The 465,182-nt window shown below is 45.0% G+C and overlaps 1 protein-coding gene across 1 annotated transcript; it reads right to left on the reverse strand.

Annotated features, from left to right (window-relative positions):
* Positions 1–71,600: 71,600 nt before the first annotated feature.
* Positions 71,601–417,993, reverse strand: DTNB (dystrobrevin beta). Its single transcript, XM_065400623.1, has 19 exons — positions 417,932–417,993; positions 402,059–402,126; positions 380,886–380,966; positions 359,305–359,518; positions 348,101–348,186; positions 317,381–317,535; positions 297,610–297,715; positions 278,769–278,935; positions 250,455–250,579; positions 199,011–199,088; positions 153,679–153,768; positions 146,122–146,209; positions 126,088–126,173; positions 125,220–125,333; positions 121,626–121,722; positions 111,789–111,809; positions 77,017–77,176; positions 72,557–72,646; positions 71,601–71,653 (listed from the first exon to the last, which is right to left on the reverse strand). Exons 1-19 carry the CDS (start codon positions 417,943–417,945, stop codon positions 71,601–71,603), a joined length of 1,893 nt encoding a protein of 630 aa, XP_065256695.1. The 5' UTR covers positions 417,946–417,993.
* Positions 417,994–465,182: the final 47,189 nt, after the last annotated feature.

Below are 465,182 nucleotides of genomic sequence, written 5' to 3' on the forward strand. Positions count from 1 at the left end.
CCCTGCCCCACGCATGCCTCCCCCCCCGAGCAGTCCAGCTGCCTGGAAATCCCTGGCAGAATCTCCAGCCAGACCCAGAACTGGGCGTAGCAGGAAAGCTGGGATGGCAGTGGGTCCGGGCGGCCATAGTGAAGAAGATATTGCTGGGGTGTGTTGGCACTGCCATGCTCACACTCCATTCTCCTCCTCCCGCGGAGCGTCTACTTCGCCGAGTCTCTTGGTGCTAGTCACTCCTGCAGGGCAAGTGCCTCTGGGTCTCTGATATGCCCCATAATCCTCTGCACCATTGGCCCTGGCCTGTCAGAAAAGATGGTGCAAAATATTCCAGGACATGTGTGGGAAGTCTAGATGCCTGCACACTTCCCTGAGTGGCAGCAGGGAGCGGGGGGTGACTCGCACAGGAAGTCAGTGATTCAGGGACTGCTAGGGAGGGGAGAGGAACCTACTGATGGTTGGGGTCCTGGGGGCAAGGGGTGAGTGTAGACGGAATCCCACCACTGCCTGGGGTGCCAGCACTGCTGGAGCGAGCTGGGGACAGCCTGCTCACATGAGTGCCAGAGACATTGCAGGTGCTTCCCTGAGCTGAAGCTGAGACTAGAGGCACTGACTTATTTTTCCCCAGGGGTGCCCCACTCCTGCACCCACTCCACCCCTTTCCCCAAGGGCCAGCCCTTGCTCTGCCTCTTCCTGCCCCTGCTCCGCCCCCTCCCCTGAGGCCCCTGCCCGTCTGCCGCCCTCCGCCCTCTCCCAAGTGCCTCCCCCAGCCACCAAACAGCTGATCGGTGGCCCCTCTGAAGAGCTGATCTGCGGTGCTACCGAACAGCTGTGACTGTGCTTGAGCCCCGGAGCACCCACAGAGTCAGCCCCTACGGCTGAAATCCTTAGACTCCCTGTCCTTGCTGAGCATCACCGCAGCGTGACAGAGCGGGGCAAGTCCCTCCCACCACCCAGCTCCTGCTCCACTCTCGTGCTCTGGGTTGCACCAGGCTGGGAGGGCGCCACCACCCCTGGAGCGCGGTGCCAGTGCCGGGGCCTGCGGGTTTTGCTGCAGGGAGGGGGTGTTGTATAGGAGTGAGCTTTCAACCCTTTGGGGAGACGCTTCCCCTGGGAATCAGACCCCCACTCCCCTCCTCTCTGTCATGGTGCGAGCTATTTTCTGGTCACACAGAAAAGTTTCCAGCACCCTTTGTCCCAAAGCACCCAAACAAGCAAGTGACATAGTCAGGGCTCATCTCACCTAGCACACTAAAGCAACCCCCTCTGGGGCAGAACGCAGCTGCTCTTTAACAGCGCCCAGCAACACTGCTTTTAGGAAGAATGTGAGGTGGATTTTAGGCAGGCAGAACACAGCTGCCAGAGGTGGCATGTGACCAAAAAACCAGGCTTACCAAGGAGTGCAGAGGGCTCATAAGTGGCTAGGACCTCAGCTCTACATGTCACCTGAACATTGGCACCTCTGCAGCACAGCGTCCCTTAGCACCAAGACCGGGCTCTGGCTCTGAGGGAGGGCATCTCCCTTGCCCACTAAGGCAGCACTCCAGGCGCTTCGCCTGACCTGGCTTAGCTGGTGAGAGCCCAGGCAGTGAGGGGCGGCATGGCTGAAGGCTGGCAAGCCAAGCTAGGCGCTTGCACTGCCCACACTGTGCACAAGCCCCGTCTGTACAACCACAATGCCATGCTGCTGGCAGGGCAAACACAGCTGCCTTCAAGGCCTGCGGTACAGACATGGCCCCTGCTCAAGCCACAGTGTAGTACATGAACAAGCCGTGGTGTGTCCCCGAAGCCCTGGCGTATGACATGTGGTGTGGGTGTGTGTGGGGGGGGTTCTGGCTGGAGCCTGAACGCGTTTCTGGGACTGCTGAGCTCTCGGCGTGGCCTTCGGCCTCGCTTTAGAGATGCCGGATGTGTGGTGGCCTCAGACATGTCAGCCGCCCCCTCCTCCCCCCCACGGTCTGTAAACACCTCGCGCTCGGGTGGGGGGAGCGATGCAGTATAAACATGTAGTACTTCCACACTTCCTGCTGCCAGCCACCACATCTGGGGATGCAACGCTCCAGCTGTCCCACCTCTGGCTTCCCTTCCCGCCGCGGCACGTCTCAGCCGGTTATTAGTGGGGCAGGTGGCTGAGTTCAGCCGTCTCTTCGGGGCCTGCAGGCTTTGCAAGGAGCAGCAGAGCTGAGAGGGGGATCTGGGCTGCAGAGAGCGCCCAGCCTCTGAGACACCCCCACCCTCCAGAGTCCAGCTGAGGGGGAAAGCTCCATTTTATCCTGAAAGTGCCCTGTCCTGGCAGCTCCATGAAGCCACCTGGAGTAAAACCTGGCAGCATGGTGGCAAGGAGCCCCACAATCCCGTGTGCGCTCCACTCGGCCTGCATGCCTGCTCCTGGCTGGTCCCTTGGGCACCCGTTCACTCTGGAGACTGCGCTTCACCCTGGGGTCCCTCCCTCCATGCCCGACGCCCCAGAACCCGTGTGCCCTCCCGCACAGGGCTGGGGATCGTGTTCTCACACGGCTGGGCCTGGCCTGGTACAAGGGGCCGACCCATTTTGCTGTCCATAAGGGTCCAGGCTGTCAGGTGGGTCTCCCACCCTCCCAGGCAAGGCCAGCACATGATTGCCCCCAGCCCACTCCCCACACACTATGGCCTGCAGTGCAGACAGGCCCCCAGACAGGCCAGTGGTGGTGGGTCTCCTCTCACGAGGGGGAGGTGGTTAGACCCCTGGGGAGGTGTGAGGGGGAACAAGGCCTGTCTTGCTACCAAGGCTCCCCAGCATGTACGCAATGGCGCGGGGACCAGCGCCCAGTCCTGTGATCTAACCACTAGCCTCTGCTGCCTGCCAAGGCCCCTCTCACGCCCCAGTGTTCTGAGGCGCACTCAAGCCCAGTCTGGCTGGCTGCACTGGTCCCGCTGCCCCAAGTCACAGGTTTCAGTTGCCAATAGCCACCTCTCCGGAGTGGACTGTTGGGAGCTCCCACGTGGCTCTGGGGCTCTCCCTCCGCGGGCAGCTCCAATCAGCTGAGAGGAAGTGGTTAATTTTCAGTAGCCAGCTCCACGGAGGTCTGGGCCCGGCCGAGGAGCTGGTCCCGGACTGCTGCTGCTGCACTTTAACAAAGGACACAATATTCATTGCCATCTAGTGGCCCAGTGGATGTCTGGCTGCCTCCGGCCCTCACGTCCCTTCGCCAGGGCTCCAGCGCTGGAGCGCTCCAGAAAGGGGGCACATGTGACTGAGGCAGCAGGGACTGCACCAGGCACGAGCAGGCTGATTAGCACGGAGAAGGCTTCTACTGACGCACGCTTCCTGCCACCAGCGGCCATGGGGCTGGGGGGAGGGATGTGATGCGCCAGTGAGGGGGTGGGGTGAATCGCAGAGTCTGACAAATACAGCTGCAGCCACCAAAGGAAGCACACGGGAAATGGCCCCATTCCCTCCCAGGGTCTGACATCTCTCTCGGCCCTGCAGGACCCCTCGGATCACTGCCGGGCAAAGCCCTCCCCTCCAGTGCCAAAGACAGACACATGGCAGCCGAGACAGAACAGAGCTGGCACCTCCCATGAAGTGGGGCCCTCCTCGTAGCCCCCAGCCGCCCCCGCCCCGTGCTCCCTGGAGCCCCAGGAGTGCACAGAACAGAGTCAGGTGGCAGTAGGTCTGGAGGACAGAGGGGAACTGGTGCCTCCCAGAACGGGGAGCAGGGCGCACCCCAGTGACCACGAGGGCTTCAGTCTGGTAGGAAGCAGACAGGAGCGAAGCCTGCAGGGGAAAGGGCTGGGTGAGTTCATGTGGCCACAGGCATTACGGGAACAAAGTGCTTTCGCAGGCACCGCCGGGGGAGAGGTGGTCTCAGTTTGTCATTAAAGGGGCTGGGGATGGCGAAGATCCCAGGAGCTCTCCGCACTCCCCATTCCAGTGCGCCGACACAGACACCAAGCAGGTGAGAGACCACCGAGAAAACGGAAACCCCGGGGCCCTCGCTCCGGCAAAGCTCCTTGGCCGTCAGTGTTTGTGGGGCCACGGGGATGGGTGCTGCAGAAAATCCCCTTGGAAGATAGGCTAGCAAGGGCCTGGTGTGACTCAGGAATCATTTCACTATAGTCAATGGACACGAGAGTAGAATTGGAATCAGAATTGGGCTCATAGATTATCCCTGAGTAAGGGACCTGGCCCTTGTAAAATCCACCAGTCAGGATGATGTGCGTCGCAGGGGACAGCCAGACGGATTTACTGGGCCACTGAGAATGGGCCTTTAGCAGGGCCTGGGAGAATGGGGCGGGCCTGAAGCCTGGAGGAAACAGGTGTGCGAACAGTCTTCCAGACACCAAAGAAAAGCGATCCTGACATTTGCCAGCCAGTCTGTATTTCTAGACACAAAGCAGTGGGGCTGGGTAACGCTCATGCTGGAGCTGGCTTTGAATGTATACCAGCCTCATCGCCTGCTGCAGCCTGGCTGTCTGCGGAAGCCTCCCATCTAGGCCCTGCCCGAGGATGACCCTGTGCTGTAAAGCAGCGGGTGGAGGGATACCAGAAAACCTCCTCTGCCCCAGGTGGCCAGGGCTCAAGCAGATAGCTACTTCTCGCTCGTCCTTGGTGCCTGGGAGCAGGCGGAGAAATGGTCCCTTGGTGCAGAGTCCTGGAGTCTCTAGCTCATCCTGTGGGGAGCACCAGGGCTTGTCATCCTGACAGATGCATCGCCCCGGCTCCAGGAGATGGTCTCGGAGCCGACACTTCTCCCCTGAAACCCCAAGCCGCAGCAGGGCCTCCCGGCACTGGCTGCAGCCGGATGGGCGACAAACCAAGCGCACTGCTCAGGAAGCTCAGCGCAAGGGGGGCCGGATCTGAGGCTCTTGGCAGTGCAGCAAACTCAGGGCTGGAGCAAGGCGCTGGACTGAGAACTGTGGGTGCTGGTGGCCTCACTGCTCCAAGCAGCACAGGCAGCTGCCGCTTCAGCACCTCACACCAATGTGTGTCCCCCTAGCCCTGCAGGGACCCCCTTTTGGGATGAGACGGAAGTTCAGCCGGCACGGCCCATTCAGTGCTGGATTTTGTGCTGTAGCTGCCTGTCCCTTAAACTAGCACCTGTAGGTCCCTGGTTAGCGACTGCATGTGTCGAGTCCAGGCAGGGCTGGCTAGTGGAGGGCTGCTAGGCTCACAGCAAGGGCTCTGGACTGGCACTCTGGAAATCTGGCTTCAATCCCTGGCTCGGTGGGACCCATGGCAAGTCACTCAGGACCAGATTTTTCAGACATGCTCAGCTCCATTGAAATCTTTTTTCACAGCCTTTGTGGGTGGTGGGGCAGCAGGAGATGCTGGGTGGTGTCTACGATCCACTGCTGTAAAATAGAGCTAATGATCCCCCAGTTATCTGCCGGGCCTTTTGAGATTACAAACTCCGAGGCAAGGCGAGTGCTGCCAGTCCTCCAGGATAGTCCTGGAGTCTTCAGAAACTACAGATTAATCTTTAATTAGATTGTGTCATGTGAGGAAACCTCCAGGAACATGTTCAACCAAAACAGGCAACCTTATATAAGTGGGGGAATGGTCCCGCTATTGTGAGGAACTTTCCTGGCTTATACACTACCCCGGTGAAATGGGCTAGCGAAAGGATCTGAGTCCTCGCTCCCACTCCCTTTACCCAGAGGCCTGCCTGGCCTCGAGGGCTCCCCTTCCACTCTCCTGGGTGGCGAAGTCCTCGTAACCCTGACAGGGCTGGGCCCAGGATTCCTGGGTCTCAGCCCCCAACCACGCCAGAGTGCTCTCTCTACTCCGGCCGCTTCCCTGACCCACTGATCACTGAATGTAGCTCAAGCAAACACAATTTATTAAACAGCAACCAATTTAAAACATAAGGAGAAACTGGGGAAGGTGAAAGGAAAAGCTGTCACCCCGCTCTGTGGCCCGGGGGACCCCCAACCAGCGTCTCTGGAATGTCAGGGCAGTTCACAGTCTGCTCCTCACGTGTGCCAGGCCCCTGCTCAGGCCCTGCTGGGCTGCGGTGACACCGCGGGTCGGACACGGCTCTGGCGGTGGCCACACGCCCTCAGGCTCTAGGTGGCAGCGTCAGCCCCCCTGTGGGGGTTACGATCCTGCCCCCCAAGTCTGGCCTGCAGGGCCCCCTGGCTGGGGGCGTCTCCCGGCGCTGGGCCCATTGCCCAGGGTCCCCCTCACTCTCCCCAGCTGCTCCCCACACCCGGCTCCGGACGGCTCCAGCTCCAGCTCCAGCTCAGGCCCCTGCTCCCCTTAGCTCTGCCCTGCTCAGGTAGCTCCAGCTCACATGGCAGACGGGACCCCCGGCCTCCTGACTCCCTCATTGGCTTGCCTGCTCTGTCAATCAGACTGACCTGGAGCATTGGCCTCTCCCCATTGGGCCTGTGAACTGTTAGTCTCAGGGTCCTGGTTTCCCATTGGCCCAGTCCCCTTTCTTTTGGTATTGGGAGAGGCCAACCAAACCCCTTCACTAAGCTTTAGTGAAGGGCCAACAGTCCCCTTACGCTTAGGCAGGGACTGTGGGTGTCTGCGCAGCACCCGGCCCAACGGGGCGGAGGGGGGGCCCGGGTCTCGGTCAGGGCCCGAGCGGTGCCCGGCCCAAGGGGGCGAGGGGGGGCCCGGGTCTCGGTCAGGGCCCGAGCGGTGCCCGGCCCAAGGGGGCGAGGGGGGGGGGCCCGGGTCTCGGTCGGGGCCCGAGCGGTGCCCGGCCCAAGGGGGCGAGGGGGGGGGGGGGCGGGTCTCGGTCGGGGCCCGAGCGGTGCCCGGCCCAAGGGGGCGAGGTGGGGGGGGCCCGGGTCTCGGTCGGGGCCCGAGCGGTGCCCGGCCCAAGGGGGCAAGGAGGGGGGCCCGGGTCGCGGTCGGGTCCTGAGCGGTGCCCGGCCCAAAGGGGCGAACGGGGGGCCCGGGTCTCGGTTGGGGCCTGAGCGGTGCCCGGCCCAACTAGGGTTGCCAACTTCCTAATTTCTGAAAACTGGACACTACAGCAGGAGAGCTGGACCCTCCTGCCCCCCTTTCACATAGGCCCTGCCCCTGTTCTGCCTCTTCTCCGAGGCCGCGCCCCATCACTCGCTGCTCTCCCCACCTTCTCCTCACTCAGTCATGTCCATCTCCTGCCCCCCCAGCTGGTCTCCCTCTGCTTCGGGGCTAGGACGGGAGCCTGCCTGCCCACGAGATGCAGGTAGGAGGTGGCCCCAGCTGAGCAGGAGCTGGCGTGGGGCGATGACCCAGTGCCTCCTCCCTTGCCCCTCCCCCCCCCCCCCGTGATAACTGGACTTTTGGTGTCCAGTCAGTACATGTGACCGCTTTCAACCAGACTTTCCAATCAAAAACCTGGCAACCCTAGGCCCAGTGGGGTAAAGGGCCGGTCCTGGTCTCGGTGAGGGCCTGTAAGTGCTGCTGGAATAATGATGCGGGAAACATGGCACGTAATGAAGACAGGAGCTGGGTGATCCGGGCGGTTTCTAGTTCTCAGCCCAGTTTTCCAGCTCTCACATGCCCCACCACTCCCCTGGAGACTCACAGGAAGAGTGAGTCATTGCTGGGCTCTGCAGATGGTGGGGCTCAGAGAACCCCCCCCCTCCCCGTGGAGTTTGCAATAGAAAAGCAAATTACTCTGTTACAGCAGCTAGCAGAGCTTTGCATGGTATCTGTCGCTACGAGGAGGGGACTAATCACCACACAGGGGCTGCTCTCCTCCCCAGGAGCAAGGGTGAATAATAAAACCATTGCAAGAATCACTGACCCCATTACACCAGCCTCCGTGGACAGCAGAGCAGTGCCAGGGCCAAGGTAATAAAACACGAGACAATAGCCACTAATCCCCCTGCTTTGCGGGATGCTTCCCAAAAGGGCCATACAATCCCCTGGGAGAAATTTCTGGCCCCCACCTTGTGACCCGCTTGTACCCTGAAGCATGAGCAGTGATAGTTCTGGTTATTTGTAGCCTCGCTAGTGAAACTAGATATTGTCCTTATTCATGTTAGCATCTAGTCACTGTTTTAACCTGACCAGGCTATTTGCCTCAGAAAATAATGTGGCAGTGAGTTCCACAGCTTAATCAGATGCTGCATTCCTCTTACTCATTTGAACACGTTGCCTTGGCTGCAATGAAGCTGCTTGTGGGTGGTTTCACTGGGAGCTGTGGGGACAACTCAAGCCCCCAGAGCTTCCTGTGTGCATGGGCCGTGCTCAGCCCCTCGTCACCAAACCCAGCTTGCGAGCAACTTGCTGTAGAGCCCGGATTCCTGCCCCCTCTCAGAGGGGAATCATGGGGTCAGTTGTTAAAAGCCAGACCCTAGGGCTCCTGGACCTCCAGCCACCCAGGCCCTCAGCTAGCAGAAGCTCCGAGAAGCTGGGGCAGTAAGAGCAGAGATGGCTAGGGGGTTCTCGCTGCCATACCTCATGGGCTCATTTAAATAGATCTGGAGAAATCAAATGGATTTTTCCTTCAAAGATAATCCCCAGGCTGGCACTAGGGCAGACTCAGCCAGGAGGGATAGCTCAGTGGTTTAAGCATTGGCCTGCTAAACCCAGGGTTGTGAGTTCAATCCTTGAGGGGGGGGGCACTTAGGGATCTGGGGCAAAATCAGTACTTGGTCCTGCTAGTGAAGGCAGGGGGCTGGACTTAATGACCTTTCAAGGTCCCTTCCAGTTCTAGGAGATAGGATATCTCCATTAACTTTTTTTTTTTTTAGAGAGACCTTGTGGAGCTGCTCTCAAAGGAACATTGTCCGGACAGATCTCAAAGGAGCAGACTGGCCTAATGCCGCTCTCCTGAAATCAATAGTAAACGCCCCACCCAGGCTAATTATTCATTAGGCAGAAAGGCACGTTCCCAGCTGGAGTTAAGACAAGGCCCCAGTGACTTCAATGAGGTCAGAGGTATGCCATCGCTGAGCGCTTCTGAAAACCCCAAAGCACATCAGTTTAATTCCCAAGCTACTCAGTTCCCCCTGCACTGAAATACGGCCAGCTCTGGGGTGGAATGCAGCAGCCACGTCACAGTCCTGCAGCAACACTGCTCAGAAGGATTTTGCTAGAGCTAGTTCAAAAAGCTCAGAGGCAGACATTTCATGCAGCATGAGATCTGAGTGACCCCAGCTGTGGCTGCAACTCCAGGTGGCAGTGCCGGAAGCCGGGTGCCCTGGGACAGGGCCGCCCAGAGGAGGAGGGCAAGTGGGGCAATTGGTCCCAGGCCCTGCAGGGGCCCCCACGAGAATATAGTATTCTATAGTATTGCAACTTTTTTTTATGGAAGGGGCCCCCGAAATTGCTTTGCCCCAGGCCCCCTGAATCCTCTGGGCGGCCCTGCCCTGGGATGAGGCTGGGACAAGGGGGTTACTGGCCCCATGCTTGTCAGAATAGCCAGGGGTCTTTATTTTCTAACCCCGGGAATGTGATGTTCTCAGTTCTAGCGCATCACACCAGGCTGACACAGTTAAAGGGGGACACTACGGCTGTCTCTGGGGACCTGGGCTGCGTTCTAGGCCTGGGCTACTAACCACTTCCCCAGGGAAGATTCCCGCAGAGCGGCACTCAGCAGTTCCTTCTATTCCCTGTCAGCTCTGCGCAGCTCAGCAGAGCCCCACATAGAATCATAGACTCATAGAATCTCAGGGTTGGAAGGGACCTCAGGAGGTCAGCTAGTCCAACCCCCTGCTCAAAGCAGGACCAATCCCCAACTAAATCATCCCAGCCAGGGCTTTGTCAAGCCGGGCCTTAAAAACCTCCAAGGATGGAGATTCCACCACCTCCCTAGGGAACCCATTCCAGTGCTTCACCACCCTCCTAGTGAAAAAGTTTTTCCTAATATCCAACCTAGACCTCCCCCACTGCAACTTGAGACCATTGCTCCTTGTTCTGTCATCAGGTACCACTGAGAACAGCCTAGCTCCATCCTCTTTGGAACCCCCTTTCAGGTAGTTGATGGCAGCTATCAAATCCCCCTCACTTTTCTCTTCTGCAGACATTCTTCTCTTCATGCAGCAGTGTGACCCCTGCAGGTATGGGGGGGAAGGGAGGGATACACCTAGTGATGTCCTGCAGGGAGGAAGGGGTGTAGGGGTGGGATTACCAGACCATCTGTCTTCTCCCCAGCTGACAGCTCCATTGTAGAGCACTGGACAGGGGCACTGGGGTGAGCGCCGAGTCCAAGGGGACAGCGCCCCCTGTTGAGTCACTCCCCTGCCTCCTGCAGCGCAGCGCAGCGCAGCGCCCCCTGCGCCTCACTGTACTGGGGAGTCCAGCAGAGCTGATCTCAGCGCTGCCCCATCTCCGTTGTTACTGCAGCCCATTATAAAGGGCCCTTCTCACCCCTACGGGTAGGAAGTAACCCCCTGCTTGCCTCCCCCCCACTGCGCCCCCCATTGCTTCGCCCTGACTCGAGTGTGGCTTTTCAGGTCTAGCGTAACTCCGCCTGCGCCCACACATGCTGCTTCCTGGCCTGGGGTGTGTCACTTTCACGGGGCGCCATTCTCCCTGCTCACAGATCCCAGGTGTCCCCTCTACTCCCGGGGTGTGGGCGGAACTGGTACAAGACCTTCACCGCGGGAGACTGGACCGATATCCCTGCAGAGTAATAGTGACTTACCCCATTTGTGGGTGTGTGGAGCCCCTGGCCAGTCCAAGCAAGCAAAAGGCAGGAACCTGTTTCCCAGGGTTGCTAATGAGAACCAGAAGCGCCATCCCTGCTGCTGGCTCGGCAGAAAAGGAGCGCAGACTTCCCTTCGGGGAGCTGGGCAGCCTGATACCTCGCCCCACGTCCACATGCTTCTGGGAAATACCAGAGCCTCTCTGGGCTGCAACAAGCCTGTCGCTGAGATGTTGGGGCACTTGCCAGCACCTGCACCCACATGGCCCTTTCAGAGGGTCTCAGCAGCTCTCCTAGCAGGCCCAAGACTGGCTGCTGCATAGACACAGGCCCCTGGCCTGAAGAGCTTGGGGACAAGTCTTCTGCCACTGGAGCTCCACTGCACTCAGTGACATTAGAGCAAAGGAGAGTTTGGCTCTCACGGCCTAGTGCGGATAAGTGACCGCAAAGGGGGTGGACGTGGGGAGCAGAGGCGATGGTATCTGAAGGGAGCACCTGGGGAGAAAGAAGCTATTTGAGGGGAGACAGAGATAACTAGAAGGAATAGTTGAATGATATCCTGTAACTCAAGGGCCCAGAAATCACACCCCGATGTCTCCTGAGACCTCCCCTCAGGGGTCTTTGACAGGTGTTTGTTTTTACTTCTGGGGGTGAGCCAACTCCCCCTCCCTGATCCCTTCTTCCCCCTGCCCGAGTTCTCCTCCAGCAGTCAGTCTTGATCTAGGTCTCTTCCTAGGCCTGCTCCAGAGCATGTATCAACCACTCAGGACCTCGTGGGCTGTGGGACTGCCAAGCCCCAGACCAAGCAGAGAGGGTGTCTAGGCCAGAAATCTGGTCTCTGCTGCTTAGCCGTTGGCTGTTTGGTAGCACTGCCCCCAAAGCCCTTGAGGTATGAAAGAGGCCATGTTGTTTAAAGAGCACATTTTCAGAACTAGAGGAAAAGTGGAGAGGAAATGTGGACTCCCTCATCACCCCCATGGCAACTACAGCATTGGTTTTCCTCTGACAATGCTTGGGCACCTGCAAGAATGGGCAAGGTCAGCAACAGTTCTGCAGAGGGGGCGAGGGAGGTCAAGGGGAGCTGTCTGGCCCAGGCGCTGCTGGGGACACCAGAACCCTACCGGGAGACCGGAGCGATCATGGGACCATCTGACGAATGTGATGCCCCCCATTTGTCTGACCCCATGCAGGAGGCCTCCGATGAGACTGGGGAGTCTCCATCAAATGATCTGACCCACACAACCAAATCTCAGGTAAACAAAGTATAAAATATTGAGGCGGTATTGGGGGTTAGAACTGTCCAGGCCTGTGTAAACCGAAAACAGGTGCTTACTGGTGTTTCTTTTCTGAAAATCTCTCAACAGCTGGACATCATCTTTCCAGAGACTTCAGAGAGCCTGAACAGCATTAGATCACCAGATGTTGCTGAAACAGGCCCAAGATGTTTTTGCCAATCCCCGAGACAGGGTGCTCAAGAAATTGCCGTGGGAAGCGGAGGAGGGGTGTACGTCTCTAAGGAGAGTGCTGGGAATGGTGCTAGGACTGTATCATTCCAGAACCATAAAAGAGGTCTATAGTGTATGGTCTTAGGGTACGTCTCCTCTACAAGCGCTACAGTAGAACAGCTACAGCTACACCCCTGGAGCATAGACATTTCCTGGAGCCATGGAAGGGGCTTTCCCCTCGATGCGGTAATGCACCTCTCACCGGCGGTAGTTCGGTTGAAGGACGAATTCTTCCACTGACCCAGCTGCATCTACAGTGGGGGCTCGGTTGACCTAACAACATCGCACAGGGCTTGACATTTTTTACAGTGCTGGGCAAGGCAGCTAGATCAGCCCCCATTTTAGGTGTAGACCAGGCCTTAGAAAGCAGCTTTCTGAGGCCTGATGGGCATGTTCTAGACATGCCAGGATCACAGCAGCATGACTGTGAGAACTGGACTGCTAAGGATATAAACCACAAACCCTGGGGTCTCCGTGCTGAACGGTGGCTAGAAAGGCTATTAAATGCAGCTGTTGCATTAGCGTATGCAATGAAATGCCTGTGCTGAACCCATTTAGCTCAGGGGGTGGCATTGGTAAATGCTGTGCAAACCTTTAAAGACACTGGCGGTGCTTCAAACAAGACAGTCAAATCAACAGCTAAATGTCTAATGGTTTATATTGACTAGATATTCCATACAAGAGCGTTACAAAACCCTGTTTGAAAAAAAACCCGTTTGCAAGAAATCTAAAAGCATTACGGTAGAGTCTGGGGAGGGGCTAACCTGGGGTTGTAAAACACAACAAACTTGGTAGCTAAATAAAATATCGATTGAAAAGATCTGTCATGGGGTCCACTCACCGCTAAGGTCATCTCTTCCTGGCTGCTCTGGGGATTAGCTCCCTCCAGGTGCTGCACCATCCTCTGGCCGTCTCTCCACCCGCTGTCCTCTCACTCCAGGAGCTGCAGCTTCCTCTTTGTGATGCGGCCAATTCACTATGGGCCTCCCCTTCTGGGCTATCAGAGTCTTTTGCAGCAAACTGTCCCAGGCAGGCCGCTGTCCACTGTCTGGTCTATGCCCTTCTGCAGGGGCTGGCAGGGGAACCTGGGCCCACCCTCTACTCTGAGTCCCAGCTCAGAGACCCTCTAGTCGGCAGCCAAGATCTGCACTATCCTAGACCTTGCTGCCTTTCCCCTGAGCCTCACCTGCCTTCTGGCTTCCCACCTTCTCTGGGCTGGCGAGCCCCTAAACTCCCAACTGAAGGGCTGTCATGTCTGTGGCCCCAAACACACCTCCTTTCCCCCAGGAAGTGGCTGCACCTACTTCCCTGCAGCCCCCAGCGGCTCACAGCTCCTGGGCTATATACAGGCCCCTCCTGTTCCTGAGGCGCTCAGCCACTCTCTGATTAATCCCTGTTCCCTGGGTCATCCTCCAGGTGCAGCCTGGGCAGTTAATTGGCCCAGATAGCCAGCTTCACCCCTTCTGGTCCTGTGGGGGCTGCGCACCCCCTCACCAGGCCTTTCTTTCTACCTGGGTTTCTGTTAAAAGCCCTGGGTCGGCCTTACTACACTGGGATGCACATGATCTGGGATCTGAAGGGCCCCCACTGGTGCTCCCCGGGGAGTTCAGTTCTGTCTTTTAGCTGAAAGCGTTGTGTGAGAACACCGCTGCTGTGTCTGTGAGGAAAGACGCCTCTTTCACAGCAAACAGCGGAAAGGGTTCGCGGAGAAGCGGATGGAACCAAAAGCCTTGTGTTTAAAATAAAGCAAAACCCTCCTATGTTTTATATATAAACACACGTCCCCTCCCCCGCTTTGTAAAACATGCCGGTGGACGCTGTTCCATGGGTTTAATACGTTCTAGCCCCTTCTGACAAATGCTAGGACTTTTCCAAAGAGGCTGTGGACTATTGCCCCTACACCAGCCCCATACATCACAGGGACCCCATGATAAGGGTGAGGGGGAGACTACAGCCCACCTGGGATGTGTGATAGTTTTTGTGTAGTGAGGGTCTCCCTGGTGTTTTGCTTTTGAAAATCCCCCCTCTCTCCAGGAGCAGAGGTGCCTTGCCAAGATGGTCCAGTTCTGGTCTGTCTTTATTTCAGTGGGGTGCTATGGACATGGTATTTACTCACTGGGACATAATGCGGTTTGTCATACGCCATGGTGACAATCTGATTGTTCCTTCTGCCCACAGGGACCCCCGGGTAGGGAAAAGTCCCCCCCCCCACTGGTATTCTCTGATGTCTGTGTCTAGATAAAATGACCCCCCCCCCCCCATTTTATCTAGACACAGATATTTTTGGCACTGTATCTGAGAGTATTTTTGGCACTGTGATTAGGGAACAACCTCCCCCCCAAAATCCTGGCTACCCCCCAAGAGCAGAACAGGCAAAAGCGCATCAGAGGATTTAATTGTAACTTTTCTACTCACAGGATTGTACGTTTGTGGCCCCCTCAGGCCAGGGCCGGCTCCAGCATTTCTGCCGCCCCAAGCAAAAAAAAAAAAAGCCGTGATCGGCGGTGGCAGTTCAGTGGCAGGTCCTTTGCTCCCAGAGGGAGTGAGAGACCTGCCGCCCCCGAATTGCCGCAGGTGCCGCCCCTCTCCCTTGGCCGCCCCAAGCACCTGCTTGTTAAGCTGGTGCCTGGAGCCGGCCCTGCCTCAGGCCATTCTGATTGGCTAGACACAGTTTTCTTCAAATGATCCAGTAATTCGGTTTGGGTGACTAACAGCCGGGGCGTAGCGAGAAACTTCAGTTCTTAGCTCCCCAGATGATTTTAAAAGGGGTGGCCTTAGGGATGCTGTTCTAGCCGTGCGGGTGTGTATTCCCACTAACCCCATCTCCCCAGCCCTTGGGAGAGTCAGGGCTTTAACTATCCGTATGGTGACGTTCAAGCCGGTGTGCAGCAGACACCATTTTGCTCCACACAGCGTGACCTCACATGTATGGTGTGTGCAAGGTCACAATGTACGGAGGACACCGTTTTGCTGTACAAAATGGCATGCTCCGCCCAGCGTGACCTCGCACACACTGAACGTATGAGGTCACGCTGGGCGGAGGACGCCATTTTGCTCTTCAAAACGACATCCTCCATGCACACTGAGGTCCCAGGAGGAAATAGTTCATTAAAATGGGGTCATGATGTCAAAAAAATTGGGAACCCCTTTGCTAGCCCCTCTGGGTGTTGCACTGGGTGCCTCGGTTTCCCCATCTGACATGGTGATGATGATATGGACTCACCTGTGTGTCGGGGCGTTATATGAATGTTTGTAATATGGGTTGGGAGCCTTAGCTCTGTAAGAGCCAGCGATGATTGTCCACACCCTCACCTCTCACATACTGGAACTCAAGAGGTGCACACTGATAATCACGCTGATAATAAATGCCTTGTAACGGGACATGAATTCCATTCCCAGCACTTGTTCCAGCTCCTTATATTGGCTGGTACGGATAGTTCTGTCAAGGCTTTGGTTGTAACGCTTTATAAACTCTGGTAACACACTGATGTAGAGAAAGGTGCTGTGGGCCATAAAATACTTCTACAGCTTAGTTATTAAAGTTCTGTTAAAAAGCTTCACAATCCACGCCTTGACTTAGTCATTAATAACAAAATGGTGAATCTATGCTGCCTTAACAAACTGATAAAATGCTTGATTAAAAATTCTTTCCCCCTCATCATACTGTAATTTGTTGGGCATGCGCCACTCATAAAAAATAGTTTTAAAGGCCTTAGATAGTTGATCTCTTCTCTTGTCTTGTAGTACTAAGGCCCAGCCATATTTAACCAGAATATCTATCACTGTTAAGATGTATTTAAAACCACTGTTGTGTTTAGAGACATACTGCCTATTCGCCAGATCTGCCAACCATTGTGTATTCACCTCTGAAACAATAGTCTTATTTCTCTTCAAATGGATTTCTGGTGGTTTGTGTAAAGTGTGCACATCCTGGTCTGAAAGCTGGGTTGTTACCTGGCTTCTATTCAACGCTTCACCATGTTTTCTGGCTGCTTGGAAAAGAGGGTTCACCTCCCCCGCCAAAGTTCCCTACATTTCCAGGGAATACATTTTCTTTAGCAGAGCCTTCTGTGGAGACGTGACCGGTAGCTGTAAGGAAGCTTGCTAATGTGAGTATGGCTGGGTCACAGTCACAATAAAATTTATTAACCATACAGTGAAACACAACATTTTTACAGCAGTCTAAGGAAATATGAACATCAGGGTGCCTGCTATTACTGATTCAGGGCTGGTGCTGTCTTCAGTTTGTTCTTACTCAGTGTGTTCTCTTGAGCTCCATGTCTCAGGCATGAGCAAAAACACCTAATGCAAGACAAATTCTTCCTCACAGGACTACCGATGTGTAGGTTCTCAAGGGTCTCTAGAAAGGAGTCGTCCAGCTGTTGAGAGATTTTCAGAAAAGAAACTCTGGTAAGCATTCTTTGTTAGATTTACACAGCAAGGTTTCTAGCTTGCAGTACCTCCTGCCCTATTTACCTGCGACTTGGCTCCATGGGTCAAATTGGTTGACGGAGATTCCCTGGCCTCGTCCAAGGCCTCCTCCTCCTCCATGGGTTCAGACAGATGGTGGGCATCACATTAGTCAGACGGCCTCACGATGGTTCGGGTCTCCCGTTAGGGGTCTCTGGTGTCTCCACCAGTGTCTGGGCAGAGGGCGCCCCTTGACCTCCCCGGCCCCCCCTTCAGAACTGTTGCTGACGTAGTGCTTTGCAGGTGCCCAAGCACTGTTGGCGCTAAAAGGAAGGTAGTAGTTGTCATGGGGGTGTTGAAGAATCACCTTTCCTCTCCATATCGCCTCGATTCTGAAAACGTGCTCCTTAAACAAACTGCCTAGTGGAAGCTCCTTCACTGGCGGTTTTCAAAAGGAGGCTGGAGCCATCTGTCTGGGATGGGTCAGACACAACAAATCCTGCATCTAGGCTGGGGGGTTAGACTAGATGACCCTTGATGACCCTACTAACCCTATGGGTCTCTGGTTTTATGGCCTCTTTCACATCTTGAGGGCTTCTGGGGCGATGGTACCGAACAGCCAGTAGAGACCAGCTTTCTGGCCTTGACACCAGTACTAATGTGGACACGAGAACGAATGGATATAAACTGGCCGTGGGGAAGTTTAGGCTTGAAATTAGACGAAGGTTTCTAACCGTCAGAGGGGTGAAATTTTGGAACAGCCTTCCGAGGGAAACGGTGGGGGCGAAAGACCTCTCTGGCTTCAAGATTAGGCTTGATAAGTTTATGGAGGGAATGGTTTGATGGGATAATGTGATTTTAGTCAATTAGGCATTAAAGTGCCATCGCTGGTAAAATGAGGGTCCGGCTGTAGAATCTTGCCTGTATGCTCGGGGTTCTACTGATCGCCATATTTGGGGTCGGGAAGGAATTTTCCTCCAGGGTAGATTGGCAGAGGCCCTGGAGGTTTTTCGCCTTCCTCCGCAGCATAGGGCAGGGGTCGCAGGCTGGAGGATTGGGTTGTGGGTGGGTCAGCTTTTGTGGCCTGCATCATGCGGGAGGTCAGACTAGATGACCATATTGGTCCCTTCTGACCTTAAAGTCTATGAGTCTATGAGAGACACCCTCCCTGCTTGGTCTGGGGCTTGGCGGTCCCACAGCCCACAAGTCCCCCAGTATTTGGCTCACGCTCCAGAGCAGGCCTATGAGGATCAAAACTGCTTGGCAGAGGGGAGCTTGGTCAGGGAGCAGGAGGAATCAGGGGGTTGTCTCACCCCTGGAAGTAAAAACCAACATGTATGTTGCAGGCCCCTAGGGCAGGATCTCAGGAGACATCGGGGTGTAATTTCCAGGCCCTTCCCAGTAGTGATAGGTCAAGGCAAGAGGAGGAGATACCACTGGAAGAGCCACCTGTGTCCCTCTGCACATGCCCGGGGACAGGGTCTGTGTCACAGTCTTAGAGCTGACTGGGGGGAGATTCTCCAGCAGGGAGATGGGTTTGGCTGGGGCAGGGGGCTCATCTCTCGGGGAAGGGCCGGGGGCCCGTTGCTCCCCAGCAGACATAGGTGTGGCTGGAGGAGTCACCTCTCACAGAAGTCCCGTTGCTCGCTGGCAGGGAGAGGGACTGGGTGATTTACTGGGTCTCTGCTTGGTCCCGAAGGCTTGCCCACTAAGTTTGCTTGAAATCCTGGAGGGGTCTGTCGTCACATGACACCAGTATCTCGTGGCTGTCCAGTTGCAGCTCTGGAGCACAGCGTGGTTTCTGGGGTCTGAGCTGTCACTGTTCCAAGTCTGGCTCGGCCCAGCGTTGCTAGGGAAGCCTTCACCCGCCTGATGATATATAACGTACCGTGCCCAGGCCCCTCCCCCAACACGCTGCACGGGACATCGGAGACCCAGACATAGGAATTATTAAACCCCAACCTTCAAACCTTAGCCAGGAAAAGAATTAAATACACGAGGCGCCTGCATGGGATTCTTGCTACATGACGCGCTGGCTGGTGGGAACATTGCTCTTGGTCACAGGTTGCAAAACTGTTACAAGGGAGCCAATGTAAGGGGCTGGAACAAGTGCTGGGAATGGATTTCATGTCCCGTTACAGGGCATTTATCATCAGCGTGATTAGCACACCTCTCGAGTTCCAGTATGTGAGCGGTGAGGGCGTGGACAATCATCGCTGGCTCTAACAGAGCTAAGGCTCCCAACCCATATTACAAACATTCATATAACGCCCCTGACACACAGGTGAGTCCATATCATCATCACCATGTTAGGTGGGGAAACCGAGGCACCTAGTGCAACACCGAGAGGGGCTAGCACAGGGGTTCCCAAACTCTTGCTGGCACGACCCCATTTTAATGAACTATTTCCTCCTGGGACCCCAAGCTCCATGGAGGAGGATGCTTTGAAGAGCAAAATGGTGTCCTCTGCCCAGCGTGAGCGCATATGTTCGGTGTGTGTGAGGTCATGCTGGGCGGAGGATGCCAGAAAATGTAGAATCAAATGAAGTAAAAATCTTAAATGAATCCACATGTTCCATAGAATCTCTATGGATAGTAATTCCATGCTCTAATAAGAATATAACAGTAGGGATGTATTATCGACCACCTGACCAGGACAGTGATAGTGACGATAAAATGCTAAGGAAGATTAGAGAGGCTATCAAAATAAAGAATTGAATAATAGTGGGGGATTTCAATTATCCCCATATTGACTGGGTACATGTCACCTCAGGACGAAATGCAGAGACAAAATTTCTCGATACTTTAAATGTCTGCTTCCTGGAGCAGTTGGTACAGGAACCCACAAGGGGAGAGGCAATTCTTGATTTAGTCCTAAGTGGAGCGCAGGATCTGGTCCAAGAGGTAACTATAACAGGACCGTTGGAAATAGTGACCATAATATAACAACATTTAACATTCCTGTGGTGGGAAGTACACCTCAACAGCCCAACACTGTGGCATTTAATTTCAGAAAGGGGAACTATGCAAAAATGAGAGGGTTAGTTAAACAGAAATTAACAGGTACAGTGACTAGAGTGAAATCCCTGCAAGCTGCATGGACACTTTTCAAAGACACCATAATAGAGGCCCAACTTAAATGTATACCCCAAATTAAAAAACACAGTAAAAGAACTAAAAAAGAGCCACCGTGGCTTAACAACCGTGTAAAAGAAGCAGTGAGAGATAAAAAGGCATCTTTTAAAAAGTGGAAGTCAAATCCAAGTGAGGTAAATAGAAAGGAGCATTAACACTGCCAAATTAAGTGTAAAAATGTAATAAAAAAAGCCAAAAAGGAGTTTGAAGAACAGCTAGCCAAAAACTCCAAAGGTAATAACAAAATGTGTGTCAAAGGTTTTCTGGAAATCTACGTACACTACGTCCACTGGATCCCCCTTGTCCACATGTTTGTTGACCCCTTCAAAGAACTCTAAAAGATTAGTAAGACACGATTTCCCTTTACAGAAACCATGTTGACTTTTGTCCAACAATTTATGTTCTTCTACATGTCTGACAATTTATTCTTTACTATTGTTTCAACTAATTTGTCACCACTGCCTAGGGCGGCTTTGGAAAGGGTGGCCAAGAGATGGACGTCTCCATTCTCCCCTTCTCAGTCCCCGAGCCAACCAGCCCCTCCCCATCTCGCATTCCGACCCACACGCCAAAACACATTGATCTAAACACCAGGGCAGCCCTTTGGCCGGGGGCAACACACTCCTCTTTCCATGATGTCTGTGCCAAGATGAACTGCCAATTGCCTCTTTCCATGACGTTTGTGCCAGGATGAACCGTGCTGGCATTTCCCTCTTTCCAATGGCTCCTCCGTTGTATTGACGGCTGCTCTGCTGGGACTGAAGTACTGGGAAGCACCTTTAATCTCAACCCCTTTTCATCTGAGCTGGGTTTCCTGCTAAGCAGCAGCAGCAGCAGCACATGATGGGGTGATGTTTAAAATCTCCTCTGAGCTTCACTGAGTATAAACCATGTGGATCTTCACAAAGGCCACGAGCCTCACGCTTCCAGCATGAAAAGCCGACCGGGATCCGCTTGCTTGCGGCTCACCCAACGAGGTCGAAGGTGTGGTGGAGGCTTGTGTCTAAGGGGTTACTGCACGTAACGGGCTCTGGGCCATCAAGGGTGCAAGGTCCTTGAAATCAATGGGAGATGAGGGTGGCCAGCATGTTCAGGATCAAGCCCCCTCTGAGTAGTTTGCATGGAGTAAATTAGGCGAATGAGTCTAATCAGGAAAGGCAGGCCGGGGACGCAGCAAAAGCAGGCCCCGCTTTGGGCCGGGAGCAGAGGCAGGCAGGGAATGGGAGGCTGCAGCAGAATAAGGGGATTATTTGCACAGATCCTCTCTTTTTTAAATGGAATTATTAGGGCTGGTTGAAAAGATTTTTTAAATGTTAAAATACTTTTCAACTGGCAGTAGCAAGCAAAATAACCCAACCCGGGGTGTCAGGTCATTTACACACGCCAGGCCCCCCGGGCTGAAGTGGGACAACTTCCCACAGTGTCAGTGATGGAGGAACACCTGGCCTTCAGCCTCATGCCTCCTCCTTGCATTCCTGGGGCATATGGTTGCCTTGTATGTCTGGAACGGCAAGAACAAGGTGGGGAGAACGGTCTGGCTGGAGACAGGCTCTTACTTAGCCTGGAAGCTCCTTGTTGCGTGTTTGTACAGCAGCGAGCACAACGGGGCCCCGGGCTCTGAGCTGGGCCCCTCATGCTACAGAGATATATATATATATACACTAATGATTACCAGTGAGTGTACATCCATACACACGGACTCTCCTGGCCATGCACACTCATGGGGCACTGGTCATGGGGGTAGTAACATCCACAGTCCTCACTGGTAGCAATCTCAGGGGCACATGACCAGGGCTGAGCGAACTCGACTCTGACCCCCAAGGAAGAACTGCGAGAGTGAAGAAATGCAGCTGTTTCCGCCCAGAGCCCCACATGAGGCAAGAAGGGGCTGAGCATTCGAAAGTGCTTCATCCACTCTTCCTCCAAACCCTGTTTTGTACCGAGTTTATGAACAGAGGGGCCCAGTGTTGCAATTAGGCGGTGGGAAACATTGTGTGCATGACGTGATTAGAGAAACTGGCACTCCGGCCTCCCTTGGGAGGGACCTACGAATGCATATTCTGCATGCATTGCTCTTCGGAGGGCTCATGTAAGGGGAAGCAGGGCTCAGAGATCACCATATTTAACAAGCCCCAGAACCCTCGACCCGAACGTTTCTGAAGGCAGCTCTGCATTAACAATTCAGCCCCTCTCCCATTACATATTTTGAGGCTGGAAGTGGCATGATGAGAAAAACAAGCATCCATCTTGAAACCAGAACCACCTGGGGCTGTGAGCAAGCGTGAGCAGAATTAGCTTCTCCTAATTCCAGAGAAAGGGTCCATGTCTTTTCCTCTAATTCTCCTAATCCCTAAAACAAATGAATGGCTGGGCACAGGGAGTTAACTCAGAAGTGCGTGGAATGCCAAGCTGGGGCCAGGAAGCACAGGGGATATGGTCAGCATCTGGTGCCCATAAAACAATGGATTCCAACTGCCATCGGCTCCCCTTTTCATGTGACATCTCTTGCAAAGGGAAGGATTTCAAAGCCGCTCAAGGCAGTGTTGTGTTGGGGATCAGAAGTGCAGTCCTGGATGTTTGACGTCAATGGCAGTTTTATCAATGATTTCAGTGGTTGTTTATATTCCCCTCTAGAGACCTGGGATCAAATCTTGGTCTGTATTACACCTGAAAATTCAATGGGTGCTGACATCTTAGTGCCAGTGGACTAGAACATTTGTTTGATGCTGTTCCAAGCAGGCCCACGACAGCAGCAGCAGGGGAAGGGGGCAAGATCAAGCATCAGCAGAGAAATGAGTGAAGGGCCCAGAACCGAAAGAGGTGGTCAGGACTGAGGTGCAATTGCAGGGCCAGGAACACGCTCCGGACTAGAACGGGGTGGGGCTTCAGATTAGGATTGAAGTGCATTGGCAGGGCTGGGGGGGGGGCTGGAACTGCAAGAGAGGCTGTGGCTTGGACTGAGAAGCACCAACAGAGCTGGAGCCCAAGGCTGGACAGGCAGGGGGCGGTGGGTCAGGACTGAGGGGCACTGGCAGAGCTGTGTGAGAGGAGCCCAAGGCTGGACAGGCAGGAGGCGATGGGGAGAAAACCCATGACTGGGACAGCAGTGTGGATGGCTTTAGGATCACTGCTATTTGTCCCTCCAATTCCTGCCCTATTGCAGCATCCTCCAGCAGAAAACAGGATCTCTAACCTCTTGTTTGGAAGCACTGTCCAGAAGCCAAACTGGCTAGTAAGGGCTTCCCGGGTAGCAGCAGAAAGTGCAGTCTCCCAGCACGCACTGAGATAATCACCCCCACTGCTTCCACCTGTTGCTCAGCCTGGGCTTTATCCCTCAGTGTGTAAAGTGTCCTCACTCCCTGTGAAACCCGTGGGAGCTGAGCACCTCTCCGGAAGCGCTCCACGTAGAGCAGGATTAGGCACCAAAGGAGTCAAAGACCCAAACCAAACTCTGCTCCTCTCGGAGTGCTGGCCCAAGACCTCCCCTGTCTGCTCAGCAAGCTGGCTTTGGAAAGCAGAGGTTACTCACCGTTCACAGTAATTGGAGTTCTTCGAGATGTGTGTCCCGATGGGTGCTCCACTTCGGGTGTCCTCAGACCCGGATAGGCACTATGCTTCCTCCTGCCCTGCTCTGAGGCTATAGAGAGCAGGGCAGGTGAACCACCCTCCTCCTTCTCTACTGCAAAATCCCCAGAGGAAACCCCAAAGCAGAGGGGAATGAGGGCAGGTAGTGCAGCATCCATAGGGACTCACATCTCAAAGAATCCAGTTACTGCAGAAGGTGAGCATCCTCTCCTTCTTTGAGCAGTGTCCTATGGGTGCTCCACTTCAGGTCACTACTGAGTAGTACCTCCAGCTGGAGGGCAGGGGGGCTTTGGAGCCAAGGCCAAGACGGAAAACAATACTGCATTTCCAACAGCAACATCCAATCTAGAAGACTGGACCACTGCACAATGCTTGGAAAAGGTATGGATGGATGTCCAAGTGGTGGGCTTACAAATGTCCAGAATATGAATATTCTTGAGTAATACCAGAGATGTAGACAGAGATCATGTGGAATGGGCCAAACCCCTAGAAGGAGGTCGTATGTCTGCAGATTCATAGCGTAATATCATACAATCAGAAATCCACCAGCAGAGTCTGTGGATGGAAATTGCTGAACCTTCAGACCTATCCACAATAGCCACAAACAGTCTGGGTGATTTTCTAAATGACTTAATGCTGTTGAAATAAAAGGCTAACGCCCTCCTAATATCCAAGTGTGCAAAGCCTCCTCTCTGGACTGATGTGGCTTCAGGAAAAAAATGGGAAGATGGATAACCTAGCTGATGTGAAACTTGGACGACACCGTGGGCAAAAGTATAGGGCATGGAGGGATAAGCTCAGTGGTTTGAGCATTGGCCTGTTAAACCCAGGGTTGTGAGTTCAATCCTTGAGGGGGGGCCACTTAGGGATCTGGGCAAAATCAGTACTTGGTCCTGCTAGTGAAGGCAGCGGGCTGGACTCGATGACCTTTCAAGGTCCCTTCCAGCTCTAAGAGATGGGATATCTCCAGTAATTTGAAAAATACTGTAAATGGAGGGCCCATTCGAGCCCCTATTTCCCCAACCCTTTGAGCAAAGGTGATAGCCACCAAAAAGGCTGTCTTCAGAGATAAATTAATCAGGGACGAAGTAGCCATCAGCTCAGAGAGAGGACCCATAAGGCTCCTAAATTCAAATCCCAGATAGGAGTGGGTTCCTTAAATTGGGGGAACAGGTTCTGTAATCCTCTGAGAAACCTTGCAATTTAGGGTAAGCGAAGAGTGAGACTCCCTCCACTGGGGAAAGAAAGGCTGCTCATAGATAATCCTGTCTTTTTTAGCTCTAAGAGGTACTCAAGAATGATAAGGAAGGGAGAGTGAGCAGATGGAACACTTCTCTGGACACACCAAAGGCTGAACCTTTCCCACTTGAGGAGATAAGTGCATCTTCCTGGAATCATTCCTACTGTTCAATGATATATGTTGTACCTCCTTAGAACAAGTAGACTCTATTCCCATGAACCATCAAGGAGCCAAGTTCTGAGATGAAGAATCTTCAGGTTGGGGTGAAAAATCTAACCTGCATCTTGGGAAAGAAGATGTGGAATCGATGGAAGGCTGATTGCCTAACAGGCTAGGTGAATCAGGTCAGAATACCATATTTGTCTGGGCCACCTTGGGACTATTAATATGATCCAGGCTTTGTTGTGCTTGAACTTGTTTCAGAGTGGTAGCCGTGTTAGTCTGTATCAGCAAAAAGAACGAGGAGTACTTGTGGCACCGTAGAGACTAACAAATTTATTTAACCATAAGCTTTCGTGGGCTAAAACCCACTTCACTGGATGCATGCAGTAGAAAATACAATAGGAAGATATATATATACACACACAGAGAACATGAAAAAATGGGTGTTGCCATACCAACTATAACAAGAGTACTCAGTTACGATGGGCTATTGTCAGCAGGAGAAAAAACAACTTTTGTAGTGATAATCAGGATGGCCCATTTCCAACAATTGACAAGAAGGTGTGAGTAACAGTAGGGGGAATAGTTCTACTTTGTGTAATGACCCATCCACTCCCAGTCTTTATTCAAGCCTAATTTAATGGTGTCCAGTTTGCAAATTAATTCCAATTCTGCAGTTTCTCATTGGAGTCTGTTTTTTCATTGAAGAATTGCGACTTTTAGGTCTGTAATTGAGTGACCAGGGCGGTTGAAGTGTTCTCCAATGGGTTTTTGAATGTTATAATTCTTGATGTCTGATTTGTGTCCATTTATTCTTTTGCGTAGAGACTGTCCGGTTTGGCCAATGTCCATTCTTGTTTGGGACCAGAAAGTAGCTGAAGTAAAACACTCCTCCCTCTGCGCTAAACTGGAACCGGTTCTCCAGTTCCTGTTCACAGAAGGGAGTAGACTTCTTGCTTTAAGAATATTTGTGAGAGGGGTCCCTGAAGAGGAATGGGGAAAGGGAGTGGGCATAGGGGAGGAAGATAAAATGGATAGCATACCCCAATCTTATAACCTCCAGCATCCATAGGCGCCGACTCTGTGGGTTGGAGCACCCATAGGAAAAAAATGGTGGGTGCTGAGCACCAGTAGCCCCCCCTCCTCCCCCAAATGCCTCCTGCCCACCAGTGGTCCCACCGATCAGCACCTCCCCCTCCCTCCCAGCACCTCCCATCCACTGCAATCAGTTGTTCTGTGGTGTGCAGGAGGTGCTGGGTGGGGGAGGGTCAGGAGCAAGGGTGGGGCGTGCTCGGGGGAGGGGATGAAACAGGGCAGGAAGAGGTGGGTCGAGAATGGAGTGGGGGGAGGGCCTTGGGGAAAGGGGTGGAGTGGGGGTGGGGCCTGGCGCAGAGCAGGGGTCAAGCACCCCCTGGCGCATTGGAAAGTTGGTGCCTCTACAAGCACCCGTTTGTCTGATGTGATTCTCTCCCATGCGGATAGAAAGTGGGAGAGCTGGTCTCCAACAGGTGGATGATGGGTAGAATAGTGTAGATGAAAGTTCAGTTTTGTGGGGTTGTTCCGGGCCCTCGACCAGCCCATCAGAACTGGTAGTTTGATGATGATCAGGGCTCAGTAGCGGACCCAGAGGAAGCAGGTGGTCTCTTCCTCTAGAAGCTTGATTTCTTCCTGGGTGGTTCAAAAGGTCTCTGGAATCCTAAGAATGAAGTGGTGAGAAGCGGGATTTTTGTGCCGACTGGGATCTACTAACTTTTATTGGTTTGTAGGCATGTAAATCCCAAGGGGTCTCAACGCGGTTCTGGAATCCTTAAAGGTATGCAAGGATTCATCAATGGGTTCTGCGAAAAGTTTGAGGCCATCAAAGGGAAAGCCCTCAATTGTGTTTTGGACTTCCCTTGGCAATCCAGATAACTGGAGCCAGGACACCCTCCGCATGACCACTGCTGTAGCGATGGCAGTGTTGGCAGCATCTAACGAGGACTATAAGAATGTTTTTGCTAACGACTGACCCTTGTTAATAATAACCTGAAACATCTCATGCTGATCAGCTGGCAGATGCTCAATAAAAGTGGTGAATTTGGCATAATTTGTGTGATTGTGTGTCAGCACGAGAGCTCGATAGTTCACAATCCTAAATTGAAGAGGAGGGATATTTGGAGTAGGGGAGCGTCTCCCCCTGTAGTCCCCATGACAAAGACTAGGGGCATGGGGAAATTGCTATTGGTATGCAGCCTGTCACAGGGTCTACTCAACACAATGGTGCCTCCTGCTGGCCGTCCTGGGGATTAGCCCTGCCAGTTGGTGTGCCCTCTTCAGGTGGTGCCTCTCCCATCGTCCTTTCAACCTGCGGACCCAACTCACTCCAAGAACCGCAGCGTCCTCTTCATGACTCAGCCCTCCGGTGGGTCAACATCCGGGGTCACCCAAAGTCTTTCTACGCCGAGTCCCAGGCAGTCCTTCTTTTGTGCTGCCCTGCTCGTGCCACTTCCCCAGTGGCCAATAGGGGAACCCGGGCCCACCCACTACTCCGGGTTCCAGTCCAGAGACCCTCAGCTCAGCAGTTCTGAGCTCTACCCTCTCAGCCCTCACTGCTCCTTCCCTGGACTGCTGCCTTCTCTGGAAGTACCAGCTCCAAACCAACTCCCTCCTCTTCCTGCAGCCTTTCCCAGCAGCCCCCTTCTGCTCTCAGCTCCTAGGCTTTCTGGGTCCCGCCTAGTCATGCCCAGTTAAGCCTCATTTAATCCACTCCCTGCTCCCTGACTCCTCCTCCAGGTGCAGCTAATTGGCCTACCTGGCCACCTTAACCCCTTCTAGTCCTGTGTGAAGTGGACACCCCATCACACAGCCCAAGGATCCCAGTATGGCCACTGGAGGGGGGTCCAAAAGGCACTGAGGGTGGCATCCACTGATGCTCGAACCAGGTCGGGGGGACATAGGCCTGTCTTTGATGTAACTTCCTCTCTTCTCAAAGTGTCAGGAAGAAATTCTCTTGTCTGAGGAGGGGAATCTTGGACCGAGACATTCAAATAGGAGAATTCCAACTTATCAAGGGGGAGGAGCCCCTGCAGTCTCTGAAGGTGTTGGAGAGTCAAGTGGTACTGCGGTAAGGTCCCACCTTGGAGGCCTGTCTTGGTACTGATAATCTTTCAATACCCACCAATCAGGGAGACTGCGGTTCCTCTGAAACAAGTCAGTCCCCGGAGAATCTGAACTCCTGCGGTACTGGGTGGGACTGAAGACTGGGACCCCGTTCCATTGTCAGTACCGAGGGTGTATGTTGCTTTGGAAAGTCCCTTCTGACCAAAGTACTTGGTACCGATGAATATGCCTTGGGAGGTGCCGAGACCGTGTGAGAAGCATGGCCTTTTCCCAGTCCCGAGGCCATCTTAAGGGTCGACTTTGATACAGAGAGTACCAAAGGAGATGTGGGTGCCATTCTCCTAGAGATGTAACGCTTTGGTTCTCTTGTTGCAGTGTCCTGCTTCTGTGGTATGAGGTATGCTTGTTGCCCTTGTTTTCAGAGGAGCCCGAAGCCCTGGACACACGGTCGGTATGGAGAATGTCTGGAGCCTCAACTGTACTCAGAGAGGGAGGAGAAGTCTCTGCAGCAGTCTTACTTCAGAGGGACTGAGGGTTGGGTTTTTTTTGAGGTAGACTCCTTCTGTGGAGGATGGCTCCTTTTTCTACGAGTCTTCTCTGTGGATTTATCCTAGGTAGACCCAGGTGAACGTGGCGAAGTTGATGGAGCACCGTGTTCACTAAGAGACCAATGTCCAGATAGGGTCTCCTGGCCTGGATCTGAAGCCAGCTGGGGGGAACACCCCATCATTAAGAGTCTCGGTTTTATCTCCTGATTCTTTCTTGCCCTGCCTTGCAAATGGAGCACTTCTGCAGGATATGAGACTCTCCCAAGCAGCGGATACACTGAGAATCATAGAACTGGAAGGGACCTCAGGAGGCCATCTAGTCCAGTCCCCTGCACTCGTGGCAGGACTAATTATCTAGACCATCCCTGACAGGTGTTTGTCCAACCTGCTCTTAAAAATCCCAATGATGGAGATTCCACAACCTCCCTAGACAATTTATTCCAGTGCTTAACCACCCTGACGGTTAGGAAGTTTTTCCTAATGTCCAACCTGGTCCTCCCTTGCTGCAATTTAAGCCCATTGCTTCTTGTCCTGTCCTCAGAGGCTAAGAAAAACAAATTTTCTTCCTCCTCCTTGTAACCTTTTATGTACTTGAAAACTGTTATCATGTCCCCTCTGAGTCTTCTCTTTTCCAGACTAAACAAACCCAATTTTTTCAATCTTCCCTCATAGGTCATGTTTTCTAGACCTTTACTCAATTTTTTCACTCTTCTCTGGACTCTCTCCAATTTGTCCACATCCTTTTGAAATGTGGCGCCCAGAACTGGACACAATGCTCCAGTTGAGGCCTAATCAGAGTGGAGTAGAGCGGAAGAATTAATTCTCGTGTCTTGCTTACAACACTCCTGCTAATATATCCCAGAATGATGTTTGCTTTTTTTGCAACAGCGTTACACTGTTGACTCACATTTAGCTTGTGGTCCACTATGACCCCCAGATCCCTTTCTGCAGTACTCCTTCCTAGGCAGTCATTTCCCATTTTGTATGCGTGCAACTGATTGTTCCTTCCTAAATGGAGTACTGTGCATTTGTCCTTATTGAATTTCATCCTATTTACTTCAGACCATTTCTCCAGTTTGTCCAGATCATTTTGAATTTTAAACCTATCCTCCAAAACACTTGCAACCCCTCCCAGCTTGGTATCGTCCGCAAACTTTATATGTTTACTCTCTATGCCATTATCTAAATCATTGATGAAGATATTGAACAGAACCAGACCCCAAACTGATCCCTGTGGGACCCCACTCATTATGCCCTTCCATCATGACTGTGAACCACTGATAACTAGTCTCTGGGAACGATTTTTCCAACCAGTTTTGCACCCACCTTATAGTAGCTCCATCTAGGTTGTATTTCCCTAGTTTGTTTATGAGAAGGTCATGCGAGACAGCATCAGAAGCTTTACTAAAGTCAAGACAGACCACGTTTACCACTTCCCCCCATCCACAAGGTTTGTTACCCTGTCAAAGAAAGCTATCAGGTTGGTTTGACACGATTTGTTTTTGACAAATCCATGTTGACTGTCACTTATCACCTTATTATCTTCTTGATGTTTGCAAATTGATTGCTTAATTATTTGCTCCATTAGCTTTCCGGGTACAGAAGTTAAGCTGACTGGTCTGTAATTCCCCGGGTTGTCCTTATTTCCCTTTTTGTAGATGGGCACTATATTTGTCCTTTTCCAGTCTTCTGGAATCTCTTCTGTCTTCCATGACTTCTCAAAGATAATTGCTAATGGCTCAGATATCTCCTCAGTCAACTCCTTGAGTATTCTAGGATGCATTTCACCAGGCCCTTGTGCCACGAGACATCTAATTTATCAAAAAAAACAGGAGTACTTGTGGCACCTTAGAGACTAACAAATTTATTAGAGCATAAGCTTTCGTGGGCTACAACCCACTTCTTCGGATGCATATAGAGTGAACCATATATTGAGGAGATATATATACACACACATACAGAGAGCATGAACAGGTGGGAGTTGTCTTACCAACTCTGAGAGGCCAATTAAGTAAGAGAAAAAAAACTTTTGAAGTGATAATCAAGATGGCTCAGTACAGACAGTTTGATAAGAAGCAAGTGTGAAAATACTTACAAGGGGAGATAGATTCAATGTTTGTAATGGCTCAGCCATTCCCAATCCCTATTTAGCCCTGAGTTGATTGTGTCTAGTTTGCATATCAATTCCAGCTCAGCAGTCTCTCGTTGGAGTCTGTTTTTGAAGTTTTTCTGTTTTAAGATAGCCACCCGCAGGTCTGTCAAAGAATGGCCAGACAGGTTAAAGTGTTCTCCCACTGGTTTTTGAGTATTATGATTCCTGATGTCAGATTTGTGTCCATTAATTCTTTTGCGTAGAGACTGTCCGGTTTGGCCAATGTACATGGCAGAGGGGCATTGCTGGCACATGATGGCATTACAAACATTGAATCTATCTCCCCTTGTAAGTATTTTCACACTTGCTTCTTATCAAACTGTCTGTACTGAGCCATCTTGATTATCACTTCAAAAGTTTTTTTTCTCTTACTTAATTGGCCTCTCAGAGTTGGTAAGACAACTCCCACCTGTTCATGCTCTCTGTATGTGTGTGTATATATATCTCCTCAATATATGGTTCACTCTATATGCATCCGAAGAAGTGGGTTGTAGCCCACGAAAGCTTATGCTCTAATAAATTTGTTAGTCTCTAAGGTGCCACAAGTACTCCTGTTATTTTTGCGGATACAGACTAACACGGCTGCTACTCTGAAACCCATCTAATTTATCAAAGTAATTTTTAACTTGTTCTTTCCCTATTTTAGCCTCTTCTGATCCTACCTCATTTTCACTGGCATTCACTACGTTAGATGTCCAATCGCCACCAACCTTCTTGGTGAAAACCGAAACAAAGAAGTCATTAAGCACCTCTGTCATTTCCACATTTTCTGTTTTTATTTCCCCCCCTCATTGAGTAACCGGCCTACCCTGTTCTTGGTCTTCCTCTTGCTTCTAATGTATTTGTAGAATGTTTTCTTGTTACCCTTTTTGTCTCTGGCTAGTTTGATTTCGTTTTGTGCCTTGGCCTTTCTAATTTTGTTCCTACATACTTGTGTTAATTGTTTATATTCATCCTTTGTAATTTGACCTAGTTTCCACTTTTTGTAGGACTCTTTCTTGATTTTTAGATCATTGACGATCTCCTGGTTAAGCCAGGGTGGTCTCTTGCCATAATTCCTATCTTTCCTACACAATGGGATAGTTTGCTCTTGTGCCCTTAATAATGTCTCTTTGAAAAACTGCCAACTGTCTTCTATTGTTTTTTTGTTTAGACTTGTTTCCCATGGGATCTTACCTACCAATTTCCTGAGTTTTCTAAAGTCTGCCTTCTTGATATCCATTGTTTTTATTTTGCTGTTCTCCCTCCTACCATTCCTTAGAATCCTGGTGTCAAGTATCAGAGGGGTAGCCGCGTTAGTCTGGATCTGTAAAAAGCGACAAAGAGTCCTGTTTCAGAGCGCAGCCGTGTTAGTCTGTATCCGCAAAAAGAACAGGAGTACTTGTGGCACCTTAGAGACTAACAAATTTATTTGAGCATAAGCTTTCGTGGGCTACAGCCCACTTATTCGGATGCATATAGAATGGAACATATATTGAGGAGATATATATACACATATAGAGAGCATGAAAAGATGGGAGTTGTCTTACCAACTCTGAGAAGCCAATTAAGTAAGAGAAAAAACTTTTGAAGTGATAATCAAGATAGCCCAGTACAGACAGTTTGATAAGAAGTGTGAGAATACTTACATGGGGAGATAGATTCAATGTTCGTAATGGCTCAGCCATTCCCAGTCTCTATTCAAGCCTAAGTTGATTGTATCTAGTTTGCATATCAATTCCAGCTCAGCAGTTTCTCATTGGAGTCTGTTTTTGAAGCTTTTCTGTTGCAAAATTGCCACCCTCAGGTCTGTTACTGAGTGACCAGACAGGTTAAAGTGTTCTCCTACTGGTTTTTGAATGTTATGATTCCTGATGTCAGATTTGTGTCCATTTATTCTTTTGCACAGAGACTGTCCGGTTTGGCCAATGTACATGGCAGAGGGACATTGCTGGCCAAAGAGTCCTGTGGCACCTTATAGACTAACAGACGTATTGGAGCATAAGCTTTCGTGTGTGAATACTCACTTCATCATGAACTCTATCATTTCAGAACAGCAACAACAACAACGAGGAGTCCTTGTGGCACCTTAGAGACTAACAAATTTATTTGGGCATAAGCTTTCGTGGGCTAAAACCCACTTCATCAGGTGAATAAATTTGTTAGTTGCTAAGGTGCCACAAGGACTCCTCGTTGTTTTTGATGATACAGAATAACTCGGCTACCGCTCTGAAATCTATCATTTCATGATCACTTTCACCCAAGCTGCCTTCCACTTTCAAATTTTCAACCAGTTCCTCCCTATTTGTCAAAATCAAATGTATAACAGCCTGTCCCCTGGTAGCTGTCTCCACCTTCTGAAATAAAAAATTGTCTCCAATACATTCCAAGAATTTATTGGATAATCTGTGCCCAGCTGTGTTATTTTCCCAACAGATGTCTGGGTAGTTGAAGTCCCCCATCACCACCAAGTCCTGTGCTTTGGATAAATAAATAAATTAAATTAAATAAATAATTTTTTGTTAGCTGTTTAAAAAAAGCCTCATCCACCATTTCTTCCTGGTTAGGTGGTCTGTAGTAGACCCCTACCATGACATCACCCTTTTTACCCCTTTCATCCTTACCCAGAGACTTTCGACAAGTCTGTCTCCTATTTCCATCTCAACCTCAGTCCAAGTGTGTACATTTTTAATAAATAAGGCAACATCTCCTCCCTTTTTTCCCTGCCTGTCCTTCCTGAGCAAGCTGTATCCTTCTATACCAATATTCCAGTCATGCATATTATCCCACCAGGTCTCTGTGATGCCAACTATGTCATAGTTGTCTTTATTTACTAGCATTTCGAGTTCTTTCTGCTTATTCCCCATACTTCTTGCATTAGTATACAGCCATCTAAGATACTGATTTGACACCACCCCCCCCAGTTCTGTCTTGGCTCTCCTTTATCCTTGCTATAACAGCTCATGCTCCCCCCAAATTCCAAACCTTCTCCCAGGCCTCCATGTTCTTGACTTACCTGAGGGCTTTGGTCACCTGCCCCTCTTCGAACCTAGTTTAAAGCCCTCCTCACTAGGTTAGCCAGTCTGTATCCAAATATGCTCTTCCCCTTACTCGATAGGTGGACCCCATCTCTGCTTATCAGTCCTTCTTCCTGGAACAGCATCCCATCAAAGAAGCTGAAGCCTTCCTGGTGACACCATTCTTGCAGCCAGGATTTGCCTCCAGGATGCATCTGTCTCTGCCAGGGCCCCTACCCTTGACCAGAAGGATCGATGCCCATCAACAACCCGGATGGACTCCCAGCAAGAGATGCACCTCTTGAAGCCTGGAGGGCCTGGCATACCCCAGGGCAATGGTTATTGTGAAGGGGGAAGGTTCCACCCTCCTTAAAGGGAAAAGGGATCAAGAGAAATCCCCTCTAAACCACTTAATAAAATAAATAAAGAAAGAAAATAATATAATAAAGAAAGATAACTAGACTATGTTGTAGCCTTCAAATGGTAAGGAACACTAACTCTCCATCTCAGGCTGAGGCAGTTGAGAAGGACCTGAGAATGGTTCATTCATCCAAGCTGCCTTACATTGCCTAGGAGCAGGGCACGAGAAAGCGTAGGGCGCATGCGTGGGCCAAACGGGCAGTACTGCCAAAAATCTCTGATGTAAGGTGCCAAGGGCGTGAGCACACCAGAAGTAGAGCACCCACAGGACACTACTTGAAGAACACATTGTTCCAGGACATTCCTGATCTTTATGTACTTTGCCTGGGCAACAGGTGAGGAGCAAACATGGCTAGGTGCCTAGGTACTATGAGGATAGGGACAGAAATGCCTGGATAGATAGGATGCTAAACAACTGCAACAGAGCTGCTTACTACTCTCTGTTAAAGTTTAGTAAAATTGGTCACCTTCTTTACGGATAATTGTATGCTTTGTAGTTTAATTTGGGTATGTCAGCTCATATGGAGTCGGGCAGATTTCAGACTGGTACTCTATGGAATCTGTAATTAAATTATGGTAGGATCAGTTTAACTCCACTCACTGGCCTACTGGTAAGGGTGGTAATCCTACCCTTCTTTCAAGCTATTGTACAAAGTTTTTAAAGGGCTTCAGTAGGAGTGATGGATCCCATCTGAGGTGAGGCTGCATGTACCTAAATCTATATACGCTATAGCAGTAGTTCTCAACCTTTTGTACTGGTGACCCCTTTCACATAGCAAACCTCTGAGTGCGACCCCCCTTATAAATTAAAAACACTTTTTTATATATTTAACACCATTATAAATGCTGAATGCAAAGCGGGGTTTAGGGTGGAGGCTGACAGCTTGCGGCCCCCCATGTAATAACCTCGCGACCCCCTGAGGGGTCCCAACCCCCAGTTTGAGAACCCCTGGTCTATAGTATGTTTGCTGCCCTTTAAAATCCATCCTCTTTTGCGAGGTAAATACTATTGATAGGGTCCTACCAAATTCACGGTTCATTTGGGTCAATTTCACAGTCATAAGATTTAAAAAATCATAAATTTCATGATTTCAACTATTTCAATATGAAATTTCACAGTGTTGTAACTGTAGGGGTCCTGATCCAAAAAGGAATTGTGTGTGTGTGTGTGTGTGTGGGGGGGGGGGGGTCGCAAGGTTATTGTAGGGGAGGTTGCAGTACTTCTACCCTTACTTTTGCGCTGAGCTGGTGGCTGGAGAGCAATAGCTGCTGGCCGGGAGCCCAGGTCTGAAGGCAGAGTCGCCGCCAGCAGCAGCGCAGAAGTAAGGATGGCCTGGTATGGTATTGCCACCCTTACTTCTGTGCTGCTGCCTTCAGAGCTGGACCCTTGATCAGCATCCGCCACTCTCCGGCTGCCCAGCTCTGAAGGCAGCAGCGCAGAAGTAAGGATGGCATGGTATGGTATTGCCACCCCTACTTCTGTGCTGCTGCTGGCAGGGCGCTGCCTTCAGAGGTGGGCACTCGGCCAACAGCCACTGCTCTCCAGCCGCTGAGCTCTGAAGGCAGCGCAGAAGTAAGGGTGGCAATTCCGTGGCCCCCCCTAAAATAACCTTGTAACCCCCTTTTGGGTCAGGACTCCCAGTTTGAGAAATGCTGGTCTCCTTGTGAAATCTGTATAGAATAGTGTAAAAGCACACAAAGGACCAGATTTCACAGTCCATGATGTGTTTTTCATGGCTGTGAATTTGGTAGGGTCCCAACTATTGAATAACACTGAGCCCTGAGATCAGCAGCTGCTTTTATTCTGGAGCAGTAAGTTCATCTAAAAACAGCTTTGCTGTTTCATGTACATCTCAAATATATTTTTCTATGGTCATCACACAGACAAGAGACTCCCATAGGGATGGGACTAATTTATTAAATATTTGGCAGATGACAGAACATGGCTTCCAGTTTCCAGATTTATATTAGACACGTTCCCAACATGTACAGAATCTTGTTTCTAACATTTATTTATGGAACACCCACACAGACACAGACACGCACTCACACCCCCCACCCACCCACTCGTATGGATTTATTACACACACACACACACACACACACACGTAAATTTGAAATAGTACAGTCATTCCACGGCGGTCTCGAATCCCAAGGCAGATTTCTATGCAGTCCATGATCCCTGCCAGCTCTGCTCGTGGCCACCAGACCGGATGTGAATGAGCCTGGCTTTGTTTTACATCTAGGGGCTGCAAGTTAGCAGGGTCTCTAAAGGAATTGGACATCCACTGAGCACACATATGCTGAAGTCTGTATGAGTTGCTGAAGCCAATTTTCTTCCTTTTATACATTGACATAGTAATTTTATGTGGAAAATAGCATGAGGGAGACCCATATCGGAGAGGACGCTGCTCCCAGTGCTAACTGCCAGTGCAGCCTACGCTGGCTGTGTCATGAAACTCCAGCGTCCGCTACCCAGGACTAACGGGGAATCCCATTCCCACCTCAACCATTCACCTCCCCAGCAAACACCAGGCGATATTGGCTGATGAACCCACGAGTCCATCACAGAGCTGAAAGTTTAGCTAGGACCAAAACCCGGTACGTTTTAAACAGCGGTTCCCTTCCCTTGTGCAATGCTGTGCAGGGAGCCGTGTCAGCTCTGGCTTTCCTCATGGAATCACTGCTTTGGTAGGCCCCGGCCAGCAGCCGTTCTATAGACATTGCCATGGTAACTAACAGCGCCTGTTGCTGTACTGCTTCCACACCCCACGGCGGGGCTCCCTCCACAGCAGGCCACGCAGGAGGGGGAAGCACTAATTCCTTCCCTTGGAACGGCAACAGTTTTGCCCAGCTCGAGAATGGTTTTCTTTTTAAACGTGTAGTAAGCTGCACTTCATAAAACCAAAGGAATTTTCTTCCCTAGTTAAACAGCACAATGTACGAGCCTCCGCAGGTTACTTGGAACATTTTATGGCTGGCTGAGGTGAGCTGAGCGGACAAGGTGGTGCTCAAAGCGCACACAAACCTGTGTGTTCTCTCCCATCGCCAGGAAGGACAAGACATCTGGGACAGCCGAACCAGGGGACGGTGGGGGCTGATCTATATTTCTGCCCACACACATCATTCTGGGAACCAATCTTCTCTGTAAACTGCACGCACGTGGCGGGGGGAGATGAAGGCAAGAGCGGGACCCGGAGGACCTGGAGTGTCTGCCGCACCCCTGGGATCAGGCTGGACAGTAGACAGGAACTGTGGTGATTGAGCCAGGGCCAGGAGCAGCTACCCCCGGTGGCTGGTGAGAGACACGAACCTCTGGGACCTCCCTTCCCAGTCTGTAGCTGGCCGCCCTCCTCTGCCCCCCTGCACCGAGTCTTACTCCCCAGGCAGAGTGCCCATCCTGCTCCCCCCTGCAATCCCTCCACCCCCCCAAAGCGAGCTTCCGCCACCTGTGGGAGGCGTAATCTCCTAGCCACATCTGAGCTAGTTACAATCCTCAGACCAAGCGACAATTAATTGGGAGGCTTAGTCGCAGCTGTTGACTTTATGCTGCAGTTCTGCATTGTGGACATACCTTCCGGTCACCTTCACTGCACCTGTTTACACATAGCATAGTCCTTAGTCTGCACTATTACATACAGTGGCTGAGCCTTCATTGGAGACAGCCTCTTCTTTAATAAATCACCCCAGTATCCATGTAAAACACAAGAATTGGGGGCATAGCCCCACACCCAGCAATGAAGTTTCAGCCCCAAGAGCATGTTCAAGCATCCCTTACAAACAGAGCAGAGCAGAGCAGGGATAAACTGTACTTTATATGTACGGCACTTCGGAGGGGTCATTTCTTAGAGAACAGAAGTAGGCCAGACTGCAGAAGTGACATGCACTTGGGTGCAGATGGGGAGCCCAAGGCCCCACCACACGCAGAGGTTGCCATAGGGCTGCTGTTGCCACCCTATGGCAGTGCATTGTGAAGACAAGAATGGGTCCATTTGCCCCCCTTCCACACAAAAAAACCCCTTCACTGTTTTGTATAGTATTTGCTCAAAAAACGGGCCCTTTTCCCAGTGAAAACAAGGCTATTTAAAAAAAAAAATAGGACGCATTGAGCAGAGATGGCTGCAAAATATGAATTTTTGTCCGTTTCCAGTGTGAAAACAGGCATTTTGGTCGAAGCTCACCAAGACGTGAAATAGGAGGAGGTTGCAAAACAAACAGCCAACATTTCCACACCAAACGTCACTGAGACACCGTCACCAGTTATTCAGCTTCACTGGAGACGGACAATGATTTCTGTCAAACTCCTCTCTTCTCCTGAGTACCTAGCCAGCGTCTAGCCAGAGCCATGGCGATACTGCACGTTAACGAGCAATGTGGCTTTGCACAATGGGCCTGATCAAAGCCTACTGAAGGCAATGCAAAGCCTCCTGTTGACTTCAATGGGCTTTGTATCAGGCCCTGTATCTTTGGCTTGTGACTCTGATGTTATTACACATCCTGGGAAAATCGTACAGGAACATGGGCAGAAAAAGCTCCACACCTGAAGAAAAAAAGGAAACATCTCATTGATGCCTTTTTTTCCAATGGCAGCCTTTTGAAGCTGCTCAGGGGTGTGGAATGTCTGAAGGCGTCCCAGCAGAGATGGGCCAGAGGGCAGAGTGCGGGTGATACCCGCTTTACTGCAGTTTATTACATCAGTATCAATACCACATCTATGTGGCATGCTAGAGTTCTATAGGGTATCTATATTACACACACGATCAGAATTAGCTCTGTTACATGGCTACTACTCCACTGACCTGGGGCTGAGTCGTTCTGGTGTAGTGAAGCAGAACATCACCCAGGCTCCAAAGGTTCAATTTTGTGTCCAGTGAAGACTAGCACAGATGGGTAGGAAAGCGCTGTTTTCGCTGACAGGTTAGAAACAGACTTAATAAAGTGTGCGGGCACGTGTGCCTAGAGTGGGGTAAAGTAACGCCAGAGAAGACAGCCCAGTAAAATATATTAAAGCCTGGCCTGGAAGGTTGAGCCCAGGGGCTTTAAGGCAGTTATTGCAAGGCAAACAATAGTTTCTAAGCAGAGTTTCCAACGTTAACATGTGGGAGTTATTTTCTTCCAGACAATGTCATGTCACCACAGCAAGTGCTCTGCATTGGGGAGTGAGGCGCTGTCCCAGGAGTCACGGCACGTCACACAGGAATTACGCTGTGCTCACCAAGGGTTTGTCCACACCGCAAGTTACTGCATGGCAAGCCAGGGGGTGAATCTATAGGACTCCAGCTTGCTGTGGGCACTGCTCCAGCACAGGACTTTCACTGCCCTGAAGCCATGTCCCCGAGTGTGGCAAGCTGGTGGGCTGTAGATTCACACCCTGGCTTGCCGCATAGTAACTTGCCGTGCATACAAGACCTGACATCAGTTATCTCACTATGACATGCTGCAGGGGTTCCTAAAAGCTCGGGGCAATAGTACCCGTTTAGTCACATTCACAGCTTGGCTGTACCGGTTTGTGCCTTCCTCCTTCCCCTGAGCCTGGGCTGCTCTTGCCATCAGGAGACGGGCATTTGGAGCAGTCTCAGCTCCATGGCAGAGTGAAGGGAGAACAAAGTGGCTGGAAGGTGGCTAGGAGGTGCTCACCAAAGGTATCAGTACTGAGTACCAATGAGCGGGAAGCAGAGCTCCAGTTCCACCCAAAGACAGGTCACGACAGCCGGCAACATCACAAGGTCGCTCTGCAGCCCCCTCACCAGGTTCTCTTTAGGAATTGCTGGCTAGCGCTCCCTAGCAGCACTATGGCAACAGGATAAGGCTGGATGGCAACCTTGTTCTTGACTCAGGGCAAATGGCAGAGTGAAGCTCTCGGGAGCGTACCAGGTTAATGAGGACAAATGTAACTGAAGTTTAGGCCTTAATGGGGAAATGGCCTTGGAGTTTGTAAATGACCCATTGGCTCTCTGCTCCCTGACATTTAATTCCCCAGTTCACCATTCCTACTTGCAGGGCGTATTAACATTGTAAGGTGCTTGGGGGAAAAAGCCTTTTTTCCCCAGCGACTCTAGCATGAGAGTGACACACAAATGGCTTCTGTGCAAGAGGTGGTCAGGTAAACCCATGACATCCTCTCGGTATCACATCAGGTAAGACAGGCTTACAGTATCACTGAAAAGCAACCTGCAGACCCCCTCATTACAATAATATGAAGCATTTGCTGAACACTTTGTAGACTAAAATAGATGGCACTGTGGGTGAGGTAATCCAGAACCATGGCACACCGGGTCACATTAATATACACAGACTATGCACTGTCTCTGGCTGTAAAAGCCCATTGAGCCTGTCAAGAGTTATATGAACAAAAAGCAGATGCCACAGCTTTCTGCAGAAATGATACGTTTCACTGCACAGTGGAACTTGCCTATTCAATCCCAGAGTTCAGCGTAAAGAGAAGAGTAAGCAAACTCTCTAATAGTCTGATACAGAAAATGCTGTCACAGGTTCCTTAGCTGAGCTTACAACAGGCTAAGACATGATCATAGTATTGTAACGCCTGTGCGCAAGTGAAATTAGCTTCCTGGAACTTTGATAGAGGAAATGCTCCTCCTTTTACAGTAGGCAGCAAACAACAAAACTAACAAAGTGCATTTGGTCCTGGTGGTGCTGCTCTGTGCTGTGAAATCGCTATTCCACTGCAGGGGGGTTACGACGACCTCTCACTATCTCTAATCTGTGATCAAAGCACCTGACTGTCCTTCGGGATGGAGAGTGCTATAGAAACGTAGCATCACCATCATCATACTACAGTTACCTCTGCTCCCAACTCACAGACACTGGGGCCTTATGTGCACTAGAATATTTCCCACCACAGTTACCACTGGTTACTACTGGTGAGAGCCCCAGTGTAGAGAAGGTGGTGGCAACCACTGCTGTTTTAACCACTGTCATGTAGATCTGTTACAGTGTAGACAGCCTATAGGGACAGATATTCCCTTTCTTCTAGGGAGAAGTGTCTTCACCTCCAAGAGCTGCAAAAACGAGCAGATACAGTGGAAGTTTTAGCCTCTAAATATTAGACTAATGGTGGCAACAAAAGTGAGGCATTGGAAAATGAATAAACAGGAAAAACATAAAAAAAGAACGAGCAGCTATTTGGTTTGTCCATGTAGCTTGCTTTCACATTGTAATCATGTGGCAGAAAAGCTGCAGTATGCGCGGTTGTTGTAGTCATGCCGGTCCCAGGAGATTAGACAAGGTGGGTGTGGTACTAGCTTGAAAGCTTGTCTCTCTCCCCCACAGAAGTCGGTCCAATAAAAGATATCCCCTCCCCAACCATGTCTCTCTAGAAAAGCTGTAAATCATAGTCACTGACTGATGTACAGCGTCTCCCCTTCCACTGTAACTCTGACCCAGATTATTGGCATTTAGGGGAGAAAAACTTATGTTTGCATTCGGAACGTCCAAAAGGCAAAAACTTTCATCTACTCCTCTCCCAGATGTACTGTACCACATACTGCCTATATCCAGTTCATCTTCAGCATCCCCCAAGGCCTATTCCAGTTCACAATTCATATTTCCTTCCACACAGGTTTCTGCACACAGCTATGGCTGTGGTTATTGAAGTTAAATGTCAAGAGGACCTTTGCCTGCCTGAAAGCAGGCTTGGTGGGTGAGACAGAGCAATCCCAGGGACTCTATGCTGTTGCTGGTCCATTCACAGCTGGAGCAATGGAAACTTATCTGAAGCCAGCATTTTACTAACCAGACTTTGGGCATCAGGGTGGTAAGTAGGGGAAGAAGTGCATGAAAATCAAGGACGAGAAAGAGGGCCCACAGTGAAGATATGATGAAGCCACAGTCACAATGTCTCTAACCACCAATGGCCTCCTGTCTATACCGGCAGGTCCTTGAGCCGGCCACTAGCAAAACTTTCATCCTTAAAAATTCCAGAACACACATCCCCTTCTTGCATCTGTACAGCCGCAACCAGAGTAACGTCTGGGTAACGATTCAGCTAATCGTACTGAAAACGTGTACCAAGACAGCCACGAACCCTTCCAAGTGTGTGGTGTTTGGCAGGCTAAAGCTAACACACTGAACCAGGTTATCCTCACTTTGCTTTCCTTCTTGACAGCTCATTCACAATATTTATATTTGACTAAACCTGTGGCCACCATGTATGTTTATTTTCTCTCCCCCAAAGAGTTATAGGCACCTAACGAGCACTTTCCTCCAAGAACCAACGTTGCATCTCGGCTGAGACAGGGAGAAAAGCTGAGGGGTGGTTTCAGGGTTTATCACTCTGTTCCATTCATCGCCCTTGATAAATATTTATAGATGCATTAGGGCACTCAGCTCTTCTGCTAAAAATAACATTCCTAAGCACCAAGAAAAAATAAAATAAAATCACTAGTGATTGGAACTGATTACAATGTTTTCTAAGTAGCTACAAAACTAGAGAGTCTAGCAAGGATCCAGGTAGTGGTGAGTTTCAAACCTCCGACTATACAACTTTGTTATTTCTCCTTAAATTTAAATAAAAATATACTTGCTTCTTGCAAATGAATGTGCAGGCACTAATCTGAACCTAGCAGTGGTCATCCCTGAATTCCCTTGCTTGCCAAGAACCATTCAAGTAATTTTTAACAGAGTCTAAAAGAAAAATACACAGAGTTGGGAATCCCCAGGAGGCATCTCATCCAAGTTTTATGGTCCTAATTACAGCCATTCCCCCCTCCTTGCTCTGCATTCCTCTACTCTTGGCATGCCCTGTCATTTACTCTCAGAATGACATGCAGTATCAAACACTATGGCAACCAAACATTAATAGACAGAGTGGTATTTTTAGAAAGTGTGTGTTTTTAAAGGATCTGTACTCAGAGTTCCCTTTGTATTACACACAGGAAAACTCAAATGGTTTAAAATCCATTTTACATGCACATCCAAAGTCAACGGTCATGAGTGAAACCACCAGCGCATGATGAGATGACACTGCTCAGGTAGGAAATCAGAAGAGATCAGTGCACTTTACAAGAGAACAGTTTTCTTTTGAAACCTCCCATAAAAACGCTTTGTTGAATTTTTGATGGGGCATTGTCCGATTAGCATTGGCAAACACCTATGAAAATAGTACATGCAATAGTCTCAGAGGAAAATGCCCAGAGGGAAAGCCCTTCAGTCAGTTAAAAGAAAGCTCCTTTCCCTTCCCTTACAGCAGGTGGTTGGTTGTGATCTTTCACAGTTGCACAATGGTGTATGTATCGGCTGAAACATGCCTCTTCCAAAGGATGTGGAGACTTCGTTAGAACATGAGCTCGCTTCATAACCCTCTGTGCCTGTGTCATTGGAAACACACACAACAGTTAGCGAGAAACACTTTCCATATGGAGAGCATAGTTCAAACTTGTGCATATGTTGTAAGGAAATGACAGTTACTTACCAGTAACTGGAGTTCTGCACATTCGCACTCATGGGATCAGGGCTTCTATACTGTGAGCTTCCAGAATCTTCTGGCAAGCAGTGTCTGTTGGGGCCGCTCACCCCCACCCCTGGAAGTGGGTCCAACCACTCTTCAGTTCCCTCCTAGTACCAGAATTCCTGCTCTAGGACTCTGATGAACTGGGGAAACTGGAGTGGGGAGTGTGAATTCTCCAGTCAATGGTGCCAGGTCCTCAGTACCACACTAGGTCAGAGTCAACATGTGCTGGATCCTGGCACTGGACTTAGCTGACCAGGACAGATCCAGAGACCTGCCATCTATGCCAGTCAGACAGCCTGTGTGGAGAGCATCTCTCCAAAGTCACTGCTGGACTTACAGCAAGCAGCCTTAGACAACAGCCCTAAGAGCAGTCCCTGTCAGCAAGGGGGCAAGGCAGCTCTCCAGACTCTGAAGGGCCTGAGGTTGCCCGTTGCATGGACCTTCCTCCTCTGTTTTACGCAAAGCCTGACTAACTGCCAGTCTAACTGCAAACAGAAACAGCCCCCAAGAGGCAGAAAGAAGAAAAAACAACAAGGGAATCGTCGAGGACACTGGGTGGGATCGGAGCCCACTGCACCTTGCGTGGCCAGACAGAATGGAACTGGACTGACACCCTCAGGAGCCTTCGCAAGGGGCGGGGAACAGCGACAACTCCGCTTCACCAGAAGATTCCAGAAGCTCATGGCACAGGTACCTTGATCGCACACACGGGAATGTGCAGAGGCCACTTGAAGGAGAACAACTAGATTTTAAAGGCGACTTGTAAGTTATTCTTCTTTAAAAAGGGCTTGGGTCCTTTTTTGAGTCATCATGAGGGACACAGAAGGCCTGGAAGGGGGCTGGTTGGTATGTTTCTATTTGTTTTTTAATTTAGCAATGCCAGGAATGTCAGCTCTGGTCCTTCCCAGGTTTGCTGGAGGACCTGTTGGGGGCTGCAGAGGATTGTTAGCATTCAACTTTACATGGATGGTTGAAGGTGCTGAATCTTTAACAGAGATGTTCTTCTCTCCAAAATGGTAGCCAATCATTGTAAGTAATTAGGCATTAACAAAAACAAACAAAAAGTGTTTTTAAGCAGTCTGGTTAACAATCCCCTCCCCTCTCCACTCCACTTTCAGTCTTGTGATAACATGTCAGTAACTCTCCAGTTACCAGACACATTCCGAAGCTAAACAGGAGCTGAATTTCTAATGTAAAAACAACCCTCCCCCTCCCCAGAATCCTCCGCCACTTTCAGGCTGCCTTTAGCCATACAAAAAACAAACAAACCCCAAAAACGCACAAGCCCCATTTCTTTCCCTTTGCAAGTCACCTTAGATGACAATGTTGGTTTTGCTGTGTGGAGTGAGAAACTTGTTTCACCCAGCCCACTTAACAGCTGTTAATGCCTCAGGCCCACTATGTACATGGGCTGAGTTTGAACTGCTAACTTAGAAGACAAAGTCTGTGTATCTCCCACCCACTTCTCAGAGCTGTAGTCCTCTGACCTGGTGTGGCCCGGAAACAGAAAAGACTGCATATTCCATTCCCAGTCCCTGAGCTAACCGCTTCTGGATTATGATTTGTGCTCCCCATGTGGTGTTTCTCCCCTCTCCTCACTGAACATGGTGAAAGATCACCTTTTGTGGGTATGCCAAATATCATGTGACTGGATCAGCACAGAAACCTGATCCAATGCCTCCTACAGGCTTTTCACATGGGGGAAGATAAAGATTTTATTCATGTTTTTCAGGGGCATTATTAACACAGGGTCCAGTCTTTTACTGTTACTGTTATCGCATCCTTCCCCACCACCTGTGGTGTCCTTTTATAAGATAGATTGTGAGCTCTCTGGGTTAGGAACTGTATTTTTACTGCATGTTTGTACAGGTAACTAGAGCAATGGGTCCTGTTGCCTGACCTAAGCCTCTAAGTGCTACCACAGCACAAACAATAAGAGAATAATGATACTAAACCTGCTCTCACTGAAGTTTATAGAAGTTTTCCCACTAATTTAAATGGAATCATGATTGGGTCTTTAGAATGAAAACCTGACACTTTAAAGAGGATGTGCAGTAACAGATCAATGGGGAATATTCTCCATTTTGTACATGAATATAAATAAGGAAAAGGACAATGATGTCAGGTTATGAGTGAGTCAGTCATATCCATTACAGCAGCAGGAATGGAGCAGGGTCTTTGGGAAGAAGAAAGATCCCCATACTTACTTGAATTACTGTGCAGTCTGGGTTCTTCCATCTAACCTGCAACACATGGGGGGAAAAATTTATAAGGCAGGTAACTGACTGCAACAAAATGAAAAAAAACCCAGCCAATGTTGCTCTGATAGGGCATCCCATCTCATCCCAGGAATGCAAACAACTTTACAAACAATGAATGACAATGACAATGAATGAAGACTCACAAACCCCTGTGGGGCATGGAAGGTAAAGAACAGTGACTTACCTTATAGTAACTGTCTTTCTTCAAGATGCGCTGTCTACATGGATTCCACTCTAGTCGCGCCCCATGCACAAGAGATCACATTGTTTTGGCTGGCAGTGTCCATTGGAGCCATACCTGCACCCTAGATGTCCTCATCCCCCCACCCGAGAGCATAAAGGGAAGAGCAGTCCCAAGAGGCCCGCCGTTACCTCGCCAATACAGAATCCCAGAGGAGTAGGACTCCATAGTAGCGGGGAAGGAGGGTGGGTTGTGGAATCTGTGTGAACACCACATCTTGGAGAACCAGTTATCAAAGGTCAGTAACCATTCTTTCTTCTTCGCATGATTGTCCACATGGATTCTACTCTTGGTGACTAACAAACAGTTATAAATCCATGGTACTCCCACATCTTGAATACTGCGTGCAGACGTGGTCGCCCCATCTCAAAAAAGATATATTGGGATTGGAAAAGGTTCAGAAAAGGGCAACAAAAATGATAAGTGGTATGGAATGGCTTCCATATGAGGAGCAATTAATAAGACTGGGACTTTTCATCTTGGAAAAGAGACGACTAAGGGTGGATACGATAGACATCTATAAAATCATGACTGCTGTGGAGAAAGTGAATAAGGAAGTGTTATTTACTCCTTCTCATAGAACTAGGGGTCACCAAATGAAATTAATAGGCAGCAGGTTTCAAACAAACAAAAGGAAGTGTTTTTTTCACACAGTCAATCTGTGGAACTCCTTGCCAGAGGATGTTGTGAAGGCCAAGACTATAACAGGGTTAAAAAAAGAACCAGATACATTCATGGAGGATAGGTCCATCAATGGCTATTAGCCAGGATGGGCAGGGATGATGTCCCTAGCCTCTGTTGACCAGAAGCTGGGAATGAGAGACAGGGGATGGATCACTTGATGATTCCCTGTTCTGTTCATTCCCTCTGGGGCACCTGGCATTTGCCACTGTTGGAAGACCGGATACTGGGCTAGATGAACCTTTGATCTGACCCAGTATGGCCGTTTTTATGTTCTTGTGTACTGTTTGCTTGGAGGTGGGTAATAGGAGTCCTACTTAACCAGTGACTTCAGGATAGCCCTACTAGAGTGGACATCCAATTTGGAAGTCTCTACCAAAGAACAGCATCTTGGGAATGTAGAACTGAGATGCATGTAGCTGCCCTATAGATTTCAGAAATAGGGACATTCTTCAAACAGGCAACAGAGGCTGCGTGAACTCTAGGGGAATGAGCTCCAACGTGAGGAGGTTGCTCTAACTTGGCTAACTCGTAACATGTTCTTATACATGTGGAGACCTATTTAGAGAATTTCTGAGAGGATACTGCCTTATATCCTATCTGCAAAGGCCACAAAGTGGCAAAGTCTAGGTGTGCTCCTAAATGACTTCATCTTGTTAAGGTAGTACAATTAGTACGATAATGCCCTTACTACTATTTCATGATGTTTAGCTTCCTCTGGAATTGAGTGAGTGTTGGGGAATAAAAATGGGATATGAATAAATTGGTTCATGTGGAACTCCAAACTACCGCAGGCAGGAACATGGGATGAGGCCTGAGGGTGACCCTCTCCTTATGAAACATGATATAAGATGGACCCACCACAAGGTTCTCTCCCCTACCCTTCGAGCTGGTGTAAAAGCTATTTTAAAAGGTAGCCTTCATTGGTAAGTGGTGTAGGGAACAGTTTACTAAGGGCTCAAACAGGAAACATAAGAACGCAAGAATGGCCATACTGGGTCAGACCGAAGGTCCATCCAGCCCAGTAATCCTGTCTTTTGACGGTGGCTAATGCCGGGTGCTTCAGAGGGACCAATCAGCCCTGCTAATACTATATTGAGGTTCCAAGAGAGGGTTCCGAAACTGGGGAAAAAACATGAAAAAGGCTTTAAGGAACCTTGCCACTGTAGGGTGGGAAAATATAGCGTGTCCCTGGATAGGAGGCTGATGTGCAGAGACTCCTGCTAGCTGTACCCTTAGGGTGCTGAGAGAAAGTCCAGATTGTTAGGACTAGTAGATAGTCCAGTCATGCTGAAATGGGTGATGTCAAGGGAGACAGGTGATGCTGAGGTGCCCAGATAGAAACCTCCTCCACTCAGCTTTCTGTCAGTCTAACTGAGGCTTTCCTGCTTTGGAGCAGAATGTTCTGAACATCAGCTAAAAACTTCTTTTGGTAGATGTCATCCAACCAGCATCTAAGCTTTCAGATGTCATGATGCTAGGTCTGCATGCAGACTCTGACTCTTGTTCTGTGAGACTATGTTGGGCACAGCAGGCAAGGTGGATTGGGGTCTGCGTTGAGAGGTTCATCAGATCTGAGTACCAGAACAGCCTGCCCCATGGGGAGGCTATCATGATCCTAAATCCTGCATCCTGCTTCAGTTTCCTCAGGAACCTTGGTATCATTGGGACTGAGGGAAAGGCATACTTCAGTCCAACTGTTGAGGGAATGAAAGAAACATCTGACAGGCAGCCCAGACTGATTAATCAACTCATAGACCATTAGATCATCCAGTCTGATCTCCTACATATCACAGGCCATTACATTTCATCCAGTTACCACTTTATGGAGCCCAATCATTTGTGCTGACTAACGCATATATTTCTGAAAGGTAACCAGTCTTGATCTGAGGAAATCAAGAGATGGAGAATCTACCATTTCCTTTGGTAGTTTGTTCCAATGGTTAAATCACCTTCCCTGTTACAAATTTGTGCCTGATTTCTAATTTGAATTTGTCTGGTTTTAGCTTCCAGCAATGGCTTCTTGTTTATACCTTTCTCTGCTAAATTAAAGATCTCTTTAATACCTGGGATTTGCTCCCCAGGATGGTACTCAGACACTGTAATCAAGCTACTTCTCAATCTTCTTTATCAAAGCTAAACAGATTGAGCTATTGAAGTCTCTCACTTTCTCCAGGCCTCATTGCTGATAAAATGTACAGATGACACAGAAATTGGTGGAGTGGTCATGAGGACATGGGCAGGGCAGTCATACAGAGCAAACCAGATCGCTTGGTAAGCTCGGCTAATTCAAACAAAATGAATTTTAAAACAGCCAAATGCAAAGTTATACACCGAGGAACAAGGAAATCACAGATTCATAGATTCCAAGGTCAGAAGGAACCATTGCATGGGGGAATTTCAAAGGGAGTTGGCTCATGTCAGAAACTAAATTTAGTAATTTGGGTAAGGGGATAGCGGATCCTTTAGAAAAATATCCAGTCTTGATTTTAAAATTGCCAGTGATGGAGAATCCACCATGACCCTTGGCAATTGTTCCAATGGTTAATTAGTCTCATTGTTAAAAATTTACACTTTATTTCCAGTCTGAATTTATCTAGCTTCAACTTCCAGCCATTGGATCATGTTAAACCTCTCTCTGCTAGACTGAACAGCCCATTAATAAATATTTGTTCCCCATGGAGATACTTACAGACTGTAATCAAGTCACTTGTGATGGGGGATACAAATCCCATACTGGGCCCAAGGTAGACCCCCCCCCCCAGCCTGCCGAGCATGTTCTCATTGGAGGAGCAGGTTAAAAGGGGCTCAGAAGCACAGGCAGAGGGTGTTGGGCAGGTTATAGGAGAGAGGACTCGTTCTCCAGGCAGCCAGACAAAAGGTTGTGCCTGAGAGGGGACCACAGAGGGGTCAGGCCCACAGGTGGAGTCCTCTCTAACCAACCCCTTTGAGAACCTGCAGGGCCCTGTCCCTTTGGATTTTTGTTGTTTTTGAGACTGACTGTTAGGACTACAGGGGCCCGCCCCAAACTGAAGGGACCTACTGGTGGGAAGTAGCCCAAGGAAGTGGACTTGGACTCACTGCAGGGAGGACCCTCTTGGTGTTGCTTCCCGCTGGGGCCCATGGGAGAGGGAGGGCCTGGGTTCCCCTACCACGCCCCCTTAAGGGCTGAGGCCCAGATGCAGGTGGAAAGCCAAAGATCCCCTCCTTACAGTCAGGAACAGGTATCACCACCAACCTGACCATAGGGGCAAGGGCCAGAAGTTGGGTGTGCTAACCACTAGGATGGCTGGTCCTCTGAGCCCCCTATCGAACATGCTTAACCTTCTCTTCGTTGGCACAAACGCAGGCCATGCTTACAGAATTGGGGACTGTACCCTGGAAAGCAATGACTCTGAAAAGGATTTAGGAGCCACAATGGACAAGCAACACAACATGAGCTCCAATGTGATGATATAAAAAAAAGTGCTAATGCAATCCTCAGGGGAGTAGTATATGGTAGCAGCAGTGAGGTGATTTCCCCTCTCTTTATGGCATTAGTGAGACCCATGCTGGAATACTCCATCCAGTTCTGGTGCCCACATTTTAAAAAGGAGGTTGAAAAACAGGAGAGTGCAGAGAAGAGCCCTAAAAATGATCTGAGGGATGGAGAAAATGCCTGACAGTGAGAGACTTAAAGAGCTCAATCTAATTAACTTCTCCAAAAGGAGACTGAGGTGACTTGATGACAGTGTACATGGATCTTCATTGGGAGAAAATATCGGGTATTAAAGGGCTCTTTAATCAAATGGAGAAAGGCATACGAAGAACCAGTGGCCCTGTTTTATGTAGCCCAAGAGCCTAGGGTGGAATCTCAGCTCTCTGGGTGCCCCTGGAGAGAAACTATGGGAGGACTGAGGTTTAGCTGCATCTTTCCTTTCGATGTCAAGGAGGCTTGCATCAAACAGTCCAGGAGGAAGAATTCTAGGTAGACTTCTCTAGCTTTAGGAGTTTGTTTTGAGTAGGAGCAACATATGGACCACTGCTCAGGGGCACGTCCCTCCCCAAGACAAAACAGGCATTGGGAGTGCCTGTCTTTAAATGTCATTGAAGCTTCCGGTTTTGAACCCTAAGGATTTTGGTTCTGACATTGTATTAGAGACCCTCTGTGGGGGGTAGGGATGGAGGGGGTCCTGGCCTAAAAACTAAATATCTGATTTTAAAATGTTTAGGGTTTTTTTGCGTCAATGGCCAAAAAGACTCACAGTACTAACTAACTGTACTAAAGAATAACTATCACTAGGACATTTAGGGCACAGGCATGCGCTCATCAAATACTGCTAGCCAAACTCTCACCCATGGGTGCATGCACACTGTGATGGGGCGTCCACCCCACGCAGGACTGGAAGGGGCTAAGGTGGCCAGGTAGACCTATTAACTGCACCTGCAGGAAGAGCCAGGGAACAGGGAATTGAGGGCAAGCAGGTTCAGCTGGGCAGGAACAGGTGTGGCCCGTTAACACCTCTGCAGTCATAGGAGAAAAAGGGGGTTAGAGGGTTACAGATTGTTGTAATAAGCCATCAATCCAGTGTCTCTATTCAGTCTATGATTTTTAGTGTCTAGCAGAGTAATGAATTTAAGTTGCCAGGCTCATCTTTTGAAAGTGTTGTGCAGGTTTCCTTTGACTGCGAAATCCTTAACAAACATCGCATCCGCCATAATCTCTCCACTGCTGAGAGGACAGCCATGCAGTCCCTGAAATCTAACCACTGGACAGTGATCAAAGCAGCAGACAAAGGGGGTTCCACCGTAGTTCTCAATCGTGGTCACTACATTAACAAGGCCAACCCACAGCTCTACAACACAGCCTACTATGAAGAACTCAGAGAAGACCCCACACCACAATTTACCCAGGAACTTACGGATGTCATCAAATCCTTCCCCCAAATAACTCCAAGAGAAACTCTACAAACCCATCCCCCACAAACTCATCCAGGAACCTTCGACATGCTCCCAGCATACACAAGCCAGGGAGTCCCGGCAGACCCATCGTATCTGGCCACAGCACTCTGACTGAAGAATATCAGGACTCATAGAAACCATCCTCAACCCACTCACCACACAAAGGGCCAGTTTCCTCCAGGACACAACTGACTTCCTCTACAAACTCTGCAACATTAACAGCCTCCCTCAGAACACCATCCTTACCACCATGGATGTCACTTCCCAATACACCAATGTCGCTCACAATGACGGCATAGCTGCCTGCCTCAAATATCTGCAAGACAGTGGACAACCCCTAAACCCCCTCTGACCTCACACTACTGGTGGTCATCTGCCACCCCACACTGGAGCCCAGACGCGGTATCATCAAACAACTACAACCCATACGCAACAGGGACCCTATCCTGAAAGAAAACTTTCCTGAACTCCCACTTCTGGCCTTTAAACAAGCCCCCAGCCCCTCCAAGCTCATCATCAGAAACAAGCTCCCCACAGACCAGGACACCAATTCAAAGTGACACCAGACCCTGTCAGAACAACAGATGCAAAACCTGCAGATATATCTCCAGTTCTACAATGATCAGCACCCCACACTACATACCTTTCAAAATCCATGGGTCCTACACACGCCTATCACAACATGTGGTATACCTCATCCAGTGCACTAAATCCCTCAATAAGAACTATGTGGGTGAAACCAGACAATCACTCTGCTCTCAAATGAACTCACACGGGAAAATGATAAAAGACAAAACCACCCTATCCCCTGTGGGTGAACACTTTTCACAAAGTGATCACTCTATATCTGACCTCTCAGGCCTCATCCTCAAAGAAAACCTGCACAACACTCTCAAAAGACAAGCCTGGGAGCTTAAATTCATTACTCTGCTAGACACTAAAAATCATGGACAGAACAGAGACACTGGATAGATGGCCTATTACAACAATCTGTAACCCACCAACCCCCTCTTTTTCTTCTATGACTCTAGCTTGACCGGTTTCTTACAATAGGTGCTAATCACTTACGTTAAACAATCTGTTCCACCTTGCATTTTGCTGTGATGCTGGGAGCTCCTTCCCCAGACTGGAAGAAGAGCTCTGTGTGGCTCAAAAGCTTGTCTCTCTCACCAACAGAAGTTGGTCCAATAAAAGATATTACCTCATTGACCCTGTCTTTCTAATGGTAGCCCAGCAAGTTGTGAAGGACTGGGAATTATGTATTGGCAATGTCAATTCAAACATTAGCCAAGAGTTCACTGTGTACAGAAGGCATAGGCGGAAATGGTACCTAGAAGATACTACAGTAATTGGCATGCTAGAAATACATGCACTGATTAAGAAATATGAAAGAGTGTAGGGTAAATGAAACAGATTACTGCTGGTTAGATTGAACTGCTGTTCACTCGAACAACTACTTCTTACTGTTCAGTGATGACTCATAAGAATCTTCAAACTCCCTCTCTTCCCCCTATTTTCCATGCAAGGTACATTACACATTTGGAAAAAGAGAGTGAACATCTGCTAAGCATCCAAAATATCTAATGAAGGAGGAAGATTCCAGGGATAAGAGCCTTGTATGATTTAAAGCCAACATATTACCTTCAAAAACTGTTGATTTCACTGAAATCAGACGTATTATTGCTAGTAAAAGAAAACCCAAAAGCCCAAACAAGCCTATCATTTCAACTAGTGATGGGTAAACCTCAGAGGAGTCAGAGAAGCCCCAAACATCTGGCTGCTCCCTAAAACCCCCACAATACCAACTGGCAAAGGGTTCACTATTCTATAACAGTAACTCCTATCAGGCCTGACAAACTCACTACACCTGACACACTGCTTTCATAGTATTTACCCAAAAAGTGTCTTGTGAGGTATCAAACAAAAGCCAATAACACAGTGCTTATAATATCACTGTGAAATGTATATACTGATACTATATAAGGAATCATCTGTGCATGTGTATAAAAATTATGCTTTAAAGTCAGTAACAAGGCAGAGTGAACGAACAGGTCTTCTGCCAGATAAAAGCATGTCTCTTTGGCTATCCCTGTCTCTGAGGTAAATTAAGCATTGTAAGGACGACACAAAGGAAGCCCCATTTATATGTAAAGTCAACAGGAAAAGCAGGTTGATGAGGGATGCGAACTCAACAGGTGAGCACCCCAGAGTATGAACCCCAGGCAGTTATCCTGACTCTGGGAACAAGGAGAATGGACTTTCGGAAATATAAGGAAAAGCTAAAGGACACCGTCATCCATTTCACTGAGGACACCCTTGGCAGAGGGGGATGGTACGGGAAGGAATGGATCCTGGATTCAATGAAAACCAGTAAACTCTGCGGAGAGACTTTGAGGGTGAGAAACTGCGTTAGACAAGGGTTAAGTCTTAGGCCTGGTCCACACTAGCAAATTAGGTCTGTTTAACTAAGTTGGTCAGGGATGTGAAAAATCCACACCCGATTAGTGCAATTAAGTTGACCCGAGACCCCGTGCAGAGTTCTTCCGTCCATCTAGCTACTGCCTCTCAGGGAGGTGGATTACCTACGCCCATGGGAGAACCCTTCCCATTGGCATAGGTAGTGTCTACACGGAAATGCTACAGCAGTGCAGCGGTGCCGGTGCAGCGTGTTAAGGGCAGACAAGCCCTTAGTCTCTAGAATGAGTGTTACACTTCTGGTGTGTTTCTAACCATTTCTGTTTCCATTATTCTTAGGCAATACTAACTTGAATCTGTAACTCTCTGTTCTTTGTTGATAAATATATTTGTTTTTACTATACATAGATTACAGTGCTGTGTTGACAAAGTGGGAAACCTGAATCATAACCTTCCAGCTGTGTATATCTCTTTGGGAGGCAGCTTACCTGGTAATTTCTGTGAGTGTCCAGTGACAGGGGCTGGATGCTACAGGGGAATGCTCTTCAAAAGAGGTGCAGGGATTTGGGTGCATCTAAGGTAGCCTGCAAAGCAAGATAGGCCTGACAGAGTCCTGAGGACAGTGTCTGAATGGTTGAAAGGCTGGTGCTGTACCAGAGCTGACACCCAGCTACCACAAGAAAAACTCCCTCCCGCTAGAGCAGGGAGGTAACAAGGTGACTCACAATCCTGGGTGCCCTGAGAAAGGGTCACACCTTCTCAGGACCTATTTGGGCTGGAGATCTTGTGAGAACAGTCTCGTGTGTGAAATTTCATCCCAGCTAGAAGCAGGAAGTGAAGAGGTGCATGGAACAATAAAGAATAAAAATCCAACATTGTCAAAGCTCAGCAAAGATTTGTCTCAGGTGAGACATGAAATGTTTGGACTGATACTTGTCTAATCCAAATCTCTTTGTCCATCCTTAATTTAAACGTGGAAAGTGCGAGCAAACAGCTCCACAAGCAAATCAGTGTCACACTAAGGGGCACAGCCCGAACTGAAGCACCTCAGTGCAACTACTGTAAATTCCTTTCCTGGCAAAGCGGGAAGAAGAGGTGGTGGCAAATACCTTCACCCAAGCACCCCTGGTCACACCAGGAGAAGGGGTTTTCTGTTCAGTCATTTGAGGAAGGGACAGGTGAAACCCCCAAACCCAGTGTCCAGTGACTGGTATTCCACTCCCCACATCGCTCACCTGGGTTTTCTTTCTCCGGAGCCCTGTTGGATAGGGGACAGGGCCGGCTCCAGGGTTTTGGCCGCCCCAAGCAGCCAAAAAAAAAAAAAAAAAAAGCCGCGATTGCGATCTGCGGCGGCAATTCGGCGGGAGGTCCTTCGCTCTGAGGCGGAGTGAGGGACCGTCCGCCGAATTGCCGCCAAATACCTGGACGTGCCGCCCCTCTCCGGAGCGGCCGCCCCAAGCACCTGCTTGACAAGCTGGTGCCTGGAGCCGGCCCTGATAGGGGATCATTAGTCCACCTGCACAACAATGCTGTGACAGCCCCACGTTCCTAACACATCCAGAGGCAGAGCTGCCTGGGGAGGATTAGTTCTATTATCTACACTTGGAATCAGGGATTAGAGATGGGATGAGACCTGCTGTAAGGCCCCATTTTGCCGCCTGCACAGGACTGTTCTCAGCAGAATATTGCTGAACACGGTGTCCAGACACATTTTAAATGCCTCAACCAACAAGGCTTCCTGCTTCCCTTGGGTGACACTTCCACAGCCTCGCACACCCAATTTCCAGAAACTTTCCAGCCTTCATTTTCTTTATCTAACCTCACACCATTAATTCTTGTTCCTCTTGTACCATTCAGAGTAACTCCTTTCCTGCCATGCTTACACTTGTACATGGCCACTTGCTGAAAGAAAATATTTCAATACATCTGAACACAGAGACAATGGAACCCTGGACATTACTACTGTCCCAAGCAACGGCAGAAATGGAGAGAGCAAACATATAACAGGGCAGCGAGAGGAACAGAAAGACAAGCCTGATAGGCCCAGCTGTGTGTCTGGAGGAGGTGTAACAGCAACAAGAAGCCTCCATAAACTGCCCAAACCCAAAGCTGTTACATGAATGCTTCTGCAGTGCTTGGTACACTGAAGTGGAGAGTTTGCAGACACACACTAATCTCAGGCACAGAAATAAATGGGAAAAGTGTTTTACAGCTGAGATAGTCTTTTACCTCTGTCCTTTCCATTCTGCATCTTTTCCTCTTCTTCTTCACCTACTTCCTCTGCTTTAAAAACAAACAAATGTCAGACAAACAAGCATGGAAACGAGTCGCTAGAAAGCGATTTTCTACAGGAGCTCGCTAAGAGCCACGCTGGCTTTTGAGACTCACACTGGAAAGAGGGAAGGGGGCTGTACTGGAGTGGGAGGCCTCAGGAGTACATCAGACCGACTAAGCTGGAATTCTTTCATGCTGTAATGGCAGCTGCACCATCCTTTCAATTGGCAGAGCGTATGTGCCTTTTACCGACTGGTTTAATGACTCCCATTTTCACGTTCACCCTACAGGGGGCAGTGCCTGCACTCGCCAATAGGACTGTGCCTGGCCCCATGTAGCTTGATACACAAAGACCACTGGTCCTCTTGTGCACCTGTGCAGCCATATTTGAGCCTTCAAAGAGACTAAGAGCTATATAACCCAAACAATGGGACAATGGGGAATGGGTCAAACACAGATAAAAAATGGTGACTTACCTGTTGTGTAACAGTTGTTCTTCGAGATGTGGGTGCAGATGTGTATTCTGCTCAGGTGTGCACTGCCTTGTACACTGTGAGCTGGAGACTTTTTGCCACCCATTGAGTCAGTGCACACGCCTTACACTTCCTCATGGCCCTTCCTGAGGCTATATTAAGGTGGTTCCACCCTGACCACGCTCAATAGTGCTCCAACAAACTTGAGTCTCTGGGCAGGAATCAGTGCAGACTTTTCTCTGTTCAGGATAAGATGAAGGTGATTGAACAGGTGGATGATATAGTCAATGGATGGCAATGGACCTGACTGTGAGAGAACCCCTGGACCAGCCAACCATCAAGGTAAGGGAAGACATGTATCCCGTTCCTCCTCGAGAAGGCCACCACGCATTTGGTGATGACAGGCCAAAGGGGAGTACCATGTACTGATGATGACAAGTCTGAGGAATTTCCTGAGGCTGAGTAACACAGCTGTATGGAAATATGTGTCCAGAAGATCAAGGGCAGCCAACCAACCATTGCCATCTAGAGAATGGAGGATTGAAGCTAGGGTAACCAGGCGCAATCTCACTTGCTCGATGAACTTGTTGAGAGCCCAGAGGTCCAGAACAGTCTCAGTTCCACTCTTGTGTTTGGGGATCAGGAAAAAGAGTGGGGGAACTTAATCTGTGCCCCAGGGCGAGGAGAGCCTGACCCTCCTGAAGGAGCACAGACTCATGAGATGGGTCCCTGAAAAGGGACAGGAGGAGGAGGGTAGGGAGGAGGGGTGGAAATGAATGGGACTGAATATCCCAGGCCCATAGTACTTAGGACCCACTTGTCTAAAGATATTTGTTCCCATGGGCTGAGGAAGTGGGATAATCTGTCTCCACACTGAGCAGGGATGTGTAGATCATTGTTGGTTGCTATGCTGTCCTCGAAAAACAAGTCCCAAGAGTTGTGTCCCTACCGAAAGCTGAGAGCACGGTGGGTTAGTGGTAATGTTGGATGACCTTCTTTTCTGAAGCCCCTCTCTCCTCCAAGAAGCATAGTATCATCTGGGAGGACAGAAGGGGGGGAGGGATAGCTCAGTGGTTTGAGCATTGGCCTGCTAAACCCAGGATTGTGAGTTCAATCCTTGAGGGGGCCACTTAGGGATCTGGGGCAAAATCAGTACTTGGTCCTGCTAGTGAAGGCAGGGGGCTGGACTCAATGACCTTTCAAGGTCCCTTCCAGTTCTAGGAGATAGGATATCTCCATTCATTTAAAAAAAAAATTAATTTAATTTAAAGGGCTGTCCATGAAAATAATCTGAATATTTCTGCAGGGGCTTGTACTAACGCTTCTTGGAGGCTGGAAGATAAACTCCCGGGGAACAGAGAGTCACTCATGAATCTTTAAAAGATAAACACCTCATTTGTCTTGTCAGAAAATACAAATTGTCCATCAAAAGACAGAATTTCAGTGGTTTTCTGGATATCTGGTGCTATCCCGGAATTAAATAACGAAGATGCCCTCCTCTTGATGATGGCAATGGTCATTGCTCTGGAAGAATCAGACATTATGTTGAGAGTAGATTGTAGCGAGGTCTTTGCCACAAGCAAGCACTTTGTCAAGAAAGCTTTGAACTTCTCTCTGGAGGTGTCTGGCAATTTGTCCATGAATTTAGACATCACCGCCCACTAAAAGAGCTTGCTGGTCATTATTCTCACCTGGAGTGAAGCAGTAGAACACATTTTCTTCCCAATGTATCCAGTCTTTTAGGTTCTTTTTCTTTTGGGGTAGAATTAAATCTTCCTTGTGGTGTCCTCTCATTAGCTGCCATGACAATTAATGAGTTTGGTTTTGGAGTGAATAGACACACTCCTGCTTCTGGGAAGGGAGTGATATTGTTTTTCTGTTTGCTTGGCTATTGGGGCTAGCGATGCTGACGTGTGCTACAAAGATTTGGCTGTCGATAAGAGGGCCTATGTGAGGACCTGGGGACTAGAACCTAGGCCTGAAGAGCCTGGGGTGGCTGATAGTCCCAGCATGCCAGGAAGCCATCCAGAGGCACAGCCAGGAAACACTGGGGAGACTAGGGGCCGCAGGAAGTACTGCTCACGAGACCCAGAGTGACATTCCTCATGGCCCTCTGATTGGCCAAGTGCCCCAATTTAATCCCAGGGGTTGCCCCAGGAAGGTGTCTGGGTAAGTACACAGATTTTGCCCTGCTGCAATACCAGACTTTGCCTTGTTTCCTGATCTCCGGTCTCTGAGGACAGCCTGACTTCGACCCTGATTCCTGATTCTATCCCAGTACTGCCTCTGGTCTCCGGTCTCTGACCCCGCCTGACTCTGACCCCACGTCCTGCCTCTCGGTTCTAACCAGGTACTGCCCCTGATCTCCGGTCTCTGACCTCGCCTGACTCTGACCCCGACTCCTGCCTCTCGGTTCTAACCCGGTACTGCCTCTGGTCTCCGGTCTCTGACCCCGCCTGACTCTGACCCCACGTCCTGCCTCTCGGTTCTATCCCGGTACTGCCCCTGATCTCCGGTCTCTGACCTCGCCTGCCTCTGACCCCGATTCCTGCCTCTCGGTTCTAACCAGGTACTGCCCCTGATCTCCAGTCTCTGACCCCGCCTGACTCTGACCCTGATTCCTGCCTCTCGGTTCTAACCAGGTACTGCCCCTGATCTCCGGTCTCTGACCTCGCCTGACTCTGACCCCGACTCCTGCCTCTCGGTTCTAACCCGGTACTGCCTCTGGTCTCCGGTCTCTGACCCCGCCTGACTCTGACCCCACGTCCTGCCTCTCGGTTCTATCCCGGTACTGCCCCTGATCTCTGGTCTCTGACCTCGCCTGCCTCTGACCCCGATTCCTGCCTCTCGGTTCTAACCAGGTACTGCCCCTGATCTCCAGTCTCTGACCCCGCCTGACTCTGACCCTGATTCCTGCCTCTCGGTTCTAACCCGGTACTGCCTCTGGTCTCCGGTCTCTGACCCCGCCTGACTCTGACCCCACGTCCTGCCTCTCGGTTCTATCCCGGTACTGCCCCTGATCTCCGGTCTCTGACCTCGCCTGCCTCTGACCCCGATTCCTGCCTCTCGGTTCTAACCAGGTACTGCCCCTGATCTCCAGTCTCTGACCCCGCCTGACTCTGACCCTGATTCCTGCCTCTCGGTTCTAACCAGGTACTGCCCCTGATCTCCGGTCTCTGACCTCGCCTGACTCTGACCCCGACTCCTGCCTCTCGGTTCTAACCCGGTACTGCCTCTGGTCTCCGGTCTCTGACCCCGCCTGACTCTGACCCCACGTCCTGCCTCTCGGTTCTATCCCGGTACTGCCCCTGATCTCCGGTCTCTGACCTCGCCTGCCTCTGACCCCGATTCCTGCCTCTCGGTTCTAACCAGGTACTGCCCCTGATCTCCAGTCTCTGACCCCGCCTGACTCTGACCCTGATTCCTGCCTCTCGGTTCTAACCCGGTACTGCCTCTGGTCTCCGGTCTCTGACCCCGCCTGCCTCTGACCCCACGTCCTGCCTCTCGGTTCTAGCCCGATACTGCCCCTGATCTCCGGTCTCTGACCTCGCCTGACTCTGACCCTGATTCCTGCCTCTCGGTTCTAACCCGGTACTGCCTCTGGTCTCCGGTCTCTGACCCCGCCTGCCTCTGACCCCACGTCCTGCCTCTCGGTTCTAGCCCGATACTGCCTCTGGTCTCCGGTCTCTGACCCCGCCTGATTCTGACCCCGATTCCTGCCTCTCAGTTCTAGCCCAGTACTGTCTCCGGTCTCTGACCCCGCCTGACTCTGACCCAGCCTCCTGCCTCTCGGTTCTAACCGGGTACTGCCCCTGATCTCTGGTCTCTGATCTCTCGTCTCTGATGCTAGTTATGGGACTTGGCCTTGCAATTCCTCCAACTCCTGGTCGAAGACTCCTATCTTTGGTGGGCAGACCTCAGCCCAGCTGTGACTGCTAGAGGCAAGACCACCTACACCCTGGGTCCCTTACAGCATCATTGATAGAGGGGGCAACACCTCCCAGGGCTGAAGTCTGGAGGATGTCTACCAATTTGTGGGTATTCTCCTGTACCAGCTCAGCTTAAATGTCCAGAACTGCAGCCATTCTCCTGAGCAGTTCCTGGTAGAACTTGAAATCCTCTGGAACTGGGGAAGCCAAAGTCAAGGCCACCAAATCGTCCAAGGAGGGTGTTGACAGTGCTGCTGGAGATGAAGGTGTCACTTGTGGTATGGTTTGGTTCTCAGGCAAAGGGTTAACCACAGAGGAAGAATGTAGTCCTGAACTTCCACAACAGGCTGGTCCATGGCTTGGGCCGTTCCCCAGGTAAGGGGATCTTACACCCAACGTATGCAGAGAACTGGATCTGTGTGAATGAGAAGCACCCCTAGGCTGGGAATATCAGCCTAGCGTACAGCAAGAAGGCCAGTACATTGTGGGCCAGGCAGGTCTGTCTCTACTATAGAAATGTCTCTGCTTTCAGTACCAGTGCTTACTCCCTGGGTGTTTGGATGATGTATGTGATCTCATTTGCTGACGAGGGGAATGAGAAGAGTTGCAGGATACTGACCTGGAGTGAGAAGAGCTGTTAGAATAATCACTAGGTGTGATGGGTGCCCAACTGGTAGGGCCTCTGGAAAACCTGACTTGTCCACTGTACAACATGGAAAAGGTAACATTGATACTCTGGTTGGCATCGTAGACAGTCTTGCCTGGGGTCCGGTACAGAGGATGGATTCCTTATTGGTGCTGAGGGGTCAGGATTCAGACCCCACTCTGATGTAGTTACTGATACTGAGGAAGCTGGTACCAAGGCTGGTTTTGTAGACAATGCTGAGAGAGGGCAGGTGGAGCCTGCCTCTTCATTGGTACTGGAGCTGAAGGCAATCTCTGCCCCAAAGCTGAAGTCAATGAAGGGCCTGAGATAGCCTGGGGGCACCGTCCCTTCACCGATATCTTGAGTTAGTGGGAATGCCACGACAGCTAGACAAAGCAAATCTGAAGCTGCCAGGAACCTTGCCAGGTCGATGACACTGAGAGTGATGGTGCTGGAGTTTCCGTAGAGACCAGACTTGACACAGTCCCACAGATGGTTCTGGAGTCACTGGCACGGCATTGGGATTCTCCCATCCTGATACTGGGCAGACACGGGTCTGTCCTGGGTACCAGACTTGTTGACAGTGAGGTCCTGCTCTCGATGAAGAGGAGAATAAATCCCTCCTCGATTTCTGGCACTCCGGTCCATTTTATGAGTCCTCTTACATGGGATCTGTGGAATGATCTCGGACCTCTTTCCTGCCTCCATGACTGATCAGAGTCCTGGGGTCTGTCCCCAACTCCTACAGAGGTAGAGGATACCAGTTAACTGAGTGGTTGGAACAGGGTCCTCGTGCCAAGGCAGGTCTCACAGCCTGTTCCAACAAATGCTGCTTTAGATGAAGATCTCTTGCAGTCTGCATCGCTTTCGTAACAGAACAATAGATACTCCACTATTCCTTGATGTGGTTCTCACCGAGGCACAACAAGTAGGGACAGGCAATGCCCGAAGCCCGGGGAATGCTCCAGAACTATACAAACTAACTGTACCACTAAATATACTAATAAACTAACCAATCTAACAAACTATGGGTGCTAACTGCCAGAAACTATTTACACTAGGAAATAACGAATCACAAAGTGTGATGCAGCAGGAAAATCATGAGGAGATTCCAACACAGGGAGCTCCAACTCAAGGCACAGGCGGTAAGAAGGAAATGAGGGGGTTTAGGGAAGTGCCACCTTGATATAGCCTCAAGAGAAGCCAAGAGGAGGTACAGAGCATGCATGCTTCCCCGACGGGTAGTACAGCGGCAAAAAGTCTCCAGTGTGCAGTGCACAAGATGCCAGCACACTGGAGTGGAATACAGGTCTGCCCCCACTCCAAGCAAGAAGATCCACTCTGAAGGAAAATCTGAAACAGTTTTATGGAGATCCAAGAGGAAGAACACTTGATGTTAATTACTGAAGATCTAGAGCTTAACCATGTGAGGTGCAGAGAGACCTCAACACCCATGGAAGTCACTGGGGTGGCACAGTTGTAACTGAGAACGGATTCTGTTCCAATAAATACACGTCTCATTAGGTCTCTCAGTGACAGAAAGGAAGTGCATGCTGATGGAGCACGTAGAGTCACAGAGTTTAAGGCCAGAAGGGGCCACCAGATCATCTAGTCGGCCCTCCGGCATATCCCAGCCCACCGACACCACCTGCCCAACAACCAAAATGACACCAAAGTATTACAGCCCACAGGAGATTAGACTATTGTGTGTCTCTGGGAGAGAATAGAAGGGAACAAAGAGCACCAAATGCCAGATACCTCTGCAATGGCAGGGAAATTATTGAGCTATAGCTAGATAATACTGACAAGAGACCTGTACCCACATGCTGCAGAGGAAAGCAAAAAAACCCCAAAGTTACTATCAATCTCGTCTGGGGGAAAATTCCTTCCCGACCCCACATATGGTGATCAGTTAGACCCTGAACATGTGAGCAAGCACCTGAGAGGGAGAATGCTCCGTGCCACCTCAGCCCTGAGCCCCCCGTTCAATGTTCCAACTTCAGCTGTAATGCTTCAGAGAAAGACCCAAATCTCCCGCAGAACACATGGGGGGTATCCCTTCCTAACCCCTGCAGATGGCCAGCTGAAGCACGAGGTTTTAGGAACATAGGACATAAACTGGAATTGAGCAACAAGGCTCACTTTATTTAACTCCAGTGAAGCTGAAGTGAATTTATGGGCCAGGCTAGTATTTATGTTGAGGAGAATGTGGACAGAAGGACAAGTTCATTTGGGTGTGTGTGTGTGTCATATCTCTGTATGTAGCATTTCGAGTAAAATAATGTAAACAGATAATAGTTATTACAGGCAGTGATATTTCCCTTGACCCATATTTAAAAATATATAAATAGAGTTCTGAAAGAGAAAAACCCCTGTAATAGAAACCACACCTTGAAAAGCCTGAGTAGCGTACATTGGTTCTGACCAAAGGGGATCTTTAATAGAGAAGTCAAAGAAACTGGCATTGGCGTCACTGTTCCGACTACAGCCAATTGATAAATATCACTTGGAGAAGTCAGAAGTGCTTCTACCAATGGCCCTTTCCATGGGGCCCGGCACAACAACTGAAATATGTAATATGATGATGGCAGAAATCACGGATTGAAACTAAACAAGGTTTTTAAAAATCACAGAGGTGAGCTGGGGCGCCAAGCCATTTCCGAGTCTGGCTGCTACGCTTGTCTCTTGCTTCTCAAGCTAAGTGGGGCTGGGAAAGTTAGACAGCAGCCTGCTTAGTCCCTAGGATAAGGAGTATATGTTACCTTATGTTGCTTTTGAATGACCTAGCTGGTCATCACTCTAAGTGGTATCCAGTATTTCCTGGCCAGGGAAGATTGTGTCAACATGGAACTTTCCTAAGGGTAGGGACTGGGGGATAGTCAAACTTTTTGTGAGAAGCCCACGCCTTATACTCAGATCTATCGACTGTCTACTGACTATCTGCAGAAGCAATTCTTCCTTTCCCTTTTTGCTCTCCTCAGGGCACTGTTTTTTTGAATGCAGACGAAGATGCTATAGGCCAAATAGATGCTAGGTACTGTAGCTCACACCTGTGACTCACAAAAACATGCCAAACTTTATGTCTGTAACTATAGCTGGCAGGGAATCCAGGCCTGGAGGAGGTTTAAGTTCTCCTAGTGTAACTCCTGACTAATGTGTTAAATCCCATTGAATCTCATCAGCTGCGTATAACTCGTGCTTTCCCTAATTTACACAAATGAAATTATTTCAGATATTTTCAAGGGATCTGTCTTCTTTAGTTTCTGCATATAATCAAATACAAGATTGTAATTAATTTGATCTTCAATCCCCCATGTATTATAAATGCCTTACATGACAAGACTGAAATAACTGTCAACAGCACAAACCTTGCTTTGTTTGTATTTGTCAAACACTGTACAGATTTCAAGAGAGACCGGGAGATCAGAAGTCCTGTATCCCTGATACAAGTCACTGTGGGCCAGGGTCTGATCTCAGGTACATTAGTGTAAATCTGCAGTACTATTAAAAGCAAGAAATAAATTACTGCAGACATCTGTCTTGGGCTGAGAGTTTATTCACTATGTTTCAGCTTGAGGGGAACAGAACTGTGCATCTCTGAACATGGTGATTTACTGAAGAAACACAAGGTCCCTTAAGAGAAGGTTACTCACCTTGTGCAGTAACTGAGATTCTTCGAGATGTGTGTCCATGTGGGTGCTCCACTTCAGGTGACTGTGCGCCCCTGCACCTCTAGTCGGAGAATTTCGACAGCAGTACCCAGTTGGGCCACACATGCTCTCCCCCCGTCTTGTGCCTGTAGCAGCGATTAAATAGGGCTTTGTGGCCAACCCCCCTCCCCCCCCAGTTCCTTCTCTACCACAGAGGACCTTACTGGAACTCCGAAGTAACGGGGAGGAGGGTGGGTAGTGGAGCAGCCACAAACGGTGCACATCTCAAAGAACTTCAGTTACTGCGCAATATGAGTAACCTTCTTCTTCTTCAAGTGATGTCACTGTGGGAGCTCCACTTCAAGTGACTGTAGAGCAGTGACCCTCAGTGGAAAGGAGGAGCTTCGGAGCTGGGTCTGTGATCGATAATAAGACCATGTGTCATAATAAAGTGTCGTATGTTGAGTCCTGCTCAATTGCGCAGTGTTGAATGACTGTTGCAGTAGACCCTCACATTTACAAACACCTCGGGAATGGAGGTTGTTTGTAACTCTGAAATGTTCGTTACTCTGAACAAAATGTTATGGTTGTTCTTTCAAAAGTTTGCAGCTGAACATTGCCTTAATACAGCTTTGAAACTATACTATGCAGAAGAAAAATGCTGCTTTCCCTTTATATTTTTTAGTGGTTTATGTTTAACACAGTACTGTACTGTATTTGCATTTTTTTGGTCTCTGCTGCTGCCTGATTGTGTACTTCCAGTTCCAAATGAGGAGTGTGGTTGACTGGTCAGTTCGTAACTCTGGTGTTGGTAACTCTGAGGTTCTACTGTGGCTGCTTTACATATGTCTGTAACAGGTACAATATTAAGGAAGGCTACCAATGTGAACAGCGAACTGGTAGAATGTGTTCCAACCCTCGGAGGGGGTTGTAGTTCATGTCGGCGGTAGCAGAGATAAATGCACTCTGAAATCCATTTGGAGAGTCTCTGCTTAGATATAGCGTCTCCTTTAGATCTCTCAGTAGTAGAGAGAAACAGCTTTGGTGCCTTCCTAAATGGTTTACTCCGTTCAAGATAAAAGCCTAGTGCCCTTAGGACATCCAGAGTATGGAATGCCGCTTCTGAGGTTTAGGGAAGAATGCGGGAAGATGGACTTTAGGTAGAAACTTAGGATGTGGTCTTAGAATGACCTTGTTCTTGAAAAAGATTGTGTATGGGGGGTATGCCATAAGGGCGACAAGGAAGGCTACTTTCATTGAAAGGTGTAATAGACAACATGTAGCCAAGGGTTTGAACAGAGGTCCAGTAAGGGAACGAAGTACTAAATTAAGATCCCATGGAGGCGTTGGGACTCTGAGTTCAGGATAGAGTTTCCAGATACCTTGTAGGAATCGTTTTGTAATTGGATGGGCAAAGACTGAGAACCCATCCACTTTATGGTGAAAGGTTGTGATCGCTGCAAGGTGCACTCTGAGTGAGCTCGTTGAAAGAGCTGACATTTTTTAGCTGAAATATATAGTCCAGGGCTAGTAGTAGAACGGAGGTGGTGGCTCTGATTCGTTTGTTCTTGTGGAGGTAGGTCAAATGTGTAGTCAATCATGTGCTGTTTAGCAAGATATCCTTCCCCGCTTCTGAGCAGATCATCTCTTCGCCTTGGAACCATGAGAGAGCCATACTCTCAGGTGGGAGTATCTTCAGGTTCAGGTGCAAGATCTGGCCTGCATCTTGTGACAGGAGGTGTGGAAGAAGTGGGAGCACAAGTGGTGAACATTCCGACCTCTGTTGTAGGTATGGAAACCAAGTTTGTCTGGGCCTTTTGGGGGCTATCAGGATGACCCTGCATTGGTTGGTCTTGATCTTTTGTATGACCCTGGACAACAATGGGGTAGGAGAGAAAGTGTAAAGAAGAGAGAGAGAGAGAGAGAGAGAGAGAGATCACTCGATCATTACCTGTTAGGTTCACTCCCTCTGGGGCACCTGGCATTGGCCACTGTCAGTAGACAGGATACTGGGCTGGATGGACATTTGGTTTCACCCAGTATGGCTGTTCTTAAGAGGTGCATCCCATCTGAGGAGGAAGGTGTCACCTCTGGATCCCGGTCCCAAACCTGCTCTGGAGCAAAATGTTGGACATTTGCTGTTCTGACTCGTGGCAAATAGGTTTATTGTGGGGAATCCCCATTGATGGAATATGTCCTGTATCACCAAGGTTTACTTCCCACTCATGATCGTGGGAAAACTTTCTGCTTAACATGTCTGCTGGGGTGTTCTGATATCCTGGTAGGTAGGCAGCTGATATGGTGATGTTGTGTTGGATGCATTTGGTTCCACAGTCGTAAGGCCTCGGTGCAAAGGGAGTGTGACCTTGCTCCTCTCTGTTTGTTTGTATGGAACATGCAAGCAATGTTGTCCATCAGGAGCTGCATGGTTTTGTTTTTGATCACGGGTAGGAAGTGTGCACATGCATTGCAAACTGCTTGCAGTTCCAGAATGTTTATGTGCAGTGTTCGTTCCGAAGGAGACCACCTGCCCTGTACTGTTAGGTTGTTTACATGGGAGCCCCAGCCCACTATGAAGGCATCTGTTGTGATTACCATTGTGGGGGGACCCTGCACACACATTGTGTGAATGGGTCCACCACCGTAGCAAGTCCTTGACCTTTTGTGGCATGTAGAGAGGCTTGCTCAGACTGTGTTTGTGTGGGATGTACACTGTCCTGTGCCTCCCTTGCCGGCGGCGCATGCGCAATCTGGCAAGTTTTGCAATATAGGCGGGTGCCGCCATGTGGCCTAATAGTCGGAGGCAAGTCCTGGCAGATGTTTGTGGCTGCTCACTGTAGTGTTGATCAGGTTCACTAGGGTGGCGAATCTGTGTAGTGGGAGTGAGGCTTTCGCCTCCAATGAGTTTAGGTGACCCCCAGTGAATTCTAGTTCTTGAACTGGTGTCACTGTTGATTTTTGAATGTTTATTTGGAGGCTGAGTTTTGTAAAGAGTGACATTGTCCTTTGTGTGACTTTGATGGCTTCCTCCCAAGTGGGGCCTTGAGTAGACAGTCATCGAAATATGGGTATATCATGACCCCTTGTTTACGTAGGTGGGCTGCCGCCACTGCTAGAACTTTGGAAAAAACTCGGGAAGCCATGGAGAGGCCAAAGGACAGTACCATGTACTGATAACAAAACAAATTGGAGAAACTGCCTGTGTGATAGATGTATGGCGATGTGAAAGTATGCATAGAATCATAGAACTGGAAGGGACCTCGAGAGGTCACCTAGTCCCATCCCCGGCACTCATGGCAGGACTAAGTATTATCTAGACCATCCCTGACAAGTCTAACCTGCTCTTAAAAATCTCCAATGATGGAGATTCCTCAGCCTCCCTAGGCAATTTATTCCAGTGCTTAACCACCCTGACAGTTAGGAAATTTTTCCTAATATCCAACCTAAATCTCCCCCACTGCAACTTGAGACCATTACTCCTTGTTCTGTCATCTGCCACCACTGAGAACAGTCTACATCCATCCTCTTTGGAACCCCCTTTCAGGTAGCTGAAAGCAGCTATCAAATCCCCCCTCATTCTTCTCTTCTGCAGATTAAACAATCCCAGTTCCCTCAGCCTCTCCTCATAAGTCATGTGCCCCAGACCCCTAATCATTTTTGTTGCCCTCTGCTGGACTCTTTCCAATTTTTCCACATCCTTCTTGTAGTGTGGGGCCCAAAACTGGACACAGTACTCCAGATGAGGCCTCACCAATGCCGAATAGAGGGGAATGATCACGTCCCTCAATCTGCTGGCAATGCCCCTACTTATACAGCCCAAAATGCCGTTAGCCTTCTTGGCAACAAGGGCACACTGTTGACTCATATCCAGCTTCTCGTCCACTGTAACCCCTAGGTCCTTTTCTGCAGAACTGCTGCCTAGCCATTCGGTCCCTAGTTTGTAGCAGTGTCTGGGATTCTTCCGTCCTAAGTACAGGACTCTGCACCTGTCCTTGTTGCACCTCATCAGATTCCTTTTGGCCCAATCCTCTAATTTGTCTAGGTCCCTCTGTATCCTATCCCTACCCTCCAGCGTATCTACCACTCCTCCCAGTTTAGTGTCATCTGCAAACTTGTTGATGACCCCTCCCAGCTTCATATCGTCCGCAAACTTTATAAGTGTACTCTCTATGCCATTATCTAAATAATTGATGAAGATATTGAACAGAACCGGACCCAAAACTGATCCCTGTGGGACCCCACTCTATATACCCTTCCAGCATGACTGTGAACCACTGATAACTACTCTGTGGGAACAGTTTTCCAACCAAAACAACAAGGAGTCTGGTGGCACCTTAAAGACTAACAGATTTATTTGGGCATAAGCTTTCGTGGGTAAAAAACCTCACTTCTTCAGATGCATAGAGTAAAAGTTACAGATGCAGGCATTATATACTGACACATGGAGAGCAGGGAGTTACTTCGCAAGTGGAGAACCAGTGTTGACAGGGCCAATTCAATCAGGGTGGATGTAGTCCACTCCCAATAATAGATGAGGAGGTGTCAATTCCAGGAAAGGAAAAGCTGCTTCTGTAATGAGCCAGCCACTCCCAGTCCCTATTCAAGACCAGATTAATGGTGTTAAATTTGCAAATGAATTTTAGTTCTGCTGTTTCTCTTTGAAGTCTGTTTCTGAAGTTTTTTTGTTCAATGATAGTGACTTCCATATTTGGGGTCGGGAAGGAATTTTCCTCCAGGGTAGATTGGCAGAGGCCCTGGAGGTTTTTCGCCTTCCTCCGCAGCATGGGGCAGGGGTCGCTTGCTGGAGGATTCTCTGCGACTTGAAGTCTTTAAATCATGATTTGGGGACTTCAACAGCTGAGTCAAGGGAGAGAATTATTCCAGGAGTGGGTGGGTCACCTTTTGTGGCCTGCATCATGCGGGAGGTCAAACTAGATGATCATAATGGTCCCTTCTGACCTTAAAGTCTATGAGTCTATGAGACTTTTAAATCTGTAATAGAATGACCAGGGAGATTGAAGTGTTCACTTACTGGCTTTTGTATGTTACCATTCCTGATGTCCGATTTGTGTCCATTTATTCTTTTGCGGAGGGACTGTCCGGTTTGGCCAATGTACATGGCAGAGGGGCATTGCTGGCACATGATGGCATATATAACATTAGTAGATGTGCAGGTGAATGAGCCCTTGATGGTGTGGCTGATGTGATTGGGTCCTCTGATGGTGTCGCCAGAGTAGATATGGGGACAGAGTAGGCAACGAGGTTTGCTACAGGGATTGGTTCCTGGGTTGGTGTTTCTGTGGTGTGGTGTGTAGTTGCAGGTGAGTATTTGCTTCAGGTTGGGGGGTTGTCTCTAAGCGAGGACTGGCCTGCCTCCCAAGGTCTGTGAGAGTGAGGAATCATTTTCCAGGATAGGTTGTAGATCGTGGATAATGCGCTGGAGAGGTTTTAGCTGGGGGCTGTATGTGATGGCCAGTGGTGTTCTGTTATTGTCCTTGTTGGGCCTGTCCTGTAGTAGGTGATTTCTGGGTACCCGTCTTGCTCTGTCAATCTGTTTCCTCACTTCCCCAGGTGGGTATTGTAGTTTTAAGAATGCTTGATAAAGATCTTGTAGGTACAAGTGGAATGAAGTGTTCACTTACTGGCTTTTGTATGTTACCATTCCTGATGTCCGATTTGTGTCCATTTATTCTTTTACGTAGGGACTGTCCGGTCTGGCCAATGTACATGGCAGAGGGGCATTGCTGTTGTTTTAGTGGATACAGACTAACACGGCTACCCCCGATACATTTTCCAACCAGTTTTGCACCCACCTTATAGTAGCTCCATCTAGGTTGCATTTCCCTAGTTTGTTTATGAGAATGTCATGTGAGATAGTATCAAAAACTTTACTAAAGTCAAGATATACCATGTCCACTGCTTCCCCACTATCCACAAGGCTTGTTACCCTGTCAAAGAAAGCTATCAGCTTGGTTTGACATAATTTGTTCTTGACTAATCCATGCTGATTGTTACTTATCATATTATTATCTTCTTGATGTTTGCAAATTGATTGCTTAATTATTTGCTCCATTATCCACTGTGTCTGCCGAGTCTAATGACACCTGGAGAGCTGTTTGTGCGAGGAGGTGGCGTTCAGCGATGACTGACCTAAATTGCTCCTACTAGTCTTCTGGTATAAAGTTAATAAATTCAGACAGTTTAGAATAACTGGTGTGGTTGTATTTTGCCATCAAGGTCACATAGTTGGCGATTATAGGCAACTGATGACTGGGAGAAGTTTGTGGTTCTGAGTCTGAGTCCGGGCTGAGGGATTTTTCCATAAGGATAAGTTTGAATATAAGGTCCCTCACTTTCCTGGCACGGACCTTAAGGTTGTGGCAATGGAAGCACTTCTGGGGTATGTGTGTTTCCCCCAAGCAGCGGACACACTGAGAATGTCCATCTGAAACGGGGATTGCCTCTTGGCAGGAGAGGCAACATTTAAAACCCAGGCACCCCCGGGCATTCTCAGGTGGAGTTATCCCAGAAAGGGATGAATGAAACATAACATAAAATAATACATTTTTATTTATTTTTTTAAATGAGAAGAAAGAAAAGGGGTAGAGTAGTTAGTTATAACTTGTTTTCCTATCTTCTACTATACAGTTAACCCTAAATCTAGATCTGAGGGGAGAGCGCACGTGGGGCCCACCAGACACTGCTGTCTAAATTCTCTGACTAGAGGCGCAGGGGCGCACAATCCTCTGCCGTGACGCACCCACAGGGACATCACTCGAAGAAGAACTAGAACAGCACTAGCGATTGCTGCTGTAGTACATGAAGGACTTCATGAACTCCACAGCTGCTGCTGCAGCTCAGACACAAGGTTTGGACGGGTGAATGTCCTGTTCAGCAGTAACTAGGGAATCTGTTAGGAAAGTATAAAATCTGTGTTTAGATGTGAACGCAGAATCCTTTCCTTGTTCCTAAAAGCACAAGGCCCTTTAACAAATATGCTGAACAATGAAGTTCTTTACAAGCAAGCCCTGAGAATCTTGGGATGGGTCTTTCTCAACAAGTTTGTAAGTTTGTTGTGGCCCAATTATTCTGTTCACTGAAACCCACTATCATTACTATTGTGCAAAAGGCACGCAGGCAAAATCACCACTTTTTGCACAGCTGTTTAATTCCTGTCTTTAAGTTGAGCCAAATGTATATTTTAATTTTATATTCATGCCTAGAGTTCCCTAATGGGAATTCATTTTAAGTGCACTCCAAATTGCTGTTATAAATACTACAGAATCATTAAGTAACAGTTTGTATGAACTCACTCAAAAATATATCTTAACTTCTAAGCTCATGTCTTTAAAGAGCTGCTGTAGTAAAAAAAAAAAAAGACATTAAAAGTGGCATCTTTGCTCCCCGGCAAGCGTTCTGAATCACATATGCTTACTTTACAAGCAAAGAAAAGTTATTACGGTTAGCCTTGTAGAAGTCAATACAGCTATGAGTGAGTGAACTGGTTTCTAGCACCCTAGAATCATCAACAACAGTGTCAGCCAGGTTCTGTATGTAGAACAGAATTCTCATTACCGGTGACTTCTCATTGAGGGAGAATTAAATTGCAACCTTGCAATCTAATTTTTCTATTTAGTTTCTGGATGAGAACTGTAGTTTACAGATAAATCTTCAACACATGGCTTTAAGATTACTATTGCTGGTCACACTGATCTCCGGAGTGTACATGTATGTTAAAGTTTAACTCTCTCACCTGAATGAAGTTCCTTCACCAAAGAAGACATTGTATTTGTAATTGAATCAGCTGCTACCAATAAATCATTACGGAGGTTTCTTCGTGTACCTAGGAAAGAAATGGAGGAAAAGAAAATCAAAAGTTATGGCAGATATTAGACTTCAATTTCCCAAGCTACTCACAAAAGGAAGCTCAATCAGTTGTTCCTGACCAATCAAAATGAGTGATTACTTTCCCTCTGTAAGGAATATGAGAGCAGAACTGCAAACACTCACCTTTGCCCGCAGAGCTGCCACTTTGACAGGGTAGCTGTAGTGCAAAAACCCATTAAAACCAATCCTGGTTTAGTAAAGATTTCTGATATAAATGATCTGGAGAAAGGGGTAAACAGTGAAGTGGCAAAATTTGCAGATGATACAAAACTACTCAAGGTAGTTAAGTCCCAGGCAGACTGCGAAGAGCTACAAAAGGATCTCACAAAACTGGGTGACTGGGCAACAAAATGGCAGATGAAATTCAATGTTGATAAATTCTAAGTAATGCACATTGGAAAACAGAATCCCAACTCTACATATAAAATGATTGGGTCTAAATTAGCTGTTACCACTCAAGAAAGAGATCTTGGAGTCATTGTGGATAGTTCTCTGAAAACATCCACTCAATGTGCAGCGGCAGTCAAAAAAGCGAACAGGATGTTGGGAATCATTAAGAAAGGGATAGATAATAAGACAGAAAATATTATATTGAGTGCAGATGTGGTCGCCCCATCTCAAAAAAGAGATACTGGAATTGGAAAAGCTTCAGAAAAGGGCAACAAAAATGATTAGGGGTCTGGAACGGCTGACATATGAGGAGAGATTAATAAGACTGGAACTTTTCAGCTTGGAAAAGAGACAACTAAGGGGGGATATGATAGAGATCTATAAAATCATGACGGGTATGGAGAAAGTAAATAAGGAAGTGTTATTTACTCCTTCTCATAACACAAGAACTAGGGGTCACCAAATGAAATTAGTAGGCAGCAGGTTTAAAACAAACAAAAGGAAGTATTTTTTCACACACCGCACAGTCAACCTGTGGAACTTCTTGCCAGAGGATGTTGTAAAGGCCAAGACTATATCAGGATTAAAAAAAGAATTAGATAAATTCATGGAGGATAGGTCCATCAATGGCTCCTAGCCAGGATGGGCAGGGATGGTGTCCCTAGCCTCTGTTTTCCAGAAGCTGGGAATGGGCAACAGGGGATGGATCACTTGATGATTCCCTGTTCTGTTCATTCCCTCTGGGGCACCTGGCATTGGCCACTGTCGGAAGACAGGGTACTGGGCTAGATGGACCATTGGTCTGACCCAGTATGGCTGTTCTTATGTTCTTATATCCTGGAGTGGCTCCCTGCTTGGTGGATCAATTGTCGGCTTAGCCAATATGCTGTTACACTATATTTTCCAATTACATGGACAGCACAGGTGGACCACATCAGCATGGTCAAGTGTTTCTTTGCCCAAGACAAGAGTAGTTTGCTTCTTTTTGAAGTCCAGAGATCTGGTGCTTCCATTTGTGTATATACACACACACCATCCATGAAAATGCTTCCAGTCCCTTGTGTATAGTTCTTCTTTCCAGTGACTGATGGAGTAACTCTCTTTCCTGATGGACAATGCTCCAGTGGATAGCAGGCTCCCTAGTGCTCCAAATTGGCATCTATTGTGATGATTGGCATGCTTGGTTCCAAGATTTGCAAACTGCTTGAAAATCTGTGTCCTGTCATCCACCACTGCAGGAACCTGTTCACCGCTGGGGAAACCTGAACCTTTGCCATCGGTTGTGTAAGCACAGGGGCAATGAGCAAATTATGTTGTGTAAAAAAACATCATGTGAAACCTGATCCTTAATGCCTGTGCAAGAGATTAGCAATACCAAGAGGGGCGGCAGGGTTTGTATTACCTGCATTTTGCACTTTTTGGATGGCTCTTATTGTCTTCTGTTGCCTCTCTGAGGAGTATAGACACAAACTTTTAGGTTTCCCTGGGAGTGCGCCACCCCGAGGCCTTGGCCCACTCCACCCTGTTCCCCAAGGCCTGCCCTCACTCCACCTCTTCCCACCCTGCTCCGCCCCCCCCAGGCCCTCCTCACTCTGCCTTCCTTCCCGAGGCCCCACCCTCGCTCTGCCTCTTCCCGCCTATACTCTGCCCTCTCCCTGAGGCCCTCGCCTACTGCTCGCTGCTCTCCGCCAGCATCCAAACAGCTGTGGCTGGTGGTTACTGAGCACCCACTATTTTTTTCCCCCATGGGTGCTCCAGCCCCAGAGCACTCACAGAGTCAGCACATATGCTGAGGAAATAAAGATTCTGGGACTGAGAGTCTATCCATGCTCTCAGGTGCACAATGAACTGGGTTGATGATACAGCTGATCTTTTCCCTGTTTATCAGGAACCTGTATACTTTGATATTATTAACAAGCCCTCTCCTGTGCCTTGACTCTAAGACCAAGAGATCATCTAAGGAGAAGTCTTGTCTTGTCTGAGGATCACGCTGGCAGGAAATGCTAACAACCATTTCTCAAAAAAGGTTCCCTTCTCTGGTCCCGCAAAACAAGCAGAGATCTTTCTCCATTAGCTCTAATAGAGAGGATGTTACAGGTAGAAGAGACCTTGCTTTTGCTTTTTTTCTCATTGGTCTGCCATGCTGACTGCTTCCTGGAGCGGCAAGGGAGAAAACGTGGTGGAACCTCGGTGAAGAGCCGAAGGAAAACCTTCCTTCCTATGCACATACATCTGCAAGAACCCAGTAGCAGCACAAGCTAGCAAAAATAATGTAAAAGTTTGGTGAAAATTTTGAGTTAAATGAAACTCTTTTGGCAAGCATTCTTGGACTTCAGACAGAGCCTGTGAGTTACTTGATTCTATAGCGGCATCATCGCTAGTGACTCCAAGCTGTTGTATGGTAGATTTTGAATACCTTGTAGGACCCACTGTACTATTGTTCTACTTCATGCTGCCTGGAAACAAGTCAATCTGCAAAGGGGAAAGGAAACCAGTTGCCAAAGAAAGCAGTTGGGAGCTCTCAACTGTACTCAAACTTGCCGCAGAGGCTAAGAAGAAGCAACTGGACCACCCACGGCAACAGATGGAGTGCTATGCCTCTGGTATTTGGCACAATACCTCCCTGGGAATGCCTGCTTCTGCTTTTGTTTCTGGAAGTGTTCAGAGGGACGAGGAGCTAATCCTACTGCTGGAATCGGAACGACACATTCTTCTTACAAGTGAATTGCAGGGGCCCAAGGTTTGTAGGGCTGACGTCTTCCAAGGTCTCATCTGTGTATTGACTAAGGAGGTTCTGGTCTTCAAGTAACAGAACCTCAGATTTTGCTGGATATCATGGGGAATGAACCCTTTAATCAGTATATTCTCCTCAAAGGGTTAGTGTGGTACCAAAGGTATTATGTTTTGAACAAGAGACTTTTTAGCCACTTACTGCCTCTCTGCTGTAATTTCCTTTGCCTTTTTCTTAGCCCCCTCAGGCAGAAGCCAGTCTAGGTGAGGAAGAATATAGTCTTGGCAATCTTCATTTGAAAAGCTAACAAACACGACACCATCGTCATAGTGAGGTCTATGTTCACAGACTCTGTCTTGAGGTGAAGACTGAATCATACAATTGATGCATTTGACATGGACACTTAGTAGCTACACTGACCACCAAGCAACATGGCACTAGATGTGCATAAAACTAATTGTGCCCTCGTGGTAGCAATTGGTACGACTTGTCATCTCCTTACAGTTTCGCTGCAGAGGGGATATGTTACCGTCCACTTTTTAATTTTGTCCACTGCTTTGTTTTTTTATTTCTCATCGTTTGGTTGGTTTTTACTCTTGTCCTCCCCGCGCCACACAGTGTTTTGACACTTTTAGGTTTATACCAGAGTGTTTGCCTGTTCAGAGATTTGCATACTTGTTAAGGGCTACATTCAGTTTAGCATTCACTTATTTGCAGTCCAAAATTTCAACTTTTTTTTTAAACCTAGTAATCAACTTACAACATGGTGAATATTAGCTGAACACTCTGATTGAGAGTGCTGTTTATTTTTTCCTGATGGCTACCATTCTGTCCCTCTCTGCATCCTCTGGGCCAAATTTTGGTAAGTGGTCTCCCATTTTGTGCTCAATTCACAGCCCTGTGACATGAAGTTTACTTACCTGATTTGTGGGTGCAGCTGGGTAATGTTTAAGTGTCTAATTATTCGCGTGCACAAAATGGTGGCTGAAAAATTGGGAGGCCAGGATTAGGTCACACAACTATTTTTGTTAATACTTGTGTCGTCTAATCCTGTAGATAAAAGTATACTTCCATTCTGCTCTGGCATAGTCCAAGTGAAATAATATCAGTGAAAATCATATTAAAATTGCTGTATTATATTTGTGTAATAATCAATCATTTCAGTGTTTGGCAATAGCAGGGGGTTTGGTTTGTGCTACACTCACCTTGTGCAAAAGCTTCCTGCACATCTCCCCCGACTCCCGCAAGTGAGTCCTGAGGTACGTGCGTTGGGGTAGAGCCAGCGGAAGTGGCTCTGACCGGCATTGGCATTGGGCGACTGGCTCCATGGGTAGGTGAGGAGTGTGGGGAGCTTGCTGCTTGAGCCTGTAAAGGGAAATAACACTGAATTTCCAAACTGTTTAATTTTCTATGTTTTGGCTCAATGTCTGTAAACGATTTTGTACAAAGCACTTAAGGAAAGAATAAAATTCAGGCACTTTATGCAAATATTCATGATATGGGTATTCTGAACATATGAATGGTAGCCCTCACATTCCTCCTATATTATGAGGTCCCAGATCCAAAGCTCACAGAAGTCAATACCAGTTCTGGTGTCCACAATTCAAGAAGGATGTTGATAAACTGTAGAGGGTTCAGAGAAGAGCCAAGACAAGGATTAAAGGGCCACATGACCATCTAGTCCAGTATTTTTTCCCTGACAGTGAAGAATACCAGATGCTTCAAAGGTAAGTGCAAGAAACCCCACAGTGGGCATTTATAGAATAACCTGCCTACAGGTGAAGGTTTTTCCTAGCCACCATCACATGGTGTGGGCTGGCTTATGACCTGAAGCATGAGGATTTATATCACAGACATCAGACTATCTAATTTAACTTGGTCATTCTCATTATCCATAGACATATTAAATGGAGCAGAGAACTCTTCAGATTTTGAGATAGTTCGCTGCACAAGTGGGGAAAATGTAGGCACCTCTTTCCCCAGAGTCCATAATCACAGTTTCTTTTCAGGACTCAGACTACATGGTGGACCACATGACTTTGACCTTAAAGATGAGGTCCATGGTAGAAATCCAAAAGAAGGAAGGGGAGAACGGTTCCATTTTCTCTGGCAGAAAAATCCCTACCAGTACAGCTGCCCATTAAAAAATAGTGAATTTCCTTTTTAGGTACCTCAAGTTTCAGGAGACCATTAATTCAGGATAGAAACACTAATTACGGGAAAGGACCTGATCTCAGTATGGTATAATGGATGTTACTGATAGCTCTAAACGATAAGATTCCCTTTACGGAAAAATGGGAAAAGGATCTAAAAACAAATCTCTCTTTGGAACAATGGAAAAATAACTGGAGTAAAGACAAAGCCGCACCTAATTGTGTAACCATTAAGGAAAATTACTACAAACTACTTTATCATTGGTACCTCACTCCATTTAAGCTAAAGAAAATATATCAAAAAGGGAGTCATAAATGCTGTAGAGGAGGTGGAGGACTAGGGTTTTTTTCTGCATATCTGGTGGGAACGCCCTACAATTATAGTATTTGAAGAAAATTATAAATAGAACTTTCAAATTAAAAAATGGTTATTTACCTTTCAGCAAATGTGGCTCTTCAAGATGTTTTCCCCACACAGATCTCACTCTAAGGGTGCATGCACCCCAACACCATGAGATTGGATTCTTTTTTACTAAACAGTATCCATTGGGGCCACACCAATCCCTGCAGGTCTTGCACCCCTCAACAGAGTGCATAAAGGATGGAGCAGACCCAAATGTCACTCAGTTCCTTCACCAATAAAGAATCCCAAAGCTAGAGAACACCACATTCGTGGGGAAGCAGAGTGGGTCATGGGATCCCTGTGAACAAAACATCTCAAAGAACCACAGTTAATGTAAGGTAAGTAATCGTTTTTATTTCTTCCACTATATGTTCACAGAGATCCCACTCTAGGTGACTGGCTAGCAGTTGTCTCTCTAAGGAAGTGGGTGCCAGAAGTGCTACTTAAATAGGGACTGTAGGACTGCCATGCCAAATTGGGAATCAAATCTAGAGTTGCTACAAAGGAATAATGATTAGTAAAAATTCGTATTGAGTTCCAAGTAGCTGCCCTACAGATTTTGGTTAAGTTAAGGAGCCTGCCTGATCTCTCGAGTTCACTTTGATCTGAGAAGGAGCTAATTTATTCAATTCATATGAAATACTGATACAGTTTGACACCTACTTCAAGAGTCTATGAGTGGAAATACCCTGCTCTCTAGACATGTCTCTAACAGCTATAACAGTCTGGGAGAGTTGCATAAAGGCTTTGTCCTATGGAGATAGGAGGAAAGGGCTCTCAATACATCAGATGCACGGAGATTTGCATCTGCAGGAGACGAGTGAAGCCTAGGAAAAAAACACTGGTAAATACATCTTGTTTCAAGATTCAAGTGTACTTTTGAAACTACTTTGGGTAGAAATTTTGCACGAGGTCAAAGAGTAACTCTGTCCTTGTGAAAAATAGTATAATCATAGAAAATCATAGAATACCAGGGTTGGAAGAGACCTCAGAATGTATCTAGTCCAACCCCCTGCTCAAAGCAGGACCAATCCCCAACTAAATCATCCCAGCCAGGGCTTTGTCAAGCCTGACCTTAAAAACCTCTAAGGAAGGAGATTCCACCACCTCCCTAGGTAACCCATTCCAGTGCTTCACCACCCTCTGAGTGAAATAGTGTTTCCTAATATCCAACCTAAACCTCCCCCACTGCAACTTGAGACCATTACTCCTTGTTCCGTCATCTGCCACCACTGAGAACAGCCTAGCTCCATCCTCTTTGGAACCCCCTTTCAGGTAGTTGAAAGCAGCTATCAAATCCCCCCCTCATTCTTCTCTTCGGCAGACTAAATTACCCCAGTTCCCTCAGCCTCTCCTCATAAGTCATGTTCTCCAGCCCCCTAATCATTTTTGTTGCCCTCCGCTGGACTCTTTCCAATTTTTCCACATCCTTCTTGTAGTGTGGGGCCCAAAACTGGACACAGTACTCCAGATGAGGCCTCACCAATGCCGAATAGAGGGGAATGATCATGTCCCTCAATCTGCTGGCAATGCTCCTACTTACACAGCCCAAAATGCCTTCTTGACAACAGGGGCACACTGTTGACTCATATTCAGCTTCTCGTTCACTGTGACCCCTAGGTCCTTTTCTGCAGAACTGCTGCCTAGCCACTCGGTCCCTAGTCTGTAGCAGTGATCAATGGCTCCATGTCTAGTTGGCAGCCGGTATCAAGCAGAGTACCCCAAGGGTCAGTCCTGGGGCCGGTTTTGTTCAATATCTTCATTAATGATCTGGAGGATGGCGTGGACAGCACCCTCAGCAAGTTTGAAGATGACACTAAACTGGGAGGCGTGGTTGATACGCTGGAGGGTAGGGATAGGATACAGAGGGACCTAGACAAATTAGAGAATTGGGCCAAAAGAAACCTGATGAGGTTCAACAAGGACAAGTGCAGAGTCCTGCACTTAGGACGGAAGTATAAGGTGGTCCTGCCATTAATGTCCGAATCTCACTCACTCTCCAAACAAAAGTATAGAGTACAAAGAACATGGTAAAAAGCACATGCTATGATATAAAGAACAAAGGCTCAAATGAGGGTTCCATCAAAGACAGAAGTACTACCTTACACATAAGCCATAGTGGGTTGGAGAGTCCAGGTTCAGTCTCACTGCCACAGGACAGTAAATGGGGACTAAAGGAGGGCCATGACCACCTTGCTCTTTATGCCCTTGTATGAGCACAAAGAGGCCCTGGGTGCATGTGTGGCCCTGATAGACACAGCTATTCAAACAATTCCCAGCTCACACGCACGAGGTGCAGGCATACCGACAGTGGGATTCATACTGACACAGCTGAAGGAGAACTAAAGTCAGGCTACCCACAAACTCCATAGTGGTTCTATTAGGTTACAGATCAAAGGAGGTCATTGACTTGGGGACAATAAAAAAAATGACACACATATCAGGATCAAATGGATTTTGATCATGTATGGTTATCATTTTTAGAAACGGAACAAAATAAATACACAGATAATAAGAGGTTGACCAAACACAAATAGTTCTTTAAATACAGATGAATAAGATTTGTTAATACTTGTCTAGAAAGTTTATGTATGTTAATAATAAAATAAAAAGTAAACAAAAAATAGTGAATTTGTTTGGAAATCTCCTGCCATCCAGTCTCCAATAGCCAGACAGGCCAAAAGGCACTATAGGCTACTCGGTGACATTCAAAGAGCTGGCAGCACCCATAGTAGGTACAGTGGTAGTAGCATCCTGGACAAAACTTCCACCATGCCTCTTGAATCTAATCTCTGTCCAGGCAGTCTGGATGGGAAATGGAAGTGACCATTCCAGAGAGCCTTTCAGATGTTGGCTTCCCATTAGGGGACTGCTCAATATGCATCTTATATTTCTAGAACTGCTGTCACTCATCTGGCTGTTTATGGAAGTTGACTTGATGGCAGCTCTCCTTCCTAAAGAACCCTAAAAAGATTTGTAGAGTACTTGACTAACAAATAAGATTTATGCAGTGTTGTAGCTGTATTGGCCCCAGGATATTATAGACAAGATGGGTGAGATAATATCTTTTATGCAGACATATCTCCACTACTACAATGCTCAACACCCCCTACAACACACTTTTCAAGATCCATGAGTCCTACACATGCCTATCACAACATGTGGTGTACCTCATGCAGTGCACTAAATGCCCCAATAACACTATGTGGGTGAAACCAAACAATCACTCTGCTCTCAAATGAACTCACACAGGAAAATGATAAAAGACAAAAACACCTTATCACCTGTGGGTGAAGCCTTTTCACAAAGCGATCGCTCTATATCTGATCTCTCAGGCCTCATCCTCAAAGGAAACCTGCACAACACACTTTCAAAAGGAGAGCCTGGGAGCTACTAAAAATCATGGACTGAATAGAGACACTAGATTTATGGCTTGTTACAATAATGTATAACCCACTTACAACCCTCCCCAGCTGCTTCCCCCCTTTTCTTTCCTCTCTATGACTGCAGGGGTGTTAACGTTAACCTTGAATTATGTGTTAACTACTTATGCAAAACAATCTGTTCCACCTTGTATTTTGTAGCGACACTCTGATTAATTCCCCAAACCTGAAGAAGAGCTCTGTGTAAGCTTGAAAGCTTGTCTCTCTCACCAACAGAAGTTGGTCCAATAAAACAGTGATTCTCAACCTGGGGTCTATGGACTATGTCTGAGGGAAAGCGAAAGACTTAGACTGAAAACTGACTGAATACCATGGGCAGTGGGCATCGTAGGCCAGGAGAGGCTAAGCCTCCCCTAACCCAGGCCCGAGGCCCCGCCCTTGCTCCCCCTCTCCCCTGAAGCTGGCGGTGGCTCTGCTCCAGCCGGCGGGCAGGGACTGGGGCAGCCCAGGGTGGCTCAGACCAGCTGGTGGCCTGGTGCTTGGGCGGGCCAGTGCAGCTGGGCCGAGACTTCTCCGGCTGTGGGGCCTCAGGCGGAAGGGTGGGGCCGGGGGCTAGCCTCCCCAAAGAAGGGGTTTACCCACTGCCCATGCTGAACAGAATACAACTATATATGCTGACAATAGATTTCCAAAGGGGTCTGCACGTCCATTCCAAATTTTGTAGGGGTCCACAAATGAAAAAAGGTTGAGAACGACTGCAATTAAAGATATTACCTCACCCACCTTGTCTCTCTAACAAATAAGATGACATTATTTCCATCCCAATGGTTTGTGATCTAAGAGCCAAAGCCTGTAATATTTACTCAGGTAAAACTTTCATTGATTTCAAAGGGAATTTGCATAGGTAAGAGCTACAAAACATGGCCTTAAGTTAGATGAAATAATGGCAACTAACTAACTAACCACGTGAAAGGGGTAGAAGGCTGACACAGTAATTGAGACTGTTTAGGTTAGCTGCACTTGCTGGTTCAAAGTTTTTCAAAATATAATTCTAATCAAGTGTTTTGTATTTCATAATGCCAACAGAAGAGCAAGGGAAGAGGTCAGAAGTGAAAGGCAGTGTATTAACAAATGCATCTGTCCAGATATCTCGTCAAATATTTAGACAGTTGTTTCCCATTTCATTTTCATTGTCATTAGTTGTCAAGGGGCAGTGACAAAGTACAGGACTGGAGGCCAGGGATTCCTCTTCTAACCCTGGCCTTGCCATTGAATTGTTGTGTGACTTTGGGCAAGTCATTTAACCTCTGTGCCTTCATTTCCTAGGAGGATAATATTTACCTATTTCACAGGGGCAATGAAGATTAGCCACTATTTATAAAGTTCTTGGAACATGTAAAATGCTAAATTTTATTAACTCTCTGGCTATCCTCATTGTGTAGCAGTGATTTGCACCTTTCTACAATCAGTAAATATTATCACCAAATTTCAACTTGCGTCACAGACCACTGTAGACTTATGTAGCTAGCACTGATTTATGACCTTTAAATAAATGTATAGTCACACACTGTCTAAAGAATCGGAGTAATTACACACTTACAGCATTATAACTTTACAGCCCCCACATGTCACCACCTGTTTGTGGTTGGTTTGTGCCATTTAGTATGGTCTTTGTCTTCTTTTTTTTTAAGTTCCCCTCAGCGTTTTCCCCTTTGAAGTGCATTAGTTACTATGGAAACCATGATGTCTTGGAATGACTAGAGCTTGGTCACACCCATAAGTGCAACATAAAGTCAGTTTTTATAGTGGTTTGAGATTAGACCCCAGTTTGGGAAACAAAGGCATTTACACAAGGGCTTCTGGCCATGTGTATGCTACAAATCTCTGACCAGCACTAGGTTGCCTTTATGCCCTTTTCCATTTCAATGCTATGAATTCTCTGGCTTGCCTTCATGACTTTACTCCTTTTTCAGTGACACCATCGTAGACTCTCCTATGGATTCTTGGTACCTTCTCTCCCACCGTGCACTGCGAACACAGATGCTGATACAAGACAGTGAGCAGTTTGAGGCTATACCTCAAAGCCTTGTGAAAAATCAGTTTCCCTTGGTATTTTAATTGCCAGCTCTGTCTATGATTGTCTTCCTTCACTGGCAGGCAATACATCAGCAGGAGCATTGTCAGCTTTTTGGGGGCAGAGACTGTACTGTGCCTTCCTATGTGTCTGTCCAGTGCCTAACACAAAAGGGATCCTGACTGGTGTATTTGGGCACTTCTGCAGTACAGACCGTAAATAGCAGCAATAGCTGTACCTTCAACAGGCTCTGCGGCTTTACAGCAGCTCTACTGCAATAAGCGGCCTATAGCGAATCTGTCATTCTTGCAGTTATTTGGTACCCCATTCTTCCTGGGTGCCAGTAGCAGGCCTGGTGTATTGTGTCTGAGGCCAGGTCTACAATCCAGAGTTAGGTTGACGTAAGGCAGTTTACGCAAACCTAATGATGTCAGTGTCTACACTACAGCCTTGTCCCGCTAATATAAGTGCCCTACTACACCGACATCATAACTCCACCTCCACAAGAGGCATAGGGCGTATGTCGGTGTAGTTAGGGCAATGCAGTGTCTGTGTAGACACTGCGTTCCTTACATCGGCTGTTGGTTGTCATTCTTGTCAATTTCACAGCTTGACAAGAAAGGCTGGTAGACACCCTGCTGTGAACCCTGCGCCTGGCTCTTACCTCTGGCTGTCACCCCGGGGCGGGTGGAGGGCTCCAGCTAGAGGCTTCTGGCTCCCTGCTCCTAGCTGGGCTGCTGGCCAGGTTCCCTGCTCCAAGCTGGGCTGCTGCCTGGGCTCCCAGCTCCCCACTGGCGGCCCTGCTGCCACCTGGGCTCCCTGCTCCTAGCCAGGCTGCCACCCGGGCTCTCAGCAGGGAGCTCTGTGCCCAGAGCCTTGGCTTCTGCTGGGCTCCCCGTGGGGGGGGGGGGGGAGTGATGGAAGTGATGAGGAAGTTGGAGGATGAGGAGGAGGAAGGGGGCTGTACAGTGGGGAGGGGGCTGATGGAAGTTGTAGTCCCCTGCTTTTCAGATGCATGACACATCACTTCAAGTGCTCAATTAGTAGGGGCCTAAATCCCTCTTCATCCTTCCACAGCACTGTTATCATCTCCACAACATTTCCAACTCTTTGCTGGCACAAGATATTGTGGTCAGATCTTGGGACCAATATCCACTGCATCACAAAGGAAAACCTTATACAATCTTGTCACAAGATCAGCACCTTCACAATTAAAATATATCAGACCCTTATCGCATTGCATTTGCAATTAAAACAGGAAAAGTAGAGGAGGACCCTAGCATCTAGAGAGCCCGTTCTGCCACCCTCATTCATGCTGAGTACTAGCTTACTCCTTGGGTAGACTCAATGATTGCTATGGAACTTCTCAAGGAGTAATGTACTGCTCAAGAGGAAAATGGATGGCAGAATCTGGCCCCTAATTTGTGTCTTGGTGTCAATGTTGTTGATTTCTGTCAATGGTGAATAGAAGCCTAAGGTTTATATTCTTATTCAATACAACATGCAATACTACTTATGGGGAAAAATGATCATTCTGAAGCCCCATTAATAGTGGATTTTAAAAAAATGAGTCAGCAAACAGTTGCAGCACAGCTCCAGGGGGCTGGGGGGATTATACATTTCAAAGATCAGATCATTAGCAGGTAGAAAAAATGCTCAAGAGACCTTAACAATTTCATCTTATTTTGCACCACAAAAATATAAATAATTCAATCAAAAGACCAGCTGGATCTGCATAATACAAGTTCTGCGTGTTCATGACTGGCATGGCATTGTGGAGAGCTGCAGAGTTCACTGCTGGGAGAGTCGATTTTAACATGAAGTTGGGATTGTAGCCCCCAGAGTGGGACAGGACTGAAGAGGGAGGGAACAGGCATTGGCTCTGGAAGAAGCTGCTCACTCCCTCTCCTTCCCTCCCAGATCTATGTAAAGTGTCAATCTTGGCAACCGTTCAGAAAAGGAAGAAAGGTCACGCATATATTAAGAATTAAAAACCAGAAATAAAATACGACTTAATACACACGTCAAACGCAGCAGCCTTTTAGCTGGAACTTACCTTTCTCTGAGAAGGATGTAGGAAGGATTTTCTATTTTGAAATTAGTTACCCAGGTTAGACCTTATCATTATGAGCCCTCATTACAGGTTACCATTAATCACTTAAGACCTATTTATAGTGGCAGCTGTGGAAGGGATTAAAAATAAGCGGCCTCGTAGAGATTTTCTATCTGGAAAAGAATCCAATTTCTAGAAATAAGACGTTACTCTGAACCTGGATCCCCATCCCCAGAGAAGGTTTGTCTAGGCCAGGTCTACACGACACGGTTAGGTCGACATAAACTGCCTTGCACTAACCTCGCTGTGGAAGTGTCTTCACTTACATTTAGCTCCTGCCGACATAAGTGCTTCTCTCTGCTGATTTAGTAACACCGCCTCCCCGAGCGGCGTAGGGTCAAGGTTGATGTAATTAGATTGATGCACTGTCAGTGTAGACATTGTGTTGCTTACGCTGACTGTTAATGGCCTCCAGGAGCTGTTCCACAATGCCCTACACTGACAATACAATCGACACGTGCTCCTGGTGAGGACACACACCGCTGACACAAGGAGCCAAGTGTGCGCACACACGAGCAATTTAATAACTGCAGTGGCTGTATGCCGACGTCAGTTAGGTTGACGTCATTTTGTAGCGTAGTCATGGCCTAAACCAAGAGTGGCCAAACTGCAGCCTGCAGGCAAAACACAAACCTGCCAAGTTCTACGAATGTGGCTCATGGCCACCTCATCTTTATTGCAGACGGCACACTCCACCTGGATCAGGAGGGAATGCTGAATGCTTTTTGAATCACTTAATATTGCAAGAATAGGACAGCTGCAACTTAATACGTTTTGTGTAAATTAGGGTCTCAGCCATGGAAACACTTACCCGCCTGCATAAGATCAGGGCTGAGGTGTGACTCTCGCTCCTGGCAACATGCCAATGGGACTAGCTCTCTCTCTCTGATTTCAGATGAAATCAGAAAAGAATTCAATTTAAATGTAAAGATCTTTTCTCCTATTACATTTCATACTTTGTATGCACACACAAACATACCTGTACTTGCATTTTTACACATACATGTATATTGCTGCACACTGAATGAGATGGGAGTCCTGTGGAAAAAATAATATGTGATCTTTTAATTTAATGACTAGCATGATGCATATGCACAAGGGGCAGAATTAAGGGTGCATTAATCTGCCATTTTCTAACGTTAGCTTAGTTGGCTTCGATTTGTGTCTGCAAATTTGTGGACAATAATTTCAAATGCAACCTAAGTCATTTAGACATGTAAACACCTGATTGCACCTGCAAATCAAGTACATAGGCTTTTAAATTAACTAAATTGCTCCTGAAAACAATTGCAGGCATGGAAAAGAGGCCAGTATATGAAAAATTATTTTATAATCTTAATTTTTGTTCAGCATCTTTTTATAGGGGAAAAAAAAGTCAAACTATGCTAAATGGCTTCTTAGAGTAAGCACAAATCTTCAGCAGAGAGAATTACGAAAGTTGAATGGACGAGAAAAGGGAGTGGTGTTTTTATTTCCCCACTCACACTATACACATTCAATTCCTTACTTAGGTTTACTAAACTTTCCTCCATCTCTATTTAACTCTCCTGAAATGGCTCTTAAGTCTGGCTTGTTCATGTCAAGCATCATGGAGCTGAAGCTGTTTTATTATATTCACTACAAGTAATTGGAGCTCCTCTTCGGGCTGCAGTGGCTTTTTTAAAAAACCTACACAAAGCCCCCTTTTCCTTCCCGGGTCTGTTCCCGGCGTGTCAATGAGGCACACAGCAGTAAGTGCTCCACGATCTAAAGTGTACTTGGCTCATTCTCTTGCTTCAGATGGGAGGTGCATGTCTCTCCCTGACTCAAGCCTTTCCCCTGCTTTGAGAGACATGCTCACATTACAGAGTAACAATACGTTTAAAAAGCTGATTTTGACAATTTCTCTCCTATTTCAATACCATTACGTCTGACACTGCATGACAAGCTGTGATGGGACATCACACCTAACATCAGACGAAGAACCAGCTCATGCCCAGGTCCCCGTGTCTCTGCTGAACACTGACAAATCCCTTGCTGGGACCAGTCTGGCTCACCTGTGTGTTAGCACTGTTAAAACAAGTATTAGAATGATAAGAATGTGGTTAGTGTTTAGACTTTAATGAATGCTTGTGAGTTGCTGCCAGCATCAAGCTCACTTATAGCATCTGTATCCCATATTGTAAGGTGATATTTGAGCACTGGCATTGTAAGCCTTTGTGACTGTGTAAATCACTAGACAGGAGAGAGACGAAATGCTGGTCTCCAGCAGAGGCTATGTCCTGCCCCAAAAGGAAGGTCCATCAACATCAGATAGATGAGAGTGGAACATTAAAAAGAACAAAAGACTTTGCTGTTTACTTTCCCCCCATGCAGATGTGTCTTGCAAGTGGATCCTTCCCATCAGCTGAGTTTGCCGCTCAGAGCACATGGGGGGAAGGGAATAAAACCTCCTAACAAGGAGATACTGCTTGGACTCTGGGGGGCAAGGTTTTCTAGGCATAAGCAAGGGATCACCAGCTACTTAGCTACGCACATTCACCCTTAGTATTAGTTTCAGTACAATCTGACTTGCCCATTGATGATCTTTTGCCTCCCAAATTTTCCAGCACTGTAAAATCTTCCTCTCCACTCCAAAACATTGTCTGTCTGAAACTATCAACATACTAGAAGAAACACTTTGCTGCTATTTGCCTGTTTTGTAAGTCAGCCTCCCTCCCTCACCTCCACTTGAGGAACATCATCATCATCAGCAAAACAACAGAAGTAAAGAGTAAAAGTTAGATGTAGAAACGACAGTAGCAAAAATAATAGTACCCCTCCCCCAGCATTTATCCACTCTCCTCTTTCATTCAAACAATCCCCTTCCCTCCCTCACTATAATCCCGAGCTTCACACCTTGACCTCTGCAGACTCCACCCCCACTAACAACAAGTTTTTGTAACTTTAAAATATGTATATGAAAAAGGACAAGGAACTAACATGCCATGTACTAGCATCACTCTCCACCAATGGTTACAATGCCATGTTCCTGCCCAGCCTCTGATCACTTGCTTGTATGTTGTATCCCATTCCTCTATCCTTGGTCTGATTTTGCCTTCTAGGCTATAAGTTCTTCGGGTCAGGAACAAGCTGTGTGTGTGTGCGCACACATCCATGTCCACACTATGCCCAGCACAATGGGTCTCTGCCTCTGATTGGGCCAGGGTATTACCACAATATAAATATTAAATAATACTAAGATTAAGTACAATCATTCGATATGAAAGTTACACAAATAAATTGCGTTGTACTGTAATTTAAGATACGTCTCTATTGCCAAGAAAGCTCAGCTATTTAGCGATGTGAAGGGCAGGGACAGGAAGTGGCTCAATGAAGACTGGTTTGCTTGACCTGAAATGTATCGGGGTAAAGGGGAAAACTAAAAGTTATGTGCAAACTCATTTGCTCCAATACAAATTTCTTTAAACTACTTGACATTTCAGTACAGCTCGGAAGTCAAACTAATATGAAGTCAGTCTGATACAATGTATTATCCTCAGTGTCCCACAAAGAAACTAGAGAGATACTGGGAACAGAGTAATTGGGCAGGCAAATGCAGCAGCCCTTATGTATTCAGCAGTAGCTCACACCCATGAAAACTCAACTCACTGAGATGGCATCTTGGCGAGGGCACTGGCCTTATTCCCCAAGTATCTCAAAGGGCCATGGAAACTTTAAGTGTCAGCTCTGCAGTTTTCAAACACTGGTAGACGTGGCCTCAGTGTCAAGTTTTATCTGAGGAATGGCACTTAACAATGCAGCCCCCGCGGGGGGGACGGGAAGGAACAGCCTTCTGGCCCAGTGGGGCCATTCTGACCAACGCTTCCCTTTTTCGCATTGATGAATTCAGGGACATGTTATCAACTGTGTTTTTTCTTCTTCGTTTTACAATAAAAAAAGTTATTTATGTTAAGCAGAAATGTACAAGAAAAATTTCCCTTTTATTGTCCCAACAAGTGAAACCATTCCTTTATGTGCTTTAACTTGCAAAGAATTCACTTGTACTGAAGTACGTGTGAAAAATCATCCAAACTCTAGATTATAACCAGACTTACTCTGAAGTAAATGTTTAAATCTGAAACTAAGATCAGTAAGATGGGAATATTTAGAGACCCTCCCAGATCAGTCCTAATACACTTACTCCTGTATGAAACCTGGGTTTTATTGTCCTCTGTGGCACATTAGCCATGGCTATCTCTTTAAATAGGCCTTAAACTTCCTGTCTCCTTTTTACGCATTACAGTAAAATGTACAAGAACAATCACATAAAGGAACGCATAAAAAGCTTATTACTTCAGCAGACTAATAACCTTCCTGAAGCATTAATAAACCCTCCCTCTAAATCTAAAGCAGGGCTGTTATCATGGCAACGGAATGAAAGAGGCACTTTATCCATACATTTTCTGTCTCCCAAGCACATGGAAGGCAGCCAGGTAGCAGATGGCTTGTGTGGACAATTACCTTCATTTTGCAGCAGCATGTTTAAATAAAACAAACTCTGTCCTCTTCATTACCAATTTTCAGAATCACTGCTCACATATTGCTCAGAAAACAGCATGAGAAAGGTACTTTAGACAGATAGAAGAGAGTACTTTAGAATGTATTTCTGGCATCCTGACAGCAATATACAGTATAAGGTCTGTGTATTTAAAAAAAAAATACCTCCCCCTCCAAAAAACCCCCAACAATGTTCTATTTTGGGCCTTTGTTGGCACTGGCTTCTTTAGAACAACACAGCTGTCTAATCAACTGTTGGAGTGAAAAGAGCAGACAGCATCGATAGGATTATTAGAAAGTATATTGTCTGTCACACTGAGAGGTTTGTATTTAATTGTGCAGAATCACATAATTAAATTAGATACACAAAAATACATTTCAATAACACTTGGGTTGTGACACAGGGAATCTGAAAGGAAGGGCTGCTCCTGCGACCCTCACTTGTGGTGTGGAGCAAAGACCCGCCGAGGAGGCAGGCAGCAGAGTAGTGTGCATGAAGGACTCAGCAGCAGCCTTACTGGAAAACTTCTTTTTAAATTCTAGTATAAATTAAAACCAGCTAATATGGTTTTAAAAATGTGGTTCCCACCCCCCCTGCCACTCTCACCCCCCACCTTGGTCTCTTACAGAGAGTCTGCACACTAAATTACAGGCCAGAGCAAATTATTAAGGAAGAGTTATAGTCTAACCCCCCTGAAAAGGCGGGTGGGGATTCGTGGTAACGCTCACACAAACTTCACCATAATGATTAACTTCTGTGTAACAAAAACTGCTGACTTGCCATAAATAAAGGAGTGTGTTCTGTGATCTTCAAAGTTGAGCTCTCACTTTGATAGAGTCCCAGTCTGACATCCCAAGGGCAGGCCTACCAGTGCAAACGGCTAGTTTCTATGACACACAGACCCATGAGGATTGGAAGGGACCCTCTGTGGAATGTGCAGTTAATTCCTCAGCACTGGTTAGGTTGATTTCACTCTTCCTAAACCACTGACAGACGGACATCTAGTCTAAGCCTTGAGTATCTCCACTCCTTTCCTGAGCACCTTATTCTATTGCCCAGCTGCTGTTATAATTCACTTTTCGATTTACTACTCTGAAACATTAATATCACTTATTCAAACCAGGGATAATCCCAGGCAATTTTCAGACAGAAAATGAACATTTAAGTATAGTACACACGTCAAACCTGGCAAGCCGATCAAGAGGGAACTGACCTCCATTCTAGGGTGGAAGAGGACAGCAATTATGGAACATTTCTGAGAGTTTGCAACAGACAAAAAATAACCTGCACATTTTCTTGTGTTTTCCCCCCCAGGTTAGGGAGGATGAGATATTTAACAGGACCATGCAGACTGTTTGCAGAATTAAACACCATGTCTTCTGAAGGGAGAAGAGTAACTGGAAAACCATTTTCAGTAAACTCTAGACTAGAAAAGGGAAAAGAGAACAGAAAGCTCAGCATTGCCATACTATAGTGATTCTTCTGCTAGTCACACACAGTGATCGCTTTTAGAAAATCAGCATTTGTCAGCAGTTACCATATAGTGGCATCTGAGAGTCATCACCGCTTTTCTTTATCCTCAGAATAGGAAATAGCTGTGCTAGCTGTTGGAAAATTCTTACTTTTTAATTATCAGAGGGGGAGCCGTGTTAGTCTGGATCTGTAAAAAGCAACAGAGAGTCCTCTGGCACCTTTAAGACTAACAGATGTATTGGAGCATAAGCTTTTGTGGGTGAATGTCCGCTTCGTCAGACGCATGCATCCGATGAAGTGGGCATTCACCCACGAAAGCTTATGCTCCAATACATCTGCTAGTCTTAAAGGTGCCACAGGACTCTCTGTTGCTTTTTACTTTTTAATGACAACCATCGTAGAGCTTAAGTCCTCCTTCCTTGTTGTCCACATTGGACTTTCTCTAGACACCTGCTGCTCTGATTTTGTTCAGTAGCTCAGCTGCAGATTTGAAATCCCCAAAGAAATGGGTCTGTATCTACCCACAACATTGCTGGATATAAGACAGCTATGTCAACCCTTTCATCCATAAAGTGTTGTTTGTTTTCATTCCTTTCTTTCCCCCTGGCTGTAGGAGGGAGAGCTGGGATCAGGAAACAATCAAATCTTGGTTACCACATAGACTGTCTTTTTCTCTAGCTTCATATCATTTTTGCTTTCATCCATCCTTTCCACAGTTATAGGGTGTGTGCTGCCCCCCTTCAGCTGGGCCTCTCGTGGGGGTGCAGGAACAGCAGCCAATATATAACATTGCTCTCTCCCCCAATATCTAGGATTTCCTCATAAATCCCGCTGGGTTTGCTCTCTTATTTGCAGAGGTTCCCAGGGCTCTTACAATTTTAATTCCCATAAGGTTCCCCAGCTGACTTCTATTACACAAGACTGAAAGCCATTGTTATCTTTCAAAATTATCTTGGTTTTGTTTCCAGGCTTCTCGGTTGACATCTCCCTTTAACTTGTTAACGATCTAATGTTGGAAAGTTTTCCACTTTGTTTCCCAAAGTGAGCAATGCCTTTCTGTTAACCATTTTATTATGGAGCAGACCCAAAGAAGCCCTTTCAGCCTTTGTGTTATAGCATCTGTCCTGGGTGGGGGTCTGAGAAGGGTCCTGTTGTAACGCCTGAATACTGGATGCATGTAAACAGATAGCTAGATCAAGCCCTAATACAGGAGGTTACTCATCTTCCTAGTGCATACTTGGAAATGGGAGGACCTAATCATGTGACAGACATTGACCTATGAATATTTGCATGTTATATTTTGTCATTAAATAACTAGATTGTGCTCTTGTCATAATGCATTAGCACAAGGGTGCAGAGTTAAGGTTGTGCATGCAATTTAATTTGGTCATTTCCTAATTTATGAGTAACTCAGCTATAAACAATGTTTTCTTAACACGGGTGATTTGAAAAATTGAATTTCCTAGGTTTGTTTGTATTTTTTAAACAATAAAAGCTTTCTACAGACAGAAAATCAAAATGGGGAAGAGTTTACAAGTAAGTAGGCACAAAATCTACCAAAAGAATCAGAACATCTGAATGTATTAAAAGAGGGAAAACTTTGAGGGAAAGCTTCTATTTCACAGGAAGGACACATGTCAGAAAAGATTTAACATTGAAACTGTAATATCTGTTTGTTATTCTCAAAGAAGATGGTTTTCTACAATACAGGGAACTGATGGGCAGGATCCCGTGGGAGGCTAATATGAGGGGGAAAGGAGTCCAGGAGAGCTGGCTGTATTTAAAGAAGCCTTATTGAGGGCGCAGGAACAAACCATCCTGATGTGCAGAAAGAACAGCAAATATGGCAGGCGACCAGCTTGGCTTCACAGAGAAATCTTCGGTGAGTTCAAACACAAAAAGGAAGCTTACAAGAAGCGGAAACTTGGACAGATGACTAGGGAGGAGTATAAAAATATTGCTAGAGTATGCAGGGCTGTGATCAGGAAGGCCAAAGCACAATTGGAGTTGCAGCTAGCAAGGAATGTGAAGGGTAACAAGAAGGGTTTCTACAGGTATGTCAGCAACAACAAAAAAAAGCCAGGGAAAGTGTGGGCCCCTTACTGAATGGGGGAGGCAACTTAGTGACAGATGATGTGGAAAAAGCTGAAGTACTCAATGCTTTTTTTGCCTCGGTCTTCACAGACAAGATCAGTTCCCAGACTGCTGCACTGGGCAACACAGTATGGGGAGGAGGCGAGCAGCCCTCAGTGGTGAAAGAACAGGTTCAGGACTATTTAGAAAAGCTGGACATGCACAAGTCCAATGGGCTGGATGTAATGCATCCGAGGGTGCTGAGGGAGTTGGCTGATGTGATTGCACAGCCATTGGCCATGATCTTTAAAACTCGTGGCGATCTGGGGAGGACGATTTGAAGAAGGCAAATATAGTGCCCAGCTTTAAAAAAGGGAAAAAGGAGAATCCGGGGAACTACAGACCGGTCAGCCTCACTTCTGTCCCTGGAAAAATCATGGAGCAGGTCCTCAAGGAATCCATTTTGAAGCACTTGGAGGAGAGGAAGGTGATCAGGAACAGTCAACATGGATTCACCAAGGGCAAGTCATGTCTTATCAACCTGATTGCCTTCTATGAGGAGATAACTGGCTCTGTGGATGAGGGGAAAGCAGTGGATGTTTTATTCCTTGACTTTAGCAAAGCTTTTGATACTGTCTCCCACAGTATTCTTGCCTGCAAGTTTAAAAAGTATGGATTGGATGAATGGACTGTAAGGTGGATAGAAAGCTGGCTAGATCGTCAGGCTCAACTGGTAGTGATCAACGGCTCGATGTCTAGTTGGCAGCCGATATCAAGCGGAGTGTCCTAGTGCTGGTTTTGTTCAACATCTTCATCACTGATCTGGATGATGGGATTAATTGCACCCTCAGCAAGTTCATGGATGACACTAAACTGGGGGAGAGGTAGATTCACTGGAGGGTAGGATAGGGTCAAGAGTGACCTAGACAAATTGGAGGATTGGGCCAAAAGAAATCTGATGAGGTTCAACAAGGACAAGTGCAGAGTCCTGCACCTAGGACGGAAGAATCCCATGCACCGCTACAGGCTGGGGACCGAGTGGCTAAGTGGCAGTTCTGCAGAAAAGGACCTGGGGATTACAGTGGACCAGAAGCTGGATATGAGTCAACAGTGTGCCCTTGTTGCCAAGAAGGCTAATGGCATATTGGGCTGCATTAGTAGGAGCATCGCCAGCAGATCAAGGGAAGTGATTATTCCCCGCCATTCGGCACTGGTGAGGCCACATCTGGAGTACTGTGTCCAGTTTTGCGCTGTCCCCCCAACTCACTACAGAAAGGACGTGGACAAATTGGAGAGAGTCCAGCAGAGGGCAACGAAAATGATTAGGGGGCTGGGGCACATGACTTATGAGGAGAGGCTGAGGGAACTGGGTTTATTTAGTCTGCAGAAGAGAAGAATGAGAGGGGATTTGATAGCAGCCTTCAACTACCTGAAAGGGGGTTCCAAAGAGGATGGAGCTCAGTTGTTCTCAGTGGTACCAGATGGTAGAACAAGGAGCAATGGTCTCAAGTTGCAATGGGGGAGGTCTAGGTTGGATACTAGGAAACACTATTTCATTAGGAGGGTGGTGAAGCACTGGAATGGGTCACCTAGGGAGGTGGTGGAATCTCCTTCCTTAGAGGTTTTTAAGGTCAGGCTTGACAAAGCCCTGGCTGGGATGATTTAGTTGGGGATTGGTCCTGCTTTGAGCAGGGGATTGGACTAGATGACCTCCTGAGGTCTCTTCCAATGATCTTCTATGATTCTATGACTCTCAATAGGGATCTGCAAAGGCAATTTCACACAGGAGAAAGGAAGGTTAATTATCTGTAACAGGAATTTTCTGAATATAGCACCTCTTCTGATCTTCATGAGCATCCCCCGTCTAGCGAGCCATGAAGCGTAAGCCCGAGAGTGAGGCTCCTCTGATGAAGGAGAATTTGTCCGTAGTTCTAATTCCAAGTTGAGCCCTTGAGTATTTACAGAAGCACATGAAGGGAAAGTATGTGGACTATTCCTCCAGGACACTTACGTGGAGTGGCTTTGAAAATGACTACAGATTAGGTCAGACCATTTAGTTTACTAGAATGTTAAGTAAGGAAGCTAAAGATGCTGCTTCAAAATCCATGAAAAGAGAAAATAGTGAATTAGATTCACAGGAGTGGTTGAATAATATCCTAAATGTATGTATTATCTAAATAAAAGGATACACTACCTATAGGGACAAACTCATCCTTGGTGTAAATCCATGAATGTAGTGTCCAAGAGGGAGAGGGGATTGGTCAAAAGAGGACTCAAGATTTAGGCACAGTGAAGGTTTGCTGATCCCTAAACATGTGGCTAAGGAGCTTGAATTTGTTGGGAAAAGGGAGAGGAAGCCAATGAACAGAGAACGTGAGCGAGGATTGAAGACTCCGGAAAATATTTAAATTCTTTATGGCTTCCGTCATGTCCTGGAACATTTTTTATGCAGTTCTAAAGGATACTTTGGCCTGCACTTGGGAAGCTCTGTGCTGGTGCAGTGACAGTGCCAAAGCAGGTGCTGCTGTAGTTTAGGTTGGTGCCAGAATAATAAAGTACAGTGCTGTTACCATGTCAATGGCTGAAGCTGGCACGATTAAGACAGAAATATGTACTGCAGCCACACATGTGTGTTGCCGTGATGGCCCTCAACTTAAGTTTGGGGGCCAGCAGTAGCACAGAACACATAAAAGCCAAAGCCAAATGCTCCTTTGGTGGTGCAGGAGCCAAAATCTGCCTGGGGCTTGAAGAAATAACGTATTATTCAAAGAAGAGCTCCCCGCATGCTTCTAAAACGGATACTGCTGACAAATCCTAGAAGGCCTTTCAGAAGTTGCATTAGGGAGGGTACCGTGACTCTCTTTCTCACTTGATATGAGCCAAAAAGAAAGGTCTGGCTGCCTAGTCCAAGAAGTTAAAGAAGGAAATAGTCAGGAAATGTGAATCCTTCTTTAACTAGTCATCCTAAAGCAAATCTAACATCAGTCTTTTAACCCTATCTTTTCTGGCTCTAAATAAAATCTTGGGTCACCAAAGCAAGGGAAAAAACTAGTATGGGGAACAGAATACTTGGTACATCACCAATCCAGATCAGGAAAGTCAAAACCACTGGTGAAACAGTCATATTGTTTCTATTCAGCCCCAAATGCAGGAGAAATTCCCTTGAAACAAAGCCATTCGTCAGTTGATTAAGAACACACATGGACGTTTTCCTAGAAAAGTTGATAGAGCTATGGTGATACATGTTGTGAATGTTCCCAAGACAGTCTTGGGTGACGTCAACATTCATGCTGACAGTGTCCCTCTGTCACTCAGGGGCAAACTTCCAAGTACCTTTTACATCTTTGGTTTCTCTCAGATAAACTGTGGACCTACACACACAGCTAGTTATGCTCTGGACCTGATCTTCAGATTGGGCACTGATGCAGAATGCAAAAATATTATTCCCCTGTTAGACAGTCTTAGAGATGCAGCTCACTTTGGTATATTATCAGACTAAACTGCACTTGCATAAACCCTGCTTTGAGATGGTGCATCATGTCTATACTATGGGTCTGGATAGAGTGTGTGCATGGGTGTGGGGAAACAGAGAACAAACTGAGGTGAGGGAAGTAATCCTGGGTGACACCATCCACCTCAAAGAGATATAAATTTACAATACAGTTAGCAGCAGAGCAGTTTATGCTCAAATGGATTATTGTGCTATTTTAGACCAAATCTAGGTAATTCTGCTACACATAATGTGCTCTAGCAAGATGTGCCGGGACCCGCTAGAAAAGGAGAGCACATATGAGGAAATGAGGTGGAAAGAGGGAGAGCACCTTGCAAGGGAAAGAGCCAAAAGAGAGCAATACACTCTGCATAGCAGATGACAAAACTAGCCCCAAATGGCTGCCATGTGCTAGCAACCCTTTTCCCAGTGAAATGGATTTCATGAGATGTCAAGTAATGCCATGCTGACATTACCTTATCACTATTAATAAGGGCCATGTGCCATATAAACCAGTGCTAGATCCAGGTATCATTCATGTGGCTTTGATTAGTCCCCCATGCTTGCATAATGACTGGAAGAAAAGTGTTATGGAGACATACACAAATGCACTTAGTATTGATTGCTCTGCAAGTACAGTAATAATAATACCACAGACTAACATAACATAATAATAGATACAGACTAACACGGCTACCCCCTGATACTTGATACCATGCAAGGCACTAAATTTAGCCATATGGAGTTGAAATCCATCAACCTCAACAAAAAACTTGCACAGATACAGACAGACATCATCTTCCTCTCCAAATGCAAACAGATGGACATCATACCAAATGGTGTAAAAATGAAGGTAAAAAATCCATTGTAATCAACATACTACACTGACTATGGTGAGAGACTGTGCCACACACTCTCAAAGAAACTGAGGAACCACCTGATCAGCATCCTGTACAGCAGACAGGAGAAGATCAAGACTGAGCTCTCAGAACTGGAGACTGTCATACAATACCAACCTTCCACACAAACTTCCACGTGGCTGGACTTTACAAAAAAGAGACAAGCCATTTACAATGCACACTTCACTTCTCTACAGAGGAAAAAGGACAGTAAGCTATCTAAACTCCTACCTGCCACAGGGGGCTACAACAGTGGTACCCTCAACTCATCTAACAACATTGTCAATCTTTCCAACCACACACTTAGCCCAGCAGAAGAGTCTGTCCTATCTCGGGGACTCTCTTTCTGTCCCACCATCCCTACAAACACGATACAGTTCTGCGGTGATCTGGAAGCCTACTTTCGTCGTCTCCGACTCAAGGAATATTTTCAATGCACCACTGAACAGTGCACTGACCCACAGGAACCCTCCTACCAACACTACAAGAAGAAGAACTCTGCGTGGACTCCTCCTGACGGTCGAAATGACAGACTGGACCTCTACATAGAGTGCTTCCGCAGACGTGCACAGGCTGAAATTGTGGACAAACAACATCACTTGTCCCATAACCTCAGCCGTACGGAACGCAATGCCATCCACAGCCTAAGAAACAACTCTGACATTATCATCAAAGGGGCTGACAAAGGAGGTGCTGTAGTCATAATGAACAGGTCGGATTATGAACAGGAGGCTGCCAGGCAACTCTCCAAGACCACATTCTACAGGCCACTATCCTCTGATCCCATTGAGGAATACCAAAAGAAACTACACCATCTGCTCAAGAAATTCCCAGCTACAGTACGGGAACAAATCTACATGGACACACCCCCAGAACCCCGACCAGGGGTATTCTATCTGCTACCCAAGATCCATAAACCCGGAAACCCTGGACGCCCCATCTCCTCAGGCATTGGCACTCTTACAGCAGGATTATCTGGCTATTTGGACTCTCTCCTCAGACCCTACGCTACCTGCACTCCCAGCTATCTTCGAGACACCACCGACTTCCTGAGGAAACTACAATGCATTGGTGTTCTTCCTGAAAACACCATCCTGGCCACCATGGATGTAGAAGCACTTTACACCAATATTCCACATGAGGATGGACTACAAGCTGTCAGGAACAGTATCCCTGATGAGGCCACAGCACGCCTGGTGGCTGAGCTTTGTGACTTTGTCCTCACCCACAACCACTTCAGATTTGGGGACAACTTATACCTTCAAGTCAGTGGCACTGCTATGGGTACCCGCATGGCCCCACAGTATGCCAACATTTTTATGGCTGACTTAGAACAACGCTTCCTCAGCTCTCGTCCCCTAGTGCCCCTCCTCTACTTGCGCTACATTGATGACGTCTTCATCATATGGACCCACGGAAAGGAGGCCCTTGAAGAATTCCACCTGGACTTCAACAATTTCCACCCCACCATCAACCTCAGCCTGGACCAGTCCACACAAGAGATCCACTTCCTGGACACTACAGTGCAAATAAGTGATGGTCACATAAACACCACCCTATACCGGAAACCTACTGACTGCTATACGTACCTACATGCCTGCAGCTTCCATCCAAGACACATCACATGATCCATTGTCTACAGCCAAGCCCTAAGATACAACCAAATTTGCTCCAACCCCTCAGACAGAGACAAACACCTACAAGATCTTTATCAAGCATTCTTAAAACTACAATACCCACCTGGGGAAGTGAGGAAACAGATTGACAGAGCAAGACGGGTACCCAGAAATCACCTACTACAGGACAGGCCCAACAAGGACAATAACAGAACACCACTGGCCATCACATACAGCCCCCAGCTAAAACCTCTCCAGCGCATTATCTACGATCTACAACCTATCCTGGAAAATGATCCCTCACTCTCACAGACCTTGGGAGGCAGGCCAGTCCTCGCTTACAGACAACCCCCCAACCTGAAGCAAATACTCACCAGCAACTACACACCACACCACAGAAACACCAACCCCTGTAGCAAACCTTGTTGCCTACTCTGTCCCCATATCTACTCTGGCGACACCATCAGAGGACCCAACCACATCAGCCACACCATCAAGGGCTCATTCACCTGCACATCTACCAATGTTATATATGCCATCATGTGCCAGCAATGCCCCTCTGCCATGTACATTGGCCAAACCGGACAGTCCCTCCGCAAAAGAATAAATGGACACAAATCGGACATCAGGAATGGTAACATACAAAAGCCAGTAAGTGAACACTTCAATCTCCCTGGTCATTCTATTACAGATTTAAAAGTCACTATCATTGAACAAAAAAACTTCAGAAACAGACTTCAAAGAGAAACCGCAGAACTAAAATTCATTTGCAAATTTAACACCATTAATCTGGGCTTGAATAGGGACTGGGAGTGGCTGGCTCATTACAGAAGCAGCTTTTCCTCTCCTGGAATTGACACCTCCTCATCTATTATTGGGAGTGGACCACATCCACCCTGATTGAATTGGCCCTGTCAACACTGGTTCTCCACTTGCGAAGTAACTCTCTGCTCTCCCTGTGTCAGTATATAATGCCTGCATCTGTAACTTTCACTCTATGCATCCGAAGAAGTGAGGTTTTTACCCACGAAAGCTTATGCCCAAATAAATCTGTTAGTCTTTAAGGTGCCACCAGACTCCTTGTTGTTTTAATAATACCACCTAACTCACACAGGAAGTCTGCAGTGGAACAAGGAATGAATATGAATCTCCCAAGTCCTAGGCAAGTGCCCAAACCACTGGACCATCCTGTTAGCAGTATCACACAGCTCTATTTTATTGGATGTTTAAAAATGTGCTATGTGAATATGATGCTGGTGTAAGGTGCACAATTTCTAGTACTGAAGAAAGAAGTAATCTAATTAATCACAGAATAGGAACAGCTGCAGTGTAAGTTTCTTCCACACTAATGTGTGTCTACTTGCAGTGAGAAGCAACACTGTTCACTGGAACAAGCTCTGGATCAGAAGCCAGGGACTTTGGATTTCTAATTCCAGTTTTGTCATTAACTTGCTGTTTGGTCTTGAACATGTAACAATCTCTCACTCTCAGTCTTCCCAATCTCTGAAATGGACACAACAATATTTATTTACTTAACTCAGAGATGTTGTGAGGATTAATTTTATAAAGTGTTTTAAAGATTTTAAATGCTATAAAAGCATTACGTGTTACCATTATCTGTCCATGGCATATATAATGCAGCAGTGTTTAGTCACCATCCCAGCTAGGGAACAATAAAAGGAGCTCAAGCCCTCAGGGGATGAGTATGTAATGACTCACGCTCCCAGGGGATGAGTATGAATGACTCACGCTCCCAGGGGATGAGCATGCTTTGCCTACATCACTCCTGGCTGCTAGGTCAGACCTGCAACTTGACATTTATAATGAGCAATTCTATTGTTGAAGAGACAGTCCCTATGAGTGCAGGTTCTGCCTTTATACCTAATTCAATCTGTGGCCTCTGCTGAGATGGTCAACAAAGGGGGCTGTGATCGGCATTTCCATTAGATGGAACCACTAGGAACCAGGCTTATAGCAAATACCTTATAGATTCATAGATTCTAGGACTGGAAGGGACCTCGAGAGGTCATCGAGTCCAGTCCCCTGCCCTCATGGCAGGACCAAATACTGTCTAGACCATCCCGGACATTTATCTAACCTACTCTTAAAATCTCCAGAGATGGAGATTCCACAACCTCCCTAGGCAGTTTATTCCAGTGTTTAACCACCCTGACAGTTAGGAACTTTTTCCTAATGTCCAACCTAAACCTCCCTTGCTCCAGTTTAAGCCCATTGCTTCTTGTTCTATCCTTAGAGGCTAAGGTGAACAAGTTTTCTCCCTCCTCCTTATGACACCCTTTTAGATACCTGAAAACTGTTATCATGTCCCCTCTCAGTCTTCTCTTTTCCAAACTAAACAAACCCAATTCTTTCAGCCTTCCTTCATAGGTCATGTTCTCAAGACCTTTAATCATTCTTGTTGCTCTTCTCTGGACCCTCTCCAATTTCTCCACATCTTTCTTGAAATGCGGTGCCCAGAACTGGACACAATACTCCAGCTGAGGCCTAACCAGCGCAGAGTAGAGCGGAAGAATGACTTCTTGTGTTTTGCTCACAACACACCTGTTAATACATCCCAGAATCATGTTTGCTTTTTTTGCAACAGCATCACACTGTTGACTCATATTTAGCTTGTGGTCCACTATAACCCCTAGATCCCTTTCTGCCGTACTCCTTCCTAGAAAGTCTCTTCACATTCTGTATGTGTGAAACTGATTTTTCCTTCCTAAGTGGAGCACTTTGCATTTGTCTTTGTTAAACTTCATCCTGTTTACCTCAGACTATTTCTCCAATTTGTCCAGATCATTTTGAATTATGACCCTATCCTCCAAAGCAGTTGCAATCCCTCCCAGTTTGGTATCATCTGCAAACTTAATAAGCGTACTTTCTATGCCAATATCTAAGTCGTTGATGAAGATATTGAACAGAGCCGGTCCCAAAACAGACCCCTGCGGAACCCCACTTGTTATACCTTTCCAGCAGGATTGGGAACCATTAATAACTACTCTCTGAGTATGGTTATCCAGCCAGTTATGCACCCACCTTATAGTAGCCACATCTAAGTTGTATTTGCCTAGTTTATCGATAAGAATATCATGCAAGACCGTATCAAATGCCTTACTAAAGTATAGGTATACCACATCCACCACTTCTCCCTTATCCACAAGACTTGTTATCCTATCAAAGAAAGCTATCAGATTGGTTTGACATGATTTGTTCTTTACAAATCCATGCTGGCTATTCCCTATCACCTTACAACCTTCCAAGTGTTTGCAGATGATTTCCTTAATTACTTGCTCCATTATCTTCCCTGGCACAGAAGTTAAACTAACTGGTCTGTAGTTTCCTGGGTTGTTTTTATTTCCCTTTTTATAGATGGGCACTATGTTTGCCCTTTTCCAGTCTTCTGGAATCTCTCCTGTCTCCCATGATTTTCCAAAGATAATAGCTAGAGGTTCAGATACCTCCTCTATTAGCTCCTTGAGTATTCTAGGATGCATTTCATCAGGTCCTGGTGACTTGCAGGCATCTAACTTTTCTAAGTGATTTTTAACTTGTTCTTTTTTTTATTTTATCTTCTATACCTACCCCCTTCCCATTAGCATTCACTATGTTAGTCATTCCTTCAGACTTCTCGGTGAAGACAGAAACAAAGAAGTCATTAAGCATCTCTGCCATTTCCAAGTTTCCTGTTACTGTATCTCCCTCCTCACTGAGCAGTGGGCCTACCCTGTCCTTGGTCTTCCTCTTGCTTCTAATGTATTGATAAAAAGTCTTCTTGTTTCCCTTTATTCCCGTAGCCAGTTTGAGCTCATTTTGTGCCTTTGCCTTTCTAATCTTGCCCCTGCGTTCCTGTGTTGTTTGCCTATATTCATCCTTTGTAATCTGTCCTAGTTTCCATTTTTTATATGACTCCTTTTTATTTTTTAGATCATGCAAGATCTCGTGGTTAAGCCAAGGAGGTCTTTTGCCACATTTCCTATCTTTCCTACTCAGCGGAATAGCTTGCTTTTGGGCCCTTAATAGTGTCCCTTTGAAAAACTGCCAACTCTCCTCAGTTGTTTTTCCCGTTTTAAATAAATAAAAAATAAAATAAAATAAATTAATGGAGATATCCTATCTCCTAGAGCTGGAGGGGACCTTGCAAGGTCATTGAGTCCAGCCCTCTGCCTTCACTAGCAGGACCAAGTACTGATTTTTTTTGCCCCAGATCCCTAAGTGGCCCCCTCAAGGATTGAACTCACAACCCTGGGTTTAGCAGGCCAATGCTCAAACCACTGAGCTATCCCTCCCCCCAAAAGGTCATTGAGTCCAGCCCCCTGCCTTCACTAGCAGGGCCAAGTACTGATTTTTTTTTTGCCCCAGATCCCTAAGTGGCCCCCTCAAAGATTGAGCTCACAACTCTGGGTTTAGCAGGCCAATGCTCAAACCACTGAGCTATCCCTCCCCCCTTTTTTTGATTCCCATGGGACCTTACCTATCAGCTCTCTGAGCTTACCAAAATCCGCCTTCCTGAAATCCATTGTCTCTATTTTGCTGTATTCCCTTCTACCCTTCCTTAGAATTCTGAACTCTATGATTTCATGATCACTTTCACCCAAGCTGCCTTCTACTTTCAAATTCTCAACGAGTTCCTCCCTATTTGTTAAAATCAAGTCTAGAACAGCTTCCCCCCTAGTAGCTTTTTCAACCTTCTGAAATAAAAGTTGTCTGCAATGCAGTCCAAGAATTTGTTGGATAGTCTGTGCCCTGCTGTGTTATTTTCCCAACATATATCCGGATAGTTGAAGTCCCCCATCACCACCAAATCTTGGGCTTTGGATGATTTTGTTAGTAGTTTAAAAAAAGCCTCATCCACCTCTTCCACCTGGTTAGGTGGCCTGTAGTAGAGTCCTAGCATGACATCACCCTTGTTTTTTACCCCTTCTAGCCTAACCCAGAGACTCTCAACACTTCCGTCTCCTATGTCCATCTCCAGCTCAGTCCAAGTGTGTACATTTTTAATATATAAGGCAACACCACCTTCCTTTTTCCCCTGTCCATCCTTCCTGAGCAAGCTGTACCCATCCACACCAACATTCCAATCATGTGTATTATCCCACCAAGTTTCGGTGATGCCAACAATGTCATAGTTGTATTTATTTATTAGCACTTCTAGTTCTTCCTGCTTATTACCCATACTTCTCGCATTTGTATATAGGCATCTAAGATACTGATTTGATCTTGCCTTCTAGTTTTCTCTCTGCCATTATGGCCCACGCTCCCTCCTATTTCCGACCCATCTCCCAGATCTCCATGTTCCCCACTTATCTGTGGGCTTTGCTCACCTGTCCCCGTCGAACCTAATTTAAAGCCCTCCTCACTAGGTTAGCCAGTCTGTGTCCAAATAGGGTCTTGTTACAATTGACCTGGTCTGGTTTTGAATTGGTGACCTAGAAAGCTCCATATCCTATTTCCCACAGCCAGGCAGTGCATATTGCAGGAAATACAACGAATCTGAATCCTTAACTAATGGTGTTACACATTCAGATGTATAGAGGTAACAAAAACTGCTATTAATGGCAGAGAGGTGTAATCTGACCCAGAATGGCAGTAGTAGATTTAATTTAGAGCCAGGCTAGTGGAAGGACGTGTAGAGAACAAAATCCAACCACGGTAACAGGTGGGCGTACAAGAATTCTCTCTTACAAAAGTCACATTTTATGATGTAATTGTTGCAAAAAGCAATTGGCTAAATAACTGTTTAGATTGTGTGGTATCAATCTCCTTCACGTGACATCCACCCCTACAGAGGGTTCCATTGATGAATATCCATTACCTCATCATGGAGCAAGTCTTGTTTTATGCATGTGCCTATGACTACGAAGCACGTTGCCGGGGTGAGAGATGGAAACAGTATAAACTTTTTTTAAAAGTCCTCTTCTACCGTACCAACACACAGAGTGCATGAACAATAGCATGTACTGCTTCAGGGCTGCTATTTCTGTCAGCCAGAGGATTGATGCAGCTTATACAGAACCTTTTCAAACCAGCAGTTCCTCCCCCCACCCCTGCCCCGGCCAGATTATCGTAGGTATTTACTGTGGAAGTTTCAACTTACTACACATCCTGTAAGACCTGAAAGCCTGATACTTTTAGTGGAAGGGTGGGGATAGGAGACTGTGGTTTTTATTTTTATAACTTTTTTTTTTTTAAATGACCACGTTGTTAATGGCCATTTTGTTTTGGAAGTGAAAAGAGGGGAAATTTGTGAGTCTACCTGTCGAAGGGTTACAACAATTCTTTGTGATCCTTTTCACTGTATACACACTGAACAAGAGAGCAATAGCACCATAACATATAGAACAGGGGTCGGCAACCTTCGGCACGCGGCCCACCAGGGCAATCCGCTGGCGGGCCGCGAGACAGTTTGTTTACGTTGACTGTCCGCAGGCACGGCCCCCCGCAGCTCCCAATGGCCAGGGACATGCTGGCCACCGCTTCCTGCCGCTCCCATTGGCTGGAGATGGTGAACCGCAGCCACTGGGAGCTGCGAGGGGCCGTGCCTGCGGACAGTCAACGTGGCCCGCCAGTAGCTTACCCTGATGGGCCACGTGCCGAAGGTTGCCGACCCCGATATAGAAACATATAAAGCCCTTTTCCAAAGGCTCCTGCTGCTGTTATATGTTTTGAAATTATTAGCATCAAATTGGAATAATAAATAATATTTTTAGGGTAAAACAAGTCTCATAACTCATCACTTCTCTGATTATATGTGACCCTTCTAGCATGCCCAGCTCAGGACTCTCCCTAATCTGTCCATGATAAAACTATTGTACCACCATAACTTTGCACAGAGGTGAATTCTAGAGTGGAGGCTCTTGATCAGTTTCGATTCTAGCCCTGTTTTCACATACAATATGTACGTTTTTAAAAAATTCATTGGTTAGGATTAAAATTTCTATGCTGGGTCTTTCTGAAGGTGAATCTGTTTTGAAAATTTGAGCAACCCCTCCTGCTGTTTTTGAGTTCCGAAGATTAAAACCATTCTAGCCACACTTCTTTTGTACAGAGCTGTGTTAAAAATGACAGCAGCGTGAAAGCTGAAACTTGGCATTAGGCATAGTTCTCAGTGAGGGCAAGGTTTGAAAAACATGAATCTGAACAAAGTCATGCCTATTTCCAACTGCATTTGGAGTGTAAGCAGGACAAAATGTCATTAGGTAGAGAGGCACTTGATTCCGGAAAGACATGTGTGGAATCGCCACTTTGCATAAGGTTCTGAGCTGTGACTGCCACCCCTTAAAGGAATACAGCCAACTTAAAATCACACTTCTATCAGACAGTTTTTTACCTAGTTTTATGACAACCACCACCTAAGATTACTACAACTCAAAGCTATACGGAAAAATCACTCTCTCTCTCTTTTCAGTTTATTTTTTGCATTTGACAGCACTTGGAATATAGACCAGCGTTTCTCAAATGGGCGTCCGCGAGGGCACTCTAGATCCCTGCTGATTAACTCCACCCCCTTCCTCCCCTCCCAGCGCCTCCAGCAAGCCGGGGAATAGCTCTTCAGCGGGCGGCGTGCAGTAGGCGCTGGGATGGAGTGGGAGGAATGGGGACAGGGTGTGCTCATGGGAGGGGGTGGAATCATATCCAGGGCCACTAACCCCGCTTATCAACCCCTTCTCCTCCATCCCAGCGCCTCCAGCACGCCGGGGAACAGCTGTTCAGCGGCATGCAGGAGGTGCTGGGAAGGAGGGGGAGAAGCGGGGATGGGGTGCTCGGGGGCGGAAAGAGGTGGCGAAGAGGAGGGTGCAGGGAGGAGTGGGGGCGGGAAGAGGTGGGATGGGGGTGGAGATTTGGGGGAAGAGGTGGAGAGGGGGCAGGGCCTGGGGCTGAGCGGGGGTCTTGGGGGTCCACGAAAAATTTATCTTAAAATGGAGGTCCTCGGGTTGCTAAAGTTTGAGAACCGCTGATATAGACAATCACTCTTCCTGTTTGTAAGGGTAAGACATTGTGATTGTAAAACCAATGAAGTGTCTGAAACTAATTTAAACTCAGTAGCGTAGCTAGCGGGGTGCAGGGGAAGCAGCCGCTTCCCCTCACCCCTTTTCCCAAAAGCGGCGCCTTTCCAAGGGCGGCCGCCGGCCGGAGGAGCGAGGGGGAGCGCAGGCTGGCCGCCCGCAGCTCGGCCGGCAGCCATGGGGGGGCGGCGGGAGCGTGGCCGGAGGAGCAGGGGGGCGCAGCATGCGGCCCGGCCCCGCAGCCGGAGGAGCGAGGGGGGGGGCGCAGGCTGGTGAAGCGGGGGGGGGGGCAGCATGGTGGCCGGAGGAGCGGGGGGGTCAGTGGTGCAGCCAGAGGAGGAGCCAAGGGGGGGCTCCTTTTTTAGGTTTGCTCCCCCTCCTCTTAAAAGCTGGCTACGCCACTGTTTAAACTTATTTGCTGAAACTGACTAGATTTCAAGTTGATATGTCCCTTTAAGCTGGGTTCTCCCAATGCACCAACCCTTCTATTCTCCAGTATTGTGTTTATTTGAATACTTGGAATAAATGGCTGACAGTAAATTTACTGAAGTAGCAGAGAAGCCAATGTATGGCCCAGTGAGATCTACAAAAAGAACCAGAGCTGCCTTTCGCCTCTCCTCTTCCGTGTGAAGAAGTACCATGACCACCACTCTCTTCCTGAAAACTACTGGTCTCAGTAGACAATAGGATGCAGGGATCTCATTTAAGTGGCATTGATTGAAGCAGAGCAATGCATGATGGAACTTGTAGTTTTTTTCAGGCTGCACCATTGTATTAAGATGAGGGCAGCTGCAACCTGCTCCAGTTCCTGCAAATTAGGCATCGCATTCAGATTTATTTAATACAAATCACTAACGTAGCCTTTGGTTGGTCTAAGTTTGGTTACTGCTGTTTCAAATCCTTGTTGCCTCAGAAACCATAAATTCCAAAGCAGCGGGACTATCTAGTGAAGTAATGTGCTGTTAACACTTTAGTAAGAGCTCCCCCGGCCCAAACTTCCTCTCTGATAAACATGATATTCCAGGGTATGTGTACTGCAGACAGGAGGGAAGAACAACTGGGGAATCTCTTCATTTGTTTTCATATTCAAACTACAACGAGTTTCAATAACTGTAGTAGAAAGAGAGCCTGGAGCACTGGGCCTAGTGCAAGACCTGAGGCCTGAACCAGAGGTTGTAAACCAAAGTCAGGCAATGTATTAAACCAGACGATTACAAGTTCACTGCCCAGGACACTGCCCAGAGTTGTTGCTATATAGTAGGCATTAAATATTTATCCAGCTAGTACAAATACCACACTGGGTAGTACTATCAAGGTCTGCTAAACTAGGGAGAGCAGTAGGGTGACCAGGTGTCCGGTTTTTGACTGGAACACCCAGTCGAAAAGGGATCCTGGTGGCTCTGGTCATCTCCGCTGATTGGGCTGTTGACTGTCCTATTGGTGGCGCTGCACAGCGGGGCTGGCAGGCTCCCTGCTAGCCTCTGCGCCACACAGCTCCTGGGAAGCAGCCGGCATGTCCCCACTCCGGCTCCTATGCATATGGGGAAGCCAGGGGGCTCTGGTAAGTGTGGCCAATGGGAGCCGCAGGGGCGGCGCCTACAGACAGGGCAGCGCGCAGAGTCACCTGGCCGTGCCTCTGCGTAGAAGCCAGAGGCGGGACATGTCGCTGCTTCTGGGACCTGCTTAAGGTAAGTGCTGCCCAGAGCCTGCACCCCTGCCCCCCTCCCACACCCCAACCCCCTGCCCCAGCCCTGATCCGCCTCCCGCCCTCTGAACCCCTCGGTCCCAGCCCAGAGCACCCTCCTGCACCCCAAACCCCTCATCCCCAGCCCCACCCCAGAGCCCGCACCCCGAACCAGAGCCCTCCCCCTCTCCCTCCCCCAACCCTCTGTCCCAGCCCTGATCCCCCTCCCGTACTCCGAACCCCTTGGTCCCAGCCAGGAGCACCCTCCTACACCCCAACTCCCTCATCCCCAGCCCCACTCCAGAGTCTGCACCCCCAGCCAGAACCCTCCTGCACCCCATCCCCCTGAGCCAGCCTGGTGAAAATGAGCGAGTGAGGGTGGGGAGAGTGAGCGACAGAGGGAGGGGGGATGGAGTGAGCAGGGGCCTCGGAGAAGGGGCGAGGCAGGGGTGAGGCAAGGGCATTCAGTTTCAGTAGAAAGTTGGCAACCCTAGAGAGCACCCCCCCCCACAAGCCAACTAAAACAATAACCAGGAAGGAGGCAGCGGCACTGGGAAAACAAATGTTAATTATGCTACACTTCCATGGAAATGTTTATTCCTGAAAATTATCCTGAGTATGATGACAATATATGGCAATGTTTGGCTTTCGCAATTTGACAGGGGAGAGGAGTACAGACCTTATCTAGGTGTCTTGGGGTTCTTCTTCCCCCAGGAAATATTCTGTACTTACCTGTTGTTTGGTGTAATCTGGTCCATTCCTAAAAGTCACAAGTTGTTTTGCAGAGGTATTTTTATGAACCCCCGGATAAATCTTCTCTGAATGGGATGATTTAGCCCAGGGGTTCTCAGACTTTTGTACTGGTGACCCCTTTCTCACAGCAAGCCTCTGAGTGCGACCCCCCTTATACACTAAAAACACTTTTTAACATATTGAACACCATTATAAATGCTGAAGGCAAAGCGGGGTTTACGGTGGAGGCTGATAGCTCGTGACCCCCATGTAATAACCTCAAGACCCCCTGAGGGGTCCCGACCCCCAGTTTGAGAACCCCTGATTTAGCCGCATCTAGAGAGGAGCGAACTCCAGCACAAGGAGGGAAATCACCACAATCGTCCCTTCAATTTGGGGAAGAAATTTTAATATGGGGCTCCCAGGAGCCACCAAGGGTCAGTTCCAGCACATTTCTGATGTAGCGTGACTCAGAGGCTTCATCGATAGAAGCTGTATACATAGGTACATCTTCTTACCAGAAAACAGTTATCTGAATATTTTCAAGCTGTGTAAGGTATATATGGCAAATAAACAACCAAAGTGAACATAGGGTTAATCTTCATAACTCTATGTGCACAGAGAAGAACAGCTGGGGTGTGCTGAAAGCGTGTGCTGCGGAAGAAAAATAACTGAATATAAGGCTGTTCCTTAAAAAAGAAAAAGGGCTCCCTCTGGAGTGGATCACAAAGTTAACACTGGATTTAAATTTTAGTAGGAGGGCAATGGAAATGGAAATCAATAACAGCAAATGCATTCTTGTCTCTCATTAGTTTGCACATTTCATTTGCAATGAGCGCAAAACAGACTAGTCTAGTGAGACTATATCGAGCTACATGACATGAAGCCATGCCTAGAGTATCAAAATTAGTTTTCATGCACGGACTTGTACACAGCAAACAGGCAAATTCCAGGTTATTCAAAGAGACAAGAAAGCTATCAAAATACTCCTGAGAAACTGTCGGAATACAAAGTAAAACAAGCTGAGAATCTGTCTTTTCAATCTGGTTGATCATGCACTTTTCTAAAAAACAAACAAATGTTCTCACTGGTCATGTATTCAAGGCAATAAACTTAATTTGAAAGGGGAGGAAAAGAAGCTCACAGTACTTTATTAAGAACATGCTCCACTGGGAACTGAAGAGTTCTGGTTTGGAATTTTAAAAATGAGAAAGACCCCATCGGAGTGACATTACACTAGCCACAAAGAAAAAGTAATGCATGGTTTATTTACATACAATCCCATCAGGACAAAAATTGTGTTTTCATGCAGAACCCCGCCCAAGTTAGATCAACTACACACTGAAATCAACTTACTGCCTGCTTTTGCTCTTCTTCCTACAAATGTTGGCAACAGAAAAAGGTGAAAAGAGAAACAAAGATATATTAATCATCACGTTAAAAGGAAATACACAAACACACAACAGAAGAAATGAAAGAACAGGCAGACGGTAAATTGTAGAAACATCTGTAGATGCAACACGAAACAAAGACACAGCAGCGGTGGAGAGAAAGCAGAGATGCAGTTTGTTCCATGTCTCAAAAGGAGATCTGTGTCTATAATGTGCACCTGTGTTAGGAGGTTGAGTAAATTGAGCAGATCTCAGAGTGATCCCTTTCCTCCCAAAACACCCTTAGTGCCCTCAGCACCTCCCTTGGACTCAGGTGATCCACCAGTTCTCACCTGCACTCCTTGAGGCCCTCAACCTAGCTAAGAAGGACTAAACTAAATACCTCTTTAACTCTATAAATGCTAGCCATGAAACTGTTTGAAGGCTGCCAATACTCAGTGATGCACTGTGCTTGTGACAGAACAGCGTAACATTTCTGCCGCACTGTCAGTCTTTGTCAAACTGAAGCCATAGCCAGGGACCTCCTATCACTGGCCCGCAGTGACCTTTACTGCTCAGGTTAAAAGAAGCAAGTTGGTACAATGTCAGACGCCCAGAGCAGTGGAATGGAAGGAGAGGAGAACTGGGAAAGTAAACACAAGCTCTAAGGTATGGACTAAATAAAAAAATGTGCAGCAAAAAAACGGATTCCTGCACTGCTAAAGAGTAACTCTGATGAATGGGGGTCACTGCTGGAAGTGTGATGCTTGAGTAATGCAAGAATGAATGAAGTTCTCTTCGTCTGAATGAAAGAAATGTGTATGAAGTGACCTGCTGGGCTAGCACAGTTACACTTTTATTTCAACTACTGAGCATCAGCAAAATAATCTAGATTTCTTTTACAAACCCCAGACATTTTCAGAGAGAATTTGCCCCTGCACGCCATAAAGCAGTGGGAACACTGAGAGCAATTAACTAATAAATGAACCCAGAAAAACAATGAGCTATTCTGTAGCTTTAGTAGTCGCCACTGCCACTTTTGGGGTTCATAGAGTCCAAGATCACCTGTCTAACACTGCTATCATATAACGTCTCCAAAAGAAGAAGTTACTCACCTTGTGCAGTAACGATGGTTCTTGGAGATGTGTCCCCCTGTGGGTGCTCCACTCTAGGTGTTGGTGTGTCCCTACACCGGAGATCGGAGATTTCTCGCAGCAGTACTCGGTCGGGGGAAGGGCGCGCACAGGAGTCGTCTCGTGCAGCTGTTGGTACTGCCTGTAGCGAGCTCTCCCGACCGTCCCCTCTGTTCCTTCTCTACCGCAGCGCTCGGCTGTGTGAACTCTGAAGTAGCGGGGAGGAGGATGGGTAGTGGAGGACCCACAGGGACACACATCTCGAAGAACCATCGTTACTGCACAAGGTAACTTCTTCTTCTTCTTCGAGTGGTGTCCCTGTGGCTGCTCCACTCTAGGTGCTTGTAGAGCAGTACCCCACCAGGGGTGGTAGGGTTCGGAGTTATGTATAAGTGTGTGATGAAAGCACTGTAAGGCCAACGATAGAGTCTGAGACAAGGCCTTGGGTGATAGCGTAATGCTTTGCAAAAGTGTGCTCCGATGTCCAGGCTGCAGCTCTACAAATATCTATTAAGGGGACATTGTTCAAGAATGCAACTGATGTCGCCATGGCTCACGTTGAGTGGGATCTGATGCCCTTGGGGGGTTCTTTGTGATGCAGGCAGTAGCAAGTTTGAATACAGGTAGAGACCCCTTTGGAGAGTCTCTGGGTCAATATTGTAGAGCCCTTGGAGCGCTCTGCTGTAGAGACAAACAGTCTTGGTGACTTGCGAAATGGTTTAGTTCTGTCCAAGTAGAAGGCTACAGCCCGTCTGACATCTAGCATGTGCAACATTGCTTCTCAAGAGTCGTTATGTGGCTTGGGATAGAAGGCAGGTAAGTGTATGGTTTGGTTAATATGAAAATTTGTACCCACTTTGGGCAAGAATTTTGGGTGAGGATGTAACATGATTTTGTCTTTGGTAAATACAGTGTACGGTGGTTCAGCCATCAATGCTCCTATTTCGCTGACATGTCTTGCAGACGTGATTGCCACTAGGAATGCGACCTTCATTGACGTATGTAGGAGTGAGCAGGTTGCTAGAGGTTCGAAGGGTGGTCTTGTGAGACATTTGAGCACAAGATTGAGATCCCATGGTGGTGCAGGTTGGCGTACTTCTGGGTACATGTTCTGTATACCTGCTAGAAAGCGCCGTGTAATCGGGTGAGCAAATATTGAAGACCCTTCTATCTGTTCGTGGAGGGCTGTGATGGCAGCCAGGTGTACTTTAATAGAACTTATGGCTAACCCTGTTTCCTTCAGTTCTAGTAGGTAGTATAGGATCATAGATAGAGGCGCCTTGGTCGCGTCCAGCTGTTTTTGCTGACACCAAAGGGAGAATCTTCTCCACTTGTGGCGGTAAGTATTTCTAGTGGTGAGGCGATGGCTATTTAGTAATACCTGTTTTACTTTCTCCGCACAGTTCAATTCCCCATGTTGGAACCAGAGAGGAGCCATGCTTTGAGATGGAGTTTTGCTGGGTCTGGATGGAGCATCAGGCCCTTGTTCTGGGACAGGAGGTCCATCCGGGAAGGCAGCGGTTGTGGGGCACAAACTGCTAGATGTGAGAGGTATGGAAACCAAGTCTGTCTGGACCCTGTGGGGACAATGAGAATGATGTATGCTCTGTCGAGTCGTATCTTGCGGATGACCCGTGGGATCAGTGGTAGCGGCGGGAAGGCGTATATGAGTGATGCGTTCCACGGGATGAGGAAGGATCCCCTAACGATCCCAGTGCCAGGCCTGCCCTGGAGCAAAATAGTGGACATTTGTGATTTGTCACTAAGGCGAAAAGGTCGATTACTGGGTGACCCCATTTTTGGAATATCATGCCAAGAACACTGTCATGGATTTCCCACTCGTGTTCCTGTGAGAAGTGCCTGCTGAGGTTATCGGCTGTAGTTTCTTGGCACCCTGGTAGGTATGATGCTGTGATGTTTATATTGTTGCAGATGCAGAAGTTCCATAAATTAATGGCTTCTACGCATAGCGAGTGAGACCTGGCTCCTCCTTAGCGATTAATTTAAAACATGCATGCCACATTGTCGGTGAGAATAGAGATTGAGGTTTCTCGTATGAGTGGGAGGAAGTGTTGGCATGCATTGTGTACCATGCAGAGTTCCAGGAGATGGATATGTAGTCGGGTTTCTGTTGCAGACCACTTGCCTTGCACATTGTGGTGACCCAAGTGGGCGCCCCAACCTATCAGGGAGGCATCTGTTGTAATAGTCACTGATGGGGGGTCTTGTTGAAAGGGAATCCCAGAGCATATATTCCCTGGTTGTGTCTACCATTGTAGGGAGAGGATAACCCTTGGTGGTAGTGTCACATGTCTGTGGAGAGAGTGTTTGCTGGGTGCATAGACCGTGCTCAACCAGTGCTGTAGACAGCGCATATGGAGTCTGGCATACTTTACTACAAAAGTCATAGCTGCCATATGTCCCAGAATCTGAAGGCATGTCCTCACTGAAGTTTGTGGGCTGATGGTCACCGTGGAAATAAGATTGGTCAATGTAGTGAATCTGTGGTTTGGAAATATTGCCTTGGCTTGTATGGAGTCTAGGTCAGCTCCGATAAACTCCAATCGCTGGGTTGGTTCCAGGGTGGATTTCTTTTTGTTTATCTGTAGACCTAGCTGGTGAAACAGGTCTATTGTGGTCTTCAGCATGCCTGCCGTTTCTTGTTGATTGGCACCTTTGAGAAGGCAATCGTCCAAATAGGGGAAGATTATGACTCCTTTGCGTCATAAATGTGCTGCTACTACCGCGAGCGTTTTTGAGAATATGCGGGGAGCAGTGGACAGTCCGAAGGGAAGGACCCTGTATTGGTAGTGGTTGGGTCCTACTGTGAACCTCAGGAGCTGTCTGTGGGCAGGATGTATTGTAATATGGAAGTATGCATCTTGGAGGTCGAGGGCTGAAAACCAGTCCCCCCCATCTAGCGCTGGGATTATTGTGGCCAGAGTGACCATTTTGAACCTGTGGTTGCGTACGACCCTGTTGAGTTTTCGGAGATCTAAGATTGGTCTCCACCCCCCTCCTTTCTTCTCTGTCAGGAAATATTTGGAATAAAAACCCCTCCCTCGATATTGATGTGGTACTGTTTCTACAGCACCCAGAAATAGGAGGTGGTCCACTTCCTGTTGCAGAAGGTGCTCGTGAGAGGGGTCCCTGAAGGGGGACGGGGAAAGGGGGAGGGGAAGGGGGATGGCTGTGAAAGGAATGGTGTAGCCAGATTGTATGATCTCCAAAACCCATTGATCTGTGGTTATCGCAGACCAGGCATGGTAAACTGGGTGTGGGCGGTGGCCAAAATTGTGGGATGGGGCATCTGTTGGCGCTAGAGGTGTGGGAGGTCGTGCATACCCTCGACCAAGACTTCAAAATTGTGGCTTAGATGTAGATGGATGGGTGGACGAGGTCTGGTTCTGTGGAGCTCGTCGCCTCTGAGCCCATTGTTTGGGTCTGTTCTGAGTGAAGTATCGTGGTTGTTGATGGTTAAACGAGGTGTCTCGTGACCTCTGATATGGTGTAAAGCGAGGGTGTTTGTCAGGTGGAGGGTGTATGCCTAGTGTACGCAGTGTCGCTCGGGCGGCCTTCATGGTATGGAGGACGTCGTTTTATCCCTATCGAAGGGGAGGTCCTCCATTTTTAGTTGTAGTTCTTTTGGAATTCCCGAAGCCTGCAACCATGATGTTCTTCTCATAACCACAGCTGCTGCGGTTGTTCGGGCAGCTGCGTCCGCTACATCCATTGAGGCTTGCAGTGCTGTGTGGGCGATTAACTGACCCTCATTGATAATGGCGTTGAGTTGAGGACATTTATGCTCAGGGAGGTCCTCCATGAGCTCTTGTATTTTACTATAGTTAGAGTAGTCGTAATTTGCTAGTAGAGCAGAATAGTTGGCAACTCTAAGCAGAAGGATGGCTAATGAGTAAACTTTCCGCCCAAAGAGCTCCAGTCTCTTGTGTTCTTTATCTTGCAGTGAGGAGCAGAAATGAGGCTGTCTACTGCGCTGATTTGCAGCCTCTACTACCAGAGAGCAGGCTTGAGGGTGTCAAAACAAAAATTCCATGCCTTTGGCTGGAACTAAGTATTTTCTGTCAGCCCTTTTGTTGGTGGGTGGTGCCAATGCTGGTGTTTGCCATATTACCTCCGCAGGCACCATTATAGCCTCATTCATGGGGAGGGCAATCTTGGTCAATGATGCCAGTTGTAAGATTTTTAACAACTTACGTTGTTACTCCTGCACCTCACATAAGGCAATTTCTTGGCTGTTTGCTACTCTTTTGAAGAGTTCTTGGAACTGTTTCAGGTCATCTGGTGCCGTCGGGTAGATGGTGTCACTGCTTCGTCTGGTGCGGACGATGAGTGTGGGGCAGGTGGTGAATCATCCAGGTCTGCCTGAGATAGTATCTCTTCCTCTTCTATCTCTGTCTCAGGGGGGTCAGAGGTTTCTCTATGCGGTAATGATGGATGTACTCTGGAGCCTCTTGTTGCTGGGGAAGGGGGACCAGAATAGGGGTTCTGGTATGTGGGCCAAGGACCCCATTATGGCCATTGCATGGGGTAAGGTGGTAATGGGTAAGGCCAAGGCTGTGAATGCTCAGAGAGATGAGGCTTAGGCTTCACAGCATTCCATGTAGGTCTCATAAGTGATGGGGATGAACGTTGAGAGGAGAAGCGGTTGTCCTTCGTGTCTCCTTCCTCGCCACTATGCATGGAGAGTGGTGCAGGAGCTGAAGGATGGTACCTTGCTATGTAGCTTGGGGAGTGTTTGGTGCCGAGCAGTGGTGACTGCAGTGCCGAATAAACTGCTATGTCCTCAGTATGCAGGAGTTGCGCTGGTCCCGCCTTGGGGTTGCGGTCGACTGTTGGAGCGCTGACTGGTGCCGGGTTTGGTTTGTTAGCAGGCATCAAGTCTTGGGTTGGTGCTGGTGGTGGCAGCATTGATCGTGGTGCCGCTGCCTGTGCTGCGCTCTGCACCGGGGTAGTCAGTGCCGTGGAGGAGACTTGACGTCTCAACTCTGGTGCCGCGTGTTGGGGCTTGGCAGGGGTCTGCTGAGGGATGGTGCCGGAGGAGCCCGGTGCCTCGTAAGTGCTCACTCTGGATGAGCGGAGCACTGAGGGTAAAGACCTTGCTGGGGAAGCTCTCTTTTTCTGAGAGACCCTTGTTGGAGAGGTCGAGGCTCACTTCCTGAGAGTTTTGGAAGTCGGAGCCTTATCAGAGCTCAGAGATCCTGGTTTATGAGACTCCCTGGAGGACGTCTCTTGCGGAGGTTGGAGGGATTTCTCCAACAGAAGCATTTTCAAGCGGAGATCCCTGTCACGTCTTACCCTTGTTGTTAAGTTGGTGCAATGTATGCATTTCTGGAAGATATGAGTTTCTCCCAGACAGCGAATGCAGGATGTGTGGCCGTTAGAAACTGGTATCGGTTCACGGCAGGAGTCACACTTTTTAAATCCCGTTGAGCCCAGCATGACTGCAGTTAAGCCTCTCCCGCCTCTCGAGAGATAAGGGTGGGAGTTAATTGTAATGGTAAATTGTAGAAACTGTTCCCAAACAGGGAGTTAAGCAGAGAAAAAATCATCTTTTTTTTGTTTTTTGTTTTGTTTTTGAAGAAAAACCTCTAAGAGGAACTAATGAAACTATGTAACTATGTATAGACTAAGACTAACTAAACAATGTAACTAAGTATAGACTAATAAGAAGTTCCTATGTAACTTATCAGAGGGGTAGCCGTGTTAGTCTGAATCTGTAAAAAGCAACAGAGGGTCCTGTGGCACCTTTAAGACTAACAGAAGTATTGGAGCATAAGCTTTCGTGGGTGAATGCCCACTTCATCAGACGCAAGTAACTATGTAACTTGTAACTGCCCCCCACCCCAGAAAGTGTCAAAGAGAGCACTGCTGCGGAACTCCATCTGCAGCAGAGGACGGTTCAGAAGGAACTGAGGGGACGGTCACAGGTGCACGCACTACAGGAGGTGCCAACGGCTGCACCAGATGACTCCTGTGTGCCCCCTTCCCCGACCGAGTACTGCTGCGAGAAATCTCCGATCTCCGGTGCAGGGACACACCGACACCTAGAGTGGAGCACCCACAGGGACACCACTCGAAGAAGAAGAATTCCTTTTGAACTATGGTATATCTTTTAGAAAAACATCCACTCAGGATTTAAAAATTCACATCCACCAAGACCCTTTGTAAAACTGTTTCCAATGGTTAATTACTCTCACTGTTAAAATGTATACTTTATTTCCAGTCTGCATTTGTCTAGCTTTAACTTCCAGCCACTGAAACGTCTTAAGGATTATCTGGTAGACTGAAAAGCCTATTATCAAATATTTCTTCCTGTCTGTAGGGACTTTTATAGACTGTGATCTAGGCACCTCTTAACCTTCTCTTTGTTAAGCTACATTAACCTTTTGAGGATAGTGGTGGGGACAGTGCCTCATGTCATGCCTGTAGGTGCTACCACAATGCAAATGATAAAATGTGCAGTTTAATTTTGCCGCCTCTGTTTTTCTGTGCTCAACTTGAGTCCCCTCATGGCTGACTTTTAGAGGTGTTAAAGGCATGCCACTATCTTTGACTTCTACTAGAGTTTCAGATGCCCTGCACCTCTGACATGGGCATCCAAAACTGAAACACACAAAACCAATGAACACTTCTCCCCTTACTTTTTTCTTTCTAAGATATAAACAACAAAATTAGATCCTAGCAATCGCTACTTGACAGTTATCTTTAATGCACAGTGGCAGGGTGTTTTCAGTGGTTGGCCTCTGGCTCTGGACCTTGCTCCTCCTACTGGTCTGTGAGAGTTTGGGTAGGCCAATCTCCTTTCTTGGCTTCAGCCTGAGTGGCTGGTTATGGGGATGCTATATAGATCAGCAGTGAATGAGAGTTTTCCAATGTAGACTTTGGTCATGAAAGCCTATGTTATGACTTAATTTTGGTACCCAGAGACTCTATTAATTCACCTAATGTTTGCACTATGCTTTGAACATGTAAATTATTATTTATTAGCACTTATACTTTAAAAAAAAGATAACTGGAATTCCATTTTTCAGGTCATCATCCCACAAAAAGAGTTTTATTCTTTGCCTTCTAAATGGCCAAGTCATTAATATTTGAAATCCACTTGCTGCACATACGTAATGACTAGGGCTGTCAATTAATCGCAGTTAACTCATGCGATTAACTAAAAAAAAAATGAATCAAGATTAAAAAAATTAATCGCAATTAATCTCAGTTTTAATATCGCTGTTAAACAATAGAAAACCAATTGAAATTTATTAAATATTTTTGGATTTTTCTACATTTTCAAATATATTGATTTCTATTACAACACAGAATGCAAAGTGTACACTGCTGACTTTATATCATTACTTTTATTACAAATATTTTCACTGTAAAAAATGATAAACAAAAGAAATAGTATTTTTCAGTTCACCTCATGCAAGTACTGTAGTGCAATCTTTTTGTCATGAAAGTGCAACTTACAAATTTAGATTTTTTTTTGTTACATAACTGCACTCAAACAAAAGAATGTAAAACTTTAGCGCCTACAAGTCCACTCAGTCCTACTTCTTGTTCAGCCAGTCGCTAAGACAAACAAGTTTGTTTAATTTACGAGAGATAATCCTGCCCACTTCTCATTAACAATGTCACCTGAAAGTGAGAACAGGTGTTTGCATGGCATTTTTGTAGCCAGCATCACAAGGTATTTTCGTGCCAGATATGCTAACCATTCATATGCCCCTTCATCCTTCAGCCACCATTCCAGAGGACATGCTTCCATGCTGATGAGGCTCGTTAAAAAATAATGCATTAATTAAATTTGTGATTGCACTACTAGGGGGAAGAATTGTATGTCTCCTACTCTGTTTTACCTGCATTCTGCCATATATTTTATGTTAGAGAAGTCTCAGATGATGACCCAGCACATGTTGTTCATTTTAAGAACACTTGACTGCAGATTTCACAAAACGCAAAGAAGGTACCAATGTGAGATTTCTAAAGATAGCTACAGCACTCGACCCAAGATTTAAGAACCTGAAGTGCCTTCCAAAATCTCAGAGGGACAAGGTGTAGAGCAGGGGTCGGCAACCTTTGGCATGCGGCTCGCCAGGGTGCTTACCCCGGCGAGCCGGTCTGTTTACCTGCCGCGTCTGCAGGTTCGGCCGATCGTGGCTCCCACTGGCCGCAGTTTGCCATCCCAGGCCAATGGGGGCGGCGGGAAGCGGCGTGGGCCGAGGGATGTGCTGGCTGCTGCTTCCTGCCGCCCCCATTGGCCTGGGACGGCGAACCGCGGCCAGTGGGAGCCGTGATTGGCCGAACCTGCGGACGCGGCAGGTAAACAAACCGGCTCGGCCCACCAGGGTGCTTACCCTGGCGAGCCGCGTGCCAAAGGTTGCCGACCCCTGGGTTAGTCAATTAACAAATCTATCGTCCCTCTCCCATACCTCCCAAAACCTGTGGGTGTTCAACAACTTTAACATGAGAAGCATGTGGACCTAATCGCACATTAACCATTCCTCCCAATATGCAGAGCCAAAATGAAAGTGGCTTTTTACAAGTTCATACTGTTGTTTACAAGATTATCTGTACATGATCACTGAGGGAAGTAATGACACCAGCAACGTAGGAGTCTAGTGAGAGCAAAGCCTGGGCGGGGAGGGAGGAAGGTCTGAGACAAAGGTGTTTACCTTGAGCAGTTTCATTAGCCCTTCAAGCTGCACCATCAGTTCCCTTCTGCTCTCTTGAAGTGCAGACATTCTCTGTTCTAGTTCATCCTTTCTCTGCCTGTTCAAGTTACATGGAAGAAAGTGTCAAAAGAAACTCTGGCTGTTTCCGGGGCACGCAGGGAAATTCACAGAGCTGGCTGATTGGCATATACACCACGTTGCTATATTTCACTTTGTTTAGTACTCCCCCTAAAAGTTAACAAAATCAGAGCAAAACATAACACGCTAACCATGACTCCTATTGCAACATGGCATGCAACAATCACATTTTTCACTATGAAATACAGACACCCAAAGTCAGAATTATAATGGTGGGAAGCACTTTTTTTTAAACCAATGCAATTTGAAAAGAAAGCCAGCATCCTCTTAATGATGCTGTCAGACCAGCAGATCTTTAAGACAAGTCAGACTGAACCACCAAAAAAAATGAAAACAGGGTGCAGAGTGCTGGAAGGAAGAGACAATGGAATGCCATTAACCTGAACTGAGAATTTACAGAGCTGCTTCTATCCAATAATCTGACATACAATTTGTGAAGCATTTGCTGCAACAGAACCTGCGTACAGTGTAACACAACACAAGCCAATCTGCAGGTACAGAAGGGAATTTTTCTTTTCTGGGGATTGAAAATTATTCCATTCTAAAGCCTGCTAGAATGAAAGTCTTATGTTTAACAGATTTGAGAGAAAAGTGGCTTTGTGTTTGTTTGTTTTAATTTTCAAAGAGAATTAAGAAGTCTCCTAGTCAGGAACCTAGAATCAAATTAGCATCACATGTCAAAAAGCTCATTATTTGATGTGCTAAGAAAGCCATGTTGCATTATTTCAAACCATGAACAAATAGTACAATAACTGCAGGGGGAAAAAAGGTAACAGGAGGGGATTACTCATTTATTTCTGTGGTTTCATCCATATAATAATTTCAGGTCTAAGGTTAAAGACAGGATAAATTATATTACAGGCTTTGACCTTTCTTTGAATCTGGAAATTTTCCTCGTGGATCTCTACCTACGGATGAATCATTACAAGGATCTTAGTAACCAACTCATTTTAGAAGCGAAAAATGTGATAGCAATAACTTGTGTTTGACTAAGCATCTTCCAGGAAGGCATCCAGTCTTGATTTAAAGACATCAAGAGATGGAGAATCCACCATTTCGTTTGGTAGTTTGTTCCAATGGTTAATCACCATTTGTGCCTCATTTCTCATTTGAATTTGTTTAGATTCAGCTTCCAGCCAGCAGTTCTCGTTATGTTTTTCCCAAGAACCCTTTAGTACCTGGTATTTTGTCCTGAAGGTACTTATACAACATAGTCACCTCTCAATCTTTTTGATAAGGAGTTCAGCCCGTTTAGCTTAAGTCTCTCACTGTAAGGCAATTTCCCAGACCTCAAATAATTTTTGTGACTGTTATCTGCTCTTGCTCCAATTTTCAACATTGTAAAAATGTGGACACTAGAACTGTATGCAGTACTGGTCTCACCAATGCCATATACAGAAGAAAAATCATCTCTTACGCCTATTCACTACACTCCAGTTTATACATCCAAGGGTCACATTAGCCCTTTTGCCACACGTTCACACTAGGTCCGGAGCTCATGTTCAGTTGCTTGTTCACTATGACTCTTAAATCCTTTTCATAGTCACTGCTTTCAGGACACAGTCTCAAATTCTGGAAACACAGCCAGAATTCCTTGTTCCTAGAGGTATGACCTTGTACTTTGATGGATTAAAACACATTTTGTTCAAATAGGCCCTGGTTAAAGTGATTCAGATCACTCTGCATGATTGCTCTGTCCTCATTATTATTTACCCCTCTGTCAATCATTGTGTCATCTGCAGATTTTATCAGCAGTGATTTTATATTAAATTTAAATTGCTTAGTCAGAGCTTCTGATCAGCCTATAAAATATAAAGTAATTTGCAAGGGAAAGTGTTAACCGGGCGTGGGGGGAGATGGGGATATCTAGCAGCGCCAGTTTTCTTTAATCTGGATCCCGCCAGTCCACTCCAGCCTTCTCTCCATGCAATTCGAAGTACCTCTAGTTCTGGCATCTTCTGAATTGACATCAGTGCAGCCCAGTCCCCAGCTCCCCACTCTCCTGATCTTCAATGGAGAGTTGAGGGAGAGTAGTAGAAATCAGCATCGTGGTGGTGCTCTAGCCCCTCCCTTTCCGCTTCAAAGAGCATGAATGGGCATAATTGGGGGTCAGTCTGTCTCCCTTATGCACAGGAAGCAAAGGCCACATTTACACGTTCCCTCATCTGCACTGAGCTCAGCCTTGGAAACACAGAGACCACTGTTGTGTCCAAGCCCCCCAGGGGTCTCTAGCCCACAGTTTGAGAGCATGTGTTCTTGAGATGTTCCCAGCAGATGAGACGAAGGAAATATTGGTCAGCAGTGCTCTGAGAAACACTGATGGGGCTGAGCGGCTTCGATACAGAAAGCTAATACCGATTTTGAGAGCCTTTAACGCTGCAGTAGAGGGCTGGATACTGTCCTATAAGTAAGGCTGTACGAAAACCGTGGGCTGCAATTTTGTTGTGGAAACGGAAACTTTTAACACACACGGCAACTTTTTATAGTTGCTGCAAATTTGAGTGGCATGGCGACCCTGTGCGCCACTTATTCGAGGGGTTGCAATGCCACTCGCTCAGATTTGGCCTGGCCGCCTCTCCAGTGCACTCAAATTTGACCCCACACCAAAACTGGACTTTTTACAAACGGTGGCTTCTGAACCAAAAAATCATGACTTTCTTACAGTCTTGCCTATAGGAATTGCCCTGTACTGGGGATGGAGCAGAGCTGCCCCACTCCAGTGGCACTGTGTCTTAGGGAGAACTCCTCAACATGCACAGGACTTGCAATCCTAACATAATGCAGTTCTCAAAGGGCTGTATCTGCCAAGAGCTTAAATTTCAGGATGTGCGTTAGGTTTCACATGGTGTTTTCTGAAGGTTGAACTGAGAATTAACGAGCAAAAGATGAAATAAAAAGCAGCCAGAGAATTCACTTGTGATTACACAGACGATGACATACTTTATTCTGTTAATACTGAAAATTCTTCCCTTGTCACTTCAAAATGCAAACACAATCAAAGGAGTTTGAAGATTGCTCCTCAACTCTGGAGATGTGGCTGAATGTTTGCAGATAAGTATTTTCAAAACCCCACTGACTAAGCAAATCACTGACATTGCCCTTCTGTTCCATTCGCTTGTCCAGTAAATAATAAGCAAATGGTCCCAATTCTACCGGCCTCCTTACAAATAACTTTCTTATTTATCTTACTTGTCAAAAGCAAGAATACACTTAAAGTGATGTTTCTATTTGCTTTTAAATCCACTTTATGAAAGAGTCACATAGTTTTATATAACTGCCGGCTTTCAACAATCCCCAGCAGAAAGATTTAAAATGGCTCCTTAGAGTTCTCATAGATTTACCAATAATACTCTGTTCTCAGTACCAGATAGGATCATCCATCCTGCAGAAGAGGCCACACATGGCTGAAGGGTTAATATGTCACATGCATAAAAGTTTTAGATGTCTTTTTTTTACCGTAGAAGCCTGAGTTCTGCCAGCAAAGTTGGGTTCTGCTGAGCTTTCTCTGGGGTTGGCTGGGAGGCTTGTTCATGCTCCAGTCTGAGGCGCTGAATTTCTTGCAGTATCTCTCTGTTGAAATAAGGAGACAAGGAGATTGAACAAGAAACAAGGCAACAGTTCATACTGTGTTTTCAAATTCTAGACAAAAGCTTCAAATGTGCTTTCTACACAGCTATGTAACTGCAGCACCGTAGTAAGTGCAGTTAATTCCCTTTCATGTGCGAATGGTGTGGGCTCAAATCCAGAAGTGGTATGTAGTGGAGACCTAAACATTGCCACAGGACAACTTAGTAGAGCTATTATCAAAAAGCTGATGAATCTGAAATGAACCAATGTCACCACTTCTCCATATGCCAGCAATGCCTCTTCAAACCCTTTCCTACAGTTTTCTTGGGGCCTCAAGGGTTCTCAGGAACACAGGACATAAGGGAGACTGTCAACTTGACCAAAATGTTTGAACTTGGGAGCCTCTGAGGTATGTGTCTAGCTTGCACTGTAGTCATCAGAAACCCCCATCTTAGGGCAATGAACATCACAAAGCACTTGGCATCAAATTCTGACCTAAGATGGGCCAGTTTTTTCAAACTTGGGGGGGTCTAAGGCCGGCCCCCCATGTCCATACTTAGACATCTCAACAAAAAATGTGATTGTCAGAAGTAATTAACAACAGAAACTAATTGCACTAATGAAACAGGTGCACCATTCAACAAGGGAACCTATGAAACTCAGTTTAAATAACAAAATGCTAGAAATAATTAAGTAAGCCTGCAAGTAAATGCTCTGTCCCCACACACTCCCCTCTAAACAGCTCTACATGATTTACCTGTTTTTGTTTTCCAGTTCGGCTATCAGCTGTCTTTGTTGTTTATTGACATCAAAATTGAAACCCAGGTCTGTTGGTGGGCGTGGCTAGAGGATAAGAATATGTAATATTTAATCACAGTATTTACTGTATGCTATATAGATAATGTGCTGCTTGGATCCAGGTTCCCTGAATGATGTAGTACAATATATGGAGTATTGCTTGTTATAAAGAATGGACAATTAATAAAATAATGGTTCTAATATTGACTCTTGGGGCACACCCTCAAACTAGGACTGCACAGTTATGCCCATCAACACTTGCCCAGGCTGGAGAGAAGTGGATATGACTTAGTTTGTCATCTCTTTGGCAAGGGGCTCGAGAAAATCTGTATCATGTGTTTCTGTAGCACACAATATTTCTATGTCATGCAGAGAAGTAGATACAGAAGCTAGCAATATGCTTATGAAGAGGTGGAAGGGAAGAAGGAAAAGGGTATAAAAATAGTTGAGAATTATACCATTTGCGAAGAAAATCTGTTACCAGGATACTGACCTTTTCATATGGCAAGTCCTGAAGAAAAGATACAGTACACGATCACCATAATACAACTGTGCCAGGAACGTAGGAAACTAATTATGTAATATTCTTCCTTGTTAGACTACACTAGAACTAGATAGTTCCACTCCTATTTACACATAATTTGTTGAAGCTTTTCAGCATGTTTCCTGGAAATTCTTTGACACTCAGGTATAACCTAATACGAATCTCTCAGCCAAGAATGTTATTTCTTTTAGGTCCCAATTCCTTACATGTGCTTAACTTTATACATGGAGTAGTCCCCTTGAAATTAATGGGTCTACTCACAAGCATAACATTAAGCATTAAGACCAAGCACTTAATTTGCAGAAGACGCTGGTGCTCACAGAGCTAAGGGTTGAAACAGGATGACACCTGAACTCTGCTGAGTATGTTTTGAGCAGAAGGGGGAAGGCTGTAGAAAGGCTGACACCCTATTAACTTCCCAATTCTACGGCTGCTCTTAGGGGAACTGCTGCATTGAGTTTCTCCTCAGGACAAAAAAAAACTAAAATATTTGTACTATGCAATCAACATAGCCCTCATCCAATGGATTAAAAACTGGCTAAATTATAGATCTCAAATTATAAGTGTTAATAGTAATCATCAGTTTGGGACTCTGCAGGAATCAGTTCACAGCCAACTCTCCAATATTTTTATCAATGATGTGGAAGTATAAAATCATTGTCTCATTTACAAAAACTTTACTAGCACAGATTGGTGGAGTAATAAACAGGGATAAAGACAGATCATTTATTCAGAGTGATCTGGAATGACTGATAAACTTGGCGCAATCAAACATGCTGTGATGCTCTGCTCAGGGCAGCCAGAACTGTAAGCCACTGTGTTACCTGTCTGCCTTAGCAAGAGAGAGCTTTGCTGGGGCTTAAACTGTGAGATAGCTCCATTCCACATCAACCTGTCTGCCTCACCAGCACACCCCTTGAGACTCTGCACGCTTTAACCTTGCCTTGCAGGTTAACAATCAGGGAACGGGAGTTCCCCAGAAATGTCTCTCTGCAGTGTCCAGTCTCTCTCACTGGGTACTCTCGGTAATTATTAAGCTTGCTGTCTCCAAAGAGACAGTGCACCTACTATGTCTGTTAGTTTAGCCAAGGTCCCACACTTTACTTCAGTACATTGCACTGAGATGGTTTATAGCAGGGGTCAGCAACCTTTCAGAAGTGGTGTGCCGAGTCTTCATTTATTCACTCTAATTTAAGGTTTCGCGTGCCAGTAATACATTGTAACGTTTTTAGAAGGTCTCTTTGTATAAGTCTAAAATATATAACTAAACTATTGTTGTACGTAAAGTAAATAAGGTTTTTAAAATGTTTAAGAAGCTTCATTTAAAATTAAATTAAAATGCAGAGCCCTCCGGACTGGTGGCCAGGACCTGGGCAGTGTGAGTGCCACTGAAAATCAGCTCACGTGCCGCCTTTGGCACACGTGCCATAGGTTGCCTACCCCTGGTTTATAGTAAAACTCTAAGTTTATTAATAAAGAACATAGACTTAAGTCAGATCAAGCAAGAATAAAAGGGTTACAAACTAAACAAAAACAGCACGCTTTCTCATGCCTAAAACGTAAATCGAGGAAGCTATGCCTCTCACTTACATCAAGCTACCAGCATCTCCAGCCCTCCAAGCAAGAGAATCCACCATTCACAGAATCAGAGAGAGCTGTCCCCATTGGCCACTAAGTGACGCATAACTAGAATGTCTTTTTTGCACCCCTTACATCTTCCGAAGTCTACTGTCTTTGCTTCAAGAGCCATGAAGATCTGCAAGGGGTTCAGACTCCAGTGTGAGATGATGCCCTGTAGGTTTGTAAGTGGAACAGGTGGACTGAATGATGCATGCACCAGGTCAGAGTACCTGAACTGATGCCTCCAAGCTGGAGTTATCAATATTACCTGAACTTTGCCCTGTAAAATCTTTCTTGGAACTCTTGGGATTAACAGAACAGAGGGAAAAGTCTAAAACAGGTTCTTTCCCCATTGAATTAGAAGTGTGTCTGACAGATCCTGGGCTTGCTCCTCCCTGGAAGCAGAACACTAGAAACTTTGTGTTCACATTGGTAGCAAATAGGTCTACTGAGGGAACTTCCCATTTTAGGAATACCTGACCTAGACTGAGTCTTTCTATTCCCATTAGTCACTGATGGAGCTCTTCCTGTTTAAGTGAACTGCTGTATCATTCTGGGCACTTGGAAGATGTAGGGCTACCAAGATGATCCAATGTTGTATGCACCAGTCCCACAGGTGTATTGCTTCCTGACATAATGGGGATGCCCTTGCTCCCCTGACAGTTTATATGTGCAGAGCTGCTGTGTTGTCTTTCCCATTATACAGATTACTCAACCGAAGCAAAGAACACAATGTTAAGTGTATTCACACACTACATCCAAGCAGAGAACTGAACCAGTCTGACAACAAGACCCCCTGCCTCTCTAGCTCGTAGACAGAAGTGGTCCTGTACAGCTGGTACATGGCAGTAATGTTCCTTTGTGTATTTCATGGTGAGTTGGCTAGCCTGCGCCTTTCAGGTCTTTGCTAGTTTGATACTGTTGGATACAGAGATCATAGAATATCAGGGTTGGAAGAGACCTCAGGAGGTCATCTAGTCCAACCCCCTGCTCAAAGCAGGACCAATTCCCAACTAAATCATCCCAGCCAGGGCTTTGTCAAGCCTGACCTTAATAACCTCTAAGGAAGGAGATTCCACCACCTCCCTAGGTAACCAATTCCAGTGCTTCACCACCCTCCTAGTAAAAAAGTTTTTCCTAATATCCAACCTAAACCTCCCTCACTGCAACTTGAGACCATTACTCCTTGTTCTGTCATCAGGTACCACTGAGAACAGTCTAGATCCATCCTCTTTGGACCCCCTTTCAGGTAGTTGAAAGCAGCTATCAAATCCCCCCTCATTCTTCTCTTCTGCAGACTAAACAATCCCAGTTCCCTCAGCCTCTCCTCATAAGTCATGTGCTCCAGACCCCTAATCATTTTTGTTGCCCTCCGCTGGACTCTTTCCAATTTTTCCACATCCTTCTTGTAGTGTGGGGCCCAAAACTGGACACAGTACTCCAGATGAGGCCTCACCAATGCCGAATAGAGGGGAATGATCACGTCCCTCAATCTGCTGGCAATGCCCCTACTTATACAGCCCAAAATGCCGTTAGCCTTCTTGGCAACAAGGACACACTGTTGACTCATATCCAGCTTCTCGTCCACTGTAACCCCTAGGTCCTTTTCTGCAGAACTGCTGCCTAGCCGCTCGGTCCCTAGTCTGTAGCAGTGCATGGGATTCTTCCATCCTAAGTGCAGGACTCTGCACCTGTCCTTGTTGAACCTCATTAGGCTTCTTTTGGCCCAATCCTCTAATTTGTCTAGGTCCCTCTGTATCCTATCCCTACCCTCCAGCGTATCTACCACTCCTCCCAGTTTAGTGTCATCTGCAAATTTGCTGAGAGTGCAGTCCACGCCATCCTCCAGATCATTAATGAAGATATTGAACAAAACCGGCCCCAGGACCGACCCTTGGGGCACTCCACTTGAAACCGGCTACCAACTAGACATGGAGCCGTTGATCACTACCCGTTGAGCCCGACGATCTAGCCAGCTTTCTATCCACCTTATAGTCCATTCATCCAGCCCATACTTCTTTAACTTGGCAGCAAGAATACTGTGGGAGACCGTATCAAAAGCTTTGCTAAAGTCAAGGAATAACACATCCACTGTTTTCCTCTCATCCACAGAGTCAGTTATCTCCTCATAGAAGGCAATTAGGTTAGTCAGGCATGACTTGCCCTTGGTGAATCCATGCTGACTGTTCCTGATCACTTTCCTCTCCTCTAAGTGCTTCAGAATTGATTCCTTGAGGATCTGCTCCATGATTTTTCCAGGGACTGAGGTGAGGCTGACTGGCCTGTAGTTCCCCGGATCCTCCTCCTTCCCTTTTTTAAAGATGGCCACTACATTAGCCTTTTTCCAGACATCCGGGACCTCCCCCAATCGCCATGAGTTTTCAAAGATAATGGCCAATGGCTCTACAATCACATCCGCCAACTCCTTTAGCACCCTCGGATGCAGCGCATCCGGCCCCATAGACTTGTGCTCGTCCAGTTTTTCTAAATAGTCCCAAACCACTTCTTTCTCCACAGAGGGCTGGTCACCTTCTCCCCATACTGTGCTGCCCAGTGCAGCAGTCTGGGAGTTGACCTTGTTCGTGAAGACAGAGGCAAAAAAATCATTGAGTACATTAGCTTTTTCCACATCCTCTGTTACTAGGTTGCCTCCCTCATTCAGTATGGGGCCCACACTTCCCTTGACTTTCTTCTTGTTGCTAACATACCTGAAGAAACCCTTCTTGTTACTCTTAACATCTCTTGCTAGCTGCAAATCCAAGTATGATTTGGCCTTCCTGATTTCACTCCTGCATGCCTGAGCAATATTTTTATACTCCTCCCTGGTCATTTGTCCAATCTTCCACTTCTTGTAAGCTTCTTTTTTGCGTTTAAGGTCAGCAAGGATTTCACTGTTAAGCCAAGCTGGTCGCCTGCCATATTTACTGTTCTTTCTACACATTGGGATGGTTTTTTCCTGCAACCTCAATAAGGATTCTTTAAAATACAGCCAGCTCTCCTGGACTCCTTTCCCCCTCATGTTATTCTCCCAAGGGATCCTGCCTGTCAGTTCCCTGAGGGAGTCTAAGTCTGCTTTTCTGAAGTCCAGGGTCCGTATTCTGCTGCTCTCCTTTCTTCCTTGTGTCAGGATCCTGAACTCGACCATCTCATGGTCACTGCCTCCCAGGTTCCCATCCACTTTTGCTTCTCCTACTAATTCTTCCCGGTTTGTGAGCAGCAGGTCTAGAAGAGCTCTGCCCCTAGTTGGTTCCTCCAGCACTTGCACCAGGAAATTGTCCCCTACACTTTCCAAAAACTTCCTGGATTGTCTGTGCACCGCTGTATTGCTCTCCCAGCAGATATCAGGGCGATTAAAGTCTCCCATGAGAACCAGGGCCTGCGATCTAGTAACTTCTGCTAGTTGCCGGAATAAAGCCTCGTCCACCTCATCCCCCTGGTCTGGTGGTCTATAGCAGACTCCCACCACAACATCACCCTTGTTGCTCACACTTCTAAACTTAATCCAGAGACTCTCAGGTTTTTCTGCAGTTTCATACCAGAGCTCCGAGCAGTCATACTCCTCTCTTACATACAATGCAACTCCCCCACCTTTTCTGCCCTGCCTGTCCTTCCTGAACAGTTTATATCCATCCATGACAGTACTCCAGTCATGTGAGTTATCCCACCAAGTCTCTGTTATTCTAATGACATCATAGTTCCTTGGCTGTGCCAGGACTTCCAGTTCTCCCTGCTTGTTTCCCAGGCTTCTTGCATTTGTGTATAGGCGCTTAAGATAACTCGCTGATTGTCCCGCTTTCTCAGTCTGAAACAGGAGTCCTCCCCTCTTGCACTCTCCTGCTTGTGCTTCCTCCCGGTATCCCATTTCCCCACTTACCTCAGGGCTTTGGTCTCCTTCCCCCGGTGAACCTAGTTTAAAGCCCTCCTCACTAGGTTAGCCAGCCTGCTTGCGAAGATGCTCTTCCCTCTCTTCGTTAGGTGGAGCCCGTCTCTGCCTAGCACTCCTCCTTCTTGGAACACCATCCCATGGTCGAAGAATCCAAAGCCTTCTCTCCGACACCACCTGCGTAGCCATTCGTTGACTTCCACAATTCGGCAGTCTGTACCCAGGCCTTTTCCCTACACAGGGAGGATGGACGAGACCACCACTTGCGCCTCAAACTCCTTTATCCTTCTTCCCAGAGCCACGTAGTCTGCAGTGATCCGCTCAAGGTCATTCTTGGCAGTATCATTGGTGCCCACATGGAGAAGCAGGAAGGGGTAGCGATCCGAGGGCTTGATGAGTCTCGGCAGTTTCTCCGTCACATCATGAATCCTAGCTCCTGGCAAGCAGCAGACCTCTCGGTTTTCTCGGTCGGGGCGGCAGATAGATGACTCAGTCCCCCTGAGGAGGGAGTCCCCGACCACCACCACCCTCCTCCTTCTCTTGGGAGCGATGGTTGTGGAACCCCCATCCCTAGGAGAGCGCATCTCATGCCTTCCAATCGGTGGAGTCTCCTTCTGCTCCCTTCCCTCAGATGTATCATCTACTCCACTCTCCGCATTAATACCTGTGGAGAGAACATGAAAACGGTTGCTCACCTGTATCTCCATTGCTGGTACATGGACGCTCCTCTTTCTTCTTCTGGAGGTCACATGCTGCCAATTTTCTTCACCGTCCCTCAGTCCCCTCTGCGCAACCTGCTCCGATTCTTCAGAACGTTGTGCCTGTAGAAGCATATCCTGACGTCTGTCCAGGAAATCTTCATTTTCTCGTATGCAACGCAGGGTCGATACTTGTTTCTCCAGACCTCGAACCTTCTCTTCCAAACAACAAATTAAACATCTTCTCGTTGTCCCTTCAAAGACAGGGATGGCCTTAGTGCTTCCCACAGGCTAGTTCAACTGACTCAATCTCTTTGACCTTGTTCACACATGGATGTTTTCGTAAAATGTCCCACAGCTGCCGCCACTGCTTCAGTTTAACTAGATACAGCAACTATGAGACTTCTGGTGTAAGGGAGGAAGGATAATCTTGCAGTTAAGGCATGAGACTGGGACTCAGGGAGCCAAATTTTCTGGTAGTATAAATTGACTTACATGAGCATAGAGTCTGACTCTGGAAATCTGGGTTCAACTCCCAGTGCTAGCACAGACTTCTTGTGAGACCCTGAGCCACTCACTCAAACTACGGAATCACACATTTTGTTACTTTTGTATGCTGACCTTGCACACACGCGGGGTCCTTACATCCCCACCTCCATTCTCCCCCACAGACACCTTCTATGACACCCTCCCATTCCCCTCTCTCCAGGACTTGCTGCAACCTGGCCACCCGCATCCTCATGCCAGGTACTCTGTGTCTCCCCGCTCCCCCCATGCTAGGGTCTCTGTGTGCCCCCCATTCTGCCTTCCCCCCAAACCAGGGTCCTCCTGTTACCCGCACAATTTGGGGCACCCAGTTTATACCCTACCAAGATCTTAAGGTGTGACCCAATTAATTTTTTTTTAGGGCTGGGGGCATAAGGCACCTACCCTTACTCGCGGGGCTTAGGGCTTTACGGGTTTGCAGGCCCTTTTTTTAGTGAAAGAGCTTTATACAGCTGTTTTAAACCTTTATTTATTAGCAATATATAGAGAATACATATGCTAAGCAAATCTATTATGCTTACCATTTTTAATATACAAATTTTATTTGATGGCTAGTTAGGATTTATGTGTTTGGGGGGGTTGGCGCTTTCATACATTCTGGTTGTGCAGGGTATGATAGTTTGTAGCTTGTTGTATTGTAGTTTGAAGTTGATTTTTAAAGAGCTTTGTTTTTTATTTATATCATATAGGTAAAATTATTATTTTTTAAAATTTATTAAATCTATTATCTTTAAGTAACACATTTTAATTAATTATGCATTGGCTTTTGTTTTTTATTTACATTTAAATTGTAATTTATTTTTGTTTGTGCAGATGGTTAGCATATATTTGCTGGTTAGAGGTTATTTTATTTATTATTATTATTTGTTGGGGTTTTGTGTATTTTTTTTTTAAATTTTTAATGCTTGGGTGTTCTGATTTTATAATTTTGCTGGTTATAACTCTTGTTAGGGACATTCCTGAGGTGGGGGTTAGCAGCAGAGCATTCTTTTTCTTAATTTCAGTAATGAAATCCCTGAGTTTCATCCCAGGCTGCTCAAGGCTGGTTTAGTAAGGGGGTGAGTTAGGTTCCAGACCCACAATCCATTGTCCCCTCACAAGAGATTCTGGGTGCCCCCCATTCTCTCCTTATCTGCCATGCCACAGGCTCGGTGTACCCTCCATTCTCAGGTCCCCCATTTTTCACACAGGCCAGAGGCTGTGTATATCCCTCATTCCCCACTTACAAGAGTCCCCCATTCTCCCACTCCCAGCAGAAGTTCTGTGGGCCAGCCCTTCCCCCCATGGAAGGGGCTCTGTGTGTGCCCCTCCTCCCACTCTTATTCTTCTTTCTTTCTTTGCTTTCTCTTTCAGAGTGTCAACATTTTAAGATCAACTGATACAGGCTGAACTAAAACGAGGGCTCTTGTGATGCTGGAACGATGTTAATTTCTGCCATGATCAGCTCTTTGATCCTTAGAGGATTATGGTGGGGGTTGAAGCTGTGGTTCTGCTAACCAGATGTGAAAATCATTATGGTTCTGCCTACTGATGCCTGGAACATTCTCTGAAATTTTGGAATCTAGCAGATGAGGTGTTCAAGTGATCATATTATACCCAAACAGAGAAATGCCATCAATTTGAGCATACGCGCTTCACAAGCTCAGCCAATAACAGAGTAGAGTAGGAGTCGGCAGCTCCTGGAGTTTTAACCAGTGCATGGCCTGGACCTGCCCTGGTGTTAGCAATGTGTGAATTCAGAGAGAAAAGCCTAATTTAGACAGCCTTGAATTTGGCAATCCATGAGTTTTTTTGCTAGTAGTATTTCTGTCTTCATTACATGATTATACATCACTTTGCTAGCAGTAAGACCAAAGGCATGAGTTTGTCTGTATTTATATTATCAACTTGTCTATTACTTAGATCAGGTATGATCTTAGTGCTTCCCACAGGCTAGGGGTCAAATTTACAAAAACTACTTCTAGCTTTAGGTGCCCAACTTTAAACATAAATTCTGCCTGTCGCTGCCTTCACCTTTGCTACAGAGTTGTGGCTGGCAGAAAATACAATCCCCAGCATGTCTGACTCTGTTTTCATTTCAATGTCTCAAGAAGTGCACAGTGGGACCTGTAGTCCCAGGCAAGCAGCACTTCTCTAGTGAAAGTGAGGCTGGTTGCAACCTGCTTGATTTTATATGCACCTTTTATTTTATTCCATTTAAAGTACTGATAATCTGACACAGGGATTTGCGGACATATAATTTCACTGATGCAGACAATTACCTTGCTTTTTTTGTTTGTTTGTTAAAGGATTATTTACATGATCCTATCAACTGAAGAACAATGCCCACAGCTATCTCACCTCTAGGACAGAGCTGTTGTCTCTTTTATAAAAGTTTTTGCTGTGAAGAAAAAAGTATTAAAGAGCTTTTGCAGAGTCTCTTGTCTCTGGGTCTTCTTCCATGCTGCTCCACATGTCTCAACCCACCTTTGAGAAAAAATACACTTCTGCATGGAGGCCTATAAACCCCCCACCTGCTACCTCACCCATGCTAAGGCACTAATTTATCTAGTTTAAAGAAAGAAGTCTGGTTTTAAAAGACTCCATGAAAAAATCATTTGTATTTGTTGGATGGATGAGTGTGTCAGCGAGACTCCAGTTTAGCAAGCCCAGACCAAGAACCACTTCCATTTTGATAGGTAGGTGGCTCTGGTGGAAGGCTTTCTGCTACTTAGTAACACCTGGTGAACTTGCTCCAAGCAAGCCTGTTCTCTGGGATTTAGCGGAGGAACTTCCAGGCCATTAAATGAAGGGAACACAGGTTTGGGTGGAGGAGCCAACAGTGGCCCTGAGTGATCAAATCCAGGTGCAACAGGAGTGAGACGAGTCGCCATTGAGAGGTCCATTCGAGTGCAGAACCAGTGTTGGCGGGGTCATGTTGGGGCTATTCATATAACCCAGGCATGGTGCTGCTTGGTTTTTAGTACCACTCTGTGCAGGAGTGGGATTGGGGGGAAAGCATAATAAAGCATTCCCATCTATGGTAGCAGGAAGGCGTCTGTGATATAACCCCGAAGGGAGCATAATTGGTAACATTTTTTGTTGTACTTATTCACAAATAGATCTATTGGGGGAGTTCCCCACTGCCGGAAAATGCCTTTGGCTACATCTGGGTGAAGAGACCACTCATGACTGGGAAAGACCTACTAAGGTGATCGACTAGCTCATTCTCCACCCCCGGAAGATAAGAAGCCTTGAGATTGATTGAATGGGCATCATAAAATTCCCATAGGTGAACTGCTTCCTGACAAAGGAGGGATGAGTGAGCTCCTCCTGCCTGTGAAGTAAAACAGGGCTGCGGTGTTGTCTGTAAGAACAAACAGGTTTCTCCCTCTGAAATGAGGCAGGTAAGCCTGACAGGCAAGGTGAACTGCCCTGAGCTCTCTGACGTTGGTATGGAGCGCTCCCTCAGAGACCAAAGACCCTGAGTCCTGAGAGACCTCAGGTGGACTCCCCACCCTACCACGACACGTCCACGACCAGAGACATTGATGGTTGAGGGCAGATGAATAGACTGTCCATATGCATGTTGAGAGGATCCAATCACCAATTCAGGGAAATTAAAATCGAGGAAAGTATTGTGTGTACAGTATCCAGACAAAGACAGCTTTGTAAGTACGCTGAGGCTAGCCAAGTTGGGAGGGGTCTGAGGTGCAATCTCGCATGTTGTATCTCATATGTGCATGAGGCCATATGGTGTAGGAGCCTCATACACTTTTGGGCTGTTGTGATTGGATGACATTTGAGGTCTCACCAGGGATTGGATCAATTGGAATCATAACTCTGGGAGGAACACCCTGGCCTGGATAGTGTCCAACACTACCCCAGTAACTCTATCCTCTGTACTGGCCAAAGGGTAGACTGTCTGCATTGATCAGTAGGCCTAGGGCCTTGAATAACCTGAGTCCTAGGATGGCTCTTGACTAGCCAGTAGTCCAGGTAAGGGCAGACCTGCACTCCTAATCTCTTCAATAGGCGTCATTTAAATCAAGGGCGGCATACCAATCTCCAGAATCCAGAGTGGGAATAATGGATGCCAGGGTGACCATGCAGACCTTTATCTTTTTGAGATAGTTGTTCACTTGATGCAGGGCTAAAATAGGCCTGAGACCTCCCTTGGTTTTTGGGATTAGGAAATCACGGAAGTAGAAACCCTTCCTTCTGAAATTCTGCAAACAAAGGAAAAACACAGTCTAGCATTATGGGGACTGGTACCGCTTCCTTGAGCAGCCCATCAAAACGCCTGCTTAGAACCCCCTGGATGTCTAGGTGGGGCAGGCATTGATGCAGAGGTAGAAGGGGGAGGTGATATAATCCTATAATCCCTATTCCTTTTTCTCTGTAGGTTCTGATGGGTAGCCAGGGCAGAGTACCAGAGGGTTTGTGGAGGCATGTAGTGATTCCTGGAAGGGGCTGCAGTGTAGGGTTGCCCTTGAGTCCTTTAGACCATGAAGCTTTGCATCCGTCTGCTCCAAAAAGAGTGAAGCTCCTTCAAAAGGCAGGTCCTGTATAGCCTGTTGGACCCCCTATACGAGCCCAGAGGACTGCCACCAGGAACTCCTATGCATGGCCATTGCTGAAGCCATGGAACTGGCAGCTGAGTCAGCCGTGTCCAGAGCAGCTTGTAACAAGGCCCTCGCCTCTCATCTTCTGGCAGCAGTCTTTAAATTTTTGCATGGAGTCCCATATGTTAAAGTCATACCTGCCCAACAGTGCCTACTGGTTTGCAATCCTGAGTTGCAACCCCCTAGTAGAATAAACTTTCCTACCAAACAAGTCTAATTTTTCTGAGTCTTTTTATTTTGGGGTTGCAATCTGATGTCCCTGCCTCTCTCTCAGTGGCAGCAGATGCTACTAGGGACTCCGGGGGAGGGAGGAATGGGTGTAAAGGAACTCATAATATTTTCGCTCAGCCTTTTTTGAAGTGGGGGGAAGGGATGCATGGGTCTGCCAGAGACCCTTAACTGTACTCCCGACAGAATTCTATGCCCCTGCAGGGGTGCAGAATTCACATTTTTCTGTGCCCCCCACGCAGAAAAACGCAAAAAAAAAAAAAATCTGCTGGGGGCCGTGTCTCTTCCCCGGCAGCGTATCTGTTCCAACATGCCTGGAGCAGCCTCGGAGACAGGGGAGAGGGGGCTGAGTGTGTGTGCCTGTGTGGTTGATCGCCATCAGGAGGGTGGGGCTTGGCGTATGTGGGTGCCAACAAGTTAGAGTGACTGCAGCTCCCTAGCGTGGCTGGGTAGGGCTTTTTATTATGCATGAGGCAGGCTAGAGGCACAAATGTAGTAGCCTGACTGTGTAGTAATGTTGTTAAAGTTGCTGTTGATGGTTAATTGATCTCATTCTCTGAGGAAGAAATATAGCAGCCTGCCTAGGTAGTAACATTGTTAATATTCCTATTGTTAGTTAACTGTTCCCATTCTCAGTCAATTCCCCCAAGAGCATAAAACCCGTGAAAGTTTTAAGGCCCCTACATTGCCAGAGTGATGTAAAGGAGCCTTATTATAAATGACAGTAACAGAATCCTCAGCTAGGAAGATCTATGCGCTTTCTCACTTTTTTCCTGTGCCAAAGTGGCATAATGGGGTTAGATTACAGTTCAGGATTTATTTTACTTACCCATTTAAAAAAAAAAAGACTTCAAGGGCAAATAAAACATTTACAAAGCGGTCAATAAAATGTCAGGACAATCAGAACCAAGCACTTCCCAAAGTACCCAGCCAGTTCCAGGACAATGATTAGCAAAACTGTATGACTTTCATGTGTGAAATTCTGAGCAATTTAAAATGACATTCTACATTTTTTTTTTTTTTTTTTTTTTTGCTGTTTGGTGTTCTGCAATGTAATTCAAATGAAAATCCAGGATTATAACTGGAATGCAGGGTATTAGTTACCAAGTGTTTGTAAGTTAACTTTCATGTGTTTAGGAAATGCTGAATAGTTATTGTGACTTTCTTCTGAACTGTAGTTTAAATAAATTACCAAAACAATTGAAACTGGTGTGATTATATTGTATTATTTTGACAAAATATTCAGAGTATTGAATTTTTTGGCACAAAATCCCCCCAGGAGTATTAACTGGGTCCAGAATGGGCTTACTGAGAGGCAGGGCCACACTGGAAGGATCTGCCGTGGCTAAAATATCGATGCAATAACATTGGATGGGCTGCTATTTATAGGGGGAAACTCTCAGGATGAGGCAGAAGAGGGAACGTCTTCCCAGATGTCATATGTAAAATGGGAATTCAAATTGCCACAAAGGAAAGCTACCTTTTCTCTAGCAAGATTTTTTTCTCTCCGTATTTTCTATTCTGTGTGAAAGCCCCTGGGAATGGCTAGACTGCATCTCTGAGTGGAGTTTTTTAGCTGCAGCGTGGTATTGATTTTAATCAGCACTCACTCTAACTACATAAAACCCTACCACTCTTAAATAGCATGAACTATGCAGTATCTGTGGAGCATTTGACATTCTTATCCACAGACACACATTTGAGTTCTAAATATTGAATGTGTAGTGCATAGGCATTTATTTTTCCTCTGGTGCTGCAACAACAGTGTTCTCAGTAACTGGAAATTCCTTAGCAGTTACTTTGCTTAGGGGTTCAGTAGAGTAGCATGTTTTCATCTCTCCTTGACCAATCACTGATCTAAGAGGAAACTAATCCCTAAAACATTTCCCTACTCCCTGTGATATAGCAGTTCTCTGTGTGATAGGCAGGCATCCTATGGTTATCCAGAGAGACCCCACTGCATCAGAATGTTGGAATTTACACAAGGCATGTGAATTTGAAACAATGTCATCTGCTCCCTCTAGTCTAGAAGGCTTCAGATTGTTTTCTACTATATGCAATTTAATAAACTCTGGGTTATCCAGTGCAGCCATCTGAAATTGAAGTAATTCCTCAGAACACACATTACTTCAGCCAGAGGGAGCCTTATCCAAGGCAACAGGATTTTGGAATGTGGTTGAGGAACTAGGAAATTCATTTGTCAGTGCATAACCTGGTGCATGCAAATGCACTTCCCAAACACTATCACCAGCATGTGCAGATGATGGAAGTCACATGTGCAAATCCCATTCAGACCCCACCACTTTCACGTGAAAGAGACAGGATCTATCCCTGATGTGTGCAGGCGTTACTGCTTGAAAAGTATGCCTTCAAATGTTCGGTAAATCCAGAATGCCTCCACTTGACCTCAGAGAACCAGTGCAGCTCACTGCGAGGAGATGCCATCCTACTTCACAGAGAAAATGTTCAAATTCTTTATGCAGCCTAACATCTTGTTTCCTTTTTTTGCTTGCAGCACCACATAGGGTGACCAGATGTCCTGATTTTATAGGGACGGTCCCGATATTTGGGGCTTTTTCTTAAATAGGTGCCAATTACCCCCTTGTGCAGTCTATATGGTTTTATAAAAACATGATAATAAGTGAATATAATGTAACTGGAATATGCTTTATGCAAAAGGTCTCTTGTAAGGTATCATTACAAAGCTTACAATCTACTGAGTGTGATCATCCTATTAGTATAAATGTACCACTCTTGTATCTAAAACTAGAAATATAAAATATAACTCCGAGGGCCTATTGTAATTATGCAAAGTGTGGGCCATTAATGGTGGTTTGGAATCTTGAGGACTCCCATTAACCAGGACCATTGTCTGCAGATGGCTGTGTTTTAACTGTGAGTCTTCCTGTATACATGTGTGCTGGCAAGTGGGTAATAAAGTCTTGCAGTGACATGTGATCATGTCACCTGAACTGGAATCCATCTTTAACCTGGTGCTTTTCCAATGAGGTGGTGTGGAAACCCAGAGGGACAAAGGGTTCCCACCTTATGCAAAAGATATATAAAGGGGTGGAACAGAACAGAGAAGAGGAGAGGAGCCATCATGAAGAATCCCCTAGCTATCACCTGAGCGGGAACAAGAGCTGTACCAGGGGAAAGAATTGTGCCCAGGCCTGGAAGGTGTCCAGTCTGAGAAAAACTTACTGAAGCATCTCTGAGGGTGAGATTATCTGTATTCAGTTTGATTAGACATAGATTTGCGCATTTTATTTTATTTTGCTTGGTGACTTCCTTTGTTCTGTCTGTTACTACTTGGAACCACTTAAATCCTACTTTCTGTATTTAATAAAATCACTTTTTACTTATTAATTAACTCAGAGTATGTATTAATACCTGGGGAGCAAACAACTGTGAATCTCTCTCTATCAGTGTTATAGAGGGCGAACAATTTAGGATTTTACCCTGTATAAGCTTTATACAGGGTAAAACGGATTTATTTGGGTTTGGACCCCATTGGGAGTTGGGCATCTGAGTGCTAAAGACAAGCACACTTCTGTGAGCTGTTTTCAGGTAAACTTGCAGCTTTGGGGCAAGTAATTCAGACCCTGGGTCTGTGTTGGAGCAGACGGGAGTGTCTGGCTCAGCAAGACAGGGTGCTGGAGTCCTGAGCTGGCAGGGAAAACAGGAATAGAAGTAGTCTTGGTACATTAGGTGGCAGCTCCCAAGGGGGTTTCTGTGATCCAACCCGTCACCCCTCCCCCCCCCGTCCCGATTTTTCACACTTGCTATCTGGTCACTCTAGCACCACATTGAACTGAGGCCTTCACTGAGCTATCTACGATGATATGGAGGACCTTTTCCTGAGTTGATACAGTTAATTTAGAACGCTGTAAGATGTATGAGTGGTTTAAACTTTTCACTCAAATGTACATTGCTTTGCATATAACAACACTGAATTTCATTTGCCATTGTGTTGCCTATTCACCTGGCTTGGTTAGGTCTCTCTGAAGTGCCTCACAGGCCTCTCTGGACTTGATTAACCTAAATAACTTTATAGACTAATAGAAATGTAGGGCTGGAAGGGACCTTGAGAGGTTATCAAGTCCAACCTCCTGCGCTGAGGTAAGAACAAATAAACCTAGATCTGACAGGTGTTTATCCAACCTGTTTTTATAAACATCCAATGTTGGGGATACCACAACCTCCCTTGGATGCCTATTTCAGAATATAACTACCCTTTTAGTTAGAAACTTTTCCCTATTATCTAACCTAAATCTCCCTTCCTGCATCTTAAGCCCATTACTTCTTGTCCTACCTTCAGTCGACATGGAGAACAACTGATCACTGTCCTCTTTATAACAGCCCTTAATCTATTTGAAGACTTTGTTATCAGGTCCCTCCTCAGTTTTCTTTTCTCAAGACTAAACATGCCCAGTTTTTTTAACCTTTCCTCATAGGTCAGGTTTTCTAAATCTTTTATCATTTTTGTTGCTACCCTCTGGATTCCCTCCAATTTATCCACACCTTTCCTAAAGTGTCGTGCCCAGACTTGGACACAATACTTCAGCAAAGGTCTTACCAGTGATGAGTAAAGGAGGACAATTAGCACCCAGGTCTTACATACAACACTCCAATGAATACACCCCAGAATGATATTTGCCTTTTTCGCAACAGCATCACATTGTTGACTCATATTCAATTTGTAATAAACTATAACACCTAGATCCTTTTTAGGAATTCTACCACCTAGCCAGTTATTCCCCATTTTGTAGTTGTGCATTTGATTCTTTCCTTCGTAAACGTAGTACTTTGCACTGGTCTTTATTGATTTTTATCTTCTTGTTTTCAGACTAATTCTCTATTTTGTGAAGGTCCTTTGTGTCTTCTACAAATTTTACTACTTCACTATTCATCCCATTCCAGATAATTCAATATATTTAATAACACCTGACCTCGTAAAGAACCTTTAGGCTCCCTGCTGTTAACCTTTTGCCACAATGAAAATTTACCATTTATTCCTATTCTTTGTTTCCTATCTCTTAGCCAGTTTTTGATCTATGACAATAATTTGCCTCTCACCGCATAATGACTTAGCTTCTTTAATAGCCTTTTGTAAGGTACCTTATCAAAGGCCTTTTGAAAGTCTAAATAACCTGTCAACCAGTTCTCTTTTATCCTGCTAAGCCACTTAATACATGAGCTCCTTCAGAATTCTTGGATATACACCATCTGGACTGGATGACTTTCTGGTTTTTAAATCATTGATTTATTTCAGTACATCTCTTTCTGTCATCACCAATCTCTGAGAGTATCTCACCTTTATTAACTTAGAATAGGTCAGGGATAGATGTCTCCCCAGCACTCTCTGTAGTGAAGATTGATGCAAAGAAATTATTAAGCTTCTCAGCAACTTTAAGTTTTACACAAAGATTACTCAGAAATTCCCCACTTCCCACCAACAGAGAACAGTCACTTAAATACTGTATCACTACAGCAATCCGTGTGTATAGTGAATTGAATGACTTCAGAAAATTCAAATAAAGAGATTTACTTGACAGCCCCATCAAAGGGATAATGAAGAGCTGATGTGTCCATTTCTAGAATTTGAAAACATTTCTTGTTATTAAAGCTCTACAAAAGGAAAAGATCTGCTTCAGGAATTCAGATCACTGTATGAATGCATACTGATGGAGCTAGTGAAAGGGCATACACACTGCAGGAGGAGGTGATGAGAGTATTTATTCTGCCAGAGGTAGCAAGAAGCATTCATACTGCTAGAGCAGTGGCTCTGAAACTGGGGCCACCGCTTGTGTGGGGAAACCCCTGGCGGGCCGGGCCGGTTTGTTTACCTGCCGGGTCTGCAGGTTGGGCCGATTGCGGCTCCCACTGGCCGCGGCTCACCGCTTCAGGCCCATGGGGGCTGCGGGAAGCGGCGGCCAGCAAATCCCTTGTCCCGCGCCGCTTCCCGCAGCCCCCATTGGCCTGGAGCAGCGAACCGCGGCCAGCGGGAGCCGCGATCGGCCGAATCTGCAGACCCGGCAGGGAAAGAAACCGGCCTGGCCCGCCAGGGGCTTTCCCTACACAAGCAGCGGAACAAGTTTGAGAACCACTGTGCTAGAGATTACACTGTGGCAGAGGAAATTCAGACTGTTCACTGGCTTGGAGTGGACAGTCATACTTTTAAAGATTGTTTGAGGACAAGGTGGGTATTCATAATTCTGAAATGGTGATGGGGTAGCCATACTGTCTGAGCTGGGGATGAAGGGGTACAGTGCAATACTGGGGCTCTGAGTGCAAGACTCCATCAACCCACTCCACACCAGTGAGCCCAAAGCTAGTCAGAACAGGCCTTAGAGTGTGTCATTAAGGCAGTGTTAGTGGTGAACATTTAGAGCTACTATTCAGGGTGGACATAGGAGTTATATGGTAAGGAGTCTGTATAAACAGGACATAAAAACAGTATTGCATTCACCCTGACCACAGAGTTCTGTGTATCTGTAATCTCTACATGGGCAGGGAGCATGGCCCCATCAGCTGGAAAAATCTGATTCAGTGCATATTTAGGTGGCCTATGCTGTTGGTGCTTTTATAGAACCCTGGCTGTAGTTCAGAGCAGATCTTCCCAGCTGAATACCTTGGGGAAGTTTGTCAGTATAAATGCTACTGTCTCCCCATGGGAATGCATCAGCTAGTGTGAAAAAAGCCAGATATTTATTAACCTTGATATAAACAGCTAATCTTCTATTAACTCTCACTAAATTCTTAGTTCTGCATGTTCTCCAAGTTCCCTATTATATCTTTTGGCAATTAATTTGGATGAAAAGGGAACACTGGCCAGGAGTGAGGAGGTGCGGCTGCAGGAACTCGAGTTCATTGCTGCTGAACTGAAGGATGCATAGAGAGTCCATGTCCTGAGGGAAATGCTGAGGGAATTCTCAGGTAAGTTAATGATAATGCAACAGGGGTTCTCTGGGTTTTCCTATCTGCAACCTCAAAATCACCTATGTTTTTCCCATTCCTAAATCCACATGCCAGATTCCTCTGGGCTCTTCCAGCTAAAGGTACTAGAAGTGCTATAATATATAGACATCAATAGTTATTACATAGTCCTGTCCTGAGTGCAGGGGACTGGACTAGATGACCTCTTGAGGTCCCTTCCAGTCCTACACTTCGATGATTTTATGAACTGTGTAAAGAAGTTTTTCCTTTATCAATTTAAATTTTTTGTCTTTTTAATTCATTGGATTCCCCCTTTTTTCTTGTATTGTCAGACAACATAAATAGGGACTGATTTACATTCTCTGTAGCATGTGATATTTTATATGCTTTTATCATGTGTCCTCCTATTTGTCCATTCTCTACACTATATAGGACTAGTCTTTCCATGCTTGCAATCATGTTGCCATTTCCTGGACATTTCCCATCTTTTCCCTAACCTTCTTGAGAAGGTGGTATTCATGCTATAAACAGTGAGAAAGGAGTGGAAAGGGAAATAATGCCTCATTTTACATCAGCTAAGCAGAAAAAAAGACAATTTGACTCAATTTAGCACAATGTTAAGATACTAATCAAAGCTCTGAAAAACATTTTGCTACCTTCCTTAATAAGAAAAGAGCCAGAGAAAATCAAAAATAACAGGAGTACTTGTGGCACCTTAGAGACTAACAAATTTATTAGAGCATAAGCTTTCGTGGGCTACAACCCACTTCTCGAAGAAGTGGGTTGTAGCCCACGAAAGCTTATGCTCTAATAAATTTGTTAGTCTCTAAGGTGCCACAAGTACTCCTGTTATTTTTGCGGATACAGACTAACACGGCTGCTACTCTGAAACCAGAGAAAATCAAATTGGAGAGTCAATGCATTTACTTACTGCATTTCCAGCTTCTGCAGCCAGCCTGGCAGCATATCGGGCAATGAGTCTGTGCTCCTCATCAAGTCTGTTAGGGCTGTCCAAGACACTGCCAAGGGAACAAAAAGTCAACACATCCCCATCAATACACATAGCTTCAGCACAGGACATTACATTGTACATGTCAAAGAAAAGGATGCATCAGTATGTAGAATCAAATTAATCTGAAATGAAAAACCCCTCTCAGAAACCATCTAGACCATGCCCTTCTCCCAATCTCGAACACAGGGCCTAGCACAAGATTGTTCTCTCAGTAGTCTATTCTTCAGGGGTTTGTCCAGCCTAGTGTTAAATATTTCAAACAATAAGTTTCCAAAACTGAAAAAAAAAACCCATAAAAAGATTGTTAGCAAAAACGATACTGTTTTTCCAAGGAAATTTTTAATAGACCCCGATCAAAACGGGTAATTAAACTGAATGGTGAAGGTGGAAAGTCCTGTATTTAAAAGATCTATGTGACAAATGTCAAATCGAGAATGGTTTCCAAAAAGAAAAAATGAGTAAATCATGCTAACCAGAGAAGAATTCGCTCTGTCACTGAAAAAGATAAACTAAAATGCAGAAATACTGCTGATAGGCCAGCCTGGCAGGAGTAAAATGTACAAGGCATGCAAGGATTTGAGTTTGAGACCTAGAATTTGTCTTTCACTCCATGGCTGACAGAGGTTGAGGATGCTGCAGAGATAGCACTTTTAGGGCTTGACCTGACTCTGCCTAATTTCAGCAGATGTTGGATCAGGGCAATACGGCTGCAGGTGCAGAGGTAAGGACCTCACATCACTCTGTAGAAATATTACTGCAGCTGTCTTGGGAGAAACAGTAAACGAGCTCTGGAGGAAAATGTCTCCAGCAATTCTGATCCACAGTGACAGCACCATGAAACAGTAGGAAAAGTTGGAAGTTGAAGGCTGGAGAAGCAAAAGCAAAAATAGGAACTCTGGTGGTAAACATACGAACGGCCACACTGGGTCAGACTAATGGTCCATCTAGCTCTAATCCAGTTTTCTGACAGTGGCCAGCACCAGATGCTTCAGAGGGAATTAACAGAATGGGGCAATTTTCGCAGGATCCATCCCCTGTCATCCAGTTCCAGAATGTGACAGTCAGAGGCTTAGGGACAACCAGAGCGTGGGGTTGCATCCCTGACCAGCTTAGCTAATAGCCGTTAATGGACCTATCCTCCATGAATGTATCTAGTTATACTTTTGGCCTTCACAACATCCCCTGGCAACGAGTTCCACAGCTTGACTGTGTTGTGTGAAGAAATACTTCCATTTGTTTCATTTGAACCTGCTGCCTATTCATTTCACTGGGCGACCCCTAGTTCTTGTGTTATGAGAAGGGGTAAATAACACTTCCTTATTCACTTTCTCTACACCAGTCATTATTTTATAGACATCTATCATATCATAGACGCCCCAAGGTGTCTTTTTTTGCAAACTGAACAGTCCCAGTGTTTTTAATCTCTCCTCATATGAAAACTGTTCAATACCCCTAATCATTTTTGTTGCCCTTCTCTGCACCTTTTCCATTTTTAATATATCATTTTTGAGATGGGGCAACCAAAACTGCACACAGTATTCAAGGTGTGGGCATAACATGGATTTATATAGTTGCATTATAGTATTTCCTGTCTTATTATCTATCCCTTTCCTAATTGTCCCTAACATTGTTAGCTTTGTTGACTGCCGCTGCACATTGAACAGATGTTTTCAGAGAACTATCCACAATGACTCCAAGATCTAGTTCTTCAGTCGTAACAGCTAATTTAGACCCCATCATTTTTACATATAATCGGGATTATGTTTTCCAATGTGCATTACTTTGCATTTATCAACATTGAATTTCATTTGCCATTTTGCTGCCCAGCCACCCAGTTTTGTGAAACTCTTTTGTAACTCTTTGCAGTCACCTTTTCACTTAACTATGTTGAGTAAATTTAAGAACATAAGAATGGCCATACTGGGTCAGACCAAAGGTCCATCTAGCCCAGTATCCTGTCTTCCGACAGTGGCCAATGCCAGGTGCCCCAGAGGGAATGAACAGAACAGGGAATCATCAAGTGATCCATGCCCGGTCACCCATTCCCAGCTTCTGGCAAACAGAGGCTAGGGAGACCATCCCTGCCCATCCTGGCTAATAGCCATTGATTTTGTATTGTCTGCAAACTTTGCCACCTCATTGTTTACCCCTTTTCCCAGATCATTTATGAATATGTTGAACAGCACTGGTCCCAGTACAGATCCTTGGGGGACCTATTTACCTCTCTCCACTGTGAAAACTGACTGTTTCTTCCTATCCTTTGTTTCCTGTCTTCTAACCAGTTACTGATCCATGAGAGGACCTTCCCTCTTATGTCATGATTGCTTAGTTTGCTTAAAAGCCTTTAGCCTTTGACTAGGTCCCTCACTTTCTGAAAGTCCAAGTACACCCTTGTCCATGTTTTTTGACCCCCTCAACGAATTCTAATAGATTGGTGAGGCATGATTTCCCTTTATAAAATCCCTGTTGGCTCTTCTCCAACAAACCGTGTTCATCTATGTGTCTGATAATTTTGGTGGGTGATCCTCAGGACTAATGGGAAATCTATGGTGGGAAGAGAGCACAACATGGGTCTCAAACTATTTATATATTCAGCAAAGTGCTTATACTAGTCTGGTGAGCCTGGCAGGGCATAACTAATATATAACACACTATAAACTTTAGAAATTGTTTTAAACTAAACAACTTTTAAAATATAATAATATCAAGCTCCCGTGGACAAACAGTAAGTTTTGAATTAATTGAAATTAGTCAATATAAAGACCTGCTATGAGCTCAGACTATGGGCTGCAAAGTTCCCATTACAACAAATCAGAAGTGAGATGCCATGTGAAAGAGCAGGCTTTTCAAGTTAGTGTTAAATTGAAATATTTGCCTTTGTTGCTGGTGTCTGATTCAGTCACTACAGTATGTCTTTTTTCTCCACTATAGTTTGTCTTTAAAATGATAGGTAATAAAATATTTTAATAAGGCTCAATTTTGCGATGTAGCCTAATGCCAGAAGGACTTGCTTCTTGATACTGGATCCACAGATGTAGTGCTGGATGTCAGAAAACATGCAGTGATGTGCACCTATGCATTTGCAATCAAATGCAGGATCAGAATCAAGCCCTAAAAATGAAATTATGGTAAAGAAATAAATGTTAAGTGCCTGGCAGGACACTTTTTAAAATACCTGCATTACTTTGTACAATCATTAACTACACCTTAATTTCACAGGCAAATATTCATTTTAATTAAACAGTAGAATTCAAGTTACATACCTCACATTTATTTTAAAATGTGGATTTGTTCAAATTCATTAACTTGGACTCCTCCAGACTTAGGTGGTCAGTCAGAGGAGGGGTGTCAGAGGTTATATCTTACACAGCAGGGAAGCGTGAGGAAGCTGAATTAAGGTAATGCTGTAATTTACAGACTGAAAGGCCTGGAAGTAGGTGTAAATAATACCAGTTCAGATATACCTCTGAATTTGGCCTAACGTGTGTCCATAAACAGAATAATTTGAAGTTATTCAGTGATCTAGATGCACCGATACTAGAGAAAGAGGGGCCTGTAAGGTAAGGTGAAAATTTAGGAAAGTAGTATTAAGTAGTATTAAGAGATGAGATAAACCATTGTATTGGCCTTGATGATCTTTCCCTGTTTCTATTTCCCCCCCCCCCCATAACACTGTATATTCAAAACACATTTTCTGGACCATGGCACATTTTTATTGTAGGTCCACCTTCCCTACCTTGCTTTCTGAATTTGATTTTGAGACCTGTGTGGATTTCATCAGCAATTTAAGCTGTTTGACCCCTTCTTTCTAGTCAGCTCTCTTGCTGCAGGACCTTTTGTTCCCTTCTCCCTTTGTCCATGATTTGGTATCTCTTAACTTCCTGAAACAGTTTCTCTTTATGCTAAAATGTACGAGAAAAAAAATCTTCAAAAATTAATATTATAATGGAGAAAATCTACAGTTTCTTCTTCATTACTGTCAGAAGTCTTATGTGTGTAGAAAGGTACTTGAGTTCGAACTTGCCTCTTATACCTCAGACTTCCACATGTCAATTAATACAGAACTCAGGCTTCACGCATGGAAACAGAAGGCACAATTCACCATTCAGTGCAATACACATGTACCATATCTAACAATACTGTAGGAATATTATAAAGGGTATTAAACAGCAATCTATGAAATGTCACAGAATCCTATATCCTGCTTCACGAAGTAAAGAAAAATCATTTACTTGTAGTTACTGCTCTGAAGCCAATCTCACAGGATTCTCACTCTTACGACTGTTTCTTCTAACACAAGACCAGCTCAGAATTTTTGGCCTTTGAGGGCAGCAGGAGGAGGGTAGAGTGTGAGCCTGAATGAGCCATATTGGCTACCATGCACTACCTGTACAGGCTATTTTCAAAATGGCCCTTTCCAAGAAATGATAAGATACTTACAGATAAGCAGTTATGTAATAACATAATTTCCCCTACTTTAAAGACATTGGGCCAAAGTCTCCAGACAGCTCTGACCACTTTGTGTTGCTTACAGAATGCAAAGTTGACATAAACTCACCAGAGATTCCTAGCAGAGAATTTCTCTTCTGGAGGGGAATGGCATAGAGCGAGCACCAGTCATTCCCCTTTCCCCAGTGTAAAGGGGAAGACAGGAGCATGTCAGGGAAGACCTGGGGAGTAACAACTGAGCTTCACTATGCCTAATCCTTCACTGGAATAAAGGATTTTACGCCAGCAGCACAGATTAGAGCAGGGTCCTTCTGCTCTAACTTATGCTGGGGCCAGGCAGCCCACAACTGGCTCCCTGAGACCGCCATGCTCCACTGCAGCTTGGACATACAGGAGAAGAAGGGCCGCTGTCTCCACAGGATTCTCACACTTGAATGGTAAGAAGTTTGAGGATGTCCCAAACAAAAAATAGGCTGCAACAGGCAGCAACAGAAAAGACCATCAGTATCAATGAGAAATTTTAGCTGCTAACAGATACCAGAGAGGCTCTGACACTGGAATGTGAAGGTAGCAATAAAAATGAGAAAATGACTTCAAATAGGGATATTTGGCCAACAGAACATAAAATCCCCCAAATAAACAAAACTCCTCTGGGGGTGCGGTGGAGAGAGTTGGTTCTCTCCTATTTAGGAAATATGTTCTCAGGAGGCTGGTTCCAATCAATATCACTTTATGGATGCGTGAAGAGAGGTCCGTGTTGCTGCTCTGCAGAGGACAGCAAGGGAGATTTCTTTCACACAGGCAGTAGAGTCAACTAAAGCTTGTTAAAAAATTAAAAAATGTTAAGAAATTTCTAAATTTCTAAGCTGTTTCCATTTCATGGGGTTCAAGACAGACCCATGTTTCATTTTTTCAACATTTTAATTGAATTTTTATCAATGGTTATTGAAATTGGTTTCCCACAAAACCCAATTTTCAATAAATGAAGCATTTTTATAACAGTTTTGATGTTTTTTAAAAATTGATAGAAAGTGAAATGGGGACAGTTGGTCCAAGTATCTCTCTTTTGTGTCCCTTGTGGATTCCTGGGTGTGTCCCAACTAAGAGCTAGCTTTCTTGGAGGGGTTGGAGGTGATCTTCATGACTTGTGTGCATGTGGTTTGATTCCAAACCAATTTCAAAGTCCCACACATTATGAGTGGCTTCCAGTCAGAAAATACAATGAATAAGGTTTACATTGTTGTGTCCCAGGGGCATCTCTTGGACCCAGTGAGCTCCCTTCCTCTTTTGAAGACACAGCTATAATATGGGGTAATTGGGTGAAATGCAATGGTCTGTGCGACACAGGAGGTCAGACAGGATAATCTAAAGGCCCCTTCTGTCCTTAAATTCTATGAATCTATAAAAGGAGAGGGAGTGATTATTATTATTATTATTCACTGAGTGTGTATGAGTCCTGGAATGGCAGGCCACCTCCACCTTTGGCAATGACTTTTTATGGTGCATAGAGAATCCCACCAGTTTATCTCAGGCAGAAGGATGTAACCTGTACATGGGATTCTTGATGGCTGGGAGAGATCAAAAGCATGGATATCGGAGGTGGAGGCTTCATCAGGGATGTGGAGGAGCACTCTCTCCTGATCAACTCTGCCAGACACACTGAGGGCAGAATTTATTTAATTTTTAAATAACATGTCAATATGCTTTGGAAGGAGCAAAATCCTCCCTCTGAGACCAAGTGCTCCAACATTTTGCAATGTGGCAGCTATTAGCTACATCTAGTAGTTTCTCAAATCTCATGTATGTGCCTTGAAGTGCAGTCAGTGTGACAGCCCCTCATCACCAGCTCCTTTTCATCTTAAGCTGAAATAACTACATTAATCCTTTGACGTGGGGAGTCAGGAATTCCTTGCTTGTTACATGGTGGACAGTGCTATATGCTGCTGGGTAAACAGGTGTTAGCAGAGAATAGTGACTCAACCTTCAGGGGGAATGACTGACTTCTCTCCATGATTTGGAAAGCTAGAGCTCATCTTTCCCACATATCTGTGGGACAGAAATTGCTAAATGAAAGAATGATGGCATATGGCCTTCTTCCAAAAATCTTAGCCAGTGGGCACGTGTGGACAGGTTGATGCAAAGTCTCCAGGCACACCCTCTAGGGCTCTGCACCTCCTCTTCCTCTCCAGCACAGATTCGCCTCTGTTAATGGATCATTAGGCCCCAAAGTGGGGTGGGGAAGACTTGCAGGCCAGGGAAGCAAAGTGGTAGAAAATGAAGTTATGGTGGAGTGAAGCCACCATGCTTTAGAGCTCTGGGGGAAACCTTTTTAGACCTCTCTCTTTACACAGAATCTAGATTTACAGATATAAAAGGTAAATGCACACAGCCACTAATTGTAAGTGAGAAGAGAGGATCTCTCCAAAGCACTTACCAAACTTCTCACACACAGTTTTGGAAAGATAAAGGACTGGAGTTTTGAGACCATGGCATGTTACGTAAGTCATGTGCATGTGTATTTTCAGAATGATTTGAAGGATTCTCGACAGATTTGCCCCAGTTGCATCTGCTGGGGCACATATACCCTTGAGTAGAGCAGTGAATAGGATCTAAAAAAAAAATGGTTCAGTGTCCATGGACCACTATGCTGAAACCATTCTAGTGTTTTCCTAGAACTACCATTAAATTGTTTACAGTAACAAAGGTGGCCAGTTTTTAATGCATTTTTAGAACTAAGTTCATAATTGAAAAAAAAAAAATTAAAGCGAGAGTTGCACAAAACCCTGAGAAAACACCAAAAAATATGTTTTTGATTTAAATAAAATTCACTGTGGGATAAAGGGTGAGAAAAGCCCTGCACACCATATAAGCACCATGTAAGCTCTTAATAAGAGGCTTAAGTGGTGTGGAGGGCCTTGTGCAGACCTACTGCCATGGGGTGACTTTCACCTCCCTGCTGTAAATCTCCCAAAGAAAACAGCATTATTGTCCCCAAACCCACTCCATGAAAGCTTTCCTAACACTAACCGTGTACCGTTCTGTAGCCGGCTCACATATGTTGCTATCAGTGCATGCTCATCAGCTAAACGATTGGCAGTGTCCAGTCTGTACTGCAACCTAGTAGTAATGAAGGCAAAGAAAGCAAACAAAACATAAAAAACAAATATAAAGCAAATTATTAATGTGTTAACAAAACACAGGTAACAGTAATTAAAATGAACACAGATTGATGAACAGTTAAAAATACACACATGTTTCAACAAGAGTCACATGAAAATGATACCTACTAACAACTGGGTGCTCACAGATATTCCTCCCCAAATACCCTATCAATCTGTGGGTTCCTTCCAACCTGCATTTAGTAGTTTCATTTCTGGAAGGCACACACATATCACAAGGATTTTAAGATAGCAAGTCATTTTAAAATATGTTTTTGCTTCTCAAATTTCCTGTGCCTGTGTAATTTTCTTTCGTTCCTGTATTAGGTATTGAAAACCGGCCTTTCAGCATGACATTCCAATTAATTCCTACTCTAGACATGTCCAGGAAGGCATTTGTTTTGGAGATATCTTTTAAAACATGACACCTATTGCTTTCAGTGGCAGTGCACTGGATACTCTGAAACCACAATCCACATTTCTCAGACACACAAGCTCTTTCTTCTTTGTAAGGTACAGCTGGTTGCTATATAAATCTGCCTGAAGCATAGCAAGACCTTATAATGAAGAAGCAAAATGGAATTACCCTCGTAAACCCCTATGGGCAACAAGCAACCTTTCCAATAATGGGTTTGTAACAAGCGAGAGAATTAACATTAAGCACTGTACAGAAAGAACTCCTAAGCAATCTATGTACGCCTGTCTTTTGTGAAACCTGACTACTGTGAGATACTGAAAAGCTTTAATTTTAGATCCCCATTATAGCAGGCCTACAGTTGTAACCACTATGCTGAAGACAGCAAAACAGTTTCCATTATAACCTGTTTCATATGTTCTTACCTTTGTGAAAAATTCAGCAAAAATGGTTGAACTTTTAAATTTGAAATGGACATAGCCCTCATTGAAGACTAGCACTTTTAGTTTTTGGAGAAAAAAAAGGTTTTAATTTAAAATATAATGATGTCTGAAAACTGTCCTGATCATGCATGGCAGATTTTTCACTCAGTCTCTAAGTGTATTGCACATGAGTGTGCAACTAAATTAACTGACAAAAACCTTTGTTAATGCAGAGTTAAGTTTGCCCAGTGGTATCGCCTGCCTTTCTGAGTTCAGCAAAACTCAAACCACGGAAAACCAGGAAATGAAGAGTTAAGGTACATGCCAACACAACCTTTGCAGTTGAGGCACTGCTGTGGCTGGCCAAACGTTAAAGGATACTATGTAATTCCTAAGTGATCCTTCCTGTCCTGTACAACTTTGTTATAGTGGGATGGTGGTAATAGTTGAATAACCCCATTCAGCCATTAGCACTTCAAAGGCAATTCACAGGTAAAAAGTTGCTCCTTGCGGTCTGATGCCCTCTGCTGCTGTGAACACACCACAGGCAGCAGTTTACTAGGTCACATAGTTCCTTGGTTATGTAGGCTAAGCTGTACATACGGCGAGCCAGGCCCCCTGTGCACACAGCAGCCAGGCCTCTCCAACCACACCCTAGCCCACACAGTTCACTGCTGCTCCAGACGCCCCCTTTCCCCTGACCTCACATAGAGATCGCTTGTACTTGAACTCTGAATTTCCTAGTTTTCAGAGAGTTAAGTATAGCAACACTCCACATTCTGGAAGGGCACCAGGCACCAATGGGAAACCGTAACTCTGCGTTAAAGTGTCTGGGCATTTAATTCCTTGGTTTGAAAACAAAATAATTTCTTAGCACACCCATTTACCACAGTGCAGCTCTCTTCCTCCACTGCCTCTGGCCCCTGGTCAATGATTGCCCTGGCCACAGAATGTGCTGGCTGTATGCTAGTCCTTTCACTGCCTCTGCATCATCTCGTCAGCTCCCATCTCTCTGTCCTTCCCCAAACACCCTCCCCATGGACGGCGCGTGACTCCTGCATTTGGGGAGGCTGGGCATAAGCACTGGAAGCTCCCAAGAAGTGCATGGGGGCACCGGCACCAGACCGTGGCTCCACTCCCCTGCTCTGCCCCGAGGCCTGCCCCCGCTCGGCCTTCTCCCCCAAGGCTCCGCCCATGTTCCACTCCACTCCACCGCAGGCTCCGCTCCTGCTCGGCCCCCCTGCCCGCCACACGCTCCTTTCTCCTCCTTCCCCAAGGCCCCCCTCCTGCTGCTCATGCCTCTGCACCCCTGTGGGTGGGGGTGGGGCCTCAGGGGACGGGGTGGAAAGGCACAAGCAGCGGGCAGGGGGGCCTCAGGGGAAGAGGCGGAGCGGGGACAGGAAGAGTCAGTGTGGGTGGGGCCACAGGGGAAGAGGACAAGCAGGAGCGGGGCCTCAGGGTGGGGTTACGGCCCGGGTGCCCTATCAGCAGCAGCGCTCCGAAGGTGGAGGGCCAGCATGCCACCAGAGGGAGGTGCGCCGCATCCTGTTTGGGGAGGCTGAGCCTCCCCTGACCTCTTCTACCCGCCACCCATAATCCTCCCCATGAAGAGGCAGGCGTCAGCATGGGATGCGCAGGTGAAGGAGCTGGAGAGCGAAGGCAGGAATAGTGCAGGGACAAGCATGGAGTCAGTGGGGACATGAGAGTAAGGATGGGCCGGTGGTTAGGAGCCAGGAGACCTGGGTTCAATTTCCTGCTCTGCAACAGACTCGCTGTGTGATCTAAGGCAAGTCACTTATGTCTTGTCTACCCCAGGCAAGTTAATTCAGATTGAGGTAGGGTGTGAATTTAAAGTGGAATAGTTCTTCCTGAATAGCTCTCTGTGTGAATACTTCTGTTCCAGAGTAAATGCTTTATTCTGAATTAGCTTAATCCACAAAGTGGATTAACAGTTAATCAGGAACCTCAAGTCTCTCTGTGTCTCATTTTCCCTTTTGTAAAAAAGGGGCTAATAGCATTTCCCTACCTCACAGGCATGTTGTGAGGATAAATGCATTAAACATTGCGAGGACTCAGATACTACAGTGATAGGGGCCATGAAAGTACCTATCACTCATGGACTGATTTGAAGGGAACAGAGCTGAAGCCCCTCCAACACCCCCACTGCACAGATCTGACCCTCACCTTTCCACCTACTCTTTCCTGCACTGGTCCAACACTCCCCCTTCCTGCTCCAATGCCCATACCCTCCTCCACCCCCACAACTGCACAGACTTCCCTACCACTCCAACATTCCCTCCAACATGTCCATTGCTTCAAACCTCCCCGTACTCCCTTGCTACTCCAAGCTCCTCCCTGCACATCACCACTCTTTGTGCTTTCCCCACCCCCCAGCTTCACCCTCCTCCTTACCACTCCATGCATCTGGTAAGCTTAGAGGGACAATAGGGAGGTGGTGGGGCTGTGAGGAGTGCCTGTATCAGCTGGAGGCAGGAAGGGGCAAGTAAGTGGAGATGCAAAATCCCTATGGTAGATCTGGGCCTAGTGTATGGGGAAGGTGTTCTGTACATTCATCTGGCAGCACAAGAGGCTCAGAGATGTATGAAATGGCCCATTCATCTCAATGAGGTGTTCTCTGCTCAGTGACAACACTTAATTGAGATGAACACAGCCAGAAACAACAGCTCTGAGACATGTGAACAGATCCATTTATCTCACCAGCTGTTCTCATCTCCACCTTCCCAGTGCTTGTGAGCCTGTGACATGCACCTTTCTCAGCACTTTGTGCTTGGTGCATGCCCTGACCATGCCGGTTCTCAACGCTCCATGCAGAGGAGCAGAGCTTCCACACTGGGGAAGGTGAAAGAGACACTCTGGTGTGCCACTATAATAAGAGTCAGATTGTGCTCTGCTGCTTTGAGGGTACCAACATACAAGATACACTCCCACCACTCTAGGTACTTATATAGCTCCCTTCACAACAGTATCTCAACACATCACGGACATTAATGAAATCACAGACAAAACACTTTGTCAATACACAGTTAAGGTTACCTGGTGGTATATTTAGGCCTGCCTCCGTGCAGGGGACTGGCCTAGATGGACTATCGAGGTCCCTCCCAGTCCTACATTTCTATGATTCTATCTCTTGCCCTTTCAGAATATCAAGTTCAGCAAAACTCAAATGTCTGAAAACCAGGAAATACAGAATTAAGGTACATATCCAAGCAACGTTAACTTTTCCCCCCTGGAACTGGCAATAGTCACTGGCATTATCTGCATGCACTTCAGCTGAATTCGCTGTTAGGTGCAACTGTATCGAATGGAGGAATTAGTTGGAGCAGCTTGGCAGTGCTGTGATTGTGAGACTGGTCCAAAATTCAGGTGAAAAATCAGTAAAAACCAAGTAACAGCTTTTGTAAAACCTGGGAAGTTTTCAGTAAAAAAAATAAATAAAAAGAAATTAAAGGCAGAAAATGAAGGGCCTTAGACGTACGGTACAAACACACTTAGTGTGCAGCATGCTGAAACACTGTAGATTTACAGCTCAGCTTGCTGCTCAGTAAATGTTTGTGTGGCGTATAGGGCATGTGTAGGTAGCTCCTGTCCGGTACAGTGCAACGGCTGAGAGTTATGAGCAAACAGGGCAGAGTTAAGGTTGTGTGGGCGTGTACTATAAGAAACAGTTATTAACCGTTCAATAACTGTTGTTCTTCGAGATGTTTTGCACATGTCTATTCCACTGTAGGTGATCGTGCTCGCCAGTGCACATTTGTCAGAGAGATTTTCCCTCAGCGGTAGCCATTGGGGCAGCTAGAGCGCCTTGTGGTACCTTGCGCACAGAGCGCAGGCATAAAGGTGGAGTCACCCTTGGCACCCCTCAGTTCCTTCTCACTGGAAGACTCTGACAGAGAGGGGAAGGAGGGCAGGTCATGGAATGGGTATGTGCAACACATCTCAAAAAACAGTTACGGAAAGGTCAGTAACTGTTTCTTCCTCTTTAAGTGATTGCAGGTGTCCATTCTACTATCGGTGACTCACAAGCAGTCCCAATTGGAGGTGGGTTCGGAATCTGATTGAACAAGGACTGGAGGACCACTTGTCCAAATTTAGTATCGTCTCTAGATTGTTGAGAGATAGTGTAGCGAGAGGCAAATCATAGAATCATAGGACTGGAAGGGACCTTGACAGGTCATCTAGTCCAGTCTCCCGCACTCATGGTAGGACTAAGTATTATCTAGACCATTCCTGACAGGTGTTTGTCTAACCTGCTCTTAAAAATCTCCAATGATAGAGATTCCAGAAACTCCCTAGACAATTTTATTCCAGTGCTTAACCACCCTGACAGGTAGGAAGTTTTTCCTAATGTCCAACCTAAACCTCCCTTGCTGCAATTTAAGCCCATTGCTTCTTGTCCTATCCTCAAAGGTTAAGAAAAACAATTTTTCTCCCTCCTCCTTGTAACAACCTTTTACGTACTTGAAAACTGTTATCATGTCTCCTCTTAGTCTTCTCTTTTCCAGAGTAAACAAACCCAATTTTTTCAATCTTCCCTTATAGGTCATGTTTTCTAGACCTTTAATCATTGTTGTTGCTCTTCTCTGGACTCTCTCCAATTTGTCCACATCTTTCCTGAAATGTGGTGCCCAGTTGAGGCCTAAACTCTGCATTCTGGAGGGGCCTGAGACACCACCTGGCAGCCATAATGCTGTGTTAAAAATTTTTTTGTCAGTAAATTCACTGATTTTTTTAATGGAAAAAGAAATGTTGTTGGTAGAATTTAGTGGTCATTTAGGCACCAGTAGTTATCATGTAGGTGTACAACTGAGATGCTGCTGTAGCCAAGTAAGTATAATACTTAGCTCTTACACAATGCTTTTCCATCAATAGATCTCCAAGAAATTTACTGAGGGAAACATCATACAAATTTTACAGATAGGGAAACTGAGGCAGAGAGGTGCAGTGATTTGCTCAAGGGCACCCAGCAGGCCAGTGGCAGAACCAAGCACAGGGTTTACGTTGTTGAGTCCCAGTCCACTGTTCTCTCTACTCAGACAGAAGGTTGTTATGTTATTCTTAAGTGCGCCCCCCATACTCTTTATTATAGTGTAATGGGGATGATGGTCATGCTTGGAAATGTTTGGTATGTAATTGCTAACAGGGCTGTTGAAAGGAATCTCATACATGGTCTACCTCCTCAAAAAAACCTGACATTTTCATTGCATGGTGGTTACAGTCACTTTTACCATGTGAGTGAAGACCGGTGTGTCTATTTTCTTCTGTAACGCCCTCTCCCTCACCATGCTCTGCCACATATAGCCCCGCATCCCATTTCTACCTCATCTTTCCCTTCCCATCCTATTAAGCCATTTGCACTTCAGAAATCAAGTGTGTGGGGAAACAAGGGTTGCTTGAATCTGTGAACTTTAAGAAAAGCTGTTTTCTCCGAGGGCCGTGTCCTAGTCACCTCTTGCTCAAATGATCCCATGTTTGAATCACTAGCCCTTTCCTGTACATTTTGAGGTGCAGCAAATTTCAAGCCAAGTTGAGTAAGCATGTGGATTTTAGAGCACTTAGTAAAATTGTCCTTTAAACAGAAAGTCGTCTCAATCTTAATTGTAGCAGAGCTGGTCCTCCTCTATAATATTGTATGAAATTGATCATCAGCAACCGCTTTGCTATATCCAGATTCCCAGCACAGGATAATCCTGAAAGCATAGCAAGCTCTGAGAGGTATGAAGTGGACCATTCATCTCAATGTGATGTTCTCAGATGAATGAGAACACCTTATGGAGATGAATGCAGCCTGAAGTAATAGCTCTGAGATGTATGAACTGCTCCATTCATTTCTGTGCGCAGTCTCACCCTCCCTTGACAGTACCAGTACTTGAGAGACTGTGGTAAGCATCATGCATGACCATTCTCAACTCCTCAGCCCAGTGTCAGCAGTGTGTTCTTGGTGTATGCTCTCAGCATGCCTGTTCTCAGCTCCCCATCCAGAGTGGTAGGGCTTTCCCAGATGCCAGCTTTCATGGGGGGCCAGGGAGAGGGGTTCAGGCCTGCTCTGACTAACAGAGCCCCCAAGATCCAAGCTCACATTGGGGCAGGGAAAGGGACCCCCAGATCCCAGCACATAAACAGGAGGGGAGAATGTGGGGTTGACAGGCACCCCAGGGTACTAATCTCTCCCACTTGCCCTCTCCCCACCTTCATGTCACCACTCTCAGTGTCCCATCCTTTCCCTCCTATTTTCAGCTTTCTTCCAAAGGTTGGGTTTGAATTTACAGTGCTTGGTTGCTTCTCAGGTTCAATAGCCATAGCATGGCTCCTTGAGCCACACAGGTCCTGAAAGTTGTGGCTGGCTACCAACCCTCTTGGGCATTCTGTCTGCAGACACACAGTATAATCTGTTTGGTGCCAGAGTATTAGGCCTTGTCTACATTGCAGAGATTTTTCGCAAAAAGGCAGCTTTTGGCGATGAAACAATGGAGGTGTACACACTACAATGCTACTTTCGTCGACAAAACTCTTCAGTTTCGGTGACAAAATAAAACCCCCTCGATGAGAGACATCGGGCTCTTTATGCAAAATTTTTGTCGCCAAATTGCCAGTGTAGACACCGTGCTTGATTTTATTGCTTTAATTGGCCTCCAGAAAGTGTCCCCCAATGCCCATCCTGACCGCCGTGGTCAACAGTTCCAGCTCCGCAGCCAGAAAAGCAACTGTCCACCCCTCCCCGTTTAAAGCCCCGGGAATTTTTGAAATGCCACTTCCTGTTTGCTCGGGCATCGAGAGCTCACATCGCATCTTCCCAGATGACCATGGCGGCTCCACACAGCAAACGCTCTCCCGCTTGGACCAATGCAGAGCTGCTGAAACTGCTCGGTATTCGGGGCAAGAAGGCTGTGCAGTCTCAGCTGCACTCCAGCTGTAGGAATTTGGATACCTATGGACAGATTTCTTGAAGGCTGTGCAGAAAGGGCTATGATTAGGACATGCTGCAGTGCAGATCAAAGATCAAGGAGTTGAGGCATGCGTACCATAAGGTAAGGTAAGCAAACCGTCACTCCGGGGCTGCGCCACAGACCTGCCATTTTTATAAGGAGTTGGATGCTATCCTTGGCGGTGACCCCACCTCCATCTCCAAGTGCCCTGTGAATACTTCGGCTGGGCTGGAGCTGGCAGAAACACAGAGGAAGAAGTCATCGATGAAGAAGTGGAGGTAGATAACGATGTGGAGCCCATGGCGGGGTTGCCAATGGTGTATCCAGCCAGGAGCTCTTCTCCACTCCAGAAGTGTCTAGCCAGTCTCAGCAGTTTCACTCTGGCGAGCAAGAAGCAGGAGATGAGACCCCTGGTAAGTTGTTTTGCTTTGTGAAGTGCAGAGGTGGGCTGAGGGCATAGAAATGCACAAGGCTGGCTGTGTTTCTGTGTACTGGACATTTTCCTGTGCAGCTAAGCAGTACAGTGATACAAGATGTTGATGCACACCAAGATTTCACGGGAATCCTCCAGAGAAATCTCTAGGAATCTTTCCTGGAAGTACCTGGCAATCCTCTGCTGAACGTTCCTTGGCAGAGTTGCTTTGTTCCTTCCCCCATGGAAGGAAACTCCCATGCCATTCTGCAATCACATGTGCAGGGACCAAAGCGGCACACAGGCAAGCAGCATAGGGACTGGGGTGGAAGCCACAAGGGTGTAGTAGTCCCTGCTTACCCTTAGGAGTGAGCTATCTGCTACAATGACCCTCACCCTCTGGAAAAGGGTGAGAACATTTAGAATATTGTCCTTAGTTGACTGCACCGCGACCCTTTCATATTGATTTTCTCTCCATGTACAATGACCCCGCCCCAGGGGAAACTCACCATGCTTGGTGTGTTCGCCAGCAAGTGTGCTTGTCAAGTGTCAGCAAAAAAGTGATTGGTATGTTAGCAGAGGTGTATTTTACTGTACTGTTTCAATGCTGTATGTGTACTTAACAATCATGCTTCTGTGTATTGTTCCTTGTGCTTATGCAGACGTGGTCTTCAGAGGCACCCCCTACACACTGGCAGAGTGCCTCCGCCAGATAAGAAAGCACGTGAGATGGAGCAAAGAAGACATGAGATGGAGCAAAGAAGACATGTTCCGGGAGATGCTGCAATACTCAGAATCAGAAAAGAGGGAATGCAAGCAGTAGAGGGAAATTGACAGGTAGGACAGAAAAGAAAATGAGGCCTTCGTTAGGGACGCAACTGAGAGGATGATAAAAGTTATAGAGCAGCAAACCTACATGCTGCAGTCCCTCATAATGCTTCAGTCTGAGCAGATGCATGCCCGCCCTCTCTTTCAGCACATTCAGAACTCTTTCCCATACCCTCCCCAAACTCCACCCGCGCATTCCTTTCTGCTTTCTGGGACTTCTCGCTTTCCTGTTCACTCCACCTCCATGGACACCTTTTCAAATGATTGCTGGTCTTATGCACAGCTCTGAAAGTCAGCCCTCTCCTGGTACCTCTTCTCCCCCCAAGCATTTGTGTGTGTGTGTGTGTGTGTGTGTGTTGTGCATTTGTGTGTGTGTGTGTGTGTGTTGTACTTTTCTGTGCAATAAAAGCAAAGTTTTTTGAATGATAAGCACTCTTTATTTGTCTCCGTGCAAATTATGATAGCAACAAATAAACAAGCAGTTTAATCATATGCTTACAGTGAATCCTAGGCCATAAAAATCACAAGTGCTTTCTTGCAAAACTCGACTTCATTAAGCACTGCAGTCCCAAGCATAGCAACTTACATTACTGGTTCTCATCTTCAAAGTGTTGCCTCAAAGCCTCCCTGATTTGAATTGCCCCCCAGTTCTGCCCCTCTAATAGCCTTAGTATCTGGATGCTCAAAAGCAGCAGCCAGATGTTCTGCCTCAGCAATCCACCCATGAGCAAACTTTTTACCTTATCTTCACAAATATTGTGCAACATACAATATGCGGCTATGATCATGGGAATATAATCCTCATTGAGGTCTAACTTGCCATAAAGGCATCACCAGCACACTTTTAATTTGCCAAACGCACATTCCATGGTCATTCTGCACCTATTCAGCCTATTGTTGAACCGCTCCTTACTGCTATTCAGGTTTCCCATGTAAGTCTTCATGAGACATGGCATTAAGGGGTATGCTGGGTCTCCCACGATCACTGTGGGCATTTCAACATCCCCACTTTAATCTTCTGGTCCGGAAAGAAAGTCCCCGCCGGCAGCTTTCTGTACAGGCCGGTGTTCCTGAAGATGCGTGCGTCATGCACCTTTCCACCCCACCCCACGTTGATGTCAGTGAAACGCCCGTGGTGATCCACAAGTGCCTGCAACACCATGGAGAATTACCCCTTCCTATTTATGTACTCCATCGCAAGGTGCTCTGGTGTCAAAATTGGAATATGCATGCCATCTATCGCCGCTCTGCAGTTAGGGAAACCCATTTCTGCAAAGCCATCCACTATTTCGCGCACATTGCCAAGAGTCACAGTCCTTCGCAGCAGAATGTGATTAATGGCCCTGCACACTTGCGTTAACGCAGCTCCAACGGATGACTTCCTGACTCCAAACAGATTCACGACCAACCGGTAGCAGTCTGGAGTCACCAGCTTCCACACTACGATTGCCATGCGCTTCTCCACCGAGAGGGCAGCTCTCATTTGGCTGTCCTTGCACTGCAGGGCTGGGGTGAGCTAGGAAGGTGGCTTTCCTCATCCAAAAGTTCTGCAGCCACTGTTCATCATCCCAAATCTGCATAACGATGTGACCCCACCACTCAGTGCTAGTTTCCTGAGCCCAAAAGTGATGGTCCACCATGTTCAGCTGTTCTATGAATGCCAAAAGTAATCTAATGTTGCTCCTATCCATGTCAGACAACACATCAGGCACCTGTGAATCCTGTTGAGTTAGGAACTTCACAAATAGACTGCCATTCACAATGTGCTCCTAACAGGTAGCAGAGCACTGGAAGGCAGTGGGGATCCATTCTTTCAGACAGAGACGGTGGGGCAAACGGAAAACAAGGGACGTTGAAAAATCCTGTGAAACGAAGATGGAAGCACATGGCCTTAGGCACAATCCTATCTGTAGAACCTGTTTCCTGAATAGCATCTGCAATATTGTTTCCCCAAAGGGGTACAGAGTGCCATGCACTAGCTGGGGCAAATGGACCCTTTGGGCCCCGATCAGAGTCATAGTTTGACCCCCAGGAGTGTGCAAAAAAGCACTGGTAGAATCTGCCAACCTATAGAAAAGCTGGTTTTTTCAGGGGGCTGTATTCTCAGGAACCAGTTGGTTAAATAAACCCAAATTTGGATCACTAATCCTATGAGGCATACCACATTTCAAGGTGAATGCTAATGGGAAGGAGGTAGGTTTAGCAGATAAAATAAAAAAAGAACAAGTTAAAAATCACTTAGAAAAGTTAGATGCCTGCAAGTCACCAGGGCCTGATGAAATGCATCCTAGAATACTCAAGGAGCTAATAGAGGAGGTATCTGAGCCTCTAGCTATTATCTTTGGAAAATCATGGGAGATGGGAGAGATTCCAGAAGACTGGAAAAGGGCAAATATATTGCCCATCTATAAAAAGGGAAATAAAAACAACCCAGGAAACTACAGACCAGTTAGTTTAACTTCTGTGCCAGGGAAGATAATGGAGCAAGTAATTAAGGAAATCATCTGCAAACACTTGGAAGGTGGTAAGGTGATTTGTAAAGAACAAATCATGTCAAACCGATCTGATAGCTTTCTTTGATAGGATAACGAGTCTTGTGGATAAGGGAGAAGCTGTGGATGTGGTATACCTAGACTTTAGTAAGGCATTTGATACGGTCTCGCATGATATTCTTATCGATAAACTAGGCAAATACAATTTAGATGGGGCTACTATAAGGTGGGTGCATAACTGGCTGGATAACCGTACTCAGAGAGTTGTTATTAATGGTTCCCAATCCTGCTGGAAAGGCATAACAAGTGGGGTTCCGCAGGGGTCTGTTTTGGGACCGGCTCTGTTCAATATCTTCATTAACGACTTAGATATTGGCATAGAAAGTACGCTTATTAAGTTTGCAGATGATACCAAACTGGGAGGGATTGCAACTGCTTTGGAGGACGGGGTCATAATTCACAATGATCTGGACAAATTGGAGAAATGGTCTGAGGTAAACAGGATGAAGTTTAACAAAGACAAATGCAAAGTGCTCCACTTAGGAAGGAAAAATCAGTTTCACACATACAGAATGGGAAGAGACTGTCTAGGAAGGAGTACGGCAGAAAGGGATCTAGGGGTTATAGTGGACCACAAGCTAAATATGAGTCAACAGTGTGATGCTGTTGCAAAAAAAGTAAACATGATTCTGGGATGTATTAACAGGTGTGTTGTGAGCAAGACACGAGAAGTCATTCTTCCACTCTACTCTGCGCTGGTTAGGCCTCAACTGCGGTGTCCAGTTCTGGGCACCGCATTTCAAGAAAGATGTGGAGAAATTGGAGAGGGTCCAGAGAAGAGCAACAAGAATGATTAAAGGTCTTGAGAACATGACCTATGAAGGAAGGCTGAAAGAATTGGGTTTGTTTAGTTTGGAAAAGAGAAGACTGAGAGGGGACATGATAGCAGTTTTCAGGTATCTAAAAGGGTGTCATAAGGAGGAGGGAGAAAACTTGTTCACCTTAGCCTCGAAGGATAGAACAAGAAGCAATGGGCTTAAACTGCAGCAAGGGAGGTCTAGGTTGGACATTAGGAAAAAGTTCCTAACTGTCAGGGTGGTTAAACACTGGAATAAATTGCCTAGGGAGGTTGTGGAATCTCCATCTCTGGAGATATTTAAGAGTAGGTTAGATAAATGTCTATCAGGGATGGTCTAGACAGTATTTGGTCCTGCCATGCGGGCAGGGGACTGGACTCGATGACCTCTCGAGGTCCCTTCCAGTCCTAGAATCTATGAATCTATGATTAACCGTTTGGACTTTAGAGCACTTAGTAAAATTGTCCTTTAACCAGTAAGTGGATCTTAATCATAACTATAGCAGAACTACCACTCCACTAAAATATTTATTTGTTGTCAGAAATACAAAGCAGTTACGAAGAGCTAATACCTCAAGAGTCTGATTTCAAACTATGTCCTTGACAGTGAGTATTTGTTACGCTATATAAATATATAATCACACACAAAGAGCTAAGTAATACTGAGGTCAGAAAGTCAGGCACGCAAAAGTTAGGAAATACAAGAATTAATGTTGTCCATGCAAATTTAATTCTGCCTCCTAGTGCATAGGCATTATGATACAGTCTTTAATTACATGATCACATACTATTCTTTCCATGGGACCCCCATCCACTTCATTCATGTGCATAGGATGGCCAGTGCCCATTGAATAAGCAGCTCTTCAATATTTTGTTTTATCCTCATTGTTTAAAGCGTGGCCCTATCCCTCATTTACAGCACACCACTCAAACCCGGCTTTGAATAAAGAATGACTCATTGCCTCACCGACTTTTCTATGGCACTTGTCACCACAGCATCTGAGTGCTTCCCAAACATGAATGAATTTATTTTCACAACATAGTTGAGAAGTCCTATCTCTCCCCATCTGTCTCCTCATCCCATTCTCGTCCCTTAGTCAGAGGTCTTTCCACACAACCCTTCTGCCCATGTCCCTTGAAGCCTGTCCTACTCTGTCTTCTCTCACTCACCCTTGACTCTTCATCCCACACTCCCCACCCCCCGCCTCCTTGTCCAGTCTCCTTTCCAAGCCAGTCCCAGTCACTCCCTGCCACAGCTCCAGTTCCCACCTGTGACGATGCGGTTCTGGCGGGACCCAACTGAGAGTGCCACCTCAGGACAAATTGCTCAAACAGGGCAGTTACAGCCCAAGGCTGGGGTATTTCCACCTCTAAGGCAAACCAAACCAGCCAGACTAAGAGGACTTCGGTCTCACCTCACTGGCTAACCACAAGTCTCACAAGCAATTTCCTTAGACACTCCAGTTTCCCAGTATCACCACCAGTGCCACTCATTATGGGGACAAATGGTTATGAAAACCAAGACCCCAATAAAAGAAAAAAGGTTCTCTCGATCCCAAAGGACCAAGCCCCAGACCCAGGTCAACATACAAATCAGATCTTACCCACAAATCACGCTGTTGCCAATCCTTTAGAATCTAAAATCTAAAGGTTTATTCATAAAAGGAAAAAGATAGAGAGAGTTAGAATTGGTTAAATGGAATCAATTACATACAGTAATGACAAAGTTCTTGGTTCAGGCTTGCAGCAGTGATAGAATAAACTGCAGGTTCAAATTAAGTCTCTGGAACATCCCCAGCTGGGATGGGTCCTCAGTCCTTTGTTCAAAGTTTCAGCTTGTAGTAAAGTCCTTCCAGAGATAAGAAGCAGGATTGAAGACAAAATGGAGATGAGGCATCAGCCTTATATAGTCTTTTCCAGGTGTAAGAACACCTCTTTGTTCTTACTGTGGAAAATTACAGCAAAATGGAGCCTGGAGTCACATGGGCCAGTTCCTGCATACTTTGCTGAGTCTGAAGGCATATTTGCCTTCTCTCAATGGGTCCATTGTATAGCTGATGGTCCTTAATGGGCCATCAAGCAGGCTAGGCAGAGCTAATCCCAGCTTGTCTGGGATGTCACCCAGAAGCATAGCATAAGTTTGCCATACAGACAGAATAGAGCCAATATTCATAACTTCAATTACAAAACTGATACACACATATAGACAGCATAATCATAACCAGTAAACCATAACCTTGTGTTAGACACCCCATTTGACCCCCTTTATACAAGATTTGGGTGCCACTACAGGACCTTGGTTGCAACAATGATCTACATGATCCCAGTTTATGTCAATAACGTCACACCACCCTCAGCAAGCTCCTTGTACCAATCTACTCCCTTCTCCAATCTACCCCTCTCCCCATTTTTCTTCCCTCTGCATCTGAGTCAGGATGCTTCCTCCTCTATGCTGTCCGGACACCAGCAGGTGGAGCACTGAGAGCAAAGGAAAGTCTCTCTGCTCTGAGCTCTTGTGCCTGGTACCACAGTGACTTGCAGCAGTCGGGAGCAGAAATTCCAGGGAAAGTCCGGCTCAACTCCTACAACCTTTGGCAGATAGACTTAATGGAAAATTTAGCTGCCAAATTCTAGCAAGTAGCTACTGAGCATGTGTGAATCTACTCATAATATTCATAAGAGAAAAAAACAGAACACATGGAAGCTTCCTTACTAGTACTGCAGCCAACAATAGCTAATGCACAGCTGTGAACATTGCTCCTGAAGTCGTTAATGATGTTGAGATTTATACCAAAGGTAAACAAGACCCCAATCACCTAGTTAGGTTCTGCTTCTTCAGAAATATAGCAAAGTACCTTTGCCAAACAGAGAACATCGGCAGGGAAGAAAAGTTCATTAAGTTTTGATAAAGGATATTCGAAATAATGGAGTGTAAAAATAAAAAGCAATAAGTAAAGTTGGCTAGCACCCCTTCAGCATGTAACTTCATACATGTTCTATGTTTCATTTTATTCCTCACTCTCCAGAGGCAGCTGTCATCTTGTCATGACATTATAGGCAGCACACCTGCATAACTTTGGCTTAATTCTAAAAGCAATTAAACCCAATACTTGGTTAAGGAATGCCTGGCTAAAAGCAGAAATTCAACTCCAACACGAACAGCAGCTCTGAGTCTTAGCGGGTGTTGTCAAGCTCAAAATATCATCCCTCCCCAAATGAGCAACATGCTTTGACTGCATTCTTCAACGTGCCTTTAAAATACCTAGAATTTAACAACATGCCTCAGGCACTCTTAATTGAAAAGTAGCTTGTATGTCCCTCTGTCAAGTTCTGGGGTGCAATTCAGACCAATGAGAGTTTGTGTCACTGCTGCTAATAGAACCTTGAGTGCCCCAAAATGCTTCTGCTACTTGTGGCTGCCTGTCTGGGACATACACACAGCCAGCATACACTGTGTTTTGTATGCTGTACAGCTCTTATTCAACCACTCTGAATCCAACAGCCTGCCAGCAGTTATGACAGCAGGGCCGCCCAGAGGGGGGGGGGGGGCAAGTGGGGCAATTTGCCCCAGGCCCCACAGGGGCCCCAACGAGAATATAGTATTCTATGGTATTGCAACTTTTTTTTATGGAAGGGGCCCCCAAAATTGCTTTTCCCCAGGCCCCCTGAATCCTCTGGGCAGCCCTGTATGACAGACACACTTTTGTCTTTACCAGACTTGGTTAATGTTAGCAGGTGACCCCAATATACCTTCAGTCCTGAACTTCCCCAGACCCATGTGCTTTGATATGTCCAGCCCTCTCCTGCAACATTCAGAGGACTAATAAGATTTGTTTGCTCCTTTAAGAAGGCAAATCCCACCAGCTTGTCACATTAACTGGTGTTAACATTGACTTTAGTACAAACACAGTCCTGCTGGTTAGCTTAATAGGAAAACAAGTTTATTAACAAACACACATCTAAATATCTAATACGTAATCTAGCAAGGTTTGGTTCAAGGCTTTGTTCAAGATGGCTTTTCTCACCCAGTCTTCCAACAAGATGGTGACTGCCCCCTCCTCAGTCAGGATCTCCTCCAGAAGCCCAAAGGTGCCAGTTCCTTTGTCTTCTTTGGTGAAAGAGAGATCACTTGGGGTTCTCTGCCCCTTTCTTTTATAGGCCAGTGAACCTTTGACATAGATTCTTCTGAAGAATACCTCCCAAAGTGAAATTCATTCAAGCTGTGAGGAAGGCATCATTGAGTTTGGTGGTGAAGGAAACTTCATGCTGTCTCTTCCCCCACTTGTGTTTGCCGAAATAAAATTGTTCTGTTTCCTGCCATCTCCCCCCATTCTGTCTTGATGGTCTTGTTTACTACTTATATGTAAACTGAGGTAAACCCACATTACTTTGTTAGGACGGGCCTATTTAACAACTTTTGTCGAGGCAGGGCTGTCTGGTTTTGAACAAGTAACATCATACAGGTGAATTCATAACGGTACATATAATGTTGCTACATGTGCATCATGATATTATTGACCAGCGAGTCATTACTTTTCAAATAATACCTCACAAGGTATATTTTATGGAAAGATAGGATGTGAATAGAAGGTGCTTTAGGTCATACCCTCTTACTTTTAAAAAGTATTATTTTGAAGAAACAAGATATTGACCAAACTGTTTGGTACTCACAACTCATAACCACTGGGCCAAAGTTTGTGAGTTTAGCTATGAGGAATTCCTTTTAGCATAATCCGCCTTTGCTCCCATCTTGCAGGGTAAATATTCTAATAGACAGTAGTAAGACAACCGACCAAGAAACAAAAGTTCCGTCTGATATGTACCACTAGCCTGCCCACCCCCTGCAAGACAGAAGACTTCAAAGCAATGGTCAAAAGCAGTTCAAGAAATAATGTAAACTGCACACCCACCAAGGGGACGAGGGGATGTGGTAATACAGGAGAAGAGAAAACCTAGGACCAAGGAATTACCAGAAAGTAGTTCATCCTTTTTTGACATTCCCTCTTTTCCTAATATTGGATATTCAAATTTGAAAAATTTGGCCTGGGTGGTTGTCATGTTTAGAAATATTGTAAGATCAGGGCAGTCTATCTCACACAGCTGCTCTCTGTCTTATGATGAAAGATAAAGAAGATAAAGTTGTCTTCTTTAACAACTCCATGCCCTCTTTTGTTGGGAGAAATGTTTTGATTCTATGAGCTCTTTGGCGTATATTTTAAGATCTATATCGATCAAGGAAAATGGCATGAAATCAGTGTGGAGGAGGTTTAAAGGCAATGAGATTTTCAAGGTAGCATTCAAGGTGTGTGGAAATAAAGAGTATAGGCCAGAGAAAGATAGATGTGCGTGGGATTACTTGTAAACCTCAACTGGGACATCATCATCCCTGGAAATCTTCTTCCTTGAATGAACCAATGATCAAAGCACGGACAAACCTGAATCCCTTCTCTCTCCTCAGGTGAGCTGCTACAACTGCCAAGCACTTGGTGCTGCTGAAAGATCAAAGGGCTGGGTGCCAACCCCTTTTCTTCTGCAGGATTAGAAAACAATGTAGGTAAAACCTTTCCTTTTGCATTCCAGAGGCATTCTCAGTGATTTCAATGCTCTGAGTTTTAGAGGGGAAGTCACTATTGCTTTAACCGTCTCTCCTGAGAGGGGTCCCTGAAAAAGGATGAAGAAGGGGGGTAGAAAGTGACTGAAACTGAATAAGATATCCCACGTTTATAACTTCTGAGAGGTCTGAAGTAATTCAATACCGGGCCTCTTGAAAATAAAAAGGAAGCTGCAAAAACGGGGCAGAGGCAGGTGTAATAAAAATTTTAATTTTTTTAAAAGGCGTATGAGCGAAAAAGAGAAAAAAAATATACTAACAACTCCACCTAAAATGTACACACACACACACACGCAACTAGCAAAGTTGCACAGTGAGCAGAGAAGTGGACACTGCAGGGGTTCACTCTTACTGCCCACATAATCAATAGGAACTGAGGGATGGTTTGGTCTACTCTGCTATCTATGCCTTCGGGAGGGGCATTCCCGGGTGCAGTCTTAGCCCCAATGGACACTGAGATTGCATGGTGAGATGGAAGAGAAGGAACTCAATCCAACATCACCACCAAGTGACTCTGAAAAAGACCTGGGGGTCATGGTAGATAATCAGCTGAACATGAGCTCCCAATGTGATGCTGTGACTAAAAAGACTACTGTGATCCTGGGGTGCTAAACAGGGGAATCTCAAGTAGAAGAAGAGATCTGTATTTGGCACTGATGCGACTGGGATAGGGTATAGTGCTGGTGCCCACCATTCAAGAAGGATGTTGAAGAGCCACGAGAATGATTAAAGGATTAGAAAACATGTCTTATAGTGATGGACTCAAATAATGTAATCGATTTAGCTTAAAGAGAAGGTTAAGGGCCAACTTGATTACAGTCTACAAGTATCTACATGGGAAACAAAGATTTTATAATGGGCTTGTCCGTCTAGCCTAGAAAGGTCTAACAGGATCCAATGGCTGGTAGCTGAAGCTAGACAAATTCAGACTGGAAATGAGTAAATTTTTCAGTGAGGGTAATTAACCATTGGAACAATTTACCAAAGGTTGTGGTGGATTCTCCATCACTGACCATTTTTAAATCAAGATTGGATAATTTCTAAGGCCTGGTCTACACTAGGAGCTTATATCGAATTTAGCGCCGTTACATCGAATTAACCCTGCACCCGTCCACACCAGGAAGCTACTTAGTTCGAAATAGAGCTCTTTTAAATTCGACTTCTGTAATCCTCGAAAACGAGAGGAGTAGCGCTAAATTCGAAATGGCAATATCGAATTAGCCTAGGTGTGGATGGAAATCGACGGTAATAGCTCCGGGAGCTATCCCACAGTGCACCACTCTGTTGACGCTCTGGACAGCACTTCGAGCTCGGATGCTCTGACCAGCCACACAGGAAAAGCCCCGGGAAAATTTGAATTCCTTTTCCTGTCTGGCCAGTTTGAATCTCATTTTCTGTTTGGACAGCGTGGAGAGCTCAGCAGCACTGGTAACGATGCAGAGCTCTCCAGCAGAGTTGGCCGTGCAATCTAATAGAAAGAGGGCCCCAGCATGGACTGATAGGGAAGTCTTGGATCTCATCGCTGTGTGGGGCGATGAGTCCGTGCTTTCAGAGCTGTGCTCCAAAAGAAGGAATGCAAAGATCTACGAGAAGATCTCTAAAGCCATGGCAGAGAGAGGATACAGCCGGGATGCAACGCAGTGCCGCGTGAAAATCAAGGAGCTGAGACAAGGCTACCAAAAAACCAAAGAGGCAAACCGACGCTCCGGATCCCAGCCCCACACATCACGTTTCTACGAGGCACTGCATTCCATCCTAGGTGCGGCCGCCACCACTACCCCACCACTGACCGTGGACTCCGAGGATGGGATATTGTCCACGGCCGGTTCCTCCTCGGAACTGTTAGGTGACGGGGAAGATGAGGAAGGAAGGGCACCTGGCATTGGCCACTGTCGGTAGACAGATACTGGGCTAGATGGACCTTTGGTCTGACCCAGTACGGCCTTTCTTATGTTCTTATGTTCTTAAGGAGATGAGGAGGACGAGGCAGTCGACAGCGCTTGCACCGCTGATTTCCCCGACAGCCAGGAGCTCTTCATCACCCTTACCGAGATCCCCTACCAACCGTCCACAGCCCTTACCCCGGACACCAAATCAGGGGAAGGATCAAGCAGTGAGTGCTTTAAACATCTAAACATTTCATTTTAACATAAGTGGAATATTTATATTGTTAAGAATGGGCTTTTCAGTCACTCATTTAAACATAGAAACTTTTATTTATAACAAAACAGGAATATTAACTATATTAGTAATTTGTTGTTCATGATTTAGTTGGCTTAGTGAACTATTTACTCCTAACTATGTATAGAAAATCAAGTACTGTCCGGATATTCATGATTAGTCCACCACAGGACGCTCCACTCTGTAGTCCGTTATGCTGAACTTAAATGAAAAGGCGGTCAATGTGCCCGGGAATGGACAGACAGTCCTCCTGGGATAGCTCGGCATAGCTCTCCTGGAGGTACCGCTCCAGCATGCGCATGAGGTTCCACGGCAGGGCGATCTTGTTCGGTCCCCCGTGGTAACACACGTTCCCACGCCATGAGTCCATCAGGTAGTCGGGGATCAGTGCGCGGCACAGCATGGCGGCATACGGCCCAGGCCTCTGCATGCTCTCACGCAGCATCCTTCCCCTCTCGGTCTCCGAGATCCTCATGAGTGTAATGTCACACATGACGCCCTGCTTTAAATTAGGGAGGGGAATGTTAGTATTGGGACTGCTTTACAGCCACGCGGTGGAGGCGGCAGAGGGGCAGCATACAGGGATCTTTCCCGGGGACAGCCGCGAGGTGGTGGGACAGGGGCAGAGCTCATGCTTCCCTGATTGCTGCCAGCAGAGAGTGGCCTTGCATTCAGTGCGAAAGGAGCCCAGTGCTACTATTACATGTTTAAGCTGCCACAAGTCTACGGCTTACCATGTTTTCCTGCAGCAGAAGTAGAGGTGTCCTGCAACGCTTCTCTGAGCGCAACTGCAGGACCCCAGACACATAAGGCGAGGGCCGAAAATTCGACCTTGTCCTGAGTGCGCATGTGAAAGGTGCAGTGCATGGTGTTGTTCACAGAGAAAGACTATGCTCTTTGTTAGCAACTTCATTTATCTGTCTCAGGAATTTACTCCCTTTTTCCCATTCCCACAGACACATCTGCGACTGTCTCCCAACCCAGCCTGGCATCACACTCCCAGAGGCTAGCGCAGATTAGAAGAAGGAAGAGAAAAACGCGGGAAGACATGTTTTATGAACTTATGGAGTGCTCACGAGAGCAGGCAGCCCAGACGACACAGTGGAGGGAGAACTTGTCACAAATGCACAGAGCAGTCATGGAACGGGAGGAGAGGTGGCGCCAGGAGGACCAGCAGGCTACTCAAACCCTGCTTGGACTAATGAGGGAGCAAACGGAGACGCTCCGGCGCCTAGTGGATGTTCTGCAAGACCGGAGGCAGGAGGACAGAGCACTGCTGCTGTCTATCTCTAACCGCCCTCCCCCGCCACCAAGTCCCACACCCCCCTCACCAAAAGTACAAAGAAAGAGGGGCGGCAAGGGCCGTTAAAACTGTCAGTCGGCCACTGCACACTGCTGCAGCAATGGAAGGCTCTCGTTCCAAAGTTTGAAAAGTCCTTTCCTACCCATCTCACACTAGCCCATGTCCAAGTTTCCTCCCCCCCCCCCTTTTCATGTGCGGTTCATAATAAAACATCTGTTTCTGTTAAGTACGGTTTCCGAGAGTGTCTTTTGGAGGGGATTCTGTCTGAAGGGGGGGAAGGGGTTTGTTACTTGGACAGGACAGTCACCTGTAGCAGGCTACAGAGGCGGGGGCAGGTCCAGCATCAGGACACATACACAGCACAGTCACCAGTTACCCTGGTCAGTCTGGGAGGCGGTTTTCTTGTTCTGGGGTGCGAGGGGGTTGATCTGTGACTTTGTGTCGGGGGAGGGCAGTTAGAGATCCTATGCCGCGGTCCTTATCCTGGATCACAGAGCCACGCAGCAGGGGATCTGTTACCCTCCGCCCCCTGCCAGAAAGTCACTTGGCCGACACATACATCCAGTCCCGCCCAGGACTGCTGGCAGGCTGCGTTGAAACAACCAATCCAGCACTGCGGAGCCTGTCATTCCCGGACTTTAGAAGCATCATTTGCATCAAAACACTAAGCCCGCCCCCCGCCACAGTCTGCGTCCCCGGTTTAAAACATTCCCGCGAAAACAGTAAAAAAGAGAACCTTGTTCATTAACAGAACAGAACAGATTTTATTTGTTGGGAAGGTGGGGAAGGGGGTATGTAACTTGGAAGGATAGTCAACAGTAACTGGGTAAAGAAACGGGGGCAGGTTCAGCATCTGTGTCCACAAAGTAAAAAGTCACTGGAGACCCTGCTCAGTCAGGAACCTGGCTTTCAAAGCCTCCCTGATGCACAGCGCGTCCCGCTGTGATCTTCTAATCGCCCTGCTGTCTGGCTGGACGTAATCAGAAGCCAGGCTATTTGCCTCAACCTCCCACCCCGACATATAGGTCTCCCCCTTGCTCTCACACAAATTGTGGAGCACACAGCAAGCAGCTATCACAATCGGGATATTGGTCTCGCTGAGATCACAGCGAGTGAGTAGGCTTCTCCATCTCCCCTTGAGACGGCCAAAAGCACACTCCACCACCATTCTGCACTTGCTGAGCCGGTAGTTGAATAGTTCTTTCCCTGAGTCCAGTGCGCCAGTGTAGGGCTTCATGAGCCAGGGCATTAGCGGGTATGCAGGGTCCCCGAGGATGACTGTAGGCATCTCCACATCCCCAACAGTTACTTTGTGGTCCGGGAAGTAAAGACCTTCCTGCAGCCGTCTACACAGACCAGAGTTCCTGAACACCCTAGCGTCATGAACCTTGCCAGGCCATCCAACGTAGATATTGGTAAAACGTCCCCGATGGTCCACCAGTGCTTGCAGCACCATGGAAAAGTAGCCCTTCCGGTTGATGTACTGGCTAGCCTGGTGGTCCGGTGCCAGGATAGGGATGTGAGTCCCATCTATAGCCCCACCGCAGTTTGGGAATCCCATCTCGGCAAAGCCATCTCTGATGAGCTCCACATTTCCCAGGGTCACTACCTTAGATAGCAGTAGCTTGACGATTGCCCTGGCTACTTGCATAACAGCAACCCCCACGGTAGACTTGCCCACGCCAAACTGGTTAGCGACGGACCGGTAGCTGTCTGGCGTTGCGAGCTTCCAGAGGGCTATGGCCACTCGCTTCTGGACAGTCAGGGCTGCCCGCATCCGGGTGTCCTTTCGCTTCAGGGCAGGGGACAGCAACTCACACAGTTCGAGGAAAGTCCCCTTCCGCATGCGAAAGTTGCGCAGCCACTGGGATTCATCCCAGACCTGCAGCACTATGCGGTCCCACCATTCCGTGCTGGTTTCACGGGCCCAGAATCGCCGTTCAACAGTATCAACAAGACCCAGTGACAGCGAGATGTCCTGGGCGCTGGGTCTCATGTTCTCAGAGAGGTCGGAGCTAGTGTCCGACTTCATGCCGTCACGGTAGTGCCGTAGCCTCCTCTCATGATTGATCTGCAGCTGCCTCTGGTACAGGTGGAGGAGAAGCTGCGAGGCGTTGAGAACTGCCACAACTGCAGCGATGGTCGCAGCGGGATCCATGCTCGCACTGCTGTGGCGTCCGCGCTGTCAGTAATCAGAAAAGCGCGCGAACTGATTTCCCGCCGGCGCTTTCAGGGAGGGAGGGAGGGAGGGCTTGAGTGACGGACGGATGACGACAGGTGCCCAAAAGCACCCTCGACACATTTTTTTACCCAGAAGGCATTTGGGGCTCGACCCAGAATTCCAATGGGCAGGGGGGACTGCGGGAACTGTGGGATAGCTGCCCACAGTGCACCGCTTCCAATGTCGACGCTTGCCCCGTTAGTGTGGACTCACAAAGTCTCACAAAGTCGAATTACTGTCCTTAGTGTGGACACACACGTTCGACTTAGTAATATCGATTCCACATAGTCGAATTAACTAAAATCGAAGTACTCTCGTAGTGTAGACAAGGCCTAAATGATCTGCTCTATGAATTATTTTAGGGATGTTCTCTGGCCTGTGTTACACAGGAGATCAGACTAGATCTCAACGGACCATTCTGGTCTTGGAATCTATGAATCTATTAAACAAATGTATGTGACCGCATAGAGCAGTGCAGCCACTAATGACAAGTCTGTACTCTTTACAACGCAAAGTAAATATAACACAGTAAGCAATGACAGGCAACAAAGCAGGGGTGAACTAGGTATGGAAATATGTGGTTTAGAAAAGCAAAAGATGAGGCGGTGCTTAGCTGTGCTGTTTCTTGGTTCTTTTTTAAAAAGTAATCTAAAGTTGGAAGAGCCTAGCGTGAAGGGCAGGGTGGAGGTCAGTGATGGAACACCAAATTAAATAAGTAAATTTGGAGAGGGGTTTGAAAAAAGGGAATGAGACTGCCTGGTACACAGGGTTAGGGAGACTATTCCAGCTACAGCTGAATGAATAATTGATTTTTTGGTCTGGTGACTGAACTGAAAAAGCAAAAAAGAAAAAAAAAATTTAAACTGAAACTGGATTGTGGGTTTCTTTTTCCTTGCCAAAACAAAAACACAATTTTTTTTTGTTCTAGTCAAATGAAGCTTTTCAAATGTGGATTCAAAATGAATTTTTTTGCAATAAAATGTCGTTTTGAAAATGGTGATTCACAGCAAGATATTGAAATAAAACATTTAGACATTGCGGAAAAAAATTTCAGCAGAAACTATTCTCCAAGTTCAACCGGAATTCATGAATAAGTTCAGTATTGTGAAAAATGCATTTTTTGGCAAATTTACTATTAAAAAAACCTGCCCAGCCATAAGTAGTGCAATGAAGAAAGACTTGTGGGAGAATAAAACCACCAACATGAGCATCAAAGTGAGCTGATGTGGCAGACTTGTTGTGATGAGGCAGCAACACACACTCAAGGACCTTGAAGGTGAAAGAGAGGGGAGTTGTTTGGATGCTGTGCAGTAAGGTGACCCTGTCTCCTTTTATTCTTTATCGTTTAAGTTGGAAAAATAATTTCATTTTAGACAGTAACAGTTTTATGGATGTTTCAATGATAATGTGTGTGCAAGTACTTTGGGGTTCAGTGAGTACTAAAAGGGTGTCATAAGGAGGAGGAAGAAAACTTGTTCAACGTAGCCTCTAAGGATAGAACAAGAAGCAATGGGCTTAAACTGCAGCAAGGGAGGTCTAGGTTGGACATTAGGAAAACGTTCCTAACTGTCAGGGTGGTTAAACACTGGAATAAATTGCCTAGGGAGGTTGTGGAATCTCCATCTCTGGAGATATTTAAGAGTAGGTTAGATAAATGTCTATCAGGGATGGTCTAGACAGTATTTGGTCCTGCCATGCGGGCAGGGGACTGGACTCGATGACCTCTCGAGGTCCCTTCCAGTCCTAGAATCTATGAAAATCCTAGCCCTAACTAGACCAGACCAGAGAGAGGGAGACAAATGACATCGACATCTTCACCAGCATTCAGGACTGAGCTGGAGCTATCTGTCATGTCACAAAATCTAAATTCCCGGTTGTGTAGTTTTTTCCCTTTCCCACTTTCTCTGTGTTCTTTCCTATCCCTCTCTTTTTAACTTCTGTTTAATAAAAATCTGTCTTAGTTGGCCAAGACTGTATTTTGCAACACTGCTGTAAGCCTGTGACCAAAAAGGCAGCTAAAAGCAATAACCTAAACAGTCCAACACTGTGTACCCGCTCCTGCCCCGTGGGGCTAGAAACAGCCCAGGAGAGGGCTGGGGCAAGAAGCCTGGGCTGATTGGGGAAAGTAGGCTCAGCTGGGGCCATGCCCCAATCAGGCCCAGCTGGCCCCTAGAAGAGGCTGGGAGCCAGGGCCAAGTCAGTCTCCCTCTGCTTGTAGAGGGAGAAGGGCCTGGCAGCAGGGACCTAATCAAGACACCTAGACTGGGAGCAGGGCTGGGGAAGGGCCAGGGGAGCTGGGAGCTCTGGCCAGGAAAGCCCCAGGCTACAGGCCTGACTATAGGCCGAATACGTGCAGGGTTGCAACGGGGCAGCCCATGGGTAGGCAGAGGCAGCAGGTCCGAACCCCTTTGCCTGTGATGAGTGGCTTATACTGCAGTCTGCCCCAGTGAACGGGGGCTAGATGGAGACTGGGCAGTAGCCAAGACTGAGGCAAAGTGGGGATAGTGGGTGGGGGCTCCCCTGGGAGGGGGAGACCCAGAACTGTGGGGGTACTGCCAGGGGGCAGCACCCAGTTAAAGGGGCACTGGGGTCCTGGGAGGGACACGGGGGCCAGCAGTGGCGGCGAGACACCGGCCTGAAGAGGGCGCTCTAGAGGCTGGATGCTAATTCCCGAGGACAACCAGCAGGAGGCGCTGCCGGGTGAGTCTGCGCCTGCAAGTTTGTCAGGTTTCAGGGTGGCTGATAAGACCACATGCCGTGCCTGTGTTTTTCCAGCAATGAGGTTGCAAGTGAGAATCAACACCAGAGACAGAAGCTGCATTTTCTCCCTTTGCTGTTCTTTTCTCTCCCCTCGTGTGGGTGTTTGTCTTGCTTTGTCGTCTAGGAAATGGAATAGGACTTTAACAGCAGCAGCAATAACAGCAGCTTCAGCCCAGCTCAACTAACTTTTTCTCTTTTCTCCAAAAGAACAGTTATTGCCGTCTTTAATACTGAAGATTGCCAAACAAGGAGGTTTTTCCTTCTAAAAACTATCCACAGCAAAAGGGAAAGGGAACATGGGATATTGTCAAAATAAAAGCCTTACTTAATACTTTATATTTCAAACGCTTTAACTGTTTTTCCCTTTTTTCTGTATCTTTAATAAAAGATTAAAAACAATTTTAATGGTGTTTGCCATGGTACTAAGCAGGTTAAGCTCTCTGTACACCAAACCTTGAACCTTCTTAAAACTGCTTAATGTTGGACAGTTTCAGGGTCCTGTTAATATCTTTGATTCTTTGGGCCCTTTATTCCATCTACATTAATACAACAGAGCTGAGGGCAGGAGACTACCAGGAAACTAAAGAGATGTAGGCAAAAAGGAACCATAAAAGGATACCAAATGGGGATGAGGCGTTTGAATGTGATGAGAAAGGAAATGGGAAGCCAATGAAGCATCTCAGGGGTAGGAGGGAGGCACTATTGGAGCAATAAGTGAGAAATATACTTCAACAGCAGCATACTACATAGACGTGAAGGACATCATCTGAGAATTGAAGAAGCCATTAAAGAAGATTGCAGTAGTTGAGGTGAGAGATGACTTAAATATAAACCAATGTTTTGGGAACAGGGACACAGTTGGGAGATATTATTAAAGTAAGTAGTAGCAGGATTAGGCAACAGTCTGCTCTAATGTCCTCTGCTCTCCTAGAATTCCCAGAGCAGCTGTAGCAACAAGGATGCAAGGCAGTCAGTCAGGCTCCTATACCCTCCTCTGTCTCTCACCCTCCCCAGAACACCAGGTCTCAGTGGATGTTCCCACACACCCTTACCATGTAGCCCCCACTGACTATCAGCGTCAAGCTGCAGGGGTCTGAGCTTTAAACCCCACAGGAGTCCTGCAGAAGCCGAAGGACATCAGCACTGGCAGCATTGGTGGGTGTGCACATTTGTGTTTGAGAGTAAGATGAAGAGCTCGATTTTAGTCATGCTCAGCTGAAGTTGGTGGCTGGACATCCAGGAGGAGAACTCAAAGGGAAGTGCAGATGTGAGAAAAAAGCATTTTTTAAACCCACACATTTAACCTTTGATATGAGTCTTAAATTATGGATGCTTAGCAGACATTTGCAGTACTGACTTGATATCCCTGATTATTCCTTCTGCTCTTGTCTTCCTGACCTTTCTTCTCCCCATTTTCCACTCTTCCCTCTTACCCTTCCTGTTCCACCCTCCTCATATCCCTTTCCCCAGTGTCATAACCTCCTAAAATAACAAAAACACCCCCACATTAAAAATAAACATTCATATGTATTAGTTATCAAAGTATTTAAAAGGTGGCAAAATTGTTTTTTAAAAAGTAACAATTTAGTGTTGAACCTTGTTCGATCATGTATATGAATTATGCTTTCAAAGCCCTTCACGTGCTTATTCCCATTCTACCAGCCGTCTCTCATTTGCTATCAAGAAATCAACTTTCATCTCCGATTGGCCCTAGCCTCCATTCCCCTCGTTACATTTTCAAACAAGCACCTTTATGCTTTCTCCCACGCTGCCCCTCGTGCCCCTCCCTATGAACATCTGCAAAACTAACTCATTACCCCTAAAACCCTCCGCACAACTCTCCTTTTCTGTGATGCCTAAAAAAAAAAATTCACAACAGTTAGGCTGCTGGTGTGCTGAGACCACTGCCCATCATGCTGACCAATATCGTCACATTGTTTCCTTGTTCTCCCCCATCTGTATGTCTGTACCCATTTGTTTTCCTGATTTAGAGCTTAGACTGTAAGGTCTTTGGGGAAGGGACTTCCCTTTTGTTCTGTGTTTGTACCATGCCTAGCACAGTTGGGTACCTGGTCCATAACTAGGCTCCTAGGCATTACAGGTTTCAGAGTAGCAGCCGTGTTAGTCTGTATCCGCAAAAATAACAGGAGTACTTGTGGCACCTTAGAGACTAACAAATTTATTAGAGCATAAGCTTTCGTGGGCTACAACCCACTTCTTCGGATGCATATATGTATATATGGTTCACTCTATATGCATCCGAAGAAGTGGGTTGTAGCCCACGAAAGCTTATGCTGGACCCAAGAGACTTTGGGGTTGTTGGACTTTTGGGACTTTGGTGATTCTTGGGTTGCTGGTTTCAAGAACCAACGGGAAAGGACACGGCCCAATTTGCTGGGGTGGGTCTTCGCTCATGGTTTTAGCCCACGAAAGCTTATGCTCTAATAAATTTGTTAGTCTCTAAGGTGCCACAAGTACTCCTGTTATTTAGGCATTACAGTAATACAAATAAATAATATGACTATTACCCTCACCCTTCCCTGCTCTTTCCTCCTATTGGTCGTCCATTTCCTCGCTGCATCTTGTCTTAAATTAGAATTGTCAATTCTTCATGGCAGGAATTGTGTCTTATGCCTAGCACAACTGGGCTCTGGTTCTGACTGAGGCATTTAGGTGATATCAGAACACAAGCAACAACAATGTGGGAGGAGTGAAATACCACACTAGGATAAAAGGAAGAATGATAGAATTGTAAACAGTGATGGAGGGAGGGAGGGAAGGAAGAAAGGAGGAAGGGTGTGCACATATGTGTTTGAGTGTAAGATGAAGAGTTCAGTTTCAGTCATGCTCAGCTGAAGTTGATGACTGGACATCCAGGAGGAGAACTCAGAGACGTGCGGATGTGGGGAATAAGTGGGAGAGAGGCACATTTGGGAATTATCAGTGTAGAAAAAGTAACTGAAGCCAGGAAAGCAAATGGGATTACCCAGGGTTAGAGTGCAAAAGAGGACAATATTAGTACCAGAGCTCTGAAGAGCTGAGGTAGGGTGGTCTCCCAAAGGTTGATAAGAAGGCTGGATGACAGTCAGTCAAGCACAGACCTGCAAAAGCCCTGGGAGGACAGGAATCAGTATTGAAAGCAGCAGAAGGGATCAGGACAAATAAATAAAGACAGAAATGAGACCCTGGCACTGCCAATAGCAGATAATTAGTGACCTTTGTAAGAGAAATCCTGATGAAGTGCAGTGGACACAAGACAGACTGCAGAGTATCCAGGAAAGAGCTGGAAGAGAGGAAACAGAGGCAGCAATACACACTCAAGGACCTTGAAGGTGAAAGAGAGGGGCGTTGTTTGGCTGCTGTGCAGTAAGGTGACCCTGTCTCCTTTTATTCTTTATCATTTAAGTTGGAAAAATAATTTCATTTTAGACAGTAAGTTTTATGGATGTTTCAATGATAATGTGTGTGCAAGTACTTTGGGGCTCAGTGGAGAACCTCACCCAATTTTCTACACTAGAAAGAGTAAAATCCCATCATGTATTTAATTTCTATAGCATCTATGTAAAAGGTATTGTGTTGGCTACACTCTGCCATGGTTGCTGAGAAAATCACTTGGTGTTCGTGGGGTATAAAATAAAAATTAACAAAATTTGAAATGTCATTATCCTAGTTGAGTATTGTTGGTCCCTGGGAGTAGAATTCCTGAAGGAAGGATGATCCAGGTTGTCCAGGACAGCAAGAACACAGCTATGGAAGGCTGAAAGAATTGGGTTTGTTTAGTTTGGAAAAGAGAAGACTGAGAGGGGACATGATAGCAGTTTTCAGGTATCTAAAAGGGTGTCATAAGGAGGAGGGAGAAAACTTGTTCACCTTAGCCTCTAAGGATAGAACAAGAAGCAATGGGCTTAAACTGCAGCAAGGGAGATTTAGGTTGGACATTAGGAAAAAGTTCCTAACTGTCAGGGTGGTTAAACACTGGAATAAATTGCCTAGGGAGGTTGTGGAATCTCCATCTCTGGAGATATTTAAGAGTAGGTTAGATAAATGTCTATCAGGGATGGTCTAGACAGTATTTGGTCCTGCCATGAGGGCAGGGGACTGGACTCGACCTCTCGAGGTCCCTTCCAGTCCTAAAATCTATGAATCTATGGCCAGAGTTACCTTAATAAATCAACTAAAGGAAATTTAGTCTGATAGAAAAGACAGAATCACTCACAACTGTCCTGGAAGGCTCCTTGGCTGTAGAAATCAGAGAATGATTTCTGCAATATAAGGGTCTGCACTTATCTGAGATAAAATATGAATACTCTGTTTTGTTGTCTAATAGCTGGCACGTATAGCAACATCTTTTAGTCAAGGTGGTTTAAGCATTTGCATTTTAAATGCCCCTATTCTATACCATATTAGGAGTAGCCCTTATTTCACTCTGTGTAACACAGAGGGTTCTACTGCTGTCTAACATTAATATCCACATTACAGAAGTTTTTCTTTTTTTTAAATCTAGGAAATTAAATTAAAAAAAGAAAAAATGTTAAAGCTGCAAAGTGGAGTACTCAGATGTCAGAAAATTCCAAAGTGAAGATTAACCAACATAAGCAACCCAGTGTGGATAAACCTCTGTTGCAAAAACTCTTGCTTAATAGAAAAGTCTATCTAACCTAATTCTGTCTACAGCATTGTATAGACTGAAGTAATGGTCCTTGCCTGATGCAAAATATGGTTAGAGAAATCCTACAGCCTGAAAAGTTCATTTCCACTCTGGACACCGGCCTTTGCCCTAGCGGTTGCCGGTGATGTGGATGGTGAAACTGATACGGCAGCTCATATAAGAAGTGTACATTGAGTGGTGCTGTATGATGAGGGTTTTTTTTTCAATCTTCAATTTATAAATAAATTCAGCTAAGACATTAAAAATATATTAAATTTCTGGATTCTTATTACAAACAAGAATGCCTTGTTTGTAATAAGCACTGGAATAAATTGCCTAGGGAGGTTGTGGAATCTCCTTCATTGGAGATTTTTAAGAGCAGGTTAGACAAAAACCTGTCAGGGATGATCTAGATAATACTTAGTCCTGCCTTGAGTGCAGGGGACTGGACTAGAAGACCTCTTGAGGTCCCTTCCAGTCCTACAATTCTATGATTCTTCGGTGGAGGCTACTTCCTTGTTCCTGATAGCAGCAACAGGACAAAACACAGCAGAAGATCTCTCTCCCAACCCCAGAATAAACAGTACTGTAGCTTGAAAGAGTTAAAAGGCTCTGCGCAAACTCTGGAATGTCTTTCTCTCCCCTCCTTCCTTTTAACAGTACCAGCACAGAAGAACGGATGCAGCCATCAGAAACCAATGACATCACACAACTTGTTACCACTCCTAAAAATATATAACTTGCAGAAATCTCAATACATTCAGAGCTAAATGGAAAAATCCAACTCTTTGCCCACACTTTCCTGCAATAATATCCCCCACTCAGACCTATAACTTCTTTCTTTAAGTAAAGCTTGTGTGTGTCTGGATCTAATGCTAGATAAGGCAGTGGAAGAGCAGCTGCAGTCTCCGCTCCATTGCAAAGAGGAAGCGGGAGAGAATGAGACAGCTGAGCTGCTCAGTTTAGCTCGTGGACGTGTGGGAGGGGGCCTCCTACTGCTTTCTCAGTGTGTGTGTGTTGGGTGCATCTCATTGGCGGAGGGAGGTTCATAGAATCATAGAACCATAGAATACCAGGGCTGGAAGGGACCTCAGGAGGTCATCTAGTCCAACCCCCTACTCAAAGCAGGACCAATCTCTAACTAAATCATCCCAGCCAGGGCTTCGTCAAGCCTGACCTTAAAAACCTCTAAGGAAGGAGATTCCACCACCTCCCCTAGGTAACCCATTCCAGTGCTTCACCACCCTCCTAGTGAAAAAGTTTTTCCTAATATCCAACCTAAACCTCCCCCACTGCAACTTAAGACCATTACTCCTTGTTCTGTCATCTGGTACCACTGAGAACAGTCCAGATCCATTCTCTTTGGAACACCCTTTCAGGTAGTTGAAAGCAGCTATCAAATCCCCCCTCATTCTTCTCTTCTGCAGACTAAATAATCCCAGTTTCCTCAGCTTCTCCTCATAAATCATGTGCTCCAGCCCCCTAATCATTTTTGTTGCCCTCCGCTGGACTCTTTCCAATTTTTCCACATCCTTCTCATAGTGTGGGGCCCAAAACTGGACACAGTAGTCCAGATGAGACCTCACCAATGCCGAATAGAGGGGAATGATCACGTCCCTCGATCTGCTGGCAATGCTCCTATTGATACAGCCCAAAATGCCGTTAGCCTTCTTGGCAACAAGGACACACTGTTGACTCATATCCAGCTTCTCGTCCACTGTAACCTCTAGGTCCTTTTCTGCAGAACTGCTGCCTAGCCACTCAGTCCCTAGTCTGTAGCAGTGCATGGGATTCTTCCATCCTAAGTGCATGACTCTGCACTTGTCTTTGTTGAACCTCATCAGATTTCTTTTGGCCCAATCCTCTAATTTGTCTAATGTGTCCTAACATTCCAAATCCAGACACTGATAAGCAAAGAAAGAAAGTGAGTTTCAGAGCCCCAGTCTCCTCATTTGGAGCATCATGTCTCCAGCCACCACCTGGTTATAGCATGGGCTCTTAGCACAAACCTTGAACCCATATTATTGTAACTGCCAAAGTGTCAAACAAAGAAAGAGGTATTCTCTCAGACAAATAGGACCCAAAATTGTTTAAGGCTTTATAGATCAGAAAACACACCTTGAAATTTGCCAAGAAATCACCCTGCAGCTAGTGCAGATGATGGTAACTAAATCAGTAAATGAAACATCACTTAAAACAGGTTGCTGCATTCGGTGCTAGCAGCAATTTCCAAATCATATAATAAGATCAGATATAATTTCCTTTGGCTTTTTCTTGCAGCCTATAAACACTCACTCAACGTTATCTGGATTGAGTTTCAGCAGCTGGCCATGCCCCAATCTCTACTGGAGACAGGGTATGTCATTCTGACTAGATTTAAAGCTGGATGTCATAAGAATAGTGAAAACACAGCAACCCACACCTCCTCACTAGCTCCCATCAACTTATATCTATATATATATATATATATATATATATATATATATATATATATATATATATATATATATATGTTGACATGGAGTCAACAAATAGAATTCTGCAGAAAGTCACATAAGAGTGTCTTTGGAAGAGATGACAAACTGCCTAATACTACTCTCTTTCCGAAAGAAAGGACTGGAGTCACTCAAAAGTGGCCGCTAACTCCTGCCAGGGTCTTCAGGAATGTCAACACTACTACATCAAAGGCAGATGTAAAATAATAACCATAGACTCCCAATCCTCATCCAACATTAGAAAAACCAATCAATACCAACAGTACCTGCTGACATACTATACCAAGGTCTAAAACAAAACAGGTTGTGCAGAGTGACAAGAAGATGCTAGATATGTCTACAGCTTCCTACAACCATCTCAATGAACTTCACCAAATGTGAGAGGTTCAGGCTGGGGCAAAAGTTGGACAAATTATCTATATCAAGAGATTGTTAGGCCCTTTTTCAAGAGACTAACCCCTCTGTAAGAGGGTAAGTACAGCATGGACAAAATGTTATTGTTATTACCATTTTTAAATTCTTGTCCTCCTTCATTGCTGATAAATTGTATAAGACCATTGCTTGTCCACACTTTGGTTCATTAGATCATGTTTTCTAGAACTTTAATAATGTTTGTTGCTCTTCTCTGGACCTTCTCCAATTTCTCCACCTTTCCCGAAATGTGGCGCCCAGAACTGCACACAATACTCCAGTTGAGGCCTAATCAACATGGAGTAGAGCGGAAGAATTATTTCTTGTGTCTTGCTTACAACACTAATACTCGTGTCTTGCTAATATGTTCCAGAATGATGTTTGCTTCTTTTTTTTTTTTGCAACAGTGTTACACTGTTTGACTCATATTTAGCTTGTGATCCATTATGCATCTGATTGTTCCTTCCTAAGTGGAGTACTTTGCATTTGTTCTTATTGAATTTGACCCTATTTACTTCAGATCATTTCTCCAGTTTGTCCAGATCATTTTGAATTTTAAACTTATCCTCCAACGCCTTGCAACCCCTCCCAGCTTGGTATTGTCCGCAAACTTTACAAGTGTACTCTCTATACCATTTTCTAAATCACTGATGAAGATATTGAACAGAACTGGACCCAGAACTGATCCCTGCGGGACCCCGCTCGATATGCCCTTCCAACTTGACTGTGAACCACTGATAACTACTCTCTGGGAATGGTTTTCCAATAAGTTATGCACCCACCTTATAGTAGCTCCATCTAAGCTGTATTTCCCTAGTTTGTTTATGAGAAGGTCATACAAGACAGTATCAAAAACCTTACTAAAGTCAAGATATACCACATCTACTGCTTCCCCCTATCCACAAGGTTTGTTATTCTGTCAAAGAAAGCTATTAGGTTGGTTTGACACAATTTTTTCTTGACAAATCCATGCTGACTGTTACTTATCACCTTATTATGTTCTAGGTGTTTGCAAATTGGTTGCTTAATTATTTGCTCCATTATCTTTCTGCGTATTGAAGTTAAGTTGACTGGTCTGCAATTCCCCGGGTTGTCCTTATTCCCCTTTTTATAGATGGGCACTATATTTGCCCTTTTCCAGTCCTCTGGATTCTCTCCCGTCTTCCATGACTTTTTGAAGATAAGTTGAAGTATTTTTCCACTGGGAACAGATTCTACCACCGCTCATACTGGATCTGAGTGATCTTGTCAACAAAGTAACTTGAAACCCAGTTAAGTGAGAAAACTCCACTGACTACAGTTTGGGCACTCTTGCTCTAAGGACTGTCTACCTGAGTTTGTCTGTAAAGCATAGGCTCAGGGACAAGTCTACTCTCGCAAAGCCTTTGCTCAGCAAAAAGCATCCTTACTGAAGTCAAATAACATATTATATAGTGTTTGTGAAAACTACAAGAGTCAATTATTTAGATAAATAAATATTGATGTAATTTCAATGTAGGTAGTTCAGAGGTACAACAGCAACACACTTATTTTCTCCTGGAAAGTAGAAGAGAACTACTCGGGAGGTTGTATTGTTTTGTCTGAGTGACTGCTGCTGGAAATTAGGTTACAGCAGTGACCTGAGGGATTTTCCTTGCCTCTTTCATATACCTCGTCAATAAAATATATGAAGATCCTTTTAAGTTTAGTTTCTCATTCCCTGCAGGGAATATTAATTGATATATAGCTTTGGACAAGTAGGAGACTGTGATTCACTGGAGACTCATGTACTGGCAAAACATACTTCAACAAGAACAAAAGAAACAAATACATGATCAGCTGATTTTCTGAGCGTGTCTGCATATGCACATGCATACATTAACTTACAAATATAAAGCTAGTGAACGGAAATCCCAACTTAGCTCAAATTTGAACGATCTTTAGACTCAGGGTTTGTCTTTACAGGGGGCTTAGTCTGGTCTGAAAATGCCTCCATATACATGATCAATTCCTTAGAGTGCACTAACTCCGCATTTATCATGGGCTCTGGAGTTCTCTTTCAAAGTGTACTAAATCTGATGCAAATTGAGTTAGTGTCGGCTGTTGTTTGTGTACATGAAGTGCTGCCATGCACTATTTTTGCAGTCCTCCAACTACTATCCCACAAACAGGGACATCACTCGAAGAAGGGAAAGTTACTCACCTTGTGCAGTAACTGAGGTTCTTTGAGATGTGTGTCCCTGTGGGTGCTCCACTACCCAGCCTCCTCCCCTCTACTTCGGAGTTCTCACAAGGTTCTCTGTGGTAGAGAAGGAACGGAGGGTGGGGTTGGCTGCATAGCGCTAGTTAACCAACACTGACGGCGTGAGATGGGGAGAGCGCACGTGGGGCTCAACCGGACACTGCTGTTGAAATTCTCAGGGCACACAACTGCCTGAAGTGGAGCACCCAGAGGGACATCACTTGAAGAAGAACTGTCTGTTTACCTGTGTGACCTCCACTACTCTGGGGTCAGGTTGACCAGATGACCCTTCTCCTGTTTAAAGCCTGGCACAGTGCCATTTACACCTAGATTCCAGTAGATCAGCATTATGGTAATATACTCCAGCAGCCTTTAGAACATCTGGGAAAAAGGGGTGACTACACCGGGTCATACTGAAAGGTGAACTGTCAGACTGGATAGAGGTTATTAGTGGAGTTCCTCAGGGATTGGTTTGGGGACCAATCTGATTGAACATTTTCATTACTGACCTTGGCACAAAAAGTAAGAGTGCGCTAATAAAATCTGTGGATGACACAAAGTTGGGAGGTATTGCCAATATGGAGGAGGGCCGGAATATCATACAACAAGATCTGGATGACCTTGTAAACTGGAGTAATAGAAATGGGATGTAATTTAATAGTGCAAAGTCATGCATTTAGGGACTAACAACAAGAATTTTTGCTATAAGCTGGGGCCTTATCAGTTGGAAGCAACAGAGGAGGAGAAAGACCTGGGTTCATTGGTTGATCACAGGATGACTAGGAGCTGCCAATGTGATGTGGCTATGAAAAAAGCTACTGCAGTCCCAGGATGCATCAGATGAGGTATTTCCAGTAGAGACTGGGAAGTATTAGCACCATTATACAAGGCACTGGTGAGACCTCATCTGGAATACTGTGCGCAACTCTGATCTCCCATGTTTAAGAAAGATGAATTCAAACTGGAACAGGTGCAGAGAATGGCTATTAGGATGATCTGAGGAATGGAAAACCTACCTTATGAGAGGAGACTTAAAGAGCTTGGCTTGTTTAACCTAACCAAAAGAAGACTGCGGGGAGATATGACTGCATTCAAAATACATCAGAGGGATAAATGCCTGGGAGGGAGAGGAGTTATTTAAGTTGTTGGCAGATGTGAGCTTTGAGCCTTTCCCAGTCTTCAGCCCCCACCTCCCTCCCTCAGCCCACACTGTTCCCCATTCATATTTTAGAAATGGCAGCTGGATCTGCTGGGCAATCAGCTTCTGTCTCATGCTAAAGTCCTTATCGACTGTTTACAAGCCTATGCCATGGAAGGCACATACCCCATCTACCTATTTTCCTTTTCCTACCACTCATCTGTCCTGCTCGGCGAACACCCACCCTCCTGCCCCAAAACAACAGCCAGAAACAGGGCACAGCCACAACCTCATGAGACATAAGAGCCTCTACCCCAACCTGCCTCCCGCAGCATATTCAAATAATGAAAATATTCAGTTGTGTGAAATTCAACAGTTTATTGAGATAGTAGTTAGAAGAGAAAAAAATTTGGTTAGTATTCTCCATTTCCATGAGGTAGATATGGGTATTGCATGCTGCAAAGGTACTAAGACTACAGCTTGTTGCTGAGGTATATATGCCTCATAACAGGCATTTGTACAGGAAAATATGTGTACCCTAGGGATAGCATAGCTGTACAACTCTTAATGGCTTCTGATAGGTTTACACAGAAAAAGACTAAGTTAAGGCTTTGAACAATCAGTGCAGAACCCCATCTATTTTTCTCTGCAAGTCTGCAGGGGAGATAAAGCAGAATCTTAGACTGAGAAATTGCTTGATTTTGATCCAAATGTTATGTGGGATAGCTGTGCAGTCGTTTGCTCCCCGAGATAGCTTACAATTCCCATGAAGAGCTTCTGGTGGGAAGAGAGGGACCATCTTGGTGAGTAACTTCACACCTTGTCTCTCTGGGCTGTCCTTTGCCTTTCTGATTAAGGCCATTCTCTGCCTCGTAGTCACCCACCTCAGTGTAACATTATCAACACAGAGGGGATTATGATCCAGTTTGCCCCCAGATTCCGTCCATTGACCCTTCCGACACGATATAAGCATCTCCAAGGAACAGCTTAAACTGCAAAGCCAAACTGGGACCATAATCCCCAAAACCTCACAGCCTTCAAGGCACATCTACAAACCCCAAAGTCCCAAGCTAGACCCCCTGCACACACTCCTTACCACCTCTGAGGTGCTCCCAAGTCTGGGAAGAATTTCAGGGAGCGGAAACAAGAAATACATGTTAAAATGCTTCCACAGCCTCTCTGGAATATCATAGAATCATAGAATATTAGGGTTGGAAGAGACCTCAGAGGTCATCTAGTCCAATACCCTGCTCAAAGAAGGACCAACACCAACTAAATCATTCCAACCAAGGCCTTGTCAAGCCAGGCCTTAAAAACCTCTAAGAATGGAGATTCCACCACCTCCGCAGGTAACCCATTCCAGTGCTTCACCACCCTCCTAGTGAAATAGTGTTTCCTAATATCCAACCTAGAGTTCCCCCACTGCAACTTGAAACCATTGCTTCTTGTTCTGTCATCTGCCACCACTGAGAACAGCCGAGCTCCATCCTCTTTGGAACCCCCCTTCAGGTAGTTGAAGGCTGCTATCAAATCCCCCCTCACTCTTCTCTTCTGCAGACTAAATAACCCCAGTTCCCTCAGCCTCTCCTTGTAAGTCATGTGCCCCAGTCCCCTAATCATTTTCGTTGCCCTCCGCTGGACTCTCTCCAATTTGTCTACATCCCTTCTGTCATGGGGGGACCAAAACTGGACGCTGTACTCCAGGTGTGGCCTCACCAGTGTCGAATAGAGGGGAATAATCACTTCCCTTGATCTGCTGGCAATGTTCATTGTAATCCCCAGGTCCTTTTCTGCAGAACTGCTGCTTAGCCAGTCGGTCCCCAGCCTTTGGCGGTGCATGGGATTCTTTCTTCCTAAGTGCATGACTCTGCACTTTCCTTGTTGGACCTCATCAGATTTATTTTGGCCCAATCCTCCAATTTGTCTAGGTCACTCTGGACCCTATCCCTACCCTCCAGTGTATCTACCTCTCCCCCCAGCTTAGTGTCCTCTGCGAACTTGCTGAGGGTGCAATTAATCCCATCATCCAGATCATTAATAAAGATGTTGAACAAAACCGGCCCCAGGACCGACCCCTGGGGCACTCTGCTTGATATTGGCTGCCAACTAGACATTGAGCCATTGATCACTACCCATTGAGCCCGACAATCTAGACAGCTTTCTATCCACTGTGATAGACCCAGGCCAGTTGGGTACAGCAAAGTAGTAGAAGGCAAATTTACTGGCCACTGGATAAGCAGTTTTCTGTTCCCTGACTGACCAGAGCAGGGGCTGCTCCAGGCTAGGGTGGACACATGACTCCAATTAGCCTGCAAAGAGTCAGGTGAGGCCGTTAAGCTAATGTGAACACCTGACTCTAATTAAGGCCCCTCTGATACTATAAAAGGACTTACTCCAATCAGGCCGAGGAGAGTCAGGGAGCCAGAGGAGAGGAAGTGCGGCTGAAGGGCTAGGTAATGAAGACACCCTCAAGCCACTGGAAAGGGAGCCCTAAGGTAAGGGTGAAGAAGGCGTTGAGAGAGAGAAGGGGGGAAGCTGGGGGGAAGTGGCCCAGGGAAATGTAGCAGCTCTGGCGGTGAAAGGTCGACTGCCAACAGCTGCTGCCATTAGTGTCCCTGGGCCGGAACCCGGAGTAGAGGGCGGGCCCGGGTTCCCCCCAACCCACCACTACAGAAACACCTCCTGGGAGGGGAAGACAGGCCCCTGTCAGGACAGGAGGCTAAACTGTTCTGGAATAAGCCTGTAGGGATGATAGAGACTGTGGGAGTTCTCTCACCAACCTCCTTGCTGGCTTATGATGAAAAGGGCTCAGCAGACTGTAACCCTGGCCCTAGAGGGAAAAGGGCTACGTGGAGGGTCGCAGTGTGCCACTGAGGCTAGCATAAACCGCCTGGAAGCGCGGAATCCACAGGGACAGGGTCAGAGCTCTGCCACACCACCTTATAGTCCATTCATGCAATCCGTACTTTTTTAACTTGCTGGCAAGAATACTGTGGGAGACCGTATCAAAAGCTTTGCTAAAATCAAGATATATAAATAAATAAATCAATTAATGGAGATATCCTATCTCCTAGAACTGGAAGGGACCTTGAAAGGTCATCGAGTCCAGCCCCCTGCCTTCACTAGCAGGACCAAGTACTGATTTTACCCCAGATCCCTAAGTGGCCCCGCCTCAAGGATTGAACTCACAACCCTGGGTTTAGCAGGCCAATGCTCAAACCACTGAGCTATCCCTCCCCCCATATCACATCCACCGCTTTCCCCTCATCCACAGAGCCAGTTATCTCATCATAGAAGGCAATCAGGTTGGTCAGACATGACTTGCCCTTGGTGAATCCATGTTGATTGTTCCTGATCACCTTCCTCTCCTCCAAGTGCTTCAAAATGGATTTCTTGAGGACCTGCTCCATGATTTTGTCAGGGACTGAAGTGAGGCTGACTGAGGCTGTAGTTCCCCGGGTTCTCTTTCTGCTCTTTTTTAAATATGGGCACTATGTTTGTCTTTTTCCAATCATCTGGGACCTCCCCCGATCGCCATGAGTTTTCAAAGATAATGACCAATGGCTCTGCAATCACATCAGCCAACTCCCTCAGCACCCTCGGATGCATTAGATCTGAATCCATGGACTTGTGCACATCCAGCTTTTCTAAATAGTCCTTAACCAGTTCTTTCACTACTGAAGGCTGCTCGCCTCATGTGTTTCATATGAACCATAACTCCTTGTTTTTATTTCCCTACTCCTGCAGCCACAGTGCCTGCAGCGGCCAGACCCTCAAAGACAAGGCCTTTATCAAGGTCTGAGCAGCTTGCTAAGCTGAGGGGAAAGAACTGGAAAACAATAGCAAGCTGGAGATTGGCTCTGAGAAATACCAGAGAAAATGTTGCAGTGGCCAGAGACAGCGTGGCCATGGCAAAAGTCACTGTAGAGAAAGACAGGGAGATGCAGTGGCAACTCCTGGAGGCAACATAGACTCAGAATGCTCTGTTGCAGCACACAGACATTCCAGTGCCCTCAGCCAGGACCCAGCCATGTTCTGCAACCCCTGGACAATACAGAGTACTGGGAGCACCAGCATATGTTCCCCCAATGAAACCTTGCAGCTGTGCTACCAGATACCATTCCTCTCCCCAGCTGAAGCTCAGGGCAGCAACAATTGCCCCTGAGAGCCCCGCTCTTTCGTGCCATGTAACACATCTGGAACTTTGAGCCTCGACACCAGAAGGCAGAAGAACAAGAAGAGACAGAGGCAAGATGTATATTCACCTGTGAATTGGAGCCTGCTGTTGTTGTGTGCTGCCTTCCACTGCACTGTGCCACTTCAAAGCTGTGTTTCATTGTTATTTTAATTAAAAATTTATTTTTGGTTGTTACATAACAAATTGTTTTTAATAATAAAAACCTTTAAAATTCATTCAAAAGGACTTGGCAATGCATGTCTGACAAAGTGGGAATTTTCTGTAATGTTTTTATGATTCCTATGTGAGCCCTAGTTTCCCTCTGTACTTTGCATTGCTACCAAGTGGGTGGAAAAGGTTAAAAAGCTGCTCTTGGGGCAGAGAGGGAAACATAAGGTATTGTCTTACATTACTGATTGGGATGGAATGAATGCGTCATTAAGCACTGACTGAAACTGACCCATATTGAAGGAGGGTCCTCAAAGACAATGGGAGACGTAAGGACTGAACAACTGACACTTATACATGGGAAACTCCAGCAGGCAGGACGAGTGAACTCAGCATGAAAGGTGTCATGTGGCTGGGATAAGAGGCTTTTGGGAGAGAGACAGCAGCTCTCACTTGGGATTGCCAAAGAGAGAGGGAGAGAGAGCCAAAAATGGATTCCACGGTAGCGTAGCTGTGAGGAGAGCTTGCTTGGCCAGAATGGACTACATCTTAACATTTATTTCTCTGCCACTTCCCGGAGCTGTGTTCCAGCTGGCTGATAAATCCTGCTCTGTTTTGAAAAGGCTGCCTGGTAACACTGAATATCCTTGCGGAGGTGCATTGATCCCTGGACGCCCGGGCAGAGCTCACCGTACAAAGCAGGAGTACCGGAGCCCAGAAGCTCAGTCTCAGAGGCATTGAGGCTATGTCCTAGCCTAAAGGAAGAGTTGGGCCCCTTGGGGGTCTGGCATACTGAAGCGGTTCCTCCAAGGGACTGTTTAAAAGCTGGGGCATGCTGGGGATCGGTGACAGCATGGTACACAGAAAAAACGGAAATTTTGCATGTCATAGGTTTTTCTAAAAGTATAAAAGCACAGACATGATAAAATAAGGAGTGCCATAATGTGCCACTTCTACCACCCATAAAAGACACTCCAATGCTCACAATCCATTCTCCCCACTACTCCCTGGGATAGCAGCTGGATGTACAGCTGCACATTGTCAGGCCTGAGACTCAAAGTAAGAGCAATATGCATCCCTGATAGTATTGCCATGGCTGTTTCCATTTTCAACTGGCTGCTTAAACCGATGAGCAAGTCTCCGCCACTCAATCTCCCATCCTCTGTTAAGGCTTTCTCCTTTATTCTCACAGCTATTTTGCAAAATACAACATGTAGCTATAATCCTAGGCAAGTTAGCCCATAAAGAGAGCCACCTTCTTCCACTCCAGGCATCTGATGAAGTGGGCTTTAGCCCACGAAAGCTTATGCCCAAATAAATTTGTTAGAGTCTAAGGTGCCACGAGGACGCCTCGTTGTTTTTGCTGATACTGACCAACATGGCTACCACTCTGAAACCTTCTTTTCAAAATCGCCAAATACATACTCCACTGTCATACTGAGGCACTAGTTAAACAGTTCCTTCCTCCTGTCCAAGTGGTCTGTGAATTGCTTCATTAGCCAGGGAAGCAGAGGATAAACCGGGTCTCCCAGGATAACCAGAGGATTCTCCACACCGTTAATGTTCATAGTGGTCCTGGGGGAAAAGTCTCCTTTATTCTTTAAGGTAAACAGAGCAGCATTCTGAAAGATCCTAGCATTGTGGATCTTTCTACACCACCCTGCATTTATGTTTGTGAACATGTCATGGTGGTCAACCAGGCCTCGGAGCAACCATGTAGAAATACTCCTTTCTGTTTATAAACTCTGAGCCCTGGTGTGTGGGGCAAAAAATAGGGACATGGGTCCCATCAATTACCCCAACCCAGTTTGGGAACCCCATGCATGCAATGCCATCAAAAATCTCCTGAGCATCACCAAGCTTTAAAAACCAATACAATGGTACCTTACACATGACATCACACACCTGCCTCACAATGGACCCACCAGTGATCTCCCAATGCCAAATTGGCTGGCTATAGACTGGTAACATTTGGGGGTGGTTGGCTTCCAGATGGCAATGGTGACACACTTCTCAATGGGTGTGGGGCACTGCCTGCTGGTCTGGGGCTGCTGCGGCTCCAGGGTTAGTTCAGCACTGATCTCAGGTTGTCTTCACCATTGTGATGGGGTTCACTCACCACTGTGGCGCCTCCTGCTGGCTGTCCTGGGGCTTAGCTCTGTTCACCAGTGCACCCTCTTCTGGTGCTGTCCAGCCACCGTCACTCCAAGGACTGCAGCGTCCTCTTCAGGACACAGCCCTCCGGCTGCGCCGCACTCTGTGCTCCCCCACTTCCAGGGGACAGTATCACAGTCCGCTGTCCAGCCACTTCCCTCAGTGGCTACTGCAGCCAATTGGCCACTTCCTCAGTGGCAAGGCGGGGGGTGGGAGGGGAGAAACCCGGGCCCACCTACTACTCCAGGTCCCGGCCCAGGGATTCTGTAGATGGCTGCCACTTGCTGCATCCCCTCCGACTCCTCAGTAGATTTCCCTGGGCCATTTCCCTGTGGCCTCAGCACCCTATTTGCCCTTGCTTCAGGGTCTCGGCCTGCAGATCCCTGCAGCCTGCCAGGGGCTGTCTTTAGCTCCCTCAGTCTCTGCCTGTAGCACTGCTCTGTCCAGGGTGCTTGCTGCCTTCAGCCTGCAAGGCAGCCAGTCCTCCTCACTCCTCAAGCTCCAGGGAGTGACTGAAGCGGCTCTGCTCGGCAGTCCTTCTTGTATGGGCCAACCTGGCCTTAATTGGCTGCTCCTCGCTCCTTTTGTGCAGTCTCCCTTGGGCTCTAATAACCCTTTATAGGCCAGTGTAGGGCAGATGCCCCATCACAACCATCCTGAAATTCTGTCACCAAATTCTGCTGAACATTCCAGGTCTGCAGAACTATCTTCTCTCATCAACTGATGCCGATTTCCCAAGCCCAAAAACAGTGCTGTGAAGCTGCTCCAAGAAGAGCTTGTGAAATAGCAGTTGCTCGGTGTCCTCCTCGTCTTCCTTGTCCTCCTCCTCTGCTGCTGCTGGAGGAGCCGCTGGTACAGCCACATCATCTGCTCAGTAGTGCACAGTTGTCCTGTGTGCACACTATTAGAACAGCTTACATATTGCGCACTAACCACTGTGCGTCACACACAATATGAACTAACCACCCCACGTAGATCAGGCCTCAGGAATCTCAAAAGAAACTACGCAATTGGTTTCTACTTTGTGTGAAGAACAGGCATTAACAAAAATCAGCAAGACCAGTCTTTCTGAACGGCTTTGGAGGAAATACCCTCTATAAAACTTTAGCACCAGCTAGTTCAGTCATAATTCTGTAGTAAAAATTATTCAATACAAGAAAATAGCTCTTTAAAGAGATCAAAAAGCAGCAGCGGCAATCAAGCCTTTTTTTATGAACCTCAGATGCACTCGGAGCAGCTGCAGTAGCGTTTGAAACAAGTCAGAACACTAACAGTGACGCAAAATTCATTCTATTTATACCTCTTGCAAAGATGTAAACAGTAAATTTAGTGAGGTATAGCTACCTTTTTGTTGGAGTGGGTGCTCCGGAGGACATATGGGTAACCATGGTGTCGTTCATGTTTGTCAGAGGTCGAGGAGGACTAAAATAGAAATAACGTATTCCATGTTAATGATTAAAGAACAGCAGTAAATACAGATAAAGGTGAAAACAAAACTATTATTCTGTGTAAGAACATTAGGTCAAAGGTACAACTAATTCAAATGGCTAAGTAACAGCAGTCTCTACATAGGTAGGGGTGTTGTGTTCAGATTGCCTTAAAGAATTCATGTGTCAGGTTAAAATGAGGGTAAAAAACGGTTATTTATATGCACGGTAACTGTTGTTCTTCAATATGTTGTGCACATATACATTCCACAGCAGGTGTTTGTGCGCCCAATGCACTTGAGTCGGATTTCTGCCTGCAGTACAACTAGGAGACACATGTGCTCCTGCGCTTCTCATGCTCTCAGGCAAGGACATAAAAGAGGCGTGGTCACCACTTCCCTCATTGTTCCTTCGCACTGCCATATGTAATGTTCAATGTAGCAGGGAAGTTGGGAAGGTTGTGGAATGTATGTATGTGCAATGTAAAATGTATGTTGAAGAACCACAGTTACTGTATGCATAAGTAACTTTTTTTTAAAACTCTGAGTGATTGTGCACATATACATTACACACAGGTGACTCATCAGCAGTTCCCTTGTAGGTGGAGGGACTTTGAATCATCTGAACAGAGACTATAGCACCAACTTGCCAAAGTTGCATCATTTAGAGAGGCCTGACTGATGGTATAGTAAGCAGAACAAGGATGTACAGGCGACCATGTCACTTCCTTGCAGATATCAGCTACTGGAGCATTGCTCCACAAACATGAAGTATTTCTTTAGCTTTAGAAGAATGGGGCTTTGGGGGGAAAAAACACTGGCAAATGAATAGTTTTTTCAGGCAATGGTTATGCTTTAGGCATAAATTTAGGGTGTGGTCTAAGGGAAACCTTTGCCTTTATGGAAAACCACAAAAGGAGCACAAGCCAGAAGGACATGAAGTTCTGAAACCATCCTAGTAGAAGCAGTCGCCACCAGAAAAGCCATCTTCATAGACAATAACAATAGTGAGGTTATAGCCCTAAGCTCAAAGAAAGGTCCTGTGAGTTTGGAGATGGCTAGATTGAGATCCCATACAGGTACAGAATCAGACAAAGGAGGGTAAATTTTGACTAGACCTTTCAAGAATTGGAAACAAGAGAGTGAGAGAAAATGGAAAACCCATCACTGGTGAATGTAGCACAGAAATGGAAGCCAGGTGAACTCTCACGGAACTAATCAAAAGGCCTGATGATTTCAGGGGAAACAAATAGTCCAGCACATCTGCAACTGCCGTGAGATGGGGTGATATATGTTGAGATTGCACCCAGATCAAAAATCTCTTCCATTTTGTGGAGTATGTTGCTCTTAGTCTAGTGAATTATTTTCTGCTATTCACCAACATGTCTGAACCCCTCAGGAGCACAATTTCTCATGGGAATTCAACCAGAAATGATCTATGCTGTAAGATAGAGACACTGGAGGTTGGGATGTAGAATCTTGCCTTGGTTCTTAGACAGAAGGTACTCCATCAGTGGTAAAGTTATCGGTGACCAGACAGAAAGCTGATATAGGTCCATGAACCAATATTTTCTTGGCCATACTGATGCAATAAGGATTAATATTGGTTTGTCTCTTTTCAGCTTCCTGAGTACCTTCAGAATAAGAGGAACTCAACCAGACATAGGAGATGAATGGACCATGGAAGAAGAAAGGCATCTGTGATGGAACCCAGACAGTGGCCTGTCCTGGAGCAAAATATTATGCACTTGTTATTCAGGTTGGTTGCAAACAAGCCTATTGCTTGGTACCCCCTGTGGTGGAAGATCTGAAGCAGAACATCCTTCCTGACTGACCACTCATGAAAAGCCTTCAGGGAAACATTGAGGCAAATGCATAAATTCCATAAAAGAATAGCTTCTTGGTACAGTTGAAGTTATTTTGCACCTCCCTGCTTGTTCAGATAGAACAAGATAGTGGTGTTCTATGTAAGAACTTGTACCACCTGGTTCCTGATGCTGGACAAACATTTTGCAGACCCGAAGAATAGTTTGGAGCTCTAATACGTTTATGTGGAGGTGAAACTTCCTGAAGTGACCAAAGAGGTTTTGTCTGTAGTTGACAGATGGGCTCCCCAAACTTTGATAGACAACTTTCCAGAATCATAGCTGGTTCTGGGGACAAAAATGGCACTTCTTTGTGCACATTGTTCGGGGTTCTAGCACCAGTTGAGAGACTGAAACACTCATGCAGGTACACAAAGCTGCATGCCCAAGGGGTGTCTAAAAGGATGATATACCAAATGGAGCCACACCTGTAGACAGTGAAGGTGAAATCTGGCATGCAGTTATGTACGTGCATGAGGCCACGTGGCCTGGAGCTGAAGGCAGGCATGCACTGATGTCAATGAGTTGGATTTGAGACTTTCTGAGAGAAAGACTACAGATTGAAACCTTCCCTGAAAGGTAAGCCATAGTGGTCACGCCATCGAGGTCTGCTTCTATGAGTTGTGTTGGTTGTAACTATGATTTGTCCGAATTTAGTTTCAGGTGCAGATGGGAAAATAGCTGTTTGATTACTAGGATACCATTTTGGGCCTGGTCTCTTGATGCTCCACGAACTAGCTGATCATTTGGGTAAGGAAAATTTGAACGCTCAAATGGCAGAGGTGGGATGCTACTGCTGCCATGTACTAGGCGAAGACCCTTGAGGCTGATGACAGTCTGAAGAGAAGCACTGTGTACTGGTAATAGTTGGTACCTGCTATGAATCGAAGGTACAGGCGAGTCTCATCTTACGCAGGGGTTCCGTTCCGCGGTTAGCGCGTAAAGCGAAAACCGCGTATAGTCAAAATTACATTGAGTTCAATGGCAGGTGGAATCGCCCGCACTACAGGTACAGTATTAAAATTGTTATTTTTCTCTTTTTTTGTTTTGTTTTTGCCGACCGCGTAAAGCTGAAATTGCGCATGTTAAATGCGTGTAAGATGTGACAGACCTGCACTTCCTATGGCAAGGATGTATCGCCACATGGAAGTATGAGTCCTGTAAACAGAGGGTACCATACAAATTTCCAATCTCCAGGGAAGGGATAATAGAAGCAAGCAGACCATCCTGAACTTGCTTTCTTAGATCTAGAATGGGGCAAGGCCACCAGATTGCTTGGGAGCAGGAAGTAATGGGAATAGAAGCCATTTCTTCTGTGTTAGTAAGGACCTTATTTCATCACTTCCAATTCTAGAGATCATAGTTCTTGAAGTAATAGTCTTGTTAGAAGTGTCCCTGAAAGGACAGGGAGGGTGGGTTGGGAAAAGGGAGGAAGTTCATTGGATAACATAACCCTCCTTTGATGGGCTGAGCACCCAGTTGTCTGACGTGATGCTTTCCCAAGCACAGTGGAAGAGGAACAGACATCATCCAAAGGGAGGAGATATAGGTGGTATGCTGTCCGTGACCAAGAAGTCAAAAAGATTGTTTGAAAGTTGCAGCTGTCTGGTGAGAAGGGACTCCTGCTGATGAAGATGGCTGGAGACCTCGACATTAACTTTCTCTTAGAGGCATACTGGGAATGATCTCTGTGGGAAAGAGGGTCTGGAGTAAGATTATGGACTAAACTGTTTCCTCCTTTATACAGAAGTATAAACTCCTAACGAATGAACTATTGCACGGGAGTCTTTCAACGTGCGCACAGTGCCATCTGTTTTAGCAGAACACAGTTTAGAACCCTCAAAAGGTAAGCCTTCTATGGTGTTCTGCAGCTCCCTTGGAACGCCAGAAGCCTGGAGTGAAGAATAACGCTGCATGGCGATTGCAGTGACCACAGAATGCAAAGCCATATCAGCAGCATCTATTGCTGTCTTGAGGTATGCATGAGCCGTAAGATATCCCTCTGAAACCAAAACTAAAAACTGTTCTTTATATTCTTCTGACAATTTGTCAGCAAATTTAGAAATGGCAGAGAAATTAATAAAGTTATATCTTGTCAAAAGAACCTAATAATTAGCAACACTCATTTGAAGAGTATCAGAGGGGTAGCCGTGTTAGTCTGAATCTGTAAAAAGCAACAGAGGGTCCTGTGGCACCTTTAAGACTAACAGAAGTATTGGGAGCATAAGCTTTCGTGGGTAAGAACCTCACTTCTTCAGATGCAAGTAATGGAAATCTCCAGAGGCAGGTATAAATCAGTATGGAGATAACGAGGTTAGTTCAATCACCATCTGACACCATCAGCTCAGGATTAAACAAAGACTGTGAATGGCTATCCAACTACAGAAGCAGTTTCTCCTCCCTTGGTGTTCACACCTCAACTGCTAGCAGAGCACCTCACCCTCCCTGATTCAACTAACCTCGTTATCTCCATTACTTGCATCTGAAGAAGTGAGGTTCTTACCCACGAAAGCTTATGCTCCCAATACTTCTGTTAGTCTTAAAGGTGCCACAGGACCCTCTGTTGCTTTTTACTCATTTGAAGAGTGGCAGTAGAATAAACCGTTTGGCCGTATAAATCAGTCTCTTAAATGCCTTCTCTTTGGGAGTGGCCTTAAGATGGGATTGATGGGACCTCTCATTAAACCACCAAAGAATCAGGAATTAGATGGGTAAAGAAACAGCCAAAATCTTATTGAGGGACTTGGTATCATCTGTCCACTTGCTTGGCTGGAGTCTACCAGAGAGTTTTCACTGACAGGAAGCACAACACTTCCTGGGGCAGGAGTCTTATATTTAGGAAAGTGTGTAGATTCTCTTGCACAAGTTCCATCTGCACCCCTAAAGAACTGGCCACCACCTCATGGGGTCCTGAAAAAACTTTGAAGTCCTCTGGGAAGCAGAGGGGAGACAAGGACTCTGGAGAGACAGCCTCATCTGGTGAAGATGCAGAACTATGAGGGGTGGGAAGATCTAAGGGTTCCTCCATTAATTCTCCCTCCATGGGTCCTAACAAGAAAACCCCTAACCTAAACAACCCAAACATTTTTGGGTCACAACTCGCTTCCCCAATTTTTGTCTATGCATCATGATGCTGATATTATGCACTCTTTGGGACACAAACTGTCTCCTTATAAACTGTCTTTACATAAAGTGAAATGTATACCCCTGCTGCTGTATAACTAATATTTATTTGCAGTAAGTGGGATGTGTGCGTTATTGAATTGTGAAGACAGATGTAAAGCAAGGAGCATAACAAAATGAACCTCAGCAAAATATGCACTAAGGCAACAATGATCAGTTCCCAATGCACTTCCAACTTGTTGGGCGAGTGTACAGTACATCCATATCCAAAATCCACAAAAGTGCAAGAACAGACATAAATGTTCTCTCTCGTTGTCTGCGAAAATGACAATATACATTATATATTATGAGGTGCAGGGATTTTTTTTTGCAGAATTCATTTAAATTAATGCAACTCACAGTAACCAACTGCATTTATTAGGGGTATAATTATTTTCACCTTCTGAAGGTTTAAATAGATGTTGGGTTGGTATGTGGTGTCAAAGTCCATTTTTTTAATTATAATGCTGCTGTTAGGCAACTTCTTTCATAATAAAAGTCGTAACTCACCATTCTCAATTTGCTCTCAGCTTCATTAAGAGGCATCTCCATAGGTTCTTTCCAGTTCTATAAATACCACTGTCCTCAATTTTCCACCTAAAATCCCACTCACAGTGATAATGGTATAGGGGGGGGGGAAGTCTAAATATGAACATCTGGCTAAAAGATTTCTGCTTGCAGAATTCTGTCTTCTTTACTACACACACTAAAGCCTTCCTAGTCCAGCTCTTTTCTGGGGCCATTTAGACATTTTACTGAACATATTCTAATAAACTTGAACATCCTTAAGGTGGCACTCCATTTCCTTATGTAACCAAGATAGAAAAGCCATTTGTTCATGAAATCAGGAGTGTGCTGTAATCATGCACACAGTACTAACAGAAGTAATAAAAAAGCTGTCTTCAGAAGGATGCTCTAATACTGAAGCAGAAGCAGTCTGATGGAGTAAAAGAAAATGGCACCATTACTGTTAGTCCAGGGCAATCCCATTATTCCAAAACTTCTGATTAACAGAAACTTACTTGAGTTCCCCCAACAAAGGAGACAATTGTGGGCATCTGCTATAGAGCAGAAGGAAAAGAGAACAAGAAAGAAAAAAATTCCTGGATCAAGTATCAAGGCCATCTAAGCTGAAGAATTCTATTCTCACGGGGAATTTTAACTATCCACGTATCTATTGGGTAACTTAAAGGACTTACCGGTATTCCGGAGTCCTTGGGAGGGGACGTGGCCTCTACCAGAAGAGGCGGGGCCTTTAAATCCCCAGGCACTTAAATCAGGATTTAAAGGGCCCGGGGCTGGGGCTGTGGTAGCAGCAGCTGGGAGCCCCGGGCCCTTTAAATCATCCCCAGAGCTACCAGCTGCAGAGGCTGGGAGCCCCGGGGGTGATTTAAAGGGCCTGGGGCTCCAGCTGCTGCTACCGCAGCGGAGCCCCGGGCCCTTTAAATCACCATCGGAGGGGGCCCCAGCTTCTGGCAGAGCTTTAAAGGGCCCGGGGCTCCACTGCAGTAGCGGCAGCTGGGAGCCCCTGGCCCTTTAAATCACTGCCAGAGCCCCGCCGCCGCTACCCCAGGGCTCCAGCAGTGGGGCTCGGGTGGCAATTTAAAGGGCCCCAGAGGGTAGCGGCAGTGGGAGCCCCGAGCCCTTTAAATCGCCAGCTGAGCTCCGGGGTAGCAGTATCAGCCGGGGGCTCGGGCGGTGATTTAAAGGGCCCAGGGCTCCGGCTGCCGCTACCACCCCAGGACCTTTAAATCGTCCCTGGAACCCTGCTGCCGGCGCCCTGGGGTAGCAGCAGCAATGCTCCGGTGGCAAGTTAAAGGGCCTGGGGTGGTAGCGGCGGCCGAGCCCCATGCCCTTTAAATCGCCGCCTGAGCCCCGCTGCCACTACCCCAGGGCTCCGGCAGGCTCCGGGGACAATTTAAAGGGCCCAGGGCGGCAGCAGCTATCGGAGCCCCGGACCCTTTAAATCGTCCCCGGAGCCCTGCTGCCGGAGCCCTGGGGAGACGGCAGTGGGGCTCTGACGGCTATTTTAAGGGCCAGGGCAGTAGCGGCTGCCACAGCTCCAGATCCTTTAACTAGCCACCGGAGCCCCGCCACCGCTACCCCAGGGCTCTGGGGATGATTTAAAAGGCCCTGGGTGGTAGCTGCGGCAGGCGCCCCGGGCCCTTTAAATCGCCGCCCAAGCCCCTCCGCCGCTTCCCCACGGCTCTGGCAGCAGGGCTCTGGCAGCAATTTAAAGGGCCTGGGGCTCCAGCTGCTGCTGGGAGCCCCAGGCCCTTTAAATTTCTGCCTGGGGAAGCCGATCTGCCCCGGTACAGCGCATCGGCTCTTGCCGCTACGCCGTACCGGGGCGTACCAGCTTACTTTCACCTCTGGGTAACACACATATCCAACAAGTATATTCAAAAAGGTTTCTAACTTCTAGAACTAGAAGTCACTTAATGATTCAGAAAGTACAGTCTCAAACCGGAGAAGCAGCCACCTTGAATTTCCTTCCAACTTATCACAAGAAAATAATTTAGGAAATGAACTTGTAAGCTCTTCAGAGCACGGACCAGGCCCTTCTATGTATTTGTGTATCACCTAGCACTGCCAGGTCATAAGAATTATTTCCATTCTAAACAGATTTGCAGAGACAGGGATAAACATTTCACAGAATGAAGCAGTATATGGGTATGAGATTTCAAGAAAGCCAATTTTTAGCAATGTATCCATTTATAGCACTTTCCTCATCAATGGTCTCTATCACCAAGTTCAGGAAACAGTTTCCCCACGGTTGTTGATATATTTTTGACTGCATATTTTATGCACTAAAAATACATTAGGGTATTTTGTCAAAGGGATCTTTATTTTTCATGAATGTCGTAGTACTAAGTATGATTGCTGAATGCCCTAAATAAACTGTTTAGGGAACATTACAAAATTCAGTGTTTTCTAATCCTAATATTTATTTTATCTTTTCTTTTCATTTTGGTATGTATATTTATAATTTATCATCTTCATCTCTTCTGTCATCTGCTCATTTGTTTTTAAGGCTTCTCTCACTGTGGCAGCTAAACATACATCATACCAGCGTATGGGCACCTTACACCATTAAGCAAAGAAATAACCTCTTCAAAATAAGACTTAATTAAACCTTTGGTTCCTGCTAAAAAATGCTGAAACAGTAAGAGTCAATCAAAGGTAAGAATGACGAGCAGGAACCATATGGAATCTGCATGTGAAAACTCCTGGGGAAGAAAAGTTCTCTTTACAATCCTTTGGCCATCTCTGAGAGAGGGAAAAATGAACCCCACTGAAGGTCCTTCCCATTCCCCCTCACCAATTTCTCAAAACAAGTCAACACAATCTCACAGGTGATTAATTGCTATAGTTCGAATAAAAATTAACAAGGATCCCTTTTTTTCGTCTTTGTCTACTGCCAAGAAGAGAGAGTCAGCTACAGATAACACTGTGTCTGTACTAAACACAAGTCTAAAAACAGACAGGTAGTAGGGATCATAAGGTTCTGAAGACACTGAAGTTGCTTCAGCTTCACCTATTCTCAATAATCCTCCCTAAAAGTGAGAAGCTGAGATTGATCAGTAATTGCGTGTTAATGTCACTACCTGGTTCCCCACCATTTAAGGGTGGTGAAAGAAAGTGTGAATAATCTCCCTCAATAATAGGCCTAAAATCCTTGCAGGTCTTCAGTCAGCCTTGGGGACAAGAGTTCAGCATACAGGCAATGGATACAACTCTCTCAATACATCTAAGACCTCAATAAATAAGAGGAACTCAGCCTCAGTAATACCTTCACTGTGCTGGGCCCAGTCAGCCCAAATTTGATGGATCTTTTCAGAAAAGCATATGGATTACAAAAAATCTACTCGAACACAACTAAGGCAAGCAGAATTTACCAGACTGTCTTCCACTCTGAACAGTTCCCCTGTCTGAGACGCTGCTGATCTGTAGCAAAGGAAAGGAATTACTTATTTGCCTCTGTCAGCACAGCGAAGAAAAGTAAAAATTCTCTAAAATGTAACTGATCTGATTTGGAGCAAGTCTTCCATCGCTATCATTCAGTTTCCTCACTTGTTGCTTCATTAGTATATATATCACCGTGATCTCTGAGGACAATGTGAAGGTAGAATGAAATGTAGGTGTCAATCTAACAGTGTTTGTAGACAAAAGGTTGTCACAATACTCACAAAATCATCAGCAAAATGGTTCAGTGATGAAGCAGAACAATCCATCAGTTACATCTGGAACTCAGAGCTATTGACTTCCGGGGGGGGACAGAGGGGGGAATTAAGTAGGCCCCTCATCCTAAAGGAGCAAGGTGAGGCTGTGATTTCAGCCCAGAGAGGTCTGAAGTCTGTCCATGTTAAAAGTGTAACGTGACATCTCAAATCTCCACTCCCATCCCACAGATAAGACCTAGAGTGTATTGTGATGTTGCACTCCATATGATTTTATGAAAATATGCTAATGAGCGTGAATATAATGTAATTGGAATATGCTTCATGCAAAAGGTCATTGGGAACTGGGTATCTGGGTGCTGGAGACAGGAACACTTTTTAAGCTGTTTTCAGTTAAGTCTGCAGCTTTGGAGAACGTGGTTCAGACTTGGGTCTGTGTTTGCAGGAGGCTAGCGTGTCTGGCTCAGCAAGACAGAGTACTGAAGTCCCAAGCTGGCAGGGAAAAATGGAGAATCAGAGTTCCCAAAGAGTTTAGCAAATTCATGTGTTGGCCCATCTATAATGAAGAGTCAAGTATCATGTGAGCTGATAGAAAAACTCATACAAGCTCTTTACTTGCACAGTGTTTCTGATCTTGAACCAATCTGTTTGCAAGCTGCTCTATTGCTTATACATGAATGAATTTATCCTCAAACACCCCAGAGGCAGACAAATATTTCTCTCCCCACTTTTACAGATGTGGAACAGATGGATGCCCAAAGTTACACAAAGTCTGTGGCAAAGCTGGAAAAAAACCAGATCTGACTCCCAGTCCAGTATCTTAACTATAAGACCATTTTAAAAAGCAACCACAATCTGGTTACATATAATGTAAAGGGAAACGCATCCTGACAACACCATGAGGTGTTTTTGAAATTTATTAAATAAGGTGTTAACTGGAAAACTATTTAAATTGTGATGGAGTCTTACTTCAGAGCACTTCATGATTTACTTCACAGCAGTTCAGAAAGGGGTAACTCATTTTATTATAATTCACTGAGAACTGTTTGTACCTAACAATATTTACAATACTGATGCTATAGTCTTTTCAAACACTTCCCTCCAGTCTGCTGCCCCCCCGGTAAGAAAAACACTGGTTGCAAAATATGATCTGATCAAATTAAATCCTTAACAGAGTTAGAGTAACAATGTATCTTTACTTTGTAACTCTTAGAATTCCTCTGGGAGACTCATATGAATGATTGTGTGAAATCCCATCCCTTTCCAGTTTGATCTGCCAGCCATTTTCACAAAAGAACATAGCCATGACTGTTTCTCATATTTTATTACAGGAAGAATTATGGCAATGTGTTTTTACAGTAAACTAGAAAGAATAATGTGACTACTTCTGTGGGAGAGTCAAAAGGAACTTCCCCAAAGGCTAGGAATTAATTAAGCTCCAAATAACAAGGAACATCCCACTGTATGAGAGATAGCGTACAGCTATTCCAAGACAGAGAACATTCGTGTGCAGGCAACCACACTGGGAGATCCCCCTCAGTAGTATATCAATCCCACACAATTTTTTACGTTGTTAATTTAAAAAGTGCAGTTATATCAATGCAGTCACTAAACAGAAATCATCAGTCAAGTCACTGTTCACATCAACACTTTGCTTGCCTTAACCTTAACCCACATACCAGAATAACCAAACACACACACACTGCAGTTGCACAAAGAATACTATCAATTCCAGCACAGAATCATGCACTAGCTGCAGACCCTAGTGAGCTGCAACCCAGTTCAGGATATGTCACCAGGGGCTCTAAGCCAGGGTTTGTGCTAGCAAAGGTTGGTGTAGACCCTCAGGGAGGCTGGCACATCTACTAATTAGTCCTCTTCTCACAATAGCTTTAGAAGACTAAGTTAAAAGGTGAGAGAGCTTTCAGCAAAGGGGAAAATTGAAGGTAGATTCTCATAGGTCTTCAGGGGAAACAGTGTATAGGGCTATTATTAAATAACATTTAGATGAAAACTCCTTCAGGCCATTCCCTAACCAACAGTCTTACTTCTCCACTCTGTGCCTAAAGAGTTTAACAAATGCTGAAAATGCTTTCAGAAAAAAGTGTGTTAAACCTGTCATCTACCCATTTGCTTTGAAACAGATTAATCTGGACATTAATAGGTCACAGTATACCTTTGAAAACACCGTTTGCTAACACAGAACTAGAAGGATGAATTTTCCTCTCCAACGTTTCCTATCCTTACATGTTTGTTATATTATTTAGGAGATAAATTTCTCATCATTAGCTACTGCATCGGCCCTTGTCTGCAGTATCTATTGCTAAGTAGGAGGAAGTGAATGTATGATTCTTCCTTTTTCTGTACAGCCTATTGTTTATATATATGAACACCATTATTTACTATTCCAATCTAAATACCGATTCTCTGCTTTCTTGCACACTACTGAATGAAAGGATAAACTAATTAGACTATAAGAACGGTTGAGATAGATCTATACTATACCAAGCACGGACAGAGGACAAAGAGAGAGAAGGAAAACCTATTTAAAAACTCAGTATTTCACAACCAAGAAAGAAGCTTGCCTCATACAGAGAAAGAGGAAGGTGGTGATATAGTCTTGCTTCCTGGAGCAAGAGGTCTTAGAATGAAGTGATCAAAGGCTCGATATCTAGTTGGCAGCCGGTATCAAGCAGAGTGCCCCAGGGGTCGGTCCTGGGGCCAGTTTTGTTCAACATCTTTATTAATGATCTGGATGATAGGATAGATTGCACTCTCAGCAAGTTCGCAGATGACACTAAGCTGGAGGGAGAGGTAGATATGCTGGAGGGTAGAGATAGGGTCCAGAGTGACCTAGACAAATTGGAGGATTGGGCCAAAATAAATCTAATGAGGTTCAACAAGGACAAGTTGAGCAAAGCCCACAGGTAAGTGGGGAACATGGAGACCTGGGAGATGGGTCAGAAACAAGAGGGAGTGTGGGCTATATTGGCAGAGAGAAAGGAGGGTCAGGACAAAACTGGGAGGCAAGATCAAACCAGAATCTTAGATGCCTATATACAAATGCGAGAAGTATGGGTAATAAGCAGGAAGAACTAGAAGTGCTAATAAATAAATACAACTATGACATTGTTGGCATCACTGAAACTTGGTGGGATAATACACATGATTGGAATGTTGGTGTGGATGGGTACAGCTTGCTCAGGAAGGATAGACGGGGAAAAAGGGAGGAGGTGTTGCCTTATATATTAAAAATGTACACACTTGGACTGAGGTGGAGATGGACATAGGAGACGGAAGTGTTGAGAGTCTCTGGGTTAGGCTAAAAGGGGTAAAAAACAAGGGTGATGTCATGCTAGGAGTCTACTACAGGCCACCTAACCAGGTGGAAGAGGTGGATGAGGCTTTTTTTAAACAACTAACAAAATCATCCAAAGCCCAAGATTTGGTGGTGATGGGGGACTTCAACTATCCAAATATATGTTGGGAAAATAACACAGCGAGAAGTCTGAAGGAATGCCTAACATAGTGAATGCTAATGGGAAGGGGGTAGGTTTAGCAGATAAAATAAAAAAAGAACAAGTTAAAAATCACTTAGAAAAGTTAGATGTCTGCAAGTAACCAGGGCCTGATGAAATGCATCCTAGAATACTCAAGGAGCTAATAGAGGAGGTATCTGAGCCTCTAGCTATTATCTTTGGAAAATCATGGGAGATGGGAGAGATTCCAGAAGACTGGAAAAGGGCAAATATAGTGCCCATCTATAAAAAGGGAAATAAAAACAACCCAGGAAACTACAGACCAGTTAATTTAATTTCTGTGCCAGGGAAGATAATGGAGCAAGTAATTAAGGAAATCATCTGCAAACACTTGGAAGGTGGTAAGGTGATAGGGAATAGCCAGCATGGATTTGTAAAGAACAAATCGTGTCAAACCAGTCTGATAGCTTTCTTTGATAGGATAACGAGTCTTGTGGATAAGGGAGAAGCTGTGGATGTGGTATACCTAGACTTTAGTAAGGCATTTGATACGGTCTTGCATGATATTCTTATAGATAAACTAGGCAAATACAATTTAGATGGGGCTACTATAAGGTGGGTGCATAACTGGCTGGATAACCGTACTCAGAGAGTTGTTATTAATGGCTCCCAATCCTGCTGGAAAGGCATAACAAGTGGGGTTCCGCAGGGGTCTGTTTTGGGACCGGCTCTGTTCAATATCTTCATTAATGACTTAGATTTTGGCATAGAAAGTACACTTATTAAGTTTGCAGATGATACCAAACTGGGAGGGATTGCAACTGCTTTGGAGGACAGGGTCATAATTCACAATGATCTGGACAAATTGGAGAAATGGTCTGAGGTAAACAGGATGAAGTTTAACAAAGACAAATGCAAAGTGCTCCGCTTAGGAAGGAAAAATCAGTTTCACACATACAGAATGGGAAGAGACTGTCTAGGAAGGAGTACGGCAGAAAGGGATCTAGGGGTTATAGTGGACCACAAGCTAAATATGAGTCAACAGTGTGATGCTGTTGCAAAAAAAGCAAACATGATTCTGGGATGTATTAACAGGTGTGTTGTGAGCAAGACACGAGAAGTCATTCTTCCGCTCTACTCTGCGCTGGTTAGGCCTCAGCTGGAGTATTGTGTCCAGTGCTGGGCACCGCATTTCAAGAAAGATGTGGAGAAATTGGAGAGGGTTCAGAGAAGAGCAACAAGAATGATTAAAGGTCTTGAGAACATGACCTATAAAGGAAGGCTGAAAGAATTGGGTTTGTTTAGTTTGGAAAAGAGAAGACTGAGAGGGGACATGATAGCAGTTTTCAGGTATCTAAAAGGGTGTCATAAGGAGGAGGGAGAAAACTTGTTCACATTAGCCTCTAAGGATAGAACAAGAAGCAATGGGCTTAAACTGCAGCAAGGGAGGTCTAGGTTGGACATTAGGAAAAAGTTCCTAACTGTCAGGGTGGTTAAACACTGGAATAAATTGCCTAGGGAGGTTGTGGAATCTCCATCTCTGGAGATATTTAAGAGGAGGTTAGATAAATGTCTATCAGGGATGGTCTAGACAGTATTTGGTCCTGCCATGCGGGCAGGGGACTGGACTCGATGACCTCTCGAGGTCCCTTCCAGTCCTAGAATCTATGAATCTATAAGTGCAGAGTCCTGCACTTTGGACAGAAGAATCCCAGGGACTGCTACAGGCTGGGCACCAACTGGCTAAGCAGCAGTTCTGCAGGGAGGGATATCTCAGTGGTTTGAGCATTGGTCTGCTAAACCCTGCGTTATCAGTTCAATCCTTGAGGGGTCCATTTAGGGATCTGGGGCAAAAATCTGTCTGGGGATTGGTCCTGCTTTGAGCAGGGGATTGGACAAGATGACCGCCTGAGGTCCCTTCCAACCCTGGTATTCTATGATTCTATATATACCTAGAAAAGGACCTGGGGATTACAGTGGATGAGATGCTGGATATGAGTCAGCAGTGTGCCCTTGTTGCCAAGAAGGCGAACAGCATATTGGGCTGTATTAGTAGGAGTATTGCCAGCAGATTGAGGGAAGTGATTATTCCCCTCTATTGGGGGAGTATTGCATCCAGTTTTGGTCCCCCCAAGACAGAAGTGATGTGGACAAATTGGAGAGAGTCCAGCGGAGGGCAACAAAAATGATTAGGGGGCTGGGGCACATGACTTACAAGGAGAGGCTGAGGGAACTGGGGTTATTTAGTCTGCAGAAGAGAAGAGTGAGGGGGGATTTGATAGCAGCCATCAACTACCTGAAGGGGGGTTCCAAAGAGCATGGATCTAGACTGTTCTCAGTGGTACCAGGTGACAGAACAAGGAGTAATGGTTTCAAGTTGCAGTGGGGAAGGTCTAGGTTGGATATTAGGAAAAACTTTTTCACTAGGAGGGTGGTGAAGCACTGGAATGGGTTACCTAGGGAGGTGGTGGAATCTCCTTCCTTAGAGGTTTTTAAGGTCAGGCTTGACAAAGCCCTGGCTGGGGTGATTTAGTTGGGGATTGGTCCTGCTTTGAGCAGGGGATTTGACTAGATACCTCCTGAGGTCTCTTCCAACCCTAATCTATGATTCTATGAACTGCAGTGGGTTTGCAGGCAGAGATGAGGATGGAAGAGCCACCACCACCAGAGGGCACACCCGCTGACCAGAGCTAATTCCCGAAACGGCCAACAGGAGGCGCCAGTGTGGTGAGTGACCATGTGACAGGATTCAAAACCTCCCTCAAAAATAAAATTGTATTTTCCCCTTTAAAAATGATGCTCTTACTCTTGTTTTTAAAAGGCTTGGTCTTTTTTGGCTCTCCCACCCCTTTAAAATATACATTCATTAGAAGTACAGAACTAGGTCCTCAGCTGTACTTACAGCCCTTGTTACACTGCAAGGGAATCACCAGGTAGCAACCTCTGGACATGGCAAAAAGTGGGGGAGATGGAACAGGAGTGCAGCCGCACTCCAGCTATCCCTTGCTGGCAATTCAGCATCTAGGGCAACCATCTTTGCTTCCCCTTTGAATCCTGCACCAAGAAGAGCTCAGCTAGACCTGAGGATCCAGCCCATCTGGTTCTGATTTTTCTCACTGCAGGAGAGAATGGAGCCAATGTTTAGATGTCCTGAATAATCATATCACAGCTGAAGAAACCTCAGCTGCAGCTCTCCTGCTCTCCAGATGAGAGGGGGCTTCTATATACACTTGTCAGGGAGCCATATTTGATAAACTATTTAAACAGCTTTCTGATATGCTCCAAGAATTAGTATGGATGCACTAAAACTGTGTTAGACCTGTGCTTAAACAATTTTCTGAGGTAGGAGCTTAGGTTAGAAAACTTTTCTTTAAAAAACCCAACAACACATCATCTTACATAGTTTTGCCCCATTAGTATAACAATGGCATTGTTGAGTTTTAGATTTATTGTTTCTTCATTACTCCCAGTTTAGCTTTCTTCAGTTTACAAGAAAGAACTTGGTTATTCTGTCTGATGTTCAAATCTAACCTGGAATCTAAGGGTACATCTATACTTACCCGCTGGTTCGGCGGCAAGCAATCGATCTTCTGGGATCGATTTATCGCGTCTTGTCTAGACGCGATAAATCGATCCCGGAAGTGCTCGCCGTCGACACCGGTAATCCTGCTCTGCGAGAGGAGTAGGTGGAGTCGACGGGGGAGCCTGCCTGCTGCGTGTGTACCCGCGGTAAGTACCTTTAAGTTCAAACTAAGATACTTCGACTTCAGCTACGTTATTCATGTAGCTGAAGTTGCGTATCTTAGTTCGAACTGGGGGCTTAGTGTGGACCAGCCCTAAAACAAGATGGATTCTTTCTGGCTTGTGCATCACCACCAAAGATACTGAAGACCAAATTCTACCCTCAGTTACACTGGCATAACTCTATTTTCCTCAGTGGAATTATGCAGGTATAAATGATAGGAGGATTTGGCTCTCCAATTTGAAGTTAACGATTCTGTTGATGATGCATGACCCATAACATAATCTGACCCACTTTCCCACAGATCTGGTGGCTCTGCAGAGCTAACATTTATTTTAGTTACAGAAGTGAGAAGATGTGACTCTAAATGCATCCAAGGATCAGTTCTGAATAAGAAGGAACCATTTTTATACAGTCACCTTTCAGAGTAGAACTACATGGTTTCCACGCAAGTGCAGACAGCGCCTCAGGGCATCTGAAGATTCAAATCAATTCCCATTTCATCTCTGCTCTATTTAGGTCCTTATTTTAGCTCATGGGGACCCTGGGAGAGCTGCTGCTCAGGTTTCAGTATTGAGTTTTGATGTCACCATTCAGATCCTCCAAAGATTTATCAAAATCCTCCAGCACAGAGTGGGAAATTGGTACCTGATATTTCTAGCATAAAATAAAATAGAGGTCTGTCTTTATTTATAGTCAAGAAGAAAAAGGGTACACTTTTTATCCTTCGCAGTTCACCTTTAAAATGAAATTCAAGCCATATATATACATTCTGACTTACCATGCCACAGTTTTACAGCAAGTTAAGAACTGCATTTGAGGAAGGCAATCCAATGTAAACCTATAATTCTACTTATAATCAATGCTTATGGTTGAGGGCCAATTTTTATAGTATTGCAAGGGAAACAGAAACAAAAAAGATCTTTAACTAAGTAAGATCCTAAAACAAACTTTGTTTTCCTAACTTCCTCCTCATAGGTTCCCCATTCTGCAAATGCTTCTATTCATTTTAAAACAGGCAAAAGAGAGTAGGAGAGGGAAGAAGCATACTGTGGTTTTTCAACCGTTTTTTTAATTTTAAAGTGAATTTATTTTTGGTAGAAGATATCCAATAACAGAGCTCTGGAGACTCAAATCCTTTGTTTATCGACAGAACAGGCAAAGCACAGGAAGTGGCCAGGCAAATTATCTTGTTACCAGCTCAGATATGTCTAAATGACGTTCTGGAGAAATCAACTCTAGGGATGAAAAGAGACATCAGTTTCTATGGCTTATTCAATATTCGAGTTCTCTGATGAGCATGCCAACAAGGAGATCAGTAGTACCAAGCTGCCGTTATAACATATGGACCTATGGCCACCAATTCATTTCAGGTGGTTCAAACAACCTTCAAATATGAAGCCTTTTGGCTATTGAAATAGCGAAGACCTAGAAATAAAAGGCTCCGTAGTTCTTTACCAGCTCCATAAGTACCCAGTCTCCAATTTTTTAAACTTCTGTGAACAATGATTATACGGTTATTATAATAATTGATACAACTATCATTCCAGGAAGGCAGAGGGCATTTTTATTTTGCTTTCCGAGTACAAGTGTTAGTATGACAGTCAGCAATTCTTCATTGTATAATACTACTTTCTGACAGTATATTTATGAGAAGGAATGGAGAGTTTTAAATAAGTGCTCATACTTTCCCAAGGTGAGCACCAAAAGAAAAAGTAACTGTTATGCCGAGCCAACAATCTGTTCCCCCAAAAAGGGGAGGTTACAACAACCATAGTGTAAAAATCGGTGACAACCCTTCTATTCCACTGCAAACCATGTGAACTACTTTTAAAATGTTTTATGATAGTTTGCATAGTTATGACCCAGTTCAGATTCATTGGTAGTTGCAGTTTTGGCCTGTTTCTTGTTACAAATGATGGGGAAACTGCTAATGGCCTGTGCTTAAACTACTCAATGGGGGGGTTTGATTGGTGTGGATTAGGGTTGGGAAATGCTGCCCTCCTAAATCATTTCTGAAGTAACTTCCCCCAAATCCAGTATGGAGCTTGTATCTGTTTTTGATTCCTATCTAATTTTCTACTCTTACTAATTAATAGCCCAGTCAAAAGCTCTCTTGGGGAATGGGGGAGAGGGAGCATGAAAACTTAATGTGTAATCCAACAATTTGGGTTAAATGTATAAGCCAACAATAGCAGACTGAATGTTTGCCAAAGGAGATTTTTTTTATCATCATCTTTGGCTAGTGTAATATTTTTACTACTTAATCATTCATTGCTAATGGCAGGATAACAGCCTCCTGTAACTCAACCTGATATTACATTACCACCTGTCACTGGAAAAAATAGCAAAGGGTTTTAACATTATTTTTATTTTTCAAAATAGCTAAGCTACAAATATCTGGCTGAATGAATTACTAGATACCCTAAACTGTCCTCTAGATTACTAAGACTACTGTGCAATTAAAATAGATTATTTGTGCTCCTGATAAAATAATCAGCAGACAAGTAAAATAAAAATGCTAAAAAGTTAAAAATCAATTGAAAATCTAACAGTGTATTATAATTAATTTGTTCAAGTTTTATAAAAGGACTAGTTCCCCAGTCTCATGGGAAACACTTACATGAAAACTCAGCTTCATATAGTGACTACTTGAAAATACACACAATGTATATCTGAATGATTTTAATATGAATTAATTATTAATCAGTTATATTATATAATACAATTTATTTGTATACAGTATCTTGACTATAAAACATTAGGGAACATTTTACTGCCAGTTAGAGTCCTTTACTTATAAGTAGGAATAATATTTAATACTGTTAGTCACTGACATAATAAATCCAATGAGTTCATTAACACATCTCTGCATTCATTCCCAGTAAAGTGGAACATTCATATTACCTGGCATGAGAAAATGCCATTGACAACTCTGCTACTTTCTACTAATGCCATATTTTGTATGAATAATCTAATCATAATAATTCTGATTGTAAACAGGATATACAGTTATATTTTACTTCCTCAAGACTTTATTCTTGAATCATTTTAGGAAGGTATAACAAAGATGGAAACTTAACAATTCAGTAAGTTACCAATTACAGTCTGTTCAATAATACATCCCATGCAACGTCCCTACATGAGCTGTTATTGCAATCTGTTTGCAATAGACAGAAACAAATAAAACCTAACAGCATGGTCATGCTACAGCTCTGTTAATGGCATCACTCTCACTAGTCTGTAATGTTAACTACAAATAATCACATATAAGGGTTACATTTTAAAACCGTATTCAGAGAAGTTAACTCTGCCTTAACAATGAGCTCTTACGGCATGCAAAGATCCTACTAGCCCTTTTAAGCTAAAGCAACAAAACAGAAAGGGAAGCAAACACGCCAAACCTTTGCGCTCTGTAGCAAATGTCTCTTCCTTTCTCTACTGAATAAGCATCCTAATGCACTACACACTGCTGTTGTCTCTAAGGAAACAGAACTGTCACATGACCAAGGATCTCCTGTTCACAAGGTATTTCATTCTACAAAATATTTTTAAGCAAGATAAGGCCCTGCTAACAGCTCATTACAATGTAACTACATGGCTAAAGATTTTTATCAATCTAAAATATTTGAATACCATCAAGGATGAAAAGCAATAGAAAAACATAGCCTTTGTCTTATTAGCCAGAATCAGCACAGATAGCAGCAGGTACAAATGTAAAGTTTTTTCCCCCAATAAATCCAAACCATACCACATATTCAAATTTATGCATCCTTCAACTTAAACAAATTAGGAATAAAGTTCAAAATTTACACTTCAACAATATATTATTTTTCACAGGAAATATAAACATGAGATGGAAAAGACAGTCTGGGAAGTTCCATGTTGATATGCAGAAAGTGCTGGCTTCTATTGGGAGAGTACTTTCACCTCAGATTCTCAGCAGGACTGCTCTTTAATTAAAGGCTGTCTAAGATAGTCACAGCATGAGCTACCTGAATGTAACAAAAATATTAAAAAAAGGAGAACAAACTACACAAAGTTCTAGCTACTCAAATTATTGACACTTGGACATTTGGGTCTTCACTGTCCTCAGTGATTCAGACTTTTTTGCATTTCAAGGAGATGACATAACTGCAGCAGCAGCAGAAGAAAATCTAACACCTTAATATTTAGTAAACGATCTTCCACTGACCACATGTAAATAGCTAAAAAGATCCACCCATATATTTTCCTCAGAGTGGAGGTTCTTATTTCTAACAAAACTCAGATTCAGAAGCGTAGAGTGAGGAGTAAAAGAGAGAAAAGGATGTGAGAAAGCAAGAGAGATGCAAGAACAAGGGAGGAGTGGAAAGAAAATCAGAAGGAATGATTCAGAATGTAAATATAGAGCTGCCACTAAAGCTACACTGTGTCTAGAGAAGCACTTAGTTAAACTCATGTACACGAAATAATATGTAAATTAATATGTATTGTACATTACTGGTATAAACAGGTTAACACTTGACTTCATCTAGACATTTATTTCAGTCACATAAAAATGGAAAAACTAAATGAAATAGAGAATGTCAAAGGTTATAGGCAAGTCTGTGCTACTACCACCAAAAATAAAATACAGTAACTACTTTTTTGGAGATACTAGGAGAAACGATGTTTAGTGTCCCCCTCTTCTGACTGTAGTAGAATGAAAATACAGTAGAATTCAGCAGGGCCGGCTCCAGGGTTTTGGCCGCCCCAAGCAGCCAAAAAAAAAAAAAAAAAAAAGCCGCGATCGCGATCTGCGGCAGCAATTCGGCGGGAGGTCCTTTGCTCCCAGCGGGAGTGAGGGACCGTCCGCCGAATTGCCGCCGAATACCTAGACGTGCCGCCCCTCTCCGCAGCGGCCGCCCCAAGCACCTGCTTGCCAGGCTGGTGCCTGGAGCCGGCCCTGGAATTCAGAGTTATGAACACTAGAGTTACGAACTGAACCAATCAATCACACACCTCATTTGGAACTGGAAGCACACAATCAGGCAGCAGCACAGGACCCCCCCCCCCCCCCAAAAGGGAAATTTCTTCTGCATAGTAAAGCTTCAAAGCTGTATTAAGTCAATGTTCAGTTGTAAACTTTTGAAAGAACAACGATAACGTTTTGTTCAGCGTAACGAACATTTCAGAGTTATGAACAACCTCCACTCTTGAGGTGTTCATAACTCTGAGATTCTACTCTACTATTTCCACTACTTTGCTATTGCACAATATGGTGCTATATATGTTCCAAAATTTGTTTGTAGATATATTTCATTTCAAGTCCGTTGAAATCATATTTGGCAAAAAAGGAAAGGGTAAAAAATTAGTAGAAAAATGTGGTATTTTAATTGTGTAAGCTACAGAAAATGTAGTATTTGTATGTATATATCTAGATCTCTATATCTAGATCGATATAGATATATGCATATAAAGTTATAAACACTTAATATAATGGTGCCCCCATAGGGGCACATCTACTTTCAGCACCCAACCTGTATTTGTTGGTGGGTTACAATGGGTTATATGTATAATGAAGGATATATAGAACAACTTAGTACCGCCTACTTAATTTTGCTGGATAATGCCATAATATTCTTCCACTGAAGTCAAGAAGGAACTTATGCAAATAGCTATAAGTGCACATATATGTGCACTCTCAGAACTGCAAATAAATATTAAACCAATATAAACTGATTTCTCTTCAGTGGAAAATTTGGTCTTCCTTCTAGATCAGATTAGGTTGCCAACTTTCTAATCGCACAAAAACAAATATCCTTGCCCCTTCCCCGAGGCCCTGCCCCCCGCTTACTCCATCCCCCCCTCCCTCTGTAGCTCACTCTCCCCCACCCTCACTCACTCACTCATTTTCAACTGGCTGGGCCAGGGGGTTGGGGCACAGGCGGGGATGAGGGCTCCGTCTGGCGGTGCAGGCTCTGGGGTGGGACCACGGATGGGGGGGTTGCGGTGCAGGAGGGGGCTCCAGGCTGGGGAGGTGGGGCTGAGGGGTTCAGGGTGCAGGAGGGGGCTCTGGGCAGGGGGCTGTGGTACAGGGGGGAGGTGGACGGTCTGGCTGGGGGGATGGGATCTGGGGTGGGGACAGGGATGAGAGGTTTGGGGTACAGAAAGGAGCTCTGGGCAGGGTGGGGCTGAGGGGTGCAGGAGGGGGCTCTGGGCAGGGGATTGTGGTACAGGGGGGAGGTAGAGGGCTCTGGCTGGGGGGGTGGGCTCTGGGGTAGGGCCAGGGATGAGGGGTTTGGGGTGCAGGAGGGGGCTCTGGGCTGGGGCCGAGGGATTCAGAGTGAAGGAGAGGGTTCTGAGCTGGGGCAGGGGTGCGGGCTTCGGGAAGGCGTTTAAGTGCGGGATGGGGCTCAGGGCTGGGACAGAGGGTTGGGGAGCAGGCTCTGGGAGGGAGTTTGGGTGTGGGAGGGGGCTGGGGCAGGGGGTTGGGGTGCAGGAGGGGGGCTCAGGGCTGAGGCAGGGGGATGGGGTGTGGGCTCCAGGAGGGAGTTTGGGTGTGGGAGGGGGCTCAGGGCTGGGGCAGGGGGTTGGGGTGCAGGCTCCAGGCTGCGCTTACCTCAGGCAGCTCCCAGAAACAGCCAGCATGTCTGTCGGCTCCTACGTGGCGGCCAGGCAGCTCTGTGTACTGCCCCCGTCTGCAGTCACCGCCCCGCAGCTCCCATTGGCCACCGTTCCCAGCCAATGGGAGTTGCAAAGTTGGTGCTCAGGGCGGGGGCAGCACGTGGAGCCCTTCTGGCCGCGCCTCCGCTTAGGGGCTGCAGGGACATGTTGCCGCTTCCGGGGAGCCGCGTAGAGCCAGGTAGAGAGCCTGCCAGCCCACACCAACCAGACTTTTAACAGTCCAGTCAGCACCGGACACCTGATAACCCTAGGTCAGATTCAGTATGACATGCTGATGATACAGCAGCTATATAGCAACTGATAACCTAACATCAACTGCTTAACCACTGAAAGGTCAACTTAAGAACATTGAAGGGCTCCAACAGTCTTTAGATGCTGTAATAAAATTATTTTAAATATTTAAATGTGTTGAATTTACAAGACACATTAAAGCTAGACTAAGATGCAATTTATTGAATTTGCTAAGAGAAACACTCACCATTTCATTAAAATGCAGATCATAGTCTAAATATTTTAAGACCTCAAAGGTTTTTTGGCAACTATTACAAAGAATTGCCAACTAGACACATCACATCAGAAATTCACATCTGATGTGTTAGATTTGTGATGTGCCAAAATATAATTTATCTGGTGAATATTAATTTATATTCATTAATAAGCAAAACTGAAATATACTGGCTTTGACTCTAGGTCCATTGTACTACAATTCATCACTAGACTAGTCAGAATAGCTTAAACTCAAGATTTGTTTTAAACTGGGCCAGTTTACTTTCTGTACCCCCATGGGAATCCAACCTAGGCTGTATTACTGAAAGAAAAAAGATGACAGTCTAGTCTAGTGGAAACCTAAGCAACATCAATCACTTCAATTACATAGAAATGTATCTTTCTGTGTTGTACAATCAGCACCTACTGAAATCAAGTGATGCAATCTTAACACACTCTCCTGGGACAAGTTACTAGCAAACTAGCATTATTCTCTGCAATGAGGCAGTTTGGAGAGAAGGGGGAGGCAGAAGAGGGTGCTGAACTTTCTTGTGTTCCTCCATCTACCAAAAAGTCCCTCTTTGAGTCACTGATTGTCTTCAGATTTTATCCTTGAATCTCTTCAAGTTAGTCTATTATAGAAACTTAAGTCTACTCCTTTACTTCCTAATCCCTTCATTCTTAAAGTCCTCCGTATTTCCCTTTCCCCTAACTACATATAAATTAATGTGAAAGAATGCTTCTGGTAACTATTACTGAGCAAATTAAAAAGGTTGGAGATGGCTTGACAAAGCCCTGGCTGGGATGATTTAGTTGGGAATTGGTCCTGCTTTGAGCAGGGGGTTGGACTAGATACCTCCTGAGGTCCCTTCCAACCCTGAGATTCTATGATTCTATGATTCTTTCATAGAAACTATTAAAAATGTATGTATTCCCCTGGTATTTTCTATCAAGAAAATGTGCACATAAAGATTGTAATACACTGGCAAGATTTAATAAAGAGTACTCGTATTATCATGCCAGCCAACAAAGGTCAAGACAGAGATTACTAATACTTTGTTTGTAGAAGGAATCCCCCCCCCCCCATACACATTAAAGCATACGGTCATTAGACCCAACCTCTGGAATCTGCCTCAGGCCCTGTTGCAATAATTGGGCCTTCAAATTTACCCTAATTGTGAGCTGAAGTATAAAATGTGAGTGTAAGTTCACAAAAGTCACAATAACCCTTAACAACAAATCTTGATGAGAAAAGATGCAGAAGACACAGCAAAACTAAATTAGTCCAAACAACAAAGCCTATAATATAACTCAAGGACTGTGTTAACATCATGCCTGGTAAACAAGAAAAGTGTGAGACTGGAACTCAATGAAGTCAAGCCTGACCTTAAAAACCCCTAAGGAAGGAGATTCCACCACCTCCCCAGGTAACCCATTCCAGTGCTTCACCACCCTCCTAGTGAAACAGTGTTTCCTAATATCCAACCTAAACCTCCCCCACTGCAACTTGAGACCATTGCTCCTTGTTCTGTCATCTGCTACCACTGAGAACAGTCTAGATCCATCCTCTTTGGAACCCCCTTTCAGGTAGTTGAAAGCAGCTATCAAATCCCCCCTCATTCTTCTCTTCTGCAGACTAAATAATCCCAGTTCCCTCAGCCTCTCCTCATAAGTCATGTGCTCCAGCCCCCTAATCATTTTTGTTGCCCTCCGCTGGACTCTTTCCAATTTTTCCACATCCTTCTTGTAGTGTGGGGCCCAAAACTGGACACAGTACTCCAGATGAGGCCTCACCAATGTCGAATAGAGGGGAACGATCACGTCCCTTGATCTGCTGGCAATGCTCCTACTTATACAGCCCAAAATGCTGTTAGCCTTCTTGGCAACAAGGGCACACTGCTGACTCATATCCAGCTTCTCGTCCACTGTAACCCCTAGGTCCTTTTCTGCAGAACTGCTGCCTAGCCACACCATCAAAATTGGTGTGTCGGATATCAGGCCTAATTGGTGGACAAAATAATGAGGGCCTTGTCTATTCAAAGCAACACTCTCTCGGGGTTCTTAAAAAAACCTTTACAAGGATAATTAGCAGAGGGAAAAGCTGCAACTACTGTAACACTGGCTGACTGAAAGATGTAAAAGGGGAAGAAGCAAGCTTCACCCATCCTGGGCTGCCAACCCCACCATCTCTGTCCTAAACCTGAAAGATCTCCTGACCAGACTGGGCCAGAGAAAGGGAGCTAAATGACATCGCCACCTCCACCAGCTCTGGCTAAGTCCCAAACAAACACCACCTGGAATGTGAGTCTTTGTTTTCCCCACCCCCAGCTGTCCTTTCCTTACCCCACCTAATTTCTTCTCTTTCATATCTCTCTTCTTTTGCCTTCTGTATAATAAGTCTGGCTTATCTGGCCAAGACTGCATATTTTGCCACACTGCTGAGAGCCTGTGAGGCAACTAAAAGCAATGCCCTAAACAACCCACTGCTGATACAAGTTTCCCAGCTGTCAGAATGGCTGGGCCTGTGTTTTGCCAACAGTGAAGTTGCAAGTGAAAGTCAACACCAGAGATAGAAGCTGCATTTTCTGTCTTTATTGTTCTTTTTTTCTCCCCTTTTGTGTGTTTTTCTTGTTTGTCTTCTGAGGAAACAGGATAAGACTTTAACAACAGCAATAACAACTGCTCCATCCCATCTCTAACTCCTCCCCACCCCCCCCAAAAGGCTAGTTACAACCATCTTTAATACCCTCTAAAAGATTGTCAAACAAGGGTGTTTTCCTTCTAAAAGCTCTCTCCAGCTAGAGGAAAAGGGAACAAGGGTTTTTGTTAAAAGTCTTACTAAATATTTTACACTTCAAATGCTTTAACTGTTTTTCCTTCTTTTCTGCATCTTTAATAAAAGGCTAAACAGGATTTTTAATGGTGTATTTGCCATGCTACCAAGCAGGCTGAGATTTCTGTATACCAAACCTGAACCTCGTTTAAAACTGTTTAATGTTGAACAGTGACTGGGTTATATTAACACCCTTTGGCCCCTATATGCCATCTAAATTAATAAAACAGGCCTTATTGAGATGCTTGCAAAAGATGCCTTCAAAACATATCTGTTCATATCCAATATACCGGATCCATCAAAAAGTAGCTTCAGGCCAGGATGAGGTACAGAAACAGCATTTGTAGTGCTGATCTCTTATCCCTGGATAAAGAGCAAACATCCATTTTCTTGCTCTGGGACCTCACTGCAGCAACTTGACAACGTCAGAGGATACTATTTTCCTGAAAAGGAGGCAAACAATGGTCCAAAGAAATGCTGTGAATGTATTTGAATCTCATTCTCCAGGAGCACACTTACAAGGTAGAAATGAGAAACTGCACCTCTACCACCAGACCTTTTCCTTCAGGAGCGCCACAAGGATCTGTTCTTTTGATTGTCCTAGTCAATATTTACCATGTGCAATATCCTTGACGACTATTGTATTCACTTTATGAATGCTATCTGTACATGTATTGTTGTGGGCTAGGACTGTATTTTACTCCATGGGGGAGGGCGACAGTAGCCCCTCCAGGAACTAAATAACACTGGGTTTCAGAGGGGGAGGGAGAGTGTAATTACTTCTGGGGCAGGTAAGGACAGCTCCAGAGAAGTACCATCCCTAAGGAGAATTGCATAAACTGGTTCAGATCGGGAGGCCAAAGGAGATAAAGAAAGGATTTTTGGTATAAAAGGCTGAGTTTAACCTGACTGAGCAGGCTTCATTTTGATCCATCAAGGGGGAAGGCAGGGTGGGGCATCTCTGAGAAAGGGTTGGCAGCCCTGGAACCTACCAGCTTCTCCATAGGACTCATGGATGCCACTGATAAGCTTAAAAATGTATTTAGACCTTTTATTGTTTTACTGAAATGTAGGGTGCGGCCCGAAGAGATTATGTCAAGCATCCAATGGTCCGAGCTTAGCCGTGACCAGGCTGACTGGAAGGGGCACAGATGGTTGAGGAAAGAATAGGAAGGTGGATCCTGGGATGTGACTGGGGCACTGTCCTCGAGCGCACCCTCAAAATGCCTGTCTCTGGCTTCCCTGGTGTCTTAAAGGGCCAGGCTGAGCAGGCGAACAAGGGGCATTGTCGTTTAAACCCCTTGTCTCTGTCCTTTTTTACTACAGGCCCCCAGGACCTAGGCGGAGGAGACGGAGGACAGAGCTGCTTCCTAGCCTGCTGAGGAGTATGAGGGCCCAGGGAGCGGAGGGTGGCGCGGGAGTCTTTAAGGCCATGCAGCCTTGCATCCGTGAGCTTGGAGAAGAGCCCTGCTTCCTCAAACGCGAGGTCCAGGAGAGTGGACTGCATCTCCTGGGATAACCCTGAGGACTGCAGTCAAGAGCTGCACCTCATTACCACCGCAGAGGCAACAATCCTGGCCACCCACTCCACTGTGTCCCAGGCCATCTGGAGGGCACCTTTCGCCACTGCTTTGCCCTCCTCCACTAAAGCAGCTAACTCCTGGGCGCTGTCCTGTGAGAGGGCCTCCTTGAATTTACCAAGGGAGGCCCACAGATTAAAATTGTACCTGCCTAAATGGGCTTGGTTAGACATCTGAAATTGCAGACTGGCCATCGAATATATCTTTCTGCCAAAAAATTTCAGTCTCTTGGCATCTGGCCCTGCCTGTCCTTCTCGTTAACTGCAGATACAACCAGCGACCCAGCTGGTAGGTGCTTATAGTGGCATTCAAACCCCTTTGTGGGGATGTAGTACTTGATTTCCTTTTTAGAAGTGGGTGGAATGGAAGAGGTGGCCTGCCACAGCGTTTTTGCAATTTTAAGGACCCCTAGGTGGACAGGCAGTGCCATACGGGCCAGGGTGGTAGAAGATATGACAATGAAAAGGTCATCTGTTTGCTCCGCCAACTCCTCAATTTCCAGGTTTAAGTTGGCAGCCACCCTTTTAAGGAAAGCCTGGTGCTCTTTAAAGCCGTCGGGGGGGGGACGGCCAGTCTGGGAGGGCCCCGCCACCGCTTTGTCTATTGATGAAGATGACGAGTGCATTGCAGTGGGAGGGGCGAGTGCCCCTTCCCATTCTGGGGATGGCTCCTTAGACATTGGAGCCTGTTGTGCTGTCCCCGCATCGGATTCTGCACCATGCTCCGACGCCGGTGTGGGCGGGGCTGAGGGTAGTTTGTCCGAGACGGCCAGAGAGGAGTGGTGGGAGTATGGAACCGACATCATCAGCAGGCCCCAAGGGTTCCAACAAGGCCATTGAGCAGGACACTGCCACAGATGCCGTGCCAGTCTAGCAGGTCGACAGCGATTCACACTTCCTTAATGAGGGGCTGAACTCCGGCTCGGACTCAGATCATCCCTCTTCCGGTGACCAAGGCGGGGCTGTGGAAGAGTACAGAGACTGGTGCCTTGATTCCAGCATTCCATACCTCGAAGGAGACGTGGTGCCGTGGACCTGGGTTTTCTGGCCAGAAACCGAGGTTGTGGGGCCAGGGTCCTAGGCTGTGGGGATGGGGACGGGGACATACACCTGCGATTCAGGGACCGATGGTGCTCCACTGCCCTTTGGGGCGGTCCCGTGGCTGGCTTGCCCTTGGATTGCAGAGCCTTAGCCAAGTCCGGCACCTGGCGCAGCATCTGCGGTGTCAGCAGGCCCACAAGGTCTTTGGTGGCCTGGGCCACTTCAGGCGACGAAGGCCCTAGGAGGAGCTGGGATCCCCTGCCGCTTCCGGGAGTTGGAGGCAGATCCCTGGCTGGGCTAGGGGGTCTGACCGTAGCAGTACCCCCTTGAAGCTCTGGGGTGGGCACATGGCCTGAACTAGGTCCTTTACCCAAAGCCCCCTTCTCCTCCTTAGATGGTGCCAGGGAGCCCCTTTTCTTCTGCCACTTCTTGGGCACTGGTGAGGGGGAACGGTGCCAAGTAGAGCCTGGTCCGGCGGTGCGCTCCGCACCAACACCGAGGTGCTAGGAGTGGAGTCTGATTGGGAGGGCTCCAATGCTGGATGAAGCACCTAATATACCCGCGCATGAGCGCAGCACTCAAGAGGGCACCACATCTGACCCTATGGATACCGCTAAGCCAGCGGTTCTCAAACTTTAGCAACCTAAGGACCCCCATTTTGATTTTAAAATTTTGCGGACCCCCAAACCCCCTGCTCAGCCCCAGCACACACTCCACCCCTTCCCCCAAGGCCCCACCCCCACCCACTGCTCCACCCCGTCGCGCTTCTTTCCGCCCCGTCACTTGAGCTCGCCTTGTCCCCGCACCTCCCCCTCCCTCCCAGTGCCTCCTGAACAGCTGTTCACTGGCGTGCAGGAGGTACTGGGAGGGAGGGGAAGGAGTTGATCAGCAGGGCCAGCGACCCCGACATGATTCCGCCCCCTCCCCTGAGCGCACCCTGTCCCTGCTCTTCCCCCTCCCTCCCAGCGTCTCCTGAACAGCTGTTCACTGGTGTGCAGGAGGTACTGGGAGGAAGGGAGAGTAGTTGATCAGCAGGGCCCATGGAGCCCCTGGAGTTCCCTCGCATACCCCCAGGGGCCCGCAGACCCCAGTTTGAGAAACGCTGCGCTAAGGCAAAAATCTGCGACGACTGTGGGCATGCATACACCTAGAATGGAATCGACCTGAGCAAGCACTCGAAGAAGAATTAGATATAACTTCCTTAGATGGATAAAAGTGCTAAATCTGGCACAGTGGAGGTGGAGATTAGTAGATACAAATCAGAAATTTTGATTCCTTAGGTATATCTTCTGTCCCCTCTACTTTTTGGACTGGCCATGGAACCATTTGTCCAAAGAATAAGCTGCAACGGTGCTGAAAGAATAAAAAGAATGGATACTTGACCCCTAAGTGCACTATATGCTGATATTATTTTGTTTTTACCCAACCCCCACAAATCCCTTGAGGAAGTAACTATTTAATTAAGTACCTTTTAGTTTTGGAATAGTGTCAGGATACAAAGTTAACCAAACTGTCTGAAATGTTGGGAATAATTTATACCTTTCAGTAATTTAGAACATCCGGTATCAGAAACACTTCTGATACATACTAACTTTGGGTTTAGTTGGGCCAAAGATGCCATTGGACATCTCGCAATATAGGTAAGTTATATGACATAAATTGTACCTGATCATGGAAACAAAAACAAAAAAAATGTGGAGAGATGGAAAAACAACTACTTGATCACAGACAGGCAGGACAGTGGCGATCAAAATGAACATTCTCCCTAGATTCACATTTTTATTCCACACACTTCCAATTATAATATTATACAAAATTATTCAGGAAAAAGCAAACACCTAGAGTAAATGTCAATATCATTTATAGATACATTAGACTGGGAGGAATGGCAGTTCCACACATTAAAATCTGTTACTAATCTTGACAGGTAAGAGCTATTATTGACTGTGTTCAATTTAACCCAGACAAACAATGGGTACGCCTGGAACAACAACAACATTTAGAACTAAATATTAACAAATTACTCAGTACTCCAATAATAGCTCATCCTCCAAAAGTGCAGGAAAACCCCATAAGAACCACTCTGCTGGCATGAGATAACACCTCATACACACTGAACAGTTTATCCTCTCCATTAATCTAGAGTTCAATCTGCAAAAAAATTGGGACTATGTTTTGATATGGGACTGTTACAGAATACATACAATAAATCAATTACATGGCCATTAGGGTAGAGACATCCTAGTAAGTTTAAAACCTTTGGTAGAGAGTATCATCAATAATATCAAGAAATACAGAAGACATATCTCCTCCTTAGAAAAATAATAATAAAAATAAAAAGAAAAGGAATTTAACACTGTATTCAAAGACTGTAACCAAAACAATATGCAGCAAACTGAAAGGATGTATAAATTAGCTATAACTAACATGATAATGCTTTATAATATAAAATAAATCAACAATGAAAATGAAATCAAACACTCAGGGTATTGCTGCAACATATGAATCCTGGCAATATTTTCCAAGTTATTCTGACAAAAATATTTGGTGCATGTGCTCTACTATTAATAACCAGGGGATCTCCCTACATTTTAACGGCACTGTCCATGTGCGCAGAGCAGTGTTTTGTGGAATTTTGCACTGCACTACAAAAATATCCGTTAATTCTGTCTCATTCAATGCGAATGTGCACGGAGAAGTCCTGCCTCGCTCAATATAGACACAATAAGGATATATGGAATATTGCATGAGCAATGTTAACTTTGGCATGTCCTGACTTTTGGGTCCTTCACTTTGCTACCCTAACCTTTTAAAGGTTTTTCATGATTTCTGCTCTAGGTATGTGTTCTTTGGGGTAAGCAGCTTCGTCATGCTGTGTGTTTGTACAGCACCTAGAATGATGGGGTCCTGATGCAGGACTAGAGCGACCAGACACCATCACAATACAAATAACTTTTAGAAATATTAATGCTTGTGGACACCCTTTGCTTGTTATAAATCTGAAGAACTTCCTTAAATATTTTACATTTGAATAAATTATCATAAGAACAGCCATACTGGGTCAGAACAAAGGTCCAGCTATCCCAGTATCCTGTCTTCCAACAGTGGCCAATGCCAGGTGCCCCAGAGGGAATGAACAGAACTGGGAATCATCAAGTGATGCATCCCCTGTTGCCCATTCCAGGTTTCTGGAAACAGGCTGGGGACACCACCCCTGTCCATCCTGGCTAATAGCCACTGATGGACCTATCCTCCATGAATTTATCTAGTCCTTTTTTGAACGCTGTTATAGTCTTGGCCTTCACAACATCTTCTGGCAAGAAATTCCACAGGTTGGCTACATCTGAAGAAGTGAGTTTTTTTACCCACGAAAGCTTATGCACAAATAAATCTTTTAGTCTTTAAGGTGCCACTGGACTCCTTGTTGTTTTTGTGGATACAGACTAAATACAGCTACCCACTGATACTTGACAGGTTGGCTATGCGTTGTGTGAAGAAATACTTCCTTTTGTTTGTTTTAAACCTGCTGCCTATTAATTTCATTTGGTGGCCCCTAGTTCTTGTGTTATGTGAAGGAGTAAATAACACTTCCTTATTTACTTTCTCCACACCAGTCATGATTTTATAGATCTCTATCATATCCCCTTAGTCGTCTCTTTTCTAAGCTGAAAAGTTCCAGTCTAATTAATCTCTCTTCAGATGGAAGCTGTTCTATACCCCCTAATAATTTTTTGCCCCTTTCTGTACCTTTTCCAATTCCAATATATCTTTTTTGAGATGGGGTGACCAGATCTTTACACAGTATTCAAGATGTGGGCGTACCATGGATTTATATAGAGGCAATATGATGTTTTCTGTCTCGTTATCTATCCCTTTCCTAATGATTCCCAACATTCTGTTTGCTTTTTTGACTGCTGCTGCACATTGAGTGGATGTTTTCAGAGAACTATCCACAATGACTCCAAGATCTCTTTCTTGAGTAGTAACAGCTAATTTAGACCCCATAATTTTATATGTACAGTTGGGATTCTGTTTTCCAATGTACATTACTTTGCATTTATCAACTCTGAACTTCATCTGCCATTTTCTTGTCCAGTCTTTTGTGAGTTTTGTGAGATCCCTTTATAACTCTTCACAGTCTGCTTTGGATTTAACTATCTTAGGAGTTTTGTATCATCTGCAAATTTTGCCACCTCACTGTTTACCCCTTTCTCCAGATCATTTATGAATATGTTGATTAGGACTGGACCTAGTACAGACCCCTGGTGGACACAACTATTTATCTCTCTTCATTCTTAAAATTGGCCATTTATGCCTAGCCTTTGTTTCCTGTCTTTTAACCAGTTACTGATCCCTGAGAGGATCTTCCCTCTTATCCATGACAGCTTTCTTTGCTGAAGAACCTTTGGTGAGTGTATCACCATCAGTGACATCAGTGTATATGTTATTTTTTACTTCAGGGTTTGCAATGATGTGAAAAGGCTGAAAAGTACATCTTCATTACTGTCATTGGCACTATGTTTGTATCCAGTTGTGCGTTGTTGGTGTCCTGTTGTTTTTATCTCTACTTTTTACGAAATTGCTAGTAATTCCCTGAGATCAGCATAAATCATCTGTTCACAATGTAGTTTCTATAGGATGATAGCTTACTCTTAGCCTACACTGTGATATTCCCAGCAAGCCAGACTACCTAAACAGGCCAGCATTTGTGTTTTGCTCTCTCTTCAGAGGTTATAAACAGCGTAATTGCCCACAGTTATAAGTTGCCACACAGCCCTTTATAAGCAAGCATATTTATTCCTAAGGTGAAAGCATTACAGAAAAACATTAAAAACAATGTAAGTTCCTATATGTACGCTAAAAGCTTTCCAGAGATCACCCATCAGTCTTATGGGGCCTCAGTAGGCAAAGTCCTTCCACCCTTCCTACGAAGGATTGGGGTCCCCGTGGACAGAAATTCCTGTCCGTTTGCTGCATCAGAAAGAAGACCCTAAATCAGTTTAAACTCAGGCTATTTATCCAAAAGTCCTTTCTTGTTCTGTTGGTCTCTGGAGAATTCAGTTTGAACAGTATATGTAAGTCTCTCAGGTGTTACCTTTCTGGAGGTGTTACAACTTGAGTGAATTTGCCTAATTATTCCCCACTGTTCAGAGTGCCAGAAGGGCTGTGGTCATCCTCCCATGTAATTACATGCCATCACTGGCCTGCAATGATATATAAACTTAATACAATAAGATCTCCCAAAGATATAGCAGGAAAATGTCACACCTATCTGCCACACCCTCCACACTGTCATGATGTAGGGATGTCTGTAGAAAGCTCTCCAGTATAATTTATTATGTAAAGAATGGTTCCCAAAGAGTATCATGTGAATACATCTGAATTTTGTGCAGAGAAGAATTCATCACACCAATATCTAAGTTTGATCCAGAACTTTTAGACATTAGAGTCACTATGGGCTTCTCTACATACTGTTAGCAGATTAACTAAATTCCCATTATTCTTTGTAGGTGAACCAAATTCCTATGAATCTTTGTGCTTAAACTGAACTTGAGATTGATGAGGGGCAAATATTTTCTATAACTGATAATGACCTACTGAGAAATGCTTTAAGCTTATCAGGAATTACTGGTTGTTACAGGTGTTTTCTGCCATAACCACTTGAACAGATGTCTTTATCTTATCAATTGTGTAAAAATCAAGTCACCATCCATAGATGACTAGGTCATTTTCACTGTGTCTGTATGGTATATAAGAGAGTGAGTTTCTGAGAGCTAGCTGGAATAAACAAAGCTGCTTACCTGCTCCCCAGATTGGTTTGGTAAAGTATAGCCTTCCTTTCTGCACTATTTGAAGTCTTATTAATAATCAAAATTGAATCCTAACAACACCGAAAGATGTACTGCTTCAACTATACTGGTACATTTAAAGTGGTACTACTCACCCCTACCACAGATGCAGTTGCGTCAGTATAAAGGTGCATTTTCCAATAAGAATAGGACTATTCCCACACAGAAAAGGAATAAGCACTACCGATTAAGGCACCTTTATACTGATATATTTGTGTCCACACCAGGAACTATACCAGTATAACTATTTCAGTAAAAAAAAAAATCACACCCATAACCAAAATAGGTACAAACGATGTGTAGATAAGCCCTATGAAGGAGCAAGGAGCTGGTGGAGCATTCTAGGGATTCATAGATTCAAGGACTGGAAGGGACCTCGAGAGGTCATCGAGTCCAGTCCCCTGCCCGCATGGCAGGACCAAATACTGTCTAGACCATCCCTGATAGACATTTATCTAACCTACTCTTAAATATCTCCAGAGATGGAGATTATACAACCTCCCTAGGCAGTTTATTCCAGTGTTTAACCACCCTGACAGTTAGGAACTTTTTCCTAATGTCCAACCTAAACCTCCCTTGCTCCAGTTTAAGCCCATTGCTTCTTGTTCTATCCTTAGAGGCTAATGTGAACAAGTTTTCTCCCTCCTCCTTATGACACCCTTTTAGATACCTGAAAACTGCTATCATGTCCCCTCTCAGTCTTCTCTTTTCCAAACTAAACAAACCCAATTCTTTCAGCCTTCCTTCATAGGTCATGTTCTCTAGACCTTTAATCATTCTTGTTGCTCTTCTCTGATTGATGTGTGATGCTGTGTCCAAAAGAGCTAAGACCATCCTTGGAAGTAGAAACAGGGAAGTAGTGAGTAGAGGTAGGGAGGTTATATTACCTCTGCGTATGGCTTTGGTGAGACAGATACTGGAATACTGCTTCCAGTTCTGGTGTCCACATATTTAAAAGGATGCTGAAAAACTGGAGAGGGAGCAGAAAAGAGCCAAAAATTGATCGATTCTCCATTTCTCGATGTCTTTGAATCAAAACTGGATGCCTTTTAGGAAGATATGCTTTAGCCAAACACAACTTACTGGGGCAACTGGGTAAAGTGTGATGCCCTGTGTTCTACAGGTCAGACTAGATGATCTAGCGGCCCCTTCTGGTCTTAAACTCTACGAATCTATGGAAGGTTATCTTTGATATACGGTTCCACTGACAAGTGACAGGCTGAGCACACTACTTACTCTTCCGCTTTACCTTCTGCTGGGCTTTCTCCAAGGTCCGCATGAAGGCAGAACAGACTCCGTCTGCTGCTTCTACCTCTAGCACAGTTGGATTTTGCCCAATATGGCAGAATTAGCTTTAAATTTTAATTCAGACTAAATTTAGCTGAAAATGCTTAAAAACCGTTTGAAGTTGGTAAGTTCAGACTGCAAAGAGGGTTCTTTGGCTCAGAAGCCTTGCAAGGCCTTTGGATGAGGTTCTACGGGCAGGTTTCACAGCAAAGTGCTTAGTCCCAGCTACAAAGTAATCTCTGATTTATTTACACCGAACTGCCACTGAGGGGAAACCAAACATTAGACATAAAGGGAATATAGAAAATGCTGACAATTTTTTGTCAGGTCAGTTTTAGCTCTCCTTCAGAGGGTGGCTGCTTCAGTAACACAAAGCCCTCTGCACACTGACTGGGGCACTGGTTCAGTACTAACAGTTAGCAAAATCACACTCCCTGAATCCAAAAGCATCTGGGAATATTATCAAATGATGCAAGGGGATAACTTCAAAGTCTTATAGCTACTGTTCTTTGATGTATGTGTGCAGTGTAGTAGCCGTGTTGATCCCAGAATATTTAGAGAGACAAGGTGAGTGAGACAATATTTTTTTATTGGACCAACATCTGTTGGTGAAGGTATATAGTGTATCTTTGATGTATAGAGTTGTTGTTTCCAACAACCTGACCCAGCCCTCCCATTTATTGCTAAGGGCATCTTTTAACCCTTCTGCATCACTTGTGGCTGCCACAGATATAAATATAGCACATGTTAAGAATTCAGAGGCAACTAAATATTTTAGAACTGCGCTGTCCAGTTAAATAATGGTGGTACAGTTTAAACAGTGGTTCTGTCAAAGGGCCTGAAAATGCCTTTAAAAAAAATAGTCTAACAGCTTGCAATGTTTGCTATTATATATGGAAACTAATTAAACTGCCGAAATCAGGACAAACACACATTTTGATGTTCTGAAGGTTATTCTGAAGATCTTCAAAAGGAACTCTTATGTATAATATTATTTTAGAAGCATCCTACAGTATTTTAAAACAAGTCACTTTACCCTTTAGATGACTTGTCACAATTTTCTTCCCACTGAGTATTTGAAAGTTGAAGAGATTTTTGATGAGAGATGCTCTTGACAGACCTAATATTCTGCAGACTGGCAGTAGAAACTAAGAAGGGACAGTTAAAGGAAAAACAGGAGCTTTACTGAGGTATAAAGCTTTCAATTCCTTTTCAAATATTTTGAGATATAACTCAAAACAACTTTATTCACACATCATTCTCTGTTTCCAAAACAAAGTGCCTCCCATACCAAAGAATATTTCCACAATTTCAGTCTGTAGATCTCAAAGTCAGTTAATGAAGTTTTCCATCCTTCTCTCTCTCCCCAACAGAAAGCGATGTCCTAACCTCTAAAACTACATATCGTATAAATGGGGAACTGATCTATGCTTAAAGAAAAATGTTCAGCTTGAAGGAGGGCATTAATTTAGTCCCTGCCCACCAACTTGTGGAAGGCAAGCTTGATATTGTAGGACCTCCAATGACTCACAAAATGGGAGCCTCACTTCTATGAGCCTCTGTGGGTCAAGAATACTCACCTGTGGACCCTGGGTGGTGCATAGGAGCGTTGAGTGTCTCAAACCAACTTCCTAATGTTGGAAGGACCGGGGCTTTCCCTCCTATAGTTTGCAGGAGGCAAAAAGGGAAAAGTGTGGCTAACAGGAGTTGTAGGCATCAACAAAATGTTCACTTTGTTGATAGAAAAAAACATACTTTTCTTTTACAATGGAGATGCAGGGCAAAGTTGTCATCTGGCTATTATCTGACCTCCCGTTCTTCCTTATTATACTGCTTTATATACCTATCAATTCAGTCTAGAAATTGAGTTTGACATTGTTTCCAGCAAACTGGCTATTTAAAGAGTTACCTAAAGAACAGAGGATCAGCTTGATTGTTTTAAAAGCAAAAATTGCCTAGTTAAATGTAAATTCTGCATAAGCTGCTTATAAAAAAGTAACTGAGATGATCCTGTTTGTTCTTAGCCCCAGTATCAGGAAATGACATGAGGATGATCAGCTCACCACAGGGATTCGAGTGTGAGACTTAATGCTATTTCTTGACAAAAGGCTCTGCGGGTCTTATAATAAAATATTGTAGCTGATTCTCCCTTACATATTAAAAAAACCAGGTAGGATCTTGGTCAAGAGCTGTGGTAAAAGTACTTATCTGCAGGATAGGAACACAGTTATTTCTGAACTATCAGCTATATTGCCAATTGAAAAGAGGAATTTTATTTCATCTGACAATTTAAAAACAATTTATTGGATTTTTCCCCCCAAAAAACTCTTGGGCAGCAGTAGAGTGAAATTAACATGATGACTCTGGTCAGTTTAATTGCTTCTATTCAAAACCCTGTGGGCAGCAGTTAACTGTCAAACATCATTATAACTTTTACTCTGCTGCTACTGCTGTAGGAAGCTCTGAGCAGATGCAGAGGCAGATACTGCAACTTTTCAGAGAACCACCAAAAAAGCAGTAGTATTTGGAACAGAATAGTGAAAAGTTCTTCCCTTTAACCAGCTAAAGAGTGAGGGAAAGACTAGTGTTTCCAAGACACCTCATTGCCAGAGGCTGATACAACAGATGGACCCAAAGCAGGATCAAGGGATATCATCTTGTAAATTTCCCAAGCATTCTACTTCTTCCCACTTGCTGAAGAAGTTCGGGTTGGTCCTGCTTTGAGCAGGGGATTGGACTAGATGACCTTCTGAGGTCTCTTCCAACCCTAATCTTCTATGATTCTAAGGCAGGGGGCTGGCTTTATCAACAAGACATTGATCCTGGACATTACTGATAAAGCTTTCCTGGCATCTTCTATACCTATCTGTGGCTAACATGTCTAGTTCTGTGGCTAGTAGGTGTCTGGTAAACATTTCAAGCCTTGCCTTATCATACATTTTCAAGTACTTTGACCTGTTTTGTTTCAAATGTTGTGTTGAATTTTGGTTAACTGTAGAGAACCAAAAGAATCTTCTAATGTAATAAAGTCTAGAGCTCTCTGTATAAAGCATAATGATGTGCTTCCATATTCTAAGATAGGGATTATCAAGAAAAGTCTGCCTTAGTCTATGATAAATTCTATGTATCAGGATTGCAGTTGCTCAGAAAGGAGGAGCTGGGGAAGCTGTTCACTTCTTTACCCATGTAATCAAATTTGCTTTCTTAAACCAAGGAAAGAGCAACACCACTTGCTGAACACAGTCCATTTGTCCAAAACGTTCATATTCTGTTCTTGTAAATGATACAGATAGTAAAGCACAGTGTTCAATGGATAGAATATGAAGTGAGGGATGAAGACTTTATAGGGAGGCCTAGGCTTATCCTCCCCAGGGAAATATTTTTGACAATACCTGAACACCTGGTGGAATCTTGAAGGTCTATTCCCCAGGCAAAAAATCAGAGGGGTAGCCGTGTTAGTCTGTATCCACAAAAACAACGAGGAGTCCAGTGGCACCTTAAAGACTAACAGCTTTATTTGTGCAAAAATTGTTACTCTTCAGAAGCATTTAAGAAGCCTCAGCGATGGTTGAGCAACAACCAGAAGGGATATCTGAACTCCATTTGAGTTGGAAAAAATCACTCAAAGCATCCCTTTGAGGGATGGGCTCATGGAAGTCCTCTCCAGCTCAACACTGACAAAGCATTAATATAAATACAATTCTCTCTCTTTAAATTAAAGGTGGCTTACATCTTTTTTCCCCAGTTTGTACATGTTATAATAATAATTAATGGAGATATCCCATCTCCTAGAACTGGAAGGGACCTTGAAAGGTCATCGAGTCCAGCCCCCTGCCTTCACTAGCAGGACCAAGTACTGATTTTTGCCCCAGATCCCCAAGTGGCCCCCTCAAGGATTGAACTCACAACCCTGGGTTTAGCAGGCCAATGCTCAAACCACTGAGCTATCCCTTCCCCTATATCAGTGAGTTGTCATCAGCACTACATCTACTTCTACCTTCAGGAGAAAGCAACAGAGGGTCCTGTGGCACCTTTAAGACTAACAGAAGTATTGGGAGCATAAGCTTTCGTGGGTAAGAACCTCACTTCTTCAGATGCAAGTAATGGAAATCTCCAGAGGCAGGTATAAATCAGTGTGGAGATAACGAGGTTAGTTCAATCAGGGAGCGTGAGGTGCTCTGCTAGCAGTAGAGGTGTGAACACCAAGGGAGGAGAAACTGCTTCTGTAGTTGGATAGCCATTCACAGTCTTTGTTTAATCCTGATCTGATGGTGTCAAATTTGCAAATGAACTGGAGCTCAGCAGTTTCTCTTTGGAGTCTGGTCCTGAAGTTTTTTTGCTGTAAGATGGCTACCTTAACATCTGCTATTGTGTGGCCAGGGAGGTTAAAGTGTTCTCCTACAGGTTTTTGTATATTGCCATTCCTGATATCTGACTTGTGTCCATTTATCCTCTTGCGTAGTGACTGTCCAGTTTGGCCAATGTACATAGCAGAGGGGCATTGCTGGCACATGATGGCATATATAACATTGGTGGACGTGCAGGTGAATGAGCCGGTGATGTTGTAGCTGATCTGGTTAGGTCCTGTGATAGTGCTGCTGGTGTAGATATGTGGGCAGAGTTGGCATCGAGGTTTGTTGCATGGGTTGGTTCCTGAGTTAGAGTTGTTATGGTGCGGTGCGTGGTTGCTGGTGAGAGTATGCTTAAGGTTGGCGGGTTGTCTGTGGGCGAGGACTGGCCTGCCTCCCAAGGTCTGTGAAAGTGAGGGGTCATTGTCCAGGATGGGTTGTAGATCACTGATGATGCGTTGGAGAGGTTTAAGCTGAGGGCTGTAGGTGATGGCCAGTGGAGTTCTGTTGGTTTCTTTTTTGGGCCTGTCTTGTAGCAGGAGGCTTCTGGGTACACGTCTGGCTCTGTTGATTTGTTCCTTTATTTCCTTGTGTGGGTATCGTAGTTTTGAGAATGCTTGGTGAAGATCTTGCAGGTGTTGGTCTCTGTCTGAGGGGTTGGAGCAGATGCGGTTGTACCTCAGTGCTTGGCTGTAGACGATGGATCGTGTGGTGTGTCCAGGGTGGAAGCTGGAGGCATGAAGGTAGGCATAGCGGTCGGTGGGTTTTCGGTATAGGGTGGTGTTAACGTGGCCATTGCTTATTTGTACTGTGGTGTCCAGGAAGTGGACCTCCCGTGTAGATTGGTCCAGGCTGAGGTTGATGGTGGGGTGGAAGCTGTTGAAATCTACCTTCAGGAGATTATTCTACAAACTAATATCTCACTGTCAACATGCTTTCCCTAATATTCAGCCTAAACTGAAGTAAATGAGGCTGCAAAGGTATGAAGAATTTGGCCCATAAGAACTTATGAAATCAACCCAAAATGAGCCATATCTGACAAGGAATTTGGATTTAAATATTTACTAACTGTTGTATGACAAACAATTATGAAAGACAAACAACCTTTAGATTTACCGTAAATCAGAAGTAGGTGGTGGGCTAATGTTACCTCACTGACAGACAAAAACAAGGAGATAATTATAACAGTACTTTGCATTAGCAAACTGAAAATAAAGTAGATTAAAACCCTTTGATAATTTAAGGAAAGAATCCTTTTTCTGCACTGATTCTCTAATTGACTTCAACTTCCTCTCTGACTGCTATTAAAGCATCACTGTGTCTTATAAAAGTCCCATCGTGCCATCTGTCCCACTCCCCCAACCAACTCTCTTCATTTTTACCCCTCGTTGGCTGTCTTTAGTGCAGAGTTAACTTGAGTTATCTACACATGAATTAACTCCTCTAGAATTAGTCTAGCTCAAGTCAGAGCAGCCACTGCAAAATAAACATTCAAGCTAAATGGAATGATTGGATTAACTGCAGAGAGCAAGTGTGATGAAGTTATGCTAACTCAAGCTCATAACAAATGTAATCAAATTATGATCACTTGCACCTAAAGCTTCCACTAGTTCTGTTTTTAGTTTGGTGATCAATTCCTCTATCAGTCAAGATAAGGTCTAATATAGAATTCTCCATGTTGGATGCAACACTTTTTGAGAAAAACAGGTAATCTTATTTGAGATAGAGTGCTACTCCTCCCCTTTTCCCAGTTTATCATTCCTAAATAGGTTTTAACCATAGATTTTATCATTTCTATTATACAAAACTTCCCAGCCACCTTCCTTCCAAAGCATTCACAGCCCCACAGACTATAGCAAGTGTGGGTCTGAGTAATCAGTGGCTCAGTTCTCCATAAATGACTTTGTAAACTCCTGGAGTAGGCAAGAAGGCATACTTTAACAAATTCATTGTTAAAATATATTTGATAAAACTGAAAAGTCCTACTGCACATGCAATTGCTGAATTTAATTTTTCATATCATTAATAGCACTGAGCTTCTTTTCTTTAAATCTGCTCTTTAAGTCTCAGTGAAACATACACAAATATCCAAGTTTCCAGATTCAACTGTTTTCAGTTAGAGTGCAGAATTTCTGATCCAAACAAAAAATGGATTCACTCATTTTGCCTACTATTCCTAAAAACTTCATCTCTGAGATGTGAACAAATATGAGAAATGTAGACTAAAGTTATGAGCGACTGAAAAAGAAGGGTTGGATGAATGGCGCAGAAGATAAAGGAGGTTATTCCACACAGCATGGCAGATGGTGTGAAGTCAAGAGTAGAAGAAAGAAATGAAGGGAGCAGTTAGACCAGAGGCTTGAGCAAAGTGAAGTGCACAGGGAGAATGGAGGAGAGGAGTACCCTAGGAAGATATGTGGGCTGAGATGTAGGCAAGAGTGTAGCTGTATCTCTTCAAGAGAAAGACAAGGAGTTTAAATTTGATTCAGAGTCATAGGTCAAGGGATTTGAAAGAGGAAGAATGCAAAAGAAGAAAGGGATTTTAACAGTTGACAATGATGGCAAGGATTGCAAGGGAGTAAGGTGAGAACCAGTCTGCTCAGAGAAAAGAGTTGGTTACTGTAAAAACAAGAAGAGTTGACCAAGAACTGGACAAATGTTTTTAGCAGAAGGGAGTGAAAGAACAGGCCAACAACCAAAATCTATTCAAAATGTATAGTCCTCTTCACCTTTGACTTGTTTCCCTCAGTTCAGACCCATAGGTTAAGTCCCACAGTCTAACTACTGTTAATACAATGATGGCCTGCCACTCGCTTAAGCTAGATATGGTCCAAGCAAAGCTTACTTTTTCCCTAAACCTTTTCCATTTCCATTCTCCACTGTTGAAAACACCATTCCCCCCTATCAATCACGTTCACAAACCGGGCATAATTTGTCTCCTCCCTCTCCTTCCCCTCATACCAATGCTGTCACCAAATGTTGCTCCTGCTTCCTTCATAACATACAAAAAATCTGGTCCTTCTTCTCCTGCCCTCTCTTGAAATAAGATGCATTTTTATCCCCCTGGTTGGTTTAGCCCTGAGTTTATTTTGGATGCTGTGAATGTATTCTGAATGACAAGGAAGCATTCCTGTGATGTATGCTATTGTTTACTGAGCATTTACCTGAAACCATCAATCTCATGTCACATTGGCATACAATTATTTGTTTATTGTGGTTATTAATTACTTTTTAAATTTCCACTACAAAATGATCCATATAAACTAAAATTCCATCACATCACCAGATGAGAGTTCAACATTTCTGCAGATTTTAAATAGCGCCTATTTACCTTTTAACCTGTAAGACAGTCAATACCATTATTTTACTCAGATTTAAACATGTTGAAGGTTTCCAGTTAAGGAGCACTCATAAAAAAAGATTACCCATTTTTTAATAAATGACATTGGCAAGGGACTATGATTTAATATTTAATGTTTCATGTAATATTTCGTTCCAAAGTTGGTAGGTAGTAATGAACATTGTAAAGGCTGCAGACTAATTCACAATTGCCAAAGATGGCTGGGAAATGAGCACTGATGGACTAAGTCTTTAAAACTAGATTCAGCCAAACAAGGAGGAAATACCTGGTCTTCAGTACATATCATTAGCAGAACACTATGCTAGAAAGGGATTCCTCCATCCACTGATGAGTAGAACGCCTATATGCTAATCCACCAGTATCTCTGGTAGCAAAGATCATGACCAAGCTCAGAAAAAAAGGTTTCCGTGGTCTTGACAACCCCATAGTGACCAGGATAGCTGCATTTCTCAACCCTGCTGCAGATGGAGTGGGGTGACCCTTTCTCTGTAACCTTGTAAGTGGCCATCAGGACTATTTTGTGAAACTGAACGAATTCCTACATCTGCAGAGCTTCCTGATCTTACACCATCCACTACATGGTGTTATCCTGTTCACTGACACAGATCAGGGTGGCCTAATTGTAAAGGTTGGTCTGGTACTTTAGCTGCTATCCATGATCCAAAGAAGTATTTTACTTTCTTGCTTTTATGATGGAACTGTAAAAGTCTGAGGACTGATTTGTCTTTGCAGAATGAAGATGAGATAATTTTCAACAGCTAGGATTCTCTGCTAATGGTATGAAGAGTTTTGATGGTCAGTACATTCCCCCCCTCCAAAAACCATTAATCATGAACCAGATTGTGCCTGATCCTGTTCAGTTCTGCATGGTGGGTGTGGCAGAATGGACTAGAAGGAGAGTCAAAGGGAAAAGACAGGGCTGTACATAGTCATCCTCCCCTTGCATCCACCACTTGAGCCAGCATAACACCAGGGGTAGGGTGCACAGTGCACACTTTCAAAAGGTGAAGAACCTGCTATTCCAGTGGTTCTAAAACTTTTGTACTGGTGACCCCTTTCACATAGCAAGCCTCTGAGTGCGACCCCCCCCTTATAAAGTAAAAACACATTTTTTTATAGTTAACACCATTATAAATGCTGGAGGCAAAGCAGGGTTTGGGGTGGAGGCTGACAGCTCGCGACCCCCCCATGTAGTAACCTTGTGACCCCCCTGAGGGGTCCCGACGCCCAGTTTGAGAACCCCTGTGCTATTCCAGCAGAGCCCCGGAAAGAATTCTCACTGAGTAAGGGAATTTCACTAGCAGCTATTGTTGCAGCACAACTCCTTCACACCTTCTCTACATTGTGAGCTGTGACTGCAGCTCTAGTCTGGACCTAAATGCCAAGGGATTATATATCTTTAAAAAAATAATACTGTTTCATCATAGTGTATATTCTCATCTATATGGACTGGGAGTAGTCAATGTCTTTATAGAGTGACATGAAACTATACTCCCTGAAGAAAATGTGGGAGGTAAATACTTTTAAGCTATTTTCCTTGAATGTAGTATTTTTATTTGTATTACAGTAGCAACTCAAGGCCTGAACCAAGATCGGGGGCCCATTGTACTAGGAATTGTAAGAGTAAGAGACAGTCACTGTTCTGAAGACCTAGCTGGCAAGGGTGAAAACAGAAATAGAGGCATAGAAAGGCAAAGTGACTTGTCCAAGGTCACACAGCAGGACAGTGGCAGAACTCGGAATAAAATGAAACGGTTACTCACCTTCTCGCAACTGTTGTTCTTTGGAAGGGACAAAGTATTTGTGTTCCACAATCCTGGTGGTCGGCGGAATTGAGGCCGGGGTCTGCCACAGAGTCGTGATGTTACTCTGAATTGTCTTGATTAATGGCAGAGCTACCCACGATGGACCTTCAGGAGTAAGAACGTCCACCATGGGGTCCTCGGCCTCGACCACTTCCTGCGCTTGCAACCCCATTTTACGGGCAATCCATCTCAGAAGGTCCTCGTGTGCCCTGTGGTCAATTGGAGGAGGGCCCGAAGCTGAAGCCCCTGCCACAGCCTCGTCAGGGGACGAAGACGAGGTGGCCAGAGGAAGTACCGGATCCTCCTGTTCCTTCGGCTCCCTGACCTCCTCTTGGTCAGTGCCTGCCCCTGTGGCGGCTATAGCCGAAGTGGCCATAGCCTGACCCTGCAGCTGGTCCTGTGCTGGAGTCGCAATGGCAGCGCCCTGAGCCTGAGGGGGCGGCTGGGTGAGGGTGGCTTCGGATCCCTGAGGTGTAGGCCTGTCCCTGGCAGAGTGAGATTGTCGGTGTTCCGAGGTAACTGACCGTGAACCCCGTGAAAGGGAGGCCTGGGCCTGATGGTAAGCCCAGTGAGTCGATAAGGACCATTGTGCTGCGGGCTGCCACTGCCTTCGCCGCCTCGCAGACCTATACCAACTACGCTGGGAATAATATGAGTCACAGTCGGAGTCCAAGGAAGTGGATCCAGATCCTGATCGCAATGACCAAGGCAGTGCCAAAGGGCCATGCACAGGAGACCGGTGTCAAGCCAATGAGACGGGGGACCGGTGCCGGGTCGACCTCTCCGGAGCTGGTGCCAAGTATCCGATGTTGGTGATTGAGGACGAGGGCCCAGTGCCGTGGGTGAGTGGCTCTCACCGTGGGTAGCTCTCACCGATGGCAGACCGGTGCTGGAGAGGGGGAGCGTCGCACTGGTGTTGGAGATGCTCTTACAATGTTTGATGCTGGGGTGCGGTGCCGTGGCGATAGCGACTGGGAGCGGTGCTGCGGATGGTGCTGAGCCGGGGACTGTGAGCGTCGCATCATAGCCGGCTTACCTCTAGATGGTACCGGATGTATCAGTACCGGAGGCTTGTCCCTCAGAACTGGGGCCTGTGAAGTGTCTGGGGTGGAGGGTGGCTCTAACTCCTCCACCTGGCATTGCCCTTGCGGAGAGTTGCTGAGTGCTGGACTCAATGGTCCCCTCTGGGGCACCGAAGTCAACGGCACCGACTCATGCTGTTTTGATGCCAAGTCCATTCTGGGGTGCGCCTGTGCATCCCTGATGGTCCCATGGCTTTTGGAGCCGGTGAGCACCCCCTTTCAGTCTTCCTATGCCGCTTGTGCAGCACCGACGAAGTCAAACTGTGCCGGGTCGCTGCCCCTGGCTGCGGTGCTGGGGAGCGCTGGTGCCGAGGGTCTCTTGTACTAGAGTCCTTCCTTGGCACCGTATCAAGTACCGATGCCGGAGCCCTCCATACAGACGCGCTCGGTGCCGGGTCCAGGTGGTCCGCAGCAGGCTGGGGACGCAGAGCAGATTCCATGAGAAGTTACTAGAGGCGGAAATCTCGCTCCTTTTTGATTCTCGGCCGAAAAGTCCTACACATTTTGTACTTCTCAGTCTGGTGCGCCTTCCCCAGACACTTTAAGCAAGAGTCGTGGGGGTCACTAATGGGCATAGGCTTGTTGCGAGCAATACAGGGCTTAAAGCCCTGGGGTCGCGGCATGCCCCGGAGCCCGAGGGGTTAGGGACTGGGGAGACATCCCGCTCCCAAACCTTACTATCTAAACTATTCAACTATCTACTATGTAAACTAAAACAAGTAACTAGAACAACTAACGAGGGAGAAACGCTAAGGAAAGCCCTTGCTGAGCAAGCGAATGCTGTTCCAATGGCTGTCATGTATGGTAAGAAGGAACTGAAGGGGGGTCGGGTCGGCAGGGTCATATATTGAGTGCCATGAAGGTGCCACTCCAGGGGGCTCCACAGCCGATCCGACGGGAGCTGCTAAGGGAAAACTTTCCGATGACCACGCATGCAGCGCGCACACACCTGATTGGAATCGATGTGAACAAGCACTTGAAGAAGAACCAGGTTTTTATGATACCCAATCCAGTGTCCTCACCATTGGACTACATTATCCCTTGTCTAAAACTTTTGGAGTTTCCCATATCTCAAACTATACAGAAGAGTGAAGTGTATGAAGATAAGCAGTTTTGTAGGTTTCACAAAGGTTCAATACGTGACTCTGAAGATTAGGTTGTTATTTAAATGGGAATGTACTCATGTGAATTGAAACATGATATTGCATGTTTGGGCAAAAGCAAGAACAGATCAAATGAAATCATCTTTAAAGAGGATGATAATTAGTTGAAAAATGTGTTAACAGGTATTGGCAGTAATTTGGACATCCACTTGAAAGGAAACTGAGATGGTTAAGTATCCTTGAAATATTTAGTTGGATTTCAATTAATAAATTAAAGATCCTGGTCTTGGTTGTGAGAGTTTCCATCTGTGCTGTTCTACAGCATAATATGTCATCTGAGTGGCTGAGTAGTATTAGGCCAGGTTTTGAAGGAAATGGACTGCAGGGCCTGGCTGGAGTTAATGTGCTGCACTAAGTGAAGCTATCCAATGGTGAATGTGTTTTATATAAAGAAAGATGGGGAAAATTCAACCACTAAGTTCTTGGCACAGATTCATTTGATCCATTAATCAATTAATGTCTCCCAGCAGAGGACAGAAATAATTCAATGTACTTGTTAATCTGTGCCATAGGTAAAACTTCCACTGGTAGTTTTGGAATTAGATCCTGAAACCTTTATTTACACAGTCATATTAACTTGAAACTACTTGCATATATTCTTTTCATGTAGAGTCACAGAATAAGGTCCTTCTTTCTGAACAAGTTATACATGTTATACTACTGTTTTTTCCTTGTAAAAGTTAGCAGGCATCAAAATGGAGGAACTCGGTGAGAAAATCCAAAGAGGAAAACATGAACTGACATTGATCCACGATGATCTTGGAATTATGTGAAAATCTAAACAATGCAGATAGTAAGTATCACTTGCCACCAGACCTCGCCTAAGAGCTTAACAGCTCAAGCTGGTTTTCCACAACATGTCTCAGCCAGTCCATGTGGTTAACTATTGTTTCTAATATTATGGACAATTTTCTTCCTGCTTGTTTTGTTAACATGGGGAGTCATTAATTTACAATAACATACCACTTCTGACTCTAAAATGAAGAGTAGCACTAATAGAAATGTTCTTTTTCTGAACCCAATTTAACAGAGAAAAGTAGAACAATTATATCCCATTAAAGCAGATCCAACAACTCCTGCTGCATAGGATTAAAACCACTGTAAGCATGTGACACAAAAAGTTGATACAAAAGCTGGAAAAGAATCATGTGGCCAAGAATGAATTAGTATAGCTTAAAAATATAGCTTTCAAAAAGTTCAAGAATGGACTACAGTAGGTACCATTTCCTATTCCTACTTACATTCATGTCAAGCTACAGTATCTTCTGTGTTCTTTATAAAGGGGAAGACAGATCAGCATTCCACTATATTATAATCATCATCACTACTGTACTACTCTCACCTTTCCAATAGTCCGTATTTTGACAGACTAGCCTCCAGCTCTTCTTCAATGACTGTCAAAACAGTTAAAAAGGGATGATAAAAGGGCCTGTCAATCAAAATCACAAGGCATTAGTAAAGGTCAAAGTGGAACTGTTTAATATTAAACTTTCAAAGACCGAGACACTAAAATTTGGATATCCTGGTTTTCAATTCAGAGACTGTAAAAAGAAGAGAAAACCTCTTAAGATGAATCTCTCTCTCTGACAAGGACAAATGAAAACAGCAATGGTACCAACTTAATTCAGTCTTAAAGCTGCAGTGTTGGTGTCCTTACTGAATATTGTATGAAACTAGAGTCCTCAGTTTTATTTAAATGATGTCCCCATAGCTTTGCTTCTCTTCCCTTGTTTTTCTCTGAATCATTTTGCTTAATTTTTGCCAACATGAAAAACCTGTGACTTTTGCAAAACTTAGTGTGGTATTAACCGTTGTCTCTTTACCGGTCAAGCTTATTACATGTATATGCTGACACAATTTCAATTATCTCATGAATTCTGATTTTGATGTCCAGAACTGATAAGACCAAGAAGCGAAAATACCAGATTGATCACAGATCTGCCAAATTGTAACAATATGACAATGTCTCTTTGGTAAAACCATTCTGCCAGCTTCACAATAAAGCCACATTGAAACCATAGAGATAACACCACTGAACAGAAAAGCATAGGAGACCAATCAGTGAGACAAAAATAAATAACTTGTGAAGCCAAGGTCCACAGCAAGCCACAATTTTACACCAGGCTCAGGGTCAACCACCAGATACTTTAAGAGTGTTCTATAAAATATGAACTCAGAAGTAGTTACAGCCTTTAAATGACAGTTTTATTTATGCAGTTTAATGACAAGCAAAATAAATAAGACGGGACCTGATCTGACATGGCTTTGAGTAGCTCAACTCCCATTCACGTGTGTGAGTGCTGAGGATAATCAGTACTTTGCAAAACTGAATTCTTAATAAATAAGCACAGATAGAATATAATAAAATATATGGATAAAATCCAGAAAATACATTATCTATAAATAAACATACTCATACTGAAAATCAAGTGCAATAAGACAGATATCATGACCTTTAATATTGCCTCACTATCATCAATACGGATAGAGGATTATTTTCTCACAAATGTAGAAACATTCACATACTTGGGCAGCACCATCAGCCAGGATGGTGGAACAAGCCAGGACATCCGTAACAAAATCAATAAAGCCAGGAACACCTTCAGGAGCTTAAATACAGTCTGGAAATCATCAAAATACAACACCAAAACCAAACTCAAGTTTTATCAGAGTTGCGTACTTTCAACATTACTTTATAGTGCAGAAAGCTGGGGAATGAGAAAGTATGACATATCCAAACTGTCTTCATTCCATACAACCTGCCTCGGAAAAAACCTCCGTATCTTTTGGCCCAGAACAATCTCAAACCAAGATCTATTGACACAGGGCAGCCAAGAGGATATGAGCACCATCATTGCCAGGAGGTGTTAGAGATGGATTGGTCATGTGCTTTGGATGGAAACTAATTCCATCACCATAGTAGCAATAAGATGGACACCTGAAGGCAAGCGAAAACAAGGCTGCCTGAAAATAACATGGCGAAGAGCTGTGGAAGCTGAGCTGAAAAACCTGGGGCAAAGCTGGGGAACCATTGAAAGACTTGCCAGAAACAGACAGGAGTGGAGGAGCTTCGTCGCTGCCCTAAACGCCAGAGGCATAATGGGAACATGATGATGATGATTACCTATACATTATGTATCAGTCATTCTTCTGCTAACAGAATATTTATTTAAGAACATAAGAATGGCCATAATGGGTCAGACCAAAGGTCCATCTAGCCCATTTACTTATTTAACATTTTTCCAGAGAACAAACTCATGTAAAATGATAAATCTGTTTAAGGGATCCTTTCTGACTTACAAAACTACATCTCTTAAAAACTCCATGGTGAATCCAAATGGAACTAAAAAACCAAATTCTGCAGTCAAATACATCCGCAAACAGCTACTTTGGTATCAATTTAGTTTTAAGTTTTGATTAAATGAAAGATACATACAAATGGATACTCACACGATATGAGCAAGATCAAGTGGCTTCTCTGGCTGTTCAGGAAATACAGGATGAGGTGGTTCTCTAGTGGGCACACAACCAAGAGATTTACTAATTGCATGGCTCAGCTTCTTGGCAGGCGATTTCTGTTTTTCAAAGAAAGTCAAACAATGAGTAGATCAATCTGTGCAAGGAAAGAGCACAGACGTTTAAAAATATCCCACATTAGAAAATCTTTGTGTAAATACCATATCTAGCTGATTAGTACGAAGTCATGCATCCAGTACAATTCAGACCCTGTAAACAGGGTGAGTGGCTGAATTAATCTCTACATTCCTATTGAGCTGGAATTTTGAAAGATGGTAGACTCATTCATTAGACTGCTAAATCAAAAAATATCCCAAATGTGAACTCTGACCTTTCTATCAGGGTCACGCCAAAAGGTCATTAGTCTTTGTCATGGTATTTCAGCTATTAAGTGGCCTTTTGAGATATAATTTTGAAATATGATACACCCATCAGAACCTGCCACCACCTCTCCCTTTAGAACAAAGGAGGTGCTGCTTAAACAGAAGAAGGAAAGAAACACTTAAGGATACTTAGTCAAGATCATCACAAGGGTGGACTATTCTTAACTATCAACAACTACTCTGTTTTTTGTCTTTTAAGGATTTACATCACATTCATATATGGCAGCAAACCTGAGAGGAGTACTGTCAGGGATAGAAGCAAGCCACGTGGGCTTCACCCCAGAAAGACTGAAATGAAGACGATAACTATTTGTGTCACTCTGTGCCTTGGGGAACGCCCCGCACTCCCATGTTCATCCTTATAATACGATTGTGGTATCCAATGCAAAGTTTGTCATGTTGGGTGTCTTCGTAAGGCTCATGATGCACTGAGCATTATTGTTATGAGTAATGTTATAGGTTGTAATTTCATGTATATAGTTATGAGGCTGAAAATGTGTCCTCATGGGTTAAGCCTCATCTTGTCTACCATAAAGAATTAGTTAAATAAACCCAGTGACAGTGAGACTAATTACTTTTTCTAACTTATTAACATATTATTGAGTTTAAAGTAATGTTTTTGTGTACCAAATATGTTATCCTGTAAAAAATGGGAGAACATAATTCCCATTTGTTTAATGGAATAAGGGGACCGTCTCTTTGACCAATATATTTCTTATAATATTGCCCACCGTCCCCCAGCCCTTCCATGATCCCAAATTCATAAACATCCCTGAATTCTCAGCAGTTGTGAGTCCCCTCCATTTCTCACTCACCTCCACTGACTTTATAGTTGACTCCCCAAAAAACACCCTCTTCACCCTTAATATTTTTGTCCCTCTCCTATTGCACCATCCACTTAAATAACCATCAACCACTTCCTCCATCCAAGTCCTGTGCTACTGAAAATCTGTGGAGAAAATCCAGGGATCACACAGACTTCCTCCACTACAAATTCACCCTTTCCTCCTTCAGGGTTATCTTCCACTAACAGCTGTTCTCTTTCCCTCCCCCATTACGATTCACCCTATAGCTCCCATCATTTGTCGCCCTCCGCTCTATCCTCAATCCTTTTCCCCAGGATTCTTCTAAGGATTGCACTGATTTGAAGATCAAACAGTTCAGATTTGATCACTTTCCCTCTACCCTTACGTCTATCACTCATGCATCACTTTTGTGTCCAAGTGCTACCATCTCATAACTGTTTCTTTCCCTCCTCACACCCTTTCCCTCCTGTCACTGACTGATGGTCATTCACTTAATTCTCTATTTCCCTTACCACAAGCTGTCCCCTCAATTTTCTCTGCTTCACCCTCAACCTCTCCTTATAATCTGACTCTTTCCACTCAAACTACAACCCAGGCTCCAGTATTCTTCCACTGTAAAAATAACTAAATAAAAAACCCAAACAGTTTTTCAACTCAATTGCCCCTCCAACTACTGTTCTACTTCTCTTTACGTCCTGAATGGGCTATTTACATCCCTTGCTTTTACTTCCTTCTTATCTCACTGAATCCTCTCTCCTCTCCAATCCTGCTTCCTCCCTCTGCACTCTACCAAACTTGCTCTTTCATGATCACTAACCATCTTTTTCTTTCCCAAATCTAGTGATTTCTATCCCATCCTTTTCCTTTGTACTTTTCAAAACTAATGATTACTCTCACGTTGAATCCTGTCCCCCTGCCACCTTTGTTTCTATAGCACTGTCTTCTCTTGGTTCTCCTCCTACTTCTTATCAGTCCTTCAGTGTCATTTGTAGAGCCCTGCGTGGATACAAAATTTGTATCCGCATCCGATCTGCAAACATTGTCTGTAGATATCCGCAACTGTGTAGTAATTTTGTGATGCCAAAGAAGTCCATTATGAATTAATTTAAAGCCACTGAACGCAAACGGTATCCCACTTGGATGTTAGTCTCTGGAACTGACAGCGTAACAAATTAAAGTAGTAAGAAACCTTGCTTCTCATCCCATATTAATCAGTGGAGAAAAAAACGTATTCTCTGTGCTTTCAAATTTAAGGCATTAAGAAAAGAAGAGTACTTTGTATCAAACTTATACCTTGTGATAAAGTTGGGACTGATTTTACAACCCAGTTGTCATTTGTATTTTGATAATTAATAGATAAGTATTAGTAGTTAAGAACTGCAGTCTCACCCTTTCTAAAATAATGAATTGGTTAAATAAAGACAGTGACTGAGACTAACACTCAAAGGCCCCAGTCAGGATCAGGGACCCATTGTGCAAGGCATAGTACACATCCAGAGGTAGACATTGTTCCAGCTTCAAAGAGTTAAAGATCTAACTAGCAAAGTGAATCAGATAAAAAGAATGAGCTAATCCTACAGAGAGGTTACATTTCCTCACAGCGGCTAATAGTTTTAACATTAGAAAAATGTGCAAATGCACACTTGGCGATTCTAAAAAAGATGCCTCACAGACAAGCTTGTTTCCACCCTTGTGCTTACACGTGCAGTTATCAGCAAGATTCTAAACATTTTCTAAGTCTTCACCAATATCATTCTCACGTTAACCTTAAAAGCTATACATGGCTCGTGACTGTAAGCTGCAAAGGAGTGGTCACTGAGAAGCAAGCCACAAGAGTCTCTCCCAAAACTGTACTGGGTGACAACAGGTTAGTATCTCTCAGTCATACAAGAAATTGTATTTAAGGCCTGGTCTATACTACAAAGTTTTGCATGCACAGCTGTGTGGTCTAGGACTGTGAAAAAAATCACATACACCCAGCCAACACAGCTATGCCAGCAAAACTCCCAGTGTAAATGCAACTATGCGTACAGAAGAGTGCTTCAGCTGGCATAGCCAATGTTGTTTGGGGAGATGATATAGCTATGCCAGCATATGCCTTTTGACGACTTATGCTGCATCTACACTACAGGACTCAGCCAGCATAGCTAACCAGCCAAGGGAGAAATTGGTTGTGAATCTGAAGATTGAAGGTAGTTTGGGTGAAAGTTATCATGAAATGATAGATTTCAGTATTCTAAGGAAGGAAAGGAGAGAGAGCAGCAGAATAAGGACAATACACTTCAAAAAGGCAGACTTTAACAAACCCAAAAACTCGTAGGTAAGTTTCCATGAGAAAAAAATCTAAGGGAAAAATAAGTTAAGGAGAGCTGGTAGTTTCTCAGAGACAATATTAAAGGTAGAACAGCAAACTATCCCAATGTGAAGGAAAGATAGGAACAATAGTAAGAGATGACTATGTCTCCATCAGGAACTCTTTAATGACCTAAAAAAAAAAAGAGGAATCCCACAAAAACTAGAAACATGGACAAATTACTAAGAATACAAAAAAATAGCACAAGAATATAGGGACAAAATCAGAAAGGCTAAGTCACAAAATGAGTTACACCTAACAAGGGACATAAAAGGCAATAACAAGAGGGTCTTTAAATACATTAGGAACAAGAGCAAGACAAACAAAAGTGTGAGAACTATTAATGGATCACATCAAAAAGGTTGAGGGATTTAAAGCCTATTTTACTTCAGTCTTTATTAAAAAGGTTAATTGTGACCAGATGCTCAACACCCTTAATATTAACTACAAGGTGGAAGGAACAAAAGCCAGAATAAGGAAAGAACAGGTTATAGAATAATATTTAGACAAATCAGATGTATTCAAGTCAGCATGGCCTGATGAAATTCGTCCAGGTACTTATGGAAATAGTTGGAGGAATCCCAGAAGCATTAGTGGTTATCTTTGGGAACTCATACAGGACAGGTGAGGTCCAAGAGGACTGGAAAAGGGTAAACATAGTACCTATCTTTAAAAAGGGGAACAAAGGGGACCCGAGGAACTATACAGCAATCAGCCTAACTTTGAGATCTGGACTGATACTGGAACAAATAATTCAACAATCAATTGGTAAGCACTTAAGAGGATAATAGGGTAATAAATAATAGACAACATGGATTTGTCAAGAACAAATCATGCCAAATCAACCTAAAGGACCTGGGGATTACAATGGACGAGAAGCTGGAAATGAGTCAGCAGTGTGCCCTCGTTGCCAAGAAGGCCAACAGCATATTGGGCTGTATTAGTAGGAGCATTGCCAGCAGATAGAGGGAAGTGATTATTCCCCTCTATTCAACACTGGTGAGGCCACACCTGGAATACAGCGTCCAGTTTTGGTCCCCCCATGACAGAAGGGATGTGGACAAATTAGAGAGAGTCCAGCGGAGGGCAATGAAAATGATTAGGTGGCTGGGACACATGACTTACGAGGAGAGGCTGAGGGAACTGGAGTTATTTAGTCTGCAGAAGAGAAGAGTGAGGGGGGATTTGATAGCGGCCTTCAACTACCTGAAGGGGGGTTCCAAAGAGGATGGAGCTCGGCTGTTCTCAGTGGTGGCAGATGACAGAACAAGAAGCAATGGTCTCAAGTTGCAGTGGGGGAGGTCTAGGTTGGATATTAGGAAACACTATTTCACTAGGAGGGTGGTGAAGCACTGGAATGCTTTACCTAGGGAGGTGGTGGAGTCTCCTTTCTTGGAGGTTTTTAAGGCCCGGCTTGACAAAGCCCTGGCTGGGATGATTTAGTTGGGGATTGGTCCTGCTTTGAGCAGGGGATTGGACTAGATGACCTCCTGAGGTCTCTTCCAATCTTAATATTCTATTCTAATTTCCTTCTTTGACAGCATTACTGGTGAAGTGGATGGCAGGAAGCTGTACAAGTGATTTATCTTCATTTTAATAATGTTTTTGATACAGTCCCATATGACATTCTCATAAACAAACTGGGAAAATGGGTCTAGATGAAATTACTAAAAGGTGGGTGCATAATAGATTGAAAGACTGCATTCAAAGAGTAGTTAGCAGTGGTCAAACTGGAAGGCCCTATCCAGTGGGATTCCACTGGGTCTGTCCTGGGTCTAGCACTATTCAATATTTTCATTAATGCCTTGGCCAATGGAGAGGAGAGTATGCTTTTACAATCTGCAGAGAATGCCAAGCTGGGCAGGAATGGCAAACACTTTGGAGGACAGGATTAGAATTCAAAACGGCCTTGGAGTACAAAGTACTACACTTAGGAAGGAAAACTCAAAGGCACAGCTACAAAATGGGAAATATTGGCTACGCAGTAGTACTACTGTAAAGGATCTGGAGATTATAGTGGATCACAAATTTAGCATAAGCCAACATTGTGATGCAGTTGAGAAAAAGGCAAATATTCTGGGGTGCATTAGCAGCAGTGTGGTATGTAAGACATGGGAGGTAATTGTCCCACTCTACTCAGCAATGCTGAAGCCTCAGCTAGAATATTATGTCCAGTTTTGGGTACCACACTTCAAGAAAGTTGTGCACAAATTGGCGAGAGTCCAGAGAACAACAACAAAAGTGATGATAGGTTTAGAAAACCTGACCTCTGAGGAAAGGTTTAAAAAACTGGGTATGTTTAGTTTTGAGAAGACTTAGGGGGGAACTGGTAATAGCCTTGACATGTGAAAAGGGCTATTATAACAAGGATAACAATTGACCACTGTCTATGTCCACTCAAGGGGGACAAGAAGTAATTGGCTTAATCTGAAGCAAGGGAGATTTATGTTAGATATTAGGAAAATCTTTCAAACTATAAGGACAGGTAAGCACTGAAATAGGGTTCCAATGGGAGGTTGTCAAACCTCATGCATTGGAGGTTTTTAAGAATAAGTTAGACAAACACCTTTCAGGAATGGTCTACGTCAGCGGTTCTCAACTCGCGGCCCACGGGCCACATGCAGCCCAATTAGCTCCCAGCTGCGGCCCAGCTGTGTGCTAAAAAAAATTCAACTTTTGCCTCCCTGGTCTGGCAGAGGCTGGGGCTGGCTGAGGGGGAGACAGCGTCTTGCAGCCTGCACCAGTGCTCCTGCCAGCAGGGGCCTGGTGAGTGCCGCAGGTAGGAAGGGGGAAGAAGAGTGGGTCTGTGGGTAGGTTTGGGTGCAGGGGCGCTGGGAACTAGGGGTTTGCTGGTGTGCTGCAGCAGCCCTAGGTTTTAGGCAGGGCTCCATTCCTGGCCCCCCTTCTCGGTTCCTGGCTGCCTGCCCATACTGGGGGTCCGGGCCGCCCGTCCGCGCACTGTGGCAATTGGATCTCAGCTGCCTATCCCCATGCAGCAGCACTCAGGGTCCGGATCTGGCTGCTGCCTGGTCCTGCGGTCCCATGCTCCTGGCCTCACTCTGGGCGGGAGCGCTGGGCATAGGGGACTGTGGGTGGTTTGGAGGCAGGTGCCCCAGAGGAAATGAACAGAACAGGGAATCACCAAGTGATCCATCCCTTGTCGCCCATTCCCAGCTTCTGGCAAACAGAGGATAGGGACACCATCCCTGCCCATCCTGGCTAATAGACATTGATGGACCTATCCTCCATGAACTTATCTAGTTCTTTTTTGAATCCTGTTATAGTCTTAGACTTCACAACATCCTCTGGCAAGGAGTTCCACAGGTTGACTGTGCGTTGTGTGAAGAAATACTTCCTTTTGTTTGTTTTAAACCTGCTGCCCTATTAATTTCATTTGATGACCCTTAGTTCTTGTGTTATGAGAAGAAGTAAATAACACTTCCTTACTTACTTTCTCCACACCAATCATGATTTTATAGATCTCTATCATATCCCTGTAGCGATGTGGGACTCATCCCTGCGGCGCCTCCTACTGGTCTCTTCTGGGAATTAGTTCTTCCAGCCTTGGAGCGCCCTCTGCAGGCTGGTATCTCACTGCCGCTTGGCCCCTGTGTCCCTCCCTGGACTCCGGTGTCCCATTATCTGGGGTGCTGCCCCCTGGAATACACCCCTCAGTCTTGGAGTCTCCCCTCCGCAGGGAACCCCCACCCCCTATCCCCACCTCGCCTCAGTTGTAGGCTACTGCCAGTCACCAACTCGCCCCTGCGCCCTGGTGCAGACTGCAGTCTCAGCCACTCATCATAGGCAAGGTTGGGTCTGTGCCTGCTGCCTCTCTCTGCAACCCAGTGCCTCTATGGGGCCTTGGACAAGGCCTTGCAGCCTGGGGAGTTGCCAGCCTGGAGCTCCCCAGCCCCTCTGGCCTTTCCCCAGCCCTGCCTCACTCTAGGCACCCTGCGCTTCCCAGCAGCCGGGCCCCTCTCTCTGAAGGCAGAGAGAGTCTGCTGAGCTCCTGCCTCCCAGTCTCTTATATAGGGCCAGCTGAGGCCTGATTGGGGCGTGGCCCAGCTGCGGCTGCTTCTCCAATCAGCCCCGCTTTTCCTGCCTGAGCCCTCTCCCAGGGCTGATTTCAAGCCCTTCCAGGCAGGGGCGGGGTGACCACCCCACTACAATCCCCTATTAGTCATCTCTTTTCCAAGCTGAAAAGTCCCAGTCTTATTAATTTCTCCTCATACGGAAGCTGTTCTACACCATATCTGCACACAGTATTCAAGAGGTGGGCGTACCATGGATTTATATAGAGGCAATATGATATTTTCTGTCTTATTATTTATCCCTTTCCTAATGATTCCCAACATTCTGTTTGTTTTTTTGATTGCCACTGCACATTGAGTGGATGATTTCAGAGAACTATCCACAATGACTCCAAGATCTCTTTCTTGAGTGGTAACAGCTAATTTAGACCCCATCATTTTATATGTCTAGCTGGGATTCTGTTTTCCAATATGCATTACTTTGCATTTATCAACATTGAATTTCAACTGCCATTTTGTTGCGCAGTCACCCAGTTTTGTGAGATCCTTTTGTAGCTCTTCGCAGTCTGCCTGTGACTTAACTATCTTGAGTAGTTTTGTATCTTCTGCAAATTTTGCCACCTCACTGTTTACCCCTTCTTCCAGATCATTTATGAATATATGTTGAATAGGACTGGCCACAGGGGGACACCACTATTTACTTCTCTCCATTCTGAAAACTGACCATTTATTTCTAACCTTTTTTTTTTTTCCTGTTAACCAGTTGACCAATCCATGAGAGGACTTTCCCTCTTATCCCATGAAAGTTTACTTGGTTTCAGGGCCTTTGGTGAGGGACCTTGTCAAAGGCTTCCTGAAAATCTAAGTACACTATATCCACTGGATCCCCCTTGTCCACATGCTTATTGACCCCCCTCAAAGAATTCTAGTAGATTGATGAGGCATGATTTCCCTTTACAAAAACCATGTTGATTCTTCCCCAACAAATTATGTTCATCTATGTGTCTGACAATTTTGTTCTTTACTATAGTTTCAACCCATTTGTCCAGTACTGAAGTCAGGCTTACCGGCCTATAATTGCCAGGATCACTTCTGGAGCCCTTTTTAAAAATTGGCACCACATTAACTATCCTCTAGTCATTTGGTACAGAAGCGAATTTAAATGAGAGGTTACAACCACAGATCTGCAATTTCACATTTGAGTTCCTTCAGAACTCTTGGGTGAACACCCTCTGGTCCCAGTGACTTATTACTGTTTAGTTTATCAATTTGTTCCAAAACCTCCTCTAATGGCACCTAAATTTGGGACCGTTCCTCAGATTTGTTACCTAAAAAGAATGGCACAGGTTTGGGAATCTCCCTCACATCCTCAGTCGTTAAGACCGATGCAAAGAATTCATTTAGTTTCTCCACAATGGCCTTATCGTCCTTGAGTGCTCCTTTAGCATCTCGATTGTCCAGTGGCCCTGCTGGTTCTTTAGCAGGTTTTTGCTTCCGCTTCTTGGGGAACCTGGATTGTGACACAGCAGGACGGCTGTGCCACGAAGCAGAGGCAGTGAGACTGGAACTGCAGTGGGTCTGCAGGTGGAGACGAGGATGGAAGAGCCAACACCACTGGAGGGCACACCCGCTGACCAGAGCTAATTCCCGAAACAGCCAGCAGGAGGTGCCTGTGTGGTAAGAGAACCTGTGACAGGTATACATTTAAATTAAGCCTCTATTATGGTGTCTTTAAAATTTCCATGCAGCTTGGAGGGATTTCACTTTTGGCACTGTACCTTTTAATTTCTGTTTAACTAACTTCCTCATTTTTGTATAGCCCCCTTTCTGAAATTAAATGCTACAGTGTTGGGCTGCCACAGGGATGTTAAATTTAATTATATTATGGTTACTATTACCAAGCGGTCCAGCTATATTCACCTCTTGGACTAGATCCTCTGCTCCACTTAGGACTAAATCAAGAATTGCCTCTCCTCTTGTGGGTTCCAAGACTAAATACGCCAAGAAGCAGTCATTTAAGGTGTCAATAAACTTTATCTCTGCATCCCGTGCTGAGGTGACATGAACCCAGTCAATATAGGGATTGTTGAAATCCCCCATTATCATAGAGAGGCTATAAACATAAAAAACTCAAATCTCCCTGAGCATTTCACAGTCACTATCATCATCCTGGTCAGGTGGTCGGTAATATATCCCCAGTGCTATATTCTACTTATTAGAGCCTTTACAATTACTAAAATTGGGGGGGAGGGATAGCTCAGTGGTTTGAGCATTGGCCTGCTAAACCCAGGGTTGTGAGTTCAATCCTAGAGGGGGCCACTTAGGGATCTGGGGCAAAATCGGTACTTGGTCCTGCTAGTGAAGGCAGGGGACTGGACTCTATGACCTTTCAAGGTCCCTTCCAGTTCTAGGAGATAGGATATCTCCATTTATTTATGTATTTATTTATTTTATTTATTTATTACTATCCATAGAGATTCTATGGTACAGTTTGGTTCATAAGTTTTTTACTTCATTTGATTCTATGTACCTAGACCTACACGTACCTAGACAAACAGAGCCAGACTAACAGTCAGGGTACGTAGGACAAACACGTTATGGGACAACTTGTTTTCTGGAGAAAAGTGGCAATTTAGGTACAGGTGACACCGAAGAAATTTTTTAAATTTAAAAATTAATTTGAAAGCAATTCGTCAAGCTTCTGTGAGAACGTGATCAGTAACATCTAACTACTATGTAATGACCTGGAGCGCCCTCCCATCTACCAGTGTGATGCCTCTCCAAACCCCGTTCACTTTTGGGTGGTCTATAAACCTGTCCACTTCCCTTAATTCACCAAAAGCCATGTGGACATAAAAAAACTAAAACTGTGGAATTAACAAGATGTGTGCTTATTTTTACCATTCAATCACATTGTTTTTCGTTGTTCCTCTTACTCCCTCCTCTTGTCTATATGTTGCCTATGTAAGACTGAAAGTTCTTTGAAGCACGGACATTGTAGTAATCACTCTTTAAAATGCCTAGCAGACACTAATGGTGCTAAACAAATATTATTTTTAGGATCTGATAATATGTAAGTAGTAAACATTGAACATTAAAAACGACACTCAGAAAACCATCTTTGTGACCATGGACGTCACCTCCCTAAACAACATTCCTCACAATGATTGCATCGTGTCTGTCGCAAACATTTACAAGACAATGGACAACAATCCGATATCCACCCCAAACACATCGCCAAACTCATTCATTTCATCCTCACCCATAACAATTTTACATTTAATAACAAATACTTTGAGAAAACCATGGGAACAAGCAGGAGTACTAGAATGGCTCCCCAATATGCCAACCTCTTCATGGGCCACATTAGGGAAGAATTTCTGGACAAATGCACTACAAACCCAATGATATACCTGAGATACATTGATAGTATTTTCATCCTCTGGACACACGCCCTAAACTCCCTCACAGATTTCCACCAAAATTTCAACCACCACCACACATCCATCAAACTCTCTCTAGAACAGTCCCGCACCAGCATCAACTTCCCGGAGACTACAGTCAGCTTCAACAGTGGGATGCTACAGACAACTATATACAAGAAAATCTATGGATCACCATACTTACATTCACAGATTCAGTGACCAACCCAAACACACCAAGGAATCTGTTATCAGCAGCAAGGCACACAGATGCCATGTAATATGCTCTGAAGAGAAAATCTAGGATACACACCTTAACACACTAACAAACACTTTCACTAAACAAGGACACTTCATTAGAGAAGCAGAATGGGCTACCCAAATATCTCAAGATAATCTCCTTCAATACCCTCCAACTGCACATCCCTAGTTGTCACCTACCACCTCCACTGGAACCCGTACTTGATGGGGACCACACCCGGAAAGCAATCGTTCCCAAACCTCCTCTTCTGGCCTTCAAACAACCCCCCCAACCTTGCCAAGCTCATCATCAGAAGCAAGCTTCCCACAGACTAGGACACACCAACTCAAAATGGCACCAGACCCTGCCAGAACAAAGGATGCAAAACCTGCAAACCATCTCTCTGCTGCTATGATGATCAGTACTCCCACAACACACTTTTTAAGATCCCTAGGTCCTACACACACCTATCACAACATGTGGTGTATCTCATCCAGTGCACTAAATACCCCAATAACAACTATGTGGGTGAAACCAGACAAACACTACACTTTTGAATGAACTCACACAGAAAAATGATAAAAGACAAAAACATCATCTCACCCATAGGTGAACACTTTTCACAAAATGATCACTCTATATCTGACCTCTCTGTCCTCGTCCTCAAAGGAAACCTGCACAGCACCTTCAAAAGATGAGCCTATGAGCTTTCATTCATAACTTTGATAGATATTAAAATGATGGACTTAATAAAAACCCAATTTATGGTTTATTACAACAATCTGTAACCTAACCCCCCTTTTTTGTCCTATAACTGGAGAGATGTCAATGGGCCACTTCACCTTGAATGGTCTCTTATCCCAGGTCTACACTACCGGGGGGGTCGACCGAAGATTCGCAACTTCAGCTACACGAATAGCGTAGCTGAAGTTAGTGTATCTTAGGTCAACTTACCTGGCCGTGAGGACGGCAACAAGTCGACCGCTGCCGCTCCCCCCGTCGACTCCGCTTCCGCCTCTCGCAAGCTGGAGTTCCGGAGTCGACGGGGAGTGCGATCGGGGATCGATTTTATCGCGTCTACACTAGATGCGATAAATCGACCCCCAATATATCGATCACTACCCGCAGATCCAGCGGGTAGTGAAGACCTGCCCATAGAATATGTGTTAACTACTTATGCCGAACAATCTGTTCCACCTTGTATTTAGCTGTGACACTCTGAGGCCAGGTCTACACTGCCAGTGTCTCTGGACATCAAGGCACTTTGCAGTCTGTTCCTTGTAGGTCCCAGGTCTCCTTCTCAGGCCACTGTAGCACTCTATGTTAGGGGTCCCCAACACGGTGCCCGCGGGCGCCATGGCACCCACCGGGGCTTCTAAGTGCGCCCGCGTACTGGCCGGCGGACGAGCATCTGCCGAAATGCCGCCGAGAAGCAGCGTTATACAGAGGCGTCGCCGCCGAAATGCCGCCAATTTTTGGCGGCATTTAGGCGGTGACACCTCTGGATGACGCTGCTTCTCGGTGGCGACACCTATTGATGTTGCTGCTTGTCGGCTTCATTTTGGCGGATGCTCGTCCACCGCCACGGTCCTCCGTGGTTCATCGTCTGGCGTGCCAGACGAAAAAGGTTGGGAACCACTGCTCTATGTGAAGACAAGCCCTGAGTATCTTTCCCAGACCGGAAGAAGAGCCCTGTCACTAGAAAACTTGTCTCTTTTACCAAAAAAAGTTGGTCCAATAAAAGATATTACCTCACTCACGTTGTCTCTCTAATATCCTGGGACCAACACAGCTACAACACTGCAAACATATTTCACATGAAGTCTAACACAGCTCTTGTATTTATTTGAGCATGGACACAGTTTGCCCTCTGCTGGGGAAAGAAACTATTTAAAATTGTACTGAATATGACCCTCTTCACTTGGTTTTCAGGGCATCTGGCCAATATCGTCACGGTTAAGAATTTTATAGAATGATTTGCAAGTCACCTTTAAAAGATTTTATAGGTGACAGTAAGTGAGTTAATAATACAAAAGAAGGGTTTCTAAGAGAGAAAAACGCTCATAGGACCCTATTGCAGCTATAAGTCCAGCACAGGCAAACTCTAAATTACTTAGGACAGTGAGCGTCTCAGGACAGGGTTTCTTATGTGTTTGTACAGTGACTAATATAATGGGGCCCTCATCAGGGCCCAAGACACTACCACAGTACAAATAAACAACTAAATTTACTTTTAGTTGTATTATTAATAGGTTCTCAGAGGCCGTTGGGTTAGAATGCTCTATAAATAATAAATATTCTATTCTTCTTCTGAAATAGGAAGTGTTTTAGAAAGAACAAGGCATTACTGCACTGAAAAAGAGGCTTCCAAAAGCTACAGCTTTTTAGCTGGATTCAGCAATTTCAGAAATTGTTCTTCTGACATAGAATATACTCACCACAAAGGGGTAACACCTTGACTACCTTACTGCAGCAGGCCAAACAAAAGCTTTTTTTAATAACATCACCCATGTTTAAATAAATTTTCTAATGTCAATGGCCTGATTTTCAGACATGCTGAGCACTCACAATTAACAAGTCTCAACAACAACAAAAAGTTAAAATATTCCAGAAGTCTGTTCATAAGAAAAGATTTTGAAATTGTAACTAAGTAAAATATTATTCAGCTAAGCATAACCACCAGTTTATTTCTTCATCAATAGGACTTTTCCTTATAAAAATACTCTAGACATTTCTACCTGAACTTGCATATTTGTAATATGCAGTTCACAATATCCTGTATAACCCAGTAACTCTCTGGGGTTGTGGCTTTGCCCTAGGTGTCCTCCCTTTCCCTTCCTCCAGACAAAAAGGGTGGAGTGGGCCCAATCAGCCCTCAGTTCCTTCACCCCTATAAAATCCAGGTGTTACAGAACTCTGTAGAGGGTGGGTCAAGGAATCTGTGGACAATGCATCTCAAAGAACCAGTTACCATTGTATATGTAACCATTCTTTCTTCAAGTGATTGTCCACATGGTTTCATTCTTGGTGGCTAAGAAGCAGTTATCTATTTACTTGGAGATGGATAAACGGAGTCCTACTTGACTAATGATTGATGGACAGCCCTACCAAAATTGTCATCTGATCTGGAAGCCTGCACTATGGACCAGTGAGCGGTAAATATGTGGATCACACTCCGTGTAGCTATTCTATATACCTTAGGTATGAGAATGTTCCCCACACAGACAGCAGAGGCTGCTTGAGCTCTAGTGGAATTAACTCATGTGTCTAGGAGGATGTTTCTTGTCTAACTCATAACAAGTTCTTATGCAGTCAGAGACCCACTTGGATAAACTCAGAGTGGATACAGGATGCACCTGGACCCTGTCAGCAAGAGACAAACAGCTTAGATGTGTTCCTGAATATTTGTTTCTATCTGAATAAAATGACAATGCTCTCACTACATCCAGTGTGTGAAGCTTTGTTTCACTTCCAGTAATGTGAGGCTTAAAAAACTGGGAGGTAAATGGACCAATTTATATGGTTTTCTGATACCTCCTTAGGCAGGAACTTAGGCTATGGCTACACTTACGGCTGCGTGTAGAGTACAGGCACTCTACATGTAGCTACATGTCACAGTGAAAAGCAGGCTGTGTCCACACTTACCTTTCACTGCTGTGTGCAGCTACATACTGCAGTGAAAGGCCCGGCAATGGCTTTCCCTGCTGCCAGAGCCTCTCACTGCAGTGGGGAAGAGCAGTGTCGACACAGAAGGCACTGCTTGGGCAGACAGAGAGCCCTTGTAGAATACATATCTTGGGGATTCGGGTATGTAGGGCACTCTTCTACTCACCTATGCCGTTCTCCCCAGCTGTACTGCTATCTATACTCATGCTACCTGGGTGTGCAATGTCTGTATGCTACACACCACTGTAAGAGTAGACATACCTTTAGGGTGAGATATAACGTTAACCCTGTCCTTGAGAAAAACAGTATAAAGATCTGAATCCTTCCTACCCTCTGGCTCATGTAACGACCCCCAGGAAAGCAGTTTTCAGGATGCTGACAGAGATGGACTAACTCACATTTTGAGACACCGCTGAACATAGGCGCCAACACAGGGAAAAATTAGTGGGTGCTCTGCACCCACTGGCAGCCAAGCTCCCCCCCCACCTCACCTCCTCCTCCGCCTCCTCCCCGCTCCTCCGCCTACCTCCCAGCGCTTGCCGCTGCCAAACAGCTGTAGCAAGGTCTAAGGGGGGGGGGGGAGGAGCGGGAACGTGGCTTGCTTAGGGGAGGAGGCGGGGCCAGGGGCAGAGGAGGGTCAAGCACCCACCGGCGCCTGTAGAAGTCTGCGCCTATGCCGCTGAAGATCTCCCCGAGTCTGCATCGATTTCTCCAGCAGGAAAATTTCAACTTTGCCTCCCTTGCTCTCTGGCTGCACTTGCAGTAAGAATGACTCATGGAATGATGGTCAAGAATGTATTCTTCCCAAAGACATACTAACACTGAGGGCAACCATTATTGATGGATATGGCAGTGTAACATGAAAAATGGGTGCATAGGTCTTAACACTTGGTGACTGGCTTTCTGTCATAATTCTAGAACTCTTGTATGGTGGGAGGAGGCTACTAAAAATTCACTAACTACAATACATTTTTAATAGGCCACTGAGAAAAAGAGAACTTAATTAACTATTCTAATGCTAATTAATAACATTAAATAACTAAGCTAAGTTAACCGCACAGTGCACAAGAGAAGCAGACACTACCAATATTTCAGTCTTGCAGCTACAGGCAGTAACAAGGAACTGAGGGGTGACAAGAGCCATTTAGGTGGCAGGTAGGGCTGTCAATCGATTTTAAAAAATTAATCGTGATTAATCGCACTGTTAAAGAATAATGGAATACCATTTAAATATTTTTGATGTTTTCAACATTTTCAAATATATTGAATTACCACACAGAATACAAAGTGTACAGCGATCACTTTATATTGTTTTTGATTACAAATATTTGCACAGTAAAAACCAAAAGAAATAGTATTTTTCAATTCACCTAATACAAATAATGTAGTGCAATCTTTTTATCATGAAAGTTGAACTTACAAATGTAGAATTATGTACAAAAAAAATAACTGCATTCAAAAATAAAACAATGTAAAACTTTAGAGCCTACAAGTCCACTCAGTCCTACTTCTTTTCAGCCAATCGCTCAGACAAGCAAGTTTGTTTACATTTGCAGGAGATAATGCTGCCCGCTTCTTGTTTATAATGTCACCTGAAAGTGACAACAGGTGTTTGCATGGCCCTGTTGTAGCTGGCATCGCAAGATATTTACATGCCAGACACACTAAAGAGTCATATGCCCCTTCATGCTTCAACCACCCTTCCAGGGGACATGCGTCCATGCCGATGACAGGTTCTACTCGATAACGATCAAATTTTCATCACCTGTGTCAGATGCCACCAGCAGAAGGTTGATTTTCTTTTTTGGTGTAGTTCTGTAGTTTCCACATTGGAATGTTGCTCTTTTAAGACTTCTGAAAGTATGCTCCACACCTCATCCCTCTCAGATTTTGGAAGGCATTTCAGATTCTTAAACCTTGGGTCGAGTGCTGTAGCGATTTTTAAAAATCTCACATTGGTACCTTCTTTGCATTTTGTCAAATCTGCAGTGAAAGTGTTCTTAAAAGGAACAACATGTGCTGGGTCATCATCCGAGACTGCTATAAGATGAAATATATGGCAGAATGCGGGTAAAACAGAGTAGGAGACATACAATTCTCCTCTCCCCCAAGAAGTTCAGTCACAAATTTAATTAACACTTTTTTTTTTTTTTAAGGCACATCATCAGCATGGAAGCATGTCCTCTGGAATAGTGGACGAAGCATGAAGGGGCATACAAATGTTTAGCATATCTGACACATATATACCTTGCAATGCCAACTACAACAGTGCCATGCAAATGCCTGTTCTCAGTTTCAGGTGACATTGTAAATAAGAAGCGGGCCGCATTATATCCCGTAAATGTAAACAAACTTGTTTGTCTTAGTGATTAGCTGCACAGGAAGCAGGACTGAGTGGGCTTGTAGGCTCTAAAGTTTTATAATGTTTTGTTTTTTGAGTGCAGTTATGTAACCAAAAAAAAAAAAAGAAAAAATCTACATTTGTAAGTCGCATTTTCCCAATAAAGAGATTGCACTACAGTACTTGTATGAGGTGAATTGAAAAATACTATTTCATCATAATTTTTACAGTGCAAATATTTGTAATAAAAAATATAAAGTGAGCACTGTACAGTTTGTATTCTGTGTTGTAATTGAAATCAATATATTTGAAAGTGTAGAAAAATATCCAAAAGTATTTAATAAATTTCAACTGGTATTCTATTGTTTAATAGTGTGATTAAAAGTGCAATTAATTGCAATTAATTTTTTTAATCGCAATTAATTTTTTTGAGTTAATCGCGTGAGTTAACAGCGATTAATCGACAGCCCTAGTGGCAGGGCATGAGGGCTGGAGCACATGACTTATGAAGAGAGGCTGAAGGAACTGGGATTGTTTAGTCTGCAGAAGAGAAGAAGGAGGGGGGGATTTGATAGCTGCTTTCAACTACCTGAAAGGGGGTTCCAAAGAGGATGGATCTAGACTGTTCTCAGTGGTACCAGGTCACAGAACAAGGAGTAATAGTCTCAAGTTGCAGTGGGGGAGGTTTAGGTTGGATATTAGGAAAAACTTTTTCACTAGGAGGGTGGTGAAGCACTGGAATGGGTTACCTAGGGAGGTGGTGGAATCTCCTTCCTTAGAGGTTTTTAAGGTCAGGCTTGACAAAGCCCTGGCTGGGATGATTTAGTTGGGGTTGGTCCTGCTTTGAGCAGGGGGTTGGACTAGATGACCTCCTAAAGTCCCTTCCAACCCTGATATTCTATGATTCTATGATCTGAAGAAGAGCTCTGAAGCTCAAAAGCTTGTCCCTTCCACTAAGAGAAGCTGGTCCAATAAAAAATATTACCTGACCCACCTTGTCTCTCTCACTTTATTAAAACATTCAGACATGGCACCAGGACTTTGCAACAGCCTAAAAATCACTAGAGTGGAACATGAGTCAGGAACAAAACTCACTGTAGACCAATTGCTGCTGCAGTTTTAAATACACACGTGAAGAGAGGCAGGATGGTTTTATGCTTGTGAAGTCTGGTTATTTCTCAAAAGTTTTCAGATTTCCAGAGGGAAAGTACTAGAGAAGTGCAAAATATTATTAAAAACATCAAAGAGTCTTGTGGCACCTTATAGACTAACAGACGTATTGGAGCATAAGCTTTCGTGGGTGAATACCCACTTTGTCGGATGCATCTATAAGGTGCTACAGGACTCTTTGCTGCTTTTACAGATCCAGACTAACACGGCTACCCCTCTGATATTAAAAACATGACAGTGCAATAGCTATGTTGCAAACTAATATCCACTATATATTCTATCACTCAGAGATTTTAAAGCCATTTAATAATCTAGTCTCTGCTTTCTAGGATACGGTCCCCCATTCTGGGACTGTATATTAATAACAAACAAAATGTCAGGCCAAATTCTGGACCCAGTTCATAGTCAAAGTAAACTGACTGTGAGTTAAAATAACAGGAGTACTTGTGGCACCTTAGAGACTAACAAATTTAAAATTTGTTAGTCTCTAAGGTGCCACAAGTACTCCTGTTATTTTTGCGGATACAGACTAACACGGCTGCTACTCTGAAACCTGACTGTGAGTTAATGATTCTGGGTTGGATTTTCAGTGGAGCCACTCTGCAGTCACTCAATGAAGCCTCAACTGATCTGAAGCATCACTAATCCACTTGTCTTACCTCTACCCCCACTCTCCTACGCTCGTTGCATCCCAAGTTAACCCCGTAAAACCACTCTTAGTTAGGAAGTGCCTGCAAAGTTGTACTCCACTACACACACTGATTCTGCTAAAACCGCTTTTTTTTGTTGAGCCCATGATGAAAAAGTCTCCATTTGGCCCAGTAACAGCATCTAATGGAGTTCTTCCTGCTGCTGAGAATGTCCTGTACAACTGAAGAGCATGTTCGTTCTAAGGCACATGCCCACCCAAATACCAACCCAAGGTGTAGTGCATGTGGACTGGGATAGATCTGATCTCGCTGTTGCACTGGGTCACCAGATCGGGGAAGGCAGGGATGGAACTGGTTAGTGGGAGGACATACGGAAAAAATTGGGGAACCAGGATTGTCTGGGCCTGCAGGAGGTGATCAGAATTACCATCACTCTGTCTCGTCAAATCTTTTGCAGTACTTGAAGCAGGAGCGGTAGCGGAGGGAAGGAGTAATTGAGTTGGTATGACCAGGGGATGAGCAGGGCGTTGCCCTGGGAACGATGACTGAGGGCTCCCCTGGAGCAATACATCTTGCATTTGCTATTCACCTGTGAAGCAAATAGGGTCACCCCTCAGGAGAAGATGTCATGTACTAGCGAACTGTGAAATTCCCATTAGTGGTCAATTGCAAAAAGGTCTGAGGGTGTCCCAGAAAGTTAGGCTGTGGACAAAAAGTTCTGGTGGCTGATGCACCTATTCCAGAGATTGACCGCTTCTGCACATAGTACAGTGGATCTTGTTTTTCCATGTTTGTTGAGATAAATAACAGTAGGGGTGCGGTCTGACATGATGAGAACATGGTGGGCGCAGATGAAGAGAAGAAAGGATTGGCATGCCTTTCTCACAGCTCAGAGTTCCAGGATGTTTATGTGCATCCTGGATTCTCGGGAAGCCCATGTTCCTTGAGCCATGTAGCTATCCAGATGGGCCCCGCAGCCCACCGGGAATGGGTCAGTGATAATTGTCTTGTCTGGGGAGGAGGGAAGAAAGGAACCCCCACACATACACAATCTGGATCTGTCCACCACTGGAGGGATGATAGTACCTTGGTGGAGACTATCAACATAAAATCCATGAAGTGGCAATTTGGCGAGTAAACAGACTGGAGCCATGTCTGGAGGCAGCAAAGGTGGAGTCAAACGAAGGGGCTCACATAGGTACACGAAGCCACATGGCCAAGGAGAGACATGCAATTCCTGGCTGGTACATACAGATTGTTCACAATGTGAGTTATGATGCCACTCATGGTCTGGAACCTCTCTGCGGGCAAGTAAGATCATGATGTGACCGAACTTATGGTAGCCCCAATAAAGTCCAGAGACAGCATGGGGTCGAGAATCAATTTCTCAACATTGACGCTCACTCCAAGGGAAGAAAGGAGATTGAGTAATACGAGGTTGACGCGTGGGCTTCTTGTCTAGAACTTGCGGAAAGGTGCAGATCATCGAGATATGGAAACACAAGGACACCATAATGTCTGACAAACTACTACAATGGAAAATACTTTGGTGAAGACTGGGAGCAACGGCTATTCTGAAGCGGAGCACTCTGTATTGGAAATGTTGGGTGCCCACTGTGAATCTCAGGAAATATCTGGGGGCAGGATGAATATCGATGTGAAAGTAAGTGTCCTTTATATTGACAGCTGTAAACCACGTGCCTTTCTCTAAGGATGGAATTATTGCTGCCAGAGTGACCATATAAAACTTGATTTTGTGGATAAAGCAACTGTGGTGTCAGAGATGGAGGATTGGTCTCCACCTGCCTTTCTTCTTGGGTATCAGGAAGTAGGTTGAGTAGAATCCCATTCTCTGATATTCCGGAGGAACGTGTTCTATTGCTCCCCGTTGTAACACATTCACCTCTTGGGCGAGAATACTGTCATGAGAGTGGTCCCCAAAGGGGGTCAGGAAGCAGGGTTTTGAAGGACAAAGCATGATAAACTCGATTGTATAGCCACGGTGGATGACATTCAACACCCATCTCACGTCTTGTGGGGTGCCGATGATGGCGGTACCGATGGATCAGTGCCCCAAATTGCTGGATCCTATTGCTTGTGGGTCTTTTTCTTGTGCCTGTGGGGCTTAGTGCATGCTCTTGTAACCCTTGGGCTGAACTAGTGGAAAGAGAATCTATCTTCTTTCATCTGGAGGAAGACTTAGTCCCATGCTTATGGGTGTGCTTCCTTACCTCCCAGTTATATAATAATAATAGGATATCTCCATTTATTATTATTATCTCCTAGAACTGGAAGGGACCCCGAAAGGTCATCGAGTCCAGCCCCCTGCCTTCACTAGGAGGACCAAGTACTGATTTTGCCCCAGATCCCTAAGTGGCCCCCTCAAGGATTGAACTCACAACCCTGGGTTTAGCAGGCCAATGCTCAAACCACTGAGCTATCCCTCCCCCTTCTGAGCTATCCCTCCCCCCTCAAGTTAGGCCCCACCATGAGGTCCATGGGGGTGGTTCCACCAGCACCAGAGTTGGACATGGCAGCAGGAGGCTCACTCCTCGCTGAATCAGGATTGGGGAGGAGGGTTCCCTGGCCTAAGTCCAAGTGAGGTCTCATGGCAAGCTCCATGAGAGGCTTCCAGATGCAAAGAGCCCTTCCTTCTTGGGTGCAGCTGGGGAAAATCTGGCAAATACTCGCCTGGCCACAATGTGAGCTTCCCCCAGGCAGTAGAAACAATGTTGGTGGTTGTCACTGACCGAGACAAACGCGGGCAGGAGGCACACAGTTTGAAGTTTGGAGTCCTGGGCATAGTCCGGTACCCACATGTTGGTACAGAGGGTGCAGTTTGGGGGGGGGGTTGAAAACCCCTAAAATCTATCTAAAAACAAGTACTACAACTATTGACTATTAGCACTAAGATGAAACTGGTAAAACTCATAAAAACTATGTACAACTATCCTTTTAAAAAGTGCCTCAGAGACGAGGACACTGAAAGTACCGATATGGACAATGCGGCGGAGAGAAGGAACTGGAGACTTGCTCTGTCCGCCCCACCCTTTATCGCCTCAGATGGACGCATGAGGCAAGCCAAGACGCATGTGCAGACTAACGGACACTACTTTCAAATTCTCCAACTCCAGGCGCATGGTGCACATGCGTAACCTTCAGTGGACTACAATAGGGTGGCCCTATTAAAGCACCAAGTACATATATTACTGGTCTGGACTTTATTCCTGCTCGCACGTTATAAATGTGATCAAGTTATGATCACTTGTACCTAAGCCACGATCAACGTTTATTTTTGTGATCAGTAGGCCTGTGCAGATACAAAATGTATATCCGCGGATATCAATCGGTATCTGTGGCGCTGCACGGCTCTGCCAGGAACCGCACTGGTGAAAGCAGCAGCATGTTGAGCCATCACTCCCAGGAGCCAGTGTCCTCCACCAGCAGCTCCTCTGGCGAGGCTGTATTGCCCGCAGCCCCGCCCCAGGGGCGGGCACCAGACTCATTGGCAGCTGTCCCTGGTCATGCTAGTCAGTGGCGGATTAGCCACTGGGCCAATGAGGTCCATGCCCAAGGGCCCCCGGAAAAATGGGCGCCCCATGCCATGACCTGCTCTGTCCACCCGGCACTCCTGCCAGGGAGCGGAGGAAGGCCCCGCACCCCGATCCTGCTCTCCAGCAGGAGCGCCAGGTGGGAGGGAGGGCAGGGCTAGCCCCCGTGCCCCAATCCCATTTCCCCAGGAGGAGCAGGGAGAGTGGGGGACTGCAGGCAGAAGGGGTCAGGAGGGGCCCCCACTTGCTCTGGCCCAGGGCCCCACAAAAGCTTAATCCACCTCTGGTGCTAGTGTGTGCAAGCAGCTTGCACACTTCCACAAGAAGTTCCTTCCACGCACCAGTCTGTGTCTCATACCGGGGAGTGTGTGAGCTGCTTCCACACAGTAGCGGAACCAGGGACAGCTGTTTCATCTGTATTTTGTCTCTTGACATTGCTCAGAACAGCCTTTTGGGTTTTTTGGTGTAGGTTAGTAAATGTATTAGAAGGATAAACATATTTAGTTTCACATGAATAAAATAAAGTGATTAAACTGTCAGCATCTTATCCTAATATGTTGTTCTTTACATGTAATCATGCAAACTATAAAAAGCATGGAGAGATTGTAACTTACATGGGGTTCACAGTAAGTGAAGAAGGAATATAGGACATGACTGAAGTAGCTGAAGTTCTTAACTGTTAATTTCCAAGTTTTTGCACTTTGAAAGGATTTTTTGTTGTTGCAAATGAGTTATTCTATGAAAATTAATGTTGTGGCTATTAGGATTGAAATGTGCATCGATACCTAACTATTCAATCTCAAATAAATCTTCGGTGAGCTTAAACACAAATAGGAAGCGTACAAGAAGCGGAAACTTGGTCAGATGACTAAGGAGGAGTATAAAAATATAAAAATCGAGCATGCAGGGGTGTAATCAGGAAGGCCAAAGCACAACTGGAGTTGCAGCTAGCAAGGGATGTGAAGGGTAACAACAAGGGTTTCTACAGGTATGTTAGCAACAAGAAAAAGGTCAGAGAAAGTGTCGGACCCTTAATGAATGGGGGAGGCAATCTAGTGACAGAAGATGTGGAAAAAGCTGAAGTACTCAATGCTTTTTTTGCCTCGGTCTTCACAGACAAGGTCAGCTCCCAGACTGCTGCACTGGGCAACACAGTATGGGGAGGAGGCGAGCAGCCCTCAGTGGTGAAAGAACAGGTTCAGGACTATTTAAAAAAGCTAGACATGCACACGTCCATGGGTCCAGATCTAATGCATCCGAGGGTGCTGAGGGAATTGGCTGATGGGATTGCAGAGCCATTGGAAAACTTGTGGCGATCAGGGGATTGGAAAAAGGCAAATATAGTGCCCATCTTTAAAAAAGGGAAGAAGGAGAACCCGGGGAACTACAGACTGGTCAGCCTCACCTCAGTCCCTGGAAAAATCATGGAGCAGGTCTTCAAGGAAACCACTTTAAAGCACTTGCAGGAGAGAAAGGTCATCAGGAACAATCAACATGGATTCATCAAGGGTAAATCATGCCTGACCAACCTGATTGCCTTCTATGATGGGATAACTGGCTCTGTGGATATGAGGAAAGCGGTGGACGTGATATATCCTGACTTTAGGAAAGCTTTTGATATGGTCTCCCACAGTATTCTTGACAGCAAGTTAAAAAACTATGGATTGGATGAATGGACCATAAAGTGGATAGAAAGCAGGCTACATTGTCGGGCTCAACGGGTAGTGATCAATGACTCAATATCTAGCTGGCAGCCAGTATCAAGTGGAGTGCCCCAGTGGTCAGTTTTGTGCAACATCTTCATTAATGATCTGGCTGATGGGATGGATTGCACCCTCAGCAAGTTCACAGATGACACTTAGCTGGGGGGAGAGGTGGATATGAGGGAGGGTAGGGATAGGGTCCAGAGTGACCTAGATAAATTGGAGGATTGAAATCAGATGAGGTTCAACAAGGACAAGTGCAGACTTCTGCATTCAGGAAGGAAGAATCCCATGCACTGGCACAGGCTGGGGACCGACTGGCTAAGCAGCAATTCTGCAGAAAAGGACCTGGGGATTACAGTGGACGAGAAGCTGGATCAGAGTCAATAGTGTGCCCATGTTGCCAAGAAGGCCAATGGCATATTGGGCTGCATTAGTAGGAGCATTGCCAGCAGATCAAGGGAAGTGAATATTCCCCTCTATTTGGCACTGGTGAGGCCACACCTGGAGTATTGCGTCCAGTTTTGGGCTCTCCACTACAGAAAGAATGTGGACAAATTGGAGAGAGTTCACCAGAGGGCAACGAAAATGATTAGGGGGCTGGGGCACATGACTTATGAGGAGAGGCTGAGGGATCTGGGATATTTAGTCTGCAGAAGAGAAGAGTGAGGGGGGGGGATTTGATAGCAGCCTTCTACTACCTGAAGGTTCCAAAGAGGATGGAGCTAGGCTGTTCTCAGTGGTGGCAGATGACAGAACAAGAAGCAGTGGTCCCAAGTTGCAGTGGGGGAGGTCTAGGTTGGATATTAGGAAACACTATTTCACTAGGAGGGTGGTGAAGCACTGGAATGGGTTACCTAGGGAGGTGGTGGAATCTCCTTCCTTAGAGGTTTTTAAGGTCAGGCTTGACAAAGCCTTGGCTGGGATGATTTAGTTGGTGTTGGTCCTGCTTTGAGCAGTGGATTGGACTAGACGACCTCCTGAGGTCTCTTCCAACCCAGTATTCTATTTAGTCTGCAGAAGAGAGGAGTGAGGGGGGGATTTGATAGCAACCTTCAACTACCTGAAGGGGGGTTCCAAAGAGGATGGAGCTCGGGTGTTCTCAGTGGTGACAGATGACAGAACAAGGAGCAACGGTCTCAAGCTGCAGTGGGGGAGGTCTAGGTTGGATATTAGTGTGACGCTGCACTCCATCTGAAGCTAGAAATATGAAGTTTTACTCCAAAGTCCTATTATAACTATGCAAAGTGTGGGCCATTAATGGTGGCTTGGAATCTTGATGCCTCCCATTAACTAGGACAATTGGTTGCGAATGGCTCTGTTTACTTGCAAACCTTCCTGGGTAAGTGCAGGCCAGCCCTGAAAGAATGGAGAATGAGGTCTTACAGTGACATGTGATCATGTCACCTGGTACTGGAATCCATCTTAAACCTGGTGCTTTTCTATTCTGAAGGAGGGGTGGGTACCCAGACAAAAGATTCCCGCCTGGTGCCAAAGCTATAAAAGGGGGTGGAACAGAACAAAGGGGGCAAGAACTGTATGAGGGGAAAGGATTGGTCTCAGACTAAGAAGGAGTCTAGTCTGTGAAAGAAGCTTATTGGAACATCTCTGAGGGTGAGATTTACCTGTATTCCATTTCTTAAATGTATTAGGCTTGCGTGTTTTGTTTTATTTTGCTTGGTAACTTACTTTGTTCTGTCTGTTATTACTTGAAACCACTTAAACCCTACTTTTTATACTTAATAAAATCTCTTTTTTTTATTAATTTACCCAGAGTAAGTGATTAATATCTGGGGGATCAAACAGCTGTGCATATCTCCCTATCAGTGTTATAGAGGCCGGACAATTTATGAGTTTACCCTGTATAAGCTTTATACAGAGTAAAATGGATTTATTTGGGTTTTGGATCCTATTGGGAACTGGGTGTCTGGGTGCTGGAGATAGGTGACTTGCTGAGCAGTTTTTGGTTAAAATCTGCAGCTTTGGGGGCGTGGACCAGACCTGGGTCTGTGTTGCAGCAGACTAGCGTGTCTGGCTCAACAAGGTAGGGTTCTGGATTTCCAAGCGGGCAGTGGAAAACGGGCTCCGAGGTAATTCCATTACGTCAGGTGACAGCCTCAAGGGGGTCTCTGTGACCAAACCTGTCACAATTAGGAAAAACTATTTCATTAGGAGGGTGGTGAAGCACTGGAACGGGGTTGCCTAGGGAAGTTGTGGAATTTCCATCCTTAGAGGTTTAATCTTCTATGATTCTATACCTGGAACTCCCTCTTTAAATGTCCACCCTGTTCATTTAATCACAACTTGAAACTGATTTCTTCCACTTAGCCCACCTAGGATAATCTAAACGATTGAGTTCACCATCAAAAAGTGATTATACATTCATAGATTTTTATGGCCAGAATAGGCCATTCTGATGATCTCATCTGACCTCCTGCAAACATGGACCATAGACCCTCGCCAAGTAATTTCAATCAAGCCCACTGTTTGAGTCATAACATACCTTTTAGAATGACATCTGGTCTTGATTTAAAGAGAAAGTGGATGGAGATTCCACCAGCTCTCTAAGTAAACTGACCAAATAGTTATTTACCCTCACTGCTAAAAATATTCATCTTATTTCTAATCTGAATTTGTTTAGCTTCTGCTTCCAAATATTGGATATCATTATGCCTTTTTCTTCTAAATTAAAGAGCCATCTACTATCAGAAATCTCTTCTCCATGTATAGGTACATGCAGGTCATGATCAAGTCATTTTCAATCTTCTCTTGGATAAACTAAACAGATTTAGCTTCGTAAATCTCACGCCACAAGGCCTGTGTGATGGGGTCTACCATGCCTTCTTTATCCCCTGCTGGAGGTGTCTATGCCCTGTGCTCAAGGAAAACCTACTCAGATCAGGCTACCAACAAGACTTAGTCCTCCAGAGCTTAGAAGGGCCAGGACGAGACACTGAATAATCAGGAGCCAGCAGTGCAGTTAAGAATCCTTGCCTGCTACTTCTCATGGGCAGCACTGGGTGAGACTGGGACAGAAGAGAAGCTCCTCAGTGCTAGCACAGAACCCAAGGGCCAGGTCAGGGCCATGCCCTGAAGTACCTGTCTTAGCATTTTGCTTGTTTGTTTAAAGGCGCAGACAGCCGAATTCTGAGTTTTGTAATCTTAGTTAACTGTTTAGAGACTGATGCCAAGCTTATAGCACCGGCCACCCTGCTCCAAGCAGGTCACAACTTGTGGACTAAGACAGGGGGTGGCTGCAGCATTAGGCTTGGTGTTATCAGGGTTGCTACAGAATCATCCCACCTGTGACATCCTGTTTTCCAGACCTTGAATTACTAGCTATGACTTGGGATGTGCTCATCATCTAGTTGTCTGGTGTACTATTAATCTAAACTTTACTGCCCATGTATCTTAGATTATCAGATTCTTGGGTTAAGGATCGGTCTTCCACAATATATACAGTCCAGCTTCATGCACAATGAAAACAAACATTTATTTATTTTAAAGAGATATCATTGTTGAAGAACACCACTTTGCCAAAAAGAGCACCTTGTGTGCATAGTGTTTTCTTGCTTTGTGATGACATCAAAATTACGGTGGGTTATTAGGCTAGTAAAAAGAGGGATGTAGGAAGGTATGGTGTTGGGGAAAAGAAGACGACAACGAGTGGTTTGTTTTATATGTCTCAGATTGCAAGGCACTTGAGAGCAGGAACTGTATCGTCAGCACTGAGCAAAATGATAATGTCAAATAATTAAATAAAATTACGTACAACTCACAGAAAAGTATAATGTGCCTATTTATAAGCTCCTATTTAAAAACCTTTAAGATTTAACCTGTGATTCTAAGCCTATTACAAAAACATCTTTAGCTTTCAAAAGAAATTTGCATAGAGATGATCAGTGCATTAATACAAACAAAGCTGAATTACCCAAGAGGAATGCTCCTTCATCTGATGTTGGTTGCTATGAGGGCCATTTGCATGGCCACGCCAAAAACAGTTTTGACAGAGCTGGTAGTTGTGGCACTGCTGGCATCGGTACCGGAAACCCATCATGCTCTCACACCGACAATATGAACATTCCACAGGATGGAAGACTTCAGGGGGGAAAAGCAATAAGAGAATCTTAAAAAGTGTTATTTTACTATTATCTGAAAAACCACACACAATAAATCTGAGTCCCCAATAAGGATGAAGTTCCTAAACATCAATATAATTTGCTAACAATTTCACACTTATAAAAATTATTTACATTAAACAAGTTAAAATAATGTATTTCTATTAAATGTGTCCCTATTCAGATACCGTCTGATCTTGAAATCTGTATGCAAGTTCGACAACCTAAAGTATACACAGTATACAAAGGATTTTCAAACCTAAAAAATGGGAGCCTACCAAAGAATGTGGTGAAAGTCCCACTACTTGGGACTTTAAAACTAAATTGGCTAAAATACTTAAAGTACTGAAAGGAACAATCCTGCAATAGCAGGGAGATGGACTGGATGACAGTCTTTTCCATCTCCATTATATGAGTCAATCCCAAGATGATATATGTTGCACAGTGTTAAAATACAGCCAGTACCCAGATATAAAGTTGAGTTATGAGTTTATTTTTGAGCACCCAAAAATATACTAGGGGCCTTGACAACAAAGAAATTGTCCCTGTACCAAAGAGTTTACAATCTAAATTAGACATGACAAATAGTGAGGGTCATAAACAGACCAAAAAAGGTGGGGAGAAGGAGATGGGGAAAATGATGAACAAACAAACAAAAAAGAGCATATAATTATTCTGCAAGGCACATATTCCTCTTAGTAGTTCTGTTGACTTAAGTTTTTCCTTTCCGGTTTTATTCGTTTCTTTAGTTTACCTTTTCCTCCCCTTCATTCTTCATATAAGAGATGACAGAAGTGAGTTTTTAGGAGAGATGGAATGAGGTATAAATGAGGTCAAGGAGGTAACTTGAAAATGGAATAAATTTGGAAAGGGGCAGCATGGCGATGGAAATGGAAGGGTACAAAGGAAACATCAAAGCTATCAACAATATTGGAGTGGAGAGAATGGGGTAATGCATAACAAAAACATGGTCACTGATGCAGACTTGGGCCAGAAGCATAGGGTCTTGAATCCAAGGATAGGGAATTTCAAGATGATATGCTGGGCAACAAGGAAACCAGTGAAAAAATCTTTTGGAGTGAAAACGAAATCAAAACCGAAAGGTGAGGGGAAATGATTTTGGTGACAGCATTTTGAATGGACAGTAGGGAGCAAGGTAAGTATCTACAAGATTGGAGAGGAGGAGGTTACAATAGTCAATATCAGCTATTATTAGAGCATGGACAAGCAATTCGGTCATCAGATTCAGAACATCAGAACAGCCATAGTGGGTCAGACCAAAGGTCCATCTAGCCCAGTATCCTATCTTCTGCCAGTGGCCAATGCCAGGTGCCCCAAAGGGAATGAACAGGACAGGGAATCATCACGTGATCCATCCCCTGTCGCCCATTCCCAGCTCCTGGCAAACAGATACTAGGGACACCATCCCTGCCCATCCTGGCTAATAGCCATTGATGGACCTATCCTCCATGAATTTATCTAGTTCTTTTTTGAACCCTGTTATAGGCTTGGCCTTCAGAACATCCTCTGGAAAGGAGTTCCACAGGTTGACACTGCGTTGTGTGAACAAAATACTTCCTTTTGTTTGTTTTAAATCTGTTGCCTATTCATTTCATTTGGTGATCCCCCGTTCTTGTATTATGCGAAGGAGTAAATAACACGTCCTTATATACTTTCTCCATACCAGTCATGATTTTATAGACTTCTATCATATCTCCCGTTAGTCATCTCTTTTCCAAACTGAAAAGTCCCAGTTGTATTAATCTCTCCTCATACAGCAGCTGTTCCATACCCCTAATAATTTTTGTTGCCCTTTTCTGAACCTTTCCCAATTCCAATACATCTTTTTTGAGATGGGGTGACCACATCTGCATGCAGTATTCAAGATGTGGGCATACCATGGATTTATATAGAGGCAATATGATATTTTCTGTCTTAGAATGGAAAGAAAATGGTGGAAATTTTTGCAACATTGTTATGAAAAGTGACAAGATTGAGTCACAGCCTGGGTATAGGAGAAATAAGGTAGAATTGAAAATGATCCCCAGGTTACAGGTCTAGGAGGATGGAGGGGTGCTATCAACCATAATGGCAGTGGGAGAGAGTTTGTGAGGAAAGATTCTGAGCTCAGTTTTAGCTATGTCAAATTTCAGATGACAGTGATCCATACAGGGTGAGATATCTGAGAGAGTGAGATATGCAAGACTGACCCGCAGGAGACTAGTCTGAATGGAGAAGTATATAAAAATTGTCATTTTAGAAGTGATAGTTAAACTTATGCAAATGGAGAAGAGAGGATACCCAGGGATAAAATGTAGAGTGGGAAGAGTAGGGGGACAAAATTTTTCTAGGAAGAGGAGGAGAAGGACACCAAATGACACACTAAAAAAAGAAAAGCCAGTGGTAGGAGAATGAAAAGAGGATAGTCACAGAAAATAAGAAAGGATATCAAGGAGGAGGAGATGTCTGCAGAAAGGTCAAACGGTGAGGATTAAGCACTGAAACTTAGTTAAGAAGAGAATGTTCAAGATTTTGGTGTGAGAACATTTTCTGGGGGACATCAGCATGTGGATGAAAGGCAGAAGGTTGAAACTATAGCTCAGATGGCAGTGATGTTGAGAGAGAGAAGTGCTTTGAAGAACTTGCTGCTACAGTAACAATGACGGTCATTCACATTTCTATTCTCAGATTGTCCTCCTAGACTTGACACCAACAACTGTGGTTGTAAAAAGGACGATATAAGGCAGGTGTGGCCAAACTTACTGACCCTCCGAGCTGCATACGACAATCTTCAGAAGTTCAAGAGCCAGGGCATGTCTGCCGGGGCTCAGGGCTTCAGCCCCGCAGTGGGGTGTTGGGGCTAAGGGCTTGTGCCCTGTGGGGAGGAGGGTCTCAGGGCTTCAGCCTTGCAGAAGGTGCCTATCTGGGCTCGGAGTTTCAGCCCCACTCCTGCTGAAACCCCGAGGCCCAGCAGGTGCGCCCAGTGGGGTTGAAGCCCGAGACCCACCGCCCTGCTGGGAAGAAGCCCCTAGCCCCACCACACCACCGCAGGGCAGAAGCCCTGAGCTCCCCCCCACTCCAGTCTGGTAGGCAGAGAATGGGAGAGTTTGAGGGGCTCCGCAAGCCACACTTCAACTGTAAAAGAGCCGCAGTTTGACCACCCCCGATATATGGCTATGAAACTTCATTCTATCCTGAAAGACTTGGGCTGGCCACACTGATCTACACATTCATGATCTATAGATTTGATTATTTTAAAATAATATACCTAGGGAATGAAATTGCTGGCCCCAAAAGTCTTCAGTTAATTAAAAATGTAGCTACTAACCTAAAGCCAATCAACCCTAGTGCTTCATTCCTTACAAAGTTTCATCTTAAACACTAAGTGAAGTTCAAAGCTTTGATTGTTAGTTTTCTTCATGCAAACAGCCTAGACTACAAGAGACACAGCCTCACTCTTCACACCTGCTTTCCACTGGAACAATGGAGTTGTCATGAATGAGATTAGTGAGCCCTAAAAACAAAGCTTTCTTTGTAGCTAGCCCAGGAACGAGGAATTCCTGGAACACATCAGAATGATCACAAAAACTCACTGCTATCAGAATGGCATGTAACACACCCTCCAAACTAGCTTCCACAATTGACCGGGTACACACACAAGTGTTCCCTCCCCACCTAGGGGAAAGAAACTGACATCTGAGGTTTTTTCTTTTTAAATCCTTGGAAGGCTCATCCTTGGACTAACTCTCCTGAGAGCTGGCTGGAGAAAATCTCAGAAAGATAGGTCTGAATCTGAATTTCAGTGAAAGTTGCTGCACATTTCCCAAGACAATGAATACGTCTTTCTAAGCTCTGCAAATGAGGCATTTTGCTCCACTCATCTTGTAGGGTTTATCCACCATCTCCCCAAACAGATGATGGCCTTTGGAGGGCAAGTGGGAAAAAACAGTTACATACCTTCTTGTAACTGCTTTTCTTTGAGATATGTTGCATATGTCCATTATACTGTAGATGTGTGCACACCTTGTGCACTGGTGCTGGAGTCAGCAGCCCCACCCATGGCCAAGATCTTCGTGAGCCAACTAAGGATATAAAGGGCAGAGTCACCCCACCCCTTCTTCAGTTCCTTTGCACTGGAACCCAATGACAGACTCTGACACATCAGGGAAGGATGCTGGGTCACGTAATTGATATATGAAACACATCGCGAAGAACAACCGTTACAGGATGGTAAGTAACCATTTTTTCCTCAAGTGCTTGCATTATGATATAGAGAATGCCCAAGCTGTTAACACAGGAGGAGGGGCTCAGAGCCTTATAGAAAGAGGGACTGTAGGACTGCCTTGCCTAGATCTGCATCTTCCCTCAAGTTGCAGAGTGCATATGGTCTAGTGAAAGTATGAACTGAGGACCGTGTTGCTGCTCTACATATGTGTGCCAGAAATGCTGTTGAGATTGAATATGCTCTGAGCAAGTTTGCTATGAGTCTATAAGGAGATATTACTCCTTTAGCAGCATAAGCCATTACGATGAAGAGCCTGTGTTGTGACTGGATGATGCTTCACTCATTCTGCATATGACAAGAACAGCTAGGAAGAAACCTGCAAGGGCTTTATCCTATCCAAGTAAAAAGCCAACATGTGCCAAACACTGAGGGTGTGGAGTTTTCTCTCATACCAGTTCACATGCAACTTTGGAAAGAAAACTAGCAAACAGATTGGGTTAGGTGGCAGTCAGAGACCACCGTGGAGAGGAACTTCCAAGGAGCCTAAGCTAGACTTTGTCTTTGTGAAGAACATGTAAGGTGGATCAGTGACCAATGCATTCGGTTCACCAACCCTCTTGGCAGAGGTGATGGCCACTTAAAATACTACCTTCACTAATAAGTATAGAAAGGAGCACAGTGCCAAAGACTCTGAAAGAGGGTCCATAAGCACAGATAACTCCAAATTCAGATCCCACAAAAGTGCTGGGTCTCAGACTGCTGGAAATAATCTGTTTAGAGCTTTCACGAATCTGGTCATGATGGAGTGAGTAAAAATAGTCCTGCCACTTATATGAGGATGAAAAGCTAAAGTGGTCTCCAGATGCACCTTAACAGAGCTGAGCATCAGACCCAACTTCTTAAGGTACCAAAGATAGTCCAGGATTGTCTGAATGCTGGTTTGAGTTGGGGACACATTTTCGGAAGCTGTCCAGATGGAGAAATGCTTTTATTTGCTCAAGTAAGTAGCTCTAGTGGAATGTTTTCTATTGTTAAGGAGAACATACTGACCAATTCATTTCCTCTGTACTCAGCCACCAATGAACGATGCTGTGAAGCTCAGCCCTTGAGGATTTGGAGGCAGCACTCGTCCATGACTGTGCATTAGGAGGACCTTTGTCACTGGCAACAGTAAGAGTTCCTGAGTGGACAACTTGCATAGGTCTGAATACCACATCTGCCTTGATGAGACTGGAGCTATAAGGACCAAATCGGCCATGTTTCTTTCTTAAGCTTGATAATGACCCTGGGAATCAGGGACACGGGTGGGAGTGCATAAAGGAGGTCCTTGTCCCATGGACAAAGGAAAGTGTCTGATAGGGATCAGGTGGCTGTGACCTGCCCTGGAACAAAACCGGGCACACTTCCTGTTCTGCTTTGGCAAAGCTTTTGATACGGTCTCTCACAGTATTCTTGACAGCAAGTTAAAAAAGTATGGGCTGGATGAATGGACTATAAGGTGGGTAAAAAGCTGGCTAGATTGTCGGGTTCAACGGGTAGAAATCAACGGCTCGATGTCTAGTTGGCAGCCAGTATCAAGCGGAGTGCCCCAGGGGTCGGTCCTGGGGCTGGTTTTGTTCAACATCTTTATTAATGATCTGGATGATGGGATTAATTGCACCCTCAGCAAGTTCACAGATGACACTAAACTGGGAGGAGAGGTAGATACAATGGAGGGTAGGGATACGGTCCAGAGTGACCTAGACAAATTGAAGGATTGGGCCAAAAGAAATCTGATGAGGTTCAACAAGGACAAGTGCAGAGTTCTGCACTTACAAAGGAAGAATCCCATGCATCACTACAGGCTGGGGACCGACTGGCTAAAGAGCAGTTCTGCAGAAAAGGACCTGGGGATTACAGTGGACGAGAAGCTGGATATGAGTCAGCAGTGTGCCCTTGTTGCCAAGAAGGCCAACGGCATATTGGGCTGCATTGTAGGAGCATTGCCAGCAGATCGAGGGAAGTGATTATTCCCCTCTATTCAGCACTGGTGAGGCCACACTTGGAGTATTGCGTGCAGTTTTGGTCCCCCCACTACAGAAGGGATGTGAACAAATTGGAGAGAGTCCAGTGGAGTGCAATGAAGCTGGTTAGGGGGCTGGGGCACAAGACTTACGAGGAGAGGCTAAGGGATCTGGGATTATTTAGTCTGCAGAAGAGAAGAGTGAGGGGGGATTTGATAGCAGCCTTCAACTACCAGAAGAGGGAATCCAAAGAGGATGGAGCTAGGCTGCTTTCAGTGGTGGCAGATGACAGAACGAGAAGCAATTGTCTCAAGTTGCAGTGGGGGAGGTCTAGGTTGGATATTAGGAAACACTATTTCACTAGGAGGTTGGTGAAGCACTGGAATGGGTTACCTAGGGAGGTGGTGGAATCTCCATTCATAGAGGTTTTTAAAGCCCGGCTTGACAAAGCCTTGGCTGGGATGATTTAGTCGTTGTTGGTCCTGCTTTGAGCAGGGGGTTGGACTAGATGACCTCTTGAGGTCTCTTCCAACCCTAATATTCTATGATATCCTATGAAAATTCATTCCATGAGAGGATCCATCTATCTATGTGAAGAGTAGGGGCAGCCTGTTGGTCCTAGACTGGTGAAGTTGATACACTTTGGACCTGCTAAACAAGACATCATGCAGGTTTCATGAACTGTCCATTTCCTGCTCCTCTTAGGAAGGGTAGCAACTACCATTTTCATCAGGAACTTTCTTCTGATTTGGTGAGAGAGGTAAGGCCTAGTTTTCCACAAAACGAGGCTATGGTGACAGGGCTGCAATATTTGACTGGAAAACTACCTGAGCAGTTCACAAGAGTAGAGGAGTGACCAGTTAACAAATAATTGGGAATACATTCTTCCCTCTCGACTTTTCCCTGGATTAAATATCACTACTAAAGTAATCTTCTTTGCAAAGGAACAGGTCAGATATATTTTATTGTCTGCATCATCTTTTAAAGATAAATCCAAAGAAACAAGTTAGTCAGATAATTTGCTGAAGTTCATATACAACTAATTTGTTAGGTGCCTACAATATAGGCACAGATAAAGACATGATCCCTGTTCCAAGGAGATTACAATCTATTAAAATCTTTCTAAAAATATAAATACCTAGCTAGGGTGACAGGACAGTCAAGTGTAAAAAGGAGAAAAATAACTTTTCACACTACTAGGGTATGTTTTCCTACATTTCTTCCTCTTTTACAGAGGGAAGGAGGGAAGTAGAATGTAGGAATTTCTTCCACTTGGATTTACGATGGCTTCTTCTTCAGTCAAAACTCTATTTTCTTCCATGGACCTTATTTCTACAGAAATCTAACAAAATGGATTAGAAGGCCCACTGAATGGAATACTATTGGTATTATATTGCACATCTTCTCAAAAACTGAAGCATGTCTCTCAAAAATTATGTCCTAGGTTTCTTTAGAATAGCGTTACTGATTAAAGAAAACTTGATCTGATGCCTTGTGAGAGAAGAGAGTTTCTCTTACCTGTAAGTGGTATTTCTCCAATGGAATAAACTCAATCCCCAACTTAATGTGTTTTTGTTTATCTCACACAAGAACAACCACAGGCAACCAAGGAAATGACAATTTTTTTGGGTGCCAATCCAGGTGTCCTCAAGCTTCTCTCAAGTACCCCAGCTGTATCTGCCATATTACTTAACTAGAATCTTACAAACTACAAAGAAGATGAGCATCTGATTGGAAGGAAAAATTAGCCAACGAAGGTGCTCCACTCTGACAAGGTGCAATCAAAAAGAAACTTTTTATAGTGCTGGCAATCAACGAATGGTTCCAGAACTAGGGGAAAAAACACTAACTAGAAACTCACAAACACTATCCAAGAATGAAAAGTTACAGAGTTAAAATAATAGACGCAAAGAATGAGAATCAATCAAACAAAAAACCACAAAAGACGGGTCATTGTGGATTGAGCTCGTTTCATCTGAGAAACACCATTTACAGGTTAGAAAAATTGTCTATTCCTTGAGTGAATAAGCTCAGTCCACAATTTAATGGGATCTTTATAACAATCTTATAACCACAACAAAGGGAGAGGTATAGGATTACTTTTCAAGCATTGCAATTAGAACTACTCTAGTGAAGAATGCTTTGGGGGAGGTATGTACATAAATGTAAGTACAAACACCATGCTTATAGCTTCACAAATCTATTCTAAAGAAATATTTCTCAACCTGTGAGCTAACAGCACCTCTAAGCAATTCCATACCCACAGTGAGCAGGGTTTACCCTAGACAAAGAGAAGTTACTTACCAACAACTGTTCTTCAAAAGTCAGTCACATATGTGAACTCACACGTGTAGGATATGCTGCCCCTTGGTGATAAGCCACAGAACCCTCTTCAAAGCCAAGCCCAAGGAGGAGGGGTGTGCAGACACCCTCTTGTGATGTTGACTTTCAAGACTATGAGGGAGTACACATACTGTCAAGAGAAAGGCCCTGTGGCTGCGCCTGCTCAGTACTCCTGACATCCTAACGAGCCAGCTACGCTGCCTGACGGAACGCCCTGCCTGACTGGCTGAGGAAGCTAGCAGGCCAGTTCTTAAGCTCAGCAGCAGCAGTGGCTCACTGGCTGCTCAATGCACATGTCCACAGACTCTCTGCCTCTCTGTGCTTCTTTCTCACCAAGCCCTGCTCCTGCTCTGCTCCCCTACAGCTCCTGCCCTGCACCCAGTCTTGTTTCCATCCTGCCCCAGCCTTGTTCCTGCCTCAGAACCAGCCCTGGTCCTGCCTTCCCTAACTCCGGGTAATCCAGTTTCAAGCTTTGGCTCTGATTCCTGACTGTGACTCTGTTGCGACCCTTGGCATTGACATTTAGACTCTGACTCTAGTTATGACCTTTAGCTCTGCTTCCTGGTACTGGCCCTGTCTTGACCCCTGGCTCTGGCATTCAGACTCCAACCGCTGGGCCTGACTCCCGCTCCAACCATTAGGCCTGACCGCCTATGACCCAGCCTCCTGACATATACCTCCCACCACTACCCACAAATGCATCAGTTTCTTCTCCTGAACTGCAGAGTGCTGATCATACAAAAAAAAAAAAAAGGAGGACAGGAAGCGCGAATACATGAAGGCAATTCTTAAATAACAAGTTACTAGTGACTAACCTCTCTCTTCTTCAAGGGACTCTTTGTATTCCACTTGGCTAAAACTAGTGATCAGTACTGCCTGGGTGGAAGGCGGATGAGGAGTTTATAACAACATATGGATGGTAGCACTACCCTGACAAACAGAGCATTGGAGCATGATGCTAAGTCTAAAGAACAGCAATTGGAGAAAGTATGCACTAAATTTTAAGTTGCTGCTCTGCTGATTTCCAGTATTAGGAATTGCCTAAGACATGCCACAGAAGCTGAATGGCTCTATTCAAATGGGTCCTTAACCCTGTAGGCCCTGGTAACTTAGCTATGTTGTAACAGAGTTCTGCACAAGCCTTAACCCACTTAGATATCTCTGTGTTGACTGGTTCTCTTTAGCAGTTTTCCCTATATGCTACAAATAGCCTATTAATCTTTTAAATGGGCTTTGTATTCTTGGCATCCAAAGTGTGGAGATGTATTTCCCATGGGTGAGAACAATGACTGGGAAACAACTAAAGGAGAGAAATATACTGGCGAAGGTGCATTAAGCTAGAATGAGGTCTATGCACCACTTAATTTTTGTGCACTACAGTGTAGGAAGGAATGGCCATTAGAGCTTGGAGCTCACTGACTCTTCTTGCTGATGTGATTATAGCCAACAAGAATGGTGTTTTAGGGAAGTGTTCCTGAGAGTTCCGAACGGAGTGCGCTTCAACTTGGTTTGCACCAAATCTAGATCCCAGGAAGGAGGTGGTTTTCTTACTCCGGGAAATGCATTAGTAAGTCTTTTTAGGAATCTGGCTATTGTTGGATGGGAAAATACCATTTTGTCCTGCACAGAGTGGCAGTGGGGTGAGATAGCAGCCAGGTGTATATTAATGCTGTTAGTGAAAGTCCTTGCGACTTAACATTAAACAGTCCAATATAGCATGAATTCCTGTTTGTGTCAGGGTAAGATTCTTGCCAGTGGACCACATGGAGAATCTTTTCCATTTTTGGAGATAGCACTTCATAGTGGACTTCATCCTTGTCCAGAGCAAGCCTGATCAGTGACCATCACTGTAGGTTATTATCCAGGCCAACAGGCAAGATATCCCTGGGTTGATATGAAGAATTTGGCTGTTCCTCTGAGGCAAGAGGTCGATCTGGAGACAGTGGAAGTGGGAAAGGAGATCCTTCAGAGAACTTTAGGAGCTCTGTATTCCAGTGTTGTCTTGGCCATAATAGGGCCATATGAATCATTGTTCTGTCTCTGTCTTCCATAACACTGGGAAGGAGTGGGATTGGAGGCTTCCACTGCAACCCAGAAGAAATCATCTGACAATAACTTTCCAGTGTTTGCCTAATCACTTCACATTTTCTCTGGAGATGAAGAGCTCCATTTATGACTCCTCTCCTGAATATGGAGATGGTTACTGACAGTGTCAAGAATCATTCAAGTTCATAGAATCATAGAAGTGTAGGACTGGAATAGCAGCAGAGTGTCCTGTGGCACCCTTATAGACTAACTGACTGGACTGGAATGGACCTCAATAGGTATTCTAATCCAATCCTCTGCACTCAAGGCAGGACTAAGTAATAACTAGACCATTCCTGATTTGGACTTTCGCCAATTTGTCCACATCGTTCCTGAAATGTGTTGCCCAGTACTGGACACAGTATTCCAGCTCAGGCCTAATCAGCACGGAGTAGAGTGGAAGAATTACTTCTCGTGTCTTGCTTACAACACTCCTGCTATGATGTTTGCATTTTTTTGCAACAGTGTTACACTGTTGACTCTCATTTAGCTTGTGATCCACTATGACCCCCAGATCCCTTTCCGCAGTACTCCTTTCTAGGCAGTAATTTCCCATTTTGTATGTGTGCAACTGATTGTTCCTTCCTAAGTGGAGTACTTTGCATTTGTCCTTATTGAATTTCATCCTATTTACTTCAGACCATTTCGTCTGTTTGTTCAGATCATTTTAAATTTTAATCCTATCCTTCAAAGCACTTTCAACCCCTCCCAGCTTGGTATCGTCTGCAAACATTAAAAGTGTACTCTCTATGCCATTACCTAAATAACTGATGAAGATATTGAACAGGACCGATTTCAGCGGAACCCCACTTGATATGCTCTTCCAGCTTGATTGTGACCCACTGATAACTACTCTCTGGGAACGGTTTTCCAAGTTATGCACCCACCTTATAGCAATTCCCTCTAGGCTAAATTTCCCTAGTTGGTTTATGAGAAGGTCACACAAGACAGTGTCAAAAGCCTTACTAAAGTCAAGATATACCACATCTACCGTTTCCCCCTATCCACAAGGTTTGTTACCCTGTTGGTTTGACATGATTTGTTCTTGACAAATCCATGCTGACTGTTACTTATCTTCTAGGTGTTTGCAATTTGATTACTTGATTTACTCCATTATCATTTCAGACACTGAAGTTCCGCTGACTAGTCTGTAATTCCTCAGATTGGCCTTATTCCTTATTGTTGGTCCTGCACTGTCCTGCTCAGGGAAATTTGCCTGCACATTCATCTCCTCCTCATGATGTAGCCCTATGTGGCTGATCCTGTGTTTGATTCACCAATGCCAAAGAGTTTTCTTGCTTCAACTAATGTAGGGACCACACCCATTCCTGTTTTATGTAATACAGGGCCATGGTATTGTCTGTTGAGACCTGTACTACTTAGCACTAAAGAGATGGAAGAAAGGCCTTGAGGGCATAGCAAAATGCCCTGAATTCCAGGTGGCTGATGGCTCTGCTGTTTCCAATTTGTCAAATTTAAACTTCCTATTCTTGCCTTTAAAGCTCTGCACAATTCCATTGTGATCTACACCTCAAACCGAAATTCTTATCCTCGTTGCTCAATCATCTATGCTACCCTCTGCCCCTTTCATTTTCTCCCATCTTTGTGTTTTCTTAAATGAAATGCCCAAAGCTTCAAATATTCACCCTAACTCAGCAAATCAGCCCTAAACCCTCCTAAAATCTCACTTCTTCCATGAGACCTACAAACACTACAGCATGTCAATTAAAAAAAAAAAAATCCAAGCTCCACAATTAGCTAATACCTTCCTTCTGGATGTCCCAGTGCATCTTGTGTTATGGGTCTGTCTTTTAGACTGCATGCTCCCCAGGCCCTTACTATTTTTCTATAGAATACCAAGCACAAGTTGCTTAAAGAGTAATAAAAGAATAAAGTTCTATTAGTATTCATACACACATACACTTATACTTTGTATCAGTTAAGGTCTCTGAACACAACATATCATATCTAATAACTTCAAAAGCCAGTTAAGCCATCTAAAAGTTAAGCCATCTAAAAGTACCTCTCTTCCACTACACCAAGAAGCACGCACCTAACCAACAGTAAAGCCACCTTACCCCAGAAAATGCACCACAACCTCAATTCCATCCAAGGAATGCAAGCCTTCCAGCATTCCTTTGCCCCAGTTTCTCAATCACCACAAACCAACCAGACTTCTCCTCTTTAGCCCTTCTGTGCAGTTCTGGGAAACCACACACTCAAACTTGTGATTCACTTCTAACATAGAATCACTCGGCTGGAAGGAAGCTTGAGAAGTCATCTAGTCCAGCCCTCTGTGCTGAGGCACCTAGCCATTCCTGACAGGAGGTTGGCTAACCTGTTGTTAAAAACCTCCAATTAGGGAGATTTCACAACCTTACATAATAAAAGTAGTGGTAGTCTCAGCTTGCCACCTGCCTAGTTGGTGTTAGCTGGTGGGGTTCAGTAGACCTTATGGATAGCTGAACGCTGGAATAGTTGGAAGCCTATTCCAGCGTTCAGCTATCCATAAGGTCTACTGAACCCCACCAGCTAACACCAACTAGGCAGGTGGCAAGCTGAGACTACCACTACTTTTATTATGTATTAACAAAGAAAAAATACTGTATACTTACAAACTGCACATACGCCTGCATAGATGGATTCTCCTATTGCGTCGACAAATGAATGTTCAGCTAGAATTGATTTAAATTCTGGGTTTATTTGTTTTTATGGCTTCTCGCATGGGAAGTGAGTGCAATTCTGGATTTACAAATGCAGTTGCATGTCTTGCACATGTAATCATTTTTGAGGAGGGGGAGGGAGGCTTCAGGTGTTGGCCTTAAGACATGCTCTAGAACTAGGTAAGTTCATGGAGGATAGGTCCATCAATGGCTATTAGCCAGGACGGGCAGGTATGGTGTCCCTAGCCTCTGTTTGCCAGAAGCTGGGAATGGGCAACAGGGGATGGATGACTTGATTATCCCCTGTCCTGTTCATTCCCTTTGGGGGACCTGGCACTGGCCACTGTCGGAAGGCAGGATACTGGGCTAGATGGACCTTTGGTCTGACCTAGTATGGCTGTTCTAATTTCTTATGCTCTCTGCTCCTGCAAAGACCTAACAAACCACTCCTCAGAAGTAGACTTGGCCTCATGGCACAGACCTCTTCATCTGGGTCTGTCCAGTGCAATGAGTTCCCAGGTTTTAATATCTATCTTGCATGCTTTGAGATTGGCTTTGCATGCTTTGTATCTGAGGAAGGGTCGACGCTTAGGGCAGATTCCTGTGCTCAACTGGAGGTAGAACACCCTTTTCAGTATACAGGAAAACCTCCATGCAGATCACGTGTCCGACCCAGCGAAGTTGAACCCTTATGAGCATACTCTCAATGCCAGGGATCTGGCACCTCTCGAGGACTTCAGTGTCGGGGATCCTGTTCTGCCACTTGATGTTGCAGATGGATCTTATGCAGCAAAGGTGGAAGCTCTCCAGCTGTTCGATGTGGCATTAGTACAGCATCCATGTCTTGCAGCCATATGGGAGTGAGGTGAGTATAACAGTGCATAGATTTTTATCTTGGTCCTGAGGCGGACTCCATGCTCCCTCCAGAGCCTCTGAGTGAGCCTGCTAAATGCCAGGCTGGCCTTTGCCATGCACTGAATGATCTCGTCATACAACATCGCATTGCTGGAAAGTATGCTACCCAGTTAGCAGAATTTCCTGACCGAGTTGAGGGGTGTGTTGTCAATTGTGATGATGGGATCGTGGGATCAATGATGCTGGTGGTATGGTGCCGTCTGGTTATAAAACTGAAGCATGTTGAGGCATAGGCAGAACCATCCACGATAAGTTGAATGTCCTTAAGCATGTGTGCCATGAGGGCACAGTCATCAGCAAACAGGAGCTCTCTTAATAGCTGTTCAGTTACCTTGGTGCAAGCCCTGAGTTTTAGATCGAATAGACCCCCATCCAATCTGGATGTGTACACCTCTGTCAAAGTCCTGGAATGCGAACAAGAACATGGCTGAAAAGACCACAGCACAGAGGACTGCAGCCATTACGCATCTTTGTTCAGTGCTACTGGTGACAGGGAAGGCTTCTGATGAGTCACCACGGACCATCACCCTGGCCATCATGTCATCGTGAAATGAGCAGATGACCACAATCATCTTCTCTGGGCAACCAAATTTATGAAGAAGTTTCCGTAGGCTCTTATGATTCACCATGTTGAAGGCTTTGATCAGGTCAACCACCACCATGTACAGGTCCTTGTTCTGTTCACAAACCTTCTCTTGTATTTGTCAGGCTGCAAAAATCATGTCCATGATGCCACAGCCAGCACAAAAGCCACACTGTGACTCTGGACACAATGCGTCCACTGGGTGAGAGACAAACCTGTTGAAAACAACCCATGCAAGGAGCTTCCCTACTATAGAAAGCAGTGAGATTCCCTGATAGTTGTCACAGCTAGATATGCTTCTCTTCCTTTTAGTATAGATGGACTATAAAAGCATCCTTGTACTCCTGGGGCATATAGTCTTGAAAAGGCTGATGTGTTTCCTGACCAGGTGGGCACCTCCACATTTGTACACTTCAGGCGGAATGCCGATGGGGTCTTGAAACTTGCCCATGGATAGTTGCTTGATGGCCTTAGTAACCTTGCCTAAAGAAGGGTCCACAGACAGCTCCTCCAGAACAACACACTGTGGGAGTGAGTCAATGGCTTCGTCAGACATAGTAGATTGACAGTTCAGGAGACTAGTAAAGCGCTCTGCCCAGTGATAGAGAAAATTGCTTTTGTCTGTGAACATCCAGTTACCATCTGCTGTGAGGACAGGGGCTGTACCCACTGGATTTGGGGTCATACACAACATGGAGACGTTCGTAGAAGGCCTTCACGTCATGTTTGTTAACCGCTTCCTGCAGAGCTGCAGCCTTTTGCTCCCATCAGTCATTCATTAGCCTTAATCGGGTTTGAAGTGCATGTCTGGCCTGATGGTACCTGGTCTCCTTCATTTCTGATTTCTTGTCCAAGATGTAGGACTGGAGTGTGATGTGCATTGTCTCCAGTAGCCAGTCTATCTCAGGATCATTCTCATCGAACCAGTTGTGGTGTTTCCACCTTACAAAGCCAAGAACCTTGGATGCCACATTATATGTGACATCTCTGAGCTTCTGCCAGGTTGCCTCAATATCTGTGGAGTTCTCTGGGACCTCAGCTAATGCAGTCTCCAGTATCTGTTTCAACTTGGATTGTTTGCTAGGGTCTTTCATGGCAGCCACACTGATCTTTTTCACTGGTTTGAGGCATCTTCTGGGATGCTTTGGTGAGAAGTGTAGCAATATGATGCTTCTCACAAGTCAGTAGTCTGACCAGCATTCAGCATCTCTCAAAGAGCAGGTGATGTACACATCTTTAATGTCTTTAGACTGTACTATTACATAGTCCAGCATGTGCCACTGTTTTGACCTAGGATGCATCCATGTTGTCTTATATTTATTGGCCTGTTGGAAGACAGTGTTGGTAATAGTGAGATTGAACTTGGTACACTTGGGGAGAAGCAGTTGGCCATTGGAGTTTGACCTTCCAAAGCTGTGATGACCTAGCACCTTCTTCCATGTATCTGAGTCAGCTCCAACAGGAGCACTAAACTCTCCAAGGACAATAAGTTTGTCCTGATGTGGCACCCCTCTGATGATCCTGCTAAGATCTTCATAAAACACCTCCTTGATCTCGGTGTACGAGTCATTGTCAGTGCACAGTCACTGATAATGGTGGCGTACTGGTTTCTATGTGGAGCACTATAAGTCAGTCATTGACTCTCTTGGGGAGCGAGTCAAGCTTGCGAGCAATGTTGGACCATATGGCGAACCCTACCTCTGACTGTCTTGGAGGGCAGTGATGTCTATGTTATACCTCTTCAGTGTTTTGGCAATAAGGGCTGTCCTACATTCCAGTCTTTGCTCATTGTCAAGAAGAGTTCTGACATTCCATGAACCAAATTGTCAGTCTGAATCTGTGTTTTATTTTGACCACTGAGTTGAATGACCAGCCAGGAGTAGTAGACTGACAGGTACAGAAAGGGCAGGCTGTGTTTAGGATTCATTTTCAGTTCCCTTTCCCCAGATTGGGGAGAGGAGCGCTGTGCCTAAAAAAGGCCAGCTCTATCAGCTAAGGTGGATAAGAACTCATTATCTACCCTGATCTATGGAGAATGACCATCACCCTAAGGCCACCTGTGTGAAGAGTTGTAAATAAGGACTGCCAGCAGCATCCTCTGCCTGTCCCTGTCACCACTGGACTTTGGTAAATTTATTGGGTTAAATTAGAATGAGTTGAATGAATTGGGTGTGCACACATCTATAGTCTGTGTAAAATATCCTTGTAATACTATTGCCCTGTCATCACTCACTACTCCCCCATTTATTTCACCCACCTGTTACATCTTGTCTTAGTAAAAGATTACCAGTTTTTTGGGGCAAGGACTGCTTCTGTATAGTGTCTAGAACAATTGGGCCCTGACCTGGTTGGGGCCTCAAGGTGCTACATGCACCTTGAGGTGCTGATACAACAGGTGAATGACATATCTCATGGTCACTTATTCCATTAAATGTGGGTGCGCGTGTATTTATTACATACACACACATACTGTGGAGAAGTCCGTGGTTTGATGAATAGAGAAAGGCACAAAGTTGGGAGAGGGAGAAGCAAACAAATAGGGTATTGAGGCTGGCACTCTTGGTAAAGCAGAGTGGATGGGGCAATGAGAAATAAGAGAAGATTGAGACATAGGCAAGGGCAGAGTCTGCAGGGTCTTGAATGACACACAAGAAGTTTGAATTTGATATAGTGAACAAGGCACATCCACTGGAAACATTCAGAGAAGGGGATGATGTGGTCCATTTGACAGGCATGGAAGATAATTTTAGCTGCAGGATTTTGGACAGACTGGAGTATGACAGATATGGGTTTCAGGAAGACTTAAGTGGAAGACAATTTAGTAATCAAGGCAAAAGGCTATCGGGGTGGGGACAAGCAGTCTAGCTGCTGAGACAGGAAAGGTGGTAGGGTTTTTAATATGTTGAGGAAAAATTGGGAAGATTTGATCATATCTAGGAAGTGACAAGAAAAGATGAGGGAGAAATTGATTACCCAAGATTCTGGCCAAAAAAAGGGGGGGGTTGGGTTAAGTCCTTGGTGAACCACTGGGTCCACAGACGTTGACCGTCTCAAAAGTGGAAATTGTGATTTCTGAGACTGGAGGATGTTGTGCCTCACAGAATGTGTTGACATATCTAGCATGCCAGTCAAAGACCAGGTTGCACGCAATGCCTTACCACAAGAAGTATATCTGTTGTCCTTTTAGCCTTCTCCAGTTTTTCAAACCCTAATCACTTCTCAGAGAAATACCTTCTTGTGTAGGCGTAACTGGGAACTTGTAGCTAAGGAAAGCACTGGACGTGGACAGAGAGAGTTCAGCCCTCACGTTGTTCATGGTGGGAGGCAGAAAGTGATTGGTGCACTCATGAGACACTCAGCAAGGACACCTGAACTGGCACCCAAAAATCTTCCACATCATCAATTGATAATACTTGTTAAAGTGCAATGCAAGTGAAAATCCTTTAAAAGTTGTCGACGGAGCTTGTTCATTTGCAGAAATTGTTTTTTCTGAAGGTTATATTTTTTATTTTAAATCCTGTGTTGTTAATGATGTTAATATTCAAATTAAAAAGAAAAGTTTAAAATAATAGGATTGTTCTAGATTATTGCTTAATTTTCTGTGTAGTTATAAGGTCTTGTTTTCAGAAGTGATGCGCAACTACAATTCACACTGAAGTCAGTGGGATCTGGGGGTGTTTAGCTTCTCTGAGAATTAGTCCCTGAATGCTCTGGGACTAACACCATACAGTGGGAACAATCAGAGAAAGCAAACACTAAGTTCCAATGTCTGGAAAAGATCACCATATATACACTTTTCTGAACAGAAATTTCAGACATAATAAATATTTAACTTACCATTTTCTACATGTGCAAGTCTGTGCATGAGAGGTAGCCACACAAGGCACTGAGGGGGTGGATCAACCATCAGTGTGTCTAAAAACATATTTAGCGTTATCTTTTTCTGTAAAAGAAACAAAAACATGGCTCACTTTCAAAAGAGAACTTAATTCTTGGTAATTACCTCCATCCTATGGTTTCTTTAGTATTAATTTACTGAATACCAACAGTGTATTACATATCGTAAAGGACAGATACATTCACTCTCCCTCCCTAAGGACTTTTCAATCTTAATTAGACAGTACATCACAAACAAGATAGTACATACTACATTCATAAATAATCAATAAATACATAATACATAGGTAAATTCAAAGGGGGTGAGTATGTAGTCAGTACTTTGCGAGTTACAGCTGAAAGGGTTTGCAAAGAAGTGCTTTAAAAGGGGGATTCAAATGCAAAGAGGGAAGATTGTTTAGTGAACTAAGGGAGGAAGTTCCAAGCACATGGTACAATACTGAAAAAAATACAAAGACAAGGAAAGGAGGACTCAAAAGGAGTATTTAGGCATTAGCCATATGGCAAACAAGGGAAAGAGAAGAAATGAGAACAGAAACAGTACAGAATTGTACTAAAATTTGAAAAAGTGGGCAAGGAAACTGATTTTAAATTAAGAGATTTAGGAAAGGAAGTGAGTGAAATTAATTTTCAAGCAGAGAACAGTCTCTCTGGACCTAGACCCATGCTTTTCATGATCTCAGACAAATTGGCAAGGAAAGAAGGAAGAATGATTGATATAAAATTGATAACAATGCATACCAATGAGATTTGTCAGGAAGAAAAGCTAAGGAAACTATGGCTACAAGGAAAAAGTATTTAACTAGATAACTTCTTAAATAGTCTTCTTCCACTTTCAGAGGAGGAAACAAGACCTGTGCAAGGCCAGCCACACCCTCTACTTTTCGGGAAGCCAAATCCCTTGCTCTGGCACGTGATCTGTGGGATAAAAACCACTGTTCAGACAGCCTGTCTCTTCTTGCCTCCCTATACATTGGTGGTACATCAAAGGGCCACCATGACAGGGATTAAAGAAGATGGTGGCAGCTCTGCTTACAGCAATGGAGCAAAAAAGGCAAAGCCTTGTTTTCTAGGAGGAGGAAAATTGTCCACAATTCTCCCGAGCAGCAACCACCCAATGACTGAAGCACTCTTTTGGAGAAGCATGCTATGTCCAATTCACCTATATCTTTTTGGAGTTGGGAGAGGAAGAAGATGTATGTGTTTGCCATCTCTCCCTGATGAGTACAAAATCATAGACATAAAGGGCTGGAAGAGACATTGAGAGGCCATCTATTCCAGTCCCCTATGCTAAGGCAGGATGAAGTATGCCTACATCATCCCCGACAGGTGTTTGTCCACCTGTTCTTATAAACTTCGAATGACAGGGATTCCACAACCTCCCTTGGAAGCCTTTTCCAGTACTTAACAACTCTTATAGTTAGAAAGTTTTTCCTTAATATCTAACCTAAACCTCCCTTACTGCAGATTAAGCCCATTATTTCTTGTAACTACCTTCACTGGATATGAGGACAATAGATCACCATCCTTTTTGCAACACCTCTTAACATACCTAAAGACTTATCAGGTCCTTAACTCGGTTTTCTCTTCGCAAGACAATATACTCATTTTTTTTAGCCTTTCCTCACAGGTAAGTATTCTAAATCTTTTATCATTTTTGTTGGTCACCTCTGGACTCGCTCCAATTTGTCCACATCTTTCTTAAAGAGTGGCACACAGAACTGGACACAGTATTCCAGCTAAGATGTCGCCAGTGCTGAGGAGAGTGGGACAATTACCTCTCCTGTCTTACATAAGACACTCCTGTTAATGCCCCCAAGAACATTAGCCTTTTTCACAACTGCACCACATTGTTAACTCCTATTCAATTCATGATCCATTATAACCCCCAAATCCTTTTCAATAGTATTACTACCTCGTCAATTATTCTACATTTTGTAGTTGGGCATTTGATTTTTCCTTCCTAAGTATAGTACTTTGCATGTCTCTTTATTGAATTTCATCTTGTTGATTTCAGACCAATTCTCCAATTTGTCAAGATTGTTTTGAGTTCTAATCCTGTCCTTCAAAGTGCATGCATCCCGCCTCAGTTTGGTGTCATCCACAAATTTCACAAGCATATTCTCCAGTCCATTATCTAACTCATTAATGAAAATATTGAATAGTACCTAATCCGGGACAGAACCCTGCAGGACCCCACTAGATATATCCTGTCAGGTTGACAGTAAACCATTGATAACTGTTCTTTGATTGTGGCCTTTCAATCAGTCTCAGGGAGCTAGAGGGTAGTCACAATTACCTGTACCGATCACCATTAATGCACGACTTTAGGAGTGCTTGATCCTGCTCCTTTCAGTTGCTATAGGATGCTCTATGCCTAATCATCTTACCCTGCAGCTGAAGATCTTCTCTTCAACAGCCAGGCTGCCTGCTGCTGCCGTGAGGGAATCCCAAGAGAACTCATTCTCAATCATCACAGCAGGAACAGTCACATTCTTCTTAGGAGAGAAGGTGTGCCTGGAGACCCCTAATCTCCCTCGAAAAGTGTAAAAGTCCCTATTAGACTATTACTGATAATGCACAATGAACCTCTTTTTTCATACAATATGAGAGGCAGAGATACATCAATGCCTTAAAGAAACTAACTTCTCAGTGAGGCCAAGAAAAATTCTTAAATATACTGAAACAGACCTTCTGGTGTATAAGAGTGTCAAGCTGTCTGGAGTGGTTCAAGAGCGTGAGTGCCAACCTCAGGCAGACTGTGACGAAGCAGGGCACAAACCCCAAATTGGTTGTGAGTTCTATATTTAGATTTCACCAAGCAAGTATAAAGTGTGAACTCCTCAAGCGCTGTAACAGCCTTAACATGGAGTTCCAGACAGTCCTCTTGGGTACTCTAGTGTATCTTGCCATTCAGGTAAGCCTGCCTTTGTGATAATATCACCGTAATATTCAGGTTATTCCCAGTCCCAAAGAACCAGTCACTTATCCCAGGTCAATTGCACCTTAGATCTCACCAGACACTTGTAGCCAATCCTATTAAAAAAGATTTATTAACTAAGAAATAAGTTATTTACAATATTAAAGCACGTAAACATACAAACACAAATGAATTACAGTCTTAAGTTTCAAAGAGTAATAGAAGCTTCTACAATATAGAGCTTGCTTATGTCCTTCAGGGCTAACCCAGGACAAGCACTGGGGATCTTTTGCTTATGCTTAGTAATCCTTGACCCTCAGAGTCCAAGCATCATAAACATACAGTTTTTTCCTTGTTAGGGATTTTTATTCACTTCCCACAAAGATCAAGCTGATTGGATGAGTCCAAATGGATGTCTCCTCTTCATGGGTGTGGGGCGAGCCTTTTGTGTTTTGGAATCTTTTGTCCTTTGGTGTTCCACAATGATTTGTCTGGTGACTATGGGCCTTTTTTTGTTGTGCAGGAGGTAACACCTCCTGTGGCAAAACTAGTATTTCAGATGTGGTAATGCTTCTCTCCTGACTAGTGGTTTACTGTTCCAGAGCAAAAACAACGAGGAGTCCAGTGGCACCTTAAAAAGACCAACAGATTTATTTGGGCATAAGCTTTCGTGGGTAAAAAACCCACTTCTTCAGTTATAGAGCAAAAACTCAAATATTACCTTATAACATGGGACACAGATATTAAAAGTGAGATTAATGCATGCAGCAACTTAAAAGCATTTCATAAAGTATAAACACTAAACATACTCTTATAAATCTAATACCTATTTTAACAATACTAACACACAGGTGAGTCAGACTTGTTTCCAGTTATGTATTGGTCAGTGTGCATTTGAGACCTAGGGGCCTTGCATGAGCTGGCACCTGGTCTGCCAGCATCATAAGGAGTTCACATCTATTACCTCTGGTTTGATCACTTACCATACATAATGTGTGAGTGTGTGTGTAGAACTATTACAGTCACCAAGAACCATCATACCAACAATGCTGAATGGCACTTGGAGAAAACAGAGGTCTTGATGAGGGGCAGAGATAGCCTAGAAGGACCTTCTGGGGCCGAAATGTTGACCGCCGGATCCTCCGACTCCTCCACCTCCTTGGCCTGCAGACCCATGTTGCGCGCCACCCTGCGAAGAAGGTCCTGGTGGGCGTGGCTGTCTATGGGGGGCAGTCCGGAGACAGAGGTGCCCGCAACAGCCTCGTCTGGGGAGGACGACGAGGAGGCTAATGAGGGAACAGGGTCCTCCTGTCCCTCCTGCTCGTCAGAAACCTCCCGTCCTGTCTTGCTGGCTGGACCAGGTAGACCAGAGTCCTGCTCAGGAACCAGAGTTGGAGTTGGTTCCGTGGGGGGGCGGGGCCTTTAGACTGGGCGCCCTGCGCCTGGTGGTATGCCCAAAGGGTCCAAAATGGCCACTGCACTGGTCCCTGCCACTGCACAGGCCACGGCCTGGCCCCCACCTCAGAGTGTCCACAGCCTGACCGGTGCTGGCCCCACTCTGAGTATCTAGATCCTGTCTCTGAGTCCAAAGACCGGGATCGGGACCGCAAAGGCCAGGGCAGTGCCAAGCAGAGCTGATCCTGCTAGCAGCGCCACTCTGGTGTCGACACGTTGGAGAGCTGTGCAACAAGGCTAGAGAGTGGTGCCGTGATCTGGAGCTGTGCGGGGTCGCTGAGCAGCGCCAGGACCGGTGCCGGGAGCGGGACCTGCTGCGCGATGGGGATCGACGCATGGATCAGCATCGCGACCAGGAGCACTGGCACAACCTGGAGCAGTGCCACGAGTCTGACCAGTGCCGCAATTGCAAGCGGCGCCGGGATTCCGAGTGGTGCCAGGATTCTATCAGCGGTGCTGAGGGCCGGACCATCACCAGTTTGCCTCAAGACGGTGCCACTCGATGCGGTACAGTTGTCCGGGGTGGATGGCAGTTCCACTTCCTCGATGACCTGGTCTGGGAAGTCCAATGGCACTGGACTCGACGGTCCCCCTTGCGGGGCCGAAGTCAACTGTGCTGTCTCCGCAGACTTTGGCGCTGGGTGCTCCTCATGAGGACTCGCCCCACTGGCTGGCTCCAGAGGGGTGGACCTCTGGGACGGAGAGCTGCTCCTCCCTTGCTTCCAGTGCTGCTTCTGCACCGGGGAGTGGGAGCGGTGCCGGGTCGATCCTGCTGGTTTCGGCACCGGGGAGCAGCGGTGCCGCAGGTCTCTGCCAGTGTCCTTCCGCGGTGCCGCTTCCACCACTGTCGCCGGGGCGCTATGCACCGATGAACTTGCCGCACCGGTGGGGGCTGAGGTCTAAGTGCTGCCTCCATAAAGAGCTGCTTGAAGTGAAAGTCTCGCTCCTTTTTGGTTCTGGGGCAAAACCCCTTACAAATCCTGCACTGATTGGCTTGGTGAGCCTCTCCCAGACACTTCAGACAAGTGTCGCGGGGATCGCCCGTTGCCATGGGCTTGCTGCAGGACTTGCAGGGCTTGAACCCCTGGGACTTGGGCATGTAAGCCCTCCCAAGGAAACGTGATCGGGACAGAAGGTAACCCCCTCCGCCCAACTGCTAACTACTAATACTAACTAACAACTAAAAACTAATACTTATAGAGAACAAACGAAGCTAGGGAAACGTGGTAGAACTTGCTGAGCAAGACGCCACAGTTCCAACAACCGTCACTGGTGGTAAGAAGGAACTGAGGAGGCAGCAGATCGGCAGGGTCATATATTGAGCGCCATGAAGGCGCCACTCCAGGGGGCTCCACAGCTAACCCAACGAGTGCTGCTAGGCATGAGGCGCGTGCACACCTAATTGGAATCGATATGAGCAATCACCTGAAGAAGAACAAGAAATTTACATTTCATCACAAAGACGGTTCAAACCTCACGTTCACAAGAGACTGTTTGTCACCATGACTCATCAAAGGTGTTTCTAGCACAGTAAATTGAATTACAAAGAGGGGAGGAAAAACATTTGACCTCACTCTCCTCTCACTTTTTAGGCTCTATACCCCTTTCCAAATAATGTAATCTACCGCATACCCCCATCTGAGATAGGGTCTTAATATACCTATGAAAACACGAAAAAAAAGGTCTGTGAGGGCTAACATGATGCGTTGTCCGCCATTACAGGATTTTTCTCGCATACCCCCTGATGAGAGCTTGCATACCCCCCTAGGGGTACGTGTACCCCAGTTTGAAAACCACTGAGTGAGGCATTTACCTGAGTTTTATCTTTTTATTTCCTTGGTAACTAATTCTGACTTTATGCCTCATTACTTGTAGTCACTTAAAATTTATCTTTCTGTAGTTAATAAACTTGTTTTATTGTTTTACTTAATCAGTGTGTTTGGATTAAAATGTCTGGGAGATTCCATTTTGGATAACAAAGATGGTGCATATCATTTTCCACTAATGAAATGACAGGCTTTATACAAGCTTGTTTTGTCCAGTAGTGTGCTGGGCAGTACAAGATGCACATTTCTTGGGGGGAAGTCTGGGTCTAGAGAATCTGCTGCTGTTCTTCTGCAGTGTAATTTATAAGTGGCTAGCTAGTAGCACTCAATACTGTGTAGCTGGGAGCAAGTTGCATGTTGGAGGCTGTATGTTAACTGGCCAGGAGTGGCTGTTCATCAGTAAAGCAGTGTAAAAAGCATCCCAGAAAAGAGAAATGAAGAGAGACAGCTATTCAGCAGTTCACATTGTCACAATACCACGATCCAATGGCTGGAAGTTGAAGCGAGACAAATAAGGCATAAATTTGTAATGGCGAGTCTAATTGACCATTGGAACAGTTAACCAAGGAGAAGAGACTGTGGAACTGATGCCACAGTAATGTCTTTCTGGGTTAGGAATTGCTGTGGTGCCGGTGATAGTGGTGCCGAATGTGGTATTATGATAGACAGATGTCCGTTTGACTTGTGCATCGACCTCATCAGTGCCAGAGGTGGCTGCATGATCGGTGTTGTCTCGGTTACCGGTGCTGTTGTGGTAGGTGCCATGAAGGAGACATGGCTGGATCTATGTCTCGACTCCTTGGCTTTTGGCTCCGTGGCACAGCTAATGCCAGAGGTGCCGGGAGAATCGGACTCTCGGGGCTGTCGGCACCGATGGTAGAGATTTGCAGGGGACCACTTCTTTTTGTGCAACTCCCTGTGTGGAGAATTCGAGGCTCTCTTCCTCTTCTCAAGAGAGGATGGAGCCGTGCTCTTTGCTGGTTCAGACCGTGTGGGTGACCACTTGGTGGAGGACTTTTGGTCATCCTTGTCAGATCCTGGCTGGAGTGACTTCTCCATAAAGATCATCTTAAGGAGGAAATCCCAGTCATGATGGGTTCTTGCCTTCAAATTGTTGCAGTGAGTGCACTTAGATGGTATGTGTGCTTCACAAAGGCAACTCATGAACAGAGAATGTCTGTCGGACCTTGGTATCACCTCGCAGCAGGAGCCGCATCTCTTAAAACCAGGAGAGCCTGGCATGAATATTGAAAGTTCATGTACCTGCAGGAGACAAAACTAAAATATTTTTTTTTTAAATTACTAACAACTATCTAATTAACTATACTAAACTGGAGGAGAATATATCTAACAAGTATTTCTATCTATTTAACTATAGGAAGAGGAGATGTCACACTGTTCTGAGCTATGTCTTCAGCTGAGGACGGTTGAGAAGGAACTGAGGAGTTCGGGCCATGAGCGTGCTGACCGAGACTCCAATGACCACGAGACAGCTGCTACGCACATGCAGCCCAACCAGGTACTGTTATCGAAAATCTCCAATCAACGGCGCCGGAACACACCATCAACTGAACTGAAGTGGAGCACCCACAGGGACAGCACTCGAAGAAGAATCAATATCTCTAGCTAGTAATGATTTCCCTATAAAGGAAAGCCAAGTCCTCTGTTGGCCAGGTATGCCAGGTGACTGAGAATCCAAGTCTACAGTTGATACAGATTCCTCAGCACCAGGAAACCTCACTCCTTGGTAGATGAGGCTTCCCTGAGTCCTGCCTTTAAGAGGGGGACAAGAACCCAGTTAGCCAGGCCCAGACATCACCAGTGGAGAAAAGGCACAGTACTTTCATAGTATTTACTCCAAAAGGGTCAAATGAGGTATCTAAGGAAGCTTACATCATATTGATCCTCATAATCATTGCATGACTTATGTGTGGGTAATATTTAAGAAATTGTATGTATGTGTTCATATATAAATCAGGCATTGCAAAGCCAAACCAAAGGAGGCCCCATTTACATGTGAAAGTTAACAGGAAAAACAGGTCGACAGGGAAGACATGAAACAAACGGAAGTATGAGGTGACATCATGGAGCTAGCATTCCAGGAAAGAAAACACAGGGCGTCAACCTCACTCTGGGGACAAAAACAACAGACTTTGGGGTATAAGAGAAAGGCAAAAGGACGCCTGTTTTATCCTGCACTTGCTCAGGTAACCAGGCAGTGTGGTTATACCCATGAAAACAGATCTCAACCAACCTTGGTTGAAATGCTGCAAGAAAGGGCTTACATGAGAAATTGGTTTAGCTGAGATTAGCATAGAATCAGAGGACTGAAAGGGACCTTGAGAGGTCATCTAGTCCAGTCCCCTGCACTCCTGGCAGGACTAAGTATTATCTAGACCAGGGGTCAGCAACCTTTGGCACCTGGCTCATCAGGGTAAAATGCTGGCAGGCCAGGCCGGTTTGTTTATCTGGAGCGTCCACAGGCACAGAGCCCCACAGCTCCCACTGGCTACAGTTTGCAGTTCCCGACCAATGGGAGCTGTGGGAAGCGGCGTGGGCCAACGGACATGCTAGCCACTGCTTCCCGCAGCTCCCACTGGCCGGGAACAGCGAACCGCAGCCAGTGGGAGCTGCAGGGCTCCATGCCTGCGGATGCTCCAGATAAACAAACCGACCCGGCCCACCAGTGGCTTTACCCTTACGGGCCAGGTGCCAAAGATTGCCGACCCCTGATCTAGACCATTCCTGACAGGTGTTTGTCTAACCAATGATGGAGATTCCACAACCTCCCTAGGCAATTTATTCCAGTGCTTAACCACTCTGACAGTTAGGAACATTTTCCTAATGTCCAACCTAAACCTCCCTTGCTGCAATTTAAGCCCATTGCTTCTTGTCCTATCCTCAGAGGTTAAGAAAAACAATTTTTCTCCCTTCTCCTTGTAACAACCTTTTACATACTTGAAAACTGTTATGTCCCCGATCAGTCTTCTCTTCTCCAGACTAAACAAACCCAGTTTTTTCAATCTTCCCTCGTAGGTCATGTTTTCTAGACCTTTAATCATTTTTGTTTCTCTTCTCTGGACTCGCTCAGATTTGTCCACATCTTTCCTGAAATGTGACGCCCAGAACTGGACACAATACTCCAGTTGAGGCCTAATCAGCGCAGAGCAGAGTGGAAGAATTACTCCTCGTGTCTTGCTTACAACACTCCTGCTAATACATCCTAGAAAGATGTTCGCTTTTTTTGCAACAGTGTTACACTGTTCACTCATATTTAGCATGTGGTCCACTATGACCCCCAGATCCCGTTCTGCAGTACTCCTTCCTAGGCAGTCATTTCCCATTTGGTATGTGTGCAACTGATTTGAATTTCATCCTATTTACTTCAGACCATTTCTCCAGTTTGTCCAGATCATTTTGAATTTTAATCCTATCCTCCAAAGCACTTGCAACCCCTCCCAGCTTGGTATCATCCACAAACTTCATAAGTGTACTCTCTATGCCTTTATCTAAATCACTGATGAAGATATTGAATAGAACCGGACCCAAAACTGATCCCTGCGGGACCCCACTCGTTATGTCCTTCCAGCATGACTGTGAACCACTGATAACTACTCTCTGGGAATGGTTTTCCAACCAGTTTTGCACCCACCCTGTAGTAGCTCCATCTAGGTTGCATTTCCCTAGTTTATTTATGAGAAGGTCATGGAAGACAGTATCAAAACCTTTACTAAAGTCAAGATATACCACATATACCACTTCCCCCCCATCCACAAGTTGTGTTACCCTGTCAAAGAAAGTTATCAGGTTGGTTTGACACGATTTGTTCTTGACAAATCCATGCTGACTGCTACTTATCACATTATCTTCTAGGTATTTGCAAATTGGTTCCTTAATTATTTACTCCATTATCTTTGGGTACAGAAGTTAAGCTGACTGGTCTGTAATTCCCTGGGTTGTCCTTATTTCCCTTTTTATAGATGGGCACTACATTTGTCGTTTTCCAGTCTTCTGGAATCGCTCCCGTCTTCCATGACTTTTCAAAGATGATAGCTAATGGCTCAGATATCTCCTCAGTGAGCTCCTTGAGTATTCTAGGATGCATTTCATCAGGCCCTGGTGACTTGAAGACATCTACTTTATCGAAGTAATATTTAACTTGTTATTTCCCTATTTTAGCCTCTTCTGATCGTATCTTATTTTCACTGGTATTCACTATGTTAGACATCCAATCACTGCCAACCTTCTTGGTGAAAACCGAAACAAAGAAGTCATAAAGCACCTCTGCCATTTCCACATTTTCTGTTACTGTTTCTCCCCCTTCATTGAGTAATGGTCCTACCCCATCCTTGGTCTTCCTCTTGCTTCTAATGTATTTGTAGAATGTTTTCTTGTTACCCTTTATGTCTCTAGCTAGTTTGATCTAGTTTTGTGCCTTGGCCTTTCTAATTTTGTCCCTACATACTTGTGTTATTTGTTTATATTCATCCTTTATAATCTGATCTAGTTTCCACTTTTTGTAGAACTCTTTTTTGATTTTTAGATCATTGAAGATCTCCTCGTTAAGCCAGGGTGGTCTCTTGCCATACTTCCTATCTTTCCTACGCATGTTAAAGTTAAGTGTGTTATACTTTTGTTATATATGTTACCTGTTATTCTTATTACCTGTGCTCACTATCTTTTAGTGTTTCCCTTAGTTAATAAACTTACATTTGATTTTACTATAGATTACAGTTCTGTGTTGTTATATTGGAGCTGATACTTAGTTGAATCAAACAAGGGGTGGGTGTGTGCGCGCGCGTGGGTGTGTACCCTATTCCCTTGGGAGTAGTGAACCTGGTAATTACTGTGAATGTCCAGCGACAGGGACTGGATGCTACAGGGAATGCTTTGGAGTGGCTTGGAGTTGAGATGCGCCTATTTTTAACCTGCAAGGCAAAGTGGGGGCTGATAGAGCCTTAGGCCTGGTCTACACTACGAGTTTAGGTCGACTTTAGCAGCATTAAATCGAATTAAGCCTGGACACGTCCACACGACGAAGCCCTTTCTTTCGACTTAAAGGGCCCTTTAAACCGGTTTCTTTACTCCACCTCCGACGAGGGGATTAGCGATAAAATCGGCCTTAGCGGGTTGGAATTGGGGTAGTGTGGACGGAATTCGACGTTATTGGCCTCCGGGAGCTATCCCACAGTGCTTCATTGTGACCGCTCTGGACAGCACTCTCAACTCAGATGCACTGACCAGGTAGACAGGAAAAGCCCCGCGAACGTTTGAATTTCATTTCCTGTTTGCTCAGCGTGGAGAGCACAGGTGACCACGCAGAGCTCAACAGCACAGGTAACCGTGATGGAGTCCCAGGATCGCAAAAGAGCTCCATCATGGACCAAACGGGAGGTACGGGATCTGCTCGCCATATGGGGAGATGAATCAGTGCTAGCTGAACTCCGTAGCAGTAAACGAAATGGCAAAATATTAGAAAAGGTCTCCAAGGCCATGAAGGACAGAGGCCATAACAGGGACGCACAGCAGTGCCGCGTGAAAATTAAGGAGCTACGGCAAGCCTACCACAAAGCCAGAGAAGCAAACGGAAGGTCCGGGGCAGAGCCGCAAACATGCCGCTTCTACGCGGAGCTGCATGCCATTCTAGGGGGTGCAGCCACCACTACCCCAACCGTGTGCTATGACTCCCTCACTGGAGAAACACATAGGGAAGCGGGTTCGGCGGACGAGGAAGATGAGGATGGAGATAATGTAGATAGCTCACAGCAGCAAGGAAGCAGAGAAACCGGTTTCCCCAACAGCCAGGATATGTTTATCACCCTGGACCTGGAACCAGTAACCCCCGAACTCACCCAAGGCGTGCTTCCAGACCCTGAGGGCACACAGGGGACCTCTGGTGAGTGTACCTTTGTAAATATTACACATGGTTTAAAAGCAAGCGTGTTTAATGATTAATCATTAATTTGCCCTGGCAATCGCGGCCAGTACAGCTACTGGAAAAGTCTGTTAACGTGTATGGGGATGGAGCGGAAATCCTCCAGGGACATCTCCAGAAAGCTCTCCTTCATGTACTCCCAAAGCCTTTACAAAAGGTTTCTGGGGAGGGCTGCCTTATCCCGTCCGCCATGGTAGGACACTTTACCACGCCAGGCCAGTAGCACGTAGTCTGGAATCATTGCATAACAAAGCATGGCAGCGTATGGTCCCGGTGTTTGCTGGCATGCAGACAACATCCATTCCTTATCGCTCTTTGTTATCCTCAGGAGAGTGATATCATTCACGGTCACCTGGTTGAAATGGGGCGATTTTATTAAGGGGACATTTTATTCAGAGGTGCCCCTTCCTGCTCTGCTGAACAGAAATGTTCCCCGCTGTTAGCCACGCGGTGGGGGGGAGGGGTGAAGTGATCATCCCCGAGAATTGGGTGTGGGGGGGGGAGGGGGGTTAGTTGGGTTTGTGCTGCATGTTAACCCGGAAACCGCAGCCCCTCCTTTTACATTGCAAACCCATTTTAAATGGCCAACCCAATGGGTGCTTGATATGGGAAATGAGGGTGCTGCTGTTTGAAACCATTCCCACATGTTAAGAAGGTTAAAAAAGCCAAAAGACCGTGGCTTACCATGGCTGCCTGCAAGCCGAAATCTGTTGCCTGGCACTGTGTGAGTGATCTCTCACACCAAACCGGCAGGCCCTCAATATAAGAGGAAAAATGCGACCTTGTAACGAAAGCACATGTGCTGTGTAATGTGAACAGCAAAATTTAACATGAAAGAGTGTACCCATTGTTCTCTAAAATGTGTCTTTTTTAACCACCTCTCCCTTCTCCTCCACCAGCTGCAAATGTTTCTCCTTCACAGAGGCTAGTGAAGATTAGAAGGAGAAAACGGCGGACGCGAGATGATATGTTCACGGAGCTCCAGATGTCCTCCCATGCTGACAGAGCACAGCAGAATGCGTGGAGGCAGTCAATGTCAGACTACAGAAAAGCACAGTATGAACGAGAGGAGAGGTGGCGGGCTGAATCGTGGGATGAACAGAGCAAGTGGCGGGCTGAAGAGGATAGGTGGCGTCAGCTTGCAGACAGAAGGCAAGAGTCGATGCTCCGGCTGCTGGAGCATCAAACTGATATGCTCCAGCGTATGGTTGAGCTGCAGGAAAGGCAGCAGGAGCAGAGACCGCCGCTACAGCCCCTGTGTAACCAACAGCCCTCCTCCCCAAGTTCCATAGTCTCCTCACCCAGACGCCCAAGAACACGGTGGGGGGGCCTCCGGCCACCCAGCCACTCCACCCCAGATGATTGCCCGAGCATCAGAAGGCTGGCCTTCAATAAGAGTTAAAGTTTAAAACTGCAGTGTGTCCTTTTCCTTCCCTCCTCCCCCACCCATCCCAGGCTACCTTGGCAATTATCCCCCTAGCTGTGTGATGAATTAATAAAGAATGCATGAATGTGAAGTAACAATGACTTTATTGCCTCTGCAAGCGGTGCTCGAAGGGGGAAGAGGAGGGTGGGGTGGTTGGTTTACAGGGAAGTAGAGTGAACCGGGTGGGGGGGGCGGAGGGTTCATCAAGGAGAAACAAACAGAAGTTTCACACCATGGCCTGGCCAGTCACAAAACTCGTTTTCAAAGCTTCTCTGATGCGCACCGCGCCCTGCTGTGCTCTTCTAACCGCCCTGGTGTCTGGCTGCGCGTAATCAGCGGCCAGGCGATTTGCCTCAACCTCCCACCCCGCCATAAATGTCTCCCCCTTACTCTCACAGATATTGTGGAGAGCACAGCAAGCAGCAATAACAATGGGGATATTCTTTTCGCTGAGGTCCAAGCGAGTCAGTAAGCTGCGCCAGCGCGCTTTTAAACGTCCAAATGCACATTCCACCACCATTCGGCACTTGCTCAGCCTGTAGTTGAACAGGTCCTGACTCCTGTCCAGGCTGCCTGTGTACGGCTTCATGAGCCATGGCATTAAGGGATAGGCTGGGTCCCCAAGGATCACGATAGGCATTTCAACATCCCCAATGGTTATTTTCTGGTCCTGGAAGAAAGTCCCTACCTCCAGCTTTCGAAACAGACCAGAGTGCCTGAAGACGCGAACATCATGTACCTTTCCCGGCCATCCCACGTTGATGTTGGTGAAACGTCCCTTGTGATCCATCAGGGCTTGCAGCAGCATTGAAAAGTACCCCTTGCGGTTTATGTACTCGGTGGCTTGGTGCTCCGGTGACAAGATAGGGATATGGGTTCCGTCTATCGCCCCACCACAGTTTGGGAATCCCATTGCAGCAAAGCCATCCACTATGGCCTGCACGTTTCCCAGAGTCACTACCCTTGATATCACCAGGTCTTTCATTGCCCTGGCAACTTGGATCACAGCAGCCCCCACAGTAGATTTGCCCACTCCAAATTGGTTCCCGACTGACCGGTAGCTGTCTGGCGTTGCAAGCTTCCACAGGGCTATCGCCACTCGCTTCTCAACTGTGAGGGCTGCTCTCATCCTGGTATTCTGGTGCTTCAGGGCAGGGGAAAGCAAGTCACAAACTTCCATGAAAGTGCCCTTACGCATGCGAAAGTTTCGCAGCCACTGGGAATCGTCCCACACCTGCAGCACGATGCGGTCCCACCAGTCTGTGCTTGTTTCCCGGGCCCAGAATCGGCGTTCCACGGCATGAACCTGCCCCAGTAACACCATGATTTCCACATTGCTGGGGCCTGTGTCTTGTGAGAGGTCTATGTCCATGTCAATTTCCTCATCACTCTCGTCGCCGCGCTGCAATCGCCTCCTCGGCTGGTCCTGGTTTTGCTTTGGCATGTCCTGGCTCTGCATATACTCCAGGACAATGCGTGTGGTGTTCATAGTGCTCATAATTGCCGCAGTGATCTGAGCGGGCTCCATGATCCCAGTGCTAGCTATGGCGTCTGGTCTGAAAAAAGGCGCGAAACTAGTATCTGACGGACGGAGGGAGGGAGGGGCGAGTGACGACATGGCGTACAGGTATAGGGAATTAAAATCAACAAAGGTGGCTGTGCATCAGGGAGAAACACAAACAACTGTCACACAGAATGGCCCCCCAAAGATTGAACTCAAAACCCTGGGTTTAGCAGGCCGTTGATTTCACGGAGGGAGGGGGAAGCAAATGAATACAGAACAAATCTATTTTTTACATCTTAAGCTGGCAGACGACGGTGCAGCATGACTGATAGCCCTCGGCATCTTCTGGGTGCTTGGCAGAAAATACTGGGCGCTTGGCAGAAAATAGCATACTACGATTGATAGCCATCATCATCGTCAAGACTGTTCGCTAGGACTGAGCATGTCTGCCCAGGTGCCCATGATTGACAGCCACTGCAATACGATGACGATGGATACCAACCGTAATATACCATCTTCTACCAAAAGGCAAGGGGCTGCTGCTGTGTAGCAATGCAGCCCCACGTCTGCCAGCACCCAGATCGCCCTCAGCCTCTTCTGGGTGCTTAGCAGAAAATACTGGGCGCTTGGCAGAAAATGGCATACTACGACTGATAGCCATCATCGTCATTGTGAAGGCAGCAGAATATGACTGGGGGGATAGGGGACTGGGGGACATACGGAGTTCCAGCCACTGCTGTACGACGACGACGGTTACCAGTCGTAATACACCATCTACTGCCAAAAGGCAAAAGGCAAGGGCTGGTGCAATGCAGCCCTACGGCTGCCAGCACCCAGATCGCCGATGAAGGCTACCAGTCATGCTGCACCGTCTACCGCCAAAAGGCAGTTAGCTGCTGCTGCTGTGTAACAATGCAGTACCACGTCTGCCGGCACCCAGATGACATATGGTGACGGTGAGCTGAGCTGAGCGGGCTCCATGCTTGCCGTGGTATGTTGTCTGCACAGGTAACCCAGGTAAAAAGGCGCGAATCTATTGTCTGCCGTTGCTCTGACGGAGGGGGAGGGGCCTGACGACATGTACCCAGAACCCCCCGCGACACTGTTTTGCATCATTCAGGCATTGGGATCTCAACCCAGAATTCCAATGGGCGGCGGAGACTGCGGGAACTGTGGGATAGCTACCCATAGTGCAATGCTCCGGAAGTCGACGCTAGCCTCGGTACTGTGGACGCGGTCCGCCGACTAGAGCACTTAGAGCATTTTATGTGGGGACACACAATCGGCTGTATACAACCGATTTCTATAAAACCGGCTTCTATAAATTCGACCTAATTTCGTAGTGTAGACATACCCTTGGGGAGTGTGCTTGAGTGGCTGAAGGGCTGACAGGAGCAGGGACTTGACATCCAGCTACCATAAGAAACTCCCTCACGCTGGTGGCAGGGGAGTAAGTAGTGACTCGCAAACCCCCTAAAAGTGTCACACTCTGATCAAACTATGCATAAGCCTTCTTTCTGAAGTAGTGAATTTAATCTGGTACTAGAATTGTGCCAAATCCCCTTTTTGCCTGAGTAAAGACTGTGCCCATTTTCTTTTATTAAATGGCAAAAAACTTAGTTAATGCAGAATTAAGGTTGCCCAGTGGTAGCTCTTGTTCTTCCAGAATGTCAATTTCAGCGAAACTCAATTTTGTGAAAACCAGGAAATACGGAGTTAAGGTACACAGCTATGTAACCTTACCTCTGCCTCCCTGGAGCTGGCAATAGCCACTGGGATTTATCTGCATACACTCCATCTGCCTTCACTGTGTTAGGTGTAGCTTTATTGAATGGTGGAGGAATAAGCAGAACTGTGATTATCATCTGTGGGGAGGTCTGTAGCCTAGGAGTCAAGGGATGAGCTCTCCCTGACCCTCTGTGTGTGTGTGTGATCAAATGAAAGAACTGCATGTGTGCCTTGGGAGATCCAGTATGCCTCATTTCTTCACTGTGTTGTATAGGCTGTGTCATTGACAAGGCACAGGGGTTTTCCTGCCCGGGGGATTGTCAGCAGTTAGGTGGGAGATGAGTGTGGGTTATGAGTTTAAGGAAGGCTAAGTGAAAGTAGAGTGTTTGATGGTACTGTGTGCAGAAAGGTGAAGGGTTCGTAATAAGGTTGAAGGAGTTGTAAAATGTAGTAGATGCACTACTCTTACTGTGGAGTAAGCTAAGTGTGAGAGTTTAAGGAGCTCTTGTTCAATACAGGGCAAAAGCAGAGAGAGTATGCACGGTTATGGGCACCACTCAAAAAGGGCATAGTTAGGTTGCGTGGGTGTGTACCTTAATTCTGTTTTTCCTGGTTTTCACAGGTTTCAGTTTTGCTGAAATTGAGATTTTGGAAAGGCACAAGCTATATCCAGGCCACCTTAAATCTGCATTAACAAAGTTGTTGCCATTTAATTTCCTAATGTTTCTAGCAGAAAAAAAAAAGTTGGTGGTAGACATTAGGGGTCATTGAGGCAGTTGTAATTAGCATGTACACCTCTATCCCGATATAACGCGACCCGATATAACACGAATTTGGATATAACGCAGTAAAGCAGCGCTCCAGGGGGGCGGGGCTGCGCACTCCGGCGGATCAAAGCAACTTCTATATAATGCGGTTTCACCTATAACGCGGTAAGATTTTTTGGCTCCCGAGGACAGCGTTATATCGGAGTAGAGGTGTATGTGTGTAGTTCAGATGCTCCTGTGAATGGGTATTTGATAACTAGTTTTTACATAGCACTTTTCATCAGTAGATCTCAAGAAGGGAAATATCATTATTCTCCCTTACAGATAGGGAAACTGAAGCACAGAGAGATGAAGTGACTTGGCCAAAGTGACCCAGCACTCCAGTGGCAGAGCTGAGAATAGAGCCCAGGTTTTCTGAGTCCGAGTCTACTGTTCGCTCCACTAAGCCACTCCATTGCTATGTGATTTCAAAGTGCTCTCCTGCCCCCTGAACTCTTTTTTGCAGTGGGAAGAGGATAATGGTTGTGCCTTGAAATGTCTGCAGTGTTTAGTTGCTAACAGAGTTGGTGAGAGAAATCTCAGACATAGTCTGTGTCCCCAAAACTTGACAATTTTATTACAAGGGCGGTTACAGTAATTTAAAGCATTCAAAAGAAGACTGGTGTTCTCTCGCCTCACCCCGTCTCCCAACTATTCCCTACAACATATAGCCCCCGCCCACCACCACCACCACCACCACCTCACCCTCCCCTTCCCATCCCATTAAGCCATTATCATTTTAGAAGCATGGTGTGAAACAAAAAAATAAAAACACTGGTAGATGCTAAATTTTCATAAGCTTCCCCCCCACCCAACCCATGGGTCTGTATCTCAGAAACTTCTTGCTCAAATAACCCCAAATTTGGCTCACTAATCCTAACTCCCACTCCCATTAAGCACAGCAAATTTCAAGACAATCTGAGTACCCATACAGATATTTGAATTTAGAAAAATCATCCTTTAAACAGAAATATTTTCTCGATCTTAATTGTAGAAGAGTTGGTCTTCCTCTGTAATACAGCATGAAATTAATCATCAGCAACTGCTTTGCCATATCCAGATCCCCAACAATCCTGAAAGCATAGCAGGCTCTGAGAGGTGTGAAGCGGCCCATTCATCTCAGTGTGATTGTCTCAACTGAATGAGAACACCCCATGGAGATAAATACAGCCTAAAACAATAGGTCTGACACAGAGGTTCTCAAACTATGGGGGTATGCCTCCCTATGGAGCAGGGCCGGCTCTAGGTTTTTTGCCGCCCCAAGAAAAAAGAAAAAAAAAACCTCTGGGTGTGCAACTGCCGAAGCAAAAAAAAAAAAAAAAAAAAAAGGTGCCCCTGAAATTGTGCCGCCCCAAGCACGTGCTTGGTTTGCTGGTGCTATGGAGATGCCAGTTGCCTGTCTTTTGGCCAGGGGTATAGTGCTGCTGGAGCAGTCTGGACCATTGCTCTGGCACCTGCACTCTGACTCTTCAGAAATAAAAATCTGCACAAACTTGCACTCCAGCCCCTCTCCCATCAAGGTTTGCACGTGACTGATGCCTGCTGCACTAGATACCCTGTGCCCCTGCTGTCTGAAACGCTGTACTGTAGTCCAGCCCCTCTATTGAGAAAGGAACTGAGGGCTGTTCACCCAACACGGCCCTATATACCCTTGCTATGAGGGGCACAAGGATAGATAGGGTGCATGCACAAACTGAATGGGCAGGGCTACTGAAAGTCTCCGATCAAAGGCACATGAGCACCTGAAGTGGAGCACCTATAGGACCAATACTCGAAGGTGAACCCATTGTTCAAATGGCCCCAATTTTGGATCAGTAACCAAACCCCACTCCCCCAAGACAGGCATCAAATTTCAAAGCAATCCAAGTAACCATGATGATTTTAGAGCATTTACTGCTAAGCTTTAAACAGAAATCTGATTTCAACCTTAACCACAGTGGAGCTAGCACTCTGCTATCATTTAACTCAGACCCTCTTAAAAAATTTTGGTGTACACGACACACAAACTGAGGAAGAGTGTACATACAAACCGTAACAGAAGTCGTCACTGGATTTTAGAAGGCGGCACTATTTCAACATGCAATATACAATCACATTTTGTTAACTCTTACTTGTTGTGGGAAACATGTCCGTATGGAATGTTCTGTGTATCCAAAAGAAGGCCCTTCAAATACAGCTGTTGGAAGTTTTAAAACTTCTCTCAAAAACTGATCAAACTTTGTAAATATCATCAATCCATTGGAATCTGACATTTGGGAGAAAATATCTATAAGAAGAACAAAATAAAGTAAAACCTTAGAGTAAATATAAGTTTACTGAAAAATGTATTATGCTTTCCACCACAAAAGTTTTTTTTTAGTTATGCAATCTATTTCTACTTGTTTACCATGAACATCAATTTTATATTACTTCTTTCCAAGTTACAATATAAAACTGAACATGAATGCACTTCATTTATTATATATCCTCCAGGTTCTCTCCCCACATTCCTATACAATATATTTTTCCAATGTACTAAAAATCTCAAAGCCTAATATGTTGAAGGCAAGACAGGTCAATTTGGGATGTGTGGAGTGTAGTAGAAAGAGAGAGCCTGAAACATGGGCCTGGGGAAAGGCCTGAGGCCTGAACCAAAGTCAGCAAAACTTATGTTATGAGCAACAATCAGGCCCTGTCAAAAGCAGATGCTTGCCTGCAAGTCAGTGTGCAGTACATGAACTCGGCAACAGTATTGCTAGCATTGCTAAAACACACTGAATCTGTAAAAAGAACAGGAGTACTTGTGGCACCTTAGAGACTAACAAATTTATTAGAGCATAAGCTTTCGTGGGCTACAACCCACTTCTTCGGATGCATATAGAGTGGAACATATATTGAGGAGATATATATACACACATACAGAGAGCATGAACAGGTGGGAGTTGTCTTACCAACTCTGAGAGGCCAATTAAGTAAGAGAAAAAAAACTTTTGAAGTGAAATTATTGAAATCATGGTGGAATTCCTCAAGGACTTCTTTTCCATGGGATCATCTGGACCCATGGAAAAGAAGCCCTTGAGGAATTCCACCATGATTTCAATAATTTCCATCCCACCATCAACCTCAGCCTAGATCAATCCACACAAGCGGTCCATTTCCTGGACACTACTGTGCTAATAAGCGATGGTCACATAAATACCACCCTATACCGGAAACCTACTGACCGCTACACTTACCTACATGCCTCCAGCTTCCATCCAGGACACACCACACGATCCATTGTCTACAGCCAAGCTCTAAGATATAACCGCATTTGCTCCAATCCCTCAGATAGAGACAAGCACCTACAAGATCTCTATCAAGCATTCTTAAAACTACAATACCCACCTGCTGAAGTGAAAAAACAGATTGACAGAGCCAGACGAGTACCCAGAAGTCACCTCCTACAAGACAGGGCCAACAAAGAAAATAACAGAACACCACTAGCTGTCACCTTCAGCCCCCAACTAAAACCTCTCCAGCGCATCATCAGAGATCTACAACCTATCCTGAAAGATGATCCTTTACTCTCACAGATCTTGGGAGACAGACCTGTCCTCGCTTACAGACAACCCCCCAACCTAAAGCAAATACTCACCAGCAACCACACATCACTGAACAAAAACACTGACCCAGGAACCTATCCTTGTAACAAAGCCCGATGCCAACTCTGTCCACATATCTATTCAAGTGACATCATCATAGGGCCTAATCACATCAGCCATACCATCAGGGGCTCGTTCACCTGCACATCTACCAATGTGATATATGCCATCATGTGCCAGCAATGCCCCTCTGCCATGTACATTGGCCAAACCGGACAGTCTCTACGCAAAAGAATTAATGGACACAAATCTGACATCAGGAATCATAATACTCAAAAACCAGTGGGAGAACACTTTAACCTGTCTGGCCATTCTATGACAGACCTGCGGGTGGCTATCTTAAAACAGAAAAACTTCAAAAACAGACTCCAACGAGAGACTGCTGAGCTGGAATTGATATGCAAACTAGACACAATCAACTCAGGATTAAATAAAGATTGGGAATGGCTGAGCCATTACAAACATTGAATCTATCTCCCCTTGTAAGTATTTTCACACTTGCTTCTTATCAAACTGTCTGTACTGAGCTATCTTGATTATCACTTCAAAAGTTTTTTTTCTCTTACTTAATTGGCCTCTCAGAGTTGGTAAGACAACTCCCACCTGTTCATGCTCTCTGTATGTGTGTATATATATCTCCTCAATATATGTTTCACTCTATATGCATCCGAAGAAGTGGGTTGTAGCCCACGAAAGCTTATGCTCTAATAAATTTGTTAGTCTCTAAGGTGCCACAAGTACTCCTGTTCTTTTTGCGGATACAGACTAACACGGCTGCTACTCTGAATCTGTAAACACATTCCAGCAGGCCAGCACAAGAACACCCCAACCTCACACACGATAAGATGGTTTGATAAAAGTAATGAATTGGCAGAGCCATTGGCCATTATCGTTGAAAACTCGTGGCGATCGGGGAGGTCCCGGATGATTGGAAAAAGGCAAATATAGTGCTCATCTTTAAAAAAGGGAAGAAGGAGAATCCGGGGAACTACAGACCGGTCAGCCTCACTTCAGTCCCTGGAAAAATCAGGAGAGGAAGGTGACCAGGAACAGTCAACATGGATTCACCAAGGGCAAGTCATGCCTGACCAACCTGATTGCCTTCTATGATGAGATAACTGGCTCTGTGGATATGGGGAAAGCGGTGGACGTGATATACCTTGACTTTAGCAAAGCTTTTGATACGGTCTCCCATAGTATTCTTGCCTGCAAGTTAAAGAAATATGGATTGGATGAATGGACTATAAGGTGGATAGAAAGCTGGCTAGATTGTCGGGCTCAACGGGTAGTGATCAACGGCTCGATGTCTAGTTGGCAACCGGTATCAAGTAGAGTACTCCAGGGGTCGGTCCTTGGGCCAATTTTGTTCAACATCTTCATTAATGATCTGGACGATGGGATGGATTGCACAATCAGCAAGTTCGCGGACAACACTAAGCTGGGGGGAGAGGTAGATACACTGGAGGGTAGGGATAGGGTCCAGAGTGACCTAGACAAATTGGAGGACTGGGCCAAAAGAAATCAGATGAGGTTCAACAAGGACAAGCGCAGAATCCTGCATTTAGAACGGAAGAATCCCAGGCTCTGCTACAGGCTAGGGACCGACTGGCTAAGCGACAGTTCTGCAGAAAAAGACCTGGCGATTACAGTGAATGAGATGCTGGATACGAGTCAACCGTGTGCCCTTGTTGCCAAGAAGGCTAATGGCATATTGGGTTGCATTAGTAAGAGCATTGCCAGCAGACTGAGGGAAGTGATTATTCCCCTCTATTCGAAACTGTTGAGGCCACACCTGGAGTACTGCGTCCAGTTTTGGGCCCCCCATTACAGAAGGGATGTGGACAAATTGGAGAGTCCAGCGGAGGGCAACGAAAATGATTAGGGGGCTGGGGCACATGATTTCTGAGGAGAGGCTGAGGGATCTGGGGTTATTTAGTCTGCAGAAGAGAAGAGTGAGGGGGGATTTGATAGCAGCCTTCAACTACCTGAAGGGGGGTTTCAAAGGGGATGGAGCTCGGCTGTTCTCAGTGGTGGCAGATGACAGAACAAGGAGCAATGGTCTCAAGTTGCAGTGGGGGAGGTCTAGGTTGGATATTAGGAAATACTATTTTACTAGGAGGGTGGTGAAGCACTGGAATGGGTTACCTAGGGAAGTGGTGGAATCTCCACCCTTAGAGGTTTTTAAGGCCCGGCTTGACAAAGCCCTGGCTGGGATGATTTAGTTGGGGTTAGTCCTTCTTTGAGAAGGGGATTGGACTAGATGATCTCCTGAGGTCTCTTCCAACCCAAATCTATTATTCTAATTTTTATTATAAATATTTGTGCTGTAAAAAAGATACACAAAAGAAATAGTATTTTTCAATTCACCTCATACAAGTACTGTACTGCAATCTCCTTATTGTGAAAGTGCAACTTACAAATGTAGATTTTTTTTTGTTACATAACTGCACTCAAAAACAAAACAATACAAAACTTTGGCGCCTATAAGTCCGCTCAGTCCTACTTCTTGTGCAACCAATCGCTAAGACAAATAAGTTTGTTTACATTTATGGGAGATAATGCTGCCCACTTCTTATTTGCAATGCCACCTGAAAGTGAGAACGGGTATTCATATGGCACTGTTGTAGCCGGCATTGCAAGATATTTACCTGCCAGATATGCTAAACATTTGTATGCCCCTTCATGCTTCGACCAGCATTCCAGAGGACATGCTTCCATGTTGATGACAGGTTCTGCCTGGTAATGATCCAAAGAAGTGCGGACTGATGCACATTCATTTTCATCACCTGTGCCACCAACAGAAGGTTGATTTTCTTTTTTGGTGGTTCAGGTTCTGTAGTTTCTGCATCTGAGTGTTGCTCTTTTAAGACTTCTGACAGCAAGTTCCACACCTCATCCCTCTCAGATTTTGGAAGGCACTACAGATTCTTAAGCCTTGGGCCGAGTTCTATAGCTAGCTTTAGAAATCTCACATTTGTATCTTCTTTGCATTTTTTGAAATCCGCAATGAAAGTTTTCTTAAATCGAACAACATGTGCTGGGTCGTTATCCGAGACTGCCATAACATGAAATATATGGCAGAATGCAGACAAAGACACAGAGCAGGAGACACAAAATTCTCCCCCAAGTAGTTCAGTCACAAATTTAATTAACACATTATTTTTAATGAGTGTCTTCAGCATGGAAGCATGTCCTCTGGAATGGTGGCCAAAGCATGAAGGGGCATGGGAATATTTAGCATATCTGGCACATAAATAGCTTGCAACACCGGCTATAAAAGTGCCCTGTGAACGCCCTGTTCTCACTTTCAGGTGACACTGTAAATAAGAAGCAGGCAGTATTATCTCCCATAAATGTAAACAAACTTGTTTGTCTTAGCGATTAGCTCAACAAGAAGTAGGACTGAGTGGACTTGTAGGTTTTAAAGTTTTACATTGTTTTGGTTTTGAGTGCAGTTATGTAACAAAAATATCTACATTGGTAAGTTAAACTTTCATGATAAAGAGATTGCGCTACAGTACTTGTATGAGGTGAACTGAAAAATATTATTTCTTTTGGGTTTTTTTGCATTGCAAATATTTGTAATAAAAAAGAATATAAAGTGACCACTGTACACTTTGTATTCTGTGTTGTAATTGAAATCAATATATTTGATAATGTAGAAAAAGATCCAAAAATATTTATATTAAATTTCAATTGGTATTCTATTATTGTTTGAGAGTGCGATTAAAACAGCAATTAATCACTATTAATTTTGAGTTAATTTGTTTTGAGTTAACTGCTTGAATTATCTGAGATTAATTGACAGACTCAGTTATTTTACTTCTGTATTTGGCACTAGTGTGACCACTGCTGGAATATCCCAGTTCTAGTGTTCACATTTCAAAAAGGATGCTGATTAACTGGGGAGGGTTCAGAGAAGAACCACAAGAATTATTAAAGGATTACAAAATATAACTTATAGTGATACGCTTGAGGAGCTCAATCTATTTAATTTAACAAAGAGAAGATTATGGGGTAACTTGATCACAGCCTATAAGTATCTACATGGGGAACAAATATTTGATAATCGGCTCTTCAGTCTAGGAGACAAAGGTACATAAGGTCCAATGGCAGGAAGCTGAAGCTAGACAAATTCAGACAGGAAATAAGGAATTAATTTTGACCAGTGAGGGTAATTAATTAGAGGAATCTGTAATAAATTAGGTGAAATATTTTGTTCTACCCCATCTGCATTTTTCTGATGTAGTTAAGTTTAGCTGGACATTTCCAACCAACTCTACTGTCCACGTATGAATGGAGTGCCCAGAAGAAACAACAGAAGACCTAACAACTGGACATTAATTCCTAATGACTGCCAGCCAAGAGTAAGTTATTTCCTCCAACTCTCTGTAGGGAAGCAAAGAGGAAAATCCCCAGCAGCTGGGACCAGGTGTGAAGGGACTGGGTTTTAAGTTTGCTGCTGCAGACACACACACACAGGGTCAGAGAGGAACAGAGACTAAGACCGGCTTCATCAAACCATGGAAAGTAAGGGAAGTTGCTAATGAATTAAGCTTTGCTTTACCATTCTAACCTGGGCTCTTAAATACTGTATGTCAGCTGACTAATATACTCGGGGGGAATTCTGTGCCACTGCACAATACAGAATTTTGCAGAAATTAGTGTTGGATGCACAGAATTTCCTTCCCCCCCCCCCCCCCCCAGAAATGGGCTACAGAGATGCTGGCTGCCACTAGGGGATGATGGACCCAGCAGAGCCCAGCTTACAAATAGAAGATACTGCTGGGGGGAGGGCGAGGGAACTGGAGAGTTTCCAGCATCTGCAGTTCCCAGCACACCCTGAAGGAAGGAGGCGGCAGCACACAAGAAAATCTGTGCAAGCCCGGGACCTGCAAATACTTAGGGTATGTCTACACTACAGGATTAATCCGAATTTATATAATTCGAATTTAGGAAACCGATTTTATAAATTCGAATGTATTCGGCCACACTAGGCACCATTAATTCGGTGGTGTGCGTCCAAGCTACCGTAGTAGCATCGATTTCCAGAGCGTTGCATTGTGGGTAGCCAATAACATTGAATTGCCAATAACTTCGAATTGCGGCCACACTAACCTTAATTCGGATTAACAATACCGATTTTGATGCTACTCCTCTCGTCGAGGAGGAGTACAGAAATCGAATTAAAGGGCTCTTTAATTCGAATTAAATGGCTTCGTTGTGTGGACGGGTCAAGCGTTAATTCGAATTAAAGCAGCTAAATCCGAATTAAAGTCGTAGTGTAGACCAGGCCTTATTGGTTGCATTGCTTCTTGGAGGGGTAAAGCCTCTAACAGCAGTCTGAACTCATTTGCACTCCCTGTAGCGCACACAGTGAGAACCAGTGATACTATAGCTTGGAGGTCCAGTCTCTGAGTCATGGGGTTGCATGGCTCGCCTTTGTAAAAAGCTACACCTAAGGTCTGGTGAATAGTGATACTCTAAAAGGGACCATAGGAAGGCTGGGATATTGAACCGCCTGTAGATTCATGACAGGAGGCATAGTCAACATTACCTTTTTACAAAGCAGATGTTGAGGCCTAAACTGTATCGAAAATCCTTTGAGGAAGCTGGTAAAATACTATCAGGACAAAAAATTAAATTGAAAACCACAACATTTAAACAAGCAAAACTTAGTAACCCAAACACAGTTTGGCACTATACTGATGCTCCACTTAAAGATCCTGTCAGTAGAGGAGTCAGTAAAACCAAAAAGTAAGGTAGGGAAACAGTGGGATGTGATGGAGTGAAGAGAATTGCTTTGAGGCTGAAATTGGCATGCTCACTGGGTTGCAGGTACGTATGGGGGAAATCTAATCCCATTTTACCTCACAGACATTTTGGAGGACAGAGAAGGAGAATAGGACCTCATAACCTAACAAGGTACATCTTCACTAGGAAAAAAGATGTGTTCTTAACTCAAGTTAGCTAGCATGAGGTACAATCCTAGTGAAGACCAGGGAAGTTTGTAATTTCAGCAGGTTAAGACAAGACTATTCGGGAGCCTAGGATTTATCTTGACCTGCTAACTCATGTGAAAAGCACAAACTGCCTGGTCTTCACTAGGATATTCGCTCATGTTAGCTAATTTGAGTTAAGAATATACCTTTTTCCCTAGTGAAGACAAGGCCAAAGTCATGGTCTGTGACGGGCTCTGTTGGCAGGTTCTAAAGAGTACATTGTATGGAATGCACAAACTTCACCAGAGGGCTATCTAAAGGATAAACTGAACAAAAGTATGCCTTGTTCGCTCCTGGTGAGAGTGAAAGTAGGGAATATTTGGGAATGGTGGTCAGGGCAGGAAGTAACCCAGGAATTATCTGGTATGGTTCAAATTTTGCACTTTTATTTGAGTACTGATGTAATGCTGGTGTAAGGAGATGTGATGGGGCAGATGAATTTTCAGATATAAAGGAAGATAGAAGCAAGAGATGGGAGAGATCAATGCCATATATCTGCTTCAGCAAGCAAAGGAAGCTGAAGGTGGTGATCAGGTGTTTCAATATAGTAGAGAGATGCCACAGATGGGATGCAAAGAGAACAAAAGAAGTGGCATGCAAGGGTTATGACTGAGATAACCTAGGACAGAGATGAAGGATGTTTGTGTTTTGGGTGATGTTCTGGGTGGGAGATAATAAGAGAGAGCCTTGTGACTTGGAGTGTGGAAGGGAAGGAGAGGGAAGCAGCTGTTGGCTTTTATGGCGAGAAATTATACATTATATGTTTAATATTTTTAAATATACTACAAATACAAATTCTAAACTTCTTAGAAATAAATGTAATACTCAATTGCCAGGTAAAAGTTAATTAACACTGAATTAGAGCTGTAGCTATACTTTTTTTAAAACAGAAAAACAATCAAGAATACTGTACATAAGAACATTAAAAGTCACGTTAAAAAAAAACTTTAAGCTGTCCTAACGTTATAAATATGTACTTACAATTTGACAGCCATTATTATAGTATTCCCAATATTCCACACAAAACGCAATCTGAAACCCATGACACATTCCTTTATATAACTCTACTATTAAAAGTAACTAAAGATTAATTACCTACACCAATAAATAACATAACAAAGATACACTAGCGAGGCCACAACTTCCATTCATTAATGACCAAACTAAAACATACTGCATAGAATCATAGGACTGGAAGGGACCTCGAGACGTCATCTAGTCCAGTCTCCTGCACCCATGGTAGGACTAAGTATTAGCTAGACCATTCCTGACAGGTGTTTGTCTAACCTGCTCTTAAAAAACTCCAATGGGCAATTTATTCCAGTGCTTAACCACTCTGACTGTTAGGAGGATTTTCCTAATATCCAATCTGAACCCTCCTTGCTGCAATTTAAGTGCATTGCTTCTTGTCCTATCCTCAGAGGTTAAGGAGAAAAATTTTTCTCCCTCCTCCTTGTAACCTTTTACATACTTGAAAACTGTTATCATGTCCTCTCTCAGTCTTCTCTTCTCCAGATGAAACAAACCCATTTTTTTCAATCTTCCCTCATAGGTCATGCTTTCTAGACCTTTCATCATTTTTGTTGCTCTTTTCTGGACTTTCTCCAATTTGTCCACATTTTTACTGAAATGTGGTGCCCAGAACTGGACACAATACTCCAGTTGAGGCCTAATCATCTTACTTTCCAAATAAAAACCACATCTGTTTCATATCAGCTGGTATTTTAATTTTTTTTATGCCGCTAGGAGATATTTTGCCATTGTAAATTTAACTACTGTTATATCCCATGTACTGATATTTTGATATTTTAAAATTGAAATAAACCCAAAACATTGTATTTCACTCAATACAGTGGGAAAAAAACTATTAAATCTTAACATACTAAGACAGTTCAAAAAGTCTACTCTTCATCCAGACCAAGGGCCAATCTGTGCTAGCAGCTTTCCATTCAATGCTGGGCACACTAACCTACAACAGAGGTTAGTCTGAGACACTTGGTCTTGAACGACTCCAAAAACAGAGGCTCACAATTAAGCTATGAGAGCCCGTATCACCTGTAACCAGTACCAGTGACTGGGGAAAAACAGTTCCTTACCCTACAGTAACTGTGGGTCTCTAAGGTACATTGCCCACATGTATTTCACAACCTATGCTCCTTCCCCAGTACTGCAGAGTCCTATATGATTTGAATTCTGAATTGATGAAGGAACTGAGGGACAGTTGGGCCCACTCTGCCTTTTATTCCCTCAGTTGTGGGGTCACAAGGGCATTCAGGATGCACATACTGCCCAACAGCCACCGCAGGCCAAAAGAATCTGATCTGAATCTGCACTATGAGGCACATGTGCATCAGAAATGGAATATATGCGCACAAACACATCTCAAAGAACCACACTTAGGCCTGGTCTACACTGGGTGGGGAGGGGATCGATCGATCTAAGATACGCAACTTCAGCTATGAGAATAGCGTAGCTGAAGTCGATGTATCTTAGATCGACTTAGAATCACTTACTTCGCGTCCTCGCGGCGCGGGATCGACGGCCGCCGCTCCCCCGTCGACTTCGCTTCCGCCTCTCGCCGTGGTGGAGTTCCGGAGTCGACGGCAGAGCAATCGGGGATCGACCACGATAAATCGATCCCCAATAGATCGATCATTACCCGCCAATCAGCGGGTAGTGTAGACGTACCCTTAGGGTTTGACTACACAGCAACTCAGAGCATGGCACACCAGGGTGCAAATCTACAGCATACTAGCTTGCCACACACTAACTCACTGCATGGACCCTGCTAAAGGGCACTGAAAGTCCCAGAGTGTGAATTAGTATACTACACTTTCAAGTAGTAGTACACTAAGCCAGACTTTCACTGCACTATAGTAGTGTCTACAACACAGGACATTACAGCAGGGCAAAGTGTTGCACTACAGATTCATACTCTGGCTTGACATGCAGTATCTTGCTGGGTAGACAAGCCCTAAGAGCATTATATTTGCAAAGTTAAGCACTCAAAAGTTAGGAAAAGCCAGTATTAAGGTTACCTGTGTTGTGAAGATACAGTAAAACTTCAGCGTTATGAACACCTCGGGAACAGAGGTTGTTCATAACTTTGAAATGTTCGTAACTCTGAACAAAGCATTATGGTTGTTCTTTCTGAACACTGACTTAATACACCTTTGAAACTTTACTATGCGGAAGAAAAATGCTGCTTTTAACCATCTTTATTTAAATGAAAAAAGCACAGAAACAGTTTCCTTACCTTGTCAATTTTTTTTTTTTTTTACTTTCCCTTTATTATTTTTAGTAGTTTATGTTTAACACAGTACTGTACTGTATTTGCCTTTTCTTTTTTGTCTCTGCTGCTGCCTGATTGCGAATTTCCAATTCCAAATGAGGTGTGTGGTTGACTGGTCAGTTCGTAACTCTGGTGCTCATAACTCTGAGGTTCTACTTGTAAATTCATGAATTTCTGAAGCACTCGGCTGCTACAGTGAGAGCTCCATGGAAACACTCAGCAGGAAATTAATAATTTTGTACTGAGTACTGGGTTTGGAGGGTGTACATCAGTGGTGGGCAACCTGCGGCCTGTCAGGGTAATCCGCTGGCGGGCCACGAGACAGTTTGTTTACATTGACTGTCCGCAGCTCCCAGTGGCCGTAGTTCGTCGTTCCCGGACAATGGGAGCTGCGAGAAGCAGCGGCCAGCACATCCCTGCGGCCTGTGCCACTTCCTGCAGCTCCCATTGGCTGGGAACAGCGAACTGCGGTCACTGGGAGCTGCGGGAGGCCGTGCCTTCGAACAGTCAATGTAAACAAACTGTCTCACGGCCTGCCAGCAGATTACCCTGATGGGCCAAGTGCAGCCCGGGGCTGCAGGTTACCCACCACTGGTGTAAATCATATGAGGCCTATGGCCACCCACTAAATGAGAAGGAAAAAAAGTAATATTGAATAACTACCCATGTTCACTGATGGAGGCAGTGGTCCTGTGGAAGAAACAGTATGTGATCATGTAATTGAAGTCTGCATCATAATACAAACGCACAAAGGAGCCAAATAAAGTTGCAAGGACAACGTTAATTCTGGAATTTATCAATTTTTGCGTGCTTGATTTTATAACCTTAACATTCTTTCAACATTTTGTTTTTGATGTAATATATAACCATTTCCACAAGACCTCTTCAGTCTTATTCAGTACATAGGTTGGATGGCACTCAGATAATGAGAGAGAGAGAGAAGTCCTGTGGAACCATGATTCATTTTGGGCCAAGTTGTGTTGGAAATTTACCTTCAGAATGAGGATTTGAAAACCTAACTTCAATATCATTGAAAATCTAACTTCAACATACCATAGTATATAACCTATCACTCAAATCAGCCTCTGAACCAGATAACTAGAGGGTAGCTAATGTAAAGCTGATTTTTAAAAAAGGCTCTCAAGGCAATCCTGGCAATTACAGGCCAGTAAAGCCTAAATTCACTACTGGGCAAACTGGTTGAAACTATAATAAAATTATCCGACACAGATGAACACGATATGCTGGGGAAGAGACAACACAGCTTTTGTAAAGGGAAATCATGCTTCACCAACCTATTAGAATTATTTGAGTGTGTCAGCAAGCATGCGGACAAGTGTGATCCAGTTGATATATTATACTTGGACTTTCAGAAAGCCTTTGACAAGGTCTCTTACTAAAGGCTGTTAAACAAACTAAGCATAGAATCATAGAATATCAGGGTTGGAAGGGACCTCAGGAGGTCATCTAGTCCAACCCCCTGCTCAAAGCAGGACCAATCCCCAACTAAATCAAATCAATCATGGGATAAGTGGGAAGGTCCTCTCATGAATCAGTAACTGGTTAAAAGATAGGAAAACAAAGGGTAGGAGTAAATGGTCAGTTTTCACAATGGAGAGAGAGAGAAATAGGGATCTGTACTGACACCAGTGTTGTTCAACACATTCATAAACAATCTGGAAAAAGGAGTGAACAGTGAGGTAGCAAAATTGGCAGACGATACTAAATTACTCAAGATAGTTAATCCCAAAGCAGACCGCAAAGAGTTACGAAAGGATTGCATTAACTGGGTGACAAGATGGCAGATGAAAATCAATGTTGGTAAATTCAAAGTAATACACACTGGAAAAAATAATCACAACTATACATACAAAATGATGGGGTCTAAATTAGCTGTTAGTAATCAAGAAAAATATCTCCGAGTCATCATGGATAGTTCTCTGAAAACATCTGCTCAATATGCAGCAGCAGTCAGAAAAGCTAACAGAACATTGGGAACCATGAGGAAAGGGATAGATAATAAAATATCATAAAGCCACTATATATCCATGGTACACTCATGCGTTGAATAGTACATGCGGTTCCGGTCACCCGATCTCAAAAAAGACATATTACAAATGGAAAAGGTGCAGAGAAGGACAACTAAAATGATTAGGAGTATGGAATAGCTTCTATGCAAGGCGAAATTAAAAAGACTGGGACTGTGATAATCACTTCAAAGGTTGTTTTTTCCCCCCCTCCTGCTGATGATAGCTCATCTCAATTGATTGGCCTCTTACAGTTGGTATGGATACTTCCACCTTTTCATGTTCTCTGTATGTATAAATATCTTCTCTCTGTGTGTTCCATTCTATGCATCCGATGAAGTGGGCTGTAGCCCACGAAAGCTTATGCTCAAATAAATTTGTTAGTCTCTAAGGTGCCACAAGTACTCCTGTTCTTTTTGCGGATACAGACTAACACGGCTGCTACTCTGAAACTCTCAGTGCAGTTGAGAGGCCAAATGGTAGCTCTCTGTATTGGAAATGTTCTTGTCCTACTGTGAACTTTAGGGAGTGTCTGTGAGCTGGATGGATTGTAACATGAAACTACGTGTCTTGTAGATTGAGGGCTGTGTACCAGTTCCCTTTTTCCAGCATAGGGATGATTGAGCTCAGAGTGACCATTTTGAATCTGTGGGCATGGATGAATTTGTTGAGTCTCCTTAGATTGAGGATGGGTCTCCATTCCCCATTTTTCTTTTGGGTCAGGAAGTAATGGGAATAGAATCCCTTCCCTCTGTGTTGTGATTGACCCAGTTCCATTGCATCTATTTGTAGAAGGTGATGTACCTCTTATCTCAATAGGTGCTCGTGAGAAGAGTCCCTGAAGAGGGATAGGGAAGGCGGGTGGGTAGGAGGCATAGATGTAAAGGAGATGGTATAGCCCATTTGAATGATCTCTAAGACCCACTGGTCCGAAGTGATGGAGGCCCAGTTGCTGTAATATGGTCTGAATCAGAGCCCAAAGATTTGGGTATTGGTCGTTGACACTGGTGCTATGGGGAGGTGGTGCAGACCCTCGACCAATGCTTCAAAATTGCAGCTTATTTAGTGGTTGTTGGGACGCTGCTTTCTGTGACTGGTTCTGTTGACTTCTCTGTTTTCTGTTTCTTTGGCCCCGTGCGTCGTATGGTCTCTACTGGCGTTGAGAAATGTTGTCTCTGCTCCTGTTGTAGGGCTGGTACCTTCGTCTCCTGTTAGGTGGTGTGTATATCCCTGGTCCGTAATGTTGCTCTTGAATCCCTCACTGAGTGAAGGACTTAATCAGTTTTTAGGGAAAAGAGCTTGTCTCTGTCAAAAGGCAGATTTTCCACTTTGTGCTGGAGCTCTCTAGGGATTCCTGAGGAGTGAAGCCATGAGGCCCTTTGCATTACTATGGCCGTTGCCGTCGTGCGGGCTGCTGTGTCTGCTACATCGAGGGCAGCTTGAAGTGCCATCCTGGAGATAAGTTGGCCTTTGTTGACGATGGCCCGGAACTGGTCTCTCTTCTCCTCAGGTGTGTCCTGCGTGAAGTCCATCAGTTTGTTATAATTGTCATGGTCATAGTTTGCCAGTAGCACAGTGTAGTTCACTGTGCGGAATTGTAATGTGGCTGAGGTGTAGACTTTCCGTCCTAAGAGGTCCAGTCTCTTCCATTCCTTGTCCTGACATGTGGTCTTATGTTGTTTGCTCGGTTAGTAGGCTGCATCCATCACTAATGAGTTTAGAGGTGGGTATGCAAACAGGAATTCCATGTCCTTATTTGGCATGTGATATTTCCTGTCTGTGCGTTTGTTAGTTGGTGGGATGGATGCCGGAGTTTGCCACACTGCATCTGCGGGTTCCAGGAGGGCATCACTGATTGGAATGGCGATTTTTGATGAAGAGGAAGTATGTAAAATCTTTAGGAGTTGGTGTTGTGTCTCCTGAATCTCTTCTAGGGGGATGTTTTGGCTCACGGCCATCTACCTAAACAGCTCCTGGAAGTGTTTGAAATTGTCAGGGGCCATCGTAGGTGTAGGTATGACCGTGTCATCTGGGGAAGATGAGAAATTGTGTTCTGGTGACTCCTTGTGATTAGAGTTGTCGTCCCTCTCTTCTTCCCCTTCCTGAAGTACCACAGAGGGTTCAGGTACTGATGTTGTTGCTGCTGACCTTATGGGTTTCCTGTGCACAGACACAGGTCTCTGGAATTGGGCCCGGAAAGCTGCCCATGGGTCCAACTGTGGTCATTGGATAGGGGATGGCATGGGTGGGCACATCCATGGGTTCATGTTGGAAGACTCTTGCTTGTCTGTCCTTTGTGATTGTATTGGTGGGTAGTGTCCGCTGGGGAAGAATGTCCCGAGAAGAAGGCTGCCTCCCCTTCTTCCTCCTCATCGTTTGAGAATGGCGGAGCGATGAGTGAATGAGGCTGCTCAGGTGCTGTCAGTACCGGCGAGTCCACAGTGCCAAGTAGTGGAGAGTCAGGTGCTGATGTAGTTGGCATCTCGGAGAGTTGAGTGAGGAGGAGTTGATGCCATAGGCGCCGACTTCCCATCTGCCCGGTGGGTGCTCGAATCCCTCCCCTGGCCCCGCCTCTACCCCACCTCTTCCCGCCCCTGCCCCACCCTCACCCCACCCCCATTCCACCCCTTCCCCAAAGTCCCCGCCCCACTGCCGGAGGTGCCTGGTGTATCGAAGGTGCTCATTCTTGATGAGCTCAGCCCCGATGGCAGGGATCTCGCCAGAGATCGTTTCTTTTTTAACGGTTCATGGCTTGGTGAAGACAAGGTCCTTTTTCTTGATTTCTCTGAAGATGAGGCATTCGTCCTGTCAACGGAGACTACCCCAGGGGAGCCACATGTTGATTCTGCTGTGGACGATCGGGATTTCTCCATCAAGGTTAATTTCAGACAGAGATCCCTATCTCTCCTGGCCCTAGCCTTTAGGCTGTTGCAGTGAGTGCATCTTGAGGAATGTGCGATTCCCCGAGGCAGCGGACACAAAGTGAGTGTCCCTCCGAGATTGGCATGGCATCATTACAAGACGCACATCTTTTAAAAGCTGGGGATCCAGGCATTTTTAAAGCGTCCCTCTTTGGGATTTGGGGATGAAATTAAAGGGAAAACATTTTTTTTTAAACTAACTAACTACAATATTACTGCTATGTTAATCTAAGACTAACTAGAGTTAATTAAACTAACAATCTAAAACGATATTTTTCTATAGTTCGTAGAGACAGTGCTAACGGACTACGTCTCAAGCCGAGGACGGTTGAGAAGGAACTGAGGGGGTCGGGCATGCACGTGCCAGAAGAGGCGTCAGCAGCACTGCAAGACAGCTACTGCGCACGTGCACCCTGACCAGACACTGCTAGCAAAAATCTCCGATCAACGGCGCTGGGACACACCACCACCTGAAGTGGAGCACCCACAGGGACAGCACTCAAAGAAAAATGGAAGGAACAAGATCATATTTATAAAGGAGGAAGTCCGTGTAGTCCCTGAATTTTCTCATTAGTGATCAGCAACATAGGAACAATAGATGTAGGGCAGAATCAGAGTTCCAGAGTTGATGAGCAGACTGATTAGTGGGAGGAAAAGAAGCTAGCATGTAGAAGGTGACGTTAAAAGAAGGCGTGTGGGGGGATTTTAAAGTGTTTGAGTTAACAGCATATATCACAGGCATTTTGAAAGTACAACCCTGAGACCCTGGAGTCAGAGTGCAGGTGTGTCAGTGAGGAAAGGAAAGATAAACCATTGAAAACAACTGTGCTGCTTGCCACTGAGGCAGAGTCAGTTAAAGCATAGTATTGAGAATGTTTATGAATAGCATTGTTTTGCAGATAGAACAGGAGGTCAAGGAATCAGGAAAAGGGAAGACAGGGGCAGTGTGCTGAGCCCCGAGCCCTGATTAGGGGGCGGAGCTTGGTTGATTAGGGGGCCTATAAAAGAGGCCTCCCAGCCGAGCAGCGGCCCTAGCAGCGAGCAGCGGCCCCCAGGAGCCGGCAAACAGGGCGGCTAACAGGGGAGTTTAAGTGGGAGTGTACAGGGGGAGGTGGAAGGGGAGGCAGGAGGGCGCGGTGGCCGGTGTGCTTTGTTCCCTCAGAGGCTGCAGGCAGAGACCATAGCAGCCATGAGCCAAGCAGCAGGGGACACAATGCAGATGAAAGCATGTAGCAGCTGCGGTATGTATATGGTCCTAGCAGGTGCACCTGATCAGAGGTATGTCTGTATGAAATGCCGCCTACTTGCCCTGTTAGAGGAAAAGGTTCGGGGGTTGGAGATGCAGGTAGAGACCCTGGTAGAGTTTAGAAGGGGGTTTGAGCAGCTAATGGAGCAAAGGCAAGGGGTGGCTGAAGGGGCATGCTCGGGGGTGCAGATGGAAGCGGGGGCTATGGTCTGTGAGGGGGGAATGTCGGGGGGAGAACAAGAGCAGTGGAAGCATGTGACCGTGAGAAGCAGGCCAAGGAAAAGGAGGGCTAGTGAGGGGGAAATAGAACTCAGGAACAGGTTTGGGTGTTTGGCTAACGAGGAGGGGACGCAGCAGGTGGTAACTGATGGTGGGAGGCAGAGGAAGAAAAGAAGGGCGGCTAGTCCAATAGACAGGGGGGAGGAGTTGATGGAAGTAGCATCAACACTCTGCCCCAGGAGGATACAGGATGGCAATAGGGGGACTATAAGGGAAAATAGAGACAGACAGGAGTTACGGCCGCAGGGAACAGGGGATAGATTGGTAGATTGCGCTGCCCCCAGGCAAAGGCAGGTTTATGTGATTGGGGACTCCTTACTGAGGAGGTTAGACAGGCCTGTGACCAGGGCGGACCCGGAAAACAGAAGGGTGTGCTGTCTGCCGGGCGCTAAGATACGGGATGTGGACCTGCGGTTGAAAAGGATTCTAAAAGGAGCAGGTAAGAACCCCTTGATTGTCCTTCACGTAGGAACAAATGACACGGCTAGGTTCTCGCTAGAGAGAATCAAGGGAGATTATGCCAGGCTGGGGAAGACGCTTAAGGAAGTCGAGGCACAGATTATCTTCAGTGGGATTCTGCCTGTTCCTAGAGGAGGACAGCAAAGGGCAGACAGGATTGTGAGGATAAATAGCTGGCTAAGGGAGTGGTGCTATAAGGAGGGCTTTGGGATGTATGGCCACTGGGAGGCTTTCGGGGACAGACAGCTGTTCTCGCGGGATGGACTTCACCTGAGTAGGGAAGGAAATAGACTTCTGGGAGGGAGGCTGGCTCATCTCATCAAAAGGGCTTTAAACTAGGAACTTGGGGGAGACGGTTGGGAGATGTCCAGTTGATCTCCACGCCAGATTCCAACACTGAAAAAGAGGGCGAGGAGATAAGCACAGATATAGGTAGGGGTAGGGAATTGGACATAAGAAGGAGGGGGCAGATGGACACTACGGAGTCCGTACCAAAGTGCATAACTAATGGGAGAAAGGATAGACAGCATACAGTAAGATGTTTATACACAAATGCGAGAAGCCTAGGTAACAAAATGGAGGAATTGGAGCTCCTGGTCCAAGAAATGAAACCTGATATCGTAGGAATAACAGAAACGTGGTGGAATGGTAGTCATGACTGGAGTGCAGGTATGGAAGGGTATGTGCTGTTTAGGAATGACCGGAAAAAAGGTAAAGGTGGGGGTGTGGCGTTGTATGTCAATAATGAGGTAAACTGTAAAGAAATAATAAGTGATGGAATGGATATGACGGAGTCTGTCTGGGCAATAATTACACTGGGTAAAAGAACTACTAGAGCCTCCCCTGAGATACTGCTTGGGGTGTGCTATAGACCGCCGGGATCTAGCCTGGATGCGGACAGAGAACTATTTAATGTTTTTAAGGAAGTAAAAACTAATAAGAGCTGTGTGATCATGGGGGACTTTAACTTCCCAGACATAGATTGGGGAACAAATGCTAGCAACAATAATAGGGCTCAGATGTTTCTTGACGTGCTAGCAGATGAATTCCTTCATCAAGTAGTAGCGGAACCGACGAGGGGGGATGCCATTTTAGATTTGGTGCTGGTGAGTAGTGAGGACCTCGTTGAGGAAATGGTTGTAGGGGACAACCTTGGCTCGAGTGACCATGAGCTAATTCGGTTTAAACTAAATGGAAGGATTAACAGAAATAAAACTGTGACTAAGGTTTACGATTTCAAAAAGGCCAACTTTAATAAATTAAGGCAACTACTTAGGGAAGTGGATTGGGCTAACATACTTAGGGATCTAAAGGCAGATGAGGCCTGGGATTATTTCAAGCTGAAGTTGCACGAGCTGTCCGAGGCCTGTATCCCGAGAAAGGGGAAACGGTCAGTAGGCAGGAGAATTAGACCCAGCTGGATGAGCGGGCGTCTCAAAGGGGCGATTAAGAAAAAACAGAAAGCGTACAAAGAATGGAAGAGAGGAGAGATCGGCAAAGAAACCTACCTTATTGAGGTCAGAGCATGTAGGGATGCGGTGAGAAAGGCCAAAAGCCGTGTAGAGTTGGACCTCGCGAGGGGAATTAAATCCAATAGTAAGAGGTTTTATAGCCATATAAATAGGAAGAAAACAAAGAAAGAGGAAGTGGGGCCACTGAAGCTTGCAGATGGAGTGGAGATTAAGGACAATCTAAGCATGGCACAATATCTAAATGAATATTTTGCATCAGTCTTTAACAAGGCTAATGAAGGGCTTAGGAATAGAGGGAGCGGGACAGAGGGGAATAAAGGAGGGGCGATTGACATTAAAGTATCAGAGGTGGAAGCCAAACTTGACCAGCTAAATGGGACTAAATCGGGCGGACCGGATGATCTTCATCCTAGAATATTGAAGGAGCTCGCGCGAGAAATTGCAAGCCCCTTGGCGATAATTTTTAATAAATCTGTAAACTCGGGGGTGGTACCGATGGACTGGAAAATAGCTAATGTGGTTCCTATTTTCAAGAAGGGGATAAAAAGTGACCCGGGTAACTACAGGCCTGTTAGTTTAACTTCCGTAGTATGCAAGGTCTTGGAAAAAATTTTGAAGGAAAAAGTAGTTAAGGACCTTGAGGTGAATGGCAATTGGGACAAATTACAACATGGGTTTACGAAAGGAAGATCGTGCCAAACCAACTTGATCTCCTTCTTTGAGAAAGTAACAGACCTTCTAGATAAAGGAAATGCGGTGGATCTAATTTACCTAGATTTTAGTAAAGCGTTTGATACTGTGCCGCACGAGGAATTATTGGTTAAATTAGAAAAGATGAGGATCGATATGAAAATCCAGAGGTGGATAAAGAACTGGTTAAAGGGGAGACTGCAGCGGGTAGTACTGAAAGGTGAACTGTCGGGTTGGAGGGAGGTCACCAGTGGGGTTCCTCAAGGTTCGGTTTTGGGTCCGATTTTATTTAATCTATTCGTTACTGACCTCGGAACCGAATGCAGGAGTGGGCTGATAAAGTTTGCGGATGACACAAAGTTGGGAGGTATTGCCAATTCGGAGAAGGATCGGGATATTCTGCAGGGAGACTTGGATGACCTTGTAAATTGGAGTAACAATAATAGGATGAGATTTAATAGTGAGAAGTGTAAGGTGATGCATTTAGGGATGACTAACAAGAATTTTAGTTATAAGTTAGGGACGCATAGGTTGGAAGTGACGGAGGAGGAGAAGGACCTCGGAGTCCTGGTTGATCGCAGGATGACTATGAGTCGGCAATGTGACGTGGCTGTGAAAAAAGCTAATGCGATCTTGGGATGCGTTAGGCGAGGTATTTCTAGTAGGGACAGGGAGGTGCTGCTTCCGTTATACAAGGCGCTGGTGAGACCTCATTTGGAGTACTGTGTGCAGTTCTGGTCTCCTATGTTTAAAAAGGATGAACTCAAACTGGAACGGGTACAGAGAAGGGCCACTAGGATGATCCGAGGAATGGAAAACCTTTCCTATGAAAGGAGACTCGAGGAGCTCGGTTTGTTTAGCCTAACCAAAAGAAGGCTGAGGGGGGATATGATTGCTCTCTTTAAATATATCAAAGGGATTAATACAAAGGAGGGAGAGGAATTATTTCAGCTTAGTAGTAATGTGGACACGAGAACGAATGGATATAAACTGGCCGTGGGGAAGTTTAGGCTTGAAATTAGACGAAGGTTTCTGACCGTCAGAGGGGTGAAATTTTGGAACAGCCTTCCGAGGGAAACAGTGGGGGCGAAGGACCTCTCTGGCTTCAAGATTAGGCTTGATAAGTTTATGGAGGGAATGGTTTGATGGGATAACGTGATTTTAGTCAATTAGGCATTAACGTGCCATCGCGGGTAGAATGAGGGTCCGGCTGTAGAATCTTGCCTGTATGCTCGGGGTTCTGCTGATCGCCATATTTGCGGTCGGGAAGGAATTTTCCTCCAGGGTAGATTGGCAGAGGCCCTGGAGGTTTTTCGCCTTCCTCCGCAGCATAGGACAGGGGTCGCAGGCTGGAAGATTCTGTTGTGGGTGGGTCAGCTTTTGTGGCCTGCATCATGCGGGAGGTCAGACTAGATGACCATATTGGTCCCTTCTGACCTTAAAGTCTATGAGTCTATGAGGGACAAGGAAAGCAGGGGATAGAGATGAGATAACAAAAACGAGAACCAAGTAGAAGGGAACAGTGGATTGGGGAGGGGCAGGCAGGTCCGGAAGTGACAAAGATGAGGAGGAACAAGAGAGTTAACTAGGTTCAAAGGGGCAGGTGACAAAAGCTCACAAGTAAACATAAAATGGGCAACCTTGACAGAGCGCTAGGTGTTGGGGGAGACATGGAAAATTACAATAGGGTAATAGGAGCAACAAGAGGGAAACAGTGGGGGAAATCTGCTCAGCATCTTAGATGTCTATATACAAATGCAAGGAGCAGGGGAACAGGAAGAACTGGAAGTATTAGTACATAATTTAGATTATGACTTTGCTGACATCACAAAGACTTGGTGGGATAAACTCATGACTGGAATATTGGTACAGGGCAATAGCTTGTTCAGAAAGGACAGGCTGGGAAAAAGGGAGGAAGTGTTGCATTATACACCGAGCATACATACACTACTCCTGGGGGAATTCTGCCCCCATAAATTAAAAATTCTACACCAAAAAATTAAAAATTCTGCATACAATATTTTAAAATTCTGCAAATTTTATTTGTCAAAACAATACTATATAATCACACCAGTTTCAATTATTTTGGTAATTTATTTCAAAATACCTGTCAGCAAGTATATCTAATAATACAGACAGACACAAAAATTCCCCCAGGAATAGAGAGTTAAAGAACCCCTAGGACAACCCAGTTCCTGCTTCTCTGCCCCTTCCTCCTCCAGAGCCTAGACGGGGGGCCAGACACTCACACCACTTTCCCCCCCAGAACCCAGCTGCGCCCTCCCCCAGCCCAGACACTCACACCTCCTACCCCCCAGAGGCCAGCTGCAGCCCCCCCCCAGCCCAGACACTCACATCCCCTCCTCCCCAGAGGCCAGCTGTGGGCCTCCCCGGCCCAGACACTCGAGAGCCCACAGCTGGCCTCTGGGGAGGAGGGGATGTGAGTGTCTGGGCCGGGGGGGCCCACAGCTGGGCTCTGGGGGGTAGGAGGTGTGAGTGTCTGGGCTGGGGGAGGGCGCAGCTGGGTTCTGGGGGGGAAGTGTTGCACCCCTTCGGCCCAGACACTCACAGACCCTACCCTCCTAGAGCCCAGGGAACCAGAGGGAGAAACAGCCTCATGCTGGGTCCCGGGCTTGCACAGAGTTTCCTATGCGCCACTGCCTCCTTCCTACAGGGCGTGCTGGGAACTGCAGATGCTGGGAACCCTCCAGTTCCCTCCCCCTCTACCCGGCAGCAACTTCTATGTGCGAGCTGGACTCTGCCAGGTCCAGCAGCCTCTAGTGGTGGACAACATCTCTGCAGCCCATTTCTGTGGAGGGGGAAGGAAATTCTACACGCCCAACATTAATTTCTGCAAAATTCTGCATTGTGCAGTGGCACAGAATTCCCCCAGGAGTAATACACTTTGTTCTAAGCTGCAGAAGGAGTTAAGAGGCAGTCAGGTTGAAAGTTTCTTGGTAAGGATGAAAGGGGGGAAAACCGATGACATCACAATAAGGGTCTACTATACGCTAACAAACCAAAGGAAGAAGTGGTTGAGGGATTTATAGAACAAACAACAGAAATATCCACTACACAAGACCTAGTAGTAATGGGGGATTTTAACTACCCAGACGTCTGTTGGAAAAGTAATATGGCAAAACAGAAAATTTCCAGTAAAGTCTTTAATTGTGTTGGGAACAACTTTTTGTTCCAGAAAGTGGAGGAAGTAACCAGGGGGACAGCCATTTTAGAGTGGATTCTGACTAACAGGGAAAAATTGACTGCAAATCTGAAGATGAAAGGCAATTTGGGTGAAAATGATCATGAAATAATAGATTTCATAATTCTAAAGACAGGAAGGAGTGAAAGAAAGAGAATAAGGACAATGGACTTCAAAAAAGTAGATGTTAAACTCAGAGATGTTAAACTGGTAGGTAAGGGCCCACAGAAAGAAAATAAAAGAGATAAAAGAGTTCAGGACAGCTGGCAGTTTCTCAAAGAAACAATATTAAATACACAATTGTCAACTATGTTGAGGCAAAGGAAAGATAGGAAGAATAGTAAGAGGCCAACATGGCTCCATCAGGAGCTCTTTAGTTACCCGAAAATAAAAATAAAAAGTCCAGAAAAAGTGGATATGTGGACAAACTGCTAAGGAGGAGTACAAAATAATAGCACAAGGATGTAGGGACAAAATCAGGAAGGCTAAGGTACAAAATGAGTTACACCTGGCAAGGGACATAAAAGGCAATAAAAAGAGGTTCTTTAAATACATTAGGAGCTTGAGAAAGACAAAGGGAAGGATAGGGTCTCCACTTAGTGGGGAAGGAGAGCTAATAACTGATGATATCAAGAAGGCTGATGTGTTTAATGCCTATTTGGCTTCAGTCATCCCTAAAAAGTTTAATGATGACTAGATATGCAACACAATTAATATTAACAAGCGGGGGAAGAAAAGCAAGCCAAAATAGGGAAAGAACAGGTTAAAAAATATTTAGGTAAGTTAAATGTATTCAGGTCAGCATCCTAAGGTAGTTAAGGAACTAGTGTAAGCAATCACAGAACCGCTAGCAAATTATCTTCAAGAACTCATGGAGGACAGGTGAGGTTCAAGAGGGCAGGAGAAGGGAAATCATAGTACCTGTCTTTAAAAAGGAGAACAAAGAGGACATGGGGAATTACAGATTAGTGAGCGTAACTTCAATACCTTGAATGATACTGGAATAAATTATTTATCGATCAATTTGTTAATATTAAAGGATAATTGGGTGATAAGTAATAACCATCATGGATTTGTCAAGAACAAATCATGCCAAACTAACCTAATTTCCTTCTTTGACAGTGTTACTGGCCTAGTGAATAGAGGGGAAAGCAGTAGGTGTGATATATCTTTATTTTAGTAAGGCTTTTGACACGCAGTCCCTCATGACATATTCAGAAGTGAACTAGGAAAATGTAGTCTAGATCACATTACTATAAGTGCACAATTGTTTGAAAGATTGTACTCAAAGAGTAGTTATTAATGGTTTGCTATCAAATTGGGAGGGTGTATCTAGGGAAGTCTTGCAGGGGTCAATCCTGGGTCTGATATTATTCAATATTTTCATTAATGATTTGGATAATGATACTGGTGAGTATGCTTATAAAATTTATGGATGATACCAAGCTTGGAGGGGTTGCTAGCACTTTGGAGGACATAATTAGAATTCAAAAGGACCTTGACAAATTTGGTGCACTGGTCTGAAAGCAACCTGATGAAATTCAATAAAGCCAAGTACAAAGTGCTTGGGCTAGAAAGGAAAAATCAAATGCACAACTACAAAATGGAGAACAACTGGCTAGGTGATAGTACTGCTGAAAAGGACCTTGGGGTTATAGTGGATCACATATTGAACATGAGCCAACAACGTGATGCAGTTGCAAAAATGGTTAATATTATTCTGGGGTGTATTAACAACAGTGTCATATGTAAGACACCGGAGGTAATTGTCCCTGCTCCTCTTTGCAACTCAGCTGGAGTTGTGTCCCCAGTTTTGGGGCCATACATTAGGAATGTGGACAAACTTGAGAAAGTCCAGAGGAGAGCAACAAAAATAATAAAAGGTTTAGAAAACCTGATGTGACGTTATTGACATAATCTGTGACCTTATAGATCATTGTTGTCACCACTGTTATATATTTGCAGCAAATATTGTACAAAGGTTGTCTTGTGAGGTGTCTATAAAAAGGATATGATTTGCTGGTTATGATTACGCTATCTGTATGCATGTATCATTTTTGTATTTAAAGTTATAATTATGGCTCTATCCTGTCTGTATTTCAAACTTGTGCTATGCTTCTGGGTGACACCCCAGACAATGTGGCGTCAGCACTGCCTAGACTGCTTGATGGCCCATTAAGGACCATCAGCTATACAATTGACCCATTGAGAGAAGGCAGATACACCTTGTGACTCAGCAAGGTATGCAGGGACATGCCTATGGACAGAACTCTAAGGTTTTTCCAAGCCATGTGCTGGGTGGCTTGTGGTTGGAACAAAGAAAGCACAAGCCACATGGCAAAAGGACTATAAAAGGCAGCAGCATCTCCATTTTGTCTTCAATCCTGCTTCTTACTTCTGGAGGAACCTTGCTACAAACTGAAGCTCTGAACAAAGGACTGAGGACCCATCCCAGCTGTGGATGTTCCAGAGACTTGATTTGAACCTGCAGTTTATTCCATCACTGCTACCAGCCTGAACCAAGAACTTTGTCATTACTGTATGTAATTAATTCCATTTAAACAATTTTAGCTCTCATCTATATTTCTTTCTTTTATGAATAAACCTTTAGATTTTACATTCTAAAGGATTGGCAACAGCATGATTTGTGGGTAACATGTGACCTGTATATTGACCTGAATCTGGGGCTTGGTCCTTTGGGATCATGAGAACCTTTTTTCTTTTACTGGGGTATGGGTTTCAATAACCATTCGCCCCCATAACGAGTGGCACTGGTGGTGATACTGGGAAACTGGAGTGTCTAAGGGAATTGCTTGTGTGACTTATGGTTAGCCAGTGGGGTAAAACCAAAGTCCTCTCTGGCTGGCTGGTTTGCCATGCATTAATAGGAAAGGAACTCCAGATTTGGGCTGTAACTGCCCTGCTCTAAGCAATTTGTCCTGAATTGATACTCTCAGTTGTGTCCCGCCAGAGGCAGCATCGTTATACCTGACCTATGAGGAAAGCTTAAAAAAACTGAGCATATTATAGTCTTGAAAAAAGAAAATTAAGGGGGGGACCAGATAACAGTCTTCAAATATATTAAGGGCTGTTATAAAGAGGACTGTGATCAATTGCTCTCCATGTCCACTGAAAGTAGGACAAGAAGTAATGAGCTTAATCTTTAGCAAGGGAGATTGAGGTTAAATATGAGGAAAAACTTTCTAACTATAAGAGTAGTTAAATTCTGGAATAGGCTTCCAAGGGAGATTGTGGAATCCCCATCTATGGTGAAGCAGAAAAAATGCCCACCGGCATGGAAGAGGTTAAAGAGAGCCTTTGGGCCTAGCTAGCCCCGCCCCCATTATATCTGCAGCCAATGCCAGGCCTGGAGGGAAGAGAAAAGGAGAGAGCCTGGCTCAGTTTGGGGCTGACTGGCAAAGAGGCAGGAGCTAGCTGCTTCCCTACCTGAGGGAAGGAGAACTACCTGCCCAGTTGAGGCAGCCACCAGGAGCCAAGCACCCTCTTCCTGGCCAAAGGAGACAAAGAAAGAGGTCTAGGAGCACCCAGCCTAAGAGGAACCTGGGTGGTGAAAGCACAGAGCCCTTGTGGGGGTTCCGAACCCACCAAACTTACGGCTTCCACGCCTGGAGGAACCTGGGACTGCAGTAGGACGCCACCCAGTGTCCATGAGAGGGCACTACTAGAGACAAGCCACCACGGGAACTTGGATTACAGGGGCCATGCCCTGAAGGGGCAACAGTAGGAAGTAGCCCAGTGCAGCGGATGTGGACTCCCCACTGGGAGGTCCCCTACTCAGGGATTGACTTACATAGGGCCCTGGGCTGGGACCAGGTGGAGTGGGAGGGCCTGGGTCCCCCTACTCCCCTGCCTTCAAGATTGAGGCACCTCAACCACAGAAACAGGGGGCAGGAAGTCAAGTACTCCATCCACTAGGCTGACTGGTCCTCCAAGCCCCCTGTTACAACATCACTGAAGGTTTTTCAGAATAGGTTGGAGAAACACCTGTCCAGGGATGTTCTCGGTTGACTTGGTCCTGCCTCATTGCAGGGGGCTGGACTTGATAAGCTCTTAAGGTTCCTTCCTGCCCTACATTTCTATGATTAAAAGCTCAGTAAATTCTGAACTAAAGTTTAAACTTTAAAGAAACCCAAAATAGTTTGAAAATATAGAAATGCAAGGTCACTCAAACACCTTTATTCCCACAATGATGCCAGCCTCTCTTCTTTGTTCCTGTCATATTTTGTAAGATTTGATATATATAGATGTAAGCAGAGTCAGGATGAGCTCTACCCTGACATCTGGTGGTGAATTATGGCGAGTGTGGAAAAGAACTCCAGGGGCTGATCTTGTTTGCATAGGCACACCCACCCGCCTGGCATGAGACAACAGCAACTGATAGTGGTTACTTTGGATGGGGTGGGATCCCCAGTTTCTCTGTTATTGGGGCAGGAAGAATAAAGTGTTGTTACCCCGATTAGGTGAATCAAGGACAATGAAACTGTTTTATGATAGAGGATCTCACCATCACCTAAGTAGCTCTCGCTAGACAAGGGACATGGGTTCCACAACCCAGTGAATTGAGAGGGGATGGGGACAGGTATTTGTGCCTAATGGTATGGGGCCCCCTTTGAGGGCCCGAAACACCAATTGCACCACCTTCTCTCTCCACTGTTGAATGTCAGAGCTAACTTTGATTCCATTAGGAGTCTAGTTACAGGCTGCTGAGCTGAATTCACTTTGGGCCAATGGTGCACCAGCACTGGGGCTCCCCTACTACGAGCTGAAATCACAAAAGAGCTGAAATCACAAAAGAGCTAAAGTTACTAAGAGCTGAGTGCTGTGTTAACTAGTGGGGGAGCCTGAAGCTACAGTGGCTGGCGGAGCAGTTTGTGGGGACGGCTGGAGGAGCAGCGAGCAGTGCGCAGCCTTGCAGGGACGGTTGCAGCGGCCCAAGGAACGGTGAGCGGCTCACAGGTTGGTGAGCGGAGCGCAGCCATTTGCGGGGACGGCTGGAGTGGCTCACAGGTCGGTGAGCGGAGTGGAGCAGCTCGCAGAGCAGAGCAGTTTGTGGGACGGCAGGAAGTGGACTGGCTCGTGGTGAAGGCTGCGGCGGAACCCCACGGAGAGACAGCCAGTCGGCCTCGGATCACGTAAGGTGCCCCTTAACACCCTGTGTGCCCCCCTTTTACTCTGGGGCTGCACTGACCAGGGAGAGAGACTTTGGGGGTTGTTGGACTTTTGGGACTTTGGGTGGTTGCTGGACCCAAGAGACTTTGGGGACTCTGGGTGATTTTTGGGTTGCTGGATTCAAGAACCAAAGGGAAAGGACACGGCCCAATTTGCTGGGGTGGGTCTTTTGCTCATGGTTTGTGTTAGGAATCCTGTTTGTGGTGTTTTTTCCAATTTAATGCTGATGTCGTTTACCTCATGTTATTAAACATTTTCTGCTACACTCAGACTCCGTGCTTGCGAGAGGGGAAGTATTGCCTCTTAGAGGTGCCCAGGGGGTGGTGTGTAATTGTCCCAGGTCACTGGGTGGGGGCTCGAGCCGGTTTTGCATTGTGTTATTGAAACGGAACCCCTAGATACAGAACCCGGCCCTTGTTGCTGCCAACTTAGATGGGCAGAAGGGTTATATATATATATATATAAAAAGAGAGAGAGAGAGAGAATTTGTTTTCAAGGGTGTGACACAAACATGCCCTTACATACCCAGGCAGGTATATTACCCATGTCTGACCATCTTTTCAATATTTCACCCAAGGGTGTTGTTTGTGATCTTTGCCAAAAGCTAAGAACTAGCTGATTGTCATGGTTATTGAGTGATATTTGCATAGGAAATAATTTTAGAGTTATGTAACATGTTAATATTGGGTTTCAAAACTGTTAAAATGAAGCTTGTCACCTGATTTGAGGCGGGTCGTAGGGCTCACTCAATCAACATTGAGAACAATGGACATCCATTGAGCCAGCCTATGTTTACTGTCTGGAACAGGTGTAGGCTTGAGGATTTAGAAAGACAAAAGAACCCTAAGAAAAGACTCTGATTAGGGGACCTCTTGGGTAAGAGGCAATAGTCTGTAACTGTATAAGGCCAGGTCTACACTACCGCGGTAGTTCGACAGCTGGCAATCGAACTTCCGGGTTCGATTTATCGCGTCTGGTCTGGACGCGATAAATCGATCCCGGAAGCGCTCGCCGTCGACTGCGGTACTCCAGCTCGGCGAGAGGAGTACCGCGGAGTCGACGGGGAGCCTGCCTGCCGCGTGTGGACCGCGTCTGAACCGCGGTAAGTTCGAACTAAGGTATGTCGACTTCAGCTACGTTATTCACGTAGCTGAAGTTGCGTACCTTAGTTCGAATTTGGGGGTTAGTGTAGACCAGGCCTAAGAGATGACAGAAGAACACAAGATGTGGCATTCTCGAGCAGGGGCATCTCTCGTAAAAGATGGATCCCAGCTTTCTGGACTGGACAAGTGCTGTAGCAACTAACAATTGAGTGAGCAACACCTGATTAGATAGGAAAAAGTATAAGCTATAGAGTGTCTTTTAGGTTTTTCTTTTACTTGTTACCTTATGTTTCCAAACCCTTACGGTTGCTTTTATTTTAATCTCGATCTTAAGATCCGTTAAATAAACTTCCATTTGGTTTTACTATCGACTCGTCTAAAAGCGTTGTGCACAGGAGAGTGTTGTACTGAGGTGAAACCAGAGGACTGAGGTGCACTGCCTCCAGAGACAGCACATGGGTGTACACTGCAGGTGTCCAGAAGATAAGGGACTGGGCACTTGAGTGTAATAAAGTGGAGTGTATAATTTGCTAGGGTGCAGAGGGAAAGAGCAGACCTTGCAGAGCATTTGTTTTGCCAGCAGTCAGTGGCTGGGGAGAGTCTCCCCAGGTGGCATAGACAGGTCTCCCTCCCACTGTAAGCAGGTGGTAGTGATTCACCCTGGACACCTCAGATAACCCTTTAAAGTGTTCAAAAGGGCTTTCAGAAGTCTGTATCCTATAGACCAGTGCTTCTCAAGCTATCTGATATGGGGGACCGGCAATTTTTTTTCCCCCGATGTGCCAGGGACCGGTGCCATATTATTATCCTATTCGACGCTCTTATGAGGAAACTCACCGCGGACCGGCAGCCGATGGCTCGCGGACCGGCACCGGTCCGCGGACCACCACTTTGAGAAGCACTGCTATAGACCATACACTGATACTGTGTTAATTTACTGTATGATCCAGTGCCTACTGAACATAATGGCAAAGCTTCCGTTTACTTCATTTGTACAGTAGGATCAAGCCTTGAATGAATGAAATTTTATGAAGGATAACAACTGTCAAATAAGTTTCAGGTTTTTGCAGTTTTGTTTCACTTTCTTTGAACAAAATCTTAGTTTTTAAATATAAATTGAGTCTCTTTTGTAGCCAGTAGATGGCATGCATTACCAGAAAGACTAAACTAACATAACAAGATTCATTCCAGTAGCATGATTGCTGGATGAGCAAGAAAAATGTAGCTAATTTTCCAAAATGTAACAATTAAATACAAAGTTTGTGTGACTAATGGTGGAAATAGAAAATTTAAAATAATGGTTAAATTTACTTGAAAGTACTTACATCTTAGTTTGTCTTGTATTTTCCCACCACACATGGTTGCTAACATAGCTTTAACTGAAAACACTGTCAACTTCCCATGGCCCTCACTGAAAAATAAAATACATGATAAATCATTACTATATGGAATGATAAGAACAAAAATATTTCAGGGTCAGAAGAAAAGTTCATTTATGACTTCCCTAACTGCTATGCTTTATAAAACTATTTAACAGTTAACATAATGCAAAAAATGATAGTAACATTTAGCTTTGTCAATAAATTAGAACAGCTAACAGGTAGCCGACGACAAATCATGTTCTCTTGCAGAATTATGGGCATTCTATGGATGAAGAGAGGCTTGCATTTGTTTTACCTGTCCCACACTACCTACTACATGGTGGTACCTGATTATTAGGAGTCATTCCTTTCTGTTTAGAATATGCCTGTTTAATTATGCTTCTTGCTTCTACTGCTGCCCTTTCTCGGGAATTCCAACTCTTTATGAACACTGACTGACACTCAGAGAAAGAGGTGGTATTCTAACAAAACAAGTTAGGTAACAAGATATTCTGAACATTCTGAGTAGAACAGGAACAAACATGGATGGTTGTTATTCTAATTAAAGCCACCTAGACTGCTGCACTATCACGAACAGATGGCACTATCAGGCAACCATTTCCTAATGTCAGCATGAGAAAAAAATTGTACTAATTCCTTATAAAAACAATGGAAAGATTTTATTCAGCACAAAGTGGTATGCAAAAACAACTATTCTCATTTTAAAAAAATCACAAAATGCTTTACAAGGAGGTAAAACACAAACAACATATAGGAACAGAGGATTATAGAGGCTATAAAACTGTGATCTCAGGATAAAGCCATTGTTAATGCTCAGTATGGAGTTAATTTAGTAGTAGTTGAACATAAATTAGGAGTACCAAGAGCATGTACATGAGAGTGGATAAGCAATTAAAAAATTCTGAGCACTATACTCCTAAATAAAAATTAATTATCTATATCATACTGTATGCTATGGATAATACTTTACAGATTTCTTAGAGCAACTCAGAAAAGGTAAGATAGTATACATGTGGAAGAGGAAACTTGGATCCTCTTCAACCATTTCCTTCTGGAGAGGAGACTCCATCTCTTCTAGAAATAAGATTTCAGAAGAGAAATGGGGGATTGGAGGCAGTCATTCTGGATGACATGCAGGACCCCATTATCAGATGTTCTGTTCCCAAGATGGTAGGAAATAGACCAAGTGATCTCTAAAGGGAGAAAACTAAATGTATTTAGTTCTGTACTCCCAGTAGACCCACCAAAACAGAGGCTGGAAGGCTGAAGATTGTGGCTGCCTCCAGAAAAACATTTCAGTCATCTTGTTTTATTTCTGTATTGTCTCTTAGCAGCTTCTTGAAGAGGCTGCCTATGAGAAACTGGTATTTCATCTGTGCAAAGGAAGATAGAAAACATTGTCTTGGTATGCGAAGCCTCAAAAAGAGAACCTCCTCTTGGGCAGGGAGGTTGGGTCAGCCATACAGCTCTCGCAGCGGACCTTGCCTCCTTAGTGTGCTGTAAGGTCCGTTTTATTGCTGAACATTCTTTCTTTCTTTCTTTCTTTCTTTCTTCCTTCCTCAAAGGGGGGGAGGGATAGCTCAGTGGTTTGAGCAGTGGCCTGCTAATCCCAGGGTTGTGAGTTCAATCCTTGAGGGGGCCACTTAGGGATCTGGGCCAAAATCAGTACTTGGTCCTGCTAGTGAAGGCAGGGGGCTGGACTCTATGACCTTTCAAGGTCCCTTCCAGTTCTAGGAGATGGGATATCTCCATTAATTGATTAATTAAAAAGATCACAAATTTGAACTGGGCATCCACAGAAAGATTAGATGAGTTCAACCATGAATGTCTGTAAAGAGGCTATAAATCTTGCCACTGCATCAAAAATGTCATATGCTACCTTCAGAGGCTAAAGGCAAGTTTTTTTTTTCCTTGGGCAACATCCTTAGCCAGCTTCTGCTGGATATATGGCAATTGGTCAAGAAAAGGAAGGAGCTACATAGCTTGCCACCTCAATACCCAGAGTTGACTTTCCTGCCAAAGGCGTCCAATCTTCTGACTTCCCTGTCTGGAGGGGCAGAGAATGAAGTTCTCAGAGACTTTGCTATGATAACTAATGCATTTGCAGGAGGGTAAGCAACAGAACTGAACCTGGAGGACTTGGTATAAAACAACCATCCATCTTTTGCCTTTGCAAGCATGGTGGTAAGGGATGCTAAATGTGCCCCTTTGGATAAAGAGCATTACCTTCCTTTTTTCTCTGGACTGTAGGATGTTGAAGATGCCTTCGCTTTACTGCTGGGACAGATGTGGGCTGCAGCAGTAGGGCTCCAGCCACCATGTTGTTGAACTGTTTTGAAGTCAACTCTGGCAAGAAATCAACAGCCCATGTTATCTGGGGAGATCATGTCTATGTCCCAGGATCATCCTGTGGAGATGTGACCTAATCTCTGTGCTCAGAGTGCACGTCAGAGATGTTAGCCAGAGATGTTGATGGTAGCAGGGCTTCTGACTGGAGTTGGTGGCATTACTGTGTACCCGCTGAACACTTGGGAGAAGAGGGATAACTGCAAGAGGAGATGATCTTTGTGTATGCCTATGAACATATTCTCCACAGAAAGTCCACATCAGATCACAAGGGACCTCTCCCCAAGGAGGTCTACAGTGCCTTTACAAGCAGGTTTTATGGGAACTAGGAGAAAGATTTGTCCTAGTTTCAAGCCTTCTGTTGCAGGAGTCATCAGGAGAGTCCTCAAAGCACAACTCTGTGTCAGAACTAACAATGACTGCCCCCACAACAGAGGGCTTGAGACTACTAACCTGGAAATTAAAGTTACTTACCTGTATTCAGAGTTCTTCAAGATGGACTCTTCACCTTCACATGCATGGATGCTCCAACCGGCACACCCTGAACAGGGGAACCCTAGCTACTGTTGCCCATTGGGGCATTCCCTCACCCCTATTTTCAGATAATGTCAAATGTTCTGAAGTGAAAAGGGGCAAGGCGCTCCAGCTGCCTCGGTTCCTTCCCCTATGACCAGGTCCGTTGGTAAGTAAGACTCCAAGGAAGTGGGGAAAGGTGGATGTTTCCATCTTGAACAACTCCAGTTACAGGTAAGCAATTTTTATTTCTTCTTTAAGTGTCCTCTACATATTGCCACTCATGGGATGGGCTAATGAGCAAAACATCAAACCCAGAATGGTGGGATACAGAGTCCTAATTGAACAGTGATTGAAGCCTTATCAAACTTAGCATCACACCTAGTCTCTAGGTCTAATGAGTAGTGCTTAGTAAAAGTGTGAATTGAACTCCATGTAGCTGTTCTATAAACCTCTACTAGAAGAGCATATTTAATAAACCTATAGCGTGTGTCTTTGCACTGGTAGAATGTGCTCTAAGCCCTTCAGGAAGTGGAATACTCACAAGTTTATATGCTTCTTTAATATATAGTCTCATCCATATAGATAGAGTTTGAACATTAACAGCTTGGCCCTTGTTTTTCTCCTCATAAGAGAATAATAGATTGTGAGACTGTCAAATGCATAGGTCTGTCCAAATAGTATGCTAGAACTCTTCTGGCATCCCACGTATGCAATTTGTCACCCACTCGGCTCTGAGGTTTGGGAAGAAACACTGGTAAAAACTGACTTATTGTGATGAAAATCAGAGACCACTTTAGGCTAAAACCTTGGGTGAGTACTCAACACTACTTTAACTTTATGAAAGACAGTAAAAACTCAACTCACTGAGGTGAAAGCTATTATAAAGGCTGTCTTAAGAGATAAGTGGAAAAAATGTACAATATCCCATAGGTTCAAATGGGTAATGTCAATTTATGTAAGCACTAAATTTAAATCCCAAGAAAGTACTCAGTCTCTCACTGGTGGATATAAATTATTACGACCCTTTAAGAATCTCTTAAACGCATCATGAGCAAATACCAATTTATTGTCTCAGAAATGTGGTATGCTGAAATTGTGGCTAGATGGATCCTAAGAGGACAGAGAAACACCTGACCTTTTGAGGTATAATATTCTAATATACAACTAATAAATATTTAAATATACTAATAATAGGTGCAGTATATGTATCCACATTACATCAGTTAACCCACAATAAAAGCCTTTTCCAGATATGATAACAACACTAGTGTGTAGACTCTTTCCTTGAATTAGCCAGAACATTTTGTAATTCTAATGAACAAGATTGTTCTAACAATCCCAGAGTCTTTTGGCCCAAGCAATGAAGTGATGGAAGATCTGAATGATACACCTTCCCTTGCTGTTGTGACAAGTCTGGTACTAATGGTTGGAGACTAAGAATCTGTACCTTCCCCTGTACTTGTGAACTGAGTCTGGATATATCACTGCTATCTGGACCACAATGGCACTATTCAGATCATCTTGGCCTCGTATTTTATTTTATCTATCACCCTCTGGTTGGGATGGAAAAGTGGGAATGCTTCGCTGCCAACACTTCTTGTAACGGAATTGCCTGAAACCTATTCTCCCTCTCCTTTGGCTGGATTGCAAACATGAAGGTGCCTCCTCCCAAGCATGCAAACATTAGGCACTTAAGATATGGATCCAGAAGAGTCCCAGAGTGATTCCTAACACATCAGTTGGTCATAGTTGGAAGGAACTGAAGTGGCTGGAGCATCATAGCACTTTTATACCCTTGCCTCAGAATGTTCGCAGAGGGAGGCATGTGAGTGCTCCAGTTGGCACTACTAGCTAGGGTTCCACTATTCAGGCTGCAACAGTCACAGCATCCTGTGACACCCTGGCACCCCCTTATTCATCATCATCATATCATTAGGATAAGTTTTACACAAAGTATGCCCTGTGAGGTGTCATTCTAAAAGTCTTGATCTGCTAGACAGTAATATCTCATTGGATTGTATGTGCTATTAACGTATGGGAAGTTATGAAGTTTGGCTATGTACGTGTTACTGAAACATGTTGTGAGGTTGAAAACACCCACAAGCTGCCTTTCAGGTACAACAGTAAAAAGGCCAAACAATGTTAATGGCTTATTGAGGAAATGCACACAAGCACAAGGATTACCCCAGGAACTGTGTACAATAGAAACCTCACAGAGATAGCACTACACAATGGGAACTGTTTGACCCAGGTCACAGCAAAAGAGCTTTCCAGCGAGTGGGAAGAAGATATAAAAGGGGGAAATGACATCATGATGGTACTTCACTCTCCCTAAGACAACACACCTGGAAACATCCGAGGAACAAAGACTGAACTGGGGAAGTGATGGTCCCAGGCTAAAGGGATTCTAGGCAGTGTATGAAAACCTGGGAAACCCAAGCTGCAAAGCAAAGGCAGCTTGTGCCTTAAGAATCTGCCAGCCTGTTTATCACTCAGGATGAAAATTTGCTAATTCATATCCTCCTTATCTAGTATGTTAAGCTCAGTTTGAGTTTTTGTTTATTTACTAAGTGATCTGTTTGCTATCACTTATAATCACTTAAACTCTATCTTTTTGTACTTAATAAACTTATTTTATGTTTTAATCCAAACCAGTGTGCATTTGACTACGGTGCCTGGGGAAAATCTCAGCTTGGTTACCACAAGTGTGCATGGTCCTCTTCACATTGAGGGAGAGGTGGACCCGGTATTAAACCCATATACTGGCAAGATTTGACCAGGGCAGGATGGTACTGCTCTGGGGTCCCAGGCTGGGGAGCTGGTGGTTATCACAGCAGCACGGTGTGAGGGGGAGCCCAGGCTGGTGGGTCAGAGGGCTTAGTGGTACCCCTGTTCCAGGTGGCACCCTGGGGGGAACCTGTCACACATCCATTAGTGGGAATGTGCAGAGGGCACCTGAAGAAGAACCAGCCCCTCCGCTGAGTCTCCTAAGTTCAGTGGGCACTGGAGTAGGGTGTCAGGGAGAAGGTACTGGAAAGTCAAATACAGTACCATTGGGGTCAACCGGAACAGACACCGTGCAGTTCTGGGTTTGGTGAAGCTTCTTTTTGTGGTGCTTTCTGAGAAGCCTTTTGCATAGCCCTCTCTTCTCTTTGTGCTTTAAATGAGCACAGGAAGCACTGAAATGGGGAAGGCCTGTGGGTCTGGGGGAGTCAGCACTGGCAGGCAAGATATGAATGGTCTCGGAGATAACTTTTCGTAATTTGTTCCTGACATCATAACATCAGAACTGGGGTCTGGGAGCATGGGGGAATTGTCCTGGCACCAGGTATAGAGGTCTTGGCTGGCATTGAGGATGAAGTGTTGGCACTGTAATCTTGAACCTTGGATAGCTTCCAATTTGAGGAGTGCTTTTACACTGACCAGAGACAGGCAAAATAGGAGCCACAGGCAATCTTTGGTGCCATGGATGTCTCAACAAAAAGAATAACCCCAAAGACCTTCTCTTTCCCCACTATCAGGATGCAGAGCCTTCTCAGATCCCACCTTAACAGGTGGTGTCAAAGTCAACTTATGCAACTCTGAAGTAGTGTGTTTTGGAGCCAGTAGAGACTGGTCCAGACATGGCACAAGCCCCAGCCTGGAACTTTAACTGATGATCCCTGTTGGGTCAGGAAGTAAAGGCAGCCAAGCAGACATCAGCTCTGACCACAGGGACAGAATGGTCTACCTCTGCCAGGCAGAACACAAACCAGGAAACAGCTCTGAACTATTTATAGCTAGGAAATTATCTAAGAAAGCTAAAATACCAAGCTATGTACAAGAGAAAAAGTGTCTTAGTTGTCTGGCTTGGTGAGACATGGGACAGTTCTGAGGTTCCTTATATCCTCAGTCCTAAGCAGCCAGAAGGAAGTGAGGTGGTTGGGGCTCCCACCTCCTTTAAATAGCCCTGAGCTATGATCATTCAGTGCCATAAGGTAAGTACACAGCTTTCTAGAAGGGTGCAAAACACTGACACAGGCTCTTGAGACCCCATTAGTGGGAACATGAGGAAGTGCTAGATACGTTGTCATAGGAAACTTTCACATGCTTAGCTCCATTATGGTTGGGCTTTAAGAAATTCTTTTGACCTTGGAAATTGAAAAACTGGCCAAGGGAATGAGTCCCCTGAGAAAATGTTGGGGTTTACTGGTTTATTTCAAGAGCAGGCTGTTCAGATTGGCTCAGGTCCACTTGTGTTTCACTCCCACACCAAGGAAAGTTTTGAAACTGGAGTTTTATTAAATTTAGAAATAAATAAAACAAACCAATCAAAAAAGTCACCCCTGGTTGCACAAGCCCCATTGCTGCTCAGTCCTTTCAGAACACAATTCTGCTGCTGCAACCAGAGCTTTTCCCTTTGCCCCTTTCAGCAGAACTTCAATCACGAGACACAGGTAAACTCACAGATTCCAAGGCCAGAAGGGAAAACTGTGATCATCTAGTCTGGGATCCAGTATAACACAGGCCACAGAACTTCCCCAAATAATTCCTAGACCAAATTCTTAGAAAAACATCTAATCTTCATTTAAAAATTGTCAGTGATGGAGAATCCACCATGGCCCATGGTAAAATGTACCAGTGGTTAATTGCACTCACTGTCAAGAATTTACACCTTACTTCCTGCCTGAATTTGTCTATCTTCAACTTCCAGACATTGGATTATGCTATGCCTATGCTACACTGTATTTGTTCCCCATATAGATACTTATACTGTAATTAAATCACCCCTTAACTTTCTCTTTGTTAAGCTAAAAGAATGAGCTCCTTGAATCTCTCTCTCTCTAAGACATGGTTTCTAATCCTGTAATCGTTCTTGAGGCTCTTCTCTGAACCCTCTCCAATTTAACACCACCATTGAATTGTGAGCAGCAGAACTGGACGCAGCATTCTAGCAGCGATTTCGCCAGTGCCAAATAGAGAGGTAAAATAACCTCTCCTCCTACTCAAGATTCCCCTGTTTATTAATCCTACAATCTTCTTAGCTCTTTCGGCTACAGACTCACACTGGAACCACGTCTATCCCTGCCATTCTCATATGAGTGCTATAATCCCCCCTCGTAAATGTCATATAATTCCAACACTTCCATTAAAAAAACAAAACATATAGTCCAGGGGTTCTCAAACTGGGGGTTGGGACCCCTCAGGGGGTCGCGAGGTTATTACATGGGGGGTTGTGAGCTGATAACCTCCACCCCAAATCCCGCTTTGCATCCAGCTTTTTATAATGGTGTTAACTATATAAAAAAGTGTTTTTAATTTATAAGGGGGGGGTCACACTCAGAGACTTGCTATTTGAAGGGGGTCACCAGTACAAAAGTTTGAGAATCACGGAGTCCATCCATTTGACTTATTAGCAGTAATCCACGCATTCTACAAGCTCATAACTGTTATTCCCTATTGACAGTTTGGGCCTCTCCTGTGTCACAAGTTCTGGTACTAATGGTGAAAGTTTCTGCATTGCTCTTCAGTTTATTTCACAAAGCAGAAAGTTTCTGCAGCAATTTTAGTTCCACTATACAACTATATAATCAGTTTTGAACACCCTAAATCCCCAAAGATTTTCATACCTTATGAATAAGGATACAATTTTGTCACTGAGGTCACGGATTCTGTGACTTTAACAGACCTGTGTGACTTCTTTGGCTTCAGCCCTGGCCAGAGCTGTGGGGCTGGAGCAGCGGCCTGGGCTGGGGCTGGAGCAGTGACTGGGGACTGGGCTGGAGCAGCAGTGGTCAGTCCCCGCCACCGGAGCAGCAATGGGCTTGGAGTAGCAGTTAGTCCCCACTTCACTGCCCCTGTTATTTTTAATAAAAGTCAGGGACAGGTCGCAGGCCTCCATGAATTTTTGTTTACTGCCTGTGACCTGTCTGTGACTTTTACTAAAAAATACCCGTGACAAAATCTTAACCCTATTTACTCTCTAATATTTCCTCTATTATCAGTGGTTTAACCATAGAGCTCCAAGTGACAGTGCATATGTCAAGCTATTCAGAAAACATATTAAATTAACATAATTACAAACTATCCAGTACTATAAAACACTTGATATAGAGCCATATCCATACCATAGGTCAATATCACTTCTTTTATCAATATTACATCAGTCTTGTATAGAAAACAGGATAAGGGACAGGAATAGGCACTTGTTAGGACATGTGACAAACATGAGGACAATCCCTGGTGTATTCACCAGTCCAACAAATATTGATAAGTAGGTGTCCCTAAATGTTCATATGTCAGCGTCTGAGGGCCTCTTATCTCTCTAGTCAGACGACCTTGAATGTCAGTGGATTGTTCTGGTGATCTGCCCTCTTGTGTACTACTGGTTTCAGGTTTCTTGGCATAATCTGGCATTCATGTATTTCAGTGCTTGGTGCAAATGTTACATCAGTTTGATCAGCAGTTTTCAAATTTACAGGATCATCATCATCCTTATTTCCCAATCATAGATTAAATGTTTCTGCTTCTGGATTCAGAGTCTCTGTGCCATGGGCAATATCTGGTACCATTACGTAATGTCGTTCATCTTCACTCTCAGTATCAGAATCACTGGAGTCCAAGTTCCAGTCCCCATTTTGATCTCTTATTGCACTAGTTTGCCTAGTTCTCTGTGTTGTCTATTGTGGTGGTTTAGAGGGTAGTGTAATCTCCAACGGTAAGAAGTCACAGGGAAGAAAAAGATTGTGGAGAAGAACTCTACCACGTCCTTCTCCATCTTCTGCTTTTACTTCATAGACTGGACTATCCCCTTTCTTTTGAAATACTACATTAATATTATTTTCCCAACAGGATCTTAATTTGCCTGGTCCCCATCTCTCTGAAAGATTCAGGACAAGTATTCTGTCACCTGGCAAGCGGGCAGCACGGTGTACTTTCTGGTCATACTGATTCTTAACATGAGCAGCAGATTTTTTTTAGAACATTTTGATGCCATTTTATAGGCTTCTGAAATGTTGTCTCCAATTCTCAATGTAGTCTTTAAAGTCCCCAGGTCAGAGTTTATAGATAGATCAAATGTGAGGTCAATTGGCAAATATGGTCATCTTCCATATAACAAATACAAGGGTGCAGCCTCATTTCATGTACAGTTATAGGCATAGAGTCCTGTGGCACCTTATAGACTAACAGACATATAGGAGCATGAGCTTTCGTGGGTGAATACCCACTTCTTCGGATGCACAGATTGCATAGAAGGCATAGATTGCCTTCTTAAATGAGTTCCTTCTATTCGACTTTTGTCTTTCTGGCAAGGTTTTCAACCTAGCCAGCAGACGTCAGTTCAGCCTTTCTACTTGTCCATTGCACTGTGGGAGTGTGGGGTTGTGTGAAATGTTTCACTTTTACAGGAGTGCTGTAACTTTCTGAATACATTATTTTCCAACTCTGCTCCTTGGTCACGCTGGCTGGGATGGGCAATGTTATGGGAGAGGGCAACAGCAAAAAAGGAAGGTTGGGAAAGGAAGGAATAGCTAAGGGGGTGAACAATATGAAACACTACAGATGACGTTCCAAAAAATGCGGAGCTGCTAATTAACAGTTGGAACTCTACAGCTGTCATTCAGAGATTCCACAGAGACAAAAACTTCTGCCTAAAGAGAGGGATAAGTCTAATGAACATGATCAACCCCTGTTGCAAGAAGACTGCTAGGAGGGGACTTGGATATATGTTTAAGGGTCCAAACCAAACCAAAAGAAAATGCTGCACTCTGAACAGACAACTGTGGTCCTTCTTTCGAGCCAGAAGATTAGGTGTTAGCCCATTCCTTGGCAAACTCTAGGTGGGGTCAAGACTTAGTATCAAAACATATGTTATATTAACATGATCTTATGCACCAGATTTAATCAAGAAACTGCATGTACATACATTTGAGACTCTCCTATCATGCAATTTTACAGCAAACTCATACTACTATTAGGTTAATGTTATTTTCTATTTTAATTAGCATTTCACAAAAAGGATTGGCTACAATATGTCCCAGGAACCAAACATGGCCAGCTAAGAGCCCTCATGCACAACTTGGTTGCCCTTTATCTTTAATCCCAATATGTGGCCTGTAGAGACATACAGGTCCCAGCAGGCAGTGATTCATCTTGCTCAAGAACAAGATTTTAAAGATGGATCACTATATTAAAGATGTGCAATCTGCTCCACTTTATAAAATTTAGGTGCAGCCCTTAAGCAGGGTGTGCCCAAATAAATGAACTAGTTTAAAAAAAGGAATTCATCTGGAAGAGTTACTAACCTGTCATATGCGGCTATCATGAAGTTGAGGAGAAGGCTGATGGATTGCTCCACACTGATCTGGTGAGTAGAAGGAAGGCGTTTATTTAGCTGGTAGTAGATGGATGAAATTATCGTTTCCAGTCGAGAAACACTGATCTCTGTGTTGTGATCCAATGTATTAAGGCCATTGTCTCGGAAGGCTTCAATCATATTCCAGATATCAACAAGATGAACTAAAAGTAAAGAAAGAAATTAACTGTTATTTTTTGTAACGTTCAGTTTTACTCTCTTAGACACACCACTTTTGGAGAACATGTTAATTTTTGGTATTTTAAAAAAGCAGAATCCATCCTCTAAACATGCTCTAAAAATTCAGAAACGGGGGGAAGAGGGTATCCTATTAAAATCACCAACGTGGAGAATAAATTATATTCTTCACAATGTGTTTAGTCACAAAAATCTCACAAGAAAACCTTTCAATTGTCAAAATCAGGCTATAGTGAACATTTAGTCTAATCATGTTTTATTAGTTCTTTAAGAGCTGTTAAACTACAGTATATATTCCTGAAAAAAAAATTAAGACTGCAAAGTGAAGCACTTAAAAGTCAGGAAGTGTTTTAATTTAATTTTTTTCTCATTCTAAACCATAACTGTGCTTCGTTGTGTGCATGCTTTATAGCAAAGTCTAATTACTGGGACATATTTTAGATCATGCAGGCAACCTTCGCTTTGACATTTCCAAACCTGAATGCTTTTCTTAGAGTTTTTAGGGAAAACAAAGAAACTCCATCATGTGCAGCTATTTCACAGACACCAACAGAGTATTCTATGCTGCAAAATATGTGGCACTCCAAGAGGCAAAGGTTCTTATGGACCGTTGCTTCATAGGAGCTTGCACCCTACTCACTGAATACACATTTTTGATCATTGAATGATATGGCTTTGCAGTGTCTTGTCTGTCTCTTTCCACAGTAGCTTTCTAATAAAGGCAGGGTTCCCTTTATAAACATCACTTCAACCATTCTACTTCCTTGATCTTGTCATTATGACAGGTACCTTCAGCAGTGGTGCCTAATCCATTATTGTTAGTGTCGTATTTGTACTGTTATGATCAAAGAGGAAGGGAGGCCCAGTGGTTAGGACACTAGCCAGGGACTTAGAAGATCTTGGTTCAATTCCTTATTCTGCCACAGAGTTCCTGTGTGACCTTAGGCAAGTCACTTAGTCTCTCCATGCCTCAGTTGCCCATCTGAAAAACAGGAATAACCACACTTCCTATTTCTCAGGGGTGTCTCGTGGAAAAATACATTAAAGACTGTAAGGTGCTCATAGTATGGCCAGACAAGTACCTTAAGTAAATTGAAGCTTTGGTGGAACTGAAAGCCTAACACACCAAGCCACTACCCTCATAGGGCACTTTATCTTTTCCATTTGCCCTGTGGACAGTAATCCCTTTGGGAAAAGGATTATCTTCAGTTTTTCTTCTGCAATGCTGAGCACATTTTTGGTACTAAACAAATAAGTACCAGGTCAGCTTCTGAATAAAAAGAGATTCACACAGTCTTCCACCCATGTATGTAAAAGGCTGTTCCTCATTTCAATATTTCCATTTGCACCTTTGGAAGCATAACTAGTATAAATGAAATCTGAACATTCTAAAGAGTTGGGCTTGTGTTGCTGACAAAACAGCAGCAGCAACAGCACACGTAGTGTATTAGGAACTCCTATAATAAACCAGTTTCCCCCACTCTTACCCCTGGACCCGCACATAGCCCCATCTCCCCAAGTCTGGGGGTGCCATGTAAGGCAGGAGAGTACCTACCAGTTTGCACTACCCTTGACCACTCATAGGACCAAGCAGCCCATCTCCCTCTGGAACAACAGCCTTCTGCTGCTGCCAGCTAATATAATTATCCCTGTAGCACAAGTAACACAAAAAAGCATCCCAACCAACTCAGGGTATTTCTATATTGGATATTCTGACAGATAAAAATAAAATGATCACTGAACTAGAAGTTGATGGTTGCACATGAGCACAATCAAATTTCATTTTTTGGGCACACAGACACAATATAGTCCTGGAACAGTAACTAAAGCCTTGTGTACATGGGGGATTTAGTTCAAATTGAGTTGACACATATTGGTAGACCATACTAGTAGTATGCACATGGGACTTCTGTGCCTTCCTTCAATTTGCATTATTGTGTTCTGATGTTAGGGGCTTGGTGTGTCCTAAATACTTGGCATTCTGGGAGGGTATCCCATGGTCCTTTGCTTCGCTGTTGTGCTGTGTGCATTAGAGGTTTTTTGCTGCACATTATGGGATGTGCAGGGGAAGCCAGTGGAATTCTGGGAATTAAGGTCAAAATAAAAAGTTCCATGATTCCAGTCTCTCTGTCCCATGCTTCCTCTTTCTGGGTGGGCTAGCACCATTTTTGAATTCCTGTTGGCCAGCGTGGACCCAACAATGATCTGCGCCATTGTGCTAGCAGCCACGAGTGTGCAGAAGCTATTTGGGCTTCTTGAGTTCCTGAAGCCAGGTGGCTTCAGTTTTGGACTTTGCACACTGTACCACCAAGCAGATAATGTGACTGCAGCAGCAGCTTCTCCAGTAGCAGAGGAAGGAGGAGGAGGAGAACCCCAAGCAACTGCTACTACAGGAACTGTTCCTGGAGCAGCTTCACATTATGCATGGCCGTTTCTGAGCTCAAGAAACCAGCATTGATTAGTGGGAAAGGATCATTCCGCAAAACTGGGATGATCAGCAGTGGCAAAAGAATTTCAAAATGGTGAAGGTAAACTTTTTTGAGATCTGTACTGCACTAGCCCTGCAGTACTGTCAGGGATGCTTACTGCTTTTACTTTTAGTCTCAGGCCTGAAAACATGCAGCTGTTATCCAGGTGAGAGTGGGGAATGAATTATGAACACCGCAGCACCTTCTATGTGTGGCCTTGAATACAGATGACCCCCGGGTTACGCAAACCCGACTTACGCAAATCCGCACTTACAGAAAAAGTTCCGTAAGCTAGAAATAGGAGGGTTTTGGGTTTTTTTGGCGTAATGGTCCGGTATACGTTTCTGACTTATGCAAAATTCGAGTTACACAAGGCGTTCCAGAACGGAACACTTGCATAAGTCAGGGAGCGTCTGTATAGCTAATAAGAACACTGTGGCATGGCGTGGCTTAACTGGATTGCATACACCAAATAAGAAGTAACTGGGTGGCATTTCTTATTTCATCTTGCATCTGTGTCTTTATATTTTTATAAAAACCTATGGCTTATGGAAAAGTAACAGTTTTTCTGTGTACCATGCATTACCAAATAACTTTGAATGAATTTTTAATAGTTTTTTATTATTAAATAATGTATTGTGTAACAAGCAGAAATGAACCTTTAATTAAAACAATGAAATACTTCTTTAAAGTGACACTGTGCAATGGAGGGGAAAACACAAGAATGGGTATGCTCCAATTCACAGGCAAGCATACGTCTTGCCTCTGCCTCTTATTCTTCTTCTTCTTCTGCTTTTTCGGGGTCGCATGCCGGGGCTCTAAATATCAGGGTCGTTACATGTCTAAAAGAACTGGGTTCTCAGGTAACACTGTCCTCACTGCCTCGAGTTTCATCTGGAGTGGGGAATGGTATCTGGTAGAATGGCTGTTTAGGGGCTGTGGGGAACATATGCCTGTGTTCCCTGTACTGTCCAGGGATTGCAGAACATGGCTGGGTCCTGGTTGAGGACACTGGATTGTCTGTGTGCCTGCTACCAGCATGCACTGCAGCTGAGCATTCTGATTCTGGATTGCCTCCGAGAGTTGCTGCTGCATGTATATCCTTCTCTACTGTGTCTTTTGCCATGGCAACGCGGTCTCTGGCCACTGCAAAACTTTCTCTGATATCTCCCTGTCTTTTCCTCTCAGACCTCCAGCTTGCTGCTGTTTTCAATTTGGGGGTTCTGCAGTGAGGTCTGGAAACATTTCCTCCACAGTTTTCTGTTTCTTCCCTTTAAGTTAGCCAGCCACTCAGCTATTCATAAAGGTCCCATCCTTGCAGGTCTGGCCACTGCAGGTACCATAGCTGGGGGAGTAGGGGGGAAAAACAACAAGCAGTTATATTCATATTCCCAAGGCTATCATAAATATTTTTAAACAGCTATTTTTTATTTCCCTTTCCTGAGATTCTTCCCATTCTTGGGGGGGGGGGGGGGGGGCTCAGAGATTATAAATGGTATGTGCATGAAGAGGGCTAGATTGGGATTTTTGGATGTGCAATATATGCTATCTGGGTTTACAGTTGTGCCTTGGAGAATGTGGGGGGTTGGGAATTATGTTCTTGGTTTGCTTCACTGTTTAGGCTGTGCCTTGGGGGTGCTTATGTAGTATCATAGGGCATCTGGGAGAAAGCTGAATAGTAATCCCCTATACCTCCCCTTTAGGCTGTTCTGACTCTCATTGATGTTACACTGAGGTGGGTGAGTAGGAGGTAGAGAATGGCCTTATTCAAAAGGGCAAAGGGCAGACCAGCAAATTACGCTGTGCAGTGTAATGCTACACAATTGGAAGGGAACAGCGAGCCATAGCAGGGACAAAGACTGTGCAACTATCCCCCATAATCTCCAGAGAAAAAAACAACAACAAGCAATTTCTCAGTCTTAGATTCTGCTTTACCTCCCCTGTAGATATGGGGAAAAGACAGGTCAAAGAATATTTACATAAGTTAGATGTATTCAAGTCAGCAGAGCCTGATGAAATTCACCCTAAGGTACTTAAAGAGCTGCTGAAGCAAGCTCAGAACCATTAGCAATTATCTTTGAGAACTCATGAAGGATGGGTAAGGTCCCAGAGGACTGCAGAAGGGAAAACATAGTACCTAACTTTAAAAAGGGGAACAAGGAGGATCCAGGGAATTATAGACCAGTCAGCCTAACTTCAATACCTGGAAAGATACTAGAAGAAATTATTAAATAATCAATGTGTAAGCACATAGAGATTAATAGGGTGATAAGTAGTAGCCAACATGCAGAGAAAAATACACCAGGTTTTGTACTGATTGTTTGAAACCTTAACTGTTTGTCTTTCTCAAACCCTGTAAAAAGCCATTCAGGGTTGTACGGATATACCATTCCTAAGGTAAACTTATTTTCCTGTACAAATGTGTGTTACAGGGCATATATATCTCTCTCAATATCAGCAGGGAGCTGTAGTCTTAGTACCTTTATGGGCATGCAATACCCATGTCTACCTTATGTAAACTGAGAATACTAACCATTTTTTTCTCTGTAACTTCGTCTCAAACTACTGAATTTCACATACCTGAATTTTTCTTTATTTGAATATGCTGTTGGAACAGAGTAGAGGGCAGGTGGGGTAGAGGTTGTGGCTGCGCCATGCTGCCATTCTGAGCAGGATAGATGCAGGGAGGGGAAAGGAAAACAGGTAGATAGTACATGCCCTTTGTGGCCTGGGCTACTAAACAGTCTATGGTCAGGGCTTTAGCATGAAACAAAAGCTGACTGCCGGGTGCAGCTGCCATTTTGAAATACAGGGATGTATGTGGACTTAATGTTTGTACATTGGGTGTAATCAACACCGAGCGGCCTTTGAACTAATAAAGGAGTGCATGTACGGAAACTAAGTTGTGATAAAATGTTAATAAAACTAATAGGAAAATAATTTCCAAGAGAAGTAAAAACTGTTTTCAGTATTAGGTTGTTCTTTGACTGTTTTTCCCTTAGGAAACAGTGTCATGTCTTCTTTTTTTGTTGTATGACTTCTAGAATGATTAATATAAATCATTATATATAAAATTTTCTAAGCTCTTGAAGGAGAAATGAAAAATAAATCCTCAAAGCATTTTTCTCGTAAGCGTTTTCAGTTATGTCTACATTGGCACACATATTCAGTCACTAGATATGTACATACTCAGGCATGCTCTCCATACTTATGCCAAGTGTCCACATATGCTGTACTGGACACAAATATAATGCTAGGTACATGCGTTTACCCACATCCACACTGCCACTGTTACACAACATTAGTGTTACCATTACAGGGGCAGTATCCCAGGGCACAGGGCAGACGGGGAGACACTCTAGAAACCGCTTTGCTCTGTGTTCCAGGTACTGTCCCCCACCTTCAGAAATCTGGCAATTGCAGATCCTCATTACGTCTCCCCTCACTGTTATTCCCTGCCGAAGTGGATGGAAGACAGAGCAATGGTATGATGATGTGGGTCTGCTCCTGCTCCTTATTGCGGGATAAGCAGTTATGCAGTGGAGTAGGTGTTTAGCAAGATAATAAGTGGAATTTGGGCAGAAATTTGACGTATCAAAGACTGCTGACCTTGCTGCTAAATGACAAGTAATTTAGCTCATATGGTATAGATATGGTGAATGCCAGTATAGTCACAAAAATAACAGGAGTACTTGTGGCACCTTAGAGACTAACAAATTTATTAGAGCATAAGCTTTCGTGGGCTACAACCCACTTCTTCGGATGCATATAGAGTGAACCATATATTGAGGAGATATATATACACACACATACAGAGAGCATGAACAGGTGGGAGTTGTCTTACCAACTCTGAGAGGCCAATTAAGTAAGAGGAAAAAAACTTTTGAAGTGATAATCAAGATGGCTCAGTACAGACAGTTTGATAAGAAGCAAGTGTGAAAATACTTACAAGGGGAGATAGATTCAATGTTTGTAATGGCTCAGCCATTCCCAATCCCTATTTAGCCCTGAGTTGATTGTGTCTAGTTTGCATATCAATTCCAGCTCAGCAGTCTCTCCTTGGAGTCTGTTTTTGAAGTTTTTCTGTTTTAAGGGTATGTCTACACTACAGGATTAATTCGAATTTATATAATTCGAATTTAGGAAACCGATTTTATAAATTCGAATGTATTCGGCCACACTAGGCACCATTAATTCGGTGGTTTGCGTCCAAGCTACCATAGTAGCATCGATTTCCAGAGCGTTGCATTGTGGGTAGCTTTTACATAGCTATCCCATAGTTCCCGCAGTCTCCACCCCCCTTGGAATTCTGGGTTGAGACCCCAGTGCATGATGGGGCAAAAAACATTGTCGCAGGTAGTTCTGGGTACAGCCTCCCCCTCCCTCCCTGAAAGCAACGGCAGACAACCATTTCGCGCCTTTTTTCCTGAGTGAACTCTGCAGACTCCATTCTGCATCAAGCATGGATCCCGTTGTGCTCCAGAACGCAGTCTTGAACATTGTAAACACCTCGCGCTTTCTCGTGGAGTTTATGCTTACACAGGACCAGAAAAAAGAGGCGAGGAGGAGGAGGAGGCGGCGATTGCAGCGCAGCGACCAGCGTGATGAGGACATGGACACGGACACAGAATTCTCTGAGACCGCGGGCCCCGGTGCTTTGGAGATTATGATGTTAATGGGCCAGGTTATAGGCTTTGAACGCCGATTCTGGGCCCGGGAAACAAGCACAGACTGGTGGGACCGCATAGTGTTGCAGGTGTGGGACGATTCCCAGTGGCTGAGAAACTTTCGCATGCGTAAGGGCACTTTCATGGAACTTTGTGACTTGCTTTCCCCTGCCCTGAAGCGCCAGAATACCAAGATGAGAGCAGCCCTCACAGTTGAGAAGCGAGTGGCGATAGCCCTGTGGAAGCTTGCAACGCCAGACAGCTACCGGTCAGTCGGGAATCAATTTGGAGTGGGCAAATCTACTGTGGGGGCTGCTGTGATGCAAGTAGCCAAAGCAATCACGGAGGTGCTGCTACGAAAGGTAGTGACTCTGGGAAATGTGCAGGTCATAGTGGATGGCTTTGCTGCAATGGGATTCCCTAACTGTGGTGGGGCAATAGATGGAACCCATATTCCTATCTTGGCACCGGAGCACCAGGGTACCCAGTACATAAACCGCAAGGGGTACTTCTCAATGGTGCTGCAAGCACTTGTGGATCACAAGGGACGTTTCACCAACATCCATGTGGGCTGGTCGGGAAGGGTTCATGACGCTCGCGTCTTCAGGAACACCAATCTGTTTAAACGGCTGCAGCAAGGGACTTACTTTCCGGACCAGAAAATAACCGTGGGGGATGTTGAAATGCCAATTGTTATTCTTGGGGACCCAGCCTACCCCTTAATGCCATGGCTCATGAAGCCATACACAGGCAGCCTGGACAGGAGTCAGGAGATGTTCAACTACAGGCTGAGCAAGTGCAGAATGGTGGTAGAATGTGCATTTGGCCGTTTAAAAGGTCGCTGGCGATCCTTATTGACTCGCTCAGACCTCAGCCAAACCAATATCCCCATTGTTATTACTGCTTGCTGTGTGCTTCACAATCTCTGTGAGAGCAAGGGGGAGACCTTTATGGCAGGGTGGGAGGCTGAGGCAAATCACCTGGCTGCTGATTACTCGCAGCCAGACACCAGGGCGATTAGAAGAGCACACGATGAAGCGCTGCGCATTAGGGAAGCTTTGAAAACCAGTTTCATGACTGGCCAGGCTACAGTGTGAAATTTATGTTTGTTTATCCTTCCTGAAAACCCGCCCCCTTTATTGACTCATTCTCTGTAAGGAACCCACCCTCCCCCTTCCCCCAGCTTGCTTTCAAAGGAAATAAAGTCACCATTGTTTAAAAATCATTTATTCTTTATTAATTGATTATAAAAAGAGGGAGAGAACCTGAGTGGGGTTTGGGAGGAGGATCAGCGGGAAGGAAAAGCCCAGTAAAAAAAGGTTAAGAAAATGGCAGCCTTTTGCTTGGGCTGTCCACTGGGGTGGAATGGGAGGGTGTACGGAGCCTCCCCCCCCGTGTTCTTACACATCTGGGTGTGGAGGCTATGGAACATGGTGAGGAGGTAGGGGGGTTATACAGGGGCTGTAGCGGCACAGAACCTGAGTGGGGTTTGGGAGGAGGATCTGCGGGAAGGAAAAGCCCAGTAAAAAAAGGTTAAAAAAATGGCAGCCTTTTGCTTGGGCTGTCCACTGGGGTGGAATGGGAGGGTGTACGGAGCCTCCCCCCCCGTGTTCTTACACGTCTGGGTGTGGAGGCTATGGAACATGGTGAGGAGGTAGGGGGGTTATACAGGGGCTGTAGCGGCACTCGGTTCTCCAGCAGCCGTTCCTGAAGCTCCACCAGACGCCGGAGCATGTCTGTTTGCTCACGCAGCAGCCCCAGCGTTGCTTCCCGACTCCTCTGATCTTCCTGCCGCCACCTCTCATCTCGAGCGTCTCTCCTCTCCTCACGTTGGTCCCTCATGTCCTCACGTTGGTCCCTCATGTCCTCACGTTGGTCCCTCATGTCCTCACGTTGGTCCCTCCTGTCCTCACGGTCACTGGCTTCTTTCCTATACTTGCAAACCGTCTCCTTCCACTCATTCAGATGAGCTCTTTCATTCCTGGTGGATTGCATGATTTCGGAAAACATCTCTTCTCTCGTCTTTTTTTTACGACGCCTTATCTGGGATAGCCTTCGGGAAGGAGGAGGGAGGCTTGAAACATTTGCACCTGCTGGAGGGAGTGAAAAAAGGAGAGAATTTTTTTAAAAGATACATTTTTCAGAACAATGCTTATACTCTTTCACGGTGTATACTATTCACATTACATAGCACATGTGATTTCTGTGCAAGGTCGCATTTTGCCTCTTAATATTGAGTGCCTGTGGCTTTGCTGCTAGAGATCACAGACGCAGGTCGGGGCAACAGAATTCACCTTGCATGCTGCCATGGTAAGCCACTGTCTTTAGGCTTCTGCGCCCTGCTTTCCCACATACCAAGCAAAGCCCGTTGTGCTGCAGTTTTCCTGTTAGCTTGTTTTCTGCTGCTGAAGGTTAACACCCCCCCCCCATCCAATTCTCTGGGATGAGTGCTTTCTCCCTCCCCCCACCGCGTGGCTGGTATCAGGGAAGATCCCTGCAGGAACCAAACTAACACCCCCCCCCCCACCCGCCATGAATTCTCTGGGATGAGTGCTTTCTCCCTCCCCCCACCGCGTGGCTGGTATCAGGGAAGATCCCTGCAGGAACCAAACTAACAACCCCCCCCCCCACCCGCCATGAATTCTCTGGGATGAGTGCTTTCTCCCTCCCCCCACCGCGTGGCTGGTATCAGGGAAGATCCCTGCAGGAACCAAACTAACACCACCCCCCCCCACCCGCCATGAATTCTCTGGGATGAGTGCTTTCTCCCTCCCCCCACCGCGTGGCTGGTATCAGGGAAGATCCCTGCAGGAACCAAACTAACACCCCCCCCCCCCCCACCCGCCATGAATTCTCTGGGATGAGTGCTTTCTCCCTCCCCCCACCGCGTGGCTGGTATCAGGGAAGATCCCTGCAGGAACCAAACTAACACACACCCCCCCCACCCGCCATGAATTCTCTGGGATGAGTGCTTTCTCCCTCCCCCCACCGCCTGGCTGGTATCAGGGAAGATCCCTGCTAGCAAAACGCGAAAAGCTCTGGGCCAATCCTCCCCCCCCCCCTTGCACTTGGCTAAATGCAGGGAAGGATTTCTTTTCAGCCACAGGCAAACAGCCCAGTAGGAACGGCCACCTCAGTCCCCTTAATTAAATTCCCTTATTTCAACCAGGTTACCCTAAGCGATATCACTCTCCTGAGGATTACACAGCAAGATAAAGAACGGATGTTGCTTGAATGCCAGCAAACACCGGGACCATACGCTGCCAGGCTCTGTCAGGCAATGATACCAGATTACTTGATACTAGCATGGCGTGGTCAAGTGTCCTACCATGGAGGACGGAATAAGGCTGCACTGCCCAGAAACCTTGTGGCAAGGCTTTTGGAGTACCTCCAGGAGAGCTTCATGGAGATGTCCCTGGAGGATTTCCGCTCCATCCCCAGACATGTTAACAGACTTTTCCAGTAGCTGTACTGGCTGCGAATGCATCCCAAGTGCTCAGGGCAAATTAATCATTAAAAATGCTTGCTTTTAAACCATGTTTTATATTTTAAAAGGTAAACTCACCTGAGGTCCCTTCCATGGGGTCATGGTCTTGGGTGCTGGCTTGGGAGGCTTGGGAGGGTACTTCAGTCAGGGTGAGAAACAGTTCCTGGCTGTTGGGGAGAACGGAGAGCTGGGTGCTCTCTGCCAGCTCGTCCTCCTCCTCCTCCTCTTCCCCTTCCGCGGAATCATCAGGTGTACCTGATGAGATTATCCCCAGCTCGGAATCCACAGTCAGAGGTGGGGTAGTGGTGGCGGCCCCCCCTAGAAATGCATTTAGCTCAGCGTAGAAGCGGCATGTCCGCGGCTCTGACCCGGAGCGACCGTTTGCCTCCTTTGCTTTTTGATAGGCTTGTCTGAGCTCCTTGACTTTCACGCGGCACTGATCTGTGTCCCTATTGTGGCCTCTCTCCATCATGCCCTTGGAAATTTTTTCATAAGTTTTGGCATTTCGTCTTTTCGAACGCAGTTCAGCTAGCACTGAATCCTCTCCCCATATAGAGATCAAATCCAGTACCTCCTGTACGGTCCATGCTGGTGCTCTTTTTCGATTATCAGCCTGCATGGTTACCTGTGCTGATGAGCTCTCTGTGGTCACCTGTGCTCTCCACGCTGTGCAAACAGGAAATGAAATTCAAATGTTCCCGGGGCTTTTCCTGTCCACCTGGCCAGTGCATGCGAGTTCAGATTGCTGGCCAGAGCGGTCACAATGGTGCACTGTGGGATAGCTCCTGGAGGCCAATAACATCGAATTGCGGCCACACTAACGCTAATTCGAATTGACAAATTCGATTTTGGCGCTACTCCGCTCGTCGGGGTGGAGTACAGAAATCGAATTAAAGGGCCCTTTAATTCGAATTAAATGGCTTCGTTGTGTGGACGGGTCAAGCGTTAATTCGAATTAAGGCAGCTAAATCCGAATTAAAGTCGTAGTGTAGACCAGGCCTAAGATAGCCACCCGCAGGTCTGTCAAAGAATGGCCAGACAGGTTAAAGTGTTCTCCCACTGTCTGTACTGAGCCATCTTGATTATCACTTCAAAAGTTTTTTTCCTCTTACTTAATTGGCCTCTCAGAGTTGGTAAGACAACTCCCACCTGTTCATGCTCTCTGTATGTGTGTGTATATATATCTCCTCAATATATGGTTCACTCTATATGCATCCGAAGAAGTGGGTTGTAGCCCACGAAAGCTTATGCTCTAATAAATTTGTTAGTCTCTAAGGTGCCACAAGTACTCCTGTTATTTTTGCGGATACAGACTAACACGGCTGCTACTCTGAAACCTGTCAGTATAGTCACAGTATATCCTGGAGTGGACCATCACTTCTGGTGCAGGAGAACAAATAAGTGTTGGAGGATCAAATCATTTTGGAAACCTGGGATGACCAGCAGTGGCTTTAGAACAAGGAACTTTTGAATGATAAAACAGACCTTTATAGAGCCGTGTTAGGAACTTGCACCAAACCTCGAGCCCCAGAACACTTAGGTTGTGTGTTCTGCTGCACCGAGAACTAATAATTTCTCTATGTACAGAGCACTAACTGCACTTCCCCATCATGTACATATATCCTTGGGCCTTCAGATATTTCTGAACAGAGGAAGAGGGGGATGCAGACAGAAAAGTGTTTGTAGTATAATAGCACCAGATAGTTACACCATTGCAATTCATGTGCTGTGAATTGTGAGGCCCAATCAAGAACCTAAAAATATCTTATGTTCATTATACTTAGGACACAAGTCAAGGTAACGATAACACTTGGTGGGATTCAGGGACTCCTGCAAGCTCATCTTTCCCCTCTTGGATGCTCAGGGGTGTCCCCCAGCAAAAGGGTTTTGGGTAACAGTGGAGAGCATTTGTCCCAGGAATCTTGCAGGGTCCATTGTCTCCTTCTGGTCACTTGGGGGTTAGGTCCTCTGGCTCAGCTGTACCCCGGGCGGCAGCTGGAGAAGGAGGTGGCAGCGGTTGTGCAGAGGCAAAGGCAGCAAGCAGACCCCGAACTCAGTCAACCACCAGTTCTATGAGCCTCTCCAATAGGGAATGCTCCCTTTTCCTATGGCTTGCCTCCTGCTCATGAACCAGTTCACCAGTGTGTCTTCCTACTGGGGAGACCAATCCTCTCATGTCCCAAGGAACTCAGACTGCTCCTTGTTCCTCCTGTCCATCTCTCCGAGTAGCTCTTTGAGGGTCCTTCTCCATCTGCCCCTCCTGTCTCTGAGGTGCTGCGCCTGCTCTCCTGACAGAATGGATTCCCTCTCAGGAAACGAAGGTCCTGCCAATTCAAAGACAAGGGTAGCATTTTTTTTTCCTTTGGAAGAAGCTGAGAAATTCCTATCACATAAATAACTTTGCTGTAGAAAGCCACAACTTATGATACTTTTCATCATTCCATGAATGCAACTATTATACTATCCTTGGTTCTCAGACAACTTTTGCATACCAGGAGGAAGGAGCAGAGGCTATGAATGGTAAGAAAAATGTAATAATGTTTTAAAAAAATTAAAGTTTTCATAGTGTCTCAAAGCAGGGGGAAGGGACATTTCCTTTCAGGGGCTATGTTACCAGTATGCAAATTATTCTTTAAAGGCTGGCGACCATTTGGAGAATGTAACAGTTTTCAAGGTACCAGAATAGAAAAGAGATGGCTTTGCAGTCCTGTGGAGAAGATCCGGCAATCTATGCAAAAGACTTTTCTGCTAATGGTCAACCCTCTACATATTGCTGAATGGATGGGTAGCTCTGAAGGTGGACCAAAGCAGATTTGCAACACTGCTACTGATCCTCAAGACCTAGCTAGTGTTTCTGCTATGCCAGAAATTTGGTGAAATATACTTACAGGACTAAGAGGCAATTCAACTGGAAATTGACTATATTCTCAGCTAACATATGGAGTTTCCATGTAAAGGGAGATGTAAACAACATATAGCACCATCCACAACCCCCGGCATCACCAGAAAATTCTGCCCCTGTGCCTATCTAGCAATGGTGAAATGGAGGGAAAGAAAGATACTGCAACTGTATTTCCTTCTCTGAAGTTTCAGATCAGTGCCACAAGCCCCTCACTTCTCCACTGCAAAGGGACCCCACAATGTGTTTATCCAACTGCCAGTCTGGATCCTTCTCCCACCTCCATTTCCCCCAGCTTGCGCAGCATGGCTCAGTGTGGGGCGAGGCAAGACACCAGGGATTGGGACAGGAAAATTTTTGCAATCTTCCAAGGGAGAAAGGACTAACTTTTCCTCAAAGTATTCCCTTCCCCTTACACAGGCCACCCCTCCATCTCAAAACCTTCTCCCCATTCCACATGGCTCAGTTTTGTAAGAGGACAGTAAGCTTGGGGTTGGGTGATAAAAGTACAGAAACAACGTAATCTTCCAAGGGATGAAAGACAACTGTTATTAGCTTTAGACAAACTAAGTTTTCTACAATTTTTACAATTGTCCTATACTCAACCAGGAACTTGGTAAATCTACCTGCTCCCTTTCCCCGGTTCACACAGTCCCAGGATCATTGCTGCCTGACTGCTCGCCAAGAAAAGTACACACACAGGGCACAGTGATTTTTCTCTAATAATCTGTTTTTAAGACACAGCTTCAGCCAAATGCATAATAGTGACTCCTAACCCCCAAGTGACTCATCAGAAATCAATACAAATAATTGATTTATAGCAGTGTCTTGCTCGGGGATATTTCTGGGTTGAGCAGAGCAAGGATTGGGCTTAAAATTAGCAATGTAACACCAGAACAAGAGCAGATATTGACAGGGAAGATGGGGGTCCACTGTAACTTACCAGCCTCAGGTTCTGCTTCTTGCCACAGCTCGGGGTCCTCCTCAAGTTTGTCGGGGGGTGGGGGAGGCGAAGAGGGGATTCCTCAACCAGCTCATCTAGGTAAAGGTGCAAAAGACACATGCGCCTCATCCTTTGGGTCTTCTGGGACATCCTCCGTAGTCCCTGCTGCCCCCTCATCCTGGTCCTCATCAGCATCCCATTGGACAATGACATACTGACAAAGTGTACAAATGCTTTTATACCAGTGCTTGAAGTCTAAATATTAAGATGGGTGAACTAAAGTGCCTGGCATTAAATGAGGATATTGATATAATAGGCATCATAGAAACGTGGTGGAATGAAGATAATCAATGGGATGTGGTAATACCAGGGTACAAAATATATTGGAATGACACAGTAGGTCATACTGGTGGGGAAGTAGCACTACATGTGAAAGAAAGCAGAGTCAAATAAAGTAAAAATCTTACATGAATCAAACTGTTGCATGGCATCTCTATATAGATATACCATGTTTGAACAATAAGAGTTTAGCAGTAGGGATATACTATTGACCCCTAATCAGGATGGTGATAGTGACTGTGAAATACTCAGAGAGATTAAAGAGGCTACAACAAAAACAGAAAACCTAATCATAATAATGGGGGATTTCAACTATCCCCATACTGACTGGGAACATGTCACCTCAAGAAGGGATGCAGACATAAAATTTCTAGACACATTAAATGACTGCTTTTGGGGACAGCTTGTCCTAGAACACACAAGGGGCGAGGCCAGTTTTGATTTAGTCCTAAGTGGAGCACACAATCTGGTCCAAGAAGTGAATATAGCTGAATCACTCAATAATAGTGACCATAATGTAATTAAATTTAACATCCTTGCAGGGGGGAAATGCCAAAGAAACTCACCATAGTACCATTTAACTTCACAAAGTGAAACTACACAGAAATGTGGAATCCAGTTAAATGGATATTAAAAAAGAACAGTCAGAAGGGTGAAATGCTTGCAAACTGCATAGAGACTATTTAAAAACTCCGTAATAGAGATCACACTAAATGTATACCCAATCAAAAAAACTGCAAGAGGACCAAAAAATGCCACTATAGCTAAACACTAAAGTAAAAGAGGCATTTAGAAGCAAAAAGTCATCCCTTACAAATTGAAAGTCAAATCCTAGTGAGGAAAATAGAAAGGAGGATAAACTCTGACAAGTCAAGTGTGAAAGCATAATTAGGAAGGCCAAACAAGAATTTGAAGAACAACTAGCTAAGGACACAAACAGCACAGTTTATTTAAGCATATCAGAAGCAGGAAGCCTGCCAAACAGCCAGTAGGGCCACTGGACCATGGAAGTACTAACGGAGCACTGAAGGAAGACAGTACTGTTGCGGAGAAGCTACATTAATGCTTTGCACCTGTCTTCACTGCAGAGGATATGGGAAAGAACTGCACACCCAAGCCAGTCTTTTTCGGTGACAAATCTGAGGAACTGTCCCAGATTGAGCTGTCGACAGAGGACATTTGGAACAAATTGAAAAATTAAACAATAATGAGTCACCAGGACCAGACGGTATTCACCCAAGAGTTCTGAAGGAACTCAGATCTGAAATTGCAGAACTATTAATTTTGGTATGTAATCTATCACTTAATCAGCCTCTGTACCAGATGACTGGAGGACAGCTAATATAATGCAGATTTTTTTTAAAAAGGTGCAGAGGCGATCGTGGCAATTACAGGCCAGTAAACGTAACTTCTGTTCCAGGCAAACTGGTTGAGATTATAGTAAAGAACAGAATTATCAGACACAAACAAACATGACATTGGTGAAGAGCTAACATGGCTTTTGTACAAGGAAATCATGCCTCACCAATCTATTAGAATTCTTTGAGGGGGTGGACAAAGGTGATCTAGTGTACTTGCACTTTCAGAAAGCTTTTGACAAGGTCCCCCACCAAAGGCTCTTAAAAAATGTAAGCGGTCATGGGATAAGAGGGAAGGTCCTCTCATGGATCAGTAACTGGTTAAAAGACAGGAAACAAAGAATAGGAGTAAATGGTCAGTTTTCAGAATAGAGAGAGGTAAATAGCAGGGTCCCCACAGATCTGGTTTGGGACGTATGCTGTTCAATACAGGACTGAAAAAAGGGGTAAAAGTGAGGTGGCAGAAGTTTGCAGATAATATAAAATTACTCAAGATAGTTAAGGCCAACACAGGCTGCAAAGAGTTACAAAGGGATCTCACAAAACTGGGTGACAAAAAGGAAGATAAAATTTGATGTTGACAAGTGCAAAATAAGACACATTGGAAAAAAAATAATCCCAGCTATAAATACAAAGTGATGGGGTCTAAATTAGCTGTTACTAATCAAGAAAGATCTTGGGGTCATCATGGATAGTTATCTGAAAACATCTGCTCAGTGTACAGCAGCAGTCAAAAAAGCTAATAGAATGTTAGGAACCATTAGGAAAGGACTAGACAATAAGACAGAAAATATCATAATGCCACTATATAAACCCATGGTACACCTACACCTTGAATACTGCATGCAGTTCTGGTCACCCCATCTCAAAAAAAAGATATATTAGAAATGGAAAAAATACAAAAAAAGGACAACAAAGATGATTAGTGGTATGAAACAGCTTCCATATGAGGAGAGATTAAAAAGACTGGGACTGTTCACCTTAGAAAAGGCGACTAAGGGGGAAGATATAAGAGAGGTCTCTAAAATCATGAATGGTGTGGAGAAAGTGAATAGGGAAGTCTTCTTTAACTCCTTCACATAACACAGAAACCAGGGGTCACCAAATGAAATTAATAGGCAGCAGGTTTTAAACAAATGTAAGGAAGTACTTCTTCACACAGTGCAGTCAAGCTGTGGAACTCGTTGCCAAGGGATGCTGTGAAGGTCAAAAGTATAACTGGGTTCAAAAAAGAATTAGATAAGTTCATGGAAGATAGGCCCATTGATGGCTATTAGTCAAGATGGCCAGGGACGCAATCCCATACTCCAGATATCCCTAAACCTCTAACTGACAGAAGCTGAGACTGGACGACAGTGAATGGATCATTCGATAAATTGCCCTCTTCTGTTCATTCTCTGAAGCATCTGGCAGTGGCCACTATTGGAAGATAGAATACCAGGCTAAATGGACCATTGGTCTGACCACTATGGCCTTTCCTATGTTCTTATAACTGTTCTAGCCTTTTGCCCTCCTGTACAGAAGCCTCAATTGCTTGATGCCTTCCTGGAATGGGCCGGAGTCAGCTCAATGTCCACCTGATCCAGCTTCTGTGAAATTTCCTGAAATACATGTTCCTTCTGCTTTGGGCAAAGTTGTGGAGGACATTCTACTCCAATCACACATTAATCTGCACCCAAGTGTAGTTGGAGGACCAGGCAGCTGCTCTCAAAGTAGGATCCACATTTACCTATATTGATCAAAAGAGTATGGCAGACACCTGTTCTGATATGGTCACCACAGCTCGCTATTATTGGTGAAAACGGGAGGACAGGGTCCTTTATAGTTTGAGTAGGACTCAGGAAGAAAAGTATTCAGTGCATTGTGGGACTGGGGGTGGATGACTACTGACACTCGAGACCTGGTACAAGCTCCTTATTCCACATTGCAAATTGGTATGGATATGGGGTCATGTCCGAGCCTGAGACACGTACTTACCCACACACCTCAGGCACACTAGCTTACTCACCCTCCACTCACCTTCAGATCCATGCTTTTGGGTTTTAAACAAGGACATTGGGGGATTATGGGACAAGACACATGGACAGTCGCTACTGTAGACATACCCTCAGTTAAGTAGGTTTTAATGAACCCAATACCTGCATTTTAAATTGTGAATAAAACACTCCCTTCTTAGGCCTTCTCTACACACACAAGTTACACCAGTTTAACTTAAGTTGTGATGTTGCACCAATTTAAGCCTTGTCTACTTTGCACCACAGTGCAGACTTCGGGGATGTGAAATGGAGAGTGCAACAAAGTGTTGCACAAAGTGTTGCACTCTAACTGTCCCACACAATTGCTGCTGTTGCGAACAAAAAGGTACCTAGCTTGTGTTAGCATAGTCTTGTTTGAAAGAGGACTATGTTAAAGCAAACTAGACACCTTTTAGTTAGCGCCAGCAACATCCATGTGGGACAGTTAGAGCACAACACTACGGGGATGTGAACTGAAGAACGCACCGAAGTCTGCGCTGCAGCGCCGCGTAGACATAGCCCTAGTTAAATTGGTGTAACTGTGTATGTGTGTGGACACTACAGTCTAGTCTACACAGATTTTGTACCAGTATAACTATTTCAATTAGGGAGTGCTGTATTTAGTAATCACAATAATTGTACTGGTATAACCCCTATTGTACAGGAATTTTACAACTTTTATACCAGTATAGAGCACCTTTATACTGATGTAATGGTTTCCACAATAGGAGGGTTATAATGTTTTGACCAGACTAATATAGTTGAGTGTATATTGTGTTTAGGCAAGTCGTACATCAATTTAAAGCAATATCCACAGATGAAATTGCATTGCCTTACCTAAATTGGTGCAATATCATATCTTTAGTTATACTGGTGCAACTTTCTGTTTAGACCAGGTCCTAGTTTCACAAGATTTTTACTTCCTTGGTACTTGCACTGTCATAATCCTAACAGTTTTTCAATTTGTCAGCATTCCAAGGTAGACAAAACCTGAATTTCTAATGTAAAAAACAAAAATAAGACTTCCAAAAAGAAGTTTCAGGCCTTCTTTACACTTCAAATATGTCATTTATTGCTTAATAAATATTTCCCTTTTTAGCTCAACCTTAAATAAGTCACATGAGAAATTCTTCAAACAAGATGGTGTTGCAGATTTTGATGTTCTTAGATCCTCCGACCACATTGTGAAAAGCTCAAAATGAGTCTTGAATTTGCATCTTCCACATGACAATACAGTACAGTCTGATTTCTGTGTTGAGTCACCGATCAGGCCAAGTTAAATACACTTTATTGTATATTGTTATGTAAGGCTGTCAATCCATGCTTTTGGTTCTTTTGACCCTATCAATGATGTAACCCAGGGGTAGGCAACCTATGGCACGCGTGCCGAAGGCGGCACACAAGCTGATTTTCAGTGGCACTCACACTGCCCAGGTCCTGGCCACCAGTCTGGGGGGTTCTGCATTTTAATTTAATTTTAAATTAAGCTTCTTAAACATTTTAAAAACCTTATTTACTTTACATACAACAATAGTTTAGTTATTTATTATAGACTTACAGAAAGAGACCTTCTAAAAACGTTAAAATGTATTACTGGCACGCGAAACCTTAAATTAGAGTGAATAAATGAAGACTCGGCACACCGCTTCTGAAAGGCTGTCGACCCCTGATGTAACCCCACATCACTGTTCACCTTTCCTTTTTTTCCCTATCATCCATTGTCTGCTTCCCAAGATAAGTCATGCTATATTTTGGTTGGACAAACAAATACTGGTTTACATTTTTCAGAATGTATGCTTGTAAATGGGTATTTTTCTGTCAATATTTTTTGTTTGCAACCCCAAAATAAATTAGGCAGAACTAGAGGATTTTCAGCCTTTCCTTCTCCTTGCAAGAATGAAACATACATCATGCTTCTAAAATGGTGTAAAAGCAAATCTGAAAACAGTATCTCTATAAGAACAAGCTTTATATTCAACACTGACTTGCCTCCTAGTTAATTACAAATTTTGCTTTATCATTATTTACTAAGAGGAAGCTGAGACCCAGTTTCACTTCTTTCTTTTTAGAAATTTTTAGCTACCATAATAGAAACCCTGATCTGGAAACTTTCAGAACTTTATCCTTGGGCCATCACGAATGGAACCATAGCAAAAGAGACTATATTGGAAGGTTTAAGCCACCACTTCAGCACACCTATCCTCTACTAACTATGGGAGAGAGCTGAAAACACAAGCTTTTTAACAAGATAGGTTATAAAAACTATACAAGTAACAGCTAAAACTAAAGAGCTTTGCAAAAAATTCAATAAACAGTATCTTGGGCTGATCCAGGGGAAGTATTTTTCACTCACCTCTATGAATTAAGGGGCAACTGTTGTCCTCAGTGCACAGCCTGATTAAGGGGTTCTCCAAAGGAATGAGAAGAGAGAAAAGAATCCTCTCCCAAACCACACAGACAATCCCTTTGGCTGTTGCTGCAGTAGCCCTTTATGGCAGGTGCACCATCCCCCGATTCAACTGCAGCACACAATATTGCACACCTTCTGCACAGGTCCCCGAAGTCATGCTCTGTCTTTCCCCACAACTGAATTACACCAGTTCCACTTTATCCAGAGTCATCCAAGGGAAGGAAGGATTTGTTCTTAAGTCCATAAATCTACTCTGCTTTGTGCTCCATAGCGATCAACACAATAGATTACAAATATAATGCAAATTACATTAATTCTTCAAACTAGGTTAAGACTATTATCATACATTACTCTGTGGATTAATCTTTATTTAATGAACTATAAGATCAATGAACTGTATGAGAAAACACTGACTAAAATACTACAAAACTTAACTTCTTAGATCATACTGTATGGTAAATATTTGTAAGTGAATTATATAATCAGCTAATATTTTACCTAAGATTTCAAGAAGTGCAGATAAATACTGCACATGCCTTAATTTTTAAAATTTCACTTATCTTTTATTAATGATTCCATCGCTGTTTTTAATTTCTAAAATAAAGTAAAATCTGTTTTAAACTATAGTTTCCGCAATTGCCAAGATATAATCTTTACTCTTTAAACTTGCATGTATAGTATATTCCCAAATCAAATACATATGTAGTAATCAAGCTGCTTATGGAAGTGTACAGTGTTATGACTTACGATTACATCTTTTCTGCACAAATCTCAGTTTGCAGGCAGTCCGATATGTTGAAAGTCTGATGACATCAAAATTCTGAGCCCCTATAAATCAAAATGAAAAAACCCTATTTACTTTTCAACCTTTTTTCTTTAACATTCAGTTCATGTGGTAAAATATTTCCCTCAAGTACATTATTGCCTGGCGCTAGTTAATCAAATCTAAACCTTTGTCATTTTTCAACTGTGAACTCCTCAAGGTATAGAAATTTAGTATGTGCGACACTTAAGAAATGTTAGAAAAAGCACATTATAAACTGATGCAAGTTTGGGATAGCTATATTATTTGCAGCTGGCAAATTCATACATGTATTATGAAAATAAGCCCAAGTGACTAATAGTAGAGACTTTCTACTGCCACAAACACTTATTTGTTCATGCCACTTTTGAAAGAGTTTTGAGATTAAAGTCATTTGACTTTACAATGTGAGGCAATAGATATATATATTTTAAATTGATTAGTTTATGCCAGCTTCAGAGACAAAACAATTGGAAAAAATGGTTACTTGGTACCTGTATAGTAACTGTTCTCCCAGATGGATTGTCCATAGATACATTCCACTGTTGGTGTACGTGCACCCAGTACACTTGAGTCAGCGGTGGAGCAATGATGAGAAGGACAGGGGACCCAGTCTCCCCCCACACATTGGCCCCTGACCAGAGTTAGTGTCATAACAGCAGAGCCCCTTCCCCACTGGCATAATGGAGAGATGGCCAGGCCAACTCTAAGTGGCATTGCAACCCTGTGCGCCTTATCGCCCACCCCCGCATTTGCAGTCCTTCTGACTCCCATGGGCACCCCAACCCCCAGTCCCGAGGAGGGTGGGAGAATTGGATCTGGGCTTTTGGCACCTACTGGGGAAGTGGAGAGAGGAGGATGCGGTATGGGTGTCCCAGAACTGCCTGGCCCCTGGTGGGTATGGTGCTCTCCATCCTGACCACCTCTCTGGATAAGAGCCCAGGACTGGCTGTGAGATAGGGAGATTGCAGGGATGGGTGCAGAAGGCGAGCTCGGAGCTGGGTGTGGGGCAATGTTGGGGAAAAGTGTACAGGGCTGGATGTGCAGGAGGAGAGTGTAGGGCTGGGTGCAAAGGCAGCATCAGATAGCTCAGGACTGGGCATAGGGGACAGCTGTCAGAGAGCTCAAGGCTGGGTGTGGGAATAGCGGGGGTTGGGAAGGGATCAGAGTGTGCAGCACTAGGAGCAGAGCAACAGAGAGAGAACTCTGGGACCCCTCCTTAGGAAAATTCTGGTTGTGCCAGAAATTTTTAGTAACAGTAGTGTTGGAGCAGTGCACATGCCCTGCCTGTCATGTCTGTAATGGAGGGCTTAAAGGGTGGGATTACCTCAGCTCCTTCATACCACAAACTTGGTAACAACTCAAGCAGTGGGGTACGAGGGAGGGTGTGGAATATATATGTGCACAACACATTCTGAAGAACAGTTACTGTACGGATAACACTTTTTTTCTCCTTCAAATGATTGTGCATATATACTAGCAGTTCTTATTTCAGGTGGTGGAGTCTACTGGAACAAGGACTGTAAAACTGATTCACCAAAGTCCACAACCAACCTGGGATGCCTGAGTAACAGTGCAGTGTCTTGAAAAGGTATGTACTGATGACCATGTAAGCAGCTTTGTAAACATCCAGGATGGGCACTTTACTGGGAAAGTAGCTTGAAACCTGGTATAATGGGCATTAGAACATAAGAAGGGCCATACTGGGTCAATACAAAGGTCCATCAAGCCCAGTATCCTGTCCTGTGACAGTGGCCAATGGCAGGTGCCCCAAAGGGAATGAACAGACAGGTTATCATCAAGTGATCCATGCCCTGTCACCCAATCCCAGCTTCTGGCAAACGGAGACTAGGGACACCATTCCTGCCCATCCTGGCTAATAGCCATTGATGGACCTATCCTCCATGAATCTATCTAGCTCCCTTTTGAACCCCGTTATAGTACTGGCCTTCACAACACCCGCTGGAAAGGAGTTCCAGAGGTTGACAGTACGTTGCGTGAAAAAATACTTTCTTATGTTTGTTTTAAACCTGCTGCCTATTAATGTCATTTGGTGGCCCCTTGTTCTTGTATTATGAGAAGGAGTAAATAACACTTCCTTATTTACTTTCTCTATACCACTCATTATTTTATAGACCTCTATCATAGCCCCCCTTAGTCGCCACTTTTCCAAGCTGAAAAGTCCCAGTCTTATTAATCTCTCCTCATACGGAAACCGTTCTATACCCCTAATCATTTTTGTTGCCCTTTTCTGAACCTTTTCCAATTCCAATATATCTTTTTTGAGATGGGGCGACCACATCTGCATGCAGTATTCAAGGTGTGAGCGTACCATGGATTTATATAGAGGCAATATGATATTTTCTGTCTTATTATCTATCCCTTGATGATTTCCAACATTCTGTTCGCTTTTTTGACTGCCGCTGCACATTGAGTGGATCTTTTCAGAGAACTATCCACAATGACTCCAAGATCTCTTTCTTGAGATGTAACAGCTAATTTAGACCCCATCATTTTATATGTATAGCTGTGATTATGTTTTCCAATGTGCATTACTTTGCATTTATCAACATTAAATTTCATCTGCTATTTTGTTACCCAGTCGCCCAGTTTTGTGAGATCCTTTTGTAGCTCTTCGCAGTCTGCCTGGGACTTAACTATCTTGAGTAGTTTTGTACCATCTGCAGATTTTGCCACCTCACTGTTTATCCCTTTTTCCAGATCGTTTATGAATATGTTAAATAGGACTGGGCCCAGTACAGATCCCTGGGGGACACCACTATTTACCTCTCTCCATTCTGGAAACTGACCATTTATTCCTACCCTTTGTTTCCTGTCTTTTAACCAGTTACCAATCCATGAGAGAACCTTCCCTCTTATCCCATGACTGCTTATTTTGCTTAAGAGCCTTTGGTGAGGGACCTTGTCAAAGGCTTTCTGAAAATCTAAATACACTATATCCACTGGATCTCCTTTGTCCGCATGCTTGTTGACCCCCTCAAAGAATTCTAGTAGATTGGTGAGGCATGATTTCCCTTTACGAAAACCATGTTGACTATTTCCCAACAAATTATGTTCATCTATGTGTCTGACAATTTTGTTCTTTACGATAGTTTCAACCAATTTGCCCGGTACTGAAGTGAGGCTTACTGACCTGTAGTTGTCAGGGTCACCTCTGGAGCCCTTTTTAAAAATTGGCATCACATTAGCTATCCTCCAGTCATTTGGTACAGAAGCGGATTTAAATGTTAGTTTACAGATGACCGTTAGTAGTCCTGCAATTTCACATTTGAGTTCCTTCAGAACTCTTGGGTGAATACCATCAGGTGCTAGAGACTTATTACTGTTGAGTTTATCAATTTGTTCCAAAATCTCCTCTAATGACACCTCAATTTGGGACAGTTCCTCAGATCTGTCACCCAAAAAGAATGGCTCAGGTTTGGGAATCTCCCTCATATACTCAACAGTGAAGACCGATGCAAAGAATTCATTTAGTTTCTCTCTCACAGGAGTTGTTAGATAAATCATAACAGGTCCTTATACAAAATGAAATCCACTGAGATTCATTGAGCAGAGCTGCCTTCCCTTTCATTCTTTTGCATAGGTCATGCTCCAAATTGTCTCATACTACTGATATAAAAGGACAGAGCTCTGCAAACATCCAGAGAATGAAGTCTCTCCCCATGATTGTGTGAATGATGTTTCAGGAGGAAAAATCACTTTGAACGCAGCCTCAAAGAGACTTTGTCCTTGTGGAGAATCATGTCAGGTGGGTCCGCCATAAGAGTCTGCAACTCAAACTCTCCTGACAGATATTATCATCACCAAAGAATCACTATTTTCGCCAATAGGTGAAAGAGAGAGCAAGAATCCATTGGCTCAAAAGGGGGGCCCATAAACCACAACAGGAGAACATTGAGATCCAAGGCAGAACTGGATCCCAAATAAGTGGGTAAATTCTGATAAGATCTTTGAGAAACATGACCACCCTGGGATGTGAAAAAAAAACAAGGTACCCACCTTTAGCCCACAAAAGCTTATGCCCAAATAAATTTGTTAGTCTCTAAGATGCCACAAGGACTCCTTGTTGTTTTTGCTAATACAGACTAACACGGCTACCGCTCTGAAGCTCTATCAAGAAGCAGTAAACAGAATCAGAGTAGGGCTGAATCACCTTTCCAACAGGAGTTCTCTGGACTTCTTAGTTAGAGATAAGGACCTGCAAATTGAACATTTGTCCTTTGCCTAAACAAAAGAAACAAACTGAATGCCTATTGCTAGAAGGCAACGTATCTCTGCAGGAGCCCTGCAGTTTAAAGCCTGGACACTTCTGCATATTTACAGCAGTGTAAACTCCAGGAAGACATTAAAATAAGAGATCCTTCTAAGGGATAAACTACCGCTAAGCTAACACTAATGAACTATTTACAATAAGAATTTAACCACACTAGCTAGCTAGAAAGAAACTAGATCTCCAAGAGACACAGGGAGCTCTGATTCTCATCACAGGCAGTAAGAAGGAATTGCGAGGGAGTCATAGCGGCCCCGCCCTTCATGCCATCAACTGCAAGCACGAAGACACATATGGCACATGCAACTACTCCAACAGTACTGCTACCCAAAGCCTCTCACTCAAGTGCACTGGGCAGACCCACCAACTGCAGAATGTATAAGTGCACAACCACTTGAAGGCAAACTAAAAAGTGTAAGACTTGAGGAAAACTGTCTAGAATATTTTTTTCGGTAATCCAATGCGTTAAAATATTAAGACCATATTTCTTTCATGAAAAACTGGGAAAATGTACTTTCTTAGGAATATTACATATGACTATTTCCTGTTCAGTCGGATATTGCTTCCTGACCAAATGCAGAGTTAAACCAAGGAGACTGTAGAGGGGTTGATAAGGAACCCAGGCAGAGTGAGACAATACAGCTTCTCAGTACCCACTTCAAAAGAATTAAGACAACAATGGCTGGGCCATCAATTGAGAGAAGAAACAGCCTGCCTGGCAAATTAAGATGTTTTATCCCTTCCCAAGCCTAGGGTTCAGATCAAAAAACCCGGAGGGGTCAGAAAGGTGCCCTTGATAGAAAAGAGGAGGGAAAGAAGGGGGGAGAGTGGTCAGCTCAGTTGGAAGCTGACAGAGGGAGAGAGTCAGCATGCAGTGATCCTGACACAGACAAACTGACTTGAGAGCCAGGGTCTGCAGCAAAATAGCTATAACTTGGTGCCCAGAAGCACGGGCGCCGGAACCAGGGGGGTAGGGGGGGGCACTTTTAGCCATGGCAGACACCACCCCCTTCCCCTTCCTCTTTCCCCCAAAGCCCCACCCCCCCGGCCAGGCCAGCGTCCACCTGCCCACGGATGGCCCGAGAGCAACCCCCAGCCCATGTCCCTGCCCCCTGGGCTCCCCGCCCGGCCCAGGTCAGGTGGAGGTGGAGGGTCCATGACCCTACATTGGCTCCCCACAGCTGCCCGTGCGGCTCTCCCCAACATGGCTCCGGTTGGAGAGGGGCGGGGAATGACCCTGGAGCTGCAGTCCAGTCATGGTAAGAGCCATACAGGCAGCTGTAGGGAGCCATGGACCCTCAACATGAATTAGGGGCTGCTCTTGGTGGGCCCCCAGCACTGGGGCAGGTGGAGAGTCCACCACATGTCCCCACAGCTGCCCACGCAGCTCTTATCATGGCTGGGCTACAGCTCCGAGTCCCCACCCTCCGGCCAGAGTAGGATCAGGAAGAGCTGCATGGGCAGCTGTGGGGAGCGTAGGTCCCTCCACTGCCCTGAGCGGAGGGCCTGGAGGGGGGTGAGGACATAAGCAAGGGGCTACTTTCGCGCCCCCCCCCCCCCATGAGGGGGATGCCAAGAGTAGTTTTTGTTATTTTTAAATGTACTTCTCTAAGCTCTATGTATCTGTCACTGGGAATGTTGACCTAGTGTAGTGCTGCAAGTACTGCATTCCTCAGTAGTCCTGTAAATGGTGGCCGCCCCAGACAACACTCCCTTGTGGCCTTGCATGGCTCTACAGGTACACAGCCCTCAGGGTTCAAGAATAAGAACATAAGAATGGCCACACTGGGTCAGACCAATGGTCCATCTAGCCCAGTATCCTGTCTTCCAACAATGGCCAATGCCAAGTGCTTCAGAGGGAATGAATAGAACAGGTAATCATCAAGTGATCAATCCCCTGTCGCCTATTCCCAGCTTCTGGCAAACAGAGGATAGGGACACCATCCCTGCCCATCCTGGCTAATAGCCATTGATGGACTTATCCTCCATGAACTTATCTACGATCTTTTTTGAACCCTGGTATAGTCCTGGCCTTCACAACATCCTCTGGCAAAGAGTTCCAGAGGTTGTTTGTGTGTTGTGTGAAGAAATACTTCCTTTTGCTTGTTTTAAACCTGCTGCATATTAATTTCATTTGGTGACCCCTAGTTCTTGTGTTATCAGAAGGAGTAAATAACACTTCCTATCCATAGCTCAGTGGTTTGAGCACTGGCCTGCTAAACCCAAGGTTGTGAGTTCAATCTTTGAGGGGGCCATTTGGGGATTGGTCCTGCTTTGAGCAGGGGGTTGGACTAGATGACCTCCTGAGGTCCCTTCCAACCCTGATATTCTATGATATTATATCTTTCTTTTCCAAGCTGAAAAGTCCGTCTTATTAATTTCTCCTCATATGGCAGCCATTCTATACCCCTAATCATTTTTCTTGCCCTTTTCTGAACCTTTTCCAATTCCAATATATCTTTTTTGAGATGGGGCGACCAAATCTGCACGTAGTATTCAAGATGTGGGCGTACCATGGATTTATATAGAGGCAATATGATATTTTCTGTCTTATTATCTATCCCTTTCCTTATGATTCCCAACATTGTTAGCTTTTTTGACTGCCGCTACACATTGAGTGGATGTTTTCAGAGAACTAACCACAATGACTCCAAGATCTCTTTCTTGGGTGGTAACAGCTAATTCAGACCCCATCATTTTATATGTATAGTTGGGATTATGTTTTCCAATTTGCATTTATCAACATTGAATTTCATCTGCCATTTTCAGACCCAGTCACCCAGTTTTGTGAGATTACTTTGTAGCTCTTCACAGTCTGCTTTGGACTTAACTTATGTCTTATGGGTCCAGATTCCCCTTAAAGGGGCCAGCTCTTTGTTTTGAAGAAACTGCTTCTGTGTCACTGCATATTGTTACTGTCCACAGGCTCCCAACAGAGAACTTTGGCAGGGTCCAAGCTCAGTTGGATCTGCTAGGAGGGGTTGGAATCGGGGAGGTGTAACTCACAGACCCAGATAGCGGTTGGATTGTGAGATCCCACCCCAAAGAGGAGTGGAGGCATAGGCCTGCCACTTGGAAGGTGTGAACTTTGTGGACTGGAAAAGAGTTTCAGAAGGGCAGTCTACTCAGGAACCATGATATCTTGGACCCAATGTCTTCTCTCCAGTATCTATAGTCTCATTCAGATTCCAGCTATAGTAATGTGTATTTGAAGGGTCATATCTAGGAATCAATTCTGAAGCACTTAGAGGAGAGGAAAGTGATCAGGAACAGTCAGCAAGGATTCACCAAGGGCAAGTCATGCCTGACTAACTTAATTGCCTTCTATGACGAGATAACTGGGTCTGTGGATGAGGGGAAAGCAGTGGACGTGTTATTCCTTGACTTTAGCAAAGCTTTTGATACGGTCTCCCACAGTATTCTTGCTGGCAAGTTAAAGAAGTATGGGCTGGATGAATGGACTGGATAAGTTGGATAGAAAGCTGGCTAGATCGTCGGGCTCAACAGGTAGTGATCAATGGCTCCATGTCTAGTTGGCAGGCGGTGTGCCCCAAGGGTTGGTCCTGGGGCCGGTTTTGTTCAATATCTTCATTAATGATCTGGAGGATGGCGTGGACTGCACCCTCAGCAAGTTTGCAGATGACACTAAACTGGGAGGAGTGATAGATACGCTGGAGGATAGGGATAGGATACAGAGGGACCTAGACAAATTAGAGGATTGGGCCAAAAGAAATATGATGAGGTTTAACAAGGACAAGTGCAGAGTCCTGCACTTAGGACGGAAGAATCCCATTCACTGCTACAGACTAGGGACCGAATGGCTAGGCAGCAGTGCTGCAGAAAAGGATCTAGGGGTTACAGTGGATGAGAAGCTGGATATGAGTTGACAGTGTGCCCTTGTTGCCAAGAAGGCTAATGGCATTTTGGGCTGTATAAGTAGGGGCATTGCCAGCAGATCGAGGGACGGGATCATTCCCCTCTATTCGGCATTGGTGAGGCCTCATCTGGAGTACTGTGTCCAGTTTTGGGCCCCACACTACAGGAAGGATGTGGAAAAATTGGAAAGAGTCCAGCGGAAGGCAATAAAAATGATGAGGGGGCTGGAGCACATGACTTATGAGGAGAGGCTGAGGGAACTGGGATTGTTTAGTCTGCAGAAGAGAAGAATGAGGGGGGATTTGATAGCTGCTTTCAACTACCTGAAAGGGGGTTCCAAAGAGAATGGATCTAGACTGTTCTCAGTGTTACCAGATGACAGAACAAGGAGCAATGGTCTCAAGTTGCAGTGCGGGAGGTTTAGGTTGGATATTAGGAAAAACTTTTTCACTAGGAGGGTGGTGAAGCACTGGAATGGGTTACCTAGGGAGGTAGTGGAATTTCCTTCCTTAGAGGTTTTTAAGGCCCGGCTTGACAAAGCCCTGGCTGGGATGATTTAGTTGGGGATTGGTCCTGCTTTGAGCAGGGGGTTGGACTAGACCAGCCCCTGAGGTCCCTTCCAACCCTGATATTCTATGTTTCTATGATTCTATGATCTAGTGAGCCAATCTGTAGTCTGTACTCTGGCCACTAACCTCATCTCTGCTACAACTACTTTTAACATTTCAAAACCCTATGCCCTCACACTTCTCCCAAACATGGATTAGGTAAAAGAGAAGATTTATAAATTCTATCCAGGTCTTCAGACCAGCATAGGTCATACATAGGTCTGAAGCAGTGAGAGTTTTCAGATCAGCTAGCATGTGAATCACAAAGGCTATAAACATTCATACTTCCCATCAGAGAAGTAGGATTCTAAGCTACAGTGATACAGCATCCAATTCTAGCTCTGGTGGTTCATGTGATCTCAGATCTTAAATCTGCCACTGAACTGAACTAAATACTTTTATTCACAGACTTTTTAAAATACCTGCATTTACCTCATCTTCATTTGGAAGAAGACAACTGTTTTGTGGCAAGTCCCTCTCTTTTAATATTTAGGACCTCCAAGAGTTGACACTTTTAAAGTCACCCCAATAGAGATGAGATTAATGAGCAAAGTGAAATGCCTCAAACCGCTTCACTATCCAGAACATTATAAGAACAGTACAGTCATCAGGACACAGTAAATATAAATAAACAGGATGAGACTACTGCGAGCTGGAGAAAAAGCATTTTTGGTGCTGGGTCTTAGGTTGTAACTCACCATGCTAAGGGAGATCATAACAGATTCTAGTCTGCCTTCAGTACTGGATGTAAAGCCCACCTTCTCAGGAAGGCCAAACCACCACCACCAAAACAGAAGTTGCTTCTATTTAAGAAATGTCTAGATACAAATGACAACCCTAAAAGTTGAGAACAGAGCCTACTTATTTGCAATATTATAAACCTTTAAGAAGTTGTGGTAGATGCAAGTATATAATAAAATAAAATAATAATAATTTATATTTGGACAGAATTGGAGACCCCTTTTGCTAGGCACTGCACAAACAGATGAAAAGGTCTAGCTTATGACAGAACACAAAATTTGAATGTGAAATAGGCAGTAATGAGGAGGGAGAACCAGAGTACTGTTTCTTTTGACAGCTATGATTGGTTTTGGTTTTTAGTTTTAGTAGATTTCTGCTTGTTTTTATATCCCATTAAGACTTCTAACTATATCTCAACAGTATTAGGAAGATTTAACCATAGTTACTGAAAATTTCCCCTCTTCTAGATGGAAGAGATCCCAGTTACATTAGAGATTACATTTCAAACTATGGACCACCAATGCAGTTGCACTTCACTAACTTAGCACAAATCTCAGTCTGAATGCAGTATGTGGAAAACAAGTACAAAACCTAAGGGGAAGACAAGAGAAGATTACTAATCTTGTGCAGTGACTGAGGTTCTTCGAGATGTGTGTCCCAGTGGGTGCTCTACTTCAGGTGTCGGTGCATCCTGGCACTGATTGGACACTTATGGTAACAGTGTCCATGTGGGTCACACGTGCACAGTAGGCATCTCGCGGTGCCATTGGTGTGGCGTCTAGCGGGCGCACGACCCGAGCCCTCCAGTTCCTTCTCTCTCGCAGAGTCCGAGTGGTGAACTCCGAAGTAGGGGGGAAGAAGGTGGGTACTGGAGCATCCACCGGGGGACATATCTCAAAGAACCTAAGTTACTGCACAAGGTGAGTAACCGTCTCTTCTTATTCAAGTGCTGTCCCTATGGGTGCTCCACTTCAGGTGACTGTAGAACAGTGCCCCTCAGAAGGCAGGAGGGACTTCGGATTCATTTGAGTCGTATAGGTAAGTACAGTTAGGCCAACTCTGGTGTCAGCCCTGGAGTCTTGAGCAATCACTCAAGACTCCAGGGCTGTGCGGACAGAGGCCCAAGTGGCCACCCTACAAATCTCTAATATCAGAACATTGTTAAGGGACCCTATCAAGGTAGAAACAAGATCACGTGGAATGCGTTCTGATGTGCTTAGGAGGATCCGTGTTCCGAATACGATAGCTCTGTTGAATGAATGTGGAGATCCATTTAGACAATCTCTGAGTAGATATTACACAGACTTTTGAAGGCTTGGTAGTAGAAATGAAAAGTCTAGGACATTTCTGGAAAGGCTTGGTCCTTTCCAGGTAAAATGCTAATGGAAAATGGATTGGTTGGTTCATATGAAAGGATGATGTTACCTTCGGTAGAAATTTTGGGTGTGGTGTAGCGTGACCTTGTCTTTGAAGAATATTGTGTAGGGAGGATCAGACATGGGTGCCCCGATCTCACTCACCCATCTGGCGGAAGTAATAGTGACCAGAAATACCACTTTCATGGATAAATGCAGCAGGGAACAGGTGACTAAGAGTTCAAATGGTGGTCCAGTGTGGCATTTCAACACCAGATTGAGATCACAGGTTGGGGTAGGTTGGCAAACTTCTGGGTAAATGTTCTGGAGACCCGTGAGGAAGCGTTCAGTAATTGGGTGTGCAAAGATCGAGTTCCCGTCAATCTCATGATGGAATGCAGTAATGGCTGCGAGATGGACTTTGATTGAGCTCGTTGCTAAACCCGAGCGGTTCAGCTCCAGCAGGTATTCGAACACTAATGGTGGTGGTGCTGTGGAGGCCATCAAGTGTTTTTCTTGACACCAGGAGGAGAATCTCTTCCATTTTTGAAGGTATTACGCGTGGTCACTTTCCTGCTATTTAGTAACACGTGTTTAACTTGTTCCGAACAGGTTAGTTCGCCATGATGGAACCATATAGGAGCCACACTTGTAGGTGGAGTTTCTCCGGATTCAGGTGAAGAGCGTGACCTCTGAGATAAGGTTTGTCAGAGTTGTGAATCTGTTCAGTGGAAGGGATGGCTTGGCTTCTATGACATCGAGATGTACCCCGATGAAGTCCAGTTGTTGGACAGGGACTAAAGTGGATTTTCATTTGTTTATCTGTAGTCCTAGATCCCTGAATAGTGTGATCGTCGTCTGGACTGAGTCCAGTGCTTCCTGTTGAGTTGGGACTTTAAGAAGGCAACCATCCAGGTAGGAGAAAATCATTATTCCCCGTTTGCGTAGATGTGCCGCTACTACCGCTAGGGTTTATGGAGAAAACTCTGGGTTCGGTCGATAGGCCAAAAGGTAGTACTCTTTACTGCAAGTGTTTGTATCCTAATGTGAAATGCAGGAATTTCCTGTGAACGGGGTGTATAGTAATATGAAAATATTGGAGGTCATCTTGGAAGTTGAGGACTGAAAACCAGTCCCCCTTTTGCAGCGCTGGAAGTATCATGCCCAGCGTCACCATTTAGAACTTTTGAGTGCATATCAACTTGTTGAGTTTCCTGAGATCCAAGATAGGTCTCCATCCTCCATTCTTCTTCTGGGTCAAGAAGTAGTAGGAGTAGAACCCCTTCCCCATGTATTGCGAAGGTACTCATTCCATGGCACCTAGTTGTAGAAGATGATGGACTTCTTGTCGTAACAGGAGCTTGTGAGAAGGGCCCTTGAAGAGGGACGGGGGTGGGTGGGTAGAGTAGGTGGTCGGGAGATAAAGGGGATGGTATATCCTGATCGTACGATCTATAACACTGTGACGCTGTACCCCATAATGCTTTATGGGAATATGACATAACTGGAATATGGCTGCTTCCTACTACAGGTTCCCCTTTTCTTCCTAGGCCTAACAGTTCCCTAAGGCCTCCTCCCTCTTCCCAGGGAGTGACTGAGGTCTGCAGTCTCCACTCACTCCTCCCTTTCTCCTGGGAGTGTCTTCCTTTTCCCAGCAGCCTCTTCTCCTTTCAGCTCCTGGTCTTTATATGCCCTGCCTATTCCTGTGCAGCGAAGCCTCCATAATCAGCTCCCTAGTGGGCTAACTTGCCCATCTGGCCTGCATTAAACCCTGCAGGATGAGTGTGGGGCAGTCACCCCATCACACTCCCAAGGCAGTCTGTTCTATTTTCCTACTGTTCTTACAGTTAGGAAGTTTTTCCTGAGATTTAATCTAAATGAAGTCTGACCACTTCAGGAAATACTGCAAAGCCTTCCCTCTTTGATGGAACTTGTCCACTATACATTATGGTTACTTACCCTGAAGTAACTATGGTTACTGTCAGTGTGGATCCCACTGTAGATTTGCACAAGCCTCGTGCACATAAGGGCAGAATTTCTTTAACAGTAGTGCCTGCTGGGACTACACATGCAACCGGTGTCAGTCTGGTGCAAAGAAGGGTCACTCCAAAGAGAAAAATAGAGGCTTCAGACAGAGCTCAGTGTCCTCCGATAAGGACTGAATGCAAATCTTCCAGAGATAAATCACCATACGCTGAATGCCATCAAGGACCGGGGAGAAGGAGTGGCCTGCTGTGCAAAAGTCCTTGCCAGCACAGATTGCAACTCTGGCTCCTCAGCGTCCATGCCAAACATGGCAATTTCTATTTTACCTCAGTCTTTTCTTGGCTTGGTATTTCAGGCTGTCCTGGGGGGGAGGGATAACTCAGTGGTTTGAGCATTAGCCTGCTAAATCCAGGGTTGCAAGTTCAATCCTTGAGGGGGCCATTTAGGGATCTGGAGCAAAAATCTGTCAGAGATAGTACTTGCTCCTGTTGTGAAGGCAGGGGGCTGGACTTGATGACCTTTCAAGGTCCCTTCCAGTTCTATGAGATAGGTATATCTCCATTTAAGAATCATGGCCTGTACCTCTCTCAGAATACCTGATGCTTGAAGACAACACTCTGCACATTGTCACCATAGGGGCCACAGACTTTGCAGCAATGTACAAGCCATCTGTCTCAACCTGTAAAGACATCTTTTCAAACTTCTGAATAGCTTTTAGACAGGCTCCTGAAAGAGAACTTTGGCAGAGTTCAAGCCCTGTTGGACCTGCTAGGTGACAGTTGGCACCCACAAAGGTTTAACTCAAAGTTGGAGAGTGACTGGATTGCCAGTTGTTGATGTTGGGGTCATCTTCAATGCCAAGTCCTTTCCAGGTGCCATCTTCTCTCAGCTGGTCTTCAGTGTTGCTTGTCTGCTCTATAGGGTTTTGGATGAAGCTGACTTGGCCACTACCAGGATCATGGAGCTCATCCTTAGGATCCAAGGATGATGAGATCTTCATGATTTGTTCCAGAAGGTGGCATTTCAGCCTCACATTGTGCAACTCCAGCATCATAGTGGAGAATTTCAGGCACACTGAGCATCTGCTCAGTAAGTGCTATTCTCCCTGGACATAAGAGGCACTCGTGTCTATTTTTAAGGCTGTCTATCATAGCATGTACAGGGCCCAAAGCCTGAAGGTTCAGTCCACCAAGGGGGTGGGGGTCAGCTATTAGTACTCTGTTCAGATGGTCAAAGTGGTTGAACAATGTAATCAGAAGAGTTCTGAAGATATTTAGAGGATTTGTCAGAAGATTTAGCCATAGCTAAGAGCTAGTGGTTAAGACTCACCAGGTTCTGCCTTGCTGCCACAGGCAGTAAGAGGGAACTGTGGGAACCTTCAGCCCTTTATGCCCTTGTACAGAGTCTCAAGAAGGCAAAGGGCACATGCACAACCCCCAAGGACATTCCTGAAGGACAAGCATACCTATGATGAGATCCATATGGACATCTTCAGAGAGCCATTAGAATTACATTCACACCAAGTCCACTCCCTGAACAAAAACTTCTACCCCACAAGCAGAGATTTTTAATAATGCAAAAAGGGATAAAAGTCAGTAATTCCAAGAAATCCCCTAGGGACTTTGATATATTGGCAAACTATTTTACATTTTTCTCAACCCAGAACGTCTTTGCAGACATGAGGCGCAGTACAGCGTTGCCATTCATTCCTGTCAATGGCTTGTTCCTCCATTAAATCCAGCCTGGCCACATCCCTGCATTCTATGTCCTACCATCTAGTCAGTGGTCGGCCTCCAGGTCAAACTGACCTTGGTTGTGCTTGCATTGTTTTCTTTGGCATCCTATCAGGTTTGTCTTCTAAAGTGACCCCACGATCATAATCTTTTAGTTTTTTTGAAGAACTCATCTCGACTGCCTCCATCCTTCTGATGTCAGTTTCCCTTAATGCAGCTGCTTCCAGATCATAGAATAATAGTTAACACATTGATCAATTTTCACCTTGGTACCAAATTTAATGTTTTATTTCATTAATTTTTGTGCAGCACTTGCAGCTAAGGCACATCTCCTTTTAACCTCACCTCCGTGAGCACTTATCAAGCTTCCTAGGTACACAAGATTCTACTTGTTCTATGACTTCCCAGGGGCTACACTTCAAAACTTCATCTATTATCCCTTTTCCAAGATACAATAAATGCCAAGAAGACAAAATAGTTGCAAGTCCAAGTTGACTACAGGAATTTTCCAAGGTAGCAAAGAGTAAACACGTCTGTCAGTTATATGTCATCTATATACACACTAAGGAGCTTAACTCTAGATCATCCAATGTTATGCCCTCCAACTTGTCTAATGTATTAATGTCCAGTTTAAGAACAGGATGAAAAGTGATGGCTATTCCATGCCCCCTTGTCTTATACCAAACTTTGACGTGAAACAATTGTTTAATTTCCCACCAATTCTCACAGCACTGCAGGAGTCTTTTTACAAAGCTTTTATAATTGCAATTATCTTACCTGGAACACCATATGATTTTGCTACTTTTAATAATGCTTCCCTCCAAATCAAATCCCCTCATGTTGGGATACTACAACATAGAGGCATACATCCCAGGTGGTGAATTGGGGTGGCCCCAGAAAAGGTACAATGAATATTATGGAATAAGGAAACAAGAGTAACTAGGAGAAGGAAAACTGATTTCAAATCAGGGCAAACAGCGCTCATTTAGCCTCTTGTGGCAAGTCTGTGTAGGAGAGGGAAGACTTGGATTTCAAATCCAAGCTGTCTAAGCTCATTAACTTTGGAAGGCAAGCAGACTAGGGTGGAACCACTGATACTTGTTCTTAAAAGGCCAATAGATTATGATCTGGTATTCCCATGAGCTGAAGAACATGGACTGGCCTAACATGCCATTTCATCAAAAATTCACTTGTTATAGAAACAGTATAGCACACTAAGCTGACTTATATTGATTTCATCCCTAGCCTAACAAACAGAAATGGTCACAGATTTTGGATAACGGTAAGCATAGATAAGAGAAGCATAGATATGGGGTCACTATAGAAGTTGACGAGAACCGTTACTTGAATTAACAGCTGGAAACCGGGGCCTGTGACAATCCACTCAGAAAGGTGACTATGGCCTAAATAAACTATGCATAACTGCGACTGCTGTTATAGAATCATAGAATAGAATATCAGGATTGGAAGGGACCTCAGGAGGTCATCTAGTCCAACCCCCTGCTCAGAGGAGGACCAATCCCCAGATAGATTTTTACCCCAGTTCTGTAAATGGCCACCTCAAGGATTGAACTCACAACCCTGGGTTTAGCAGGCCAATGCTCAAACCACTGAGCTATCCCCCCCCAACAGAAGCCAAAGAAAAAGAAGGGGACAATTTTCTCAATAGCTGATAGCTCTGTAGATGAGATTCTTGATCACAATATAATTCTGATAATGGGAAATATGAATGCAAAGGCTGGTAATGGATATGGTAAGCAAACAAGTAGTGTTCAACCACATGGCATCGGGATGGCAAATGATAACTGGGAAAGGTTAAGAATTTGCTGGGAAGCACAATCTTATTATTGGGGGTACTTGGTTTCCTTACAAAGAGATGTACAAGGTTACACGGAACTCACCAGATGGTAAAACCAAAAACCAGACTGACCATAGTATCAGTAAAAAGGCATAGATGGTCACTATTCAATATTAGAGTCTCAAACTGCAAAGGGTGGCAGTGATCATGAACTACTAATGGCAAAGATTAAAACTAAATTGAAGTCCAAGAAAAAGATGTAAACAAGCCAACTGCTGAGAAAGTGGAAGACGTGAAAGCATTACGCAAAGCAATGAAGAACTCACAAAGACTGGATAAGCAAAGGTTTGGAAAGAAGAGGCTCAACATCTAGAGAAGGTGTCAAGAAAACAAGATATCGAAACGGTATACAAGAGGTTAAATTTTATGGAAACACAATCAGGCCAACGATGCTACCAATAAAAAAGGCTACTGGAGAATTGACTTCAAATGCCAAAGAGGTGCTGGAAGTATGGTAGAAGCATTGTGACAAAGTGCTGAACCCTGCCATTTGCTCAGATGCAAGCATTCTACACATGCTGTATCAACATGGCAGCTTGTAAGACAGAATGGGATATCTGTACTGAACCACCACCAAAAGAAGAAATAGAAAAATCTAAGGCAGTTCAAAGATGGGAATAGACAACATAACAGCTGTGCTGCTAAAAGCCAGCAGGAAAAATGCTATCAAAGTATTAGAAAAAAAAATACAAGAAGGTATGGGAGCAAAAGAAGGTATCAGATGACTGATTGGCTAAATTGTAAAGAAAAGTGATCCTGCCAATCCAAATAATTAGAGAGGTGTGAGCTTACTGTCAAGTACTAGGAAAAATCATGAGTGTAACTATCAGACTAAGACCAGTTTTAGAGGAAGCAGCAGGCAAGGAACAGTGCCCCTTCAGATTGGGCCAATGTTGCATTGATCAGAAGAAGGGAAGGTAGGTGGGAAGGGGGGGGTAGAAAGGAACTGGAGAGTATAACCCTGCTCCACCATGCTGAGGACTCAGCAGTCCGAAGTTATAGCTGTCCAAGCAGGAAGGAAAAGGGGAAGGTGGTTGGAGAACACTGGAAAAGATGGATCCGGGGAATAGTCTGGTAGGTTGCCCACGGGTGCACCCTCAAAACAACCATTTGGCCCCTTGCTCATTACTGGGCAGAGGGCGGAGGCAAGTGGCTTGGGCGGTGCTTGTAGCCCTTGGCTTGTTTGTGGGGCTGGTCCTGCTGAGGCTGGCTCCCCTGGCCCTGAGGCTGCTGCGGTTTGAATTGCTTATGCAGCGGGGCTGGGATGTAGAGACCCAGGGTTTTCAGGGTGGTGCAAAAGTCCTTGAGGCCACGCAACTTGCTGTCCGTTTGCTCTGCAAATAGGGCTCATTCGTCAAAGGGCAAGTCCTGCATTGACTGCTGGGCCTAGGTGGACAATCCAGAGAGGAGCAGCCAGGAGGCTCGCCGCATGGAGATAGTGAAAGCCATGGTGCGGGCAGCAGCAGCATCCGACGCCGCCTGGAGGGCCACCACGGTCGTGCCCTCATCAAGGATCGCTCGGAACTCCTTGGAAGCCTCAGGGAGCAACTCTTTGAACTTGGCCATGTTTTGCCACATATTGAAGTCATATCAGCCAAGGAGGGTTTGGTGGTTGGCCACTCTCAGCTGAAGGCTGGAAGACGAATAAACCTTACATCCAAAGAGATCCAGTCTCCACAAGTCTTTATTTTGGGGGAGGGGCAGGTTGTTCTTGCCTTTCCTTGTGGTTAACCACCTCAATCACAAGGGAATTAGGGGCTGGGTGGGAGTACAAGTACTCATGCCCCTTGGTTGGCACAAAGTACTTGCATTCGGCCCTTTTAGAGATGAGGCCAGGGAAGATGGGGTCTGTCACAGGGCATTAGTGATTTTGGACACCCCTTTATGAGGGGATAGAGCCACCCTAGCAGGAGCCGAGGAACAGAGGCCGTCAAATAGAGAGTCCGAGGGCTCTTCTAACCTGGGGCTTCAGGCAGAGGAATTGGAAGTGACCCTCTTCAAAAGTTCCTGGTGCACTTTGGCTTCATCCTGAGAAACTGGGTGAGGGTGCCCTGTGATGTCATCACCAAACGAGGCTGAGGATGATGCCAATGCCGCAGGAACCTCCACGTCTATTGGTGGTCCAGCAGCTTGCTCCCCTAGGTCCTCCTGCACCTGTGGGGTCTTACCCCTGGAAGCCTCGAGCACTGGAGGGGAACATGATATCGAGGCTGCTGGCCTCCGAGGCTCCTGACACTGATCGGGCAGCCTGGGAAGGTTGGGTGAACCCCAAGGGTTCCACGGGTACCATGGCGCCAGCCACTGCACTTGGGGCCACAGGACAGAATTCGGTGCTGATGATGTAGGCAGCACCTCAGGTACTGGGATTTGTCCCACAGTCAGGGAACCTTGCTCCATGCTGGAGCCATAAGTACCGGGCGACCAGGATTGGGCGGAGCGGTAGCTCGTCTGACTGGTGCCGGTTGCTGCGTCAAGAAGCCGATCTATCTGAGCAAAATGGGCGTCTTGGTCGGGGTCTCAGGGACTGATGGCATTCGGCAGATCTGCGGCGAACACCCAGCGATCCACACCTCACGCTACTCGACCAGTACCGGGATGTAAAACAGGACCGGGAGCTACTATGGGCTGGTTGTTGGATCTTCCTAAGTAGAGTGATGTCCTTCTTGGAGATGGGCAATGACAGCCCGGCGATCAGCAGTCTCTGATCTCCGATCGGGCCCGAGCAGTGGGAGACGGTCGGGGCTGGTCCCGGAGTTCTTGCCAGGTGGCATGTGCCTCAGAGGGTCAGTGCCAATCCACCAGCGAGGAATGCCTTGAGTCCCTCGATTGGTACCCCCAGTGCAGGGACCAAAGAGGACTCCGCTGAGCCTGCCTCTCTAGTACTGAGGCGTGACGGCTTCAGGCGGTCGAGCAATGGCAGGACGTCCCTCTCGATGAGGAACCGTGCCGCTGAGTCAGGGACAGACGCATAGGTCCCAACACAGGTTCTCCCTGAGACCGGGGTACCACTGGAACCAGTATGGGTGGCATCGGGAGCGTCAGGATCTCCTGAGCTGTTTGAAGGGCTTCGGGCATTGACAGCACCTGAAGCTGGCCAGGGCCTGCACCGCTATCTGGAGTCACAGGCAAAATATGGGATGGGCTGCACCGCTTGACTTGAACTGGGGCCTGACTTCCTGAAGGAGGCGTTGAGCTGCCCAGCCCAGGTCTTGGCTCGCCCCCAGCCCTCTCCTTTCCCTTGCAGGAAATAGATCTTCCCCCAGTCTTTTTTGGCTTCTTGACCAGAGCTGTGGAGGGAGACTGGTGCCGGCTCATGGACAGCGCCCGCGGAGCACTGCACACGGAGGCCACGGTGCTTGGTGCAGAGTTGGACTGCTGTTCCGGTACTAGAGTGAGTGGTGACTCCATTAGGATATCACGCTCCTCCTTTGTCCTAGGTTTGAAGGACTTGCAGATACAATACTTGTCGCTTATGTGCTACTCGCCTAAGCACCTTAGGCAGCTGGTATGTCAATCACTGACGGGCATAGGCTATTTGCACCGATTGCAGGGCTTAAAGCCTGGGACCAGGGCATGCGCCGTCCCCCGGCTCAGTCCCATTCGGGACTACAAGAACTTCAAGAACTACTACTAAGGGTAACTAACTGTAACAACAACTACCTACAACTATACTACAAGTGCTACAGAGTTCATACGAACAGAGAACGAGACAACGCTAGCCGAAGCAGCAGATGTTCCAGCACCGTCACTGGTGGCAAGAAGGAACTGGGGGGGGGGGGGGGGGAGCCGGCGGCACCCCTTATACCGCAGCATGTATGCACCGCTCCAGGGGGCGCCAGAGCCAGTGACCTACGGATACTGTTGAGGGAAAAACTTCCGGCACCGGTGCATGTGGCAAGCACACACACCTAATATGAAATGGACATGAGCAAGCACTCGAAGAAAATAGTATGTGATCGTGTAAATTAAAGAATACCATAAACATATGTAAAAAGGAGGAAGAACTAGGGATACATAAGAACTTTAACTCTGGCTGAGTTAAACTTGAGTGTTAAACTTGAATGTTTCCCTTAGAAACTGCTAACACTAAGGTTGCAAGTACTGAAATTATAAATGTATAGTGTTCCATAAATCCACTCTCTCTTTGGAGTGAAAAAAGGTATGGTTACATTGTTGTAGTTTCTTTAAAAACGCTGTAGTGGAGTTACTATTTACTGAGTACATCCTTGTGGCCACATATTTTGTAGGTACTCCACCTCTGTTAACCTCACTCTTTCAGGCCCCTTAAGAACTCAATGCAGCATTTCATGTGGCTAACAGCATCCCCACACAGGGCTGGTTTAATAACAGAAGTGGTTCAAGCAATCCTCATGGTCCACATGACACTCTTCCCTCTGCCCCAGTCTGACATCCTTCTGGCAGCCACACCCTGGCAACTTCCAAAACCCCTGCATATTAGGGCCTTCCCTGCAGAAGCCTCTCTTACTTCCTGCAGTTGCCTAATCTTCCCTCTTCACTGCAGCCATCTTCTGCCCTTTATAGGGAATTACCTTATCCAACATAGGCATGCCTCTTCAGTAATCAGGGTTGGCCAGCCCCACACACTCCAGCAATGAGCCACCCTGTTACAAATACATTAATGATGATTTATCTGCAACACTGTGACTTACTCATTTCCATGAATAGCTGTCTCTTCTCTGCCATTGTCCTTCTCCTCTTCCCGCTCTCCTCAATCATTCTACAGACAAAAAAGTTAAAACAGTGTTAATGCTACCAATTCTCCTAGTACAAAACCAACATACTGCAAACAAAGTTTATTTTCTTCATCAAGTGAAAGATTTTGATCTGTTCTTGTCAAATCTAGTCAAACAACAGGTGAATACAAAGTAACAGGCAAAATCCGCAAAAAAGAAAATACTACTGTCAAGCAATTACAAAACTTAATTGCGATTAATCGCACTGTTAAACAATAGAATACCATTTAAATATTTTGGATGTTTTCTACATTTTCAAATGTATTGATTTCAATTACAACACAAAATATAAAGTGTACAGTGCTCACTTTATATTTATTTTTGATTACAAGTATTTGCACTGTAAAAATGATAAAAGAAATCATTTTTCAATTCACCTAATACAAGTACTGTAATGCAATCTCTTTATCATGAAAGTGCAACTTACAAATGTAGGGGTTTTTGTCTTATATAACTGCACTCAAAACCAAAACACTGTAAAACTTCAGAGCCTACAAGTCTACTCAGTTCTACTTCTTGTTCAGCCAATCGCTCAGACAAACAAGTTTGTTTATATTTGCAGGAGATAATGCTGCCCGCTTCCTGTTTAGAATGTCACCTGAAAGTGAGGACAGGCGTTCTCATGGCACTGTTGAAGCCGGTGTCGCAAGATATTTATGTGCCAAATGCACTAAAGATTCATATGTCCCTTCATACTTCAACCACCATTCCAGGGGACACGCGTCCATGCTCATGACGGGTTCTGCTTGATAACAATCCAAAGAAGTGCGGACTGACGCATGTTCATTTTCATTATCTGAGTCAGATGCCACTAGCAGAAGGTTGATTTTCTTTTTTGGTGGTTCAGGTTCTGTAGTTTCCATATTGGAGTATTGCTCTTTTAAGACTTTTGAAAGCATGCTCCTCACCTCCTCTCTCTCAGATTTTGGAAGGGACTTCAGATTCTTAAACCTTGGGTCAAGTGCTGTAGCTATCTTTAGAAATCTCACATTGGTACCAATCTTTGCGATTTTTCAAATCTGCAGTGAAAGTGTTCCTAAAATGAACAACATGTGCTGGGTCATCATCCGAGACTTCTATAACATGAAATATATGGCAGAATGCAGGTAAAATAGAGCAGGGGACATAGAATTCTCCCTCAAGGAGTTCAGTCACAAATGTAATTAATGCTTTTTTTTTTTTTAAACGAGCGTCATCAGCATGGAAGTATGTCCTCTGGAATGGTGGCCAAAGCATGAAGGGGCATACGAATGTTTAGCATATCTGGCATGTATATACCTTGCAATGCTGACTACAAAAGTGCCATGCAAATGCCTGTTCTCACTTTCTGGTGACACTATAAAGAAGAAGAGGGCTGCATTCTCCTGTAAATGTAAACAAACTTGTTTGTCTTAGCAATTGGCTGAACAAGAAGTAGGACTGAGTGGACTTGTAGGCTCTGAATTTTTGCATCATTTTGTTTTTGAGTGCAGTTATATAACAAAAACACCCCTACATTTGTAAGTTGCACTTTCACAACAAAGATTGTACTACTGTACTTGTATGAGGTGAATTGAAAAAATACTATTTATCATTTTTACAGTGCAAATATTTATAATCAAAAATATATACTTTGATTTCAATTATAACACAGAACACAATATATATGAAAATGTAGAAAAACATTCAAAATATTTAATAAATTTCAATTGGTATTCTATTGTTTAAAAGTGCAATTAAAACTGATTAATCGTGATTATTTTTTTTTGAGTTAACCACGATTAATCAACAGCCCTAGAAAATACATATTTTTAATCTAGTATTCTTTGGAACAGAGAGTTATCTTATATTTTTGAAAGGCCTTTCACGCTTTTCGGTGCCATATTAAAATTATTAGCCTATTCAGAATGGCAAAAGTGATCTAAATTGGAAAACTCCTAAAGATACAAAGTAATATTATTGAAAATATATATATTGAGATTTTGCTTCTGCTCATTCAGATTTCCCAAAATACCAAAGCAAGCAAGAAAGCACCAATTTACATCGATATTTAAATTTAAAAAAAAAACGTTTCCAACTTGAAATCAAGATTGAAATCAAGATATGCTTTAGGAATTATTTTTGGGAAGTTCTATGGCCTGTTCTATACAGTTGGTCTGACTAGATGATCACAATGGTCCCTTCTGGATTTAAAAATCTATGAATTCCATTTAACATCTCTTACTGACCATGATTACAGTATTATACAACCCTAAAGAAGAGCAAGTGTAAGTGACTCAGCTTGATGTTGATATAAAACCAAAGATTTCATATAGGCAAATGTTAACACAATATTCATCAACTACTTAAATATAAAAGTATTGAAGATGCTTTAGGGCTTTATTGTTATTAAGCGAAAGTAGCAGATTAAATTACTTCATGATATTAGAATCATTTTGATTGAAAGGAACTTCTTAAATTAGAGATCTAGTTCACTGTCATGCAACATGGCAGGACTGATTTCATTACGCTTATAAGGCATAATAAAAAATGAATAAGTATATAGTCTTGGCACTAAATTCATTCAGTGTTAGACTTTCTACAGCTTCCCTTGGCAGCTTCTTCCACTACCTGTTAATATTTATTTTCTGGAAAGGACCTTGCATTATATGACACTGCATCTTGAAGGATCCCGAACCAATTTAATTACCCATTGATAATACAAACCATACACACACAAAGTACATGGCTCATATTTCTTTAATCTCCACATTTATACACATATTTAAGAAATCTTTTAACTCAGAACCATCAAGCCGTGCATGTAAATTGTCCAGTTTTCTGATGACAAGTTCAACAGTCTTTCAGAAACAGCAGCAGCATACTGCATAATTGTTGTTGCTCTTCTCTGGACTCTCTCCACATCTTTCCTAAAAGTGAACTGGAAACAACATCCAACAGAGACCTCATCTGTGCCGGGGAGAGCAGGAAAATTACCTCTCCTGTCTTATATACGACACTTCTGTTAATACATGCCAGAATATTATCCTTTTTGCGCAACTGCATCACATTATTGACCCTCACTCAATATGTGATCCACTATAATCTCCAGATCAGGAGTATTGCCTAGCCAGTTATTCCCCATTTTGTGGCTGTGCATTTGATTTTTCCTCCTTGAGTGTAGTACTTTGTACTTGGCTTTACTGAATTTCATCAGATTGAAGCGACCAGAGGAGCTAGCGACCAGGAGCAGCTAACAGGGGAATTTTGCAAGGGAACTTTGCAAGAGAGGGGGGGATACACTTAACATTCTTTAAATTTAAAGCCCAAAACACCCGCTGATAAAAACAAAACCTCAACAAGGGAACGAGCTGCAGCAGTAAAAAGAAATGCAGGCAGAAGTCCAGCAACAGAGTGGGGGCTCTCCAGTTGTATTTCAGGCTCCGGTTGAGCTTCTTGCGCCGGTTTAGCTGCTGCTGCAGGTGCAGGCTCTGTGGCGCCCTTTGGTGCTGGCTCCCCTGACTCTGGTGGGGTTGCAAACACAGGCTCTGGTGCTGACTGCTCCGCCAGTTCTGATCCTTGGGCTGGTTCTGGCTGGGTCCCAGGAACTGGATCTACAACCACTGCCATAGACTCTGGTCTGGGGTCTGGTTCCACCACCTCTGGCTCAGTCCCTGGGCCTGCGGTATCAGGGGATCCAGACTGGGTCCTTGTAGGAGGCTCTGGAATGAAGTTAGGTGCGGAGGCTGGTTTAGTCTGGCTGCGGGTGACCATCCCCACCCTTTTTGTTAGCCTCACATGGTTGGCTAAGTCTTCTCCCAGCAGCATGGGAATGGGATAATTGTCATATACTGACCAGCCCTTGTACTAGACAGGCAACTTGGCTATAGGCAAGTTAAAAGAGTTGGCCTTAAAGGGTTGCACTGTCACTTGGGCCTCTAGGTTGATGAATTTGCAGTCCACCAGGGATTGGTGGATAGCTGACACCTGTGCTCCAGGGTCTCTACACCCTGTAATCTTCCTCCCGCCCACACTCACAGTTTCCCTTCGCTCTGGGGGTATTTGCGAGACATCTGGGCCTGAAGGCTCTCGGTGGGATCCGAGGGTGATGAGTTGCAATCGACTGGTGCTCTTGGGGCAGTTGGCCTTCACATGCTGCCACCTCTGCTAAGGGTCCACTGAGTTGTGGCCTCAGCTCCACCATATACTGGTCTGGAGGGATCTTGTACCCAAGGCAAGCCCTTTCAAAATTTTCTAAGAAGGCCTCTGTATCACCGCCTACCTTGTACGTGGGGAATTTCTTGGAATGGGGAGCAGTACCTGGAGGAGGACAGTTAGGGCTACCTTGCTGACCCAGCTTAGCCCTTTCCAGCTCTAAGCGCTTCAGCTCTGTCTCCGCCTCCAAGCGCTTCGCCTCCACTTCCAAGCACTTCATCTGTAGGAAGAAATTCCTGTCTTCTGCAGTTAGAACTCGGTCTGGGTTAAGGGCATCCCTACATCTTGGCACCTGGATCTTGAGTTGGGGTGGGCTGACCCTCCAGGGAAATCTCCGGTCCCCCATCCCCTCCCTGCATTTCTGTCATGGAGCTGGATGTCTGGGCTTGATCTGGGTCTGCCTTCTTCATGGCGTGCCGCTTTGGGAAGACTGGTTGCTCTAGGTTTTCGGTGCCCGACCGCAACCTCATGCACAGGGCTGCCCTACTCTAGCCTAGCTATTTCGTTGCCCTGAAGCTAGGGGGAAAAAATAAACTGCTTGTTGGACTCCCTGGCTTTTCAGGCTGAACCCTCTGTGTGCCTGTTCCCCTTCAGGCAGCAAAGAAATGAAAGTAGAAAAAAACCCTCCCTGGCTTTGCAGGCTGCCAAAAGGAAAAATGTGTCCTTTTAAAATCCTGAGGTCTGTGCCTCTGGTTCAAAATGATCCCACCGCTCTGCCACCAGGTCAAGGCTAATTCCCCACTCTGGCACTTCAAGTGCAGAAGATGGGTGCCCGCAAGGATTCTAAAAATTAATACTGGCCACTCCAGGCTTGTATTAAACTCCCAAGGTTACAGCTTCTCTCTGACCTTGGGTTGGTAGAAGCTGCCACCACCTAAGTGCAGAACCCCTTTGAGAGCCCAGGAAGGCGCACTTGGGAATTCCTTCCTGTGGGGTACCCTCAAGCCCTTTCACCACCCCTCGGGGGAAGAGTTGAGAAAGAAAAACAAAGGAAATTAGCTGTTGCCACCAGCTAATTAAACAACATAGGCACAAACCTCTTAAGACACAAAAATTCAATTCTGTTCTTTAAAAAGGTAAATTTTATTAATTAAAAAAAAAGAAAATACATCTGGGAACTTCGGCTTTTGCTAGATTTAAAAAAACCCAACTACAAGGATTAAGCATCAAGAATAGCTTTCATGAGGTCCAGCTTAAAGGTTGCAAGCAAATCAAAAGCACTTGGGTTAGCACAGAGGAGTCCACAGCCATAAAGAAATAAAAAGAGATAAACCTAATTGTGTCTTCCTAGACATTTCCTGATCCACTTACATACCTGGAGTTCAAATTACACCTCTACCTCGATATAACGCTGTCCTCGGGAGCCAAAAATCTTACCGCGTTATAGGTGAAACCGCGTTATATCGAACTTGCTTTGATCCACCAGAGTGCGCAGCCCCGCCCCCCCAGAGCACTGCTTTACCGCATTATATCCGAATTCGTGTTATATCGGATCGCATTATATCGGGGTAGAGGTGTAGTAGTTTCTAGGTAGAATACTGAGGATTTTTCATACCTGGCCCCAAGCCTCTTACAGCATAACTGCACTGTCTCTTCTCTGCGGGAGAACAACCTCAGAGAGACAAAAGTGGAGTTGTTTTTCAATTTTAAAAAGTTCTAGCCTTCCGATTGGCTCTTTTGGCCAGGTGTCCACTCACTTCCTTTTACCTATGCATAGCAGTGAGACTTTTTAACCCTTTACAGGTAGAGCAATTAGAGAACAGCTACTCAGAGGGATTTTATAGCTACTGGCTGGCTGGGTGTTCATAAAAGGGAGCTTCCCCCCTCTTCATTTATCACACCCATATTAAAAAAAAGTCTTACAAGCCATTTTGTTTAGAGGCTTTAGTTCACCCAGGCAGCACGGAGGAGGAAGCAGCTCATCTGGAATGCAGAGGAGACAGGAGCTGGGCCTGGGAAAGGGTGGAATGAGTAGACTGGGACAATGATCCTGGAGGGAAACGAGATTAGGATGTGGCAGTGGGATGGAGGAGGAGCATACTGAGAGAAATTGGATGAGGAGCCCAAGGCAGGAATGAGGACTGGAAGCCAAGATAGAGAAGATTGGAACTGGGATGAGGAAAGGGCTTGGGGTGGAGGCAGGGTGGATAAAAATCAATGATTTTTTTTATTTAAATTGGATTTTTTTGATAAAATGCTTGAGGAAAAAACCTATCTAAAGATAAAGATATTACAGCTCAAAGATATCTCATCATGGAATAGGGATTATAAATTCTAATTCTATAGTATGAGACAATATATTCATGTAATGTTTAAGAAAAGTTTTGTAAATGAGTTCCAATAGTTCATGGATTAGGGACCCAAACTTACGGGGATCCAGGGGCTTCTGTATAGATTATTTAGGTTAATATTTCTATCTACCCACTGGGACGCAGTCCTCAGTCTAGAAGATACCATCAGAGATGCTTAGTTTTGCATGTTATCTCTGGAGACACTGTGGATTTGTGTCTCCAGAGATAACATGCTTGTTAACAGCAAAAATGTTTTAAAATAAATAAATAATATATAGAGGTGAGAAATAACAGACCTCAACACTATTGTCCCTCTGCAAATTTGTGTAAACCGAGTCAATCCCATACCTCTCTCTAAAAGTGCAAAGTTTCAAAAAGTTCAATTAATAGAAGATTGTTGGGGGTGGAATAGATCTGGACAAGGAGAAGTAGTCTGGAGATAAATGTGAGAAGACAGGGACAGGCAGTAGAAACAAAAGTGAAACTGCAGCATATTCCAGAAGTCTTGAGGTCTTTCTGAGTGTAGCCTTCATTGATTTGAGATCTACTATACCATTCTCTCACTAGAAGGAAAAACCTATAATGGCAGCTGGCAGGAAGAGACACCCAGTTTGGGAATAAGAACCATTCAAGAAATATATGTTTGCTGATGATGTTTTAAAGAAAGTTACACCAGTGGAAGTCACCTAAGCACTTAGATTCAGAGACCGTTGAAGTGATAATCTCACTTAACAGAAGTAGCTTCTTCTGCCGGTGTAGAAAGAATATTTTCTTCCTTTGGACTAATTCATTCCAAATTGAGAAATTGTTTGGGACCTGAAAAAGCAGGAAAGCTTGTTTTTCTTTTCCAGATTATGAACAAACAGGAAAATGAAGGTGAAGACGACTGCGTTAGCTGCAGAAGCCAATATTCTAAGTTTCTCATGTTGACCTGGCTGACATAGTCGATTTAAAAAAAAAAATTTTAATATTTCATTTAACTATTTTAGTTAAAAACAATTTTAACAAAAACAAGCCTGATTTTAAAAAACTTGAATGTTTAACTAAATTCAAAAATTCATATGCTTGTTTTGTTAAAATATTATGTTTGCTGTTGAAGAAAAAAAATCCAGAATACATAACGTCGTTGTTTTAGTTAAATAAAACAATTTAAATGTCTGTCTAGGAGAAAAACATCACCAATACAGCATGACAAGAAAATCCTCCAAAAATTAATGATTAACCTGTTGAATTGGAGATAGTTCACCTCCCAATGACTTCATAAATACCTGCTTCAATTACCTTTGGTAAATGAAATAATCAAACAAACATTCATTTTCTGATATAGCTGTAAAACTAATCTGAAAAGTTTTCAAAATAAATCACTTTAAAAATGTATAGTGTGTACCTTCTAAAAATGAAACCTGTATCTATCTCTGAGCTGTGAAGAATATGTTATAACAACCAACAAGAATGTACTTTTATGTAGAAATCCATGATTAAATCAAGTCTTCCTGACTAGTGATTTTAATCATGACTTAAATCAATTTTATTTAAATCAAATGCACCCTGGGTGGAGGAGAGACCACAAAACTACACTGGGACAGGCTGGAAGGGAGGAGATGGGGACACAGAGGCAGAAGCATCTATGACTACTAGAATTCATTCCTCTCAGTATACGGAATTGAATTCAAGATTTCTGAGCATCAGCATACATTTGCAGACCGCATATATCTATAAAATGTATTAGCAAGGTATAGGACATTCCCCTCTAGTGGCTATTCCAGATGACAATCTACTACTGGTATCAGTTACTCCATAAGGTTAACTGGTAAAAGTCTGTGCTGCGGATCTAAAGGTTCAAAACCTGCTGATGACCCATGTGGAAGTCAATACGGTTCCACCTGATGGAATGTTTTCTTCAGTAGATTATAGAATCGCAGGACTGGAAGAGACCTTGAGAGGTTTTCCAGTCCAGTCCCCTGAACTCATGGCAGAACTAAGTATTATCTAGACCATCCCTGACAAGTATTTCTTTAACATGCTCTTAAAAAAAATCACCAATGACTGAGATTCCACAACCTCCCTAGACAATTTATTCCAGTGCTTAACTACCCTGACAGTTAGGAAGTTTTTCCTAATGTCCAACCTAAACCACCCTTGCTGCAATTTAAGCCCATTGCTTCTCATCCTATCCTCAGAGGTTAACGAGAACACATTTTCATCCTTCTCCTTGTAACAACCTTTTATGTACGTGAAAACTGTTATGTCCCCCCTCAGTGTTCTCTTCGCCAGACTAAACATACCCAATTTTTTTTTTCCCCAATCTTCCCTCGTAGGTCATATTTTCTAGACCTTTAATCATATTTGTTGTTGTTCTCCGGACTTCCTCCAATTTGTCCACATCTTTCCTGAAATGTGGCGCCCAGAACTGGACACAATACTCCAGTTGAGGCCTAATCAGCATGCAGCAGAGCGGAAGAATTACTTCTCGTGTCTTGCTTACAACACTCCTGCTAATACATCCCAGAATATCACCTTATTATCTTCTAGGTGTTTGCAAATTGATTGCTTAATTATTTGCTCCATTATTTGTCCATGTACTGAAGTCAAGCTGACTGGTCCGTAATTCCCTGGGTTGTCCTTATTCCCCTTTTTATAGATTGGCACTATATTTGTCCTTTTCCAGTCCTCTGGAATCTCTGCCGGCTTCCATGACTTTTTGAAGATAATCACTAATGGCTCATAATAATAAAGACATCATATTTTATATAGTAAAACCGCATTAAAAGAACATTAATATTGCAGAGTCAAGCACAGTCATAATTGCATCTGCACAATTAAGATTGCATGGGCAACCTCAAATCTAACTTGAGTGTTTTACTTTGTATCTTAATGTTCTTTTAATAGGTTTTGATGTAATTGTGCCACACGGAATGTGGGGGGGCTTTAGTCATGGGCAAGACCTATGCAGCCCTTGTTAAGGGCTTTCCCTTTGCCCTTCCCCTGGTTCTTATCACGCAGACAGAAAGCAGAAGACCAGAAGTCCGAAGTGCAGGCAATGCAGTGTTTATTGGGGTTAATCGGGCAAGCATATCCATAGTTCTGCACACTTGCTGAGCCTTTTCCCTTCCCTCCTCCTTCTTAGCAGGCTCAAATATAGCTGCAGCACACACCCCTGGCTCCACCCCTTACAATTTATGGTTATATTCTGCCTTGGAGGGGTTTGAGTCTGAAGGCTTTGGTACCATCTCTTTTATACCTCATGGGAGGGGTAGGGAGTGAGGTTATGTAGTGGTCAGGAACACCTTTTCTCTGACTTTTCAGTGTTTCTTATGCCTCCACCCCATCCCCCTTGCCCCTCCTGACTGGTTGATTGACCTTGGCTTGAGAGAGGAGCCAGGCAGCCTTCCAGTGTCTACCCAACAATATTTTAGCTCTCTCTTATATTTTCTAAAAGCCCCATCTGGTTGTGGGAAATGCAACACACAGTGTCTTTGTTCCTTGTTCACACGGGATATAAAAATATCAAAAGTCAAATCCAAAATTCTATCTCAGGTTAACAAACAGGTCTATACACTAACAGTCCTGTTGGTCACAGCACAGAATACCAGATTTCAAAATTCTGCACAATTTGGAGACCCTCCAAACCTGGGCAATGTACCTGTCATCTGTACATTAGACCAGAGATTTCATTTATGTCTCCCCCCATTTCCTGGTCCCCAAGTATTTCAGAAGATAAAGGCTAATCAAGGATAGTAGATTTTTGTCATGTTATCAAGTTTTTGAAGCTAATTACAGTCTGAATCAAGTATCCCAGCTTCCCCTTTCTCTAGCACTGAACTTACAGTAAATGAATGACTATCTCAGAAGAACTACACACAAAGGCCTTGTTCATTAGAGGAAGTCCATTGTGCCCTCTTGGAATCTTGCAGATTTTCATCTGAGTCACTATCTTCAGTTCTCTTCTTCTGCCTAGGAGAGTGGCTTCCTTGATACCCAGTTCCTACTCTGGAGAATAGGAGAAATAGCTGCTCTTACCTACAGAATTTCTTGATATTTTTAAACAGCATGATTAACTAAGATTTTTTTTAAACTCATTTTCCAAAATGAAATGTAGGAACTCAGTTGGTCTTCAACTGCTAAAGAAAAAAAAAAGTCACACTCTTGAGGTAATAGCCCTAAAATACTACATTTGTAGATTTCAGGACTTCAGACCTTTTGGACTCCTTTTCTTTAAGCATAAATTTATATCTTCTCGTTCATTTGCTGTTGCACAACCAGGGAATTTGGAGCTGGATGAGTGAAAAACAACCTGAAGACCTGCATTGGCATATAGTATCTTTTGTGAGTGCACTTTACTGTGGGGGTTAAGTAAGCCAGGATATTCCATAGAGCTTTAGCATGCTCTAATATTGTTTTATTTATAGGGACAGCAACTCTCCAAGGAGCAGACGGCTGAAGGATATCCACCAATGTATGGGTGTTTTCCTGTACAAACTAGTCTTGAATACCTAAGGCCAATGCTATGCGCCTGAGCAGATCCTGATATGATCTGAAGTTTTACAGTACAGGAAGCAAGGATGTGGGTATTGTTGTGTCATGTGGTGATGAAGAGAAAGATGTAGTTGGGGCTAATGGAATCCCTTGGAATCCCAGGAATGACATCTGACTACCCTAAAGCTGCAGTCCGAATGGTTTCGGCAGGGGGCCCCCTGAGCTACAAGTGATCTTGCCCTAGAGTGAGCAGAGGACTGGGATTTTGCTGAACCAGGGGCTTCCCAGGGATTCCATGGAGGCCACTGTGGATAAGGATGCTGCATCAGTGGCTAGAAAACTGAAATGGTTACTTACCTTGTGCAGTAACTGTAGTTCTTCAAGATGTGTGGTTAATATGGAACTCAAAAGAGACTTTAGGTAATCCTAGAACACTCAAGAAGCTGACTGACGAGATATCTGAGCCATTAGCAATTATCTTTGAAAAGTCATGGAAGATGGGAGAGATTCTAGAGGACTGGAAAAGAAAAAAATATAGTGCCAATCTATAAAAAGGGAAATAAGGACAACCCTGGGAATTACAGACCAGTCAGCTTAACTTCTGTACCCAGAAACTGAATGGAGCAAATAATTAAGCAAATCAATATGCAAACATCTAGAAAATAATAAGATAAGTAACTGTCAGCATGGATTTGTCAAGAATAAATTGTATCAAGCCAACCTAGTTGCTTTCTTTGACAGGGTCATAAGTCTTGTGGATGGGGGGGAAGTGGTAGATGTGGTATATCTTGACTTTAGTAAGGCTTTTGATACTGTCTCACATCACCATCTCATAAACAAACTAGGGAAATATAACCTAGATGGAGCTACTATAAGGTGGGGGAATAACTGGTTGGAAAACCGTTCCCAGAGAGTAGTAATCAGTGGCTCACAGTCAAAGTGGAAGGGCAGTCCTGCAGTGATCAGTTCTGAGTTCAGTTCTGTTTAATAGCTTCATCAATGATTCAGATACTGGCATAGAGTACACTTACATAGTTTGCAGATGATATCAAGCTGGGAGGGGTTGCAAGTGCTTTGGAGGATAGAATTAAAATTCAAAATGATCTGGACTGGGGGTCATAGTGGATCACAAGTTAAACATGAGTCAATAGTGTAACATTGTTGCAAAAAAAGCAATCATCATTCTGAGATATATTAGCAGGAATCATGTAAGCAAGCATGAAAGCAAGACACGAGAAATAATAATTCTGCTCTACTCCGCGTTCATTAGGCCTCAACTGGAGTATTGTGTCCAGTTCTGGGAGCCACATTTCATGAAAGATTTGGACAAATTGAAGGAGGTCCAGAGAAGAGCAACAAAAATGATTAAAGGTCTAGAAAACATGACCTATGAGGGAAGATTGAAAAAACTGGGTTTGTTTCGTGTGGAGAAGAGAAGACTGAGAGGGGACATGATAACAATATTCAAGAACATAAAAGGTTGTTACAAGGAAGAGGATGAAAAATTGTGCTCCTTAACCTTTAAGAATACGACAAGACACAATGAGTTTAAATTGCAGCAAAGGGGGGTTAGATTAGATATTAGGAAAAACTTCCTAATTGTTAGGGTGGTTAAGCACTGGAATAAATTGCCTAGGGAGGTTGTGGTATCGCCATCATTGGAGATTTTTAAGAACAGGTTAAACACCTATCAGGGATGGTCTAGATCAGTGGTTCTCAACCAGGGGTCCAGGGCCCCCTGGGGGGCAGCGAGCAGGTTTCAGGGGGGCCAACAAGCAGGGCCAGTATTAGACTCGTTGGGGCCCAGGGTAGAAAGTTGAAGCCCCACTGCATGGGGCTGTAGCCCAAGACCCTGAGCCCCGCCACCCAGGGCTGAAGCCAAAGTCTGAGCAATATAGCTTCGAGGAGACCTCTGTGGCATGGGTCCCAAGGCAGTTGCCCTGCTTGCTACCCCCTAACGCCGGCCCTGGCTTTTATATGCAGAAAACCAGTTATTGTGGCACAGGTGGGCTGTGGAGTTTTTACAGCATGTTAGGGCGGCCTCAGAAAGAAAAAGGTTTAGAACCCCTGTTCTAGACAATACTTAGTTCTGCCATGAGTGCTGGGGACTGGACTAGATGACTTCTCAAGGTCCCTTAGAATCATAGGACTTGAAGTCCCAGACCATATCGGCTCCAATGCTCTTAGAGGACCCTGACTCTCCACAGCGGTTCCTAGTGCCCTGGCAGGCCTTATTGCCTGCTCAAGAAGGTGTTGCTTCAATAAGTCTCTAGCCACCTATGTCCTCTTCTTAAAAGACTTTCAAATAGAGAACCTTTAATGTGTCCTTCCCCCAGAAAATAAACATCTAGTGTGGGTGTCATTACTGGGATTAGCTGCCCCAAACAAAGGGCAGTGTTTAAATGCTGTGAGAGTAACTACTACTATCACTAACTATACTTTAACTATATACACGGTACAATTTTTTTTTTTCAAAACACTGAAGTCAAGTGTGAGGGAAGATCACACTAAGCATTCCAACTCTAGCCATGGTCAGTGAGAAGGAGCTGATGAGCTATGAATGGAGATGCATGAACGCCAATCCTTTGGGTATTGCCAGGCAAAATTCTTCAACATTAGTGCACTGGGCATGCACTCACCTAAGTGGAATTCAGATCTGCAATCACTCCAGGAACTCTAGATATGCTGAAGGAGCAATTGGAGAGATAGAAGAACCAGGACAAGACAGAGTCATAGAAAGAAGGATAAGATTTCAAGAGCTTGGTCAATGGTGTTTAAAGGTGTTTTACGGGTAAAGGAGGACAAGGACTGAGTACTGGTTTTGAGCTTTTGCTAGGAAAAGGTCATTAGAACTTTGGCAAGAGCAGTTTCAACAGAAAGCAAGACTGAAGGTCTAAGATGGAACTGAAGGAGAGGAACACCAGACAGATTGTGGACAGCATGTTCAATGAGCTTTGAAATGAAAGGGGAAAGGGACAGTTGTTGGAGGTGCAAGTGGGTCCAAGGGTGGATATCTTTAAGATGGGAGAGACTAACGCATGCTTGTATTGTGAGAGGAAAGAGCCAGAGGAGAGCAAAAGGTTAAGGAGACGAGCAAGGGAAGGGATGAGAGGGAGCATGAGCGAGATCAGGAGATGGAATGGACCTATGGCAAGGGGAGGTGTTAGAGGAGGAGAGCAGGTGAGAAACTTTTGCATCTGTGACAGGGGAGATGAAGGAGAGAGTTGTGGCAGGGGAAGGGAAGCAGGCGAATGGGAGGAGGAAAGTCATGTTGTATGTTGTCAATTTCTCTTGGAAGAAGTTAACAAGATCCTGTGCAGAGAGAGACATGGAGGCAGGAGGACGGGAGGGCTGGAGGAGTGAGTCAAAGGTAGTGAGAATTCTGCTGGGATCACGAGTGTAGTATTCAATTAGCTTGGAGAATTAGAGTTGTTTAGCAAGGAAGATGGTTGAACTGAAAGAAGAGAGAGCAAATTTGTAGTGGAGGAAATCAGCTTGGTCATGGTATTTCCACCAGAGTTACTCTGCAGCACAAGCTTGGGAGAGGAGGAAGAGGATGTAGGTGGTGAGCTACAACTAGGGGTTGGCAGGGCAGATCTCACAATGGGAGAGGGACAATAGAGTCAAGGGTGGAGTAGAGTGAAGCATAGAGAGAATCACCACCATATCAATGGAAGAAAGGGAAGACAGGGTGGACATGGAGGGGAGGGCTGAGGCCAGGCAAGAGTCATCATCGCTGATGTGTTGGAAGTCACAGAAAAGCCAAGTGACAGGGCAAGAGGGTGGAGGCTGATGGGTGATGCTAAAAGAGACCAAGAGGTGATGGTTAGAGCAGAAGAATTCAGCAACAGAGATTGGAGAGAAATCAATGCTTGGTAAAGACCAAGTCAAATGAATGGCTCTTTGGATAGTGGAAGAGTTGAAACAATGAAGAGGTGAGGGCAAAGAAACAAGCAGCTAAGCGGTTGGATGGGTCATCAATATGGAAATTGAAGTCAACAAGGAGGGTGTGGGAGACTGAGAGGAGAGGAAAAGAGCCAGGAGCCAAAAATCAGAAAGGGAAAGCTGAAGGGGGGAGTTGGGTGGCTGGTAAATGACAACATGGAGGGGGAGAGAAGATTGTATTCAGTGCTGTTTGTAAAAGGAAAAGAGCAGAAATGGGAAAGCAGGAGGGGTTGGCAGGAAGGGATGGAAAAGTAAGAATGGGAGAAAACCTGAATACCCCCGCCACAGTCTGATCCAAGATGGTGAGTGAGAGAGAAAGAGCCCCCTCCACAAGAGAGGGCAGTTGCAAAGGCAAAATCAGATGAAGGGTTCCAGGTCTCTCAGAAACCCAGGATCCAGAGGAAGAGAGACATGAAGAGGTCCTAGATGACATCTTTTTAGAGATGGAATGGGAGTTCCAGAAACAGCAAAGGAAGGGGAGGAGGGGGAGATGGGTACAAGGTTAGGAATGGTGGTACTAGCAGTGAGGACAAGTTTAGGAAGTAGAGATGGAGGAAGGGCCAGGGTTGGAGCAAAATGTCACCACTGTGCAGGTGGGATGAGATGGGAGATTAGGGTGGAGAGAAGCAGGTAGAGCTGGAGAGGGGTTATGGTAACAGGAAAGGAGAAGGACAGATGTCATGATGCAGAAGAGGGGTGTGGTGAGAGGTATGGGGGAGTGGCAGATTGACAAGAGGAAAACATGAAATAATTATCAAATAAGTTACAAAGAACTGTAATCACTTCAGTTCCAATACTGACTGAATTCCAACCATTTTTTGGGAACTGAGAATAGCTAAGAAAAACACTCCACTCCCAGTACCAAACAAGACACCTGGATCTCTAACAGCTAAAAATATCTTACCTTACCACTTCCATCTTTTTTCAGGCCAAGGACAAAGCTAAAACTTAAGGAAGAGAGACTTTCACACAGTGCTGAAATGACAGCTAATACCACCAACAGTCTTTCATGATCTATATCCACTTCTGTACAAGTTGAAGAAATTGGTCATCTTTTTGAAAATAGACAACGGCAGACTTCTGCCATGGAAACAGACTTGAGCCACCTTCACAAAATCCTTTGGTTTGCTCCTATTCATGGAAGGGGTTGGTAGGATCTCTAGATATAGCACCAGAATGTAGTAGATGATTGGCTGAAAGCCAGTCTCATTGGGACTAAGAGAAGAAATATAAAAACATGGTAAGTCAATGAGAGCCTGAAGCTCACTCAACCCTGAGCTGAAATCATCAACACCAGGAATATCATGACATTCACAGAAGTAGAGTTTATAGCTTCTGAAGTGCTCAATAAAACCCTTTATCAGCATAATTAAAACCACTTTATATTCCTTTTTAATTAAATGTATATGCCCTTTAGAGGCTCCTGAACTTGAGATCTTGAGGCATCTGCTCTGAAACAGGCATCTCAATGGCTACCTCCTAAGACATCATGCCAACTAGATCAGATTGTATTGAAATATGGAGTGACACATTCTTTATGATAAGATGACAAAGACTCACAGCTTGAGTGAACCAAACACTGCCATCCCATTAATAATCATTTTCCTTGTATTACGAACAGCAAAAAAGTGTCATTCAGAGGTTATTCTTTGGTCAGGAACTTAGCTATCAGATGTAACAGAAGAAAGATATAGTGTGAGCTTCCCTCCCCTGTAGTTAAGAGAAGAAATCTCTTAACTAGTAGTTTCTTCCCACAGCTTAGTGCACAATGCCAGTAGTTAGCTCAAAGCTTCTCTCAGGGTGAACCAATATTGAAAAGTTCATGTCCACTACCCCTGATTCAAGAACAATTTGAGTGGATTGACAACCAATCAGGTTAGTCCGCTTACTGTGTTGCATTCATGCCAATTAAGTGGCTGCTAGGAACATCTTGAGATACTATCCTCTCCCATATCTGCAGGGCTTCCTGATAAAAACAGTATGATCCTGTCTGTCCCAAATGGTTTACGCAGTACACAATGACCCAACTATCTGGACCAGACCAACTTTAGGGATACTGCATCCTTGAATGTTACTAGTCTCTGAAGATAAGGTTGTCCTGATAATTCATATGCAGATTTTTTTATTCCTGTAGACACTAAGTACCTTGGGGGAAGTCCCCCTGCATGGACGTTTCATCCTCAGGTGCATGAATCTACAATTTGGAGTGGAGGAATTTGAAGTTCATCCCTAAACCAGTTTGTACCTGGACTGCCAGCAGTCCAGTCCAGCTCAGCTCACAGATCACCCCATCACTCAGATGTGATGCAGGTACCTATGTATCAGTTGAAATTACTAATACCTCAGGATCCACAGAGGTTGTCTCATGTGGATGCTTTCCATGAGTACAATGAAAACTGCTGTAGGCATTAGATCTACCCTCTTTGTTCACACCTACTGACCTTGGTACCTGAAAGAAAAGACAAAAATAGAACAGACACAGAAGTCAATTGGGCAGGTGTCTCAGTGCAGTGGGAGCTATGAAAACCAAAATCCTAATGCATCGGGCAACGCAAGTTTCACCAAGCACCAGAAAAGCCCTGAATCTCCAGGCAAGAACAAACACTTCAAGGTATGAAGCCCCTAGTGTCTCCAAACCGGGAGGAGTTGGTACTGTTGAACAACTTATCTTCACTGGGGTGAGAGCTCCAGCCTAAGGACACTATACAACGAGAAAAGTTGAAGGGGTGTCAATTGAGACAGTAGGCAGCCCTAACAGCAACCCAGAGAAGCTTAGTATTAGCTGTAGCCTGAAAAACTCTGACTTCAAGCAACAAGAAGGTTGTTGGTTCAAGATGCCTATTGTTTAAACCAACAGATTTAGAAAGTTTGGAGAGGTACCACCTTCACTATATGGAAGAGCACATACCTATGAAAAGAAATCCACATACCTATGAAAAGAAATCCACATAGCTAGATGTCTTTTGAAGAATGGCCTCTCACTTGTAGCACTAAAATGTATTTATTAATTTTACCTACAATTTGGATTTACAAATTACAAAACCCTGAAGCATTTTTTTTAATTCAGCATTTTTCAGTCTTTCCCTTCAAAATGATAAGAACACGTGTACAGTGAATCTTAAAAAATGGCATTACATATTTTACCCCTGTGGGAATTCTGCATCACTGCACATGCACAGAACTCATGTCCCCTGAAGATATTTTTTTCCCCTGTAGAAAATACATTCTGCTCAGGAGGTGCTGCAATTACGCCTTTCACCCACTAGGGCTGCTGTGACGCCAGAAGATGGGGCAGCCAGCTCTGAGCTGGAGAAGCCAATCACGGAGAGGGAGGGGGGGAGGTTGCTTTCCTCAAATGGGTAGGGCACAGTGATTCTTTTGTTTCATGTCTCTCACCCTACCTTTATCCTTTAATTTATCTCCTCCCCAACCCCACTCTGTGTGTGTGTGTACCTTATTTTCCAAAGCTGCACTTCTCTGGTTAGAAAAGCCCCTACTTGGTTTCAACTTCAGTCACTGCTCATTCCAGATTGTTTCTGTGCTACTTTGGTTCCTGGCTTTATAAAAGCACAAGAATGAAAGCAAGCAACTCACAACCAACCTCCTTAGGCCAATACTACAGGACCTATTTTAAAAGGTTTCGCTCTTCTTGGAGCTCATCAGCTGTAGGTAACGGCCTAAGTTTTAAGTACTTTTCCCCTTCAAATTGCAAGGAGGGAGCATGATGGTGCAATTATTTTTTCACCTCAGTGAGCATACTTAGTCCTTCAGTTAGTAAGTATCAAACTTTTCAAGCATTTAAGTATAAGTCACACCTTCCATACTTTTCTTCCACTCCTGCACCCTGGAGAAAAATCAAGAACCAAACTGATTCAATTTTTTTTTTTCATAAATTAAATACATCTCCCTTATTAAAATCCCACATGTGCAATCATAGATGTTTGTCACCCTTCAAATTCTGCCTAATCTACTCACCTACAATGAGAAATAGAACAAGATCCACAAAAAGATTCACTCACTTCTCTTTTCTCCCCTCTTTTATCTCCCTCAATATCAAGTTTAAACTAGCGTAAATGATGGATTCTCTGTAACTTGAAGTCTTTCAACCATGATTTGAGGACTCCAGCAGTTAAGCCAGAGGTTAGGGGTCTATTGCAGAAGTGGGTGGGTAAGGTTCTGTGGCCTGCAATGTGCAGGTGAGACTAGATAATCATGATGATCCCTTCTGACCTTGAAGTCTATGAATATCTCATTCACTATCTCCATCCCACAACCTAACACTATATTCCCTTACCCTCCCCACTTCTTACCAGCTTCTCTTTATCCCTTTCATCTTCAACCATTCTGATTCCCAGGTCATTTCCCTCAGCAACTATGGACACTAGTATGCTTTAAAAAAATTCTTTGACGAGACGACTCTTTCTGTCACTTTGGGGAAACAGTCAAGTTTAGAGGTTAGTTCAGATGGAAATTCAACACCACTTTAGACAGAAATTTAGGATGAAAACATAGGACCATCTTACCCTTATGAAACAAGTAAGTCACCCTGCAGGCACAGCTCAATGTTTTGTCTGTTTGAAGCAATTGGCACAAAAAAGGTTGTTTTACTAGATAGGAAGACTGTTCCCTTATTACTTAACAGTTCAAACTGTGTTCCCGTAAGTTTTTTGAACAACAAATCGAAGAGTAGAAGATAGCGTACACATACACATCATGCAATACTGTTAAATATTTGTAATTGAATCCAGCACGTGAACCTTTCCTATATCATTAATGTCTTTGGTGACTTCTCATGGTTGGTCCACCAGAGCTCTGCTTAGTTGTTTCTACCAGACTGTTGTTCTTCCCATCCAAGTGTATTGTTAATGGGCATCTCTTGTGAAGGATGCACCATTCCTGCAACACCATTGCCCTTGCATAGTTGAGAAGAACATGTACCTCCCTTGCTTGTTTAAGTAAAACTTTGTAGTGGTATTGTCTGTGACCACCTGAACTACTTTGTGTTGGAGATGGGCGTTGAAAGCATTCCTGCCTCATCAGATTGCTCTTCGTTCCAGAAAAGTTTCATGCAACCTTTTCTGCAGGGAATTCCAAAGTCCTTGAGCCGGGAGCTTGTCACAATGAACACCCCAACATACGCTGGAGTGCTCGAGACAGCCAGAGAATCCTGCCCCTTTTACAGCCTTATCCCTAGAAGGTTCAGAAACAGGGAGGGGTGTGTGAGCCCTCCAACAAACATGGCTAGTTAGGTTCCAGTGTCTGAGCTGCATGCAGCTGGTGCACCCCCTGAAATGGGAATATGCAGAGGCCGCTCAAAGGAAAGCCATCAGTTTCTGCCCCTCACCCACAACAAAAATATCTTCTCTGGTGCAGTCAATACAAAAAATTGTAGTATAATGAAAGGTTAAGATTTGGTGTCAATGTAAAATAAAAAAATCAAAATCAGTAAGTACAAAGAATACTATACTGCTTTTTTATACTGATGGGAAGGAGGGAGGTATGAACTCTTACTGACAGTTCTAGTCAAGGCCTGATTTCCTATGTGGCACATTAGACCAGAGAGACACAATGGAGACAATAGAACTGTATGTTGGGCACACCTGAATTACGTGGCCTTCTCCATACCCAAAACACATTACAGGTATAATTTGCTCTTCTCTACTGGAGGACTCCATAGCAAGTAATTTTTTTAATACGTATATATCATAGTACACCTACAACTCCAAATGTATAATTTGCTGACTATCCTCCTACATAACCTGAATGACTGTACACTATATTACTGACACTAAAACCAAGCCATGTTTTCATAACATCTTGCCTCTTGTTTTGTTCACTAATGAAAATATGCTTCTGGATTTGTACTGGTTTTATGTAAACAATATATAAATGAGTAAAGATTTCGAAAGAGTGCTAGGAGAGATTAAATTATATCGAACTTCTACAAATTCTCAAAATGATGTTCTGAATATTAGAATAGTAGTTTTATTAATAGAATTGAAATGACATCTATTTGGAGTTATGAAATGAGTTGATTATAAGGTATTGCAGGCTTATGCAAAGATTGCATGTTTGCATTTTAGTTAGACTGTGTAACAATTAACAGACAGTTTTTTGTAGTGACCAATATTGTCAGAAATTAGTAACATTAAAATAATGTTATATCATAGAAATGTAAGGCTGGAAGGGACTTCAAGAGGTCATCTAGTCCATTTCCCCATACGGAGGCAAGACCAAGTATACCTAGACCAGTACTGATCAGTATTTGTCTAACCTGGTCTTAAAAACCTCAAATGATGGGGATTCCACAACATCCCTTGGTAACGTATTCCAGTACTTAACCATTCTTACAGATAGAAAGTTTTGCCTAGCATTAACCTAAACTTCCCTTGCTGCAGATTAAGGCCATTTACTTCTTGTCCTACTTTCACTGGATATGGAGAACAATTGATCATCATGCTCTTTGCAACAGCCCTCAACATATTTGAAGACTATTAGTAGGTATCCCCTCAGTCTTCTTTTCTCAAGATTGAACGTGCCCAACTTGTTTAATCCTTCTTCATAGGTCAGGTGTTCTAAGCCTTTTATTATTTTTGTTGTTCTCTTTTGGACTGTCTCCAATTTATGCACATCTTTCCTAACATGCGACACCTAGAACTGGACACTGTACTCCAGCTGAGGCCCAACTAGCGCCGAGTAGAGCAGGACAATTAACTTCAATGTCTTACATACAACGCTTCTGTTAATACACTCCAAAATTATATTAACCTTTTCCACACCTACATCACATTGTAGATTCATTCAGTTGGTGATCCACTGTAACCCCTAGATCCTTTTCAGAAGTACCACCATCTAGCAAGTTACTTCTGATTTTATAGTTGTGCATCTGATTTTTCCTTCCTAAGTGTAGTACTTTGCACTTGTCTTTATTGAATTTCATCTTGTTGATTTCAGACCAACTCTCCAATTTATCAAGTTCATTTTGAATTCTGATCCTATCCTCCAAAACGCTAGCAACCCCTACTAGTTTGGTGTCATCCACAAATTTTATAAGCACACTCTCTACTCCATTATCCAAGTCATTAACAAAAACACTGAATAGTACTGGATCCAGGACTGATCCCTGGGGGACCCCACCAGACATTTCCTCCGAGTTTGATACAGAATCATTAATAACTATTCCTTGAGTATGGTCTTTCAACCAGTTGTGCACCCACCTTATAGTAATTTCATCCAGACCACACATTTTCCTAGTTTGCTCATGAGAATATCACATGGGACTGTGTCAAAAGACTTACTAAAATCAAGATATATCACAAGAGATAAATAAGAGATAAAATCAAGATATATTACTGCTTCCCTCTATCCATTAGGCCAGTAACCCTGTCAAGAAAGAAAATTAGGTTAGGTTGTCATGATTTGTTCTTGACAAATACATGTGGGCTATTACTTAACACTATTACCCTCTGGTTGCTTATAAAGTGACTGTTTAATAATGTGGTCCAGTATCTTTCCAGGAACTGAAGTTAAGCTGACTGGTCTGTAATTCCTTGGGTCCTCTTTGTTCCCTTTTTAAAAGACAGGTAACTTATGTTGGTAACCTTTTAATACAAAATGGATCTATTATTTACTATTTTAACCTTTACATGCATTTTTGAAAATTTTGGGAACATCGGTAAGGATGGCTGCTTTAAGTCTGGTGGAGCAATACTGACCAATGAAAGATTACATGGTAGCAGAACTAGATAGATCCCTTGGGTGTTCATTTTCAAACTAATGTTTGAATGTTTTGAAGTTGGTGCTGAACTCAGTAAGAACACTTTCAACCTTAACTCTTTTAAACTAAATATTTTGTTTGGCAACATGTTTCAGGGAGGGGGTAATGACTCGTATATTTAGGCTGTCTAAAACTTTCTGCCGTTAAAAAAAAATTTTTTTTTTTTTTTTAAGAAGAGGTCTTCTTTTTTGTTTTTTTTAAGAAGAGGTCTAGTGCTGTTATGGTTTTCTGTAGTAACTTGAAATTTGTAGGAGACCATGCCTGGGGTCAGGGAGGCAGCTAATACTGGCTTCTTGAAAATCTGTTTTATTTTGGGCAGGTTATGAGCTGTCAAAATTGCCATTTCCTGGTGGTATTTTGCTCATTAGTTTGTCCCTGGCTTGCTGCCAAAAACGCCAAACATCCAATTAGCACTGTGCATGCACCACCCCGGCGAATCACTTCAGCATGCCACACAGAACTAATACAGACAACGTAGCAGCAGCAGCAGCTTTTCCTTCATCAAAGTACCATTTGGCCTAGAGAAAAGTGTAGTAGGATGGCAACCAGGGGAGCAATAGTTCTGGACTCACTTTTTCTACTTTAAGACGTTAATAATTCTGCATCCTTCACAACCTTTATTATTGAGTAAAGAACCTTATAAACCTACCAAGAGATTACACAAGCTGGAAACAGCATCCAGATTTTTACTGTAACAGATGCTAGTCTTAATTACTGAACCACACCATCCCTCAAAAAAAAAATCTGTTAAATCTAAGTTCTCATCTATGCGGTCTATAAAATGGGGCTGTTCATGCTTATATAACCCACTGTTTCACTGTATTAAGGATCCTCCTCTAGTGGCTGGTCCACAGAAGGTAACAGTACATCAGAGTCAGCCATGGATTCAGTTTCACACATCATAAAAACAGAAATTCCAGCAATACAGTGTCACCCAACCTAGTACTCAGCCAGGAGGGTCCTAGAGGGAAGAGTGCCACTAACTGAATCAATAACACTTTCCATACCATCAAGATTTTCCTTGGAGGTCTCCCTATAAATATTCATCAGGCTTAAATTTGGTGACATGACCTCACGCACGTTTGTACTTTTACACAGAATTGCAGCCCACGGAGTATTTTTCACATGAGTTGATCTCTTACTTAGATGCACTTTGTATTGTACATTTGTCAAGAAGAACAGATCAAATGTAAATTACAAGAAGCTGGTTAAATAATTTCATATATCTATAACTATATATCTCTGTTCATGCACATAGTCCTGTGTTCAATACCACACGATATTTAGAACAATCAAGATTACCTGGATTACACAAAAACTCTCTAGAGGCAACTTTCACTTTTCTATCCTTAATTCCTTTTTTAATCTTTAAAGGCTACCTAAAAAAGAAAAAGAAAAAAGTTTGCCCTTTGTTTCTTTATGTTGCATAAATATGGCCTGATTTTTTTCCTTTTTGCTTTTCACCTTAGGAGTCTCAGGAAATGTCATATCTAGTTTTCACTTGAGGATGTGGAGATCTCGGAGATGGACTATGAGCTCTCCTCATCTTTAACAGAAGGGGTGGAACCTTCATACACAATTTAAAAGCTGTCTTCACAACAGTCACTTCCCCTCACAATCCAACGACAATCCCACTAGCAACCTACTTACATTGGGAGAAACATGGAAGAAAAGACTTGTTTCTCTCATAGGAAAAAACATTAAAAAAAAGCACTTTTCCCCCTTTCATAGAATCATAGAATATCAGGGTTGGAAGGGACCTCAGGAGGTCATCTAGTCCAACCCCCTGCTCAAAGCAGGACCAATTCCCAACTTTGAAGGTCAGCCTTCGCCTATCACTAAGACTATAAATATTTCTGCCCTGAGCATATCTGACAGGAGCCAGGGAGACAAGATGGGTGAAGTAATATCTTTTATTGGACCAACTTCTGTAGGTGAGAGAGAAGCGCTTTCGAGCCAGGAACTGAAGTCTGAGGCAATTTCACTACCTTATGGTCAATACTGTTCAGTTCAGAGTGGAAGAGAAACAGCGGAGACCTCTAGTGAGCCAGGACAGTTCCAGAGAGGAGCCAAATACACTCCCTCCTAGAAAATCAATGGGGATTGTGAAAGAGAAGTGCATGGGGCACACAGATCTATGCAATAGCAGTCTCTCCCCCTAACGCATGGGGGGGGGGCACTCTCGAGAGCACGAACGAAGCATCCGCCCCCTTTCTGCCTCCAGGCCCGTGCACAGCATCAGGAGAGATGGTCCTCGCAACAAGGCATCAGGGCCCCTGTACACAGCAACCCTTATTGCCCCCCCCCAAAACTCAGGGACCCACGCAAGGCACCACCCTGGAGCACAGGGTCGGGGCGCTCAGTGCAGGAGCTTTCCCTCTCGCCAGGAGAGCGGCGGGGTCGACACAGGGGTCTGGCGGCGATCGAGGAGCAGCATCGGCACCTGCAGGCACCAGAGTACGGCGGGGACCTGGCGCGTAGGCGGCGGCTCCTCGCCCCAGCCACGGACTCCAGGCATCTCCCGCGGGCCGGCAAAGCCTGGCTAGCTCTCCCCGAAAGGTGCTGCAAGAGCAGGACCAGCTCCGCCGCCTCGACACTACAGGATACCTCCCACGGGGCGACGGGCCCAACTAGCCCAGGCTCCGTCCGCATCCCACAGCAGCCGCCCCGGCTCCCCTCAGCCCCGGCAACGCCTGGTTCCGTCCCCAGCGCACTCACGTTTCCAGGCGGCGGCGACCAGGGGGTCCCCAGGGCCGCTATCCTGGAAGGAGAAGGCGGCGGCCAAGCCTCCGGAAGCCACCTGACTCCGGCTCCGCTACCTACTCCGCAAAACCGCCGGGTCCCCGAACGCCTCAGCCTCTCTCCTCCAACGGACCCTCCCCGGCGGCCCCGCTAGGGCCAACCCCGACCAATCCGAGAAGGCCGCCACAGGGGCGCGCGCGCGCTCACTCAAACCAACCCGACGTCGCCTCGGCCTGCTCCCTCGCGCTCTGACCGCTCTAGCCAACCCGCGGCCAATTCCGCTGGCCCCTCCCCTGCTTGTCGAGCCAACTAGCGGAAGCTGGGGGTTTTTTTCCTAGAGGGAGCGAGCGCTTCAGCCAATCGGCAACCGACTCTGTACGGCTCGCGCGCGCTCGCGCCTCGCCGTTGTATCTCCGGCCCTCGTGCTTCCGCAGCCAATCAGCGAGCACGTCTCCTCGCGCGCTCGCGGTCCCCCTCTAACGGTCCTCTCTCGGTCAGTAGCCCGGAGCGCTCGCGCCTCCTCGCGCTCGTCGTTCAGCGCGCGCCGCTGGCGCAAGGGGTGTTGCTGTGGGATGGGAAGCAGGGCTGTGGCGGTGACTGTGAGGGGAATTTCCCTCACGCAGTCTCCGTTCGAGTCCGTGCAGGGAGACCATAGCGCGCAGCTCACCAGGGGGCCCAGCCTGGACACGATGGAGTCCTGAAACGGGGACACCTGTGGTGCCTCCCCTTGTGGGCCTGAGCCCTTTGCTGGGGAGTGACACGGCTTCCTGCCCAACTCCTGCAACCCAGCACTGCCCTGGCAATTCCCAGCCGGCCGGTCCCCTGGTGCCAACTCTGATTTACGGCGTGTCTCATAATGGTGTTTTTCTCTCAGCACCAGCTCCTGGCTTCAGGGAAGACGCTCAGCTTTCTTTCTTTCTTTCTTTCTTTCTTTCTTTTTAAGTAAGTTTCTTAGTCTCCTGGGTGCTGAGAAAAGCTTAAACATGTGCCCCAAGTTCACCCTAAAGCCTCAAAATCCAGCAAATAAATTCTCAGATATATAGAGGGTTGTTTTTTTTTAATCTCATGATTAAGCCAGTCTCATGATTTTTGAGCACTTAGGGTTTGCAGTATTCTGGTCAGGGCTTGGGGGAGTTCTCAGCATAGGCGTGGGAACTAGGGGTGCTGCAGCACCCCCAGGCTGCTGGCCCCGCATGCCTGGGCTCTCAGCTGCTGGCCCCACGCACTGGGCTCCCAGCTGCTGGCCTCAGCTCTGGGGTGGACAGGGGTAAGGGGGCTGGCTTTCAGCACCCCCACTATTAAAAATGATCCAGCACCACTGGTTCTCCGTGAGTAAACCCCAAAGCTCCTCCAATCACATGATCTCCAGCCAAGGCAGGGCACTACGAGAGCCAGGGAAAGAACATTGCCAGGAAGCTGCAACCTGAGGCCAAAGAGTAAATACAGGAATGCTGGGGCACACCAGCGGGTCATATTGAGCCAGAGTTTCAATAACCGTAGTAAATTAGTAGTAGGGCCTTTTTTTCTTGTCTGTAACTCCTCTGTTACAGGTACACTGTGGGACTAGAGACCATCTTTATCATCAGGTCAGTGAAGCTAAACTGACTGTTTACCATCACCGGGTATTACAGTGGAGCAACGGCTTTACTATGGTTAATTGAGAGTCACTGTTTAAAATATTACTATTCTTAGGGCTCTAAAATCCACATGGTGACCAAGAATACCTTGAAATTTGCTGTGCTTCATAGAGGTGAAGGATTGAGTTAGTGGTGCAAATCTGGGGACATTTGAGCAAGGATTTCCCAAGATACAGGGTTCCAGGTCCCCCCACCCCTCAAAAATCAGCCATTTACAAAAACACCTGGTTCTTCTAATCTTAGGGCAGGTCTACACTACAGCAGGAATCGACGCTCTGAGATCAATCCACCGGCGGTCGATTTAGCAGATCTAGTAAAGACCCACCAAATCGACTGCAGATCGCTTTCTAGTCAACCCCTGTACTCTACCCCCGACGAGAAGAGTAAGGTACGTTGACGGAAGATTTTCTCCCGTCAACCCCCCACAGTGTAGACCCCGCAGTAACTGGACCTAAGGTATGTCGACACCAGCTACGTTATTCACATAGCTGGTGTTGCGTAGCATAGGTCAACTTACCGCGATAGTGTAGACATAGCCTTAGTTTATCCATACTGAGGGTTCAAAGTATTGGTCTGATCCTCCCCAAACTGATATAATCTGTTGGGATTTATCTCAGCTGGAAACAGCACACACTCTTTGGGGAAGCAATACTGAAAAAACTTGGGAGAATACTTCTACCTTTTTTATTTGTCCCATTGAAAAAAGAGCTACACTTGAAGTCTCAAAGAATCTAGCAATGCATCTGAGCTCCACCTTCTGAAGAGGCCAGTTGGGCATTATGGCCATTCTAAGGGAAAGCAATTTAGCAGAGTATGCACAATCATTCTGAATAACTGGACAATCTAATGTCTTATTTTGGTGTCTCAGGTGGGCAAAATTTGGTTTGCACACACATCTTAGAACTGTATCACTGATTTTTTGTTTCCAATTTGACTCCTGCCTAAAACATCTTACAACCAACACAATTTCCATTTTAGAATTAAAACTATGCTGTCCACAGATTTAATACATAGCACTTTGATATGTTTATAAAAGAACAAGTAAAAGTTTATTTAACAAAGCATAGAGATTCAGGTGAAATCAAGTAGAAATATTGGAAACAAAGGGTTACATATAGCATAAAATCATAACACGCATTCTAGAGACTAGACTTAATTAAAAAGCTGTTCTCTCATCTAATAAAGTTTACCTTACCCAAAGTCTTTCTCCTAGCATTTTATAGCGTAGTTAGCTGTGACCCTCCATGTAGAAGACATGCGCACTAGCAGCTTGTCTCCTAGGTGAAAGATATCAGGGTGTCTCTTGGCAATCCGAGATCTATCAGAACAGTCCTTTGATCTTTATTCATAAACCATACAACCTCCTGCTGTGTATTGTTACTTCTAGATTTCACAATCTCTCATCAATGTCGCAGCCTTGATTAAGTGGTAACTCAGTATGCAAATAGACTTACATTGAGAGACAGACACGAGGCATGTCACTTCTTTTTGACTTGCCTTTAACCTTCAAAGCTTTAAAAACATCATTTCCAGCGTAGGTACATAACTTTTAAAATATTGTTGTTACATACATTTCACAATGATTATGATGACCACTGGTTATTGGCTCTTGGTAGAGACCTTACATGCCACCCTTTGGTGAACTATTCTCTAGCTATTGGACCCAGAGGATCCCTGTAAACCTCTATGTACCTTTTATGCCCTCTTCCTGTTGGCACCATGGGGTCCCTGCATCACACCCTCTTAAGTTGGTATGGTTCATAAGCCATGGCAGAAGGGGGCATGCAGGGTTCCCTAGAATAACAGTGAGGACAGAGACTCCATTTACAACAGTGTCTCTTGGAGGGAATAAGGTCCTTATTGCTTATCCAAGAAGTTATAGTCCTGAGCTCTAAAAAATCCTGACATCATGCACCCTGCCAGTACATCCCACTTTGATGTCCATGAACCTGCTTCTGTGGTCCACCAAGGTCTATATAATAATGTAATACCATTTGTGGTTTATGGGCGTATGACTCCCATCAATAGCCCTAACACAGTTTGGGAAGCCCATTCTCTCAAAGCCCACCACCTCTGGTGGAACAACAGTCCTGATTGCTTCAGGAACCTCCACAGCTGACTTGCCAACATCAAAGTGGTTGCCATGGACCTGTAGCAGTCTGGGGTTGCCAGCTCCCAGATGGCTATAGCAACCCACTGGTATGGCTGGACTGGTATGGCCTGATTCCAGCAGCAGGGAGCATGTGGGTCAGCTGGATACACTGACAGGCAAGGAGCACTTCCGGTCAAATGCCACAGGATGGACAGACAAGGTCTCCCACAATACACCATGAACCAAGCTTTAGAGCAGCTACAGCCAGCAGGGTGCTCAGAAGCCTGGGATGCACCCAGAGAAGACACAGAATCTGACACATGTCTGCATACCACAGTATGGATATGCTGGCATGGTTATGAGGCATGCATAGCCATGTGGTGTGGCTGCTCAAAAATGAGCTTTGAAAGAATGGGTTTGCAAGTATGGGTCACATGCACCCAGGTTTACTATGCAATGTAGACCTAACCTTGCAGTGGGCTAGCCAACTTCAGCTCATGTTCAAGTCAATGGATAATTAATGGTGCTTTGCCCCTCACAGACTGGGGCCTCTACAACTGTTGCTTCAAGTTGTGTGCAAATTCAGGAATGCCCTTCTGCATTCATTCATAGATTCCAAGGCCAGAAGGGACCACTGTGATTATCTAGTTAATCTCCTGTTCTCAAATTCTGCGGTGTAATCCAGACCAGTGAAGGGTTGTGTGTCATTGTGACATTTCTCTGGTGTTATCTGGTAGGTCATTCCAATCCTCGACTCTGGGAGCCAGCCTTACCCTGCTCTGCTGTGAGAACCCCCATTCCCGGGCTGTTCATGCACAGCCTCTAGCATGTAAGCTGCTCCCAGCTATGTGAGTGAGCACTTTTGGCCACCCACTGCTTGGATTGTGCAACTGAATGACACTAGCCAATATCTCCAATCCCAGACACAACCCTAGGAACCTCTGTCTTGCAGTATCTGGTTATGCCTGCTGGACACTGCAAGCTTGTATGAGTTCGTCAAATTAACAAAGAAATTGATATGTACCAGGCTTGTTATCCCAAGGGGAGTCTTTGACATGCTTCAAACCAATGCATTGCTTCAGGTAGAATAAACAAAAATTTATTAACTACAAAAGATAGATTTTAAGTGATTATAAATCAAAGCACAACAACTCAGATTAGGTCAAATGAAATAAAAGCAAAATGCATTCTAAGATGATCTTAACACTTTCAGTGCCCTTACAAACTTAGATGCTTCTCACCACAGGCTGGCTGGTTGCCCTTCAGCCAGGCTCTCCCCTTTGATCAGCGCTTCAGTCACTTGATGGTGGTGTCTGTAGATGGAGGTGGAAGAGAGAGAGCATGGCAAACGTCTCTCCCTTTTACCCTGTTCTTTCTTCCCTCTTGGCTTTGCCCCCCCACCCTCGCCTTCAGAGTCAGGTGAACATTACCTCATCATAGTCCCAAAGTGACCAAAGGAAGGGGGGTGACTCACTCGAGAGTCCAACAGATCCTTTGTTTCTGCAGAAGGCAGTGTCCTTTGTTCCTGTGAGGCTGGGCTGGGTTTGTCCCATACATGCCCTGATGAGGTGTGAACTGCCCCTCTGCTCCTGGAGAGTTTTGCCCGGGCTTGTTTTAAGCCATGAGGACACATTTTCAGCCTCATAACTATATACATGAAATTACAACCTATAACATTACTATAACAATAATGCTCAGGGCATCATGAGCCTTCTGAAGACACCCGACATGACAAACTTTGCATTGGATACCACACAAGCATATTATAAGAATGAACATGGGGATGCAGGGTGTTCCCCCGAGGTACATAGTGTCACAGTCATCACCTGCCTTATAACCCTGGGTGCCTTAAAATGCCCAGTTGCTGGAGCTCTCTTGTCTGGACACTCCTAGCCAGCATACAAGCATGCACTGCACGTCTGTGTGACAAGCAGTTCTGGACCAGTAACTCTGACTCCAGCAGCCTTCTTGTTAAACCACAGCTACACGTTGGCCTTCACCAACCTTGATTATATCTGGCAAGATGACCTCAACGGCCTCTAGTCCCAAATTTCCCAAAACCGTGTGCTCTGCAATAATATTAATGATCACTATATTATTAGCTTTCAATTGATATCTTACATGACACCTTTTTGGTACAGGTTATGATATTACTGAGCTGAAGTGCGCTGAACTGGTCAGACCAGCTGAAACACATTACCAGATACCAATTAGCCCCTTGCCCTCTTGCATTGGGATGCTGTTAGGGTTACGCCTATGGGAATTCTGCGCCAAAAAATTAAAAATTTGCATACAATATTGCAAAATTCTGCAAATTTTATTTGTCAAAATAACACTACATAATCATGCCAGTTGCAATTATTTTGGTAATTTATTTCAAAATACTGTCAGCAAGTAAGTCCGTAACGATACAGAAACACACAAAAATCCCCCCAGGAGTAGGGAGTTCAAGAAACCCCTATGACAATCCAGTTCCTGTTTCTCTTCCCCTTCCTCCCACCCAAGAGTCCACGGGGCCTGACACAACCCCTCCCCACCAGAGCCCAGCTGCAGGGCCTCCCCCAGCCAATACACCCGTCCCCCTCCCCTCCAGAGTCCAGCTGTGGCCCTCCCAGCCCAGACACCCACTGCCACAGAGCCCAGCCATGGGGGGCCCCCAGCCCAAATACCCACACCACCCCCCCAGAGCCCAGCCACGTGGCCTCCCCAGCCTAGACACCCACCCCCTACCCCTCAGAGTCCAGGGATCCAGAGGAAGAAACATCCTGATGCTGAGTTAAAAACATAAGAACAGCCATACTGGGTCAGATCAAAGGTCCATCTAGTCCAATATCCTGTCTTCCCACAGTGGCCAATGCCAGGTGCCCCACAGGGAATGAACAGAACAAGTAATCATCAAGTGATCAGTCCGCTGTCGCCCATTATCATAGAATATTAGGGTTGGAAGAGACCTCAGGAGGTCATGTAGTCCAATCCCCTGCTCAAAGCAGGACCAACACGAACTAAATCATCCCAGCCAGGGCTTTGTCAAGCCAGGCCTTAAAAATCTCTAAGGATGGAGATTCCACCACCTCCCTAGGTAACCCATTCCAGTGCTACATCACTCTTCTAGTGAAATAGTGTTTCCTAATATCCAACCTAGACCTCCCCCACTGCAACTTGAGACCGCTGCTCCTTGTTCTCTCATCTGCCATCACTGAGAACAGCCTAGCTCCATCCTCTTTGAAGCCCCCCTTCAGGTAGTTGAAGGCTGCTATCAAATCCCCCCTCACTCTTGTCTTCTGCAGACTAAACAAGCCCAATTCCCTCAGCCTCTCCTCATAAGTCATGTGCTCCAGCCCCCTGATCATTTTCATTGCCCTTCGCTGGACTCTCTCCAATTTGTCCACATCCTTTCTGTATTGGGGGGCCCGAAACTGGACTCAATACTCCAGATGTGGCCTCACCAGTGCCGAATAGAGGGGAATAATCACTTCCCTAAATCTGCTGGTAATGCTCCTACTAATGCAGCCCAATATGCCGTTAGCCTTCTTGGCAACAAGGGCACACTGCTGATTCATATCTAGCTTCTCAACCACTGTAATCCCCAGGTCCTTTTCTGCAGAACTGCTGCTTAGCCAGTTGATCCCCAGCCTGTAGCGGTGCATGGGATTCTTCCGTCCTAAGTGCAGGACTCTGCGCTTGTCCTTGTTGAACCTCATCAGATGTCTTTTGGCCCAATCCTCCAATTTGTCTAAGTCACCCTGGACCCTATCCCTACCCTCCAGCGTATCTCCCTCTCCCCATAGCTTAGTATCATCCGCAAACTTGCTGAGGGTGCAATCCATCCCATCGTTCACATCATTAATAAAGATGTTGAACAAAACTGGCCCCAGGACTGACCCCGGGGCACTCCGCTTGATACCAGCTTCCAAATAGACACTGAGCCGTTGATTACTACCCGTTGAGCCCGATGATCTAGCCAGCATTCTATCCACCTGATAGTCCATTCATCCAATCCATGCTTTTTTAACTTGCTGGCAAGAATACTATGGGAGACGGTATCAAAAGCTTTGCTAAAATAAAGATATATCGTGTCCACTGCTTTCCCCATATCCACAGAGCAAGTTATCTCATCATAGAGCGCAATCAGGTTGGTCAGGCATGACTTGCCCTTGGTGAATCCATGTTGACTGTTCTTGATCACCTTCCTCTCCTCCAACTGCTTCAAAATGGTTTCCTTGCGGACCTACTCTATGATTTTTCCAGAGACTGAGGTGAGGCTGACTGGTCTGTAGTTTCCCGGGTTCTCCTTCTTCCCTTTTTTAAATATGGGCACTATATTTGCTTTTTTCCAATCGTCCGAGATCCTCTCCCAATCCACACAAGTTTTCAAAGATAATGGCTCTGCAATCACATCAACCAATTCCCTCAGCACCCTCGGATGCATTAGATCCGGACCCATGGACTTGTGCATGTCCAGCTTTTCTAAATAGTCCTTAACCTGTTCTTTCACCACAGAGGGCTGGTCACCTCCTCCCCATACTGTGTTGCCCAGGACAGCAGTGTGGGAGCTGACCTTGTCTGTGAAGACCAAGGCAAAAAAAGCATTGAGTACTTCAGCTTTTTCCACATCATCTGTCACTAGGTTGCCTCCCCCATTCAGTAAGGGTCCCACACTTTCCCTGACCTTCTTCTTGTTGCTAACATACCTGTAGAAACCCTTCTTGTTACCCTTCACATCCCTTGCTAGCTGCAACTCCAGTTGTGTTTTGGCCTTCCTGATTACAGCCATGCATGCTCGAGCAATATTTTTATACTCCTCTCTAGTTATCTGTCCAAGTTTCCACTTCTTGTAAGCTTTCTTTTTGTGTTTAAGCTCATCAAAGATTTCACTGTTAAGCCAAGCTTTTCGCCTGCCATATTTTCTTTCTTTCTGCACATCAGGATGGTTTGTTCCTGCGCCCTCAATAAGGCTTCTTTAAAATACAGCCAGCTCTCCTGGACTCCTTTCCCCCTCATATTAGCCTCCCAGGGGATCCTGCCCATCAGTTCCCTAAGGGAGTTAAAGTCTGCTTTGCTTTTCTGAAGTCCAGGGTCTGTATTTTGCTTTTCTCCTTTCTTCTTTTTGTGAGGATCCTGAACACAACCATCTCATGGTCACTGCTGCCCAGGTTGCCACCCACTTCTACTTCCATAACCAATTCTTCCCTGTTTTTAAGCAACAGGTCAAGAGGAGAACGACCCCCAGTTGGTTCCTCCAGTAGTTGCATTCCCGGTTTCTGGCAAACAGAAGCTAGGGACACCATCCCTGCCCATCCTGGCGGACCTATCCTCCATGAATTTATCTAGTTCTTTTTTGAACCCTGTTCTAGTCTTGGCCTTCACAACATCCTCTGGCAAGGAGTTCTACAGGTTGACTGTGCGTTGTGTGAAAAAATACTTCCTTTTGTTTGTTTTAAACCTGCTGCCTATTACAGTAATTTCCTTTGGTGGCCCCTAGTTCTTGTTTTTTAAGGAGTAAATAACACTTCCTTATTTACTTTCTCCACACCAGTCATGATTTTATAGACCTCTATCATATTCCCCCTTAGTCGTCTCTTTTCCAAGCTGAAAAGTCGCAGTCTTATTAATCTCTCCTCATACAGCAGACATTCCATACCCCTAATCATTTTTGTTGCCCTTTTCTGAACCTTTTCCGATTCCAATATATCTTTTTTGAGATGAGGCGACCACATCTGCACACAGTATTCAAGATGTGGCCGTACCATGGATTTATATAAAGGGAATATGATATTTTTTGTCTCATTATCTATCCTTTTCTTAATGATTCCCAACATTCTGTTTGCTTTTTTGACTGCCGCTGCACATTGAGTGGATGTTTTCAGAGAACTATCCACAATGACTCCAAGATCTCTTTCTTGAGTGGTAACAGCTAATTTAGACCCCATTATTTTATATGTATAGCTGAGATTATGTTTTCCAATGTGCATTACTTTGCATTTATCAACATTGAATTTCATCTGCCATTTTCAGACCCAGTCACCCAGTTTTGGGGAGATCCTTTTACAGGTCTTCGCAGTCTGCCTGGGACTTAACTATCTTGAGTAGTTTTGTATCATCTGCAAATTTTGCCACCTCACTGTTTATCCCTTTTTCCAGATAATTTATGAAATGTTGAATAGGACTGTCCCAGTACAGACCCCTGGGGAACACCACTATTTACTGCTCTCCATTCTGAAAACTGACCATTTATTCCTACCCTTTGTTTCCTAACTTTTAACCAGTTACCAATCCATGAGAGAACCTTCCCTCTTATCCCATGACTGCCTACTTTGCGTAAGAGCCTTTGGTGAGGGACCTTGTCAAAGGCTTTCTGAAAATCTAAATACACTACATCCACTGGATCCACGTGCTTGTTGACCCACTCAAAGAATTCTAGTAGATTTGTGAGACATGTTTTCCCTTTACAAAAACCATGTTGATTTTTCCCCAACAAATTATGTTCATCTGTGTGTCTAACAATTTTGTTCTTTACTATAGTTTCAACCAGTTTGCCTGGTACTGAAGTCAGTCTTACTGGCCTGTAATTGCCAGGGTCACCTCTGGAGTCCTTTTAAAAAATTGTTGTCACATTAGCAATCCTCCAGTCATTTGGTACAGAAGCTGATTTAAATGAGAGGTTACAGATGATAGTTAGTAGTCCTGCAATTTCACATTTGAGTTCCTTCAGAACTCTTGGGTGAATACCATCAGGTCCTGGTGACTTATTACTGTTTAGTTTATCAATTTGTTCCAAAATCTCCTCTAAAGACATCTCAATATGGGACAGTTCCTCAGATTTGTCACCTAAAAAGAATGGATCAGGTTTGGGAATCTCCCTCACATCCTCAACCATAAAGACTGATGCAAAGAATTCATTTAGTTTCTCCTTAATGGCCTTATCGTCCTTGAGTGCTCCTTTAGCATCTCGATCGTCCAGCGGCCCCACTGGTTGTTTAGCAGGCTTCCTGCTTTTGATGTACTTAAAAAAAAATACTATTACTTTTTGAGTCTTTGGCTAACTGTTCCTCAAATTCTTTTTTGGCCTTCATAATTATATTTTTACACTTTGTTTGCCAGAGTTTATGCTCCTTTCTATTTTTCTCATTAGGATTTAACTTTCACTTTTTAAAGGATGCCTTTTTGCCTCTCACTGCTTCTTTGACTTTATTGTTTAGGCACGGTGGCTCTTTTTGGGTTCTCTTACTATGTTTTTTAATTTGGGATATACATTTAAGTTGAGCCTCTATTGTGGTGTCTTTAGAAAGTTTCCATGCGGCTTGCAGGGATTTTACTTTTGGAGCTGTATCTTTTAATTTCTGTTTCACTAACCTCCTCATTTTTGTGTAGTTCCTCTTTCTGAAATTAAATGCTACAGTGCTGGGCCGCTGTGGTGTTTTCCCTGCCACAGGGATGTTAAATTTAATTATATTATGGTCACTATTAACAAGCGGTCCAGCTATATTCACCTCTTGGACCTGATCCTGTGCTCCACTTAGGCCTAAATCAAGAATTGCCTCTCCTCTTGTGGGTTCCAGAACAAGCTGCTCCAAGAAGCAGTCATTTAAGGTGTCAAATGTCATTTAGCTCTGCATCCCTTCCTGAGATGATATGTACCCAGTCAATATGGGGATAATTGAAATCCCCCATTATTATTATTGAGTTTTTATTTTAATAGCCTCTCTAATCTCCCTGAGCATTTCACTGTCACTATCACCATCCTGGTCAGGTGGTCGGTAATATATCCCTACTGCTATATTCTTATTGTTCAAGCATGGAATTACTAGCCATAGAGATTCTATGGTACAGTTTGGTTCATTTAAGATTTTTACTTCATTTTATTCTACGCTGTCTTTCACATATAGTGCCACTCCCCCACCAGCACGACCTGTTCTGTTCTTCCGATATATTTTGTACCCGGGTATTACTGTGTCCCATTGATTATCCTCATTACACCAAGTTTCTGTGATGAGTATTATATCAATATCCTCGTTTAATACGAGGCATTCTAGTTCACCCATCTTATTATTTAGACTTCTAGCATTGGTATATAAGCACTTTAAAAACTTGTCACTTTTTAGCTGTCTGCCATTACAATTGAATGGGCCTTTTTTTTCCTTTTGACTGTTTCTCATCAGATCCTACCTGTATTTTATCATCATCCATCCTCTCCTTATTAGGTCATAGGGAATCTCCATTTATAGATCCTCCCTTAAGGGATGTCCGAACCACGTGGTCCTCCCCACCCCCTTTGGCTTTCCCCCATCCCTTAGTTTAAAAACTGCTCTACAACCTTTTTAATGTTAAGTGCCAGCAATCTGGTTCCATTTGGGCTTAGGTGGAGCCCACCCTTCTTGTATAGGCTCCTCCTTTCCCAAAAGTTTCCCCAGTTCCTAATAAATCTAAACCCCTCCTTCCTACACCATCGTCTCATTCACGCATTGAGACTCTGCAGTTCTGCCTAACTGGCCCTGCGCGTAGAACTGGAAGCATTTCAGATAATGCTACCATGGAGGTCCTGGACTTCAATCTCTTACCTAGCAGCCTAAATTTGGCCTTCAGGACCTCTCTTCTATCCTTCCCTATGTCTTTGGTACCTACATCTACCACAACCACCAGCTCCTCCACAGCACTGCACATAAGCCTATCTAGATGTCTCGAGAGATCCACAACGTTCACACCAGGCAGGCAAGTCACCATACAGTTCCAACCTTGTGTGGAGTTTCCTGCGTGCCACCATGTCCTTACCTCATGGTGTGTGGGGAATTGCAGCTGCCGGGAACTCTTTAGTTTCCCCCTCTTTCCCCCCCACCCCCCATTCCTCCTGCAGTGTCTTCTATGTGCAAGTTGGCTCTGCGAGGTCCAGCAGAACTGCAGCCCATTTCTGTGGGGGAAAGGAAATTCTGCCTGCACAACATTAATTTCTGCAAAATTCTGTATTGTGCAGTGGTGCAGAATGTCACACCTGTATAACACAGGCCATAGAGCTTCCCCAAAATAATTCCTATATCATATCCTTTAGAAAAACATCCAATCTAGATTTTAAAATCACCTGGATGGAGAATCCACCATGACCCTTAATAAACTGTTCCAGTGGTTAATTTCCAGTCTGATTTTGACTAGCTGCCACTTTCAGTCACTGGATCATGTTATACCTTTCTCTGCTAGATTGAAGAGCCCATTATTAAATATTTGTTCTCCCTCTAGGCACTTATAAACTGTGATCAAATCACCCCTTAACCTCTCTTTGTTAAGCTAAATAGGTTGAGGTCCTTGTGTCTATCACTGTAAGGCATGTTTTCTAATAATTTTTCACTCTCATGGATCTTCTCTGAACCATCTCCAATTTTTCAATATCCTTCTTGAATTGTGGACACCAGAACTGGACACAATATTCCAGCAGTGGTCACACAAGTGCCAAATACAGAGGTGAAATAACCTCTCTACTCCTATTCGAGATTCCCCTCTTTATACATCCCATGATCACATTATCCCTTTTGGCCACAGTTGGAAACTCATGTTCAGTTGATAAGTGAAGATATTCATCATGACCTCCAAATTTTATTCAGTCACTGCTTGCTAGGTTAGAATCCCTCCTCCTGGTTACATTCAACTCATATTTGGAGGGTTTTGTTCACAACCTCAAGGAATAGACTTTTTTTCAGAGCTTTAATTTGGATGAAATTGTTGAAGGAGGACATCTGCTCAGGAGACCTGTCACTGTCTCAGGCCTCTTCATAGGAGAAGATCTTCCCCTCTCTTCAGTGCAACAGTTCCTTCCTGAGAAAGGGGTCTGCTCTCTTGACTAATGAACCCAAGACACTCTCTTGTTCCTAGCTCAGGGAAATGTTATTTCCCAAAGATATGCCCTTCCATTTCCAATTTTTATAGGGATCTCCTCTCCTGCTGTCTCAGGGAAAATTTCAAACAGGAAATACTTTCATTTTTAGAGATGGTGGGGTAGGAAATCAAATGAATCAGACACAGCAAGGACCGATTAGACCAGCTAGTCCATTTCTGCTAGCCACTATAAGATTGTTCCCACAGTCTCTGTTGCTTTGTCCAGTCCAGTTTATGCCCAAACAATGTGTATTCTATAAGATATATAGAATTTGCTACCCTCATGCATACAGTAGTCTAATATAAACTACTTAAGAGTGTTTCCTCTGTGAAATGGACTAGAAGTAAAGCTGAGCAATTTATCAGTTTACACTAGTGAAATGCATAAAGTAAATAAACATCAAATAGTAAAAAAGCCTTTTAATTTTTTTAATTTTTAATAATCGTAAATTAAAGATTCCTTAGAAATTGTTTTACCCTGACATTGTCCCTTTAATGGTTTGCATCGGGGAAAACAGGTGCCTGGAGAACTATTTCACCGCTATCTTTGTCTAAGAGCACTCGTTAGAATGTGTAGGAGACAGAAGATGCCATTCTCACAGATAAGAAATACAAAGAAAACAAAAATTCTTCCAAACTCAAAGCTACTATTTACAGCTGCCTCCCACAGCAGCTGCTAGCCCTCTATGGTGCTAATAAAATCTGTTTATAGAGGCTACATGTTAAACAGAGTTCATTTTCCTCTCAGTATGCATAAGTCCTTTTAGTGTTTGTGGGAATTAGGTATGTGCATCAAGAAGAGAGTAAGACTCCTATAAATACTTCTTCTGAATTAAAAATGGCATTTGTTTTAAAAGGTGAATGACTGGATTAGTGCTGGTAATATCAAACAGCTTTCAGCAGTCCCACTATGTTCCACTGAGATGCAACTGCAGCTACGTATAGGAGAAGAAGAGCCCAGAGACACTCTTATGGAGGAGTATGCTTTAATCTTTGATGGTGCAGTTTTGACTGAGGTTTTTATCAGAGAAATATACTTATCATTCCAGGAGGAGCGCTGCTAGCTAAAAAACATAAAAGGGGGCTCCAAATTTACTCTTTATTCTTGCTAAGATCAGCAATTTAATGCCACTATACATTATTTTGTCCATTTGTGAACAAAGTGCAAAAAGAATAGAAAGGCTACAGTTGATATTATCTCAGAGCTGAATACAAAAGCCATTCATATCTTCAGGCTGTCACAAAGATGTTAGAAAAACAAAAGCAAACAAAAAAAAGATGTGGTAGAAAGGTTCTAATATTCTTTAACAGCAACCTCTGGGTCAGAGTCAAGGTTGTTCTGTTTAGGTTCTCAGATTATGCTCATCACTCTGATATCTGTTATGTTGTGATGACATCTATTTCTTTATACTTAGTATAAAGCTCTTACGTAAATTAAGTTGTCATGGGATAAGAGGGAAGATCCTTTCATGGACTGAGAACTGGTTAAAAGACAGGGAACAAAGGGTAGGAATAAATGGTAAATTTTCAGAATGGAGAGTGGTAACTAGTGGTGTTCCCCAAGGGTCAGTCCTAGGTCCAATCCTATTCAACCTATTCATAAATGATCTGGAGAAAGGGGTAAACAGTGAGGTGGCAAAGTTTGCAGATGATACTAAACTGCTCAAGATAGTTAAGACCAAAGCAGACTGTGAAGAACTTCAAAAAGATCTCACAAAACTAAGTGATTGGGCAACAAAATGGCAAATGAAATTTAATGTGGATAAATGTAAAGTAATGCACATTGGAAAAAATAACCTCAACTATACATACAATATGATGGGGGCTAATTTAGCTACAACAAATCAGGAAAAAGATCTTGGAGTCATCGTGGATAGTTCTCTGAAGATGTCCACGCAGTGTGCAGAGGCGGTCAAAAAAGCAAACAAGATGTTAGGAATCATTAAAAAAGGAATAGAGAATAAAATGGAGAATATCTTATTGCCCTTATATAAATCCATGGTACGCCCACATCTTGAATACGGCGTACAGATGTGGTCTCATCTCAAAAAAGATATACTGGCATTGGAAAAGGTTCAGAGAAGGGCAACTAAAATAATTAGGAGTTTGGAACGGGTCCCATATGAGGAGATATTAAAGAGGCTAGGACTTTTCAGCTTGGAAAAGAGGAGACTAAGGGAGGGTATGATAGAGGTATATAAAATCATGAGTGGTGTGGAGAAAGTGAATAAGGAAAAGTTATTTACTTGTTCCCATAAGAACTAGGAGCCACCAAATGAAATTGATGGGCAGCAGGTTTAAAACAAATAAAAGGAAGTTCTTCTTCACACAGTGCACAGTCAATCTGTGGAACTCCTTGCCTGAGGAGGTTGTGAAGGCTAGGACTATAACAGGGTTTAAAAGAGAACTAAATACATTCTTGGAGGTTAAGTCCATTAATGGCTATTAGTCAGGATGGGTAAGGAATGGTGTCCCTAGCCTCTGTTTGTCAGAGGGTGGAGATGGATGGCAGGAGAGAGATCACTTGATCATTACCTGTTAGGTTCATTCCCTCTGGGACACCTGGCATTGTTCACTGTCGGTAGACAGGATACTGGGCTGGATGGACCTTTGGTCTGAGCCAGTATGGCCATTCTTATGTTCTTAGTAGGAGTAATATCTTTATCATATGGGCAGCATAAAATTATGTTCATTTACTGTATTTCTAAGCATTTGGGCTTTATATGTGATGTGACAGATAACTATACTTAGCAACCTTAACAGCGTCTTGAAATGAAGATTTTGTTCATCTCCTCTATGCAGCATTATTCCTAAAATATATTTTCAAATGCTTTGGTCAGTCCAATTTTGGTGTGTACTGTCTTTCCTTCTCTTTAACTGTTTACTTATCTCTCACTCTCGGTCTCCAAGCTTCTCTATCTTTCCCTTGTTATAGTGGATCTTTTCTTATTTGTATATGGTGCCTTTGAGTGTTACACCCAAAGTAATGAGGTGTTCTCCCATGTGGACTGTCTCTGTTATACTTAGTCCTAATGAAAATGGAATGTGACAATGAGAGTACATTCTTATTAGTAAAGTGAGTGACTTCCTTTCTGTTGATAATGGTGCAGCCACACAGAAAGTGCCTCAATCTGGAGTATTTCCTAGTTTCTGCAGCACCGAGGAAGGGGAACTAGTGGGCTAGCTAACAACGGCTTTGCATTTTGTCAGCAGTGACTTTTGGTCATAATGATTTTTTTTCAACAAGCATCTCCTAATAGAGTATCTGGGATGTTGTACAAAAAAAATTCAAATAAAACGTGACCACATCTATCTTACGGCCCTCATTACTATAGTGTCCAAGCACCTCATGATTTTTTAATGTATTTATCTTCACCTGAGATGAACTATTATCATCATCCCCATTTTATAGATGGTAAACTGAGACACAGAGAGCCTAAATGATTTTCCTAATGTCACATGATAGGAAGTTTGTGCAAAAGCAGGGACTTGAACTTAGGTCTTCTAATGCTTATGTTAGTGCCTTAATCACTAGACCATCCTTCCTTTCCAAATGGGGTCATCCCAGATGCAGCTAGCCAACAAAACAAGAAATAACTCAAAAGCTGTGACAAAAGTGAGACCAATCCAGCTAAGAAAAGTCTTGCACTGAGTTCTAAAAATAGTGTAATTGGAGGATGTTTTCATGGTGAGAAAGTTCCATACAGTCTGTGAACCAAGAAGGCCCTTCCCCAAACCCCATCCATACAGAACCTTGATGGTGGGGCAGCATGTTGACTGTGTATTCTAATATTCCTTACTATCAAGTAAGCTCCCATAGATAGACCATAGCATAGCTTCACTATGTAACAGCTTAGGACAAGAAATGAAGTGTGCCATATTCATTTGAAACTGCAGAGGACAATTTATTGAGGTAGAATATAAGCACCCAATGGGTATTTAGTCCAGACACCAGAACTAACTACTCTTAATTCTTGTGAAAAGTATTATGGGATTGTCAATAACCACTAATGGTCAGACATTGTTTTTACATGTCAGCTGAAAGACAGGACCTCCAGCAATACAGCAGTCCTTAGTACCATACTGGGGCATTGATTCAGTGCTGACTTGAGATAATAGCCCTCTCTACTGAATCACCAACATCACTTCCTGCATCATACATCACACTGGTTATTTCCTTAGAATTCTGCCATTCAATTACTGACCAGGTCTACGCTGCTTAGCTTTATCATCACTTTCATTGTCATAATTTTCCATTCTTCAGAGGTAGAGATATTTTTGTTGAAAGTGCCAATCTTAATTACAAGGAGGGTTTCTCATGTATGAGCCCTCTTAACTGAGGAAAGTTTCAGTGGAACTGTTGACTTTTGTTCCAAGTTGGCAATAGTCATTGTTATGCTAAGATTTGGTTTTGTTTCATTTGTGGATTTCCTGCTTTCTTGCAATGTTCATTTCTCTATAAAAGTGAATTGGATCTCTGTATTTTTTAACATTCCTTTATTGAAATACTTATACAAAGAATATCATATTGATTGTATTCACAAGAAAATTAAGTTTGTATTAAAACAGGACTTTGAGGAGTTATGTTAAGTAACAAAATATTAAATACAACTTTGCAGTCAGTGTAGACAGGGACAAGCTGTGTTTAACATCATGTTATCTAATTGTGAGTAAACCCTACCAGAACTGAATTCACTGCTCAGTTATAGATTTGTGGGGTAGTGCAGAGTTAGAAGAGGATTTCTCATTGGGTGTTGAACAATGCAGTCTTTTTAGAGAGTTTTTAAACTTTTCTGAAAGGTACAAAGGTAATTTATCAGTCGTGGCTTCATCTCATCATTAGAGTACAGGATACAGCTCCTGGTTCCCATGTGGAAAACATTTTAGGAGTTTAATGCTGATGGTCTGGATCCAAGGTCCCCTCAGGCTTTCTTCCTTATGCAGGTATGTGGTCAGCAGTCAAAGGTCCGATGCTCTGGAACGTCTCTGAATGAAGCCAGCCAGGACTCTGGGTAGTGTGACTCCCCTCAGGGCACGCTGTACAGGGCAAAAAGCCTACTCGGCTTAGACCTTCCTGGTCTGATCTCAGAGCATTCAGCATCCCTGTTCACACCATACACTTCCCCTTGGTGGGTCCACCTGGATGGGATCCCTGAGGAAGCCAGAGGGCCCTGCACCCCAACTCTGCAGTCAGCTGTGACTCTCAGCCAGTGTTGTAAAACAAAAGGGTTTATCAGTCAACAGGAACGCAGCATAGAACAGAGCTTGTTAGCACAGAAATCAGTGACTTTCAGCAAAATCCATGACGGACGCCCTGGCTTCCCACCTCCGAGTCCCAAACAGGAGACTGCCCAGCTTCCAGCAACCCAACCTCCGACACACCAATTGCACCGCCTGGTCTTTGTCTTGCTTCCCGGGCAAAGTGTCATCCGGTCGCAGCCCCCTCCTGGGTCTCAGGTTATGAAGGGCACCGTTCATCACATACGCACATGGCAGCTAGCTCCCGCCTCACCTGCTCCCGAGGGTCTCAGCAAAAGTCACACCCTTATTCCCACCACCTAGGCATTGGTGCAATACACAGGGAAACTGAGGCACACACAGTCAGGGCCGGCTCCAGGCACCAGCTTACCAAGCAGGTGCTTGGGGTGGCCACTTCGGAGGGGGGCGGCACGTCCAGCTGTTCGGCGGCAATTCAGCGGACGGTCCCTCACTCCTGCTCGGAGCGAAGGACCTCCTGCCAAATTGCCGCCGCAGATCGCAATCGCGGCTTTTTTTTTGTTTTGTTTTGTTTGGCTGCTTGGGGCGGCCAAAACCCTGGAGCCGGCCCTGCACACAGTATTTATCCAAAACAGTAAGACTCACATAGGCTCACGTACAACATAATAAGGAGGGAAAACTCACTGTGTCACAACAAGCCCCATTTACCATCTCTTGGGTGAGCATAGGTGCCTTCCCAAGCTAAGACTCAGGGCAGCTCCTAGCTCAAAAGCAGCTAGTCTATTCTGTATGGGTACTTACTCTGTACTCATCACTGTAGTATCTGATCATCTTCCAGTAGTGCATTAAACAGTATGAATAACATTTGTCACAAGTTTGTTCCCTCAGCCTCTCCCCAAGGGGAGAAGCATGTGCAGTGAAATGTCTTGTTTTGGTATGTTTCTTGTTTTGTGTATTGGGGTTATTTTTAATTTATAAATGTACCTGTTGCTATGAATTTCTTAGAAAAGGCAAGGTCAAAGAAATGTGCCTTTTACTTGGAGTGGAAGGTGGCAAGATTTGTGGTGTTCCTTAGTTCCTGGGGGGAATTCATTCCACAGTTTTGGACTAGCCCATGAGAAAGGTTTGTCTCCTGCAGACATAAACTTTACCCTTATTGTGGAAAGCTACATTGTACCAGAGGAGCACAGTTGTCGACTACAGTCTTCACCTCAGAGCTTTAGGCAGCCTTTTAGATATCCTGGGTCCAAGCCACAGAGCGCCTTGAAGATAAGGACCAAGACCTTGAACTGATTCAGAATTCTATGAGAAACCAGTGGAGAGAGCAGAGGACAGGTTTGAAGTGCTTGTGGTGACCTGTGTTGCTGAGGAGACGCACTCCAGCATTTGGTACTAGTTGGAGTTTCCCAAGTGCTGAAGGCTTTATACTCAGGTATATCATATTGCTGTAATCCGGTTGAGAGGTGACAAAGGTGTGACTAATTGAGGCCAGATCATCATCCACCAAGACAGGATGGAATCTCCTAACCAACTGGAGATAGTAGAAAATGTTATTTGCAGATGCTGATATGTGAGATCTTAATGTCAGCACACAATCAAGGTGCACTCCTAAACTGCAGACTGAGATGGCCAATTGTGGGTGTGTACTTTCAAGCAAAGGAGACTGCACAGTGGCTACAAATTCTTCAAAATGTTTTCCTGTGCCCACCGACCTCCCCAATAAAACATCTAAGAGGAGATACCTGAGACACGTTGTCACAGATATATCTACACTGAAGGCTATAGATTCAAACTGTCTTTGTTTCCTTAATTGCAAAGTACATTTCATATTTAATTGCAGCTATCAAAAAGCACAATTTTTAACATAATCCTCTCAAACCAGGGCACATGTATGGTTTATTTTTTACATTCTCTCTTTTGAATCACTTTGATCACCTTGATCGATCAGTCCATCAGCCCTCACAGAGAGCGCGCTGATCACAACACATCATTTGTGTTGTTCTAGCCAGTCCTTCAGCCACCCGCTGGCTAGGCTCTCAGTGGCACTCTTGAATCAAAATAAGAAAAATGTTTGCAACACGATGTACTCACCTTGCATGTGGTTCTGTTCAGCATTAAAGGACTATTAAGATTGCAGTTTCTGAAGGAACCACAAAGAAATCAGAAAGGGGAAGGGTCAAAGCTGACACAGAGAAGAATTTGCCCACTACTATACTGAGCAAACAACAATGAAGTCTCAAATACTGCTGACCCAGCACACTAACCCAAACCAGACGCAATGTAAGGACAATTGGTTAAGCAAAGATACACTGTGAAAATCATGGGGAAAAATTGTGGTATATGGGGGAAGAGAGAAGTGGGGAAGCAAAATCTTCTATATTCTTCCAGTTTAAGACTGTTGCTTTCCTCACTGACAGGTAGGGTTCCACAAATATTTAAAAATTATAAGTTTTCATATCTTGAAATAGGAATGTTTAGATGCTTCAAAGTATAACTAATGGGCTATGGATCTTTCACCTCCAGACCACTGGTTCCAATCCATTCTACCTCATTAGTGACTGAAAATTGTTTCTATCTGACTAGTGTTCAATGGGCTATGTGAAATCATTTGAGAATCTCAGTCTAGTTCTTAGTTTGACATGTTTTCACATCACAAAATCCACTGCTACAATTGAACCTTTTGTTTGTAGTCTCACCAAATAACCAATGACTGAATCTGCCCTAGAAAACAAACAATCTTACCTCTCTGTGTGGTACCTCTAGTTGTGAAGCACATTGGTAGAGGATGATTGTGATGGGGCGGCTGCCCCTCACTCCCAGTAAGGGGGTTAAAAGCAGCCCAAGGGAGGCTGTGCCAGAGGCAGCCAATTAGAAAGGGGCTGAGAGGAGTAGCCAATCATGACTCGGCAGGCCCAGATAAGAAGGGCTGCAGGCAGAGCAAAGTTCAGTAGCTGACTGGAACTTGAGAGAAGAAGAGCAGGCTCCCAGCAGGGGGAAGAAGCCCCAGCAGCTGGGACAATTCAGTGCGGCAAGCAGGAACTGGAGAGCTAGAGAGAGCTCCTGGCTGGCTGCTAGGGCCTGCAGGCTGAGGCCCTGACGTAAGGGCAGAAGAGGGTGCTGAAGCTGCATGGCATGTGGCCCCAGGACAATGGACTGCAGTTACCACTGAGGGAAGTGGCTAGGCAGAGATTGCAGGTCCCCCGGAAGGGGAAAACACAGAGTGTGGCACAGCCAAAGGGCAGTGTCATGAAGAGAACACCACGGTCCTGGGAGTGACGTGGGTCCACGAGCAGAGGTGACGGTGGGTGAGATTCCACCAGAAGAGGGCACAGAGCTAATTCCCAAGACAGCCAGTTGGAGGTGCTGCAGTGGTGAGTCGCACCCTGTCACACGTTGTGGAGAATGCGGGCACACGGTCACATAAGGGGATGATAGAGGACTGTAGGAACTATTGCCTGTCTCAGAGATTTGAGAGATTGAGGAACGTGGAGGCAGGGTATACAGAGGCCTTCTTTGTGGAAGGTTCTGGGACCTTCCCAGACTGGACTCCGGAATCGGTGCCCCTGCGAAAAGGGGCTGATGAGCATCACGGGCGGCTTCAGAAGTACCTGCAGGCCTATATGACCTGGCTAGCAGAGCAGCAGCTGAACCTGTTCAAGTTGCTGCAAGGGGGAGTTTGTAGGAATCGCAGGGAGCGAGAGGGGAAGCCAGGCCCCAGGACCAGGAGGCCGGGAGGATGTTATGCCTGTGGGCGAGAAGGACACTGGAAGGCAGAGTGTCCCTGTTGGGATGGACGACAGAGACCCTACCCAGAGAATGGGAAGAAAATAGAGCCCAGGAGAACCCCACCTGTGAGGAGAACAGGGAGGGAATGGATTTATAGAGCAATCATGTCTCCCCTCAGCCTTTGTTTGATTAGACTAACCATGCCAAGCTCCTTAAGTCTCCTCTTGTAAGGTAGGTTCTCCATTCTTCTGATCATCCCAATAACCCTTCTCTGTATCTGTTCCAGTTTGAATTCATCTTTCTTAAACATGGGAGACCAGAATTGCACACAGTATTCCAGCTAATGTTTCTCCAGTGCCTTGTGTAATGGTTATTACACTTCCCTGTCTCTGCTGGAAATACCTCGCCTGATACATCCTAGGATTACGTGAGCCTTTTTCATGGCCACATTACATTGGTGGCTCATAGTCATCCTGTGATCGACCAATACATGCAGGTTTTTCTCCTCCTCTGTAGTTTCCAATTGATATGTCCCCAGCTTATAGCGGAAATTCTTGTTGTTAGTCCTTAAGTGCGTGACCATGTACTTTGCACTATTAAATTTCATCCTATTTCTATTACTCCAGTTTTCAAGGTCATCCAGATCTTCTAGTATGATATTCCAGTCCCCCTCCATATTGGCAATACCTCCCAACTTTGTGTCATCTGCAAATTTTATTAGCACACTCCCACTTTTTGTTATAAGGTCATTAATGAAAATGTTCAATCAGACTGGTCCCAAGACTGATTCTTGAGGAACTCCATTAGTAACCTCCCTCCAGCCTGACAGTTCACCTTTCATTATGACTTCTTGTAGTCTACCCTTTAACCAGTTCCTTACCCACCTTTCAATTCTCATATTAATCCCCATCTTTTTCAATTTAACTAATAATTTCCCTCCCATGCAGAATTCTATCAAATGCCTTACTGAAATCCAGGTAGATTAGATCCACTGCATTTCCTTTGTCTAAAAAATCAGTTATCCTCTCAAAGAAAGAGATCAGGTTGGTCCAGCATGATCTAGCTTTTACCATTGAAGTATCTATCTTCTTTAAAGATTTAATAGTAACATTTGAAATAATGAATACAAAATTCAGACACGGAAAGAAGGGGGGAAATATCCACATATCTGCCAAAATTCTTCTATTACACAGGGAACTGCTACCAGTGGAATTTCCATGGGAGTTTGTAGTAAGTGGTTTAGGGGCCTTGTTTTATAGGTACAGCTTTTCTTCGGCAACATAGATGGACATAGCAGCATCAGCCTTTGTAACCTACACTGGATATGCCATGTTTCATTTCCTGCACGAAGAGAGAAGAGACTTTGCATGCAGTGCAAGCTGGGAGCTCTGATGGAGGAGAAGGAATGTGGTTTTGAGGAACAGACCTCCTGCATAATAACATGGGCCATAGGACTTCCCTGAAATAATTCCTGTTTGAACTAGAATATAATATATATCTTTTCAAAAAACATTAGTCTTTTGAAGACTGAGATGCTGTCGTCTAAACCAAGTTATTAGGTCCAACATACAGATAGCTGCATGAAATGTAATGGCCTATGATACACAGAAGTCAGACTAGATGATCTGAATGTCCTTTTTGGACTTTTACTGAAATCTCTGAGAATTTTGCAGTATTGTCTCTTAGGTCTGAGATTAAATACACAGTCAGCGCTCTTCTGTTTCTAAGGGAACCTCTACACTACAAACAAACAAACAAACAAACCAACCAACCAACCTGAGCAACAAGTCTCAGAACCCAGGTCAACTGACAGGCTTGTGCTACAGGGCTAAAAATAGCAGTGTAGACATCCCCTTTTGGACTGGAACCTGGGCTCTGAACCCAGCACGGGAGATGGGCCTCAGAGCCTAGGCTCCAGTGCTAGTGGGAACATTTGGACTGCTATTTTTATCCCTGTAGCACAAGCACAAGTCAGTTGACCCGGGCTCTGAGACTCGTTGCCACAGGGTTTTGGTGTTTTTTTGCACTGTAAACATACCCTAGGGCAGGGGTTCTCAACCTTTTTCTTTCTGAGGCCCCTCAACATGCTAGAAAAACTCCAGCGGGGGGACCCTTGGGCATAGGCATAGTTTGACTTCTATTTCGGGGGGGTGCAAGGACTGGTGGGGCTCTGGCCAGCTCCACACAGCGGAGTCCAGGGAGGGAGCGCCACCTGCACCCCCTGATTCACTTCAGCAGGCCACCCACCTGTCTGGGGCTGTGTGCCGGGGGCTACTCCCCAAGGGCTCTGCTGGGCCCAGAGCCGCCCGGGCAGCTCTGACTGCCTGTGTGACCAGTCAAAGGGGGCTGGGAGCTGAGGAGCAGCCAGAACCCCAGGCACCAGCAGCAGACGGGGAATGCCAGGGCTGCCCACTCTATGGCACCACCAGCCAGAGAAGCAGCTGCCCCACACTGCCTGGCTCTGGTTTCCTGCCTACGACCTGGCCAGTGGGGGACTGGGAGAGAGGAAGAGGTGGGTGGTAGAGCTGCCCCCAGAACTGCCTCACTTTGCATAAGACACTGCAGTTGGCGGGGGCAACACCCTTGTGCTCCCTCAACTCTGCCCATGGGCTCAAGGTTTCTGCCCGCATCGGGGTTTCAGCTGCCCCCCCACCACTCCCAGCTTCAGCGGGAGGGGGGAGGGAGAGCTCAGGGTTTCAGCCCTGCACCGCTCCTGGCTGCAGTGGCAGGGCGGTGCCAGGGCTTGAGGCTTCAACCCCACACCGTTCCCGGCTGCCGCCCCGCGGGGGTGGGGGGCATGCTGGGGCTCTGGGCTTCAGCCCTGCTCCATTCTCCACTTCAGCCCCGTGAGGGTTGCTGGGGCTCGGAGCACCAGGTTTCAGTGGCGGGGATCTGCAGACCCCTGAAAGGTATCGCAGACTCCCAGGGGGCCGTGGACCCTCAGTTGAGAACCGCTGCCCTAGGAGAACCTCATCTGTATATAAATGCTAATGTATGGCAAAAGAATAATAGCAGCTTTGAATTAATCTTCTATTAATGGGGACAAGGACAGGAGCCAAAATTTTTTTTGCTTGGGGCAGCAAAAAACCTAGAGCCGGCCCTGGGTGATAATATAATACTATCAACTTTTTCCTCTAAGTTTTCCCTCAGTTTTTCTTAATGAAATGGATGTCTCAACTTTTCTATGTTCAACTTTGGTTTAATCTGTTCAGCATTGTTTCACTGAGGGACAACAAGTCAATTGAAAATGGCTGTGATCATCCTGTAATTGATCCAGCAGTTTGCTCTTTGGATTGCTCTGGTGATCTTGATGTCCCTGATGTCTCTTTGCCATATAATGACATAGTCAATCAGGTGCCAGTGCTTTGATCTTGGATGTATCCACAAAGTTTTATATTTGTTGGCATGCTCTTCCTGAGCAGGAGGAGATCACTGCTGCTTATTTTTCCAACTCCCACTGTTCTGTATTCCATCACTCCCAGCATCCCTGTCTTCCAGCTTTGGCATTAAAGGTTCCCAGAAGTACGAGTTTGTCTTCACTGTGTATAGATTGGATTATGTCATCCAAATCAAAATAAAGCTGTTTTTATTTCTTCTCTATGGTTCATGGTTGGAGCATGTGAACTGATAAGAGTCACAAAGTGTGAATTTCCAGTGGGAAGTCAGTGTCATCAGGCATTTATTTTTGTCCACAGATAAGTCTTGCAGTGATTTCAGGGGGCTGTTTTTAATGGTAAAAACAGTACCATAAATTCTGTCTTCCTCTGCTGGTTTCCCATTCCCAAAGAAGATATAACCACTTCCTAATTCCTTTATGGAGCCTTTGGCTGCAATTCTAGTTTTGCTGAGGGCAGCTATCTTGATGCTGTATCTAGCAAGTGTTGGCACCAGGGGGCTACTACCTCTGAAATGGATCTTTAATGGCTCCCAGTGGAGCAGATTACTGTCATACCAATGAAAAAGGTCCACAATAATTATCTTGCATACACAGCAGTTTATTTGAGAAGGAATTACACAAGTTGTAAAGGGTTACATTAAGCACATAACTCCTATGTTAGACATTTAAGAACTATACATTAAGAGCTATACATTCCTCTTAGCAAGCCACTCTATCACAAACATACACAAACAGGCCCTGTGCTAGCCTCACACAGTTCCTGCTTGGCAAACAGAGAAGGTGGTTACCAATTCGATGGATGACTTCTTCTCTCCAGGTCTGGTCTCCTCAGCCCTCTGGTCTGTCTCGAATCCCCTCGAGGCCAGGCCTTGGAAACCCCTCTGGTCACAGTCCTACTTGAGCCCACGGAGCAGAGTTTTGGCTACTCTGTCTAGCAGCTTCTTCAAGCGTCAATTAAGGAATCCCCCTCTCTCTGACAGTAATTTACTGTGTTTGATTCTTATCCTCTTTTTCCTCAAAGGAGTCACATGTCTCAAAAGCATGCCCAGTGGGCGTGTGGTTATTAATTTTGGCTGATTAGTATTTTAGAAGGGGCTGGAGGGGGTACCGAACAGAGATCACGCCACATTTACTCACTCACCAATCATTCACTCTGGCTCTCTGCATGGTGTTCTTGCTGTGGGTCACTATAACCAGGTCGACCTGTGCTCCATGCTGGAACTTTATGCATGTGATATTTACTTTTGCATAGGCCCATATTTGCCAACCAATAGGTTGAATATCAATCACACACGCAGGCTTTGCCAGTCCTTTATCAAATCTGCTTCTGCTTAAAGGGACCCTGCTCCCAGGATTCTCTGCAGTTCTTCAGGCATATTTAAGTCATGTCAAGTTATGCTCACACCCTTCATTCAACATGGCCACATCAATTTGGCACCATCCCAACAGCACGTTTCCTTGAAATCTATGCTGTACATCTTTCAGGTCTTGATTTATTATCTGTGCTCTATGTTGCCATAGTGCGAGCTCTTGTTTTACGTATAGAATGACTGCTGAGTGGATGATCCAACAGTCACAGTAACCTGGTCATATTAAATTTGGGCAGCCAATGGTTAGGGCCCCTTTTCTAGACCCTTTTCTTATTAGGCTGAGCAGTTCTGTCCTGAAAAAGGCTGCTCAATCACCTTGAATGTTGCCAACCATCATTGCTGCCCAGAATTCAAGGTTGATTGATCAGAGCCCCAGGTCGCCTGCATGCAAGTTTGTGACTATGACTCTCAGTGTTCATCTACACGTGTCACTTCTCCACTCACCTATCACTGCAGGACTTTCTTTATTAATGGTGTGTGAATGCTTATGCATGAGAATTTTTCTTTTAAGTGAGAAGAGTGTTGCACAGGAGCAATCAATCTCCCAGCTGCTGAAGTCAAAGACCAGTGACACAAAATATCACAACAACTCGGAACTTCACTAGCTGCAGTGGATAGCTATTGACATCTTTTGTGCCTTGTCAAGCCTTACAACATGTTGTTGTAGTGCTTTTCCAGCTGTTGGACCACCAAAGCAGACTTAGTATGCTGGGGATAGTCATTTCCCCTCATGGCTACCTTCTCCCTGGTTTAGCCCACCAGCTAAAGTGGAGTCTTGGTGTATGGCCACTGCCTCATACTAAAAAGAAACCTATACCGGAAACCTACTGACCGCTATACTTACCTACATGCCTCCAGCTTTCATCCAGACCACATCACACGATCCATTGTCTACAGCCAAGCTCTAAGATACAACCACATTTGCTCCAATCCCTCAGACAGAGTCAAACACCTACAGGATCTCTATCAAGCGTTCTTAAAACTACAATACCCACCTGCTGAAGTGAAGAAACAGATTGACAGAGCCAGAAGAATATCAAGAAGTCCCCTACTACAGGACAGGCCCAACAAAGAAAATAACAGAACACCACTAGCCATCACCTTCAGCCCCCAACTAAAACCTCTCCAGCGTATCATCAAGGATCTACATCCTATCCTGAAGGATGATCCCTCACTTTCACAGATCTTGGAAGACAGGCCAGTCCTCGCTTACAGACAGCCCGCCAACCTGAAGCAAATACTCACCAGCAACCACACACCACACAACAAAAACCCTAACCCAGGAACCTATTGTTGCAACAAATCCCGTTGCCAACTCTGTCCACATATCTATTCAAGGGACACCATCATAGGACCTAATCACATCAGCCACACCATCAGAGGCTCATTCACCTGCACATCTACCAATGTGATATATGCCATCATGTGCCAGCAATGCCCCTCTGCCATGTACATTGGCCAAACCGGACAGTCTCTACGCAAAAGAATAAATGGACACAAATCAGACGTCAAGAATTATAACATTCAAAAACCCATCGGAGAACACTTCAACTTCCCTGGTCACTCAATTACAGACCTAAAAGTCGCAATTCTTCAACAAAAAAAATTCAAAAACAGACTCCAACAAGAAACTGCAGAACTGGAATTAATTTGCAAACTGGACACCATTAAATTAGGCTTGAATAAGGACTGGGAGTGGATGTGTCATTACACAAAGTAAAAACTATTTCCCCATGCTAATTTTCCCCCTACTGTTACTCACACCTTCTTGTCAACTGTTTGAAATGGGCCATCCTGATTATCGCTACAAAAGTGTTTTTTCTCCTGCTGATAATAACCCACCTTAATTGGTTAGTCTTGTTAGAATTGGTATGGCAAAACCCATTTTTTCATGTTCTCTGTGTATTATATATATATATATATATATATATATATATATATATATATATATATATATATATATATATATATATATATATATATATATATATATATATATATATATATATTTCCCCCACTGCATGCATCTGATGAAGTGGGCTTTAGCCCACGAAAGCTTATGCCCAAATAAATTTGTTAGTCTCTAAAGTGCCACAAGTACTCCTCGTTCTTTTTGCTGATACAGACTAACACAGCTACCACTCTGAAACCTGCCTCATACTAGCAGCTGTTGGAGCCACTGGTGAGAGCTGAATGTGAAACGAGGACCAACAAAAGAAAATCATTCAAAGAATGTGTGACCCAGGGACCCCTTGGTGCCAAGTAGCAGAGGACATAGGGCTGCATAGATTTGTACATGGATCTCCCTGGGTTGGATATCTGCATAATAGTTCAGCAAAGGGTGGCATGTGATATCTGTACCAAGAGCCAGTAATCATAAGTGTATCTATACTGAAAATTATGCTCTTAAGGTCTTGGAGTTAAGGCAGGTCGCCATGAGGTGACATACCTCGAAGATGTCCCCTTTCAGGCAGGAGGTAACTGGACACCTCTCTCTCCCTGTTTAGCCACTTGTGTATTGTATGCCTATGTGTATGCTGAGGCAGGTATGAACTGAGAAATTGTGAAACCTACAAGAAGAAACAAACAGCAAGGGGTGTCCTGTTTGTAAATAAAGACAAAGGATTGGTCTGGTACATCTTGGAGTATAAAAAGATACCCAGAATCTTCACCTAAAAGGCATGCATGTCTCATGAAAGAAGGGTCATGGCCAGTCTGGCTGTAAAGCACTGCAAGAATTTTGGTTGAACAATACTTATTAGACATGAGAGTATTTTGTTAATTAAATCTAGGCTTTAGATTGTGCATTGTCTTCCATGTATGCTTTGTTAAATAAACTTATACTTAATTTCACTATAAACGAAATCAAAGTGCTGTGAATTAAACCAAGCAGTGATCTGAAGTGAAACTGGTAAGATGGAGTGTACTGCTTCTTTGGCAGCAGCAGATTGGTGAATACTATGAATGTCCAGTGAACCAGTGGTTAGACACTTCATGGAGATGCTTGGGTTGCTAACCTGAAAAAAGTGACAGCAGGTCCTGCAAAGCCTAAAGGGAAGTGCTTGGGTTGCCTGTGCCTGGTGGAGTTGGGGAGAGGACCCACTGCAGGCACAGACAGGGCTTCCTCACGCTAAGAGCAGGTAGTAGCAAGGTGCCTCAAAACCCTGTACCCTCAAGAAGTGTAACAGAGTGCGACTGTCCTGACTTTAAGAGAGACTACCTCTCCTACACATACAGAAGGAGTAAAGCAGTGCCAGTAGATGGTGTATGTCGTTTGTGGAGGTAGTTTTCAGCCACTGACAGAAAGTCAAGATTTTATCAAGAGAACTCAAAATTGAGTGTGGGTGCATGCAGAGATGTGCTGAAATAAGGAAAGCTTTACTGGTAAAACTTTCTAGTGTAGACCAAGTCTTATACTGATATAAGTAAAGCATCAAAACTCAAGCATACACAATCCCTGAGTAAGATATCACCAAACCATAGATTTTGGATATATTATTGAGAAAAAAGCAACAAGACTTAGTAACAGTTTGAATGTAAAAGGGTAAAGGAAAGTGAAAGGTCAAAGATGAATATGAGATTGCAGGTCTGGGGAATGAGCAGGATTCAGAACTTTCTAATGCAGTGGTGAGAGAGAGGAAGATCTTGGGTGAGAAGACCTTGTGTACAGGCTGCATAGCTGGCTGTGGGCTGTAGGCCCTCTGCGTAAGCAGGGTGGCCCCACAAGTGACGGTGAACACCTCACAAAACTTGGAGGAAGGAACCCCAGACGTGTCCAGTGACAAAGAGCTCAAGGAGGGTGACATGGAAGATGCATGACCCACAGACAGACTGGAGCTCTGTAAGACCCAGCCAAACCCCATGCACATGAACCCAGATACAGAACCCAATGAAGAAGGGGAAGGGAGCTCCGGTATATGAATTAACATCTACTATTGTTTCCTTGTCATCACTTCATGGGGCCAGAGCCATCATCCCCCTCCTCACTCTTCTTCCAAAATGGCATCTGAATGCGTGCAGACAGGGAACAAGGGAATTGCCTTTTCAAGTAGCAACTTTATTTTAAAATGTGCCCTGGCAGTTCAATTAGAGAAGACTGTAACCATTTAAGGACTATGACCATATACTCATTTATAGATGTAACCTTTTTGCAGGACAGCCAGATAGCTTTTCGACCATCATAAAGCAATGCTTGCAAATGCTCAAATATCAGTTTGAGTATTCAAATACAGTCCAAGAAATGTTTTAAAAATATCTTTAAAAAAGCAAACAAGCACACCAGTAACAGGTCATTCAAACTACATGATTTTTATGAATAAACATGAAAAATAAACCTTAATGTAAACATTGAAAAAGGCAATGCTTTGGTTTTCCAGTCCAAGACCAAAACAATTCACTTGCATGCTGTGCTTTGATTCAGGAGTAGACAGTGGTAGAAACATTATGTTGTTGGCTTAGGGGGCTTGACTTTGTTTTGGCTGGCGGTGCTAAGCAGCTCTGACAAATCTTCTTCACTTGTGGAGTTTTAAGTTTATCTTCTTACATATATCCCTTTTGTCTTCTGGCGCAATCTTGGACAATTTTTGATCAATGAGCTTCAGAGACACCATTTTTGTCACGAACCTGGCAGCATACAGGCCAGGATGACTTTGAGCAACTGCCTTCTCTGGGTCACTACTTTCAAGAGTGATATGTCAGCCATAATCACCACTGCCTGGTAACAAATTTAGCAATATTTACTGCACTATCCTTACATCTAATGCCTAGGCCACCTAGCAGACCGTGCCCCCTCCCCCCATCCCATGCAGATGAGCGATGAGCTGGTGAGCAGTCCTGAAGATAGCAGCAGTGAAGCAAGTCTTATCCTTTTCATATTTTTATGGATATCTTTATGGGAAATTTGTATAGAGTTTTGCCACTTATCTTTTCCTTTCCACTAAGCCTTTAAATCTGTCTTGTTTTAGCAGCCACAGCCTCCTTGCAAGGTCTCCATATCAGCTGAACGATTGACCTTGATTAGGTGAAAGAAGAAACGAACAAGGGAGAACATGTTTTCAAACCTTCTTATGGTCTCTGGGGAAGGTTCACAAGAAGCAAGGGATTGGAGGTAGGTCCTGCTTGAGGAAAAAGAGAAGGACCAAGAGATGGACTGAGAAATGTACCAAGACATAATGAAGTTCTTCAGACAACAAACTCTAATGTTTCAGAATACAGTGAAGTAAAATGGCAAGAGACTTGCACCCCACCAACCATTGCACACTGTGACCAATTCTATATTTCCAGGCCCTGTGCTATGCACACATCACCAGCTGGCAAGATGCCAGCATAGCCTGTCGCAGTGCCCATTTCACTTGACCACAGTGGAAAACAAGAACTGCTGTGGATACCTATATCCTGGGCTGTGACTCATGTAGGTGCATTCCACACCACGCACTTTGTTTTTAATTTCCTTTTAACGTTTTTTTTTGGTCAGATCATTGTTGACTATGTCTCAACAATTTTGGTTTTGTAATAATCATGATTTATTTTGTATTACAAAACATTCATCTGACCTATCCCAAAATCATCTCCTATTCCATCTTTACTGTCCTTATAGTGCATTTACATAGAAACCAAGTGGTATTTTCATTATGTGACACAAAAGAGCACACAACAGCACACTTTTATGCTATGGCACACTGTCATAATACTCTCTTAAAGCGTCCTTCAGCTGGATAGCACCTCCATGTGCTCTGGTTAGTGTCGTTGTGTTTCACTATTCATCCCCTCCTCCCTGCTGGCAATAGTTCCCCCTTTGCTTTGTAAAACACAACATGCAGAGATCATAACAAGAATATTTGGCTCACTGAGATCCAACGTAGCCGTGCAATCATAGAAATGTAGGGCTGGAGTCCTTCTGGAAAGGACCCGCGGTGAGTCAGGACCAAGTAATGGACCATCCCTGACTGGTGTTTGTCAAACTTGTTCTTAAAAACCTCCAAAAACAGGGATTCCCCATCCTCCTTCACTAATCTATTCCAGTTGTTAAATATCCTTATAGTTAGAAAGTTTTTCCTAATATCTAACCTCAATCTCTTTTGCTTCCAATTAAGCCAATTATTTCTTGTCCTACTTTCAGTGGACACTGGGAACAATTGATCACCATCCTCTTTGTAACATTCCTTAACATATTTGAAGACTGTTAACAGGTCCCCCATTTAGTCTTCTTGTTTCAAGACTAAACATATCCAGGTGTTGTTGTTTTTTTTAACTTTTCCTTATAGGTCAGGTTTTCTAAACCTTGTTATTTTTGTTGCTCTCCTCTGGAGTCGCTCCAATTTGCCCAAATCTTTCCTAAAGTGAGGTGCCCAGAATTAGACATAGTACTCCAGCTGAGGCCCCAACAGTGCCAAGTAGAGTGGGACAGTTATCTCCTGTGTCTTACATACAACACTTCTGTTAGTACATCCCAGAATGATATTTTTAGCAACTGCATCACATTGTTGGCTGATACTCTGTGAGACACTATGACCCCCCAGATTCCTTTCAACAATACTACCACATAACCAGTTATTCCCCAATTTGTATATGTGCATTTGGTTTTTCCTTCCTAAGTGAAGTACTTTTCACTTATATTTATTGAATTTCAACTTGTTGATTTCAGCCCAATTCTCCAATTTGTCAAGGTGGTTTTGAATGCTAATCTTAACCTCCAAAGTGCTTGCAACCCCTCTCAGCTTGGTGTCATCTGCATATTTTATAAGAATACTCTCTACTCCACTATCCAAGTCCATTAATGAAAATATTGACTAGTGCTCGACCCAGGACAGACCCCTGTGGAGCCCCACTAGATACAATCTCCCAGTTGGACAGGGAACCACTGATAACTACTCTTTGTATACAGCCTTGGCTGGGTCGTATGGTCTGGATCCTTCTGTCTTCAGGGCCTTCTGTGAACTAGATATGATTGAGGTCTATAAAATCATGACTGGTGTGGAGAAAGTAAATAAGGAAGTAGAGAGAAGAAGCATAAGGGATAGCTCAGCATTTTGAGCATTGGCCTGCTAAACCCAGGGTTGTGAGTTCAGTCCTTGAGGAGGCAACTTAGGGATCTGGGGCAAAATCAGTACTTGGTCCTGCTAGTGAAGGTAAGGGGCTGGACTCAATGACCTTTCGGGGTCCCTTTCAGTTCTATGAGATAGGTATATCTCCATATAAGTGGTATTTACTCCTTCTCATAACACAAGAACTGGGGGGGGGGGGGTGTCACCAAATGAAATTAATAGACAGCAGGTTTAAAACAAACAAAAGGAAGTATTTCTTCACACAACACACAGTCAACCTGTGGAACTCTTTGCCAGAGGATGTTGTGAAGGTCAAGACTCTTAACAGGGTTCAAAAAAGAACTAGATAAATTCATGGAAGATAGGTCCATCAATGCTATTAGCCAGGATGGGCAGCCTTTATATACAGGGGTCCCTTGCCTCTGTTTGCCAGAAGCTGGGAATGGGCGACAGGGAACGAATCACTTGATGATTCCCTGTTCTGTTCATTCCCTCTGGGGCACCTGGCATTGGCCACTGTCAGAAGACAGGATACTGGGCTAGGTGGACCTTTGGTCTGACCCAGTATGACCATTCTTATGTTCTTATGTAATTTTTAGGGAGTTGCATAAGCTATGTACATTTGTGAAGGAAGCGGTTCTTGCATGTATACAGATATCTTGTTCTTTGGCATTCATCTGTAGGAAAAGTAAAAGACATTAATACTACTAAAATAAAGAATGCACTATTAACCTGTGTGCATGTATTACATATATATCAGACAAAATCAGATCTGGTGCTCCCATGGGTAGGCTTTATTCCTCCTGTGCTTGCTTTGTCTGCAGCTGCCATCTCCAAAGCAGGTGACAATTGTATTTATTATTCTTTTCCCTAAGTAAATTTAGGGCCTTAGCTAGTGACAACCAATGACGTAGCAGCACTATTTGTTTTTATGTAATAAATATATCACAAACTGTAAGGACCATGCTCTTCTGCTTTATAAACATTCCTAGTTGCCAGCCAACAGGATAACAATGATTAAAGCAGGAGCTGAGCGCAAGGGGAGATGCTGAACTTTGTGTATTACTCTCTTTGTTCTCTCTTTATGTGACAGGATAATTACCTTGCCTGAGCTTGCAGTCTGCTCCCAATCTATATTTAGACATTGATTGCAGAGCTATTCTTTCACTTTTAAGGACTTTTATTCCAAGTTGGCAAGAAACAAAACAAAAAGAAAGCAGATCATTGCAAAATTCAGGAAGGATCTATTAAAGTACAGATAAAACTGAAGAGTTTAATAAGATATCCGATATACAGCTCTCGCCCACAGCACAGCACATACAATGGTGGAATCATTATTATAAGGACAAGTGTGGAGAGGTGGTTGAAAACAGACTCAGGGCAGTGTGGAGGGCTGATAAGTATAAGCACTCCCTGGTTGTGTGCAGCCTAGAAGCAGTTGAATTTGAGATGGATTTTCAATCACCTCTCCACACTTGCCCTAATAGTTTAATCATAGAAGATTAGGGTTGGAAGAGACCTCAGGAGGTCATCTAGTCCAAACCCCTGCTCAAAGCAGGACCAACACCAACTAAATCACCCCAGCCAGGGCTCTGTCAAGCCGGGCTTTGAAAATCTCTAAAGATGGAGATTCTACCACCTCCCTAGGTAACCCATTCCAGTGCTTCACCACCCTCCTAGTGAAATAGTGTTTCCTAATATCCAACCTAAACCTCCCCCACTGCAACTTGAGACCATTGCTTCTTGTTCTGTCATCTGCTACCACTGAGAACAGCCGAGCTCCATCCTCTTTGGAACCCCCCTTCAGGTAGTTGAAGGCTGTTATCAAATCCTCCCTCACTCTTCTCTTCTGTAGACTAAATAGTTCCCTAGTTCCTTCAGCCTCTCCTCGTAAGTCATGTGCCCCAGCCCCCTAATAATTTTCGTTGCCTTCCACAGGACTCTCTCCAATTTGTCCACATCCCTTCTGTACTGGGGGGACCAAAACTGGACACAATACTCCAGGTGTGGCCTCACCAGTGCCAAATAGAGGGGAATAATCACGTCCCTCAATCTGCTAGCAATGCTCCTACTAATACAGCCCAATATTCCATTGGCCTTCTTGGCAATGAGGGCACACTGTTGACTCATATCAGCTTCTCATCCACTGTAATCCCCAGGTCCTTTTCTGCAGAACTGCTGCTTAGCCAGTCGGTCCCCAGCCTGTAGAGATGTATGGGATTCTTCCTTACTAAGTGCAGGACTCTGTGCTTGTCCTTGTTGAACCTCATCAGATTTCTTTTGGTCCAATCCTCCAATTTGTCTAGGTAACTCTGGACCCTATCCCTACCCTCTAGCGTATCTACCTCTCCCCCCAGCTTAGTGTCATCTGCGAATTTGCTGAGGGTGCAATTAATCCCATCATCCAGATCATTAATAAAGATATTGAACAAAACCGGCCCCAGGACTGACCCCTGGGGCACTCTGCTTGAAACCGGCTGCCAACTAAACATCAAGCCGTTGATCACTACCCATTGAGCCTGACAATCTAGCCAGCTTTTTATCCACTTTATAGACCATTCATCCAATCCATACTTTTTTAACTTGCTGGCAAGAATACTGTGGGAGACCATATCAAAAGCTTTGCTAAAGTCAAGATATATCACATCCACTGCTTTCCTCTCATCCACAGAGCCAGTCATCTCTGGCAATCAGGTTGGTTGGGCATGACTTGCCCATGATGAATCCATGTTGACTGTTCCTGATCACCTTCCTCTCCTCCAAGCACTTCAAAATGGATTCCTTGAGGACCTGCTCCATGATTTTGCCAGGGACTGAAGTGAGGCTGACTGGTCTGTAGTTCCCCAGGTTCTCTTTCTTCCCTTTTTAAAATATGGGCACTATATTTGCCTTTTTCCAATCATACGGGACCTCTCCTGATCGCCACGAATTTTCAAAGATGCAATCACTTCAGCCAACTCCTTCAGCACCCTTGGATGCATTAGATATGCTGACATATTCATAACTGGTTATACTTTTTGCTATATAGCAGATCTTACCGGATCTTACAGGCCGGTGGGCTTCTTGCATTTCAGCATTTCAGCAAAACTTATTAGGAAACACATGCCTCGACACATCCTAAATTCCAAGGAATTAATATTAGAATAATAGAATTACACAATATCAGGGTTGGAAGGGACCTCAGGAGGTCATCTAGTCCAACCCCCTGCTCAAAGCAGGACCAATCCCCAACTAAATCATCCCAGCCAGGGCTCTGTCAAGCCTGACTTTAAAAACCTCAAAGGAAGGAGATT

This window comes from Emys orbicularis, chromosome 3 (assembly GCF_028017835.1).
Source record: "Emys orbicularis isolate rEmyOrb1 chromosome 3, rEmyOrb1.hap1, whole genome shotgun sequence".
Lineage (NCBI taxonomy): Eukaryota > Metazoa > Chordata > Testudines > Emydidae > Emys > Emys orbicularis.

Bases quoted from the DNA above. Each gene is read 5' to 3' on its own strand.
- DTNB (XM_065400623.1), bottom strand. The intron at 317,536-348,100 runs GTAAGTACTTTC...TTCTTCTTATAG, and splicing joins AATACAAGACAAACTAAGAT to ATATTTTCTCCCAAATGTCA. The intron at 297,716-317,380 runs GTAAGAGTTAAC...TTTCTTTTACAG, and splicing joins GGACATGTTTCCCACAACAA to AAAAAGATAACGCTAAATAT.